Source organism: Battus philenor, unplaced genomic scaffold (genome assembly GCF_028537555.1).
Source record: "Battus philenor isolate CCGP_79_NKW_IND1 unplaced genomic scaffold, ilBatPhil1.0.hap1 SCAF_25, whole genome shotgun sequence".
Lineage (NCBI taxonomy): Eukaryota > Metazoa > Arthropoda > Insecta > Lepidoptera > Papilionidae > Battus > Battus philenor.
In genome coordinates, this window is record NW_027181688.1 from 8,419,565 (window position 1) to 8,884,181 (window position 464,617).

Below are 464,617 nucleotides of genomic sequence, written 5' to 3' on the forward strand. Positions count from 1 at the left end.
TTTTTTCGACAAAAGTAAAAAGAAAACACAAAGAGGTAATCTCTCTCGCTCGGGTATCTTAAACCAACGACAAGTTTACAGAGAGCCTTCCTTCTTGAGAATTATAACGGTATTTATTAACCTGTACGCGTGCACGAATACGTTTTTTGTTAATTAAATACAATTTTCATAGCGAGGAAAATGACAGCGAAAAGTAATCAAAATGACTTATGTCACACATATTTACAATTTGAACGATCCTTACATAATGGCAGGAACCACATCACTGGTGGCGCCCAAATTCAAACCGACGTTCGAATGAGAATTCGAAATTTAAAGTATTGTGGCCGTAGTGGCCAGCAATATCACGCTATATTTTTTAACTTCGCCTTCCAACCTTCATAGCCTCTCTCCTTTTTGCCTAATGGACTGTGTTGATAAATTGTACTCTTTGTGGTAACTGCCTAATTATTTCTATCGCCACTTTATAAGATAATACTTCGCGCCCCACCGCTCTTTTGACTTAGACTTAGTATTTTTACTGACGCTATTGCCCTAAATTTAAGCTTTTAAAGATCGACAGTGACTTAATGAACTTTTTTAAGGTCTTAGAATCTTATTCGACCTTGACTATTGCTTAGTAATTTAAGTTTTACTATAATTTACATAGCGACGGTACATAAGCCCTAGCAAGAGCAATAACGAGTTGGTGATTTATAGCTATTTAGAAATCACAGGCGCTATGAAAAAGCTGGTGTATAAAGAAATTACTTGAAATAATTAATTAACAGCCAAAACGATCTCAGTCTCTTAAAAAAACTATAAATACTTTTATTTAAAAATATGACAAGTTCCTCTCTCGCTCTCTCCAATAAAAAATAAATCGCACTCCAGTAAAATTTGTAGAATCAGGTTGTCAGTCAGATTAGTGAATTGGTGACAGCTAGTATGGTCAGAATATCGCGCATAAAAAGTGTAAGAAGAGTAAAGCAGGGGATGGTGCAAAGGCAAATCTCAGAACCTCTCCCGGACAGATCGCTTGGCAGTGGGAAAAAACCGACTGCGCAGAGCCTAATAAGCTTGTGTAGAGATCACTAGCCGCGGAGCAGGCCGAACTTACGAAAGGGTCTGCCTCCGTACAGCGTGTAAGGAAAACACAAGTTTGTCTCAAGATGACTGATGTCTACGTAATACTTCGAATTTATAATTTGAAACAATTTTGTTAAAGATATGAGTATAAATTATACTTTATATATGGTGGATATTGTTCCGTAGCTTTATTTTTAAAATTCAAAATACATATCAAAATCGAACATCTGTATAACAGTAGTTAATAGATTTGAAGTCAATTCCTTTGTCCCGTTTTTCTATCCATTTAGGTTTTCTGGTAGGCAGTCGGGACACGTTTTGCGTATTATGAAAATTTGATCATTGAAAATAAATTTATTCTCTGCCAGTCACCGCACAAATTATTAGTCAGGCCATTTGATGGCTTACTAAATTTATTAAGGCTGTCTGAAATGGAATTACTTTTTTAAATTTTTATGGCCGTTCAATTTTATTTATTTATTCTTTTACAAGGAGTCACTGATTCCGGGCAGTGCAAGCTCGGTAATCATAACGACATTTGGCGAGATCATTACTTTAGATATATAAATGTAATATATTACGTTTCACAATTTAATAAATTTGAATAAACAGTCAACGTTGATATAAAACCTCTTTAAGCAATAAGGATCCAATAACGAAAAAGAAATTCTGTTCTCAAATTACCTTTTACCTTCATGCCCCTCTCTCACCAAACTCCTTATCAAAATCAGAAAAGCGACAAATTGGTAGAATTTATAATAAAATTGCGTGAAATTTCTTCATTGGATTGTCACATTCAATACTTTTGCGTACATTGTATATTAAATCAATTTTTATCTACGTTATTCATATACATTGTTCCAATTATTGTTTATGTTTATCTGTAATATGTTATATCTTTTTACTAGTATATTGTTTTACATTTATCGAACTAAGATATTCAAGATTTATTTATAACCAAACCAAGTTATAAATCTTCCTTACATTTGTGCATAAAGACAAATAAACATATATGTGTAAAGTCGACTTAGTGTTAAATATATAACAAGCAACATACGTGGAATAGGGACAACTTCTGAGAATCCCATAGATTCACCAAGCAAGAGCCTGTTGTAGGGAAGGGCTGAGTAGTGTGCTCGAGGCTAACGACCCACGTAGTAAGTTTAAAGATACACCTTGTTGGTGTAACTCACTCGATTCGGCATGCGGTGTAATATAACTTTTGTAGCTGCAGTGGTGTCTTTTGCGCTTACAGTGTTGTAATTGGGTTGGGAGTGCTTTGGTGCGTAGGTTTTGGAACCCTAAATAGAGCATTGGTTTGGTTTGGCACTTACATCGCTTAAATCAAATGTTCCATGGATTTTTATCCCATAGACCGCTTTCCAAATTCAGCTGTATCCGTTAGCTCTCTTGCAACTACATTTCTATCATTTTCCCAAAATTCTACAAAAAAAATGTGAAGATCTAAGGAAATTTGCGTGCAAAAGAATTATACAATATGCAATAGAAAAAAATAAAAGTTAGGCATCAACAAACAAAAACAAAAAAGATATGTAAAAATAAATAATATTAAACTGTGATAAAGATAAAGATAAAAATGTGATACAACAAAACTAGAAGTTAAGAAAATGTAAAATGAAAAAAGACGATGAAAGAATGGTAAAACAGAGCAAAAGAGAAAGAAAGCAGAATTGTGGTATAAAAGAACAGAATGAAAGATTATGTGAAGAATGAAAGAGAAGAGAATGAAAATAAAATAATTAAGTGAATAAATTAAATGCTAATAAAGTCCCTGCGGGGAATAGTGGGGGTCAAAAAAAAAGGAAATTTGCGTAGCCGCTGATTTCCAATTACATATTATTATTAATAAAATAACAGTCGCAAATATTCTTAAATATTATCTCCAAAATTGATAGTCCAAGTCAAGCCAACAGTTTAGTTTTTCACAATCGAAAGCAAATTAATTTTCTTGGACGCGCGCTTTGGAATTGTAAAGCTTCAATTTTTCTCCGGGCCAAGAAGAACCCCTGAGAGTCGCCTGTAGACCCCAGGGATCCAACAGAATGACATTGACAACAGAAAGCATAAAGAATCTGAATCGCTATTTGAAACGGTTCAAACAAATTAACACGTTCACTGCGGCTTGAGGTCGATTCAGCCTCATGGTAAACTTTGCACTGGTGCGGCGCGTAAAACTCGTGTTTTCTCTCTAGTGCGGCGGCTGTTTACACTCAACCGTATGAGGTATGACAAAGACAAATATAGCTTTCTTTATGTCTGCGAAGCATTGACTCAATATTGTAAAAAAATATTGATGAACATGAGGCAGAAAAGGCCTCAACCGCACTACTAGGAAGTTCAGCTTGAGGCTGATTCGACCTCAGCCGCACCAGCTGAAAGTTCTTCAAAATTGGGCCCGCAGTGAACGTGTTAAAAAGGATTGACTTGAAATTTCATTGTATCACAATTTTGAGTGTATATTTTTATTTAATTAAAATTGTATTTTAATTTTATAAGAATTCTAACAGAAATAATACATTTATTTCAACGTATACAGTACAACATTTTCGGCGTATTATGATCACTGTTATCTCATTAACCATGGCTTCTCGTATAACGTTCTCTGTGAAACGGTCCAGCTGTGTTCTGGACGGCGAGCACACTTCAATTAGCATTATGTTGATCTAGTTAATGAAAAAAATGTTGACATATTTTTTTCATTTTGCGTGTATCGTGTATCATTGTAACAGCTAAAATATGTAGACGACTATTTTGTTATAATAAAATATTCTTTACAATCACTTATTTCAATTATTACGTAAAAAATATTCTGGTTGTGGCATTTAACTAATTTATTATAGTAATTTACCTAATTTTTTTATAATTTATTCATTTTAAAGTAAACGAAGTAACACCTTTAAAGAGTTAAAATATACATTTTGTATTTGCTTTTTTAAATGTCTTATATTTATAGATATACATGGCAGTTTAATTTCGTTTCTGTGTTCTATGAGTGTATCTAATGTTAATAATCTTCTCTACTATTCTTAATTTTCATTGCTGATAATCAAAATTCCATAGAAATGGAATCCTGATCTTCGTTGAGTTGCGCCTTCTGAATGTTAACCCCTGAAATTGTTCACTTCAATTACCTTCAGTTGTTTGAGGTTATGACCATCTTTCGTAGATATGCGAACATAATGTACTCGACGCAGGCTGGGGTTAGAAAGCTTGATTTTGAATTTGAGATCGCGTAGAATTAACTCGTGGTGGAAACAATCCACGGAATTTTTGAAAGTTCCTCTAATACTATACTTCGTAACTATTTATATCATCGTTGTCGGTATTCTTCAATGACTACGTTAAACAGTAGCTGAATTTAAAGATTTTGATTTTTCTCCAAATGTTACAAAATGTTTTGACTTAAGTATATATGAAATAATAATAATATATTTTTTAAATTTAATGTTTATATGACATCCTGAAGCATGAACGAATGTAACTCTGTGAAAAGGGAGTGGCTTCTCTGGAAACTGCACCTATTCTGACATACTCCACACAAAAGATCAGCTTTTAGTCACCAACCTGCTCTTGGATAAGCACAGAAAAAAAAAATGATTATTATTACTTCAGCCGAAAGCCGTCCGCTACTTGACGTTGGACTCCGTTAACGATTTAAAAAAATCGAAGGGACCTATATCCACCATCTTCTGACGTTCTTAATAAGGTCGTCTTTCCACCAATTCAACTTGCACATTCATGATCTTCACTCCGGAACTTTAGGACCCCAGCTGTTACCTGTTCTACGGACTATATCACCTTCCCCTTACCTCCTCTCTCACTCCTGATTCAATCTCTTACGGAAATTGAACACTATCACTCGAGATAACAGGAATAAAGAAAGATTAATTTATCACAATGTTATATAACTTACTATGACATTAGATTTTTACATTATAATTTTATAATAATATTCTAACATAAGGCAGACACCCAATTTGCCACGTCGATATTCCATATAAAGTTATGGGACCATAATTGGGTCCTTTGTGTGGATAACTCTCGAAGATCTACATAAGCTGGAGTATTGATATGAATACGCTTTTAGTAATATTACTTTAGTTCAATAACTTATATCCTTGTTAACACCCCTATTGAAATGAACGAAAAAAATTGAATATCAATTTAATATACGTAAACCAGTGTAAATTAACGAGTATCTTTATGGTTTTATTTTAATGTCTCTTACTCTATATATCTATAGTAATAGAGATATAGTTTACTTGAATTTATTACACATATATGTATTATATTAGTGGAGTCAAACAAAGTAAATGTTTTTGAAATGAAAGAAACGACATTCAAAGCATTTAAATCTTAATAATTAGTTATAACGTTATCTCTCGTGGTTAAAGATTAAAGGTTAGGAAAACTACAAAATTAGTTTCACACAAGTCATTGACATATAGACACTTTGATTTATAGTTAAGAAGTTATGAAATTATAGATAATTGAAATAAATTAATTATTATGGAATGTATATTTTCTTTATATCTTCTCTCCGGGATACGATAAATCAAGTAAAATTGGTCAGGAGCTAGTACTAATTTAGACATAAGGCCTTTTATTTCTTGTTATGGCTTTTTTTTTATATTCATCAACGTTATCTAAAGAATAAAGTAAAATTAGCTGTACCTGCCATTATGCTCCACAAAGTGTCTCATTCTTCCGTAGGTAGGTAGATACGTTTTTGTAACAACCTACTAAACGAAGTGGTAAATATATCCCTTTGATAATTCTAGAAATTTATCAATCTCGCACTCTGCTAAATTCATATTATTAGATCTCTGAGTACGTTTACGATAAAGACTTCAGGAAATTGATTGTTCTAATTTTAATGGAAAAAGAATTCTCACAGAGTCTGTTGTTACTTCTTCTGATTAGGTTGCGCGTTACGAACTAATATAAACTTAATTTTAAGTTAACGGTTATAAATTATTGTAGTTATTACGTATACAAATAATTTGATTTACAAATAACTATTATTTTATTAGTTTTATCGCTAGCATCCCTTGGGGCATTTGCGTAGTTAGTAAGACCATTATTGTAAATTTCAAACAATTTATGTAAATAAGGCATTTGAATTTTGAATGCAAATATTAACTTTATTTGCATTTATTAATTTTCAATAACTTTTGATTATAAATAGAATGTAAATACCTAAAACAAAAACGCTTTTATAATATTATGTCAGATAACTTTCAGTAAGCTTTTGCTAAACTGAAGGGCAACTACTGGCTCAATGGCTTCATAGAAAGTATTTCATTTTGAAAACAATGTTTGCCTTCCGTCTATTTCAATATAAATAAATATTTTTTTATTCTTTAAAAAAATATATAGGCCCGCTAAGTTCATTTTGCTTCGTTTCCTTAGGTCTGAGTCATTTATCATTCAAACAGGTGGTAGACTCTTCTTTTAGTAAGAGATATAATCCACCCTATATTAAATAAAGAATACTTATATTTGAATTTGGAAAATAAAACCCAATTCGAATCTCGAACGCCAGGATTCATATTTTCGAATACGTATTTTTAAACTTTTACCAAATATTATTACAATTGGAAACCGTTTAGTGTTCATATATATACATTAGTGCCATTCACCTCTCTCAACCCTTCCGGCCTTTTGAACAAACGAGTGAAACTATTTTAGGACGTGTCAGAAGTTTTCGGTTAAATAAATTACGTTACGACTTTTAACTGTCGGTTTGAAGGTTTTAGTGCTATAATTTGTGTAAAAAGTTTTTATTAATATTTATATTTGAATATACTCGTATACTTGGTATTTGAGTATGTCATCTGTTTTTCGGCAATGCAAAATTTTGCTTTGTGGTCGTAGTATCGAAGTTTCTTTAGGTGTAAAAGCAAAGTGGAGTAAATAAGAAATAACAGGGATCGTCATAACATCTCTAGTTTCGTAAATTTTCGCTTTGACCAGGTTAAGTCCTATTTATACAAGGCAAGTAAAATTGTATCATAGCAGTAACTCATATGTGCGAGAGGATCAGCTACTGGCATGCGAGCTAATTCAAACTTTGATTTTACTAGCCACTCGCCTACCTCCTCCAACCATTTGCCTTTTGCACGGACGTTATTTGCATCAAATCCAAATATTTTTTGAAACATAAAAATTTTTCGTGTATTAATTTTTCTCTTGTTATTTTAAACGAATACTTCCGTTCAAACTGTTTTTTTACAAGTTCTTTATATATTCCGATCGTTACACCTTATTTTTGCATTTGTTTTTCATCGAACTGTTTTTTGTCTTATTTATACCAATTACAATTTTAGTTCAAATTATTTTAGAAATCGCTTTGGTAACCGTTTGATCAACAGCCTCTTTAACAATTCTCGATAACATTTTGCTATAAACTAATACTGGCATGCGAATACACACGGATGGTAGTTGCCTATTTTATATACCAGTAGCTTGCATAAATGAAACCAGACAGAGCGAGTCGAGTCGAACCACTTGCGTTCGAGTAACAGTGTGAACTACTCTCCCGCTGGCAGGTCGGTATCCACAATTACCACTTACTTAGGCTCTAGGTATACTAACCGGTTTAACGATTGATGACTACATACTGTTTTATTTGCACCCTCGCCTCCTCTTGGGTATTCTCCTAAGCGACTTCTTGCAAACAAAATAATTTAAAAATCGAATCCCGTGTGCAGTGGCACTACGGTTATTTGTTTTAATTTAATTTTTTGGTAGCTGATAGGCCTGTAGGCGCGACGTGGGTATACTCCCAACCAGGTAAACCGACGTTCAAGAGAAGGTCGCGAAAAGTTGCTGAATTCGAGCAGCGGAAGACCCGAGACCGATTATCGTCTATCAGCTGATATAATGATGAAATTTTTTTGTACCGCGTTACACCAACGTCATTAATAATTTAATTGAAAAATAACTGTAATATTTCGTTTTTTTTTTACACATAAACACTCTCTGTCATTGTCTCATTAGATCAATTGATAGTACAGACTCCCTGTATATAGGTATTGAAGTATCCCCAAATTAGACCATTCAAACTTCCTAGAAAAGGTTAATATGCAACCGATACATTAATAGTTCGTTATACCTGTTACTGAGCGACTAAAGCAAGGTGCAGATATGAAATAAAAATTCCTGGATTAAAAACTTTTAAACTAACTTTATGCTACTCTAACTGACACTTCTTCTTTTCAGCCGATGGACGACCACTGCACCTCCGCCGAAGACCACAACGATAACCTATCTTGCACTGCCCGCATGCAGCAACCTTTACTGTCGTCGGTCCTCCTACAACTACCTACCCACTTGTCTACCAGCTCGTGTTCAACAATCCCTTTTTTAAAGTAAAATTTTAAAAATATCGAATATCGTCATCACATCACTCGTTTTAACAAAAAATAAAAACGAAACAAAACGCTACTAATTCGTTTTAACATTTTTAATGAAACCTTTTATTTATTTCGTTGAAACCAGTCAGAAATACATAGTACAATCAAAAAGATTTTATTTATTATACAAGTCTTTATAGAATATTTCTCAGTCGAATTTTTTTATTAAGTAATCGGTATTCCAATTCCTACTTGATACGAAAAAAGAATGTAATATTATTTTGTCATTACATTTATTTTTATGGTAACTGGCGAACTTGCTCGCAAGATATGTAACAACTCGAGCATAGCGGCACGTAAATTATGACTTGAGTTCGGTTAAACTATTAAGTGGGACAATATTGATTCGCGCTAATTGCTTTCGCAGACTGAGGGCAACCACGCCTCTCTTGTAACACATGCTTGTGATAAATCTTCCCGGAACAAACATTACATTTTGAAAACTACTCATATATGTTACCCTTGCTAATGAATATCCTTGCCACTATCAATCATTTAAGATAAATATCACAAATTCCATTCCCATCGGTTTCACGTAAACTATAAACATTCAAGAAACTGGCACGTCCTGGGAAAAATCTGGCAGGTATATGCAATCCACCAATCTACACTTGGCCAGCTTTCCAGCTTTACGGTCTGAGTATATATGCAATATACACTGGATATAGGCCTCTCCCTAAGATTTCCAATAAGACTAGTTAGAAGTGGACTGGCTATGCCATTCCAGCTGGTCCACGGTTTTCACTCCAGAACTTTAAGGTCTCAGCGGCCGTTTGTTTTAAGCTATGTGGCCTGCTCACTACAACTTCAATTTGCTATTTTGCTGGCCTATGTCGGTTAGTTTCACTAGTCTACGGATCTCCACATTTCTGATCCGATCTCATAGAAAATTTCCAAAGCATAGTCTTCTCTATGGTTCCTTGGACCATGACTTGCCACTTACATCACAATATCAATTGTCATCATCGACAATATTTCGGCCATAGAACCTCCACTGCTCTCCTACAGATTTCCAATAGGATGAGTTAGAAGCGGCCAATATCATGCAACGATCTTAACAAGGGTTGTCTATGCATGTTGTGGGCTGACACCTTTGACTTCCAGTCATCAATAACATTCCTCATTTTAAATTCAACATTAAAACATACAATCGATCAAAATCTATAACGATTTGAAGCCAACATTAATGGCAATCGGTTTTATTTAAAAATATTAATCGTCCAAAGTAATCCGTAATGGCCAATAACAAGAGTAATAAAGGCATTTTTTCATCGCTACTGCTTCGAAACGTACTCTTATGGGTCATTGCCTAAATTTGTGGGAAAATGAATCTCTTTCGTAACCATCCGCACGAAAACATTTTCCAATTACGATATTATTACATAAACAAATGATACATTATTATAAACAATACAGCAATGTTAAAAAATTATTTATATAGATACAGCAATGAAATAGTGTAATTATCATAAAAGTTGTAAAAAGTCTTTAAAAATAGAAGCTCGTAAAATTTAAAAAAAACTGTATTGTATTTACAAGAGTAAATTGTCGTAGTAATTTTTGTATAGGCCTCCCCCAAAGATATCTATGGAGAAATATACCAAATACCACCACGTATACACCATACCATATACCATATACGAATATACCACCATGCCTCGTAGTCGGGTTAGTCATCGCAATGTGGTATTATAGTACTCAAAGGACGATGCTGGCCATCTTCTAGAAACATGTCTTTGAGTAATTCTATATAATTAATGCACAAAATGTGAATTATACAAGATTGTATCACAGTAATCGAATCTGCGACATATCATCGCAAGTCTAAGACCTCTATCGCTGAGCTACCACTGTTCATGAACTCTTATAACATATATATTATTTTATCCATATGATTTATTAAAGATAAATATTATTTGCATAATATATTTAAATCATATAACATGATTTAACATGATATTGAACAATCATTCTCACGTATGTGATATATAGATATATATATTTATATATGTATACTATCTCATTTTGTAAATAACAATTGATCATTTATGGATTTAATACTTTATAATACTATAGTTTAATAATATATAGTGTTTTTCCTTAGCGAATTTTTTTTCTGTTCAGTTTCTATAAAGTGATATCCGTCACAATTACGGTTTTTTTCATTAATACAAATCAATTTCAATATCTATAACAAAAAAATCAATCACTCCATTTTACGTGAACTCTGCGCACGTCTTTAACCCTTTATCTCGATGAAAAGTGTTCAGCCGTGAAAAATTGTCGTAAAGGAGGAAACAATGGAATGAAATATTCCTTTTCACAAAAGAGATCCGTCACTCGGGACAATGTTGCAGATGGCAGTAAATCAAGATTTGAATTACTTCTTTAGTACAAGTAATCTAAAGAAAGTGAGACAAATAGGCCCATCCTCAGAGTGGAATGTTCGGCGACACTCCTAAAAGAAATTTAAAGATATAAATTCGTGTCATACTTGCCTTTGTGCTGATGAGAAATTATTAAATCTTTTTACGTTAAAAGAAAGAAAAATAAAACGAAATAATGTTTTGTTTTGTTACTACTCATACGTATATTTTCGTTTTATATATATGCAGGATTGGCGGCTGTAAAATCTTTAAAAGAGTGAATGTACGAAGTATGCTCATTTACTAATAACTAATGTATGGGACAGCCTATTCAAAAATCAATAGATACAGAACTGAAGAAAAATGCAATTATTATATGGTATAAAAAAACTTTTTAAAAGTCATATTACTTCACATTAAAATTAGTTAGTGTTTACTATCTGTCCCTAGACTTTGTAGAAAATACAAAACGACTTCTGGCAGAACTACTAAACCTATTAGCACGTTGCATTTAAATAGCATAAAGTAACAAATTTCTGAGTAGTCACTTTATAGTTTTAAAGTTTTTTGCTAATAATTGAGATAAACCTTCATACCCTTAAAGCTTTATGTTTATAACCAATCATCCTGTATAAAAATAATAGTCAATCTTTTCCATAAGTTTTTTAACACTTTTTAGAAGGTTTAAAAAAAAAGTTAAAGACGATTCTAAAAAATCAAAGTTATAATGACATTTGGAAAAATGCGCATTGGACAGTTCGTTTTGAACTTCCTCCGTTTAAGTGTACACGCGCTGCACGCTTATATTGTAGATTACCAGCTGCATCGGTTAGTTTTTATCGATCACTAAAATTATTTATTTTACATTTAATCAATAAATAAATTAATGGCATTAATAAATAATATATGAGTCTATTTTTACTATTGGAATGAGGCAGACCAATAATTTCTAACAATACAGAATAGGTATTAAAATCATCATCATTATTATTTCAGCACATGACGTCCACTACTAGATATTCGTTTTCAATAAGACTGGTAGAAAGTGGTTTGTATCCAGTTTATTACGACATCAATAAAGTCATCTGTATACTTTGTAAGCGAACTTCCTGAGCTCGAATTTAGAACAATATTCAATTAACATATTTTTAAGATAAAGATAAACACTCATAGACACTATCTTAAGAAAACAACAATAAATCAGTCCGTAAAATTGCTTATAATCAACTTGATTGAATCAAATCAATTAAACGAGTCATAGGTACAATAAATCCAAATCATAATCATCCTTTTGCATTTCTTGCGATATGTCGTCTCGATATTTATTAATTTTTATTTTGCCAGTTAGCAATGCGGTAAGAAATTAAAAAAAAATCAATATTAATGTTCACGAAAATTTAGTTACTTACTATTCGTAGTATTTTATATGCATAGGCATCTCTAATAGACATCTCTTAATATATAATAGACATCTCTTAATATATAATAGACATCTCTTAATCTTTATATATCTTTATTATATTATCCGATGGCCCACTGCAAGGCATCCGCCACAATAACCAGTCTTCGCCTCATCCAGCGACCTCCCGCGAACTAAACTATATTGTCAATGCACCTACCAGAGAGGCCTAACTATGCCGTGTCTACTGACTCATGGCTTCCATTCTAAAATGCCTTACCAACTTCTACGTCGGTGACCTTGATTCTTTTGCCGATCTCTTCATTTCTTTCTTTACACATATATGCATATATAATCATTTCTTATTTTACTCATATTGTACTTTCTAGTATGAAGATAAATTTACTACTAACATTTAATCTTCTTCTTCTTCTTCCTTCCCTTTTCCTTTTATTTGGGGTCGGGTCTCCTTATCAATTTGCGCCAGACCACTCTATCCTGGGTTGTCTCTGCATCAAGTTGAAGGGTTTCCAGTTCCTTTCCGATATTAGACCACCACGTAGCTTTAGGACGCTCTCTCCCTCTTAAGAATTCTGGAAGGCTTAAGGCAGTTTTTACCACGTGGTCATCTGGTTTTTGTTGAATGTGGCCATACCATCAATCTACTAACATTTATTATAACATAAAAAAAAATAACAGAAATTATAAACACTTTCAACTTCATACTGTACTATTTATCTGGTTTATTTCTCGTTAACAATATTCCAATTAATATTAAATTTCTTTCAGATTATGTTCCCGAATTTTTGGAGAAATAGTACGACAGCTAAATGCAATCAGCAGGTATATAACTTATTTAAATAATTGAAACTAACCTCGTTTATGATTCTTTGTAGAGTAAATACTTTAATTTTTATTTCAGTGCTCCACATCTAATTGTATAGCGGAGGTAAGAATAACAACCTCAGGGTCTATGGTTTGGACTAGTATATAGTTAAAATGCCAAGTTAGAAGCCAAATATTGAGAATACACTACATAGGTTAGTAAGCAGATTATTTTCTTAAAACAGTGTGAAGGAGTCGAAAGTGCAGCCTCCGTAAGTAACTAATATATCATAAAATAAAACAATTTAAATTTTTTGTATTGAAAAATTGATAACCGTAAATTTTGTCTTTATATATTTCTACAAAGCATAAAATAAAATAATATTATATATTTTTAAATCAATAATTTCAGTGTAGTGGCTCTCACTGCAAATCATCTGTAAGTAATTAGTATATTATTATGTAATTAGTATATTATTATATTAGTATAGTAATTGTTTAAATAACTTTTAGATTATTGTGAAATAAGTTTAGTAAGATGTATAAAAACCGAATTTTGCAAACACTTTTTCTTACTATTGTATATTTTGACCACGTTATTTGTTATCGAACCTCTTGGTAGCCCATTGTAGGAGTGGCCGTAGTACTGTAGCTTCTGGTTCTTCTGTAGCTTCTTGTTAATGTTGACCTATTTTCTATTTTCTCGTATGATGTTTGTACTGTTAGCCTTGCAGCTCTTACAGCTTCATCGAAGGTGAGTTCACGGAACGGAGGGGTCCGAATAGGCTTTTTGGTGCGAGGGCTCGTCATGCGCTTCGCGCTTAATGTAGACTATATTCGAAAGTTGATGGGCACTTATAATGAGCGCGGAGACTCTCAACAGCGCGATGCAAACTTTTGTTGCGTCTACTGTGGCGCCATCTGTCATTCATCCGTTTCATTGCCGCCGCCGCTGCGATGCGATCGACGGACACGTGTGTAAGAGCTCGTTGCTAGGCAACGCGTGTTTCGAGGCGCGGTCCAACGGCGGAGCGGTTAGCGAGTGGCGCGCGATATGCACGCCACACCATAAACGCCCACTGCAGGGCATAGGGCCTCTTCAAAGATATCTATGGAGGCATATACCATAATCGCTACACTTGGCAGACGGATTAGCGATCGCAGTGTGGTATTATGGTACGCAGAGGATACTGCTGCCCACCCTCAGAAAACTTGTTTGTTAGCAGTGGGAACCATTTACAATTAAAGCACAAATATTTATTTAAGGCTTTAAGACTATCCCGGAATCGAACCCGTGCCCTTCAATAACAAATCTCATTCGTCTACCGCTGCTCTTGACACATTGTATTGTTTCTCTTAGAGATATTATAGAAACAAAATAAATATGCTACCATAGCTCTTCTTATATTCTCTTGTAACAGGATTTTCTCAGACACACAAAAAAAATGTAACGTAACGAAATAAACTTCGTTTGCAACCAGAAAAGGTTACATATTAAAAATCAATTTAGTGATAAAATCTAAAAATAAAATTTAACGTTTTCAGACGAAAGGCGAATCATCGAGTGCAACGGTTTGCGCATTGTCTATATATAATTTTAAGCATTATTAATAGGTGTTAAATTGTTTGAAAAAAAAAATCATACGCTAAATTATTATTCCCGGATTGAAATCCTGGTTGTAATATTATAGTATCTTGTATAATAACATAAAAAAATAATAATTAATGTACAAAGTAGACGTACAGAGAATCAAATCATCAAATTAAAATTCATTTATTCAAGAATCTCTGTTTACGCCGCGATAATATTTATAATATAATATACATCTTTATTTATTTATTTCTTATAATTTTTCTAATTATCAATAATAACTATTTAGCTGTCAGTTTGTTTTTTCCGTATATATCTGTCCTTTTCCTACTCACGCTTAAAAACGCCGAGTGAACAGGCTGTACCGTGAAGTGGCAATACTGACGCTTATTTAGGAATGTGTGACAAAACTTGTTTCTGCCTATCATAATTGTTTCGACCATTTCACTAGACGTATCTGCGCCGCGTATGATTATTATTGTTTCGACATTGTAACTAACCGCATCTACGCCGCGTATGATTTTACTGTGCAACAGACAATCAATGCTACAATGAGGATTAAGATCCACGCCACGCTCAGGACTCTGGATGCTAGGCTTCCTATATTACCATTCTTTTTCCTCGTGTGACAAATTGACACTGCATAATATTTCATAACGCGTAATTCTCACAACCGCCCCACAAATACAGTCTACTTGTACCGCCAAAAAAATATTATTAACCCGTAAGCGACAAATTCCAATGTTGAATAACAGAACTCTTATTTATCGACAAGGTAATATTTTATTATTTTTTTTATTTTTGGTTCTACTCTGTTTTGCAAGATGTTATAGTTGTGGAGAAGAATCAGATAGAAACTACACAACAACACATAATTATTTACACACACACACATCACAACATTCATTTTAATATACATAGATAAATATACAACAAAAGGTTTTCACATTTTCCAAATCAATCAATAAACTGACACACACACACGTCTTTTTTATTATTAACTTATTTACAATCATGAGTTAAAATTCACCTAGCTTTAAAACAATATATTTATGAGTGCATGATTTAATATATCTTATGATCACAGACAAGTTAATATCGCAGTTCATTACAGTTCATTGTCATCATCATTTGAGCCAAAGGACATTCACTACTAAACAATGTCTGCTCTACAAGGGTTCTATAGGACTATTGGGCCACACTGCCCTTGCCGGTCTGTGTTCTACACTTCAAAATCTTAAAGCCCCTGTAGCCATCAAACCTGCACGCTGCCACAACTTGCCAACCTCCTAATTCCCGATTCAATATCATAGAAAAGTCGCAGGAATAATCCTTTTGATGACTGTTGGTGTGACTGTGAACTTAAGTGTAAGACCCAAAATGAAGTAAATAATCACTTGTAACACATTTGTTCATAGACCTTTATCTTAAAGCACAGAAGTATATTAGACAATAAGATGTTTCACCACCATGTTTGGTTAAATAATAGTAAAACTTTTTTTGATACGACGTGTTGATACTTTTCGTCTGATTGTAATTATTGAAACAAATCCTCGCGCCGTTTTCACTACGTACCTTATGATATCACATGTTCATGATAACTTTATTAGTGACGGTGTCCATCATTTTTAACAAAAACATATAATCAATATTAAAATATAATCGACATACCACTAACATACAATAATTATATAAAAGTTATATTATTATTACATTAGATATATAATATTAAGATAATCTTACTTCCATTTCTTCAATTTACAGTGCTACGGTGGCAAATGCCTGGCAAATGTAAGCAGATGGAACTATGTATTTATTTTATTTTTAAAGCACATCAACAACGCAAAAGTTTACTTAGAACATTACAGCAAAGTTTGAAACTGTATATCATTACAATAAAATGTATTTAAAAGTTATCTCTATTAAATTTATAGACAAAACATAAACACAAAAAGACAATTATATATAAAAACGATAATAGAAGTGAAATGTATATTAAATAAACAAAAGGAAGTATAAGATAACTAAGAGTTTATATTTAAAATAGTAAATATGTTAGACATAACGGTGGTAGTACGTACAATAGCATACAGCATAGAAATGTAAGTCACAGGTTCGGTTCTCGGACGATGATCACATAATAAAAGAATTATACAACATGATCACTGTTTACACATGGTTAGATGTATTGTAAGAAAAATAGAGAAAAAATGAAGGGATGTAGAGCCTTAAGGCGAATAATTCGAAAGATAGAGTAGAGTAGAGAAAATTAAGTCTAAAACAATACTACTACTACATTTGATGCCATTTAAGCCAAGAGTCGATAGAATTAAACAAGATCAACCTTTCTTCTATTATTATAAACAGAAAATTTCGACATATTTTGTGATTCACAATTGAAAAACACTGATCGTATTTAAAACTAAAAATTCATGTATTTTCTAGTGCCACGATATTCGATGCAATTCGCAGGTGGGTCTTTTTTCTTTTTTTTTTACTTCTACAGATACAATTATCACGTGAATCGTACATAAAATCGATGATTTATTTTTGCCAAAACTGATTTGTAATCATTGAAGACCATGGACTAAGCACAGAGAAGGACATCCACTTACAAGGAGGATATACCACCTTGTTAATGTCATCAATGCTTGATGCAAGCCACTTCTAACTTGTCTTGTGAAAAATCTTTTCCGATAAAACCCGTCCAGACATCGTACTGTTCATGTTATGGTGATATTAAATGATACAACGAAATAATAAAACTCACTAAAAAGGAAGATAGTAATAAACTCCTTGTCTCACAAATAAAATAAGACAATAATTAAAAAATGTAAATTATTTTCTTTTTTGCCAGTGTCATGGCGGCGTTTGTGACAGTCAGGTAAATATTATGCGGAAAGTGATATCTGTGGACCTCGGAGCCCCAGGTTCGTCGTTTCAGCACATCAATGTTCACTGCAAGGCGTATGCCTCTCCCGAAAATATCTGAAGGATTTATCATAACAGCCAGGATTAACAGGCGGGATATACACGACACACAACAATGGCAATCCTATATATGATAATTAATGCACTAAGTGTGAATTTTATAAAATTATATTCAGGGATTCGAACCTGTGATCTATGATTTCAAGTCTAATTCCTCTACCGCTGGGCCACCAGTGCTCACGTATAACGTATATGTACATCTGTTATGTATGCCACTTACACGGTCAAGTATTTAAAGCACTTCCTTTTAAAAATTAGAACTTACACAAAATTATTTACTCAATTTTTTTCCGAAAATAGTTGGTCATTGAATATTTGATTTTTACTGTATAAAATAAAACTAAACATATTACTAGCAAACGGAAGCAATATGACAGTTGTATCCGTCACAGCACTGCACACACACTGGCTTGGTAAGTTAGAGTGGCAGCCCGGAACTGTTGGCCGTTGGAGCCTAAAGATTCTGGGGTGTACACAACCGGACAGACACGATGTAGGCCATTTCAACCTATTCCTATTGAAAATCTGTGACGAAGGCCTATCTAACGAAATTCAAAAATAGTCACGTTTTTGGACTTGTTAATTCTAATTTTAACGCATTTATAAGTATTTTTTTTTCAAAATAACGACAATGTAATCAAACATCGAGCCCACCTGAAAGTTTATCGGCTCTCTTTGTTTATATTTTTTCTTTTTTAAATGTTAGTTACCGTATGGTACATCTTTTCAAATACAATGACTTGAGAAATAATAAATAACATAATGATAATATAGTAAAATAAAACTTTTTCCAAATTCTGATTACTACATATTGAAATTAATTATTGTTTGCTATCCTATTAACTTTGAACTGTACTGCCATAAGTTATTGGTTTGTCGCAATCAAATTTTAGGGTGATCACTTTATACAATGAAAAAGTCGCTGTCGAATAAACTATACATTCATTCCTTTAAAGGATTATCATCTATAACCAATCACTTTATGTATATACATAATCATGGGTATAAATTTTTTTTGTGTTAAACTTTACGATATTTTGATCATTGTGATAAGTTACTTCTTTGTTTCAGTGCCAGGGCAACGAGTGTTCTTCAAAAGTATTTATCTTAATATTTTTTTTAGTAAAGATTATAATTAAAAACTTATAATAAGTTAATAATAATGTGTCTTTATAAGAGCGAAACAGTAGTGTGGAGATCCGTATCTACGTAAGTAATTGATGTATCCTAGTGGATTAGCAAGTTGAAGTAGCAATGAGCAGGTGAACGATAAACCAAGCGTTTGACATCCACACACAAACTGGACAGACGACGCTGGATGTAAACCTTTCGAACCTACGAAAAAGGCCTGTGCTCCCCACCAGTGGACGTCCTTGAAGTGAAATGATGATGATGATAATAGTTAAAAATATTTTGTCACTCAAATTTCAGTGCATGGGCGGCGTCTGTCGATCAAAGGTAAGCAAGCTGTGTTTATTTATCACGTTCCGTGCCCCGGCAATTTTTTAAGATTTTCCATTCAGCCTGCGTGGGGCGTATACGACCTACAATTTAAAAATTAAAAAAAGTCGCTTAAGACGTATGCTTTACACTTTTTCAATACTGTAAAGCTATAATTAGCGGGAAAAAGTTGTAAATTTTATTATGCATTAAGTGTGTGAAGCACACGTGATGTGAAGTTATATATATTCGAGCCTACAATTTATTTTTTAAGAATCCTTAGTTTTTCAATGAGAATTGCAAATGGCCTGAACGGAAAGTGATACGGGGGTCGTATATGCCTCATGTGGCATGGAATGTGTTAATATTACTTACTATAATAATACTTACATGACGACTTAATATAAGGGTTTAAAAGGTTTAAACGTAACCTGCTTAATTGACAGTATTAATATTCCTTTCACTCGGTTCAGCATAACATCTTAATCCAGCAGTACATTTCGATCAATTAAAATATATGTACCACATGTCATGTCATCTCAAATCCCAATGGTGTATGAATAAAAATTTAATGTCGTCATAATATATGATCATAATAGATGATTTCTATATAATATGAATCAAAAATGAGAAGTGATTTATGATTCGACCTAAAATATGAATCGGCAGAAGAACGAAGGTCACAGATGTCGCTTAAAGAATTGTTCGTTTAAAGTGGCAATGGGCTGTTGTCTGTTGGGACCGAAAGGCCTTTGAATGGCAATCACGAGCCAGTAGAGGTGGCGTGGACAGGCATCATAGCCTTAGATCATGATTGCAGAGACTTATTAAGACTAGGGGCCACTCGGGAAAATCATGAACTGATGGCTGGCCGTCCGCCAGAAGTATAGGTAATTAAAATTTTTTGCTTTTATTCTGGAACACAATTCAATATTTTTCTAATGTACGAGAGTATTATTTTTGCTGCCGGCGGACCATTAGTATTCGACCAGCGGGCTGCGGTCTGTGCATCCATGCCTTAGATGGACCAACGCTACAGTCAAACTAGCTGGAAGTCTCTGTATGCGGGCAACGCAAAACCGATCATCATGACGATCTTTAGTAGAATCCTACGTCTTGCAAAAGGCGTTTATCAGTTGACAGTAATTCTGATGGTTAAATAATGTAATAGGAATGATTTAATAGATTAATACGTATAATACATTTGTACCAAACTTGCTGATAATATTCTACATACTTTATAAACATAATGCAAATCTGTGTACTATGTTTCCAGTTTCTTCTAAAATCAAAGGATAATATTGTTTGAAATGATAATGATGACGAAATATCTTCAATTATGTACAAATTTCGTAGTTTAATTCTATGTTAATGTTTTAAATTTTATTACTAAAGCCATTTAATGTTACTTCAACTTTCCTCGCGATTTCTTCATAGTTTACGAATAGTAATGATATTTATCATTCATATGTGAGGTATTGTTTTAAATTTATATATAATATTATACATAGAATAAATTTAGTATATGTAAGAAAAAATGTTTCCATTCCTATTCATATCACAACATATTTTATTTTTCAGTGCGAAATGGATAAATGTGTTTCAAAGGTAAATTTCTTTGCTTTATTAATTTACATGTTTTACTTCAATCGACTATGTGAATACAACGCTACCTTTTATTTCTTCATCATCATTATTATTTCAGCCGTAGTACGTTCACCGTTGGTCATCAGCCACCCCCATATTTTTTTCAATAGAACTCATTAAAAGCGGCTTGCAATCCGCGTCTTTCGACGACTATCGTTTATATTCATATTTTAATACATTTTTCTTTTAAATTTCAGTGTAACGGTGGCACTTGTAGATCAGAGGTAACCATATATAAATTATAGGAAATTGAATTTAAAGTAAGAATTCTAATAAAAACACTTCTTTGTCTTAAAGGCTGTCGGTGTCTCCGCTTCAACAGAAGTGAGTTCAATTTCAAACTTTTTTTTTCTTTACCTTAATTCTTCCCGGAAAGAAATATAACCGGGTCAATCTCCATTAATCTACAGTTTAAGTTAACTTTTTACTTAAATAACTTGAAGTCGTCTTAAGTACTTTTGTCTTCACATCAAGTAGTCAGCAATATTTTCGAGTTTTCTATACGGGATTGAATCATGAATGAGTAAAAAAACAAAATAAAACGACGTCGCTCAGCAGATTGGCAATATAAGGTTGCATGATCAGGTCACAGCACGCACATCGGATAACCGCTCCGGCCTTAAGGTTCTGGAGTAAGAACCATAGACCCCAGAGGGTCCACTCATAGGGTATACAGGTGACGTTTTTGAGATCGTCAAAAAACTCCACTTCCTATCCATTTTATTTGAAATCTTTGGGGTAAGCCTAGATCTAGCGTTAGAAGGCTAAAATGATAATGATTATGTATTCATATTAAGTACATGGAAAAGCATAAATCAGTTTTTCGAATCTAAATATGTAATTAAAAATGCGATCAGCCTTATTATGTTGTATTCGTATAAGGATTAGCCTATCTAAAAGTTAAAATCAATGTCTTAAAGGCAGGTTAAATTTGGAAGTTTTCAATATTACACTTTTCTCACGAAATCACAGAGTTCACACATTCCTTTTTATTTCTTTGAATTTTTTTTACAAATATCAGCCATTGTGTTATATGTTCCATCACATGAAATAGTATGTTTGTTGTTAGTTTATGGAACAATAATTATATCACTTTGTTAGCTACCTAACGTTGTATTTTAGCGAGTAAAACTTCATAGACTATAATACAAGATATTTAGTGTATATTGTAATTGGTTTTTAGCAATATACACAAGCGACACAGATGCAGTTAAAATTTTGTTATGATCGCTGTACACCAGTCAAGTCGGACTGGCAATCGGGTGCAGCCAGGTACGGGGTCGCTTTCCCTTCGCCCCCAATAACACCCGCATCAGTCCCCAAAACAATAGAGTCCTATATCTATTAAATTCAAAAATACAACGCGGCGTACAAATGTTAATATATATAGTGTTTAACACAACTTATGTTGTATCAACTTCATGTTAATACACTGCAAGACATTAGTGAATAAAATGCATGTTTGTTACGACATAACTTTTAATCCAAAACCATCTTTATTTATTTAAAATAAAGTTGTAATTCCTAAAACAGGAATACCTTTATACATTTCCGTAAGTGTTTTGACCAGCATGAAACGTAAGAAAATATATCGCTTTACCGTCAATTCTTTTAAATATTTTGAAATATGGTAATAATAAGCTATATATTTAACAAACTAACCTAGTATATATGTGTAAATTAACCTTAAATAAATAGTTATATTATATCCATTATTATGACGATAATGAAATAGAAATTTTACCTTATAGTGTACTGGCATCGAGTGTCTTGTAAATGCAAGTATATTTTTTATTTATTATTCTTAAAATTAATAGTACATAAATGTAAACCTGCACACATAAACAAACCTTAATTTTGAATATTGCAAGTTAGAAAGACTCTGTTGGTCGCCCTTTCGTGTCAAATTTATTTATTAAAAGCTTGCCAGCAAGATTGTGTCTCTATGCACATGTCATGCACTACTCACCTACACATGACACGGTGGCTGCGTCCGCCTAACCCGCGTTCAAGCGAGGGCGGTCCGGAGAGGCCCGTGTCTCTCCCGGCCGCCGAGTAGTCCTCGCTTCGTGCTACATACTCAAAACCCCACTTACTACACTATACACCTACACGGTGATAGGTCTCCGCGTGTAGGCGTCTTCGTCGTAGCTGATGTACGATCCCAGCGTAAATTTTTTAGTCCGTGGACCTCTGTTTCCACGGGCTCAATTTCGATGAACACCAAATATCAAATGCAAGATTGCCTTTAAATATCTCGTCGTGTGTGACTTTGCCCCATCCAGTTTGAACCATATATATTGTATTCCCAAGCATAGTCAATACTTTAAAACGTACAACTTATGTCGTTGATTAGTAATATAAAATGTAAAGATATAAAAAATAGTAATATAAATAATGTAAAGATGTGTTTAAATTCATCAGGCATTTGCTCGGTACAAATATTGTGTACCCAGGGACAATAGATTTTAACGGCATTTTAGTAACCGAAAAGACAAAGATAAAAAACAAAAAAATTCACTTGTACACCTTATATAATAAAGTGTTATCACATATACGTTACAACTGCTTGCAAAAATGCGGTCATAGATCGCTTCATAAACCATATCCAGCGATGATAACTCATATATTCGATTTATAAGAAGTTATTGGTATATAGTAAGCAACGTAAAAAAAGTAAACGTGTAAGTATTTCATGTAATGAAGGGGTAACTTGTATATTATTCTCAAAGTTTTTACTTTTTAGCATTAGATATAACAGTTGTAACCTAGTTCGGCAATCAAAGCCATTTTAATAATTTTTGTATGCAACAATTTTTCTAAATGCTTAGATCAGAAGTTAATAGAAAATTCCTATTCCTTCAAAAGTTTAAATAAACCTTTACTTTCTTTCAAATCGCAAATGACAAAAGATAAACATCTTTAAGCAAACATCAACATAATTTTTTAAGCATCAAATGATATTTATCCAGAAAACGAAGTCTAAATCGTAGTATTATTTCAATTTGATATATATTTTATTTTGTATTATTGCTTCCAGTGCATGGGGACGAGTTGTAAAGGAACTGTAAGTTTGTTTTTTTATTCATTTAACGTCTAAATATGTGGACCGGTTTACTGTAACAATATGTTGAAGAAAGCTAATAAAAACTTAAACAGTATTTTTAAATAAATAAAGATAAATGAACGGGTCTAGAGACTTCAAAATAGTTGTTAAATAATTTTTTTATTCTTCTTCTAATCTCTAATAGTTGTCAATTAATTTTATTTATTCTTCTTCTAATCTCTAATCGTTGTTAATTAATTTTATTTATTCTCTTTTATTTATTCTTTCCTCCAAAGATCATCACAGTGACCGATCTTGCGCTGTCCGCATCCAACAGTTTCCTATGATTTACCGCAACCTTTACTGTGTCGCCTGACTATTTTGTGGCTCACGCCTTTACATTTATTTACCGCTGTTTTTAATGTATGAATTCTAAATAATTAATATTTTCAATTACAATCTCGTACCTTCTACCTGGTAGAAAGTTGATGCATTGTAGTGCTACTCAAATTGCTGTACCGCACCTTAAGTATGCGCGGGGTGGGAGGAGAGAGGGAGTATTGGTCGCTCTATTCCGTTAGTCTGCCTTCAAAGCTCGCCGAGACTCTAATGGTCTTGTTTCTTCAAATCCCACCTCGCCGCGATTTCCTAAGAAGCGGTACAGCGGTTTCGGTAGTCTTATATTAACATTTATTTATAATGCGACAGTATTATAATTTTGATTTAACTTTTTTTTAGTGTAATGGTCAAACATGCATGGCGGAAGTAAGAAATCTTTTTTTAATATTTCTTCTTATTGCTTTCTTATTATCTGCAATTACTTTTGATCTTTTTACAGGCGATAGGAAAGGAGACTAGTACACAAGTAAATAGGTTTTTTTTTATTTTGTTAGGTTAGGTTAGGTTAGTAAGCAATATATTTTAGAGTATTTTATATACAGAAGTTGCGAATGAAACATTGATTATAATATACAAATTAAACATTTACATCTTCCAGTTATCATGTTTTACTTTTTTATTGTAGCTTTTAATAAAATATAAGTAAATTCGAAACCGAAAGCTAACCTTACAGGAGTGAATGTATAGCTCATTTTCTACCAATTATTTGTGGTACACCATATCTAAAACTCAAATGAAAAATGCCGCTTTCAAAAATAAAAAATAACGACATATCAAAATATTTTTATTGTTATAGACATTTACATGCACTTTTAAAGAGAGTGATCGCTCTAAAGACTATGATTGTAAATTGGTGTAAAAGATTTATAGCTTTTAGCTGAGAAATGAGCTATATATTTAACCCTTCAATTCCCCCTGTATACGTATTTTTAAACAATATTTTTCACAGTGTACTGGACCAGCTTGTCAAGTATCAGTAAGTATTAAATATTCAATTTATAAGAGATACCACCTATGTACAGACTTATAACGATATTTCCAGAAATGTCCAAGTCTCTGAGCCATATGATTCTAGCATCATATGGCTTGGAGACTTTCAATTAAGTAGGAATATTGCTTTTGCTGAGTAGAGGTTACCTAAGAATAGATTTTAGGAATTCCTAAATTGAAAGGACCAGCATTAAAATCTTTGTGCAGACCGAAGGCAGGTACTTGTCAATATGATATTAGAAAAACTATATCTGATATTTTTAAAGAATCAGGCAGTGTTTTCAAATGCAAAATGCTTAAATTTTTTTATGTATACTGATCTGATCACTGCAACGTTAATATAAAATGACTTATTACTTTACATTGTCCTATTAGTAATTAATTTATAATCAAACATTTTGAACATTGATTTATTTTATTTTATTTTTCGTCTATTTATTAACCAATAATTACTACTTACGGTAACTTCATATCGGTTGATAGACACCCTGTGCAAGGTTTGCAACAAGGTGTGCAACCTTTCTCAAAGATCTTCACTATGACACGTCATGCACTATCCTCGCATGCAGCGATTTCCCGTGACTTTGATTACATAGTCTGTTCACCTGGTGGAGAGCACACCCACGCCGTATCTACTGGCTCATGGTCAACCAAAGAACCTTCGAGCCACAAGAGCCTTCTGTAACATTTGTGATGTGCTACAGTATACTACGACGATAGATCTCTCTATTACTCTTTGGGTGACCTTGAGCTTTCTTTTAAGGCCGGAAGCGATACCGGAAGCGACCACGTTCCGGTTCGAAAGTCATCACCGGAAACACACACTGGTCAAAGATCTTCGTCTTTTTCTTCTTAAGTACGTCTATAGGCTACGATTGACGGTTGGCGTGGCCAATTTAAATAAATAAAGAAATATGTGATATAAAACAAATATAACGCCAAAATGTTTTCAGTGCGAAGGCCAAAGCTGCAAAGCGTCGGTATGTTTTATTATAAGTAAATTAAAAACTCTCACCAATAGTTTAAAGTATTATTTATTAATAAAATGAATAAAGAGATTCATACAGCCATTATTATACATAATTAAGTAATAATTCAGAAAAAATATTTTTATAGTGCAGCGGTGAGGACTGTCTAGCCACGGTATGAAAGATATGTTTTAGTATTTTTGATTTTATCATCATAATTATTTAGCAGTAGAGCGTCTTCCATATCCAGCGCCTTCCGACCTTAAAAAGGTCACTTTATGAGAAGTGAATGTTTGATTTTATTATAGGGCCTATATGAAAATTAACATTTTTATGAACAAAACACCGAAAGTGTTTACAAAAAATAATTTAACTTAAGATGCAGTTAAATGTTTTAGTTGCATTTACTTCTTTACTACTTCTTCCTCTTTTCCTTCCTAAGATAGAAATCTATGATGAGAGGCTAATGTCTAGCAGAGGACATCTTACGGCTGAAATGATGTGGTCTTAGCACGATGAAAAATATTTCTTTTAAAATTTCACTTTTATGGTAGAACGTATTTAGAACGTATTATATCTGTTTACATTTCTGTGATATGCTAAATCAAATGAACTAAAACTTATTAACTTGAAATCCAATCATAAATATATCTTGTTGTTAGTGAGAATACAACCGATAAAGAATTGTTTTTAATATTTTCAGTGTACTGGTGAAGGTTGTACTTCAGCGGTAAGGCTGACTTTATATATAAGTTAATTACTTTCATGTAATACTGCAGAATCTATCAGCCATACATCGTTTCACTTACCATGAAACAATAATGTATCTACAAAACTGGTTTTTAATAGTTTTTCCGTGGAATAATGGGTAAACCCTCTAATGTTTATATATCTATATATAACTATTTGATTTTGCTTAATAATTTAAAATTAATAATATTTATTTAATTATTGTAAAATATAAGTTTTGTTAAAATATTATTTAATATTGGTAAAATATGCAATGTTCCCAGTGCAATGGAACCCGGTGCCAAAATGTTACGAACGGTGCGTCGGCGATGGCTCGCCAGTTACCATCATCTGCTTCCAACTCCAAATCTTACCTGACCATCGAAATCAGTCAAGATTAATAAAAGAATATTCACTATAATTTGTTTAATTTCAGACTCCTATTGGTTAAAATCCCACAATCTTTTAACGCATGTTATAAAAACTACGAAAACATTAATCGTAGTTTCAACAGATATTTTAATTATTCTTTGTCGAGTCAAAACTATGAACAGTGTCGATACAATTATTGTAGACATTACACTGTCGTGTTGCAACCTCAAATTAGTAAAATTCTTAGCTGTTAAAAACTAAAGTTTTTGGTCAAAAGCTCTTTTTATATGAGAGACAAACGTTTTTGTCAGCTTGCACCTTTAGAGAAGGTTTAAGTTACCGCAGTGGACCAAAATATGTCCATATTATACTACTAGTAACAAAATGTATCTATAAGGTAGCCTTAGATAACAGGTAACCTTTTTAAGGTCGCCGAGAAATGAGGGACGCAGACAGGGATAGATTTTTTAGGTTTATTGGACCTCTGCCTCACCTGAAATTAACGATTACAAGATCTGCGAGGGTACATACTTTTCTAGAATTTACCTATTCACTCTTGACTCGAAGACTTTTAAGTTATAGCTATCCGTACAGAAAAAGATAGAAGTACAGATATCAGTGCGAGTATAAGTTCAAAAAAGTTTTTGTTAACTAAAAAGAAAAATGGGAAATGTTTTCATTAGATTTCTGCTTTAAAATTAATTACCTGTAATTTATATACGGTTACCTCTGGGCCAGGTTGGTTCTGACCGGTCCTTTTGGCAATCAACGAGCAATGCATATATCCAGCAAGCAACATATCCAACAGTAAAGATCCTATGGTTGAAATAATGATGATGGTGATGGTAATGATGATACTAAGCACTGCTTCAGTCTAGTAAGACGAACTACTACTAAACGTTTTAGCTTTCATCTATATTTAACAATGAATAATGGCGAATTAAAACCAGTACGAGCGAACCTAATTATAATAATGACCAATAAATTAAACACAATGATTCGTACAATTTATTACCGTGTTATTAATCGTTGTTCCTCTAATTACATTTATTATACAGTATTTAAAGGTTATCAGGGTAACGCGCGATTTACGGTAAATCAAAATGCAATTTGTTTTGTTGCCGATACTGTGTATTTTAATTGACGTTTACTATTGTTGTGCTTCGACGGTAAGACAATATTTAATTTAAATTATATTAAATAAGCTTAAATAAAATACATAACTGTTTGTTCGATCTTAATAGAGATGTCATCTTCGTAAGATATCTACTGCACAGGCTTGTGTTCAGAGTATACATAATAAAACTTGAATGCCTCAAACGTTTATCTTTAATACTTTTATTTATACTAAATCGATATCCCGTGAAAAAGGCAGGTCTAATCTGATAATCTGTTGATCTTGACCAACAGATTATGAATAACTTTCCACAATATATATTAAATAAATTCTCTATATTTAATTATGTTACTCCTTCATCTTCTTTTGTTCCATCGGGCAACAAGATGTGCGGATTTACGACATCCGTACATCCGTACATTTACGGCTGAACTGCAAAGATGTGCCAATCACAACTTTTTTTCGTTCCACCCCCTATTTTGTAGGGATCAAGGATTTACTTTCTTGATTAAATTTTTCACTTCCTATTTATTATTTTCATACTCTTCTTCCATTGTTCACAATCTCTATCATTCTGTTCTTTATTCCATAATTCAGTCAATTTTTCTCTTCCGCTCTAATATCCTTTTAGTACATCCTCAATTACTGCAGTTTACTTTATTTATACTATTTATATTTATCATAGCTTTTTTAATTCATTTTACATCTTATACCTATATATCACAGTTCTCTTATTTTCAATATTAGTATTTACATATTTAATTTATTTCTATTATAATTAGCCAATTATAACTGAGAAGTTTAAAAAAAACAGTGAATTAGTTTCTGCTAGGCAAACATGTACCATCGTGGACCTCGTCATCGCTTTAAATCAGGCAAGAAAGAGGTCAAATGCTTCGCCTATAAATGTTAAAAAAATACTCGACTAATTAATATATGTTTACGTTAAAGATTGAATTTAATTTTTTTAAATTAATTGTGTCTGAACAACTCTAAAAACTTTTATGGAAACCATATTTCGCTCTCGTGCCATAGTTTGCCGATCCATGATCTAGAAATTCAAGTTCCTTTAGTAAAGTACCCCTTACTGATTACACTTATTATTGTTTATTACCTTACGTTATGTTATTTCTACTATTTCTAGTGACAATTTTGAAGTGTATCATTTATTTATTCAGAACAATGGACGCCCTCTCGGACGTTGGTATAGCTACAACAACGTAAGTTCGAAAGTCTGAAATTATATTTTGAACACTAAAAACTTTATTCATTATTTCATAATATTTTCAAACTTTTTTGAACTATTATTCATCTCTTTCTTTTCAGCATAAAATGATTAAAAATAATTATTCGGTAAGTTTCATAATTATTCTTATGTTGATTAATTTATTTGAAAATCGTCCATTATTCAGGCAATATCTTAGAAGCTTTCTGTGATATATTAAATACCCTATTCTTTTTTTATTCTGTTAATTATAACAGAAGAAATAAAAAACATGGTATTATTTTATATTTCTGCTGACATCTGGCATACAAACAATAGAATACATCATAAAACTGTTACAAAATACCGTTCTCTACACTCAGTTGATGCCCAATGATAGGACTCAGGCATAGTTAGGTCGCGGGTTCGATTCCTATAATAAATATATATATAACTATATGAGATTGCCACACTCACTAACAATTTTTCTGATGATGGGCAGCAGCGTCTTCCGCATACCGTAACACCACACTACGATCGCCAACGTGTCTGCCAAGCGTAGCGATTTCGCTATATTCACCCATAAATGTCTTTGGGGAAAGTCTATGCCTTTTAGTGGGTAGAAACGACGACGACGACCATCTATAAGTTTATAAAATTGTAATTGAACTTCTTGCAATATTATACACGTTATTGAAGGATGTAAAAATTATGATAGTGATCACCTTTCATAAATTAGTGATATAATTAAATTTTACCAACGGATGACATGGTCAAGATCACGGTAAGTGTCTCTTTCCGCTAAACATGACGATGATAAATTTAATTCTAATACAAATATAATAACGATCTTTTTCTTTTAAATGGATAAAGCGTTTATCACCCAAAGCTGACAATAAGAAGGCTAGGTGTACAGGATTGCACAAGCTATGCCTCGACCATAGTGAAACGGTAACTAATGTTTTTCTTTAAATAATTTTACATACACGCAGTGGCAGGCAATTGGTTAAGGGTTATCTTACAACTGTATGAAATAAAATACAGGGTCATTAGTTGTAAACGGCAATGAACAGCTAATCCTCTTCCGCACATGTACGGAAGTAGCTAAATATTGGTCATTTTCTTACTTAGGATGGACTTCCGCAAGGTAACGCCTGATTCCATTAAATAGCTAATCAATTAATTTACGCCTTATACAAAAACTAACAGTTTCAAATTAATAATAAATGATAATACAGTAAAAAAAGCCTTTATGAAAGCGAATTATTACGTATTAAATTTAATTAATATTTACTGTCCCTGTAGACTTTATACTGTCACATGTCATTGGCCTGTCGCATTTCAAAAGAAAAAAAATATAACTTATTTTAGAGTAATCCTTTTATACAGGTTGAAGTGTAAAAGCTCAAAGCTTTATATTCACCTCTTTAAAGTTTTTAAAAATAATTCTTATCAACCCTGTATAGTAAGGAAATGGTGACATGGTATATACTAATCCAAGTATTAAATAAATAAATAAATACGAAACGAATTTTCTAATTAATCTTTGGAGAAAATTATAAAAAAACACGATTGATTTAAAATTATCTTTAGGCCAAAAGTTCATCTTTTCATATTTAATGGAATCAGGCGTTACTTCGCGGAAGTCCATCCTAAGTAAGAAAAGGACCACTATTTAGCCACTTCCGCACATGCAGTGGTAGTCGTGCAATGAAATGCACCGCCCGCCAGCCCGCTGATAAATGCGTATGCGGCAAACAATGCGAATCACACAACCGCCACCACCAAATTACTCAACACGTGTTTCACCCCTCCGCGGGGCATCTTCAGGAGTTATGTTACACCGATTTGTGCCAACAAATTAGTGACTCTGTGTTTGGCACTAATCGTTGTAACATAACTCCTGAAGATGCCCCGTGGAGCATTTCATTGCACGACTACCACTGCATGTGCGGAAGTGGCTAAATATTGGTTCTTTTCTTACTTAATCTTTTCAATCTTGTCAAAATTTAATGTGTAATAATAATGAAAAAATGCCATGAATTTGGCTTTACTTGGAAATTTTCTACGAGGTAAAGAATGACAAAATTGCTAGTCGAACGAACGAACGAGCCCAGCGGATTGGCAAGTTGAAGTGGTAGTGATAATGCCACACGTACAGATCTGATGACCGAGACCTTAAGGATCGAAAGTGGAAACCATGAACGAAGCGAAGCGCAAAATGTCCTTCAACAAAGTGTACAGACGCCCATGTTAAGGTCCTTAGAAGACGCTGTATGCAGAGATCTTCCAACCGGTCTTATTGGAAATCTTTTGGGAAAACCTAAGTCTTGCTGTGGACAGCTAAAATAATTGCTAGGATGGTCTCAGTGTTAAGTTCTTTGTGCATATGGTGTAAAACAAAGTATTGTCTATTTATATAAATTCCATCGAAATAAGAAAATTGAAACTATAACAGACATCAATGACATTTGTTTCAAGATGAACCGCTCTCTTTCTTTTCTTTTCAGTCTATAGGCGCCCACTGCAAGGCATAAGCTTCCCTCAAAGATATCTATAGGGCATACACGATCCTTGGCAGGCGGGTTGGCTATCGCAGCGTAGCATTACTGTATACGGAGGTCACTGCTGCCCACCCTCTGGAAACTTGTGAGCAGTGGCAATCCCATATAATTAATGTACATTGTGAATTGTAAAGATGGCTTCCCGGGGAACGAACCCGTGACCTATGATCACGAGTCTCATACATCGAGCGCTGCGCTATCACTACTCAAGTGATAGCTCAAACAGTGCTCCAAAAATAAAGACGAAGAAGGCCCAGTCTAAGGCAACATGATCCACATCTTAACTTTGATACGAATCTCTTATTTAAAATAGTAATAAAATATTTCTTTATTATTATTTAACAGCACAAATATCATCACGTCAAAGCCCATGATGGAAAAGTACACGTATTTAAAGGTGGCAAAAAGAAGGTATGTTTTGATAACCTGTATCTTAACTCTTATAAAATTTAAGCCATAGTGGTACCGAAAGCGCTTTACCGCTTGAAGGTATTCGCGCAACAGAATGGGAAATGTATCAGTGGCTCCGTTCTATACATATATATACTCAACTTTACTTATTAAGCCACTGATGGGAGTCACTATCCAGAGATGAATAATATAACGTTTGTTAAAATTTGCTTCCAAAAACTTCCAGAAACTCTATGGTAGTTCCTTTTAAAAGAAATTTAACAAATTTTGATGTGTTCATTATATTATCAACCATGTAAATGAGTCAACAATCTAATAATATATATTTAGTTTTAGATTTAAAACCTAGAAACAGAAGGTCTAAGATATCTCGTGGAACTTTAATATATATACGTGCACTTAGACCTATAAAGGATTTGTTAACTTTTGTAGTCGAAATGTAGGCGTTACGAATTTATTTTTATTTCTTGTATATATCATGTCATTATGTTATTAAATATGTTTCAAAAATAACCTTTATAATACCAATTTGTAACTTTTAAGTAATAAATAATGCAGAATGAATTTCTCCGACACTGCTCCATATTAAAATACTATAAGATAAAGTGCTATGAAAGTAACTAAAATATACAAAGAGTGGCCAAAACATGTACCTATTTATCAAAAAAACGATGCCTATACACATATACCGACGTTCTTGAAGAGATCTTATATAAATATTTGTCCAACAGGTGTCGTGGTCGGAACATCACTACGTAAGTAATTTATTTATGACTGTTGTCAACGTTTCCAAAACGTGGAACTAAAAAACAAAAGGCGAAGATTGTGTCCTGGCAGTCATGACGCACTAGGTTTGCATACCTAATTACGTCGTGGTCACCAATATGGGATATTGCCTTCTGCTTGCAATGAAATTAGTGTAGTAGATGTTGCCTTATATGTTTCATAAATTCTCATTAAAATCTAATAGCCCGATACTTCCAACGCGTGTCGTGAGTCTACAAGTACAGAGCTCATGAAGGAGTGACGTAGGCGTTACTTAATTTCGCGTTTTGGGAACTTTGAATGTAAAGTGGGCAAAAGATTCGCCACAGTCTTTTAGGTTATTTTTGTCATTTTTATCAAAGCTTTTTTCTTCTTCAGGTGCCTGATCGATTAGCGAAGGTTAGAAAGTAGTTTCTATTTTTAATTTAACCTGAATTATATAATTCAGGGTGTATACCCTGTTTACTAGCCCAGAGTTTGCGCTGCAACCGTTATGTCATTTTTGTCCATTCACCCATCTTTTTCTGTATCAACATTCTGTATTTCACATTCTAGATATTCCAAAGTTCGTGTTGATGTTCAATGAAACACCCTCTTTTATAATCACAGATCTTAGATTACATAAACTATAACTAAGACACAAGTTAAATATGCCGCTATTTAAATATTTTGTTTTAAAATATTAAGCAGTGCTGCTAATATAAAAATCTTCGTAATAAACAAAATTAAAAAATCATTTATTTGTTAATTATCTGCGTCAACAGGCTTCGTAAAACTACAGCCGCTTTAGACTAGATTGACTTGATTCGTTTTTATTTATACAGACCATTAAGGTTATATTACTAAGTAATAATATTTATTTTGTTTAGGGTCACAGTAGGTTCTCCATGCTACATAAGCAAATGGTGAGTTGACATCTGCAGAGGTCCCCTTTTTTGAGTTGTGGGCCTAGCGTCCAATACTCACTCAACACCAAACGATTTTAGAATTTAACACTTCCCTGTGAAATAAATAATCTGATGTCGCAAGCTGTAGCTCATAAGAAATACCTCATGACTGGTCAGTGTATTTAGAGTTCACCTAAGACTTGAGTTACCTTCCCCTATTGTGAAATATGCAGCTGCCACACTTCGACTACATTAATTTATTCATTGCAAAGCCTAGGCTTTCTCCAAATATCGCCACAACCGGTCTCGTGCTGTCCGCATCGACCAACATCCCCCTTTTAAAAGCCCTTCAGCCCCAGTGGCTGTCGGCTGCACAGGCGATGTGCCCTACCTACTGCCAATTTAAATAAGCAACTCTAGCAGCAACGACTTATGTTCTTGTTGTTTTGTTTATGTTCTTGTTGCTTCTCCTGATTTTCAATTCGATCTCATTTTAATCACTCCGTATTAAACAGCCATGCAGCTTACTTCGTACTAGTTTCATTTTAATTAGAATAGAGAGATCTCTCAAAATCTAAAGTTTTCTATAATTAAAAAAGTTATTGTTGTAGTCAATCTCTAATGTACCTATTTTTAGCGTATTAGCCTAGCTAAGCGTTTTTTGCTGTAAGTACCAAAGAGTTTAATCCATTTATACAGTCCACACGCTCGCCAACATTGTCTTCGAAATATACTAATGGGCCAAATTGTTATTGACCACTATTCCATCTCGCACCGTTGGCAATATTGCAGATAGTCGAGATCTCTTGGATACAATAACGTTTATGGATCTTTACTATGTTGCGCCACCGGTTACTATCTTTAACACCAGATGACCCAGTATGAGGATTGGTGTTGTGTCAAACGGATTTGTTTTGATCTAATGGCACTGACACGCTTTAGGACGTTTGCTTTCGACTTTTCCGATCACCGCAACCAACTGATGGCATTACAAGCTTTAGAACACTATCTCTCGGCTTTTCCGATCACCAATAAATGTTCGAGGCTTTCGCTATCTTTCCCGACTAAGTGGTCGAAAATAAATCATATTAACCACTACATATAAACAACTTAGTTATTTTTATGACATTCCAACCGGAATCTAAATCATTTGGATTGCAATATGTAAATGACGATGATCCTTAATTATATTTAAAGAAAATATATTTTTTGTATACGTCAATCTCGTTTTATAAATACGAGTACAATTTGCTAAGTATCTGTTTTACATATTTTTTGTTCCTTATATTATTAATCATCAGATCAGTAGAACGTCTACAGCTGGACATAGAACTTGCCCAATAAACCCGAATTAAAGTGGATCTTTCTATGGAGATTCTTATTAACGTCGTCCTTATACGTCCTTCATAGATCACTTTAGAGACGCTCGTAATTCAAAACCATTTTTCATAAAGATCTAACCATAATATGCATAGAAATGCTTATCACTGCCTGATGTATGCGTACCATTAGCTAGGCGCAACTGACAAGACGTACACGAGATACTAGAGGACAGATGGCTTGACATTTGTCTACCCACCCCGTCCCGCTTACATAGGAGGTGATAAATACATCAACCACTGGATTACCACTTGAAATAAAATAACATTTTTTCTCTCTCCATAGCCTGATGTACCTGTAAGTATGTTATATTCTTTTAATTCAAATAAGTACTTTTATACTCATAAAAGTGTTTTTCTAGCTATTAAACCTGGTCACTTTCTATTAATGAGGGATATTAGTTTGTAATGACGTTCCTCTTATCATCACCAAATATTTTTTAATCATTCTCTTTCTCTCATTTTCTGTCAATTAATGTATGGTACCACTATAAATTAAAGATTTCAGAAGTAATAAATAACGTGATGGTATAATAGTAAGAAAAAACAATATCAAAATTGGATAGACCTTCTTGTGGTAAAGTGCTCCTAAAAACTTTCTATTCTTTTCTGTTTATGATTATTTGAAGTTCTTTCCACATGCTGGACCCACGATCTCGTCAACCTATCTATATGACATTAGGTCTGCCTCTTGCTCTGATACGTCGTGGTCATATTATCATCATACCTCACCATATGACCTATTTCTTTGTAGAGAGTAGATAAGTGCATCTGTTACACCTTTTTTATTTAGCTAATAAATTATTTATTTTATCTTTAATTTCACACGTAAATAAGTTCGTTCTCCAGTTAATAATCATCCTGTCCAATTAATTTTTATAGTTAAAACTGCATTACGACATACATAGAGTTCCATTAAACTGTCGTTTTGTTGATTTGTTTATTTAAATAAATCGTGAGAGACTATATATAGCATATATTATATAGCAGAAGTTTCTTAGGAACTGGAAGGCTGTCTTTTCTATTGTATTATCTCCGCTGGTAGCGTTTAGATGCGATGATTAGTATACAAAATGAAATTGCGAATTTTATGGCACACAATTGTTATCAATTATTATTTTTACAGTTCCTTTACCGGGATTACGAGCAGTGGTTCGGTAATTACGACGAGTTTTACTTCAAAAACAAATACCCGAGCCTCATATATTTCTGAACATTTACAATTAATAAATCGATTGCATAAATTATTTTTTATTTGTAAAATAAAACCTCTACAGTATATAGGAGATGGTAATTACCTGACAGTAAAGATGGTTGGCTCTGATACCTGCTAAAATACTCTTTTTCTTGAAATCTCGCAATGTATTGTAATAATTATTTAAGACAAAATTCCTTTTTGAGTGTTAAAGATTTTGTTAGTCATAATTACACTTAATTTGTATGTCATAAACAAGTCAACCATATTAAGGTTAGAAGACGTTAGATGCAGGCCACTACCAACCGATCCTATTGGAAACCACTAGTGGTTGCCTATTTCCAGAAAAAGCTATCGTCGTTGCAACCTATAGACGCCCACTGCACAGTATAAACCTTCCCTAAATATATCTATAGGCGGAGAGTATATATACCATAATCGGCACACTTGACATGCGGACTGGTGATCACAGAGTAGTATACACAGAGAGTAGTATATACACACAGGACGCTACTAGCCATCCTCTGGTAACTTGTTCGTGCAGCAGTCGCAATATTATATAACTAATACAGAAAGTGTGAATTAAATGAGATTATATCCCGGGAATCGAATCCGCGACCTACGATCGCAAGTCTCAGTATGCTGGGCCACTACTGCGCTGTAGTGGAATATAAAATCTATAGACGAATCGATTTTTACGGCATCGAGCTAACACTTTTAATTATGATCATTTAATCGATACTGAAATATTACTTCTAATCAATTCGCTACATTTTCCGTAACGAATAATGAAGTGTGTAGAAGCCATCAGAATGATGTAGTATACCACCGGAACTATAAATTTTATTCAATATTAAAAGCCGGAAATCATTTTAAAACATAACATCCAATAGGGACACGGTTTAATACGAAAATTAAAATATACGTGCTGAAAAGGTTACTCGTGTACTAACATGTATGTTACGTTTTGTTGTAAGAAGCCGTGTGAATAGGTCTTTATTTTTTTTTAGTGAGAAAATCCTTTATTAACCCCGCCACTGGTAAAGTAACAAAAGCTGACGTCTGTTATTAAAACTATAGGATATAGGACGCTTATGCACACTGCTGTATTTTCAACAGCACTGGCCTTATGCCATGACTTAGGGTTCAGATGGAACCATAAGTCATATGTGGGGTCCATATTTATGAAACCATTAATAGTAAGTCATATAAGAAAAATCATTTTCAAAATTCGAATTATTACATATTAAAATTATTAATTGTGTACAATCAATCCCACCTGACTGTACTGCTAGAAGTCATTGGCATGTCTCATTCAAATGTAAATATTAAGAAAGAGCAATTTATAAAGGTTGTTTGAAAATATATGGACAAACTATAAGACTTTTTGCTGATAAATGAAGTATTTCTTCACCTCTTAAAGATTTTACAACTATATTATCACCCTGTATATCTAAGTACTTCTGACTAGTTAAGTAGCATTTTTATTTAAAAAAAAATTAATTAAAAGATGACTTAGTTGCACACCTGATATTAAGATCGATGATTAGGGGTGAATCCTGTCCTAACTTTGTCTTGTTATTGACAGAATTTAAAAATAGGTAAAGCAAAATACTAAAAAGTATTTAGACAAGTAAAGTAACCAGTTATACTAGCATTTAAATAAAATGGGAAATAATATAAAACGAGGCAACACTTAATAAGAGTATTTCTGTTCTCTCTTCTACTATATACTTTTGCTTTTTGTAAATAACTTATTATTTAGTTAACAATATTAAGGCATAAATTCAATATTATTTCGACAACAAATTTAGCATTATATTAACGGTAAAGATAATTATCGTATAACTTCAGTACTTAATTAATTTTGATAATAATTTAGGCATTCAAAACTGTTTGAAATTCGTGTTGCTTAAATTTATTATAGTCTAGGAGCCCGTAACCTTTATAAAAGTAATAAGATTCTTAGTGTATTCCTATATAAGCATAAGCAAAGGCAGGAAATTTGTATAATATCATATATAAATTTTAGATATAAAAATTTTATATATAAAGAACTTATCACTATGATAATCATCATCACCGGTGGTAGGACGTCCACTGCGTGCAGCAGGTTTTAATCACGGATTTTCAATAAAACAAAAACAAAGAATAGCACTCAAGGTATTATGATTAATACCATTTCCGTTGACAACTACCGTCGCTTCACTCACCCCCGGTGCGTGAAGTGCCTAGGGGATCACGGGACTACAGAATGTCCCCGTCCCGCGGTCACAGAGAGACCACCTGTGTGTCCTTTGTAAGACCGAAGGTCACCCCGCCAATTACAGGTACTGTCTCAAGGCGCCTAAAAAACGTCGACGAAGTCTGCATATTAGCCGCCAAACTCCGCAACGCCTCCGGTCCCTCGGAGCGCTTTCTGTGTATTGCGGAGCACTCGGCACTTCACGCCGCCCTTAAAGCGGAGTTTAAATAATCTCTGCTCCCCCGTCCCAACGACAGGATATGCACCTCACATCGAGCCCCGGCGGTCTCGATGCACAAGTCAAGCAGCACTCACTTACACATGACACGGCGGCCCCCGTCTGCCTAACCCACGTTCAAGCGAGGGTGGTCCGGAGAGACCCGTGTCTTTCCCGACCGCCGAGTAGTCCTCGCTTCGTCCTACATACACTACACTTCACTCATTGCACTATACACCTACACGGGTATAGCTCTCCGCGTGTGTAGGTCTTCGTTGTAATTAGGGTACGATCGCCAGCGTTAAAGTTTTTAGTCCGTGGACCTCTGTTTCCACGGCTTAATTTCGATGAAGCTGCACATAGCCTAGATCGGCTAGTAGCATAACTTTAAATACATCACAAGTATACAACAAAGCTGAAATAATGATGATATTGATGACAATCTAGAGTTGATAATTTCCGAAACCACGCCGAATGTAATATAACAAAATGACAAAAGTAAGTTGTTATTTTTTATACACCTTTATATATTTGTTATACACCTTTATTACCTGTTACCTGTCATAGCCAGAATAGATCAAACTTCACAGTTTGCCATCACTTCTAAGTGTGTTGGAAGCAAGCGCTGAGAAAGTTTCTTTATTTATAATTCAATGTACGCTTACAGACTCTTGGACTACAATTATAAGTTCGCAAAACACAAACTAGTTACAGAAATTTGAAACACGAAAACAGAGTGGCAAATTACTTTTTTAAATGTTATATAGTCTATTCGCCATCAGATCTTACTACTTGAAAGCAAGTAAGCAAGGTACTAATCTTTCAGCTATCTAAGGGTAAGTGGATTTGAAATTGAAAAGTCTGCTTCGATTGAAGAAGAAATCTAAAGACTGGTTCGTCCATTGAGAGGCCTTAGGACTCTGATTTCGACGTTCCAGAGGCTTGTGCGCTATAACTTAGGACTGTACTGATAGATGTCGCTAGTAATCGATATCTTCTTGTTCGTTTGATACGGATAGCACTACGAAAGAGTATTCCTCGTTTACAATTTTCTTTAATATATTTATTTAATTTGCTAATGTTAGAATACATCAATATCTGAATACTTTGTAATAATTTAATATATTTATTTATATCTTAGACTGTGGCCTGTTACATTTGATAGAACGAAGTGAGTCAAGGTATCTCGTATAATTATAAAGAGCATTGTATGTAATATTGCCCCAATTAAAACAGAAAGGCGTCGCCGCAAAACTTCCTCAAGCCACATACGAGCCAACTTCGTAATGACAGGCGTCCCTTTACACCGTAACATAAGTTATAATGATGCATAACTTAAATACTTAAATGTATCATAACTTTGATGTGTAAAGTAATGATTGGTATAATACACCAATCATTACTTATTACTTGTATTTATTGGAATGTATTTGTAACTTTAATATTACATTTTCCTATATTTTCAGGTCTCTATAGGTGCCCCACAAAGTACATTTCAAAACTAAAAAATAGACGATAATACGAAGATAGTTTAGGGTGGGGGCCCTAAACTCCCACTAGCTTCGGCGACTCTGAGGCGGACGATGGTTCGACGTGGTTTCGAACCATCGTGATAGTACCACGAGGGTTTCAGGGGTAGCGTATCCACGCATACCCCGGGACGGGCTATCGAAAAATAGCAAGCCGCGAGGGAAGACCGCGTGGCGATCCCTGACCGGGAGATACCGCGGTCCCCCGTTTAGCGCAGAGGGCGACCACCGGGGGGGAGGTTTGGTGGGTAGGAATCCCACATACCCCTGTCCTCCCCCCAGAGGCAGGGCATCTTGAATACCGGAATATTTCCCCCACCGAAAAAAAAAGGTCTCTAACCTACAAACTTAAAACATAACTGAAAAATTAAACAAATCAAAATGTAAGTTTATAAAAAATTACACATAATAGATATTAAGTTACCACTGACACAAAACTTTTGGTCAGGACATCTAGCTAGCTCAAGAAAAATAGATGGATTCAAGAAGCGACACGGTAAGTCAATGCGTAAATGAAGAAAAAGCCGCCCAAGAAATACATCAAGAGACTTAATAGTAATAATAGCGTGAAAGAAATGGTAAGGAGGGCGAAGAACAACACAAGGCATCCAGCTACTAGCGCCATCTATCACGATATCCGTAGTTAACATTCCGACTCAAATTTATATACGCAAAATAAAATATTTAAAATAAACAATATTCAAAGTGAAAGTAATATTGCATTGTATAAAGTTTCTCTCTGGAACGCGCTCCAAATATTAGGATGATCATGAATCGTTGCGTATTCGGAGCGAAGGTTCGAAAGCTTGCTTGACTAGCTGACGGAAGTATCACGAATTTTAGATTTTAATTTATATTATATTTATATAAATACTATATATAGATATTTAAATATATGTACTGTATTACATTTTTATGGCATTAATAATTAGTAGTCATTAGTATATTTATATGAGGTTTTGTTTTATCTTCTTTGTTATTTTCCTTTTCATTTTTTTACTTAATCTTTTATGATATTTACATATTTTACCTACCTTCATTGATTTATCTCTGCACAGCCCAAACGATTGACTGGTAGAAAATGCCTTCGGTATTAAAGTCGCCATTATACATACAATCATTGTGTAAGGGGTGTTTAAATAAATAAATAAATTATATTAATTATTTTTGCCAAACATAAGAACGTAATGCAACTAAATGCAGTATAGTTTAGAAGTTCTTTTTACATTTACAATACCAGATTAAGACTTGTTAATATAAGTGATTTAAGTACTAAAAAATTGTTTGAAAGTCTTTTCTCCAAAAAAATATCACAACAATAGAACATATAATTTAAGGTTTTTATAAGTTACACAAAAGGTCGGCGGTGGATAAACTTCGGTATAATTTACGACTTTTTCGGACTATCGTATTAAAACGGCGAGCGCGCCCTAAATTTCTGTTGACGGTTTTAATACGAAAGCATATGAAAGTTATCTCTTTATTAACAGTTTATAAATTACCAACAGAAGTGCTTCTACATTTTTAACAATCCTTGCCATTTTCAATTTTAGCCAATTACATAAAGTTATTAAATCGTATCAGGAATTTTGGTAGACGAACGGAAGTAACTAATATAGCCCAGGGAATTGGCAACTTGAAGTGGCGATGGGCAGGTGACATCTAGCAAAATAATGGCCGTTTGGGTCTTAGGGTTCTGAAGGGGGCACTGAATGCAAAGAACCGGAATTTTTTGAAAATCTAGGGGGTTCGGGGAGGACGTCCAGAACAATACCTTCCAAAGGACGGCAAAAACTATAGTAATACTGAAGATGTAGCACAATTGTTGTAACCGTTTAAATCGAAACTTTTTTTTTTTGGCTTATTTAACAATGATATTCGCGATTCGCTCACTAAATGGTAATTTTCTATTATCTACGCTATTTAGAGTCTAATAAATACTTCACGAAACCCCATTTACCTCGTAATAATATAAAATTACTTAGATAATGATGACTATTTAGGAATATAGGAAGTCACTAATATGACTCAATGTTGTGTAGATAAGTAAGTTTATGCAGAAATAAAACAGCACTTTCTAGTAAAACCGCCACAATCAGAAGCTTTTAATGATATTTCACCAATCTAATTCATCATTTAGTAATATAAATCTTACACTAAATACTTCACCACTTAGTAAGAAGGCCAATTACCAAACGGTTCCCCCTAATAATGTAAGGCAATCGACTAACATTAACCATCTAGTGGGAAGGCCTAAAATCAAACAATTCCGTGTATGGAATAAAGCATATTCATCACCTAGTACTGAAGACCCATCACAATCACTTCACCATCTTCTTTTGAGACTCACAACTATTCACAATCATCATTTCATAATAAATAAAATAAATAATTCGTGTTTGTCCCTTTATATTTATTTTTTTTAGTTCATGATTCTCGTATAGTCGAAGTTCTGTTGTTACTCTTGGTGGTCAAGATTTATTTTAGGAATTTCCCATCTTTATTTATGGGGAGCAGACTGATGGAAATTAAAAAGCTTGCGATCGCCATCTTCGACAAAGCGTTCCAGAAAAATGCGGCGAAAAGCCGTTTTTAACTCTAAATAAGGATTTTTCTCTGCTAATCCAACGCGATATTATCCGCTTCCCGCAAGATTTGCATTTATATTAAAAGTTCGGTCTTCTGCCACTAATGTTTACATTGCAGATGGTCTGTAATGAATAAAACAAAAATATATGAAATTCAAAGGAATGTAATTTTGTTTTTCTACATTTTTATCAATATTCTTTATTCAAATTTTGTTTTAAATATTACTGTTTTGAGGGTCATTTCGTCATAATAATAATATATTTATTGCACACAATACACAGCAAGCGCAGTGTCGTCCACCCACCATGTTCACTAGATGTCTACCAACAAAGTAAATAGATGGTTCTGTTCAGGTCGATGCAGAGCGTTTCCGACTGTTCATTATTAGAAATCCATTAAGAGGACAAAACTGCCAACGGCCGACCGCGCTCCGACTGGCTGAAAGAACAGGAAATAGAATCTGAGAAATACAAGACAGGTTATTCATCTATCATTTACGTGTACTAATGATAATATGCCTGTTACCAAAACATCGTCTCTACGTTTTTATACATGCAGTAGATAAAGTTTTGATTGGATACAACGTATTTGTATGTACATTTACATAATAGTGTTAAGCAAAAGCTTATTTGGATCAAAACACTGACATAGTTAAAATACAAAATTCTTATCTTTTACCAAAGCCAATCACCCTTGTGGTGGGTAGCTTGTCGTCTACATTGAATGCACCTCCTCCTCCGCGTGACAACGGCTGCTACGCTTGTGAAAAATAGCAAACTTGCCGGGAACTGGTAACCTAATATTTTTATTAGTCATCATAAAGGAAGGTGTATGCCAATACTCTCCACGCTTGGCATGAGGGTAAACAAGCGCAGTTTTATTTTATTTTAAACATTCTACATTTTATCAAGTGCATTCTAATAGAATAAAAATGGCCCAAAAGTTAAAGCATTATAAAATGAAGACAATGTGGATCCAAAAATTTGTGATCTAATATGTTTATATAAAATAGCATACAGTAAAATTGATTCACCCCTAATACTTCAGTTAATAAATATAAGTAATCCACGTCCGTGTGGTCGCGTGTGTGATCGCGTAACATACGAATCAACATCGTGCCGAACAAATTTAGGTTTAAACTCGCTTCTACGAGTATACACAAAAATATCTTGATCTGTTTCATGGTCCGTAGCCTCATTTTTAAAAAAAAATGACTAATCAAATTTATAGAAGCTCATCGAGATTTATTCTAAAATAATTTGAAGTTAAGAAGAACTGTTTTAAATAAAATAAATAAATAGGTACGCAAAATATATTCATATCGAATAGATGGAAATAATTGTAAAAATAATGTAAGATATGTCAGCTTCTTTTTCATTTTCTTTACAGGCAATAGACGCCCGCTGCAATGTATTGACCTTCCCCAAAGATCGCTATGATAATCACTCTTTCGCTGCTCGCATCAAGCGACTTCTCAAGACTTTAACTGTGCCGTATTTCCGTCTATTGGGGTACCAATCCGCTATAGTACCACTGGCTTGTGGTCGTCTCTCAATAACCTTTTTGTTCTACCAGCCCTTAGTTATATTATACAATGTGCCCTGCTCATCATGACACGTCATCTAATAAATATTACATTATAATATCAGTTTTAGGAATCTATAAAGTTAAAAATGTATATATTGGAGTCATGTTGCTGTCCATCGGCCGCAAATGTTTTTTTTAACATTTTAATTAGAAACATATTATACATTTTAGGTATAGCAAATATTGATTGGTCAGACAATAAACTATTGTGTCTATAAATATGTGCTTCGAAACTTAATTAACGCACAGGATCTGAGAGCTTGTGTAATCAGATTAATTATAGAAGTTAGAGCAAATCTCGTTTCCGTCCTTTTATACTTTCATGTTAATGGAGAGAGAGATTTACCTGCTTAAAGATATATTTAACTTTGTTTTTACTTTTAACTGTATTAACTGTTATCCACTTTAGTATTTGTCATTTGCTTGGATTTATTTTTGAACTAAACATGTTTATTGCATCATCTGTTTACACATAATAAGACTGTATAGTTTCTATTTACGTGCTTCACAACCTTTTGTTTGGACACCGGTTTATTAATAGTTTTTTAGAAGTCGCGTTCCTAAATTAAATAAAATGATCTATTGTAAGAAGTATACATGACTCTTTCACAAGGAACAAAATTACGGAATGCTGGCATTGTCAAATTAACATGTGTGTTGTGGAAAAACGTTTATTGAATAATTATCATAATTTGTGCCGGGAAAATGAATAATGCGCCAACGAGCGGTTGCGCATCGTTCCCTAGTTCAAATCCGACTCCCCGAGAACTGCAACGGCCGCGGGCGCACGTGCTGCGCCTTGGCTACCTGCCAGGCGCAAGCAAGAGCGCGTACCGTGCACGCCGTGCAAGTAAGCGAGACGAGTGAGCGAGACGAGCAAACGGTTGAGCGTTGTGACGACGTCCGCGGGAACTTTCACATATGGCGGCTTTTTATGTGGCTATATGCACATAAAAAGCCACATACACATGCTATAGCGCAAGATACACATGCTATATATACACCTGCGGGAATAATGTCAAGATGGTTTCCCGGAGTTTTAATAGCTATATTCCTCTGGCACTTAAGACGTTACTCGTTCTCGGTCTATCAACAAGACCATTACCCTCCCATGCTTGAAGTTTGAGTTCAGTCGGAGCGAGTAAGCAATAAAAAGTACGAAGATTCTGCCTCGATTATCAAACAAATTTCTTACTATTCATTATCAGGCTCTAGCTCGTGTAGCGCCCGTGTGCAATGAAACCCTGGCGCCTCCTGGGCCAGAAAGCGGCTATTACTATTAACTTTGCCGTCGTTGACAAGGAAGTTTATTTATAATCCAACATAAATAAGAACTCTCTTTTATTATACGTATTGGTCCACGCAGCACTAAAAATGTCCTCTGTTTGTCAGTTAACACCTGCGGCCATAGCGCGGGGTCATTCAATACATCTTCTCTAATTATGTTTATTATCCGGGAAAACTTCCGCACAAGGAGGTTCCTCGCTTTCTTAGACAACCAAAGGTAATGGCGGCGAGGAGGGCGGCGGCAGCGTTAAAAAATCTTGGTTTCAATGTTGTTCCGAAGATGACCTAGATCGAAGTATGAAGTTTTCGATTGAAATTTAATTCTTTTTTAGTCATACTTCCTTCACCAGCTTTCTTCCTCGTTTCTGGGCACCAGAAAGTTTCTTCTATCCGTCGCCGTCAGACATAAAAAAAATAGGAAGGTTAGTCATAAATATAAATAATACCTACCCTAATAATAGGTACATATGTCATAAAAAGTACCTACAACATATATTGATGAAGTAGTGTTATACCCAGGTCTTTTACCAGTAAAAATAGCTGATGTTATTGAAACTTTTTCACAATTAATAATGGAATCCCATTTGACTAAATTCAGATTTTTAAAATACTAACTAGGTATTAGTAAACATTAAAATAAAATAATGATTGATGTCCTAAGCACTTTGGCTTACCGTTTTTTGTTCCATTCTGTAGAATCAAATAGTACACAATAGCTAAAAAATACGCAGAAGCGTAGTTTACGTAGCGTAAATATCTTCAATATCACAACTGATGGGTATTTTCATAATAGTCTAGCTTACACTTTTTTATGAGATCTTGACTAGGTGAAAGTTGTAATTATTGTGATAATAAATCAATTAGACCAAAATAAAAGCCGACTTACAAAACATTATTTTCAAAATATGCCACATGTGTCGATTACAATTAAACTTTTTTAACATTATAGCAATGTAATAAAACCTAATTCGCAATGATTGTCGGCTTGTTGATCAAACGCGCACCGGCGGGCGTGGGCACGTGCTTTTGATAGCAGTGCCGCCTTACGCGAGTATAAACTTTAAATACGGAGAATAAGGTTGATTTTAAGTTGAACTAAATGGTCGAAAAAGGAGCCGCTTGCGTTTGACACCACCACACCGCGCTGTCTGGCCGCGTCTAAACTTTAAATACGTGAAATGAAGTTTATTAAGAATCAAAACAAAATGTTCGAAAAAGAAGCCGCTCATATGACGCTTCTGTCATATCATTGTTGTACCATGGACCATTGTTATACCTTGGATATTTATTGATTATACCATCCAAGACGATGCTCTTAACTATCCCATGTATAGATGTAAAAAAGCCGATTTAAAACGTTTTAAACCAAAAGTGGCGGTTTAAAACCCCAAATAAATCTTTTTAAACGGTTTAAAACTCGCCTACTAAAATATAAGAACAGTGTTTTTACACATCATTATCAACAATACTTGGTCTTGTGTTAGTTACCTATGCAGTTTATACTTATGTAGGTAAGTATATTACATATAAAGTACTATAATTATAAAGAAACAATATTACATACAATAGATTAAAATATGTACCTAAATCATAAAGAAATTGTGGATAGGAGTTTTGACCTTTATTAGCAAGTACTTAAGGTCTACTCAAAGGTCCACTCCTCAATTTCTGTTCAAAGAGTTTGCCGACAGAGAGCCACCGCCGACTGCTATGCACACACACAGTCTGCCAAAAAAGTCATGAAAAGAAATAAAGTGTTGCCATATTTAATTTTAGGACAGAAATGTCAGTCAGTTTTACAAAGATAGTGGCGCCTCATAAATTTTCATGACTTTCTTGACTGTATGATCATCATGTGTTGAGTGGACTGTGTAAGATTAGCCAGTTTTTTTTATTACTTTCAAGAAAAAGTCGGGTACCTAATAATCTAATTTTATAACAGCTCATTACATTTTAGTTATTTAGTAATGTTTGGCATATTTGGTACGAGTACCTTTATATTGAATCCAAATTTGTACATTTTTTTACAATACTGGCAACACTGACATGTCCGCACGCAACACGCTATGTATGTGTGTGTGTGGTGTGGAGGAGGCGAGCTGGCAACATTGTATCTTGACGTCCCTCCGCGTGAGAAAAAAAGTGTGTGAGTTTGGTTTTAAACCGAATGAAACTGATTGATAAATCTTTTCAAAATAACCAATATAGTTAACTAGGTAATAGTTTTTCAACTTAGCTAGGTAATGTCTACGCTTTGAAAAGATAATGTGTTTATATTTAAGAAAAACATAGTCGTCAACACTAAACGTTTAAAATCGAAAAAAATGGGTTTTTTCGGTTTTAAACGGTTTTTTTTCGTTTTAAACCGATTGGTTTAATTCGTTTTAAACCGGCCTTACATCTATAATCCCATGGAGCGCCGCGGCGCCCCCTGAGACGGCAGCGCCCATATGCATTGCACACCCTGCACTATAGGCTAAGCCGCCCCTTTTTCATTACTATATTGAAATTATCAATAAAGACAAATATAACGTGAAATTCTTCAACCGAATGATTAGGTTATCACTAGACATTTTATTAACGGAACACCGCCACCATTAAGTTTGCTGGTGATGAGGACGGAGGGGTCCAGATGGAAACTGGTACCTTCAAACTCTTTAAACCTTATTTAAAGATAGAATGCTATTGTTGTAAAATTAATGAATATAAATAAAAAATTACTTCTTCTAAACAAGTTTTAATATCTGTATTGTGTTTTATTCCTTGTGTATAAGTATTTAGATTTTCAATTGTAAAATTAAATTAATAAAATAACAGTGTCACACCGAAATTTTATTAATTTTTCTGCCATCTAGTGATAAAGTAAAGAAATTCTTTAAATAATACATTTAATTACTTTATTTACTAAATTTATAGATGTCACTGACAAAACCTTTTGCAAGGTTCGCAAGAAAAAATCTATATATCTTTACTTACGTAGAAAGCTATACTCGATTATAAATATGTATATATATATATATATATATATATATATATATATATATATATATATATATGTATATGTATATATATATATAAATATATAAAAAAACAATTATTATGTTAAGCAAAACAACTTTTAGTTTCTCTATTAATCTAGTAGTCGACTACAACAATTCAAACTTAACTATACAAAATTAATTAAATAAAAATGTATTTTATGGTTTGCACTCGTAAACAACAATGAATAAAAGATTCTAAATAAAAGCGTTATTTATAATGATTATCCCAAACAATATTTCATTGAATTAAACGTTGTGTTCAACCAACATCTCCTAAAAAGAAAAAATTCTATCTGGTTAAAGCTTTAAAAAGGTGAATTGTAAATTTTTAATTCAAAAACGTAGTAAGAATAAAAACCAAATCTTGCTTGGATACTTTAAACACATTTTCAAAATTGATCAATCATTTTGTGTATTACAATACACAAAATGATTGATCAATAATTACATTTATACAATACAATAATTACATTTACATATTGTTCTTCTTTTCAGGCTCAATAATTATTATTTAATCGATATTGAAGCCAAGCCTCAAACATTACAATAACAATTTATACTTTTTTAATTATTAGTGTTCTACTTCTTCGCTAAATTGCGAGAAATCTGTGTGAATATCCATTTCAGGTTGTTTAACTTATATTTTAACGCCAATATTTCACAGAGCTAAACTAAATTTTGATAAAATATGCATAGAGCGATGATGCTGTGTCCTCAATATTACCTTTATCTACATGCCAAACAAGAACGTTCTTACCGTGTTCCTTAAATTGCTGCCGACACTCCAAAAATACTACCATTGCTGCATCAATTTGTGTCCTGTAAGAAACAAAACCGAATACCAGTACAATGGTTAAACTTTTTGATCCTCTGAAACTTCTATAAATGAATGTTTACCGTACGGAACTAAACAATAGCGTTGAAAACATAATTTTATTTATCTTACCAGCGAGGAAAGAAGTAAGACTGTTCAACCCCAGGTGGCATTTATCTCCGATCAGTCAACTACCCGTTTTAACAGACTTTAAGAACCATTTCTCTAAAACTATTTATAATACCAAATTGAACTTAATTAGACACATAAACTGTGATTGAGAATACGAAAACTAGCATTCATTGAACTATGTCTGATCTTAATTTTTAAAAAATGTTAAAGTACTCACGCCGGGTGCTTTATAAACTCACGTCTTGTTCTTTTCCAACCACCTCTCTATCTTGTACACTATTATCTTCTTTTTTATAACCCTCTCTCATTTTTATAAGGCAGACAGTTCTTTCAACAATTTGCTTTGTTCCTGCTTCCAACCTCCAAAATCTTTCTCGGAAGCATCTTAGATCTCTTTCCTAGCCATTCTAAGTTCAAATTTTTTTATCATCTTCTAATCGCCTTACATAATATTTCCTATTAATTATAATATTTCCGCTCCACTTCAGTCAATCGCGGCTGATTGTCCATCAGTTCTAGCGGAGTAGTTCTTATTAAATCGAATAGTGTAGCCTTGGCACATAGTTGATGTCCTAAGGAAGCTATTTCCCTGTCAGCAGAAATAACCATAAATCGATTTGCATGCACCTTAATTATATAAATATATGAAGTTTTGTATTAGATTCTATATATCTAAACTAATAGATAATACCTAATGGATTCAGACGTTATTTTGCGGAAGTCCATCCAAAGTAAGAAAAGGACCAATATATAGCTACTTCCGCCAATGCAGTAGTAGTCGTGTAATAAAGTGCACCGCCCGCCAGCCCGCTGATGAATGCGCATGCGGCAAACGATGCGAATTACACAACTACCACCGTTAAATTACTCAACACGTGTTTCACCCCTCCACGGGGCACCTTCAGGAGTAATGTTACACCTATTAGTGCCAAATACACACTGGGCTGGCGGGCGGTTCACTTTATTTTACGACTACTACTGCATTGGCGGAAGTAGCTATATATTGGTCCTTTTCTTACTAATAGATAATAACACATGATCCCTAATAAAAAGCTTCAATATTATTAAGGAGGTACAAAGTGTTGAAATTAGGCAATAAACTTTTTTTAACAAAGCACAGACTGTATATTCAAATTTAGATAGAGGCAACCGGGCATGAAGCCGTATTTTTACGCGCACTATAAGTAAGTTTATCAACAGTGTTACTCTTAATTTTTTTTAATTCTGATGTTGCCTTAGTATTTCTCAGCCAAACTGCTGAGGCAAGGCTGAACACACAGAGCACTAAAGTCCACTACATTTTCAATGACGTATAGTCGATAGGATAAAAAAATTAAAATTATCACACCCTCTTAATTATAATCCGAGGAATCCGTTAACAATTCACTAATTGAAATAAGTCTTAATAACCAAAATTCGTTAATAAGATTCACAATCCTTTAAATTAGTTACCTTAAAATTGATCATTTTCAATGATCGTTTAAATTCGTAGTAAACAAAATTAGCCTCTATTGCGTAAAAGATATGTAACTCTTAGCAATACCATTTATTTCTTTTTGTGTCAATTTAACGGATTATAACGTGAAAATGCATCAAATTGTACACGTTTTCTAATAATTAATTGTTTGAATTTCAAAAACAATTTACGTATTTTTTTTCACTTAACTGTAATAGGTCACCGCTTATGTAGCACATTCCTTTGAGTCTCAGCACGGGCAATTATATTACTTACTTGACTGGTTTGGGATGCCGCCAAGGTCTAAGGTCGATTTGACCTGATGTCCCAAGATACGATTTTTGTTACAGCAAACTTTAGGAATGGTTTCCTTATTCTCATTGAAGTAAATGATGGTTGTGTGAAGTGATACTAAATATTTAGGATAATAAAACATATATAGTTAATATTATATGTCGGTATAATAGTTCTCTATCCGAAATGAAAGGAAATACTGCTATGTAATGCAATATATCGTTTCCAAGCGATACTATTCGAAATATATAGGAAGGATCTGGACAGGCGTAGACGTCCTGCGACTGAAATGAGTATGTTGATGAAATAAAAGAACTATAGTATATATTAATATTAAGTATAAAACCTAACCACAGCTCTAGTTAAACATAATTAATGCTCTCTAAAAATGTAGTCAAAATAATAATCTGCTTAATAGCTTTAACAATTATTCGACTTTAGCAAAATTATCAAACAGTGCTATCTAATAGAAATAATACGTTTAAATGTATGCCTTCATTTCGTAACGTAATAATTTTAAAATGAGTGCATTTTCGTCACGAAAATAAATTTCATCAAAAATATTGTCACCTAATTTTCATTAATTCTGTGTGTGTATGTAAATTATGTGCATATTCCAATGCCGGAGGCATACAGGGTGATAAAGGGTGTAAAAGTTTTAAAGTGGTGAATATACAACTCATTTACTGTCAATTAAATTAGTGATTTCAGAAATACCAAATAAAGTAATGATAAATAAATAAAATTCAGATTTATTGATTTATCACCACATCGAATTTAAATGAATTATTGTCTACTATTTTTCCCTGCAGATTTTGTATTGTCAGAAGTTATTTCTGTATCTGTGTCTGTGTCTGTGTGTTGTCTGTGGCACGCACAGTAGAGAAAATTAATTAATATAAAATTAATGAAAATAAGTATCGAAATTTTAGAAACTATATTATCTTTAGTAGTTCCAAGTCGACATACAGGTCTTCATTGCGTACGTGCTAGGCCTCGCCTGTGGTTCTATGCATTGTAAATGACGTGTGGATTAACATATGCGAAGAACAGACTTGCATATGAGAGGGCGGGCTAAATTACGGCTTTATCGATTGTCACTTTATTATTTATTGACATTTAATTCTCGCTATTTAGCTGTGGATAACGGCGGCTAAGCATGAAGGCCGCCTTTATTCGCGCGCTTGCGGGGACGCATGAGAGAAACAGCTTTTAACTTGTCAAGATAAAAAAAAAATAGTTATAGGTGAAAATCTATAAAGAGATAAAGGTGGAACTCATTTACTGATAATTAAAATACCTCTCCATAAATCAATGATTTGTGAAATAATAAATAACGTAATGAAATTTAAAATTCGAGATCGTCACAGCGACCGGTTTTGTCCTGTCCACATCCAGCGATTTCCCGTGACTTTGATTATCACGTCGGTCTAACAAGTTTGAGACCTACACGCGCCGAATCTACCGACCTCCAATAGCCGAAAGTTGCACGAACGATGTGCCTTGCTCACTGCACACAAGCAACTCTTTAACCGAGAGGATACTCACATTTTTGACATTTTTATTATATCTTTTGTCTGTAACAGGTTTTGTTACGTACAAAAATAGACTTTTTTTTCAACTAAACTTAGGTCTTCGGGTAAAAGTTACAAATTTATGTTTTCGTGGCTGGTGGACAAAATGAAGTGCCGCATGCGCTCAACGCAGATCGAAAACGCGGCAAAACATGCATTGTTAACCACCTAGACAAACAATGTAGAATTACATGTTTCCAGCCAATTACAATAATAACTAGGACAAGGTTATTACTGAACTGATGTTTTTTTTGCTGTTTTTACATTCAAGACTGAAAATACCTAAATAAAATATTTATTTAAGTATTAAGAAGTTAAAGTACTTTATTAATTTATTTGTTTATTTATATTATTATCCATTTTGGATTATTTACAATGACAATTAGTGTACATTGCGAGAAGAATGCTTAATGAACCTCATAAATATCTTTTAACTAAAATGTGAACAGGTGTCAAACAAGTTCTGATCCAAGAAAAGCCCACAACAAACACAGATGGTTTTATTTGTAATTTTCGCAATATCTTTAATAAGTTTATTATCACTTAAAATCTCACATTGTATTAGGATTTTCTAGTTTACAAGTATTAAACTTCTTAAATTAAATATATTATAATATAGAGACCTGGCATGGTATGTATTGTAATGCCGTGCCTCCAAGCGTCTATAAAAAAGCATTACATTGTTGAACTAATCCACCATTGTTAAATGGACCAAAAAAGAAGGTTAATTTTTCGCATTTTAGTTTAAAAATTAAAATATTTTCAACATTGTCTCTGAGGCTGTACCTCCGTGTAAGTTATTACGCACTACCCAACTTTTAAACCATGAACCCTGTCTAATGGCACACTTTAAGCGAAGCCACCTCCCTTTTAGCAACAGCCTTGTTTAATATTTAACGCCTCAAGTACTGTCACCACAATGGTACACCACACTTTGAGCGACGCTTCTACTATAGTACATTGAATTGACATACGTCACCACAACAAAAGGCATCCCCTTCGATATCCTTCGATATTGCTCCGCAACTGTCGTAGCCTTTTATGATACGTAATTGTAATTTTATGAATAGAAGCACATGAAACAGCCATGCGATTTACTTCACAGAGTTTCATTGCAGTAACAATAGAAAATCGTTTTATTCCTAAATATTTTTCTTTGGTTCACTCATAAAATGTGGACACTAAGAATAATAATAAATAAAATGGACGGGACCACGAGGTACCAGATAGGCAGACCTAATGCCAGAGGAACTGACGGGATCGTGGCTACGGCGGGTCACGGGTGGCTCCAAGTTGCCAAAGATGGAGAGCTTTTACGCTGAGGAGGTCCATACAAATTTAATATAAAATATTAAATCTATTATCTAAAATTTTAATTTTTAATTTTAAGTTATTATATGTATATAATAAAACAAATGATTTTTACTATTATTACAATAGAAAATATTTTCTATTTCTAAACCTTTTATGAAAGATAAAAAAGTTTTCCATTACTGACTTGGATTATAGCTTGCGTATTGACAATTTACGGCTTCCTCGTGTTGTTTTTTTTTATCTATGGTAGCCCAGCGGTAGAGTACTGAGACTCGCGATCATAGGTCCCAGGTTCGATTCCTGAGATACAACCTTATATAATTTACACTTTGTACATTAATTATATAGGATTGCCACTGCACACAAACAATTTTTCAGAAGATAGGCAGCAGCGTCCTCTAAGTACCATTATATTACACAGCAATCGCCATCCCATCTACCAAGCGTGACGATTATGGAATATATTCCCATTTGTATGTTTAGGGGGAGCCATATGCAGTCTATGGGGTAATATTAAATATTCCTGCTGTGTATATATACACAAACAGACATATGAGAGAAACCTATCTACTCCTTAAGTTGTACATTCCTGAAATGGCAAAGATATATACCAGTTTACGCGTATCAGAAGATGTTAGGAAATGAGATAAAGCAATATTTAATTTATAAATGAACCCTAGTCTTCTCCACGAGGTCCTTCGTTCTATAGCTATTTTGTAGCATTATACCAACATAACAAAACATTATTTCCACTTAAGCTATTTGTCACAGCGAGTCCGCCTAATTATTTTTAATTGCGCTCTTTCGTTAATTGAAGTGAAGTTTGTCTGAAATCACTCGTGATGACTAATAATTAATATGGGTATTGTTTTTCTTCTAATTAATTTTGTAGCATTTTTTGGATTTTATATGGATCTAAGTCATTGGTAATAATTATAAAGCTTATTACTAAAATTTATACCATCCTCTGGAAACTTATTTGTGAGCAGTAGCAATCCAATATAAAAAATTCATAAAATATGAATTGTAAAAGATTATTTATATTTTGGGAATTGAACCCTCGACCTACTATTGTAAGTCTCGGTCACCACCGCGCCACCGCTGCTCATAATACATAAATAATACTAGAAGATTCGATGGTCAGACATTTTGCACGTTAATTCTTTCAATATACAATTCATATATTATTGATACTGATATATTCTCATGATCTCCCGTATCTTTTAAAAGACAATTTTGTTCGAAATTATTGAATACAAACAATACAATTTAAACCTCATTGGAACGTAACGATTGTTTGACTTTAAATTATTAAATGTTCTTAGTGAGATAGTTATAAGGTAACAATTGTAACTAATTTTATATTTCTAAGTTTCTAAGATAGTACTTTCTTACTGCCTTTTGTCACTGTTCATCTCCAATAAAGTAAAGTAAAGTAAAGTAAATAAATCTTACTTCTTTTATTAATCTTTTCCTGTCCAAAGCGTTTTGCTTTGGTATCAACTTCCCCACGGAAATAGCTGACTCTCTATTATACAAATCAGTAAATGTTGCAAAAGAAGCTTCAAGGACTTTTCCCCCGAATCTCCCTTTTATAAATAATTATGTATGTATTTCTAAGTAGATGTAACATATGTACTTATAATTAACTTTTGTAAAACATTTAGGCACCTGCCTAATAATTATCTTAGCACCATCTTGGATTGACTGGTAGAGAATGTCTAAAATCATTATGTCGACGATTACACAAATTTATTATAGTGTTAGAATTGACGAAAATTTCTAATTTTTTCAGTATCCACCACAATGGGATTTGTTTTCCTGTTAATATTAACATCGGCGTTGACTATAGAGGTAATAATTATTTATAAATTAGTTTTTTGTTAGGAAACGACTTCTGGCCATATCTATAACATGGCTGAAGTCGTTTCTATAAGACATAGACATAACTGAAGTCGTTTTGTCGGTTCAGTTAGTTTCTTCCATGAAATGATCAAATTTATTCTATCATTTCACAATTAATGTTTATTTAAAGTGATAACTTGACTTTAAATTATCCTGTTGATGAATGAAAGTAACTGCAATAGGTCAGACAATTTGAAGTTGGCTTTAAACGTTTGCGCACACGACAGATGGCCATGCTAAAGTCGTCGGAAGATGCTAGATGTATAGAATCAAATCAGATCAGAGATTCCCATTGGAAATCTATGGGAAAGTTCTATGTCCAGCACTGGACACCCTGTGATGGCAATGGAGAATTATACATATGTCTTTCAAGGAAAAGGTCGTCTATTTTGTCGTCAATAAGTAGGACATATGAATTAATAGGTTTGAGTATTAGAACGATGTATTTAATCTCGCACCTATGTATGGCTATTAATATAGATAATAGTTCACTTTCATTTTTAATCTAATCAAGCCAGTTCAATTTTTCCTCAGTCAACTAATTCTGCACAAACTAACGGGACAGCATGCGTGTTTTCTTCGGGAGGTGAACGCTGTTCGGGACATGTTTATAGAGTCAAAGTGAGTAAAACTTTTTATACATCATTTGCTATAACAATAGACTAGTAGGTTTTAGTACAATATATAAATCATAAGAATTAATAAAATGGGCTTAAGAGTGATGATCCTTTGCCGATGAAGTAAGTTTGACCGTGGAATCAGCCCAAGTCTGGTCGCTGTGGATACGGAGTACTTGAATTTTAAAATACTAAGTTTTCGCACTTGGTTCGCCGGAACAAGAACATAAAAAGTACATGGAAAATTTTTGAAAAAGACTTTTTTTTTCGACATCAGAATTTTGTTCCCAAGGTATGTGTCTCCTCGGCAAGCGATATCGACTCCCTCGGTATAATAACGTTATTTGCAACATAGAGCTGGATTTAGTCAGGCAGGTTCATGAACACGAGCGTTTATTTTAAATTATCTGAAAAGACAAAAATTTGTTATAGCTAAACTTAATTATTTTATATCATATCTACGTAAAAACTATATTTACACTAAGTTAAAAATATTTAAATCGATAATACCATAGGTAAGAGTCCTATGCAAAGTATGTTAATACAAAAATTATACTTTACTTTTAGCGTTCACCGTTTTGGCAGCAACCGCTTGAGACGATACATAACCAAAAACAACTGTTTTTGAGTATACTTTTTCCATCCGTATTTAAACCAAAACCGGCATCTACACCGGTGCAAAATCCGGAACCAATAACGGAAGCGCAAATAAAACCGCGATCCGAATCGCAACCAAAACCGAAACCGAAGGCTAAGCCAACGCCAAAATCGAAGTTGAAACCGAAACTAAAACCAAAACCAAAACCGAAACCAAAACCAAAACCTAAGAAGAAGCCGTTACCAAAACCGAAGCCGAAACCGAAACCAAAACTTAAACGGAGACCAAAAACGAAGCCGAGACGAAGACCTAAACCAAAGCGGAAACCAAAACCCAGGAGACCGAAATATACACCGCCGGTAAGGTCACCTTTCATTTATCTTAGTATGATCTTTTTGTTATGTTATGGACTTATCTTACAATTTCGATGATCGACATGAACTATGATATTCACTCAACAACTCGCTAATTTGACTATTCTCCATTAAAAAAATCTTTTGTTCCGGCGTTCTTCTAACATTTCGATGGTCTTTACGGAATACAATTTGATATTGCTGTCAAAAGAACCTTCGTTTTAACAATCACTTATTGATTTTAATTAAATTTCTTTTTAAGAAAAAAATTATCATTTTTTTAATATTTTTCATATCAAGTGCAAAAAGCTAGAAATCACGTGTGGATGGAGGCAATCTAGAGTGCCGACAGAACTGTCGGGACGCAATTTAAAACTTTGCACGATTTAATTCTTATAAGGGAAGTCCTTATCCCTTCTTAATGCCCGGGAGTTAAAATATTAAAAAAAAACGTTCTGAGACCTTTTTGAAACCTCTTCATTTTATTGGCAGCCAAGTTATGAGGAGGAGGTAAGTCAGAAAATTTATATATACTTTGTTTTGTCAAATAATGTTTACCCGTTGGCATGTATATCTATAACGTTTTTAAGAGTGCTGAAAGCGATATACCTAAATTTCTTATAAAACGCGTTCCAATAAAGGCACAAATATCTTTTCGCACTTTTAAAATTATAATTGTCATGGCAAGAGAATATTTAACATTTCTTACAATTTGTTCATTTATGCGAAAATGTCAAAATAAAACTGCAGACAGTAGTTAAATATTTTTTCATTATATGTTTTCTTATTTTAATATTTAGTCATAATTAAAACATATGTGTAAATTATTTTTACTTTTGTAATTTACTACCAGCCTTACTATGACGAAGAGGTGAGTATATACCATTTTTTTAATTTCATCATTTCTATTTATCTAATATACTTTAACGTGTATTTCTAATATAACATTTGTGTTAACATTAAAAATTATCTGTTGTAAATACACAGAATAAAAGTAAATACATTGCTTTTGATGCGCAAGATAAAATATATTTAATATTTTTGTGAACCCAAAAAGAAAGTCTGGCAAAAAATGATTAACATTATGTGAACTTTTAGATTAAACCATGAAACATACTGACTTTCAGTAAATACGAGTATGTAATATCAATAATAAAAATACAGTGGAAATAATGTCACTGACGTAGTTCAGAGATTGGAACATTGGAAATGAAAGGTAACGACCACGGTCTCCAGTAGCGACCACGATCCTGGGCAGGCCCTACCAGTCCACTAGGTAGACCGGTGATGTAGTTAAGATCGCGAAAAGTAACTCGATGCGCAAGACCCGTCATTGTCGCAATCTTTGAAGGAGGAGAGAATCTTTGCAGCAGGCGTCTGTAAACTGAAAAGAAGAATGTAAAAGGCGTTTAACTACATTTAACTGTTCCTCTCAACTTTAATAAACATAGAAACAATATTTTCATAAATGTTTATAACAAAATAAGTAAAGGCGTCGTAACCAGATGCTTTTATCTTTTTGAATTCGTTTATATTGTTATTATTAGGAATATAATTTATTATTATTATTATTACGCACACACTATTTATATTTTGTGCGACAGAGATAACGCTCTGCGAAGTCGAAATTAGCCGATTGTCTCTTTCCAAAGGTCGATGTGCATTATTTATCGCCGGGTAATGTTCAGCATTTTGATCCAAGTTTCGTTACAAGACTTACATAATTGGTCACTATAATTTATCCAAACTTTATAATATTAATATAAACAAATACAGAAAGATAATAGCATCTGATGATTTTACTTATATTGTTATAAACATTTAAATATTGTTTCTATGCTTTTTAAAGTTGAGAGGTCGATGTGCAATGTTTATCTCCGGGTATTGTATTTGCATCGTTTAATTTAAAACACTTACGAGAATTCTGCGACCTGATCTAAGAGGAGCCCACAACAAACGGATAGGTTTATAACACTTTTATATGATATGTACATTGTAAAATAATAATTGGTACATTTTTAATTTTACCTTTAGCCGAGTTCTGAGGAATCCGTGAGTTTAAAGATGTTATCTTTCACAATAATTTATTTTTGTTTTAATTTCAACAAAAAGCATTGTAAATGGATAGAATAGATATAAGAAAAAATACTAGTGTATATCACGACATGTTTTTCAAATTAAAATAAAAAAATTGTTTTACGGTTTCAATCTGAATGTGCGTTATTGCCTTATTGGCATTTATAGAATTCGGAACCTAAGAAGGCAGAGCGTGGAAAGTGATTAGCCTTAACCTTGTCGACGTAACATCTTGGGTTATGTAAGGTTTTTCGAAAGCCTCGACTCAAGCCATCACATGCCAGATTACCAGATTGTGAGGCCAGCGAACGCTTAGATCGCTCAGGTGGACACTCCATGAAGTAACCTTGACGCCACAGCCCCGGAGTTCAATCTGGAAAGGACCTCGGTCTGAACTGTTACTCAACGGGTCAAATGACACATTTTGAACCTTTGCATTATATATATAATTAATTAATAATTGCCTTTAATTATTATGAATTTATTTATTATATCCTTCCTAGCAACAATATTTCATACATTCAATAAGTAAATAAAATAGGGTCATTTGACCCGCTATAATAGAAAAAGGTACCTAGTATGATTAGTGTTAACATTCCCACTAAAGGGCACTTTAACTGGTTGCTATTACTGCGTTCACATTACTACTACTACAAAAGCGTAAGAATTTGTAAAAGCCATTCAACTAATTTCAATGAAAAGAGTAACTTATAAAGTCACTAAGTCATACATCATAAACATCACACCAGTCACTACCTGTATTGAGAGCATGTGCTAAAAACCATTTATCTTTTGTAAAATCTGAGGTCGAGCGCCCAAGGACTTTTGGACTATAAATTGTTATAAAAAGTTTGTTTTACAAGTTCCTAATGTTTTTATAATAATTCTACAGCCGCGTTATGAGCGATACGTAAGTTTTTTATTAATTAAAAGAATTAATTTAAACAAAGAATTAATTGAGGATCATCTTCAAATATTGCTTTTATCATTTGGTTGCACTCTAAACATGTAAACATTAAAAGCTCCTATTAAAAATTTTTACTAAGGTTAACATTTTATGAATCTTAATACATTATTGATAATTGTAAAATGTATTTAATTTTTTATCAAAATGAATAATGTCTTGAGTTTGTTCAAATCGACATCTTCCCTTTAATCTTTTTAAATTCTTTATCTGAACAGACATGATTGAAACGAATAATATATTTGAGTTTTTGATTTTCGAATTTGTAATAGTATAATGACAGTAAATTTATTTAAAAAATATATATAATATAATTTGATTACATTGCGAGACAAAATATATGTTATACACCAATACCTCGCTTTACGTCGTTTCGTTTTGCATTTTTTTTTTCGAAGTTGCGTCGCTGCTTAATTAGTACTAATTTTCACTGTGCGTCGTTAGATTTTCGAGGTTTCGTTGTTTTGGGTTAGAGTCTTTAATTTTTTTTTAAATTTTCTTTTTTTTCTAAAAGATAGCAACACTTTTGTTTCTAATTGCGCCAAGCCATCAAAACTCGGGGATTAGCTTTGTAACTAAAAACAACGCAATTTGAATACAATTTTATTTTTACTTTATTTTGCTAATTTTAGTGTGTTGTGCTTTTTTTTTAAAGAAAATAATATTTTTATAAATTTTCACGTGTTGTTTCTGGTTACAAAAAAGGTAAATATTTTTCCAATTTATTTTTTGCAGAGTTATATTATTTTTGTTTTTTAAATGTTAACATTGTTCAATTTTCTTTTTAAAAAGTAGTATTTTCGTAACCCTGGAACCTATCTTCGATCTTTACATAGTTTTCTCTAGAAAATCTTAATTATTAGTTTTTTTGGAACGTAACTACGACGCAACGTGAGGTATTGGTGTACATACAAATCGTTAACTATGTGTTCATAAACCTCTTTTGTTTTAGCGAAGGCCACGTTATGAGGACGACGAAGTGAGTACATAAGAGATTTCATTCATCGTTGCTATTTCAGCCGTAAGTCGTACACTGCTGAATATAGACTTCTCATATGATCATTATCAAGTGACCGGCATACAGCGTCTTACAAGGTATTTTGTCCATCTTGTGGATGGACGTCCTAAGCTGATCTAGACCTAAGATGATCAGCCTATAGACGCTCATTGGAAGGCATAGTCCGCTCCCAAAGTTGCCACAATGGTCGATCCTGCGCTGCTCGTACCCAGCGACTTCCGGCAAGCTTAAACATCTCGCCTGTTCACCTAGTGGAAGATCTACCAGCACCGGTCTGATATCTCATCACCAAATCCTTAAGGCCGCAACGGCCATCTGTTCTGCGCGCAATGTTGTCTGCTCACCGCCACTTTATTACTTATCAGCTAGGTTACATAGCATAGCTCTCTCCTTGGCTCGTAGAGCAACTGTGAGGTTGCCAATGATGCCACGAAAGTCACTTTCCATACCTATAAATCACGAACAGGATTGATTATATAATATTATATGTTAATATATTTTAACATGTAGCATTACATTGAAAATTAATACAAAACACAAATGTTTTTGAGCAAAATTAAGTAAATTTCCTTCAGTTATTAGATGAAGAAAATAATAAAAATACACTTAATAACAATATTGAATATATGCCAAAATTGAAATATATATGAAAATAGGGACACACACACGATTAATACAAGAAATAAAAAAAAAACTTCATAACGTGTTAAAGGTAAAAAAATCTTTATGGATTTAAGTGTAACTGAACCGTGAACTTGGTTTGTTAACTGATTATAGGTTAAATGTTATAAACAAAAATTGTATACATCAAACTTTGTTAGATTTCGTTTAAAAAGAACAATTGTTGATATTCTGGCCGGCTTTTTTCAGCAGGTTAACATTACCAGCTGGTAGCTTATTAATTATTTATAATGTTAAAATAATTTATGAATCAAAAGTAATTGTACATACCTACATGAATAATATTTATATTTTTAATTTTGACTCTGGACAACGTTCACGGTACGCGGGCTGCCTGGACTGACAATCAAGTACGGCATCACTTGACATCTGTTAGCTTTAAAAATTGCATTCCTACTACGCTGTTAGAGTAAATGGCATTTTAACGTTTTTATACTTATCTGTTCGAAAATTAAAAAAAAAACGACTAGCAACTTTTTACTTATAACATTTTATTTCCCAACAGGAATCTTTTGAGGATCGCGTTCAAGTAAGTCAATAGGATTCATACAATTAGTAACCATTTTTTGCGCAACTGTGTAAAGTCTTTAAATTATTATGTATTAATGTGAAAACTGTGTTAATGAAAAACTCGTTAAAAAGCGTGAATGATTTTTATGTGATAATAAATTTTAGTAATTAATTGTGATACCACTCTATTAAGGCAAATTGACTACAAAAAACAACCTTTTCGACATTCTTATTTACTTTTATCAGATTGGTGCTTGTTCGTAATTCACGTAGCTTTAAATCCAAGGAAGTTAATACTGAGGATCTCGTTCTGATTTTAGTTTCTATATAATTCTGGCTCTTCTGGCATTACTCTTAAAACGTAAACGGTCAGTTTACGAAGTTTAATATTTTAATTCAAGCAGTGTAATTGGCTGTATGCCGATATCTAACACAGAACAAGCTACATACCTCACCTCCGAGCAGGGTTAAGCCCATCGCAGCTATTACCAAGAAGAACATGTTGCATTTCTTTGGAAACAAAAAGTACTGCATTCCGTCTGCAACTTAGTTCTCGTCTAAAAATGTCCAAGAGGGCCTGGGTTGTAAGCAGCCTGTATCCAACACCTTTTTTCAAAGTTGTTCTTTATTAAGGGCGTATGTCCACCTTATGTTTATATATACTACGCTGCACATCCGTGATTTCCACTCTAGAACCATAAGGCCGCAACAGCCATTTGTTCTTCAACTTCAACTTGTCAATACGTCTACGAATCTGCGGAGTTAACATATTTCTGAATGATAATTAAACTTCAAATCTAAGTCATTGCATAATTATAAACATTATGGCAGGTGAACTTTGCAATTAAAAAGCTTAATTTTTGTACTTTTGTACTTTCATTTTGTAAAACGCAACAATGATTGTCAGATCGTTTGTAACGAGGTGCATTGGCAAGTAGTTAAATGTCTTTACGAGATCGAATCAGAAACATGAGGTCCGTATATGAACGAAAGTAAGTGACAAAGACCAGGTTATTGGCAAATTAAATCGGCAATAGGCTGTTTGCTGGGACCTAAGAGTGAAGACCCGGACCGGCAAGCACAGCACAAAATATTCACCCACAAGGTAGTAAATAACTTTGTTAAGTTCGTCAGAAACCTTGTTGAACGGCCACTCTCTACTGTTCTTATTGAAAATTTATGGAGAAACCTATGTCCATGGACGTCCTAACCATTAGTTTTTAAGTTAAAAAAATTTAATTTCAATAATTTCACTAAAATAAATACTTAATATATCTTCATCAACTTCTCTTTGCATACTTATTTATATACCTGTTTTTTTAGAACACAGAACACGGTATGTTGTCCTTGATTTATAATAATATAGTTTTGCTCATAGAAATTTCGATCATTTTAAATATAATTTAAGTAAATCAAAAGACAATTTAATCATATGAAATTTTTATTGTTTTCCAGCGATAATTATTCGAGTCCAAAGTTAACAAGTGTTGCAACATCAGTGACACTATATTTTTGTTCATATTGTAGACTTTGTGTGCTTTTGAGAAATAAATAATTGACGTTACAAGGATTTTATTATTGCATTTATTGCAGCCCGCTTCCAACCGATCCCGTTTAAAATCTATGCGAGGTTCAGCAGTAGACGTCTTACGGCTTGACTGATGAATTACTTCTATAAAGATCTCTTATAAAGATTTTTCGGTGATGATGTATAGCTCTGAGATGTGGTCGTTATTGATGATGCTTATAAGAAGGCTTGAGGTCTCCCAGAGAGTACTGGTTATGCTTAAAGATTTGTTGCAAGTTCGAATCGAAGAACCGAAGTCAATTGTACTAAAGTAGATCTAAAAATTGCTGGTTGGAACTAGCAGTGATAGGGGCTCGTCGATCGTGCAACCGATGGCCGTTCTCGAGCTGTGCTGAGCGTGTCAGCGCCGTGGGTAAGCTGGACTTGATGGACCGACTGCTGAGTCAAGTTCGCGGAAAGTAGCTAGGGACGGGCGACGCAAGACCGATCATTATGGCGATCTAAGAAGGAGGAATATGCCCTACAGTGGGTATCTATTGGCTTATATGATATCGATTTATGTTTCCTTGAAAAAATATGTGGATAAGGAACAATAGTGCCTATTTTATAAAGGAGAAATTTTAATAAAAAAAAATATGTATAAAAGTTGTTCTACAATTAATTCAGGACAGAGGAGTTTCGTGTGATGTTTACGTGAATATATTGGAGCTTTACAATCTTTTCCCTTTTGTTAATGCGTTTCTATTCTATTTTATTGCAATTACTTTTTCTCCGACTTGAGGCCTATCAACAGTTAATTATAACATATTTGATTGATTATAATTCGTGTGAAATTCATTAAAACTATACGCAATTGACGGGTGGAAGTGAGTTAGCACCTGAGCTCGTATGTCATACTCCGTGATGGCCCAGTCACCAATATACTCGATTAGTAGATGGGAGTGAGTTATCACTCAAGCACTTATCTGATCCACCTTATAGACCTATTTTTAAATGTCACATATTAATTCGTGTTATATGGGGCAGAGGTGTTTTTTTTAGAAATTTATGAAACCTTTTAACAATTTTGTCAATTGTTTTTGATATTAATAATTAAAGTTCGGTTTTTAAAGGAACTGGATTTACATTTGATTACTCATTATAAGTAATTTTTCATGATTAATAGGTTTTTTTGGAAAACAATTAGTTGTCTGCATCATTGATAACACACTCACTTGAAATGACACAGGCCAGCCTTGTCACAACAAGGCATAGGTAGAGGTACGGATATTTCGCAAAAATCACCAATTTCGCATTTATATTTTTGAAATTATAAAATTTGGGTAAATTAGGTATTTATTAAAGAAAAATACTTGTTTAGTAATTTTATTACAAAATATAAAAGAAACTACACTAAATAGAAAGTAAAGTTTAACAAAATACAAAATTTCAAAGTACAAGTCTTAACATTAAACAATTTTATTTAATTAAAAGATAACATTGTCGAAATTTCAACATTTGACTCCTTCAGCGTCGTTCTTCGGTCCGTTATGACGACATTGTATATGCTGAAGAAGCGTTCAGCGTCCACGCTGTTGGTTCGACTCCAAATACTCTGTAATACTGCTTCAGCAAAGGACCGAAAGTAGAATTTGACAGTCAACAATATGTCCCTTACATTGGGATTTTCATCTATATTAATAGATTTTTAATATTAATATAATTATTAATATTAAAAATCATCAATCAATTAATTAACCTATGAAAGTGCGCATACCCATCAATTAACTCATTTTGTGGAAATCCTTGGAAAAAAGGAATTTTCGAAAAGCTTACCGTATCTTCGACAAAAGTTTTGTTTTCATATTTAACTCGTTTTTGTTTCTCGAACATGCACCTCGAACATCTCGAACATGTAAATTGTGGATTTGAACTACCTCGAACATATAAATTGTGGATTGCCGTTTAGTTGCTAAGGCACATGGCATAGAAGATTTCTTTAAGTGTGTTTCAGATTTTATGTGTTTTTTCTATGTATCTTTTTTGTCACCTTACAAACGAATGTTACAATATATATATATATATATATAAGCATCACAATATTTGTATCGGACACGTACAGAACATCTTTCTTAAGTTCTAGTATTCTATCTGTCAAATCTTTCTTAGGGCGTCCCATTTTAAGAGCACAAAAAAAATATTTTTTTTGTAACACGTGCCTAAAGCGTTACAAATGAACACTGCTCGAGTGCTCGCATGCAACGTCCCCGACTCTAGCGATAGGCAACGAACAAGTGAGACTCGAAAGCTTTCGTTCTGTCGAGTCAGTTCGTGTCCAAAAAGTGCGTCGACCGTTTCGTCCGAAACGAACTTCACTCAAGTTCAATTGACGCGAGTCGCGACTCGGGCGATACTATAATAATTTAATAATCCATCATACGAACACTACCATACATTTTGCATTTATTCGCATTTATATGTTATTTTCGCATTTATTCGCATCTATTTCGTAAATACGAAATTTCCGTACCCCTAGGCATAGATATAATAAAAAAAGAGAAATAATGTACAAAAAATAACCACCAATAGCAATAAATAAGTATGATCGTTTCAGTCCATAGGAACTTACTGCAAGGTATAAATTTCACCCAGAGATATCTATGGGCGAATACACCATAATCGCCACGCTTGGTAGGCAGGTTGGCAATTGCAGTGTAGTATTATGAAACGCAGAGGAGGTTCCAGTCCATCCTCTGGAAACTTGTTTATGAGCAGTAGCAATTCTATACAATAAATTCACGCGCCACCTACGATCGCCAGTTTTTCAATAAATTATATAAACCATTGTAACATAACAATAAGAAAAGAATGATAAAAGATAAAATCTAGGGAATAAAAACAAAAAGATAAAGTAACCACGTGTAAAACATGTATTAAATCCCTCTCTCTGTAGACTGCTGAAATAAATTATCAATAAAATTCGGAATGAAACATGCAAGACTGCACAATATTTGTGGATCCTTTTTTATTTTTTAAAAAAAATCTCTGGTACGGTCTATGGCCGGCAGTTGATTTCTTGCGGCTACAATGATATTGAATAAAAAAGACAACATTTTCAATTCTTGTGTAAATAAATATAACTTTTTCACCGTACTTTTAAAAGTTTGCTTATGAAGGCATTTTGACATCAAAAGTCAAATCATTCCGTTATATTACTTGAACATACTCGTAGTATGCAATCTAACATCGCTATGAAAAACAAAATATTTTGCGTTAAACGTTGCACTTTGTCCGGAAATTAATATCGTTTAGGTATTGATAAATCATAATCAAGCGTATAATTGTAATTAAGATTATCGCTAATTAGAGGTATAAATAATACAATAATGCATTACTAAGCGATATTTAGATTCTCAGTTCGCGCGTCAAGTAATTCGGAAGATAATCCACTACCGAAGTTAGTTGATGACGGCCTTTGGAGTAACTTATCTTGCTGCCTACCCATTTTTGGAGATTATAGCAAAATGATATTTCTTTCCCTGTTAATTCTAACATCGGTTTTGGCAGCAGAGGTAATTATTAATTTATTTCTCGGAGAGATCCTTTACGGATGTACTTTTTATCGTGTGTGACAAATGACAAAGCTTTTAGAGCTAATACCATGAATGAATTTCGGTAATTTAAGCCTTTATTAGTTTCTGTAGCACGTAGAAAAGTACGTTTATAAATCGGCTATTAAAAGTGGAACTTTATCCTTCACTCTGGGCATCATTGACAGGCTCACAGTCACTTAATGATACGAGGGCTATGCTTGGGATTTCTCTACCGGATCGAATCAGGGATGGAGAGATCCGTAGATGAACGAAAGGCAGGTTGTAGTTGCAGTGGGCAAACCACACAGCGCTCTGAACAGCGTTGAACATTCACCTATAAGCTGTACAGACAACCATATTAAACCCGTTGAATACACTGGCTTCTGGCCGCTTCCATCCAGTCTAGTTGAAAATTTATGAAGTAATTGTAAATAAAATTACTCGAAGATCTTATTCCATAGAGATACATGCATTAAGACTGAATTATTTCTACACGGACAATTATATTTATTTTCAGTCTTTAATTTTGTGTGTGAACGATCATTATGGTCGATTGAAAGCTATAGTAAACAAAAAAGTGAAATATATTTGTAATGTCCTATACAGCACGTCGCCACAGTTTTTTTCAAAAAATAATTTAAAGCATTATTTTCCTGGTAAATTAGTCAAACTTGCGTGCGATTAATTTAATAAAATATAAACCAATAATCTTATCATAGCAACCGATCGGGTTGAGATTCTAGCCTGTTCCATGCTAGAAGCAATAGCAAAGCGACAGCTTAAACCTAGATATTTTCACAGCGGTGCCTGCACCACCGCACTCCGCGGAACAACACATAAGAGATTTTAGCCGCCACTTCCTACTTCCAGGGCTAACGCTTTCAGAAGTGATAATAATGCTAATAATAGCAACCGACAAATACCCCCCACCCCCCACCCCGACGCAGTGTGTTGGAGTACTAAATAAATATTATCAACGAGTAAAAGCCCAAACCAAGATGTCCTCGAGGGGATTTTGAGTCCAGTCCATCACAGCTCAACGGCTTCCCAATCCTGTGAAACGTCCATTGAGCTTCCTATCTAAAAAGTTTTGAGCAAAGTGTGCCCTTTGATTTGCCGCCTCGTACCCGCTGAATCTGCAAACGTCAAATGAACTGTGTAAACCAGGTTTATATATACATCAATTCAGATTGAACATCTAACGTAGAGCTCTCTCGGAAGACTTTCAGCTTAGCTACTGCAAAGAGATCTACTATAAGCGCCACTTAGCGATTTAAAAATAGAATAGATTACTATTGTTCTCTCGTTTTGATTGATTCGTCTTTATATCCCCAGTCAAGAAATTCCGATGTAAAACAAGAGACGGCATGTGCGACATGTTTGGGAACTAATCTTTGCTCGGACAGCGACCAGAACAGGCCGCAAGTGAGTACTTTATAATATTTCGTTCTTTTGTGCATCTAATATCACTGAAGATTTCGTGTTAAAATATAGAATGGTAGATGGATTTCTTTGACATCTTAATAAGATATAAACGAGTGATACTCGTAATATTAATGAATCTCTTTTGGATATGTACCGGCGTTTTTTATATTATTTTGATATTGTAAAGCAAGGATTTATTAAGATTTTTATACAAAAATAAAACAATCATTAATATTAGAATCATCCATTTTAATTATGTATTGGAAAGAGTGAAATTTTATAATTATGAAATTTGATTTCGGACAAATTCCTTCACTTCTTATTCTGGCCATGTTTACTGGCATTGTTAAAAATGTATAAGTACTCATTGTTTTTTTCATTTTAAAGCCAATCGGTGTAAAATAATTTATGAAATGTACATCAATGCATACAATTTATCTGTTACTTGTATTTCTGAAATTATTATTGTGCCTGCTTTGCATTAAGACGAAGGTCGATGACCGCTGTGTATTACCAATGACTTACGGCGTTGAAACCTGGTCTATCACTTCAGGATTCATTGCCAAGCTCACAGATGCTCGACACGCCATAGAGGGCTATGCTCGAAACTCCTCTACAAGATCAATGAGGAGATGCGTACATGAATTAAGGTAAGAAGAGAGAAGGAATTAGCAACTTAAATTGGCAGCTGGCAGGTCACTTTGCGCGTAGAACAGATGGCCGCTGGGATCTTAAATTTCTGGACTGGAGACCACAGATCGGTCAGCGCAGCGTATGATGTCCAACTACATGATAGATAAATGAACATGTAAAGAACGTCAAAGCGTCCTCTTAAAAATCTATGGGGAAGTCTTGTCTATGTCCAGCTGTGGGCGGTTTGAAAGATAAATATATGATCACTTGCCACTGCCTAGATCATAGTAAATAATTGAATATGTATAAAGTACAGAGTCTTCTACCACATTTTTTGCTATACTTAAAAAGAGAAACCAAAACACTTTGATGATGATTTCTTTATTTATATTTTGTTTAAACTGAACTATTGCTAATTTTTAAAATAAACTACAAAATAATTTTGTTTCTAGCACCCACTGTCGTTCCGAAAGTGGCTTGCTGATGACGATGGTGCAAATACAAGACGCAGACGCATAAAGAAAAAATTGAAATTTCGGACAAAGGACAATCGCGTGAAACTTTCTCTACTTTCTTTGATTGTTAAGACCGTTCTTACGACCGCTCTTACGGTCGCTTCTGAAATCTAAACCGTTTCCGAAACCTAAACCGTTTCCGTATCCTAAACCTAAACCGAATCCGCGCCCTTCTGCGAACCCGCATCCCAAACCTACAGTCGCACCGCATCCGCGCCCTTCTGCGAAACCGCATCCCAAACCAAAGCCTACGAAGCCAGGAACAAGAGACACAGTTTCTATTTATTAGTTTTTTTGACACATTAAGATATGCATACAAGCATCATTATCGTCATGTCAATCGATAGACACCCACTACGAGGCATAGACCGTCACCTAAGTACGCCATGATGCCGGCCTTAACCGTTGCACTAAAAAAGTGTTATTATGGTACACAAAGAACGCTGCTGGTATAAATATATATACATATATATATCAGAATAACTGTTACATTAGTCATATTAACAAATCGAATTTTTTTAAACCTCCAAAATAATATTGCACTACGGCGTTTGGAAAGTTTTCTCTGTTGCACGAAATACAACGACCGACAAAACGTCACATAGTTAGTGTGGGACAGAGATAGTGCTCTACGAAGCAGAAATTATTATCTCTTTCCAAAGATCGATGTATAATATTTATCGCCGGTTATTGTAGATAAGTAACACTCATTTACATAACTGAAATATTGTAGGTATTCCAATTTTTCTTTCTTTTTTCTATCTTTTTTTTTTTCTTAACTTTCAACACTATGCGCCTGTCTAAAGTGTTACTTGAAATATAATTAATAATGTGCCCAATGGGGAGTGCTTTTTAAAGCCATGGGTTTGGATATAATATAAAATGTCAAGGAATTAAAAAATGATTACTGTTATTATTTCTTGTGACGCACACATAGCATAGAAGTTTTAATAAATGATTGAAGAATTTATAATTGTTTTTTTTTTTTGTCTTCAGATCTCCTTGGAGATCAAGTATAAACGATTATTGCACATTAAGAATGAGTTATCCGTGGACAGTTTTGAAATATTTTAAATATAATTAGTGTAATTTTAATCGTAAATTGTTTTATTTCAGACCCGGCTATGATTCTGAAGAGTAATAAATGAATCAATTTATAATATATCTTTCATTTTTTTGTTCTGCATTTATATTAACAGGAATCACGGCCAGCTTTAATGGCAAGCTCACAGTTGCTTAACGAGCCATGGAAAGAGCTATGCTCGGGATTTATCTAAGAAATCGAATCAGCAACGAAAAGAACGAAAGTATGCGATGCAGCCCAGCAATTGGCGATTTGAAATGCCAGTGAGCAGACCACAAAGCGCGCAGAATAAATTGCTGTTGGAGCTTTAAAGTTCTAGACTGGACCTCACGGGCAGACAATTTTGACGTAGAATATGCACCCACAAGGTGGACTAACGAGTTGGAACCTTAATCTATATGTATCTATATTGTAATATGTATTATGTTCTTTTTGAATGAGTCTTCGTAATACTAGATACACAAGGTGGACAGACTGCTTTGTTACGCTGTCGAAAGATGCTGAATAAACGTAGCTTCCAACCGGTCTTGTTGAAAATCTTTAGTGGTGGTCCACGTTCAGCTGTGAACGTCTTATGGCTAAAAAGGTGATGATTGACAGAAAAATTTTAATTTTAACAAGCAAAGAAATCTGTTATGATTTCCTAAAATATAAATTATAAAAGAAGCTATTTACAGTAACTCTATCCACGCACAAATAGGTATATTTACCAGACACCAACGCTAATTTGTTGCGCGTGAAAATCTAGTATCATCGCCATCTATCATACGTAGTCACGCCGCTCGTGCGCCATCTTGTCATTAAGTTAAAGAAATTTTATACGCTGCGACATAAACTTGATCTTGTTAACTCGAGACATACAAATGTATATCTCAATAGATTAGTAATTTTATCTGCTACGGTGAAATTCAAAGCAAATGCTGATTCTCCGATGCCTCAGTTATGACTTCAGTGTTCTTAGTCAAAAATGTTTTAACACCATTTTCTAGTTACAAATTTAGTAAACATTTATTACTTATGTAGATGTACTTATGTATGTAGTAAACGTCTTACGGCTTGACTGATGAATTACTTCTATAAAGATCTCTTATAAAGATAATTTGGTTATGATGTATAGCTCTGAGATGTGGTCGTTATTGATGATGCTTATAAGAAGGCTTGAGGTCTCCCAGAGAGTACTGGTTATGCTTAAAGATTCGTTGCAAGTTCGAATCGAAGAACCGAAGTCACTTGTACTAAAGTAGATCTAAAAATTGCTGGTTGAAACTGGCAGTGATAGGGGCTCGTCGATCGTGCAACCGATGGCCGTTCTCGAGCTGTGTTGAGCGTGTCTGCGCCGTGGGTAAGCTGAACTTGATGGACCGACCGCTGAGTCAAGTTCACGGGAAGTAGCTGGGGTCAGGTGACGCAAGACCAATCATTATGGCGATCTAAGAAGGAGGAATATGCCCTACAGTGGGTATCTATTGGCTTATATGATATCGATTTATGTTTCCTTGAAAATATATGTGGATAAGGAACAATAGTGCCTATTTTATAAAGGAGAAATTTTAATAAAAAAATATGTACAAAGTTGTTCTACAATTAATTCAGGACAGAGGAGTTTTCGTGTGATGTTTACGTGAATATATTGGAGCTTTACAATCCTCTCCCTTTTGTCATTGCGTTTCTATTCTGTTTTATTGCAATTACTTTTTCTCCGACTTGAGGCCTATCAACAGTTAATTATAACATATTTAATTGATTATAATTCGTGTGAAATTCATTAAAACTATACGCAATTGACGGGTAGAAGTTAGTTAGCACCTGAGCACGTATGACATACTCCGTGATGGCCCAGTCACCAATATACTCGATTAGTAGGTGGGAGTGAGTTATCACTCAAGCACGTATCTGATCCACCTTACAGACCTATTTTTAAATGTCACATATTAATTCGTGCTATATGGGGCAGAGGTGTTTTTTTTTTTTTTTTGAAATTTATGAGACCTTTTAACAATTTTGTCATTTTCTTGTTGATATTAATAATTAAAGTTCGGTTTTTAAAGGAGCTAGATTTACAATTTATTACTCATTTATACTATTTTTTCAAGATTAATAGGTTTTTTTGGAAAACAATTAGTCACTCACTTGAAATGACACAGGCCAGCCATGTCACAAAAAGACATAGGTACTCGTAATATAAAAAAATAGAAATATTGAACAAAAAATAACCACCAATGGCAATAAATAAGTATGATCGTTTCAGTCCATAGGAACTTACTGCAAGGCATAAGCTTCACCCAAAGATATCTATGGGCGAATACACCATAATCGCCACGCTTGGTAGGCAGGTTGGCAATTGCAGTGTAGTATTATGAAACGCAGAGGAGGTTCCAGTCCATCCTCTGGAAACTTGTTTATAAGCAGTAGCAATTCTATACAATAAATTCACGCGCCACCTACGATCGCCAGTTTTTCAATAAATTATATAAACCATTGTAACATAACAATAAAAAAAGAATGATAAAAGATAAAATCTAGGGAATAAAAACAAAAAGATAAAGTAACCACGTGTAAAACATGTATTAAATCCCTCTCTCTGTAGACTGCTGAAATAAATTTTCAATAAAATTCGGAATGAAACATGCAAGACTGCACAATATTTGTGGATCCTTTTTTTTTTTAAAAAAAAAATCTCTGGTACGGTCTATGGCCGGCAGTTGATTTCTTGCGGCTACAATGATATTGAATAAAAAAGACAACATTTTCAATTCTTGTGTAAATAAATATAACTTTTTCACCGTACTTTTAAAAGTTTGCTTATGAAGGCATTTTGACATCAAAAGTCAAATCATTCCGTTATATTACTTGAACATACTCGTAGTATGCAATCTAACATCGCTATGAAAAACAAAATATTTTTCGTTAAACGTTACACTTTGTCCGGAAATTAATATCGTTTAGGTATTGATAAATCATAATCAAGCGTATAATTGTAATTAAGATTATCGCTAATTAGAGGTATAAATAATACAATAATGCATTACTAAACGATATTTAGATTCTCAGTTCGCGCTATACCAATTTTTGGAGATTGTAGCAAAATGATATTTCTTTTCCTGTTAATTCTAACATCGGTTTTGGCAGCAGAGGTAATTATTAATTTATTTCTCGGAGAGATCCTTTACGGATGTACTTTTTATCGTGTGTGACAAATGACAAAGCTTTTAGAGCTAATACCATGAATGAATTACGGTAATTTAAGCCTTTATTAGTTTCTGTAGCAAGTGCAAAAGTACTTTAGTAAATCAGACATTAATAGAGAAACATTGTGTTTCACTCTGGGCGTCAATGACAGGTTCACAGTCATTCAATGATACGAGAGCTATGCTGGCCTTTCTCTACCGGATCGAATCAGGGATGGGGAGATCCGTAGACAAGGCAAGTTGTAGGTGTAGTGGGCAAACCACATAGCGCGCTGAATAGCGTTGAACATTCACCTATAAGCTATACAGACAACCATATTAAATCCGTTAAAAACCCTGGCTTCTGGCCGCTTCCATCCAGTTTTGTTGAAAATTTATGAAATAATTTTAAATAAAATTACTCAAAGAACTTATTATAGATAATATTAGAGACAAGTCTATTTACTTCCAGTTTATTTTTGTGTGTGAACGATCATTATGGTCGATTGAGGCCTATAGTAAATAAAAAGTGAAATATATTTATCCTATACAGCGCGTTGACACAGTTTTTCTAAAAAAATAATTTAAAACATTATTTTCCTGGTAAATAAGTCAAACTTGCATGTGATTAATTTAATAAAATATAAACTAATAATCTTATCATAGCAACCGATCGGGTTGATCTTTAATTGCTTCTAGCCTGTTCCATGCTAGAAGCAATTAAAGCGACAGCTTAAACCTAGATATTTTCACAACGGTGCCTGCACCACCGCACTCCGCGGAACAACACATAAGAGATTTTAGCCGCCACTTCCTACTTCCAAGGCTAACGCTTTCAGAAGTGATAATAATGCTAATAACAGCAACCGGTAAATACCCCCCCCCCCCCACGCAGTGTGTTGGAGTACTAAACAAATATTATTAACGAGTAAAAGCCCCAACCAAGATATCCTCGAGGGGATTTTGAGTCCAGTCCATGAAGCATCTGCCTAAACTACCTAACAGCTCAACGGCCTCCCAATCCTGTGAAACGTTCATTGAGCTTCCTATTTAAAAAGTTTAGGCTAAGTGAGCCCTTTGATTTGCCGCCTCGTACCCGCTGAATCTGCAAACGTCAAATGAACTGTGTAAACCAGGTCTATATATACATCAATTCAGATTGAACATCTAACGTAGAGCTCTCTCGAAAGACTTTCAGCTTAGCTACTGCAAAGAGATCTACTATAAGCGCCACTTAGCGATTTAAAAATAGAATAGATTACTATTGTTCTCCCGTTTTGATTGATTCGTCTTTATATCCCCAGTCAAGAAATTCCGATGTAAAACAAGAGACGGCATGTGCGACATCTTTGGGAACTAATCTTTGCTCGGACAGCGACCAGAACAGGCCGCAAGTGAGTACTTTATAATATTTCGTTCTTTTGTGCATCTAATATCACTGTAGATTTCGTGTTAAAATATAGAATGGTAGATGGATTTCTTTGACATCTTAATAAGATATAAACGAGTGATAATATTAATGAATCTCTTTTGGATATGTACCGGCGTTTTTTATATTATTTTGATATTGTAAAGCAAGGATTTATTAAGATTTTTAAACAAAAATAAAACAATCATTAAATATTAGAATCATCCATTTTAATTATGTATTAGAAAGAGTGAAATTTTATAATTATGAAATTTGATTTCGGACAAATTCCTTCACTTCTTATTCTGGCCATGTTTACTGGCATTGTTAAAAATGTATAAGTACTCATTGTTTTTTCATTTTAAAGCCAATCGGTGTAAAATAATTTGTGAAATGTACATCAATGCATACAATTTATCTGTTACTTGTATTTCTTAAATTATTATTGTGCCTGCTTTGCATTAAGACGAAGGTCGATGACCGCTGTGTATTACCAATGACTTACGGCGTTGAAACCTGGTCTATCACTTCAGGATTCATTGCCAAGCTCACAGATGCTCGACACGCCATAGAGGGCTATGCTCGAAACTCCTCTACAAGATCAATGAGGAGATGCGTACATGAATTAAGGTAAGAAGAGAGAAGGAATTAGCAACTTAAATTGGCAGCTGGCAGGTCACTTTGCGCGTAGAACAGATGGCCGCTGGGATCTTAAATTTCTGGACTGGAGACCACAGATCGGTCAGCGCAGCGTATGATGTCCAACTACATGATAGATAAATGAACATGTAAAGAACGTCAAAGCGTCCTCTTAAAAATCTATGGGGAAGTCTTGTCTATGTCCAGCTGTGGGCGGTTTGAAAGATAAATATATGATCACTTGCCACTGCCTAGATCATAGTAAATAATTGAATATGTATAAAGTACAGAGTCTTCTACCACATTTTTTGCTATACTTAAAAAGAGAAACAAAAACACTTTGATGATGATTTCTTTATTTATATTTTGTTTAAACTGAACTATTGCTAATTTTTAAAATAAACTACAAAATAATTTTGTTTCTAGCACCCACTGTCGTTCCGAAAGTGGCTTGCTGATGACGATGGTGCAAATACAAGACGCAGACGCATAAAGAAAAAATTGAAATTTCGAACAAAGGACAATCGCGTGAAACTTTCTCTACTTTCTTTGATTGTTAAGACCGTTCTTACGACCGCTCTTACGGTCGCTTCTGAAATCTAAACCGTTTCCGAAACCTAAACCGTTTCCGTATCCTAAACCTAAACCGAATCCGCGCCCTTCTGCGAACCCGCATCCCAAACCTACAGTCGCACCGCATCCGCGCCCTTCTGCGAAACCGCATCCCAAACCAAAGCCTACGAAGCCAGGAACAAGAGACACAGTTTCTATTTATTAGTTTTTTTGACACATTAAGATATGCATACAAGCATCATTATCGTCATGTCAATCGATAGACACCCACTACGAGGCATAGACCGTCACCTAAGTACGCCATGATGCCGGCCTTACGGGTACGCCTTACGGTTCATCTAATGGGAGGCTATCATCAGAGAGTTGTATGATAGTGTACTAAAGTCTTTTACATTCAAACCGTTGCACTAAAAAAGTGTTATTATGGTACACAAAGAACGCTGCTGGTATAAATATATATACATATATATATCAGAATAACTGTTACATTAGTCATATTAACAAATCGAATTTTTTTAAACCTCCAAAATAATATTGCACTACGGCGTTTGGAAAGTTTTCTCTGTTGCACGAAATACAACGACCGACAAAACGTCACATAGTTAGTGTGGAACAGAGATAGTGCTCTACGAAGCAGAAATTATTATCTCTTTCCAAAGATCGATGTATAATATTTATCGCCGGTTATTGTAGATAAGTAACACTCATTTACATAACTGAAATATTGTAGGTATTCCAATTTTTCTTTCTTTTTTCTATCTTTTTTTTTTCTTAACTTTCAACACTATGCGCCTGTCTAAAGTGTTACTTGAAATATAATTAATAATGTGCCCAATGGGGAGTGCTTTTTAAAGCCATGGGGTAAAAAATGATTACTGTTATTATTTCTTGTGACGCACACATAGCATAGAAGTTTTAATAAATGATTGAAGAATTTATAATTGTTTTTTTTTTTGTCTTCAGATCTCCTTGTAGATCAAGTATAAACGATTATCGCACATTAAGAATGAGTTATCCGTGGACAGTTTTGAAATATTTTAAATATAATTAATGTAATTTTAATCGTAAATTGTTTTATTTCAGACCCGGCTATGATTCTGAAGAGTACTAAATGAATCAATTTATAATATATCTTTCATTTTTTTTTGTTCTGCATTTATTAGCCAGCTTTAATGGCAAGCTTACAATTGCTTAACGAGCCATGGAAAGAGCTATGCTCGGGATTTATCTAAGAAATCGAATCAGCAACGAAAAGAACGAAAGTATGCGATGCAGCCCAGCAATTGGCGATTTGAAATGCCAGTGAGCAGACCACAAAGCGCCCAGAATAAATTGCTGTTGGAGCTTTAAAGTTCTAGAGTGGACCTCACGGGCAGACAATCCCGACGTAGAATATGCACCCACAAGGTGGACTAACGAGTTGGAACCTTAATCTATATGTATCTATATTGTAATATGTATTATGTTCTTTTTGAATGAGTCTTCGTAATACTAGATACACAAGGTGGACAGACTACTTTGTTACGCTGTCGAAAGATGCTGAATAAACGCAGCTTCCAACCGAAAAAATCTTTAGTGGTGGTCCACGTTCAGCAGTGAACGTCTTATGGCTAAAAAGGTGATGATTGACAGAAATATTTTAATTTTAACAAGCAAAGAAATCTGTCATGATTTCCTTAAATATAAATTATAAAAGAAGCTATTTACAGTAACTCTATCCACGCACAAATAGGTATATTTACCAGACACCAACGCTAATTTGTTGCGCGTGAAAATCTAGTATCATCGCCATCTATCATACGTAGTCACGCCGCTCGTGCGCCATCTTGTCATTAAGTTAAAGAAATTTTATACGCTGCGACATAAACTTGATCTTGTTAACTCGAGACATACAAATGTATATCTCAATAGATCAGTAATTTTATCTGCTACGGTAAAATTCAAAGCAAAAGCTGATTACCAGATGCCTCAGTTATGACTTCAGTGTTCTTAGTCAAAAATGTTTTAACACCATTTTCTAGTTACAAATTTAATAAACATTTATTACTTATGTAGTATAATGAACAAATAGGTATCAAATATATAGAATTTTTGGGCAAGATTGTTTTCTAAAAGATTTGAATAAAACTGATACGTATTTTCAACAAGACAATGTCACATGTCTCTATATGAATGAAAAAAATAAATGTAAAGCAAATTCTTCGACCGCAAGATTTTACAAAAGTAACCTTCATGTTGCAATAGACAAGCCACATAGTGAAAGGAACAGTTGGCCGCTGGAGCCTTATGGTTCTTGAATTGAAACTTAACAAGAACCTCCACCCAGAAGTAAAATATTTATAAAGAGCCAATTGATCCGATTTGCTGATATTAAAATCCGTAATGTGGTTAACAAAAGACACGGAAGATATATTTCAAGTAAAATGTGATTTTTTTGTCAATTACTCGATAATTTTTTTGTTCATTTATAATTTTGGACGTTACTCTTAAATATAATTAATAGAATGATTTTAATATGAAACTAACTATACCTGCAGACTTTATACTGCTAGAAATTATCATTCTGTAACATTCCAATACAACAAACAAATTATTGTAACGTATTCAAAAACGATCACTTTGTTTAAATTACTAAATGTGAAATAGATATATAAACTTTGTGATCGGCAAAATTTTACAATGATGAGTGTATATATAAATAAATAGTATTTATATTTACATAAATATAGTGCATTTAACGCGTAATATATATAAACGTATAAATTAAAACATTTTACAAAAATCCTATTGCGATTGATTCGAAAATTTACCGTAAAATTATTCCATGCTGTTCCGAACCGTATTAGCTTACACATTAAAGAAACATTTACAGCGTATAATTGTAATTAATTGCCAACTTGTTGTAATTATGGCCATAAAATTGATTAGAAATGGATAATTAACAGTATTTAGGTGCTAAATACCGGGTCGGAAGAAAGTGAGACCGAAAGAAAACATAACAATGCGTCTTTTTTTAATTTTACTGTCATTCGCGCTTGTTACAAGTTTTACGGTATGTATTAAAAATTTAATGTCATAAAAATATCAATAACATTTTATCCTTTGCATAGAGATTCTCCTGATGGCATTTTTCTGTTCTTTGTATCAGGTTTTTAGTTTAATTGTACAAAATACTTGAACGCTCCTGTTTGTTCAAGGTCATTGTTGTTAGATAATTGAGAACGCACCCATATTTATGTATTGATAAAAATATAACAGTAGCAACACTGTCACGTTGACAACCATTTTTTCACTTTATGACATATTAATTATATCTCGTACATTTCTTTTTGTGTGGAAACGTAATATACAAACATGCATTTTTCAAGTTCGTTTGATTTCCATATTTCAACCACCAAAATTCTAATAATCATATTTGTTCAAATTTTAATGAAATTAAATATTTGTAATATATATTTAAATGTTAAAATTATCATCAAACAATACCAGATTATATGTGTATAGTAAAAATATGTATAGGGTGATTGTTCATAAGTGTAAAAGCTTTAAAAGGGCGAACGCATAGTTTATTCACCAGTAAAAAGATTTGCAGTTTTTATATCTTTTTCCAATCAGGCTGTATAAAGTGTTCACTCTTAAATGTATTACATTTTTTTTATTGGAATGCAATAGGTCAACTGGCAATACAAACTCTGAAGGACATAGTAAACAATAATAAATTTTAACATGGCGTGTTGTACGAATTTTGTAAACACTTTTTCTTACTATATTATATATACGTTGTTAATTATTTCTGAAACCATTTTTGGATAAGATCTACGTACATTAATTGGCAGCAAATTTGCTATACATTAATCATCCTGTATGATAAATTTGAATGAACTAAATTGAAGTTTTGATAAGATGTAAAAGTTTTAAAATCACTTAGTTTTGAAGAAAAATTCACATAAGCTTTTAAATATACACAGTAACCTTTTGATCTTTCCATTTCAGCAAACTGAAGATGTAAGTATAACATAACCATATTAATAAATATTTTGGTAAATAACCTTTGAAAGATAACCTCAGAAAGAAAACTTACCAGAACACGATCTAACTGAAGTCTTATAAATCTCAATTCGAGTTACTTATTCAACGAGATGCTCTAGAATTAATATCAATGTATTAGATAGTTGTATATTTGCATCTTCGTACTGTACAGTGACCACGATTTGTATTATTTCACTCTTTATGAAACTGGACAAAATAACACTGGCACCATTATTTCCGGTAGAATTAGATTCGGCATTGCCTGTATGGTTTGATTCCTCTAGTTATAAAGAGAAAAATATGTTCGAAAAACCATAATTAATTGCGTTTAGAATTCAATCATCTGACAGCTGTCATAAGAATTATAAATTTACCTTGATTATATTATCTGATCTTTTCTTATATGTATTGATTGGTTTTGTATACTTAATCTCTATTTACTATTTACGTATCATGACACCTATAATAAGTTGTTGATGGCAAAGGCAATATAAATAATAAAAGTAGTTATGTCATATAATATGTAGAAGGTGTTTTACTATTTATCCTATTGTAAACTGTTCAGTTGGACCCTGGGGTCATTTAAGGTTCTGGAGTAGAGACCGCTGATCGAAAAGCGTAATGTTATGACTCTCCGTTGAGAAGCCTTTATAAAAAATATTTGGTAATGATTAGATATGAATTTTAGGAAGAATCTTTGAATTAATAGAAAGATTGTAAATAAAAGGGCTATTGTTTCGTGCAGAGGGTAGAAACTCAGCGGGTATGTTCTATTGTTGATAAGTGATAAATGGATAGGATTCTTGCTGGATGTAACAGTCTGATGTCTACCCACAGGATGGACAGACGACATCAGTAAGGTCATCTAAAGTAGCTGAATATGGGCAGCTTTCAACCAGTTCTATGGGTGATATATGCGAAGACACATATTCAGCTGTGGAAGTCTTACGGTTAAATATAAGAAGTTTAAATTAGAACCTGTTCCAGGAAGACAACAGCGATCTTTGCTTCACTCAAGAGAGCGTGGAGGTGTGTCTTAAACCTCATAGACTAGTAAGTGGTTCCATTTGTTTTTGTATACGTTATAATTATTACTGTTATAAAGATAAAATTTAAACAGATAATCAATAAAAATATTTAACATTGGATACCTGTCATAAACGTATAAAGTTGATCTATACAGTATATCAAGTACGAGAAGGTATAAAGAGATAGTGTTTAATGACCATGTTAAAATTATGGGTATGAAGTACTCTTTAAGGGAAAAGTGGTTGTTTATCCTAACAGAAATGAAACAACAGTTTGATGTAAACCGAAATATATATGGGGGACCGGAAAGTAGTGTCATTTCTGTCGATATATTTTACATAAAATCCGATTGATTTTTACCGTTACGGCATTGAAAATTTGTATACTAGATAGCAAAAGATTGTTGATAACGAAGGTGAATATATTTTTGATTAGAAATAAAAACTTGTTAAAAATGTAGTCGTGTGAATTTAACTTAAGAAAGCGTAATTTCTTTTCGGTCCCCCTTATTTTATACCGAACGTTTGTAATTGTCAAAGTTACATGGCTATTAATACATACTGCATAATTTGACCTTGGTTAAAATTTCCGGGATAGCAAGCGATCTATAAAATGTAAAGGTTCAAATGGCAGCTACAAGGTTGGAAGACGCTCGATGCCTCTCACCGGTTCCATTGGATGCCCAACGACTGAAATTTGTTAGTTTTAATTACAGTCTGTAAATGTATTCATATTTCAATAAACATTTCTAGAAAGCATGGACTACGTCGAGCACTCGCGTGAGTCACTCTTATTTTTATACTATAGATAATTAATAACTGTATTGGTCTTTGATGAAACTGGCGGAATTAATTCACGCCTTTATCGGGAAAAATAAAGACATTGATACAGCGAGGGAACTGATAGAGGGCTGACATGCATGCGCCAATATCCTGGGGTCCTCTAAGCGACCTGGCAAAACGTTACTCTTATACTATAGTAACATTGCGCTTCTGTCGTATTTCACAGACGCGCTTGCACTATTCTATTTAGTGGTCTGTAGTACACGGGGGTAAACTTTCAAAAAAAAAACTCGACAATGCAGTAAAGAAACAGGTTTATTAATACTGATTTATATACAAAAGTAATTTGTGCAAGTAAAAATTTAAACGGATATAAACATAAACTAGAACTAGTTAATATAAACTAACTTAACTTTGATAACGAGGTACCGTGTCTGAGAGAGAGTGCACTTGAACACGGTACCCTGGTTTCCCCTACTTTCGTTTACTCAGGCGCAACAGTGGTAGAGATTTCAAGACGCGGAAAACAAGGGTGGGGTTCCGCATATGCACGCATGGCGAAGGCCCTCTAGTTTCGGTACGCGGGGGTGGGGCTTCGCGTATGCCCGCTACGCGCGGTGCGATTCGTCTGCGCAAAGTAACGTTTCAGTAACTAATTTTATTTTAAATAATTATAATCACATATGTTGTAAATTGTTCTCGATGAAGAAAGAAGCAGCATAACATTAAACAGGATTTCGATGTTTTTTCTAGATTGCATTGCATCGTAAGTCCCGACATGGAAGGAAAAGGGGACGTGTAAGTTTTTATTATTAAATGTTTTCATCCTTGTTCATTATATGAATTATAAAAGCAACGGTAACCGATTCTTGTACCTTATAATTATAATAATCGAAATACAGAAATAATAGTGTAGCTGCCAACAACAATAAATAATATAAGAACGTATAAAATAATATTTGTTTCATTATACAGAAAAAGGTTAGTATCTATAATTCGTTATTTGACATAATAATTAAATAATACAAACCGTCCCCCACGCTTCGCGTCGCCCGCGCAGCCTTTTGTAGGTGAAATTTCAGAAAATCCATTGCATGCTAAAAATTAGCAAGAATAGTTTTCTAATAAGCATTTTATAAAATTCTTATTAGAAGGAGTTATCCTTCGCTAGTGGAATCTCATAAATCCGTTTCTAGCAACTCTACCCGGCGAAAGTAAGATTTGTACCAAATAAGTCTCTAACATATAGTTCCAGAGTGTGTGATGAGCCAGTAAAAAGGTGGAAGTCACATGAATGTGCATAAATTAATACAAATAAAATTTCTTCTTTAGTATTCTAGGCTTCTTCTTGAATGATGTATATAATTTCTCCTTTTAAACATAATGCAAATAGCAAATTTGCGGAACCTTTTCTTTTAGACCTATATTTGTAAGTTTTACTAAGAACTCATTAAATATTGCAAACAACACATTGTTACTACTTATAATATGTTTTACTTTCTTAACATGACGTAGATCTTTTCTTTATAACAGAGAAAGGTTGGTACATTATCTACGTTTTTTATTCATCATCATCATCACCATCTCAGTCGCAGGACGTCTACTGTTGGACCGAGACCTCTGTCATAGATTTCCATTTAGGAAAGCAGCCAGTATCATTGGTAATCCTATTACCTTAAAAAGATTGTCTGTGCACCTTATGGATGAACATCTTACGTCCCAGCGGCCGCCTGTTCTGAGCGCTTTGTGGCCTGCTTGCTGCCTCCTCAACTCTTGAATTTGCCGGGCTATATCGGTTACTTTCTTTCTCTACGGATTTCCTTATTTCCCGTTCGATCTTGGAGAATAAATCCGTGCATAACTCCCTCCTTGGCTCGTTAAGCAACTGTGAGCCCGTTGTAGGTTTTTATTATTATTTGCTACCTCATATTTCAGATAGCAGTGTGCTAGTTGATAATGTTTGACCAGGTTTGGAGTTCGTTAAGCTTTTAGTTACACATGCGGACACTCCATGAAGTGACTGTACGCAAAGGCCTCCAACAGAGCATCAGCTTGAACTATCACCCGTAATGGCTTATGTGGTATCTTCAAAGTTGGGTCACAAAATTTCAAGGAATGAGTAGAAGGAGTTTATTTAACAAAGACATAGAAGCAGATTTCAAAGCTGCTGCTAGATTTGAAACATTTTTCGCTGATGTTTTAATTTCCATTACTAATTTTTTTAATCTTAGATATTCTTTATGAATCCGAGACGTGGTCGGTTACAGTGGACCTTTAAGGTCAAGCAAGTTCACCCAGAGAACAATGGAGAGAACTATGCTTGGAGCGTCACTAAGATCGAATCAGAAATAGGAAGGGGATCCGCTTAAGAACTATCGTGATTGACGTAGGTATAGAAAATTACTTATCTGAAATGGCAGCGGGCGAGTCACATCGTGCGATAACCAACAGGACCGAAAGGTTCTCGATGTGCGATAGACAAGAAGGTAGAGCCGGTAGATACCCCCCCCCCCTCCTTACTAGGTGAATTGACGGCATAGTCAAGATCGCAAGATGTCTGAGGATGCGGGCAACGCAAAACTGACATCGTGACGATCTCTGTGTTTAGCGGCTGAAAATAAGAAGAAATAATTTAAGCTCTTCACCATTAGCGGCTATCATTTTAAAAACAAAACGTTCATAAGTTATGTAATGTTAAATAGACTTATAATTTATGGGACATTTCTATTAACGTTGAATCATCTGTTGGCGAGCGTGTAGACTATATAAACGGATAGAATAAATTCAAATGATGCTTGTAATTTAAATAAAATTTCACAAAACTAGATAAGTGTACATCGAGTAACAAAAGACTACCTACTGGAAACAAAAGCACTTATAGGACGCTTACCTACACAAACTGTCTACTTTATAAAAAAGTATAAAAAACATAAAAATATAAAAATGTTTTAAGTGGTCCAGTCAGTCGCTAACATATCCAACCATATTATCGCGTCTAATAACAAAATAATAATAAATAATCTAAAACTTGTGTAGATGCGGCGTTTTCTGACTTAACGAAATATACTAAAATATTCATCATAGTACTCCAGACCTTTCTAACTTACCGTATGTAGAAATATACTTCAGGTCTTTTATAATAATTTATGACCCAATCTAGAGTTGCCGTTTTGACTCCCCGCGTAAAACGTGAGAGTATTACAACGCCATCTATTGGAGTGAATGACATATAAATCGATAAAGAAAATAAATAATGTATGGTTATAACATAGCTGTCATTCTATTACTGTCTACTTTTTGCATTAAAAATTAATGACAGATCACTTATAAGAAACATTTCGTTTTGCAGAAAGAACCCGTATGTATAAAATAAATTATTCATAATATTATATTAAGAGCCTTATATAATTCAAGTAATTATAATCTTAAAACCTTTCTTTATAATTGTTTTATAGTTTTCTAACAATACTTTAACTAGTCATTGTTATTTGAAGTCGAAACTGCTTGTACAACTCGTCAACAACTCCGAACAGCTTGAATAAGTCGTATTTTCATTCTCGTGCGAGAGGAGGGTAGGGGAAAGCGGGGTAATAGGAGCCACATAAACAAGAAATAAGATGAGAAGCGTGACTAATAACATTGAGCCTAAATTGTATTATTTATGTTAATTCTAGAATAATAAACAATAATTGAAGGCATTATTTGTGGTAGGCTTATGCATTACAGTGGGCGTCTATTGGTTTATAAGAAGAACAAGAATTTTTTGACAAGACAAGTCAACTTTTATTGCTCGAATTACAGCGACTGTAAAATACCATAATTTTCTTTTTTTTTCGATTGTAAAAAAAAACATTAAGTATTTCCTTTAAAAAAAACCACAAATGATTTTCTGAACCGATAATTTAATCTCATAGGCATATGATATTCTACCCCGATTACTAAGTTTCATTTATACTTGCCTCTTATTTCGTGTACACGTAAAATATGTCAAATAAGTGTGAAAATTCGCAGCGGTTATTCTGGAACAAATGACAAGCGTGAGCTGAACTGGTAATCCGATGGACAAGAGCCGTCAATGAGTCTCTTATATATATTCTTTTGTTTAGATATTTTCGGCTTGATGATAAAAAGTTGACAACTATAGCCACCTCCCATTACTCCGTTTTTCTCTATGTTTAACTTTTATACGTTTAACTAAGACAAACATAGGTTTCTTTATATGTTTAAACTGTGAGCTGTTCTTTACATGTGTACTTGTTAATGTAGATGTCAATAAAAAGTGATGGTACTAAAATAATTATTTTTTATAATTTTATTAACTTTGTTGTATTATAATGGATATTGTATGAATTTTACAGAGTTACGGTTATGACGTATGTATAAAGATTTGATCTCTATATTTCTTATACCTTTAACCGCAGTTATTTCTTCTTAACACTAAGTTAGGGAGAAATAGTTCATAATTTCACGTTAACATAGGGCAAAAAATTACAGCCTATATCATCTTCATCATTTTAGCTAAAAGACATCTGCTGCTAGACGTAGGAATACCCCCTAAATTGCCAATACCTACACTCAGTCTTTCTACGAAAAAGTTTTATTTATTACCATCATGCGACCATTACAATTTCACTAGGAAAAAATTCCATCTCGTTAAACTCTTTTATTATATTTATAAATAAATTTATTGTGTTCGTAGGTTTTCATATAACGTAAGTATTATTTATTTTATTTTATCATAAAAGGTTACATGGTCTAAATGAAATCCTTTGTCTTACAGAACTGAACGAGGAACGTGAAGAATTTATTGTAATGATGTTATAAATTGCATGAAATGTAAAATTGTTTTATTTAGCTCTTTTCGTTTTCATAAATATTGCCAAATATTTCAGCAACACTCGACAAAGTTCCTTGATTTATGATAACAAAATATATTGCTCAAGTAATTTTAGTAAAGGGATTATTAGAATTAAAAAGCTTTTAATGTGCAATACTTAGGAATAGGAAGATTCACTTTCTTAAATGACATAAAAGATCGGTGTGCAATAAACAACATGATTGTTCCACGAGGAATGTGATTACGGAATGCATACTATACTTTGGTTTCTGTAGATGTTGATGCTGTTAGCCCAGAGGCTTTTATAGCATCATCGGTGGTGAGTTCACAGAACTGAAGGGTCCGTGAACCTATCAAATTAAAAAATACTGGCGGCTTGCATTCCAATAACACGATGACACTCGCACGTATGAAACAGCTCTACCCTTATATAGGTGTATAGTGTGATTGTTGTATATGTGGATTGTGACGGCAGCGTGGCCCACTCGGCTGGGGCGGAAGGCGACCTCCCCAATACGTATGTGGCGTAGTGAGCAATGTGCATGTATCGATAAAGATACATATATTTATTCAACTGCTGGAATAATATCATGAAGGGGTCCCACAGTGTCACGACGAATAAGTGGCTCATTGTGGCAATGTTTGTCAAGGCCATATTGTTGCACTTTAGCTGTTACCTGAATTCCAACAATCTATCAACAAGACGATTTTTCTTTTTTCACTTGAAATGTCGAGTGTTCGAGTGTGGCAGCTACGAAATTAAAAACATAACCAACTAGTGTTACTCCAACATATTTATTGATACATGTAATACTAGAACCATTTAAAATATCCTGTCGGGGGATTAACCCGTGAAGGGCGATACGCTTGCGTATCTGACAAGTGACTGGCGAAATTACTCTTATAAGGTAATATGTTGTCCAAGCTATGGTTCTTTAAAATGTGTATTGTACACCACACTTGTCACATCTTTTCATCATCACTGCAAGTACGAGACGTCCACTGATGGTGGTACATTGAAATATGGGGGGAATCCCCATATATTTCCAATAGGACCGGTTCGTAGCGACTTGCATCTAGTATCATCTTGTGGGCGGGCGTCCGACGCTACACTTGTCTCGAGTTTTAAGCCTTGAAAGCCGAGAGGTCATTTGTTCTTCGTGATACTGCCTGCCCACTGATACTTCAACTTGCTAATTCTGTAGACTACGTCGATAATTTAGTTCACCTAGTCGTCACTACATTGATGAGCTCGTAGAGAAATCACGAGCATAGCCTGTACGGTGCTTTGGGTGACTATGACCTCACCAATGAGGTCCGAAGCAATTCCATTTATAGCAACTACTAAAAAACTATATTAAATTTGTTGAAATTGTGCTCCACAAATATTTTCACTACTCACTAGTTAAGTACACCGTGACTCTAACAACCTATGTTTTCGTTTTGCATAGTTCGAGACGATAGACGCGAATTATTATAAATGTATATACTCACATAGCTATATAGTTTTTTGAAAATTTATTTTTGTGAATATAAACTTACCTTTTGTAGTGTTTAAATTACTGAAATCTTGCAATAGGTGTGAAAAAGTATTTTGTTTTCAAAACTGTATTGTGATATTCAAGACGCGTAATTTGAAATAATTCTCTTTCAAAATTTCTGTTGGAGGCAACAATATTTTTATTCAACTCAATTCAGTTTGAAGTCTATTTACGATATGGTTCGGATTTAAAGGGTAATTAAAAAAAAATAACAATATTTATTTATTAAAATTGTAATTGCAAAAAATTCCGTTCTTTAATACAGTTTACATTATGCTACGTAATACAAAATAAAAAAGTGTGAAAATGTCAGTCTATATCACATAATAAAAAGCTAAATGTTCGTCTACTCGCATTAGATATGCGGGTACATTGAACCCTTAATACTAAAGGACCACACGTCCGTTATTACGTTATTCTATTTAGCACTAATACATTCACAGTCAAATTAAATATCGAATAGGGATATAGATTTACATGTAAAAATCGATATTGGTTATCGATATCCGAATCGATTTGTTCCAGATATTCGGAGGTAATTACTAACGATTCAATTACTGCAAGTTTTGATGTAAACATAAAAAAATTAATGATATTTATTCAGTCTTCTAAAGACATTGAAACGTGTACGTTTGAATATAATACAAAATCTGCTTTAAACATAAATGTGTTGCTATATCAAAAAATATTTTTTCCTTGTTTAAGACAAAACGAATATTTTCACACTGAATATCCTCCTCGTATTTTAATAAACTTCTTGTAGTAAGACAGTTCTATGGGTGATGGTATTAATATTGCATCTTTTAGCTTTTACTTTATTCATAAATATTACATTCGTGCGATAATAGACAAGGTAATCTCTAGAAAACTGTTGACTAATGAACAGATACCAAATTTATATATTACAAAAGCGATTTAAAATAAATAAAGAAAAAAAAACTTAAAATATAACACACGTTTCCATGCCTTTTAGTATTCTAGTAAAATGACTAAAACCAAACCGCTACCAAGCAGTTCAACTATAACAAGTTCAAGTAACTTAAGGCGAAGTTTTAATTATTACTTTATATGTACATAGTAACGGAGGCTCTGTATATTTAGATCATTATCATCATCATGGCGTATAGACGTCCACTGCAAGTTCTACGCCTCCGCTATAGATCGCTACGATGACTTCCCATGAACCGTCGGTTGCATGGGCGATGTTCCCGCCCACTCCTACTTCAGACCAACAATTCTTCAAGCTATGCAGATGACAAGGTCCTAGCATAGTCCATTTATCTTATATTTACATATAGCATCTCATGGGAGATTTAATGTGGCAATATCGATAATTATGTCGACATTATAATCGCCACGCTTGGTAGGCGGGGTGGCGATTGAAGTATGGTATTATGATATCGAATTACGTGAGATTGTATCCCGGGAATCAAACTCGCCGCCTACGATCGTAAATCTCAGTCAAGACTCCCCTCTACAGCGGTTACCAGTACTGTATAGTGAAAATTATAAAATTTTCATAGTAACTAAATATACAAAGCCTCCATAATAAATAAAAACTGATGACAAATTTTGGCAAACACTGCATAGCGACATTGACCAATACAAACTTCAAATTTTAATTGTACTCTTATAAATTTTAATACAAAATTGACACGATAAATTATGTTGGCTGTTTCACACGCACGGCACTCTAACTCGCATTGCGCGCACGTGTGGAGCAGCCCTTATATGAACGATGTATTTCTACGCATATTAAACCTAGCCTAATATTGGTCGATTCAAAATCGACATTAAACTAATTCACGAGTAAAGATATTTATCTAAAATTTACTAAACTATTAAAATAATCAAATACAGTACTCGGCGATAAATATTGCACATCGACTTTTGGAAAGAGACAATCCGCTAATATCGGCTTCGTAAAGCATTATCTCTGTCCTACACTACCTATGTGACGTTTTGTCAGTCGTGCGACAGATATAACGCTCTACGAAGCCGAAAATAGCCGATTGTCTCTTTTCAAATGTCGATGTGCAATATTTATCGCCAGGTGTTGTACGGTCATACAAAATTGCACTTTGGTTGTCATTAATACAACTTTTTTTAAGTCAATGGAATTAATTTTATGCCAAAACTGTCAATATAAATATATGTGTTAAGACTGTTTTATAATTTATTATCAAACGTTTAATTTTTAATTTATTTATTTAGACTTTATTTAATCTATTTTATGTAATAAAATATCCTACATAGCTGTCAGTTCTTTGACATATCATTTGCGACTTTTGTTACCCTTTCAATAAGGTTACAGGAAAATTATATTAGACATTTCGTTACTTCTATGTATATGTCAACTATGTGCTCTCATAAATTATAACTACTTCGTATCGATATTCTCAAAACAAGCTGTAAAGGTTTCCCATAAATCAGCGTCAAGTGGCGATGAATCTGGTGCTGGTCTAAACCGAGGAGAATAATTAAAATATCTATGAAAAATGTTTTTAAAGTTACTGCCATTACAGTAAATGTATAATATTATTTTAAATGGCAATCACATTTAAAATACTGACAGAAATTTTACTTTTTTAGGACTGAACTTTCACAGCTATCCAAGTGACGTTTGCAGATTTCTTGGGTATAAGATGGCAGAGCGTAAAGGGCCTAGCCTAAGACCGCTTTTAAGGCAGCTACAGTTTCCGGACTCAGCTGTTACTTATTGTATCGCCTGATAATTTCTTGACGTTGATTTATGGGACAACTGTACATCAAACTAAACACTAAGAAAAAAACACTACAACAACTCTATCAAAACGTTAAATTAAGTATAATGTTAAAGCAAACATTTGGAGATCCTTAAAAACAAAAAGTTATCACTAAAACTATTTATCAAAAAGAGTTACACTAATCTAGGTTCCTATTAACTAACATATTAGAAAACCGTAAAAAAAATCTTTAGGCGTTATATGTTAAATACTAATGACTTAACTACTGTTATTAACCTATAAATGCATAACCTGGTATCAATTAATGTACATGTTACAATTTTTTATTAAAACATTGGATCACAATCAATATGGATACATACAATTGGGGAATGGCACCAAATGCGGGTAGTTTTAATTTTTTCACAACCTTCTTGTAATTTACGTTTCATGACGTCATCGTCAAGTCTGATGTTACCATTTGCGATTTCTTTTACATTGATGAGAAATGTCAACTAAGTATATAAAGACAAACAGACAGGTGGAACAGAAATAACATTTTTGACAATTGGTTATATATGGAAAAAAAGCCTTAAAGAGGTGAAAGTTTGACTCATTTTCTGTCAAGTAATTAATTGATGATATCCCGTATTTAAAAATCAATGTTTCCAGATGTATATATAGACAGAGAGAGAAATTAATTAATGTTACCTATTTCACAGCGACTACTTTATATAGGATGATTGGAAATAAGTGTAAAATCTATACTTTCACCCCATTATTCTGATCATATTGTAATTTATACAGGATGATTAAAATTTGGCATACAAAACATGAAATTGCTACATAAACTACGCACAAGTTAATGAAGGTGCCGATAAAATGTAAGTTATATACACGTATGTATATATATTTTTGTATATACCGATATATCACTTCGATTATTTGTATGTTTGTCAAATGTTTTTATATATCCTGATACAAACTCATTAAATGTAGTATATTCTTAAATTCCATCTGTTTTACCAATTTCCTCACTTGTAATTGGTATATTGATCACAATGTGTGTTTAACTGTATTATTTATTAGCAAATTTGATGACGTATTTGCTATAGAAAAAAAGCTTTTTTATCGCAAAACCCAGAACCACAAGAGGTTGTGAAACGACCAATGTGACATTATCGAACGTCAATATAAATTTAGTGCCATATAGAATAAAATAATCGATAACTGGCACAACACTATTATCGATATTCGGTACATCACTAACCTATTAAACAATTACACTAGATTATTTAATAAAATTTCGATTGTATCGGGACGTGCAGTTGCGTACAAACCGGACGAAAATTCTAATCTAATCCTTACATCTAAGATGGCTATATCAGTCTTAAACGCTAAAATTTTCTATTTACACAATGGCAGTATCGTTTAGCTTTCGATTGTTGCTTATTTACTAATTAAATTAGTTTTACATACTAATCACTATACTATAAAATAATGCTATTACCTAAATTCTAAAGACTATTTGACTTTCGACATTATTTCAACTTTCATAGCGTTCGTTTACCTCCACAAACATACTTAGATACAAGATGGTACGTATTAATTAGACATATTTATCTAATGATTTTACTGCACAATATTCGCCGGAGAGTCTGACGGCAATTGATTTGGCACGCCTTAACCAAGAATGTTATTTTTGGTAAGGTTCGATTTTATCTATCGCAATACCAAGCAGCGAAGAACACTGCGATAAAGACAACGTTCTATCAACCTATATACCCTTTGTAGTAAGTGTCACTCTTTTACAAACCAAATGGCAGGTGTTATATTAAAAATTCGCAAGTTATCATTTTGGTGATTGTTAACGAGATAAAGATGCGTTTATACGAGAGCAAAATTTGCAAGCATTTTCTCATACATTGTTTCTTTTTACATTGGACAAAATTTTTTGGACTTAATTTTTTTTAACTCATAAATGAAACATGTGATCATTACAGAACAAAAACATGATGTCATAGATCACAAATAAACAACGACTTGAAATGTTATTATTAATGCATGAAACCATAAAAACAGGCACTTGCGTATCTTTTGAAAATTTCAATTTGAACGCATCTTTAGATTTTTGTCGACAATTGTTGATGCTTATTATAATCATCAGCCCCTTTCACTTACAAATGTACGATTGAAAAAGCACTATAAAACTTTGTCCGGGGAATATTGTATAATAAACTAGCTATTTTAACAAAATGCCATTACATTGAACCGTTTTACGTGGAAAATGATATCTAACCTAACTATATTGATTCGATGTAGTAATACAATGTTACACTAATTACAGTAAAAACTTTGTAAATGCTTCAAAATGACTAAATTTACTAAGTGCTGTTTGTTCTAATACGCTTGACTACATAATTATAAACGGTTACGAACTTGAGTCAGGTATTTACAGTAAAAAAGTCTAATATTTGTCTTTGAGGTTACGAAAAAAAAAAGAAACCAATATATGGATTCAAAATGGCGCCCTAATACTTATAGAGGGCAAAACTTTCAAATAAATATTATTTATCAACTTATTAATAAAAATGTTATTTTTGCAAAATGTCGGTCACTGTTCATCTTAATAGTCAAACTTTTAAAAGTTAATGTCCCGCCATTTTTTGACATCTGACGTTTACATTTTAATAATAATAAAACTGTCAAAAACATTAAAAATGTATAAGCCAAAAAGCATAAAGTTTTAAAATATAGAATAAAAAATAAATAGCATCCAAATATATTACAAAAATTCTAAAAAATTCTTCCTTCTTGAATATTTAAGTGAAATATTATAAACATGTCAATTGAAAATTTTATCAAACCTGTTATTTACAATTGAAAATAATGTTTGTAAGTCTTCATTTGTGACTTTCCGATAAGTCTTTTATTTCAAGTAGGAGAAAAAAAAGAGAGGGAGTTGAGATTCAACACAACCTTTAGTATGGTTCAGACTATTCTTCCACTTCAGCGGTCTGTGAGTGCTGGGAGGCGTTCTCTGCGGTTATCTCTTGCAGGATGTTGGTCACTTCTTCACAGATCTCCGTAAACTGTGGGCGGTCTGTTGGCGAATGACTCCAGCAGCGTTTCTGTAGAAATTCAAATAATTCAGAAAGTAAATACAGAAGCGCCTTTACACTCTTTGATCTTACTTCTCTTTGTAGACTTGTTTAAAATCTACTTTTGTTAATTTATTCATTAGTAACTCAAAAAAGTCGATACCTATATATAGTAATTAATTTATTTAACAAGAATTATAATTAAATTTATGTAACTGTGACAGATAATAAAAAATAACCTTGTATGCCCATGGTAAGAATTAATTTGTGTTATGGGCCCTATAGATATTTCAAATAATATTATTAGCAAAGATAACAGTTTACTATGTGCAATAAAACTGTTGGGGAGAAGCGGATGTAGGCTACTAAATAGTATGTGAGTTTTATGGTATATCACGACAGTTACATTTTTAAGTCATACTTAAATACGAAAATATAAATAAACGAAATATTCAAAGTATTGGGTTGGAGATATAGAAATCTATTATTATAGTCATTGATATTTCATAAATTATTGATCAAACAATTCCAAATTTATACTCCTTTTACGGAGACATTTTACACTAAAAAAATCTTTTGCTGTTTTTTATCTAGTTCATTCAGTTGCGAGTAACAAGATGTAAAAAATGGAAGTTAATATTGTGAATATTTGGTAATTTACAGTTTTTCTTTTATAAAGTCGAAAATGCTAATCTGGCGGCTAATTGTGGATGATGTATGAACACTTAACGGTAATTTCATGAGACCTCATGGTCACCATATAATTCAGACCTAGCACAAAGCAACTTCTACCTATTTCTCACATTATAACATTTCCTCAGTGATCAAATATTAGGATCAAGAGACGATTGCAAAAATATTCCACTTATTTTCTTCGCTAATTAAGACCAAAACTTAGATGAGATTAAAACAATAAAACCACGCACGCATATTTGACCTAAGTCAGATGACCCTAAACATTTTATCATAGTCTTGAATTTCAGGCAAAAACAATGAATTTCTTTCTATCTAATCTATTATATTATTATAAATATTAAAAAATAACACATTATTTCACTTTTTTGAAAATTCTATAAAATTTAGTGAATTTTTTTGAAGCCAGTTTGTTAATACTGATCGACGTTTGAAATTCAGGGTAATTTTTTTTAAACATAATACCACAAAAATGGAAACGATGAACTCGAGTAAATTTATCGAGAGCCACGAATAATCCTTCAAAGTGCCGCATGTGGGTCGTGAGCTGCTGGTTGATTACCCCTGTATTAGATTATCAGATGTCAAATATCTAATAGATTTAAGCGTTATCTTGCGGAAGTCCATCCTAACTAAGAAAGGGACTAATATATAGCTACTTCCGTTATGTATATATGAATAAAATAAATACGTAAATATATTCGCAGTCATAATTCATATTTATTTGTATACACTTAGTAACTCACAAGTAAAGCTGCAAGTCTCTCGGGCATGGTGGACGGGGTGACCCACTCCTGCTTTCCAGTCTTCAGTCTCTCCAGGACAGAGTTGTCGTTCAATTTAGCGAATGGCAGCTCGGCTTTAGTGTAGATCTGAAAAAAAAGTGTATTACACAAAAAGATATCAGAGACAAAATATATTGAGCAGACCACTGAACAAAGGTCCAATGTAAATTGTTAAAGTGGCATATCTTTCTCCATTTTTTCTAAAACATCTCTTTTTAACCAGAAATAACTAATATAATAACTACCGCCACTGATAATTTCGTGAATTTTACCTTTTACCTATTTCCTTGTATAGTGTTCAACCTACGAAAAATCATTTTGTGTAATATGTTTTAGTACCTAAAGACGAAGGTCTACGACCAATATGTTTTCAGTGATGATTTACAGTGCTGAAACGTGGTCTCCCTTTAGCAAGCTCAAAGTCGCTCAACAAGCCATGAAGCCATTAAGAGGGTAACCGACTATAGTCCAACAGATTTGCAAGTTGAAGTACCAGTGGTCAAACCATATGCAGAATAGTTCGCTACTGGAGCCTTAAAGATCTTAAGTAGAGACTACGGGACCGGCAAGTATGACATTCACCTACAAGACATTGTCAAGGACGAAGACTCTGGTTGCACACCGCTTCCACCCAGACCTATAGGCAAGAACTGTACCCAGCTGTGGACGTCCTATGGCTGAAATTATGATGATGAAGTGTTTCATCTCAAACCTACTCTAAACGAGCAAAACTGTACAACATGATACTTTATAAAATTGCATTCAGCACATATACAAAGTTGGATATTTGTTATTGTTAGCGGAGACACTTTTTAAGTAATACATTTAATCAGCCAAACAGATTAACAGAAACAAAATAAACCATAAGTAGGAGCATAATAAATTTTTCCATGAGCAATCATTTATAAATTTTAAAATTAAATATATCAAATCGACTTACCTCCCAAACTGAAGCAGCGAACATGTATACGTCTGACTTTGTGGAGTATTCTCCTTCCAACACAGCCTCCGACGGCAGCCATCTTAGCGGGATAACCTTGAAATCATCGAAAGAATATATTTATAATTACTTACTCCTTACAGTACAGGATATAAAAAGAAATCACAAGTTATAGGCAAAAATATTAAGTATAAAAGGCGGTTGTGTTGCTAAACGCTATTGCTTTTAAACGATATATTTATATATTTTTATTTCACATTTTTTTTATAAATATCTATTAAACATTCTTTTTTTCAAGGGCATATGCCCCCACCTAGAGGGAGGCTTACTCTTGGTCGCCACTCCAGAATCTTTCGACCCCAACGGCCACAGGTTTCACAAGCAATATACCTATTAACCTTTAGTATACTACATACTACATGTATATCATCTTTAGATTTCCGAGAGAAACAGTTGGAACAGGCGTCCATCTTCATTTTTTGAGGACCTTAACGCCAAGGGAGACAATGTATCTAGTTAAGACTGCGCTTGCCGGATGGTCTGGAGAAATGAGGCACATTCTAGAATCTAATAGCGGTTACAGCAAATTTGTTTGATTCTCTTAGATTACATTGATAGAGATAACTTTTTATCTTAAATTTGCAAGGATTTACTTTCGTTGTACGTTGGTCTATGAATTTTTAAATATCTATGTATATGACTACCTAAGATTATCTTTATTTTGAATAGCATACAAAAACAAGTGTTAGTGTCTTTATATATTCCAAATCGATTTGTACCATTACGTAGTAACCGCACGTAGTTAAATTTATTTTAAAGTTTATAAAGATTTCAGAATGTAAGCTTATTGTTTTACATATTAATAAAATAATTTTAAATTTATTAAACTATATCTTGCATTTTATAACAAATACAGTGGTTAGGTATTTGATGTTTATAAAAGGGTTAGTTGTAATTTCCACATATTTACATTAATTTTTCATTATTAGTATAAGGGTCGCTTGACACGTCATAAGCCTCTTCCATCTTATTCCAAAGTTCTCTACCAGACGTTGACATTTACGCAACTTTTATGACGTCATCAGGCCAACATTTGATTGTAAAAAAGAATCCAGTTCATTGTAATATGTGACCGCCTATCGTTTTTTGCTCTTTATATGTGACCTGCTAACTTGCACTTTACCTTTAGTGCATATTTGACAGCATCTATGGCTTTCGTTCTTTAAGACAAGTTTCAATTGTTAAGTTTCATTAAGACAGTATAGAGGAGGGAATTATAATTGTGGTAGATGTATTTAACCTTCGTATTATGACATAAGTGATCACTGTAAATGATTCTATATGACAATAACATAAATAAATATATAAAATATACCTGGTCATGTAGCTTGAAGTACTCGTGGGAGTGTGGGCCGCGGGTGAGAGCAGGGAAGGACAGCTTGAGGTGCAGCTGAGAAGTTATCACGCAGTTACGAGCTGCAATGTCCCTGGAAAACATATGCTTAAATTATTATTTAATATATATATATATATATATATATATATATATATATATATATATATATATATATTATATAATTTAAATAGTTATTCATCGTTTCAACCCATAAACGCCCACTGAAAGGCATAAACCTCCTTCAAAGAATCGCCACGCTTATCAAGCTCGTTGGCGATCTCTTAAAACTTATTTTAATAAGCAGTGGCAAACCTATGTAATTTATGCACAAAGTGTGAATTATACAGGATTGCATCCCGGTAATCGAACCCGCGACTTATGATACCACTGCACAAATAAAATAAACACTATGAGCTACTAATATGTAGATTTTATTTGATTTTATATTTGTGTAGTCTAAGAATAATTATAAGTCAATATTCAAATAATGGTACAAACCAAAGTGTATCTTAAATCTAAAGAGACACGGCATTATTTGTCTTAAAAATATAGACAGATGTCAAGTATACTATGAATCTTTTGACCCAAAGCAAAACAAAATCAGGAAATAACAATTGACAAACACTACTTTGCAACATTTACGTCAAGATGTTTTTATAAAATATAATAATGACATACTTATTAATCACAATACTCACAGTAAACTAACTTAAGAAAGTAGACACAAAAACAAAAAATATATACTCAAAATGTGTTTTTGTGTGTTTGTTAGTGCGCGTGATTGCTTTTATGTTCTTACACAAGCAAGTGTTTTAAGTCTTGTTTTTGTGTATGTGTGCAAGCAGACTTAATCAACGTGGAGCGCAGGTCTTTCATAGGCCACTTACCCATAATTAAATGTTTAAATTTTGACAAAAAACACTGAATAATAATATTGATATTAGGTAAATATTAAACTAATATCAAAGCCAACAAACAGTGCTAAAAATAGATCCGCTTAAATCCAAACAACTGGTGAAACAACAACTTCACTTATTATTCAAATGTACACCGGACCTTGTATGACAAAATAGTGTGTAACATTTTACAGTTGTATCAACACTTATTGCTTTCAGTATTAAGTGATCACAGTAAAAAACTTGGAAGTAATTTTGGACTCAGGTTGTATTTGGCACCCTCTCGCATTCAGTTATATGTGAAAGATATAATTATAAAGTAGTTTAATTTAATAGTGATTATAAAATTGTCATAATAAATTATGAAATCGGGCTCCATTGGCACGCTTTGAAGAACTTTGATTATTACAAAATAGAAAAAAAGAGACTGGACCACTTTGGGAATTAAAGCTGTAAATGGTCCTTAATTCAGACGATTTTGCGCTGCGAGAAGTCGCTGTATGCAGTACAGCGACTTCTCGCGACTTTGTCTCTCTATTAGGTCCTCGTTCCAACTAGTGCGGGGCCTACCCGCTCCGAGTGTACCTGGCTGTGGCCACTCCAGAACCTTTTGGTCCCAATGATTCTTAAGATATAAATTTAGAATAGTTATTTACCTGTGCGTAGCGCGCTTGGCGGCGAGGCGAGCTGCTGCAGCCGCGAGGTGTGTGGCCAGGAGGGCACGGTGTTGGGGCTGCAGTTGTTCAGCACGGCGCTCGCTGCGCGGCACATATGCCGGACCCACGCGTGCAGAATACTCCGCATCCTCTTCCTCGGACCGCGTTGCGATCAAGAAACTCTTCAGGTCACCCTGTTTATGAAGTGTAGTCTTATAAACAAGTTTGGCTGTATCAGATCCTTTTATTTATCTACGGATTTCCTCTTTCCTAACTTGATTTCGTAGATACCTCGAGCAGAGCTCTCTTTCTGGCTTGTTCAGCGACTGTGTGGTCTACCTGGGGTTATCCAGGTGATGGGACACTTACCCAGTCGGTGTGCTCGAGGAGCATGTAGTGAGGGTCGGCCTCGTTGCAGAGGCCAATGAGTCGCGCTACGTTCTCATGACGCACGCGGCTGAACAGATCAAGCTGTCGTCGGAACTCGGCGAGCTGCACCTGGAAAATTAACATACAACTTTATATAGACCGTAATACCAAGTAGGAATATTCATCTTAAACTATTTTAAACCAAATTATACTATTTTTTTTTAATATCATATAGTCTTTATTTTATATAAGTATTGTTTTGCGTACCGAGGATTTGCTATATGTACCACAGTAATAATTACTTGTATAAAGAAATAAATAACTCTAACCTCGTCTTTAGTGGTGAGAACTTTCACTAAAACCGGTTTTATCTGCGCTTCAGTTTCTGCTTCATCTTTACTGCGCAGCTTCCTGACCTGGGTCATGTCAATCTTTGCCATCAGGACGTCGCCAAATTCTCCGCGACCTGCAATAGAAATCTTGTATAATAAAAATATAGTTCAGACTTCAGCGTTTCACTTTTTTTTACGCTATCTTCATATCAGACGATAGACGTTCACTGCAAGTCATATGCCTTCCTCTATATTTCGCCACGACGGTCTTATACTGTCCGCACCCAGCGACTTGAGAGCTTAACTGTATCGTTGGCCCACCTAGTGAAGATGCTCTAATGGCCATCGGTTGCATGAAATAGATGCCCCGCTTACTGCCACTTAAAACGAGCAATTCTTCAAACTACCTCGGTGACTTCTGTTCCTTTGGCGACCTTCTCTTATACTCTTAAAGGTCAATTTGCCCCACAACTGTTATATTACAAGACACGTAGAATCTAGTTCACAGACCCTTCCGCTCCGTGAAATCAATACCGATGAAGCTGTAAAAGCCTCAGGGCTAAAAGCATTAACATCTTCAGAAACAATACAAGACAGGTAAGAATGTAAATAAAATGTCACCTAAGGTGATCTGTTCGGTGAGCAGTGTACGCGGGATTGTGAGGTGCTCGTACTGTCCAGACTTCTTCGACGCCCTGGATATACCGGACACTTCTGAATTGTCTGCACCTGGAAGTAGTTAATCATAATTATTTAGTTAACTGTAATATTCGTGAAATATTACATCTATCTTCGTAAAAGCAGCTAAACTTTTTAAGCATATGCGTTTCTCTCTATCTCTCTTTCCCTATGTATCCATCTATTTTATCAAAGCAAATTCTATTAGATACAACGCCTTAAAACCTTTTACAAATAATGGAAAATAAAACTTGCCACTATCTCTGTCTAATGGCAATAGTCTGCCATTTTGCACAGCACCGCCATTCTGCGTCTTCTTTTCTTCCTCTCCCTCTTCGACCAGTTTCTCCCGCCCTTCTTGCATCTCTAACTCCAATTTCTCTCCTTTAATAAAATAACCAAATTGTATTTTTACCCTTTATGCACGAAGCAAATTATACTTTTATTAAATGATGAGATAAACTAATACTACAAACAATTATTTTAAAAAAAAGCTGTTTTCTGAAAGATTTACAGATTTTTCCGTTCTTCTTTTGTAAATGTCTGTCGTGCAACAAAATCGAATATAAGAAAAAATTACAATTTTACAATAAAATATCAAACATATTTTTTTAGTAAAAACTGAGCAAAAGATTGCAAGCAAACACAAAAATAAAACTCCACTCTAAAAACGTTTATGACTTTTCAGCCATCTATCCTGCACGCTATGTGATCTTAAGACATCTTGAACGATAAATTACACAGTTACGTACCCCTTTGCCTCCTCTTCAATCTCCTGCGCCTGCAGTACACCATGAGAGCCAGAACCAGCAGCATGTAAGCACCGGCTACGGATATCGACACCAGCACCGCCTTACCAGCCACACCTGTGGATTCTGATGGTGGTAGCTCGCCTTCTAATGACAAAAGATTAGGTTTCTATTAGGCGACTATAAAGAGCAAAGCAAACTCGACGGGAGAGGGTATGTCCCACCAAAAGTGACTTCTATGGTACTGTCACTACTGCCTGAGAGAGAGCCTTTACGATAGCGAAACTCAAGAGACTTGGAAGGCTGCCGAGCTCTTAGATCGCTACGGCTCACGCTCCATGGAGTGACTACTATTGAAGGCCACCGAAGGGACCTCGGCCTATCGCCTAGCAATCCGATACAAACCGCCTCAAGAGGTTGTACCTCAACTTGGTCGGTTGCTATTGCTCCTCCTATCACTGACATGCTAAAGTGGCGAAGGAAATTCCAGCAAAGCTTTTATCTAATATAGTTTTGGAATTTGCGTCCCCTGTGACATACAATCCGGCCTCGTTTATCACGAAACCGGTTGATTATAGAACGGCGACGATGACGATGTAGTGTACGTTGCTTGTCTTATTATTGTCGCGTCGTCTGGAAACTCGAGTATGTGTCTCGATTTCAGGACGGTTCGGTGTTTGCATGTTTTGAAGGTCGTAGCACCTAAAATCAGCGAATTGCAGTATGCGCGGCGAGGCAGGGGGATGACGGCCGCTCTGGTCCGTCAATCCTCTCCAGCCCCTACCTCGCCCCTCTATCGTAAGGCGCGGTACAGCACTTTCGGTATCACAATAATCGTACGTATGTGCAAATGATGAACTATGTAAAAAATACATTTAGTTATTTTTATACAAGTATGAGTAGAAATACGTGTTTTCATACCTGGGTGTACAATTAAGACCAGCTCATTCCGATCCAGACCGGCCGCACTGCCCGCAGTACAGCCGTACCTATCCGAGTCTTGTTCTATTGCCTCGCGGATCAATAAGGAGCCGTTCTTTAAGAGAAGCAACCTGAAAACCAAGCAAAAACGTTAAAGATCATCATCGACCTTTTAACTTTAGGACGTCTACTGCTTTATATAGACCAGCGAATCAATCAATTAAGAAGAAGAGTTCCCGGGCTATATAGCACACGGTGCCTTTTGGAGCCTTAAGGTTTTGGAGTGGAGACTTCGGACCGGCAAGGGCAGTGTAGAGACAGCCTTCGTAAGGTCGACAGAAGACGCTAGATGAGGGCCGCCAAAAATGTCTTATTGAAAATCTATGAGGTACTAACTGAACTTCCAGCGGCTACCAAGATGATGACGATGATAACAGCGTTTTGCCACACCAGACTTTTTAATGAAATAAACAACAAAATATACAGTAGAATAAAAAACACTTGTCGACACGAATGTATCGACAACGTCATATGCTTATCTCGACCGCAGAAGTCTCAGCGCGCGAACGACAATCGAATCAGTTTTAAAACGCGCCGCCCTTGTGTCCGTGTGCGACGTATTGCTGCACTCACCGGCGAAGCAAACCGATCATCTCCCAGCTCCTATATCGATTGAGCTAAAACATCTTCGGATAAAAGGCTCACAACTTTCTCCAAAAACCGAGTAGATAACAATAAGTCAATACAATACGTCAGGCTATGCATCTGACGTAGATTATTTTTAATTTTTTAGATTCGAAATCCGCGAACCCTGAGTCCGAAGAAGCTGTAAAAGTCAGAACGGCTAACATGGTCCAGTACCAATCGAATATATCCCAGAGTAAAAGATAGGTTAAGAATATTCTGAACATCTCGGTTGGTTTAACGTATCGATCTTAAACATTTGGAGATAAATTAATAGATATTTTAAATTTAATATATCAATAATTTAAAAGTATTATTTATACAAATAGTAAGTACCTTGAAAATGTGGCATTGGCTCCTCCCTCCTCGTCAACATCGAGTTCTGAAACAAAAGTACACTCTGTATTTATATTTTGAATACTGTGTTTTGTTTGTAATTCATCAAAGTGTTCACTTGATAGTAAGTCGTACTGTTCACTCAAAACAAAAGGAATGCAAAATATATTTTCATAATACAAAATACTTTGCAATTAGTTTTGCTCTAATTGATATTGAGATATATTGTTGTGGTACTCTTAAATGTGAATAACAACACCCACATCACATTGTTTGTCTCAACAGCCCATGTATTTAGATTTATTATTGTCTTTATTTTAGTTTATTTATACATGATTTAATAGGACTGGTGGATCAAACGTGTCACGTGGGTATGGGACCTAAAAACCTATCCATTTCGTCCCTAAATATGTTCAGCAATTTTGAACGGTTCAGCTGATCTGAGAATTTGTGTTTTTTTTAATATTTGACCCATTTAGAGAAATTTATATTACTAATTAAATAATAAGTCTTCTGTACCACGTAATCTTAGTTAGTAATTACTGTATAACCAAGTTTGATCCACCAATGTTGCACCCTGTATATAAGAATGTAATGATTTATTATCCTTCAATTTTAAAGTGATCAGTGTTTGATGACAGTCATGAAATGAATTCAAAAACATTCAAATGACTTAGTAAGAAAAGGATCAATATTTAGCCACTTCCGCACATGCAGTGGTAGTCGTACAATGAATTGCACCGCCCACCAGCCCGCCGACAAATGCGTATGCGGCAAACAATGCGAATCACACAGTGACGGAGAGAGATAGTAGAGGGGTGAAACACGTGTTGAGTAATTTGATGGTGGCGGTTGTGTGTGGCTTAATATTGGTCCTTTTCTTACTTAGAATGGACTTCCGCGAGGTAACGCCAGATTCCAATAAATATAAATGACTTAGTCTCAAATCGGATGTTAAATAATTTTAAGTTTTAGGCAAGGACGAATTATGTTAACTAAAAATCTTGACGATCGACATTGACACTAAGAAATGGTCGTCATACTACAAGATGGAGCTTGATAAATCTTACACTTTGGCTTGAAGGAGATAATTACTTTCATTCCAAGAATGGTATGCTAGAAAATAGAGAGCATCTTCCTTATAAATTATTTTAGTCACCTTGGAGAACAGAGTTATAAAGGATTCAGAGGTAAAGGGTGCGATCAGTCATAAGTAAAAGCCCTTCTTATCGTTGAGAATCTGTTCCTTAGTGCTACCAAACATAGGGCAGAAGATAATTTCCTTATAGCCTTACAACAGAAGCGTTTGCAATACAACTCTTTCTCGTAATGGTAGCTTCCAAAGCCGGCTACCCACGCAACCCCATTATGGGTGACAAACACAGACAAACATTCATAAACACAGTAACTTTTCTAAGATCAATTTTTTATGAAAAAATACATTTTGATGTCATGTTATATCTCTAAATTATCTTGTAATAATATTAAGATGCTTATGTAACAGAAACCTGTAAACGATAATAAGTATAAGAAAGGAATTTCGCTTCCACTTTGTTAGGGATATCTTAAAAGTGACCCAAAAGAAACCGTCTGAGTTTATTGTGTACGTTTGGAGTTTGGAGCTATAAAATGAAAAATTAGATTATAGATAAGTTCAATCTGATTCTAGTTTCTAAAAGATTGAGTTCTTCGTCATTCTTCTCATGAGGTACACATGTGGTCACTGCAACTGATTCTATTGTAGATAATCATGATCACCAAAGATGACAATGACTGCTGCACGCTGACCGCGACGACTCGACGTCGGTCTACTTAGTGAGGGTCCGACTAACACCGCATCAACCGGCTCTGTCGCCAATTTGCATATGCTTAGACGAGCAATTCTTCAAACTAAATCGATGACTTTGATTCTCTTGCGGATCTCATTTCTGGGTGAGTTTGAGCCGCCTTATAAGACCTGTGGTAAGCTCATCGTATGAATAATAATATAATTAAATTTCTCTTTTATAATAATTACTTACGCTGTCTATTGAGCACGGTCAGATTACGATCCCAATGGATTGTCGGCGGAGGATCTCCTGATGCCGTGCAGTCCAACCGCACCGTCTGCCCTACTGACACATGTTTCTGCTGCCCGGACTCCGGCTCGATGACCCGTGGCGACACTAGGAATAGATACTCATGTTAGTTTGATAACCATCTTACAAAGTATATTAAATATGACAATGAAATAGTAGTGTATAAACATTACATTGATCTAATTTGAGAGCAATGTATAATGAATCAATGTTTCCATTGGTCAAGTCGTAACTTGAAAACGACTTTGCCAACTTCATTTATTTTTAAAAATAAGTTTTCCAACTTTGTAGAAAGTTCTTATGGAAAAATATATAAAATTACGCATAAACATAAAAAAATTCTCATGAAATATGATGATTTGAAATTGGCTTTGGACAACAGTTATAACTTCGCGCGTTAGAAATTTAACAAATTATATCACCATTTAAAAGTCACATTGATCAGCATTTATTCATCACTGAATTAAAATACTTATTTGACTTGAAATTTAATCAATAAATAAAATGACTTCTGTAATATTACATTTACTCATATTTTCTATTAGAATACGAAAGGGCAATTACTTCTATGTAATCTCGTTTCTAGTTTTATGCAGAAGTAAGATATTTTATAATAAAAAAACAAACATAAAAGCATTATAGAGGTTAAGGAAAGTAGTGATATAATTTTTTAAATAAAAATATTGCATAACCTGTAGGGAAGTTGAACCACGTAAAGAAAACTTGCGATTATTTACCAACAACGTCCAAAGTGATTTTAGCGGTGATAGAGTGGTCACCGTCCGTTGCACGACACGTATATTGTCCGGAGTGGCGGCGTGCCGCCTCTGTCACCATTAGAGTGCCGTTTTGGGAAGTCACTCCCTCGGGGAGAGGATCCTGTTCGTTCTAGAACATGTAAAAAAAACTATCAATAATCGGTTATATTAAGTTATGTTGCCTTGTACACCAGCATCGAAACGTAAGCTATACTAAAGTTAATAGTGGTGAACAGCAGTATTGTCGTCTTGTATTTAGTACTTATTTACGATAACGGGTTACGAGTTCGATCGTGGCCATAATTAGCGTAACTTATCATCATCATCATTGCAGCCGTAGGATTTCAACTGCTAGACCCTATACGTCACCCACAAGGAGGACATACAACCTTGTTATGGTTCAGAACACGCTGGATGTAGGTCGCCTCCAACCGATCTTATGAAAAAATCTATAGAGGGCGCCTAAGTCCAGCTGTGAACCTCCTACGGCTAAAATGATGATGATGAATTTTTCCATAGATCCTCTAATTCTTAGACTTGAATTCGTAATATTGGAATTATTAAAGAACTATAATTATATATATTTACATTGATAAATATTGTTACAAATATTACTAACCAAAAACCATTGTACTGTTGGTGATACTCCACCAGCGACCTTGCAATGCACCTTTCCAGAGTTATTCAATTCCAGCTTCCTATTATACGGCTCAGGTTCGAAACGGAGCGCGCCATCTGTTGATGAAAAAAAGTTTAGTTGTTTGGAAATAATCGTCTTTCACAACAAAAAATCGTATATATGATTCAATTTAGCGCGATCTATTTTAAAAAAATTATCGGAATGCATTTTTATTAACTTTTTTTACACTTGCATATGTCATAACGTAGATAAGCCTTTCTTATTCGATTACTGGAAATGGTGACAATTTTTTTTACTTTTAAGTCTTATTTAATAAAGGTCCATTTGGCGGGCTCAATTTTGAATCCAATTGATAAACAAGAACAAGAATAGCGGTGTAGCCACGAGTTCCATTCATTTTCAACATTCCACAATCCCGGAGGTACGTCATATCACATGAACTTACGTGGTACCTTTACATTGAGAAATATTATTTTCTTTTTAGTGCAACGATACCATTCTACCAACGTAACTCGCCTGTGGGTCTAGTTTTTCGTAAAATCCTCTCTACGAAATCGAATTGTAGTCCTGTCGAGAGCATTGGGTAGGCCAGATATTCGGGTTATAAAGTTCCATGTCGGCCGCTTCGAGATGACGAAAATAATGAATAATAAAGTTAAAATTAGTTTTTCAATTTCAGCATCTATGGGACCTTAGTATATGGTTATGTTTCACACAGTTTCTGCCGGACAAACCCGATCGCCGTAGAAATATTAGCGCCATCGCTAAAAATAGAAAATTTCTCAATACGAGCCTATGTTACGATTATAAGTCGTAAACAATTACGACATCTACAAATCTCAAACTTGGCCGTCTTTTAGCTAACAGCCCAGATCTAAGGAGTTTGATGAACTAAATTGAAAAAAATAACAAACATATTTTACCATTTGCAGCCCGATGTTTTCTGTTTGACTTATGAGACCGACTCCTATGCATAGAATGATGGGCCGCGTCTAAAAATAATAATTAAAAAATTAACATCGTCAATATTTAGATATACATAAAAAAAGTTTTAAAGGGGTGAATTCATAGCTTATTCATTCAGTAATCGGCCAGTATTTCGAACGTAGTGATGTTCCTTTGTATCGACAATTTTCTTGTCAAAAATTATAAGCGTACCATATGTTGCAATTTTAACAATAAAGCACGCCTGTAAAAATGTACAGTGTCATCATTACTTAAAGCGATAGACGCTCACTGGTAGACAAGAATCCTCCCATAGATCACCTATGACCGGTTTTGCGCCGTCCGCATTCGACGACATCTCGCGACTTTGGCCATGTCTTCGCTCTATCTAATACCTACCCACGCCGCGTTATGGCGAGTTTGAAACCCTTGTAGGTTTAAGTCGAAGAATGTCATTATAAGTTATCTCAATCTGATTCTAATTTCAATCAAAATTGGGTTTTTCTGGCATTGTTCTTAAGAGGTTCAATAATAATTATTATATATGATACTATTTGGATAGTAATATATATAAATGAACAAATTCAATGAACAGCTTCATCGAATGTGAGTTGGCAGACAATTGAAGACTCTTTAGTCTTGACCTCTTTACAATAACTACGTTCTTCGTTCAGGAGCTTCAGTTCGGACCGTTACATTAATTATTCCTCCGAATTGGAAAAACGCCAAGGTTTGTAAGGCGCATCATGCAGTGACAGGGCTTTTCTGAGGTGACCGCGGCTTAGGCTGTCGATACCCATTTCATAACAATATATATTGAAAATATATGAAAGGGAAGAGGCTTTTTGGGTGTTTTTAAATAATGAAAACTAACATAATTCCCGTGGTTACTCTATCTCTTATAAAACTTTACGATAGTATCGTCCTATATTCGATTAATATCTTAAGGGAAGCCAGGAATGCCTGTATCTAACATTAGATTTTCTTCAAACGTTCCGGAGCTTTGAGAGACAACTTTGTGTCATTTTTTTAACGATTACTTATCTGCGTTTGCCCAGCAACTCGATTAGGTCAAAGATGAAGCATGCAAACTCAATAGTTACGTATTCTCTTAGATCCTGAAGCGACTTGAGTTATAATTCTCGGGAAATAATGAAGCCGGCAGATCGTTACGTACTCTATGCTGATCAGAAACGTTGAATCGAAACACTTGGTACGCCTCCGTACTACTACAGTAAGGGTTATAGTAAAAGGACTTCTACTCGTCCTGTACAGAAAGGGGGATGGTGCAAAAATGTACTTTGTGTTACCGATTGTGCATAGTCACGTCGGCAAACATTAAAAACTAAATGTGATTATTATATTCTTCATTAACTATTTATGTATTTAAATGATATAGCAACGTAAAAATGTTCCACTTTTTTGTACGCTTGTATCTATATTCTTTGACTTTAGAAAGAGGTTTAGTATTTTCTCTCTTTACCCAATTATTATATTGTAATTGTAGGACAGATTAACAGCGGAGTGATACCGTTGTACCGAGTTGTAAATAAGTCCATCCTGTTGTTATATTTACGTACGTACGACCCGCGTGCAGGCCGCTATTGCGTGGAATCAATGCCACAGTCAAACAAATATTTGTCCGTCCGTCTGTGCTCGTGAGGTTAAGTGATAAGTGACGAGCGGTCGCCACTCGCCACTCACCGCCCGCCGCCCGCCACGCGGCTCCAATAAGGAGTGATGGGTAACAGGCCGGGATGTATGCGATATATTTAGTATAAGTGCGGCTACCACGCGTTTGGCGATTTTACAGCAGCTTTAACACGAAATTTTGTGACTATATTTATAACCTATACTCTTGTATACATATTCTTCTTGTCCTGAAACTTTCAGATAGAAATTGAATGATGATAAGAATTGAAGTATGTTATGTATGGTTATTTATTTAGTTATTTCTCAGCAGGAGATGAATTAAAATGGTACAATTAAGCGTTATAACAAGTAAGCGAGCAAATAAATGATAAAACAAGCAAAAGTCCAATAATTTAATACACTCACAAACCATGTATTAGAAAACAAAACAAAAATAATTTCATATATCAATTTTATCATTGATTCTATACTTATTAGTTTCTTAGATATGCTATTATCAGCCGATAGACAAAGATCGCCACGATGACCCATTTTGCGGTGGCCCTATTCAGCTACTTCATTTGATTTTAATTATGTTATCGGTTCACCTGGGGCTAAACATTCCGCTATAATAGCGTCTATCTTAATAATTGTATTTAAGATGAGTTGTATTTAGGATAATTTATATTTTAATCATGATATAACAAAGATTTTAAACTTAATACAAATCTCAATTTGACGCATAATGTTTCAAATATGTTAAACAATGGTCAAATTAGTCATGCTAATGTACATGTCATTTTGCAACCAACAAAAATTTTACAAGAATAATAAAAGAGTAAGGAATATCCTTTCAATTAAAACAACACAGTCACCCTACTCGGGGCATCGGCCAGAAGATCGGCTTCCCCGTTTGATGTTGCCGTCGGCGTCATAAACGTACCCGTGAGTTTACGTTTGCCCGTCGCCGCGTTTTGTAGTTTTTAACCGGCGTTAGAGACGGTAACAAATGAGGCGTAAACACATCGACGGAGTAACAGCCTATGCGCGTCCCAACGCACGAATTATTCTAAAATTGTTTTTAATGTACTTCATAGCTTGCCAAGCGGCTAAAATCTTCTATACGGGATGATTGGTTATAGGTATACAAGCTTTAAAAAGATTTATATATCATTTGCTGTCAATTCATGAATAGTACACTCCAAAAATAAAAGGTTTAAGACACTATAAATAACGTAATGATAAAATAAGAAGAAAATACGTGTCCAAAATTCAAATATTACGCATTCAAATTAATTATTGTTTGCAGTCTGCCCCTGTAGCCTATGTACGGTATGTTGCATTACAAAAGAAAACATAAATTACTGTAACATTACAAAGTGATCATTGTTTACAGGTTGATTGAAAATAGGTGTAAAAACTTAATTTTTTGCTGACTAATGTGCTGCTATACTACTCCTTTGAAGCTTCTATTCCTATAGCCAATCGCCATGTATAATCATCTTAATAGACATGTTTATATTGACTTTTAATCGACCCATGATATATCCTATCCAGGAATATTTACAACACATCGTCAGCGGCGGGTAGATAGTGTATAAAAGCAAACACAACGTGTCATTTTGATTATCGGTGTGAATTATACCACTGATGTCCTAAATAAACTGAATGTAGTATAAAACATTATCACGTATGCATACAGTTTACCGTCATCTAGGTGGTTCCAAGCTTTATTCTTGCATATATACAATATGTCTAGTAAATTGATATACTTCTAAATCAGGTGTGAGCAAACTTTTTACTAAACGGACCGATTTAAATCATAGAATGGTTTTGGCGGAATGCCCATAAAGTAATTATTAATCAGCTAAAAAAAAAATTTAAAATTAATAAAAGTAAAGTTTTACTTTACAAATTTAATAGAAAAAAAATGCGCAGACTCGTCGCGTTCGTATTGCATGTTCGAACAAATCGCTGTGTGAGTAACTCACCACAAATTGTCTTGATTTAATATACCGCCATTTTAATTTAATTAATTTAACAAAAATGTATTGATGAGAAAAGACAATAAAATAAATTTATTGTCCAAATACCTGGATAGCCGCATAAACATGTTAAGGAGCAGCAAGCGACCGCGGGCCGCGTGTTGCTTATCCCTGTTCTATATATTACCGCGGACCAGCAAGCACAATGTAGAACTTTAAATTGTGATTTATGTATATATTGTTACATTTATTATTAGTCAAGTGTATTTTAAATTTTTACCTAACATTTGATGACAATGCTTATTTGCTTTAATTACAAAATCGAAGGTCGTAGTAATCTTCTATAGACCAATGTCCTGACAAATTGAAGTGGCGGTGGGTACACCGCAAAGCGGGGTGAACAGAAGGCCGTTAGGACCTTAAGACTGGAGTGGAGACCACGAACAGCCTAGCGTAGAACGTCCACCTATCTTGTTAAGATCAGAAGACGTCGGGTTATATTAAAAATCTATATGGTAAGCCTGTATTCAAAAGTGGACCACCATACAGCTAAAATGAATAAATTGATTGCTTTTAGTTCGTATGCATAAAGTTAATAAATTATTAATTTAAATAATAATGTTGACAGCCTACATTTTTTGTTTCTGAAATCTTATACATCATTACGCCAAATAAAACCTTATCGTTATACCTTACCGACGATATAACACCGAGTGTCTCGAGGCAAGTCAGTTCAGCAGATCTGATCTAAGTTGGCTACGGTTACAACAACGAGAGAATCTAATCATGAATCGCATCGTAATTTGTTAAAGCGTTATTAAAGTTAAATTAGTAAGCCTTTTTTTTGTTTCGGTGGGGGAAATCTTCCGGTGTTCAAGATGCCCTGCCTCTGGAGGGAGGACAGGGGTATATGGGATTCCTACCCACTAACCCCTTCCCTCGGTAGTCGCCCTCTGCGCTACACGGGGGACCGCGGTATCTCCCGGTCAGGGATCGCCACGCGGTATTCCTTCGCGCCGTGCTATTTTTCGATAGCCCGTCCCGGAGTATGCGTGTATACGCACGCTACCCCCAAAACCCTCGTGGTGCTATCACGATGGTTCGAGACCACGTCGAACCATCGTCCGCCTCAGAGTCGCCGAAGCTAGTGGGAGTTTAGGGCCCCCACCCTAAACTCCCGCGTCTCCGAAGGCTCTGTTTATGGTAGGGAGCACCATTCACCGGAGGGCCGTCGCGAGGCGCGTTGCTGCGCTGACGGCGTCGTCTCCGAGCGGGATCTGTCCTCTGCCGATCCCGTTCAGCCGCCTCCTTCTGGAGCATGACGGTCTCACAGAAAGAGGCCACGGCCCTCTAAACAAGTAAGCCTAAGATAACCCTTCGCTTAACCACAACACCAGAACCGGAAGACAGCGCTAAGTTTGAAAGTGTGGTGATTTTCTATGATATCAACTTTTACGGCCCTTGTAGTTATTGAAATCCGGGCTGGAGTTAAAAACGACATCTATATTACAGTGCCATCGAATATAATCGATTTTACCAACTAGTGACACATATTTGTTTAATATAATATCTTGTATATAGTATGATTGGTTATAGGCGTGAAAGTTCAAAAGGGGTAAATGTATAGCTCGCCATTGTCAGCAAAAGCTTCAACGCTTTTTCACCTATTTCTAATCAACTTGTATAAAGTGACCATTCTGAAATACGTTATCTAATCTTACTGTTTTTTTCTGGAATACGGCAGGCCAAACCTTACTGTCAGAAGGTCTGCAGGGATTGATTAGTAAAATTGAAACATTTAAATTTATGTAGTAATTAGAAATCTGAAAATGCTATTCTGAAACCATTGATTTTTGGATGTGGTGTAACATTGTGAGCAAATGAGCTATCCACTAACCCCTTTAATGCTTTTATAGCTACCTGTATATACAAGTAAATAGGATCTTTATCGCTTTGTGACTAAAATATTACTTTATAATATTTTAATGGGGTAAATTTTGAAATAAATGTTTTTACTGCCGCCCATAAAATGAAAATAAATCAACTGAACAAAAAATATATGAACTCACACAACACTGGCCGAGATCGATTACTTATTTAAGCAATAAAAAGGAATTAAACACCCCAGCGCCCCTCGCGGCGGATTTGTGAACTATATCGCATAATGGCGGCGTTGCCATGGCAACCGCTCGTAAAATTTTATGACTCGCGCCCCCAGCGAAATTCTCTTTGAAAATGTTACCATGTCGCTACGTTTGCAGCAAAGTTATGATTGCCACAAATTAAATTAGAATTACCGGACAATAACACCTTTACGGTTAATGTGGGATAAGGGGCATTATGAATTGTCCAATACAACAAAAGGTAGCCTTTCATTTTGTACTTACCTACAACCTTTTACTGATTGCCTTTATGTATTGTTTGGCTTAGAGTACACTTAAAAACGCTGTAAAATTCTTTGTTCCTTTTGAGATTACTCGTATCCAAGAATTGTATATTCGACAAGTGTTTTCTTTATTTATTTAACATATAATATATTTTTGTTAGGTATTTACGGCCAAGAACTTAAAAAGCCGTTGCAATGAGGTATCTATAGATAAATTAACAAAGTAATATTTTAAGTAATGCACAAATAGCTGTATTTCTGCGTCTCACTCACACATGCAGCTACAGGTATTCGTCTCACTCACTCATTCTGGGTTATCTTTTCGTGCTAAATGATTTTCATATAAAGCTAATACTTCTCATCACTCATTACTATTCATCTTATCATCATTTTAGACGTAAGACGTCCACAGTTAGACAATAGATTCCACATAGGGCTTGTTGAAAGCGGCCCGCATCTAGGAGTCTTCCGATAAGGTTAACAAAGTTATCTGTCCACTGATTTGGGTGGACATCTTACACTTGTCTGTTCGTGGCCCCAACTCCAGGACCCTAAGGTCCCAACGACCATCTTATTAACACGCTATGCGGCCTGCCCTCCGCCACTTCAACTTGCCGATAAACTTGCGTAGCAAATTAATATTGTTGCCGAATGTTCAGTAAAAAATTTGAAATAAACTACACTCATATTAAATATAAGGTTATAAATTTAATTAATTATTGTTATAGTAAGTTTTCTTTGACATACATGATAGTTGTATAATTGTATCGTGCTATAAATGAAAACAATGTTATATTTACGTACCAGGACAATTCCTTTAAAATTCAAAAGCTTGGACTACACAAGGTACACCAGTTGTATTAGATTAGAAGGAACCATTTCGTCGTGATAGTACGACACTGCAATCCCGATAGAGTGCTGTGATTTCCTTTATAGTCAAACGTAATATCCATATCTTGACTCATATATTTGTCATTTTAATTTATGTATTAAAGTGCGAAAGCACTATTTCTTTAGAAAACCATAAATAAATTCAACTATAAGACTTCGCTATTTTTTTATTCAAATGTTTATTTTTTATTTTTTTAAGTTTGCTTTTGGACTTCAACAGGACCCTCGGCGCGTGTGTTATAACATTATTTTAATTTGTTATAAATCGTTTTATACATCATTACGCGACTGTACGACAACCAAATTCAGAACATACTTTTTTTGACATAGAATTACATATTATACTCAATATGATTACACTTTTTATTGACGTGAACCCACAGCGCTAGTTCTGCTTGGCATATTCTTCAGGTTTACGGCTTTATCGTTCCAGTAAGCTGGAGATATTATACATTTATAGTTTCAAAATAGTTTGAACCTTTTTTTAGCTACAAGATGGTTTGATTAGTCTTTCGACCTTATATCCGGTTTCACCAATCGATTTTCACATCAAAATCGCTATGGACTATCCGGAGCTGACCAGGTACAGTTCACCACATTTCGCCTTCCAACATGTCTGCTTAGATCGCGCCTGCATTTACGAATTGAAAACCAGATGTTTCAGGAGTGCGAGAGAATCTACCGTGAATAGATAATAAATGCCTCAGAATAAGAACAAGCGATAAAAAGTCAGCGGTACTATTATATCATTTCTAAGAATATAAAGTAACATTGTATTAAAATCAACGCTCAATCGAGTCTTTACATGTAATAAAAATATATAAATGATAATAACCGTGTTAATAAGTAAAAAGTCATCGAGTATCAAACAACGAAGTGCTTGTAAACAAATTGTAACCGCGTTATGTTATTATCATGTTTTTTTTTTAATTAACTTGATACAGTGGCATGAGCGCGGTAATTAAGCCACTGTACACAATAGTTTTCAATGAGTTATCAATTGCAAATAATACTCATGTAATATAAGGATCACATGTAAAGATACCTGAAACAATATATGATCGTGCGAATTTTAATATTTACAATTTCGTGATTATAAGAAACATAATTTTGTGACCAAACGACTTTAAATTATTAAAAATCTTTTCTCCTATATATAAATGTGGTAAAATGTATACTTTATGTAACTATTTTAAATAAAATTTAATCAAACACATACTCCACCCACACTCATCATAAACACTGTACAAATTGGGCAGCAATGAGAGTCAAATAAATAAATTACTGTCATACAGTCTTTCAGTTTTTTTTTTAAGTCTACCGTCATAATATAATTTGAATTGATAATATTTACCTCTCAATTGGTGTGTACCTATACGAATCGGCTGTGAAGCACAACAAAATGAATATAATATAATAAAACTAAGTTATATAGTACATAAGACTTAAAATTAGTCAAACGCATGACGTCATCATATCCACAATAGGGCGGTTTGGTGATCAACTGGCACCCTCTTTCCGAGAAGAGTATTTGCCTTACCGTAAACATTTTTGAATAAAACCAATTGCATTAAAAATTCAAATAATACATTATATAACTTTTAATAAAAAACTAATTAATATGAAGTGATATCGTATCTCTACGTCACCCATACTTACACACACTATACTCACACACACTCATTCTAATAATCAGTACTTTTTTTGTCTTTTATTCTAATTCGATTCTTGTGATTGGTACATTTTTTATTAAATTACATTTTAAATTACCGATGCCGAAACTGACTTATAAGACATGTGTAAACCCAGGACAGAGAAGTCGGGGAAATAAACCAATAATTCATAAAAAGATATTTAATGTCACTATGCGAAAAATTACGTAGATAAATTATAATTATAAAATTAGAACATACAAATTAAAATACGAGATCTTTGCCTAGACGGAATTTCGGAAATAAACGGAGTATATAATGATAATATACAAAGAATTTCTTAATTTAACAGAGGTATCTAAAGAAATAAGGAACAAAACATAAAATCTAAATAAGATAGCACTTCGTGACAATTAAAACTTACCCCCCTATCCGTAACGCCATTCCCCATAACTCACCCCCCCACGAGTCGTAAAGTCGCAGCTTGATGGAACTTGGGCCCTTAAACGTTGCGTTTTATGGATACGTTAGGTGCTTTCGTTTTGAGGGTAGTCGTAAAAATATTTAATGAAAGCGTACCGTGTATTTGTTTGGACCATAAGTTTATAGCAATAAGGTTGCTTATCAGCAGTTTTTAATTTTTTTTATCGTCACTAACAATTGCAGTCGAGGGTAGAACTTAACACAAATTCGGGAGTGGTCAAATAATACATCCTGAGGACGGTAATTTGAACAACTATTGTGAAATAGGTACTGTGGTTCATTTGCATTCAAACCTGAGCTAAATCAGTAACTAGAGTTCTACTTCGATTCTTAACAAGGATATTAAATCATAATTCCCATATTAAAAAATGTACATCTATAGGTGATCCAATCCAATTATTAATATAATAGTTTAATATTATAATTCTGTCACCTATTTACAGTTAATATACCAAGTTATACAAGTGTGCAACACTACCATATCCAGCTCCATAAAAACTAATATTATAAAAAAAATTTAGCTCACCCATAAGAGAAAATTGTGTAAGAAAAATTGTAAAAAATTATAAAACGCTATCGTGCCTCGCAGCTGGGAAAAGAAAGATCCGTATCAAATAGCGGAAACCCTCTCCCAACTGTCTGCGTTTAGTTTAAGCGAAAAAAAATATTAAAAAAAAACACTAGCGATACAAATTCGAATTAAGAAAAAAAAAGCTCCATAAAAACTTCAGAAAAAATCTGGAAAAAATGTAACGGAAACTGACACGTTCACCCACGATCCCTTGTCCTGAGGGGATAACCTTGCAGAATGATGTTTTGATGTCAGTGACAATTTGAATCTGGAGACCAGACACTGAAAATCACCAAATATTATGGTTTATTTCTTTTTGTCTTAGCATAATAGTACCGAGGAGATCCATAGACAAACAAAAAGAGCCGACTATGCCTCCAACGCTTTCCGTAGTGTTAGTAATGTTACTCAGGTAATAGAAACAAGAGGTTTGGTCTTCCGGTTGCCCTTGATTCGAAATGCTATAAGGTTATTATCGACGAGCGACAGCCCAAGCCGAGGTCCCCTTAAGAGAGCCCTTGTTCTTAGTCATACCGTGGAGCGTCCTAATCCGGTGAAATCGATGTATGAAGCCTTCGAGCTCCGTTGTCATAAAAGGGGTTTAGAGAAAGTGCCCTCTCCGCTCTACCCCTCTAAACTGCGAAATCAGCAAAAGTCATTTAAAAAAGATAAAATATAAAATTGATTTATCCAAGATTGGAACTTTTAAAAGACTTTGGTCGTCAATTTATATTTTTGTATAATATTATTTTTGACTCTGCTTTGCAAGGTGGTATAATTGGAGAATAAGCAGAAGAAACTCCACAACTACATCTTTTAATAAAGTTTCACCATACTTATTTATACATGTACACTTTATCAAATTGGGCAGTAGTGTAAGGTAGGTCAAATAAAATCGACGAAGCTTAGTGTACGTGAACAGAAAGCCTGAACCACTATTATTTACATCAATTTATAATCTTAACAATTATATTATGTAATTAATGTCTCTAAATAAACTAAAGTGCATGAAAAATGTTAATTACTAAGTATTCTGTCTTAATGCTGGAAATGTTATAAGCAAATATGTGAGATAGATGGACTCTAGATCAAAAAATCTGGTTGCAAAAGCAACTGATTAAATGTAACAATTGAACAAAAAGGACATCCGCTGTGATTTTTGTCTGCTCCAATGAAAAGGCGTTTAATTTGGACTCATAATCAAATAGCGGCGTGAATAGGCAAGAACAGCTGAAAACAAAAGCGCAGTACACTATTGTCGAGCCGTTAATAACCTTATAGTAATGTCTGGAACTGAACAGTCTATTATAGAACGTAATGACATTAAGTAAACAATGAAGCGAACTGACACCGTACAGTGGAACACAGTCTACGTCAGCACCGGGTTCAATATCTTACGTATGATTAATATGCATTCAATCATTTTACAAAAACATTGGTTACGGGTTAAAAACCTTTAAGCCTTGACATTTAGAACACTGTACCCAAAATTCAATGGTTTCAAAAATATGAAATAACGCAATGATAATATAGTAAAAAAATCTTTTTCAAAATTTGTAAAACTGCATTTTAAAGTTAATTATTTTTACTATATGTCTCTGCAGACTTTGTACAGCCGGTACTGGACTGGCCAGTCGCATCCCAATAGAAAAAATAAATTAATGTGACATATTTCAGAGTGATTACATTGTGTTGAGGATGATGAAGGTGTAAAAGCTTTAAAGCTTTTTACTGACAACTAAGCTATATAATCTCCCCTTTGAAGTTTTTACACCTATAAGCAATCACCCTGTATACTGTAATAACTGTTTGGACAGACTGTACTGGCCACAAAATACTGACGCGTCGCATTCTAATAGAAAAAAAAATTGATATACTTCAGAATTATCAATTTCTTTTTAATAGAATGGCTTTTTTTCATCGCCTGCTTGTACATTTACGTTTAAAAAATTCTGTCGGGTACCTTTGTTCAACTGCGAAAGTCCTCATTCATGTTAATAAAGTAAGTAAGAGATGGTGTTATTATAATTCTGTATCAATAATAATACATCTCCCGTGCCTCGACGCGGTCTCAGCTTCAATTCCGAGCACGTAGACAATAACGGTCTCCGGTCGCGTCTGTCGGCCGCTGTAGTGACAGCCCTGGTAATTAATTTTAGGGCTGCGCTGAATAAATAAGTTGGAATATGGAAAAATGTATTACTTAAATATGCGGCTAGGAACGACGACGTAAGTTAGGTTTTTTTTAACGTTAAAAATTTTCATTAATACTAATAAGTAACAAGTAAAAGAGTGGGCTTAAGACAACGTGTATCTTAAATATAAGTCACCAACTAAATGATGCTAAGATAAAGGAACTGGACAAAATAAAACATAAATCTCCGCCATAAATTTCTTATTGAACTAATTGGTAGCGTTATGGCAGCAAGAACCTATAAGCTATTTTTTTACACAAAACGTAAAATATTATAAAATAACCACATACATTACTACGCAACATTTACGCCCTAATAATTTCAATGTTTCTTTAAATTTCGATAAAAAAAAGTAATTGAAATAATGAAAACATGGTGTTCTAATTACAATTATCGAGTGGAAAAATTGAATTAAACAAAAAACTAAATTACTACTCGCGAACCTTTTTATAAAATGACTATTTGCAAAATCTTTACAAGTGTGACGTCTATATTCATTACTCTCTTTTATTTTTTACTTTATAAAAGTGTGCTGAAAAAAGCGCTGCATTAAATGCAAATATTTTCTGGATTCAAAACTATTATAAGATGACCTAATAACACGAGAGAGCTTAAAGCATGACCTGATGCTGAACTAGATACTTTTTGCTTACTCTATCATTAATTATAAAATTTCGATTGATTACTTTATAAATAAAATTGGAATCAATATCAGGTTTTTAATATAACTTGACATATATCAAGAGAAACAATTTCAGTCAAAGAGAGATGGTGATATAATACATATGACTATTAATTGTTGTAAACAAATGTTTTATACCAATATAAACTCTATTACAAAAGCTCCTCGATAGTCCTAGGTAAGGTACAGTACCCTGCGATAAATGTTGCACTTCGGCCTTTGGAAAGAGACAATCGGTTAATTTAGTTATCTCTGTCGCACGAAATACAAAGACTGACTAAATGACACATAGGTAGTGTGGGACAGAAATAGTGCTCTAAAAGCCGAAATTATTCGATTGTCTCTTTCCAAAGCACGATGTGCAATATTTATCGCCGGGTACTATATATGTTATAACCTTGTTTTTTCAGTTCAAGGTGCGTTCGGAACTCTCGTGCATTACAATACACTCTTATATAATGTATCTTGTAATAGATTTAATAACCTTTTTAAATAAAACTTGTAAAAGTGATTGTAAAGATAAGAAATTAATTGCTCTATATGAGTGCACAAAAACCTGTATGAGTTTGTTGTGGGATGTTCTCAGATTAGACTGCGTTTTGGAACCTCGTAGCCTTTAAGATGAAGCATGCAATAGGGGAGTAAAATCTTAATCTATTTTTATCAAAGTGCTTTCTTCTCATGAAGTACACGCGTGGTCACTGTAAATAATCCAACGTGGACAATTATATGATTAAGGGAATAAACGATTCTACTGTGTCTGCGTCGGTCTCTCTGATATGAGGAATGCGATTCTCTTTATAAAAATTATTTCATAACCGCCATAAGAACTAGATCTGGTCACATTGTAATATACATCTTTGGGTTAATGATGAAAAAGGTAGATTTTCCAAACTGTGAAATTTGCAACGTAGTGGAAGATGTCTATCATACTGTAATGGTATGTGCCCGGACTGGGGATTTAAGAAAAATACTCTTTAATAAATATGACATAGTACTTGATAGCTTCATATACGAGTAAAAGCAAAGTTGTTACATGAATCTATAAATTTGGTGATTTAAGATGAATAAAAATTTTATAGTAATAGTATACGAAAGACTAAAGTCTTTGACCCCAGTGTGTTGCCGGTGATAACTTAAGGATCCGAGACGTGGTCGCTTACGACGGTCCTCACAAGAAGTCTCAAGGTCTCCTAGGGAGCTTTGCTCAGACTTTCACTGTGAGATCAGGATATCTGCAGAGGAACCAAGATCAGCGACGCAGGTATAATAATTGCTCGTATAAAGCGGTAGTGGGCGTGGTACATCGCTCGTGTTACTGATGACTATTGTCATGAAAAGGTTCCCGAGTGGCGTTCACGAACTGGTAGACGCGGCATGGGTAGGTGGACTGAAAGCATAGTAAAAGTCGCGAGAAGTCTCTGGTATCGTGGTAAGCTTAGGGGAAGGAGGCCCATACCTTGCAGTAGGCATTTATCGACTGAAAAGAAAAAGAATAGTATACGTAATTTGACTTAAATTATGGAGGTATAATAATAAACTTATAAAACCCCCACCTATTTGTAATTAATAAGAAACAAAAATAAATGTTTTACCATTATCGCTAACTAAATTGCTTTTTTCTTTCGCCATTGGATAAACAAATGCCTTTAAGAGCACAACTATTGATCAAATGGTATATAATTTCGTACATCTGGACACCAAGTTTCCCCGACGCGAAATGAACCGCTTATTAGTTTCAGTTTGTACGAATTGTGTCGTAACTTCAGTACTATATTGTACATAGATGTTTATATGTTGTTCTTTTCATGGTTTTTATCGCCTTTATACTTATTAATTTAATGAACAGATGAAGAAATTTATATCACCTATTCGAAAAGAGCGAGACAACTGGTATTCAAATGTATATTTGGCGTAAGTTGATCTGATGTCGGGTTATTAAAAAAATATCGAAAAAACTTAAACAATAGGCGAGTCAGACAGATAAATATACTTGTGCGGGAGTACTTAGTTGGTTAATAAAATAATAAAGAGGTGTTTGTATAGCTAATTTGTTATTATTTAATATATGGTGCACCCAATCCCAAAAACTAAAACTGAACGTTTCAAAAATAATAAATAGCGAAAGAAATATCTTTTTCAAAATTTTCATTACTAGATATTAAAATTAATAATAAAACAAATTTCAGATTGAACACTTTATAAAGTTGATTGAAAGTAGGTGTATAAGCATTAAACTTTAAAAACTGCTGTCTTTTTCAATTTAAAAGCCCTTCAAATCTCTTGTTAATTTATCTCTAAGTAAATCCTAGAAATCGTCACTATAATTTGAAAAAGTATCCGATTAAAATCTGAATGTCACATTTCGGAGATAATAATAGCAAATCTACATTTAAAGTGTAGCAATAAACATTAGTAAGAATTAATGCTTGGATTCGAAAATACAGACTAATGCTTGGTACAAATTAATGCTTGGCGTCGAAACTGTACTCTGTGATAGCGTGCAGCCTATTGATGCTTTTAGAGGTTACTATTCCAGCGCCGTATTGTCTACGAGGTAATGGAAGCTAAACGAAGATTAACAGTCGAAAACCAACAGTTGCAAAAGCTTATTGAGTTAGGTCTTCGCTTATTCGCCCCCTCGGTCAAAGTTAATAAGACCTTATGGCGTTGGAACAAGAGATATATTCGCTGGTGCTAACAAAGGTCAGTATAAATAAATGGAATTGTGAGAGAAGTTCGCAAGAACATAGTAGGGTGTTATTGACACACGACTTTGCGTACGAGTTCTTTGACACCGGGGGTTGGTTCTTTGTTGTTGGATTAATTAATTACGACAGAGAAAAACTTTTGAACCTGCATAAAGGCATTTGAAAATCTTCTCTTAATACGTGGCATAGGGTACAAATATGTATTTAAAAAAAAACATGGTAACACCTGTTTGTTACAGATAAATAATCTATTTGAATACTATCATCATATCATCCATTCTATTATTCTGCTTAATCTTGGATTGTTAATTTCTTAATTGAAAAGGCTAACAATAATAAACACAGTGACATATCCACTATGTTATTATATGTATGTGATTCTTTTGCCATGCAATTCCGGAACAGTTTCAGTACCGTTTTCACTAGACAGAGTTAATACCAGAAAATATGTACCTCAGAGAGAGATCATTAATTGCGAATAAATAGCAGTGTTCGTTTAGATACATCTCATTTTTGGACGATAAATTTTCTTGATCTTATGTTGAGTTTATATTTTAACCACACAACGTACTTATTTCTAGTTATCAAATGTGTGATGTGATAAGTGACAGAATCAAAGCTTGGTTTCTCTTTATACTTCATACTTTAAACACATTGACATCTTAAGTAATCTAGAAGTAAGCGGATTGGAATGATGAATGAGACATTCGATATGTTGTTTATTACAACGCTTTATATCTTTGTGCATAGCTGTTGCGTTCAAGTAATGAAGTACAGCAATGTTCTTTGTAAACCATGGTTTGATTTAATATTTCTGAATTTTTTTTGAACAATAACCATGCCGTAAAAGTATGTACATTATGTTACTATCCACTAGGAACTTATTGTCCACAAAAAGCAATGAGTTTCTACCAATCATAATAAATCTATATTGGTCAATTCTGAATTAGTTTTAGATTTGCTCACGTTGCGTGATACACAACAAACAAATAGAAACCTACACTTAATTTGGGACAAAATATTTTTCTGCAAGTATAAGACAATCTTCTTTCGTTTACGTCATAATGATTTATATGTACTATATATATATATATATATATATATATATATATATATATATATATATATATATATATATATATATATATATATATATATATATATATATATATATATATATATGTATATATAGACTAATCGTATATACTCAAAAACAAAATTAAGAAACCAATCAGAGATATGGTCCGGAATACTTTGTAACTTCTCATTATCTACCTAAGAACCATTAAACACTGCTAGAAAAGCAATGTCATCAGCACCATCGACTGCGATTTTGTGATTTTGATGTAGATAGGTGTAAATTTTTTACAATACAACCCCAAGTACCGATTCTTGTGGCGCACCTGCTTTTAATAGACTACGGTACACCAGGTATTTCCATACATGATCTGAAATAATCTATCAGAAAAGTAAGATTTCAAAGATATGAAACTTAGCAGCATTTTACAATTTATATCATACAATAATCCTTCTTGTCATACATGATCAAACGCTTGTTGCATTTTTTAAAAGGCAATACTGTATCTTTTCATAGCATTTCGACAAAAACACGTGGTTTTCGTCAGCTGCCGCACCACGACATTGGCATCAAAATATGTAATGTTATCATTCAATCCGGTAAAACTAGTACGAAGAAGCCCGTACTAAATCTCCCTAGAGATTTCTAGAACTTCGCTTACTTTTAGCCTAACTAACTTCTGCGCTCTGCACGGCTATAAATATCGTGAAATGTACATACCGATGTCAGCGTTTACTGTGTAAATACCTCATTAATAATCTTCCAACGCTAGTTGCCTTTAACACCCTTTCGCCGGGGCCAATATGTTATTACCCCGGAAAAAACACGACCCTTCCACACGTTCGCCTCTACACGTACGCAATTTAATCGAGGACATGAAAAAAACTCCGGGAAAATAGGTGAAACGAGTGGAAACGCGAACGCTCGCAAATTCCACTTATTTCGGCACGTCGGGCAAGTTGCTTGTCGAATTTGGGTAATAGTGTTATAGACTTCGAAGGTTTTAAGATTTTTTTTTATTTTTTGTACGTATTCGACCGCCATGGTTGTGGAGAAAAACATTAAGAAAATCAATTAATGTAGAAAAGTTGCTTTTTTGTGTAATTTATGGTACAAAATATCCGTTTTGTTTAGGATAAGATTTGTGAATTTAAAAATGTTTGCATTAAATGTTCTAATTCATAGTTAAGAAGCCAAAAATCAATATCATTTAAAAAATAATAAAAATCGTCTTGGTTTAATTTTATCACATAAAATTGGTTATGTGTACAAATTTTATGTGATAAAATTAAACCAAATTTTTTTTTAAGATCTCTCAATTTACTTTTTCTTTACCGAAAACTGAAAGTGTTTTTATTAATCACGTTTACGTATGCTATGCCACAGGGAAGGTATCACTTTTGCACTTGCATTGTAGCGGAAGATGCAGACAATCTACCTAGTAGTGATGCATGTATTACTATAAAAAAATTCGGAGTCTGCATTTATAATTACCTGCGATCTGGAGTCTACAAGTAGATCGTAAAAGCAGTCTTAACTACTCTTAACTTGTTATTTTAGCTAAAAATAAAATATTTTAACATTCCAGAAGGTTTTTACGAACTTTCCGGGTAAATAGCATAGATCTGGCAACGCCGCGAACTCCTAGCAAGTCCAGTCACGTACCGACTTAAATATCCTACGCAGACGCGAATTCTCCATCAGTTCGAAGGTTTTCTGCCGAAAGAAATTCATTTCGAATAACCTATTTCTGCGGAATTCACTCAGATATCTTGAAAATGTGTTTTATATTTGAATTTAATCTATCCTAGACAGTATTATCAGCTGTTTGCTTTTGAGTACGACGATTTATGTAGTAGATTGAAACTCTCATGTGCAGTATCAAAACTGATGTACGGCTGACCGTTGACTGACGGAACGTAGCCCTCTCCGTCTTGCCGCGGGCATACCTAAGGCGCGGTACAGTGGGTTCGGTCGGACTTCAGTAGTAAACTATCGAACGAGTCAAAGCTCAACCCACTCGTGTACTGACGAAACGGAATACTATACTCGATGTATATCTTAGTCACTTCATTCGCCTAAACGACCTAAGGAACTTGACGACTCTCCATTTAAATGAGATAAATTTAAAAGAGGTTGTAACGAAACAAACCCAGGTTCCAAAGGAGTCCTCGAGCTTATTAAGAAATCTAGGCTAGGTGCTTTCGGCATTCTAAGTCCTCAGACCCGGGGAAACTGTAAACATCAATGGGCAAATAGCCATACCGAGTAACAAAAAATATCATATCTACGAACATTTCAGTCAAAATAATTTAGTAAAAAAGAGCTAACCTAATTTTGCAATATCATCTTTATCACTATTGTAATCGGAGGATGTGCACTGTTGGACATACATACTTTAAATTTCCAATAGGACCAGTGGAAAGGTGCTTGCATGCAGCGTCTCCTGAGGTATAAGTATACGTACCACGCTGCGCACAAACTTTTATGCTAGTTCATATAAAAATAATAAATTCAAATCCAGTAATCAGATTTTAAAATTTCTTGTGGATTCTGAAAACTTAGAATATTTATTTAAGACAAAATTTTTAAAAAAGTCAATCGTAAAATTCATAAATTCCAAATCCCTGATTTTATCCGATATATAAGTGCTTTCCTCGATTAGCCAACCTATCAACGTTTTTAATTTGAATTTATAATACGTGACATTTTTAATTTTGTCAACGTACATTAAAAGTTGCCATATGAAAGCCAAGCACACTAAGCTATAAAATATTTTAAACCGTAATTATGTATTTAATTTAGAAAGACTTCCATCTTAAGATACGACTGGACTTGAAGTATTCAGGCACTAATGGGGGAGCAGCTCTTATTTGAAATGCTTAGACTTTTTTTTTTATAATACCCCTTTGAGCAAAAGGCATCATTCGAGATACAGCCAGAAAGGAATGGTGATTATTTATCCGCATTCAAATTTTAAATAAGACTTTTAAATAGCGAAGACTTGACATGGCGGATTAGATAGCAATGCAGCATCTTTATATAGTAAACAAAAATCGTTACAAGCTTAATTTATGTACTACTTAACATTTAAGTTACAAATTTTCTTTTACTTTTAAGTTCTTCAAAAAAAAATCACAAGAAATAATAACAAGTTAACATTAAAAATACGGCACAAAATAATTTGTATCTTAAATAAAGAGAGATACAGCATGCATTACGTAAAAATCAACTCGATGGACGGTAAATATCCTAGAAAGTATTAAAATATACATTTACTAAATTAAACAATCAAAAATGGTCACACAATAATAAAGATGACACTTATTTAAAGTTACTTGTATCCGAGTATCCTTGTATCTACACTAGAGTGTGAATCGCAAATTACCACTACTTATAAAAAATTATCGTAAGTAAATGTTTATATTTAGCGACTTTTTTAAAATTAGTGTTATATTTAAATTGTATGACATACTAAGCCATGACTAATATAGCCTTTAAGTAAATTTTGTTACTAACTTGCTTATATTCTATGGACTCGCTAGATTCTGAAATAAAATTTATTATTATTGTACATTAGATAATTTTGTACAAAATATCTTCTTTTTTTTTTTTGGGATTGGACTTTCACAGCTGCACAATGGCATTTGCAGACTCCGGGGCTAAAATCAAGGGCTCCCTCGAGAGTTTGGTCACAGATCGTTACACCGCATTGCTGCTGCCGCATTGTAACTAATCCTTCCTGGAGATTTTCATCTTAATGTCCGATACCGATATAGCCCAGCTGAGTGGCCAGTTAAAGTGGAAATGGGCCACATAGCGCATAAAACAAGCGGCTGCTGTGGCCTTTTTGTTCTGGAATGGAGACCTGGGACTTCCACCCACAGGTAGACAGACAACTCTGTTAAAGTTGTTCGAAGACGTTATATGCAGGCCGCTACCAACCGTTCCTATTGATAATCTATCGGGGAAGTCAATATCTTGTAGTGAATGTCCTACAGCTGAAATTATGATGATGATGGTGATGTATTTTTATCTCTTTCGTTCTTACATAATTATTTCTATGCGTATACTCAATATTCCCAATTCGAGGTTAAAAAAGTACAAAGTGTCAAAGGCGGCAAAACACGAGGCACCCGTATTAGGTTTCCGGGACACAACATTATGTAAATTTCTCCCGGGACCCAAGGATAATAGAGTTTTGATCGCCTTCTCAGTGACGTCGCTCCGGGATCGAACACTATTGTATGTTTCGTAATGACATTTCGCCTCTGTTCCGAACATTGCGCGTGTAATACGCAAACATAATTACATTGTTAGTTTTATTTTTATACATTCAACAGGTTTTTACGATGACTTGTTTACAATTCTATAATAAACAAGAAACCCAATCATCATCACCATTCAAAATATCTTTCTTCGAGTAGACATTTACATGCACTTTACAATTATTTTTTTTTTAATTCTAAGTACTAAGCTACCACCGGCTCGAAATGCTAATCTGCTGAAAAGTCCCAGTTAGAAACTCAACAGTTGTTCTTTTTATATAAAATTGAACGTTGTTTGATGTATACATTATAATATAAATCAATAATATAAGTCAATAGTCTACAAAGTGCCGATTCCAACTGACCAGGTACAAAAAAAAACGTAACATTCACTACGTAATGCCGACGGCAATAAAATCTAAGCCATTAAAAAGTATTCTTTTAAAATAAATTTTATGGTGTTCTTAATTTAAAAAAGTTTTACAAGCATTGCTATTGAGAGCGACTTACATAGACCAAAGCTTTAACAACGGTTAGACTTAGTCCAAATAATAAATAACTGCAAAGCGTAAGTTTTTTTTTTATCAAGGCAAAAGTACAAATGGTTCAGACGATGGAAACCCCGCTCAGACATCTACAGTCCTCCGTGAATCGGAGAGAATAGATCTTTTTATGTCCTAAAATGCGCTGTAAACTCGAAGGAAATGTTCGGACTTGAAAAACCATTTAAAAGTATGGCTGTACGCTGCAAAAACTTATGCCTTCTTGCGCGAAAAATGCTTTTTACGAAGAATAAAAGTTCTAGAAGGCCTTGTTATAACGTTTCTTCCATTTTTAAATGAGAACTGCTCGATCGTTTCTTAAATGTACTTAGGCTTTATGTTTCTCAGCAAGCCTAAAAACTAAAAGAAAAATAGTGTTAGTAGAAAATAATAAATTACGGAACTAGTAGTAAGGAACCGAAACGAATTCAAAATGGGTGTGCGGTTTAACCTCATTCATAACAACCACAGTAATAATATAAATAAATAACAGAATAAATATTCCGCACCAACGCAACTCCCCGACAGCTGTAACACACAGCTGACAGCCTAACGTCTTTTCCGGCGCGAACAAAAGCCGTACAGTTTAATAAAAACAATTGAAATCTAAATGGAAGGGTTTCAGAACGGATCGCGAATGGGCAGCGGAGAAAACAAACACATCGTGTTAGAACAATTCGAAAACGTTCAAAAACGTTTCTAATCCACTAACGTTTCGAAAACTATTTAAAAAAGGAACGAACACGGCGCTCTCATAAATTATTCCGCGGCCGGAATTTTAGCGAACGGAACAATGCTTCGTCAATCTGGAACCGAAAAAAAACTAACCACACTAACATTCCCCGCGTGAACAAAGGGCGCGAAAAAAGTGCGCCAATGCGGCGACAGCAGCCATGTTTGATTTTTGCTGTCATCGCTTATTGTTAAATAGTTTATGTCCAAAAACAATAGCAATCCTAAAATCTAAAACCGAAATTGATTTTTATATCGTTTAGTCAAATGCTATAATATAAAAATATATATTCAAATACATATGTTCAAAAAATATATATTTTTATGTGCATACAATATCATCCTTTAAGTTATTAGCTAATAGACGCTCACTGCTCACAGGGAATGGGCCTCCCTTAAGACCGCTACGATGACCGGTCTTGTGCCGTTTGCTTCCCGTGACTTTCCGCGACCCATGTCATCAGTTCACCTAGTGGAAGGCCTGATATACTATTATGCGGCGTGGTTTGCATTATAAGAACAATCTGCACCACTTTATGTTGAACGGTACCGACCTTTCTAGGCATAAATGACAACATTTATGTTAACAGAAATGAATAATCTGTACCCTACCTTTTCATGATCTAAACGTACACTATTTTAAAGTCTTTGCCAGCTAAACTTGTGCGAGTTTTTACAGTTTCATTTAAATGGAGATGTGATGTTCACGGTATACCGATGCAATGTAAACGAGCTTATGTGTTATGCACAAACCATGACCATTTACAGCTCCTGGGTTCTGTATGGAAGCGCGGAAGGCGTAGCAACCGCATTTGCAAACCAATCGAAATTCACATTCATCTGGATATCAAACCGAAGAGAAAATACTTCGTAAAAAAGCGCTGTTGGCGTAATGACACGTCTACCCTCAATACTCCGTCCCACTCGTGATCGTAATGTATAAAAGGGACGGACTTATACAAAAGAACGCTCCCGTATTCATTGGTACGCACGGAGGCGTCGAAGCGTGCACTAGACTAGTCGATGACGATGACCTAGGGCTGCATTTTACTATGATAGACTATATCGATACACTCAAATACTAGTAGATTAGCATATGACCAAAATTTGCGTACTAACCCTAATGAGAGCCAAATGAAGATATTCTTTGAAAAACGTACATACATAATGGTAATATGTTATGTGGCGACACGAATTCATCACAAAGACATAACATCGATCTTTCCGTAAACACAAATCCCTCTTTCCTTCTGGTACTCTTTAATCCAATGTGTAAGTCTAAAAATACCGCAGCGACCAAAGACGAAGTTCTTTGACCAGTGTATATTGTCGGTCATGACTTATGGAATTGAGACATGGTCGTTTACGTTTACTTATAAGAAAGCTCAAGATCACCAAGAGAGCAATAGAAAGGGCTGTGGTCGGAGTTTAGATGCAAGATCGAATTAGATGAGGAGATTCACAGAAAACCAGTCATCGACGTAGTTCGAAGAGTTTCTCGTCTGAAATGACAGCAGGTGGAGCACATCCTTGACTGCCATTGGGGCCGATAAGTTCTCGACTTAGCGTGGGTAGACCCGTTAATGGATGGACCTAAAGTCGCGTAAAGTTGGTAGATGCTGGCAGTATAAGACTGGTCACGGTGTTGGTATTTGAGGAAGGTCTATGCCTTGCATTAAGGATCTATCGGTTGACATGATGATGAAAATGTACAAACAAATTACAACATATATTGCTTATAATTCTCGATACAAAATTATCTACAGCAAGGAACATCACTACGTTCGAAATAAAACCTGCCACTTGATGACTCCATCCATCCCTATCTAGGATTGGTACCGTGAGGCACTATACAAATTCTCTATTCACCCTATCCGGGCAAGAACTCGCACCAACATTTTATTTATATCCCAACCGCCTTATTTAAGTTTTGTAAAGCCTTAATTTAATATACGGAAGCATTGGCTGAGAGGTTTAATTATATGTTTAGAATCCAGAGATCACTACACTATTTATATGCCATAGACAAAATTAAAATAAATAAGGTTCAGCACTAGCGCACATTTCACATTTCTATCATTTCAATGGCGACCCTTTTATTTTTGAAGTACGAATGGCAAAGTTTCACTCTGCCTTGTACTCTTTATGTTTGAATTAAAATATTTATACAGGATGATTGGTTATAGAGATAAAAGCTTAAAAGTGGCAAATGTATAGTTCATTTGCTGTCAATTAAAGTATTTTACATGCTATCCTGAAATCAATGATTTTAAAAATGTTAAATAACGTTATATGTACAAAAATTAATTATTGTAAACAATCCCTGAAGCCTTTTCAATAAGCTATAGTTACTGGCCCGTCACATTCCAACAGATAAAAATCAACGTAATTATTTCAATGTTAATACTTTAGACAGTTTCAATGGTAACAGATGTAAAAATAAGTTTACACAACCAATCACCTTGTCAATTACGCTATTTGAAAAATTTTCAATGCGCATATGATTCTGTAACAGGAAAAGTTTCCAAAGTTTAGTTTTTCCCGCGCAACTTGAAGGACAATATAACCAAATCTGTTAAGCGTAAAAGCTAAAACCTTTTTAGTAAATCCTCAGAAAAGTCCGTAGAGTTATTTCTTTATAAAATAATCATTATGTTAAGCCTATCATTCATTGTCATTATTATTTCAGCAATAGGATGACCATAGCTTAACATACTACTACTATTACTACTTTAATAGGACAAATGATTGTAATATGACCGGTCACAATCTCTCCAAATTGTAGTTGGATGTCCAGCGCTTCGCTTGCCAATCTGTGGTCTTCATTCCAGAAACATAAGGTCCTATCGACCCTCCCCGTTCCGAAATGATATTGATAATAAAATATATTAAACTAAATTGTTTAATGGATTTTTTCTTGAAACTAATTATCCATGATCAATGAAACCATAAAAAGAAAAGAAATAAAGCTGTATTTCTTTTTTGACTTATAAGTTATCTAAAGGTTATGTGTAAAAGAGTAAATATATGTAGAATACGTAATTCTCGCATCTATATCTTCATTAAGGCGTCGGTTCTAAGACACTCAATAGATCTCGACCGCAGCCTCCCGTAGGATTTGCTCCCGGAGCCGCTGCATATTCATGCCCACGCATTGAAAGACGAAAAAAAAATCACAAAAGCCCGCCAACGCCCGACCAAACAATGATTTCCGTTTCTGCCGCCAATATGGCGGAAATTCTCCCATTTTCACCGGATACTTTCCCATCAACTTCAACGCTTTTATATGCGTCGTATTTGCATAGACGTCGCGCGAAATCATCTCCGTGTGTCACTTGCAATTTAAAAAAAAACGTCGCAGTTGCATTCACAGGGAGGAATTTACATGACGCCGTGCTCCGGGCGTTTTTTATGATGATACACAAGTGCTGGCATCGAAAGCTTGGTGGAATTCAATGGCTCCACCGACTTCCGACTGAATGGACAGGATTGGTGCGGCGAGGCCATACAATCGGTAACTTTATGCGTGTCAGACAACCCTTGCACATGGGTTTGATACGAAACTTTTTTTTATAAAGCAACTAACGAGATACAGGAAATCAACAGAGTAATTAAAAAAAAAATAACACTTATTTTTTTTCTATATCATTTACACTATGGTTATGTACTCAATGTCTGTCGTTCAATCACAAACGTTGGCTCGATCGAGTCATTTCTCACATTTCTTTTGAATATTAAAAAAAACAGTGTACTAAATATTTTATAATAAACTAAATAAACTTCTTAAACTTTTAATTCCAAGCGGACGGAGTCGCAGGCATAGCTTTTTAAAACTAATTATTTTTTATTTTCCCTTCAGAGTTTTGTAGTTCGAGAAGTTATTTGGCAATCGCATTTCATGTGATTGGAATAGAAAATGAAATCGTCAATTTTATTTCTTTATGTGTCTGAAAATATTATAGTTTTAACAATGTTGTAAGAAAAAGGTATAATGGATTCTATTGCCACCCACAAGGTGGACATACGACCGCTTCAAGGTCATCGGACAATAGATGTAGGCCCCTTTTCATCGGTCTTATGGGCAATTTATGTGGTAAGCCCACGTCCAGCAGTGGACGTTCCACGGCAGCAGTGGATGTTGATAATGAATATACAGAACATCTGTCGGGTCAACTAATATTCCATAAAACCGTCGTAGTGTTTATATATGATAGACTAATTTTTGATCTGATTTTAATGTTGAATTTTTTTTTAACATAGCAAATGAGATTGCTTATAATTCAAATTGCATTTAGTCTTGTATCCTTTTTAATACTGTATACTTTATATATGAAATATCGTAATTTTTTAGCAAGGCTCAATAAATGAATTAATATAAATATGACATCGAAAATTATAGTAGGTTTATAAGTAACAACGTAAGTACGTACAAACACTAGAACGTTCCTTGTGTTATGTGAGACGTTATAATGTTGCATAACAAGTTGTTTTTTATGGAGATATCTCCATATAGGGTTGTACTTTCAACGCCTTTAGAGTTACGGTAAATTTTTGAGAACATTACCGTGTCCTGACAGAAATAAGGGTTATTCTTAATTCTTTACTTTTAAAAAATACATTATTACATCATCACAGATTATTCGAGTTATTAAAATAGTAAAATATCGTTGTCAATTAACCTCGCTTCGTTCCTAGACAATTATTTTACGATTACTTTTTACCTTTGACCAACACCTCGCCTGTTGAAAAGCGATGATATGGTCAAAAATGAAGCCAAACGACTCAGTAGGTACTCTGAAGCGACTTGAGTTATAATTTTCGGAAAATAAGAAAGCCTACAGATCCTTCCATACTCGGGCTGTGCGGATCAGAGACGTTGAGTCGAAACATTTGATACGCTCTCACCAATAGATTAGTAAGTAATATACTTTTAAAATGATCAAAGATTTGACCATACGTCTGAAAGGCTTACTTTAATAGTTAAAGTAAACACGGCCTTCTGATTTGTAGCTAATCTGAGAGACAACTTTGAAACACTATTTTACTAACGCGAAGGAACTATACAGGTGTAAAACCTTTCAAGGTTATTGTTCATTTGCTATCAATTAAAGTATGGTATACAACCTATCCAAAATTCAATTGTTTTAGAAATAATAAACAATGTGATGATAACATAGTTAAAAAAGATTACTTGAAATTAGAATTACTGCAAATTAAAATTAATTAGTTTATTATCTTCCCTTTCAGATATTTTACACCTAGAAGCCGGCCTGTCGCAGTCCAATAGAGAAAATATAATAATGTAACATATTTCGGAGCAACCACTTTATACAGAATTATTGAAAATAGGTGTAAAAACTAAACCTTTTGCTGACAAATGAGCTATATTATCACACCTTTCAATCACCTGTATATATATACACAAATCGCTTTCATCAAGTCGCAATAGAAAAACTACTAAGACTCACGTAGATTATTTAATTTACATAAATGTGGGTAAGTCGATACAGCTAAAGGCTGTCTAAGCGGTTAGGCAGTAACTACTTTGTTCCAGTTTTACAGGACGCCGAGCCATTGTTGGACTAATGAGATGTATGATATCATGTTTCGACGCGATATCCACTACAATGTATTAGAAAATTCTTGCCATCGGGTGAATGCCCGATTTGTCTCATAAAAAGGGTTTTATACAAATAATACTATACTTTTACACTGCGTAAAATATTCACATCATAAAAAAAATAAAACCAATTTCCAATTATCCTTTTGGAAAACTATGATAAAGTCTACATCCAACAGTGGACATCGGATAACGGAAGTGATGACGATGGTTCAAATTCAAATATTCTTAATACATTACATATTTTAATGACGTCAAGAGTCAACCACCTTTTCGAATAAAACATGCCTAAGGCCTATGAAAAACAGGCGGAACAAATATGGAGAAACATGAATATAAAATTACATATGAACACTGAACGCGATCAAATAATTCCCAAGGTGTGCTATCTTTTATTAAGTAATTTTTACTGCTACAGTAACATTTAGTATGCACACCGCTTCCAACTGGTACTATTGAAAATCTGTCGGAGAGGCCTACGTCTAACAATGGACATCTTATGGTTGAAATTATGATGATAATAAACTCGATGATTCTATTATATAGTGCCGATAGAAAGATTTACCGATAAACAAAAAATCAAGTCTTTGGTACATAAAATTAGGTGTTCTTGACTCTGATATTCATTTACATACCAGTTCCTAGTAAAATCGGTGTTGTTTTATTGGACGTACAATACATTTTCATTGACGCGTTGAAAAGTTACTATCAATATTTTAATTATTTAAATTTTTTGTCAATAATTCACTTTACCGCTCATTTTGATCTATCATAACATTGTCCAAAAATTAAAAAAAAGACCAGAATCAAAATAATTTACTTTCTTACATTTTAAAAAGCAGCCACGTGTAAAAGCATCTTTAGATTTCATTACATTAGTTAGCGCCATTAATAGTCCTTTTTAATAGCTTGAAATAGAGAGGTTGAAACAGCGCTAAATAATTATACAGATAATCAATGTGTATTATTTAAACATTGACTATCGTACTGGCACAGTAATGCTTATATCTCTTTGAAAGAAACAAAGGGTTGGCCATAATAAAATTCACCTTTGTTTTTTATATAGCTTTTTAGAACTAAAGCTACAAGTGTTCAGCGAGTTGGTTCCAGCAGGAGTTACCCAATACATGGAAGACCTAGAAGAAATGTTTTCATATCGAAGAGCGGTGTCAGTCCAGATTTGTCGAATTTTGTGATTTTTTGTGATATCTTTAGAGCATTGTCTTCTGTAACTCTCCGAAAACGACAAGGCAAAATATTCAAGAAGATATCAAGTACGGTCAATGTATCAATTTTTGGACGAAGAAGCCTCGCAGTGGGCGTCAGTCGGCTGATATCCTGATGTCACGAAAGGAAATAGCGCTAGTTCCAGCAACCAAAACTTACCGGTGTGTTTTTAAAAACCTTAAATAATATATAAAAAATTAATCACATTCCTTCTTTTTTTAACTAAAAATGTATTATATATTCGTAAAAGTGCAACATGAATTTTTGATATTATTTTCAAAAATATATTTTATTAGGGCCCAACAGAAGACCATACAGTAAACTAGATATTAGCCAAATAAGGTATAATACGCTGTTTAACCTGTATTAAATCTTGCAAGTGAATATAATATAAATACCCTTCACTAGGTTATCCTAATCTGACTTTATAAGAGTACGAAGGCAACGCCCGAAAGGTTGAAACAGTACAGCCAAAGTTACCGCTGCGTTTAACCTTCAATTTGAACCATAGGTTGAGCGCACGGCGCGATGTTTTTGACCGGCGGCGACCTTTTGTCTTTCCACGCTTTATTACGTTAACTTCGCACGTAATTGACGTGGGTAACGTAGGGCCTCGCCCCTTTTCTGAGAAGAGATAATTTATATCTGTATCATTCTCAAAACATACAACATATATTTGATCTTTTTTTATTGAGTTATTTAAGTTTTGTCTTATATTTCTGACTCCTCATAAAGAAAGATAATGTTCAAAATGCTTCTACTTCTATAATTTAAAAAAGTCAAAGTACGTTTGCTTGCCAATAGTTATTATAGTTTTTTATTCATAGTAGATCACCACCTTGGGTTAACCTAGGAATGATGTGTTTACCTTAAAAACTCATTAATCTCCTTTAGATATGCATTACTTTCTTTTTTAAAATACGGTTACCGTCCGGACCTAGTGGACTTAATTTCAAGTCATTGAGAAATATATTCTATCGTATGATGAATAATTTTTTTTGAATGTTAATCATCATGATTTTAGCCGTATGACGTCACAGACCCAGATCTTTCTCAGAGATTTTCAACAGGACCAGTTGAAAGCGGCCAGCATTAACCAATGCATCTTTATAACCGTATCCAAATAAATTCTTCTCTTCGGATCCCTGCCCTTTGCGTCCTGATCTTTCCGCCACAAAGCTAAACGTCCTGTGGTTTCTCTACCATACACTCTATTCAAGAGTTAAAGAGCCTCTATAGCTTATTTTTGATAAATGTCTTAAATAATTATACTTTATAAAAAAATGAAACTATGTAGTTCTAACTCTGCCCGCGACTTCGTCCGCTTGTTTTTAAAAAACATGTTAAGATTATTTTGAACGTTATTTTTCGTTTGATTTTTTTTCTAAAATAAATGTAGCCTAAGTTATTTGTTAATATCATATGTTATTATCGTATATTACATATAAACCAGCTATATGCCAATATAAGTCCTGCCAAAATCGGCCCAACCATTTAACCAGAACAAATCGACAGACTCAAAAAATATTTATTTGTTTATTATTATTTATATATATATCAACGGCTCATATTACTGGAAACAAAGATAAGCTAGTTATACCTTTCCCTTGGATTTATAAAATTAGTAACCTATTGGTGGGTATCGCGAAATTATACCTTTTGCAATGTCAAGGATTATCTAGGTGATCATAAAAGCTAGGGAGTGAATTGCTCAACTAATGTATTAAGAATATTATATAAGTATATAAATATAACCACAAAAAATCCGTCTGAATTTGTTGTGGGCTCACAGGGTGCGTTTGGAACCTTCGCATTACATTGAAGCTCAATCCGATTCTAATTTCTATCACATTGGGTACTTATGGCTTTCCTCTCATGACGCACACTAGTTGTCATTATAAATGATCTTATATCAATAATAATTTTTATAAATAAATACAATTAAATTATTGTCTCTATGAAAATTACTCTTATTTTATGAACTATAAGACACATTTTACAGCGGCATAGAATCTAACACAATCGGCCCATGTTAAAGGCGGGACAAAGGTAATAAATCATAGAGAAATGTTTGCAACGTATAAATTAAAACACATATCTAACGCCGACGCCGATTTCTCGATATCTCGCTATCAAACAGGATGCCGACACGCACACATTCTTACGTTAACATGTCCATAAGTGAATATGGATGTTCCATTTGTACAGATTAAGTTATCGATCGTTGATTATTTATTAGATTTCAATAGGTTATTCTTATTATTAGATATGATAGCTTATACATAGGAGTTACAGTTTTGTATCGTCTTTTAAGATAATAAACATACACTGCTAGGCATAGGCCACCCCCAAACAATACCTATGAGGGGATATATAGTAATCGCCACGCTTGGCTGGCAGTTTGGTGTTCGAAGTGTAATATTATGGTACGCAGAGGATGCTGCTGTCCATCCTCCGGAAACTTATTTATAAGCAGAAGTAATCCTTTATGATTAATGCACAAAACGTGAATTATATAAGATTGTATCCCACGAATCAAACCCGCAACCTAAAATCGCAAGTCTCAGTCTTCTACCGCTGGGCTACCGGTTTCATATAGTGCTACCGAAACCGCTATACTGTATCTTAAGTAGCTCACTAAGTTTAACTTATCTAAATTGACTTACCTCGACACACTTGAACCATTTTACGTACATGTAATAAATAGAAGATCTCGTGTAAAATTTAGAGATTAATGGGTTTTTGTATATAAACCTCGTTAGAGTACGATTAAAGATAACTGTGGTTTATATTTTTCGAAGAAAGAACGAGTGAAATTATTGGCTAAAACATTGATATAATAAAGACACTAATAAGGCTTTATTTTGGTAATGGACTAACTAGTCCAAAGGACTTTTTACATTAACGGTAACTAAACACCTGTTTCTATGTAGAGTTTATATGTGCGTCTTATATAAAATTTTAAATCAAAATGGAACATATTTGACAAAAATGAAAAATACTAATTCAGATCTCTCATATCTGATTACTGTGATATATAACCCTCTAGACAAACATCAGTCGTTGTAAAAACTGATCGCCATCTTCATGGTAATTGCAAAAAAAAATTACATTTATGAACTTTAGAAGTCAAACGCCTTCACGTAATATACGACAACCTGTTTCAATACGATATATTTTTGAAATCCTCGTTTCCCAAAAGCCATGGTCACTGCACCGCATCCAGAACCGAGTCCCGACTACGCAGTTACCCTGACACTCGAACCCGTCGATACTAACCTGTTTTGGGTAAACCAGTTACATAATTGCCGCCGGATCAAAAAAACGCTATCTTCCCGCTTTGGCAAAGACTGTGGAATGTAGAGATGAAAAACGAGTTCTTGAAGAAAACCAAGTTAAGAACTGCTTCGTTTTAAAGACTTAGATACGAGAGCGTAGTATAAGATATTTACTGACGATTACATATATACATACATACATACATACATATATATATATATGTATATATATATATGTGTGTGTGTGTATATATATATAGGGAGAGAGAGAGAGAGAGAGAGCATAATGAATCCTTATTTCGTTGGACACCCCATAACTTTTGCTCACAATTTTGATTAGTTTCCTAATTTTTATTCCTAAATATAACTTATTTATTACGTATTCAATAAATATAATAAAGTAAATATTCTCTTATAACAGTAGTCATCCCTACCACTAATAAGACTGAGATATTTTTAAATGTACAAAATGGTTAGTTATACTTTTAGTCTGACATATATGCTTTGGAAAACCTCATAAAACCAAAAATTAAAATATGTTACTTATTTATCTAAAAGGAGCAGACAAATTGTAGACATCCCAATATCAACATGTAAATATAAAAAGATCCCTTATTTCTCAGGAAAAAGATTCAAGGTTTTACACCCATTTTTACCCTGTATAAAATGAACCCTCTTATAAATGTTACACCACATAGTTCAAGTTTCCTATAAGTAATTGATGAGCGATAAATTATCCATTTACAATGTCCACCGGAACAGCTAACACTATAGTTACAGATCCTGTATCTTATTCTGTATTATTAGGGCGATCGGAAAGTAATTTCGTTCTATCGACATATTTTACAGAAAAGGCGATTGATTTTTACTGCCCCGGCATTGAATATTTGTATACTAAATGGCAAAAGGTTGTTGATAACAGGTGAATATATTGTTGATAAGAAATATAAACTTAACTTAAGAAAGTGATTTTACTTTCCAGTACCCCCTAATTCATCAATAAGTTTAAGTTATTAAAAAATGCTGTATTCTTTTATATTCTTAACAGTGTTCTTGTTTCACAGACTCAGTATTCCGTAGCTTACGGTCAGTGTACTGTGATAGCGGTCGTCAGGTCACGTAGACCTTTAGGCGTACTTACAAAACTTCTCTACAAGGGCGAACGATATGGAGTTGTTCCAAAATAAATTTCTTAAATCTCACAGCTCGCCGACCAACAACAAAGGCATATTTCTTTTAATTATCTAATAATAGAAAGTGATACGACAATTCTTGCCATGTTATCGTCTTCCTGTGACAGTGTTACATACGTAAGTCAAATGTAATCATTTCGCTATATTATCACGCATATAATATTGCTGCCTGTTTTGATATTCCGATATTAAGGAATTAAGTTTTAAATCCGTGAAATATCAAACATAACCAAAATCATTGGTTTCAGATATAATAAGTAACATATTGATAATATAGTAAGAAAAAGCATTTTATACATTAGAATTACTAAATATTAAAATTAATTATTGTTTGTTATTGCAGATTTAATACTGTAAGAAGTTGACATGTCGCATTGAAGTCGAAAAATAATTTAACGTATCAAATATCAGAGCGATCACTTCATATAGGGTTATTTGAAATAGGTGTAAAAGTTTTTGCTGACAAACGATCACACCCCTAAAAGCTTTTACAACTAATCAATCAACGGTTTGTTTTTATGTCACAAATAATATATAAATTATGTATTAACTCTGAGGTAAATAAAAAAAAAAAAATTTTTCTTTACTATTCACAGACTGCCTATATTTTAGAAAAATATATATTAAGGTGTCTAGTGAAATAAATAAGTAAATGCTAGTCCTAGTGAAAGTATTTTTTCTAAAGGTTCAACTAATAGATCGTCATTACATAGTGCTGTTTTTTCGTGATGTACATGTATAATAGACAGGATTAAATAAATTATTTGGCCGCGTCGAACATTGTATTATCTCTAGTCTCAAAGATATGCTCGAAGTCCTACCCTATTTGTAAAAACCATATGAGCATGTTCTTTAATTCAGTTCCCATGACTATACCTGTATTTTCTTTTACTATTTTTAATATTTATTCTAAATCTGTCGAGCTTCGTCCATGAAGAAGGCCTTCTGTCTTACCTTCTGATCCGGAACACTGCAGCAAACCTGTAAATATAAGAAAAATGTTTAAATAAATCATAATAATGATCTAAAGATGCTGGGTGTGAACAACTTCCAACTGGTCCTATTGGAAATCAGTTCCTTATTCTATTTTGATTGCATGGATTCTGGCATAGAGACCCAGTGTCCTTTGTATTTCTTTTCTTTCGTAGTTATCAATTTTTCGAACATTTCTTGCCATGTCTTAAACTTCCTTACAAATGGAAATTGGAAACTTCCTTACAAATGGAAATCGGAAATCTCTGCTGAGGAGGCCTATGTTCAGCATTAAACGCAGTAAACAGAAAAATTGAGACATAAGACATTTATTGGTATACGTGCATTGTTGTCTATCGTAGTTATACGAAAAATTATTGTTAACTAGCTGATCCCGCAAACGTTGTTTTGCAAAAAAATATTTTTAATTTTTCATTTAAAAATAAGGGTTCATCGTAGAGGGGTGAAAATTTAGGGTTGTATGTATTTTTGTATGCTGTATCATAAAAAAATAAAAACAAAAAATTTCGTAAAAAAAAAAATAAAAAAAAATTTTTAAGGGTGAACAACCCTTATCACTTAGGGGTATGAAAAATAGATAGTAGCCGATTCTCAGACCTACTAAATACGCATATAAAATTTGGTAAAAATCGGTCAAGCCGTTTCAGAGGAGTTCAAGTTCGAACACCGTGACACGAGAATTTTATATATTAGATTAGTCGTGTGTCTACCTTGTAGGACATTGTTAAGGTCGTCGGAACACGCGGGATGCAGGCCTCAACTCGACCTATTTTAAGTCTGTGGAGGAGGCCTATATCTAACAATGCACTTCTTCCGTCTGACATGATTATAATATCATCTTGTAGTTAGAAGCTCGCTGCTGTCAAAGACACTATACTATCGCAGCGCCCGTTTTAAAACTGATTTTCATTGGTCGCTCGCGTTCACATTCGAAGTGCGAGAGATTTCTTATGCATGCCTCAGGGATCGTGGATGTCCGTATTCAATAATCGATCGAATTTGCTGGCCAATTCTTGTTCCATTATGATCCTGCGCGGCGTCTGCGTTTATTTTATCAATTTTAATTTGTATCGCTAGTGCATTGCTTACAGTGTCTTGTTTTTCGTTTATTATGATTAGACAGGAAGATTGCTTGCCGCTCTTCGATACGAATCTTCTCTCGGCTTCGAGTGACACGACAACCTTTTTCTATATACTATTTTTCTTTTGGGTAGCAGTAAGTACGGATAAAATTTATATTTTAAAGAAAATCACAAAGTAATAGTCTGATAACTGATAAATGTTAATATTTGTTAGTCCTCGTGCATGACTTGAGAGACTTTTTTAATGTAACGGATAATCCTATTTTAAAGGTATAGCATCGCATTATAGGCGTGCTGTATTTCCTACGAAATAAACCAACCGCTAACTCGTTAGTTTCTAGCCTTTATACAATTAAAATCGCCGATTACAAACATGGCAGGTAAAATAATAACATTAATAATAAAAAAAAACGTAAACTCCTTTCTCTTTTGGCGCGAAACGCTGAGCTGCAAGCACAGCGCGAAACAGTATACTCAAACATTCAGCCGGCATCGCGGAGTGGATCGAAACGGGGAAACATAACAAACTGTAGTCCAATTTAAACCGGCTGCCTGGCCGCGTGCTCGAAACTTAACGTTACACGGACGCAATTAAAACGCCGCGACCACGTTAACGAATCGCAGCGACACTCCACCCGCGCCGCCGCTCGAGTGGCGGACGTAGTGTTGGAAATAGCTCTGCTATTTCGCGATTTTTTTTTACATATACAAATATCGAGCGCATTTCACGGTCGAGTGATATCGCTTTAATTAAACGAGAGTTAATTACTTTGCGATTGGTGTTTTCAATTAATAGCTTCCGCCTGTCAAGTGTGGTCTACCACGAGCGCACCGCCAGTGAACGCGGCACCCGACCGTGGATTTTTAATAAGACTGAATATTCCTATTGATCCTTTATGGGAATCGGTATTCCTAGTCTAGTCGTTATACACACAATTCAATTTGATTAACACTTTGAACAGCTCCCAATTTTAATGCATTTTCTGTACCGCCGATATACTAGATAATGCAGACTAGAGTAATCTGTAATCATTATCAAGTTCATATATAATCAAGCTAAAATAGTTATTTATGTTTATTTATAATGCGATTATCAAGTGGATAGCGAACAAGCCAGATAGCGCATTGAACAGATTAAGGAGTGAGAACCACGTACTGACAAGCGCAGTGTAGGAAGTTCATACACAAGGGACAGACGACCTTGCCCTCCCCTTACCTGTCCTATTGTAAACTTATAATGGAAGACCTGCAGCTTAAATAAAAATTATGATTATGGATTCCATATAAGATATGAAGTCAAGAGACGAAGAAGATCAAAAAGTTTATATATATTTATTAAATAATAGTGAGATCATTGTAGATTCTTAAACAATAAAATAGTGACGGATGCTTCTGTACTTTCTGAATAACTCAATTTGACTGGACAATCTTCACATTATAATCACCATTTCAACCATAGAACGTCGCCTGCTGGACATAGATTTTCCCAATACATTTTCAATTTTAACGCTGGAAGCTGTCTGTCTCCAGCGTCTTTCGTGGCCAATGTGAACATAGCTTTTTAATTTACTATAATTTAATTCGTTGAGGTGGGTTATGATAAATCGCCATTTAGTTAACACGGATATACTGTACCTTTGGATCTATAGGTTGAATGGTTATAGATGTAAAAGCTTTAAAGGGGCAAATGTTGGAAATGTTCATTTGACAACAAAAAGGTTTAAACCTTTCACCTATTTTCAACGAATTTTCGATAGGGATACATCAATGGACAGCAAATGGAGCTATACATTCATCTCTCTAAAAAGCTTTTACAACTATAAACAATCAATGCACCTAATTAAGATCTACAGAGCCAGAAAAAAAAGCATATAAGGCGCCATCTTTAAACATCTTTCATTAAAATAAAAGATAGCATAACATTGAAAGCGTATAAAAATATAAATAGCATTCGCTTTTTTTTTCAAACAATTCACGTAATCCCATCCCTACCGGGGTCTCATTACACGAACTCACATGCACGGGTGACATGCTGACACTTGGGAATAAATCAACGTAGAGGAAACATCGTTAGAAAAAAAAATTATATTCGGTCGCTGACTGAGTAAGAATATTTTTGTGCGCGAAAATCTATAGTTTTAATAACGGAGCAGAATACATTTTTTTTTAATTCTTGCATCGGAAACTGATGGCATCCGGCCTTGTAATGTGAGCCGTTTTTTTTTTCTCGCAATGCCGAGCTATAGTCATGCGCAGCCATTCATCCAGAAAACTCATTGTTACGTCTGTATCATTGTTAAAAAAAATAATTACTGTGGAATTATATTCATGGCAATTTTAATTCATAAATAGAAAATTTAACACTAATATTATTGCAGCCGATTTCAAAAGGCTCTTTTCAGGCTGTCTTCAACCATTAATAATCAATTGTCAGTATGTCCACAAAACTGTAACATGTTTTTTAAACCTTAAAAATTAGGTATCCAAATTTGTAGTTGACTATGTAAAATTACCTTTGTTACTTACATCAATTTGTTTTTTTCATATTATCATCATTATTTTAGCCGTAAGTTTACCTTGCACATATGTCCCCCCCCCAGAATTCGAATAGAACTGGTGGTAGCCCTATATCCAGCATCTTCTGGAAGGAAGTAAACAAGGTAGCCAGTCCACCTTATGGGTACAAGGTCGCGCGTCCACCTTACGACCTACGCTGAGCTTGCCGATCTGTGGTCAGAGGTAGACCTCAGAATCTTAAGATCCCAGCAGCCATCTGTTTTGTGGACTCGGTGGCCCAACCCTCTACCGCTTCAACTTGTCGAATATCTCTATTATCTCAAGTGCAATAAAATCAATGTTTTGGGACCCCAAACTGTATATATATATATGTACAAAGACAAATAAAGGATAAAAAAAAATAATAGCGGTCCAATTACCCAAGGAGCCTATTGAATATACCAAAGTCACGACACCTTGCGAAGGGTAAAGCGAAATATCCGACAGGTTGCTGTTTGTTTTATAAACAAGAGAGTGAAACGTCACCTCTTATTTCACAGAACCGGTACCTACAAATGATTGCTTATACGGTACACGTGCATCAAATTACGCAAACCGAGTAGCAGAATAGCACTAATCAATTAAATCCTATAGTTATAGCTTTGCTTTATTCTCCAGTCAGAGTTTACATATCGCTTTTTTATCCGAGCTTTTATGAGTAAAAGGGACAGATGATTTTAGTGTCAATAATAGAGAAATCTAAAGATGGCTTTACACTTGGTTTATTTTTTACTAGAAGCCCAAGTAAATTTATTTTTATAATTTTATTTCTTTGTCAGTTTCCAGGTTACATAAGTAATTTGTTATAAGTGCAAAAGCTTTGAAAGAGTTACATTGGTTAGTTCGACCTTGTTAATGTGGTCGGAAAACGCTGTATTCAGGCTGTATCTAATTGGAAAGTGTTTGTAGTGTATAGCACTTCGCGTTTAATCTCGAATAAGATTGCTACTACTACTGGACCAAAGAAGAGCTTGACATTTACCTCCCCTATAAATTTCCAATAAGATCGGTTAGAGGCGGCCTGCGTCCAGCGATTTCTGACAAATTTCACAATGCCATCTTTCCACCTTTTAAGTTAACGTCTTTCGCTACACTTGTATTATTTAATGGAATGCACTATTATTATTTAATGGAATCAGGCGTTACCTTGCGGAAGTCCATCCTAAGTAAGAAAAGGACCAATATTTAGCTACTTCCGCACATGCAGTGGTAGCCGTGCAACAAAGTGCACCGCCTGCCAGCCCGCTGATAAATGCGTATGCAGCAAACAATGCGAATTACACAACTGCCACCGTTAAACCACTCAACACGTGTTTCATGTGGAGGGGACGGGGCATCTTCAGGAGTTATGTTACACCGATTAGTGCCAAACACAGTCTCTATTATTATAAATGTAATAAGTCAGTAAACTGATTTTATTATTATTAGACCTCGGATTATTTTTCTTACAAAATTATACGTAGTTTTTATGTTTGTCACATTCTTAACTACATTGCAGGTGCAAAAAGCGAGGACCAAGCAATTTTATTTTAAGGCGCATCAGCGATCCACCTGCGAATTATTAACCGTTATGAATTTTAATTTTTCAATAATAATAAATGTTTTAATTCGGCTTTCGTCAAGGTAAAATTTAAAAAAAATACCTGGCAATGCACTTCGTTGCTTAAGGCTGCCGTTAGCACCGAAAAGTAAAGAAATTAAAATGGTACAAACAGTTAAGTTTACACATACTTAAACTGATATACGCCCACTGCAAAGAATTGGAATCCCCCAAAAATCGATTACGATGGCGATCACGCAATTTCACGTGACCTAGGTAGACTAGGTCTACCCACGCCGCGTCCACGGTTCGTGGTCGCCACTTGAGATCCTTTCCCCCCCCCCCTCCACTTTAGACTACCAATTCTTCGAGCTACATCCATGACTTTGGTTCTCCCACGAGGCTTGTCATTTCTGATTCGATCTCGCAGCGAAACTCCAAGCACAGTTCTCTTTATAACTCTATGATAAGCGACCACGTCTCGGATTTACACATGTCATCACTGGCAACACACATTGTATTTTAGTTATTCTATATTTATTTATTTAAAGATTTCTTTACACAAGAGGGTAACAAAGAGGCGAGTACCCTGAAGAAATTCGCTATGAAATGTTTTTGTTAGGTTTTTGAATTCACTATACTTATAAAATAATTTATTTATTATTTCCTGATTTTTTTTTATAAAGTGAACGATTGTTCATAAATAGTTATGCACCAACGCCCTAAATAATATCTAAATTAGGTATCGTTCTACACTTAATTGTGTAATAAAAACACTTTATTTCGTGATAGCATTGCTCTACAAAATCATATATTTATAATGAAACTACCAAACATCTCGTCTAATATCCCTCAGCGCCTGAAGGTTAAGGAGCAATGTGCGATTGCAGTAACGTATAACAGCAAAAAAATCGTGGTCTCTCCATTCAACCCTCATTGGCAAGCTCATCTTTCAACGAACTATGGATAATTTTACGCCCAGGATTTCTTTAGGGTATGGAATCGGGAAAAAGGAGATCTATTTACCAAAAAAGTGATCAAGGTAGCCCAGAGCATTGGCGAGATATGACCGCTGGGCCCTTAAGTAAAAGAAAGAAGTCTATGGCCAGCAGTCGATATTCTACAGCTGAAATGATGTTGATAAAAAAAACTGACAAAATCTTCTACTTGCAAATAAATTAACAGGAAGGAAGTTTCCATTTCTAATCAGGGATGTTTAGATCTGTTATCTACATCCCACCCTCCGCAACTTATCTCTTCATCCGAACACTACGACATGCAAACCAACAAGGGAGGTAAATATGTACTCGTGTAACAATAGACAGACTGTACAAATGTACAAGTTTTTTTTTCTAAATAAAAGTTGTTTATTGCATATATGAGGAGTGACAAACCAAAACATGATAATTCCACATTTTGTATAAAAAAAGATGGCGTGTTCGTCAGAGTACCATAAAATTACGTCGCCAATAAGGATAGTGCTTTTTAAATCGGTGCTTAGTTTTGTAGTGAATACTCTGTGAAGTTGAAAGTTTGCCGCAAATCAAAATATTTCATCGTTTAAAAATCGGAACAAAACACAATATATTTCTGGTAAGCAACATTTACTTAAAATATGATATTTAAAAACCGTTTGATAGATCTAGCATAAACATGATATAACGATTTTTAACATAAAAATAGATATACAATTAAAAAATGATTAAAACCATACGCAATAAGTCTTTCAGTTACCTTTTCATTAGAATCCATATTTTTTAATTGCACAATACAAATGAATTGACTGTCTTTGATCTATTATGAAAAGTTAGACATCAAGGAAATATGATTTGTTCTGTCACTCCTTATTTATCGAAACAGTTAAACCGTGAACTTAAATACAATAATAGTTATCCTAACTTCTTTCCTTTTAATTACATGTAAAGTAATTCCTCCTATAACACGGTAGATGAGTTCCGCGTAGTAGAAAAACACATAGCACGACCATTCACTTATATACAAATTACAAAGGTTTAACTTTTCTCGTTAAAGTGTAGTTTATATCTAAGATGAAGAAAAATGTCTCAATTTTAAGCGTTTTATTTAAATCAAAGTAAGACAATTTTAAATTAAAAAACTAATATATATGTAACTATAAAAACTCAACTAGCACAATTTTACAAGTGTTCAAAACTGATAATGAACTGCACGAACACTATGCATTTACTACAAGTACAGTAATAAAACGTGGGAAATCCCCGCATTTTAAAGTTTCGAGGGACATGGAAATCGCGTTTTAAAATTCTCGTTATGTACGCGGATTTAGGGTAGCGCCTACAAATAAATAATGATTAAAGTTGTTAATTTTTAAATATAGATACATATATCTGTCTATCCGTTTTATTTAGACTAAATTAGTACAAAATATTCAGGCACATCAGCAGTACACGTAAGTTAAAATTACATTAAAAGTTGCAAAATATACAATGGTTGTATTGTATTCCTTTATGGTGTCGCAATATTTAACATTTACTGTTTACAACAATATATAAATAAACATCATATACAAAGAAATGTAATCGCATGTAACAGGAAACATCTGGCTTCCGACTTTAAGAAACCTAAACAGCACATAATGTGACAAAGCTTCCTAAGACGCGCAATCTTCTTCGAAAGTGCTAAAAAATACTCAATTAAAAATTTGTTATGAATACAGTGAATTGTTAATATGGTTTCTAAAGACTATAAGAGCCTCGAAAAACATTGATGGCCGGCAACTTTTCAAGTATTCTGTTATAAAAACTGCATATTCGTGAGAAAGGAGAGTCGTCGTTTCTACCCATAGACGCCCACTACAAGGCCCCCCACAGGTTTTATGGGGGGATATAAACTCCACGCTTAGCAGGCGAGTTGGCGATCGTCATCTATTATGGTATCAAGGGGACGCTGCTGTCCTTTGGACACTTGTTTGTGAGCATCGGCATTGATATTTATATACAATAAACAAAGTGTTACTTGTATAAAATTGTATATCGGGAATCGAGCCCGCGACCTACGCTCGCAATTCTCTGTCCTCTAGCGCTAGGCTCCCACAGCCCATAGGAGTGTAACCCTACACTCGTCCGATAATGGGACCCATGCAGAATAGCTTCCATGTGGCCTGAGGCAAATTTACTTATTCATCGATTGTTAGGCGAAACGAAGTCTAACGAAAGATCTCATTATAAGTAATATTTTTTTTTCCAGTTACTAATATTGACTAGGACCCATACAAATAAATATAAAAATTAAGATAACGATATATATTCCTCGTATTTTTCCTTTAAGGCTGTATTCTTGTAGAAAAATTAATCAGGCTTGAATTCTCTTATTGTCTAATTCTCATTCCAATAAAAGCAATTAAATCTACAATCCTTACGTAAACTTATCCTAAAATCAGTCTTATGACGTTTGAGCAATTATTAAGGGTATATTAGATTAGTAAGATATAAAATACAATCTCATAATAAAAGCATATATTAAACTACTGAGAATTATTTTTACCCGACATTTTTTACTTTTTCATTTAATTTAAAAATTATTTATTATATATTTTTTCACTCTTAATATTACTTTTACTCTATTTTTATTGTTATGATCGCCATAATATTCTAAAACTCATTTAATTTCGAATAATATACATTTTTAAATTTAGACCGTTATGAACTAAAACACATGTATTCCCGACTTTTTTTTGTGTCGTGTTATTTTGTATACATGACTCTTTTGGTTAATAAAGAAATATGTATAATAACGAAAGACTTGCTGAGCAGTAGCAGTAAGCTAAACTAAAATGGGTTGATAAAAATTTAAATTTACTCGTCAGTAAGATATGACAATTGGTTATGTTTGTCAAATTAGCTAACTGTAAAGGCGGTAAGTAATCACGGTCTGCCGGAAGCGCCATGCCACGCGGCGTCACGCGGCACCGGAGGCACCAGGCATAATACCTCATTTTCCAGCACTACACAAATGAGCACTTAATTTTTATGCCGGCGTGCAGAGAACGAAATGCGAGTGGCTTGTTATTTTTCAAGTCCCTGTATAAACATTAAATAAACATTGTAACTATCGCAACAGCGTGATGAATACGAGTGTTCTACACAGCCGTCCTTGAGGGTAGCTGGTTGAAATCCTTGGAGTAGAGCGCTCCGACTCGACGTCCCCTTAATTTTACGTAATTCCAGAAATTCTCTCCAACAAGTGCAGGTTCTTGGCTTCGATTATATTCCGCGTCGTTTGCCGTCTAGAATATGAAAAATAGAAAATATTCCTTTTTTTAAACGCGGACTTGAAAACTCAACAGTGGCACGACGGTTCGAGTTGAGAACTCGCTGCCAGTGATACGCGGGTAGTTTACAAAATTAGACTTTAAACGCGACTGGTAGAGTTGGATTCTGATTGGCATCGTGCGTCGTTTCCTATGGGTTTGCATACGGTTCAAGTGAAAAGAAAGGACAAAAGCTGAGGTTAGTTTTTTAAAAGCTTTTGTTTTTCTGAGTTTCACAGAGTACAGTTTGTTTGCAGTACGGGTGTTTACACTGTTAGACTAATTAGCATTTTCTAGTTCATACAAAATTTCTGTCAAAATGTTATCTTCATTACTGAAAGTGGTCACGTATCATTGTAGAAATAGACCTGTTTGGTTTACATTAAATACAAACAGGTTATTTATAATCCGCTCATAAACGTTAAGATGATGAGTACAAAAATTATAAACGAGAATCACTTGTATTTGAGAAACCAAAATAAAGTCTTTTTTTTAAATTGTTTACAATTGTAACATTACCTTCATGAACATCATTGAAGTAAAGACAGAGGTAAAAAGGAAACAAAATAAGTATGAGTAAAATATGCTTCTAATCGGTCCTATTAGAAGTCTATAAGGGAGACCCAGTCCAGCAGTAGACCTCCTTTAGCTCAAACGATGATCAACACCAAGGAGAAAATTTTTGGTTGAATAGCTTGTTTTAATACCTAGCTAATGAATTCTACAATGTTATGCCTTACTATGAGGAAGTTTAGTAATGTTCATGTTGTATAACACCTTCATCACCTTCACCTAAAGTATAGCTTAACAATCATTATCATTATAAAATCCGTCGATAGATGCCCACCGCAAAGCTTTAGACCTCCTTCAAAGATCGCCACAATTACCTATACTTAATTAATTTAACTAATTATTCCACCGGCAAGGAAAGCTATTTATATAAAATAAAATAAAATACCCATTATAAAAATTTGAACAACTGTCATATAACTTAAAATAAGTATTACGTCTTAAGTTTATTGTTTATAAGTATTAACCAAAACCGCTATCGCTTATCACTCAAGCCGCGGATTTATAACCGGGGGGTGAGTCGAGCTCGTAAATATGTCGGGTTTTATAGTCACGCTCCCCTCTGGGGCTCGGGGGTTGCGGCCCCGTCGATTCGCAGGGGCGAAGCGCATGGGATCAGGTTTTTTCTTCGTCGTAGCCCTGATTCCTCGATTGCTTATCCCATCCGTGGCGGGATCACGGGAATGCCCTAGCTCTAGAAATCTGGATAGGCACTATTGATGTTAAATTTGTTAACCATAGTGCTTACACGAAACGTCGTGTTCAATTAAACAACAGTCTTTTATTTATACATTTTCTGTTACTTTCTTTATATATATTTTTATTTATAAATTTTCTTTCTGATTGAAATTAATTTACTTTAGAGTTTAGGAATTTATACGCCCTTAGTGTCTTTTCTCTTTGTAATATATAAGAAAGTTGTTTTACCTCAACTACCTGACAGAATGAAACAAAAAATCTAAATTTAAGCAGAACTATGCATGTACAGCATGTTTTGAAAACACAAAATTGTAATTTTTATCTATATTTTGTATTAAAGGTTATATAGGAATAGAAGTTTTGTAAAGACAAAAATTAATAAAATTAGCGTTTTAACATTTTTTTAACGAGTTTCTTACCAGGTTTTTCTCGGAACCAACATTCTAAAACTGACAGTGGTATATCGAAGATGCTTAGTAAAGCATAATCGAAAGAATAAATATTAATTTCATTGTTTCTTTAAAATACTAAATGCACAAAAATCATTTATTACTTCCCATTATGATTAAAGGTGACGACCTATATCTCTATGCTAATTTCAACAACTAAATGATTAACATGTCACATATATTTTAACGAAAAAATAACCTAAATGAGAGCTTATGATTGGTCATTATACGACTTCTTAAAATATTTTTTGTTGAAAACAATCTGCCGGTTCCGAAAGCGTTTTTGATAACCCAAGTTAACCCTACGATGCGGTGCCATTCGCTATTATGAGAAACAAATTCCTACGACTATATTAGCATTCGCCATTTTGGTACATGAACTTTATAGAGTACGATCATATTAATGTTTACAAAACTAAACAATAACCTTTTTTTAGACTGGACTCTCATTGCTGCCCTGGTGGGAGGGCGCAAAGTGCGCCTAGCTTAAGATCTTAAAGTAGCAAAGCCCGAGGGCTCTGGTGGGAGCCTCGGCTCAGGCCTCCACGGTTTACTATTTTACTGGATTGGGAAGCCACCGAGCTCTTAGATCGCTTCGGTGAACGATACATAGGAGTGACTTAAGTCAAGGATCGCCACGAGAGGACTTCGGCTTAGGCCGTCACTTGTTTATTGCACGACTACCACTGCATGTGCGGAAGTGGCTAAATATTGGTCCTTTTCTTACTTGTCGATAATACCCGCTTAGCATTCCGTCACGAGGGCACCCGATAGAGCCGAATCTCGGCTTGGCCGGTTGAAAAATTACCATATTATAAACCTATACTGGTCAATACACAACAGGTTTCATTAATATCAAGTACATCATAGTTTTACAGGCAAACGCACATCAATAGAACGGCATTTAATAACCTAAATAATGACTTCAATTGCTGGATATAGGTCCCCGTCATAAATGTGCAATAATACCAGCAGAGTGTCCTACGACCAACATTTTTCGACGAGTTTAACAAGGTTACTTGTCTACCTTGTGAGTGGACCATTCTACGCTACGCTTGCCATAGTGTAGACTCCAGAAGTTAAAGCCAACACTTACATTTTACGTAGTAAATATGCTTCTAAATATCCAATTTCTGTTTATTGCAATGTGTTATCACGTATATCCAAAATTAATAAATAAAAAATAAACTGGTAGTATGTCTTTTTTTCTTAACCCTTAATAGCCTAGAGTTTCAATTTTAATACCAATCTTTTAAACGGAATGTTCACATTACTATTAGTTTTTTATAGGTTGGCTGTACGAATTTTACTGTTGTATAATATTAAAAAATAAATAATATTAAAAAATATATAATATTAAAAAATCTATTTTTCCCTTCATCTAGACCCTCAAGCAAACACAGTAATATTTAAAAAAAATCACTTTCGTAAATCAGGCTATTAAGGGTTAAGTCTTCTGCGGTAATTCGTTCTGTGCTTTATATACTCGTATTCATACGGGAGTCTTTGTTTCAACCCATAAACACGCACTCAAAGACTCAAAGCAACCCCAACAGATATCTATGGTGGGATATACCGCCTGGCTGGCGGGTTTGCAGTCGCAACGTGGTATTATGATACACAGAGGATGCTGCTGCCGATCTTCTGGAGACATGTTTCAAAGCAGAGGCAAACCTATACAACTAACGCACAAAGTGTGAATCATAAGATTGATTGTTATTCTAGGAATCCAACTCGCGACCTTACGATCGCTAGTCTCAGTCCTCTACCGCTGGGCACCACTTGAGGATATCTTTATTATTTTTCCTATCAATACTTTACACTTCAATTCTGAACTGTTCGACTAAATGAAATCCGTGTACAAAAGTGTCCATTATCTGAGCAATGTTTTCACATATGCTCTACGATATACATAACCGAACGTGGGATAAAAATTAAATCATTGAAACCGCTTCAATGACTCGCGATACAACATATAGCCGTATTAAACCTCTCTTTCGATGTCTATTAAAAAGCCCTTTAATTTCATACGGTTGAAATAACTGGAAATGTCATCTGTCGTAACAGGTCGTTACGGTGGCTCACGGAGCCGAGTGCCATCGCATTCAACGGGCCTAAATAAAAGTACTGATCAATTATTTCATCGAGACTTTATTTGCAATTAAAATGCGAGGATCGTTATTGAGCAAAAGCACTGTCATCGAAACGTACTCGTGCTATTCTATATACTAATATAAAAACGTCGCCGCGTCTGTACGTTGTTGTCGGGAGGACTATTTAGAGGTTATTGAACCCATTTACTTTTTTATATTTATTACTGCATTTCTTATAAATCAGAAATATTTTTTAAAAGCTTAGTTACAAGTTAATATAGCCTATTGCATGGTAACTCAAAGCCTATTTCCTAAAACCGTAATATGATAAGACATCTACATCTCACATATCGAATATTAGAGTTCCTTAACTTACTTTAAAAAGATAAAAAATTATTAAAGCAGTTTCTTTCTTTCCAATGATAATCTTTTCTTGAACTACATTAAGGAGCATAAATTTTAAAGTCACTATCTATACACAACCAGGCTTAATATATCGTTCAGTCACTGTCATAAAAGGTTATAAACCACGAAATTTTTTTTTAAATTCTATGCACTAGTCTATAGGCAGAGTAAAAAACTAATAATTCTTGAGTTTGATGCGTTTTGGACCCAACATATGTACATTCAATCCCAAAATCAAAATATATTTAATTAAATGTAAGTAAATGTATTATACATTCATTTCTATGACTCACAGTCATCGTGTCAGCCGTAAAACGTCTACTGGTGGATATATGCCTTCCCCAAAGAATTCCAACATAACCTGTTGGAACCGGCCGGCAATATTTGGAATAAATAGTAGAAATAAAATTATCTCGAATACTGTTTTTTTTGGATACAAAATAATTTCCAAAAAAGTCTTCGCCAAAACACAGTATACTTAATTATTTGATTAAAACCTTAAATTTGTCAATCTAAGGGATTGGATCTCGGAAATTTTTCGATACAAAGTAGCTTTCCATGGTAAGCCAACACTTCTCTCTGTCTCTTTAGCCGATAGACGCTTCCTGTAAGGCCTAGGCCTTCCGCAAAGATCACATTAATGACTGGTCTTGCGCTGCACACGTTCAGTGTCTTTCTGCGAGCTTAACCTGTCGTCTGTCCATCTAGTGGGGGCCCATTTACGCCGTGATCCGCTAGTGATCACCACTCTAGAACTTTTCGGCTGCAAAGAGGTTCCACGAGCTACAACACTTGAACCTCAAGTAAATACGCTTTCAAATATCAAAATTAGGTAATCCAATAGTTTAGAAATAAAAACCTCTCGGGTAACAAAACTAATGATGGTCCGAACGTCCTATTAGCACATGTAATTTCACTAGCTATGACCACAATACAGGAATGTAGAGTGCATTACCATGTTCCAGTCACATACGGAACAAATTTAGTTCGGGGTAAAATTTACTTAAATATTATACCATGTTTTTGGTGATTCACGGCTTGAATTAAGTGCATACCATTGTGGAGAGATCGCATCCTCTTTACGCATGCAGGATTAAGTACACTTGAAACGTTTGAGAGCCAATTGTGCGGGCCCCAGTACCTAATTTCAGTGTCAAAGCATCGTTCATATTTTAGCTACTGTGCCAAATATATACTATGGGTCGATATAGGTGTGAAAGCTTTAAAAGTATGAATGTATAGCTCATTTGCTGACCATTACAATATGGTACATGCTATCTTAAATACAAGTTTCAGAAATAATAAACAACGATAATAATATATAAATACAGGCATTTTTAATATTGACATAATTTTTTATTAACCCTTTTCACTTTTTTTTAATTTATAAAGGCTATTAACCCTTTTCACTTTTTTTTAATTTGTAATGTCTTTAGTCATTCTCTACCAGTCAAGATAGTGCAGAGATAATTAGTGTCCAAATAATATATATAAGTAACTTGGGATTAATGTATATTAAAATTAATTCTTGTTTTCCATCTGTCCCTGCAGGCTTTGTAGTTCCAAAAGGTTATCTCTGGTTATTTCATATTTCAAAGTGGTGATATAAGTGTAAAAGATAGAAATAAGTGTAAAAGCTTTAAAGTTTTTTTGGTGATAAATGAGCATTTGTGATAAATGAGCATTCGTGATAAATGAGCAATAACCCTGTATAGAATATTAGCCGTCAAAACAACTAATTAGTTATTTTGACGGCTAATATTTAAATAAGATATAAAAAAAATAATCTACTTTTGACTTTAATATTTCATGAATAATTAGAAAGAAATAAATAAATTAGGGAGATAGCTTTAATGTGATACTGATTGATAAATTTACAAAATATACTATTTTCGGAGTCTATTTCCACTCAAACAGATTGTTAAGTGAGGCTATACAAGCCGACACATGAAGTTGGTGCACACATGATTTATCCTTACAAAAATATTATGTATATGATTTAGTGTCTGTACAATTACAATACAGCTGGTGTTTTAGACCCAGTGACGACGGTAACAGCTAACTTTTCAAGAGAACGTTTACCTGATTTCATATTCACAACTCAATACCTAACGCATGTATATATTATGAAAGTATGTATGTTTATACTATTGCACATTATTTTGCCACCAGATATAGTTAACTTTAAAAATTAACATTACCATACAACCACGCCACTGATTTTAGTACTAATTCACCCAACATCTCACGCATGCAGTAAAATATAACGGGTGCTAAACGTGTGAAGTGAACACAAACTTGAAGCTACTGTTCGAAATCAGAGTTTTTAGTTCCGAAGATATTTATTAATTACAAAAAAGGAATACAACATATACAGTTTTACAGAGCGCCTAAGATACTCCTGGTATTACTTAACCATCGAAGCCAGTCAGGGCTAGTAAACATTTTCTGCAATAATTTGTTTTATAAGTTTTCTGTGCCTGATTTCCTACTTTTACAAACTATTTTGTTTTTTTTTTTCACGTTCATTCCACGTACATGATTTCATTTCGCCAAGGGTTGACAGGTATATAATGCAATTAAGTATATGCATTTGGTACGTAGAAGATTTGGGCCTTATTGGGAAGTGCACAGTCGCTTAAATCCCAACGCTTGGGATTTCCCTCCGAGATCCAATTAAAGATAAAGAGGTCCCTAGAAAAAACCAACACTAGGAGATTGGCAAATTAAAGTGACAAAGGGCTGACCACGTAGCGCGCAGAACAGATAAGCTCTGGAGCCCAAAGATTCTTGAATGAAGACCGCGTACCAACAAACGCAGGTAAAGACGTCCTCCCATAAGCAAGATGGGCAGATGATCTTAAGATTGTCGGAGGACGTTGGATGCAGATAGCTTTCAACTGGTTCTATTGCAAATCTATGAGGGAGGTCTATGTCCAATAGTGGACATAGAAACCTCAAGGGACATTATATTAATAGTATACAATTCATATTTAATAACACAATAAGGCTTGTAGCGATGAAAACATTAAAAAAGGTGTGCTATCTTTTATGAAGCCATTTACAGTGTAATAACACTTAGCACGCAAACGTTTTTTTTATCTAGCAATAGAAGTTTTCTGAACATTATCTAGAATTCTATTGTAAGTTTTCTTATGGTTTTTAAGTTGTTTCAGTTATTAAATACCAGTAATATTTCGTGTTCCAAACATGTCTAAACGTGAATGAAAACGTAACATAAGTAACTCTACATTATCGTACCCGTTTTCAAAAGCAGCTGTCAATGTCTTTATTCCTCTAAATTTTTTTATAAGTACACGTATTTAAAATTACAATATTGTAGAGCTTGAGTAGTAGTATCCTAGCGGTAGATGACTGAGACTTCGATCGTAGGTCGCGGGTTCGATTCTCGGGATACAATCCTATTTATAACTCACACTTTGTGCATATGGAATTGCCACTGCTGACAAACAAGTTTCAAGATAGGCAGCAACGTTTAGTGCACCATAACACCGCACTGCAATCGCCAACCTGCATACGTGGAGATTGTGGTACATCAGCGTGTTGAACTTATAACAATACAAATACAATAAGTAAACACTTTACTCGTCTCTCATACTTTCTAAACTGAATCGATATTTCAACAGTATTTTTTAAAATGGGTTAATTTCTATCATCTCCGTCAATCTTTAAAGAAAAGCGTTCTAAAACTATTACGCATTGTTTATACAATACGCACACAAGTTATTTTTAATTTCAAACTAACTGAAACATTTGTAATGCTCGACTCGATTAATATTATTATTATTAATCGCTACCATCCTCCCATCGTTTCATCGCTTGCATTTACAAATAGTAATAGCTTTGCACCAAGTACAAACCCGGCAACCCACTAGAAACGCTAAGTAACTACAAGTAAAAATATAACTTCTTTCAACATCTAACGTATTAGATGTCAACATGTTGATGCTTTAAAATAGATTGCATTGGGACGCTTATCTATTTATTTTACTTAATATTCTTTATTGTACACGTTAGGATATATTTAAATAGTTTCACAATATTATACAAAAAAGTACAAAGGGCGGTCTTATCACATAAAGCAATCTCTTTCAGACAACCATAGTATGGAAAAATAAGTAAGTAAGTAGAAGTATTAATAATGGATAGTTTAAGTGTACAAAGCATACATATAAAGGAAAAAAAGAAATAAATTAACAGATAGATAATCATAGTTATAGTAAATAGTTCTTATCCATTTTCTTGAGAATAGGTAATGAGTTAGCACGTCTTATATTCAACAGTAAATCATTTCACAATCGAACGGCCTGTGTGGTGAAAGATTTGGCCATAAACGAGGATGAATGGGCTGGCATTTTTAATTATTAATTTATCTTACTAGGTTTTTTCAAAATAACTGTCGCAAATTGATACTTAGAATTTATTTCAATCTAAATTATGAATATGATAATGAAACGTACATTTTATATTAAAACGAGAATTCGGCCACGCGGTATCATCTCAGCCGCAGTACGTACATTAGTCGACATTGGTCTTTCCTATACGTTTCCAATAAGAATGTAACTGCATTTTGGAGTGTGCAAACATCAAGGCGTAGTTCCCCAAGATATTTCTTCTAATCTAAATCTAACTAGGGATAATGTAACTCTTAAATACTAAAACTGTTTCATAAACTGTATTTAATACTGATAAATAATATTGCTAACAAGTTAACCGCACACTAGACTGTAAAGGAGCACATCGCAACCAAACCTCATTTACATTTTCTCAACGTAAACCTTCTTTATGCAAAATAAGCAGCGTTAATACAGCCTTTTAAACGCTGCCGTAAAAGTTTCTCACTGGTACATATGCTGCGGTTAGAGTAGATGAGAGAACCAATCACTAACAACGATACACTTAGGTGCAAAAGCTATTTTGTATCTTTATTGACTACACAGGATGATTGGTTATAAGCATAAAGGCTTTGAAGGAGTTAATGTAAGCCTCAGGTGCAATAAATTAATGTATAGTACCCTATATACAAAATTCAATGATTTTAGAAATAAAAAATAATGTAATAATAATATAATAAGAAAAAGCGTTTTCAAAAACTCTGATTACTACATATTAAAATAAATTATTGTCTACCATCTGTTCCTGCAGACTCAATACTGCCAGAAGTTATTGTTATATCACATTGCAATAGAAAAGATAAATTAATGTAACATATTTTAAAGTTACCACTATGTAAAGGTAATTAGAATTAATTGTAAAAGCTTTAAAAGTATTTGCTAACAAATGAGCCTAATCACTTATTAATGTGCACTTATTAAGAATTAGCAACCAATGAAAAATATAAATAAAACGTATTTCAGATTAATCACTTTATTTATTGATTTAATATTCTAATTATTAACAACGATTACTAAGATTAGTAATAGAAATAGTAAATAAAATCAATGTCACATTATTTCGATATCGCCACGTACCAGGTAGAGTTTACTGTATTAATAATTAAATAATTTTTAGAATTTTTTTCGCCAGTTTTATTTTAGTGATAACGCGTTTCGAGTGACAGTGTAACTACAGGAACTATAAGCTACCTAAGAACTTCGTCATCATTTAAGCTGTATGTCTATTGGTGGACATTGGCTTCTTCCAAAGGCTTCCAATAAAAACGATTGGAAGCGGCCTTTATCCAGCTTTTCTGAACGATCTTAACAGTCATCTATTCACCAAGTAGGCGGTATTCCGCGCTGTTATTGCCGGTCTGTGGTCTTCACTTCAAAATGTCAAAGCTCAAGCGACCATATTCTACTTGGCCACTGCTACAAAAGCTTGCAGGTGAAATAAATAGCATTACGACTAGAGCCAAGACTCCCTAGAGAGTCGACTTCAGTTATAACATAAATACGCTCGGACTCAATTGGCGCTTTGGCAAAAATCGGTACCTATTTAAACAGCCCCTAGCAACAGAGATCCTTCCATCAAAACCTCTATCTATAATTATTTACCTAACAGTTTCAGAATAAATACCGCACGATCACGTAGCAAATATTTACCATCATATAAAAGCCTAATCTGTATCTATATATGCTCGGCATTATGCTAACACAGTTCATTGAAGGTTCCGTTAAGAGTATTAGGAGTAAATAGTTAATACCATACTCAGGAAGCACATGTCCCCTTAACAAATTATTCAAGCGATTGGCTATCCAATTTCAAACTCGATATATGAAATCTAAGTTACGTTCTGTAGGGTCGACCTGTCTGTAATCTCTTCTCGACTATATAAATCGGTACCTATATCCCAAACAAAAGAAGAAACAATATTTTGTCTTATTTTTATTAAAACCATACAAAACTTCATCGTTATCATTTCAGACGTAAGATATCCTTTGGGTCCATCCATCGGTACTTTATTCCAATGGGACCGATTGAAAGTTTACATCCAATGTCTTCCGAGACCTTATCAAAGTAGTCTTGCACATCCTACTCTGCGCTCCCAGATCTTAGTTTTCAGGCTCTGTATTTCTTTCTCCGAAGCCTTGGGTTCAACGGCCATCAGTTCTGCGCGCTATGTAACCTTCATACTGCTGTTTCAAGTCAATCCGTTAGGGTATGTACTTTCGTAATATTTTTTATTAATAAAGCCTTTTATTTCCGAATTCTTATTTAAAAAGGAAATTTGAGTTTGTACTATTATTATTATTTGTAAGTGGATTCTTCCTTATTTCGCGATCTTTCGGTCAAGCGGTGGGAAGGCCTCCTCCAACTTCTTCCAGGCGTCTCTTTCTCTGGATTGGGTAACTAGTATTTCTCTACTATGTCGGTTACATAATTAACCCACCGTCTGTTGTGATCATCCCAACTTTCTCTTTCCTGCTGGTCTCTTCCGTTTTGTTGCCTCTTCCATTTTTGTTTTCAGGCAAATTCATCACTACGCAGCTAACCGGAAGCGGCGTCTAAGCCTTCACCATCTGAATATGTCGCCTTCGAGTCATCATCCCACTCACAGTCATCCTTTATTATTATTTTTGGTCATAATATGATGACCGAAATATTCTTTACTTTAACTCAAGATGGTTAAATTAAAAGATGTAAATATTATATAATGTAAATCTTGTTTGTATATCTAAACCATAATGATTTGCAATTATTATCAGGTGTTTTGTGATCTATCGATTTGTTTGAAGTAGAATCATAAAAACTCTAATCTTAATTAGATGGTATTAACAGCGAAAATATTTTCCTTATGCATATTTTTTGTACAAGTATTTAATTGGCAAGATGATTTATGGTACATAAAAAACTCGTAGATGTTAGTTTAAGAATACAAACTATCGATAAAATAGAAATTGGAAATGATATACGTCCCTAGAGGCCGGGCTACCTGAGCCCCATTTCCCAGGTAAATTATTAAGACGGTGCCCACTTCGCAAAAAACGAGGGATAATTAAAACAGTTCTAATTAAGATCTGCCTTAATGGCCTGCTGGGGGCCTTTAAATATTTTTTTAATCTTAATGACGATTCCATCGATCATTTATTAAATATGATATTGGATAATACGATTTTATCAGTAATAATAGATTTTTTTCTGTTTGGATTGTTTGGATTGGCATGAACTTTTGTGCTTTGGCTGGCAAATTATTTAACAAATTATTTTTTATAAAAGGTAAACTTCGTTGGTAGAACACACTACAGCCCATACACGTTCAAAACGCAATGTATTATTATTGTCCTCCGGCAGTTACATTCGAAAAGATAATGCTGAACTGGTCACTGTGAAACTATCTTTATAATTTGGATTAGGTTGAAATGCATCTGGAATTTACAAATTGAGCAAGACTTCAGAAAGGTGCATTCTCTCTGTATATGTTGAAGCTGAACATTGTAGGCGTGGATTTATTAATGTTCCAATAAATTAAATGTACTGATTATAGGTCTTATAAGAGTAATTCAAAAGATGTAGTATGTGTGCTGCTTTACACTCAGGTACTGGCAGCATGCAATCGAAGCTAGAGAATTTTCGATGTTATGTTAAATGTAATGGGTAACTTCTTTAAATGCCTTATCAGTGTACTGTTGCCAAAAAAGTTACTTTTAAATATTTTTTTTTTAACATTACAACTAATTTGACCAGTATAATAAAAAAATCATATAAAAAGTCTATGCAATATAATATAATATATAAACTCCAAAAATATACTAAGTGAATTATAAATCATTTAAATTAAAACAGAGAAAGTTTTTATTCAATATATCAAAGTTATTTTATTTCTACCCTGCAAATATACAAGTTTTAAGGGCCAGTCGGCTTCCACATGGTCTTATATCTTATCTACAGAGGAAACCTGTGTCCAGCAGTGGACATCATATTACTGAAATGATGATGATTATGATTAGTTATTAAATGTATGGAGTATTTTTCAATTAATCAACAATAACATGTAATAACATTTCATTTATTTTTTATATATTGTTCACTAATATATAAGTCACTTCAGGATAATGTATTGCAATAATTTCAGAAATTTATCAAGATGGCAGCCAATGACCGGGAATATTGAGGCAGTCAGAAGATCTAATAGAAGATTGCTTATCTGTCACGCATTGGAGAATGTAATGATTATAGGTAAAAGAATTACTGTTATTTAAATTGCAATTGTATAATTGAGAGTAATATTAACACTAGTGCATAAATGTTCCTCACCAGTTACTCCCACATAATATGTGTGCACTTAGAAATGGACAAAGCTAAGAACAGTAAATAGGAAAAGCCTATAAATACCATATTTTCGAAATATAATATCGGCATACAAGACTGCAACATTAACAAAAAGATCCATGCCACATATCTCCACAGTAGCTTATTAATATATGATTAATATTTTATAGCGAAAGTGTCACATGCAATGTAATGTGAAACACTGCTACTTGATAGTCTGAGTCATTAGCGCTTGGACACATGGATTAATTATAAACACCTTCTCTTTAGACAGTAATTATCTAATATTAAATCATTGAATAATATACAAGTGCCAACTACATGTTGTTTGTTTAATACAGAGGCTGCCAATCATTTGAGACTGCTGTTTTTTATATAAAAATAAAACATTACAACAGCCTCTTTTACATATGGTTAATTGTACCTCACACCAATTTATACAGAACCTATATGAGTGTGTAAAGGCTCAACTTTCTGAAAGACATGAGTTTATGATAATTGGAAGACATGTACTTTTAAATTTTTCAGATACTTTACTTAACTAAGTTTTTTATTATTAAAGATTAATCTTTCTGGTCGTCAGAAAATATTGAATGCAGGCCTCTTCCAAACAATCCTATAGGAAATCTATAGAAAAGACCAACGTCCAGCAATAGTCATCCACAGACTAAATAATGATACATTAAAAATTCATATATGGAGATGAATAAATGATAAAACAACTAATTTATTTATCGTTTTATATGAAAGGTTTAGAAGATGTTTTACTCAATATTTGTTAATTTATTATTATGTACTTTCTTAATATATGTATATTAATGAAACTAATTATTAGTTATTAGTTAATAAGTTATAACACACATTGAAAATAAAGAAGTAAAAAAATGTAATGGTAAATAATAACACATAAAAGTAAACATATAAAAACAAAACGTTGAGTTTTCAAACGAACGGAAGTTTCGATAAACATTTTAAAGTACGTCAGTAGTTTTATTAATCTTAACATGAAGACGAACAAAAATTCCTGCGATGGACATAATTTAATCTAAACACCGTCATATTGTTTTATGCGGCAAGAAAACATCAAAAGACATTCGTTTATATTCGTCCTGCGTCGGATCAAAGGACCCGCTTCCATGTAAACGTGCAACGAATTACATATCCTCCTAACAAAATTCCATTAATAACAGCCCCGAATGACCGTAAAAACCTAAAAATAGCACCGCAAAGGGCTTTTAGGATGAGACTTACCGGAAAGGAGCAGCGAGACGAATAAAACTAGGCGAAATGCACACATTTTTCTCACTAATAATCACTTATAGTTTCCTTCGAGTCCTAAAATTTGTATAAAGAATAATTCGCGTCCATTTTTAATTTAGAAGACCTTCGGAAGCATGTTTTGTTTTTTTTTTATGAAGGAAGAACGAGTTGTAAACTGTTTGACGCGGACAACGGACGAACCGACTGAAGCTTTTGAACGACCGCCCGCATCTACGGACGCACACAGCTGTGTTCTTAAATCCAGACAGTTGCTATCTTCACTCCATATTTGACAGTTCATTCACACTGATTACGTTCTGAATCCGTAGAATTTGATTGATATTATTTATGTGTCAAGTGTATGTATAAAAACAGATATTAATTTAAATATTTTGAACATTATCTTAGAATAAGTAATCAGATGAATGCAAGGCCAATTGCTGGAAATGGCTGTTTCTCTACAACTTGTAAAGATGGCGCGAAAAAAATAATCTGTCATATTATCCGTTACCTTAAAACACGAAATTACAATTAGTGTTCTTTTAGTAATTAGTACATAACCAAAAGGAAATATTTGTTTTATAGTTTATTTTCAGTAAGAAACAAATAAATATATATTCAACATTGTGTATTGTATATTAAGTATTAGTCAACACGTGTAAGTTCTGTACTTATTCGGTTCAGTTGTTCTACATTTTGTGTAGGTGGCGCTAAAGAAACTAATTATGTTTTGATAATTTTTATTATATGATAACTATGTTTAATATCCATAAATTTTGCAAACCTATGGCAGAGACAGATAATTGTAACAATTATTAACAATTATAATGGTTATTTTTGTAACAGATGCACAAACAAAAGTCAACAATATATATTTATTTTTATTGTTCATTGATAGTTACAAAAGTTACATACCTATCATTTTTTGCTAGATATTCTAATGTTCTTGTCATAATTGTGCACATAATGTATATATATATAATCTAAGTCTTAGACATGTTGCTATATAAAGGCATCATTCGCTACTCTTTATTAACCAATAACTTGTTTTTTGTTGTTATTCTCTGGTAATAACACTCACAGGAGAATACAGTATGATTCCACAATTACAGTACTTATCACACAAATTTTAAAAATATGTTTATGATAATAACCAGCATAATTAAGTATAGCTAATATTTATGATTACACAAACAAGAATTGAGTTTAATTAAAATTGGTAATTGAAATGAATCTGTTAATAAAAGATCTTTAATTATAAGTTATATTACAAAGTTATTATAGGGTCACTATAAAGTAAATAACAAAGAAGTTCCCAAGGAAAACCAATAGTCATACTTGAACATTATTAAACATTTTTTTTGTTACTAAAATGATGCTTAGCAAATGTCTGGGCAACAAGCAGTGGGAAAACCAATGTAGCATCAGCATACAGCTTGACTGGAGTAGCATTTGCCCTGATCTTTCCCCAAGAGACAGCTTCATCAGGTCTAGCACCTGCATCACTGCCATCAAACTCACTGGATGTGTTAACATATACAGCATAATCAGCACCATTCCTCATCAAGTTAGCATTGCAGATATGGTGTTTAATAACTCCTCCACCTAAGATTATCATTCCGGTGTTATTTGCCTTCACAGCCATTGTATTAAGTCTACGTAAATCTCCAAGTATATCAATGATGAGACCTGGACGTTTATATGAGTGAAAGTACATCATATCTCCTAATGACCCATCGGTTAAGGCAGGACTGAAGACAGGTATGTTATTCCTCCAAGCCCAGTAGCAGACTGAACTTTCATTATTAATTTTTTCACCTAATCTAGCTATAATTCTTGAAGGTGACCACACAACACCATCTCGGATTTGCTCATCTAACATCTCATCAAGCAGAGGTGTTACCCATTCTTCAAATAAACAGTAATTATCATTAGGGACTAATAAATTCCCAATTCTGTTAATTCCACGGGAACGTAACACTTTTCCGCTTAAGTTGAAATCTCCAATATACGTAGGTGCAAGGCATTTTATAAAATCTTCTTCAACTCCTCCAGCAGTAGTAACAATGCAGTCTACAAGTTTATTTTTAACTAAAAATCTTATGGTGTCACGTAAACCAGATGAGATCATATTGGATGTAAAACCTAGAAAAATGGTACAGTTTGTTTTCTTCTTAATAAATACGTCTTCTTCATAAGGGTCACTTGTCTCTTCAGTCAGAGGAACTGAACGACATTTCAACATGTTGTTAATCTCGACTACGGCTTTGCCGAAGCTGGTTGCTTGAAAGCCTGAGCGCGCATAGCTTTCGAGTATTTTGTTATAGTCCGTGCCATTCTCCCAGTCATATCCTACAACGGTTGGTGTTTCAGCAGGAAGTTCTTGGCTCGGACCTAACACAGCAGTGACTGCAATGTTTGGTGCGTGTGATTTATTCTTTTCAATCTTCTGCATGTCCATAATGTATATAGTTTTATACAGCTTTAAACATAAAAAATATTGTAAATATGACAAACACAAATATTATTAATAAATGCAGTGTTTTAACAAACCATTACTTCAATTATTTTGATTTTGCAGTCTGTGTATAATGTCAATGCCAGAGTAGAGTTGCAATGTTTAAAAATAATATTGGTTATGACGAAATTATCAAATTGTTTGTAATGTAATTATTTCTGCACATTTTATATTTATCATCCGTTTATTTATAAAATTCATTATATTAAATATAAAAATATAGTGGAGTAATAATAGTGAAGTAATGCGTTTGCGAAGTTATTTAATGTCTGTGTTTATATAATCACATATACTTCTGAAAACGTTTGTAGTTTATGTAATATTTGTTTATTTATGAATATCAAATGAGTTTAATCGAATTAAAAGTTTATATGTCAAGTGTCAAGTTTCAAGTCCGGATACTATTAGCATCACAGATAGTTAAAAAATATATAAAGCTAGTCTTTAAAAATATGGCCAGGGAAGCCCCGAAAATAGTTGTTTTTATGGCCCCGTTATTAGAAGCCTTTTGTTCCTCTATCTTGTCGAAGGACAGAGTCATTTCTTTTCCTTTAATAATTTTGTCTTTTCTACGTTTAAGGAAGTAGCTATATATTAAAAAAAATAATAAACAATCGAATTTTTCAAAAATAATACCAAAGCAGTTTCCAGCATTTAAATACCATTAGTACCATCATTAATGTCTATATCATTGATTTCATTGAGGAGCTGAGAGGTACCGGGATCGGATGCCATGTTGGTAACCTACGTGTTAACAATTTGAGCTATGCCGACGATATGGTGTTTCTCAGCCCCTCGATCGACGGTATTAGAAAGTTGCTCGCTATTTGCGAAAGGTACGCAGCAACCCACGACTTGAAATATAATGTTTTAAAGAGGGAGTTTTTGGTTTTCAGAGCAGGTATGAGTCCGGAGACGGTCTCGCCGGTGTATATTAATAGGGCACCAGTTCAGGTTGTAAGCAGTTTCCTGTATCTCGGACATATGCTAACAGAGAACTTAAAAGACCACGCAGACATCGAGAGAAAGAGAGCGCAGGGCCCTGGCAGTCAGGTGCAACATGCTCGCTAGGCGCTTCGCACGTTATAATGTAGATGTTAAGCTGACTTTGTTCAAAGCCTGCTGCCAAAGCTTCTACACATGCCAACTCTGGACGAATTATACGAAGGCATCGTACAATGTACTTTGAGTATAGTACAATGACTCTTTTCGTATAATTATGAAAAAACCCAGCTATTACAGCGCCAAGGGCATGTTTGCGGACGCCAGGGTTCCCCATTACTGCGCAATCTTAAGAAGTCGAGCAGCTAGCGCGTGGAACAGGCTACGTAATAGTAGCAATGATATTTTATCTGTGGTCGCGCGTGATGTATACGAAAGTGGTTTTTATCACCATTGGATACACCTACACAAAAGTGTGAATGGCAAAATAATCACTACTATTAAAAAAAAATCTTTTATTTTATAGTTGTTTTTATTAGTTTTATAGTTAAATTTTATTTTAGAGTTAAATTTTTTGACATAGTAATCCATAACTAACATAGTCTTTAAGTAAATTTTGTTACTAACTTACTTACACTCTATGGCAGTGATTCTCAACCCATGTGCCGCGGCACTTTTGTGTGCCGCGAGATTTTAAAAATGTGCCGCGAAAAATTTAAAATATATATAACACATATACAAAAAAAAATATTCAACGTAAATATTTATATATTGAACCAGCTAATTATATTTAATTTACAAAACGCTTTTCTTAATCCCTAATTATGATAAAGTCATGTTTATGTATTAAAAATTGTCTCAAGTCTACCACACTTGTCTTTTTCCAAATGAGCATGTTGTTTGTGTGATATTTTAAATTTACATGATTTTCCATTGTAATACTAATCTACCCTTTGTAAAATTAGAAAAGTATTTGATTCGTATCCTTATTAATTTGTTGGCATGTAGTTTCGATAAAAAAATAGGAGGTATATTGACTTTGCAATGCACGTATTCTTTGATTTACAATATCTAAGACTTTTCAGATTTTATTCCATTCGATGAATATTTCTGTAATTAAAAAAGTTTGCTGTTTATATCTAAAAAAATCCCGAGGTTTGCTGCTAAATTGTTTCACGAATACAATGGCAGCAATTATTTAAATAAAATTCGATTTTATGCATTAAAAATTGTATTTGTGTGAAAGTTATATAACTTCATAAGGGTTATATTTTTCATTTTCATAAATTACAAATGGTTACAGAATTTGTATATTTATAAATTTAAATTTATATATTCTTCGATTTTTTTGACAGTATTTTTTTTGTTTTTTTCAGACCCCTTAAAAATGGACAAATGGATAAAGAAAAAAAAGAATAATGATGATGATGATGCAAGTAACAATAATGATGACATATACGACCAAAGTAATGAGTGTTCCTCTGTTTTAAGTGAAAATAGTTCTATTTTAAAAAAGTATATAATTCCTAGAAAATATAACGACAATTTTTTAAGATTTGGATTCACCTCATCGTTAGAAAATAACATAGTAGTCCCAGAATGTATTATATGCAATTTAAAATTATCAAATAGTGCTATGGTTCCTAGCAAACTTCTTCGTCACTTGGTTACCAATCATCCCTCTTTATCAACCAAAGATAAGAACTATTTTAAAACGTATCTTTCAACAAAAGTAAAACAAGGAAAAAATTTTAAAAAACAATTTTGTGTGTCCGAAAAAGCTCAGTTTGCTTCTTATGAAATCGCGGAATTGATCGCAGTAAAATTGAAGCCCCATAATTTAGCAGAAGAAATTATATTACCTGCTTGCCGTAAAATAGTCAAAACGATGATTGGTGAATCAGCCGATGTTGAAATTTCCAAAATACCCCTTTCTAATGACACTATACATCGCAGGATAAAAGATCTATCAGAAAATATCGAGCAGAATACTACAAAAAATCTTCAAAATTCCTTTTTTGCAATACAAATAGATGAAACCACCGACATCACAGGAAATTCTCAGTTAATTGCATTTGTTAGATTTATCTATGAAGATGATATTATAAATCAATTTTTATGTTGTCGGGAGCTGTCAAATTTTACAACCGGGAAAAATATTTTTGAAGTAATTAATTCATATCTAGAAAAAACAAATGTCTCTTGGAATTTTTGTATTGGAATTTGCACAGATGATGCACCCTCAATGACCGGGCATATTAAAGGATTTGTATCTTATGTAAAAGAATTGAATCAAAATATAATAGTTACACATTGTTTTTTGCATAGAGAAGCTCTTATAACAAAGTTCCTGTCACCAGATTTAAAGATAGTTTTGGAGCAATGTGTTAAAATGGTAAATTACATAAAATCAAGACCATTGAAAAACAGATTATTCAAGGAACTATGTAAAGCAATGGAGTCCAAGTATGAATCTTTGCTACTCCATACTGAAGTAAGATGGCTATCCAGAGGAAAAGTCTTATCTCGGGTTTTAAAATTAAAAAAGGAAATGAAAGCTTTTTTTGAACAAAATAATAATATTGAATTTGTTGAAATATTAGAAGATTTAACATGGACAACGAAACTTGCTTATTTGTCAGATATTTTTGTCATTTTTAACAGTATTAATTCAAGTATGCAAGGTTCAAATGAAAATATTTTAAATTCAACTGATAAGTTGGTGGGGTTAAAAAGACAAATTTCTTTATGGAAAAAGAAAGCCCAAGAAGGTAATTTAGAAAAGTTCGAATCAGTTCCTAAAGACGGGTATAAAATTATTAAACAAATTGTTCTTGATCATTTGACAACATTAGAGGAGAGAATTGTTTATTATTTCCCGGAATTGGATATTAATAAGTTTGATTGGGTTCGTAACCCATTTCTAATTACGGACACTGCTGTATTTGAGTTAACTTTAAATGAAGAAGAAGAGCTTATTTTGCTTTCAACTAATCGAGATTTAATTTTAAAACATTCTGAAGAATCACTTAATACATTTTGGATAAAAATCAGATGCATCTATCCACTTTTATCTAGAAAAGCTTTAAATATTCTATTACAATTTTCCACATCTTATTTGTGCGAATTCGGATTTTCAGCATTAGCCAATATTAAAACTAAAAAAAGATCAAGGTTGTTAAATGTAGAAGACGATATGAGAGTAGCATTGTCATTTTTACGACCAAATATAAATGAAATTATCGAAAAACATCAAGCTCAAATTTCTCATTAAAGTAGTTTAGTTAATTAGCTTTTAATTTTATATCGTTAAGAAAACTGGCCATTTTGTTGTATTTTTAGATTATTTACATATAATACAATTTTTATGGTTCTTTTTATTCAGTTTGTCATGCCAACAAAAAAACTTCTGTTGGTTTTTTTTCTTTATGTGCCGCCAGATTTCAGAATAGTTAAAAATGTGCCGCAGGTGAAAAAAGGTTGAGAACCACTGCTCTATGGACTCTCTAGATTTTGAAATAAAATTTATTATTATTATTATTAGTTACAAATCTCGTCGGCAGAACAGAAGTAGCTTTACAAACATATCAACAAATTTATTTGATTGAACGATGAAGATGAACCACCTGTCGCTATTTTGCTATTCCTACCTTAAATGAATAAACTATAGATATATGAAATACGTTTTGCCTAACCATAGCATCTATCTACTCTCGTCAAACTTATTTTTTTAAAATTGAACCTGTTACGTTTTTAATATCATATTGTTGTGGTGGATGTGACGGATTAAATAAATGCAAATGACGGTGGTAATTTAATTATAATTTTACAAAACTATGTAACAGAAAAATAGTGCGTAACAAAAGACTGATAGAATAAACGAGCAAGCCAAAACTGCATCGCAACACAAACTGACAATATAAATATATTGTGTGTCATTTGCTGTGTATATATAAGAAATATAGTTTCGAGTGGTTGTCAACTTTTTAGCTAGCTGTCACATGTATGAATGTTAAATATATATAAAAATTTACAACCAAAAACTGAAATTTAAAATCAGTTTAACATACATATATATAACAGTTAACTAAAAAGTTCACAACCACTCGCAACTTTATTTTTAATGTATACACAGCAAAAGATCCACAAGATCAACGAGCAAGAGCCCAGCGCCGGAGGAGTGAGATTTGCAATCGCAAGTCGTGGGTTTGATTCCCGAATTATATGCCTATTAAATAGATTGTGATGCATTGAGCGCTCTGGTGAAGTATTATTATTTATATATAGAAAAATTAAACTTTGTGAGTAAAATAAACTGAAACTGAACTGTTTAACATACATACATGAGACAGTTAACTAAAAAGTTGACAACCACTGACAACTATATTTCTTATGTATATAGAGCAAAAGGCCCAAAATCTCAACGAGCAGTGGTAGCACAAACATGCTGCTTTTACACCTAATTAAAATCATCCCTTAGGTTTATATACTGATATTAAAAATAGAAAAGACGAAAAGACTGCATATCACCTAATTAAATCATCCTTTGGATTTATAAATAATTAAATTAGACAATGACAACACAAACATGTTGCTTTACACCTAATTAAAATTATCCCTTAGGTTTATATAGTGGTATTAATTTTAGAATTTTTTTTATTAATAGAAAAGACGAAAAGATTGCTTTCCACATATTGCTTTAAAAGAGATGGTGCGGTAGCCTCTTATCACACCAATGGCGGTACTATTTCTACAGGAACAGGTAGTAAACATTAATTTGTTTTATTAATCCGTATTTTGAGAAAACTAGATTTTTGGATAGGGTGTACTTTAATTGATTTATATTGACGCCTTTAAAGCTTAAAAATCGCTCTATGTAATGCTGTGATCAAAAAGTAAGGTGAATCTGTTTATTAAATGTAAAGTCTTTATTTATTCTTCTAATTTAATTTCATTCTTTCAAAATAATCCCCGTCGTCGGATTAGTATAGAAAGAGTGATGTAAGTATCCGAACACGTTTGTATGACGGATCACTTCACGTATTACATATACGAACCAAATAAAATGACATTCAAGGGAATATAGATCCATCAATCCATTTTCCCGCTCTCGACGTCATTACGCAATCGGTTCGCGCCAAAATGAGTGCATGACGTAACGTCATATGTAATTTTACTTTCGATAAATACCATCGGCGCTGCTATACACGTTGCCATTACGTCCGGCGTGTTAGTAATTGTAAGCAATTGGCATTCACTGATCGCTCCAAGCGACGAAGCTTACACTTATAAGTTCACTTTGCACGTGTGCAAACATTTTTGATTTTTGTTATGACGTCACATGTGTCCGGAGATAATTTCGGAAGACAATTATCTAACAGACATTTCGGGTCGCTTATGACTTTTCCGCAAAAACTTCAGCACGAACAGCCTTATAACGTAAATTATTCTTGTATAGGGTAATTGATTATAAGTATAGAGGCTTAAAAAATGTAAATGTGTTGATCTTTTGTCGGCAAAAAGGTTTCGCATCTTTTCCAATCAACCTGCTCACAGGGATCGCTGTGAAATATGTTGCATTAATTTTTTTTTACAATGCGACGTGCCTATTACTTCTAGCAGAATAAAGTCTGCAGAGAAAAATTAATAGTAAACAATAATTAATTTAAATATAGTAATAAGAATTATGAAACCGATTTTTCTTATTATATATCATTGCCTTATTAACTATCTCAACAATTGACAACAAATATGCCATGCATTCACCTCCTCGAAACTTTAACACACTTACAACCAATTGGACTTTAGATACAGTTTACACGCCGAACTGGTTCTCGTTCTGGCGTGGCGGAGGAATTTTTTCTCTCGTACTTCCCCTGTCCTGGGTACACAGGGGTATACAACAAATAATTTTTTCACAAAATGTTCTTATTTTCATACTCTTCTTCCTTCCATCACCCCTTGGGTAATGTCCTTCATTCAATCCTCTTTTGTTTGTCAAAATTTCTTGTATGACACTTCATTCTTTCTATTCCTTTCATACCTCGCCTCAATTGCGTCACCTTCCCTCAATGAATAAACAAAACTACAGGTAGTGCATTTTGATCATTTAGTTCATTTTTATTTCTATTGCTTTATTATAGAATTAATACATTATAAATTGTGTTTATTTACTTCATACTTTTATGTTTTGAAACTTTATCACAACTTTAGCTAACACAAAGTTGCCGTAGCCTGGCAATCTATTGTGTAGCTGTGGTTACATATAAATACCAGCTCGAACTTAAGGGCTGACTCGAGGCGCATGCTCCCTTTATAATCACCGACTTCAGATACCACCAAATGGACTTCGCAGGAGAGGTGAGAGCTGTATGTGCTTTGTGTTCATGCAGTGTCTGTGTATGCTTCCACAGTAAAGGCGTAGTAGTGAAGGGATAGCAATGTAGGTATTATGATGCACCACCATCACTACTATTCCCTACTAAGCGAGGTTGCATAGCGTATTCAGTGATCAGGCTGTGTGGAATAACAATTTTAGAACTTAGGTTGTCGGTAAAGATTTACGAAACTTCAAATTCCGCAGGTAACTGAAATGGTGATGGTAATTGAAATCTTATTATGATGATAGACTCGAGGGAGTCCGTTGTCCACATTAGGTTGAAGCCGAGAATTAAGGTGTGCTAGGTTCGGGCCGGTATTTACATGGAGAAAAAAGAAGAGATTTTTCTTTCCGGAGTCAGGTTTTATTGTACTCACTTGCACTTCTTCACCAGTAGCATTTCCAGATGCCACGAGTACGCTGAGATGAGATTGCATGAGTGGTTGTAGCAGCATGGCTCTGATGTGTGAAAATATTTTCAGAATACTAGCAAATAGCACTTTTAGAGGAACATTAGAACATCGTATGCTCAAGATAACCAAAAAAAAAAGTTCTTTTAAAATTTATCTTTTATAAAATTGGGATCAAAATGTCACTACATTTGTGATCGTCCGCCAAATGTAATATGGATAGGTATCCGTAGGTATAATGCTGGAATACAGATGCAACGTACTAAGCAATGGATTCGCTTTGCTTTCATTGATCTTCGAATCCTGACATGGATGATCTTGTCGAACATGATAACATAACTATTATTTTGCGATTCTGTCGCTGTCAATCACATTTGTTACGAATATTGTTTTTAATTCGGAATACAATAGTAAAATCAATATACTTATTCGATTATTTAAATGATGAACGAATTAGAGTTTTGATTGTAATGAAAAATCGTCTCGAGTGATATCTCCGAGTAGCCTTGAAATGAAAGGCTATAACGTATGTTACAGGTGATAACTTACGGCACTGAAATGTGATCTCTTAATTCCAGCCATTGAGAGGGCTGTGTTCAGAATGGTGTATCTGAATGATTATAACCGACATAGCCCAGAGGACTGGCAAGTGAAAGTGGCAGGGAGCTGGCCATTTAGTGCGAAGAAAAGACCCTTACCCTGTAATGGTCGGAAGACCTCAACAAGGTTATCTGTCCAGTTGAGGTCTTATGTTGCGCTTGTCCGTCCGTGATCTGCAGAACCATAAGGCGCCAGCGGCGATCTGTATTATATACCATTTACGTATAAAGAAAGCATTCGGCTAGAAAGTAAACAGAAAAAAAGTTTAATGTAAATGAAGTTTTGATAGCATTCTATATTTATGTAAATAAATAATTAACAATACAAATGAAACTCTTAATTGGTTTACATTACATGCCGTGAGAAGACGCAGTCTCCGAGTATTCTTAACTGCTAATTGGTATCCGGTTTAACAGCACATTGGGGCAGCTTCCGGCGCAGAAACAAAGATTCACAACGGTTTGTAAACGACACTGTTACATTACGATGTTGTTAAAATTACTCCGTAAATTTAGAATTATCATGAATACTGTTACATTCGTTTTAAATAAGTTTTTGTATTATAGCTAATGGAGCAGTATGGTTAAATAACATTATTTACGGTCGTGGATCGCAGATTCGATTCTCGAAAAGACTACACTTTGTGTAAATAACAAAATAGTTATTTCTTAAGTGTATTGATGTACATCTATAGAAACCTCAAATGTTGTAGTCCGAATCGGTATCCCAAGGGTCGTTGTAAATAATAACTAATTTTGGGGGTTATATGATTAAAATAATCATCCCCTAACAATTAAAACAAGTTCTTATTTTATAATATCAAGGGACTATAACAAGGGCGCCAATATTCAGTTCTTTGAAGGGTTAATTTTTGCTTCAAAATAACGTATTTATGCGAATCATTTTATTTTACTTTAAAATTCGCAAAATACAACCACCGATCAGTATTAACTAAACCAGTAAATAAAAGATTTCTTGAGAGGTACTATCACCGTTTATTCATCAAATTTAAAAGCATTATCGTGCCAAATATACTAATTTGATTACTTAATGTTAGTAGTTATAATAAATTTAATAAACATGTTTTATACATTTATTTATATGTTTTTAGTAACTATCGTCCGATTACGTATTACGTATACAATTGCGCTTGTCCACTTCTGGGATATAAAATGTTGTTACATGTGCCAATTGTTGTTCTATTAATAAATATTATTACTTAGTATCTCTACGTAATTTATTTTTATTAAATAAATACTCTATTAATTAATTATTTTAAATTTATTAAATTGTATGTCTATTTTGTATTAAATTACTCAATCAACTGCAACATTAAACCAGAAATAGGATTCGTATTTTATCAAAAATGGTATTTAGCTAAGGTAGTCTGAGGTTCTTTGAATTGGTGGATTTTGGAAAAAGGATTTCTCGTTCATAATAATTTTTTATAGTATTTAACGAAAGCAAAGCAGAGTAGTTTACGAAATATGTAGGTGAAATCATAGGACAATATGGTGTTATGTATGATAATATTCTAATCCGGCGATAAATGGAAAGGACTATCCTTGAGATGCAATACGAGATCTGAGGAATTAGAAGATCCGAAGACGAACGACTACAGTCTAAACGGATTGGCAAGTTGAAATGCCAGCGGGAAGGAAACAGCGCTCAAAAGAAAGGACTTTTGTAGTGGAGACCACGTAGGGGCTAGTTATATTCGATTGGTGCTGGACGCTGTTAGCCGTTCTGGCTTCTACAGCTTCTTTGGACTCAGGGCTTGTGGATCCGTAATCCGCGAGCTAGCGCAAAGTGGGACATACAACCAAAAACGACTTTAAGGTCGTCGGAAGACTTATGCTGTCCGCTTCAACCAGTCCCAAAAGGAATCTCTCCGAAAAGCCTGTGTAATGTGCTAAGCGAATTGTCTCAGAAATCTGAACGAAAAACAAAATTTGTCGAAGACAAAAAAATGAACGATTTTGTAAGGATACTATAGCGCTCATCACCTTGAAATTTAATATATTATGTATAAATATTCGCCAATAATATAACCACGGTGCCTTTTCTTTTATAAATACAAACAATATTGAGTTTTTCGTATGTAAAAAATGAGATATGCACTGCTCGATATAAACATGACTTGCATTAAAATTATAAAATATGTCAAAATATCACTCGTTGACAACATAAACCTTTATATATAATAACAATGTTAAATTTAATAATAGTAACGATTTGACTATAAAATTTAATAACAAAAAATAAAATGGGTAACTTTGTTTAACATCGCTAAGGAAGCACTGAAAATATTTACATATTTTTATGGATCCATTCATTTTATACGGAACACTTATAATTATATTTAAACTCGAGTATTTGAAGCCATCTTGATTATGCCAATCTAAATGACTTAAACATAAATACACTCCTTTTAATGGTAAGATGATGTGTAATATGACAGTAGTCGTAACAGATGCGTTAGCAGTAAGAATTTATATACGTATTTGTATTTATTACGTCATTATTGTTACGTCACGTTGTAATTGAAACTAAATGTTTTGTACTAAATTCTTACAAATCGAGCAAATGTTTCACAGAACGTTTAGATCCATATGGTAGAGTTAATCGATTTTTCATTTCACAATAACATTTTATTATATCAATTTTAAAAGCACTTTCAATATCCATTAGTTTTTTTTTTTATTTTGATATGGTTAATAATGTTAAATATTTCAGTATTTTATACGTTAATTGCGTTTATTGTGTAAATAAATACTTCAATGGTTCAACCATAGTGTTTTTCGTCTATTATTTATGCAATTATTACCTTTATTCAAGTAAGCGTTTATTGCTAGTCTTGAATCGTTAATTATTTTGAACATTATAAAAAAGTGTAGTCGGCTCGGAGCTCTGATCTATTAAGAAAAGCCGGCGAGAAACTTAACAGTTGTTTTATTTAAATCAATTTAACAATGTTTGATGTATATAATAATATCGATTCTGCTGAGTTCAAACCAAGTTTTAATTAATGTTTGTTTAAGTTATTTGATTATCTTGTCACGATAAATAAAGCAGTAATTATGTTAAGAGCGCACTAGAAATAACTCTAAGCAGGTTCGGGTTTCTTAGAGAGGCAAACGCGAATTCTCTGGACTATCGTTTTTCCACATTCACTTTTACGTTCGGATATTTTCACTTTCCTTTTTATACTTTAGTACGAAAACTTGACACTTTTGACACAAAAAAAAAAACAAATAATTATTAACATTTATTTTGCAACAATCACCTCAAATTAATATAGAATAGTTTATCATCTTTAAATTTTAATGTCACTGATAAATAATATAAAAGTTGTTTATAACGAAAATAATAAGACCTTACGTAAAAAAAATACAACTTTTGGGCCAAAAGTTATATAAGTGTATAACATATAATTACGTAAGCCCTATCAATAATGATAATTATAGCATTGTCTAGTAATGAGAAGCTCTCACTATCGCTGGACCTAGTATTGGGAAAGGGAACTGGTAGAAACCTGGTGGAAAGGTTTCGGATTCAGTTATACGAATGCGCGCGAATCGACCTAACGTACTTTCTATTAATAATAATAAAATATGGGTGTTTTTAATCTGTAAACAATAACAGATATAAATTTGAACTGGCCAGTGAGTGTTATACTACTGTAAATAATAACAGAAAAAAACATATTGTGAGTATTTTTATTTAACTATGAAAATAATTTAATTAATATAATATCGTTAGTAATATAATGGTTTATAAATTTGATAAACCTATTTTAATAAAAAAAAAACATATTTTTTAAAATTGGATATATTTTTTAAATCCATAAAATTACTTAAGTAATGTAATTCATTTTTGCACAATATTTACAATTAGCAACGAAAATACATTCGATAAAATAAATATAATACACAGCTAAAAATAAATTTACATAAAATTCTAATTTCTTTATTATACTATTGTAAAAAATAATTACTTTTCTTGATTATTTATTTATTTATAAAACCACAGAAAATATTAATTAGGTAATATTTTTATTTAAATTGGATTCAGGTGTGTGAATGCGAGGTGGTGTGTTCTTTACAACATTAATTTTCGTTACTAATTTCGCATCGCTGGATAAATTAAAATAATTGATTTCAAAAAATAAAAACATTTTTTTTATATTGGTCTCGATAAACACACCAGAGATCCGATTATTTCTTTTCCTTTTAAACTGTATATATAAATAACAAACACTTAAAAATAAAAAAAATAATTGTTGTCATTAAAAATAATTACCATTTCACACAGCTATTAATGACTCCATGTATCAAATTAACGCCGAAGTATATATATATATATATACATATATATTTTCATAAACAAAACCACGTGTCATTTGAGGAAGGGCAAAATTACTGACCAAATGGATCAATAATTCCCAGTCGATTCAATCGAAGAAATTTATCACGATTGCTAACTATTCAATCGACATCACAAAAAAATTCAAGTAGAAAAACTATTCCAGCCCTTTATTATTATACAGGGTGATTGGTTATAGGCGTTAAAAAATTTAAAAGGGTGAATATATTGCTCATTCGCTTATAATTAAAGAAATGGTGCACCCTATCCAAATATTAATGATTTCGGAAACAATAAATAATGTATTGATATTATATTAAGACGATAACATATTAATATATTAAGACAACCGTTTTTAAAATTCCGATTACTACTTAATTAATTAAATTATTATTTAATATATTTTTCTACAGACTTCGTACTACCAGAAGTTATTGGTGAAGGTGTAGGTAGACCGAATATATATACTTATAATGAATCCCGCTGTATAAATCATACGAAATTATTGCTACAATTTTCTTACTCAACATAATTCGTTTGAAAATTACAACCGAAAAATTCCTTACCACTACGCCGTTTCAACCCATAGAAGTCTTCTACTACACCTACTACTTCTACTTCTAGGCTTAGGTCTCCCTTAAAGATAGTTATGGGGTATACCATAATTGGAGATCGCGGTGTGGTATTATAGTAGGTAGAAAACGCAACTGCCCGTCCTCTAGAAACTTGTTTGTAAGCAATGGTATTCCTATATAAATAATGCACAAAGAGTGAATCATATAAAATTGTATCCCAAGAGTCAAACTGACAACCTGCGATTGTAAGTAAATCTTAATCCTTTACCGCTGTTCTAGAACTGCTCAACTATTTTCATACCGCATACTTTTATTTAATATTTTATCTTTATCCTATTTACTCTACCATTTTCAGTCTATTTTAAATATATCAAGAATATTATGATCCCACAGAAATATTTTACTTCATTACTTACTATACTAAACACTGGAACAGTTACCTTTTTGCTTGTCGGGAGCGACATAGTTATTACAGCGTGTATGTTGGGTTTAAAAATTAAATTTACTAGTTTTGTCTTCAAAATAAATATATGAAACTAATTTTTATTTACAAAGGAGACTTCTACTAATTAACAATAAAAACTCACCAGTAATGTAAATGGAGTAATGGTTCGGGGAACGAACCTTGGACTCGTGGTCGTAAATAGTAGATAGAGAGATGATCCATTAGCAGTGAGAGCAAAAAAAACATGAGAGATTTAATTTTTTTATGGCGGAAATAAATATTACCGTCACATTAGCCAAAAGCTATATACTTATTGCCTCAAACTATTGAGATATCACAATAAAAAAGTTACAATATGACATTTGCGGTTAGAGAAATATAGCATGTGTTAATATTTACGAATATTTATATTAACACTTAATACATCGATGACTAAACTCAACGTCTATATCATCGAAAATGTAATGTAAATAAAGTAACAAAATCACTTACTAAGAACAGCAATGAAAATGTAACGAAATGCACTACTGTGTTACATGATCATATGGTAACGCGATGTTACAATAACGTCACGCAATGACGATGTTAAGCTGTGCAAATTGCGACGTCCGAGATAACCGAGATAAATGTAACAGTAAGTGTAACACGGAATTTCCTTGCTTCCCGTCGTCTGTACCAGTTATAGCTTATTAGACCACAACGAATTGTTTATTTATGGAGACATAACTTTTCATTTATCCAGTGTTTAACCTCTTTCGTCAACTAGATTTCCACTGCAGTGCTTATTTTTAACGCCTTAATTAGTTGAACAGTTGTATTAAAAGTGCATGTTATATCGACTCAAAAAGTATTTTTTTTATTAGAAAAAATACAGCGTTAAAGGTCTAGATATATGTACTCGCTTTAAACAAGATGAGCGTCATTTCTTTAAGTCTAAAGTCGATATTACAAGCATTTGTTGTTTACGTCATTCAGCTAAACATTTCAGGATTATTCTTTCCTGTGTCATACGCTCATGTAGCTTTTTTATAAAAAATATGTCATTTAAATATTTAATTTCTATGTGTCATAGGATGTTTTGTCATATTTTATCTTCGTATCCATAGCTAATACTAGATCACCGCGCTTAGTAATAAATAATAAAGAAAATAAAAAAGATAATAATTTAATTTATTGCTATTTTTTACAAAAAAGCCTACTTATAATATATTTCTTGAATATGTGTATAAGGCGTGCAGGACGTTAGGCTGCATAGTTACTTCCCCGTGCCTCGTTGTCAGCGATGCGTAAAAAAAGCTATCTGACCTCGTTATGCAATCTGTTGTAATCTCAAATTCCCGCCAAGATTGATGTGTTATGTACATGCAATGACGGGCCATCGAGGAAGCAGACATTGTTTTTGCTGTCAGTTCCGTTACGCGAATCCGATTGTGCAAGACCTACATTTTTTATAAAAATCTAGATCAAAAATAGATTACACATATGGCCAATTAATATTTTTAAAATAAATAAGTGTTTTTAACGAACACAATGAAATAAAGAGTCTTTGTAGATGATGTCTGGCTTCAAAAAGAAAATTTGGATGATTTCTTTAAAAAAAATCTATTACTATTTGTTAAAAAAAGTTTTTGATAATAAGCCGTAATAATTTATGCTGTCGATTTTCTTACCAAAGACTGTTTTCATTTTCTTATTCTGTTTTTTTCCGACTATAAATTTAGTGTCCTTAATTTCTCTTATTTTCCCTGTTTTAACCTGCGAGGGCTTACTTACGATTCTAAGAATATTATCAGCAATATGAAGACAAGCCGATGTTTCACTTCTACATTATCGAGAGTAGTTAAATTTTCGTGGACCCCAGCTTACGAATTGCAAACTCCCATTTTTTTTGTCACGCCAACTTAGATCTTCGATTCTGCCGTGGACAGCCAGTATGTTAAATATTGTTTCTTGGCTTTAAACTAGGTACATCAATTTTCTTCTTTGAGGCGTGTGCAAATAATTGGATTAATTGCTAATCCGTGTTTGGAACGAATATAGGAAGCGCAAATTGGTAATGCAGGGGATTTCTGTTTTTCGAAGGCTTCGCATGGCAGTAATATCTATTAATAAGGTCAAAGGTCGACATCTCTTGTGTTTATCTCTAATATTCACACTAAGAAAGAATTATTTATTTAACACAATAACACAAGCAGTTTATTTATAAAGAAGTTGGTATACATGTTAGCTCAATAATTTCATGGTTTACAGTAACTAAATACATAAAAAACTCTGTCAGTTTCAATTTTTGAACCAAATTTCATGAATACTATTGGCTTCAAGGTTTAAGAAAACACCGAATGTTTATTACTTGACCGGTAAGACACTTTAAATAATTATAATAATAAGTTGACTTCAACTAAGTTTTAAAAAGTTTATTAAACTCTATTTATGTCAGTAAATAGTTTAAGAGACTTAGTAAAAACTGTAACATACTAAATCATGACCAAAAAAATCGGATATATTAAATGTAATTGTAAAAACTAAGGCGACTCGACTGTGGAATATAAATACTAATATAAATAAGATAGGTAAGCCGCAATATTTAAAGTCTTGAGGTTTATATACATATATGTAGTGATTTACTATATTTTATGTTATCATCATCATCATTTAGTTCATATCCAATAGGACTATTTGGAAGTGGCCTGTATCAATTTTCTCCCGATCTTAGCTAGGTCGTCTGGTCTACCTTGTCTTTGGACGTCTCCCGCTTGCTATCCGTGGTCTTTTACTCCAGAACCCTATGGTCACAGCAATCATCTGTACTTGTGGGATATGTGGCCTGACCATTCACACATCGTATTACCGAAGATATTAAAGATTATATCCGAGACAAATAGGCCTGGGTTTAGTACAATACTGATATTACAAAAGAAATAATAATTTAGTAACATTTTAAATCTCTTGCCAGGCTGTTCGGGGTAGAATTAACATTCCGAATCTGGAAGGAATATTTATAAAGAAAATTATGATGTTACTTTAAATGTACGTTATATTAATACTGCAAAGTTTAAAAGAAATAATAAATATTTGTTTTATTGTTACAAAAGAAGCACTGACACATAAGTATCTCACAAGAGGAAGAAACTCATATCAAAATTCGAGTGTTATTTCAAGTACGTTTACGAGTTTTATAATTATTATGGAAGTGTCAAAGTTTAACAAATGTTGACACAATGATATGTCAAAAGAGTGTGTTGCCGAATCATTATAACTCGACATCAAGGCCCCATCAACAAGACATTCACCATGTACTCATCCTTTACCCAATTTCATACCTTGCACAAACGCAATCATCAAAACCACATAATTTATTTACCAATGTAAAAAGTTCGTAACCGTCTTATAGCCGAAGGGCATTTATTAACGTTTTCGAAGATTGCACGAGTGGGCACGTTTTTTTTTAATTATCATTTCATAATTTTTTAATAATTTGTTTATAAATTCAAATCTACATATAGGTTGATCGGTTATATTCACCTCTTTAAAACTTTTACTGGTATAATGAATCATCCTGTATAAAGTGATCACTCTAAAACATGTTACAGTAATTTATTTTACTTATTGGAATGCGATAGGTCAATAAATTCTAGCAGTACAAATTCTGCAGGAATAGATGATAAACATGGCTGTTTCTTACTATATTACGCTTGCGTTTTGGATTACTTCTAAAACCATCGGTTTTTGAAATGTGTGTACAATACATTATTGACAGCAAATGATCTATACGTTCGTCAATTTAAACCTTTTACTTCTATAACCAATCTCCCTTTACACATATGCTCTTCCTAAAAGCATCTAATTTACAATAGAAGACGCGTGATTCCTAAAAAATAATGAAAACAACATGAAGAATTTGTATTTTATTTTAGATCTCAGAATATGCCGGTTTCCTCGTCATGTTTTCTTTACTGCTTGTGAACAGTTCGAAATATTTTTTCATAATTTGCATAGCATATCTCACGGAAAGTAAGATTTTAACAGCATTTACCAGCTGGTATACCGTCATTGTTGTAACTTCAGAGCATTCTATGGATTCATAATACGGGTGCCAGGTCCATCGCTTTATAGGGGTCGGACACGATGCTGGGGGCTGAACGACGCCACCTTTAATATATTGCTGTTTATTTTCACGACTAGGATAATCTCATGAATAAAAAAAAATATGATCCTACCAAAGCTTTTGACAACCCAAAATATCTCCGCAGATTATAGAGACAGTTGCTGTTATACCGTCCAGACCTATCTCTACTACAAATAAAATTTAATTCTTGAAAATGTAATTGAAATGATATTCAGAGATCATCACGGTGGAGATTATAATGAATCAAGTGATGTCGCGGCTGACGCAGTATCTGATCTAGGGAGACTTCCTTGTAATGTATTTACGTTTGCTTCACCGACCCAACTCCTCTCCGTACCTAAGCAAACTTTAATGGTTCTACCAATACTGTTCTGGACGCTTGCTCCAGAAATATCTCGTATTAATTATACCAGTAAGAGAGTTCACTACACCAGCTGACTATTTTTGGACGTTTAGAAATAAAATTTAGTTTCATTATAAGTTTAATATTTTGTTGAAACCCTTTTTTGAAGATGTTTCTGTAGTGATAGTAGTGAAGACGTTTACAAAACAGTTGCAAGAACTGTGCGTACATTACACAATGCTCGCGATATCGATATTAAACCAAACGCAGCGTTGCGAGATAAGTGCCCACTGTTTATGTTGCAACTAGTGTCGTACTCGAAAGCATCGTTGGAAGTATCGATAGATCAAAAATGTCATATTTATTATGTAAATGATACGTTTGCCTGCAATGAATATATAATATAGAAACATAATTAAGATCTTTAATAGATAAATTGTACTTTTTTCAAATATTGAAACATTATTTTTTGGAAAAATTATATAGCAGTCAATAAAAATTAAGCCAAATAAATAATAGATTACTCTAGGTCTGCTATATAATTTCAATTATTTTCGTGTCAGTGCCGTATAAAGGAAATATTAAAAAAAATAATTTTTAATATTGTTAAATGTTATATATGTTAGTCAGTTTGGTCAGTTTTAATGAGAAGTATTGTGTGTTTGCTTTTAAAAATTCCGCAGTGAACTTTTTTTTTGTATTTGGAATAAGAAATAGCTGAGTTAACGGTGCATATTATATTATAAATAAATTGTGACATTTACTAGTTTACCAGACCAATAATTTTACGATACAGTTATTTTAACTATTGCAGTTAGGAACGATCAACTGTACCTATGTTGACGTATATTTTATACCAAAATAAACATTTAAAATAGTATTTATAAATCTTTCATATTATAGTGATCTTGCCTGACCGCTAATAGGCAGTTACGTGACTACTTTTAATGTAAATTAAAACTAACGTAATCCCAGATTTATTTTAACCTTTTTTATTTTTATTATGTTTATATGGCGATATGCTGAACAGGTTAGAACATTTTAAAGTGGCTCTTTACAATACTAAAGAGTCAGGTGAATATCTTTACTGGATATCTTCTACGCATTTCGCGGATCGAAAGTGATATAACGGCTGCATTACGTGTAGACCCGCCGTTAAGCGTCCATTGCATCCGTAACGATATGCGACAAAACGACAGGCGCTGTGATTTATGTCACATATTTTCGATACGTCTGTTAATCGATAAATTTACTTGTCATTCAAACCGATATTCAATAAACACATGAATAATGTTAAAGGCCTTAAACAATTATATCTACGTCAACGTATACGATGGACGTAAAACAATAATATTTTTTTAATTGAAATGTGTCTACACGTGCGAGGTTTTTACAGTATAATTAAAATAATGAATGTACATTTAAATTACAAATTACTACCGTGTTACAATTGAAAATATATTTTATGAATCATTCAACTATACAAGACGGACCGCCTTCTATCTTTAACCGCGACTCGTTAAAAAATTATCAACAAGTCTGTTACATAGTTTAACGCCACATAAGACATAACGAGAGTTGAAATAAAATTTAAAATAGTAAACAAAAGTATAAAAATAGACAATTAAATAAATAAATAAAATAATACATATAAAAATGTACACCTAAAATAGATCGAAAATGTGATATAGAATAAAAACAAAGAAATTTTAAGAGTTAATGTATGAGAAGAATGGTATCGAATAAAAGGAGAATTGTAGAAAGAAAGAAAATAAAGGAATTAATGATCATAGGAGGAACGATAGAAAGGCGCAAAAATAAAAATATAATATTAAAAAATTATTAAATAAAAAGAAAGTCTCTGTCCCACAATAGATAGGGGTACTTGGGTTAAAAAAAGACATTAGGCAAACTTAATATTGCAACTTATTTTTATACTAACTTAATATTAACTTATTTTAGATTATTTAATCTATCGAACGATTAACTTAGGTGTATTCGTGCATCCACTGCCACTGCAAACAGTAGTGCCAAAGTTTAACATAATTTTATTTATTTTATTCTGTTTTTTTATCAGATTTTAATTTTGTTAGCGCAAATATAAGCCCTGGTAGTTGCTTGTACTGTTAAAAATTATAACTTATATTTATAATCATAAATAAATGATAAAAATCCAATTGAGATTGTAATCTACGCAGCCAAGCTCAAATATCTCCATTCTCCAGAATATCAGGCAATGTTTTCTTGTAATTATTAATCCCAAAGTTGAAGGTTTAACAATGTTTTATTACTTATGAGTTTAAAATACTCACCGAGAGATGATAAGTCGCCCAGCGGTGGAGGTCTGAGACTTGCGAATGCAGACCGCGGGTTCGATTCCCGACATACAATGTCGTATAATTCACACTTTATGCTTTAGTTTTATAGGATTATTACTGCTCACAAATAAGTTTCCAGAGGATGGTCAGCAGCATCCTCTGAGTACCAAGGATATTTTTCGATCTAAAATCTTGGCGGCTATATAATCTGGTGGAATTTTAGTTTGTAGTTTATCGATGGTCATTCAACCCTGCACTTGCGAATCACTTGTCTCCTCTCCACAATCTTAACAGTCAAGCTGCGATGCTACGTGGATTTCACACTACCTCTTAAACTTACCAATCCGCTGAGCAGTGTCAATTGTTTTCGTCTATGTATCATTTCATTCCTGATCTCGTAGAGATATCACGGTTATCACCCTCTCCAAAGATCGTTGAGCAACTGTGAGCTTGCCAATGGGGACCGAAGTGCAGTAAGTTATCAGAAGTAACACAGATTGTAAATGTAATGATATGAATAATAATATCAATAAACATTTCAACACGTCATTTAGTATATATCTCTTGCTGTAATTAAGAACGGCGCAATGTTATAATGTCATAACATCGGAGGTAGGCTATTGCTCTAGCTCGGGCATCCGCTCTGCAATCAAGATTTTTGTAATGGATAAAGGAAATGTACTCGTACTAAGAGATCAAGCCTATTTCAAAACATTTAACTTAACCGTCAAAAGGTAATAAGCTATATTCTTTTAATCGAAAATCTATATCGTGATAATCTATTAAAAGATTTTAGGTTCTCAACACTGATGAAATGATAATGTTTGCATAGTTATAATAATTATTATAATTGTTTATAATTTTCCACTGTTAGAGTACCTAGTTGTATTGTCAGGCCATTACGGATTTATATATGTCGCATGTCATTCTGTTTTATTCCTAAAACACGGTAGTTTCTACATTCTATAGAATACGGACTGCAGAAATATACATTAGGGTGAAAATCATTTTTTTGCTGGTCTATTTTTTTATAATAAAAAAGAACAATTCGTGTAGTGCCTTTATATTGAAATAATTTCAAAAGCAGTAATTTAATTTTTAGTTGAATTAGCCAAAGTACATCCAGAATGAGATAAGACTCGGATTGGTATCCAGATGAATTTATTACTCATCTTTGTCGTCGTTTTGTGTGCATAGATGGCCGCTGTAAGGCATAGATCTCCCCCAAAGATATCTATGGGGGGATATATGATAATCGCCGCGCCTGGCAGAAGAGTCAGCGATCGCAATGTATTATGTTATGCAGAGGTCGTTGCTACCCATCCTATGGAAACTTGTTTGTGAGCAGTTTTTTATTCTTTATAATTAATGCACAATGTATCTCGGGAATCGAACCCACGACAAATCAAACGTCTCAATCCCCTACAGCTGGGCTACCACTCCTCTCTTAATTTATTTATTCAGGTTTTTTGCTCTGAAATACACAAGATAAGTGTACAGAAAAAAAATTATGCTTGATTTATACTTTTTGCGGTAGCACTGAAATATACTGACAAAAATTGCATTGAAGTTGACCGCTAAAACTTTCAACTTTTTTGGTGAACTTAATGTTATTTCATGATAATAATATACTAGGCAAATTAGTTTAGTTATTAAATCTTAGTAGTAAAAGCAAAATATTAATACACACAGTTATATTTATATAACTAATGACATACGGATTCAAGACGTGGTCGTTTGCGGTTGGCCTCATTTGAAGGCTCAAGTTCACGCAGAGAGCAATGGACAGAGTTATGCCCAGAGTTTCCTTCTAGATCAAATTAGAAAGAAGGAGATCTACAGCAGAACCAAGGCCACCGACGAAGCTCGAAAAACTGCTTGTCGGAAATGGCAGTGCGCGGGGTACATCGCTCATGGAAGCGATTACCGTTTGCGCCGAAAGCTTCTCAGTGTAAGCTGCCTACAAAGTGGATCGCCAACATAGTTAAGGTAGTGGGAAATTGTTTAACGCGAACAGCGCAGTACCGGTGTATTATTATAAGAATTAATACAGTATTAGGCCACCTATAATTTAGACTTCTCTATCCTAATATTTACGCAACTCTTTCTATTTAACAATTGCCTGAATATTTTGCTAAGACCTAAATATTTTCATTAATGCCTTGTCAAGGTTAATTATATTATAAAATTCTTTACAGTTGCTTGGCATCGAAGAAGTAATCACTTTTTTGGACTCTCTGCAAGCAAACGCGAGTACAAGTAATGGTAAGTCAATTAAGAAACTAATTTTACATGGAATCGTCTAGTTAATTACGACCGCGGCTCTTACATTAAGTGCTAAGCATTGATAATAAGCTTCCCATAGATTACTTATAGGAATAGTGGAGAGGGCCTGTATGCTTCGTCTTCTGACGATCTTAACAAAGCCGTTCGATCATCTTCTTTTTCACCTATATAATCAATAGTAACTAAAGGTGAACAATTTTAGAAATAAGATAAACCAAGACTGCCACAAGTATTGACTTTATAAACAAAGGAAAAACAAATTTATTTATTTATTCCAAGATCCTTCACAGCTCACAAAGATTCTACATAACAAAATATAAATATTAATCGATACATCACGCTAATAACGAAGTACACTTCTTTATTAATTAAACAAATTACGAGAGATGATAAATAAGAATAAGAAAAAAACGAAGCAGAAGATAGTGTATTTGACAGTACGCCCTTAGTGTGTGTTGTGTGTGTTTGATAATGATTCCTTGTATGTATAATATGAAGCTTAAAGTACATATTATGCAGTAAATATCGCATATAACCTCCGCTGGAATATCTTATTTCATTAATTAAAAGTAAAAGTACCTTTAGAAAGTAGTCCAAAGCCTGTTGTGTCTAGTTTAAACAGATAAGACACTAAATAGCCCATTATAACTGGTTTATTAAGTATCATAACAATAAGAATTGGATGAGGTATAAATATCTATCTCTAAAATATTAACGACCAAAAATCAACTAGATGTTAATATTATACTGTTCAACTTGCTGGACCTCTTCAAGAAAGAAACTAATGAAGAATCTTTAGACCAGCTGGCCCAGCGTATTATTTTAAGCCTAAAGACATTTAACGGTATGTAGCGATTGGGCAGCGACTTCAAATAAATTATAATAAAACATATATAATGTATAGAAGTTAGTCATAGTCATGTATTATATATTTTTTGAACTTTAACTGTACTTATTATTATCTATAACATAAATTGTAAACAATAAAAAGCTGTCGCGTGACTCGCTGCTAAGAGATGAAGGATACGTATCAAGCGACAATCCCTTTCCCAACTAAACTAAGCGTATATATATTTGTATATATATATATATATGTGTATATATGTGTATATATGTATATATATATATATATATATATATATATATATGTGTGTGTGTGTATATATATATTTCAGCCCGTTTGCACTGCAGTTAATAGCTGTCATTTCAAGGTCATTTCAATACCATTCTTGGTAATTTTGAACTCGTAGGTGTAAAATTAGATAAATTTTAAATCTAAAAAATAATAATATCTTTAAAATTTGAAAATATATGTATGCACCCTTAATCGGACTCTAAAAATTTAGTTTCAAGGTATTTTGAATTTGTTTTTTTTGCTTGTAAAATTTGATGAATATATTGGACAAATTAGATTTTTTCCTTTTAAGTTTTTACTTAAAAAACTGAAAAAACTGCAATGCAAAACTGCTATGCAAAACGCAATGCGGTGTCTATAAGAACAGCACAAAGGTAAGCGATACCAATCTGGGAATTTTCATGTTAAAGATGCACCTCGCTTTGATTGCCAAGGTTCATATAGCATCTTTAGCCGCTCAAATTAAGGAATTTCGCTGTTAAGTTGTATTGTAGAACTCTTTAGATAGTATCGGGTTAACACCAAAAGAAGACGCCAAAAATACAGAAGTCCAAAAGTTTCTACAGCAACTCCATCGTGTCAATACCAACATGATAGCAAAAAGTCATCGAACTAAAAGATATTTAGATAGTGAAATGTAATTAACGTTTGAAAAAACATGTCTTGAATTTTCTAATGCACATAAACTTTTTCTTCGACTAGTAAGTTTTTAAATTTAAGGTATAAAGTGATTGAAAGGCTTTTATTTTTCCAGTGGTTGCGGGTCCTGGCCGCTTTGGGCGCTGTGGCGCTTGCGAGGTCGCAACATACGCACGTGGTAAGTGTTATCTGATTTATTCTTACAGTAGTATTACGGATATTTACATTTCTCAGTTTTAATATCATTATCTTCTAAAATATAGCAACGATGGGCAAAGAATTCTTTGAATGCTCCGCCTTGAAACCCAAGGAATATTCATTTTAGTAGTGTATTTATATTATCCACTTAGATACATTTACAGCGACCACTTTATTAAAACATCCGCAGGAGATTAGTACGCACTAAAACCCATACCAATTCTTGTATTACTCTTTTCTTACATAGATTTCATCCTGGCAACGGCTCGGAAATATTACTGTTTCCTGTTTGTTTAGTTTGGTTTGAAGCCGTAGGTCATGGAAGTATTGCAACATTCTATATTCAAATTAACATATTCTAGAACCTAACGTACGGAAAATGAGTGATGGGTCAGCTAGTTTAATGAGATCATATGGTGACGTATCATGACCTCTCTGATCGAGAACTAGAATGTGTGATACATTATGTTATCTCAAAGTTATATGGGCGGTGTATGTGGTGTTATTTTATCGTTATATAAGAATTTGTTGTCACATTACCATCACTCAACTATGAAATTAATGCACTACTACTGTCGTCATCTAATATATCAAAAAGAAAGATGAATTTGTTTTTAAAAGTAAATTCCTTTTTTATATTCTATCTAAATCAATTTCATCCACTTTCTAACCTTTTTTCCAATCCTTTTTCTAGTCCTTGAAACAGTCGGAATAGTGTTCTTCCGGTATAACCTACATGTCCTTCTTCTATTCAGTTTTTACCTCTTCGTATCAAAACGGCGTCCCCGAAGCTTTTTGAATTTTTTGAATGTCCGGAAGTCACGCGGAATCAAAAAGGAGAATACGTTAGTTGCGGAACGATATCGCTACGCTACGCTTTTCTTACAAAAAATTGATTGATTTTGGCACCAATCAATTTGACATAAACACGTATAACTTAGAGATAATTAAACAGACTTACGAACTTTGTTATTCCCGGGAGTTTCAAATTACAATTTCACCTTGCTTTTTGATCACAGTAGTATATAATGAAATTGAATCTGATGCATATGGTTTGATCATAATTAAACACTTGAAATTAACTTAATAATTATTCGATGTACCAGTGACTATCGTAAAGAAAATTACAACAGATACAAAAAGCGTAATAAAATGGTATTACCACCGAAGCAATCAAAGAGCTCTGCGGACAACAATTCTCGCAATACATTCTGAAATAACATGGAAAGATAAACTTCGCACCATCAAATTTTTGGTTCGATGTAGTCCAAAAGAGAAAATGAATTAAAAAAATGTTTTGCATTTGGTTTAAAGATCACTTTATTCATTGATTTATGGCTTAAATAAATAATAATCACCTACAAAGATAAACTTCGTAATTCATATATTACAAAACTTAAGTAATATTGCACCTTCGTGGGAACCATTGAGCCTAGTCGCTTCAAGGAGCATTCGCCGTTAAAGCTCCGAGGCCTGGTGACAAGTAGCGACCCGAGGCGATGTTCCGCAGGGAGCGTTCGAGTTTCGCTACCTTAAAAGAGGTCTAAGGCTAAGTGTCCTCATCGTCCTTCCTCAGCAGTGCAAGTCAGATCGAGGAACTGTTTTTTTATTAGTAATGCATAGTAAAATCCACGGTTGATTGCCATCATTTACTTCCGAGTGAACTGTTAACTCATTACTTATGGAAAACTCGTTCAGTCCTAGATAAGTATAGATTAGTAATGTGGACCTGCAGCTTTCACTTAGTACAATCCTATTAGTTTCCCTGTTTATGACAGTTTCGTTACTGACTGGTCTCCAGTCGCCCTCGATATGAATTCTTTAGATATATTATATATATTCTTTAGATATATTATATTCTGTAGATTCTTAGATATGCAGACTTAGATATGCTTTTAATATTAACTCTCATATGACTTCATAATCACGAAATACATTACAATTTCAATTGTTAAAAAAAATCTTTTACTTTTTTTCTTTCTTTTAAACATCTAATTAATTTGTTGACATTGCATTATTATAAATTACATAAATATATAAATTGACTATATCATCTGTATGCCCTAGTTATAAAACCTCTCTATTACTGTGAAATATTATTGAGGTCTATATCCGTGTTTTAAAATATTAATGACGGATCAGTCTTTTGAAGATTTTGGATACAGGCTGCTTCCAACTGATCTATATTAAATCTACCGAGGGGGGGGGGGGGAAATGCTGACGATAATAATTATAATTATTACAGTGTAAAGATTTTTTTAACTATAACACAGCTTGTAGACGCTCTCACTACTTTATTAAAATTCATTTCGATAAAGAAATTCCACTATTTGTAGACCTGCATTCGATCAGATCATCTTAGATACTTGCATCCGGCAAAGTTTATACGAAATATATAATAGAACACTAAATGATCTATAAATAAATATTTATTGAAGTAGAAAAACATTTCATTTTAATTCAACTCATCTGCACATCAGACGTACACATATTTTTTTAAGATTTTCTGCTTCGTCAACTTCTATTCATCCATAGAACCTTACAAGCTAGACTAAAGCCGCCCCGATAGATTTCCGATGGGACTGGCTGCAAGTGGCGTGCGTGGCATAAACAAGATCATGGGTTCAGCTTGTGGGTGGATGTCTGAGTTTTGAATTAAGCGACCTGTCTTCCGATATTTTTAACTATAGATAACTTCTAAAATAATAATGACACTAAAGTTTTATACTTGAATGTCCATGTTATAAATTACAATATTTCTACAGGCGATCACTCTGAAAGATGTTACATTAATTAATTTTTTGTATTTGTATACCAATGATCTATAACAGGGGTGTACAACCGTTTTTGCTCGGAGGGCCGCAGTTTCAAAAACAAGGGGCCATGAAGAAAATAAAGTATATATACAAGGTTCAAAACATGTTGTAAACGTGGTATATGTTTGTATTTAAGATATTCAAAACTAATTAGACCCTTTGTTATCCTTTAAGCCTTGCTTCTGGGTTTTTTTTTTGAATAAAAATAAATTAAATTTTTACATGCCTCGAAGGCCGCATGCGACCCGCGGGCCGCTGGTTGCTCATCCCTGATCTATAACCTATCTATAACATGCAGTCTGCCAGGGCAAATTGTAAGCTGTAAACAAATCTAATATGTATTTATCCGAATTTTGTGAACGCTTTTTTTACTTTATAATCATTATGTTGTTTATTAATACTGAAACAATTGATTTTTTATAGTGTATCATACTTTAATTGGCAGTAAATATTTAGCCTTACACACCTATTTCAAACATTCCGTATATAAGATATAACCGGGTCAGTTATAAACAAATAAAAAATGTTTGGTTTGCGATTGAAAAAGAACTCCACGTTTCAATTGTTCTATAATTCCCTCCGTGTGTCTATGATAAAGAAACGAAAGAATGAACAGTACTGAATTTTAAATTAATTAATCGTATTCATACGTTTGATATTATTAAATTGAGTCCCCGATACACGCCACTGATTGCGGCTTTGTAAGTCAGGCACAAGAGATGAGCGGGAGTCAAATTAAAAAAAAATAGAAATGAAATAAAATCAATTTGCTTTTATCATTTATTCATATTAGTATGCATTTCGGATTATTTCCTTTGACCTCTTGTATAGGTAATGAGGAATACGCTGTAAGAACCTGATTAGGTCGAAACTAGAATCAGGTTAACCTTCCTTGTAATATAAAACCTTTCATTCAAAGCTACGAGAATTCCAAGCGCGCGTTTAAACAATAGAAGAGCAATTAATTTCTTAGCTTATAGATAGAATTAGAAAGAAGAATAGAATTTTTTTACAGGTGTTTGTTCCAAAAAACTTTCTAAATTTATTATATGATAATTCAGTGACATTACACGAAAGTGGAATGGTATTACTGTACACAGTTACCCACAAAAATGTTACTAGTTTTATGATGCCTAGAGAAAGCTATAACTTTGTATAACTTGCACTGCCTTTTGCCAATCAGTTACTTATATAACTGTTTCAATAAAAGCCTTAATCGAGGAAAGCAAACATAAACTTCTAGTTGTTTGACTACTTTTTAAGTTAATCTAATAGTGACATTGACGTTTGATAGGTTATTTTGAAAGATCTAAGGAGTGGAGTTAATAAAACATTCACATAATTAGTTAGATTCCGAAGAAGAACTAAAGTCACTAAGTTAGCTCGAAGAATTGCTCATCTAGTGTCAGTGGACAACGCACATAGTTCATGCAACCAATAGCGGTTGAGGCACAAATATTCTTAAATGACAACCATAATCAAGGTTGCGGGAGGTTACTAGGTGCGACTGGTCATTGTGGCCATCTTTGGTCATCATCAGGTGGCGTATGCCTAGCAGTGGATATCTGTCGGCAGACTTGAATGAATTAGCTAGATGAAATAATAGGCGTAATCGACTATACGGAACCAATAAAGGCAACTATGCAAAGATAAGTGCTCGTGCTTTTTGTGTATTTCGAAAATTCGGGACTACATCACATTTACTAGATAAACAATACCACTGATCTAGCCTAAGAAATTTCCAATTCACAATTTTATACTTTTTAATAATCTGATCTCTGTCGCTTATACTTTAGACCGCAGTGTATCACATATTAACAAAACGAACAAAAAGTAGAGTACTTTCACCGCAGCGGACTTTAACAATGGACCCACGATTACCAATTTTAGACATTGTTCGACTGCTGCAATTAATACTGTGGCGTTACTGTATGGATCAGCTTCTGATGTTTACAAATTTTCTTTACGTGATATTTGATAGCATTTGATTTGAACACTTGCTTCGATTGTTTTCTTTCGGTATTTCACATACGACGTTGGCCATCTTGGATTTCTTAGTTTATATCTAAATGTATAAAATTAAATTGCAAAATTCTCTTTTAAGCGCCAAACTCATATACAGCTAAACCAATTGAATCGGGAAGATAAAGAGAGGAAAAAAAGGAAAATAATAATAACAGCACTTCATTTCCTAAAAGTATTACAGAATAAATTAAATTACCTGTTCCTAGATTGATAATGACAATAAAAACACGTGTCAGAATGTAATATAACAAAAAATACTACAAAGATAATAACGACCCATTGTTATGGTCGTCAGACGTCACTGTATGCTGGTCGCTTCTAACCTGAGTTATTAGAAATCTAAGCAAACTTAATTCTAGCAGACGCTTCTCTAAAATTAAGGGCAGCAACAACCATCTGTTCTACATGATGTGTATATATTGTTGACCATACTGGCATGACTGCTCATTGCTACTTCAATCTTTCCTTCTCCTTGCATTTTTTGACGACCTCAAGATGTTTTGTCCACTTTATGATTGGATCGCCTATATTGAGTTTGGCCGTAAGCGGTTTCCACTTCACAACGATAAGGGTACCCAGTGACAATCCCTTCTTTGCGCTATGTAGCCTGCCCATTGGCAATTTAAATAAACTATTCGCTGGAATATATTGTTTTCGTTCCTCTACGCATTCGTAGATGAATTTCTCATACAATCTCGTGGAAAAATCTTGGGCATACACTAACTAAGGCTTTTTATCCTTTATTTCGGAATTTCCTATCAGATATTGCGTCTGATTTTTAATACAACTCTTTATTACGGCATGACATTAAGAATAATAACAAATGTCAATGGTCTTTCAAATATTTACGGCAATGCCAGTTTATAGAGCGGTGTTATTTCGAAGTAAATGGAAGGACAAGAAACGTTTATATTAGTTATTAACGTTTGGTCACAGATAAAGTAATAAGATTCAGATGGATAGCTTCACGACTTGCACGAAGTGTTAGAGGTAGTAGCACGATGCGTATGTGCATTTCACTTTAGGTATGTTCCGATAGTTATGTAATATCATACAAGATATACATATACAATGCGTGAAATTATACTTAAGTAGGAAGTACACTTTTTTACACGTTTCTATGAAAAACCCGTAGCGTTATAAACATGAAGTATCACCTATTATAAGTAATAAGTTTCAATAAATAGCTATAGATTAGACCTGTAACTATAAAGGATGATTGTTTATAGAACAATAGCTCTAAATATTTTAACTTCAAAACTATAGATTATAGAGACATCATTAAAACCTTAAAACTTATCTAAAATAATAATTTTATTTTACGTCATAACACCGCACTTAGCAAATATAATCAACATTTGTCTAAGGTCTTGTATATTTCCTGATCTTTGCAAATATAATAAAATTAAGCACTTAAATAAAACAGGTTCAAGTGATGAGTGTTCTAAATATAGGTCAATTTCTTTACTCACATCATTAAATAGAATATTTAAAAAATATATATATTAATTCAGGTACGAGGGCACTTAAAATCTAATAATTTATTCTATAGACAAAAATTTAGATTTATAAAAAAAATCTACTAGTAGTGCAGGTGTTGTTTAGTTAAAATTTATATATCAAGGATTGACATGATGTTATCGGTATTTTTTGCGACCTTTCGAAAGCATTTGATTGCGTCCGTCACGACATATTAGTATGTAAATTAAAACATTATGAAGTGAAAGATAATACATTGGAGTTGATGAAATCACTTAAATAACGGATCACGAATTACACAAATCAATAATCAAATTATTGATCTGTATTAAAACTGAGCGTCCCGCAGGGCTCAATATGGAGGCCCTTGTTATTTATAATTTATATACAGGGTGGGCCTCGGAGTTTTGCGAATTTGAAAAATTCATAAAAAACAAAACAAAAGTAATACTAAAATAAATTTATTTTTAAATTAAAGTAAACATTTGGGACAATCATTATTTGAAAATAACATCATCCAGATGCGCACCATCCCGCTGCAAACATTTTTCGAATCTCGTCTTCAAATTGCCGAAAACTCGTTCACACATATCGCGCGGATTTGCGGCCATTTCTCCGTGAATATTGGCCTTCAACTGGGCAATTAAGGTCGGATTATTACTGTAGACTCTACTTTTCATGTAACCCCACAGGAAAAAGTCTAGTAGGGTTAAATCGAGTTTTCCAGCGAACTTCTCCTTTAAGACTGCCAAACCCTCGTTAGATGTATGGCATGTAGCGCCATCTTGTTGAAACCATGTCGCACTATTGTACCCTTGAAATTCTGACAGCTGCGGGAAAAAGAAATGGCGTAACATGGCTATGTATCGCTCAGTATTTACTGTCACAGAATTCCCTCGCTGGTCTTCAAAGAAAAAGGGTCCGATGATTCCGTGTGCTGAAATAGCAGCCCAAACTATCACTTTTGGCGAATGCAAAGGCTTTTGGTGTTTGAAACGTGGATTTTCTGAGGCCCAATAATGACTATTTTGTTTATTTACGTGCCCATTTAAGTGAAAATGGGCTTCGTCTGAAAAAAGAATATTGTTGAAGCACCGAAACCGCTCAAACATTGTTTTGACGATATCACGTCGTAAATTGTGATCATTCGGCTTCAAATCTTGCACTAGTTGAAGTTTATAGGGGTGCAATTTTAAATCTTTCTTCAAGATTCGACGCAAAGTCGTTCTTGATACAGAGAGCTCTGCTGATCGCTTGCGAGTTGATTGCCCAGGATTGCGAAGTACGGAAGCTCCGACTTCGTTTATGTTTTCCTGTGACCTTGTTTTCCTTTTGGGCCCCTTAGGTTTCTGATTGAGGGTCGAACCGGTAGCCTCGAACTTTCTGACCCACGCCCTAATCAAACTTTCACTCGGACACTGTTTTAAGTCATGCAATCCATAGTGAGAGCGAAATAAACGTCGAACAATAACGCCCGAATCGGCATTCTTGTAATAATTTTTAACACAGAACGCACGCTGTTCACCCGGGAAGTGCTCCATCGCGACAAAATTTCCGAGAACCGAGCTTCAGATCCCCACCTCCCGCACTCCGTTCCCTTACCCCGTTCCAACGCTATAACGATTTTAAATTCGTACGCACCCGTGGCCCACCCTGTATATATAAGCGAGTTGTCCAAAACCTTTGCGACATTGTACTATTCGTAAGTGACACATTTCTATGATTTAATGTATATAATAATATATTTAATATATATACAACACATACTCACAAAGTTTTTACACAAAATACCAATCACTCTGTACATTTTAAACATTATCTTGCGTAGCATTTAACTCCTCCGTTTATCTGAACTAGCCAATCATGGACAAACCATTCTCGCGAGAGCAGTTAAAAAAAAGAATACGGAGCAACAACTCCGATCACACGAGACAGAAGCATCGTTGGAGTTTCTTCCGCCTTTTCTTCTTCCAGACAATAGCTATCGATCAAATTATGGTTCTGCCCTCTCAGAAACACTTGAATCGGAATGATAAACGCTTATTTTAAGCCACAGTCCAAGCCGAGGTTCCCTTTTGAGGTTGGCTGTCCCAAGTTACTTTATGCGCCCGCCTGAGTAATCTTAGAGCTCTTCGGCTTTCCAAACCGATAATATTGCATGTGTTGTAACAGACAACATTTACATTTTTCATACAACAGTCTAGACAATAAGATATCTAATGCTTTCCGGGAATAACAACTCTATGATGACTTCATATAATCATTGATCGTTACAGTGGATGTTGTGGTTAGTGCATCAAAAGCATTGAAAGACCGATCTTAGAGGTTTTATTACCATCTCATTATTCGCCATTTACCAACCGCCTTAATCACTCACGCGATTACTTTCATCTGGTAAATTCTTCTACCATAATGTTCGAAATATAAAAAAGTTAACTTTACTTTGAAGAATAGACACTTCCTGGGTAAACCAATCTTTATCTTAAATCTTTCTTTTTCTAAGATCCTTGTTAGTATTTAAAAAAAAAACACCTACTATTTTATCAAAATCGGTTGTAAGGTATCCGTGTAGCACGACCCATACAGTAACATCCTAATGACTATTAATAGTAAATTCTATTTGTACAAAGTGATTGATGTGAATATATAGCTCTTTTTAATCACCAAAATATATTACAGTTTTCACTTCTATATATACCTTGTATGTAGTGATCGCTTTGAAACATTTTATTAAGTTATTATTTCTAATGGAACGCGATCGGATTTACAAAAGTCTAAATGCATAGATAATATTCAATATTTCATTTTATTATGTAGTAATCTGAATTTTGAGAACGTTTTTTTTTACAATTTCACCGGATGCTAAACTGTTAGATCCCTTCGGCGAACGCTCCATAAAGTGACTAGGTTCAAAAACCTCGCGAAGGAAAAATAACATTATTACACTAGTCTTGTAGTGCACAAAATACTATGTTATCTTTACAGATATTCGATGTTTATTGTTCAGCCGTAATTCAATTAGTAAAGTATAGCATACCGTTCTTTTTTATGTAGTTTTACTTTTGGACAGCGTCGGGCCAAAAATCTCTTTAATCAAATAGTTTTAAATTGAACAGAATAATTTAGAAATAATTACGGAAATAATTGTACAAATTAAAGCCAAATATAATATAATTAGTTATAAATAAAAAAAAATTGAAAAACTTTAAATGTATTCCTGTACATTATATTATATTATGTAAAAATATTATCTCATATAAGATGGACGGGCTGCATCAAAACTGCAACTAAAAACTCAGTTAATGAATGTTCTCACTCCGCCAAACACCGACAAGGGTGTACCAGAACTGACCAAGACATGACCACTACCATTGACGAAAATCCACAACAGAGAACAAGAATAAAACAATTATTGCCATAAATTACTCCCAATGAATGTTTAAAACAGTAATATTTTTCAATTATCGTTAAATTACATAAAAAAATAAATGACTTAAAAAAGTAATTCTCGCATTTGTACCTTAAACATGGTCACAATAAACGACTCTGTTCCTTTTTAGTAACTTCCGTAATAGCGAATCTAGTCGGTAGTATAAACTTACCTTTCACCACCGGAAATGCGGAAATCTTTAACAAACGAAAGGGAACCGCGAAGCTTTTGAGTCTAAGATTTATTAAGTCATTGTTACAATAAAAGCTATGTTGCGAATGGTCCCCTTTCTATTTTCATAGCTTAATAAATTTCTTATAGTATAGCCATAGAATGAAGAGTAATACAAATTAATTTAAATATAGTGAATTTTTATATCGAAATCAACAATGGATATATCTATTGCAATGATTTATGATCTTTATATTCTAACAGCACTTGAAAAGTTTATTGTTTAAAATGCTACCGAGCATTAGGAAAGCGCGTTAAGGAAGACAGTATGAGCGTCGCTGCTGCGCATATTAACGTCGGACTGACGGAACGGAGCGGCCGATACTACTCACGTCTCGCCGCGTGCATACCTATGGCGCGGTACAGCGCTTTCGGTAGGATTATAGTAACATATTTTAAGGTTCAGGCATCTTCGCTGTATCGCTGCATCTTGAGTGCACGAGATCTTACGCTAAAGTAATCTGCCACTTTCGCCTAAAAGTATTAACGATAAAAATGTGAAAATCCTTAATGAATTCAATCCTAGACGTCTATGGGGAAACGTAGTTTAGCACGAAGGTCACAGGAGTATCTTTTTAATAAATAGGTTGAATAATTATCGAGTTTGACGAGTGGAGGATGGTGAGGCCTCGCAAACGGGGATCACGAATAAACTTCTAGCGAAATAAATATTCGCACCAAATTTCAAATCTTTAAACCATGTAGTTTCAGAGATATCGCTATGAGTCAGTACACTTGTGGAAATACCTTATACAGGAAGATGAGATTACTTAGAGATGTAAAAGCTTTATAGAGGTGAATATATCTCACGTTAGATTCTGCCGAACAATGCATGGTGAATCCTATCCAGAAATCAATGGTTTCAGAAATAATAAATAAATGATAATGTTGTAAGAAAAAGCGTTAACAAAATTCTTATTGTTATACATGTTAAAAACTATTATTGTTTACTATCTATTCAAGTTTCGTAAACCCGAGACTTATTTTTAAAAAGTTAATACAAGAGTATATGTGCCTTATACTATTGTTTAACTTATCTAACATTAGATTTGGGGACTCTGTGAGTCTGAGCTAGTACTCTGGTGAGCAGCTATTCTTACGGAGCCTAACGCAGAACTAACGCTTTGACCATCCGATGTCCCTCACATATTTTAGTTGAGTTTCTTGGAAGAGACACCGGATATTGTTTTGCAGACAGCTTGTTTCGGAAAGTAAAGTCTAGGAAATTGATATAACTTCTTACCTCGTTTGCACATTATTATATGCCTTTTATAACTATCTGTACCAGCAGACTTTATACTGCTAAAGGTTTTAGACTTAGATTAGACGGTGGCATTTCAATAAAAATTTTAAATATGAATATAACATATTTCTGTGTGATCCCTTTGTAAAACAGGTGTATAAGACATTAATATTTTTAGTTCACAGTCACATTTTTATAGATTGTACATCTAAATATAACCAATCAACCTGTATATATAGATTATTGTTTATTAAAAAAATTATAAATTTAAAATATTAAACATAACGTGTGACTGGTGACATAAAATGCCATTCGTGCGAATTCATATTACAGCAAGTGCAGAACTAACATGGTGTGTATAGGTGTTATGTTTGGAATGTCGGTTTGTCTGTCGGCTTGCGGAAGCCGGGGCTCGGTTACAAGTTTCTCGGCTCGGTGCCGCGGCCGAGAGGAAAACTTCGGAAGCAGGCCCAGTAAAAGCTGCCCAGCGAAAGTCGTGCAGTTCGATCTGTATATGTAACGTGATCTTTATTGAATGCCTTCACTTACGTATGATAAGGTAACTTACGGTCGGCCGGATGTTGACTGATGACTGACACGTATCTCGATTCATCTTAAAAACGTATATGTGGCGCACAAGCTGAGGAACCCGTTAACGTGCGATATATTTTTTTTTAAATAATAATATTTCAGACACCAGTTTTACAATAAACTCCCTGTGTAATTTTACTCAATTAATTGAGTAAAATAGATTTTCGAAATTCATTAAATACGAGTAACATGTATTATGTATATATATACACATTATGTGATAATAAATATTGAGGATAAGTAGCTCTAACATTGTATAAAGAAAATTGTAAAAACATAATTTGGCAATTAAAATAAATCATGCTGTGTATGTACAAACTTATCGATCCTGCTTAAAGATTTACGTGTCGACTAGCGAACATACAATTTTACATTTTAGTTATTTGAGCAGTGGTAGCCCAGGGGTAGAGGATTGACACTTGCGATCGTATGTCGCGGGTTCGATTACCGGCGTACAATCTTATATGATTCACATTTCGTGCATTAATATTGTTAGTATAGGATTGACACTACTTGTAAAACAAGGTTCCAGAAGATGAGCAGCAGCATCCTTTGCGTACCATAATACCACACTGTTATCGCTCACCCGCCTCCCAAGCGTGGCGATTATGGTATTTTCCCCATAGATATCTTTAGGGAAAACCTTTGCCTTACAGCGGGCGTCTATAGGCTGAAACGACGACAATGACAACATTATTGATACAATTTTAATAATAATAATAATTTACACTTAATCCTATATACTATTCATAACATTGTTCTGTAAATAAAAAAGATGACCTATGATGATCGATGTATAAAAAAACTTTAATTTAAACTTTGGTGATATAGCTTAGTAAATTTTATTTTGATAATTACGGTTAAAAAAATTAAGTAAAACAAGTGTAATTATGTATTCACTCGATCGAGAGCGATATCAAGTATTATTAAAGTTTAAGTAATCAAGTAATCAATTAATGTTCGTTACATAACGATGGTTATCGAATTTCCGAACGACGATTGCGATGTGACGTAAGTGTAGGATCCGGTTAAGTTAATTATACTTATCTCAGAGGCACATACCCCGGAGGAGGGCTCGACGGCATCTCTGCTTTAATCGACGAATCAACATTTAATGGTTTTAAGTGTTATGTCATACATTACTTACATGATAATTAAGAGACATTACATGGGAGGTGTATTGTAAAACCATACACAGTTCCCCATAGAAAAGTGACTAGTACTAACTTTAAATCCGTCGTCATTTTTCTTATATTTATCAATATTCTTACACACAGAGACCATACATAGAAAGTACGGGAAACGTGTTATCCAGACTTGTATTTCAGTTGTTCAAAATCTCAAAAACTTAGACATAACAGCATATGCTTATTATTTAAATATACGTCATCGTGAAACATATAAATATATACAAATGAAAAATTGCATTAATGAAAACACAACAAAATCGTTAAAAATTAGATTTTAAACGTTTATTATTAGATCAGCCATTATAATATGTAAAATGTAGTCAAAAACAGAGGATTAATTAATTAACATTTTGTACTAAATCGTTTTTAACACCGCATTTTAAATTCGGTGCAAATAATATATTTTATGGGTAAAATAACTAACAAAAGTGTCCCATTAATGAACGTAAAGTTGAAAACTTGCTAGAATTTTAAAAAAAAAGTGTACATAGTTTGATAGTCCCATTTTTTTCACAATTTAAAGATTTTTGGTCCCAGCGATATAAATAATGTACAGAAAATTAATTCATTTATTGAATTTATTTAAAATACGTGACGTAGATTTTTTCATAATGTTCTGGGTTTAGCCACTATTGACAATCATTAAGATATATAACAACAATAATTAAGATATAGTCTCCCAAAGATATCTATGGAGTATATATCATAATCACCACGCTTGGCAGACGGGTTGGCGATCACAGTGTGGTATTATAGTACGTAGAGGACGCTGCTGCCCATCCTCTGGAAACTTGTTTGTGAGCATCGTAAAGCTTATGCCTTGCCTTGACAACGACGGCTATCATCAGATTTCGGCTTGACGTTGATTTGTGGGAAAGGAAGGTTATTGTTCGAGCTCCATTACTTTATCGATACACAGAAATGTGTTATTTACGCTTTAGTGTAACTTGCTTAGGCGATTTTTGGATTTGTTGGTCTCTTTTACAAGAATTAATAAGAACCGCTAGCTACGCATGTTAGATTCCAGTGAACTATTTCGTAGAATAATATAATTGTGTACGGAAAGTCGTCGTCAATTTGTACTTTTTTTCTCTGCCCGCGACACGCCGCAAATTACCAACAGTCTTATTTCCACTCGCTTTCTAAAAGATAAGAATACCCGCGTTCGATTCCGTGCGTAATTTTAATAGCAAATGACGTAAATCGAAATGTAATTGACATTTGTAATTATGATTGTAATGGTCCCACAGCGCCGTGACTAAAAGGCGAGATAATGAAAGGCTATATTTAATGAAAAATATGTATCTATAATATTTTAATGATCTTTCACTTCGGGCCTGATAAAAAGCTCACAGTAGTTCAATGGAGAGAGGCCGTGATTTCTCTACTAGATCAAATCAGGGATGAAGACATCTGTAGACAAAGGATGTTACCGATGCCTCGGTTGGTCAGCTACATTGGCAGTGGGTGTGTACATCGCTCGTGTAATCGTTGGAGCTGAAAAGTTTTCAAGTGGCGACCAGGAGCCGGTTGATGCATCGTGATTCCGCCCACCACTAGGTGGATCGACGACATAGTTAACGTTGCACGTAGTTGCTGAATACGGGCAGCGCAGAACCAATAATCGTGACGATCTTTTGGAGAGGCCTAAGCCTTGCAATGGGCCATATAGCTCTAAAAAGTTATGGTCGCTGAAGCCTTAAGATCGGAGTAGAGACCGTGGATTCGTGAGCGTAGCTTAGGACATTGAACCACACGATGGGCAGACGATCATGTAAGGTAAAGAATAATGCTAGATACACACCACTTCCAATCTACCCTTTTCATGATTTAAAGGGGAGAACTATCTCGAGAACTGAAATAATGATATATTTATTAATTACAGAGTCAAAATGTGCAGCAAAGCGGGTCGGGTTTTGAGTGGAGTTGGCAGCTGACTCCCGTGAACACAGCCGTCCCCGTGGAACAATATTACATTCAGGTATTAAGGAAATATCACCTTATGTTTCATAGTTCGAGAGACCTCGTTTTACGACCGAGAGTTATTACTGGTAACATCCATACTTCGTCTTAAGGCACTGAGGGATATTGGAAGAAAAGATGTTTAGTACTCCTAATGCTAGCTAACCAAGCTACTTTCGATAGTTGACTTCTGTTTCAAAGTTGGACTTACATAAAATTTTATAATAGGTAAGTAGCTGCCGCACTTGAACTTACATACTTTATCGTCCAGTTGCTAATCTAAACTGTCTGTCTAAAATAAGAATAATCATCTTGTTGGTAGATAACGGAGTTCAAGTAAAGGCTGAACTGCATCAGAACTATGATTTCTGCACGCGCGACTGTGACAGGGAACACCTAATAATATTATACTGTCGAAGCGAATAAAAAGCTTTAAAAGCCTCCCATTCCGGTCAAATAGTGATACGTGACGAATCTGCTCCGGGATCCCTCGTGCTTCGCTACCTCAAAAGAGATTTTAGGCCACGTGCCACAACATAAGTCTTTTATGTTATTTAGGATAGAGAATCTCTCTTAACGCCCAAGGATGTTTATATTTAAAGGTATATTAATTTTCTCACCGTAGGGGTACTTTTGTAAAAATATAACTTTGTGTTATTCAATATGTAGTCTTCCTCGTGGTTGTATTATAATAAATGTAAAACCAAGGCGACAAAGTCAATAAACATTTGTATTGCTGAAACTATTTTCCAAATAAACGAACCTCTACTTTGATGCGTGGCCGTTAAAACAAGGTAAAGTTATTAGCAATACGCGAGACTAGCAATCTCTCGGGCTCGGACTGGTAATCGAGTGCAGCCAGGAACAAGGCTGCCTTTTTTAACGCCCGACGTCTGTTATATATAAAATACCACACGTCCTAATTTTATCATTCATGTTAAAATTTTCCAACTCCTGTGATTGGTCGGACTTGAGTTATTGTTATACATAAATCAAAATAATAATAAACATCTTCGTGCAGCCCGTACACTTTGAGCAAGCGGGCGCTGGTGCGCTGCATGGCGCGGCGCCGCTGCAGCCAGCGGACAGCGCGTTCCTGTCAACGCAAGGCAACTATAACACCGAAGTAAGTCGTTTCCTTTTACTTTCCGAGCTTTTATTTTTATCCACAATTTCTCTAAAAGAATTCACTACTTTACCTTATTAAACTATAAATATTATAATAATACAAAGAGACATATATATTGTATAGTGTGCTAAAAACTGGTAGGATGCGGTCTGCAACCAACTTCTTCCGATGACCTTAAGAAGGTGGCCTGTCCACTACATTTATACAATGATTATAAGTTTCTCCCAAGCTTTATACTAAGAATAGATTTTTTCTGAACTTTCTTGTTGATGCAACCAGGAAGTAGTACACTTCATATTTTCATTAAATAAAAGACTTTTAAAGATCTTATTTCTAAATAAAATGTATTTATATTATGTATATATTATCTGTTACAGATACCAGTTTATGAACACTCAACTAACGAAACAGCGCATGAAATAATCCGAAGAATTTCAGAACAATCTCCAGTGGACATATTTCTTCTTAATCAGCAGTTTCCTGTGCCAGTTCTAAGGACACTGCACAACGAATTTCAAGGTAATATAATACCATTTTCAAACGCAGCGCACGGTTTATTTAGCTCAGATTCGTTGGCTCAAAGATACAACATACATACTGGACATGCGACATCCAATGAAAGAATTGATAAATTGAAAAATATTAATGTACCGAATGAAGTTGAGAGTTCAAAATATACGCAAACGGATTTTGGTACGAAAACAAACAGTGGAGTAATCACGCCAATCGTTCAAGTGTTCAAAGATCATAACTGTACAGTCGATGACGCAAGTACAGTGACAGATCACAATAGCAATAGACATAGCTCGACCAATGTGGCACCTCCAACACACGACGAAAGTATCTTTGGAGCCAGACAACAGAAATCTTCCTTGTACAAACAAGCAGCAGACTTTAAGATCGAAACTAGAGGAAACACGAATAACGAAGGATATTACTACTATTCTACAGAAGCATCAACCACAAAAATCCCTCATTACCAAAATCAAGATGGAATATCACGACTTGTTGCATCAACGCAAAACCTAATATCGAACGACGATCTGTTAAGAATAAATCATTCAGTCGAAAAACATGTTCCCGACATCATCGACGACTACATAAAACCTCGACCTAGACACGATTTAACAACCAACCCGTCACATTATTATCAAAATCCACATGAAATAACAGTAAAAGCGAAAATACGTAACATAGAGAACAGAGCAGTGGAATATTCTAGTGACACTAATGAAAAAAAATTACAAACTAACTTCGAAAGTGATAAATTTACATCTCCAATTGTTGTACAAGATTTATCTGATAATGAATTCAAAGAGCAAGTACTGGATACTTTGGTGTCTACAATGACGCCGTATATCGATAATGGATACGAAATTGCAAGTATAACTAAGAGTCCCAAGAACAATACCAACACGTACGTACCACGATATTTCAATGGAGAGACTGTGTACGTGACTCCAAGGCCTATAGGACAGAAGTACCTTGCACCCATAACGGTAGCGCTAAGGCTACTCAATTCCAACCACACCGAACTCTTCAATACAGTCGACGATCACGACGTTTCTGACAGTGAATTTATTGAGGCGACAGTGAAAAGTCCCGTTAAAGAAAGAACTGTCGTTGAAATACAAGAATCTATACCCATAGAGATAATGCATATAAATGACGTTGAGACGCACGAGTATTTAGACTTTGGTCGTAGTAATCCAAGCCCGGTTGATGAAGCAAGACATATTTATAACACGTACCTGCAATATCTCCAGGATAAGAACAATAACGAGAATAATATAAATGGAGTCTTTAATAAATATGATAGCAAAAATGATGCGACATCTGATGAAAAGGCAATTAATGATGACACTAAACAACAAAATGATGAGAATATCGACAATGATAAATTAGAACCCAGTGAAAATGTGCAAAGTCAAGTGCAAGTAGAGTACAACAACAATGACGAAAATAATGACGGACGTAAAGATGAAAATTATTACGACAAGCATGAAGCAAGCAATCGGAAACTCCTCCAGCCGATAATAATTGAAAAAGAAATACCGGTGCCGCAGTACGTGGAAGTCGTTCAACCTGTAGATCGGCCTGTTCCCATTCCAGTTCCTTACGAAAAGATAGTCGAAAAACCGATAGAGGTTGAAAAATATATACACAAACCTTACCCGGTTGAGGTTCCCCAACCCTTTCCAGTGCCAGTAAAAGTACCGTACCCCGTAAAACAGAAAGTCTACATAGACCGTCCCGTTCACGTGCCGTATCCAGTTGAAAAGATAGTTGAGAAGCAAGTTGTTCGGACGGTCCCTGTACCAACTCCTGTACACGTCCCGGTTGAGAAACCAGTTATTTTACCGATTCCCGTAGAAACGCCGTACCCAGTGCCAGTGGAAAAACCAGTGCATGTGGAAAAGATCATTCATAAAGAAATCCCTGTTCCGTATCCAGTGGAGAAGAAAGTATTGTATCCAGTTCCCTATGAGAAAACTGTACACGTACCGTATCCCGTAGAGACAAGAATACCAGTACCGGTTGAAAAAATTGTTGAGAAACCCGTACCAGTGACTCAAGTCGTGGAAAAGCCGGTACAAGTTAGAGTTCCCGTACCCGTACCCGTGCATATCGTAAAACACTACCCTGTCAACCGGGTAGTGGAGAAAAAAATACCGGTTATTTTTCCAGTAGACCGTATTGTAGAGAAAAAGGTTCCTGTTAATGTGCCGTATCCTGTAGAGAAGGTCATCGAGAAAGTTGTTGAAAAACCTGTTGTCATAACAAAATATGTGGATAAGATTTATCCGGTCGAAACTAAAGTACCGTATATAGTTGAAAAGATAATCGAAAAGAAAGTACCGTATGCCGTGCACGTTCCTTACACAGGAACGTCTTCTGTGAAAAACGAAGAAGTCGAAGAGAGTCGAAATTATGCGCAGTATCAATCAAAACAAAGCACTGCACCTAACACATTACAAAAAAGACCCGACATATCACAAACGTATCTTAACCAATACTATCAATATTTAAAAGAAAGACAGCGTTTATACGCGCATGCTTTCCCAGTGCGAACTAACAAGTGGGGAAATCTATACGCGTCCTCTTTTAATTATGTAAACGTTACCCCCGACAGCATTCCTCAATCCGATCAAAAAAACAACGTGTATTCGATTAACAATCTAAACTCATACTACGGGCCACTGCCTCTACACACGTACGACAGTTTGTGGGAGAAAAATAAAAGTCTCACCTCCGAGGGTTCAAAGAGACCCGACCGAACGCCAAAGGTAACGAACCTGAGGATAGAGTACGGTGGATTTAAACCACCACTCATACCCAGCACCGAAGTTGACCTCGACGGCAGACCGATCCACAGGGAACCTGACCCTTGAATATTTATATCAAATTATCTTTATACTTAGTCATGTTATTTATATTGTACTAATTGTTAAGTAATGTACAAATTACATATAACGTTATTATTATACTAATCTATTACGTATAAGAAATTGTTCTAGTGGCAGACAGGTTTAAAGACCTGCCATATTTATTTATAAAACAACTCAATAAATGTGTATTGTGAAAGCCAAATTTACCTATGTCTAGGCTTTTAAGACTTGGACAGTGCGTGTTATTGCTCAGTTGTAGAATATTTGCAAACAGTAGTACTGCTATTAAGTTCTTTTGTAAAAGATTGTTATAAAATATTAGACTGCCTATTTGTTCTTTACTTTTTGTTACGAACTGATGGTGGCGGCTTCAGTTAGTTACTATTTTTGGACCGTACTCTCACTGCTGCTCAAATACCACTAGCAGAATTCACAGGTTCGTGGCGGCAGGGTGCAGAAAGAGCCTGAGACCTAAAGATAAATTAACAAGAAAAACTAATTTCTGTCTTTATGAAGTTAAAAGTTTATCATCTCATTCGCATATATTGTACTTTTCATTTGCCCATACGCATTGCGAGATTTTTCCGTGACAAAGTACACTAAAGTATATAATATATTAATATACAGATTAAAATGACTGATTACCTAAAAATCGATGGTTTCAGAAATAATAGATAACATAAAGTGTGTTTTAAGAATTCAGATTACTATATATTAAAATTAATTTTATTTTACTATTTGTCCCTGCCGGTTTTTTACTGCGTATGTTATTAGCCTGACGTATTCCAATAGAAAAATATAATGTAAAATATAACCGAGTGATCATTTTATACTCTTGTATATATAAATATATGTGTACACAAAACATAACATGTTGTATTCTTATATTGGACAAATATTTGTTTTTCTCGGGCCTATGTTGATATTATTAACAAATAATTTAGATTTGTATCTGTAAAAATCAACTTTAATTATTACTATTAACATTTAAGTTTTGTTAACAAACATTTAAACTTAAGGCTATATTTAATCTGTAACTTATTAATGTTGTTATAGTCTGTTACAAAAGTTGAAGCTAACCGTTGATTTTTCTTTCAGTGGTTTAGAAAGTATTGGTTATTTATTACTTGTTTTATTGAATATGATCTAATAAATATTTAATTATTAATAATCCGTTTAATTCTGTTTACTGTAATTTTAATAAGTCAAAGTAAAGTTTATTTTAACTGGATACTGTTACACAGTTACTCATCAAAAAAGTTTAAACCTGAAATTTTACTTTTGTAAATTCCTCTTCCCTCGTTTTTACATCGCGTCACACTTTTTACGGCTCTCTTGAAAATAAAAGATATTCATAAAAAAAAATTAATTTTTGGATAAAAACTAAATTAAAACACGTTACTAAAGTATCGTAGCGGTGATCGTCATATTTCCTTAGAATCAACCGTCCAATCTCTTGTCCCTCATCCTCCATTTACTTTATAAACAAACCCTTACTATATATAAGCAATCATAGAAGTGTAACAAAATTAAAAATGAAAACTAGCAAAGTTTATCCAATCATTGGAACGTATAGTATCAGTTTTTCTTATTCAATGTTCAATTTGTTTATGCGTTACTATAATACATATCTACAGTCAGATCGACGATGAAGGTTTAGGAAAAAAAGTTGGCCACATGGTTGCTCCATACGCAATTAATAATATCACACAGTTACGACAGGGGCGCGGCGTCTCAAATGGCACTTCGTTTGTTGTAGGTACGTTTTTAAACACGGAGTCGTGTTGCGCAATTCCTCTCGGTGTTCTTGAAGGCGTGGTTATTTAAGAACACTCTACCTCGCTCAGGGTGATATCTCAGACATTTTTATTTTTTTTATTGTTTATACACAAGTCTATATGAAAACAAGGCACCTAAAGATTCGTTGCAGTCCTTAATTTCCTTCAATATACATACCAGAGCCTGGTGTCCATATACATCTTTAAAATAAAAGCTTCCGTGGTTAATGTTTAAGGTAAATAAAAACAACGAAGTCGGAATTAAAAATAAAATTTATTTCCAGTTGAATATCTCACAGAACGCCGCAGCACGCGTCAACCTCACAGGCAACCGGTCGACTCTACACTAAATCAATATAATAAACAAAGCTCATATATATATATAAATATATAACTACAATGTGTAAACGTCTTCGTGTCCGGCGCGTCGCGGCGTTTCACAGTGATAGATACGATTGACAGTGACATTTGACTCAATGTATAAAAACTCATTGAACGTTCGAAAACTTCATTAAACATTTATGATGACATGACTGACTTAATTAGGGGGCAAGCGCCACGCCGGACCGCTGGCTTTATGATTCCATGTAAAAGTATAACGCTACTCTTAATTAGATTATAGAAAAGAGACGCGACCGCCACATCGCACGCATACAGACACACCCCTATTTATATTTATATACCTAGTAAGTATGCGGAGTTTCACACACGCGGAGAGAACACAAAAGCATCACACCAAATCAACGAAAACAATAAAAAAATAAACGCCTGTTAATCACAAAACCAGAGGCTGAACGAATGCAACGATTACGACGCCGAGTGACCGCTTCAACATTATTGCTTTACTACAAGTTCAAATTGCCTTGATCACAATTGCATTGCACCTATAAAGATTTCTCAACAGTGTGTACATACCCTAATGCGTCTAAACCGAGTGATCAGCCCGTAGTGTTGATAAAAGAACATATTTTGAATCTAATCCAGCTTTATATAGAGGACGTTGAGGCGCGAACTTTGTATACGGCGATTAACATTCTGAATTTAATAAACAACTGATACGTGAAATCATAAAATATTAAATACATATAATTATCATACATTTGTCACTAAAGTGGCACTGTTAAAACAAATATTCGTTGAATTCATAATTTTAATTTACCATGACTACTCAGTACTGAGGTTCCATTGGTAGCGACATCAGCGCCACACGACGCCAATGGCGTAGCGTAAACACAAAACCGGTAGCGCAGTAGACCACATCCGCAGCATGAACATTACATCGCAATAAACGACAGCCGTATTTCGTATATTTATATTTGTCATTACAATTGGAAAGTAATTATAACTAACACTAAGCTAAATTGTAACTTGAGCGCTAACTCACTTTGTACATTGTTACACGACAGAATACACAGTGTGACAAGGAAAGCAATAGCACGAGTAAACAGCGCGACCGATGTCGCCGGTGTGGGGAGACGTCTTTTTAAATAATTCACATATGGCATATGCATTGAAATTCATTAAAAAAAAGAAACAATAAATTCCCTTCACCGGCAACACCGATCCGCGTGACTTATCTACATTCAAAATAATAGAAAAGAATTAAAATCCCTCGAACGACATTCAAATTGTAGCACAATTGTTTATTTATACAAAATAATCGAGGCGATGTTGCTGAGAGCGTTCAATAATTTACCTAAGTGGAACATTCGCGTTACTGACTCTTTCCGATCAGAACGTCCCCGACGCTATCCAGACCTTCAATTGGCACATCACAACACGTCCAACCGCTTTAATGGCATAACGAAAACGGAGGTCCAATTCCTCCCCAATTATCTTCATATAAAAAAATCTCCACATTACACCTAGCGACCGAAAGATTTAGAACTAGTGTGACAACTCTATGATCTTGCGAAAACATATTTACATTATCGATTAGAATTGTGAACTTATTGACAATTAACAAGATTCCATAATATAGTTAAATATATAGAAGACCGCGAACGTACCGCCATGTTGCCCGCCATCCCCGCCTTAGAATATATGACTAATTTCACTAACTTGTAAAATACCACAATAAAGTATGGTACAGGGAGCTTTAAATTGAATTTGTTTACATAAACAAAGGGTGTGGTATGATAAATATTTTCTATTTCTTACGTGTACTTAGTGGACGAAATTTCCAAGAATTCAAAATATAATATAAACTAATAATTGAATGATTTTGGGCACAACCTCTACCGGTTTTTAATTTAAAAAAAAAAGATTTATTTTTATTGACATGATACGAATAATTTTTATACATCTACTTCATTATTTGCAAACTAGTACCGATCGTACGTACGAGTATAGCTCGCGCCGAACTTCTAGTACTCTCTGTTTACCAGGAGTCTCATCGCTGTAACAGTTTGCTGCGGTCTATACCGTATTCGACTGAAATCACATATTCTCGTGTTACTTTTTTTGTGTTAAATAAAATTTCCGAAATAAATACCGCTTTACATAAAGTTTTAAACCATTATAAAAGGTATAAAAATAAGTAATCCATAAGTGGTATTTATATTTCATCAAGTCAAAAGACTTAAGTTTTGTCATATCCAACAGTTACTTCTACATCTGCCGCATAGTGAAATATATTAAAAGTCAGACAACATTTTTACTATTTCTTTTCAATTTAGACAAGACCTACCCCAGTTTCGTAGTAGTGAGGGATAGGACGCAAGGAGGGTTGAAATTTTTACATTTACTTTACATAGACTCCCTGACTTTTGAGCGAGTAGAAGTTTGGTGCAAGGTATGATATTGTATAATTCCATAAAAAATTAAGTAAAGCAATAAAACTTATTTTATTATTTGATTGCGATTTCATGATTTAAAATGTCATCACTTAAAACTTGATTGAGATGTATATACTTAGTAAATCCCTTCGGCAGGTCGCTATAATTCGCTCGCGTTAAGAATACATCGAGACATCATTGTCTAACGGTCAAGCTATGTGATTCAAAACCAATCAAAACAAAATCATTAGACCTAATTGTTGCTTTTAAAAAAAATGCCTTGGGTGGTGCTCCTTGAATTTATAACTCGTAAAGATTTGATATCTTGAGCGACGAACAGCAATAATTAACGCGAACTTAAAAAGTTAAAATAATTATAACGAATATATACCGCAAACGAACCACAGTGGATATTTAACGCGAACGAATTATAGTCGATATATAACGCTAACGAACTATACTGGGTACTTAACGCGATCGAATTATAGTGGGTATTTAACGCGAACAAACTATCGTGGATATGATACACGCGAAACTAGATTAGAAGTCGAAGAGTTCTGGCGGTGGTATTGGTCGGTCGGGCAGAGCGTCGGGCGGGGTTGTGGGCGCGGTGTCGGGCAGCGTGTCAGGCAGCGTGTCAGGCAGCGCGTCGGGCAGGGCGTCGGGCAGTGCGTACGCGCTGGTGGAAAGCGCGACAGCGTGATCGAGAAGCGCAGGGGGCGCAGGAGGCGCGCGCAGCGAGAGGGCGGAGCGCGGCTGCACTGCGCGCAGGCCAGCAGGCGCCAGGTAGTGCATGAGTGCGCCCGATGAAGTCACAGCGCCACCATTCGCCACCGACACCATGTCCTCCGTCGAGAGCCGTAGGCTGCCGCGGCGCGGCCCCGCCCCTGCACTCGCCTCGTCGCACTGCAAGCATACGTACACACCACGTCCTATAACAACAGCACACGAAGCCTTCTCTTATTAAAACGGATCTTCAAACATATCTTTTAAATTTGGTAATAGCATACACATGCTTGGTTATAGCTGTATAAAACTTTAAAGGGGTGAATGTAGCAGAGTTGCAGTCAACTAAAGTATGGTACACATCCAAAAAAACAAATCCCAAATATATGCGTTTTCATAATTAGGATTACTGTATTTCCAATTATATTGAATAATGTGGCAGTGGGCTTGCTACAAAATGCGAAGAACCAGGTACCCACTGAGACGGACGGCAAGCGCAGCGATTTATATTTATTGAAAATCTATGAGGGAAACCGTTGTGAAGCTGTGGAAGGGCTGAAACGATGATGATTGTTGTCGACTTCATTATTTTTTTTATATTGACTGAGATTCCTCGGGATACAAATACAAAAAATTTAAAAATTTTTTAGCATTCCGACAAAAAGGCGCCTGAGTAAGCATGGTCGAGGGTTTGAGTCCTCTGTTATATACCATGCGGTATTTTTAATAGGGCGATACGGCGTTTGAATGTACCGGGTGGAATTGGCCTTGTAAGTGGCGAAACATGTGATCAGTAAGTTTGCGTGTAGAGCGGCAGAGTTAATGAATCGATGCCTGTTTTTAGAACTGGGCGATCGCTGGCAGTGCAGATATGCAGGTCTTCATTACCTACGTACCACGGCGCGCACGTTGCCCTACGCATGAATCTGTTATGTACGACCTGAAGGCGGCTTGCGAGCGTGGGAACGGGTTTAATTACAGCTTTATAAAGTGTCACTTTATTCGACAGTGACATTTTACTTACACTTTTTACCAATGGAGAGAGGCGCCCGAGTACGAAAGGCACCTTTACTCGCGAGCTTTCGATGCACAAACGGAAATTAATGTGAAAGTGAACCAGATTCCATTAAATAACGAAAAGTGAGTTTTTTATTCAGGCCGACACCTGTGTAATGAGTTTGGTTTACCCATGGCATGAGATTGACTACGAATATGATCGAAACTGGAAAAAAGGACTAGTTGAAAAGAGCATTCCGCGCTTTTAAGGGATTAATTTCGATACTTTAATTCCGAAACCATAGTCCCAGAACGTTGATTGCGGTATGAAGAAGTTTGTGGACGCCAAAGTGTAAATGCAGGTGTTGTTTGCGAATAGGGCGAGATGTATACGGTTGAGATGTTGGATGTCGATTGTGCAGATGTATAGTGCCAGGCTAAGTAGTCTCTGGGGCACGAGTTGTTCGGGAGCAAACTCTCCGTGTATGTGTTTGTGGTCGTGACGCACCCGGCAGAGCGGTGCGGCGGGCGCCCGGCGGCGCGGCGCGTGCGCGGGCAGTCACAGCTTGAGCTCGTTCGCGATCTTCGACGCAATATTCTTGAAGCCAATGCTGGTGCCTGCAACACACGTTATTTATATAAACAGTAGTTACGCACTGTTAACACTTGGATTAATAATTGAAATTTAACTAATAGTAATACATACATATAATAATTACATTTGTAGCGTTCCCAGAAACGCACCAATAGAGCAATCACCTACTATTTTTTCTAACAGCCCTAAATATCCATTTTGGTGAATTTCTAAATGTTGTCATGTAAAGAAAAATAAATATTCTTCGTTTCGAATAGGCTTTATTAGACACTACCAAAACGACAAGACATTTATATTACGTGCATATAAATATGTACTTATACATTGACTACCACTGCCCAGTAAGGAATGTTTATTCTGTGAAGAAGAACCAAAGAAGAAACTCGATAGTTACCCTTTTAACGTCTATTTCACCATTTTCTTCTTTTATATCTATTTCTCACTTGATAATCAACATGATTCTCACGTATCATAATCTAGGGCATGTTTATCTCCTACCTTTAATACCTTCATAATTTTATTGACGTTGCCTTAAAATATTCTTTCTTAAGTAAGAAAAGGACAAATATTTAGCCACTTCCGCACATGCAGTGGTAGTCATGCAATGAAATGCACCGCCCGCCAGCCCGCTGATAAATGCGCATGCGGCAAACAATGCGAATCACGCAACCGCCACCACCAAATTACTAAACACGTGTTTCACTCCTCCACGGGGCATCTTCAGGAGTTATGTTACACCGATTAGTGCCACACACAGAGTCTCACTCAGTGGCTAAATATTTGTCCTTTTCTTACTTAGGATGGACTTTCGCGAGGTAACGCCTGATTCCATTAAATATATGCTTTCTTAGTTTTATGTAACTGACCAGATATTCGCTTGAAGCGGACGCCGTTGAGCGAAAGGCGCGGCAGCTTGCAGACCTCGATCTCCCACTGCACCAGCGAGTCCGCGTTGGGGTCGCCGTGCACGCACAGCAGCAGGAACCGCTCGCGCTGCTCGTAGTCGCAGTTGTTGGCGTCCAGCACCTGCGCACGCCCGTAACACTTACCACCGGCACCATGTCACGAAAGACATGATATTCTTTCAAAACTTAAACACTCACGATACTGGCATTAGAGATATAATTTACATAATAATGTCAATAAAATCATACAAAAAAGACATAAAATTAAAAACTTCACTTTTATCGCTTTACTTATTTTGTGTTATTATTTATCGATAAATCATTGAATTTAATATACTTGACTAAATTATCATTTTTACTACTACTCATTTCTTTACGTTTAAAATTATTTATTTACAGAAACAAAGAATGCATTGGCTTTTAGTTATAAATATATTCTTTTACTTTTGTATTAGCTACTCATTACACAAACTTTTTATTTACGCATAGGACTGATGACTGATTATGGGTGTAAAAGCTATCGATTAATGTATTGTAGACTCTAACAAAAAATCTTTTTCTGAAATAATAAATAATGCGTGATAAAAAAAAAAAAATTCTGTTTGAAAATGAATTCGGATTACAACATATTAAAAATAATTATGGTTTACTATCTGCCCCCGCAGACTTTAGACCAAAATTATTACCATGTTGCTTTCCTATATAAAAAAATAAATTAAAGCAAAATATTTCAGAGTGATCACTTTATACAGGCTGTTTGGAAATAGGTGTAAACACTTTAAAACTTTTTACTAACAAATGAGTTACATTCACTCTGTTAAAGCTTTTACACCTATAACTAATCAACCTTTATGTTAGCTAATAATAAAAAAAATATTTCAAAAAGTAGATGCGGGCCGGAAGTTGGCCACGCCTGGCTTAGGTTGTAAGTTATGTAGTCAGTTCCCACCTTTCGTATCTCGGCCATGATTTCATTGGGGTCGCGCGACGAGGTGGTCTTCATGCTCCATGTGAAGCGTAGCACACGCGGCTTCACTTGTTCCTCATTGCCTTGTCTGTCAACACATCACCGCGGAAAACCGCCTCAGCCCTGCTCTATGCTTCAAGCATATGGTAACGTCATTTACCGGCCTCTACCGGCTTTTTTTCCAACCCTTATTATCTATTGACATTACCAGCTATTTTAATAGCTATTTTAGTTTTATTATATTTATCGCTAAATAGGTTAAAATTTCATATTTAAAACATATTAATTCAAGAAGGCATTTACACGCTCCTTTGAATCGTCAATTATTTTAAAGTTATCAGTACTAAGCTACCATCGGCTCGGAATGCTGATCTCTTGAGAAGAACCAGGAACTCAACAGTTGGTATTTTAAAATGAACTTAAATTATTTATAACATTTTTAAATTAATCAAGTAAATGAGTGAAAAATCAATTTTTGAATGCCATTATTTATAACAACTTTTAGATTTAAAACTAAGAAAATTTAGGTCTAAAATATCTAGTGGAACTTTATAATATATGCGTACGATAATTACTTGATGAACTATGTATTAGTGTTATATATAGTAATTAATATATGCCTTAAATGTAGATGAAAAATATTTTATTAATATATTATTTAAAATGAAATGTGAAAATCTGTTAGATCATGGATACAATGCGATTATGAATGCAAGCAATCGGGGATATGGTAACGTTTTATATCATAGTCAGACACTATTATATTAGAGGTTTAAATTCAAATTGTGTAGATATAAATTGTTAAATAAATAAAACTTGCAACTACTGTATGCTGTGACATGATGAATAAACTAAAGAAAAATAATGTAAATACAAGATATAATCGTAGGCAACTAGTTAAACATTGAGATCAAAGAGAAAACAGTTTTTTTTGTTCGTCCAGTAAAGGATAAATAGGAATAGTTACCCAAGCAGGGCTTGTGGGCTAGCGCCTACCGCATGCTTCGGAGTGTTACCGTCCAATGGCCTATAAACAGAAAACATAAAAACTAAAACTAAACACTAGGGGCCTAGGCGAACGCCCGAACGCTACCGACTAGAGACAATTTTAAAAAGCTGATTATTAAAAAAAAACCATAAAATTAATAAATAATTTAACATACATTTTTACTATAAATGCTTTTAGTCTATTTATCTTAATAAAAATAATTCTTTTATCGACCGCAGACTGTAATTTAAAATTAAAAGCACATATGTAATATAACAGAATACACGCCCTGCACTTTAATATTTAAAAAAAAAACTTACTAACCAAAGATGTCACCTGTCAAATCGCAGATGTCTCCTCAAAGAACTAGACGTGTTACAGAAATTTCAATCGACAATAATTTATTTACCACACTAGCTTTCTAACTGTATTTTAGCAAATCGATAGTGATAATCAGCTAGATAAAACAAATCCGGGTGGTTTATAAAACAACTCGTCTACTATGAAGCACACACAGCCAGGCAAACACGCACACATATCGCTAAAAATCCATGCGAATATATACCTAGCCGACTTACCTTCAACACGATTGAACTCAATGTAAACGAAGTTTTATATCAAGTTCGTTATAAAGGATGTAGACGTCGATTTGTATTGCGTAAATTTAAAACACTCGCGACTAAGTGTTTGGTTTGGTTTGGTTTGGTGTTTATATAAACACGGGTCTTTGGTATTGTCAAATAAAAATGTAATTCTTCCGAAAAATTTGATCAGTTTTTGAATTTTGAATAAAATCGATATAATTTCAATAGGTGTTACATAGAATTTTCTAATTTAACTAACTAAATGTCATTATTTCATTGGTATACGATATATATATATATATATATATATATATATATATATATATATATTTAGTTACATGAGTATCGTTACGAAATGAAGTAAATGTTCACCGGACATGCCACCAATCAACCTAATTAGGTACGACCAGGCCATGACGCGTCAATGCCTCCTTAACGCAAGCGAACTACTCTATAGTTCACTTGCGTTAAGAATGCCTACTCACTACTGTTTTGTGACATTGGTTTTTATTCTACCATTGGGATCGTCTCATCTATTGCATTACTTGAAACTATAAAATAAATTACCGAAATTTCAGTATTTAATTCACCAGTTATTAAATGGGTCGAAATATATTTCATTTTAGTAAAAAATAGATTATTAGGTAAAAAGACAAAACACTTCACACGCAATTAGTTCAAAAATTATAAAGCAAATGGTTAATCGCCATTTCCAAATATATCATTAAAAAATCTTGCAAATTCCGATAACAACAATGCAAAACTTATTAGGTCCGGTTATTTCTCGCGACGTAATCCAGCCAATTTTTTACTTTTAATACATACAGTATATGATTAGATGGGTTTGTACAATGCAATAATAATATATAGCAAAATGTAAAACCACGTAAAATGCAAAATTTAATATTGAAAATCGGTTGGACCACCAGTTAAGGGATACACAAGTATTGCGTCGATCGAACACGTAGTGCGGTTTGCAAAAGTTGCCACTGTCTTGAACTAATATTTAAATCGGTATAGTTTCGTTAAAGATAAACACCGTGCCGAAAACAAAGCCAGATCTAATGTAAAAACATTACACTGTTACATACAAAACATATTCTGATAATTTATATTTAATCTGCAAAAAGTGATGCAAACTTTTTTCGCAAACAAATTCATATTTTAATTAAGGTAGAATAATAGTTTTGTTTTAAAATTATAACAAAAAAAAATGTCAACCATATTACTATAGTCCACCTCCATACTTCGCCACCAGTAAAAGTTGCCCCACTACGTGTTGTCACTATCTCACCAAAGAAAACTTCAAAAACAAAAGAAAAAATCTTTACAATCACCCGGCCCCTACCTCCGCTGTATGTCCAGAGAGGAAAATATGCGCGGTTTCTGACGCCCGGTCGACTCGCCCAACACGGAAAGGCTGACAAAACAACACTTGCCACATTATACTTTAAAGTAGTTTATTATTACTTTAGGATGTCAATTTTAAACACTCTGTATACATATTTCTTGCCGATTTTATTGACCTTCATAATACATTAAAATATAAATCGTAAAAAACTCATATGTAGGTTATGAAAAAAAAAATCATTTCGTCTATGGGTTAAATCATAACATTGTTGCAACGTGACAAGACTTGTGTAGGCGGTACGCACCATAGATCTGTCTGCGTACGTACCGAGCGCGGACAATCACCATTCGTTCGATAAGGTATTTCGGGATATTTATAAATAAAACAACAAATTGTTAATGGAAAAAGTCTGTTAATCCAAATAAGCACACGCATATAATCAGTATTGCTTCGCGTCCGAAACACATTTAAACGACATGTATATATAGACATATATATGTATTAATATAAAGGTACGATGCACGAGTCCTTCGCGCTATCGTCACTACAACCTTGCTATTGCTCAACATTCTTTTTATTGTAGTCACTGTTCTTAATTTCATAATTTGACACCTGTCAAAGTGACATTTACCAATGTTGCAACCCTAATAGAAAATATTAAAAAAAATACATTAAAACAAACATAATTGTATATATTCTTTTATCGGACGTTAAAATTACATATTAAAATGGGTTACAAGTTGTTATAACTAAGGATGAACGCAATACATATATATAAAAAAATTAATAAAAAAACATGTATTGAAAATTAAGTAAAAGCTTTTGATAACAGAAAACAAACTTTACTGGATCGCGACTGGAACAGAAAACAAGCAACTATAATACTGGATATTCCCTTGAACAACAGGTTCATAATGCCAAGTTTTGTATCCGCCTCGCGTATCAACGAGCAGTACCTTATTTTAAATATAATTGTAGCAATATACCACTTTAAAAATAAACCTATTGTATAAAAAAAACAGTCAAATTCTGAATATATTGCAATTTTCTATCAATATAAATTTAACGAGCATTGCTCTGTATAAGTCAAAACTAATATATTAATAATTTCTTAAACAAAATCTATTCAAATGTTCCAACACACAGCACCCAATGCCTAGTTTCATCGTTCAACTGATTGTTTTAGTCAAAAAAATACTGAAATAAATTCACTTATGCTTAATGTCAATTTAAAAGCTCTTAATGATTTCAATTGCTTGAAATGGTCAACTTAAACGATAGTACTTTTGCAATTAACAAGGGGATACATGAAAGAACTCCAACTGTAGAATGTCGGAACAAGAGTGTACCAAAAACCGGTCAAATCGCATATAATGTACATAAGAATTAACAAAATATACTCTTGAGTACATTAAATGGTACTAATGTACGATTACTTTTAAAACATTTTGGTACACCCGAGAGCATAAACAGACGTTTGTAATTATACATATTAAACATTAAAATAAAAGCCACACAGTCACACACACGTGTGCTGTGGATTAGTGTGTACTTATTTTTAAAAAATATGGAACTCTGATTAATAAAAAAAATACGTATGATCGATTCACACCTACCCACATCACACAAACGTATATGTACAAATTTGTAAATCCTAATTCTAGATATCATATAATGTATGAGTAATAAGAAAATATGGAAAGATCTATCATCTAGAAAAAAAATATAATCATTATGTTAAACCGTTATACACAATGATTCAATAGTAATTTAGATTAATAATGAACTATCGACTCAAGAATTTCGAATATAAAAAATTTCTATTCAAAAAAATAGAGATCGTCTTACAAGATGTATGAAATTTCGAACACGCTGTATATCCAAGTGTATAATTGCTTTTAACCGGGCCCGTGTAGGAAAGTTCTAAGTGACGTTAGCTGCCTACACCAAAATCGGTCTATGGTAACATTTTACTGAGTATTTGTACCAAAAGCAGGGGACGGGCCGCATTTTAAATTAGCTAAAAAATAACTACCTCTATACAGATATATCTCACTCGCTTCAAACTACCCTATGGACCTTTAAGTTTCGAAAACAAAAATCTATTACACTCTTAGGAAAAAAAACCTAATGGTTTTATGTCGCTGAAGTAGCGCTGGAAGGAGTTTAACATTAGTTCTGTTTGATATATGAAATCTATCCGCACACAACCGTCCACGTTTTTATACAATCACTTTTAATTTTGTACAAAATTGGGATTTTTTTTAAAATAAAGGACTTATTAATTAAAAAAAGCCTTAGTGGCTTTTAAACTAGTTAAATTTATTTGATTAGCTGCTATGAACACCACAATGAATTACACAATACAATAAGGGGAGTTAAATTGTGACCAACAAGTTTTTTATTTGCAAATATATTATAAAAATACAACACCGTATTATTAAAGAACTGGTGTGATAACTAATTGCTGGTATGATAGCTAATTAACTGCTTGAATTTATAAATTATCTCTATTGCCACGGGTCAGTTGTGTGTGGATTTCAATGATTTCATACTTGAAAAAAACATATTTAAATTAGTGCATCGATGTGATGTTTCAGACAACGAAATTTTTAGTACATAAAGAATGACACCTCTTTGTGCTTTTGTCCATTAAAAAAATAGCTGGAATGTAATAACATCGTTCACAATAAGAACTTGATTATCTTATAAACTACGATGAAATGCGTTCCGCGACGGGACTAGCTCTCTGCTACACATCGTCTCAACAAACAAAGTTCCATTCGCTTTTCCGCGCGCCTGTAACTCCAAGCGAACAAACGTGTAGACAGATATGTCGCCGCGCATATAAAAAATGTAAAAATGAAATGAAATCCATATCGATCTCTTCCACTTACATATAACATAATTCAATTCTTAGTGTAACATTTTTTTATTATCAATTTCTCAAAATAATCAGTGTGGGGAGCAGATAGATCTGTTAACATGCCTCTTGTAAAGGCCAACACTGTCACAATACCCTGAATAAATTAATAAACACGTTGCGCCTGAAGACCCGGCCGACGACATATATAAATTAAGCGATATTACTTTATTTGCACAATGTTTCCTATTCCGATATTAATACTAAGTCCTCTTGATACTCCTTCTTCGGCGGTCTCCGATCACGGATTTTGATTCAACCTGTGTATAATTGAACGTTGTGAGTGAAACGACTTATCACCGCCCTCTTGCATCTCCGGTCCGCCTTTTCTTGTTCTCAACATTAAAACACACTAACTTCTGGCTGCCGTAAACCGATAACCCGCATAGTAACCCAACGGGTTCTCGCGTCGGAAAACAAAGATGCACAATACTAAACACTCCCTTGGTGAAAATAAAAAAAAAAATTCTAAAACTAAGTCCGTCACGTTGCAACAATATCATTTAAAGGGTTGTGGAATGACTACAAGTGAATCGGTAAATAATAAAAACCGGTAAAAGTCGAAACCGTCGACGTTCGTTAGTAGAAGCGTACGGTTAGGAAAGTAATTAGTCGGCGAGTGACGCGGGGGATGCACGAGAGATGTCCGAAGTAACGTAGTCCACACACCTGTCCCGACGGCGAGGTCATCACACGGTCAACATACTTACGTTCTTGGCATCACTATCGGTAAGCTATGGACAACACTCAAAGCTTGGTATTGCCGTAACACTTTCATAAAACTTAATAAAAAAAGCATTCCATTTTAAAGCTTAGCTCTATTCGCTTTTTAAACTATCTGAATTACTCTAATACAGCGTTCCTTAAGGTATCGAGTAACCGAAATAATCCGTGAGTGAACGATATTAAAATTTGAAAAAAAAATCAATACGTGCGTATGTCTACTAGTCAGGGAGGTAGGAGGTTATAGCATCGTGCATCCCCTGTTTCGACGCGAGACCAGATAAAACAAAACAAAAACGAAAAATAACAAAGTATAAAAAAAGTCGGAACTCGGATTTAGAGGGAAACGTTTTGAGCATCAAATAAAATACAAAATGAAAATAAAACACAGAAATCGATAATGACAGACACTACGAATGGGTTAATCAAGTAACGAGTGACAAGTGAGAGACAAGTGTACAATGGTTCATTATTATTTACAACAAAGTCAACATTCAAACAGTCCGTGAGCTGTATTCCGAAGAGCCCTTTCCGAAATGTCTGTAGTTATGTCTGTAATGTTCAGTGCGATACATTATCAAAAAGAGCTCAAACGAACAGCCTTTTGGGAATCTGTAATAAACGAGTCTTTTTCCACAACCCTTTTTAGTATACAAAAGTATTTGCTCAGATAAATCGGGGCCCAATTTGGGCGCCAAAATCTAGAAGTAGAGATAAACAATTCTGGCGATTGTACATGAATGACAATGGAGAGGAAATGAATCTGAAAGTGCATGACATGCGGTGCGAAACTATTACAGACGCGTGGCGATGGAACAAGTAGCTCCAAGTTACAGCGAGACATTTTGGAAGCCATTTTGTGTTTCTGCAATTTACATTAATGCCAATTGACTAAGATTCAAATTTATATTTTTACAAATGTTTTTTTTTACTTAGGTATTGTAATTAAAAGCGAATTTATGTTTAATTATCACTAATATTAAAAATTCAGCCCGAAACTACAAATACCTCAATAATTATCAATAGTAATACTAATAAAAACAGTGTTTAAAAAGTATCATCTTTTAAAAGATTTATTTATAGAATTAATCACTTTATGTAAGAAATCTAAATAAAAAACATTTTTGTTGTAAGCTTTTACCTACCAATACAGAAACACAAAAGTCTTTCAAAACCAACGAGAATACGGCATAAAAGCATTTTAGCGAAGAGAGGGATTCCCGACAAAGCAAACGAAAAAATAAGGTTGTGTGTGTAGTTCAGTTAGTAATATTGTGTTAGTGCGTGTGGTTAACGTGTTTCGTATGAGCGGTGAACAGTTAGTTAAATTTATTTAGCCCTTAGTCAAGTGGCTCGGTGGATGTCGAGCCAGTCGAAGTAATCTCAGCTATACCACAGATTATCTATACAATTATTTAACCAGAGATCGAATATTCACATATATATATCACTTTAGTTAGGGCTAAGAAAATATCTCCAAACGTTAATAAAAACATTTCAGAATTGTGCAGGTATAGTTTCGTCTTACTCGCCCATTCAGTGATTTTTGAAAGTGCTATCACATATATAAGCTATCACTTTAAATTAAAAAAAAATCATTCGAATATCCGATCTCTGATCATAACTTTCTTCTTATGCCCATATTCACCAACAGTCTAATTAGATATATAAATTAATAATGATATTGATCTCTTGTATACTTAATTTTTAGTTATTGATGACTAGATATAAATCCTAATTATTACAAGTTACGAATTATACATGTTCATCTCGAGCGACTGGCAAAACTGTCACACCGTTATAGACATTAGATACAGAGGATAATCGTAATTTGATTTAATAATCTCTGCTGTATTTAACGTCTTTTGTTGATATTAGCGTACATCTTACATCGATACATTGCGTGATACATTTTTTTAGATATCGATGCATAAAGTGTTTTATTTTAAAAGTAAACTTTAATAGTCTTGGACGTACTCGATCTACGCAATGAATGTATAGATCGAATATAATATCTTCGTTTAGTATCGTTAGTATGATGTTACATGGACACAACACATTGCACAGCAGTGCCGATTCAAGCGCTGTCCCGGTCGTCGGTACATCGGTTTGTTGAGGGTACTCACCGTTTGGAGAAGCGCGAGGACAGTTTTGAGAAAAAGGAAGGTCGCGCTTGGTGCGGGGAACCCCCGTCTCCGTAAGCGCCGCCAGCGCTTGCACCGCGTGATCGCGTTTGCCCTGTTAAAATCGAAATGACGTTATTTTAAAGCTCATGAGTACACTACTACTCTATATTTGTTCCGAAGCGTTAGACTAAGAAATATTAATTATATTATTTACCAGGTCGTTACGTTATGGGAACAAAGGTTTCAAGAAAAGGAACACATTACATTAAAACCTTTTTCGTGCGATTTTATATTGATTGAATGTTATTTAACGGTATGTAAAAATATCAATGAAATCAGAACATAACTAACGAAGTTATATTTAAAAAAAAGTTAGTAGGTTTGATTGGACATTCAGTTTTTTTTTTGATCACAAAACTTTTATACATACACACATACACATAGAGTTTTCCATTGGATCACAGAGTTGTCTGTCACTAATGTGATAGTTGCTCACTAGACTCAACTTTATTTTCTTTGTTTTAATGAGTAGAAGTTTACTTGGAAGAAATATAAACTTTTTTCATTTGTCTCTATTTATCTTTTGTGTACATAACGTGCACACTTTTTGGCCACTATCGCTTCAACTTACGGTCCCGCGGAGCCATGTTTTTTACTTTAGTTCGTGTAAACAACACAGTCTAGTTTGTATTACTATGCATTGGTTTGATATATTCGTGGTAACAAAAGGAATGATTCCGTTTACAATCTGATTTTTTTTTCTCAGACATATTTAACTATTGATGCTAATCACACACAACATAACGAACTGTTAAGAGCACGATTAATGTTTCTTGCGACATCATTAACGCTGAAAAAAGTTTCGCAATTGGAGTTAGTTGCAGAAAATTACTGTATTTATGTAGGGTAGCTAGAGGAATGTACTAACCGGAGTGGAAGGTGGATCGCGAGGGCACGTTGCGCGGGAACACGAGCGGGTTGGGGAACTCCCGGCGCGCGCCCGCCGCGCCGCCTGCAGCCGCGCCGCCCGTCGACAAGCTCGAGTTCAGACTGCGAATCGACACCAAGTTCCTTACTGACTAATGCTGCGATATACATCTTTACACTTTCTAGGATATAGATATAAAAACTTTAGAGAAGTCTTCTGCTTGTCATATTTATAAAACAAACTTAAACACCTTACTCCTTTAAATAAAGGTACAATATATGGTGTTTTGGTACAGGTATAAAAGCTTTAAGGGATGTATGTACATCTCATTTGCTGTCAATTAATGTTTAACACTCGCTAACCAAAAATCAGTGGTTTCAGAAATTATAAAAAACGCAATATTGTAAGAATAAGCAATTTCAAAATTCGTATTACAATTAAAATTATTTATTTCTTACTATCATTCCCTACAGGCTTTCACTGCTAAAAGTAATTGACCTTTTGCATTTCAATATAATTTCAGAATAATCATTTTACACAGCATAACTGGAAATAGGTATAAAGGCTCAAAAAATTTTTGCTGACAAATGTGTTATACATACAAGCTTTTACAGCTATAACAAATTATCTTGCATATCATTATTAATTTATCCGTATCATTATCAAGTGTGCGTAAGAAAAAGTATTCCAGAAGAGACAAATTCTGCTTACCCAATATGGGCTTTTGCAACATACAATTTAAACTACAGTATGTTGATACGTTCTTATGCAAGAAGAGATTCACTAGGAACTCGTTGGGTATTTTTTACGTAATATTTTTTATTATCTTGTTTATATAAGAAACCTTACGGTATATTAAGATACAGAAGAATATATCTTCGTTATCAAACCAAAATAACCAGTATAGTATAACTAGAAGACACCAACTAAAAGAGTATTATATTTAAAAACATTCCGATACACGCTCTACCGGCGTGTATGTTACTTTATTAATTCGTCGTAATACGTCATTTAGATAAAATATTATCTCATATCATACAATATAAATATACACCATTATATAAATTATACATTAATGTTAATATCTAAAACCCATATATCTAATCTATATATGTATTATATATTCTAAATATACTACATAAAATAAAAATAGACATATAATAAAAAATAAAATTATTATGAATATTGGTAGATTACCATGCATAAGCTCTATAAAATCAGGGGAATATAACAAAAAGAAATCAAAAAGCATTACAATTCATTGTTAGCAAACAAGATCTTAATTATTTTTTATAAAAATTAAAGCATTCAAATGCAAACAATGTGTTACAGAAATATTATACTAGATTTGTAGTGCGGACAAATCTACACAGACCAAGTATTCCTTGTACAGTGCAAAAATTTTAATAACCTTCTTCAGCGCCCTATATAAGCTACATAACGTATACTTATACGTAACTTCTAAGACACGTGACATCCAAATTTATAAGTGCTGGCAGCAGTAATAAAGTGTTAAACAAACGGTGTAACGGCAAAAATAATCCTTTTAGCTCTAACGACGTGAACAGAATAAAACTCAAAATAAACTCGTTATTGCGAGCCAGTGACCGCTAGCTACTCGTCCCCGCGGGTAGCAAAGCAAAGCTTCAAGCCCTTGTACCTTGGGCGTGGCGGCGCCAAGTCCCTTGCAGAGGCGTTGTGAGAAGCCGACTCCGTACTTAGGGGCGGGGCTCCGCTGCCGGACGAGATGGAGGCACTTTTCACGTGAGTCTTGCCTCCCGTCCCCCCCGAGTTGGTACCCGTGCCCCCTCCACTCCCATTCACTCCACCCCCCACCCCGTTCTTAGTCTCCGCTTGTGTTGCACTGTCGCGTCGTGAAAATGTCATGCAGTTAGTTCATTTAAACTATTCCCGGTTAGTTCCACATGCAGGTCATCGCATTTCATGACGTCATATTATATTGATTTATGTTATATTCGTTAATTATTGATGTAATAATTAATAAATACATAAAATATAATGTATATAAGTAATAAATATTTAATACAGATACATTACAAAAATACCCAAAAAAAAGTATTTTTTCTTCAATCATTTTCAATGAACACAATCCTTTACTATTCTGAAAATATTATGATAATTATAAAAATATTTTCTATTCTATTCCCCAATGGGTTACAAAATAAATGTTTGTGTGATAATATATGTCGTTAATGCCCAACTAGGCCAGGGACCGGCAGCTTCATTAGATGTGAACTGCGGCTTTTCCCACACTAATATTAATAATATATGTGTAGACTTTATATGTAATAAATTCATTTTTATATGATAAATTAAGCGTTCTATTGCATGGATGAGAAAATATGTAACCATCTAACAAATGAAACTTAAGACTCATGTTTAGAAACTTCAAATAAGTTATGAGATATAAATATATTCATATTTTTAACACCAGTTTTGTAAGTATATGTTTAATTGATATATATCAATGTATGTATATACATAAATATATAATGTTTAACTCTTCCTACTCAAAAAGTTGCCAACTCCTGGACTGCAAAACGCGATACAATTTGTATCAGTTATTGAGTGGTAACGTACCTTGGAGTATCGGTCGGCGGGGACAGTTTGACGGGCGTGGGATGTGCGGCGTGTGCAGCATGCGTGGCGTGTGTTGTGTGCGTGGCATGTGTGCCATGCGTGGCGTGCGCAGGCGCCGCCTCCAGCGCAGTGCGTCGCTGCCCGCCCGTCAGCGTGCGCGACCGTGGCTCGAGTTTGGGTTGAGCACTACTGGGTCGTGTCGTGTTCTGTACCTACAATCAAGCCATTCTTAACACGTTGTGTGCAGTTATTTATAGATAAAATAGAAATTAATGACTTTTACATTCTAGTTTTAATGACACATTCATTTAAATACTTGAGTTTTTATTATATGTATTTTATTTTACTGTACACATTTATTGCGTTTTTTTTATAACATTTGAAAATCACACCATCTAAATTGGGTAATATTGCCACGCGGCTCATTTCAATGTGCGTGTTGTTTGATTTTTCACAAAGCGTTTAACGTGTTAACACGATTCACTTCCTTTCTGGGCATAGTAACTGGTTTAGTCACGGCGTTTCTCTCAATCCGCCGCCGTCTCTCCCTCCCATTGTAAACAGATTTCATGCATCCGTGAGGACCTTTACACGATCTCTGAATCTTAAGTCATTCAGTCTACTCTGAACAATAAGTCCCGTCTTTCTTTTGCATAATGTGACCGAAGTATTATAAAACTTGTGTTATCTATTGTGGAAAGTTGTAGCTTCGTGTTCTATTTTGTGATTTTAGAGATAGAATGTGCGCAGAATTCTCTTCTTTACATTGCTTTACTCTAATTCTAATTCTTACAGCTGACAAATTATTTTAATAAATGCTTAAAATGAGGATATCTGTGCGTAGAGGGTAAGAGTCCTAGAGAACAGGCACGTACCCGCTGGACTAATTCAAGTACAAAATCGTGCAACACTGCCGTAAAAGTCTTCTGAAACCTTTTCGAAAACTAAGTATATGAATAAGAAGATACGCTTCAAATATTTTTACAGGTATATATTTCATCAATCTGCACATGTATTGTTATTTACATACCTTTTAAAAAAATAACTGCATGTAAACACACTTTGTCACTTGCTTATAAAAAAGAGGTTGAATGAGCGATATATTAGTTCCATGTGGCGAATATAATATAGTAGTAGCATTAGAATAATAGTGATGTACCTGCATCTGAGCAATCCGCGCGGTGTTCTCTTTGATCGATGCCGAATCGATTGTATTCTGTAACATTTCACAAAACGATAAGAATAATATAGATAATAAGATTAATTTTAAGCTTCATTGAAACCATGGTTTATTATTTAATATAACTTTGTGTTATTAATTAGTACAACATTAAAAAAATTAAGAATTTTTCAAAAGCTTTTGTCGTTACATATTTTATTAATACCTGTTACTGTTGGCACGGCATAATTAACATTAAAAAACAATAAACGAGAAACCACTGAAGTTGTGGATAGTTACCTAACCAAAATTTGATTAATATTTTGAAAAACACTCACATTTAACTTCTCTAAATAATCATGTGGCTAATTTAAAAATTTCTTCATACAAAAGTTGATAAAATATACCATAAAGATTTTTAAGTGATTATAAATTTTGAGAATGAATTACTCTACTATTGAATTCATCTGGTACTGTGGTATTACGTACACAAATGGTCAGTTTAAATGAACCTATGAATAATGTCGCTGCTCCACAAAAAGTAAGTGTGGTATAGTTTCCCCAACACACCTTCAAAAGATACTATTAAGAATAAGTTAGAAAAGAAGGTTAGAAAAGAAATCTTTAGCATACCTGTCTTTTGAAGTTAGACGTGGTCGTTGTCGCCGTCGACGTGGTATTGTTAGCAGTGCTTGTCGTTGTGCCCACTGTAACCCCAAATATCAACAAATTACTCGCGGTACTTCACCAAGCTTCGCAAATCTTTGGAAAGCTCCGTAAAACTTTGCGATGCTTTGCACAAATCTTCACACAGACAAGTGTTATAAAACCACACGTGTTGCGAAAGCTAATTTACAAAACCCTGCTATGTGAAAGGGCTATATGATCTCTTACATTTTAATTGTAAAGTCCTATAATTGAATTAAAAATGACTACTCTCTTATTTAACTTAAGCGAAAACTCAATACTACAAGCACAAAACTAAATTAAACCAGACAAAACTAAAGACTGTGTTACAAGGCTAAGGTAACTGTTGAGTTTAGTGGTTTCTACAATTTTTTTCTAGGAACATTTTTGTTAACACATTAAAGATGCACGTTATAAATATAAAAGCTCTAAATAGGTAGATAAATTGGTCATTTGTCAGCAAAAACCTTTAAAGTTTTTGCACCTATTTCCAAATACCATGTATAATGTGAACACACGAACTCTATAATGTTACAGGCTAATAAATATTAATATTATATATACTATATAATATTAATATATACTATATAATATTAATATATACTATATAATATTAATATATACTATATAATATTGAAATTCAAACATTGATATTTAAACAGGGTGTACCATACATTAACTGACAGCATATTGGCTATACATTCAACCTTTTAAAGCTTTTATATCTATAACTGATCACACTATATATTGTCTTATTAAACCAAAAACTCAATAGATACTACAAAAAAATATCATTTATATTAAAATATCTACCAACAAATGTTCTAGTGCAATGGCCAAATTCAAAGACATTAAAATTGCAGAAAAGCTAAAAATGAAGCCGCAAATGATATATAAAGCAAATTTATTAAGAAATTATAAGGGGTTTAGGATAACATGGCAGGTATTGGTTTTAGCTTATTGCCAAAGTTTTTAATGGCATTAAAATTTTTTGTCTTATTTTTTGAAGCATTAACAGGAATATAATAATACATACATAAACATATGATAGTATCTTAAGCAAGCCACATACATAAAGAACGTGTTATGAATGTAATTAACACGTATAACTTAGAAATAGGCACAAAGTAACATGCCCACAAGAATCGTGAAGAAGAAACAAGATTTTACAACGAAAAAAAAAATTTAAAATAAATAACGAAAATAGTAGCCTTATTAATAATAAGTTAAGGCAAGTGGTAATCAAAACACAAAAATGTAATGGTTTTATTAGGAACAACAAAAGGTATATAACCTTCTTAGAAGTTATTTTTAAAAAAAAAAGGAATAAAGCATTTCAAACGAAGCTTGAAAAAATCTGAAAGAAGTAGCAAGAAAACTTGGTGAACTTAACTTCCATCATGCAAGAATAAAATCAAATGTTGTCGATCGCATGAAAAGGTTTGTTGATGTCGTACCGGGAAAGCGAAAGGACGGACTGGTTTAAGGTAGTGAATCTAATATTACACGCAATAATTCGATTTTGTTAAACAACTTTGACTGTAAGATAAACAACTGTGTATGATATTATAGATGATGAACGTAAACATGTCTTACATGAAGAGAAGTAAAACTGAAATACACAGGATTTAATTTTAAATCTTTCTTAACGGAAATTGTAATAACTATGAGTTGTCACCATTAATATCAGAGATATCATTACAATTTGTGGAAATCAAAAGATTATTCAGAAATTTGAAAATATCCCAAATTTATATTATATAAGATTATATAAGATTACTTGAAACTGGTGGTATCATATCAACAGAAATACGGGGTGGTGAGTATTAAAAAGTGGTGAAAGGAGGAAACGAGAAAAGCAAAGAGGGGGAGGTAAAGGTAAAAAGTGATGAGGAGAAGGTGGGGAAAGAGGAAGAGAGGCGAGGAAAGGAGAACAAAGGTAGGGAATGGTGAAAATAGGTGGAGGAAGACGAAGCAAAGAAGTAAAGTGAAGAGAGGTTAGGTAAGCACGGAAGAAGAACGGAAAAGTGATAAAAGCTGGGGAAATACGAAGAGATGGAAGAATGGTGTAGAGAAGCGGTGAAAGATGAAGAGGCGGAAAATAGTGTAAAAAGGTAGGTAGGTAAGTTTAGAAGAGTTAGAGGAAAGCGAGGAAGGGTGGGGAAATGTAAAGAAAGATGAACATAGGTGGAAATGTAAAGAAAGATTATGATAGGTGGAAAAAGGTGAAAAGAGACGGGAGAAGGTATTAAGAAGTGGAAAAAGATGGCGAGAGGCAGCGAGAGATGGAGGTGACAAGATGTGACGATAGGTAGTGAGAGGTGTGGAGAGGCGTGGAGGTGCGGGTTACCTTGGGCGCGCAGCACCTCGGCGCCGGAGGAGGCGCGGCGCGAGGCGGCGGGGCGCGCAGAAGCCGAGATGCTGCGCTGCACGCCGCGGTGCGACGGCGATCCGCACGCGCCTGCGCAACGCCCGCGTTACCCACGCCCACGCCCACACCCGCACACTACTCCCCCGCGTATACGACCCTCGAGCACACGACTCCAGAACCCCAATCAAATTTATGGCTGCTGCGTTCGTCCTATACTATTCTACTCGTGAACCCTTAACTCATTAAAAACCTAATAATGTTTATGGAGGATTATAATTATACGTTTGATAAATCTGGATAAATGAGGGCTCAGGGCACCATTATCTCTTCCATTTATAAAGGTTTCTCCCTAACCTGAGCTCATAGTTTTCGAAGTTACACAAATCGTTTTTTTATGCATAATCTTTCTAAATCTAATATCCTTTTGCCTTATCTTTCAGAGATATATTTCCAATTAATATTTTTTTTTATATCTGATGCACTAAGACAAGTATGATAAGTATTTATTCCACATATTTAACAACTCCATGGCATCTTACCGATTACAGTTAACGCATCTCTATATAATTTTACTTTCAATCAAATTAATGCGGTTCCAGAACGGTTTCTATTTTATTTGAAAAAGAATGAACAGAAAAAAATAACTCTCCAAAAAATAAATACACGCACATAGGACTTCACTCACAAAACGCTTTGCCAAGTTAGGGGGAATAGTTGTGACAGGTGGACGATATATCAAGCACACATAATAGACAATAAAAATAAAAAGCGAAATTACAAAATAGGATCCAAGTGACGATAGATACAAAAATACATTCTTGACAATCATAAACCATATTCAGACATCACAAACCATAGAGTTGATGCAAAGGAAATGTCAATTTACTGTCATTCTTCAGAACATTCAGAAGGAAATTATTGCGAAAATTTACTACAAAAAAAAAAAAAGAAGAAAACGAGTGAGGTCACACATAGTTTATAAAACACTATCGAACATCAACTACATATCTAAATCACATCCATGTGTCAAAACTTCAGCGAATGACAGCTAAGTGACATTTGCTTTAGCTCTAAAATGATCGTGCCCATGGCATTACGTCACTTATGGTTGTCAAGTATTCTGAAGGAAATACTTCCAGTTAGAATAAGCTATGAAGCTCCCTCTGTATTATGCCCTAAGCGTATTTTAAGCTAATTTCGCTCATTACATTATTATTTATCTAATTATTACAGCGCATTTATAATCATAAAATTATTTGATAGTCATAATGTATATTTTAATTCTAAGTTATTTGCTTTAATTAATACATCTGATCAATAACTTAGATAATTAGTAATTGATGGGATGTTTATTTGGAATTGTTTAGTAATTAGATTCGCTTAGATTAATATCTGCAGTTCAAAATAATGGAAACTCATAGACATCAGATTGCTGATGTAACATTGTTTAATGACTTAAAATATCGTATCGCTGAAGTTGTAACTGATATAAAAAAAAATATGATAGTTCAACAAGTATACTGTATTTTGAAACAGCATAGTTGCCGACTGTTTGGATAATATGTAGGGTATATGAGGGTAGACAGAGAACTACACAAATATAGTGGCTTGAGTACGTACCGGCGTGCGCGTTGGCCTGCTGCTGTTGAGGCTGGGGAGCGGCCGCGTTGCGCAGAGAAAGCGACGATCCCGACCGACTGCCGTCTGACTCCGGCTGTACAAAATACAGTGTTGCTTACAAAATTAATTAATACATACATCATCAGATCCAAAAATAACAATACTGTAGTTGAACTGGCCAGAAAAGGCTCCAGAATGTTCGTTTAGGTATCCCATTACCGATTGGTAAGTCCAGATTACTCATATCAGAATGCACTAGACGTTAATAAATTGAACAATGGAGAAATCATGACGAATGCATTTGAGCCTTAGAGGCTGTGTTTATCATAATTTCTTCAGGCCACGAAGGTTCTTTTTCTTTTTTTTTTGGTTAACTAATGTGACATTATGAAAGTGTGTAGAATAAAATAATAGGGTCATGAGAGACTGTATAAGGATAAGTATTATTCCATACAGCATTTGTACATTAAAAAAGCGACTCACATCAGTGCTTTTTCTTCCCAATAGCAAATAGGTAGCGAAAACGTCGTCGTACTTCGCCTCAGCCAACGAATACTCGATCTCTTGCCTATTGTAGCCCAAGCACACTAGCGCCTCTGTGGAAAGTAAACGAAACTTTAGTAAATCTGGTTATTCAAACAAATGCAAGTGACCATAGACTACAGCATGCATTCTGTGCAGGGTCCTAATGAATTACTTATTCTTTTCCATTATCAAACGAAGTTGACTTATATTGACAGCACACTACTCTTAGCAACAAAAATACTTTTACAAATTTAATACCCTGTAATATGAAAAATCTAACATTTAAAAGTCAACGGAATGAATCTGCATTTTAAATTGAGCTATCAACTACTTTACTTAATTCAAAATTAAACTAAAATAATCAATCTACCATCGCGTTTATCTTTTCTAAATAGTTAAACGTACAGATAAACAACATCTCCATTTTCACAAAGCTTTCTATTCATACTGTCTACACCAAAAACAACATGCACACAGAAGCCAAAACGTAATTAATTCTGTCTCATCCGAGCTGCATAGTCGAGTATATCAAAGTACAAGCATAGCACACACGCATGTTGATTCTGACAGCTCACGTCACTTTGGCTTTTGTCAAAGTGACAGTATATTTCCCGGGCATTGCTCCGAGGCACAAGACAGAATTGACGTGGAGCCCACAAAGACGATCAGGAACAAAATAAAACTGAACGATCTCGCGTCAGACCACATACCAACTTGCGCTGTGCCGTTAGTAGTTCGGTGTTTGCATGAAATATAAGAATGTTTCCTTTAGGTTTCCTCATTAGCTAAGCTTTGATATGAAATATACAGATGCGTCAGAGGATTGTTGCAAAATATCATTGAAATAATTATTAAATAGACTTTGAATACATTTAAACTTGTTTAGGGGTGATACAGCATTTATAAGCATATATATAAAGAAATGTATAAATTTCATAAATGTAAGTATATACATAAAGGACAATTATGTCTGACATCAAAATGTTGATAGCAGTAACTAATTAGCTAGATTTCATAATAGCATTTATCCACAAGATGAACAGACAACTTCCACATCCATCGTCTTTAACAAGCTCTTCGAAAGTAGCTGGATGTAGAATGCTTCCAACCCGTCTTGTGTTTGTTGAAATCTAGGAAATCTTATACCTAGCAGTGGACATTATACGGCTGAAATAATGATGATGGTGAAATGAGTCTTTATTCACATAATATCAGTAATTAGGTAATAAATATACTTTATTTTATATAAATACTCCTGAAATGTTGTTTATGATGATACTGATAATTTACATTCATTAATTTTTAGCTATTTCAAATTACAAATTTAAACTAAAGTAGGTAATTTTTGTATTTTTATAGGTCACAAATTAGTGTGTATATTCATCTATATATTTCATATCACTTTAAAAAAGCATTAAAATATTCTTTCAATATGTGTGTCTCTTCCTACTCTGTGCTTTTATTACTCGTAACTTTAGCAATAAGCGCTATTAGCTGTTTCAACTTTAAGTAATATAATTTATGTGCTATGGGGTTATTTAAGTAACCCGTCACAAATTGTTTCACCTATTACATAATTTAAGGTTTATACATTAAGTTTGTTTTTTTTTAAAAACCTTTACAAATTCGATAATGTGATAAATAATATGTGTATATTATACAAGAAAAAAATCAGCCTGTGTTTAACCAAATCGTAATTTCTTTCACACTTATTTAGATTTTATTTTAGTGATTTGCTTTGTGTATAAAAACTTTAAATACAATCTCTAAGACCAGAGTTGAACTTGATACAGTTCAAAAATTTATATAATTCAAATAATGTTCATGTCTACATTGGCATGTTTTATTTAGATATGGTCATGGAATCATAATCGTATATACCTTTGTCAATTAGGTTCCATAATGTTAGGAAGAACGCTATTTCAATACACAACTATACCAGTTGTATCAAAAAACACTTTCATATCACCTATATAAGAGACCCCAAGATAAAGTTTATATATATATATATAACTAGCTTACAATGCTAGTCAAGTGGCGCTTACAAATTCTGCTGGTTTGGGGCCGCAGACGAAGAGGACAAAGCTAGAGGTCTTCCGGGGAAGCCTTGGTTGAAGCTGCAGTCCGATTAGGAGACTGCAAAGCTCTCAGATCGCTTAGGCGGACTATACATGTAAAGACTAGCTGGCACATGGGTTCCTCAAGGAGATCTATCCTTGGACTGACGTTTGTCAACAATACTTATATCCTCTATACATTCATAACTTATACATAAACGCAATAGTATTTAAGGATTTTTGTTTCACAATAAGTTAAAAGAAACGAACGGAAGGGAACTAACCTATCCGCTTGTGATCCTTGAAGTCCTGTTGCGGCTCAATGTAGGGTCTGAGCTCGTCGTCCTCGTAGCCCGTGTTCATCCACTTGTCCCGCATTATGTTCTCAAGCGAGGCTCGCTTTGCTGGGTTGAGTACCAGGAACTTTTTAAGTAGATTTTCACAGTCCGTCGACATGTAGAATGGTATTCTGTTGAAGCGATCATAGAAAAACTTAATATAGTAACCAGACACGTCAGTAACTATCCGAAATTATTCTTCAATGATATTATTTTTAGTACAAAAACAGTTAAAATCGAAAGAAAAGTAAAATAGAATTTTCTTGAACAAATCGCATTTTGCCCAAAAACCACCCTTTGTGCTTCATTTTTTTATGTTGATCTACAATAAGGAGTAAAAAATAAATAGTTTTCTATGATGAACTAAACTTTTACAAATATCGTTCAGTCATTGTCCTACACGATAAAGTCCTTGAACCTTATTACTAAGAAGGCAACAGAATAATTGTATTATGTTTATTTTACGCTATAAATATTCACCTGTGTAATTATTTTGTACCCAATCAGGAATCAAATTAGTTATTATTAGAGTTATCAATTAATTAATAAGATAATAATAAGTGTACGAGTATATAAAACACGATTATTTAATTGATAACATTTACAAAAATTAATTGTGTTTTAGTACTTATGATTAAGTGGACAGTTTCAATAGCGATCAGCTGTTATTTTTTAAGTATATTCAGGCATAATTTTTTACAACATAGTAAATCTCTCTAATCTAGGGTCTTTTCAAATCTCGTGAAATCAAAATATACAAGCAGAGTTTGTTTGGTTTTCATTAATTCTATAATGTAGTGTAAATTGTCTTAAAACTTATTATCCTTACCTGTATTTGCCTCGTAGCACCCTCTCCCTCAGTTCCCTGAGGGTTGATCCGTCGAAGGGCAGTGACCCCGACACCAGCGTGTACAGGATCACGCCCAGGGACCATACGTCCACCTCCGGTCCGTCGTATTTCTTACCTGTGGTGCAATTGTACCATAACATATATTTCATAATATATTTAAAAAAATTATATGCGCTGTGTGTAATTTAAGTCTTTTTATATTCACACCATTAACTATCATCATCATTACATAGGTCCCACTATCTTCCAAGCACCTTAAAAAGATCATCTGTCCATCTTTCTGATCCGACGTTTCATTTGTCGGCCGTGTTCTCCACTCCAAAATCTTGCAAGCCCCAACAGCCATCTGTTATAGGCCCTTCGTTGCCTGCCATAGCCAAGGCTATGTCATACACTTTCGTTCGTCTATGGATCTCATTAATCCCGAGCATATTATACTATACTCTCTACATAACTCATTTTGTGACTGCTAGCTTGCCAATGAGACCCATAGAGTAACTATATTACTACGTCATAATTTTATTTGGTAACATAAAACGAATCATATGCACAAAATATAATGTCTTCTATTGTAATTTTGTATGAAACAAATTAATTGATGGAATACAAAAAAAAATACAATGTCAATTACAACGAAAGATTCTCGAGTTGCGACCACGGCCGATAGAGGCGGCGTGGGTAGGACCACTATGCGACCAGTGCAAGACGGGATATTTTGGATGAGCTGGAGGATATCTACTGGCTAATATATCGATAATGATATAATGAACCGCGTACCTTGGAAGAGCTCGGGTGCTGCATAGGGCGGGCTGCCGCAGAACGTATCCAGCTTCGAGCCCGGCGTGAACTCGTTGGAGAATCCAAAGTCCGCTATCTTGATGTTCATCTCACCGTCTAACAGTAGATTTTCCGCCTGAAATGAAGTAAACGTTAGTTAAAAGAACTTGAAATCATCCATTGCAATGTAACAAAGAATATGGCATCCATTTTTTTACTACCAGTTCAAATAATAAATATAACAGAACTTGGAAAAAAAACGAGAGAAACTTATAAAATTTTGAGAATTTTATAAAATGGCATATTTAGTTCCCTACGAGTGTTATATTCTATGAAATAACTCTTCAGTTTACATTACCACACAAACGTTCTTCGACAATAGTTTTTAATCTGATAGCAGCTTTCTGAACATCATCTGGGATACTATTGTAAAGGTGTTTACATTGCCCAAGCACAGATGATTTATCAAATTGATGACATCGATACTTGTTTTGTCAAAATTTGTTTTTGTTTCTGGTATTTACGTTGTTTACATTTTTTTTAAAAGTTGTGTATACAATACCAGTGATATCTTTTACGACAAAATAACGAAAAATAACTAATGGTGAAAACCAATTGTTTAGTGTATCTGCGTAAAACATCACGTCATAAACCATGTTTGTTTGAAGATTGGACTTTGAACGCTGTGTGATGGACTAAACGATGTCGCATTGGATGAGAACTGAACTGACCTTGAGATCCCTGTGTATAATCCGTTTCTGGTGGCAGTATTGCACCGCAGAGACGATCTGCCGGAACTTTGCTCGCGCCTCCTTTTCCTTCATGCGCCCGTGCAGCACTAAGTAGTCGAAAACCTGCGGACAACGAATTAAAATATCAATGGAAATGTATATATTTCCTTCAGTATATCGTCTAGTGGTGAGCCCCGGTGTTCCAATGAGCTGCAAACCGATGTTGCGTTAGGATTGCTACGATCATTAAAGATCTCTTAATTTAGGCACAACGAACACCGACGACCTTGCTAAGCTCGTCCGAAAACGCAGATGCAGACAAATTCAGATCAGTTTTATTAAAAATCTAAAGAGACGATAACCAGTAGAGGAGGTTTACGACTGAAATATCATGATTAAGAATGAGGTACATCACAGTAAGTCTAAAGAGACCTGGTCGTCAGTCGCTGAAAATATTGTTTTGCAAAATGATGTTTATGATCGCATTGTCACAGTTACATCACAGGAAAAGATTAGCCCTCTATTTACAAGTTCTGTGTATGTTATGATTTTCAATGTTATAGTTACACACGAAACCGAACTTATGGCCATAGTAGGTGGAATAGCTTGTCGGCCAGTTGGCGCCAGACCTTCGTTATGCTACAATAGCTGGAAGTTTCTCAGGGAATGCTCTCAATGGTGATAACAGTGATGGTGGACTAGAAAATTTGGTACGACTTTTACCTGAATGCTAACCACTTTCTAGATAATTCTCAAAATATTTTATTATACACGAGTAGTATAAAAGGTGAATTTTGCTAATGTTACTTGAATAACATTATGAAGATCTTTCATGGTAGGTTATTGGTAGTTGCTACTCCTAGTCAAAACTGTACAGTGCACGATTTTTTTTTAATATTATTATATCTATTAAAATAATTCGTTAATAGAGACTATCCTCACCTCCCCACCCGACGCGTATTCCATGACGAGGTACAACGTCTTCTCCGTTTCTATCACCTGGAAGAGTTTCACAATGTTCGGGTGGTCCAACATTTTCATTATCCGTACCTGTAACACAAATAAATTATGAAATATATAAATTTTTAAATAAAAACCGCAATTCAAGACTATTAATTCAAAGACCAAAAAAATATTGTTCGATGTCTGGCACGTACATTTTACTACGCTCTTATCCAGGATTTAGCAATTTTGACTAAATATTGAAATATAATCATTGACATTAGTGTCAGGGCACTTATATCCATCATTATCATTTCAACTATAAAACGAACATCTACTGCAGGACATAGGCCTTTTCCAAAGACTCTCAATAAGGCTGGTTCGAAGCCGCCTGCATCCAGTGTTTGTCCAAAAACTTAAAAAGGTCAACATTATTCATTGTAGGTGGACATCTTACGCAGCTCATGCTGGTCCGTGGTCTCTTTTCTCAACTTTTCTCTCACTGCTTCAGAGAAGTGACATAACTGACAAGTAATATGTCACTATTTCTTTTACACAAAAAGCCGAAAAGCGTGTATGACTTACCTCTCTAAACAGCTTCTGTAAGGAGCCGGGGTTGAGTTGCGTCTTGTCGATGATCTTAATGGCCACCTCCTTCCCGGTCGGGACATGTTTCGCCAATTTCACCTTCGCAAAGTTACCCTTGCCGATAGTTTTCAGAAGTTTGTACTTTCCTGGAATCATATAACGTTAATCAGAAAATTTCACTCGACAAACAGTCTTATAGCTTTATATTAAGACCAGCATAAATACAAATTTATTTTATTATTTAAATTTATTTATTGATCTGTATGCTAAAGTTTTTTAGATACAGATTGATTGATAGTTTACAATTTTTTTACATACATATTTTGATTGTACACGCCTCCATGTTCCCAACCCTTAGGTTATATCACAGAGGACTGTACGATCACCCACCATGCGGCGTGTTTGTAAGGCCGCCCTGCCACTTATCATACTGATCAAGACGAACGTATCCAATGTCTGAATCTTACCACATTGGCACGAGTTCAACACAGCGACTGGTACCTACAACTTACAGTGTCGACAGGTTCTCATCGCCATAATACTCTGAACAAAACAAAAAGTTTCGTAGCTCCAGTTGCAATACCGAGGCGGTGTAATCCCAAAATAACTAGCATTTATTACTATACTCACCAATATGGGGTTCCTCGGAAGTCCTAGACCGGGAGGAGACCCTCGCACTGCCGCCAGCGGAACCCCCGCCGCCCGCGCCCGCCGACGACTCCGACGCGCTCTGTAAGCACAATAACACAAATTATTAACTATTCAACAACTTTAATATAATGTCACATTATAACACAGAAAATGGGTACCAATTTTCGAACTAGACATCATCCCGCTACGAAGTAATTAAAGGAATCAAAGCAAACATAACGGCGAAGTCTACAAGGCCGAAAGTCAAACAGAAACGGGAGCTCATTTCTAATTTTAATAATCGAGGATTCGTGTAAACGGCGATATTAGAGTTTAATCAAACATCCAACTAACTCGCAGCCGGTAATGGAATTGGTTGGCAGCGAACGAGACTTTGATCCGAAAGTTTGCCAAACCTGACGCCAGTTTTTTAATAAAATGCGCATAGAAGAATTTTAATTTAAAGAACAATAAAATAATTCAAAGGCAGAAAAAAAGGTCTAAGAATATTGCTGCACAGTGTTTAAAGTAAGAGCATGGAGCATTTTCTTAAGAGTACTCCCGGTTGTAAATTAATTTTCTAGATATTACACACTGATAAGTAGTTTGGCCCTATCACCGTTTTTCTAAATGATGCCAAAACTAACCGAGCATTTTTCCAATATTAAAACAGTATTTTTCGGATAACATGTAATTAAATAAATGAATCACCATGTATTTTTTACAACTAGCTACTCCATCAGACAGAAAAATAAACAAATACAATATTTTTTAGAGCCAGCTGTCTAACGATTTAAGATGCTGGTAATAAGTAAATATTTTATAAAAAAACGAGTTTTGCATTTGATACACCGCAAGGCTATAACGCGACTTTATAATATTTTTATTGCTTTAATATTAATATTATAATATAGTGTATGATACACTAGTTGATTACATAACAAAAGATTTTTTTTGCTTTTGAATAACTTGAAAGATTTGCTATCTAGATACAAGTATTTTAATTAGTTTTTATGGAAAAGGAAGAGTTATTTTTACATTTTTTGTAATTTATCCTTTATTTCTCTAGATATTAACTTTAGGTTACCAAAAATATACAAAATGAAAAAGCCGCATTAGCAAAACTCGTCAACGGCTCGAGTTAAGAAGTTTTGCGATTAACAATACATTTAGTGACTATTTTTTATTTATATACTTATATAGATAATTCATTTCGAAATTACCTACTATAAAAAAAGGGCGTGCCTCTATATCTTATCACAACAACGCACTCGCAACGACCCCGTTTAGCGGTGATTTAGCGATTTTGTCCCCCGACCTGTGACCGCTTCTGCTCCCGGCTTGTGAAATGTACCATTCAGACGCCGTAATTTCTCACCAAGCCTTGAGTATATTAGACAAGTTTTTGTTAAATGACATCTTTACGGTTATGGAACTAAGCAATGGTTATGTTCTTGATAAAAGAAGACAACTTTATTGTAAATCTAAATGTAGTACAAAGTTTATTAACATTTTATTAATGATGACATTCTAGTAATATTTGTTTCTTTTTATTTTTACAAAACCTATTTAGACAACTTTATATGTAAAATTCCGGATTCGGTCCATAGGACTCTCATGTTGTGTTGAAACACTTCAGAAACTTCGGCTGAGTTTTTCAATTTCAAAAATCATAATGAATATTTCATGTCAAAACCATCACATTCAAAAGACAGTCCCCTTCTGTTCGTGATGGCATAGAGAGCAATAGCATTTCTGCCTTATTTTCCAAGTTTTTTTAAATACTTCTGGTTTTAAATTATATTCAACTATATCTTAATACCATTGAACTATATAAAACTTACCAGGCGTTAGTTTTTTCACTACAAACGTATACTGCAAAAATTAAGTCCTCTATACAGACTTGTAGTAGACGTGGTATTATTCAGTCTACCAAATGTAGAGTAATATATGGACTCTATTATTTGAGGAAGAGATGACAGTGTCAATAGGGTCGTTAAAAAAAGCATCCCCGCACATGGTTGTACTCGATTGATTCTGATTCGGCTCCGCGTACCTCAAACATTACTTACTTAAGTTTAACTGCCACGCGTTTCATTATTTACACTTGTTTACCCTGTCACTTAGTGTTTTATTTACTCGCTGAGGAGACTACAAATTATTTTGCAATAAATAGTTCTGCACCACGAAGCGTTTACATAAATGTATCAATATTATTTACTGAAGCTCTTGTAATTTATCCGCGTCGGAACAGTCTTCAAAGCCGTAAGCCGCATGTCTCATGTAGATGAATAATGAATCACCGATCTCAATCAATCACAATCAACATAAGCTCGTTTAGTCACCCGTTGCAAAAGAAATTCATACAAATTAATAGCGTCGAGCTATCGACTACGCAATCCTACATTTGTTATAAAAAGGTTTATTCACACAGAAATGTTACGCAGCATAATTTTTATTATATCCGTGCTGAGCCGTTATTGGCCATTATCAGATACACGATGGTTATTAAGGGAGAAAATTGTTCTCTGAAAACTTTTATTTGTGAAAATGTAATGGGTGAATGTATTTTTTTAGCAAAAAGCTTTATAGGTTTTGTATCCCTGATAGGAAATAATTATTTAAAAGTTGTGATTACTCAAATGTGTTACATTAATTATTTTTTTTCTGCCTTAAGGTAACAAACTTTTTTGAGCAAATAATTTCTAACAGTACAAAGTCTGCAGGAACTGGCATTAAACTATAATTAATTTGAATATGTAGTAATCCGAATTTCTAAATTCCATTTTCTTACTATATTTTATAAGGCACCTTACATTAATTGACAGCTAACGAGCTAACATTCACCTCTTTAAATATTTGAGATCTATAACCAATCTACCATAAAAGATGCCAAAAATAGGTTAAGTAAATAATAATACTGTTTAAACAAGATGATTTGTAAATAGACAAACGATGCATGCGAGGAGTTGGCATAAAGTAAGAAAATTTGATAATAAAAACACGAGTAACTGGGAATAAAATTCAAGTTTTGGTGCAAGTCGTAACTGTAAAACAACAATAAAACTTACATTAACAACAAAAGAACAAAAGGAGGAGAAGGCAGATAAAAGCCTTCATGTGGACATCACAAATAGGTTTTATGCTCATTAAGTAGAGATTTACAATCTGCAAACAGTCAAAAAAAAAGGGTAGGAGGTAGATCTCTGGACAAATAGCGCAAACCATACCCCGTGTAACTTCTGTATAGCCTTGGCTCTTCTTCTCCTCCGCCATAGCTTTGATAGAAAAACGGGCGCCAGGATAGGCAGAACTCGATGACGCATCGTTTGGGGATTTATCTTGACCGTTTATTTAAAATGTTACTTAAATACCGCCTAGCTTGTAGCTAGACTAAAGTTGGCTTTTGTAAATTGGTTTTTATAAATTAAATTATTTCGTTATGTTCTCCTAAAATCTGTGAACTTCTACGTTTAACAAAACCTTTGACACCAGCTCACTGCTCAAATATCAAATAGTGTTATATGTTAGAGATAATAAGAGCGCTATAGTACCGAAATGTACATATCGATATCATCGTACGTTGAAGTTGAGTTTTATCATCGGTAATTATACAAAAAGACCTGTTAAAAACTTTCATCTAGCGATCCAACGATCTGAGCTATATAACCACCTGTCCAGTATGTTAGCGAATGTACTACAGTGCGGTCATCGATCCTTAGTCTCTACTACACATTAAGGCCCCAGCAGCCATCTGTTCTGCGCACTATATGACTTGCCCATTCCACATCCACTTCAATTTACCAATACGTTGCGCTATATCGGTTACTTTCGCACGTTATCTAAGGACCTTATTGCTGATCCGATCTTGTAGAAAAATCCCGAGTACATCTATACTCTGAACAACTGCGGGCTTGCTAATGAACCCCAAAGTAAGAGACCACGTTTCATTGCCGTAAGTGTACACTAGAAACACAAATTGGTCGTAGGCCTTCATTTTAATGCACTAAGGGATCCGAACGGTTGAATAATCTATCGGGAAGGAAATATGCCCAGCAGTGGATGTTCTATGGCTGACATGATAATGACGATGAATTAAAAAAATATTGCTTCAACTACTAATAAAATTAAAGTTGAAACGCGAGTATCTCGTAAGTAATAAATGTTTCCTCTGCCTCTACAAACTGCTAGATTGTCGTCCCACACCGACGTTAAAAGTTGGCCGCAACTCAGCTGCTTAAACATAGAATGCACTTTGATAAACTTAGCAACACGTAATTGCAGCTATAAGACTTAATAGCCGCCTTCTTGCAACATGCCAGTTCGAAGTTTACCCGCCTTTAACTTGGGCGTGTTTAGCTAATAAATAATTTTCGGCGTCGCTCCAAAATCATATCCAAATACTCTCTAAAACTTTTAGCTAATAAGCCACTCAAAATATGATGAACACGAATGAATTTATATTAAAAAAGACCCACACAATTCAATGTTTTAAAATTCTTTTATACTCTAAAATTATCTTACTACGTATTATAGATCCTGGCATTTGATTTGGCACGAGAGAGATATTCGTCTAAGCGATATTATTGGCTATTGCAATTACGCAGCTGTCTTAACACTACGATAAAGACAACTCTACGAAGTATTTAATGTAATCAGGCGTTAACTCTACGAAGCTAAGCTCAGCTTATCTTCGCCGCACGACTAATTCTTCTGCAGGATATGCCAAATCAAATTTTAATTACTAAACTAGTACTTTTGAAAGTAGAAACACTATCACTACATATTTTTAAATATCAATCGCTTTTTACGCAGTGACCGCAAAATATAGAAAAATCGTAAATATATAACGATAAAAAATGATAATTGTGAACACGCATTGCTTACATTGATTATAATTAAATCTTAATTAACAAATTTGTTACAATTTGCTTAAAAAAATTAACGTGTAATCTTTTGTAATTACCGTTAGTGTAGATAAACATTAGTTTATGGTTTTCCCGGCCATAAACAGTTGCTGGTTGAAACCCAATGTGACATTAACTAGAGTGTAACCAGGTCATTACGCAAATGACGTCAAGTTTTACCACATACATTTCATGTTAGAGCATCCAATGCCGTAACAACGTTCATGATTGCATTTGGTATATTTGAAATGTGTTAGCTAATTGCATGGTAAGATCGTAACTTTTAACGACTTGATACATTTATTAATTAGATAATATTTGTGTTAAAAGATTTGCCTGTGCAATCCTTCAATATTAGAACTTGACAGCGAGCAAGTGACACTGTGCACTAACGTATTTGAAATCAATTACCGCTGTTATTAAAGGTCTTTTAATCAAAAGGCGACATAAACAAAATCCTTAAAAAGCTAGTGTTTTAACGGTACAAACAGTCTACATCGATACTTTGTTGTATGATCAAGGTAATACTGGAAACTCAATTTGATTCTAGTTTTTATCAAGTTGGTTCTCAGCTATTTTTATTATGGAGTTCACAAGTGGTCACTATAGATAGCTCTATGCGGATAAAAATATTAATAAATAAATAAATTATTAATATGTAGGAGATAGGTCGTTGAGTAAAAGTTCGTCGAAGGTATTCAATATTGCTAGTCGATTGTTCCTAATCGATTTGATTCTTGATTTTCTTCAGGTTTGTTCCTACGTTTCTTTGTTATTTGCTTCTATTGAGCCATTTGGTTTCTTTATTTAGCCGCTATATATCTTTACATTTTCCGTAGTACAACTTGTGGGTGAGTGAACCTGCACAGGTCTGCGTGTAGTAGGTGCAGTGCGAGCGAGACAGCACTAGAGAATAATGTTTAACGTACTATTGGTTGATTGGACGATCCCCATAAATACTTTAGACAATAATTAAGCTACTGAAATAAAAATTGCAAGAGGGCATGATATGCACAAGTAAATTTAGTTACCGTGTTATTCATTCGCGTTTTTGATATGAAAATGCAATCAATATACGACCACTGCATATAACGCAACGTTAGACTACGTTTCGTACGTTCACCGAAGAAGCGCTTATTCCGGGCACTTGCAAAGACATGCCCGATTCAACGCGCCGAGTTATTAGAGCGATCTGTTTCGCCACGGTTTAGACCGCTATCTTAATGAGCGGCTTAGGGTGGGGTAAGACTGGCGCGTACCGAACTTTATGCGCGGATTAACGAGATAGTATACGTATTGTAGACGTTACGCTGTCGTGTATTTGGCTTAATCGCATTTGTAGCAAAATACATCTACAAAATGATTTTATTTACATCTGTATTTTTTCAACTTAATTTACCCAAGACACCCGAAACGCGTCCTCACAAAATGCCTATAGAAAACCAAACGTGTGATTGCCACCGCCTTCTAGAACGCACATAACTAGCTGCCTTATCTTCCTTTAGCAACAAACACAATGAGATTTTTTACCTGATGTTAGTAATGCTTTTCTACACAATTTGAACGTAAAACAGCGCAACATGGTATAGCACTTTTACTCATGTAACGTTTACGCTCCGTATTGCTGACCACTCCAGCCACAACAATACTTTTGAGTGAAATTATTCACGTGCGTTCGAATTTAAATTCGGACGCCACCAATAATGCGGTCGCTACCATTGTGTTCCGCTTGAAATTGTAAATAGTCTTTGTATGCTAGCTTCGATCGCTCTTGGCTTCCTAGCCATCAAGAACAAACAGATCGAGCCCTGGTGGTAGCATATATTTACCAGCTAATTTGTACATTTAGATTTAATGCCGACTTAGGTATATGTATATCATATACCATAACGGTATGACTAACATATTTGCATAGGTTTTTCATTGGAGATTTGTTTCGTTTTCTTTGCTATATATAAAGATAACCAGGGAAACTAGTATATATCTTTGCATTTTGCAAATGCGAGAAACAGCGCGCCTGTAGATTACCTCGTCGAGACGAAAGAGCCGCAGGTGAACTCGTTAGTTGCAATTTTTCACATTGTATCAATCAGCGCGCGGTTCATTGACCTCAAGCCAGCAATGAAAACGTATTGTTTTATTATAGCATTGTTCGTTGTATACGGAGGGCTGCGGCTTTGTGCAGCGGTGGGCTTGTCACTTGAGTGATTGCGAAATTATTTCACTTGTTATATTTTATGTGGAAATCATGCACACGTCACAATATACGCAATCGAAAACGCTTCGAATCGGTTCGAATTCCTATAAAGAAACGCATTTCTTGTCTTCTGTACTGTTACGTATCCCCACATTATAGTACGGTCCCCCGTCTTTGTACCTTTTTCGCTCCTTATCTTTGTATTGGAATGATTTTGGACCCCTTTTCGTCAATAGAATACCAAAAAAACAATCCGGCGTCTAAAGCTCTTGTATGATGTCGCGAAATGAAAAGATTTAAAGTATCATTAGTGAACTTTCACGGTAGCGGTGTGGAGTACGGGGGATTGCATCGGAGATAAGACCTCATTGAAGCTTTGAGTGGCGAAGGAGCCACCCCGCGCACTTCACAGATGGGCCAACTCTAAGCACTAGACTGAATGCTTCATTACCGGCCTCTTTTACACATCGTACAAAAGATAAGGGCGATAGAGATTCGTATTAAACTTAACTGAACTGATATAGGTCTCTACCCGTAGATCTTCAATAGGACCAGATGAAAACGGTACGCATCATTTTCCGACGACCTTAACAAGCCCGTATGTCCACATTGTAGGTGGACGCCCTATGCTGCGATTGCCAATAAGTCGTGGTCTCTACTCTGGATCTCTAAGGACCCAGCGTTAATCTGTTAAACGCGTTATATAGCCTGCCTACTACTACTTCAACGTGCCAATCCGCTGGGCAATATCATTAACGAGGCGCTGAAACGATTCAGTAAATTTCAATCTAATATATTTGCGAGACAAACCAGATAATAAACACAACGTAAACGTATATACGTCAAAAGACACAACACTAGATAACCGGTATGGAATTACTATTACTGCTAGTTATTACGCTATTTAAAATGGCAATATATCGTGACGATAGCAAATCGAGCGGTGAGTGGTGTCGGAGGGCCGCGATAAACTGGCGCGGGGATGCTGGGCACCAGGGTGCGGCTATTAAAAGAACGGGGCAACTCAGGCAGCAAATGTACCAGGGGACAGGCAAGGCGTGAAGGTTCGACGAGCGTGCCAACCTACATTTTGTTGTAACTGATGTGAACATCAAATGGCCGTAAAAAACGATCGAGCTTTTTTTATCAATAAACATTCGGTCAACCTATGCCAAGATACATTCATTTTATACATTTAAATGTAAAACAACATGAAAAAATATGTTTTACACTTGGGATTATTTACATTTCCAAATAGTGACCTTCTCATCGGAGGTTTTCCAGAAATTACTAGATGAATGGTACAACAAGCTAAGCGATCTCAACAATTACCACCTCTATTAAACCGTAAATGGCATTCAGGCACAGTGAAATTCAATTACTTCAAGACAAAGATGCATAATTTCATTATGCATTAATAAATGAATAAGTTACGATTAAAAAAATATATAAAAGAATGAAATATATTAAAAAAGAAATATATTAAAGGATAAGTTACGATGAAAAATTCTGTATTAGTTTGGGTACTCCGTAAATCATACACATAAAGTATTTTTTACGGTCTTCAAACCTTTCTTTTTACTCTGAAATTCGGCTAAATCTCTAACATGAACAGAATAAATGATTTCACCGGTTTTGGTGTGATTTAGCTATAGCTTAGATTTTATAAGAGTAAAGATGTCTTTGAAACAGAACACTGGCTAGGTTTTACGCACTCGTATACGTGGCCAAGAGAAAATAGACAGAAGATCAAAATTAAGTAGAAACGAAAACCCAAATTGCGCTTTTCTATACCGATATCTCTAACTTAAAACTACGTGCGTTCCAAACGCTTTCAAAATCTGCGGGTCCACGACAAACTCAGTCAAGTTTTTTTTTTGTAACTATTTTCACAGTATAACATTACCATATGTGCGATTAATAAGTTGTAAATACCGATGGATAAGGCTGATCGGTTGCCTCGTGTCAAACAGACTAACTAGTCGAGTTTTTAAGTGGATTGACGTTGAATGATATCTATGGTTTCACTAACACTTTTTCATAGTATAAAAGTATAAAACGCACCACATAGCTCATAGCACCATTTGCCACTAAGGTTACAGAGCTAACGAGGCGTAAGGTCTTGTCTCCAGCTGCCGACGATACTATATATAATTTAAAGGATTGTTACAAATTAACACGAACTCAGTGGTAGTGGGCCAGTGAGAATATTGAAGAACGTAGATAAGAAGGAACAGCGAACACCTAATTTGTTTAGGTCATATAAAACTAGAAAATAGCAGCAAAGAAGATAATCATGACAAAATGTACAGCCGTGTTAAAGATTGAAAAAAACGTCAAAACCTATGGTTAGAACACCTGCACTGAATGTTTTTAAAAATAGACTAGAAACGTTTTTCGATCAATAGGACAGACACACGTATCAGCTGTCTAGCTGCTAGAGTACTTTACAAATAAATACACATCTATATAGGACTATATGGTTGCCACATTTCGTTCACGGTTAAAATAGATATTTTAAGAAGAACCAACATCCGTGTAAGAAAAATACCAGATATATGACGTCCGACACCCTCTCTCTTGGAGCAGGTCTGCTTCTAAAAGCAGTCCTATTGATTAAAGTAACTCTAAGCGATATTCTGGAAATAAATATTTAATATCTCTGTATTAAATATCAAACGTTTCTACGTTATTATTTCCACTTAATCTTCAGTCACATCTCGATGTTGATGTTGCTCGCGTGTTCGTAGCTTGAGACTTATTGGAGGCGACGTGACGAGATGAAAATACACACGTGACAACACAGCTGATGTTATTAAGACATATAGTGGAATTTACGTGGCGAATATATAAATAGTGAATTCTACAAATGCGATAGAATAATTGGGATTATTTTACTCTTTACCAAAATTTACATTACCAACATAAAAAATACTCGTAGCTTGTTTTTGTTTGTTGAAAGGTGTAATCATAGGAGCGCTTCTTTTAATTCTAGTTCCTATAAAATTGTGACCTTTTTACACGCACTCGTCTACATTTCCAGGCGACGATTCGATCACGTTTTTAGTTGCATGTAGCCTATTATACAATAAAAATGACCACAAACATCATGACTACATACAAGCTTACATTATGCTTCATAACGATGTACGAACGCCCATATTTTTTTTAAATATTACCATTTTAATAAAAATATAAAGTACGATCGTAAATATTCTAGTCTTTAGTGAAAGAGTCCAAGATCAAGAGAGCGCAGGCTGTCCGCAACAATATGAACTAAGGCCCAACGGGAACGCCGAGTAATTTCATTACCGCAAAGCCTCTTTATTCTATTGTGTTCAAGTCTGGTTTCGCTAAGACGTTGAGAGATCATGACGTAACCTACAATTGTTATACTAATGCGAATGATTTTTTCTCGCAATAATATAAATTTATTTTTATCTAACAGAAAAGTTTTCATACTTGAAGAATACTAAACATTTTATAAAGAAATTTAATAGACTATTTAATCATCATATCTGTAAGCCCCGATCAAATGTAAAATAAGCATTTACACTATTTAAAAATGTTCTCACAAGTTTACGACCAAAAATTATTAGAAAGATTATTAGAGACCACTGGTAAACAAACGAGGAGGATGAAAACATAGACTACCAGTGAATAACGAATAGAAGTAAAAAAAATCTCCTTGTTTCATCTGGAGTAACCAAAGACTCACAAAAAACTACCACCGAATTTTTTTAAACAGAGCGAAAATACAGTGTTTTATACAGATTGTCGTATGAAAAAATTTACTTTAATTTTTTATCGTAATTTTTTAACACAACGCATCAAACATTATAGCTGTTGTCGGAACTGTAAATATCAAATGTAAGATATATGTATACCTTTTACTTTCAATTTTAATATAACATACATGCACATGAAGCTAAAAGAATGATTACCGTTATCCAAAATACACCTTACAATTGAATAAGTCAGCCGGCTTAACTGACAAACGCGATCGAACAGCCGGCTGTCGCGCCCCATAGCCCGCCCTCCCCATCTATTAAAGATAATTGCAGAATTACTTTGTTTTAAACAGAATAAGAATGATTTCATTGTGTAAGAGCTAGAAATGAACTATTTCGATTTGTATTAAATGTAACATTAATATAAAATAATTAATTGATTAATTTAATGTAAATTTATATATACTAACATAATTTTATTTAAAAATATAAAATTAACTTTTCTTATATGTCTAACATCTTCCATTCTAATATATTTAAGTATATAAACACATTTTATTTCGTTATAATAAATAAATTTTTCAAGTAAAATCAAACATTTTTTTGACGTAATTAAGTTTGTCCTTTGTTTCGAGACAGCTTAAGCACATTAATAATGCCGTTTACTACGGCTAAGCACTCTAAATAAATTCAATTTACTTTCAAAGAAGCTGCCTCCTTACGTTTCATCGTTACTTTTTGAAGGCACTCTTTGAACGCTGTCCATAATTCAAAAGACACTAATTATTTTAACTATCATCACAAATTATTCTATTTAATCTATTTTTTTTAAATTGATGATAAAAGTTTAACAGGCGAATGTACCCAAGAAGTTCATGTACCATGTCAAAGAGACCCGTTATATCTCCCACCGCCCGTTCCCATAATTGTAGATAGTCGTGTTTCCGGGATTGATGGTATAATAGTGCGTTGCGCTTAACTGTAACCAGTGGTCTAGGGTTCTTTCATGTTTCATGGAAGCTATGCTACGAAAATACAGAAACTATAATAGCTACCTAATCACTATACACCTGCATGATCCCAAAGGTATTTCTGCTGCAGTAGGGGGTAAACGTTACTGGAAATTTATTCATTTTATAACATTTTGATTAATTCATAACATTCTTGTGCTTGGTAAGTATCAAGAAAAGACATGCTTTATGTCAATTTTTCACCTTAAAATTATGACATAGAAAACGTTCACCGACATCATCATCATATCAACCGATAGACGCCCAATGTAAGTCATAGGCTTACCCCGAAGATCGCCACGATGACCTGTTTTGGGCTGCCTTCATCCAGCGATTGCCCCCGACTTTAACTATGTCGCCGGTCCACCTAGTGGTACGCCAAACCACGCCGCGTCTAATGGCTCGTAGTTGCCACTCAAAAACCTTTCATCCCCGACAGCTATCCGTTACTTGAGCTATACACCCTGCCCACCGCCACTTCAGACGGCCAATTATCCAAGCTATGTCGAAATGGTTAATTAAAGTTAATTTCTAACACTTAAAATACGGCCTTTTATTACCTTCTAGTTTCTAATAGATTCAGGCGTTACTTTGCGGAAGTCCATCCTCCACATCCACCACCGTTAAATCACACAACACGTGTTTCACCCCTTCACGGGGCATCCTCATGTAACATTACTCCTTGCGGGATGCCTCGTTTATCAGCGGGCTGGCGGGTGGTGCACTTTATTGCACGACTGCTGCTACATAGCAGAAGTAGCTATATATTTTTTGTCCTTTTCTTACTACCTAGTTTCCTTCAGTTACGATACGTTACCTTACTTTTGAAGGACGACGCCTTCTTTGGTCGGAATTTGAATACTTTACACATAGATACTTGAGAAATAGTAAGGCTTTAACCCGAGACAGCTTCCTTTGAATTTAAAGCAACCGAATATAATAGTTATAAAAATATCATCGGACGCCCAAATAAAGAAAATGTAATAGATCCTTATATTTGTTTGTCTCTATCTTACTCTGCCTTGTTGCGACAAGTGTACCATTATCAGGAATCGTATATTCTTTTCGAAGCATTCTTACCTGTAACAAAAAGAATATTATATTAAGATAAATAAAATGCTTTCATATTAAAATCTATGAATATATATCTATACTAATAAGTGTAAAAATTATAATAAAAATAAACTTTATAAAATCATAAAATTTTCGTACTTTTTTTAACTTCCGGCCTCTTATAAATATCAAAGTTGGCCGGTACGCAAAGCATTTAGGACACGAAACCTATGTGGGATATGGAAGGACAAACTTTTATAATAAATAAGCATATAAACGATAGCGATTATGTATTTGCTAGTGGTAGCAAGGTTCATCGTCTTCATTTCACAGCCCTCCACTGCTGGACGTACGCCGAGGCCGCTATAGATGTACAATAAAAACCCTTTTTTAAGTAATAGTAAATAATCATATGTTTAGGCCGCTATAGATTTACCTTACCCTTTTTTAAATAATATTAAATAATCATATGTTTCTACGGCAAATTCTAAACGTTATTAACGAGTTCCTAATAAAACAATTTTCGACGACGATGTTATAAGAATAGTTACGTACGCAAATTATTGTAGACATTGAGACAATCGCAACACCAACACCAAGGCTAAAGTTATGCTAATTAACCAAAGAACCTTACGAAAAGTAATCAGCCTCCCCTAAGGATCCAGCTACTTCCCGCGGCCTTATCATCAGCCATCAGACGAACTATTAATTATTAGTGGAAAGCCTAATAAACACGCCGCGTCTATCGGTTCGTGATTGCCTTTCGAGAACCTAATAACAATCTTGGAAAAGTAATGCAATCGAATAATTTCCAGACTATATAGTATCATTAGAGCAAACAATGAGACCTACGTGCTTCAATTTCCTTTATCCGCATTAAACATATCCGACAACCTACTTGGGAGTACGGAGTAAAATAGACTTTATGCTATGTATGTAAGATCTTTTATGTCACAATGTCTAGTGATAAATCCATGATCTCGGATAAGGGCGGGAGATGGTTTTATCCCGGATATCCCGGCTCGTGCTCGGGATAGCGGAAACAGTAGAAAAGCCGCCATCAAATTTGCAACGGAAATATAACGTATTAAAGGAGAAACGATTGAAAAAAAGGTATCTTACGTGTTTTATGACTTCAAACGTCAAAGACATTTTCGCTGTTTACTTGGAATTTTTTTTACTCGACGTATGCTTATATTTCTACGCTTGTCCTCATACGTTTAATATATAAATGTGACGAAATAAATCTTGTTCACAAATGTAAAAAAACAGTTTTAGAATGGTTCGGTTCAGTGTTTTAAAATGTGATATAAACCGGCGAGAAGCGGCATGCATCTTCTGTCGACATTAACGATGCATTGTCGCCTGCGTGCATCACATCACGCAAGTTTCTTTTTTTTTTAAATATGTAACTCGACGCTGTACCAATTTCTCAAGAATCTAAAATCATGCAAAAATTTTCTTTCATGTTTCTAAAATGACGGGAGCACTCCACACTCGCCTATTGTCCCTTGAGCCGCCAATCTTTGAAGTCACCCACCCTCTTGACGGAGGGTTCTAAGAGTGTAGTGTTGATGCGACGCCGTTTTGATCTTTTATAGATGCCTTCGCCTGACAGCGTGGAGCTGAGACATTACATCTCCGGTGGATCTCCTATCGCAGAACACAGCTCTAATATGTTAATTAAATTTATTTGCTCCTTGAAATCAAGACCACAACCTTTATATTTAAACTTTTCATAGATCCTAACATCGACAATAATTAACAAATTTGAAGATGCCGAATAATGATAACATGAAAAATTGGTGTTGAGGTCGTCGAAAGAATCTAGACGCAGACCATTCTGACCTTCTTGGAAATCTATGGGGAAGACCTATTAAATCCAACAGTGAATGTCCTGTGCCTGAAATGATCATCATCTGACAAAAATAGTACTCGTTTAGCCCCCAAGTGAGCATCAGTGCTGCAATCATCGCATTATCGTTAACATAAAAATTAAATAATACGCTATACAATCTTTAAAAATAAAATTATTTTATATATTATATTAATCATATTGGAGACAAGGAGAATAGATGACACAGTTGACGTGCTGTGAATGAAATGATGATGATGATTTATACTAAGAGATATTCCATCACAAAATTTCTCATACGTCATATGTCTTTATGCATTGCATTCATGCTTAATGCATTGGTACGGATGTTTAAATATCTAACAATTTCGCTGCTAAGAAACGAAACAAAACATTCCCAACAAGGGCTCCCCAACCCCACGTCATCACTTCAAGGGCACACCTGTCTGCCGGTGCCCCGGCTATTTATAACTGGTATTTAACTACCATTTTCGTTGTTGCTGCTTTTAACCGATATACAAATAATCGAAAGGCCTATGAATTGATAACATCGTGATGTCGCGACGGTGGTTGCCCCGACGTCATTCCAGGAGGGCGAGAACTGATTGATTGTGGTGAAAGAGGCCAAAAATAATAATACAACTTGCTCGTGAACCATTCATTTCGTTGGTTTATTCATTTTTAAGTCATACCATAACAAAGCGCTATGGTGCCAGTATTTCATTAAATTTGATTTTTAAACAGATTAAAAAATATGAGACTAAAAATATTCCAAAGTTTTTATTCTCAATATTTTGGTGTGTGGTACCCTTTAGGTATACAAAAGGTGTTCAACTTTAATGCATTGTGTCAAAATAAAATATATTTTACTAATTTTTGTAACAATACATTTACCATCACCCTCAACTCGTCTGTTTCGTGCGGCACAACATTAACAGTAGCATTTCCAATACTATAATAAAGAATCGACGAACTTGCTTTTAAAAAAACTACTGCTAGAAAAATCTACATACTACGCATGCGTTAATACCACTAAAATCTATTCACCAGATATCTTCCTTTGACCACCATGGCGCCGGCTACAACGCTGTTTGTGACGACATCGGCTCGTTAGATTGGCTCGCTTTACGCAACTCACAGGCAAACGCCAACATTACGGACAGGATTTATCGCACCAACATAAACACTAATAACAGCACATTATTCTGTACACAAACGTCAAATTGTTTTGATACTAATTACATCCTACTGACATCTTCTAAAGATTTAGGAAATGGTCTCGGTAAATAACTTTCTATATTCGACTAACTGCAATCTTCATCGAGTATTACCGTTCAACTGTACTTCCGACAAAATAAAGTGAGAGCCAATAAATGGTAACATATACCAGCTTGCAAAATAGATTGTTTCAGTTCTGTAAATACATTCATAGTGGCATTGAAACAAATATATTATAATGCTTGGGCACAATCGCTTGAAGGCCGAAATAAGAACCATGTTGAGACAGTCTTACCGCCAGTTAAAATAGATATTAATATGCACGTAATATATTTTATTTATGTATTTACACTTTTTATACACCACGGATGCACAGACCGTGGCCCGCTGGCCGAATAAACTGGTGACCCGTCGACAGCAAAAACAATACTCTCGTACATTCGAAAAATATTAAATTCTAATTATTATCAATTCTTTATTGTCTTTTATTACCAATAGTTCTGGCAACCGGCCCGCCATCAGTTCATGATTTGCCCGAGTGGCCTCTAGTCTTAATAAATCTGTGCAACCATGCCATAGACCATAGACAAAAAAAGAAACAATCCATAACAAGGTATGAGAGGCGGTCTTATCACTCGAGGTGATCTCTACCAGACAACCTTTGGAAGGAGGTGAGAGACATGAAAGAGAGGGCAGTTTGAGTGTACGTACATACTAATACATACATTACTATACACACATACCTACATCAATACATACAATAATGCATACATATTCATTTACGAATAAATACCAGTTGCTGTTATTATACCATAAAACTGAAATTTGTTCTTAAACTGGATGTATTTACATGAAAGTTCTTTATAAAAATCATTTACTTAAACCATGCGAGTGAACACTTAAGACTGTTTGTTTTTGAACGAACTCTCACTGATGCCCAAATGGCACATGCAGATTTCACTGGTTTGGGGTGGCAGGGCGCAGAGTACGCTTAGCTTAATACCCTTTTGAAAGTACTCAAACAGGGCTCCCGGGGGGCCGCCATACACTGCTATTTCACCGATATAAGAGGCCGCCAAATTCTTTGATCGATCTGATCTTTGAGATTTTGGTGAACGCTCCATAGAGCTTGAAGATTCAATCAGATGGGAACCACCGAAGCGAATTATATAAGACACTCTCTATTGTCTTCGATATGTGATTTGGCCCTTATATGAATATTAGCAGGATGTATCGTCACGGTAGGACTATTCCTACACTGGCACTGCTTATGTAAAGTTCTTCTAGGATGCACTGTACATGTGTAGAATGTGCCTATTATGCTCTTATGCAAATTGTTTTTACTTTTACAACTCGGTAATCAAACAAATTGTACTTTTTTTGTGTAACGACACTTGCCGTTTATATAATGACGGTATATCTGGCACTATGTCTCTCAACAAACAGTAAGACAATTAAGGCTACACAGCTTCCTTGGAGCCATAGAACAAAACACTCAAAATCACTATATATATATATATTATTGACCCGCGCGTGACACAATAAGTAGTCGTTATCCTTTAATAACGTAACATTTTGCAAGAAGTTCTGCAACTAGACGAGTCACCGGAAAGACTACTAATCGCGTTCGAATGTGACCAACAGTACTACCTTAGCACGGTTTTCGTGAATGGAATGTCACACCATGTAAAGTGTGATTGTTTATGTATAAAACATTTAAAGGGGTAAATGGATACCTCAGCTGCTGTCAATTAGTGGTTAACCCTATAATAACCGAAATAATAAATACCATTATGATAATATAGTAAGAAAAAGCTTTTTAAAATAAGACTTACTACACATTAAATTTATTGTTTAATGCCTCTATCAGTGCAAATTTGTACTCTTAGAACAGATTAACCCGTCGCATTCCATTATAAAAAATTCTAAAATGAAATACTGTAATTATTTTTAATATAAATTACTGTAATATCTATCAGTGATCACTTTACCACAGCAATGGGAAATGTGTGTAATGGCTGTACTGTCAATTTTGAATGATGTCCTTCAAACCAAAATACAGAAAATTATCTATGTATAGAAAAATGAAACGCCCAATACGTTGCTACGCTCAAAACACAACGACTTCGAATTCGCGTATTATTATTTCATATTTTCTGAAACCAAGTAAATTGTTCGAATGGAATGAAATATGTAAAAATTGCGAACAAATTAGTAAAAACTAACTTCACTATTTTTAAATAGCAAAGTAAATTAAACCACCTGTTGCTAGCTATTAAACATTTGACGTCAATCAAAATGAAAAAGGCGTGTTGAGATATAATCAAATAATAAGTATCGTGGTATCTTAAAGCATTGTATTGAAAATATAGTCATATTATTACTAAGGTCTGGTATTGTGCGAAATAGAAAACATATTTTTGTAATCATAGTTTATCATTAAGGCATCAAATCAATGTTGACAACAACAATGTTGACTTTTAAATACGCTTATTTTTTTGTTGTAATTGACTCTGAGAGGCAATAATTTTGTGATAGTAAGAAATCTTGCAGGGCATACAGTTTACGAATAAAATGAACTCAACTACTAAATTATATTAATGGTTGATATTTTTTTTTTTAGGTCCAAGTAACATATGAATTTTTTTATAACCGCGAAAGATGTCGAAGCTGTACAGTGGTACACCAGCTAGATATATACACGACAACCACCCTCATGTTTCACTACAAAAGTATTTTATATCTGCGATATGAAATCTAGATACTTTCTCGGCCAATGCTAAATGTTTTAAACAAAATACAAATTTTTGTTTTAGCTTGAAATTGCCTAGCCTAAACTAGCGTACAAGACCTGGCTCAAATTTCATTCACACGCATTACCTTAGACCCGAGCGGTCCATGCAGTTTGAATGCGAAACATTTCTTCAGTCCTGCATCCGGGTGGGCGTCGCTCACCTTTGCTCTAGACCCCCGAGGCCGGAGGAAGGGAAAGCTGGCGATTGAGCCAAGTAGAAAGCTTTGTTTTTTGGGAATCCTTCTCCTGCGTACATGGCTCGAAATCTGGCGGTGACCGTACATCGGATAACCACCGATATGTACGATACGTCTGGGCTAGAATTTAATTTTTTTTACGTTACGAAACAAGTTGCGCTACTTAACAAGTTACCGTAGCTCGCGGAGCACTCGGGGACCGCACAATGCGACCCGTGCTCTTACAAATTCATGTTTGTAGAATTCTTACAGCGAGTTGTTGAACTGTTTTAGTTTTAGTTTCAGGTAAACATTTGTACGACCAAGTAAAAAAAAAAAACATCGTGTTTCAAAGCGTCTGCGGTTGCTCAATTTAAATTTAAAAACTTATTTTTTGTTATTACAAATTCTGTTGACTTATTTTTTGTGTAAACATTTTACATTTAATCTCATCAGCAAACCATTGAAAATGATTAAAGATATTTTGAATTCGAATCAGAACTGTATTACAGCGATTCACTTCCGGAAGCAGATGTCTAGTAAAGGATTCTGAAATGTCTAGTGAGTATGGTATTCGCAACCACAGCGTCTCACCGTTTACATACATCAGGCGGTGACTAGCAAAAGCTTAGGGTAGGAATACATTGGTTGCAGACTCCTTTCCAATGAGTTTAAAATCGGGGGTGGGGGGGGGCTTATGTCCAGCAGTTGACATCCTACGTCTGGATGATTTATAAAATCACCGTATTTAAGTTAGGTGGTGGTCAATAGGGAAAGAGATATTGATCGATAGTAAGATTATTAAAAAAAAATAAAACCTGTGTTAAAAAAATTAAATATCGTTTATGATAAAAACCACCAAGACCAGATAAATTTCTTTTTTAAAATTAATATAATAAATGTGGCGTATTTAATATTTAAATTAGCAGTGTGGGAAAATGGCCGGTAAGCGAATTGCTCTTTCGTAGTCTTTTCAGCCGTGGGCGTGCCGCTAATATTCCTTGCCAAGTTACTTGCATTCATTCGAAAGCGATAACAATCTGTATTCAGAAGGTTGTTAGTTATGTATTTATACCAATTTATAATTCGTTATGTTTCAACCTTTAACTTCTAAACTGATCTATGTTGTCCCACATGGGTCGGAAGGAAAACATTTCTACGTTGAGGTGACAAAAAAATGAGGGTTCATAATTCGTAAGCGGGCGCGTCCACGAAAATTTATCGGTTTTTGCTAGTGAAAAATTATATTTTTGGCTTGACTTGACCCATCAATGAAGGAACATTTACTGAGAAGCTCAGCTATTATTACTTGTAAAAACTTTTATATTCCATGTTCCGTATAACGCGTCGAATTGTCTTAACTACGCCGCTACGCAAATTCCTACAGTCCTTTATAACTGTAACATCTAAACTTCACATTCTTGTTTAGTTTTGGGAATTTGGTAAAAATGTAGACGCAGAAAGTCCACTTGGACCAGTTAAATTTTGTATCTGGTTTATGAGAAAATACTCTAGTAAACTCTGGGATCATCTGTTCTATCCTCAAACATTCTTTATTTCTTTACTGTTTATAGTACTACAATTAGAACTGAACGCTATAAAATAACAAATCTGTTATATTAAGACTATACTCTGTTCAATTTAGAATAACATGAAGTGTACCCGCATCTGAAGATCCTGTAATTTATAATAAGACAGATAAGCAAAACGTTTACCATTCAGAGTAGATGCAGTGTCTGTTAATACGTTTTTCCTACTTTAACTTCTAAATATCTTAATACATTTTTCGATAGCAAATGTTAATTATAAAAGTTTCCAAATATTAGGGAATAAATCAATTATCGGACATATTTGGAGATTAAGTTTAAAAGTGAGATTGTAACAGTTCTATCATGAATTTTTATTTGCTGAATTAGAAGTGTGCTGCAGTACATTAAAAAAAAGCTCGTCGCGTATATTGTTGTACAAAATTTACTCGCACCTGTATATTAAAAGAGACAAGGAACGACAATGTACAGTAAAAATAAACCAAATGTACACTTTTTAAAGGGGTTGAAATATTTAGTTGTAGGAGAGGCAGACGGGGTCGGCCTCCGCCCGGCCCTCGTTCTAATCGCACTTTAATATCGACATGTCACGAATTCGTTTAGATAAATGTTAAGTTTTCCACTTGCACTATATAGGTCGGTCACATGGCATTCTATTGTTGTAAAAATACTAAATACGTTTTGGATCTATTTTGCTTTGTTGTTTAATTTAATAACACATGAAAAAAAATCTGTGAGAAAATTATGTCCTGTTTGTTGTCCACGACCTGTTTTCTTTATCGTACCGCGTGTTAACTTGTACATGCTACGGATCGTGGCAACGACTTAGTGCCGCTCAATTCGGATTTTCGTGAATTAAACTACTGACGTGCTAACCATGAATCTTTACAAGAAAAATATCATCCTTGCACACGATATTACATTGAAAACTCAAAGAAAAAGAGAGAAAAGCATGGCTTGCCGTGGAGAAGACACGGTGCATGCGACGACGTAGTAAATTTTTGGCTGATGTTTAAGTCAAGCTTCCACACTTATCCATTCCGAGCCTACAGCGAACTATGTACTACGACGTCTATGGCGAATTAACTGTCGATATTCAATGTGAAGAAATGTGTATTTACAATTTTTACCAAATACCTATCTTTTCTCTATGCTCTATTATAAATAAAACATATAAACATTGTCTTATCTAATATGTTTTAATACTTTTTCGAAATTCATTTGGAAATACGAGCATGCACTTATCGTGTCGGTGACCATCATAGAAGATTTTTCACAATAAAAAGTATTTTAAAAATATAACCAAATAGGTAAATCTGCGCTCTGGCTAGAAAAGGACTCTAGAACCGTTGTGAGGAATACTTGAAATGGAGCGAGATATTCATTATCGCTAAGCCTTGCTTAAAGATCATATTTTTTTCACATTCTTACTACAAAAAATTAATCACAATTATAACAAAAAAAACGTTGTTATAAATTAAATAGTTTTCTTTTTTTTAACTGACAGGCCAGTACAGATTTGCTAAAATAGGAGACATATTGAGACTTTATCTTTGACATTAATCATTTGTGCTTTGCGTGGCTTTATTGTGCACCCACGCCGCAGTTACTTTTTGTGGAGCAACTCTGTACAACACAACTTGAAACAAACTTGTTACTCGTTATTATTTGTTGGATGTTACATACCGCCAATAATATAAATTCACAAAATATAATAAAGAGTAACATTCTACAACAAGCGTTAACGTGTTGAATATTTTGTCTTTTGATCTTACAAAGTATTTGCAAATAAAATATATAATCTCTTTTCATTGTTTATATTATGGCATCGCACCAAAGAAAATACAGACAGTACTAAAATACATATCGCATAGAATCGTTTCGTTTCAAAAAATAAAAACATACAATTATTATATCAGTACTAACAATATTATCAATTGTTAAAAAACTAGGCCACATTACTCATACTGTTTGCCTGAGGACTTTAAAAGGTTCTGGTTTGCAATCTGCTCAATTTTTAAACCGTCCAGTCAAAAAGTGGACAGACCACTGCTTTATGGTTGCAGGAAGATGCTTAATGTAAGCTGTTTCCAACCTGTACTACTTGTGAAATTATTATGTCGCTTACACTTAGAAACGTCTTTCCACAAAAATTAACTGTGGTGTGCATGCAGCTTTAGTTATTAGTTTGCTCGTACATGTGTAGGTTTTGCCACCACAGTGTCTGTCTCTAGCAGAAGTATCACAGTACAACTACTTAAAATGACGCATATCAAGATTTTTCTGCGGTGGCTTCGCAGTTTTGTATTTCAAAATCTTAAGCAGTGCAGTGAGTGGAATTTATCTCGTACAATCATCAGCTGAGTGCGCTTCTAGTTTAGTTATACTCTGCTATAATAAAAATCTATGGCCTTAGGCTATTAACTTTGTCCGTTTACACCAAGTATAATTGAATAACAAATGAACCAAAGAATAAATTGGTTTTAATAATTAATTGGGGAGTTCAAAAAAAGGGAGTGGTGGATTACTGATGTTTCATATCGTGTCTTTATATATTTTACACTCGTTTTCTATGTTTAACATATTTAAGTAATATATTATTTTTGTTCGCTGTAGCCTAATGTTGTAAGCAAATGAACTACTGACAATAGAGGTTCGTCTCTATTAAATGTATACGTGTATCGAATTGCATTCGTTACTGATACCATTCGGACTGACCGAACAAAAAGAGGTTCACCATAAGATTTTTCAAAAGAAATTTTGTACCGTCTTTATAATATTTTTATTAAAAATACCATTCCATAATTATGAAAGTTTAAAGAATTTCTTAATTACGAAAACTGTTAGTTCGGGGTGTTCGTAATTTAAATTCGCGTTCTATACAATGAGAATTTGCCCGCGTCTTGTAAAATCTCCACTCCCCGGGGGGTGGTCCTGCCACGTTACAACAGCGCACTCCGGTGGCACTGACATGAAACACTCGACATAACAACCCCTGCCCTTACCCTTTTCCTAGCCATCGCATCGCACTGTCTCACTAAGCACCATACTTGAAATGTTTTAAAGTATAAATTTAAAAAAAAAAACGTAAAGCGCGTCCGCTCGCGCCGAAAACCGGAATCACACTGCGGGAAGGGTTGGGGTGGGGCGCCCTATATTCGCGGTTTCCATTCTTTAACGTCTTAACAACGCGTGGCTGCACAAATGAATCTGCGCTTTAAATCCTCGCGTTTAGCTCCAAATTATCGCGGCGCGCTTTTGTTTTCGAAGCAGTGGTGCATTCTAATGATGTTATTGCATTTTGTCATACCCCGGGCGATCGTGCCGTGACGGTGGAAGTCTTTTTGTTTTCTTAAAACTCATTAGTGACTCCACCAGTATATTCGTAAATCTTTCGCAGCGTAAATTTACGTAATTACGGTAACGTAAAGACGTTCACAAGCAACGACGCGCTCTGATAACTTAAGCTAACGCTGCTGAAGGTTTAGTAACAAACTGCTGACGAGTTCTTACGTCGTTTATATCGTATATACAAATAAACCTGCGTAAGTGGAAAGACGGATACAGTAAGTAATAATTGAATTAAGTATAAATACAAACCGAGATTGCTGAAGAAATATAGAAATAATAGACATCGAAATAAAGAAGAAATAAAATGATCTATATATTCAATCAAAAACGACGTCGACACAAATTTAAAGTTTCATAAATCATGCTAACTGCGCATGTTCAAACTAAACTTACACAAGTTGGACCATATCTATGAAGGCAGAAATAATAATATATTTATATAATATTTTTATTATAAAAATAGAGAAAAGATACATGCGTTAATTAATCAGGAACAAAGGTTTGACCATTTTATGATATTGCATTTTATGATAGATTTATAGTATAAAACGTAATTTAAAAATAAATAGCAATAGTTGTGTTCAAAAATTTTAAACTATGGGATCGTATAATTCATTATCATCTTATTTCAGCTATGACATCCTTAACTGTCATCAATGTGTATCTCTATTGTATATCTCTTGTTGATGGTCTTCTTTCTCTTGGAAGATTTGCCTCGTTTTATTATGTGGCCAGGATATTACAGATGTTTTCCCCACATTATGCCTATTAACGAACTGTCAAATTGACTGAACTTCACAATCCATGCATGATGGCCGCTGAGTATACGAAAATCTGTGGAGGAGGTCTTTGCCAAAAAATGGACACTCTACGGCTAAAACGATGACGATGTTAACCGTTACCTTAAAAATTCATGCTATATATACTATTTATGCCGCCAAAAAAAAACCATTTTTTTTGGCGGCATAAATAGTAGCCATATGGTAATGGACTCCAGCAATACAAAACTAAAAACAATTACTGTACTCTTGCCACATATTAGATGATAGTAAAAAAAATATTTTATCCGTTTCGATGGCGTTTGTATCTTACTTCCGCAACCACGATTTTCAAGTGTTCTTAGGTTTACGGAATACCAATACGCGTTTCCGCGACCAACATTTCTAAAAGCTCGCGCGACATTGGTATATCGACTTGTAAAAACCTTAGAGTTGTCAACACTAAAAAATTTATATAATTTTTGGTTATGGCCTAAAGTTAATAAAGGTACAACACTATTATTTACATTAAAATTTAATTTGCAATTTACAATATGATGGCGTAATCAAATAATAATAAAATTACACAAGCACTTTCACTGGCAGTAGAAATAGGTGTCGTTGAAAATGGAAAACCTTATGTAAAAATAAGCTACTTATCATAGTAGTCCTATACAAATGTATTGTAATGATGCTCACTCGACCACTACAACATCCACTGAGAAAGGTAAAACCTTGTAGTACTAGCAAAAGGTATTAACAATCGGCAGTGATATGTTATTAGAGTTATCTTAATACCCGACGCCTTGTCTCTTCTCCGGTGCTTACTGTGAACCTTGGTTTTTTAGACATTAGGTAAGACTTCTTTTTCTACCGTCTTTACGATGCTTTATTAACTACAAAAGAAGCTTTTTCTCGTTAGGACTTATGTGACCAAAATACTGTGGCGTTAATTACATTATGAGATCGATGTAATCGATCGATATGAACTTACATCGCGTAATAATTTTGTTCATGCTACCTATTCTTCCTTGCGTCGTATTCCTGCTACTGGGAATCGTGACCTTTCAGGAAAGTTTGTCGCGCCATCTATGCCGATTAGGCGGTGTGTATTGCTTCGACTACTGTGATATCAAACGTGGTTCAGACTAGATTTCACCTTCGCCATCCATCCACTTTTTTGGTGATCAAATTGTCAGTCTTCCATGGCTTTGTGACCGAAAAACCCAATAATCGGCTATGTATATATAACGGAAAGCCACACAGCTACAAATATATCATGATCTATAATTACGGAAACACAAACAGATAACTCCGGCAGAGAGTGACCGGAAATGATTAACTTTCAAGACGACGGGAAAAACATCATCAGCGTAGCACTTTACGTGTGTAGAAAAGGAAGCAAGTTGATTCACTAAGATCCGCACTTTCTATCTGCTACATTCGTATCAATATTAATACTCATTTTTGTAATATACTTGGTTATTACGTATATCTTTTCTTGTGGTAGTAAAGAACCTTAATTAAACACACACTACAGCACACCGCGACCAGAAAATTCAAAAAAGTTTTTAAGGATTTTACACGTCTCTCATTGGTCAACAAGAGGCTTTAAATATTTTATTATCTCTTTTCAAACATTAATTTATTTTTCTATACGACTGCGACTTTGTACAGCCACAAGCTAATGGAAAGACCATTAGCTTGTAGCTTTACAGTCTGCAGGAACAGATAATAAACAATAAGTAATTTTAATAAGTAGTAATCCCATTTTTCGATGTGCTTTTTTACTATATCTAGATCTATCTCATTGATCTTTGTTTATGCTGTAGCATAGTTTAATTGATGACAAATTAGATACATTTGCCCCTTTAAAATTTTTACACCTATAACCAGCATATACGATATTACCGTTTAATAAATTTTCACTAAACGTTCATTTCAAATACGTTGTAAACAGGAGCTGATGATATTCTGAAGGGCAATCCATGATTTTCTTAAATATTACACCTAATTTCAAAAACATGATATTTTCTAGCTAAGGACAATCTTGACTGTCAACGTTTCAACACCGTACAGTTTCAGTACCGTACTATAGGAAAAAATGAATGACCGATTAAGATATATTTTGATACCTTATTGTTACATTTTTGTTTTGCATACATTGACTCATTGTTGCCATGCCTAACGACTAATGTTGTTTTTTAATACTAGTTTTACTTTCAAATAATGGAAGTGGATAGTGAAAAACAAAATGTCACTAAAGTTTTGAAATATAAAATCCTGTATAGCTATTCGTTACTTCTTTTCACGATGGTATATGGAGATGACCACGTGCCATACGTCTGATATTTTTTATATAATCTCCGACCAACCCTAGCGATCGATGCGAAGCCTGGACAGCTTCTCGGTCGCTACAGTCTATAGACTCGTAAGAACGCGTCATCAATGGGAACAAGTGTGAAAAGGTTAACAAGAAAATTGAAACCGTATAATACTCGGCTCATTGCACTCTAGGGCTTCCGAACGCGGCAGTCATGCGCTCGCCGGTGCACAGAGCGAAGAGCTATTTCTGTATTAGAGGTGACAACAAACAGATTTATTGTATTATTTCTGTACCTATTTATTATATTAACACGGTAGTTGCACACGTCTACAAGGGTACACGTAATGATTTTTTTAACAGCTCTAATACTAACTTTAACAGATTTAATATTCATTAAATATGAAATATAAATCGACATCAGCTTCCTCTTTCTGTATCTTGACGATCCTACAAAATTTGGCTAAGGCTCTCTGGAGGTTATGTTTAGAACAAGGCTCTGCTATGATGGTTTAATTAGCCCCAATGCATAATTTGGTCAATTGATTATTAGTAAGATATTTCATAATAACATTCTCGCATTTTTTACATATACATGCATATAATTTTATAAGCTGTAAGCGTAGGTCTATACGTACGTTAGTACTAAATAAAAATTAATAGTTAAGTCATTTTTTCACAAATAATATTTATACCAATTTTTTTCAAGGGCAGTTCTTTTTCAAACAAGCTAAGATTTATTGCACATCGAATTATACATTTCTTTAATCTACTTTTATCCTACATACGACGCTCGTAAAAAGACAAGAATTTGTCAATATCCAAAATGACGTCACGAGTACCTCCTCAAAGAAATGCATTAAACTTTTCCTAAATTTCGAAAAGATTATGTTAACTAAACAATTTTATTTAAACGGTAATTGGTAGAGAATGTAGCTAAACTTAATATAATGTACCAAGACAGAATGTATATAATTTAAATCACAACTAAAAATTTACTTACAAACAAAGAAACATATAACATTATTTGTTGATGTTGCTCGCATTCACTTTAGATATTATTAACAATTAAACAAACTTCTGGAGTGAAGATTTTGTATTAGTAAGCGCACCGTAGGACGTCTATCCCATCCACAAGGTGGATAGATGACCTCGTTAAGGTCAACTTGTCAATGAACCGGTCTTGTCGGTAATGTATAGGGGGATCCTATATCCGAATGACAAGGCTTGTGATAGCGTACCCGACAAGATTCACTGTTTTCAAAAATATACCGTTACCTAACAAAGAAACCATAAAAACAAGCATTCCTAAGCGTTGAACAATATTCATTTACGCATCGAGAGAATTAAATTTAAAATGCGTAAACTAAATTCGAAGCGACGCGTACATGATTCAGCTCCGAACGGGTAATCAAGTTTAATATTTAAAATTACAATTCGTGCACACGTCTCCATCGGTGTCGGTTGGAGAACCACCTCCGAAACTGGTTTCAACGAAACTTGAACACGATAACGCTTATAAAGAAAGAATTAATCGGAGGGAAACGCTGTACCGATTGTATTTTACGGCAACCATCTACATGTAATAATTTGGTATTCAATAGCTTGATCTAGATAGGATGATTGGTTATAGGTGTAAAAGTTTTAAAATAATCAGTGTAATTTCCTGTCAGTTAACCTATTGTGAATAATAATATAGTATAAAAAGCTATTTTAAAATTTCACTTCAAGTCCTCGAAGACAAATAAGCGGCTTGTCGCCCTCCAATAGAAATAAAATGAAAAGCTTTTACACCTATGTACATCCAATCACCCTGTATAAATAAAAACGAATCATCGGTTGCTTAGTTCGAAAACGGCTTAATTGATTAGGCTACTTTTTAATGTTTTCGTTATTACACGAGTAAGGTTTTTATTGATAGAAAAACTGGAAAAAATTTGTGGGAAAATAGTAAAAACAACTCATCCTTTTTTATGCAAACCATAGAGTAATTTGAATAAAATAACCACAGCTGTTAAAAATTTTGACGTCAACCAAACCAAGACTTGAAAGCTATAAAGGGCGAGTTGAAATATGAAATATATCGTATGCATCATTATTAGTACACGAAACCATTAAATAAAGTCACAACTCGCAAAACGTCTTTTCACTTAATAGAAAAAAAAAGATCCAGTTCCTGTCGCTGTCTGATAGGAGTAAAAATTAATACAAATAGCAAACGACTTCCTGAATTTCGTCTAGCCCAGCAGTCCAAGCGAAAATAAATCCAAAAACACTAAAAATGGTCATGCCGCTCTTGTGTTACAAAGGCTGTAACTAACACGTCTTTTAAATATACAGATTATTTTACGTAAAGCGTAGAGTAAGAAATAGCAAATACCTCTAGATATATTTCTTACTGCCGCGTAACTTATGTGCATAAGATAAAGACCGTTAACTAAAAATTAAAAACTCTGATAACGTGTGACGTATGCCTTTCAAAAGAAGACAAATACGTTGTAATGTTCCAACAGCTGGAACCCAAACGGCCTAAAAAGTATCAGAAAGGCCTCCACACTAGTCCCATGTGAGTTAATGAATATCATATTTTTTTAAGATTTTTGATAACAGAATATTTATTTTCCTCTTATCGTATGTATGCAATATTAATATTTTATATATAGAGTGATTTGAAATAGGTGTAGAAGATTTTTACTAACGAATGAGCTAAACAGCTACATTACAGAACTACATGGCTACTTTAATCACTTTAAAGCTTTTTGTCTATAACCAATCTGCCTTAATGATATAAATGTAATTCTTGTTGGGTATCTAAATCGCTACCTACGATCATACCTATCAAAATTAAATACGCCAATAGATATAAGTACCGAACGCCGTGCTCTAATATCCTAAAAAAATAAACAGATTTCCAACAGTGAAACAATTGTAGAGAGATAGTTTCAAGTTGGACAACTTGGGAGGCAACCGTTTGAACGTTCCGGCGCGTTCAATACACCTGACACACTTTCACAGTACGTACTGAATGACTGGCGAAATATTTCAATTCACTACTACGAACTATCTCCGAGCCGCCACAACGACAATGACCCTGCTGTTGGATTGGATATTTCACAAATTTTTATTGTAAAAAAATCAAAGTTAATATATTTTTGCAAATGCTTTGGGAAGCAAGATTCTTTTAAACATTATTCTTATCTAGCTGGGGCTTTGACTTGAAATGGACTTAAAGAAAAAGTTAAAGAAACACAACGATAAATCCGTTTTATCCACCTTGCGTCGTATACCTCTCACTATTGAGACTTGTCACCCTTTCCGTAAAGTTTGTCGCGCACAATGTTACGCCATGTGCGCCGGTTTTGACGGTGTGTATTGCTTCCGCTACTAATATAATTATAAAACAAATAAACACAGGCTGCGATAGTGCAAGAAACTAATTATTAGATCAAACTCAATACACGCTCTATAGCAAGGCATTTTTCCTTTTTAACACATTAACACGCCTGCTCTTTTGGAAGCGATACTTTTTGTAGTTTACTCTTATTTCAAACACACACTAAGAATCACTTACAAAAGTACTCTCATTTAACCACATAATTTTAATAATTGCTAACAATAGTTTTATTCCCCCTACTAGTAGACACATAATAGCTGGCAAAATGTGATGGTATAAAACAAAACATGCCGGCCGCACCGGTTTTTGACTAAGTCGTGCGTCACACACGCGAACAAGGACGGACCGAAATAGACGGACAGTCTTTCGCCTTACACGGACAAATGCGATTCTAGGGGGTTTACGGACGTCAAACCCGTTTGACACTCAACAAAAATATAGCCGGAACTGACACGTACTGGAAACACGCGACCATTTGTTCAATTACCTCGGCGTCGTTACTAGTAAGAATTTTAAATTACTATGATCATTCGTTGTTTAATAATTTACATAAAAATATATTTTTAAAAGGAATCCAAGCGTTTATGTACTCTTTTTTTATATGTGCATTCTTTTAAATAGTGACAATAACAACGCTGTCAAAATGTCACAAAGTGTCACATATTTAAGATTAGTTATTTCTCCGATTTTAAAATCCGATAAAGATTAAATCTTTTAAACCAGTCATTTCGGCGTGTAACAGTCCGTACCTCAGAATTTCAACTTGGCATTAACGTCGGTAATAAAAATAAGCCTGTTCATATTCCCTCCATTCTTTAAAGTATTTTACACGTTTATTAATCCTGTTATAGGAGTAAGAGCAAATGCTAGCTAGTCACACTCTGAGAGACGTGAGCGGCAGAACGAGGGAGGTGGACAAACGTTCTTATATATCTTGTACACGTAACGAACTCCAGGTGGCGACTAATTTACAATATGAATTAGTTGTATATTTACCACTTTATATTAACAGTATTTTTACCCAAATCCAAACTGAAAAACAAGTTTTAATGAGATAAATCAATTTTATCCACATAATCGCTTTCTTTTTTGCATACTAGTCTTTGAACCAGTCCGGTCCGACTTTAGACATCATATCATCAGCCAACTGTTTAGACCAGTGTTTCCCAATGTGGGGTCCACGTCCCGCAATGGTATATAAAGGGGGCAATTCGAAAATGGACTCGACACGAGTTAAACCTTCGCTTAGATATAAAAATTATGTATATTACATAAGTAGCATAAAAAAATTAGAAGGGCTTAGGTGGTGCATGGCATTAAAAAAGTTGGGAAATATTGGTTAAGTAATGACCCCCTCATTATATATTTATTATAACCCATCTATGGTGCCGTTAAAGCAAGAGATGTGCTTTAGATAAAATATATGTTACTTTTGCTTTTTATCTAGTTTTCACCTAATTTTTTTGCATTTCTAATTTTTACTATACACGTTTTTATTTCATGACTTTTTATTTACTTTACGTTAAGTATTATACGTTATGATAGTTTTCTCAATGAGATCTCACTCGATTCATTATGATTCATACACAAAATAAAACAATTTATCAGAAAATATATTCCGATAAATTAGTTTGTCGAAGTTATTTCGAATGTGGTCGTAATCTGGATTAACTAGTGCTCAAAGTTTGCTAAAACTGAGTTGTAGTTATGAATGTGTTAAAGAACCGTGCTTCGGTGAGTAATAACAAAGCGGGGCGAGGCGGCCGGCTGAACTAGCGAGCGCGCTGTTGTGACAGGTGGCGCGGCTGCGAACTCTTGTTGCTCCCACTCACCTCGACTTCATTTTAACTGCGCAGAACATTCGACATACGGACAGCTTACCTGTTGACAGAGAAATAGTTTTATTAGAACAAAATGTTCACCAGAATTTTACATACATATATAGATATATAAGCTTCAAAGCTTTTACTACTATTTTCAAATCACTCTGTATAAAGTGATCAGGCTTGTCTTCCGGTAACACATTCAGGGATAGGTATTAAACTGTAATTAATGTATGTCGAACAATCCGAGTTTTGAAAATACTTTTTCTTGCTACATTATCATTAACACTATTTATTATTTCTGAAATCATTAATTTTTGTATATGATGTGCCATACGCTAATTGACAGCAAATTAGATGTAGACTCACCCCTTGAAAAGTTCTATACCGATAATAGATCACACTACCATACATACATGCATACATATTTTTATTTATATATTTTAATTACGGCTGCGAACAATGATCGGCCATAGAAATACAAAGTCAAAATAACTGGGTCTCTGCTTACTAAAACTCAACGTTGTAGTACGGATTAAGATGTACTGCAATACGAAGCTGAGTAAGGACTCACATTATTGGTACCCTTATATCCTGCCTGTAATAATTTTATACGTTTAAAATTAATCGCCTGCTTAACGACTAAGCTCAAAACTCGGTAATGGCTTGACCAGCCCGCCTACTTTTATATATTTTCGTAAAATTACGAATAAAGTTCTTACGAAGAATTAAAATTAACTTAAGAATAACATTTTTCTTTTATAAATCACAGAGTAAATTAAAATACTAGTCAAATATTGGACATTAATCAAAACCAAAAAAGCCTTATACAAAAAAATCCTAGTTTACACTAATGAAACTAGAAATATCGTGTAACACAATGCATTAAAATTAAGACATAATGATATTACTAAATAGAAAACCTAATTTTGTAAGAAATAATTCTTGACTATTAAGTGATAATAAATGTATAAAGTGATCAATTCGAATAACGTTCTTTTTCTAATAAACTATCGCATCATCTTACTAGACTGACTTACCGATAACATTCGACAGCAAGAAGTCTCTTGGGGTTGCTAATGATTCATTGAAGAATGATTCCTTATGAAAGTTAATTTAAAATAAAACCACGGATTAAAAAAATTTCACACTGTCATATAAAATAACATAAATAATTCCTGATGGTTGAGTTTTAACGCAGTTATTTTGCACAATACATATACCTAAACACACATCAACACCATGTTTTCTTATGTAAATGCATCTATATGGTAGTAAGTCGGGCAATGTGAATGCAAATGTTGTGACATACATTACCTGTGACTGCAAATAGTTTCCTGTTAACACAAGACATTATTCATAACGACGTCGCAGTGTAAGTATAATTAAATAACCTACTTACTGTCGTTATATTTACAGTAAGAAAGGGACTAATATATAGCTACTTCCGTAGTAGCTATACATTAGTCCCTTTCTTACTTAGGATGGACTTCCGCACAGTGACGCCTGAATCTATTAGATAGTTACATCTACAAACGTAATGCAATGTGGGGAACGGAAATCATTGTCGGCGCTTCAGAAAGGTTTGTAAATATCCTGTACGGGATACTATCTTAATAGGGGAACTGTGTTAAGCATCTGCAGAATTGCATTGTTCTATTTAAATCAACAGTCACTGACCAGCACAAATACAGTGCTGTGTATAATTTTGCCTTTTAAAACCGTAATTAACACAATAGTGTTTAAAGCAGGCGAAACTTCACTATCTATGCTTCACTTATGTTACCAATAAAGAGTCATCATTAGTTGCAATGTGTCACTTATGATCGTTGTCAACTATGTACAGGAGACAGTCACTCGTGCAATCTATAGCATAAGATTTAGACTTCTAAGACAAACTTAGTCAAGAAAAACTATGACAATACAAAGTTCTGATGAATCTACTGCATATTTTTATTTCTGAAAGAACCGATAAAAACTTCCGAATTATGTTCGTAATGATAAATTAATAAATTTATCGATATTCTTTTGCACATATACCGTATATTCATATTATTTTCTTTACTAAGCCTTTACTTCAAGAGAATCTCTAGATATATTCCACTACGTTTTCATTTTCTTAATTATTACCAAAATTATCATAGACAATGATCAAAATATCCAAGGCCCCTAAAACGCTCGTGAATTTGCTCCAACAAATGAATTACAAATATTCTTGTTATTTTTATGAGAATGATATGAAATACAAGTACATAGATTAAATATAAATAAACATCGCGTAAGATATACAGTTAAGTCTACATAAGCGGCATTGTTTTGCTGAATAAGTCACAATTTGTTATTGTTGCAGTACTGATATGTAAACTAATGTGGCGCAGAACATAAGGTCACCCGATTAAAGTGTCAATGTTCCTGTTTTTGTGTTCTAATATCAGTGCTATTAGTTAAAACAAACAATTTGTTAATACAAAAGTAATTTTGATGTCGGCAACGCAGCACCAAAATAAATACTTGAGTTTAATACTTATTTATTAAGCGGTCGCTTTGAAAAATTAATCGATGCTTTTATTATACTTTATGCAGGTAGACGTGACTGTCACCATTTCCCAGATGCTCAGGATCAAATAATTCTTCTCACTGGTTCACGCCCAAGTTTTAAATTACTTATGCGAAAAAATGTCGACGCTATGGATAGAGATGGCGTTAGGAGGTGCAAGTTTATATCTAGAGGCTGCCCAGTTTCGCAAACTATAAAATGAAGGATCTTTCTGTATTACTCTTCGAAACCGTATTTTCTGAACCCTCAGTGAAGCAGCGATGGTTTGATCTGTTAAGAGTACGTGACTAAAAAGAACGCGGTGTGCTAATGAAACTTGACAAGATCATGTAGGTAACAGCTCAAAAGTTTTTAATATATATCACGAAGTTTTTTTCTACTTATTATAATTATAACTTTTGTTAATACCAGTCAGTCACTTTAATTTGCCGATACGAAAGTGCGCAAAATTCAAGCATTTATAGGCACAATTATGTACAGCAGTCTACGTAGTGTAGTACACTGACTAAGTAGTCCTATGTGAAAAAAATCAACTCCAATGTCAAAAAAAAATAAATAAGTAAAAGATTAAGATGAATTGTCGTGTTGACAAAAACAATACTGAGTTTTTTATGGGCACTACTAATGTCAAAGAGCGTTTTGAACTCACGTAGTTCAAGTTAAAACATCTCATTGTCAAGTAATAAGTGAACTACAATTAAATTGAATTCCTCTGAAGTACATAGTTTATTGCTATGGTTTACCTACTAGCACATATACTAATATCGTTGTATAGTTTTTATAAAGTTGTAGTAAGAAATTGAGAGTCCTAAAGTAAATTTAAGACAATATATTATAAATAAAAATTATAAATTTAAAAACTGACTTGTAACATACAAGAACCTGCATTTGTTAGAATTAATCGTTTCTGTACACGATAGCTCTGAACAATAAAAACCTAGTTATTATACGTGTTGGTAGCCCAGTCGATGGAGGAAATCGACTATGACTCAGTTCATCGGCACCGAGGTCTCACATGATTGTTACGTCATGACGCAATAAAAGATAACTCATTACTATAATAATAATAGTGGACTGCGATCATATAAAGCATAACCAGGTTGCCAACGGAACGTATAGTTGCGGAAGCAACATGTGTCATTCTGTTTTCATACAAAAAATAATATTTAATAACATCGAAATCATAGGAGACCAGAACTTCTTTAGTATTATTAATAGTTTTACCACAACTTACTACAATTTATTAGTAATTTTATATTTCTAATGTTGCATTGTATTGTAATGTAACTAGTACAGGATTCTATTGTTAACACAAGCGTAAAAGTAAAAAACGTTATTCCCTGCCAACTGTCTTGTAAGGTTAGCCCAATATTGAACTCTTGCCATAAATATGCCCAAATGGCATTTGTAAAATCCGCGGTTTCGAAGCAGCAGGGCGCAGAAGGCGCATAGCCTGAGACCTCATTTAAGGTAGCGAAGCTCAAAGGCTCCCGGAGTACCCCTCTGGCTACGTGCTACTATTTCAACGGATGCCGCTATTGCATCGCTTCGAACGCTTCATGGAGTGATTACGCCCAAGGGTCCCCACGAGAGAACCTCGGGCAGGGTCGTCACTCGCCGACGACATCTGTTTAAATTATATTATCAGTTGCTTCTGTTAGGCTAATAACAGCAATATCACTTCGTAGAGCGTTAGCAATAGGAGATGAAGTGTCGGATGAAACTCGAAGCAACGCTTCTTTCTAATAAGATCGAGGGTTGGCATCTCCGGTGATATATGATTCGGCCTCGTTGGCGACGAGACCGGCTGATTATCGAATGGCGACAGACGGTATGCAGTGTACGTAGACTTATCTTATAGATGTCGTGGTGCGGCGCCACCTATGGATGCCCGTTTTAAGAATTGGATGATCTGTTCTAGGTCGACATGAAGTTCATTGCGTACCTACATAGTGTACCCATGGTAAGCGTGACCCTGTTCTGTACGACCTGGATAAACATGAATATACCACAAGACGCACACAGCACATGACGTTACCTGCACAGAGGAGCGGGGCGAGAGGGGCGAGGCGGGGGTGGCGGGCGAGGCGGGTGCGGTGCGCGCCGGGTGCTCGGCGAGCACGCGGTGGTCGTGCTTGTTGCCGACGACGGAGTTCTTGACGCGCTCCATGCGCGCCTGAATAGCCTTGCGCGAGATGAGCTTGGGCTTGTCGTCGCGCGTGTCAGGCGGCTTGCGCAGCGTGCGCGCGGCATGCTGCTGCGTGTCGGAGTGCGTGCGCGCCAAGCGGGCGGGGCGCGCGGCGGGCTGCGCGCCGGCGCTGCTGCGCGTGCTCTCGTTGCGTGTGAACTCGTGCTCCGTGTCCGAGTCGGCGGGCAGGTAGCCGCCGCCGCCCACCGCCGACACGCCCGTGCGCAGCAGGTTCTCGTGCTCGGCGTAACGCACGCGCTCGTCCACGGCCACATTGCCGTTCTGTGCGCGCTCGAGGCCGCGCTCCATCTCTCCGATTTGTCTCTCCAGCTTTCGTAGCACGTCATCGGAAGGCGCGCTCGGTCCGTTCTCGTCGGGTGGCTCCGGGGTTTGGAATGATTTAAGATGTATCGGATGCGCCCGATTGAGTTCGAGACGTTTAGGCGCTATGCCCGTAGACGTGATCTCGTATTGCGCGCGTGCCGCTTGTGAAGTGCGCTCGAGCATGGCGAGCGACACGGGCGACGGCGGTGGCGCTCCGTTAACAGCCGACTGCGCTTCAGCCGCTTGCGTCGCTCTCGGAGCGCGGAAGCTCTTCCGCATAAAATCTTCTCGTGTTAATTTTCTCTCCATTTTAACAAATGACCATAATTGTCATCGAAACACAGTTTTCCATTCGATCGCACTTTTGTACATACACTTATCACTGACTCTTACAGTTCCATTGTTACGATCTGTGAAATCAATTTATTTATATGAGCGCGTTCCATCGCACTGATACATTAATGTAAGATTAGATAAGGAAAAATAACTAATAAAACTCAGAAGACACATGGCCGATGACAGCGAGGGCCTCGACAAAAAAGTCCATTAAGAGGAAATGAAAATCAACGACAACACGGAATCGCTAATGACGCAAGCGGCATCGCCGCCGCGCTAATCTATTGATAAGCGATTAAACATTACTGGCCCCGAGCGAGCGCTACATACACACGATTCAACGACATTTAAAATCTAAAAACAATCGATTTCTTTCCTTATTTTCCTCTTTGTAAACAGTACTTTTTCAGAAAACCTTTATGAAAGAAACTACGCTCAATTTACAGAACCGTTTACAAAAAATAATTTTTCAACATTCTCAATCGTAAAACTAACAATAAACTAAATTTATGGCCTTCTTTAACGATAATTAACCGTAAAAAAAACACTGCCAGTAGAATCGACAAAAACTGATAAATTGGCGGTAGACTGGATGAACTGGTCAAATAACGACTAATGAACTAAAAAGCGGTGGTTTTTATTAAACATTGGATCCACCATTGTAATAAATTTACGCCTCAAGTAAATTAGCTTCCTTAAAGACAAGGCAAAAGACAGGTTGCGATTCTGCAGTGCAGTGAGAGCGAGACAGCGGCTACCAGTCCATCTGGAAAGAAAGAGACAAAACAGGCAAGTTAGTTAAACTGCTGAAGTTCACCGAGACCCACACCAGCCGCACACAAAGCTGCTCGCGACACGGGAGCTGGAAGAGACGCCGGACACATACACACACAAGCGTACGGCACAGGACGAACACAGAGACACAAGCACATTTATAATCCGATCTCTCTCTCTCTCGGACACACAAATGTGAATACTAAATGGGAAGCGTACGACAGCCCAGGCCGACATGTTTTCTTTTGGGGACTCTCGGCAAAGTCACTCAATGCAGCCTCTCAAGTGATGTACCTTGGTGGCCTCTAACGTAATGTAACAAGACCGAGGTATGTGTCTGTAAGTAGTTTAAAGCTAAGCCCTTTCAACTACCCCGTCTTTGCTGGCAAATGACGTTTAAAACAAATGTTTGAATCTTCATTTAGTAAATAAGTCAACACACTAAATATAAACCGCTTCGGGAAGATATACGTCAATTTTTTTTTGAATCCATCTAGATGGCGACCAATGACAAATTGTATTTAAAACAGTCAAGAGGGCTAGTAGAGGAATGCTCTTCTGATGCGCTGCGGTGAACGTTGTAAAGGTATTATTTGAGGTAATAAGTTGATTCGTCATCAATATGAATGCAGTATTACAGGCAGTGCACGTGCACGGTGGTTTCTTGCACCTTAACCCACGAGTTGTTTATGCGCATGGGAACGAACAGAGCCAAGAACAAAATTGGGCTGAAGAGCCTACAAATACTTTATGGCATAATAAAAATATATTATAATACACCCGGGTTTCCTGAATGCTTTATGTCCTAAATAATACGTGGCGTCTAATTTGCCGCCGTGCAAGAATATTCTGCTCACGTGACCGATACTGATCTCCCTCTAGGGGGATCGTCTGAATAAATATCACCGAAACAGTTATCTCTAGTGCCTAGGCACTGTATCACTGGCAATATATCACTCTAAACTGAGAGTTACTGTAGCTAGTAAAGTTGGTGGTCTGATTGTTTATCTAGAGCGCAAATATAGTCAACACTAGAGTTTATGTATAATGTTTAATTTATCTTCAATCAAAAAAATGTTTACTAATTACTCAGGTACATATTCATTGATAATTATTAATTAGAAGTTCTTTCTTCTCGAAATTTTTGTAGAGTCTATAAAGTAGGTAGGCGCGATTTATATTTATATAAGCACAACAATTTCGAGGAAAAAACCAATGATACAAATAATTCACTTAATAATACAACAACGTTCGCAACGCGTATTTAAACAAACTATAAAATTCTTAAATTAAATCTAGCAAGATTCATACAAAACCTGTGCATGTGCAATACACGATGGTTGTTATTTCGAGTCGACATTTAATTCCAAACAAAACACAATCATAAAGTTTGAAACACGGCTCTATTCATTAATATTAACTCTTAAAGGAAATAAATTGCTGGGGAACAGTTCACGGATACGTGGCAAAAACATATCCGTATTGGTAGAACCAAATACTTTAGTTAAGCTACAAAACGATCCGCGAACCAAAAAAAGTTTAAACAACCAGCATGCACAATCATATATTTCAAAATTCTCTTCATCATTTTAGCCATATGTCGCCCACAGCCGGACATAGGCCTTTCTCATAGATTTCCATTAGGGCTGGTTGGAATCAGCCTGAGCATCCAGATTCTTCCGACGACCGTTACAAAGTCCTCTGTCCACTTTTTGGGTGGACACGTCCTACGAAGTGCCTTTCCGTCAAAAAAAAACCAAATAGTCCTGTTTTTTAAACAAACGCAGCCATTAATCACAGACACACATCTTGTCACTTTGTTATCCAAAACCTATATAAACTTTTGTCTAAAAACCATTCGGTAAAGCGCGAAGTAAACTACGTTATAAAACCTCATCTAGAAACCTTGATTCGCGCGGACAGTGCGACAGATGGCGGACGGGCGCGCATGACTCACCAGTTCCGCGCGGCCACGCGGCCTGCCGCAGGCCACTTGCACACTGGGCGGTTTTAAAACGCGCGATTCTCTAAGCAAAATTTTAGCCTGGTATTAATAACATAGTTATATCTAAAAAGCGCTCTAATCATAGTAATAGTAAAACACAATCGTAAGGTTCTTCGTCCAATTTTAGAAAGTAAGAAAGTACATTTTTCTTAAAAGTAAAAATTTTGTGAATATATTGAACTTTTTTTAAAATCGCATAGACCAATACTAGTACTGTTGGTACTTAAATGACCTGTCAGATAAAGTGCATGATTTTCTTGGATGATTTTTTACTATAGGTTCCCACTGGGTAGACTGAGGAAATAGTTAATTTCGCAGGAAATCGCTGCATGCGAGCAGCTCAAGACTGGTCATTCATCGTGCCGATCTTTGAGGGAGGTCTATGCTTTCGCCATTGGCTGCTTTTACGGCTAAAATTATGATGATGATATTTTGTCAGCCATATACGTCCTTCATTAAAAGCCACCGATCGAAGGAATTAACGAATAAAGTTTTTTGCGAGACAAAAATACAGAATATTTAATCGTCTTTTGTAACGGGCCTTAAAAAACCGGAATGAAGAGAGACCGCGAAGCGCGAAGACAGGCTGGGCAAGCTCTCCACGTGTTTTGATGTCGTTACGAAATAAATGCCCCGCACACACGCAATGCATTCTCCAACGTTTAACTGCCGTAGTATATCTCTAGCTCTCACAATGCACGACTTACTAAAAGAATTTTTAAAAAATAAACCTTAAATTACATATTTGTATCTAAAGATTTATTCTCGTCATTGAGGTAAAGAAAATATCACAGAATCCGGATCTGGTCCTACGTAACTTAACAATGTGTATGTAAAATGAATATATTTTCGTGAAGACTACATGAAGAGACCGAAATTTTTGTTCAGTTTACAATGTTTTACTAACTAATATAATTAATAAATAATATAACACTTTTGAGGTCCAGACCATTGCGACAGGCATCAGTGCAAATATATGAACAAGGCGCATACGGAATGGTATTAGACTTAGTTGACTGTTATAATTGCGAATAAGTTCGCACGTATAACAATGTGTAAAAAGAGTAAAGGCATTAACAAATAACTTAATTAGAATTTATGTATGCAAATAAAAAAAATGTATTTTACCGTGCTCGTTTTGAAATAATCGTGACACTATTAAACAATTTTTAGCTGTAACATTAATTAACCTAAACTGAAATAAAACAATTACTAAACAATTGTAATTAGTATTAATTCTTTTATTCATTTCAAAATCGATTTAGCAACGAAAAGCTGCAACAAAATTAGTGTCTAGGTCGGACGCGGCGGTCGGTGGCGGTTTCGCTCGGCTGGTGATGATTCAGCCGGCCAGTTCCCAAGGCAAGGCACCAATCAAAAACATTCAACAATAAATGCTTGATATTGTGCGTTGCGTTTCTAATAACAACAGTTCAAATAAACAAGTAAATATTTGTAAATGATGAGACGTACTAAGACTTATATTAGTGCTTTTTTAGTTTACAATCATATGATTTGTTTATATATTTGTTTAGATGGAAATCAATACGTAAAACTGTTTATAAGAAAATGAAATGAAATCTTTTTACGTATTACGAGATATGTTCCAATATCTACAATTGAAATGAAGTTTATTAACAGAGAATTCTTGCTGGCTTCGTATGGAGAAAAGTAAAAGATTTTGTACTAGCGATAAATGGCTATTGTACAGATACATTAATATTATTAAAGACAACAATATTAAGAAATAAAGGCATTAAATATGTTCACAGTGCACTTTTATGTATTTTTATTTCATTTGCAGACTTCTTAAAGATATAATCTTATTCAAAATTCGTTTATGTTTAAAACAGGTTGTAATATTACATAATATTATGAAAAAAAAACTTCTTTACCAATAACTTTCACTCAGAATCCTAACAAAAACGGAAGAGGCTTTGTTACCCCTTTACATGCTTCCTTTTATAAATAAAAATCCCAAACGAAAATTCAGAGATAGAATAATAACGAGTACCAAAAATAAGAGTCATTAATATTGAAACTGGTACTATAAACATTTAATTTGATCACAGTTATAGAAGTTAATCGATTTGAAAGTAACGCGGTCAACTCAAACTGGTCGGGAGTGAGACGTAGCGGTGAATATTATAAGTAATGGACGTATAAAAGTAAAAGTTAATTAGCTGTCTAATGTGACAAACTATGTAGTAATTTAATGTAATGGGCCGTTGGTACAGGAGCGCCATGCCGATTTCTGTTTTCTTTTTTTTTCATACTTTAACCTGCCTTAGTTATTTGAGTCTTTTTCAATTAAGTCCTATAATGTGGAACAAAAAATATCTGCACCAAATCATTATTCGAGATGATCTAATGCGGAAGGAAACGTTCAATGTGAAAACTAGATATTTCTTTATGTGGCGGGTGGTTGTTAACCTGGTTTTGGGTTGCAAATCTCAAAGACTCCCTCAGGAGCCAAGTTTCGAGCAGCTCTTTACTAATTTATACCGGATTGGAAGAACTAGTTCCCTATTCAGGTTTAATGGATCCACAAGAAACGCCTGCCTTAATGGCAGCTAACCTTCAGAAATTCCTGAGAGACTGAAAATTCAAAAAATTAAAAATAAAATAGTTTAAAAAAAGTATTTACGTCCGATGAGTTGCCAAGCTTTTAAAAATCAGTGATTATTCGTGTTCTCGGACTATCGTCAAAACCATCATCTAACGTCAATACTAGCGCGTTCCCAAGTAAATTAAATAAATACAACAATTGCGACGAAAATAGACGATCGCGTGTCCGTCATATAAATAGCACCGTAATTTAGATTACGCCTATTCTAAGGCCCTTACATAATCAACAAATGTCAAAATTAGTTTTAGAGAAAGGTCACTTTCGAAATAACTCCAATGAAAAAACTATTGTATAAACTGTACAGAATGGTTAATTATTAAATAATTGCAAATATAAAACTGTGTTAAATTGTTTCTTTATTTATCTATAATCAATTGTACTAAGTAACAGAATTCCTGGTTACATGTACATAGACAATTTGAAACAACTACTAAAGTAAGCGCATATAAGATTATAATGGCGGAAATAAATAAAAAGATAAAAATAATACTCATATAAATCATCTTGACGTTTCATAGCATATTGTACATTTATTTAATTTATCCATAATCAACTGTACTAATTATTAGAATTGCTGGCTATATGTTCATAGACAATTTAAAACAACTACTAAAGTAAGCGCATATAAGATTATAATGGCGGAAATAAATAAAAAGACAAAAATAATTGTCATATAAATCATCTTGACGTTTCATAGCATATTGTACATTTATTTAATTTATCCATAATCAATTGTACTAATTATTAGAATTGCTGGCTATATGTTTATAGACAATTTGAAACAACTACTAAAGTAAGCGCATATAAGATTATAATGGCGGAAATAAATAAAAAGATAAAAATAATTGTCATATAAATCATCTTGACGTTTCATAGCTGACGTCATTAAAAATTGAAAAATATTTTCTAAGATTTTAGCTGCAACTATATTTAAATGACATCATGTTATATCATGTCAAAGAGTAAGAAACGTTTTCTTCAGAAACAAAAAAGTAAAAAGAACAAACGTAACACCAAATTAATATATCAACTGCTTTGTCCATATTGGAGATAACAAACTCGACCTTGCGCTCTCAGTGGAGTAAACACAAAACAATCGTATCCACCAATTTCGTATGTACCGCAGAATTATTCTACTCAACAGCACTTTTAGTTATTCATGCGCATAAATAAAGAAAACCCACAAAAACATCCTTTCCTTGACAAAAGTGTATTTATCTTAACATTAATTTCTCATAGTCGATCTGGGCTTGTTTCTAATGATCGATACACTCGTCAACAACATTAAAGTAGTATTACGCTACGACGACGATCTTGCGTGCGTTCAGCAATATTCTGTAACCTTAACCACGTCGTCGGTCCAACCAGTCAGGAACCTACCCACGCCGCGCCTACTGGCTCGTGGTCACGACTCTAGAACATTTCGGCATCAACGGATGCTATTATTATTAGGGATAGCATCAGATGGACGATCTATTTTGGCAACAGATAATGGTAGTTTTCTAAACGCGTGTTAAAAGTAGTAAAGAATATAGATCAAATTATTATCACTTTTATTTGAATAGAAGCTCGGTTATTTATTTATATTACCAATATCAAGTTAAAAGCATTCGCAGGCTTTCGAGAAAAAAAAATCGCCGTCAAATTCTATTTACAGCTAACAAGTTAAAGGACCTGTACAAAGTAATATTTTATTACTAAACAACGTATTCCTTACAATTCAGCACTTTTGTAACAATGCGATTATTTGATATTCTCATTGTATTTTTAATGGTACAATGTAAGACAGTTTATTTTGTAGTTTCTATGAGGAAAGATAACTAAAGTTTTAACAATTTCCCTCGCTATTTTTATTTTTTTTTCTCTGAAGAAAAACCCTCTTCATTTCTTAGAAAAATTGTTACAGAATTGGTCGAGCAGTTCAAGAGTTGCGCCCAGAATACATCTGGCTACTATTGTTTTTATATAGACAGTTTCCTGTCATATGAAGTGTACGCGCTGTATCGAGCGATGTAGGATACATTCATAGAAACGTCAGTCGCCCACAGCCCGCAAGCCTACTCGTGTTCCAGCGCTTGAAATAACTGTACGTAACCCGAGTCCCGCCGATACAGCGGCACGCGGATTTGCGGTCGGCGTCACCTCTATTACGACGCCATAGGCGACAGTTTGGTTTAGAGCGCGTTGCGAAACAACTGGTCGACGGCGACCGCAAGTGTCCGCCGGTGGGCTGCCCTACTTGCTTAACACGGGAGCTTTGGAAGCCTAAAAGTGGATAACAAGTAGACATTACATCCTTAGAGTGCGGGTGGTAAAATACATATTTGAATATAATTCTCCATACAATGAAGAGATTAATGTAAGAACTAAGATCGAGTATTCTTAGAGAGTCTATGAGTTTAAATACTGTAAAGAACTCTTATTTTTTAGACGAACAAAGATAACCATGCGATTTGGATTGAAATGACAGGAGGCATAGCGCGCAAAACAAATGACCACTGGGGCCTTAAGATTCTAGAGTGGAGACGGCAAGCTTAGCGCAAAACGTGCGGCCTCAAGACAAACAGACGACCTTGTGAAGGTCGCCGGAAGATGCCAGATGTAAGCCGCTTCTAACCGGTCCTATGGGAATTCCATGGATGAGGCTTATGTCTAAAACAGTAGATGTCCTATGGCTGAAATGATGACGAATGAAAGGAGTCTAGATAAAACCAGTGAAGCTTGAAATGCCAATGGGTTAACTACAAATATACGTCCCTGCAAAACATTATAACGTATTATATTAGTGCGATATAAAATATTTTTTAATAAAATTAACTAACAACGTGAACTTTTATACTTCTATATTTTGAACAAGACCATTAGAAAATGTTATGTATATATACAGATATTATTTAACTTTACCCCATAACGATTACAGGACATTACTAGGGACGACAGACGTCGCTTAAATGACGCTAAAAATTGCTATTCAAGACCTACGTAAATTAGCAAGCATTTCAACGGAGTAATCTAACAACCTTCGAGTAAAATTAAAACGCGTTCTTTTATCGCAATATTTTATACTTATTTGATATGTACATGCAGGCCAAAAAATTGTTTTTCCAAGTGAATATTATGCATTTACCATTTTAATTATGTATAAGAAAAAATCTCGGCAGATTTGTTTAATTATACGTACACTTATCGTTTGATAAATAGTAAAATTTTACAATGTTCAAAATAAACATTTACTAAAAATTTAAAAAAAAATCTGTAGCGCCGTACCATATTCTTTAACGATCGCTTTGAGTTACATTGCAACCTTATTATACAAACAATTTTTTTTATGTAAACTCAGGATAGCCAAATGTTAAATCTAGAAAAAACTACTCCTAGCAAATATGACATCAATAACTACAATACGACAAAACAACACTTTTGTAGGTAATTTGCATTTTTCTTTATGAAAATAAAAACATAGCTAACGCGTACGTTTTATCAGGCCGGGGCGAAATTTATTTTTGCTCCTTTTATTACGTAAAAGAAATCTCATCTCATGCGGTCAGACAGGTTTCTTATAGATGTACAAACGATAACAATCGTAGCCGGTTAAAGAGTCTTAAATTAAATAAGACCGCGGACATACATCGTCCCTTTTGTACTCAACTGCACCTGTCAAATTATTATACCCAAAGAAAATAGCGAGATATGATATATGAAATATCTATATAATTAAACTGTACACTTGTAGTATTTTATATATTCTAATGCTAAAAATGCTGAAACAAACCGCAGACTAAACGTCTAATTAATATTCATGTCATTGACTAAGATTCAACAGACAAACATCGACCATAAAGAACGTAGATATATAAACATTAAACATTCAAATCTATGTTTGTCAAACCACTTGACATTGCGGTTATTAATATATAAATATTAATTGTATATCAATATTACGTTCGCCGCCATGCGTGCAACATGTGGCAATAACTTATCGCGGGCGGAAGGTTAGCAATGTACGGTATTATAATATTTTTAATAATGTCTGATAATCGACAATATTGAAAGCGTTTCCCGCCTAAAAGACGTTCGCAAACAAAAAATGGCGCACTGATCCGCCATGACTCATGACCGTCGAACCAAATACACCCGTCTCTTTCTAAACCTGTATTCGGTTATGCTGTCTCTTTCTTGCCTCACGTCCGCTTGCGCTATCAGGAAAAGCTATCTGTTATTATGAAATTTAAAGTTATACGTCAAGTAAACAGTCTCTTTTAATTACATACGTTCTCATAATTCATCCCATTACAAACATAACAAGATAATTTAAAAAAAAAACACATTTATCAACAAAACTAATATAATTGAAACTCATCAGATCGAGGAAAGATTAAAAGTGAAATCATTATTTTGACTCGATTTTTTGATACGGATTCGAAAAGGTTAAAATTTGATTAAACTCATGAAATCAGATAAGCGCGTCCAGTTTCACTTTAATCGACGTTTCAATAGCATTAGCGATGACCGGGAAACGATACGCGCGACATAACATATCCACGGTAATTATCCGACAGTCGCCCGAAACTGCCGAAACATTTACTTTTGAAATAACAGTTCTTCACAAATTTTAATAAAATTATATCTTAATGCTTTACCATAGAGGCGATATTTGTTGTACGCTTTCTATGCGATCGTTTTATTCTACATTTTGGGTTGGACGTAAATATTTAAACAACTGATCAAATTGGACGCGGCGCTCGGCTGCAGGAAATAGTAACAGTAACGAGATATTTAAGAGTTACAGTAAACGCAACGGAGATGAGTCTTTTACAAGGCACTACTGAAATAATTGTTTTACAGGTTTTCGAATCATTTATAATAATTTTCTACACCAAGAGAAACCAACTATTATTTTGTTAAATAAATGTTTTGAATTAAAATGTACTGAGATAACCCATTAGTCAAACAGGCTCCTCATCTCCCCTCAGATGACAGCACAAAAGCCATCAGAATAAAATTTTGTTCATATCAAAATGTCGAAATAGTTTCAGAATCTCACTCAATACCTCTTCAAAATGGATACATAATGAAAAAAACATAAAAAAAATTGTATGGAACCTTCACGCTTGTGGACAAATTTTTAACTATCATGTAAATGTATCTCGAGTAGGTAAGGCCGTTAAAAAGACACAGTGTATTATAGAAACCATTATTAAGAAAAGGAAAAACGGAGTGTATTTAGCTAAGTCTTTTCGAATATTAAACATTCGTACAGTGTGACAGTCGAAGACACACAGTAAACAAATTTTAAAATTTTCTATCAATTATTTGAAAGCAAACGCGATCTACTGTCACTGCTTATGCACTACCGGCTGGCAGCATATATAAGCTTCGCGATAGTACTTGCATATCTCAGATATACAAGTACTATCGCGAAGCTACAGAATCAAACAAAATTTTCTATAACCTCAATGTAATAACACTCGCGGTACGATTGTCGCTAGAGTCGCCGGCTCGTGTAAGGTTATTTATAATATTGCACATGCAACGTAAATTGATGCGTTTGATAATTTTGTCGCTTAGGAGAAATTTGATTCGTTTGTCGAAACATGGTATAAGTCATTGAAACAAGAAACATTTTAAATATTAATGACCATCGTGTATGTAGCAATAGTTTAAAATGATAAGGAAGGGAACAAATGACAAATAATAAGCGTTATTGCTCCTATATGACGTAATTTACAGTAGGCGATGTATGCCTTTGCATATTCGTACTGCTAGCCGAGAATGGATATAAAGATTAAAAAATCAATTGTAAAATATATCACAACTTTATTTACGGTAACTTTGTTACAATTAAATTCAGTAATCTATATAGATAACAGATACGCAGATCTACGAATAAATAACACATTTCAAATATATTGTACAGAAACACAAACAATGGATTTGCTGAAACAGAACATGTGTGTTGTTAATTACTTGCTTGTTCCATACAAACTCTGTCTACAATTTTGCCTAATGAATTCGAGAAAAACGGTAACGAATTGCAAACAAATTTATTTTTAAAATAAGATATAGTATCTAACGCTACTTGTAATTAGATGGTCATTCTAATAAATTAATCTACGTACATAACGATCACCTTTGGCTTAATACATCAAGTATAGACCAGGTATAAAGCGGATTGTTGATTCTTTGGATGCGATACTTTCACTAAATGTTTATTGTAAATAAAACAATTATCTATGTAAAACATATTGACATAATTATATGTATACAAATTTGGGACTGATGGTACAACCTGTATATACAAGATATTGTATGTACGAGACCATTAAACATTTAAATAGATTTTATAGAAGAAAGTCATATTTTAATAGACTTAATAGCTACAGCAGAAGTCCGTAGTCATATTGTTTTTATTACAATTGATATTTTGAAACAAAAGGCCCCTTAATAAACTTCATTTTCAAATTACTTTTACTAACTCTCCTAGATATCTAGTTTGCCGATCGCAGATCTAGACGATGTTCAGCCACGAATAGCAAGTTTCATTGATGGTGCGGTTAGTTGCGGCTCAGAGGGAGGCGTTACGAGACAACTCGACCCACGCTCTCCGGTGAAAGTTTACGTTGCAAATGATTTGGGCAAGATTAAGCCGAGCCGCATTGAAAGTGGAAAGCAATCAGACCAGCAATCGGAACTATAGCTGTGATGTTTCGCGTTCATTAAGATCGGTTGTAGATGTTAAAACATTTAGAGCAATTGTTTTAACTACGTTATGCCTGACAATTTTCACCGTACAGTTTACATGTCATAGGTAATAAAAATTGATTAATAAATAAAAAGTATTGTCCATTTTTTATTCTCCTATAAATAAATTGATAAATATTAACACAGCAAATTGTTTTTTGCGACCAAGGCTTGCTATAATAATACTCATCACAGTCCATTTATACAGAAATTTTGTAAATAAACTAATTATAATTGTTGACGTATGTGGTTTTCATATAATAATATTGAAAATCAAATCGATATCTTTAGTGTTTCCGTAGCGATGTTATCAAACTGTTAGCATTAATGAATGTTTTTATCAAACACATTTTTAAACCTTTTTTTATTACATCACATCGAACAGTACATCAAATCTTACCTACTTTGTGTCTTTACAAGTGCTAAAACTAATTTGTGGATCTAAGTCAAAAATTTACCAACGTTCACAAAGCAAGTACGATGACACGCGATCTTACTTTAGGACATTAAAATTTCAATATTTTTTTCAATATCTACCTATTTTTTTAGACAAGAATCTCACAGCTGCCGTACTGGCTTCGATTAGGGTGCAAAGGGTGCCTAATTAAAGACCTCTTTAAGGTAGCAAAGCTCGGGGACTCCCAAAAGAGCCTCGGGTCGAACTGTTACAAACTACTATTTTAAAAGAATCGAAACCGTTCTTTTTAAGATTACATGCTACTTCTTCAAGTCCTTTGTAGTCACCGTTATCTCACTTTAATTATGACCAGTTGAACGGAACGCAAATAACATAGTCGTTCTCTCCTGCTCATTATTATAAAAGTAGACGGAATAAGATACATTCACTTTAAAACAATAAGGAAAATAACGGTTCAACCGCCATGGACGTCATTTAAATCTTTTTTGTTCATTTATAAGGAGAAAGGGGAAAATTATATATGTTTGTACATATAAGTTTGTACGTACATATATCGCTATTAATTTTGTCTTTTTAAGGCAATTTGCAGTTGTGCTCATGTAGTTTATTTTTATTTATTTTTTATTATTAAGTAAATGCTTTCAGTTTTTTTTTGTGAAAGATTCGACTTAATGGTACTTAAGATATTTACTACTCCATAAAGATTTTTTTTAAAACTATCCAATTTTACGTCTGAGTTCGTTTATTGTAAATCTTAAAACAGAAAATTATTCATTACCGAATTCGTGTCGCTCCTTTGTCTATATTTTATCAACTTCCACACTTCATTTATTATTGTTACAAGCTGATACCATATGTTTTGTTTTTAGTTTCAATACCTCAAGTCCTATGCATTTGCACATATCCCTCTTATCAAGAAACGATGATAAAAAGATAGAACACCACTCATTCATTATCCATATAAAGTCGAAGCACCCGAGTTCCATGCAATTGATCCATTCAGGTCTATTCAAGAGGACAAGTTACCATTTTGGTTGCAGGCAGTCCGCGGCTCACATATCAAAAAAGAAAGCTAGGCGGAGGATCTTTGTGCGACCGGTTGCAGCCGTGATAACAAGCGAACTTACACTTTATACTACGACATTGTTTGCGTTTGACAAATTGAATAAACATTCACCTGGTCACTGACCCCATGCGGGTCGATAAATAAAAGACAGTAACTAATTTTTTCGTAGGTAATATGGGGTTTGTATACGTGCCTGATTGGATTTTGGCGTAAAAGCTTACAGGGTATATAGATCAAGTGCAGTCAATAAAGGAACACTATATACAAAAATCAATGGTTTCAGAGATAATAAGTATCGCAATGATGTTATAGTAAGAAAAAACGTTTGAATAAGTCGAATTACGTGGTAACCATCGATTAAAAATAAATATTGTTTACTTTTTGTCTCAACAAATCTGTCTACCGGTGGTTATTAGCCTGTCGCTTTCTAATAGCAAAAAATATATGTTACTTATATAACACTATAATATTTTTACGTATAACCAATCACGACACATATAGTTAAGGTTTACAAAAATACGCATACAATTTGTTATAATTAATACTTGTCGCGGTGGTTTGTAAATAAATCGGTATAGGCAAACAACCGGTCTTAAGAAAAACTGAGATCACAGCACAAGCGTTTTTCGACACAATTAATCCTCGTTCCGCGCCAACGTACCGTTAAGTGACCACTACCGTTACCGTGGAACAGTCCGACATCAGCCACGCGGCGTCTCTCGAGTATCAATTTTATAAGTTTGTACAACTTTGACAATGCTTGAATACATCTCTTTTTCTCACACACAAGCTCCACACTGTTAAGTCTATGTAATGTAAAGATTTAGGAGATAATATTCCTACATCTCACACTTAACGTTTCGACCGTAACGTCGAGAACAAACCATAACACAAATATATAATTATAAGATATTATGAAATTATTTGACGAATCAAACTCGTGAAGTTTTTAGTTTAGAGCATGCCAGTTGTTATTCATATTCGGATGTCACATGTTATTAACCTTTATACATTATTCGACCTCGAAGCTAGCGGATATAGAATCCGTCAGGAAAAAAGTCATAACGTTTAGGAAGTTCTTAGAAAGGTTGTCTAGTAGTATTAAAAAATAAATCATCAAAGTTACCCTCATAAAGCCTAGTTGCCATGGCAGTGTTTGTACAACTTGTTTAGTATACGAATAATGTAAAGGTCAAAATTTATAAAAAAATAAAATTAATATGAATATATACACATTGTACAAAGAGCATAGATTTGTCTCAGTCCAATAAATCCATGTCCGAAATTTAATAAAAATAAAACAAAGAATTAGAAGCAGTCCTCCTCTCAAACCGCTCGCCGCCTATATTGCTCTCTTTATCGGTGTGTAGGTCAGCCGGTTGCGCAGACGCATCTAGAGCACATCAGATTGCGGACTTCAACTTGCGTATACGTTTTATCGATTGGATGCACACGAAAATAAGTTCACTATCACTTTAAAACGTAAATTCTATCGTCACCTCATTGAATTGCAAAATTAACGAAGCTCCATTCATTAATCACTCGAAGATAAAAGACTGGCGGCTCAATTAATTCAGGTTTTTGTTTTAAGAAATACGGCGATATAGTTTGGTATCGAACTGTATTGATAAGATGTCATTTGTACCAAATGTACTTACCCTGAACAGAGAAAATAAATTTAAAAAACGCAGAATAAAAAGACTTGTTTATTTTGTACCTTCCCGTTTCGTCACACAAAACCAATTCAATTACTAAACTAACCAGTATACGGTATGGAGTTTCCGGACGTCCTCGGCAGGATATAGGCCTCCCCCATAGAATTCCAAAAGGACCACTTTCAACCAGCCAGCATGGACTTTATCATTATTTTTTCAGCAAAAGCACGTCCAATGCTGGACATGGTCTTAACTTTAAATTTCCAAAGGACCGATTGAAAGCGGCGTTTTCATTCATAATCTAAATATACGAAGTCAAATAATATTAAAAATAATTTAATTTATTAAATAAGTTAAGACTGCGATGGAATTATGATATTTACGACAGGTGGCCTTTTGTGAACGGAGCGTTGTTGGGAATGTTTATGCTAATGATTCGGCGGCCTTGAATTTTAATCTGGCGCCGACTATTGACTCGTATATATACTTAGCTTCTTTTGAGTTTGACGGCGGCCTTCGTACGTTAGATATAGTCCGCGCCGATACACAATTCGGTGTACCTGCCAATCAGCGCTGGCTAATTATCCACCGTATTATCATATTAACTGTATTTACTCTGACCAAAAAAAACGGACAACACGCAGATAGATTATATAATTAGACCAAACAAATGTGAGGTCATTTAGACAACGAGGTCTCATTTGAATATTTAAGAATAATATAGATAGTTATTTAAGTAAATTATTGTTACCTTTATAAAAGATGTGTAATACTTTATTGTCCAGATATTTATCTAGTCCGGAATAGCGAACCCAATATACAACCGAACAAGAACAATGGAAATAATAAACAAGAGTGATAAAATAGCTGTGATATTAAGAATGTACATTAAGCGCGATATAGATAGTAAATAAGAAAAAAGTTAGTTAAATAAGATAAAGAAATAAAGAAATAAAAATAATAAATGTAAAATTGTAACAACCTGGAATGGAAGCGAAAGAAGTGAGGTGAAGTATAGAAAGGAATAAGAGATATTGTGAAGGAAATTAGAGGAAAGAATGAAAGACATTGAGTTGACTAAAGTCGAATGTGGAAATAAAACAATTTGTGAAAAAAATATTATGTGAATAAAAATCCTACATACTACCGAAAAAAGTTTGATTATTACCACTTCGAGATATATCTATGAAATCAAATAACGAACGAAAGTAACCGATATAGCCCAGCGGACTGGCAAATCGAACTTACAAAATTTCAAAATCAAAGCGGCATCGGGCAGAACAGACAGCCGCAGGGGTTTAAGGTTCAAGATGGGCAAGCGCAGCGTACCCACAAGGTGGATTCACGGCGCTGCAGATCAGTCCTATTTGAAATGAGAAGGAAGCCTTTATCCAGCAATGGATACGTAGCTATAATGATGATGAAAATTATAACATTATCAACTTTTATACCTTAGTTAGGAAACATAAATTAATTTTCAAGAAAATAATAGCTAGGTCTTCCGTAGAGCATTTACATTTCCTCATAGGAGTGTTTAGAGGACTTCACTGTGGCATTTAAGAGCCTACCCACGCCGCTGCCGGCTGAAGTCTTTCCGCCTTGCGACACGCACTGACTCACCGCTTGTTTATGAAACCGTGAGTGACCGCTCCGCAGAGCATCTTGCTAGGCATGCGTTAGAAAGAAAGATTACATAGTTGATTAGTTGTTGGTTCAGCTACGTACTGCTGGTCAGCTTTACCCGTGCTACATCACGTTACACGTACTACGTCAAGTTATAGTAAGCGTATTTAAACGCTGAAAACAAACCTGAGTAAATACTGTGACAAAAAAATTTTTTCAAATGAAAACTAATGGCCTAGTGCCAAGCATCTTTGCCTTTTTAAAACTACCCTTATAACAATAATTCACAAGACTAACTACTACATTAATAATGAGGAATGAAAAATAAATTATCTCTTTAATCGTGCATAGATCAGTTTATATGTAATTATTTTTTAAACGTTTTAAGATTTATATGCGTCCTTTTGGCGTCAGGCTTGCTGCATCCAAACTTAATAGTTAATCCGCTTTTATTTCTCTTTTAATACCAAATTTATTAATTTTACATGATTATGTAGTTTTCTTTTAATGGAACGATACAAAAATTTTTAGGGCTAAATAATGATTTTAAAAGTTTTGAAGCGATACGAATAAAAAAATTTAGTTTACATAGTCATCACATATCTGTCACGGCTGCGAGGTCAATGACCCGAGAGAAACCACAACGCAGGCACCGGCGCGGCCGCAACTCTTCTATTCACGCACACATTTCGCAACATGCAGGCGACAGAGAATTCTTCCCGTGGTCGCCGTTCGCCAGGTATACATATTCATTCACAATCTAATTTGTTTAATAAAGAGTACAGCTGATAGATCAAAATGATGAGATATAATCCTACTAAACGATACACGAGACGACATCGTACCCACAAACATAGTTTTTTACACACTGTTTATTTATGGGAGGTAGTTTTAATCCTAAGAATCGTTGATAAAAATATGTAAGTAAAAACTGGAATATGGCCGATGACGACCTGTATATTTATGTAGGCAAGAACTTGATCTATACTTCATACATCTATTATTAAAAACTTTTCCAAATGCATTTCGTAAATTAATAAATGAGAAGTAAATTATTCCTTCGACTATATAATTCGTATTACACTAATTATAGTATCTACGCGAAGGGTAAGAAAAATAAAAATATATAGCAATCGAACAATTTAAAGATTTATGGCGCCCTTGAAATTTAAATTCTGTAATAATTGTACCGAAATTCAACAAGATTTTATACATGTTTAATTTTATGTATTCATGGAGAAAAATAAAAATATGCTCTTTATGTAGCATAATGACATAATGACAGTTTTCTATCCACGTTTAATAAATTTATAAGTATAAAAACATATACAAGACCTAAAAAGATTTCGTCTAAATACTGTAAATATCTCGTTTAACTTATAAAAGAGGTATTAACAGTTTTGCTCATTCGTACAAGCTGGATTGAAGTGACAGTATACTTCCTACGGCGATCATCAAGCCTCGCGGGCGACCCAGAAACAACGCGTCCAATCGATTTTACTCTTCAGTTTAAAACATTTAGCGCGATCGATTCGAGTAAAAGCTGTTTCTCGTAAATGTGAATCGATTTATTGTTGGAAAGTTACTATTAGGATTTCACGATAAATTAAATGTTCTCTTTAATTTCTTATGCGTTGGGAGGTAAAACGTTTCTTTACTTCATGATCATAACATTAAAAAAAAAAAACTAAATCCATTTGTGAAGTGACAGGCCATATAGCGAGCGTTAGCCACTAGGATCTGAAGATACCGGACATCACGGACGTTGTAGTTGTTTGACATGCGCAGCATCAGACATTACAACCCGCAAGGTGGACCAAAGAACCTTCATTGGAAGGCATTGGTAACAGGCCGCTTCTTACCGGTCGTGTTGTGTAAGAACACGTGCACTCAGCAGTGATTGAGATGGTGCTGCTGAATTAATGATAATTATACACGGCACGATAAAGTTTAAATTGTAAGTTATTATCAAACTACAGGTTTAATGTTGCGATTTTAATAGTTAATAGCTGTTAACTTTAACTTGACGTTGAATAATGATGTAGTTCTTAATAGTAAATGCACTAGACTTCACGCAGCGTATCTAAATATTTCGTCATGATAAGCATATATATTATAAAGGTTGGGCAATAATAAACTTCAATAGCTCAATGAATACAACTCCATGACATAGTTCTAGCAAGACGGGACCAATTGTCACACATCTAAAGCCATGGTGGTCGTATGAGGAAAGTTTCTTTAACCAAAAAAAACTTGTTGAATTAAAGCAAACACTCGTGAAGAAATGTCAGCGATCCAATAGCTTAAGCTTGCAGATATGGTCTTGAAAACCGTTGGAAGTATGGTGACATTTGGAAGAAAGTTCTGGATGATCTAGGACACACATTAACGATATAATATTTAAAAAATAAATTACATTCTTTATTCTGTTCGATAAAAAAATATATTGATCAAAGTACAATATGTATTTTTAATGTTAAAAGTGAACTTCATTATGCCCTATCCTCTACTTTACAAGTTACACTTAAAAAAAAATTTTTCTTGTATTTAAAATTTAGGATTGTTATTAGCCCCAAAATAGCCTAATGTTTAAAATTACATGATAATATATCGGTAGAGCGGTATAGGTGTCTTCGCTATCGCGGTCGGCCGCATCGCGCTATCTGATAAGGCGGTGATAACGCGCGATACCAGTGCGGCGATTACCCCGCGTTTGTCTTGCCGCATTTGTACGCCACGAAAACATGGCGCCTTAAAGAGAAATTCTTTAATAAGTTTACCACCCTTGCGTATCGTATGCAATTAAAACAATAGGTTAATTATACGTTAAAATGCGATGATGTGATAATTTTTTATAGGTAGAGTTATCCTCACATCATCATCGTAAGGCGTAAGTCTTCCCTAAAGTTCGCCATCACACAGTGATTTCCCGCGACCTTGACTATCGTCATTCCACCAGGTAGGACTGGTTATGGGTTACTCGAGAATCTTTTGGCTCTAACGGAGTAGTTGTTTACACAAACTGAAATGAAACATTAATTTCTTGAAGGTAAATTACAAATCTGTTTTATACACTTGCGGGAATAATATCATAAAGGGTTCCAATAGTCGCGCAGTTAGTATTTTATATGAAAAGTAAAAAACACTAAGTTAACGCAACAAAGAAGAGACAGTTTCTAATTTAGGTACAGTTAGACTTGTCACAGTTCTCAAGTGATACGACTGGTTAATATGACAATTAGAGAGATTGCGCAGCGGTTGCGTGTGCCCGCACTTTATGTAAAATAGTTTACGTAATTAAAGGTGAACGTCAATCCAGTTCTGTACGACACGGATGTCCTTGGAGCGTTTGCAAAACTGCTAGCTAATGTCGGAGGAGAGCTTCACCGTGCTTTTGCTGTTTGTTACCCGGGATTTTAAAAAACAAAATTGAATAAATCATCACCTTTACGCTTACCGACTTCTGAGGTGATAATGTTTAGGAACTTGTCTTTCAATATTGAAATGGACTTGACATTCGCGCCACATATTCTACTCTAGAAGCTACAGTCATTGATAAAGACAGGATATTAGAAGTAATAACTTTCGAATTTTTGCTTAGTGTCGAGATTCTTAACCACGACCTACTGTCATAAGTGGCAGTTGACATAACAACTAAACTAACTGTGTCGAAAAGAGATTTACCTGCATGTAATTGCAGTATCAATCATCTAAAATAACACGATCGCGTGACACGGACTCGACAACCGAGCATGCTACTATCGCGTTTTGTCGCAGCGCACCAATTTTACTTTAAATCTTTTTTAAAATTGGGACAATCGCGCTAAAACCAACCAATTCGCAAATTTTTTTTTAACCTATTTCAATTTAACAGTACTATTTCATAGCCATAGATATGATAGAGTTTATTAATGTACTACTACATGCTTGCCACCTATAATTAGTACGACGTATTCGTTATCCGCATCACGAAGTAAACATACATTTTTATATACAAATGTCATATCATTAATAGGCTGGGACTTTGAACGGCCGGAGTTACATCGCGTGGTACATCACTATCCTTATCGGGATCTCAAACAATTGAATGTTGTTTCTTATATGTTACCGTGACGTCAACGGAGACACACAAGCCACATGGAAGCGCCGTCACACTATCACGTGTGAACACTGTTGCCCACAGGCGAATAATAATACTTATAAATTATTATTACGATTACTTTTAAAAAGCAATAAATTTCCTACTATTGCTTTGTATTATAGCAATAAGTATATATTATCTTATTAAAGCATGTTATAGTGCACCTAATTAACATATTTATATAGATATAATCATATTTACATTTAGGCAAAAATTTTTCGGATTATGATTTGCAAAAAAAAAACTTCAAAATTGCAATCTCCAGCCCGCGGTAACTGTTAAGGCCTCTAGGGCGTATAACGTGAAAAAAGTTGGAAACAAAAATTTTAAAAGTTTTATAAATAATTTCATCTCGTAATGATCTCCTAATTGAATTAATTGCAGTTAATTAATAAGACAGGGTATTAAATATATAATAACCTAATGATATCTTTAGATTGATAGAGGCGGCAAAAAATTATTTTTTCTATGTATAAATATACCTGAATTTACACTTGGCTGCATAATTTTTATAGACATACTATCATACGTACAAACAAATAATTGTATAAATATTTATAGGTATAAGTTATAGGTATAAGAGCTTTAAAATTCGTAAACTTATTTCGAATCACTTTGTGTTAAATGATCATTTTGAAAGATGTTAAATTAGTTTATTTTGTCTAATAGTGGAATGCGACAGACTCGTCGTAACATGTCAGTAAAAAGTCTGCTGGAACAAATCGTAAACAATAATTAAATTTAATATGCTCTAATCTGAATTTTGAAAGCTGTTCTAACTAAGCTTTTATATTTTTTTTGATGTACCATACATTAATTAACACCTGTATATAGTTTAATGGTATTTGTGTTATATGGAAAGCGTAATACTTATTTTACGTATTGAGAGAAGTAATTAGTTCCACATTTGGTCAGCCATCACACCGGCGTGCGGCGCAGTCGGTGCTCTTATCACTTATCGCAGTACATTCAATTACAATACGCGAACGTGACGTTGACTGCATGCGGTACGATTTGTTTTAACGCCGGGATCGCGCGGACACAAGGCTACCTACTGCGTATGTTCGACTGTTTGTTATTCGAGGTGGACAGGGTATGGATTTGACATATAACATTTCAGGTTTTTTTTTTAAATTTACCATTAGATATATATAATATCTGCGGAAAAGTGACACGCTCCGCCCGTAACAAATCGGTTTTACATAGAGATGTGTACAAAAAACTGAACAATACGTTTTAAAACAAAATATGGCACATCTTTTTAGTATAATAATTACATTAAGAACATCGGCCTCAATTGAAACAAGCTTATGCTTAGATCTCGATCTTTGCTTATATATCTTTCTTGCTTAGATCTCTCGATCTGCGCAGTTTAAGATGTCCGCCTACTAGGTTGACAGATGACCTTGTTAAGGTCGTGGAACATGCTTGAAATCTATGGCTCCTCATGGCTGAAATGGTGATGATAGGACGGTTTGGCGAGAATATGAGCGCCACAATGGTACCCTCTCAATTACCTAAAATAAATACCGTAACGATCTCAGCCGAGAGCTTATAAATTTATCTGGCTTCATTGCCGTTTAGAGGTTACCGCCTTCAAAGCTTTGTACCTTCAAATCCGTTGAAGTTGTTATGTTTTTCGTTGCGGCTTCCCGTGGTTGTCTCGTGACACTATGAGAAGATCTTTTTGGCCATGAATTCTTTGCTAGGGAGTACTTGATTCAGAATAAGGAAAAGAAAAAGTCTACTAAAGCGCGTAATATAAAAAATCCAACTGTGAGTAAAATTACTTAATTGAAGATATACTAGCATGAGATATCAGCTTACGTTTATATTTAAACAAGATTTTTACGAGACTCTTAAATAAGTAAACAGAAATTTAAAAACAAAGATAAGAAAACCGCAGCGTCCGAATTTAGCGGAGAATTGAAAAAAAAAAATAACACATTCAAGTAAGACAGAGACAATATTCACTATGGATTTAAAACGTCGAGCGGGAAATCTGTGTCGGGCGAGTTGCAAGGCGTTCCATTGTCACATTTCAGCGTCACAATTACGGCTTACCTAGTGCACCTAACTAGGCCACAGCTTCCGCGACCGGTGACGGAGTGACGCTTCTCTCTCGCGAGATGAAAACTACGGTTTACTCAGCGGCGACTAATGACTGTCAGCCGAATGAAAGTTGTTTTATACACTTTGTACAAACTGGTTTGTTTCATTTTTTTCACTTTGTTTCTGGCCGGCTCTTCTTAGCAGCACCACATGTCAAGCCGGTGGTAGATTATTACTTATAATGTTAATGCTAAAGTTGACGATTCAGTGTGTAAATATTTACTTGAATAGAGGTATTTTGAATATGTTTTTTTTCCTATTGGTTTTTGGTTTGAATCACTCTGTGTCCATGTCATTTAAAGCTTTTTTGAAAATTGTTAATCTGTTTATTTGTTAACTGAATTATACATTCCTTCTGTACAATTAAATAAATGTCGGCCGGCTCTCTAGTGTAACTCACCACCCACGGATATTTACATAGCATCTCAATAGGGAAAGTACAGACAGGTAAAAGATATCCGTCCCTTTCTTTTCACTAGATTTAGTAAAGTTTTCACTAAACTTATTGAAAATGGCTCAAAATCCATTTCACGACCTTGTTTATCCGCAGGAATAAGAGCGAATTTAGATGTTTACTGCTGCACCAATTACACAAATTCGTTCAATTGTCAACATCCGCTTTGGTCGTTCGGTTGAATTGCTCTCATTAAAGGACATTATTATTTGAATAACATAAAAAGTTTTATTTATATTTCTATTATATATTACGTAAACGCTACCGTAACTTCTTGAAAAGTTGTATTGGGCCCTGAATTTTTATATATAGACAATTGTTTCATCATCACCACATCAGTCGAACGATGTCGTGTGCAATGCATAGTTTCTGACTAGGTTTGTGTAGGTCTTCTAATAGATCCGATCCAAAACTCAAAGTTCGCCACGATGACCGAACTTGCGCAGCCCGCATCCAACGACTTCCCGCGACCTTAACATGTAGTTAATCGGTCATCGGTCGACTCAGTTTCCGAGAAAATGAAATGAAACTATTCAAATGAAAGTTTAATTTATACGGAGTGTATGTAACTTTAATATTATAGCATTTCAAAAATAGTCAAGCTTACTCATAAACAATCTTTAATTAAGCAGATACAAATTTGTCAATCAACGCGTAATTACGCACGAGGGAAATTAAAATTGTGTAAAGATATAACTCACAAAGAAAAACTAGTTACCATGAATTGTAAAATAATCTAAAAAAAATTCGGCCAATTTTTAGTTCAGCATAATTTTAATCCCAAACGAAATTTACGGACATTTAAAATTAATAGCGCAAAGTTATTAAATGAGTAAAACATAATCTTGTTACGGGAATTTTAGAAATGTATGGCCATAAGCTTGCGTTAGACAGGTCGGGACAGATGGCAAATCAATTACTGAGCCCACGCGGGGCCTTTAAACCAGTTTCCACTCGGTAAATAAGTCACAGCGCGATTTATCAATAATCGCCTCCAACTAGTATCGGTGTTTGTGAGACAAAACAATTGATATTTGGAACTAGCACAGCCGACGTGCCAATGAACATTAATATTTACGCCTTTCTAATAATGTTGAATTTTGTCTAAACTTTGCGGCGTGAAATCTGTAATCTGTAAAACACTTGTCTTCTATCGCGTCGTTAAAGTTATCGTTATGATAACGACTGATAAGCGCTCTCGCTGATGTCACCGGTGAATGCAGCGAACATTTTGTTGGCTTCAAACTTTTTAACCAAACTACTTCTACACGTTTTAGTACAACATCTGTACATTTGACGTACAGTGTCCGTTCATTCGAAGGAAAAAACTATTACTTGTAATTAGTATAATAATGCCAATTTTGCATACCACGATAATAAATGCTTTTAACTTTATCGCGACTTATATTTTTCTACTAGTAACACGTACAAGGTTAAACAGAATTGTAACGTGTGGTGAACAATAAATGTACACATCATCTAAATATTATTCTACAATACTAAGGGTAGCGCCAGAATTAAACGGATATATATTTATGTATATATTATATATACAAAAAAAAGTGACGAGACCATCTCTAATCCCCTAGTGACAAGAATGCATTAAATCCATATTATATAGCCTGGGTAACAATGTTGTTACAGGCCATATGTGTAGGCCCCAGAACAAGCACATCAGAACACTGTTACAAAAAACCGTCAATAGCATGCACATGCAAATAGCTGCAGAGAGTATTTGACGTGTGTGGGGAAAGTGCCACGTCTGCGTGATGGTTGAACATGTAAATCAATCGCATGTTGTCAGAGCTACCGGGCCATCACAGCACGTTACCTGTGATTGCTTTTACTCCCATCGTCACGCGGCACACTCGTATCGCACCTCATCTAACGTAAAGGAATATGCCAGCCACTTTAAAACATCTTCATCTTGAGGTCAGCTAATTGATACTCATTTCAAGACATAGGGTTTCGATGATGACCGGTCTTGCATTGTATCAACGACTTCCATCGACCTTGACTATGTCGTTCGTCTATCTAGTGGTTAGTCTGCCAACCTACGCTGCGTCTACTAGATCATTTTCACCCCTCGAGAACATCTCGGATCCAACGACCGTCTGTTGCACAACATACTACGTCTATGCAAAACCTAGTAGTTTAGGGCTAGTCGCGTACGTGTAAACACATATTGACTACAACCTCTTCTATACTTGTATATTTTATATTCTATTTATCAAAATATATAACAAAAAAATGAAAAAGCTCTTAAATAATTGTGGCAATGGTTTTCAATTCTATTCACGCAATTTCTATACATATATATTTTGAATCGGAGTTTTTCGGCTTGAACATTTATTACGGTACTTAGATTCACATTTAAGTGTATTATAATTGCGTAAATCGTTCTATGGGAAATTTTGTACAAAAAAGGTCGATACACAATACTTTAACGACAAAAGATTTGTTAAAGGAAACCTTTTCGAGAGGGGACCTTACGTCTCTTTATATTATTGATGATTTGTTTCAATAAAACACTCTTTTTTATATTTGATGTGCTTTGTTATTATGTACGATGTCAAGAATAGGGAATAAAAAATTAACCCATAATAACACCTACCTACCTTTTCCCATAATTGTTATGTAGTGGTTCAGACGACGAGAACGTTATTGTGTATAACATGAACTAATAAGTAAAACTAATATGTTCTTCTATAGAAGATGATAGATATGTTTAACTAACATGACTATAATTAGTTTACGTATTGTTACGTTATTACGTACATTATTTTATGTACGGTTACGTATTGAATAAAACAGTATAATGTAAACTTCGAAAAATCATTTCACAGCGTCATCTTTGGTTTTATGTATCGTATACACTTAAGTAAGCCTAGTCATCTAAAAAACTATTGTCACTTATTTTAATCAAACTATGATATTTTTTACATTAAGTATTTATATATGTTCAAAGTTAAAAACTAAATAAACTACACGAAGATTTATCTACTTACGACGGTAATACAAGATCCGTGTAGGATTTGTCAAAATAGGGTTTACACTCCTTTGACAAAGGTTCACCATACAAATAACACAAGTTGAAAATCCATTCTTTCTTTACAAATCCCATGCATCAATTCATATTCGAGCGCACCTGATCGCGCATAAAACTTAAGAGAAACGAGTTTGTTGTAGACGCGTCTAAAAAATTCTGTATTCACTCATTCAAATAATGCATGATGATATGTATACGATAGTCTGGTTTGGAACTAAGTAATGATAATTGTTTTTATTGAATAGAATTAGAGTTTGTGACTAGATAATATACACAATCTTGTATAATAAATAAAAAAATATTTCGCTTTCTCTTTTTCAACATCATCATTTCTGACGTAGACGTCCATTTTCGATCTATGTTCTAGATTCCAGAACCTTACGGTCCCAACAGTCATCTGTTCTATTTAATATATATATGTAAATTACTGACCATGATGAAAATACATTTTTCAAAGATCCGCTACTCAGATACTGGCAATTCACGAAATAATAAAATGTTAAAAAAACATTTACAATATACAAATGGCGATGAATATTATTACTGTGCAACAGCGAAAATATTTAAACAGATATGTTATTAGTATTATTGTTTTAGCAAGAGTCTTAAAACTCACCTCTACATGTTTTTATTACTTTTTTTTTGGTCGCAGAGACTTATTGCAATAAAGTTTAGTTTTTTAATCAAATTAAAAATACACTGCGATAGGAATTAACAATGTTGGTTAAATTAAAAAGACACGTCATACACTTCGGATGATTACCAAAAATGCCTTTGAAAAAAAAAAAACGTGAGCGAACAATGAGACGAGGAGGCGTCGTAACGACGTCTTCAAAATAATTACTACATTAAGATTATTACGTGCGATTACTTAATTCAGTTAGAGCCAGCCCGGCCTCTCGTGTGCTCTTGAACCGGGTAAGATATCTTGACCAAAAATTCTACAAACATAACCGACTAATTAAAACTTTAAAACAAAGAAAGGTACTAAATTTACACACAGTATTAAAATTTATACCTATATAATTAAGACGCATCTTTCGCACGAAACATAAGTGTGAACACACAAACGCATATCAAAAATATATACGCCAACAACAGAAAAACGACAAATAATCATGAAAAAGAGTAACCCGAGAGCGATAAATGATCAAATCGAGGTTCGGCCATTTTGTCCACCCTCGTAGCGAAATGCTTAATGCGGATTGAGGAGCAACGATAACCGAGATACAAAAATCATCGCGATTTCTCCAATCTGCTAAACTGTAAATGCCAGTAAGGTAAACAGTAAGCTTACGACACGAAAAAACAAGTGCGAAGTTTGTGGGGACGTAAACCATGCGCACACGCAAGCACAAAGCGAACGACAATGGCGCCGCGAGCGTCCATAATTACCGCTGTTGCAACGCCGGATATCAAGGTCCAGTTGTTACAGTTTCACTCGAAACAGAACCTCCCAACCTCCAAGCGAAGCCGGCGCTCCATCAACCGTGAACATAAAGAAACCTCCGATCCATTGTTCCACAGCAAACTTAGCGATCGATTTACAAAACAAGAACAAAATCTGAACTAACATCAACTTTTCAAGTTATCGACCAGGGCTTAGCGAACAGATCGAACTATTTAGTGAAAAAAAAACGAATGTGCGATATCACTAAAGAGTGGAGCGAATCCATCATCGCTAAATATCGATTACAATTCCAAGAACTAACGAATGAGTCAAAAATGCTCGCGCGACCAATATCCATTGTACCTAAACCAACATCACTCGAAAAGTTGGATTACACAAAGATAGCAATGGAGATAACAGCCCACTTCAAGGCGAGACCGTCGTTCGCGTTTCACCGATCAAGGTAAGTGACCTTTTCCGCTGTATTAAATCTTAGCAAAACCACTATTACACAGTGACTGTAGATCCACGAGTTATTAACAGAAGCACCGGAGCGGGACGCAACGGTACACGATATCCGCGAAAGCTGCGCGGCTCCCAACTGAAATCCTGTCACACTATCCACTTCACTGCGACGTTTTGGATATCACATCACTGTTTTTATTTGTTTTTATATGAAATTGAAATAACGCGATAAACCACTAGCACGTCCGCTCTACGCGACGTCAAAGAGGCAACTGAGGCAGTAGCGGTGCGCTCGCGCCGCCCCTCGCCCGCAGTTTATCAGCCTTCGGAGGGAAAGGGGGGAGCGGTAGAAAGAAAAGTCCACATGTGACGTAGAGATAAATGACTGAAAAAATGTTTTTTACACCATTTGTGCCATTGGTCAATTCTTTAACTCAGTTATAAAACTATCCAGTGCACTCACACACTGTTACTGATGTATTAATTACTGTTACGACACAGCTCGTTTGACTAAACGAGCATACATTTCAACCGCAGCTATAAAATAATGGAACCTCTCGACAGTTCCTATACATTAAATTATTACTGTTTCTTTCTAATTCAAATGTGATAATTTATTCATGATGTTATCTCAAGGACTGTATAATAATTTTCTTTGGTAAGTTTTTCATCATTATTAGTGCTGGTAACATTATCAACCTTAATTTATTGAGCGGAGGTATGAAAGTCAACGTAACGTTTCAGAACACGCGCGTACCTGCTGCGTCGGTAATAAATCGCAGTAACCGTATTATGCTAAAAACCCTCCACTGAGGGAATTGAAGTGATCTGAAATTGTCTAGAGGGAATACATTATTCACTTCGGAATCGGGAGTAAAATTTGCATGCTGAGCGAAAACGTGCACAGCCGCAAAATACGATTTACAACAAATTATAAATTCTTTCAATTATTGCATATTCTTTCCACGAAGATAATTTCACAAATATTTTGGTCTAATAAAATTTTGCTACAGTGTTAATTCGTTAAGGGTATTTTTTTTTAAAACAGTCAATGTATTTATACTTTAAATAAAAAAATAGTTAAATATTGAAAGACAGTAATAACATTAAAATCATACCTCATTTTATAAACTCTTACTGTCCTATAACAAATAAATATGGGAGAAGCCAATGTCCGACGTTGACGGTGATGAAACTCTCTATGATGTTCTTAAATAAACATATAATGATAACGTACCCTCACTAGTGAAATATAATTAAATTAAAATTTAGAAAATGAAGTGCAAATAAAATACAAAATATTCTTCCGTCATGAGCTAAAATAAAATATGATGAAATATATGCTAAACTTTGTCCCTATTTTAAATAGTGGTGGGATTCGTTTCGGGGAAGGTTCATTTATCTAGGTGGTAAGTAGTTATGGCAAACGTCAATCGCACCGCATCGCATCGCATCGCCGGCGCCGGTGGCGTTGCGAATTGATCGTCGGCAATCGCGACCGGACCGAAAGCACGAGGCGCGAGGTTAAGCGAGCATTCCCAAGGCGTCATGTGACCGCGCCCGTTGCCTGCCTCCATTGCATCACGACTATCTCCTCAATAACTTCTCTATACTTTCTTTTGTCGTGTTATATAATGTGCACATTAACTAAAGGATTAAAAAATATAAGTGAAGTATTTAAAATTTTAATTACAAATTATACACATTGGTTTACTTTTTTAACAGTACGTTCACTTTGTACGTAATAATCAATTATTATAAAAATTAATTTCATTGACATTTAGAATTTTTATAATCATTAACATTGATATAAAAGGACATCTTTATTTAGCAAAATGTTATCGAACACATAAATAAAACTTTATAATAAAACGTATTTGCTTAAGGCTCGAAAAAATCAAAGAAACGTGTTTTAAAAATAAAATCCTGTTTGGATTGGTCTGGGTTCCACATTTTTAGGACAAAATTATATCATCTCTTTTGTAAATTTAACAAAATTGTTGTTGTTGTTTTATCGATAATATATATTTCACTTACTTGCCTTAAATCTGCCGGCAAATTACAAATATTTTTTTTTCTTTTGTTTAATAAATCTGAAAATAATTTTAAATTATACGTGTGCATAAAACTATTGTAAACACGTAATTTCTCATTGTCGGTCTAATGTTACCTATTAAGAACATCGTTTATCATTTGCTACGTATATAGTAGTTTTACAAATGACTTTCTATTCTTAAACTTTTTCAAAGTTTTTGGGTTGTGCTGAACGTTTAACGTTTAGACAGTGAAAACTGTGTGTCGTGCCGTGATGTAGTGCAATGGAGCCGCGCACAGCGCCCGCGTGTCTGTGAGTCAGCGGAGGCTGCGTCGGCGCGCATACCGACTGCGCGGTTACATGTCCGCGCGCTCTGTGCCCTTGCTACACACGCCTCGTTAAGGACAATGCGCGGCATTACATTGTGTGCTATAACCCGCACACACGCACACACCCTTCTTACATAACCAATGTCAACTGTGTGCGAAAAAAGCTACAATTACCAGAAGTTAAATTTAAAAAAAAAATTCGTCTAAAACAACAGTTTAGTATAGTTAGAGTGATATGGCAATATTTTGAAAAGAAAATTTGTTGTATTTGAGCAACTGCCGAGATTCTGACAAACTCAGCAGATCGGTATTCCGAGCCGGCGGCACCTTACACAAGGACTAACTACACTGACCTTTTTAAAATGTTAAAAGTAATTGGCGATTAAAAGGTCCGTGCAAAAGCCTACTTGAATTAACTTACTTTGAATTCCAATTTCGTGAACTAAACATATCAATCAAAATGTTTGTTATTTGTACCTGCAACATAAAATCATTATCTACTTTGAAAGAGGACTCCTTCAGGACTCCATATATAAAATAATATAAATATTTGTTATTTTGTATGAAAGAAACAAAGCTATATAATTATGATATTTGTTTGACAATAATTTACACAATTTGTACACTAGATTTTAATACAGGGTATCGGTTTAAATAACATAAGAAAACAAATATCATTTAAAAATATTTATCCTTCAAAAATAGGAATTGAATCAAATAAACTACTTTCTCCATATATGAAAACATCAGTTATTTATATTCAAAACATAGATTTAAAATTACACTTATCCGCCATAGCTTAATAATAAACAACAGATTTTTTCTTATTAAAATAAACTAACAACCGTACACAATAAGTAATTATGCCTATAATAATAACTCGATCCAGTATCTGCTGATATCGTATAATTTCTTTTACATATATATTATACCATTAAGTTTTAACAAATATCTTCTAGCTAAAAAAAGCATTTTACATGTCCCATATGTGTTGTTATAATTTTGCATGGCAATAAGTTTACTATGAACTCAATTACATGTTGTATTGCTTATCCTGTTTGTGTAAAAAAACCGCTTACGATTCATTAGATATGGCGAGCGCAACATCATTTCCGATTGCCTTTTATGTATCAGCCTCCTGGCCGCAACGACACGATGTCTGGTATTAGTGTTGCGCTTTGGTTTTATCGATAATGTTATAACTTTATTTTCTAAGCAACATCGAAGCATTAGAATTTGATCTTTAACCAAACGGAACACAGATACTTCTACGCTACTGCGACTATTTTTCTCTACTGCTCTTTCATCATCATCATCACAATTTCAGCCCTAAGTAGGCTACTGCTGGACCTAGGCCTCCGCCGTATATTTCAAATAACTTTGGAAAGAGCCTGCATTCAGCATCCTTCAAAGATTTTAACAAGGTCCTCTTTTCACTCGATTCAACCTAAGCTGCGGTTTCCAGTCTATGGTCTATAGATTATTATTTATTACTAGAGAATAGAATGATGTGTTTTATGAAATTTCACTGCGAAGTTTGTTTCAAACTATTTTTACTTTCCATTCGTATATCATGAGAAAGAAAATTATTCCCTTACGCTATAATCAGACTTATGGAAGTATGAAAGGAAAAGAAACAAATTCATCGAACCAAAAAAACAATTACCAATGACATCACTATTTAATAGCGCCATTTAAACTCGGACAACGCTAGAGACGGCACAATAGTCGGCCGCATTACGCGATACCCTCCGCTCCGCTCGTGTAATTAGTCGCCTCTCCCATTAGTGGGTTTGAGGCCGTGGGCGAACTACGATAATCGACATTTGTGGGCGAGACAAGCTGTTTGGATTTTTACTGTTGTAATTAGTGAAATACTGAAAAAGCTACCTTTTTAACCAGATTTCTTCAGTGTTTTCATAACAAAAATTATAAATTTACTCGACCACTACTATTTTACATTACTTTGTAGCATGTATGACCCAAAATGAAATGAAATCATTGAGAATTATTTCAAAAATAAAGCCCAAAATTCGTGAGTAAATTTTAAGCAGGTCGTGTAAGTTCACCATACAAAAGACCATATTTGAACAAATTTTCACAGACGCCGCTGCGACTGGCTTCGATGTAAAGAAAAACGAAACAATTTTATCTACAGCTCGAAAATGTAAAATTTTAAAACTTATCCTGATTTTCTATAAGAATTTGCCAGGGATAAATACTGCAAATAATACAATTTAAAGTGAAAAATGGACTTCACGATACAAATGCTATTTACACCGTGCGTAGTTTTAAAGCATAAACGAACGACATCAGTTCAATATTATTTTAAAGTGCACCAGAGATCTGTTAAGATATTAAACATAATTAATTGTCAATATAAAATCATAGAAATCCGAATATTTTTCATGAGTTGCTAGCGTATACTTTTTGATTGTAATCTATTATGTTTAAAAGAGATATAGAAAGTAGTCAAATTGAAGCACATTCTTAGAATGTAATAAATAAAACATGATTATATTTTAATACCATTTTGAAAAATAATTGGCCTAGTCAGATTTTAACAACCAAACGATGTACTTGTAATGTCACAAACATAGACGACTCTTATTATAATATTCCAAGTAGATTCAAATTAAATTAATTAAACAAAATTTATAAAAACCTTTTTCAATTACGCAAAATTCTATAAACTGTATGAAAAAGTTTATAAAAGGCACTACGCACGTGTTTGTTTAAAATACCATGAGTACAAAAGACGGTTGAAAGCATTAAAACACGCGAAAGGCCTATTCACGAGAATATTCAACTCGACACAGCAAAGCACACGGATTATGGTACATCGGTGCAAACTGCATTTTCATAGCACTCTTCGTCATCTGGCTCATTCTTTTAGATATAAAGAATGATTTTAAAGTTTTTATTTAGATATTATAATATCTCATCATAAACATTTCAACCGTAAGATCTACTGCTGGACGTAAACCTACCGCATAGATTTCCAATAATAGCACAGTTTAGAAGTAGCCTACTTCTAGCGTCTTTCGAAGACCTGGTCATATGTATTTGATTATTAAATTCATTACACGTTATTAATTAAAATATAAATAAGTTCGACATAATCTTTTATACAATATACAATACTAGGTTTTTGTATAAGTGTACAATCTATTTTTAACTTAAAAATTTTTGGAATCCATCTGAGAGTTTGTAACAAATAGAATGCGACAAGACTGACAACTACACGACGAAAATAAAACTTTAAAGCATTAACCTCTTAAGAGCACAATGAAGAATCAATAGAGAAATAAGTCCCTCGTAAAAAATACGCAACATTGAAACACCTACATTATCATTCGTAAATGGATCGACAATCAAGAAATCCCACGATTGTCGACCATTGTAATTATAAATATAACATTTTGTCAATTAAAAATCAACGACGAAAAGTCTAAAGAAACGTTCGACGAAAGTTCTTTTCAGATGCAAACGAAAATGGACTCTATTCATTTGTAGAAAAAGGAGCATTGCCAATTACAACATCGATGTCATGAAATATGGATCAAGTTCATGCGTGCTCTCAGTTCGTTGACCTCGTGTTTCAATGCAAGAGCTGTATATAAAAATTTAAAATAACTATATCTGGCCTATAAGACTCGGTCATGTCTCATTTCCTTACTATCGTTTTGTCATTCGCGTAACAGCGACATCTAGTGAGGATTATTAAACTTAAAAAAGAAGTCATATATAACGTATTATACGTGTGTCAATATATGTATTAAATATTATTATATTTTCCATTACTACATATAAATTACTATAGTGACGACAGCCTTATTTAAAATTACATTTATGATAGATCAGGTGCAAACCTCAAATATTCATGAAGCCGCGATCTATTTAAGCACGCGACTTGCTCTTCATGGACGTACAAAAAAATGTCTGCACTGTTTAATAATTAATAATACCACCACACAAAAGGCTTAGTACACGTTTTAGTTTACGCTGCAAGTGCTGCCATCTAGTGTAAAATTAGAAGAACGTAAAATTTATACAAATTTACATTTTTACTTAATAACTATCAATTACAGGATGGCACTTTTACTAAATTATAAAATACTATTTTATATATATCGCTGAAAACGACAAACTCTCGTAGACAACATAATACATTTCGATTACGCTATCCGCCGCTAGATGGCGGGCACCAGATACTTCCAATATTTTTCATATTTTCAATTATTGGTACAGAAAGAATTTTATATTCGTAATCAAAATTTATTTATCTATAAATAACAATAATATAATTGATTTAATAGACACAAGAAGATAACTGTATAAAACTAGACTTTTTTTAGTCACATCATAAAACTTGATAGCTTTTTATTACTTTTTTTTGCAATCTGAGTTCTAATCAAAGAATCGACTAACAATTTACTTTGACGATAAATGATCAACATGTTTTAAGTCGTAAGACGTCCCCTTGCTGGACATACATGCACTTCTCCCTTAGATTACCAATTACACCCGTTGGAAGCATCCTGCATCTTTAACCTTATAGGTGTATATCTTACGGTGTATATAAAAGATACCTTTAAAAAATCTAAGTATTAAAGAGATTCAAATGGCATTCATTGATTGCATTTGGCGATAATATGACAAAAAAGACTTTTCAGTCCTGAGTGTTAAAGAGTGTTACAACGCTGACATAACACCGTGTTATCGTCGAAGCGTGCACAGATCATAACGACACCGCAGTCCGGGCTCGCGAAAATGACATTTAAAGTGCTTTCAACTAAACACTTAAAGCGCTCGCGTGCAACGTTCCTTCTTTAAAAGCGCTTTTAATGTTGTACATTAAACAAACCGCATGTTTTTAATTTGGTAGCAAATGTGAATTTTATTTATTCTCACAAATGTACTGCGCAATATTTACAAACATTGAAACTTTTGGACTCTTTATCTAATTCACTGTCGTTTACTATAACCATCCTCATACGTACAAAGAATGCGTGGGTTAACGAACGAGAAAAAATTTATAATGACCTTCAATATTACACTTTTATTAATAATAGCAACGTTTTCATGTGCTGTGGATACCGCTGTCAAGAGTGACTGGCCCGTACATTTTTTGGCTCGACTTTAAATGCTGCTCTAATATAATTTGCAGTTGCAGGCCGCAAGCTAAGTATAAATCTCTTTTACAAGTGGCGAAGCACGAGAGCTCGGGAACCTCGTCTCAGATTGCGAAATTCTGCCATATTACTGGATTGTAAAAGCCGTCCGAATTACGTTAAATACAGCTGCACCATATTACCGTTATACTTACAGAAAAAAATCAAATTCTTTTGATAACAAAAAAATCACACTATTTCTATAATATACACTCATTTTCGGACTACATTTGCCCCCACATTCGTGCCGTGAATAGTTATTAACCACTCAAAGTCCAATAGCAAAAATCAATAAACAAAACGTAAGTCAGTATGATTACTTTATTTATTGTTTTATTTATTTAAACACTTCTTATAAAACGGAAGTAAACAGCAAACTAAAATGCCAAAGGCACTATGATAGGAACATTTATTTATGTAAAAGGGGAGGTACTCGTAAAGCTTTTCAGCGCGTTCTAGCTATGAGCTAGAATGGAGATGATAATTAGAAAGGGTAAGTGGGGAAAAAAGTAAAGATATTATTGTATTCAACGCATGGTAACATCTTAAAAATAAATAATGGTTATTAACAAAAACAAGTTAATTATCACACTACAAACACAAATAACAGTGACAACAGCTATTGCGATGCACATAAGGACTGTTTTTTTTTATTGACACGTCTTAGTTCTTGAACGAAAGGTTTTGTTCAATACTACTTTCACAGCATTTTTTTCATTTTTCTTCAAAATAACTTTTCTCGTGCCTTAAGGTAAGAAAAATAGAAGTTGGCCGAACTAATCGATTGTTACATTCGGATCATAGGTTTTTTTTTTGTTGTTAATCTACTGACTCTTGCATTATTCAGTTCATTTTCACTCTCCAATACTGCTAACATAACACAAATACTGCTCTCGTTGATGTCACCATTGCTATTACTTTCATCCGAACTATTATAAGCTGAAAATTGTAGAAAATTTATAACAAAAAAATGACCATTACACACCTCTGCATTAAAAATGGAATAAGTTAATAATGGTACTGAGTAGTACAAATTTTGTTTAAAAATACTGTCGTATTTACAAAAAAGTCAGGGCTGACACCAGGCACGCGTGAAACTTTAATCGTTTAGTTTTTTTTTTTTTTTTTTTAAATATTTCCGATGTGAAATGTCAACGATCGCCAATCGTTTTTTATAACAAGACTTTCTAATCTATTGTGACTTTTGCCGCTACGGTTGGCGACGGCGGTAGTGTTAAAAAACTGTTGCAAAATGCCAGTGAAATTACAGTAGGCTTTACATAAAAAACAGACAAACATTCAATTTGACGCCGTTGATACAATAAACAACGTCGAAAGTGATTAAATGTAATCGATAATGACAATGCAATACAAATACAATCTTTTTAGCTTTCTGAACTACATTGATTTTTTGTTGGTTCTTTTCGTCTGATATTGGTCCGGTTAAACTTTCTGGTCATTCAGCGTGGTCTACCTCCCTTTTACATATATTTCTCTTTGAAAACGACCGATTTGGGTAGGTATATTTTTTTCTCGACTAACATTAACGAAGCCTTGTTTGTTTTTGAATATTCCAGAAGTATTTAAGTCTTAAAGCGGTGAATGTAGGCAAGATGTAACAAGACTTGTACTTTAAAACACTGGGTCTATTACAAAATTTTCTATTAACTTGTTTAAGCCTTATACATCAGCAGAACACTGTAGCGTGTTTTGGCACATGCGGCTAGAGATTTTTTTACCCTATAATGCAGCGCATAGTTCCTAGAAAAGAGTACCTCTCAAACAGGCGATGGATGGTTGTAACGTAAACAAAACAGTTAAGAGCACACCGATCTCTCTGGGGTATTTCCGCAACTCAATAACAAAACATCAAACGTTGTACGTTTCCTGTATACAACAAACACGATTGCGGAGCGTTATCAAATGAACGCGATAAAAACAGTTATCACGCTGATAGCAGTTCCCCTGGAGATGATATTTACGAATCTCCTTTGCGACGCGTTTCTCTTATTTACTCTCGGTCGCCAATATTATTGTGACGTCACACGCGTGTCTATCTCGCTGTTTGTCTGTGACTTAACGTGGTTGTAGTAAAACAAACCATGTTATAGAAGGGATGGCAAGTTGTCTTCTCAAGATACCGTTCTGGTAGCTGTACGACTACTACGTTTGTATGCTGCTTAACATTGCTACATTCAACAGGACTCTTGGTTACAGGTGTAGATTTAAAGTGTAAGTGTACCTCACTTACCAGCAAAATGTTTAAAAGCGTTTACACCTATTTCCAATAATTCTATATCTATTTAAAGTGATCACTCTGAAATAAACATTTTTTTAATCGAAATACTACAGGGCCAGTAACTACTGACAGTATTCAGTCTACATAAACAGATAGTAAACCATAATTAAATTTAATATGTAGTAAACCAAAAATTATCATTATTATGTCATTCACTATTTCCGAAATGATTGATTTATGGATAGGGCGTATTTTATATTACTTACACCTTTTATTCCTCTAACCAATCACTCTGTTTACTTTCTCGTACAACTTAATGCATAAGAAACACAAAAGTTGCACTGAATTTTGTATTGCACCGTCAGTGGTATCTTAACTTTCCCGTCATTTTCTTATACAAAAACCGACAGTCTATTGACACGTTTATTATTAAATAATTCGTTTAATTAATGACGACAGTAATATATATATAAAATTATTGAACTTAATTTTTATGTACAATATAAAACAGATATTTCCTCGTGTCTGCCGCACGGCTTTACGGCGGGCTTCCGTCGGAATGAAATTTACCGCTTCATTAGCGATGCAAATAACGCTATTAAGAATTTAAAGTGTTAACGCCTCGCCGTTGCGTTTTTATTAAATAAAGATACATTCGAATAACGGATTAACGTTATCGGCAAACGAATGCAGCCGCACTAAATCAATGCGCGTCCAACTAAAAATAAAGCGAGATGGACACGCGCCGGCTCGTTTTAGCGCGCGTGGGGCGTTCAAAGAACCCAAACGGTTTGTTTATTGGATCGGGAGCATCGGGTTGTGTAACACCGAGTTTACATCGTTCCAGGCTTGTACCAAATTAACAAGGAGCCACACACGGTAATAAGGTTTTAAACCTCGTAATATCTTCCGCATTGTTCGCGCCTATATAACCCGTATGTATATAAAACTAGCACCGGACTATTTTTGCGAATTATTGTCAGCGGCTAACCGCTAAATTGATATAGCCTTATACAGTGCCAATTATAAAGCACTGTTTTCAATCTCGACGTTCACAGTCAGTGCATATCCCACCAAATTCGCACCGCGGGGCAAATTTCTCGCGATTTTTGTTACCGCAACGAAATTGTTACAAACCACTAATCTGATATCATTCGATTGTATACCTATGACGGCAACTTTTCTATTTATTATTTAATTTTTTTACTAGAAAGTTGGTATAGTAAACTAACTTAAATTTATCCATTAGATTGATCTTGTAACGAAATATGTCTTCAGTGGTAGGTGTTAACAAATTTAAATAACAAAAGATGTACATGCTACTATTGATGATACTCCACCCAATATTAACTTTCTGCGTTAACACTCAAATACTTGCTGACAATATGATCCGTCTATTAAAAATTAGCATCTTTCTGTAGGCAACTGCGTACGCTTTTACAAATTTCCTAGTAATGTCTAATAGTTAATATAAGACATTCATCAAACAAAAACTAGTACATGAACTATATAATCATAATATCATAGTCCAAAAAATTTTTACTGATTACTACGTATGCCGACATACATTCTGTTAGACAAAATAAATTAATGAAAAATAACATTTTGTTGTCAAACATGCAATGTTCAAAAGAAATAATTCAGTTTCAATATTCATTTAATTTTCTGATAGTTTGTATGCAATTATTTTTTTTCTGGAGAATTTTTAGTCTACAAAGTATTAAGAATAGTAGTATACATATGCATATTAATTCCAAAAGGAAATAACTTCGCGTGGTGTAACCACCGACGCTGGTTAAACGATCAAGTCGAGCGTAACGCGGTCTGAGATCTTTGAGGAAACGTTCATTAACAGTAAACTCGCAAATATTAGCCTAATGTTCCATAATCAAAAGCATCACAGACTATATCACGTGTTATGGAGAGAGAATTTGTAAAGACAATATTGATGAAAGACATTTAAAGGTATTGTATTATTTAATTTATAAAAGAACTACTACTACTAGGTACTAGCCTACTTAAATGTTACTTAAATAACTTGCGTCAATGTTTACGAATTTAGTGGCGGTGGGCAGAGTTTAAGAGTGCTTTGCTGCCGAGATTATTTGTAAAGTTAAATTTAGATTTGATTATATTCTAATATTTAATACGTCTATCGAATATTTGATATTCATAAGTTGATTTTAAAAAAAATCCTTATTAATAATTCGTGTCGGCGTCAAAATATTAGCGTACAAAACAAACACTACCCGATAAAATCTTCCTTCAATAATATAGACCTTTTAACTTCATTGCACTTTTATAAATGAGATACCTACTATCTACTATACATATCAGCTAACTCATTTACAGGACACTACTTAACCCAGTAACGTCTCAGGATCCAGCTAAAATTTAATATAAGCAAGCCCGAAGGCATATTAGAAAGTCCTCACATACATCCAAGCGACGCTAAGCCAACACAGCTTTCTGTATATATTCGTAGCAGAGGGAGGTCAACTAGACTTTTTCTAGTAAACAAAATAGCAAAACACAAGCGCTCCGAGCTGGCCGCGAGCTAAGAAGCCGGGTCGGTGGACTGCAGCTTGCAATGAAAAGCTCCACTTAAGCCTCTGAAAAGAGTTTTAGACGCCCGCAAACTTCGCTTTACTTGAAAATAAAAACGTGTATTTAATTTGTCCTTTTATAAAAATAAGTATCAGTAAGAGAGTAATCTAGCTATAAAACTAATACGTCCTAGCTATAAAGATAAAATACATATTTGAAGCTATAAGCTCTATGTAACTGTTTTTACAATAAATAGTAACATAGAGCAATAAACATAATTATAATTACATTGAATGTGGTACATTTTTGTTGCTTTATAAGCTTTTCATCAAACGTCGAAGCGAGCATAGCGAACGCTTCATAATAATTTTCATTTTATTAGACCTAAAGTCTATTAAAATCAAAAATCCGTTCAAAATTTACTAAATTGTTTTTTTTTTTGCTTATATGCCTTTGACTAAACTGTTACTTGGTTATAACAAAAGTCAATTTGAACCATTATTTATGCAAATAATTAACGTCAGGCTGCACTAACCGACACGGCATGGCAAGAAACTGTTTTTTTTTTTGTTGCAAAGAACGTGTTAAGCTACTGCAAAGAAATGAAGCCTCCATTTATAAAGTCATAGACTTTTTAAATGGAGGTTCGATAAAGTAAAATACTATTTAACGTTCTAAAGGCTATCAGACTAAAAAAAACCCAAATTCCATTAATAATCACAACACTGGCCACGTAATTATTTTTAAATAGCGTGACGTATTTACGAGCTCAAGCGTGACTCTGCGCTGACGAGGAAGCGAACGTAAAACCGCCTCCGCTTCCTTTCGCTACGTATCATATGGCGAATCGATATTATTATTAACCTTATTATTAAATAATCTCCCACATGACTTCTTAGATTTATAAGAATATTATACATGAATAAAATGATACAAATGTTAAAAATAGTTTTATTTCATAATTACCATTGTTTAATATACAATTATAAATATGAATATATACGCTAATTAGCCTTTCATAGTCCTATCGCGTGTCTACATCAGTATAGTAACCGTACTGGCACAATATAGTATTCTAAAAAAAAATTGTACGAACATTGTCTTCTTTATTTATATTTCATTCTGTTTGTATTGATATCTATATAATTACAATTATTTATCCATTCAAAACAAACAGCTATTTTTGAAATGAACAGTGTCACTATTACGACATACCACAAAAGAACAGAGCTGATTTTAAGAGATCAAATAAATTTACGCGTGTGTTTACATCTCCGATGACGTTTGTTTATCATTGTTAAGCAAATTTGTGTAACTTTTAATAATTAAACAAACTTCCGTTCTTGCTCTGGCTAAATTAATGTGTTGATTAGTTGATTACTACACATCTCACTTCAAACTCTGCTACTCGGTTATAACAAAAACCATATTCCGACACGCCTACTTCCTATAAACGCATGATGCCATAACCATTGAAAATCGAACAAATGACTAATCGACAATCTAGCACACTGATCGCAAGACTGACAAGTTGTCCATAAATATATATATTTTAACAAAAGAACTTTTACACCTAATGCTTACGTCACATGCAGGTTATATGTGCAGCTTGAATAGCGGTGCAGTCGTTTGTGCAGCGAGGAGAGTATCCTGGTTGAAAGAACAGCAAGTGCGTCACGTAGACATATTTGCTCGCTGCAATCATAGTGCAGGTGTGCTAATAGGAATCGTATTTGAGGTAAACTGTGTTATTGCTACCGGAACTATAAAAGGGTAGGCAATTAGTATTGAACCTATGTGGCGTTCTCATCAAGAACATTTATTCCAACATATTTGGATAACAATGACATGAAGTTATGCATATGTCAATCACCCACCGAAACAATCAGCAAACAAAACAAATTTCCCTATCACATAATTTTATTAAATTCGACTGTCAGATGGTCGATTGGAGTCGTTTTAAATTGTAAGTATGACGTTTTTTTTTTTCGTTATAGTAAATATTGTAAAATTTTGGAACAATATGCCTACCGTATGAAAAAGGTTATTTTTTTACATTCGCAAATCCAATTTACATCTACTAATCCGCTTGAACGATATTGGTCAGCGGGGACATCAAAGACGACGCAATGACAAGCGCTTAAAAACGCATCGGTCCGAATACACCGAAACATGACGGAGCAGAAACACTGCTGATCACATTCCGCTCAACTTAGCGTGAACATTTGTACATCATATTTAATGAACGCGATACATACGATTATTTTATAACAAGATTAATTTTCAACATCAAAACTCTATTGTATTTATAAACATAACAATTTGTGTAGTAATCAGTGGCCCCTACGCCTGACTTGGTCAGCATAGCATTGAAATATCTTTCGAGTTACTATTCCAGCGCACATTTAAACTATTGGTAGACAATAACTACCGGTATTACTGTGTTGTGAAAACATGTTTCCTACGGTTCGAACAAAAACTATTCACATTTTATTGCAAATAATCGTTGGATTTTAGTTGATTAAAAATAGATATGAAACAGGAATTTTAATATACACTACACAAACTTTTAAGAGTGTACTCGTACTGGAACTGTAAACGTAAAGTTAAAATGTCATTTTTAATTTCGAGTGACGAGACTTATGTCAGACTCTTACCGGCAAAAACTCCACGGTCTTTTCTGACTCTCTTTTCAAAACTATGGGAACGCTTTCGCAAAGTAACATGGTTTTACCGGCATTGGCCTTATGCCTCGGTAATTGAGGATAAAACTAGTTCCCGGAACGTCAGTGCCAGCAAGATTAAGCAAGGTAATAGTGCAACAGAGGGGGGTGACCCCTATTCCACCACCAATAACATATTATGTAGTTTCGACGAGGACGTAGGACAACCTTCTCTGTCTTTCATGTGTCCTACTGCGGATGAGCAGGCTCGTTTCTTTTAATGTATGTTTTATATTTAGAATATTACTTTCTTACTAATTGAAATAAGTAACATTACGCTTAATCATACTTGTTTGACAATTAATATATGGTAACAAAGATATATCATGTTCTATTTAAAAAATAAAGTTGTTTGTTTATATATGGAGTGAAAAAGAAAATTTTGTTTTCTCTTACTGCGGCAATCTACAACACATACGAGTGCAGTACGTCGGACAACCTTGTATTGATGGATATTTGCATAGAGATTCGCGAATCGTTTTGCCCCCGCCTTGCTTTGTGTGGCGTCGAACACAAATTAGACTCTCGAATTGTTACCGGTTTTATTTTTGTTGTGCATAACTGAAATAAATCGTATTCATGACACTTTGTTCGTGTGAATGTATCCATTAATAGCATTTTGAAGTTTTTTTATGAGTATGTAGCCCAGCGGATTGGCAAGTTGTAGTGGGGGTGGACAACTCACATAGCGCGCAGAATAGATAACATCCACCGATAATGTGATCAGATAAACTTGTTAAGATTATTTAGACGCTACAGGTCGCATACAACCAGTTCTATTGGAGGGTATGTAACCCAGAGGAATAGTAAGTTGAAGTGGCAGGAGGCAGGCCATATGGTGCAATGAACAAATGGTCGCTGGAGGCTCAAGGTCCTAGTGTGAGAACCATAAACTGGCAAGCCCAGTAATGTCTACCAAAGCAGACAGACAATCTTGTTAGTATCGTCAGAAGCCGGCAGAGGATAGTCCTTTTCCAACCAGTCTTATTGGAAATCTATGAGGGAGGCCCATGTCCAGCAGGACGTCCCACGATTAAAGTTTATTTTATATGTACAATATGTCGAAATACTTTGCCCGGGTCACATCAGCAAATCAAATGCGGTCATTACCAACAACACTGACAGAGGTGTGAGCAGAATGATGTAAGAGATCGTATGTGGCAATAATGATATGAAAGATTTGAATATGTATACGAAATTTGCACAAATAATACACTATATAATATGCTATTGCGATTTTATAGCAATGCAACACCCGGGTTAAAGCTGTCACTGAAATAAATTATACCATTAAAAACATTAATATTAAATAAGTTTCGTCACATTTAAGTTATGAAGTTTCATTTTATGCAAGAGGATAACTTAATGCATTGCCATAAATAACTCGGACATGTCTAGATAAGTTAAAATGAGACTAATAATAACTTTAAAGTCTCAATCTTCTTATACACGTCTCAGTTCTGGCCAAACCGTACGGCAGACTGAAGGAAAATCGATGCTTTTCAAATATTGTTCTACAAAGGATGCTACACATGTTGTCGTGGTCTATCAGGAGATTAAACAGATCTGATCTGGGTCAGCTTCGTATAAAGTCTTGTACACCATCTGCTACAAGCGGATTCTAGGGTAGTTACATAGTTCGGAGGAAACCTGATAATCTCAAAAACTGAATGTGGTAAAAAAGGGAAAGTGACCAAAATAACGTTCACTAATCCGATAGGCGCTATGTGCGGTAGTGACGGGCCTCACAACAACGGAATCACTCAGTAAAGTAGATCATAGAGACCTGTGGAGGCAATTCTTTAAATCCGAGGCTTTGTAGGAAGGTCGCGACTTTCAGCAATGAGGATAAAATAGCAAGAAGAAAATTTCAATTAAAGGCAAATTCGTCCTACTGACTGTTCGAACTGGACTATTTTATTGCTCGCTGAGACGGATTTTATAATGGTACATCGGTCGCATTGTTGTAACGAGCTTGTGCCGAAATATCATTGGTCCTCAACTAAACTATGTATAATCTGGGCTCAGCCGAAACACACACTTCCGTTTATATCTTTAAATATACATCTAAAATATTTACACCGCCCCTTATTATTTATTTTATTTAAGAAATTGTAATTGTGTTTACTCGATATTTGATCATCGTAGGGTAGACACATAACGGGAATTGTCAGTTGTTAATTGTGTTGCCCTTTAAACTTGCGTAATATACGAATCTCTCAAGACGTTGGTACGCTGTCAGGTGAATATGAGAAGATTCTCCCATACTAGTGATATCGGCAGAGCAGACATTGCATATTCTGTATTAATATATACGTACTCTGCTAATATTCCTCTTTGACTATATTGTTCTATACACATTGTTTGTATTATTCTAAATGCACTAGAATTAGGAAGATTCATAGGAAAACGGCAATCTCATATTCACATGAGTCATTCTGGTCAGCGCATGATATACACGCTGACGCATTGCTTTGCGAATATAATTAACTCTTTCATTGGTGCGGGTGCATATACACGCGCATCGGAAACTGTGTCGCCTATCAACGCATAATAGCGTTAGCACGTCGCCGCAGGGGTTTATAGTAAGAGATTAACTATTCATCCACAGTTATACCGGCAACCAGTATGCAGAGAATGGATTAAAGAAAAAGTAGGTAAGCGTACAAACATTCTATGTACAGTATCCGGCGATAAATATTGCACTTCGACATTTGGAAAGAGACGATTGAATAATTTCGGCTTCGTAGAGCGTTATCTGAGTCGCACGAAATAAAACGACTGATAAAACGTCACACAGGTAGTGCGAGACTGAGATATTTCTCTATGAGGCAGAAATTAGCGGATTGTCTCGGTCCAATAGTCGATATGAAATATTTATCGCCGGGTACTGTATATGCTTAAGAAAACATCTAACCTAGTCATTTTTAAAGACCGTAAGTTAAAACAAGTGTCTAACAACGGCTAGTCCTCATTTTTAAGAAATATTACAAGAATTATTTTAATATTTATAAGCGGTACAAAGATTGGCAACGTTGCTGTACGCGGCCGCATAGTTAAGGCGTAAAGTGAGAATAATAGCTTTAAACAATTTATCACTACGGCACGTTGCACAGTTAATATAGTTTGCGAGAGGCGCAGAGTAGTGTAGCCGATTCCAAAACTTAATTTGAAAACCGCTGTATTTAATATTGGATGGAATGGATGTCAAATACAGGTGGAAACTTGTATTTGCTTTTAATATAGTGAAAAATTTCAAATTTTGTTTTTATTCAACAATCCACATATAAATTTACATGTATAGTATTGTATATACGAGGTACGTAATATCCACTTTGTTCATCGTTATGTTTCTGTAATCACAAGGCTTAGAGGTTTAAAAAATTTTTTTTTCGTCGAGTAGGGGTCAAGCAAAAGTATTTCACCCGCAAAGGGTAAAATTTAGTTAAAAACAAAACTAATGCTCTTATAGGTATAAAAGTTAGCCAGAATAATTTTTGACATGTTAAAATTAGCAATGATGATTTTTATAAGAACGAGCGGGAGACTACTAGCACTGTATACAAAATCATAACTCTTAGTTCGATAAAATTATCCATCAACGCACTTCTTGCAAGACACCAGTGTTAACAGACCGGCTAACTGACGTGACGGCGTGCAATTAAAATTACGCAACGCACGTTGATGCAAAATAGTTGCACTTGATCACTTGTGTGTTGCTTCTTACAATGACGCCACAAAGTAAAGAAATAACTTTTTCTCACGTCATCATCACGACCATTTGCAAGACATAATCTTCCCCTAAAGATAGTCACGATGATAGGTCTTGCGCTCTCTGCATCCAGCGACTTCTCGCAGCTTTGACTATATCATCGGTCCACCTAGTTGTGAGAAAAGGACCAATACATAGCCACTTCCGCACATGCAGTGGTAGTCGTGCAATAAAATGCACCGCCACACAGACTCTGTGTTTGGCACTAATCGGTTTAACATAACTCCTGAAGATGCCCCGTGGAGGGGTGAAACACGTGTTGAGTAATTTGGCAGTAGCGGTTGTGTGATTCGCATTGTTGCATACGTATTTATCAGCGGGCTGGCGGGCGGTGCATTTTATTGCACGACTACCACTGCATTTGCGGAAGTGGCTAAATATTGGTCCTTTTCTTACTTAGGATGGACTGATTCCATTAAACACCTAGTGGTGGCCTTACCCACATAGCGTCTACGGGCTGGCGGTGGCACATACCAATTTAAGAAGGAAAACACGTCTAATATATCTTACCTATAATATAGTCAAACGAACTCTACAATGTTCACATTAGTAAAATGCAAAAAAATGGTTATGTTCTTTCCTTTTTTTCTTTAATCGCGTGTGTATCTTACAGCTTTAGGTGTTAACTTGGGTTTATTATTATTTTATTCCACATTTTGTTTTATGTTCTATATATTATTTGCAATAAATTTACAATTATTATTGGCAAAACTTTTAAAATGCTGAATTTACGCGTAAAGCTGCAGTATTGGACTTGATATGGTCAAATGTTTCATGCCATTTAAATCACACGAAGAATACGTCTGTATCTTAAATCTATAAGTGAGAACTATTAGACATACATTCATAAAGTACACACATATATACAATACATATATATATATATATTATTTACGTGTAAATAAAAATAAGCTCACTGAACGTGAACCGCGCGCGGAATCAGTGGAAACTACTGGCACATCAATTATCGCGTTCTCTCCGCTCGCATCAGACCTTAATAACCGTAAAAGGTCTTAATTGAGGAGCTGCGTAATTAAAACTATTTGAACAACGCGATTTACAATCCAGGCATTTTCCATTTGAATTCGCACTTATAAAAAACGGCAAGGCTCAACAGCGAACTCACGCCAAGTGTATGTTAACTCCACGTAATTAATAAGCTCGCTGTACATTTTTCAATTTGTATCAAACGTGACTGCACGCACATGTTATTGTGTTTTCGTAAAATGCAATCTCTGTGTAATGCAATGATTATCTTAACATAAGTCATATTTCGTAGTCTCGACGACGCGAGCTGTCAATATTTTATATCGTGAAGTGGCCGCGTGCTACAATCGCTAGTGCGTGTGTAGAGTTCACGCTGTGTATTGCTCGCCAATACGATTACAATACTTCTGTGTTAAATCATTCATGGAGGTCCGATTTCAAATTCGAACGCCTTCAATGATGCGGTCGCTGTAATTCTGTAGAGTCTAAGTTGTAAATAATCTTTGTATACATGTAAATACAACGCCTCAATCATTTTCTTCGCAATCATGAATAGACATCTAATACGCGCTCAGGTGTTAACTCCACCCGCTAATCGCGTACATTGTGACCTCGTCTTTAAGGAGGAGCAGTACGTGTTCGTCAGTAACTCACTTCCATCCGCTAATCGCGTGTAAATGCTTCGAATTACCTGATGTTGAAGGATATTTACCATGTCAACTGATGGCTATAAATGTGAAAGAATCTAAAGTAGGGTAGGTGTAGAAAAAATCTTAGGTTTTCACTAAAGTGTTCTTACCTTTTCTCTGTGCGAGTGTCGGTGGTGCGTGACTGGCGGCGGGTGTTGCGGCGGTGGCGGTATCTGGTTCTGGCCGGTGACCACGACTGGTAGCCCGTCCACTATGGTGACCATTACTCGTTTGTCAGCACTCCGCCGCCGCTCCGCTGAGTTCCTGCGCCGACGTTGTTCGTTAGCCACGGGACGCGAGAACACCGTCCTCCGGTCGAAGTTCCGCGGATCGCTCTGGACGTCAGCCGCACGGGTGGCGGGCGTGTGGCTCTTGGATCGTTTCAACAGTCTCATCACGTGAGATTTGAGTGCGTCGGGCTTGCTGACGGGCGGAGGCAGCTCCGGCTTATGCTTGTAAGACTGCGAGTGCGCGTGGCGGCGCTGCACGGATACTGCGTGCCCCATGCCTGGCGGAATCACGTTGGACAGGCTCTTGACCGCGTAAGCAGCATCTACTTTGTTCCCGGCGACGCAGGATACCTCGTACATTCCGACACTTTTCACTCCCACCACTTCGAACTTTGAACCTTACTCCGACGCCATTCTAGCACTGCAATCCTTAACGAGTCAACAATACTCTCAGCACAATCGCGCCGGCTCACTGAGTGTCATTTATTGACTGCGGAACATTACGCGAATTGAATTCAAGTCGGACCGTTCGCGGAAACTTTCGTGTCGTACAAAAACAGCACGGACGTACTTAGCCGTGCGCTAAGCATTCGTGCTGCAGAACGAAATTGTTTATAATTACCGCAAAATGCGTGCGACGTGCGACCGCGGCCGTGTCCCGCGAGCGACTGACGCACGGGCCCCGCGCGACAGTCGCTACATGATAGGATGATAACGGATGCGCGCTACTCTCGCAGCGAGCGAGGTCTAAACTAATCCGTGAAAAGGTCAATGTTTCAATGAAGTCACTCAGACAATTGTTGTAATTAGAGTAGGTAGCGGTTGTACATACGCTTCAAAAATCAGGACAACACGACGGGTTGTATTAAGAAAAGCAGTGCAATGAAAACGTTTGTGATAGTTGTAAAAAGTTCTCCTACGGACTACATCTAACGCAAACAAAAGTGACTTTTAAATAAATAGTTTTCTTCGTTTTTTACTAACCGGCCAAAAAGATTTAACTAAATCATTAGAAGGATGTAATTAATGTTATAAATGTTAATAAGTTATAACAAAACCAAACCATTTTTTTATGAGCGTTTCATAGAAAGTTTGTTATCCAATGATTGATAAAAACAAACAAATATTGTAGAGAAAGTGACTCAGGGTATCGACATTGCTACTTGTTTAGAACCACTCAATGCCAAATTTTTGCTAATATTTAAGCTTCTGAATTAATTTCGAACGACACGTTTTATGTAAGATTGTTTTGTTACTTGAAGGTTTTTAGCATGCTCGTAACTAGTATTTTAAAAAGATCAAGAAGATATCTTTTTCCCTATACATCATTAGTAATCACCGATGGTTTTGGACAAACGAAACTAAATAGAGATTTGCATTTGCCTTCTATTCAAAGAAGCAAATTTAGTAAGAAATGTAAACTAAATTTTAAGTATCCCAGCGGCACAAGGTGTCCAGTGCAAATCTCTGAGAAGCCATTAAATGCACGTCAAAGTTCAATACTTCCTGGTGCCCTTAAAACGGAGTCCTTAACAAAAACAATTAAGCCCTCACACAAAAACGGCAACGGCTAACTTCCACGAACTAATTGACCGACCTTCACGGCCGAACAATAAAAACTCGATTAAAGAATATACAAAAAACACTTCCAAGTAACGATACGCACGACGCGCAGTAACTCAATACAGGCGTAAACAAATAGTAAGGAATTTTAGCTTGATCCAGATAAGCAGTCAAGATACTTAACTCTAATGACGCTTCAAATAAACGATAACATAACAACGTATTAACAAGTTATTATAATTAAAGTTACAAATAAGTTGATAAAATTATTGACTACACATATTTTTGTAATTTCACGAAAATAAAAATTGTCTTTGTAGCGGGAAATCGCTAAACGCGGCCACGCGACATCGATCGTACTGGCGAACTCTGAGAGCCATGTACCTTACTGTGGGCGTGTAACGACTGATATGGTCATTATGATGATAAAATATAGAGTATAAAGAAAAACTAACAGATAAAGGTATTACCCCGCCAAGCCAAGGTCCCCTCGAGACTTTTAGAGCTAGTCACCCTATGGACTGTCCCTCCTAAGAAACATAAGAACACGATCGCCTTCCAATTCGATGACATTATGTTGCTTTGCTACCTTATCAGAGGTTTTAGTTTAATCGCCCTCTAAGCTTTGTCCCCTTAAACCCGGGTAATCTGCGAATTTCAATTGAGCAACAGTGTAAAGCAATACTTTAGTTTAGTACCAACATACCAACCCATTTAGATATAAGCTAGCAAATTATGGCCAGGGCTTTCTACAACAGGCAAAATTTTATTTAATTTTGTGTTTTTTTTTTAAATGAAATTAATGTAATTTTTATAAATTATTGCTGTTGGCGTGGTTATTTGAAATAAATAAACAATTTTTTTATTTTGTTATGTAGGTATTGCTCTACACTATATTGTGAGCTTCGAATCTATGTGCCGTAAATTGCTATAGTGAGTTGTTTACAATAGAGGCGACCACCTGTTAATCCACAACTGGTACCGTAACAATTTGTAACGATTAGCGCGCACAGGAGCTCAGCGAGCTTGAGCAAGCGCGTACTCGAGCGGTGGAGCGATGGAGCGGTTGCGAAACCAGCGGGTTGCGTAACCATCGGTAATGGGTTCGATTTATCTTTCGTATTACCGACCTCAAACGCGGGCGACTTGCTCTTGGTTTTTTTATTCACAGTAGTACTGCCGTTTCAATTGATTACTCTAAATTCATGTTTAAAAAGTCCTTATTTTTTTTAACGTGAAACACACTTTATAATCTAAGAATTTCTGTTTAGATTCATATAGCAACTTCTTTGGTTTTCTTTCCTCATCTTTATCACACAACTAACATACTGAGCGATCTTTGTATAATTTAATCGTCATACTTTAGTCACCATAATTAATTGAAAATCTTCTGTACAGTCTTCGTATCTTTGACAAGTTTAAAACTAATGCTTCTTTATTTCTCTATCATTTATAAATGTAAATTATATAGATGTTAAGTGAATCTACTACTCTATTGTTAACATCGAAGTAGTCGTAGAGCTCGCGATAGCAAAGAATTACGAAATAAATGTAATATAACGCTTATGCTTCTATTCAATTCAGGTAGGAGTTCATTTCCTAGAAGTGATCAGTTCAACCTCTCTAGCGTAATGAAATGCGCCAGCTTACCTCACTGCCGTAGTCACACATTTCCTAACAGAAAAAAATATTTTTCATTTTAGATAATTTGTCGAAAATGATAAATATAAATGCAATTTAAAAATAAATGTCATAAAAGAAAACAGAAACGAAAGGAACGGAAATCATCTTTACTCAGCGATGGCCAACATATATCCTCAAAGTAAACAAAAATACGCCCAAAACTTTATGTTTCTATTATTGCTTAAGATAAACTAGAAAGTGCAGTCCACAAGAATTTTTCTATCTACCTCAATAGAATTCTAAAAAATGGAGACTAAATATGTCGTCACGCGAAGAGCCATCATCATAATTTTAACCACAGAAGGTCCACCCACGGCCAGATATAAACTTTCCCCGTAGATTTCCAATAAAATCGGTTCAAAGCGGCTTGGACTCAACGTCTGCCGACGTACTATACAAGGTCATTTGTCCTTGTCAGTGGATCCTACGCTACGTTTACACAACCAGTAATATTTATATATATCAGTGACAAGATCTTTGAATTTGGCACAAAATGTTAATTAATTTCAAAAATAAAATTAAAACGAATTGTAACCTTCAATTAGCGCAGCAATTTATTTAATACAATATTCAAAAAAAGAACATACCATAAAATATAGATAGAACAACTGCAACATAACCGTTCCAAATTCAAACAATAGAAACTGTTACAAAGAAATCAATGGCACAGAAATGATTCGGCGTAATGAGTCAGTGATACGGCACGGTGCTCTGTTGCAGTGAAATTCAGAGAAAGCGCGTCCAGGGCTCCGCGTGACACGTTTACGCAAAGCGTCGGACGTCGGCCGTCACTGAGCCGTGCAATGGCGACAGTTGACGAGAAAACGTTACGATTACCGCATTACACGTAATACAATTCAAAACAACGCAACCAGCATTCATTACGATGTTATATCTTTGAAAACTTATTTGAAAACGTTTTTTCTTGTTGGATTTTATAGCTTCACCCTTTAAAAGCGCTATCATAAAACTCAGCTTGAACCATAACATATTTATTTCACTAGATTGCGAGGCCCCAACGCTATCAGGTGACCTAGACGAACGCTTCATGAAGCGTGTGGTCGCAATGCCTTCGGTAGGCAACGAGTCCTCTTTGTTTATTACTAAAATCACATGTTATTTTGAAGAATTTTTATTCGACTCTCGAAGTGGGCGAAACCATGATCTTGAAATTCTTAAACGATATTTACTAAAGCGCTACCTAAACCACTATATTGTGCCTTCGTTCCATCAGTCAGCCGACAACTGTCGCAGTTGTAGTCATGTATTTATTTCTCGGTCTGTACCTTGTCGCGCTTTTTTAAGCGAAATCAACAGCCTACGCATAAAGTTCTTTAAATGCTGAAGGAATAGCAATAATTATTAAATCAGTAGACATTAATCTATAAATGTAAGTATGAGATCTGGAACCCGGTGCGTCTCGATGACGTACGCGATCGCGGTACTTAAAGGCAAGCACAATACAACAGATGGAAGTAAACAAAGCTTTATGAGAGGCGAGACGTTGTTAATCGATTGCAAACAACTTCGGACGCCGCAAGGGATCCTCCGCGCGCTGCACATATACTACGAAAACAGAACTGTTATGAAAACAAACTGTACGCAAAGATTTACAAACAAATAGCGCCAGCGCGATGTGGTGTGGCAATGGGATAAGAAGGATACCGTGTTTAAAGCAGACGCAGCTTATGGAAAAATACATGTGAAAAAGTGAAAGAGGAAAATAAAAATACGTCAACTAAGTAGTCTTCTTTAACCAAGTGTTCCCACGACAATACGCAGGTACACTTAACTGTTCATTCAGTACAGATTTTTGCGTAAGGCACAGTAGTTTTGTGGTACGTTTGCAATCGAAAGACATTCATAGAGACCTTGAGCTTCATAATTTTGGCTTATTATTTAAAACTAAATTACAGCAATATTTTGACGCTGCCGTCTAATAATCCAACCCTTAAATGAGAAGAGTTCGGGAAATAGTTTTAAGGATAAGAACACTTCGTAAATTGATTTTTCATTTTATTCTTTTTATTCATTTTATTCTTTTATGTATATATATATACACACACACACACACAATTAGATTTAACACACGTTGTTCTTGTTTTATTTTATTTTTAATTAGAGAGCCGTTGAATAATATTTTTCTATTACATTTTTTTAACAGATGTAAGTTAGGATATATAGCAAGGACTTTGTACATCTACAGAATAGGCATACATTTATTTTTGAACTAAAGTCATACGAAATTTATGTCTATTAAATTAATGCAATAATCATCTTCCAACGCGAAAGAAACGATAGCAATAACTCAAAGCCGAATTGAACAGCTTCATCAGAATTCAGCAAACGTACCCATTTGTTAGTTCTTTTGTCAAAATTTATTATGTTCCGTCACTGAAGTTTAATATTAAGGATTTTGCCATTTCAAATAAATTTTACAAGTTTAAAGTTATACTTTATGGCTTGTAGCCAAAGTTTTGCCAAAAATAGATCCAATTTATGTTGCCTAAACATGAATCGCACGTATCATTCAGCGACAAAGAAACGCCGACAGCTTGGGCGGAGACAAAGGCGTCTCCACACGTCCGCCGCCCGGTGACACTAAACGCGCGCGTATCTCGCATTTCACTTCGCCGCAATACTAGAGACGCGTGTTGATATCGCGGTTTTACGTCATACTGTGCTTCCTTATGTATCCAGTTGCTGTATACCGTTACCGAGATATTCGAGACTGATCGATTGATTGATAAAGGCACAACACCATTTTTTTAACCTTGATAAGTGTACCCACAACAATCCTTATAGAATGAGATCTGATCTAGGTTAATATTTATCTTGACGTTCTTTGACCTGGTTTACGCTGCTACCAATGTGACAATAACAGTTTCCGCATTTTCGAAATGGTCGAACGCAGAGGTAACTTAGTCTCTATATATATATATAAAATCTTAGCTAAGGTAGTGCAGCTCGAGAGGTCCCCCTAAAGAGCCACGGCTTGGTCCGTTACATACAAAACATATAGTAACAAACAAACTAGCAACGTTAGATAACACGACATCATCATTATTTCACCCATAAATCAATTATTGCTAGACAAAGGCCTTTCCCGTTGATTTCCTATAGGATCGGTTGGAAGCAGCCTACAATCAGCGTATTCCGGCGACCTTAACGAAGTCGACCATCTACCTTGTAAATGAACGTCTTACGCTGCGCCTTGTCAGTCTATGGTCTCCACTCCCGAATCCGTATAAAAACTATATACATACAAAATGGTATGATTCTTGCCCAAAAGGCTCGCTTCCGACTTTGTGCGTTTCATCTTCATATTTCAACTCTAAAACATCCACTGCTTAACACACTTAATTAATTTTGTATTCGTTACACTTTCCAGTTTTACGGCAGCAACGACCTTTGTGGGTTTGACTAATAACCTCATTCAATTACTTATTAACAAATCTACCTAGCCGACAAACAACGATGATTCAATTGATTCTTAACGCGAAAGGACTGTAGATATAAACAAAATATTTAGACATCCATTTGCAAACAAATACAGTAGCCTCGTTGCAGCGGACAAGTGCGCTTGAAAACCAGTCAGTCTCGCTCCGGTCGCAAACGAGGCATCGAGTGGGTGTAAGTTTCTCTCTATTGTCCATTTACCTGACCGACGTTTTCAAGGTTCCAGTTGTATACGCTTTAAGATAAGGTCGGAAGGCAGCTGAAGGCTATTTCCGGGAGATAGCAGACGCGTCCGTGACTTAAGGGGACAGTTTACTATTGACATATATACAACCGATAAAGGTACAAATGGGGGAGGTTATGGAATCGTAACATGAATGATATGAATGATATGAAGATGAAAACGGTAAACGGACACAATACTTCACTGAGGAATGCCAATCATACGCTGTATTAATTTCTACCAAGTAAATAAACGATAAGTTTATTTGAACATAACAGTTTTTGATATTAATGTAATAAAAATACCTATAAATATACACAAGTTCAAGACGAATGTCTCTGAAAAGAGTTTTGTTTAGTTTTTGTGCGAGTGTATTCTTGAAAGTGATAGCGACAAATAAAGTTTACGCTTGAAAAGTAGCAGAGGAGCATCGGTTATAAGAACGGCTGTTATGTCGGAGACACTAATACCACAGCGGGACACATCCTACGGTTAAAATGATAATGACGCGCTATTTTTTTCCAATCACTAAATTCACTTCAGGTTCGTCACACTACATGTTTTTATAATTAAACGTGAGACAAACGATCGTTACCCAAGAGTGTGCAATTAAAAACAAACAGTGCAGTGTAACGAGGCAATCTCGCGCGGAGAATGCCGTCCGCCTGAAGGCACGAACCGTAAATAGTAGCCACCCTTTATATCACTAGACAACTCATTACAAAGAACCAACCCTCTGCAGAGTCCTCAGTTCGTAACTCAACTGAAGAAACGGCAGAAGAGTGAAATGGACACGAGATTTATATTCACTCGATTAAACGTAACAGTGGCGGTAATAAAAAAAATTGTGAGATTAATAAAAATACCTTCATAAGTTATTATAAGTACGAATGTATATAGTAATAAACCACATAGAACTATAGTTATTATATAAATAATAAACAACTAGATAAGTATGGGTAAGTAGTAATATACGAGTATAGTATATGCTATACTATATAGTAAGCGAAATGAGGAGATCCGTAGAAAAAACAGTGACCGTCGTAGCTCAAAGAATTAATCGTCTAAAGTGATCGTGGGCGGCATACGTTGCTTGTGTAGCCGAAAACTGTTCTAATAGCGACCACTAGCTGGTAGACGTGGCGTGAATAGGCCCTCCACCAGGTGGAACAACGACATAATCAAGGTCGCGAATAGTCGCTGGATCCGGCCAGCGCTAAATCAGTCATTGCGGCGATCTTTGAGAGAGGCCAACGCCCTGAATTGAATGATTGAAAAGTGCAAGTAAGCCAGTTAAAACGTAAGTAAAAAAACAATCTTAATTCCAATTATCATTGCAATAACTAACAAAAAATGTAAAAATATCTCCAGCTATATAAGACTTGACTATTTTACAAATATTAGCCATTTGTGCTGCGGTAAAGGACGTGGAAAGATTGTAGGCGTGTTCTACCCACGAAACGTGCACACTTTATGTGAATAATATAACATTGCCAATGCTTGCGGGGATAATTTACGCTACATCCTAGAACGAAAACAAATTGTAATATTTTCAAAAGTGCTCTACGTCATCTTTAGAAGTCTATCTATCTTGAGCAACTGCATTAACATTAAAAAATATTTTGTTATTGAATTAAGTAACTAAACTCGTAACTTTTTTCTAAAATCTAATAACGCTAAGTTTTTTTTTAATTTACACTGTAGGATGCTTATGTTTCGGCTACCAGATGTAATATAGGTATGCTACCGTTTAAGTAAGAAATGTATGTTGTAAGGGTCATTAAGAATGGCAGCCTGTACCTGGCGGCACTCTATTGTCAATTCGACACGGCCCCGCGCACCGTGAGCATCACTTAACTTCTGCCACGCATCACGGTAGTTTGTGTGAGTTGTAAAAAACGTTAGTCCCATATACATGTTTTCTTTTAGTTATCATCCTGATGTTATATTTAAATTCAACAATGACGATGGTCACACATCACTAACATTCATCTAAATAAAAATAAAGACTTATCCAACAAAGCCAACAAAATAGTGTTTACGTTCATAGTGAAGTGAGGCGAATCAATGCGAATCGGAAATATTATCACGTAATTGACCCGACGGATGCGTCGAACAGCGACTCACGCTTAATAACGATAATAAACAATTTGGTTCGCGCCGACTAATACGAAATGTGTGACACGATCTAACCCGCCCGTCAGATTTCTTTTTTTTTTCAATAATATTTTTCAGCAAACAGATAAAAATAGAACAATTCGTTTGGATAACTTCAAACTTCGACAGTGATATAAAAGTGTCTTGGCGCTATGTATATCAGGATCCTGGAACATTACAACAAATTTTGTATTGGAACATATCAACCAAGATGTTCGCCAAGTTCGTATTAGTTAATGATATTAATTTTACATAAAACAACCATTTCTATGAGCTTTCACCATTAATATTTCAGGTGTAACACGTCTGCCGCTGGACTTAAGCCTAGCTCATATATTTCCAATAGGATTGGCTGGAGCGGACAACATTCGTCTTTCAATACCCTTAACAAAAACTTTTGCATTTCATATTTCTGTTTAAGTCGTTACCAAGATAAAAAAATCAAATACTTTAAACGTGTATAAACTACACACTAGAAGTGATTAATAAAATATTTTTCTAATTACGCGTTCTTTTTATGTCTTTGTTCCTAACAAATGTACGATGCGAGAATAAACCAACTGGATGATCGATCGAGCAAGCTAATCGAACAACCATCAATACAATATAAACAAGCTAACGTCGTCATTGGCTAGTTAAGTTTTTCTAGTGTTACCAATACGGTAATCATTATATCACGCCTTATAAAAGCGTACAGAGCAGTTTCAGCAAAAAGTCGTAGAGTGTCGGCAACATGTCTACGTCCATTGTTTCTGTTCGCGACGCGATACATTAATGTGCGGTAGTATGACTAGTTAAATGTTTATGTGATATTATTTAAGCAAAAGGCTGGATTTTTTGTCCTTATTGCAAATAAACTTTAGTAAAGTATCTAAAACTGTTCTCCAATACATTGGATACAAAAGATTCACACGACCACATTCCGTGACCACCCTTCGAGTACCAATGTCGTACGGATCATGACAAACGATATGAGTCACGATTGCCTAATACGACTTGGTAAGCTATATGAAATCTCAACAATTTGTTTTTACTGACACGTATCTTTAGTCCACAGCTTTTACTAGGTAGACAAACCTAAGATATTTTATTATTAAAACATTTAAAGATACACGCTACTATTCGTTGTAAATATGAATTAGATTTACGCTACCGTAAGTCGATGTAAGACGCTTGCATTACGTGCTCGGTACTACCGACGAAAGCACTTACTGTTTGCATATGATTATACAGCGCTTTACGAGAATTACAGTACGTCTCTATGACGGAAAGCATATTCATGTTAAGTTAAACTTTAAGCGATGAGTTGTTTACTTGTAATAGGATCAAATATGTACAGCATTTGATATATAGAAATAATTTTGAGTGTTTTTGTTTGTCAGTTACAAAAGAATTAGTAACGATAACATAAGTGTAACAAAAATTAGAAATGTAAATATTTATGGTGATAGAAGGAACATCACACAGTAGATTAATTTCTTCACTTTTTTAATGGGCAACGATAACTTAAAAAAACTAGCCAAAGGTTTTTTACATAAATTACCTTTTTTTAGTTTTTTTTTGTCAACGTTTTAGCCGTAGATCGCCCCTTGCTTGACATGTACCTCCACCATTGATTTCGAACCGATGACGGAACATTACATTATATTTCGGCTTCATATTTGGATTCTTATTCATCCAAATATATAATTTATATATATGTATGCCTTGCATTTAAACTTAACGCAATTTACGGGCATAATATAAAACAACAGTAATCACCCAATACCAATCCCCTAAAAATAAATCTGTTTTACCTTGCAAGAATCAATGTTCATGTATGTAAAAAAATACACGAAATTATATACTCTTTCCATACAGACAACAGCTATAAGTCTCTGCAAGGCTAGGTGACAAAAAAACATTGACAATTCTCTAATGCTTTATGTATAATAAGAAATCATTTTAATGACAAATGCGTGCTTTTATGCCGGAATATACAATCTGATAGCATTTGATTGTAAGTCAATGCCGACGGGCATTGTTAGGCGGTAATCATCTCGGCAATCATATGTATATGTACATATATATACTATTGCCAGTCAATGAAGAATTATGAACAACTCACGCGATAATCATCCTTGATGCAATGTGTTATGTTTTAATATTAAATATCATTACATCGTGAAGCACAAGGCTCTGTGCGGTTGTTTTTATAGTAGATGTTTGTATGTAACAGAATACGTTTCGTTAGACATCTGCTTAGGTTCCTTACGATACATTTATAAACATGCACCTATTTAATCGAGAAATAAATGATATGGATCGAATAATCGGTTAACCCACATTTTACATAGATTTTTAATATAAAATCTTAACATTCTTTTACAACTATAAAAAAATTATGCAAAGACCAGTTGGAAGGCCTTATTGGAAAACTACGGGGAAAGTCCATGTCCAGAAGTGGATGCTCTACGGCTGAAATGATAATGATTAATCATAAATCATTTATTTACGTTCTCAACCTAACTACAGTATTGAATTGTTATTAATATTTAGTGTTTGTACAATTTTGTATGATACAATTGAATATTAGTGAATAGGTGTGCCTCTTCACAGAGCAACTATGAATCATAGACCAATAAAGAGTAAGAAAATGTGATGTTTACAATATAATTGCCAACTTTTTAAATAAACCGGTGATAATTTAAGAAGAAATTTAAAAATATCACAATGACGTGTGAAACTGGGAAAGTTGTGTTGAGACACTACATCATATTCTGTTTTTTATTTTTAAATAAAAAAGAATGAAGTATTTTAAGTGAATAGTTATATACATAAGTACAGTATACTTCACCCTAAAAAGTTCCGGAAAAATAATAACCAAAATAGCATGTATATGACCTATTTTCACGAAAATCGTTACTTAGTAAGTACTAAGTTCTTAATTAGCTTATTGTACATATTCTACAATAGGGCAGATGTGTTGTCTCCGACAAAGCGTGTCACTTAACATTGCTTCGAGCTTCTATTTATTTATTCACACATAAAAGCTTAATATTTAACTACGGCGATCTTTAACAGAACAGCATCTAACTGGAGAAGCACTTAAAAAAGAGCCTTTAAGCCTATGTAAATGATTTCGTACAAAGCATTTTTGTTAATAAACATAATATCAAATTAGGTAATCCAACATTAATCCGCCTGTTCTTGAATTTCTCGTGTGCGTCTTGTAAATCGCGCCTTTACAGTTTTGCTGCTCACGCACTTGAGGCCGTGATCAACACTAACGCGTACTATAGTTAGGAACAATTGACAAGTAAAGAAATTAAAAATCAATGCTTACTTCTAAATTATTGAAATTAAATAAGCATTTAATGTCAATTGAATAGATGCACCTTTAATATCTAAAATATTCTTAGTAAAGAGTCACCTTCATCGATAATCGAAGTACCAGGGAAACAGGAAGATGAAAGAAATTTGGCCGTAGTCCAACAGCCAAACCGAAACTAAATAAATCATTATTACATCACGAGAGCGTGATGTTGCCATTCATCGCTGTTGATTACAATGTTTCATACATATTTTCATACAATATATACAATTAAAATTTCATCTATTATTTTTGTTTGTGGCAGGATGTTGGGTATTTCATTTAAAGTTTAATCGATAGATTGTTAACAAAATTAATTACATTTAGCCGTCTACACTATAAACTGGCGTACCAGGAGCGCAGTACCAAGCAGGAGGTTTGGCACGCGTCCAAACGTGGTTTACTATCACATACATAGCGTCATATTACGCGCGTTCAGTATTAAACAAACATGTTATAGTCTATTACCTCGATACGCTACGTTAATCGCGATGTTTCCTACTGTGACACAAACCAATAACTATAGTTACGAGCGTTATGTATTTATAACAGTTTCTTGAATAAATATATGACATATAGACTAAAAACTTATGTCCATCCCGAACACGTACACAATACAACCTGTCCAACTACCAACGAATTATTGATTACTTTTTACACTACCGTTTTAGTGTCCTATCACGTGCAATTGTTGGTTTTATGATAGCAGACCTTTATGTATACATGTGTATTAAAAATTAAATTATTTTTGTGTTTAAATTTACTTATTTTTTATAACTACATAAACGAACCTTACTTGTCACTTTTGTTTTCTTGACGTTTAACCGTCAAGTTGATATAATGTCAGGAGAAATAAAGGGTGAAAAGATTGTAATACTCTCAAGAATGGAATAGATTTGTGTTCGGGACCATCACTTTGATTGTTCGACAAACACACATAAATATAAAAATCTCGTCTTTAATCTAATGGTTCTGTAATAAAACCCCTGGGTGTAAGTACGTTTGGAGGTACACCAGAAGAATTTGCCGAGCACATAAATGCCTCCAGTAACGATCAAGGTTTATATATATATATATATACACACATTCTATGACAGCAAGATGAGACCTTTACATTTCCACATGTCGGCTGAAGTATCTTATCTAGTACGCATCATATCACAAAGCGATCAAATCAATACTGTAACAGGCAAGATTTTAATAAGATAAAATAAGAGTAGCATGGCACTGCTGTAGACAGGACGCGTGTCACTCAGCGTGAGGTAACCATTTCGATGTTGTCGTGAGTTCGCGGTCAGACGGCAATCATCGGTCGCTGCCGGGCCGCCAAACTGAGCTCGTCAATTATTTGGTAACCTTACCCTCCGGCTGCGAAGAGCGCACGCACCACTTAGCGTTTATTATCCAATCCAAAATCCGCCGGAGACGCCGCGGTGACGAATCGTTATTGTATTGGATAAACGCTGCCCGTCATCGTCTGTTTCACACGCGCTTTGCCGCCGAAAACGTGACCCGGTTAGCTTTATAACATGATTTATAACGTAATCGTCAATTTCGCAAATTTCCTTAACTCCCGATCTCCATGCGCTCATTTTTTACGCCACTTTATCTTGAGTTGATACTTATGTGTCAAATCAATCTATCAAGTTTATACAAAAAAAGCTTAGTAAAAAGCTATGCATTCCAAAAAGAAGAGTAAACAAAATATAACGTATTTCAGGTCGATCGCAACATCTTTCTGCTACACTTAAAAGAATAAATTTCGTGCATGATATATTATATTTTTCTTTCTAACACATTACTTTTGATCCTAATCGACGTCAAATGTTTGGTAGAAGCAAACAGATGTGTTCTTAGTATTTTCCTTTCAATGATTCCATTTTATTCTTTCCCTCGAAACTTCAGAACTTTCCCCGTCCTTAACAAAATTATAAAATAAAATTCAGCCCAATTGTTAATAGTTATTCTAGTTTTAAACTTAGAATTAGGGGACTCAATTTTATTAGCAGTGATTTGAAGGATATTTGCCAGGTGCCCACTTGTTTGTAACAATAAATCAAATATTACAATGATTACTAATCAAAACATTACGGCTCATTAGGCAAGTAACCTACAACTTTATTCAAACCGGTACATGCATACGCAATCTTGACAGAAATAGGCACTTTGGTCCTACCAATAACTTCACCGACTTCAAACGTCATTATAAATTTATTAGCTAACTTTAAGCACAAAAAATTAAGAATGTGTAATGACGTCGCGTTTGGTGAGCCTTTTACAAAAATATCATCCCGTAAATAATTAAAGTATCGGAAGAAAAATCCGCTGTAGCATTTGGCCTCAATTTTCTATTACTCATTGTTAGTCTCCTGATCGATCTACCTTTGATATAATAATTTGGTATTTATTTAAATAGATTTGAGTGCGGTCTATTGTCGCAAACGGAATCCATTAGGTCCACCTTCATCCGAAAGGCACAGATGTGAAGCAGAGCGTTAAAAATCGTTGCCCATTGTCGCTGGATATCGCATTGGCAATTCAGATAACTGTACCGCAAACAATGGAGCCGCCCAGGTGCCTGCTTTTGTCTGATAGATCGTTTAATATAATATTTTTAACTTCAAAACAATTTATAAGCGTACACAATATACAAGTAAAATGTTACAAGTGCCGTCTTACGGCACAGTAATGTGATTCTCGTTGGAAGCTCACAGTCGCTGAACGAGCGGAAGAGAAGTATATGTTCGAAGAACCCAATTTCATTTTATTATTAATACAAATTCTGTCTGACAACTTGATATATACCACACATGAACCGGTACAAAACCGGCGTCCATTACATCGATATACACATTTTCCTTCTTTATGTGAAGCACTAAATTTCGATTTATAGATTCGGTCTAGATGGGAGGGAGTAAGGTACAACTATTACTTTTGCCCACACGTGCTCGCTCGCGTACAACGGGTTTAGGGTACGGGCTCGTGAAACTGCATCATTATTTATAGCTCGCACGGACAAGTACGCCTGGGAAAGATAGCGAACATTTAACCCTTAAATGCATATTGTTGTTTTTAAACAACATACTAGAAACCACAGATAAAATTGACCTTCTTTTAATTTTTTGTTAAATTTGACAACTAGTTCTTATTTGTGAACTAATTTTGTACATTTTTTAATGTTAGCACTATCCAATGTTTACAAGCATTGAAAATAAGTGAATGTCAAATGTCACTTAGAAGAAAACTTTTCTAGTGGCGCGAAACTAAGTTTTGTAGCCGTGTTTGGACTTTGATAAAATATCATGTAAGTATATAATATATTTTTATTCGCTTGAATATATCTTCAATTACATGTTCACGTTGTAAAACATTGAAAATCACTTGATGCTACAGTCGAATAGGGCGAAATCTGGTATGTTGTAGGAAAACTACAATGCGCATTGCCTGCTAAATAAATGCATGTTTGGTGAAGGATTTTTCTTTTGGTTTTTACCATGCCGCGATTTCTAGAAAGCGAAATTACAAAGTATTTAGAAACTCTTGAAGATTCAGAAGATGACTTAGACGGGTCAGACTCCGAAGAAGAGGATGAATGTCACTATTATCAAATCGCTCGAGATGATCTTCTAGACCTTGAAAATAGTGATGACGGTGAGAATGCCCAGCCTGATGAAGTGGATGCTGATCCTCTTCTCGTTATCGACAACGATGAAAATATGTCAGACCCTCCTATTTTGGAACCCGAAGAAGCAGCACCCAGAGTAAATCACAAGGGATTCCTAGACGACCTCTGGTTTTGCGAAAACGAAACCTGCTGTTACTGCTGAAGACAGCCTTATTTTTAAGGGAGAAACTCAGATAACAGAAACATTGATGTCTTGTAACATGCCGCATGTTTTTTTTACATTTTATTTTACATCAAATCTAAAAAAGTAAATTGTGGAACAAAGTCACTTATACGCAGCCCAGAAATAAATCTCCGATTCTGAAATTATAAATGAAAATATCCTAAACGAATTCCTAGGCGTTCTGAGTTACACCTAAGTTATAAAATTTCCAAACATGACGTCAGATTGGATCAGACATGTCATTGGGTAGTTTAGCTGGATAAGCAGCAGCAGGTGCAAATTCCCAAAATGTTCAGGCTTTACATTCAAAATGACCCAAAAATGTCGTGTAGCTTTATGTGATACGAAAAAAAGCAATTGTTTTTATAAATATCATAATGAAGCATAAAAAAATACTTTTAAAAACAATGTCCACTCTTATTTTACCCTTATTTGCAAAATCTCAATGAATGCGCAATGTAGTTTATAAACAACATTCACATTATTGCAAAAAAAGTATAGTAAATTCATGTCTAGATTTTTTTAATCATTTTTCCTAGGCTATGATACATGTCTATTAACAAATATATTTTTTTCAAAGGTAAAACAAAAATCGTCCATTTAAGGGTTAACTTCGTTAAATAAAACAGGGCATAACTCATTTTATTTGGTTACTCCCCAGAATCGTTTACAACCCAATACTAACACGTACAAAACGAAATACACCCTAAAACATATACTACTATATACATATACTACATGCTAATACATATATAATTGTGTATGTTTTCAAGTATACTATCAGAACTCATGGCGTCACGTACCGCACTCTACTTTTATGGACGAATCCCCTGTCATATTCCCGAGGGCATTTACAGCCTCTCTAGTTTTGAAGTGAAGCCGCCAAATCCTTGGATAGTTTCAACGGACGCTATGTATATTACCAGAAGGGACCAGATAAAACGTTCAGCATTCAGAGTCAAAGGTCTCCAACAAATCTGAACTTATTTGTTACTATTATAAGATAAGTGAAATACACATAGCAATACATTAAGGCTTATGCAACGCAACGCAAATAATTTTATGACTTAATCTTCCTAACATCATCGCGTGTGCACCGCGTGGGTGTGTTTGTTATACTGTTCAGTGATGTGATCGTCGAACGTTTATATTTGTTTAACTTTATATTCACTACTAACTCTGTCATGATTTATTTTTACTTATATACTTACGGTTGACTGATACGGAATGCCTACATTGATTATACCGTATAGTAACTTAAACTAAAATTAGTTATGGCCAAAAAGTAAAATAATAATATATTTAATATGTTAAACGTTCACAGATAGGAAAGATAACTTTCCTTTTGTAAAAGATTTAGTAAATGAACTAAAAATAAAAACGATTATTAGGGATGAAGTCCCAAGACGCCTATTCTTAACTTCGTTTTTTGTAACTACACGTGGCTCGCTGGACTTGGACCGATGCCTTTATTTTAACTAGATCGGCAGACTGTTGAGCATGGAGGACGCGAAGGTAACACTCTATATTGACCAGTTGTAAGAGCTCCCGAGAGGGGACCTGGGCTTGAGTTGTGACTCTTTATGCAGGAAGAGAAAAACAAAGATATTGGATATAACAGTGCGATAAGTATTTTAGTGAACATAGATAAAAGTATAAAGTTAAGAGTGATCGCTGATAATGAGCTGTACAACAACAATATACACCAGTGTTTTAATACGAAAAATTGAAGTGACAAAGGCAATGTGGTGGCATGTAATATTTTGACAGAATATGCCGACTATATTAATAAGTGCACAAAAATACGAAAGTGTCTTTTTTTAGGTTTAGCGTGAAACGGATTCCTGAAGCATTGGAGCGCCAAGTACATTGACCGTTGACATTTAGAGAGCGTTATCACGTCGCAATCATTATCTTAACTCAGAATTCGTTCACCAGCACGATTCGTCCGCCGTCCTTGCCAAAGGTCGCCCGCGTTTTCCTCGATACCACTTGTCATTCGGGTCACTTTCCTCGCAACCTAGTGAAGCGAGGTAAACACACGGTAGCTCTGAACTATTTGCAGAGCTTATCAATTGTAAAACAACACCTCATCTTAACCTATAATTACTGCTTAATGAAATGAATAATTTATAATCACCATCATGGTGTTCACAATTTCAGCCTCCGCAATAAGACCGTTTAGAAACGGTATGCATCAAGCATCTTCTGACTGTCCACCTTGTGGATGTCGTATGCTGCGCTTATCTTATAATGGTCGCCATTCCAGAAATTTAAGGCCAAGCGGCCATTAGTTCTATGCGCAATGTAGCCATTCACAATACTCGCTTTTATAAATAAAAATAAACACAGTGGCAATAGTGAGGATCAGAATACTAATAATATGCATATAACGACTACTACACCAACTTATGCGCCAGCAGAAATTACGTAAATAATTATCTTTGTACTTTTTCCAGGAGTAACTCGTTGGATTCGAATTTATTATTCAATATTCACAAAGAATTTAGGAAAATATATCACCGAGACGGGATAATCACTTAAAGACCGACGTCTGGTGATGAAACAAGGATGCAATAACCTGCATTTATATCACTCATACTTACAAAGCTAATAGAAAGGACGAGAAGGTATTCTTTCTTGATGTCTATAACTGTCTAGAACTGGATGCTATCATCTCAGAATAAAATATAAGACAAATGTATCGATAGAAATAGACAAAACTCTTAGTAATTTAAGGGGAATACAAATTTGTCGTCGGAACGTAAGTTACAGAGTTAGAAAAATAGCGAAGGCACTGTACACTAATAAAGTGAAAGAATATAAATCACAAACGAGGTCGCCCAAGCTTCATGCTGCTGGACTTAACTTGCCTCGTGAGGCTTTGGTGGCTTACGTACACGTAAAGGTTGACATTTCGAGCGCTACAAGCGAATAAAACGAAATACGTACAAAAATGTAAATATTCGAGACAGAACAACGTGCTGTGTATAATAAAAGACAATCAGACAAAAGTTACAATCTACAATAATTAAAATATTTAAAGATCAAAAATGAAAATATACACTTTAGATGTTGTTTGTTTTAAATTTTAAACACTGCTATAAATTTTCATTAAATAATTGACTTCTTAATTTAATTATAATTACATCTATGCAACGCTTAATTTATTTAAAATAATTATACTGTTAATGTTTGCATATATAAGAAAAAAGAGAAGACTTACAATTGCACGACCAAAAAGCTACATGTATCTATCTCGCAAGTTCCTGACCCCTGTCCTAAACGGTTTATAAATATTCATTAACACATAACAATTCCCAATTTTAAACAAAAAACGAATTAAACACGAGAGCGCAGCTGAAAATCAGTGAATTACATTTCAACTCGACCTTGGACGCTCCCACGCGCGCAAATCAACACTAACTTTCGATTGCCCACAACCGAAATAGCGATTGACAGTTTATTGTTCCACCGGAGCGTTTATAACAAACATTCATAACGAAATGTAATTTACAAGCCCTTAATCTTTATACGATTAAATACACATTTTAACTTCATGGAAATCATTAAAATTGACTTTTTAAGCGAATGTCCAAAAGCAATAGTAATTTAACGTAGAGTATCTTTGAACAAGTAGCGATGATAACGCATGTTAAAGAGGGCGTTAGTGTCGCGAGGAGACGGTTGAACGAATATTATGCGGCGCGCTTAGCTTTTGTTTTATTTTTCCTTAAGTGAAATCCAATTATAAGTGATATTGTATTATGTACCTCTAATTTGAAATATTTTAGAATTTACTGTTTTATTACTACTATTTATTCTTACGAGATTTAAACGTGAGGGAGTATAGAATTCGATAAAGTCTATGCGAAGTATAGCAACTAAATGAGCACTGTCTTTGAGTATAATTTTAGGTATAACCAAATTAGCAGCAATATAACGTTGTTTACCCAGCTCCTCATATTGTAAAATCTTATCAAATGACAGACTCTCATACACAAGTAATAAAATTATTAGATTATAAACACAACGTAATAAGCGAAGACGACATATTATTTGGGTCGAAAATTTTGTTGTTCTTTTTTTCACATTTTTGCAAAGATTTCCTACAATATAATAATATTCTTTAAGATTTAGTGTATGATGTACGAATAATTAAATCGATCTCACAAAAATATCATATTTATTAGCAAAGCCATTCTCCCGATTGGTTTAAATATAACTATAACAATGAAGTTTTAATAGAGAAACGAATACCGACATGATCCTACAATCTCAAGAATTTTAATAACATAGTTTCACACAAGCTTCCGATGAGTGCGACCTTGTAAGGATGAGGCTACATTATTGGATGCTTCGCGGAAAATCGAGAACAAATATAGGAAGGATGTTGCATTTACCACTTTGTGTGTACATGCTTCTAATAATAACATTCTTTACAACCGCAGTTTATACAACACCAGAACAAACAAACAAAGTGGAAATAAATCGCCTCGTATCAACAGTGACCTCTCTACAAAGGATATTAGATGGGAATATACATCCACCGACCTTTAAATAAGGTCATATAAAAACTAACATAATCCAATTATGTCATGTCTTTATAAGTAACTGTATTTAAGATTTATGAATTTCTAGAAAAATTAATATAAAATAAATTCTTTTCAATGAAATATACTTCTAAAGACCTATAGAAAAAATGTTTGAAATATTATCGTTCAGAATTACTAATAGAACTCAACTCACAACAGATATTTTTCTCATTTAGATAACACGTCAGTTGGACATTCTGTTGAAAATATTTCAATGATAAATAACGAGACAATAGCGGAGTACCAGAACAAGATATCTACTGAAACAAATAAACTAATAAGCTAAAGTTTTCACTGGTCGATCTAGTAGATATGGCATATAAAAAAGAATATATTAAAAATGTGAAATTCCAAATAAACTTATTGCTAGTATTATTCATTACGATATTTTGTACGAATTTATAATTTTATGTATTAATGACAAGCCAATGAAGTTATATTTTTGAAAGAATATCTGTAAGTAGATTGACAAAGCAATGTATATACAACTTCTATTAAACATGCTTGAAAATTAAATAGATAAAAATTTCATTTCAGTAATATTATTTTTGTATTGTCTGAAAAATTACGCATCATAAGTTGTGGCTATGTGTAAATCAGACCGCATTAAATATTTTTAAATCGTACAATGAAATTAAAATACAAGTTTGATATCTCTTTCAATTTGCATCCAGAAATTACTACCGAAGCGCACAAATTGGAACACAAGAATACTTTTTTCTGTGTTATCGATATATTTTCAATCCTATTTAACAGATGAATATAATTAGTGTAATTTCGCTCAAATAGAATTCACGCGGGGAAGAATGGTACGGTTAGGGTGAGGGACGCGGGCGGAAGCGATGGCCGGCTCGCTAAATTTGAATTTATGCATCCGCCCGGCAAACTGTGGTGTTCGCATAGCGTCTGTTACATACATGATGGCACAGTAGCGTACATATTTGTCATGTACATGTCTTGACATTTACACATGAATAACGCTCTGCATTATATATTCATACTTGGCTTGCATCTCATACTCCAAGCTCATCCGGAGTAGGACACTCCCCACGCTGCATTCGGTGGTTCGTGGTCTCAACTCCAGAACTTTAAAACTATAGCGCTGGACTATGTTGGATTCTTTTGTTCATCTACCAGGGCACTGTATTAAAAATAATAAGAGTATAAAACTTTAGGATACTCCCTAGGGTCCCGTTTCTGAATTTGATTGTTTAATTTTTTATACTTGAACATTTAAAAGAGTTCGTTATTAAATTATAACACACTCTTGTTTAACAGTACTCGAATATTTGTTGAGCACTATGACCTGTCTGATTGTAAAAGCATAACTCATGTCAAACACAGTGAAACACGTAGCGAATGCGACTAGAGTGCGAGCCAGTTCGTAGGTAAGAGTTAACTAAGATTGACTCTGTAATTTCACAGTCTGCTGCATTCAGCGAGAGCGATCGTTTATCACCTTTTTCATAGCTTTGCGATTCGTAAACTAAGCTCACTGGAGAGTTTGAAAAAGAAAATTAAATCGAAATAGCAACGCATCGGTCTTATTGAAATATGAACTCGTCGCATTTTGATGTTTGACTTTATATAAATAAAACGAACTTATTAAGATATATCGTTATTATTAGCAAGCTGACGTAGCAACGGGCAGGCTATATATATATATAATCCAGAGAATAGACGGCTTTTGGGGCCTTAAAGTTCTGGAGCAGAAACTACAGACTGACAAGAGCCCCGTAGGACGCCCACCTACAATGTAGACAGATATTCTTATAAAGGTTCTTCGTCGCCGCTACTTATTGGACCTATTCGAATTATATTGGAGCTGCCTCGATCTAGCAGTAGCAGCTAAAATAATGATATATATCATCAAATAGTTTCTTCTAAGATTTGGCGTCTGTAACTTCAATCAGCAACAACATCACGTAAGCAGTAACAAAGATGGCTTATACCAGGTTAAGCATAAGCTTCATAAATGATCCTTTATATAAAAAGTCATTCACACAAAGATGTAAAAAACTAATCTTCTTCAATTTCTTCCAGTGCAATTAATGAAATGTTTGCTACTCAACTAATAAGATTAAAACTTAATTACATCTTCTTTAATGAGATTCTCAAGTTGAAACATTTCGTATAATATTCGTCTGATATCATTTTATTACATATTGGGCGCCGTGCCAATACCAATTTGTGCACCGTAATGAAAAAGTCTAGCCAATTTAAACGCTGCAGTTTCTGATGCAATACCTGTCCATGAATAATCAACAAAATTTATTACAATTTTCTTGAAGGTCAACGTCTTTGCAAAACCAGATAATTGTCTACATTTTAAGCAATCTTTTTTCCAATGGTTCATGAACAATTAATATTACAATTATATTAGCGCAAAATATGCACATTGATATAACCATGTGATATACCTAATATACAAACTAAATATATATATACTAAATATGTATAATTTAATATAAAGTGTAAGATTTTGCTAAATAAACTAACAAGTGCAAAATTCTAATATTTATATCTTACGTATTTTTCAGTGATAAATATAAAATGTTTTTTTAAATGCGCGACATTATCTTTGAATATTTTCGGTGTCCTATTGCATATACTTATGTTATGTGCATTTTGTAAAATTGTGTTGTGTTTTTGTTACGATAATGTAAGCCGCATTTATATAAATCTTTTTGAGATACGAGTCTCGTTAAAATACTTTTTTTGTGTATTTATTAAAGTTTATATATTTACTGTTTATTCAGTTTGTAATTTAAGGTTTTTATATGTAACCATTGAATTGGGATCCAGTCGGCGCGACTTCGGCATTTCTTATGTACGTAGCGTATCCTCATTATGTTAGCCGATATATGCGCACTGCAAGGCATAGCCTCAAATAAAAATCGACCTTTATGTATATGTGGGATGCTCAATGGAAAAACACTCGAATTTACTTTTAGAACTTTAATTAATACAATATCTTAAAAGTCATTCTCCTAACTACACAACAACCGTCATCTGTCAATATGTTAATGTATCCATCTTTCCATCCTAATGTTGCCATTTTCTCCTATATATTTATACAAAAATAAATAAATCCAAGTTTTAAACACAAATTCCATCTACGAACTTCTACCGTAATATATAATAAGCAATTACACATTAAAAATCGTGCTACACATATAATATTACCAAAACATAAATCTAAAAAATAGAAATTAACTGAAAAAAAAATTGAAGAACAAATGACTCCTGCAGCACAATCCTGCTTGTTAACGATGTTGCGAACTCTGCCCCCGGCATGAGAGCAGATTGCGTTAATCAAAAGCAAGGCGTCGTTTAATAGGAATTTACAAGCTTAGCGGCTGCCATGGTGACGTCTGCAACTCGCCAGACTGTTATAATCGCAAACGAATGCTGCATGAACAGAAGTGCATGTCGACGAACTCTGTTCTCTACATACAAGTATTAAGTAGGTTTATTGTACCCTATACAAGTAAATGTATTTCGAATTCTAAGCAACATGTCTATTACAAAAAAATAAAATATTAAGTTCATAATTTTTTACAGTAAATTACAGGTTAGATTGTTGATGCGAGCACATTGTTATTATAACATAACCGCTAATAAATATAGAAAATGTCAAGAGGGAATCAGGCATATATTGTAACATCCATTAAGGCTGAGAGGAAGCCAGTGATTCAACTGTGAGAAAATAATATAATAGCAGTAAATAAATATCATTAAGCAGGAGACGACAAACCGGCTATCGAAACGTAGATTCCCCTCTACAAGTTGGACACCATTGTTAAGGACGTTGGAAGACGTCAGATGGAGGCCGTTTTCAACCGATCCTATCTAAAGGGATGGTCTATGTCCAGCAGTGGATGTTTTACGGTAGAAATGTTGGTGATGATGACAAAATTTTAGGATCGTACAAAATAAATCGTAAAAAATATATAAACGTTTTGTTTTATTAACAAAACAAATGTAATATTAAGAGTACCCATGCGAAAACAAATATTTACACATTTTCTGAACATGACTTGGAGATATAACTCATTCCAGTTTCGCCGTCATTGTTTGGGGGCGCGTAGACGGCCTGTTCTGAACTGATAACGTTGAATTCCACAATATACTCTATTCATTTCATTTTTATATAGAGATGTATTCGAGCTTTACCCGAGGTGTAGAACGATGGCAGGTCTACTTTTTTTTAGAAAAATTTCTGTTTATTTTTTTTTAATAACAGCGTTTATTAGGGCATATAATTTAGCAAATTTATGCTGAATATCAGTAAAACAAAAACAAAATGTACGTAAAAATACAAGTAGCGTTCGATATTGCAACGTGGTATTCCATGTTAAACATCCGGTTAACGTCAAACAACAATATTAGAATATACGTTCCACAGAAACGTACCCAAGAGACGAAATGTATCCTCGTTTCGTATTCATTCGGGTTCGAAGACGGTTACATTTAAATATATGAATTCCGTATGAGTAAACAATTCCTACGAGATCTAGACGGGAAGCAAATTAATCGAAGTACACTGATGCAAAAGTTGGATACTACTTATGTGATCACATGCATCATTAAATAAAATGTATTTTAAATTAAATAAAAATCGAGTTACCTAATAATAATTTGGATAAAACCATCATACCTTGTTTATGTATTTACGTATATATGAGATATAATTTACTTATCTTTAATTGATATTGCATCGTCATTTACTATGTTGTTTTACATAGGACTATGTATAAATACATGTTTTTATGTAATATGCTTCTCTTCAACTATTAGATTGACTGACAGAAGCTGGATTGAGAATTTTTTTCCGCGCCATTTTTTGTATTTTAAGTGCAAACAAAGTATAAATAAATAAAAGAATAATGATACACACTTTTGTAAACAGACAAGTATGAAAAACGTATTCACCTCATGGCAAGCGATATGGCCCGTTCATTTTGTTACTGTTTCGAAATAGTGTATCGATAATTTCAATACTAACGGCACCTTACCCCTCGAAGTACAATAAATGAGTTACACCCGATTAAACTCACAATTTTTTTTAGTAAAATCACTACCCAGATAATTCTAACAAACAACAACTATCAATAAAATTAAAATATTTTGTTTAAAAACATTATCTATTGCGATTTAACTTTTTTACCTTATATTACTAAAAACACGAAAGAGATGGACAGACGACATCGGCCTTGTTAAGGTCGACAATCGAAATCCATGTCCAGCCGTGGACGGGCATCGGCAGAGATGATTTACGTACGAACTAATGTAGTGTATAATATAATAGATTAATAATAAGACAAAGTTTAAAAGCTGTTGTATCGCGCAAAACATTTTAAGATCGAAATACCGTTGTAGTTGTTGGCGTTAACGTACGAGCGCAGTCTTAACAATCCACGTTATATCTTCTTGGTACATTAAGGTAATTGAAATAAAATGGATTCGGCGGGAATCCAAAAAACAATAAAGATCGATACATTTACTTAACTACACTAGTTTAATATTTTGTTTCGTTAAAGTAATATTAAAGGCCATAAATACGAGCATGTTCCAAAGTTTTTATTAACATTCTTGTAATAAGATAATGATTTTTCTGACCTAGCTACACCACTGTCTGTGTGGCATTTGTAGATTCCAAGGATTCCAGAAGGCAAGTGCGGGGGGCGCTTAGTTTGAAACCTCTGTTACGGTACACCGCCACTAATAGTTTCACCAGATCGGAAGTCCACAAAGTTTTCCAACAAGGGTCTCCTCGAGGTGAAAAGAAACAGTTGTTTTAAATAGCTTAATTCCTTAAAAAGCACAAATCGAAGAACATAATTGCCGAATCATTAAAAAAATATATAACAATCAAATAAAACATTCAAAGCTTATCAAAAATAGCTTTATTATTTTCTTTAGCAAAATATAAAAGTCGTTCTGCTCTCACTTGGGAACTAGACTATTCTAACGATTATATATTTATGGGCCCTACTTTTACTGCACCTCGTACAACCAGACACATTTGTTCGTGGTCGATGTAAGTACTTAATTGTGGGGCATTGGTCTTACCGGCAGCACAACATGTAGCGTAGATATATCAAAGGAAACAACGGAGAATGTTATACCTAACAATAGCTAGGTAGTCCTGAACAGCGGCGACAATAGAAATTATAATAGTGGCGTGGAAGAAGTGACGCCTGGATTTAATAATAACACATTTGCGGCGTAGATGCATTTGTGTAGGAGATTATTAAAAAGGAAACAGGAAATATGGCCACTGTTAGAAAATTGTACAGGGAAACGAAGGAAGCAAATGTGAATTCTTAGTCACGTACGTACCTGATGTATCGTCTCTATTAAGCAATAAGACAAGAGAACCAGTACGAAAATCTTTAAAAAAGTTACAATTATTGTGGTATTTGCTACAACATAAACTGTTTCAATCTATATATTCAGTATTTTTGCTGTTTCTTGAACAAGCGGCCTCCTATATCGTCACGAACCTTGTGCAAGTTGTGTACGGACATTTTAATTTGTATATAATATTATTTGAATGCTCTTTGTGCCAATATCAATGAGATATAGTATATATATATGATGTACTATAGCAGCGAACCTAAAAATATACCGCTGTGTAGTACTTCCTCTCACAAGTTAGACGGACGATCTTGTTAATGTCAGTAGAGGCTTAATCAATCAGTCCCATTGGAAATCTATGAAGAAGGCCTGCGTTAGGAAGAGGACGCCCTTCCGCTGGAGTGGTGTGACATTGTTAACTGAACAGGGTTACAAACATATAGCTATTATAAAGCATGCAAGTAAGTTGGAGTTCATTATCATCCCGATATGATGATTTCCACTGTATAGCATAGATTTCCCCCGCAAAGGTTGCCATAATAAAGGGTTTTACGCTGCCCTCATCTAGCGACCGCCACCTTGACTAATCGTCGTTAAGTGGTGGGCCTATCAACATCGCGTCTACCAGTTCGTGGTTCGTTTATTATTTTAACATTAAGGTACATGGCCCAGGTCGCCTCTGAACTTTGTCGTACATTTTCTATTTTTATTAAGGTATGCGCCGGGATGGCATCCTCATTTTAATACACGAAAAAATTCGCGGGCCTTTGTAACGGTTATTTTTTCGTTCCCGCAAACGCTTTGTTCGTTCCAAGCTGAGTGCTCATGTCCGCGCTACCGCGGTGTGGAGCACGTGTTTTTTGTGTCATACTATCATACATAGCGGTGAAATTAATTTGATATTCTAACATTTTTTAAATGTCGGTGACTGTAACAAAGGCGACGGCTGTATACGGATGGCAGATCCGTCGAGCAATTTATTTAATGTTTTTTTTTTTATCTCTTTTTTAACTATTAGCAACTTGTGAAGTTACATCTTTCCTCTCGGTTGCTTGTACCTGTTTAAGACGGATGCAGTGAAAAGGGACGGACTTATGTTATAGAAACTTGAACAATGGCAGATGTATTTTCTCCAGCAATTTTCCTAACAATTTGATCTAATTTAAACAATTTCATCCTTATACTACATCAAAGAAACAAAATTACATTATTAAATAACAGATTCTCAACAACTTTCAGTTTCAGTTCGTGCTGAAACCGCGAGTCTTCCCGTCAAACTGTGCAGTAACCCACTTCATTTAATATTTCAATAAACGCGCGTCACGTCGAGATGTACACAAACCGAGTAACGACACAAACACTCAATAACGTCTATTTTTACAAAAACCTCGAGTGTGAACGTTTAAACAGTTGATAGCTATCTGCGAATTGTCGCTCTCGTGTTTGTTCCGCAAACGGAAATAGCTTGGGAATTAGAAAAGCAAAAATTATTCATAACTTTACTGTTTGCATTTCCGTAACATGTTTGTAGGCGTTGGCTGAGTGTTGCAATCTACAGATTAAAAATAGATAGACTTTGAAATAAAAAGTCAGTTTATGTAACATACATGAACATGTACTGGACAAATTCTTTGAATTGATTGATTTCTAGATCAACAAGGTGTTTTCCGAAGCCTTAACATATTTGTTTGTCCTCCTTATGGGTAGTCGGCCTTCGCTACCCTTGATAGTCTATGGTCTCCATTCCAGAGTCTGATGACATTACTTCATATCATTTCTCCTTTGTCGCTCCGACAATGATACCTAAAACTAACCGTCAAAATTGTCTTACCCAAAAACGTATATTCAGGAGTTCGTTAGGTAGATTTATTCAATGACTTTGGCAACTATCGGGAAGATGATCCTTAAAGTCCATTTCTTTCATTAAAACCCCTGTACCTACCTTTCTGGATTCCATAATTTGGAACCATAAAGCATAACTTATAGTTCCAAATTATGGTTTTTTTTATTTGTATGCGACACGCTATTAATTTTTGATAGTATAAAGTCTCCATGGACAGATATTAATTTAAGGTGTACATTAATTAACAGCAAATAAAGCTATATTCACCCCTTGAAACAAATCACCACATAGCTATAATATATTTATAGTAGCAATACGACGAAAATAAACGATACCTTGATACGGGACCCGCTTACACACGGGAACATTTCTCGAAAACAAGACGATTGATTGAATGTACGTAAACAAGTAGAAATGGTAGCGCTATTGTCAGAGTGAACAATAATATTATCGCACCGACCGATGGAGCCCGCTGAATTGGAAAGCGAGATAACGAATTCAATGAGGTCACTCCGTCTTGCGACGAACGAACGAACAATCATATCATAGCAAGTCTGAATGTTGTCTAGAAATACTTTTATAAACAATCGAATTAGTCATTTGGTGACACACCGAGTATGGCAGAAGGAGTAATAAATTACGAAATATGCGGCGAAAGCGAGCTAAACTTGTACTTTATAATAACAAGTAGAGATGTACACTTTGACTTAACACTGGATGCTTAAATATGCTGTATTTTAACAGTGTAGTTTATGTATTATAAGATGGTAATTATTTTTACTATATGTTTACTATGTTACTTTGTATTATTATCTTTAAAATGTGTATTCATCCAATTCCAACTCCTTTAATTACTTGAAAACCGTCTACTTTGTTATTTACATTATTAACCAAAACTTATCCAATGGTGTGGTATTAAAGAAATCGCCATTATCTATAAGCCATTTGTACTAATTATTTTTCTATTTCTGTGATTTATTAATTTGTCCTTCGATATACAAAAACATATAGTTTGTTTTTGCACATCGAAGCCATACACAGCCATGAATAATTGCTTACAAAAATAACACGAATGAACAAAAAAAAACATTTTCCAACGAATACCAGTTCAAGAACGCTATCGTAAATTAAATAAAACAGAAAAAAAAACTCGAAGTGGCCATAAACAGGTACAAATACCTGCGTCGACTGCTCGCACGACCTTGCGCTGCGCAATCATAATCTGAATACAGCGGACTGAGAAACATCGTATCAACTTCCAAAATTAATACTTATTACGAACTAGAAATATTAATGAATGTGAGAAATAAATTGAAGAGTTTAGCGATGCAATAAAGCAAGAACACTTAGGTTTTATCAATGTTATATATCATCACTATCATATGCCCATAGACGCCTACTACAAGAAATAGGCCTCCCGCAAGATCGCTACGATGACCAGTCCTTCGTTGCCTGCAACTTCTCGCCACCTCAAATATGATATAAAGTACAAATGGGGGGGGGGGGCTATCCAAATAGCGGCATATATATACATATATTTATATACATATATATATATATTAATATTTATATATATATATATGTATATATATATATACAGTAGGAATAATACTTTCGCCGTTTATGAATCAGATTTACTAAATTCCCACAATGGGGCTTCTAAGGTTTGAAAGTGCGTTCATTAACTTCGCGAATCAGACAGCAGAGTTCTTGAAATAAATAAAAAACTGAATGAAGAATGTTCGTATCGAAATCTTTAAAGTATGAAACGCTCTAGAAGTAGATATATTGACATGGGGATATTCAGTTTAGTACTATACCGACAACCATATCATGACGTTAGACATACGTGAGTATTGGTAACCCGCTCGATAAACCTTATTAGTAGACGTCTATTATTCTTTTACTCTAATTGTATTTGTCACTGCAAGAACAGCAGTCGAACTGAAATTTCATTTGTTATTTTTAGATCCGCCAATATTAGCTCTTATTTTTCTTGAAAAGCTTCCAATTAAAACATATTTCTTATAAATACGAAGTCCGAATATTCTATGTAATTCAGGCAAAGATATTTATTACCGAGATACGAAACTTGTACAGGAAGACAAAATCCAAAGCATCATAAATAGCGAATCGAATCACAAAGGAATAATATCGGTCAAAGCAAGCAACCCTGCGACACATCACAATTTACAAGCTTACATTCGTTTTGCCATTTCGTTAGAAAATCGTGATAAATGGCCGACCTCTGCTCTTTCAGCGTGGACGAACGCTACGAGATTCGAGAGAGGGCGACGCTAAATCAGTACTGGTCGTAATAACATTTGACATTTAAATTGTCTCGCACTCAATAGTTCTTGCCTGGATTACTATTGCACTATCCCTCCCTATAATATCTGCGCGAGAAATCAACTACTCATAGTTGTTTACAAAATAACCTACAGAAAAACTTAAACCTGTTTCCTTTTGAAATAAATGAAGTTATTTAGCCCATTATCCCGTTCATGAAACATGATTACATATTTACTTAAAATATATTTATAGACGTACATTGTTAAATGTAACAAAAAACTTTAGTAACCAACAAAAATAACTGAAATATATTTATTGTAAATATAAAAACAGGAGAAAGTTTGAAGCCAATGAAACCATAAAAGACAGTAAAGCCAATATTTAAAGATTCCTTTATAAAATTAATGGTAACTGATTGATTAGTACGTCATTTAAACGATAATAACATCATCAGGTTCCAGCGACAAACCGGTTCAACGCTCGATAAACAAATCAATCCACTTGATTAGTAAAATTTTCCTTTGCGCGTATTTCACAAAACAAAACAATGACAGATTATCTTGTTATCCTAAGTAGAATCAATATCTACCTTTTAGTTTTGAACAACTAAAAATAAAAATACTTTTGATGATCTGTCTAAATTTAGATACAGCAGTGTAGTGTAAAGTTTAGAGACTGCTAAAAGCAGATAATCGGGAACTAACAATTTCCAAATACAAAGAGTATTTGGAAATGTTACATAAACTCTTCTATTCTAAAATTTGGTTTCAACAAATGTAACTGTAAAATTTCAATTAAACATATAGGTGAAATAATTTTCATGAAGCTGCAAATTGAGCTCATAATCATGTATTTTATTAGAACATCATTTCTTATATGAAACTAGCTGTGCCTTCACACTTTGGACTGCCACCACGTTATTAGCCAATAGAAATAATAAATTAATGAACCATATTTTAGATTGGTTTTTGTATATATACTTAATAAATAATTAAATGCGATAAATTTTGACCAATGTAGTTTCAATAGTCACTATATATTTTAATTTTTTTAACGCTTCTATTCTCTATTTTTTAATATACATTATAAATTAGACGGTGTTACATAACTTATTTATATTTCATGACAAACGTATGTTGTTATTTACAAACGGCATTTGAAAACGATAAAACAACACGTCACAGTGACTGGTGCTGAATAAACATAAGTGCAGATTTTTATTACAAAAACAATGTAAAGTACTGCACGGCTATCTGTGTGTGAGTGCGCGACCTATGCGTAAGTTAAATAGGCAGCAATAAATAAATAAGAAAAATCTGTATAAAATGAATCCTAGACGAGAACGTTACGAGAAAGCAAAACACATTCGGTGTCGATGTCGAAACGAGTCGTACTTTCATTGGACATTAACCGATAAGGATTTCCTTGTATTGATTACTGTTATAAATATATCGAGTTACATAATCCGCATAGCGTGCGAAACACACTTTATTTTGAAGCAATATAACTGGGTGATACATTTGAATTCAATACACACTTAATACTTTTGTAACACGGTTGGGTTTAAAACTAAATCGTTAGATATTTTTACTTTTTTTTACCATAACAAAAATTATTTGGGACAATTGTTAAGCAGATATTCCATTTTCAATAAAAATCACTTTTACATATTCTATTATACACTACGTAACTTTTTAACTCAGTAACTTTATTAATACATTATTATTATTATGCTTTTGCTTATATAACTTAATAACGTTTAGTAGGTGCTCATAAACATTTCGCAACTATGTTCCTATTCAAGGGTGGGTGTTGTTAATTGCGACATGGTTAGTTACAAACTACTGCAGTTAGCAACTATCTACCATGCCATTTTGACCTATATTATTGTGCCAAATAAAAATTATTTTTTTTTGGTTGATTTAGACTAATATGAAGCATTATACAGAAAAAAAAGGATATTATGTTAGGTTACCTTAAATACATTAAAAATGTTATAAGGATATTAATACTTGGAATTCTTACTCAGCTACGTGTAGCAAGTATTAACAAAACTACAGCACCAATTTTCAGTAACAGTCACAGATTTTTGTGTACATTTTATTTTGAAAGACGTATTATTAGTTAAACTGCAATTATCAATTATTATTAATCAAACTTTAACATTAACGGCAACACGCAATTATTCCTCGCCCGTTAAGCCTTGCATTATTTGTATGCATTGGAATGGAGCTAGAAGAATAAATTGGGCTGAAGAACCTACAAACACAATTTTCGTCAATACACCGAGGTTCAACAATTGGCAACACTATTCAGTACAAAACTAGATGATAAGTTATAACTTAAAAAACAATAATACGTATACATGTCATTGTTTTTTAAGTTGTTATATATAAAATTAGTTAATGTTAAATATAAGGCGAATTCGCTGGATGCGGGCCGAACTATGCCGATTATTGTGGTGATGATGTTAGGGGAAGGTCTATGCTTTGCAGTGTGTGCCTATCGGCTGACTGGATGCTGATGGTTGAATAAACATTAGACAAGCTTTCAAAATGTCTTGAATACGTAAGGATACAAGCACTGGTTAGGCAAGTGTTATCTATAAGTTTATTTAGTCAACATCAATCGTTGTGTTATTTTATAACTACGATTAACTCAGATATATCAAACAGATGCTCCGGTGTACGTGATAGGCGACGGTTTTGATTTGCTGAGCACACAGAAACGTTCGATTACAATGTTAGCTTACATGCGAGCAAACATTGCCAATATTTGCCCAAGTAATCACGTTATCTGCGTACACTATCCGCTGCAATACGAAATAATTCCTCTCTCATCGAAAGTAAACGCGTACATTTGTCACTGATAATCGTGTACTCGTTATTCTAGATAAATCGTTTAAGATGTATTGGGAAATGTCATTGAGCGAATTCGTCTCGCCCATTCGTCTCACACGGCGGATCCAATAACGCGTGTTTGTCTTGTTCAAATGTAATAGACATGAATGATATAATAGAACACGTGGGCCGTGTGAACCAATTCACCGAATAAAAAACTCGTAATGCCTTTGAATAATTAAGGCAGCTTATTTTCATTGTATACGCTAGACGTTGAATGTGATTACAATCTGAGATCGTTTTATATGTACATAATAAAGACAAACATTCGTTAAGATTTAATCTTATTATGGCCAGTAATTTGTACAGAGTTTTAGTATTTGCACTGTAAAGTAATAATATGGATGTGCCTTTAAATTAGAGTTCTTTGTTTTAATGAAAAATAAGAAAACAAAAATTAGCGTATTTAGTAGCAGTTTTTAAAGCAAACATTTGCTTTAAAAAGAAGATAGATACTATCTGCCTCTAAAACTTTCTAGTTTTAGAAATTCTATTTTGAAATTACGGTATTTCAGAAGCATCTAATATAGATATATATTAAGATAGAGTAATTGGTTATAGGTGGAAATGCTTTAACATGATGAATGTTCAGCTAATTTGTCAGCAAAACACTAAAACCTTTACACCTATTTACTATTCCATTGTTATGTTACAGGCCAATAACATCTGACAGTTTAAAGTCTGTAGGAACAGATAGAAAACGATAATTAATTTTAATGTGCTTCAATCCCAATTTAAAAACCGCTTTTTTACTAGTTTATCATTACATTATTTATTATTTCACAAATCAAGATTTTTATCACACCAACAGAATAACTCAAAATACGTTAGCTAATATTGTAGAAATATGAATTACTTAAATAGCACATTTGTATATTAACACAATGTATATAAACAGGTTTATATTAGACCATAAGTAATATCAGGCATATTCTCTAGGATTTCATGTCGCATAACATACGGAGCAAGTCTCGGAACCCGCTACAAGGCTCATTATTTACGGCCGAGTCTCTGATAGTACAGGTGTTACGATCGATCAAGACTTGCGGAGCGCTGAGCTGGGGTACGCTGGAGGGAGAGAAGAATTGTTCGAGATACAAATACAAGCTAACGAACTGTGTAAATCTTACAATTGCATGTTAAGAATGCAAACGGGATAGATGCAAACGGGAATCAAGGCTGCAGTTAAACTACGAATGTTGAATTTCAAATTTATTGAGTTTTTTTAAATCCACAAATTAATATCCCTGTCTATTTATTTTTAAGTAAGCATAAGCAAATTAACATTAAAAAAATATATAAAGACTACGTTTACGTCCAGTACACACGTATGTACGTAGTAGTAGGTATGTAATGTTCGAATATAAATGCTGTCTTTTAAAATTCTTTGATAGTTTTGTTTCAAATTTACTATGAAACCTCTTGCCACCCCAATTAGTGAAAGTTTTGCCAGATTAAACATGCAAAGCTCTCTAAAGAACTTAATCCCTAGTATAAGGTTATCCACATATATTCGCTTACGGATAATTAGTTTTAAATTTATGGTCAAAAAGAAAGTTTGAATTAAGTATTATCTTAGAGTTTTTTCTTTTGTGTTCTAAACAGTTATATATGCGTTTGAAGAAACTTGTCGCTGTGGACGACGGATAAATACGTCCGTAGATTCTATGTTATAATACATAAAATAAAATAGCCTTTCATTTCTAGACTGAAGATCCACATTAAGTAGTAACTTAAAAATAAAGTATGAAAAAATCATAAAATTAAAAAGTGACTAGAATCTATGGTATGATTTTTAATCTTTTGCTAGAACTCTCAGGTGAAGGCCTCCTCTAAGGACGCCCAATCTTTTTTTCTAGATTTGGCTTTTAAGAACTAATTTGCACCGGCGACTTTAAATACATTGTTTTCCCGTTTTTCGCAGTATTCCTCTCTTTCTTTTGCCAAGTGGACGTCCACGCTGTAACTTTATTGTTCCATATCTGATTCTGCATACGTGCTACGTGACAGGCCCAATTCAAGAGTCAAAAAAGCTTATACTAGCCTCTCTATAATGTCATATTTAGTATTTTTAGAGCTTCATGTAATTCTATTAGACTTTCGTGAGAAGATAGATTTTTGACATTATATGTCATGATATAGAATTGTTTTTTTTTATTTAGGTTTATTAATTTTTATAGGTTCTTTAAGTCCAATAAGTTTATTGAGTTTTATTGATTTCTTTGGTGGGTTTTGATCGTGATCTTCCACGGTTACCAACCGGCTTGGAAGATGCTGTTATACATATGTTAAAAATTCAATTCTTCAATTTGTAAAATGATGCTGTAAAATGGTTGGAATTATATTATTTGAAACTTTAAATCCAACAAACAATTTTACTCCAAAATAACGGTCTTTAAGGATACAAAAATTTTCTAACTGTTTGCGCCTTAAATACTTCTCAGATCTCTCTAGTGTTAAAATATTCCGTCTCCAGTGACATTAAGCAGTAGACCACGTGCCGTCGGACAGATTAATACGCGAATATTTACATCCCAAATGGTTAAAATGTTAAAAAAAAAACTGATTATTATAACACTGTCTTCCAATAAGTCGTAATAAGCAATGAAACAAACACTTAAATCTATTGTTAACGAACAAGCTCTGGCATGAATCCGTTAATGGGCGGTCTTAATGGTCCCACAGTGAATTGTATAATGTATGCGACGTATAGCCGCGAAGCAATGAAATGTCAAGGACATGAAAAATTCCAAGCATGAGTTCCGATTTGACATGCCACGACAATAATTTAGATATAATGACGGCGACGTTTTAGTTTTTATATGAGCTTCATTTACGATTAATAATACGAAAATCATCTGACGAACATACACGTATATGACATTAGAATGGCATATAATTAATCTAAAATACATTCTATATAATATCTAAATGAATACTAATTGTAATGCGCAGTAAACTGCAAACGCTTAATTTACATAATTGAATCCAACAGAATATTCAAATGAAATCGTTGTCTATTATTAATTACACTAAAAGCGGAAATGTACACACGACGTACAGTACCCGCCGATAAATATTGGACATCGACGTTTGGAAAGGGACAATCGGCTAATTTCGGTTTCGTAGACCGTTATCTCTGTCACACGACTGACAAAACGTCAAGTAGGTAGTGTGCGACAGAGATAATACTCTTCGAAGCCGAAATTAGCCGATTGTCCCTTTCCAAAGTTCGATGTGCAATATTTATCAAGTACAAGTACAAGCATATATCAAAACTAAACAAGAATGAATTAAATTTACATGTGACTAGCAATAAAAACTATTTTCATTTCGTACAATGCGTTTGTTTATGAATATAGCCTATATATAATGAATATAGCCTTTAAAACCCTAACGAGTGTCATCGAGCTACTTAAACGGGTGATTCATGTAAGACAAGATTTGCCAAGTGGAACTTGATACTCGTCCCCAATCGTCTACTAAAAAGAGCTTGATCACATGACTAAAATAGTATCATCATCATCATCATTTACGTTCACCGCTGGACAGGCCTCTCACATAAATATCCAATAGGACCGGTAGAAGCGGCCTGCATCAGTCGTCTGTCGTACTTGAAGTCCTTTGCTTTAGTTTCCGCTAAAAAATTCCTACTCAAGAACTTTGAGGCCCCAGCGACCAACTGTTCTACGGCCTATGTGCCCTGTCGCATCAACTTGTCAATATGTTATATAATGTCATATGGTATTCACAATAAAGTAAGTATGAATGAAATCTAAAAACACACATTTATATATATATTAATATATATATATATATACGTATGTATATAAATGTGTGTATTATGTGTATAAACAGGACAGCAGACTATCATGTTTAACACCAATTCATCATTGTAATTTTACTATTACGAAACTGTACCTTCGTCAAACTAGGTCTAGTAATAATGGAAGACAATTTGCACAGCTGGTGTGGGCGTGTTCATTACGCGAGGCGATTAATAGTTTTAGTGATGGATAATTATTTAATAGAATACCTACTTTTACGACTTTGCCCCCTAAGAAATGCTACCACTTCTAAACCAATTCGTGAAAAAAAATATACCAAAAAATAAAAATGAACTACTTTCTCAATTTGCAACGCTTTTAACAACGCTCATACAGATGTTTTATTATAACTCATATAAATGATTTACATGAGGCCGTCTGCGTTGTAATATCACGTAATTATTAAAAGTTCATTACTTTAAAGTAGAGTTAATATTACGCTCGCTTGTTAAAACGTAATTATTGAAGGTAATATACATAAAAATTATGTTTGTGCAGTATAGTCGATATCGCACATTTTAAAAAATAAATAGTTCGGCTATTTTCGCGATAAACATATCATACATGTTTTAGGTATGAATGTAATGTACCATTAAATGGTATCTTTAACGAGACACTCCTATGTCCTTTTTTATGGCCCCCGCTATTGGGGGCCTCTCGTACCCCTATCTTTGGTGGGACAGGGACTTTATGGGGAATTTTATTTATTCACATAATTATTTTTTATTTTCATTCTCTACTTTCATACTTCACATAATCTTTCATTCTATTCTTTTATGCCACAATTCTGCTTTCTTTCCCCCTCCTATGTCCTCAGAGGAGGCTGTTCATGATTTTTTAAAGAAAAATGAGCAAGGAGATTCAGGATCCAAATTTAATTTTACTTAAATGAAGGTATAAAAGCCTCAAATGGGCTTACGGCAAAAAATGTTTGATTTTCAACCTTCAAGGAATATTAAATTAACTAGGTTCATGTTCATCATCGTTATGTCAGCCTATAAACACTCAAAAATCATCGGCCCTTCGCTGCCCACACCACGCGACATTCAGCAACCTTGACCATGTCGTAAATCCACCATAAACCTCTGTTTATATTTTAATCAGGAACAAAAAGATTCAATTAAAAGATTAAGAAAACGAACAAAAATATCATTCCCCGTACGTTGAAAATGACTCAATATAAAAGACATTTCTGCGTACAAAAGCATCTGAGACATAGTACTCGTATATAAATGAGGAAACGAGAAAATCTCATTATAACTACACGCTCCCTGTATCTCCATCAGTATTCACACTTGACCCACTTGCCCAAGTACTAAAGGCAGAAATGCAGCTTATTTCAGAAGCGACACCAAAAATATCTGATAGGAGCCACAATTCCATAATGATCAACGCTGACAGTTTTGACCATTCGTCATTCAAATTAACTGAACTATTCGACCCAGTTTCGGATAAGGTAAACGTAAACTAACTAGTACTTTTCCGTATAGAAATATTAATGCTTTATGCACAAAATTTTATTTCGATGTAATTTTCAAAATGCATATAAGATTTTAAGTTCACGCACCTTCCGCTCCGTGAACTCAGTTACGATGAAGCTGTAAAAGCCCCCGGGCTATTAGCATCAACTTCAACCGAAAACCAAGCAGCACCAAGCATATCAAATGCAAATAATTTATATACATAACTTTCATTCTCTTGTAAATTTAACACATATATTTAATTGCGATCACAAAAAATTACGCCCAAGTTTGCGATGAGTTCTTCTTAGGATTAATGTGCGTTTGGAACCTTTGCGGTGACGTATTTATTTCAAACTAATGGATGTTTTAAATTGAAGGACAGCTTAAGTCGTTTGTTATTTCTATCGAATTGGCGCTATTCTGGTTTTGTTCGTTTTTTTTTTGTTTCGTTCATTCTTCTCATGTCGTACATAAACTACGTGGTTACTATTAATTAATCCAAGTGAATAATAATATTATAATTTAAAAGCCGTTATCATATACAGTACACATTCCTTATAAAGTCATTTAAAACGGTGTATGTGTAGTTAGAAACTAATTATAAATTTTATAATTCCAACACCACAATGGCGTGATCAAACAAACAAGTAAAAACTAGAACAGAACCGTTGAGCAGTTCGAAATTTAGTTTTACCTCTAAACTTCTTGACTGGGAAATGTGCAATCAGCTCGGCATGCGAACTTCTCAAAATAGGCACGAAGGCGTTTCCGTCTTGTTAAGTTTAGCCCCTACGTTAAATGGCAAACTTAAACAATTAATGCATATACGAATACAACAGTTCGACAGTCCAATATGCCAAAGGTTTATTATTTGGAATATCACAGTTTGCATCTTTTTTCTACATATAATACGATAATAAGATATTGCATCTGCATTACATACAATTTCAACCTTTGAAGTCCACTGTTCAACATAGGCTTTTTGATTTATGTTATGACTGATAAGAAGCGGCCTGCATATAATTACTTTAACAATGTCGTCGACGGGTCGTCCTGCGCTGCGCTTGCCGGTCCGTCATCTCCACTCCAGAATCATCCAACCCAAAGCCCCAACGGCCATCTGATCCCAGCGCTGTGTGGCTTGATTATTAAACGTATTTTTTTAATAACGCATTTATAAAATCAAATGCCAGTATAGTTTTCAAATCAAATATTTACACACATGCATAAAAATATTTTTATGTTAAACTTACATGATTTAATTCATCGAATTTTGCTTGTTTTTAACATTAAAGTAATATTATATTTTCATCCAAATTAAAAAGAAAATGAACATATTGAAGCAATTCGCTTGACATCAATATTTTCATTGCAATTTCGTGCGGCTGTAAAACTAAAACAATCAGAGTGTATTGGCCGCAGGGCGGGGTCGTCTGGCCGTGCATTCGATTCTCTCGGACTTAAATGAAACCAGATTCCCGAGGCTGTAGCGCTGTAACTTGCGCACGGTCCGGGGCCGTCGGAAAAAATACTACGGACTGAAAAGTTTTGTTATTAAAAACACAATGAACTCCGACCCCGCAGATGGAAACTGCAATGGAAATATTTTCCATTGAATTCGTTTCAAGGGGTGAAGTTAAGGAACTAAAATGTTTGCGATGTTATAGCAAACAAAGCTTCAGTGATATTATTCGAATTCTCTTTAAAACGATTACATTCTGCATAATGGAAATTTTTTAAATTTGTCTGTTAACGATTCATTATCATCATTTCACTCGTGGGGCTTCCATTGTTATTCGGTAGATATACGCCAAGAAACTGAAAAAACATTACATTACTTCCATTATAAGATGGATTTTATATCGTGAGCAGTTGACAGCTTAGCCGATTTTTTCCATAAATCTTTGTGTCTCATAAGCCCTCGTATATTTCCATTAGGACCAGTTGGAAGCAGACTGCATTCAGCGGCTAGGAGACTCATAAATCAGTACACATAACTGACGACGAGACTTCATAACCACAAAATACTGTACAGCATCAATTTAAAAATATCCGTATCGGTAGTGTTGTCGCATTGTGTTCTACAAATTTAAAGACAAATTGTTAAAGTAAACAATACAAAAGTTCCCTGTCCTACGTCTCGGAAAAGGAAGAGCAGGTCTGCAAATCTTCAATACATAGTTAGGGGCTCGCACGTGTCTGCGGCCGTAGTTTTCAAATCCGAAGAATAGTGGACGCGGCTCGTTAGGAACGATTTCCCCGAGGACTGGATTCGAAACGAGAACGGCCATCGCGGTCTCGGATATCGACCAGAGGGCAAAGGAACCGTTCTCTGTCCAATTTATTGGAAACAAGGTTCGGTTATTCGGGGTTTTCGCCGCCGCAAAGTTAGCAAATATTAATATTTTTTTCACATAAACACCTATATTCATAAAAGTTCTAAATAATACATTTATCATTGCTATTTTTATTCAACTAGAGGACCATTAAAACTTTTAGCGCAATTTTAACTGTCACAAACTTTTTTTCACGCGTTCGAAAACATTTCTTATATTCAACATTAACTATGATAACACAAATATAAACCCGGGTGGTTCACTGTACTTTTCAACCTTATATTTTATAATTTTTCAATTGACATTATAAAAGGCGTACCGTTGTGGTCTCAGTCTATAAATGCCCACTGCGAGGCCTAGGGCTCCCCCATATCTATGGGGGATATACCATAATTTCCATTCTTGGTAGGCAGGTTAGCGTTCGCAGTGTAGTATTATGATACGCAAAGGAAGCTGCTACCAATCCTCTGGAAACTTGTTTGTAAGCATCCTATATAATTAACACATTAAATATGAATTAAATACAGTTGTATCCCGGCATTCAAATCCACGGTCTACGATCGAAGGTTTAAGTCCGTTACCGCGATGCTTCCCCACCGCTCAGGACAAAAGACGTATGGAGTAGAATAAAAGTGATAATTTCAACAGCAATACAAATTTACTTGCTAAACTAGAACCTTTATTGTAATAGTTCGCAAAGATTCTTCATTAAACATTAGTTACGCACTAAATAAATATTAGACTCGTAGTGTAAGGTTGTTAGGCGATTATCAATTAATCTCGCAAACCGAACCAAAGCCGATAAATCTCGGACAAACGCCGAGTACTCTGTCCCTTCTGCTAGTTAATCCTTAACAAATGAAACTTTCAACACAAAACTAGTTTCAAATTAGTTCTGGCTATGTAATCCAGAGGAACCTTTAGTTATTGAACAGAAACTTGTTAATAGTCTTACTAAATTTCAAATATTATTACTCAGAATCATGATTAAAAGATCTTTATTTAAATCGCCTGAGAGCTTGCGTTTTTCATCTTACTACTAAGAAATTCATAGACATTATAATGCTCATAAGTAACCTTTACATATCATCATCAATTCTCTGCAATAAAAAATTACACATTATATATATACGTAAGATACGTTTTAAGAATACGTGACCAATCCATTAAACAAAATTATCAATAATTTTAATTTTTTTTCACTGTTCATGGCAATACAAAAACCCAATTTCTATTCTAATATCTATAAACTATCCAAAAATCAAAGGTTTTGGAAATAATATATTACAGATTTAGTTTGTTTACAAAATTTTTATTACACGTTAAAATGAATTATCTGACGATCGTTATATAAAGTTTGATTGTAAATAGATGTAAAAGCCCCAAAGCTTTTTACTAATAAATGAGTTATACGTTCGCCACTTTAAAGATTTTACACCGACTATATTGTATGTACATTTTCGCAATCTTCCACAAACAAAAACACCCAAGACATCGGTACAAAGCAAAACCTAAGAATACAAAGATCAGACGAGGCAACAGTAACGCCGTATCAGACGGCACTCGCGACTACAGCATCCGAGGGAAAAATCAATAGCAACGGAGAGGCCCGCCGTACTTATACGAATGTAGCTGCAACCGGCTACGTTTTCAGAGATTAATAATTCACCCGGATGTACGGATGCGAACGGAGCGCCTCCTCGGATGTCACGATATATAACATTCCGTAATGCGTTTCTAAATAATAACAACCTTTCATGCAAAAATATCCGCGTGTTTTTCATTTCAAATCTATGTACTGACGTCGCTTAAGTACATTTATTCACAAATTGTACAGACCACCACCTTACGTTATGAAATACGTTATTTACGCACACGTTGTGAAACTTAGTACTTTTACTATTTATTCATTATCTCTTAAGCTTACAGACTAATAATAGTTTTATTAAAAATACATAAACATAATATATTTTGTATAACATATTGCTAACAAACGCACTAATTTCACAAGTATAAATGTAAACTTAACCTGCTAACATGACAAGATTCTCTAAATATTTGTACAACAAACTACAAACAAAATAAATCAAAGTCTGAACATTAATAAAGACCATCACGTTTATTTTTAATTTAAGTATTTTTAGAAACAGAAGATATTGCTTTGACAGACTCTATTATCCTTAAGCATAAATAAATCGCATATATACTAAAATTAGAAATGTAACAAAATTATTGAAAGCTATCTTTCAAAAGGCCGTCGACGAATACACTCAATTGTTATTATTTTTCTGTTAAAGTCATGAAATTAAATTAAGTAATTCAGTAAACATTTCGCACTTCAGGTTTTCTGGTGACAAACGAAAAATTGCTGATTAAATTTTGTATAATTTAGTTAATATCTGCAAGTAAATATGACAATAGTACTATATTATTTATCACATGAATAAAAATAAATATCTTTAATATTTTAAGTCTATTGAAATATAGAAACAATGAACAATAAACGCGTAAGCTGGGCTTAACGGAGTCCACTAATTATCGTTCTTTTGCAAATATAAGTTGGGATGCAAAACGCTTACGACTACGAGGTCTATAGTTCTACGTACTATTCGTTAGTTGACTCCATACCGTAATAAGAAACTACTTTTTATCATCTGTTAAGTTTAGAAAAGATGGAACTTCGCCATTGAAATTCTTTAAAATTCCAAAACTCGTTTATTACGCGGTTAATTTCCATACTATTCTTACTTTCAGTGGAGCCATTATGTGAAGTTATTAATCTTCATTTCCGTTGGTATTCGCGTCGGTTAGCGCGGATCACTTGCGGTCTCAAATGAAACGTCGAAAAGGAAGACAAGCTCGAAATTAATTGACTTCTGTCAATGGCTTAATAATCAAAGTTCGAACAAAAGGGTTTAGTTAAAAAAATAGACGTTGAAGTTACAGGAACGTCAGTTGATCTAACCTTAAAATGTAGATGCTAAATGTCTTCATTCAATTGATGAAATTATATAATATTTTTTTGTATTATATAATTTCATTCAAAACATTTCAAAATATTAACTCAGTGAAATTATATAATATTTGTATATTATATAATTTCACAGACTTAATATTTTTATTTACAATGTTACGAAAATAATCCAAATTTCAACCGTAGGACTGTTAAGAAGCGGCGGAAATTACGACAGTGTCAAACCATTATTAACAATTTTCGAGTATTTGTGACAGCAAAGCTTTTGACTACCGTTTCTCCGTATAACATAAACGACAGACCTGAGCCTTACATTTTTCCCACTCACTTTTAACTTACGCTTAAATAATTTACCAATCGCAAATTTTCATCCGCCAACCACGTGTATTACCATGGACGTCAATTTTGATAACCATTTTATTTTCGGCAACCGCCCCGCCGACTCTTCAATTAAGTCGAGGGACATGGCATTTTTCACAATTAAGTGGACGAAATATTGAACCACCTTTATTTTTACGCACATCTCGTAGTAAAAACGTTCATGGGTATGCTTCAAAATACAATTTGCCCACACTGTACCAGACTATCGTGTGCTCTGATATATAATATGGCGGACTTGCGGTATGTACCCTTATAAATGTGTAATATGCTCTATAGTGTATTTTTATTGCCAACTATATAGCATACGCTAAGTTGGCACTCTCTTACTAAACGTAGCACATAAAAATCAACTTTGATGACAAAATATATGAAGACCACGGACCGACTTGCACAGCCTAAGACGTCCGATCACAATGTGGATGGTCGACATGATGGAGGTCGTCGGAAGACGCTGGATAGTCCGCTTCTAATAAGTCCCATAGAGAATCAACAAGGGGGCCGATGTCCAGCAGTTTACGTCCTAACGTTGAAATGATATTATTAAACAAAATAATTAACGATTCAATTATTATTTCATGTTATAATCAAAGCACACAGATAAAGCAATCGAGAGCACAAAGGTGAAAAGGTCTCGACACAAATATTTACGGAAGACTCGTGCCGTAACAAATATTTCACCTGCGACGGAGAGGTCGAAGCCAAATTGCTACATATAATATTGATCTTCATCTCAGCATTTAAGTCTTTATTGCAAAATTTAAATACAACACAAAATGGTATAGAGTTTTAGATTAACATATTATAATGATAACGCAGAATTACATCATCACTAAGCTATGTTTATACATGATCATAATAAATAAGGAAATTTCCTTGATCGACCTTACAATATGTACACAAGAAATAATTTTTATATTAACGCACAGAGCTGGACGTGTGAATATGGACGAGTATATGGTAGATTTTTTATTCGTATAAACAATCTTTTTGAGGCCAATAGCAAAATAAGAAACAATTATGAAATACGCGAAATTTTCTGTAACACCATATATGTCTATTTAGAAGAAACCACAGCGTAATTTTAATTAATTTGTATAAATAAAGATAAGCAGTATGTCAACATCTGACAGCGTGACATCCTTCTTCGTCGTATTGCCACAGAGTAAATTAAATGCAAAGCGCGTTGAATTGTCGATGGCTGTTAAGTAAGGAAATCAAAATATAAATATCGAGGCTATCGATTGTTGTCAATAACTAATTTCGAAAGGGTCAAATGCTTCCACTTTGGGACACACCTCGTGGACATATTGCTAGTGAATGTAGCTATTTTTGGTTGTTGTTGGGCGCTGTCAGCCTATATTGTTTGTACACCGTCGTACTCAGGGCTCAAAAGTTCGGAATCGGCGAGCTAGGAAATTAAAAAAATACACCTCTTTCCTAATTTCTCAATTTATATCTACTCGGGTGGATGTGACATCAGTCTTATTTGGATGATCTGTCGATTTTCTCACAAAGACACTAAGTTCATAGTTTGCAAAAATCTGTGTATCATTTACACTGTGCCTTACGTCGCAGATCTATGCCGCACCCTCCAATGAAATTAATCGTTAAACAATTCGGTATCTGAGTATTCCAGCAGTGGGATTATTCATTTTATTATTCTAATTATTTACATGTCATTATAAAAATCATCTTAAGTCGGATTCATAATTCAAAACGGAAATAATTATATCGGTATTAAATATTAGTATTAAGGCAAGACCTCAACACAATTGCAATTGTAACATCTATTTTAATTAAATTATAATAAGGCCAAAGACCCTAAGAATTTATGATTGATTATAAGTTCAAAGTATTTTTCATCGATATATCAATATTTATGGTCGGGCAACACTAGATGCATACATAATTGCGTCCTACACAAGACGGCGCGCGCGTTGGCTGAATTAAAATTCAACAATGACGCCAGAGATAAAGTTGCAAATTTATTTGTATACGTACATGTTTGCACTAAGGTCGAATCGATTCATAATAAATGTAATAACTAACAATACGTACAACGCCGTGGAGGCACGTAGTATCTACTACGAACTCGCCAAACGAAACATCTTAATGTTTCAAGTTCTTTAAGAATTAACACCAGGTTATAATAAATGTAACTAATGCTATCATAATATAATTTACTTAAATAACAAAATTAAAGTTTTCACTTTATGATATGTGACACACACGGCTTCTTAAGTAGCATTTGCAAACTGCACTTGTTGAAGGTTGCAGAACACAGAAGGTGCTTAGCCTAAAACCTCTTTTAAGGTAGCGAATCTCGAAAGTTCGGTAGTAGTTAGGATTGATACACCATCGAGATCTTAGATCGCGATACCAGGCCTCTGGGTCTCGACTTGCCTTAAAAATACTAAACCGATAACTATTCCGATGTCAGGCATCAATAAATATCACCAAGAAAATTGGCCTATGTTACTATTCATATTTTATATCAGTCATTTATAGACAGCAATGAAGAAGCGATAGACAAAGAAGATTAATTTTACAACACTGAGGTAATTTATAAGTTATCCCCTTTAAAGCGAACACCTTCTCTTTGCAACAAATTGACTTATTTGAAATTTGATCATTTAATTAACTTTCATCAAGTTAACGTCTCTATTAACTTTTACCTTGGTCCTTTTCAGAGAATTCTTTATTAAGAAGTTTAGTAAAGCCAATTACACGAAAAGGCAATTACACTTTTTTTGTTATATTCATTTTTATTTTCACTTCGTACATTATAGGCATTACCTTATAGACTTACTCTACTGGACCACCTATTGGAGCAGATGACTAGAAGGCCACGTGTGTGAAAGCATCACAGATACAATAACGTGCCTGTACTAGATCGTATTTAATTATGTTATAATATCGACTCTTCTTGGAAAGTTTTTCACGCTCTATGTTACGCCCCATCTGTTTCGGTCTTCAACGGTGTATTTTGCTTCGTCTACGATGGTATCAAGCGTGATCAAACCAGTGCACGAGGCTGCGGTCTCGTGACTTTCTTAATGATAAGAAGTTCCTCCGTAATAAGAGATACGACGCAAAAAACGTTATGAAAAACATTTTACGAAATGAATGAAAAACATTTTTGTTGAAAGTGGCTACAAATGCTTAATAGAATTTAATGTCAATAATTTAAATAAGACATATAATTCCTTAATTTTCAAGCAACAAAGCATTTTCACGTGATCAAGGAAAAACTACGATCTTGTGAGGTCGAACAGAATGTGACATGTTTGGACAACAAACGCAGTCACCTGACTGTAATTAGTTTCCTCTATTTAAAAAACCTTTCGTAGTATAATGATCATTTGAAGGTAAGTTCCTTTTGAAATTATTACTCGAAGGCTACAAGCAAAAGCTTTTTCTTTTGAGCTTTCACAACTGCTGAAGGATTTCTCAGATTCGAGGTGGCAGGGACAAGAGGGCGTCTTACCTGACAACTCTAAGGGCTCCCCCCTGGGAGCTTCAGTTCAGGTTGCTACATTTTACAATTTCATCGGAATGGAAGCCGCCAAGCTCATGAATCGCTTCGACTGATTCTCCATGGAGTGACTAAATTCAAATGACTCGCAAGAGAGAACCTCTACTTGGGCTTTTACTCAATACCTAGCAATAGCATTTTATTACATTATACACGATGTTATTTTACCTCATTTAGTTAAAGCGCTCTGGCAAGTCGTAAAATATTATAGATTTTCCTAAGAAAAGTTATTACATGCAATGTTACATCTCGATAATGCTGTCAGCGTTTTCAATCAAAACAGACGGTCTCATTAGCCATTCGCCTTTAAAAACTAGGGGGTGTACTAAAAAAGCTCATTTTCCGAAAGACAAAAGCTCCGAGCGACCTCGCGGTCGACCTAAAACTCGCTCGAACTGAAGACGCTGCTGAACAGGACTTTTCTTTTCAGTCATTTTTCTGAAATTTTTATGATAACCTGACGTGTTAATTACTACATTTTAACTATGAAAACAGTAAAGAGATTTATCGTCTGTTCTTTAAGTGACTAAACCATTAAGAAGTTTCAACTATTGAAGTCAATATACAAGGTTTTTTCCTAACCTTTCTATGCCACGCCTGTCACCTGAATTTTTCTAGAATTTTTGTGATCCCACACAAATTCCATAGTTCTCAAAGTTAGCAAAGGTCCTTTTGTCGTGTTTTTTTTTTTGTCATTTTTTAGGTAATAAATATATAGTGGGTTCAAAATGTCGTAATAATTAATACAGCTTATGATATTAGAACAATTACGAAGTAATTATAGAGTAGTTGTAACACAGAAGTTATTTTCTAATTAATAATAAACACGGCAGTGTCATGTCAATAATCTTGTTATTATTTATTAAAAGCAATTAAAAGAATACCTACAAACAGAATATCGTAAATACTAAGAATACATCCACGGAACGCCGTTAGTGGCGAGTCCAAACAAATTCCTAAACCGCAGGGTAAGCACGTGATACTTTTGTAATACGCTTATGAAATTAAAGATGAACTCGATGTTGTCGTAAAAATAAACAGGTTTCAGCCTTTGAAAAGTCGAACTGTATTGGAAATTCAAAGCGGCTTTGAATGTGAACGGCTTAAATGAGACCGAAGCGAAGAGTGCTCGTGAACGATGGGGAAATTTTACAATTGCAATTTCGAAAATCAAATATTTTTCTGTTTTACATTCAATCATTTTTATCGGTACTAAATATTAGGGAGAAAATATCGTTTTGTGGCTTATATTAATATAACTCACAATTTTGAATATAAAAACAAATTTAATAACATATTATTATGATCTAAAATTATATTAATGTATTTATTAGTCTATATTTGCTTTATAGTTTTAATGCACATTACTTTTTATATTGAACATCTGAAAGATAGCTTCCACCTCATTCCAATTTATGTAGTCTTAAAGGCTTACAAGTACGTACTCTAATGAGATTTTTTAAAATATAAACTATACTCTGACGGATTTACAAAAATATATGAAACATAGAAGTCTGTCCGTTTTCAATATGCATTGTGATTACATCCACGGAACGTTGTTAGCGCTTAGTCCAAACAAAGTACTTATAAATACAAAACTACTACTAATGTCGGGCGGAGAGACACATACTCGCTCGTGGCCAATTAAATCAAGACACGTGCACGCCGTCCTATGGCCACCATAACCGGCCAACCGTCTATTATACATTCAACTCAACGGACGCTATCAATCCGCCATATTGCCTACTCCATATAGACGTCTTGTTAGTTTTTCTAGCTCCGAATGGTACAAGCTTCGCAATTATTAGAAAAAATATCAACCGTTTTACATTTGCACAAAAACGAAATTTTAACTTAAGATAAAAAATTGTAATTGCTTCCACACTATGCTAGAATTACGAAATACATTTAAGTAACTGCTTCGCGTAAACTGCAATACATTTTGGGTGGGTGTCATTTCAAAAAAATCTATCATTCGTAAAGTTTCACATGCTAAAAAAAATATTCTGAGGAAGTTTAAAAATATGCAATTTTTTAATGAACGCCACCTCAAACACCCTAGGAGCTTGCTACTAAATTTTAAGTCTCTGAGCCAAATAGTTTCAGAGATAATGTGATAAGTCGTTTCATAAGTGGAAATATACATATAGAAAATTCTTAACTAATGAATTTCTTTCAAGAATTACTTCTGTTGGACAACGCAAATTTTGCGAGGTACCCCCTACTTAAACCATTTACCGTAGTTATATTACGCATTAGACTACTTCAAAAGGCTTCCGCAAATCATAGGCTTCTTTGTATTTAATTAAGATGACAATCAAACAGAGAAATATATGGTTCGGAATAGACATTGTTCACCCGTTTGAAAACAAATGTAGAGAATATAGCTAGAGTGAGCAATGAATAGGCTATTGTCATTATATCCATCTTACTACAACAGCGGGAACAAGACTTTGACACTTTGTTCTTTGTTGCAGATCTGATATACGGAATATTTACACCCAGTAACATCCTATCCTCTTTGAGATTCTAGTCATTGGATTCTCCTGAAGCGTCCACTTCCGACTCCCCGCGGAAATCGTGATATGGTGGTAAAATGATATAAATATCTTTTTATGTATGCTCTCACGATAACAGTTCCAATATCTTGTTAAACTAATATTAGTATGTTGTTTTATCTGTGACATGTCATCATTGCTATGAAATGTAAATATGTTTCTAAATATAAACTTTAATATTACTTTGCAGAACCGCAGGACAATTGTAAAATATAATTTGTACAATACTTAGTTATCAATATGATATATGATCATATGATTTTTAAGATAGTATTTGTTTTCCTTGGAAGAAAGTTTTTTAAGTGGAAAATTACAACTAAAATAATTAAACGTCGTTGAATAATATTTTTATAAGGTTTTTATCGGTACGCCTAAAATGTTTTCTTGTAATATAATGTATATGATGTAAAGTTTACAAAACAGCGTGTTCTATAACAATTTGAATTAGCGACGTACGCGATTAAATTATCTACGCATAGTTGCAGCACGAAAATACGAATTAACATAAACATCGAATCAGAAGAATAAATTATTCATTAACAAATGGGTACAAACCAAACCAGTCCGACTTGAAAACAATAAGAGTACGAAACACGTGAATTTTTATTCAGCGTTTCGTTAATATATTGGTAAGGCACGCAACACTGGCACTCTGAATGCAATCTCTGTAGAGACCGATAGAGGCACAGCACTGGCACAAACAAATCACTCAAACACCGGGTCGAACGGCACGTGCGATTCGAAATGTGAATTTCGTTTGTGGAACGTGCAGCACAGCGGCGCGGCAGCAAGCGACTGCCGCAGCCCGCGCGCGGCCCGTGAGGCGCCGCTGCTCCATCAAACACTGCCTCCGTGTTTAAAACTTGCGTGTGCATCCAAGTGCAAAAGGATAAATTTACAAACATACTCATTTTAATATTACAATTCTCTCGAGTCAAAGCAAGATTAATATTTTATTCCGTGGGCTCCAATGTCATCTACAAATAAGTCGATAAGAATGACAGCGGATCAGCACGTTTACGAGTAACCCAAAATTATCACCAAACTGCTTTAACGTCTGTTACAAATTTTCGAGAACATGAGCAAAGGGAGCAAAGTCCATAAACGGATTTTTTTAATTATTATTTTTATTATCACAGGCATGAAAATGGCAGGATATAGTAACGCTATTTGTTTACTATTTAACATTCTTACCAGCTAAACACAATTGTAAAAGTAATAAGTAAGAAGTTATATTGTAATTACGAATGAAATTGTAATGTTTGAGGTTACCTATTGAAGGCAAGAGGTCATTTAAACCATTTATCCATTTAGACCATTTATCCCACATACATATTGGGCTCATCGCGATCTGGTACCATAGGCCTTCAGAGACTTGAACTTTGTGGGAACATTTATTTAGGCGAATAGTTTTTTACCCGTAAGGGAGGTAAAAGGGACAATTTTTAAAGTAAAGCTTTTATAGATATAAATCTTGCCTAGAATATTTTTCTTTATCAGGTTAGAAATAACAGAGAATGAATTTTACGCAATTAGACCCACAAAAAGCAATAAGAGCAACACGAAGTGGGCGAGGGACAAGCTACGTACTTATAAAAACAAGAAACTGGTGTTAATTAGGTCCGTTTTATATCACATTTTAATTTGGATGATATTCAGATTTTCATAATAAACATTCAGATAACAGCTTTATCATAGCAGGTAGAAAATAAGCTGCGGTCATATTAACTAACTAAGTAAAACTGTGATCCGATATCAATTTCCTTAGATTTGGTCCACCTACACGAGCAGTATAGGTTGACCCAACCCTTACTTCTATAAGACGTTATCTGTTCATTGCAATTTTTAAAAACTATAAAAAAAACTAGATGCAGGCCTCTCACAACCAGTCCTATTGAAAATATATTGGGATGGATTAGTCAAGCAATGGGCATCCTTTGGCTGAAATAATGATGATGATCAAAAATTAAATTATTTTGCTTCGAATTTAAATTTAAAGATTTCCACAATACGCTTAACTAATAAACTAGACTCTGGGGTTTGAAGCGCCTTCTATGTGCAGATGACAGTCGCCGCTCTTGAGCGATATTGAAATAGATCTATGCTCTGACATGGTTAACATCCTTTGTTGTGCTGTCGCAACCAATATATATTTTAATACGTATATTTTAATTTCCTTGATAAAATGTTTTAGTTAAAAGTACGGTGTTAGTTTTTTGCTGACATCTCTTCAAATTAGAACATTTCTTTGTCACAAATCGTTTTCTTATTTTTACTTATACAGGCAACAATCAGGTAGTCTAACTTGTATGATAATTACTCATAGTTTCATATGTAGGATTACGTAAAAAAATATATAGAACTGCTATTTTCAAACCTTACAAAAAAATAATGTGAACAAATTGCAAATAAATATGTTCCTGTTTACAGTAAATTCCACAAGCCGATATACACATCTATTACACAGTACACAATAATCGCACGCGATCTATTTGCGACTAAATATTCATGTTCAATATTTCCGTGCTAAATTAAAATTTTACAAAACGCAATTCTTCACACGGAAACGCAGTCAATATATCATTATATGGTAAATAATATTTCTATTCTAAACATCACATAAAAATAATATTATAGCCCACAAAAATTTAAGAATTTCTTAATTTATTCAAATGAATTAGTAATATCCTACTTTATTTATTCCATTCACGATCCTTGCCGTTGGATCGGGAAGGAGTGGCGACCGGGAGCCTTGACGGAGGGTGAGTAGTTGGTGCTGATAGCGCGAAACTGATCAAAGTGGTGTACTTTGGGGGAAGGCTATGCAATGGGCTTCTAACGGTTGACATAATGATGATGATCCTTGCAGTTATTCTTTCTGTACATTTACAAATTGTGCCAGGTGTACCCTGACAGTAACTGAAAGGACACATACTCATCGTAACAAAACGTCGTAATACAGTATTTAAAAATACATTCTTGAAACACCACAATAATACCTACCATTCGCACGTCGCACCTGCTCTTTCATTCCATACACTATTGACACCCTTTAAAAAAATGTTTACTCGTTTGCGTCACATTTATAATTACTTCGATGAATCTTGCGATTAAGGACCTGCCATCTACACCTTATACAGGATGTTTGGTTTTAGATTTAAAATGTTTTAAGAGGTACAATATCGGAATCTGAGACTGCGTCATTTGAAAATTTCGATCAAAAATATACGTTATGTTATAATAACTTACAATGAACTTTTGCTTCTGCTACTTAAAATGAACTGCAATGCAATAATTTTGTTGATTACTATTTATGCTTCAATTCATGTGATATTTTAATGTTAATGTTATCCTAATTAAAAAACTTTGTAATATTTAATTCATTCCATTACGTATGATTTTGTTTTAACAGGTTGTTGCAACTTATTTAATCTATTTAACACTTTTTGCAAGTCGTACACACGCCAATAAGTCTTTTGAATTTTTATTTTTATTAAAAAAATGAATAAAAAAATACTTTCGAATAACATTAATTTTATTCATGTTCCGCTACATAAATATACTTAATATCACCATTCACCAAACAAATAAAAAACATACTCATTAAAGAGTTCGCTGGCAATTGTACCGGCGCGATCGGCGCTAATAGAAAAAAAAATTTCCATCCAATTCGAACGGGGCGTCGAACCCGCACCGCGTAGAGAGGGAGGGTGCGCAAATTGAACTGCGAACGGGTTCAGACCACGCCTTAGGCGGAACTAACTGACTGTTGCTCAATGAACCGGTAAAATTTAATACGCACCTTATCACGGAGAAAGCTTCAAATAAACTTCGATAACAAATTATTTATTGCATTAAAACCACCAACAATTTTTTTTATAAGTGGTATAATAGAGAAGCCAATTAAATAATGGAATGCTTTTATTCTAATATTATAAACATTCTTTACGATATACGTTGATAACGTTAACTAACACGACGAGGGTACTGAAGGTACAACTAAAGAGCCGCTCTACACTACCACTACTGATATTAATCGATAGTACGCCCGTGGCTTCATTAGCTTTGATGCCACGGTTATTAAGCGATATAGTGAACATATAACGACATATTATCAGAAAGTACAAATCTGTGCTCGTCAATATTAATATATCTCATTGGAACAGTAATGAACAGATTCCACACACATCCACATCAAATTCATACACCGTGTAGTTCAAAGAAACGATTAAAAAGAAACTTTATCAAAAAGTTAGTGTCCGTTTCTCCTAATATATAATTTTGATTACAATCCCAAAATTTCAATATTCATCATCATTTCTTTAGTAGGACGTTCATTTCTAGACTTATGCTTCTCCCAAAAAATTTCCAATAGGACCGGTTGGCGGTGGTCTGCGTAAAGCGGCCTTCCGACGACCTTAGCGAGATTGTCTGTCTACCTTGTGGTCTTACGCTACCATTACAAGCTCGTGGCCTCCTCAATCCTGATTCGAGAGAAAGTCTCGTTGAGAAATCTCGTGCTTAGCCACGATTGTCACAGAAACCCGAAGTGAAGTAAGGAAACATCGTCTCATAGCAAAAGATCATCGTCTTATAGCAAAAGAACATAGAAAGTGAGCGGTCATAATGGTCCGTAAATAATATTTGTAAAATGCCGAACTTACAGATAGAAGTTACTTGTAGGGAAATCGCATTTAGAAATTTTAAAAATAAAAAAAATAAAAAAGGGTGTTTCAAGAAAGGATAAATCTCTGTAGCATTGCTACGTGTGTACTACACAAAGTAAAAAGTAACATAAAACCCCTTAGCAAAAGACGGACTTCTTTTTAAATGTAATACAAGTCATTAATAAAATATTCAATGATGAATTACAGTACACGTAAAATGTAACTTGACTTTCATTATCTTTTATGTTAAGAGATAATGTGTAACATTTTATGGGACGACTTTATACTGCAATATGAGTGAGCCTTGGTAAGAGCATATAAATTAATACATTCGCACGGTCACGGACTACATCATTAAGAACAATCCTTGAAAATAACGACAGCTGCGTGACCATGACTACTGTAGCCGGCAAGGTACACTCCATACAGTCCAGTTTTATATAAAAATATGAACTAAGCCATTTGAAAATAGAAGAATAATACAGCAAAACTAGATCAGGCAAGGTTATTCTACCAGTCTAACGAAACTGTTTCAGACGAAACTATTGACTAAAAAGGTATACCTGTGGGTGTTGCTCAGTTTCGACAATGTTCATAAAAACCTTACTGTTTTTAAACATCACCTCCAGCCTACTCTAAATTTTTTTTAATTCAACTAATTTCATTATAGTTAAAAGTTTCAATTATTTTATAATTTCGCCTAGTGGGAGGCCTGACCACATCGCGTCTACCGGCTCGTGGTCACCATTTTAGAAACTCTCGGTCCTATACCTTTCGTCGGTTGCATGGACGATGTGCTATATCGGTGACTTAAGTTTTTCCGTGGATCTCATCATTTCTGATTCGATTCGCAGCAAATTTTAACAGTATACAATATGTTGCGTACAACCTTTTGTAACACATATTTAGTATGAACTGTTTACACAGAAGTTATTTTCATAATGGGCTTTCTATCATTTTTTTATTTCTTTTTTGTGGTATGCATATTGGTTAAATTTGTATCATTTATTTACTTACTTTGATATCCGATGTTAAGAAGTTACCAATAATTGTTAGATAACGAAATGCTGGTATATTGGATATAACAATTACATAAGCATAAACTGACTAAAAATGAACAAGTAGTCGTAAATTGTCATACATAATTACAAGTAAATTTATGGCATAATTTTTTTAAATATGTGTTTTTGGCCTTTACAGTAAATAAATAAATAAGGGAAAAAACGTTCCAGGTTCGTGATACGCTTCACAAACGAAATTGCCGACCCGCCCAGACGTCGCAGACAGGTGTAATCAGATTTCAGCAATTTAGATGTACCTTTGTACGTTCGTAAAGGCAAACATTATATTTAGATAACTGTAGTAGCGGCACAGGCTGTCGTCAAGATTTTACAGCGAGATCAGAAAAAAATTTACTCGTGTACTTCATTATATGCTATTTTCTTTAATCTTTGTTTTTTATATATTTACTTTATTTACTTATTTATACACTGTCATCATCAAGCCGCGTGATATGTCACTTATTTCGAATTTCGGGATCAAGAACATCATTACCATCACGATGACTCATACTAAACATATACAAATCATCATCGTATTTCAGCTGTAAGATCGTACTGTTGGATATAAGCCTCCCCTATAGATTTACAGTAGCACCATGCGGCCTGCATCCGACATTATGTTACGCTGGCAGGTGCCCGTGGTCTCCACTATTTACACTGTTCAATGGTCATTACCATTTCATCATGCCAATCTGCTGGGCTTTATAGGTGACTTTCATTTACCAATTTATAAATAACCCAAAAAAGGTTATATAATATTTAAGTGAAATATAAAAATAAGTAATAAAAACTCGAATACTCTAGTAACTGTATATCAATGTTTTTAAAAATATTTTTAACGAAAGTTTTTCTTAACTACACGTTTAAAATTTTATCCCGCACACATAGATACGTACAGCCTCAAGTCGCGCTTGATGCGACCCTCTTGTCGTAACAACTTCTTAAGTTGGACATTCTTTATACTTAGGTCAGTTTTGTATCTCGTCTTCTCCGCGCCTATGCGATGTACGTGCTTAATATTCGTGTCGGAGATTTTGCTTTTAGTACATATTTCATACAGAAACCTCATTAGCATTTTAATGAACTGTTTTGTTTTTATAGCTCAAAGAATTGTAATCAGTACATCGATGTGCATGCCCGTGTCACTAAGTGGACCGATGACATTGTTAAGGCCGCGGAAAGTCGCTGGATGCGAGCAGTGCAAGACCGGTCATCGTGGCGATCTCGGCCTATGCCTTGCAGTGGTCGTCTATCGGTTGACATTATGATAATGATAATTTCGATTAACCTAATCATGTACATGTTAAGTATAGAATAAAGTTTCCTAACCATTTTCAAAATTTAACTGATTCCGGCAGATGTTCTGCTACATTTCTGCCACTATACCAAACCTCTATGAAAATTTGAAAATTGCAAGCACAAGATGTGATTCGCCATTTATTTACGCGGCTGAACAAGCGTACGGCGGAGTATGCAGGTTTTTACTATCGCTGGCCTTCTTAAAACATTATCTGCTTTCATTGATATGTTTTAGTTATTTTTGTTGTTCGCTATCGAAAGCAAATAAATTTTCCAAAATGTCTAAGCTCGGACAAATAGAATATATGAAGCGCTGCGAGCGAGCAAGGCCGGTGGCACCGGACAGGAGCCATTATCCCGCCACGGCAGCGGCTCGTGAGCGCTAGATTGAGGATGTGGTAGTTGGCCGGTATTGGTCCGTACTTTGATCAGCGCGAACTGTAGTGCGTCGTCGGGACGTCGATGTCTTGCCATACAGCCGCTCCAGGAATAGAAATGTCGCCTTCAATGAACTGCTAATTCAGTCAATTGAATAATTAAGGGCGGGAAATAAACAAAGTGCGTTGTCATACTGCGCCGCACGACGACAATAATAAAATGTTTTGTGATCATCGATGCCTTAACTGACTTACAGATATTATAAAGGATGATTGTTTATATGTGTTAAAGGAGTATGTATGTATGTATGTATATATATATATATATATAAAAATATATATATGTATATTCTAATTTATATATACATACATATTACGAGCTTTTATGAAGAGTCGCCTTCTAAGCTCATCGATTTTTTTTTGTTGATCGTGATGTGTAATTCAGACACATTCCATGGTAGTAGTGTATTGCACAGTACACACTTGCCTACAAAAAAGTTGCTTATTAAATGTCGACAAAATATCGACGGCTACTCAATTCAGTGAAATTATAGTATGTAGCGGCCCGAGCCAAGGCTCCCCAAGGAGCTCTCGAGCTTTGCTCCCAGAATTGATGATTTTAGGATAAGAGCCCTCCTTAGCGACCTGTTCCCGTGGAATCTACAAATGCCACTTAGGCAGCAGCGCAAATCAGGTCAAAAACACGTTTATACTGGCACTGATACACAATTATACTGGCATCGTCTACTATCACTACTAATTACACTAGTATTATCTACTATCACTACTAATTATACTGGCATCGTCTACTATCACTACTAATTACACTGGTATCGTCTACTATCACTACTAATTATACTGGCATCGTCTACTATCATTACTAATTATACTGACATCGTCTACTATCTTTACTAATTACTCTAGTATCATCTACTATCACTACTAATTATACTAGTATCATCTACTATCACTACTAATTATACTGGTATCGTCTACTATCACTACTAATTACACTGGTATCGTCTACTATCAACACTAATTACACTAGCATCCCCTACTATCACTACTAACCAAACTAACATCGTCTACTATCACTACTAATAACAGGTTTCAATATGTAGACGGTTTACATCTACATCTTGAAACTTTTGATTATTTTCAACAATAATATAGTAAATAACGACTCAGCGCTCCTCCATCCCACCCTCGGGCCATCAGCAATAATTAGCATTACCAGGCTGCCACCTCAGCGTCGTGATGAGGCACAAATAAGTGTAAGTCTAAGCATGCAACGTACGTGCCAAGTCTATTCTTAGACAATGGACCCTAACGTAACCTTGCCACAATGATAGCCGAGCGTTAGTAGGGTTGGCGACTTTTTAAAAAGCAATCAGTGCAGTGTTTATAATATTGTCACGCTTTAATAGGAATTTTATTTTGAAAAAACACATCGGCATACTGCACTGGCTTTTAGAAGCATGATGTGAACGATGTTGTAGTTAAAAAAAAATTGTATGAAAAGACATTTCCGCTCATTACGCGTGTCACCTGATCGCTGTCTCGCTGCGTATCGGAACGACGTTGACATCGCATAGTTAGTCGTATTTGCGACGATAACGCTGTTTACACGCAGCGACTTGGAAATTTCCCACTGCATCACCTACCCGGTATCCTACGCGTTCGTGCACACCTTGCTTTTGTTTTTGATATACTCTATGTTTTCCTAGAGTTAATACTGAAATAAAATCAATACTTATTTTTAATGCCAAATATAGTTCCGAAATTTTCAATGGTGGTTAAAATTTTCACGAAACATATTCTTTAGTCTAAACAATTTGGACTAGCTAGTTAGCTAGTTTGTCTGATGAAGTGATGTCACATAACATATTTTAAAAATGTATGACGCCGTGTTGCGATTGTTGCTTGTAATAAGTGATCATAAAATAATACAATCATCACTAGGCAAGTATTTTCATTAAATATTTCATATAACACTTAGTATATAATAGTGACCAAACATTATAATTTTGTTGCGTATATACTAACTATCACATAAGAGATCTTCAACAGAAGCGTGTTAAGCGGGAACGTAAACCAGAGACGCTTAAAAAGTTCTGACTGAGAAATAAAGAGTAAATGGATATTATATCTGTGGAACAACTATTTAAACTTCTTTCGGATAAAACAATATCTTTCAGGTATGTATGATAAGATAATTACCCTGTTGAAACGCCATCATGTCTGCCAACCCCCATCTATAAGTACTTCTCGCACTGATAGAAGATGAATATATAACCAATACATACCTGTCACGCAGACCTAATATGGTCTGACAATCTCTGCGTGACTGCGAATTTTTTGTGTTGCCTCAGAATGTTTTCCTTAATCGCAGAATAACAAAAAAATAACCGACGCTATTCTTTAGTGTACATAGAATTATGTGTTGGATATATCATTGATTTGTTATAGATGTAAAAGTTTTAAACGTGTGACTGTATAGCTCATTTGTTATACATTAATTAATGGTAAAACCTGTAAAAAAGTAAACGGTTTAGGAAATAATAAATAATGTAATGATAATATAATAAGAAAGAGCGTTTTCAAAATTCGGTTTATTACATATTGAAATTGATTATTTTTTCTATTGCCAGAAGTTACTGGCCTGTGGCATTTTTATACATTTTTTTCCAAAGTGGACATTATATAGTTTGATTTGAAATAGGTTTGAAAACTGAGAAATGTCCCATACATTTACCTCTTTATAGCTTTTATAACCATCAACAATCATTCTATACATAAAAACCACCCTTATTTAAGTCCTGGAATATATGAACCTGGAATAATATAACTAACCCTAAAGATCAAACACTATTAAATTTCGCACCTATCTGTATTTGTATCGGTAAATACACCGAAACGTCTATTATAATTGTACACAAAAGAAATTTGTTAACATATAGAGAGTATTTTATCAAAAGGAGTTCGACAACAAATACAAAAGCACAAGCCATAAAAAATAACATTAATAGACAGTCCGTATTATACTAGTACAACAATCAATCATCAAAATGGCTTATATAAAACATTCATTTAAGCGTAAACTTTGAACACTAATCGTTAGAGGACTTTACTAGCTTATATTTAGACTGACAGCTGATGTATTACCGCAATAGTACAAAGTCTGGAAATTCTTTTACCAAACATTTAAGCAAAGATTTGTTTCTTAATACCAAAAAAGAAAGGCTTACAGGGAATCAAGGGAAACAAGGTAAACGTTTTATTTAGGACAAAATTACTGAACTATATACGCCGGACAGTGTTGACGTAAGGGTTTTTATATGAAAGGAATTGATGCTTGTACTGTAAATCTAAACATGGTTACTTTATTATATTATACGGACGGCTATTTTATACGGATTACAATACAGCACAGCGTAGAACGTCTGGTGATCAGAAGACGCTGGATACAGACGGCTTTCAACCATTCCTACGAAGGAAACCTAAACGTCCAGTACCAGACTTCCCTAGACTGAAATTATGATGATTTACTATGTAAAGTGAAAAGCCAGTGTTAGTGTTTTTACCATAAATAACAAAATCCGATTTTACAAAACAAAATTTTACTCGCAGCAGCCTTTGCAACCCTTACGTTTCCTTCCCCTTTCATTTTCACACTCTAAAAGTTTTTTTTCACTGTATAGCATTTGTTTAAATAATAAACGGGTAAGATAAAATTTGATGTAATCTCTGGTTCTCTGACTTTTGTTAAAATGAATGTTGTTAAAATATTAAATAAATCACATAGTCTTCTATCTATTCTATTAGTGTTCTTATATAGTCTATAGTCTATTTTTTGGAATTAAAACCGTTATGTTTTTAGTATGCAATTTAATCGATTTAGTACGATTGGTGTATATTCTAAGTCGTATAACCTGATAAAAAATAACCATGGAATTTGGGCGAATAATATCGCCGTAGGCGACAGCGACCGGTTGAGCAGAGATGTAAGCAACGAGACGGGGGGCCTCACGCGAGGGGTTACGAGGAAAAATAATAACGTTCATGTATGTCGTGAGTCAAACGGACACGAGATCATAGGTGATAATGTGAGTGCCAAAAAATACTATCCAATATGAAATGAGAGCAAACGTTAGTACGACTATGTTTTCTATAAAGTGATGTTCTTAGTATACAGATAATATACAAAATTATACATTTACGCACAATACGTACCCCACTAATTGTTCATGTTTATACGAATATATTTAGATGTTTTAGCTTATCCTCACAATCTCAATGTGCAGATCCGCCAATTTTATACGCCTATAGTGACCTTTAGCGCGCAATCGTTAAGGGTAAAGGCGCCTTAATCACTGTGACGGAGGACTACGCGACATGGAGAAATGTCGCTACAATCTGTAAAGCACAGGTGTTATATTTTATCCGTGCAATAGATTTAGGGCAGCATTATGAAAACTTAGATGCTTAAACCGATCTAACTCTGATGACTTCACTAAAATCAATGGCAATTATATCGGAAAACGATATGTAGGGAAGATAATTTCCTCTTTTTACCTTAACATTTTTTTTATTTTGAAAAATTGAAAAATGAAATTGCAAAGGTTTACTTACTTTAAGCAAAATTTTACATGTTTATCCTGTCATTCATAAACCTTTATAAACATGAACTATCCGACATATCCCTGCGGCTTAGCAAGTTATACGCAATATGCAGAAGACAGGCCGATTGATGCAAGCCGCTTTCAACTCGACTAAATGTACAGCCTATGTGCAACAGTGGCTGGCACCCTGTGGCTGAAATGAAATCATTTATTGTTTTAAACGAAGTCATTGCGTGTAAAATAATTTCAATCAAACAGATCACATAAATGGTTTTCCAGTGTCAGTCTGATTTAGAAAAAACAGTCCAATGTATATTTTCGTTCGGCATTAGGATAAAAATAAAAACAATGTACGCATAATGAAGGTAAGCAATCCATAAATACTAGAGTACGGTTGGCCATCGGGTGTCGGAAATTAGTCCCGGCTTCTGTCCGATTCAATTAAAACGCGCCGGTCAACGAACCCTCGCTCCCGAAAAGGACTCCCAATCGATTTCTGTACATACCCTGCGTTGCTATTTCGTTTCTTATGTATTCATTCACATCTCTGCTTGCCAAAAAGATTTCATTCGCAATTTTATATGAAAAATTCCCGAGTTATAAAGGTACAGGTATATTAAAGTAAAAAAACATTACTGCGACATAGAAGCGAATTATTCAAATGTAAGTGAAATGGACTAACTGAAAAAGAACTTAGTTCTTTATTTTATTAAATTTAAAATCTCGCTGAGATAAATCTATTGACAGGTTGCAGGGGCAGATGGAATTCAGAATTTTTGCATGTTATTTATGGACGCGTAGCACTAGACATATTTTTATTAATTTTTTAGTGTTGTCCAAAATTTTCATTTTTTTTACCTTACAGCGATAAATTTTAAATGCGACTGTAGGATGACATAAATCGTAATAAAATGTTACAAATTAGTTATCAACACAACTGACAGTCTTGTATTATCGATAGCACCTATCGATCGATCGGTGACGTGCCGTGCATGAATTTGCATGTTTGAGTGTAATATTATTTAAAGCCAGGGCTCTGTCTACGACAGATTGCTTGCGCTGCCTTGATCCAAATTGCAGTCTGGTGTGAAGGAAACAATTTAGCTTTAATCTCGGCTACATCAAATCCGTTGCCATGTGTCCATTTGTTCCCTGCTTGTTGTTAGCTCTAGGGATTTATTAACAGAATAGCAAACAAAAACGTCAATTAAACAAAAGGGTTGTTAATTGTTTAATACCAATATTTATTTTGTTCACATTCATCTTACTGAGACTTGCGATGGTACATACACACATACACATATATATATTCCTTATTCTTCCTCCATTAATCACTGCGATCAGCAACCGGGCGGCTGCCGAGCGTGGCAATTATGGTATATCCCCCATAGATATCTTTCGGAAAGGTTTATGTTTTAACATTATTAACATATAAAATGTACCACTTTAAATCATGATTATATTGATAATCTCCAATTTTTTTTTTCGTAATATAATATAAATTAATTCTGTATAAAATTGCAGTAAGATAAAAACGAAGCAAGTTTCCCATACGTAAATTATTCACAAATGAAAAGTCTGTACTTTGTTTTCGGTCTAATTAGCTATTTGGGTTTTTTTTAATCGATGACACCAGGTAGACATTGCATTTATAACTTTATTTACTATGGATTGACAACAAAATTTACAATATTACACGCAATAAAGAGCAATTAATTAATATCAAAATATTATTTATGTTATATGTATAACTTATTAGGTTAGCAAACAACTTTAAATATTTTACTCTTATTTTTAATCAACCTATATTAAGTGATCACTCTGAAATATTTATTTATGTTTTCTATAGAAATGCTACCGACCAAAAACTTCTGGTAAACTATAATTTATTTTAATGTGTAATAATCCGAATTTTGATTGCATTGCCATTACGTTATTTACTATTTCTGAATTCATCGTATTTTTGGATAGGGTATACCATACCTTAATTAACAGCAAATGAACTAAACATCCATTCCTTTAAAGCTTTTACACCAATATGCGTTTTCGTGAGTGTACAAAGATTTACCATGAGGTACATTCAGGTACAATCTAAATGTCGGGTTAGTTGTAGAGGTCTAAGCCGACCATCTTGCCCGGTTTCCCGACAATTGGATGATTGCGCGGGAGTGGCCGAGACGATCGTGTCAAGGCGACAACGCCGCGATGCCGCCAATTCATTGTTTTGTAATCCATATGGCTCGTGTAATCTTGTATCGTTATCGTACATATACATTCTAAATGCCTCAAGTTATTGGCCTGTCCTATGTTCAATGTTAACATTATGAAATAATTTTTTATGACGCCCACTAAGGCCTGTCTTGGCCTCTTTTAAAGATCGACTCGAAGATCGATCATGCGCTGCCCGCAACCAGGGACTTCTCGCGACCTTAACCGTATCATCGTCCACCCAGTGGAGGGCCAACCCACGACGCGTCTACCGGCTCGTGGTCACGACTTGAGAACCTTTCGGCTCCAAGGGTCTTGGGTTGCATGAGCTGTGTTCTATGCCCACTTCCACTACAAACGAGCAACCTTTTTTTAATGTTATTTTTGTTAATCTAGTGCATGTTGTGGTTGCCTGTCATTGAAATTACAATTTGTCTTGATTTCTTATTAAGCGACCGTTTAAGGATAATTCATAAACGAACCTATAGTATTTTATTTTTCAAATATTCATGGGACAATGTAAAATAAACATTACAAATATTAAAGCCAGCTTACACAAATAATGCACTTGACATTAAACCAGCTGATGTTGCTGTTATTACAGACACAACGTAAACTAATAGAATAATACAGGATCCGGAAAACACAGGTACTTCGCTGTACAATCAATATATCATTGGCGAAAAATGTAACTACGGCGAGTAGCAAGTTTTTGCAAGCGGCGCCATCTGTCATTCAGTAGCGGAACTACGGCGCCACAAAGCGTGCAGGTTTGTCGTGTCGCAACATGTATTAAACTCTGAACACTGCACGGCGCTAGATGTAAAACTTAACCAGTTTGAACCGTATATAATCAAAATATATAATCTCAGATAATGGTCTCCTGGCATGGTGGAAGTGTTTACATATACACGAAATTAATTGCGTTTATTTTCATTCTTTAAAATACTTATCTTTTTTCTGCTGTCCAAATGGAATTGCAGCTTCCGCAGTGTGCCTTCTTGCTCAGGCGTCATTAAATATAAAATGTCATTACTGTACATTTTTACACCTATACATAACAATAATAAAAACTTGAAGCAAATGAAGAAATCTTTTCCCTGGTTTCTTGAAGTCTTTTTTACTGCTAAAAACGTGTAAACATGTTTTAAAATAAAATAAGGCAACACAAAACTTGGTTATCTTTTTAATTCTGATTAATTTAGCAAGCTTTATAAATTGCAGACGCTCCCTCCGTATATTTATGAGTATTTACCGAAACACTTATCGAGATTAAATCTTGTTATCCTGCGCGCTGAGTCTCGCTGTTAATGGGTTACCCGATCCCGTGCACGTACAACTTGTGCCAAAAATCCAAGTATTCCCAGACTTTAACGAAGACGAAAAACGTCGATGTTTATTCGTCGGTTCACAATTATAACTTTCCCAATACGTTGTTTTTAATTTTAGAGACTATTTTACATTATAAAGGTAGCAAGACGAGGAGGTTTTTTGCACGATATAAAAGATATTATCTGACTATGACAGTGCAATGTTACAAAAGACTTTATAATAAAAGCTCCGGCAGATCAGAATAGAGTTTCAATCAGATAAAATTAATTGACATTACATATACCGGCATTTACTGTTTCCGCAGATTGCGAGGGCAACATTAAGAGCCAGGGCATCAAAACTTGTTTATTAATTACTATTAAGTAAATAGTATTAAGACCCCTAGTAGGTCGCTAATCTGACCGAATAATAGGAAGCGTTCAATCTGTAACGCAAAGGTAGGTTAGGTTAGGTTAGAAGTCAGCTTGGATCGCCTCTCGATTAAAAGTATTTAAAGTCACTGTTATTTAAGGATCTAGAGTGAAGACCACGGACCATCACGCACAGTGAAGACTGCCCACCCGCAAGAAGAGCAAAAGACCCTGTTAGGATCCTCGGAAAACGCTGGGTGCAAGCAACTACCAAACAATCCTACCGGCAATGTTTGTAGAGCAAAATAATAGAATTTCGAAATTTTGTCCAGGTTTTTCTGAATTATAGATTAACGTAACAAATCATATATGTAATAAAAAAATTGTAGATTTGTAAATATCGTTACTATAATTTTAAAATTAAAAATATAAACATGACGTCATTGTTCGATCTGTAAAAACATTCATTATTGAAACCAGTGGTTTTGATAATGAATATACTGTTTTAACGACACATCGTGATCGACAATGACTCACAAGCATTAAACAAATATACACATTCCTAATCAGATTTGAAACTAACGAAGAATAATAAATCATCTAAAACTAACTGACTTTCCTCCGGTGGCGCATCCTAAGCATTTTATTGAATCATTGAGCGACGACGTCTTTAGTCGAAATTCAATTTTAGTCGAGTCAAGAATCAAATTTAAAAATAGCAATATTTATGGCAATCTGAAAATGTTAAGCGAATAAAAAATAATATTAACAGAACTGGGCTTAGTAAATCTTAAATTTTTTCAATCAGTTTTAGGTTAAAGTCTCGGGGTTAGAGCTGGTTGCGGGCAGTGCAAGAACGGTCATAGTGGCGATATTACGAGCAGGCCTGTGCTTTGCAATGTAAGTCTATCGGCTCATATAAAGTATTAAGAGTGTATAAACAAAAACATTGACGTTAAAATCTAAAGTACTATTACGAGAATAAAAGCTAGTACGAGTTTAGATTCGCAACTAGGTTTGCATTAGAGAGCATCGAAGAAAACTCGTTACCCTTGATCGAGTTATCTGCTCTGTCCGGGCTCGGGCGCGCTTCGCTCGACCTTTATGCGGGTAATTTTATTTCGATAATAAGCTGAAGCTTCTGCAGCTTGATCAATGCTAAGCGGGTTGTCTTAGAAACCTTTATTCGCTTGTGTTTTACCTTTTCCGTCCGTTACATACGAGAGTATTGGTGTCGCAGCTGGTGAAAATCTGTTCGAGAAGGTAGGACAGACGGCGCGTAGCTCAAAACGTTTATTAAGGTAGCCAAGGTTGAGGAATCCTCGAGAAGTCATATCTTTAGTTCTTTTATAACCATCTGCTCGTACGTAATGCTTAATTATCAGAAAAAAGGAAAGGATTGCTTGTACAGTCATTCAAATATGAATTGTTGCCTAAAAATTGAATTTTTCTAATTAAATAATGAAGAAATTGCGAATACGTAATACACCAAGGTGAGCTTAGAAAAGCTGTATAGACAAGATACCTTTTATGGAAATTCGTTTCCACTAAAACCCTTTGGTGGTCGCTCTATTCGCTATGTGCGGAACCGCGTTACTTCCTGGTTAAAGACCACTCGCAGTCCCTCGCTCAATGGTATTTTGGGTAGCCCATCCCGAAGTATGCCTAGTTAACGCTACCCCAAAATCTTCGTGGTACCCATCACGATGGTTTGAAACCGCGTGGATCCATCGTCCGTCTCTGAGTGTTGTGGCGCCTATATCAACCAAACGTTTTATTATTAGATTGCTATATATAACAAATCAACCCACACAATATTGATGATTTTGTAAATGCGACGATGACGTATTATGCGCCTAAATTGTCAAATTTCATAAGGCATGCTAAACATGCGCGTGCGATTGCGGCGCGATTGCGACCCTTTCGGCACCGGACACCTAATAACGTGCGCCCACGTCACCGCGGACGTTCACTTGGCCACGCGGACTGTATCTATACCAGCAGTGGCCAAACTTCTTAATAGTTCTAGCCAATTTACAAAATTAAAAAAATTTACATCCCGCTTTTGAATATATACCCAAAAGTTATAATTTTTTTTATATATATATTATATTTAATAAAACATAAATAAATGTATAAAATATGAGTAATGAATTTAAATCCCTTTCCTTTCTTTAAAATTTAGTGAACAATTGGGGAATATTAATCAATATTTAAAAATCACCAAAAGTGAAATAAAATTATTCACATATTTACGTATATAATATTGAAACAATACGACAAATTGTCTAAACCTACATTAAAAAAGAGCCGCATGGGGCTCGCCAGCCGCAGGTTGGCCTTCCCTGATCTGGATTCCAATATTGACAGTGCTATATAAACTGGGAATCTACAGGTAATCTTTTATTTTCGTAACATTAACCAACAATATTAAAATATTCTACTAGGTACACTGTATACAATAATCAGTATTGGACTCTTATCGTTTTATATTTGATTAAAACGTAACAGCTAGTCTCAAAATGTCGTCAAAACATTATTTGCTATGTATACTTTTTAGATATTTTATATATGTATAATATTTAATGATGAAGTAATTGCAATTTTTATTTAAAGTTACCTGAGAATGATTTAAAATGTACAAACGAATATAAAATCACCACACATATTACGATAAACGTAATAAGAGTGTTTTGTATTATACATAATATGTGTTCCGCCTCTATTTTCTATATTGACTCCATGAGTCCAACAGATGATTGTCTGGAAGAAATAGATGTTTGCCGTAAGACCGCTTTTTATAACTTTTTTTGATACAATACAATAAAAAGTAAATAAAAAATTAAATCTTTTATTTAATATGTTAATGTTTTTTACTATCACTGTCAATTATTGTACGAAATAATAATGTACAAACGAATATTTTGTAACAGACCCCGCTAACCGCAAAACCTTTGTGTACAAGTTATGCAAACGATTTGTTACCTTCACACCATCGCAGCAAGGGCTACTCGAGACAGCCGCACACATACGCACGCTACGTAGGCACGCGGTGCGAGTGACGTCACCGCGGAAGCTAAGGACGTGCGCCGTCGGGTGAGTAACCCCGGGCGCCGTGGGCTGCGAGCTAATGACGGGCGCAACGTCTCGTGGTACGCGTGTCGATACTCAACTGGGAATGCGGTTATCGCATATTTACTCTGTTATTCTTTATTCAAGTATACCCTCTCGGTTATCTGAACTTATGGTGGTGATATAAAGCCCTGTAGTTTTTGTTTTATTCAAAACTTATTGATTAACTATAATCAAAAAAAGAAAATTATGTGATGACGTCTATTAAAAAATATAACGATTAAAGATTATCGCGTAGATCTTTGCGGAACGCCTATGCCTAGCTGTGGGCATCTATAGTCTGATAAGATCGTAAAAGATTGGCTCTTTCATTATTTATAAAATTTGACATTCTTTGAAATATGACTAAAGAACTGAAAAAAAAACTAATTTAAGAATGAAGTCAAGAAGTACATGTTATCAGATTATTGTTGTGATAAATAAATAATTCGTTGAAGCTAAATGAATAATTTATGGATAATTCATGTATAACTACTTCATGTTTGTTAGTATACTGCATGATCCTGTTATTAATATAAGTAAATATTTTAATTTGGTATTAATTACATAGTTGCACACTAGTATGAATTATATATCTGACTGACGTTACGTAGTTACCAGCAACTTGTTAATAACAAAAGTAAATATTTTGAGAGTTTTTTTCTATCAAGTGGAATATCCCTAGAAGCCGTTTACTCCCAGGAGCAAGACATCAACATCTACGCTTCTCTATTAAATTAGTAACTCTTTTGTAGATAAATTTCTATGGTATTAAACTACTCTCTTAAGTAATGTCTCAATATTATGTTATGAATTTAAGAAATTCATTAGACATAAATCTCATAATTTTCAGATTATAAAGCTTGAAAATGAAGTACTCTACTAATCTTTTAAGGATATTTTTAAAGTGACCAGAAAAATGGTTGGTCTGAGTTTGTGTGACCTCTTCTCAGATCAGGGCACGTTTCAAACTTTCTTTTTAAGTAAAAGTATGCCATTAAGAGCACAGTCTGATTCTAGTTTGGATTAAATTGGGCTCTTCTAGCAGTCCTCTCGTAAAATAAATAAGTGGTGACTATAAATGATCCTATGTTGATAATAATATAGATAAATGAATATGCAAGTGATGTCCTTGCTATCAGGATGCGGTCGTAATGAGTCGATTATATGTTTAAATTCGACGACGTCTGCTGCTGCTGCACATGTATATAAAAACCGTAACAGCTCAGGGACAAGTTCAACGGAACTAATACATTTGCATTGTAACACTATCGTCAGCACCGCGAAAGGTTAATTCAATTGACACGAGCAGAGCGTATAGATATCGGTGCACGGCACAAACCGCGTGGTCGTGCTTTACTTATCCTACGATGACACACCGCGGCGAGCGAGCGACGAGCTATATTTATTTATTTACAACGGAAGACGCGACGCAGCCGCGCCCGGTAAGTGTGTGTGCATTCGAGCTGGCGTGCTGCCAGAGTATATGTCCGCTTTGAGGTTGCGAGTTTGGGGACGCCGGGAGCGGGTTCAGTGCCACTCAAAACGTAATGCAAGACCTTACTAAAATTCAGGCATATATCACCTACTAGTAACCATTATGTATTTAAATGAAGATGATTATACAAGTGATTATTGTTGTGGAAAAATATAATAGTGGGAACATTTTATAAAAGCAGGCGTCAGTGTCGCAAGGTCACCATTAAGCGAGTGTTGTGAAGCGCTCGATGCAATAGTATTATTCTACAAAAAAAAACCGTACATAGTGGATGGCTTTCGTATAATCTAATGACTAGAAGTGCCTATAGTTAGTTTGTTACATTCCTAACTCAATATGGGATATATTACATGATTAGTCTACCACCAGTTTGGATGATAAATAATACCAATCTTATATGAAATATATCGGAGAAGCCTTTATCTAGTAGATGACGGTCTTACAGCTGATATAATGAAAACAAAAACGTTGTGGTTTACATGTGATTAACATATAGCATTGTTATAGTTTGAGTAATATAACTCAATATTAGATAGTCTTCGCACCTACATGTAAGAGTGTGATGGACAAACGGCAAGTACATCCTTTATTAAATTGGGCTTTTTTTGGGCAGGTAGGTAGTAAAGGCTCTTGTGGGAGCCTCATCCCAGGCCCCTACCGAATTCGGAGGCTGTTGAGCTCTTAGATCTCTACAACAAATTCTCCAGGAAGTGACTAGCCTCAAGGGCTTTCACGAAGGGACTTCGGCTTGGCACCTCGCCAGTTTAGCATTCCGAGGGCGCCCGAGAAAGTCTAACTTGCGACACGGTCGCTTGCTATTGCCTGGCTGGCTGGTAATAGCACTATTACAACTTCGGAAAGCGTTACCGCTGGGAGAAGAAGCAGCGGGAGAAACTCGAACAATGATGCTAACTCGTATAACTGGAGCTAGTTGAAATAGGCTCTTCTGGAATTTTTCTCGTAACACACACAACGGACTGATATAAATGAACCAAAAGTGGTTACTAGTATGAATAATTATTGTGAGCCCCGCTTCGCGTCACTAGTGTGCGTACGGCCTTACGCCCGGCTACACAACGGCGGAACGCGTCGGGCCGCGATTCGATATGTCAATCGTAAACACGTTTATGTAACGCGCGTCGCCCGCTTAATGGTGGAGTTTTACACCGCACTGTCCGGGACCGCCTTACGTAACTTGGGTGTTACGAACCTTACGTACTTTTGACTCATGACATTTTCAACTATACAGTCTATTACAGGTGTGGCCAAGCAAGCTCCTTGACAGTTCCGAGCTATTATTCAAATATCATTTCAAATAGAATTACCGTTAATTATTTTCAACATTATTAAAAGGTCACTGTAGTCACTTCTTGTATAATAGTACCACCGCTTTAAAATTGGAAATTTCTCGAGAGTTGCAATTAAATATTTATTTAAAAACATTATGTATAGAATCTACCTTTACCGATTTTCATACAAATAAAAGTACAAAATATTTGTATTAAATTTGCACTCAGTCTCACGTATTTGTCGGCAGTAATTTAAAACGCATTTCAAAATGGATCAATTCATTTGATTCAAAATTCAAACACATAAGAACGATAATAATTTATTCAAATGTAATAACACAAAAATGCAATTGGAATTCGGGTACATTCCCCATAAAACTATCCCTCTGGTCCATTACATCACGCAAATGCTTGCGTGGTGTAATAGACTATTCTGCTTGTTCGTATGTAGATCGAACCTCCATCAAACAAAAACTACTTAAAAACTCCTACAACAGTGTAAAAGGTAATAACTGACAATACAGTCTGGAAAATTGTTTTAACTTCTATATTATAAACATATCTCACAGTGAAATCACGAAAAAAACGGGTTTGTTGTTAGCTCTTCTTAGATCTGGACGCGTTTGGAACAGCGTGAGCTTTAAGTTAAGAATGTAATAATATCGAACACAGTTTTTATAAAAATACAAATAAAATGGAGATATGAATATTAACAACTATTAGGTATCTAAAAATGCACCGTATTGTAGAACCGTGCTAAACAATAGCTCAATCATTTTCCTAAAAATATTCCAGTGTTTATTCAAAATTACGCCTCGTCAGAGTCGATTTGAATTTTTAGAACTGTTTGAAATTATAGCCACTATTGCCATGTGGATAGAACCCCTTGTTATAGTCGTACAAAGTAGATAGATGCAAGCCACATTGGCACACTTAGTCGCTCCACAAGCCGTTGAGAGGGCTATACTCAGGATTTACCTACGAGACCGACTCTATAATAAGAAGATGCGTATACGAATGAAAGTAACCGATGTAGCCCCGTAAATTAGCAGGTCGAAATGAGAGTGAGTCACATAGCGCGCAAAAGAGATGGCCGCTGGGACCTTAAGATTCTGGAGTGAAGACCACAAACCGGCAAGCACAGAGTTACCATCTTACCCGCAGTAAGATGACCTTATTAAGGTCGCCGAAAAACGATGGATGTGGGCCACTTCTAGCGCGTCATATGGAGAAAAGATTTTCTGTGGAGACCTATGTCCAGCAGTGAACGTCCTTCGAATGTAGTAATAATGATTTTAAAGTGTGTAATGAGTATACAGTGAGTGCATTAGAGTATCGATTCGTCATTAGCCTAATTTTAGGGAAGCTACACTCCAGCCGGTATCTATGGAGAGGTAATTTCCGTACCGTGCCACCGGATCGATAGGACGGGTGGCGTCACAGAGGCGTGCTAAATCATTTAATGAATATTAATGGTTAAAAAGGCGCCGCCGGTCTAGTGATGGGTATTCGTGGGTTATGTTCTGGACAAACGGATAATTTTAGTAAATTATATCAGAAACTAACGACTAATACAAATATCTTTTGGTGTCGACGGTGCTTTTTTTATATTTTTAAGGCACATCAACAAACATAAACACGAACATTTACTAAAAAACATGAAATAAAAACGTAAAAGTAGTGCATACGTTAATAGCAGACGTGCACATCTTCATTTGAATTAGGTACAACAAAATTATATCCTTTTGGAAACTATTTACAAAACAAAAAAGGCAATAATTCATGAAAATATTAATTCTGGCAGTGTTTTAAACTACTAAATTAAGGTAACAATCTAATTTTTCGTCCCTCGTGAGTCGTCGCTTGTGAGTGTAATACAAAAAAATTTATTAAATAATGTCCTTAAATATTTTTGTTTTCAACAAGTAACGACGCTTTATATTTCTCTGCTATAACCAGAGACGATATATTTACGCGGCGTGAATAAACCCCCCAGTAGATTGACCGACATACTTAGGGTTGCAGAAAAGTCGCGATACTGGCAATACAAAACTGGTCACGGTGACTATCTTTGGGGGAGGCCTATGATTTACAGGGGGCGGATATCGATTAAAAAGAAAAACCAGAGATTGCGTATTCGAATGCGTAATTATCTAAACTTGACGTGTTGGCTTATAATGAAAATTAGCTGATATTAGGTCCTGTTACATTTTACTGTTTTGTTTGAATTAGAATCCATTAATCCTCAATCATGTAAATATTTATACTATATAGTGTGTATATGTACCTCAAAATTAGTCTGGATAATCTATAAACCGGTTATTCTTACTTTTATTTTTTCCATAGCTAATCGTGCCTTAAAACTAACAAGAATTGTATGAAATTTGACATATATTTTTAAACAGCACAGTTATTACATACCATACTATTCTTCATAAACACCTTCGAAAAATAATAAATATTTTTTAAACGTCCAGATTTCATCTCACGGGCCGATCACGAGTTAAATCACCTGTAGTTCCAATTTAATTATAAATTACAAATTCATGAGTGTCAATCTGACTAGAACTTGTCCAATGATCTGACGCGACGAACGTAATAATAGAAATCATTGGACTCCTAGCCTAGGCTTTCAGCAAAACTAAATCACTAGACAGCTGACTTAACGTGCACACATAAGCGAAACTCGGCTTTATTGCGAGCCGCTCGTGACAAATATTAAGACCGACTTCCGTTCGTAAACATCCATTTAATTAAGTAGATAAGAACGACACGACGGAACTGTCACAAAGCGATCTATACATTGTATTATGCTTCGGTGAAAACGAGAAAAAAAAATCTCAAGACGAAGCACGACTTCGTTAATAGCATTGTCCGAATTTGAAAGAAAAAAAAATCAAAGCGAACAGTCACTGTAACGTATATTCAACTTTCAGTAATAGGTTATTTAAACACAAACATATAATAACTATTTTTACAAAATACGAAAGCTATGCCAAAAACATTGACTTTTACCCATTCAACGAATGTAAATTTAAAATTTAAGCAAACAGCACTCAACACGTTTTTTTTATTTTCATACTATATACATATCTATACATATCTATATATATTCTACTGTCAGGTTCAGAATTTTGATTCTAACCAGAAGAACCGAACCTAGCACGAAATTCAAGTTTGTTTCGAACGCCAATTTAACAATTATTTCATTCTACTAATCTTCTATTTTTCATGTGAAAAGCAGCATGATATTAAGTTCCACGCATACGTCCCCTATATAATATATATTGGGAATAAGGCCATGCTTTCAATTTGAGGTAGGCGAATAAAGATTGATGCTTGTGACAAATTTGAGGGCATTTACCAATTACTTTTCTTTCCTTATTCTCTCTCACACGAGTTATCTACTGCCATGTGATTGCGGTAAACATATACAAAAACCTGTACAAACAACAATAAATAACAAACACAAATGCGTGAAAGTGAGTTAAGGAGAATATTTATGGCTGTTTATTTTTACCGGACATAATACTTTCCTCAGAATAATTGATTAAACAAGATGAACACTCTAGAACAATAAAAAATGAAAGTTTAACTAATAAAATATTATTAATGGAATACGTAATGTATAAATTACACGCACGCGATAATATATACAGAAAGTTTGTGTAACACCACATCATCAGGCAAACGCAAGTCACTTACCATTAGGTAAACAACACTGCATAACTTTACAGTATAAACACGTCACAGAACAACGTAAATTTTTAGATAAAAATACAATGTTAATATTTCGGTTAAAAACATCGCGATCAAACTGATATACGCACTACCTACTCAGTTCCAAATTATATTAGCACCTCGGCCACAAAAAGACTGCACGCGCCTATGATCATTTCGCGCTAGCGAGTTGTTCGGAAGCCTACCGTTATTCGATACGTATAATTCTCTAAGCCGGTTAAACGCAATTAATATAGCGTTGTGTGCCAAGCCGCGTCGGTTAATTGGCTTATACGGATTAACGAATTTTAATCGGATAAACTCTGTACGAAAAAATATTTCAATAAAACAAAAATGACAACTAACCTAGTCATTCGGAGAAACTTTTTGATATAAATATTATAAAACATAGTTTTTTTTTCTACTGCAGGACACAGGCTTTCTTCATAGATTTCCAGTAGGATCTCTAATAAGCGGTCTAAAACCAGCGTCTTCCGATGACAAAACAAACTGAACGCGCTTATATGTCCATCTTATGAGCATCCACTACAGAATTTTAAGACACCACCAGCTATCTATTTTGCGCCAACTGGCTAGCCAATTTGCTAGACTAATTACTTTGTTTCATTTACTAATTAAATTCATAGCGGAAGACCATGTTTCAGTTACATGAGTAATTTATGGTAACACATATCGGTGTTGGACTTTTTACTATTTTTCATCACGTTCTCTTTAATTCCTTTATGGTTGTAATCTTTTTACAATATTTCATAAGATCATAAAAAGATTTACAAATTCTGAATATCTACACTGTGTCAATAATTAGCTCAAAGTATCACAATCATCTCATCGAGAGATTTAAGGCTACATTGCCTATTAATTTATCTTACTGTACTAAAGCAGCATCATAATAAAATATATACTATACAATTGAACATAAATTTCAATACGACCTAATCTTGGTCGTTCACCTGCGCCCGAGTTCCTTTTAATGTATGCCATATTAATTTTAAATCGCTATTACTAACTTTATTACCTAGTTTAAGACAATATTATTACGAAATTACTGATAAAATGTCATTCAGCTGTAGATCTTTGAGGACATTCCTTTGTCAATTCCAAGTCCGTTCAGCCCAGGTGCCTGGAATCTTTCCTTGTAAACGGGACGCTCCTGGCGTAACTGGCGAGCCTTAAATTTCAACGTTACCCTATTTACTGTTATTATATTTAATTTGAAAAGATGGTGGGACTGTTTTGAGGGCCTTTTTTATTTATTCATTTATTATATACACTATTACATTTATTAGATCCAATAAAGTCACTTTTGAACATTATAAGAAAAATTTCAGAAGAGCATAATGTGCTGCGAATTTGATAAATATCTAGAATCAAGAAGAATAATTTATCACGAATTTTATAAATATCTAGAATCAAGAATCAAATTCTGCCTGTTCGTACAATTTCTTATAAATTTTGTCAGAAAATATACAAAGTTCAGCGGCTTAAATAAATATTTTTACGGACACTATAATTTTCGTACTGAAATTAGAACAACGATTTCTTTGTTCACTTAGTTCTTTCCTATTCTTTTTCCCTTTTTAACACCCGCATAATTAAACGAAATTAATTCTCATTTTTGAACGAGATATTTCAATACTAGCTTAGGGATATGTTTATTTTATCGAACGTTATAAAGTAACCAGACACGAAGTGTTAAAGAGATTCATAAATTCATTTATAATCGTTATTCTTATTTATATTTATAACATTTTGAAAACATATAACAGCATATAACTCAGTAATAAATTATCTATAGACAATATAGCAAGAACCTACTGTGTCATTTACATTAGAAAAATGAATAATTTGTGCATAGCAACAAGTTCACAAAAACAATAACTTTGACATATTGTTTAAAATAGTTTTTAGCAAATCAGTTATTGGGTACACGAAAAAAAATACCAATATGAATAGAAAGCCAGCATTCGAAATGTGGAGCTAACGAATGCTAATTAGCATGCTAAAACGCTATAAAACCGTTCGACAAACAATCGGAACGGGTTGCCTGCCGGCAGTGGTACACGCCCACGCCGATCTTCGCTTGAACTTGACCGGTGACTCACGCCGCGCTCGTCACGTCATGTGAGGGTAAACGGAGATTGCCTATCTGATTTCTCACGATCTCTACACATCTCCGATTCTTTTACAATGTTTTACCTGTTCTTTACCGCTTGATAAGTTATTTATAAATGTTTTTCAATACTGTAAATTAAAAAAAAATCATCGTTATTCGGTGTTTTCAAAAAAGGACGCATGAGGAAGTGTCTTAGCTTTATTATAGTTTGGAGGATTTTTTGGAAATTAATTTCTCTGTTACAGTCTGTTCTGGAGATTCTGGAGACCAGGACGCGTTTGGGATCCTCGAAGCTTTAAGTTGAAGAATGATATTATAGAGAAGTTCAATGTTAATTTTAGTTTTTTTATAAAGAACCCAATTCTTTTGACATTCTTCTCATGACACACAAGTGACAAGTGTGTTTACTATGACCACTGTAAATGATCACTTGTGGATAATAATACAAATAAATAAATATTTTAAATTGGGGAGGATAACATTACAAATGAGTTAGGTTCGGTACTAACACTACTAACTACTCTTTACACGTGTGATCTGCACAATCGATTCGAAGTATAAAATGAATAAATAAATAAACAAAGGTCATCACTACAAAGAAACTGCTGCCGATCTCTAGTACTTAAAATTGCCCTAAAACCAGTGACCTAAAACGGCTTTTGGCACAGCTCACATGAAAAATGTTTTACTTTGATTCGTCGTTTAGACGTACATTACAACAAAAAGCTCAAAAAGAGAACGTAAAATGTTTATTCGATAGGAAAATACATAAAATATGACGTCGTCTTTTACATGTATAATGTTTTACACATAGATTATATTGAAAGTCGAGAATTATTTTAATTATTCAAAACAATTGTATGGACCTCCTCCGATAATTATCAACAGGAGCTGGAAGCAGTCTGTATTACTAATGACCTTAACAGGATCGACTGTCCACCTTGTTGGTGATCGTCCTACACTGTAAAAGTTTAGTTGGATAGATTAGAGCAGTATTTCCCAACGTGAGACCCACGTCCCACAGGGGGGCAATTCGAAAGTGGTCTCGACACGAGTTTAACTTTAACTTTAACGAGTTTAAAAATTATGTATGTTACCATAAGGGGCGTAAGAATTTTAGAAAGGCTAAGGTGTGGCATGGCACAAAAAAGGTTGAAAAATGCTGGGTTAGAGAGAGATAAATATTACTACAAATGCCACTCGTGCATCAATTGTTAATAAATTAATTCAAATAGTAATTAATTAATCATAAATCACTTATACTCTGAGGGGGGGGCTTGATGATAATTTATGCGTTGTATTCCCTTTGTTAAAAAGTCATGGCAAACATATGTCCTTTTTAGAAATATTACAAAATAAAAACTCCTACGACACGTTCACGGTTATCTCATTATTTATTTGTTAAACAAACTGATACGAAAAACAAAAAGTCAAGATATTAAGAAAATTAATATTATCCCTTACTAACCAACATTCAAATGCTTGTAATTAAGGCTCTGCTTCTGTGTTGTAATACAATTAAGTTTATAACATGTCTGCGTAATACTATTATTGTGGTTCATAACTTGCTGTCCAAAAAAAAACGGTCAAAGTGAATATGATCTAATTAAAAAGGTTCCGCGTGACCTCGGGTACTAAATAACAAAATGTTTAATTAATACGCTTTGTAATTATACTTCAACTCGTAATGTTAACAATTCATAAAGGCGCGTACACACTTGCGTGATGAAACGCGTATGCCATTAATTAATCGCGCTGTTCAAGGACGGTGTGACGTAAGCATTAACTATATACTCATATCACAATGCTGTTTGTTTTATGAAAACAAGATTTCTGATGATTCTTGTCTATTATATATTTCCTATAGTTTATTTACTGTATACTATATCTTCATTATTTTTTGTTTTGCTTAGTTTTTGTTGAAACTATTTATAAATAAAGATGTTGTGCCCTTTCTTTCATTAACATAAGTTTTAGGATTTTTCGTACATGTTTATATTATCGCTGTTTATTTGACTCAAGAGATAATGAGAATAAGGAAATCAAAATATATTCCATACATCTCTGCTGTTTTATTCGTGAATACTTTACATTAAACGAAGTGTTAGGTTAAAAAATAAATATTTTTTATTAATAATTTTTTTACAACTTTAACAATTACAAAATATACTTCAGTTTGTGGACACCCTTACTAACACAAACAGCTAATCAACAAAAAGTGGCAGCTGCGCGAAACACTATGACGACTATTTTTAACTATGCTGTTACTGATGACCAATTACGCCTTTGCGTTATGGCAATTATCGCTTTTAAACGTAACACCCATACCAAACTATTACGGAATAAATATAGCTCCTTTGTACAACCAAAAGTCCTATAATTCAAACGCTATATTTTAATTTCTATGAAAATATTTTAAGGCTAAACAGAAGAGCTTGTTGTCGAAAGTCGCTGAATGCAAGCCGCTTTCAACTGGTCTTATTGGAAATCTATGGTGGCCATGTTGAGCAGTGCAGACTGGATCGATGATGATATTGACTTTAAAAACTTCTAAAGAAGTGTTTAGGCTAAACTAACAGCGCACTCCTACGGCCGCGGAAACCGTGAATACCACTAAGGCGAACAACGACCTTTTGACACGAAAAAAATACATAAATAAGAAAAATCACCACGAGATAAAATTATTTTTCACTATAATTATCTATTGAAACTTAACATTTAAATCACTAGTGACGCGATGCACAAATTTATTTACAAATAACTCGAATAATCAGATCAAAGGACAAAGCAGCATAAAACCAGTTATTATAGCTATCTTAAAGATAGGGAGGCCAATGTCTTGCAAATCATCGCATCTATCGGCTAATATGGTGTTGATCAGATCACGCACACGCCTTATCAATGTTAAGAAGCAACTTATAGTTGTTCTCTTACTATTTCAGTTGGAAAAAAGTAGTCGATATACCAAGATGTAAACAAGTCCAAGACATATACGCCGCCAAAGCTTTGTTATGAGTGTTGGAGGAGTGCATAGTATAAAGTTTATACTATGTACTCCTCCAACATTTATACTATAAACTATTCCGCCGTCCAGGTCTACTCCAGCGGACGAGGAGCTAAGAATGCACTGCCTCAAGTACTGATTTTTATTCACATTTCTTGCTATTGTTGTACTGAATTATGTTTGTTGAGTCTGTGTTTATTTTTATTATATTATTTATGAAATCGTCGAGATGTATATTATTGGATACTTAGATTAATAAATTCATATTAATATTATTAAATTTACTAATAAATTCCTTTATGATGATATTGATTTCACATGTTTTCATTATTGTCAAATCGCATTGCATTATTGTTGATTATCAAACGGAGGCAAAAGCAAGTATTACAACCAAATTACCCACAGTGGACACCGATCGACAAACAAACAAAGATTTTAAGACGTAATAAAACAAATCATTAAGTTGCCGCAAATTACACCCAGCCGAGCTTTATTGCAGCACGAAACGAGATAAATGTAACTTTCATACGGCAATAAAATGACAACAATTGGCCCAATGGTTAAGTGACGTCGTTAGTAAACGAGTATAGTGTTGTATGTTGGTCCTCGAGTCAGTATGGTTACAGAATGTTTTGTGTTTTCAACCCATCAGGGACACAATAGGAAAGGCTTTATCTTTTACAAATAATACATTTAATTTGAAACTTTAGTATGACTACTTTAGCTCACGAATTCAGGAATCGAAAGATTCAACGAAGCTGTTGAACACTGTAAAGATTTACACCACCAAACATCATCGAATATTAACTACCTTCAAAAGTACCGCAATTAACATACAAAACATCAGCATCTTTGGGACGTATAATATCGAGAAATTATTAAATAATATAATATATTAGTACTGAAAATATGCTGCTAGAATCTCGATTCTTAAACATGAAAAAAGGATATATACACATTAGTTTGACCCTTAAATTGACTCGAACATCTTCAAGCCCCCGTAACTTTAATGTCTACGTCACTTTTCAACAACAATATTATAAGTTAAATTAAAAAAATATCGATACGCTGCTGCCCAAGTGGCATTTGCGGATTCCGCCGGTTCGATGAGACAGCACGCGGAGGTCGCTTATCCTAAAACCTGTCTTAAAGTGCAAATTTCGAGGGCTCCCAGGAAAGCTTTGTGTCGGACCATTATATACTAATGTTTCACCAGATTAGGAGACGAGCGAAATCTTAAATCGCTTAGGCAGACGTTACATGGACTAACTACGCCCAAGGGCCCGTCCAGGAGCCCTTGATAATATAATATAAATAACAATTAAATATAATTGAGTAATAGAAGCTTACCTCGAAAAAAACAATTGAGTCTATTACTTTTTAGACGCACTGCTCCTTTTAGATACAAAGTAAACATTATCAATAGTATTTATCTAATGACAACAATCCAAGCTTTTTGTCTATGTAATTGTCTATATTTATTCCAAAAATAATAAAGAAATTTAAACAAGTTGAAAAGTAACTTCAACAAGTCTCTTAAATTTCTTGAAGCGAAAGTGTTAAACTATTGATTTAGTGGAACGCAAAATTATAATAAAGTAATTAAAGGCGGGGCATTCCAGGAGCCGCTGTCTCAGCTGCTCCGCGGAGGAAAGCCCGCGGATGCTTATTTATTGTTGGAATATTGATGATTAATTATGCCGACAGTCGATAGAGAAATAGACAAAGACGTTTTCGAAATAAATTGTGTACATGACCGTCTTTTGCCATTAGTTAATTAGTTTATTTATTCCATTTAATATTATTTATTATACTCACTAGGATACTTCGAAATAATTTCATAATAATAAAAAAAGTACAATGGGCAGTCTTATCATACAAGGCAATCTCTTACAGACAACCATAGTATGTAAAAGGTAGAAGAATAATTAATGGGTAATTAACGAATAGCGTGTAACATATATACTTATAATAGATAAGGTATTATACATATGAAGGTATAATACATATTATAAATATAATACATTAATAAATAAAAACATAAAACTGAATTAATTACAAAATAACATTAAGAAGTTTTTCAACATATGGTCTAGTTAGTGTCAGCTGTACTCCGCCCACTTCACATAGCATAAAATATTGAGAGAAATATTAAATTCTATCATTCCGTTTTATTACTTTTCATTATTGTATTTTGGCAAAGTTTTAAACTGAATCACTCCCACCCTTGCAGAATTTCGTAAAATCTAAAAAGATTTTGCCACAAGTTTGCTAACCTCTACTAATTGTAATATTTGTACCCAATTTTAAGTCTTATGGCTCCAGAGATATCTCGATGGGCCGGCAGTATATATGTGAAAATCTGTCGTAAACATTTAGACATAAATGTGCATATTTACCGTGTAAAATTGAATGTTTTTTTTTTACTTACATTTGCAAAAAAGTAAAAAAAAAACTCGAATACACAAAAAATCAAAAGGCTGAATTTCAAAAATCTTACATTTAATTTTCGGTTACATTTTGTTATATGGTTGAATAACATGGCTGCATACACGTCTCAAACACAAGGGACATCTATCACTTTAGTTTCACTAAATGCAGTGCTTGCGACAAAACGGGTTTTCAGCGCAAACATGAAACAAACTGTACACCGTAAGAGAGAGGTTAATAAAAGCATCAAAATAAAGTATCTCCACTATATGATAAAAAATAAAAAAAACTATATAAAAAGTTATTACGTTAATATGTGCTTTATTGTAGAGCAATACGTATTAAATGTTAATGTGTGCGATGTTAAACAAAGCTATCAAGTTAAACCAGTATGGAAGTGAGACGACTCTCTCCGCGGACCCGTATAAGGCGAGGTGGACAAAACTGTTCATGTCCAGAGACTTTTTACCCAACTTTCGAGTGCAGCGTTCGTTCGCACGTCTGGAAACTAATTGTAGGCGATTTCTTTTCAATTGCTTCACCATAATTTATTGGCGAGTAAATCGTAACCGCAACGTCGTGCAATGAAACCTTTAAATCCAAGCTCACGCAGATACTAAAACTACGCAGGAAGTTTCGTTATAAATGAAAGCTTTAAAGGGGTGAATGTATAGCTTATTTGTAAGCTTTAACACTTATTTCCTTTCACCCTTTATAAAGTGATCACTATGAAATATGTTACATTAATAAATAACTGGCAGTACAGAATTTGCAGGGACAGCTATATAGTTAACAATAAATAATCTCTATTTATAGTTTTACTATATTTTTAAACGTTTTTTTTTTAACTTTATTATCATTACATTTAATATGAAACTCTTAATTTTGTATGGGCTGCACCATACATTAATTGACAGCAAAAGATTTATACATTCACCCCTTAAAGCCTTTGCAAAACACAGTCATCGGGATTGTAATACGATGTATAAATGCAATTTTAGTAAAAATATTTCAATCATATTTAATATTAAACCTTTAAACCATGCATACAAATTACAAAGTCAAATTAAAGAATATTTTGCGCTTATCCATTGCTAATACCAATAACAATATAAGCAAAACAATTTTTTTAACAGAAAATATCTATTATGATTAGCCTTTCAGCAACACCTGATTAAATATTCTTATTTTAAAAATGTTACTGATTTATTTTTAGTTTTCTTTTAATGTCAGACTTATTGTATATTTGATATATATTGTATATAAGATTGAATATGCCTTTTAACCTCAGGGGTTTTAGAATAACATATAAAAACTTCTAAAAGGGATAAAAATCGAATTGTATAAAAAAAATTGTTACCTCACTCGTCGTTCAACGGGCACACAAATTACCGACCCAACAAATACCAGGACCGATATGGTGGCAGCGTACCATCGATTGTACCTTCTGTATAAGGTTTTAATGATACCGGAATCATTGTTGAGTTTACCGTAAACTTGCCAGGTTCTTTGGGAAGTCGCGGTATTTAATATACTGTATTAAATTTATGTCTGAAAAACCTGAGGAGTAATGTTTTATGCTTAAACGGTCACGACATATTTATGTTCGGAAAATGGGAAATGTTACAATACAATGTCAACAAAACCCAACAAATTTCTGTATTTCGTACTAGATGGCGCTGGTGGTAGTTTACATCGCGCTATGATTAGAAAACTGTCGCTTAGATAAATAAGTCAGACAAATATATTTTTAGTCAATGCAGAGTACGGTTCCGCAAGCTCATATCCAATAAAGGTGCACAAGCCTCTGGACTAACAGCATTAATATCAGCAACCACAATAATGTTAGGGATACCTAGCTTTATTACGGGCTTAACTTAGTCTACGTATTACACGTTTATACGTGGACACGCTCTTGTAACTACTGGCACAATAACCGCACTATATGAGGTTGGATTATTAGTTATTATACACGCCAAAAATAAATCTCTTAATTGTATGAACCTATTACTAGCACCAAATATACCACTCTCTAAAAATCTCTGGCTGTTAATTGCGTATTACATACCCTCACAGAGTGCCCTTTTTCGTAACTGCCACCGTCTTTGAAGCTTTGGATCGAGTTATTGCTTATATCACTGGTAGATCACCAAACTCTTCGACCATCCATCCTTACGCTCTTTTGAGTGACTGCACAAGGCTCTCAAAGGCCTTGGATTGGGCGTGTTACATTTCGATACGAAAACGCCCTATCAAAGCCGACACGTGGCTTGATTTATGGATATTATCGGCAGCTTAAAGGAAAAGTATAACCAATATCCGGGTAAGAAATCCGTCTCAAGGAAATGACAAGTTCATTCAGCGAGAAGTACAGTAGAACTTTTATAAACAGTAATATATCAATTTTACTTAAAATATTTTAAACCTTTTTAAAAGCTAAATAATCAACACTTCGCCATATACAATTACAAGAAACGATGTCTGGAAGTAACTTGCAATTTAAGTGATAATCGCATGGTCGCCCTGTAAATAATGATGCCATGACTTAGCCGTAACCTTAGAATCAGTTGGAACGCATTGAAATGAACTTAAAAATAGAATCCGTCTGTGTTCTGCGACAAGGAGTCACGGCGCGAATTTAAATTGACTCATTAGAATCTGCATAAGGTTTGATCTGGGTAGCAAGTCCCTGTTTATCAATTACTTTTATAGGAAATGTCAACTTTATGCACATAAAATACGTAATGAATTTCAGCCGTAGGTTGTCTACTACTGTGCATAAGCCTGTTCCAAAGATTTCCAATAGGACAGCAGGTTGGATGCGACTACATACAGCGTTATCGTCGGAAAATACCTTAACGTATTATGATGCGTTTGCCGGTTAAATTTTAAGGCCCCTGCGGTTATCAGTTTACCAGGTTATGTGGCCTGCCTACTGTTATTTTAACTTACCAAAACTGAATACTGAATTTCTATTAAAATAATATATGTTAGTATCTATATATATTGGACATGTCATACTGCACATTATCACATTATATTTTGTACAAGCATCAAACACTGGATTTTGAAAAGTTCTCCTGCCGATCGATTGTATATAACAATAATTTTCGAATTTGGTTATGTTTAACCATTTATTATCATTTTTAAGTACCTATTCTTAGAAAAAATTTAAACGAAACCGAATTTTTATGTATAAAAGAAATGGAAAGGTAAATAATTGAAATACGTAATGGATTGATTCGGAAACATTTACTACATTACGGATCAAACGCTATTATCCGCTTCAGAAACAGGACACAGTACAAACGGATTGGTACGCTGTCAAAAGGAATGGCAAATTCGTGAACAAATTCACGTTACGTAAATGATTGATGGCGACTACGTGGCTCCATTTCCTTGAGCCCAGAGGCTGTGCTTATTACATTTGTGATAAAGGAGCCGTCAAATGTATGATAGACAGTGCACACGTCTGTTTAATACTCCAAAGAAGAGGCGGGTCTTTCTTTCATTCTTATTTGATGAAATAAAAATTAGCCTGCAAAAGCATTGTAAACTTTTAAAGTAAAATACACAAAACAAATATCAGTCCACTCTTCATGTCGCAAAGACAATAAAAGCCAATAATTCTTGGGTTGGCGAGACCAAAGCCAACCCAGTCGCAAAATGAACGCCCGGTTGCGGTAAACAGACAGTTAAGATAAGACATGACGATATTTCGATTTTGCATACTGTACATGGGCATTTACCTTTTGAAACATGAAAATAAAGTTATTAATAATCTCCAGAATGTACATCCGTCTTTGAAATAAGATTCTTATTAATCTAGAGAACAAATATTCGAGACCATGTGCCAGGAGTTGAGTTACAAAATCAATTTCAAGCCGACATCGAAAGGCGAGAATAGTCTTTTGTTAATTTTCCCAGTTTCTGTTCCCAAATTAAATATGTCTAATTTAATCACTTGGTGTCTCATTCTTATAGAACTATATTGCATTAATACATATAATCTTTAACTACGCCAAAATTACTATATTACTCTTCGTAAATCATAGTTTTTTTTCTTGCAGTATAACTTACGAAAGTATAAAATCAGAGCTTTAATTCATTTAGAATACAGTACATTGTTAGTGTTTTAATTTATTATAATTAAGAGAGCTGTTTAATATTATTTTCTGTTAAAAAAAATAAGCAATCACATTTATGGCCAGGGCTGTGTACGCCTACAATAGGCAAACATATTTCATTTTGTACTTTGTTAAATTAAACTAATGTAAGCGTATTTTATGTATTGCTGTGGGCGAGCCTATTTGGAATTAATAAATAAAATATACCAGGCTCATCATTTAGGCAAGCAAAACTGTACAGTTGGTAAAATTATAACAAGATGTTCATGATTTCATGTTAGTAATGCCGTAGCAGCGGTCATATCGTCAGCACACGTACGCGATCAATATGTTAATTTGGAACCGCATAGACGGACGGAAGCCGTAGTTGGAAGCGGTCGAATGCTGGTTAAACTTGGCACACTTCACTTTAGTTTCGCAGGCGGCCGTATTACTTAAGCGTTACCTTGTACCTCGCTCACATTCCGACATGTGCTCGACGTTAGGTTTTCGCACATTTTTTATTCCTTTGGGCAACTCATTGGAATCATCTTTGCCTATTGTATGAGTACAATGGTCTAAACCCAATAAAAACTTAAATATATTTAAAACATTAATTATCGACGGCATATTAGCTACATTGGCAACATTTACGGTATGTACTATCATTACTTGTTTTCATCAATGTTTCAAATATATACACCCGGTATATTTGACCAAAAAATTATGCAGATCGTGTCAAAAAGATACTAATATATTTAGATAAATTAACAAAAAGGACTACAGGGCAGACCATTTAGTGGAACGATATTATAAAAATCATAAAACAAACTTCAAAGCTTAGAAAAGAAAATTTATATTTATAAAATAGTAAAAACACGGGGATTTTATTTTAAATAACGCTACTGACGTGTGCCATCTACTCGTACGCATTCTTCAAATCGTATAGATTACGACCAATCATTGAAAACTCGCTGACATATCGCTGGTGGGACATGGAACATATTTAGCGAATTTTGTGTTTGGTATAAAAACGGCTCATTTCTCCAGTAAACATTAAGTTTACATCTGCTAAAGACTCATTGGATAACTGAGATATCACACGATCTTGTTAAAACCAGGTCCCGCGGTTGAAGGCTTTAAAATTGAAATTCGCACGCCTTTTTAACCCCACCTTTTATTTTCATAATATAAGCAAGCCTAAAGAGGTATAGTTATTCGATACATACACATAATCAAAACGATTCTTAAGTGTTTTTGCAGCAAAAACTTCAATTTTACGCAAATGCGCATCCGGACAACCTATCTCTAATTATAATTTAAAGCAAAATAAAATGTTTTTTTTTTTAATAATGACCTTATGATTTGAACTAAGATTGCTTGCAGTCGACCTTTTTACGATTTAATTTGGATGTGGTCATGTTGCAACACAACGTAACACGTATTTACTTCATATACAATGAATGTGTTATTGTTTTAATATTTCTACCTTATAGATTGAGTGCGATCGCACCTATGTTAACAGTTAGATAAAGTTATCATCATCCTCATCGTCATTACAACCGTAAAGCGTCCACTGTTGGACACAGAGCTCCCTTACACAAAATCGCCTGTCCTCCCGTATGTGGACGCTCTACGCTACTATTGACTATCCGTGGTCTTCACTCTGGAACCTTATGGCCATAGCGGATACCTACCGACCAACTATCTGTTCAACTTGCCAATCCGCTGGAATATGACGGTCACTTTCGTTCGTGTATAATCTGTTCATTCTTAGTTTAGTCTCGTAGAAAAATCCTGATAATAGAATATTTATTGAAATCAATAAATAAGAAACATAAAGAGTAAGTATGCTATTCAATTTAGAACAAATTTATCTCTATCTTGGACATTGAATGAAAATATTATTTTAAAACCAAACAAAAGATAAGCAGTTCCTACCTTAATAGATTCGTATAAGAGAAAAAAGAGACTCCCTTTTAAAGGTGTTTCTTTTTTGTGTAATCTACAAGTAGGTGTTAATAAGCATTTATATAAGCAGTAGTAGCCTTGTGGTAAAGGAATGAGACTTGCGATCATAGTTCACAGGTTCGATTCCTGGGATACACTCTTATATAATTCGCACTTTGTGCATTAATTGTATGGGATTGTCACTGCTCACAGAGAAGTATCTAGAGGTTGGGTGGCTGATATCTACTCGGGAATATTCCTAACAAATTTCAAGTCAGCAAGCCTTATGTTTCCACAGTTATCATGATGAATTAGTACATAGGTGGAAATCCTTAGATATATATAGTGATAGATTAATGTTCCCGGCGAACTAAATCAAAATCCGTAACACCCTAAAAGATATCAACTAAGGAAATTTAACCTTTTGCAGCTTCCTCCACACGCCAAACTAGACTATTACTTCCTATTACCTCCTACTACACCCTTATAATTTGCATCGATGTGGTACGCATTTGCTTTAAGCGAGAAATTTGCATTAATAGCGCATGAGTGAAAAGCATGTTTAAAAAAAAGATAAAGCACACTTCAACTCCTCAGCTATTTGCACATACTTGGTGTACATGGCTTTACCATAGAAGTAATATTTTTTATTTACACACCTATTACGTAAAACCTTCCGGGCAACATATACAATTTATTTTTCGAAAACAATAATGAAGTTTGCAAAAACGTTAAACGCAAACAGAGTAACCATCCGACAAAACAGAGCTTCATATTTGAATGCGTTTGAACTTTCTAATGAATTATTTTTATTTACCATGTAATTGTTATCCTATAACAATGCAAGATCGCTTTGTAAAATGAATCATCAAGCATACGCACACGAAAATCCAACATCATCTACCACCAGACATAACTCGACGTCTAGTAGATACGGATTCGTGATTGTATTAGATTAATCTGTCTAGACATTTTACTTTGGCGAGGAAATGCGATATTTTATTACTATTGGCACAAATAACCGGCATAGCCTGCTGCTATACTATTTATAATCAAAATAATATAGACCAATAAGTATAGTTATAATATGAATTCAAAAATTATTGGTCTATATTCCCTTATATATTTCCTTATACACACGGTACCTGTTTGATAATAGTTTTGAAACAGTTTGTCTGTTTATTTATCAACACCCATATCAATAAATTGTTACTGCTCGTAATGTGAAATACATACACAGGAAAATAATATTTATCAATTTGACACTAATATTAAATAAGCTATTAATTTGCCGTAAAATATTATGAAGCTTAAGAGATATAGGGTAAAAACCTAAAAGTGTTTATTGAAGATTTTATTACGAAGTCTACTCTTGTACAAGAATCGCATCAGCAATGCTTAAGCAATGATCCCATCCAAAAGTGATGACGACTAATGAACTTATTCCATATTTAGTTCCTTGCACATTACTTTGTTTTATTTTTATTCCCAACCATTAAAAATATTTTTTGATTTGTTTCTGTTGTTTCACTAACATAAATGACTGAATTAAATACATATTGGCAGCCTATTTCCTTTCGCACGATTTGACGTAACGATATTGAAGATTTTATTTAACACGGTATTAACACGTATCTTCAGTGTGAATAGGGTAATAAGTGTATACGTGTCTAATCAGTTTTTGCTCGAGACTCGCGTTTAAAGTCCCCGCACTGGAATAGACTTCGCTATCAACTTAGAGGTGCCGACTGCCTGTTTATTGATCCCGCGCGGACAGTAAAGGAGTCGCGAACCAACGGTAAAACGGTGACGTCACCGCCCGATACGACAAAATTCGTAATGGTATCGTGACAATTATATTGATAAATTAAAAAGTTTTTTGATTTACAGTTGACAAACGAAACTATTAACTACTAGCTGCCACATAGAATTCGCACTGTCAAACGTCGTTGACCAGTGGTAATTCAATAGACCAAGTAAATAGTGAGATATTCATAGTAACATATATTTATATATATGTTACGATAACGTATATTATCTCATTGTATACTGTATGTGTAAATTTTTTGGTTATTAGATTTCATTGACGTCAACTCATTGACAGGTATGAGTGAAGTGTTTAAAATTACGTATTTATTTAATCCTTGCAATTTCGACCTTTTTTCTCTTCATAAAACCTTGACGATATGACAACAAAAATACATATCTATTACATGAAATGATTTCACCACACAGACAACCACTGCTTCAAAATATACATTCCCGTGTATTTCCAATAGAACCGAGTGGTAAAGGCCTGCACCCAGGTCTCCGATGACCTTAACAAGTTCGTTTGTTTATCTTGTGGGTGCTTTACGCTATGCTTGCCCGTCTGTGGTCTTTAGTCCAGAGCGTTAGGGCCCCCGTAGCCTTCATGCTTTCATGCAGAGGTCCTGCGCTACACTTGGCAGCCCGTGGTCTTCACTCCAGAAGCGACCACAGAGTTGTCTCCTCACTATACTAACGTATTACCCACTGCCGCTACAACTTGATATTTCACTGGACTATGTCAGCTTCGTTATCTACGGACTTCCTCATTCGTGCTCCGATCTCATAGAGGAATCCTGAGAATTTCAATGTAACATATAATGAGATCGCAAAATGTACGTTTAGTAACAGTATTTTAAACAGTTTGCGAGTAGTTGGGCTTATATTGATCTACGTCTACGTTTAATCTCTCGTCTACTTAATTATTCGTAACTTCGCTCTAACTTTGAAACTGAATCTAACAGCGCCGCAGGGAAGAAGTTGTCGGACGAACCAGTTCCCGAGAGACCTTTCTCTCCAGCTTAGACAGCCGCCCTCGCGATCGTACTCAATTATTCTAAAACATAATTGAAGTGAAGAGTTTAAAACTTAACATTATAATTATCCAACCACTTATTTACACATTGTATAATGGCGAACAAGGAAAGATATAATAAACAGATCCCGACAAGGAAAACTTCAAAGTACTTTCAGTGTTCGCGATCGCGTAATGACAGGGTATACATTTTTTAGACGACCAAAATCAATATCGAATGAAACTATATGCTTTAATCGGGATAAACAGAAAAGAGAAAGGAAATCACGCTTAGTGATACAATTCGAACAACATTACTTGTCAAAATTCAGATAATATAGCTCCAATAATAGGAAATTATTATGGTACCTTCCAAACCCTGTTGTTGCAGTTGACGATACTCAATTTACGAAATTTGTAGAAGTTCGATTGAAAATTAAATTAATTATGTATTATAAATAAATGCTTCCATTATTAAAGCAAGGAAATAAATTTGATGAAAAAATCTTTTAGTTTAAATTTATTTTACACTACACGCATCTTAAAGTAGGACGCAAGATATTGTCTTATTATCTGGAGATAGTATCGTTATTAAGTTACGTGAACAAAACGTACATTCTCAATAAAAAAACTTTTAACATTTTCCTCTTACAAAATGTACAAAAACGCTGTTAGCCGAAAATAAATAACTGTTCTAATGAATTTCTTCTTTCGCTCTACTCAACGCGGTTGTTGGGAAAAATATGCTAATGGAAATGCGTTCATACACGAAATAATGTTTGTGTAAACGCATATATGCGATGAGTCTCATGTTTTCAGGTTACTTCAAATCTAGAAACATAACGCAAATTAACTAAGAACAAGTCAGTTGCTTATTGAGTAAATTTTTTTAGTATTTAAGCCGAAATATAAACGTTCAGCTTAGCTGGGCTACTGAGGCTGACTTATTCACACTTGGACGTTCTCCCGATAACAAACCATATACGGTCAACATAGTACTATTAGTTCAGATAAGATCAGTTCATTAGTAGTACAGTTTCTGATAATTCATATTAAAGTTGGATATGCAGATCCCTTGGATTTTTTTTCTTTAATTCAAATAATGTTGCCATAGAATTCAAAAATCGGATGATTTAAAAAAACAAGTGTTAAGTCCCGATGCACCAGATGAGGGGCAGCTTACGTCATGGGATGCATGAACTAAATTTAACGCGGAGCGGGGAAATCGCGTGGGCAAGTCGCTTGTCAGAAAAACGAGGCGAACGGGAGAAATGCCGCGTCGCTTGTCGCGTTTCGGTGCACTGGAAATAGATCGCGTGGTGCTTGCACACTAGAGCGCTCATGTTCGGCACTGGCCTAGTCAGTTGGTTATCTATGAACTCGCTTGGGCAAGCTGCTATTGCTTTTGAAGTATAAATAGTAAAATAATGTTAAGCGAACAATATTCATTTAATTTTAAGTTATTTTTCACATGTCTCAATGGTAATTGGTAGTAAACGCTTTGAAGCGGTAAACGTAAAGCTCTATAACAGCAAAAAAACTTTTAAGCTTTCACAGTTATTCCTAATCTCCTTCTACAAAGTGATTGCTGAGAAATATGTTACATTAATTTATTTTTTCTATTGTAATGCGACAGATCAATAACTCCTGACAGTACTAAGTCTGCAGGAACAGATCGTGAAGATTTATTATTTTTAATCTATAGCCGTACGAATCTTGATAACGCTTTTTCTTGTTACGTCATCATGACGGTATTATTACTGTAAGCATTGATGATGGGATAGGTTGTACCATAAAACAAGTAATAGAAAGTGAGCATACTTGCACCCTTTTAAAGTTTTAACGTATATAATCAATCGCAATGTATACTAGTTCTGTTTGGATCGGTCCAATACACTATTCGCGTGGAAATCATGGAGTCTATTAAGTCGCTCTGTTATCGCAATAGAAAGTCGCCGCGTTAACGGGATAACGGCATCGGAAATTTAAACGCTCGGAGAGAAGGGTCACATTGCATACAAATTGAACCTATGTGTGATATTATTAGCGCTGCTTAGTTAAATTTAACCAACACGTTAACGGTGGCTTTGGAAGATTCGGAATATTGAAAATTGTAGATTCATAACTTAGTTTTGTTCTGCCTGTGCGCTTGAGTACCTCAGTCTAGATCAAAGTTTCTTCGACTTATTTCTCATAGAGTACTTTCAAAATTTACCTGGTTTCGGACCCCTTGCAATATATCTACCGTATTTTTAAAACTCGACAAAAAATGTGATGTTATTTCATCAAACCACAAGTCGTATTTAGTCTGTTTACATGTCTCTACTATAGATATTAATGAAGCACAATTTTAGTTCTTTACTATCGAATCCAGATTAATTTTCGTGGACGTACGCTTACCCATTGCCAGCCTCCATTTTTTTTGTCACGGCAACGTAGACCACCGCAGTCTTGCGTGGACCACTGGGGATCCGCTCTGGGAACTAAGTATCTACATCTCTTCACAGTAAGTAAGCAAGAAGGCTCTACGAAGAGGAACGGCTAAGAATTATTATTAGTTATTAATTGGATCTTATTAGTTTGACGATCTTTTCCCAAGTGCAACAGTCACCGAGGTTATTTAAAACGCTGAACCACAATCCGTTTCTACAATTATATTATAATTTAAGGACTTTTAAAAACTTTAAAAGATTATACGACTCTTGGCCGATACAAGATTTTACGCGCACATTAATTTCATCCAATTCCTCATAAATAGGAAAACAAAAACAGTCGCTCAATGCCGAAAACCAGCTAATATTAGTTAAGATGCTATTATTAGCGACGTATTCATCAACCGCACGCGTGAATACTTCGCATAAAAAGCAACAAAACTTACGTACGTCGTGTACTTTTTACGAGTTGCGGGATGAAATATTACTTCCAATACACGTAAGAGGATTACGTTTTACGCAAGAGGCCATAAACGACACTTCTTGGGATACACACCGTCTGCGGACGAGCGGCTCCTACATTGTAATACGTTGCGGTTGTTTTACTACCAAACTATATTTCTATCATACATACCTAGTGTTCGAGAACTGAACAACATACACTACAGGTTCCCAGATATTTGTTTTAGTCACGTCAACTAGACCCCCGTCAGTGTGTGGTGGATCCCTGAGGGTCCACCTGAACAAATTTTGGTAACTAATTTCAAAAGCTTTCATTAGTGAGAACTTTTTTTTATGATCCTTTAAGTTACTTGCCAGTTAGCTATTAACACTAATTCTTAAAATAACATCGTTAATTTTTATTTCATATAGGAAAATTTTTATATACACAAGTGTGAAGTAAGTACACACACTGGATAACAGAATGACATCTGAACCTTATAAAGTTATTAAATTTATTGCTGATAAGGAAAATGCATATAGATTATGTAATAATTAAGAATTAGAAAAAGAAGTATATCGTTATATATGGTATTTTAAACTAATACAGATTAAAAAAAATATATAGATTTGATGTTATAGTTTCATATTGTTTAGTATAAAGTTCATATCACATAACATTATACAGGTGATTGGTTAAAAGTGTAAAAGCTTTAAAACAGTGAATGTATACACCTGTATGCCAATCACTCCAGTATTTCATTCTAGTCAGCAATTCCAGAAGGTTTAGTAATTCTATTATGTTCTCAGTCTCTGTAATAATGTTTTAAATGTAGACTTGTCAAGGTCCTACAACACATGCCTTTATAAAACAGACATGAGGTGAATATTTTTGTAGTTTCATTTAAAATGTATTAATGACATTAATCACTTAATAAATTTTATATCATCATATTTATATAATAAAAATATACATAAACCAGTACATAGATTTATTGCTCCATACAATTGTACAGATTTAACACCTACAAATACCCACAAACAAACAAAAGTAATATAGGCAAACAAAAACATATATAAGCTAAAAGCAAAACCATAGCTATTGTTCCCTGGTCTTTAATTTTTGTAAAAGTTTCCTATATAACTTAACCCCCATGAAATAAATGATGATGATGATCTAATAATAAAAAAAATACTTTGTACATAGCAAAAACTGTTCCTATAATGTTAAACAAGGTATCTAGTCCTATTAGAATTTTTTGGGGAAGGTCTATGTCCAGCAGTGGATGTCTTGTGGCTGAAAAGATGATGAAAAAGATTTACCACACAGGCATAAAGTTGTACCCATTAAACATGAAAGCAGAAATGAATTATCTCATCAGAATATTATGAATAAATATAACAGGCTGCAACATATGTAACACTCTGTTTATCAGTGAAACATCTGGTTATAAAAACATCTGTTTAGAAAAAAACACACTGAATTAGCTTTATATCATTTTTAAAGGCTCTGTAAATGGCCAGTTGTTATTGACAAATGTAAACTGTTGTGTTTGTTGATTGGTCAGCACTGCTTGTGACTCATTCATATTGTCACTGAAAAATGTTTACAATAGACAAACTTGTTTTGAATTTATGTTTAGTTAGTTGCTAGTTAATACCTTTAAAATTTGCCCATACAATCATTGTCACACTTACAAATTTGATTTTGAAATAAAAAAATCATTAAATCCTCCACAATTTCACACAAGTTTTATATATTTTCTCACAAGTTCTAAATTCCTATAAGAACTGCACATCTTGAATCTCGTTAATAAATAATAAAAATAAGTAGCTTTTTGTTGTATGCTAGGTGTTAATTTTAAAAAGTTAATTTTAAAATTTTCGAAAAATAATTATTGTTTGGCAATGAACTTCAATTAGATTAAGTTATACACAAAATAATTTGTTATCGACAAATTATCATGTCTGTTAAGGTGCATAACAAAAACAAACTAAATGTTTAATAGAAATAGAATGAGTGACTTCTCTTCAAAACTGATTTAAGTTATCACTGAAACTTCGACTAATTCAATGTGCAAAGACCAGAGAATCGTGAAGAGAAGATAATAACTTACCTTGAACATGGGGCGAGGATGCCTTGGCTGGGACGGTGCGGTGGCCGTAGCCGCGACCGCGGGGGCCGGCGACGGCGACGTCACGTGGTCCGCCGGCAGCGACTCCGGCACAGTCTGAAGAGTTGGCCGCATAGTAGTCGACATTTCAGCACCAGTTCGGACACTTTTCACCTCGCTAGCACACCCTCACTGCTCGCATCCTCTGCGGCCGTCGCCCACTCAGCCAGCCCGGCCGGACCAGACCTTCACCAGCACGACGCCGCTGCCTCCAAATCAACTTAACCGAAAGCCGAACAACAACGCCCATCTAACCGCATTTTCGACCGTAAAAATACATAGTGAAGACCTAGCGAGACAGCTGGGACACTATACGCATTCCTATTTCACTTTCACGTAAAAGCTAACGATCGTCGAGATGGAAAACGGAAATAGACACGCAAAAAACTATTAGAAAGCTTACAGTGTCGTCTCCTGTCATAAACACTACGAAAGAATTCGGCGTTTCGGACAAATGCCGACGCGTAACACGTTTTCTATAACGCGAACGACCAGTAAAAACGTTACAAAATCGTTTATCGGTTAAACGTTCGTCAATTTAATAACAAAATTACTAATTTTATTCACTTAATTCCGCTAAAAGTCCGTATATTCTTGAATTCGCTCTCAAGATGGCGGATTTTACCTACTCTCGTAAATGGGCACAAGGCTGACACGAAAACATCAACCGGCTCTCTATCAATCCCTTTCTTTGGATACTGTGTGGAGTGAGACAGTAATATGTGACTAACTTCACCGGAGTTTCATTAAACGTCCACATACGTCACAGAAATTCTGCCAATAGAGCATGCGCGAACCTTAAGGTGAACGCATTTTTAAGCGTTTGGTTTTTTAAATAATATGTTTGTCATAAAAGAAATATGCCCAAAAGAAAACAAATTTTCTTTTAAACCTAAATAACAAATTGATATATATTTTGAAATAAATAATACTTTATACAAAATCTATTATGAAAAATGAGTAAGTTTAGAAATATTTTTGAGATATATTACGTATTGCGACATTCATAATATGTGTGTATTGTTTTATAATTAATTATAGATAAAGGACCTTACAATGTGATGAGATTTAAATAAAAATTTAATAACACCTTGCTCAATGTTTTACGCTATTATTTTTTGATACTAAAACACTGAATCCTATTTATCAAAAATCAAAAATGGCTGTCTTGTTGTTGGCGACTGTTGGGCGCTTGTTTAGGGAATAAATGTTTATTTCTTTGTTTTGATGTCCATTGTTATAAGTACATGTGTGATGCACGGTAAAGTGCTATGTGTGATTAAGTTACTTGGTAAGTTTATCAATGCTTACGCTTGTTCTTGTGATCTTGAGAAATCGTTAACGTAATAACTTAGGCGCAACGTGAGCTTTTTGTGCGTATTCATAATCGTGTCATTCAATACATAACTTACTTTCTTTCGAAAGGCATTCAACGAGGTTATTTGAAAGTGACGATCTCTTCATTACTATCAAATATGTGATGTGGTTAACTTATTGACCTTAACTCAATAATTACAGAACAATAAATGTCCTTTACGGCGCAATGCCCCTGTTCTTGAGCGTTCGATGATCGTTTTCTTTCATAAAGTGTACAATTATATTTGTTAATTGTAATACGAAAAATAATTCCATTCCCAAAAAGTTTTGAAGTAAATAGACTTTAAATATTTTGAGAGAAACAGCAATTTATAATGTTTTCGGCTTGTGTGATATCACGTGTGATTATTCATACAACTATATAGCTATTGTTTTTTTTAATTATAATTAATGTAAAGTAACACATGTTTTACAATATTTGACAATTCCACTTCATGATATTGTTTTTGTTTATTTCAGCCCTTTCAAACTGTAGTTGTCTGTACCTAAAGCATTTATCTGATGTTTACAAAAGAAATTAGAATATATTATTAAAGAAAATATTTTTCAAGATTTGAAGAAGAAGATATATATCATGTCAAAAATGTGGCCTCAATCTCAATACTCCCACACAAACACACCCTACCAGAGTAATGCAACAAAGACCAATGAACATCAGAATCAGCAGAATTTGAAGACTCTGGGGATGACTTCTGCTATATCTATGGCAGGTGGGTTTCAAATTTACTTTATTTTGTTCTTAACAATGTGTATTTATGAATTAATGTCAATTTGTGATTCATACTATTTTTACCCAATAAAACAAAATCATTTATGTAATTTTTAAAAATTTTCCTTATCTGATCCAGTCTGACAGGGTAAGACCATAAAGATTGTGGATTACATTGGCCACAAAACTTTATCTGGAAGAATAACTATAAAAATTGTACATACTATGAAATTTACTGTTAATGTTTATTATTAACAATACATTTTTGAAATATCCTGAACAAAATCCCTAAAAATCATATTCCTTTTATACTTATTCAACAAATAGTTTTAATTAGTATCCAATAATAGACAGCTTACATCAAATGTCAGAGCCTTATCTTGTCTCAATGGGTCGGTTTCCACATGTAAACAATATTGAACTCCTTTGTGTCAGGAAGTCAAAAAGTGTGGCAACAATTATTTATCAATGCCATGATCCAGGTTTTAAAAAATTGTTATGTTAATGAGTACTAAATTTTGAAGACTCATAATAAACAAATTCCAGAAGCCTTGAAAATTAATTCGGTTTAATGGGAAATACCCAGTAATTTTGCATGTTTGTTTGATATGAATGGTCTAGAGCTGGTGACTGATGTTTATTTTAAACCTCTTACAAAATTTGCAAATTTTAAAGTTCTCAAAATTTATAAGGCATATAAAATTAAGTGTTATCTTATATTTGAGGATTAATGAAAAAAAAATTCAATTATTATTTATGGATTTAGTTTTTACTTAATTTTTTTTTGAAGAACTCTTAAGTTGTTAACAGATTTTTATACACTACATAGAACATAGGAATAAACAACTTTGAACAAGTTTTAAAAAAGTTAAAATTTTTGGCGGAGTCATTTTTATGGTTTTTTTACATGTTTGTAAAATACAAAAATTATTTAATAATATTTACAAACAACAAATTATTGTCTGTGCTTATTAAAAAATTATTTTTGACAAATAATGTTGATTAGGAAGTCAAGTGGGGAAATATTCTCCCTTGGGGTTTATTATTTACCCAACTGAAAAATATCTGCGGTAAGAAGACATTCTGTTTAGTGCCAAAAATCAATTAGACAATATGAGGTGTTGCATAGTATTGTGTATTTTAAAATTCCTACTAAACCACAGTTATGAGTTACTGCACACTAATATGGCTGTTACCGGCTAGACAATATTTACAAATCTGCTTCGGATCTCATGTTTCTTATGATGTATCACCAATAACGAGATGTGGAAATGTTATGTTGTTTTAAGATATGAACAAAATGAAAGCATTTTAATTGAAGTTGATAATTTTTAATTATGATTAAAATAAATCGAAAAATTCCTAATGGAAGTATTACCTTAATTTATAATTATTACTAATCAATTCCAGGACCAAAACCCATAGATTTTGAAAAGACCAATGAACTTAAAGAATCACTTGTGCCATTTGGAGTGTTTGAGTCTGAAGCTGAAATGCACCATCGCATGGAAGTGCTGGGCACATTGCATCGTCTTGTCAGGCAATGGATACGAGATGAATCACTGAGAAAGAACATGCCGCCCAGTGTGGCCGAGACTGTTGGAGGAAATATTTATACATTTGGCTCATACAGACTTGGAGTGAGTGTTAAAATTATAATATTTTATTGCATATGTACATTATATATTATAGCAAGTTAAATTGGAATTATAAAAATCCACTAGTTTCCTCAGAATTTAGATAAATCTGTATAAGATTACCATAATTTTGCACTTGTACACATGTTAACTTCACATTGTTTATTTACCATAATGAAGCCAACACTTCATCTATAACTAAATATGTACCTGGAAATCTGATCCTAGAATATAGTATAAAATTCATAAATAGTTCAAATCTTTTCAAAGCTAGATTAAAAAGAAATGGTACATGCTGTCTACTAAAAGACCAACTAATTGAAAGGTAGTTTAGACACTTAAAATTGATATAACACAATGAAATTTCTTAGAATTATATGATTAATGTAAGTTAGTTTGAACACTGTTTTTTTACTTTATCTCTGCTTGGTCAAATATTAACCCATAAGTAGATATAAGTCTACAGATACTAAACATAACAATAATAAAATATTCTGCTTGTAATTTTTTTGAACTTGGATATGGTTGTGGTCATTTGATTATTATTAAATACAATCATTTCCAAGTTCAATATTAATACACCAATAATACTTGTAAAACCTTCATTGTAATATTAAAGGATTAATTTAATTATGAAGGTTTTGTAATTTAAAAATGTTATTGCAGGTGCATCACAGGGGCGCAGATATTGATGCACTGTGTGTGGCCCCAAGACATATTGACAGGTCGGATTACTTTCAGAGCTTTTACGAGTTATTGAAAGCACAACCCCAGGTAAGGTTTGCTTTATTATTTTAAATTTATTTTATGACTTTAAATTAAAATATTTAAATTCATACTATTTTAATTCCAAAATATTGTAGTGCCCTCTTACACAATCTATGTTCAGAAACTTTTTTTAATTGAAAATAAAATTATAGTTTGGTAGTCCAGGAATAAACCAATTATATGTCTGATAATAAATATAAATCAGGATTGTCTCACTTGGGGACACTCAAGTTTAAATGCTATACACATATTGAGTGAAAGTTCAAACCAAGGCGCTTCATAGTCTTTGAGCATAGTTGTGAAAAACTTCATCAGCGCTTTATCACCACTCCATGGCAATTGTAAATGTCAATAAATCAAACACTACTATTCCATCCTAAAAACATCTCAGTTGTGTTTCTTTGTAAGAAATAAATTAAGAACGTAATATATATAGTTATTTGAGGTCCATCATACTATAAAACTAATGAAATATCATAACTTGTCTAATTTTATTGTTGTTATTTTGTAGTCTAAAACATATACATTAATAATTTCTGTTTAAGGTTAAAGATTTGAGGGCTGTAGAAGATGCATTTGTTCCCGTCATAAAGATGAATTTTGATGGAATAGAAATTGACTTGTTGTTTGCTAAACTAACCTTGAAGGAGATACCAGGTACAAATTTATTATTGACTGATATAAAACTTTAAACATGCTTATATGTGCATAAATGCAAAATGCGTAAATGAGAAATTTTACCTGAATTGTTGTTTAAAAATTTCCTTTGAGATATCATTGATCTTATATTTATATAAAAAAAAATATTTTGTTATTACTCTGCTGTTTTCTTGACAAATATGAAGGACTTTCAGAGAGTTTGAAAATATGTGATTCTTGGAATGCCCACTTTGCTTAGTATTTTAATATTGGAGCTTTGTTTATTGATATATTTCGTAATTCTATCTATGCCTTTTCTTTAGACTTACATTTAAAATTAACTATTTATGTTAATGTTTTTTTATCTTCAGACTCTTTCGACTTAAGAGATGACATGCTACTAAAGAATATGGACCAGAAATGCGTTAGATCGCTCAACGGCTGTCGCGTCACTGATGAAATTTTGCGTCTCGTACCAAATATCAACAACTTTAGACTCACACTACGCGCTATAAAGCTCTGGGCTAAGCGTAAGTATATTTAAAATATTTAATTGAAAACAATTGACAACAACAACCTGCCTTATCTTTTCCTAATATGTTATTTATGTATAGCTTTTTGAAATCTATCTTTTTAAAGTATCTTATCAAATATTTATTCAGGTGCATGTTATGTTCAAGGATTTTAAAAAAGATCATTCTTCTTTAAGATATTTCTCATCGGGCGGGTCCCGTTTCTTTCTATCCTATCCTAAAGAGATTAGAGATATTGTCATAATAATAAATTTTAATTTAAATTCTTGTGAGTTTAAAATATATTAATAAGTTACTAACATATACCAATCTCCCCGTCTTATGCAGTCTGTAGTGCATCACAGTAATTCATTCCTAATGACTTCCTTATTTAAATAGTCTGTTGTTTGAATGATTGCTTCCTGATGGTTTTGCCAGTTACCTTAATTTTCTTCATGTAGTCTGAATTGTTACAAATTAGGAAGTATTCGGAAGTACTCAGCAAACAAACAATGGATAGTTTGGTTTTGATGCAAAGGTTGTTTAGTATTGAAGAATAATGTCTAATTTTGCCTCATACAGATACTAAATGTAGATACTGACAAAAATTTTATACAGACTTTTTCTGCCTTAATTCTAATTCATATCCTCCCTGCTCACTATTACAATATGCTAAAATTTAGCTGCCATAATAACCAATGGAAATACCATTAAGTTAAATTTGCCCAAAATAATTTTCTTTTCTGTTACTCATAGGTCACGGGATATACTCCAATACATTAGGTTATTTAGGTGGTGTGTCCTGGGCGATGTTAGTAGCCCGCACATGTCAACTCTATCCAAACGCTCTACCAGCCACATTGGTTCACAAATTTTTCCTAGTCTTCAGCCAGTGGAAGTGGCCACAGCCTGTTCTCCTTAAACAGCCAGATGCCGTGAACCTTGGATTTCCTGTCTGGGACCCTCGCGTGAGTTTAAACTTAATTACAATTATTTAATTTATGATATCTAATGAGAATTTAAATTTGAAGAGATGTTGAACCACTTAATTGTTATTTATACATAGTTAAGTAATGTATTTGTCTTGTTTTTACTCGGTACTTATAATTATAATAATATTGAAAGAACGCCATAAATACAGGAGAGAGCTATACATAAGGACATATCCACAAAGATATGAATTAACATTAAATAAACTGGACTATTTAGAGATATTGCATCTCAGCATCCCATAGATCCACCATGTTATAAGTAGAGTTGTCTTATATGGGGGTTGATTCTGGCAACCTACATCCCACATTTAAGTGGCCCTTATTGTAATGCATTAGTGCTCACCTTCACTTACTAATGCAGCTTTAGAAGACTTTTCTAGAAATGAGCTTGTGTTAGCTCTTGTTGGGCTCAAATCTTTCAGAAAATTATAGTGATCTCATCATCATTGTTTATATTTTGTAATAAACAATGTTTTTCACATTCACAAAGATAAACATAACAAACCCAAAACAACAGAAGAAATTACACACTAGAATTTTTATCTCAATTCTTATCCAGTGATATTTTGGTAAATACATTTTTAATTTTTTTTCTTAATTAACCACAAAGAGTAATTTTCAGTGACAATTACAATTCGTAATAACAAAAATAGTAATATAATTTTATTTAGGATCGATAGAACAACACACGGTAGTCCCAGTTTTTTTTGTTATAAAAAGTTATGTAATAACTTTCTACAGTATATTGGGTAGAGCAATTCCTATCTCTGAAGTTGAAAGTATAATGCAAATTATATAATTTCCATGTTTAATTACATTAATAAATACATTTAGTTAAAAAATTAACAAAATTGGTATAAGATACAAAATCGAAAATATTGATAAAAATAATTGGTAAAATGTGATACATTCCATCCATTTATGGTCATAGTGGCGATTTTGGAGAGGCCTGTGCCTCACAGTGGGCGTCTATCGGCTGAAAAAAAGGGAGGGATTGATTTATCTTTACAAACATTGTACTAGAAAGCCATGGTATTTTATTGTTAGTAATACACATTTGCGTCTGGCTTCAGGTGAACGTATCGGACCGGTTCCATTTGATGCCAATCATCACGCCGGCCTATCCCCAACAAAACTCCACATTCAACGTTTCAGCATCCACACGCTCCGTCATCATGGAAGAGTTTAGACTTGGTTTGTACCTACTTTCAGTCGTAATTTTGCAAGCGATATTATAGTGGGAAGAAAAAACGATTGTATAAAATGTAAAGCTGCATTCACAAGACTGTTTTTCAAAGGATAAGCAAGTAACAATATGCATTAAAATCGGATTTCCAATAAAATGAGACTGAATGAATATATTAAATGAGAAAAAATTATTTATTTACCAAAATAGAATTCAAGTAATGACAAGTTAATATCAGCTATTTTATATATATATATATATATATATAATTCTAATTTTGTGTAGAAGTTCATTCTAAAATAGACAAAATAGATTTATAACGATTGGGACGGGAAAGTTAAATGAATCTGTCAGAAGGGCCAACTATCATATTGTCTTATTCCCAGGCTTGGCAATAACGGATGAGATTATGCTGGGAAAATGTGGGTGGGAACGACTGTTTGAAGCACCAAACTTCTTCTCGCGCTACAAGCACTTCATTGTTCTTCTCGTATCTTCCGCCTGTCCTGTTGATCAGCTGCAATGGTGTGGCCTCATTGAAAGCAGAATCCGACACCTAATTAGTGAGTTATACCTTTTTCATTTTATAATTATTAAGCATTAACCCTCATTCCAAAATGAACTCAGATGAGTAGTATTTGGTTAACTTTGTAACATCTCGTCTAAATCGATATGAGTTACGGATCCGAAATATGGGTGCTTACGGTGGACTTTATAAGAAGGCTCAAGATCATCCAAGGAGCAATGTAGAGATCTATGCTCAAAATTTTGCTGGGTTACGAATCAGAAACAAGATCTTCAGGAACCAAGGCTACTAACGTAGCTCAAAGAATCACGTCGCTTGAGCAACCGAAGACCGTTGGGGCCGAAAGATTCTTAATCGGCGACCACGATCCGGTAGACGCGTTGTGGGTAGGCCCACACTAGGACCCATGACATGTTTAAGATCGCGGGAAGTCACTGGATGCGGGTATCCTGGGGTAAGGCCTCTGCCTTTCAGTGGATAAAAAAAACAAACTAGTATTACAATCAAATATTAAGTTCTTGCTCCGGCAGTATATATTTTAGAAAAGATTGTAATCAAATATTGTACTTCTTTATTGACATTAAGGAAATGAAAATGTGCAAGTGAGATAATAATCTACACATGCTTGTGCATAAAAAATACAAAAAAAATTCTTTAGGACTACAGCCAAATATTAGGTATCTGATTATAATAATACTTAATTTTGATCCTATCTTTGTTTTCAATTGTTTCTTCATTACTAAAGGCTGTGTTTGTCTTGAAATGCCTTGACGGAAACTATGACTAGATCCTTCCATACCATCCTTTCCTCTACCTTCTTCAGGGTAGTAGTAATTGAGAGTTCAGTTGTTGACTTGGCTTGATCAAATCAGCTATTTTGTCAGGTGATTGTTCCACATAGCCTCTCATTGTCAACCTTTCTTACAAGAAGTAGTTTGTCTAAATTTTCTGTTTGGTCTGTAAGGGATAACTTAAAATATATTTAGGTAACACATTAGGGCCTAGTTCTGGTCTCATGCAACTATTTTTTTTATTATATTTATTTAACTAACACAAAAAGGGCATATAATAATAAAAAAAAGTAAACAATTGGCAGTCTTATTGCAAACAACTATTTTAGACGACTATTCTTATTACATGTAGTAGTTGTTAAGGCGACTATGCAAATTTAGCTACATTTTCTTTTAAGAACTATGAGAGTAATTTACCGTGAATTACACATGGATATCATGTCGATATTTGGATCCTTAGCCCAGATATTTTGCTACTTTAGACCTCTTTAATCAGAGACTACAAACCAGCAAGTGCAGTAGAGGATGAAAAGAAGACCTTGTTATGATCGTCTGGAGACGCTGGCATGATCTCGCTCAAATCGGTCCAATTAGCAATCTGTGGAGTAGGCCTATGTATAGCAGTAGGAATTACATGACGGTGATGTAAAGTCATGATTATTCTAAAAGTATGATAAACTCAGAGAAATTGTTTTAACGTATTTAGAATTATTTTTGGCTAATTACTGGAATAATTACTAACTAATTAAAATCAAGGTTATACAACAGCATTCTAATAAAAGCAGAAGGTTTAAAATATTTTGTTATTTTAACTTTGTATTTTTTAACTAAAACAGTAATATTTGTACACTGAAAAGCTGCTGAACTAGATTATGGTAACAATTTTTTTAAATTAATTTATTTATGATTTATTTCAGCCACCCTTGAGAGAAACCAGCACATAACTATAGCGCATGTCAACCCTGAGTGCTATAACTCAGTACCACTAAACACAAACAACGGACAGCCACTTGCTCTACCTCCCGGTATGTTGATTTCTATACTACAGCTTAACAATACATTATCAAAATAAATGATTATTCCGTGTAGGCCATAATTGTCCATTTTTTTTATGAAAAACTTCTGCTATTTGAATATTTAATTTTACTGCTGTATAGGATTTTAGGAGTGAAGAGGTTCTATATCTTAATTGAAATGATGACTTTTATATGAAACTAACCGCATGACTGTCCCATAAAGAATGCTTTCACAGAATGCTTTTATTAATAGTTTCTCAGTTATTCATCAAAATCTTCATACATTCCAAAAGTACAACAAATAATTTATATATCATCTTTTATAAATGAGTGGCTTTTTCACTAATTTAAAAAGCAAAAAAGAAATTACAACACCACAGATATAAAAGTGATGATAATTAAAAAAAAATTCGAATTCAAACTAATTATACTAACCATTACGAAAATGCAAATGCAGCAATATATTTGCTTAAGCACACTCAAAGTTAAATGGCAGTGAGATAGTGCCGCTTGGTTTGTTTCGATATATAATCTGAAAGCATGATAATACTGCATAGGTGTCAAATGGTTAACAAAATTATATGGCTATATAAAGTTGCGGTAATAATGTCACACATTCGTATGTACTGACACACGTATATTTCACGCTTTCTTGCCTGTACTTCAATAGCAGAGGCATGTAATTATGTTATATATAAATATATACCATGTGAGCTTCATTTCCTTATTATTTTTTGAATATAATATTGTAGCACATGCAGAATATGCAAGCTTAAGGCTGTGTGATTACTGTATTTCATCGTAATTTTATTTTGTCTTATACAAAATTTTTGTTCTAGATAAATTGGTTAGGAATAATAAGAGTTAAAACGTCGGATAATAATCTGTATTGATTTTTTCAGGTGCACCACTGCCGACTGACCCGGCGCCGGAGATAAAAAAGAATGAACTGGTAAGATCACTATGAAGAATTTATTTTAAATAATCATTTTTGTAGGAGAGTTTCATACAGCAAAATATCATCATCATTATCATTTCAGTGGTAGGCTATTCACTGGTGGACATAGACCCTCCTCATAGATTACGACCACCTAAAAAGTTGTCTATTCTCCTTGTGGGTAGACATCCTCCTGTAATGACAAAAATGATTACATAAAGAATAGTCTGATATTATATGGAATTCTCATAATCAAATTGAATTTTCCATATTGAAATACTTTGTTTAATCTCATCTCATGTTCACATAAGAATCAACAGGAAATGATAATCATTAGTAATGATAAAATAAAAATTAAAACCTCAATAACTTGGTCACAATCCTCTTTAAAGAATATTTCTTTTCTACTTACAGAATTCTATTATAACTAAATAACTTATCTTAAACTATCTCATTACAAATGTATAGTATTTTTCATTTTTTAAGAAGACAGTAATAATAATATTATATTTTTAAATATTGCAGCATATCAACTATATATAATATGTATTGGTGTCAATGTTCATCTAAATTATATAATCATAATTATTGCTCACCATAATTAAAATAAATTAACAATTACCTAAATAATGTCAAAGTTAATTAAAAAACTTTGTGATTTGTAATATAACTGTCTCAATACAGTAGGTATCATATAAATGTAGTTTAAAAGGCTAAAATAATAAAAAAAACTAAATGGCAGCTGATATGTTTTTTAAACCTACACAGGTTAAAGGAAAAAAATAACTCATACTTAATCATAAAATAAATATGATTTCTTAATTATAACAGGCTCATTGGAGTAACCTTTTAACAGGTATGTCTGGAATACAAGACGAACACATTTACAATGTAATAGTGTTTAGTATTACTGATAACTTATTAAATCAGGTTTAGGGGTTCTTATAATATGTTTAAATAAAATTAATTATTTTTTATACAAAGATAGGCAATGAAAATTAATTATAAAAATAATGTGCCATTTTGTTAACATTGGCTAAAGGTTAATGATTTAGAATTGAACAATAAAAGAATTGTGTATTGGCTAATTTGGTAGTTTAAGAATCATTGCTAGACAGAACTAACATTAAATAAACAATTTATATCTTTTGTTACTAATAACAAGGTAATGATGATTACACAGCAGGATAAAATGTCAGTCTACTCAAGTCCACAGTACAATGGTTGACTTGTTCTCTAGCTTTTAAATTGATTGTTTCTGTTTACCTATTACAGTAATGATATTATATAACACACTTTTATAGGGATTTGCACTTGCAAACTGGCATGTGTAAACTTATAGTCTGTTTTCTAGTAAAAATTAGTAAAATCAAATGGGTTTAATTATTTTCTATTTTGGTATAATTGTGTTATGCAATATTAGTTTGTATTATAAATGTGTAAAGTAGCACCGATCAGCTATGGTCGCGATCCGTAAGATGTCGCTGTAGTCGGATCCCGTTGTGTTGCAGGGCGAGGTGATCGCTAACCACTGCTCCATGTGGTTCATTGGGCTGGTGTTTGAGAAAACCAACGTCAATGTGGACCTCACTTACGATATATCGTCCTTCACTGAAGCGGTTCACTATCAGGCTGAATACACAAGCGTGCTGAGGGAAGGCATGTCCATTGAGGTGAGTTATAGTGGCAATAGGCAGACGACACGGCCGTTTTATGTCCACTTCCATAGTGAATGCTGGCCACCTCCACCAGGTTCTACTGGAAATCCATTAGGAAGATTTCTTTATAGTAATTAAACTCAAGCGACATCATAGATTATGTATTAGACAAAGGTCAAGCTGTCTTTTCTAAAATAACTTGTGTGCGTCTAGTTAATTGTGTCATTCCCACCTCTCATGGCTCACAAACCCCAGACAGTACCTTGTTAAGGCCAACAAGAGATGATGACGATCATATGGTATTCCAAAAGTTTAATAAAAATAACCATTCAAATTATAATAGACACATTATATGTTAATATATAACTATGACTCAATTCCATATATCTTTCAGGGAAGATATATATATATATATATAGAAATAATTATATGAAGTTATAACAAACATATATATATATATATATACATGTCATTTCTTGGGTGTATTGTAGGCGCGTCACGTCCGACGCAAGCAGCTGCACCAGTACCTGTCGCCATCGCTGCTGAAACGTGAGCGCACGGTATCAGGCGCCAAGCGGCGGCCGCCGGAGCTCGCGCCGCCGGGGGCCGCGCCCCATAAGCGCACGCGTCGCCTCTCCGACAGCAGTGTGAGCCTTGCACTAGAATACTCTTCTTATATACTACTACTATCTATCCCAACCCCACTTCATGACACCTGTACTGCTTTTTGTTGTATGTTATTTCATAAAACTCATTCTTGGTCATTTTCAACTTGCAAACAAAAAAATATCGACCAAGTATTGGCAACATATGGTACTGTTTTGTCAGTCAGGTGTCTATTTGTTCTGTTATCTAGATGCCATAATTTTTTCTATAGTTGTAAGAGTTATGGTAAAAGAACATGCATTTTTTATGCACACTCCCCTAACTACTGTTGTGGGTGGTATTTGACATAATTTCCCTAAATAAAAATTTGGACATCCAACTGGCTTGGAAGATTTACATGCTGTAGTCAATCTAGTCAATATTTTAGTCTCTTCTTGACAATTGTTTGTGGTGATGGATTGCAGCATTAGTTATATGCCATGAAACAATACATATTGCAGCATGTTGTTCTGCATGCATTGGATAAAGGAGATACTGAAGTTGCTGGCTAATCACCATAGCTGTATCCCATACATCCATATTGGCTAGTGACCAGAGAATTTTTTATATTTAAGGTTCACTTCTTTTCTCTTTATTTTAACATATTGTTGACATGCCTATAGTGAGGGTGAATCCATAAATGTCTAACTATATGAATAAGTTAGTGTGTTTTCTCCAAGGTGAACTAGATCACAATCTTCGAAAAGATTATCGAAAAACCTGGAGTTACAACCGGTTTTATTGGAAATCTATTAGAAAGGCCTATATACAGCAGTGAAGGTCTTACGGTTAAAATTATGGTGATGATTGACTAACTGTGCTCTTGTTCTGTGTTAATATTTAATACAAAAAAACCATGAAAAGAACTTTCGTCATTCAGAAATTAAATTTTATTTTATACCCATTTTACAGACGGACGAAGTGAGTGTGTTATCCTACAACGACGATTCAAATTCATCGAATATGTACGAAGTGAATATTCAAAACGGAACCGGTCCGGCAGTTCTGCCCGCGGACCAATTGGAGCAGAGAAACAAATCGGACAAACAGATCCCAACAGAGCACCCATCCACATCAAACAGCATCGTGTGTACGTAGCAGTACGAACAGTGGCGTAACCGGTTCATATTCGGAACCAGTAACGTCAAGATAAACAAAGTGAAACGTGCTTAAACTACCCAAGTAATGGACTGAAATTGTGGTAGTTACTTGTGAATGAATTGTGATTCTAGCTAAGGATGAAGTGACACTTCACAGTGCACATGTGTAAATGTTTTTCTTTGCCGCTGGATTTTGGTAAGTCGGTTCCAATGCCTTGTGAATTTGAAAGAGAGAATGTAGGTAGTCGGCAAACTATTAACATCAATGAGTGAAGGTTTCATTTTTCACTTTTTTAATAACTGCTGATAAATTTTATTTTCTTCGATCTCATTTGCTATGTTATATAGCCTGGCATTGTTCAACTTTCACCTTGAATAGTTATGGCAGATACATTTGACTAAAGGTTTCATATTTTTATTTATTAATATCGACGCTAGAGGTCACATGTGCGTATCATTACGTATAGCTGCCGACACTGATCTTGGGCGCAGGCGATACTTGGGCTGGTGAATTGTTGACTGAGTTTTCTCGATCGCGAGGTGGTAAACTAACAGAACACTAACTGAAACAGAATGCAATTTGCTGCAAAAGCATTGTGTTTCAGAGTTTCCTGTTAATAATAGACTACTATGCTATGTATAAAATACAATTCGCTAGTCCTTGCCTTCCAAAACGCTCAAGTTCTGTGCCGTTTACGATAAGTTTATTATAGTTAGGGATTTATTCAGAAAAATTAAAAAAAAATTAAGTCTCAGTAAGTGTATATTATAATTTGACTTTCGAAGGTCCTGTGTTTTTTACGTTTTTGCAGGTCGTCAACGGACAGACAAAATGCAGTCGCAAGTAAGTTTTGTTCACTAATTCGTAGGTTGATATTTTTAATAGACCTTTACAGGGAAACTATTGATAATTATGTATTTTTTCTATTTACTCTCTCGTCAAATGTTTAACAGTTTAATGGCACTTCTAGGATTTTTTAATGAGCCTAATAATAAATGTGGAAGTTCTATGCTTGTGAAAAATTTTTAAATGAAAATGGTTCTTCCCTGCAAAAGGTCAAACAGTACAAAGTGGAAGAAACACTGTTTTTGTGTGTCATATCCCTTAAATAGCTTAGTTGAATATAGTTGTGTTGAATTGCTGAATACATGTTGCAAATGTTAGACATATATTGCATTTTTTGGACTGAAGATGTACTTCTTCTACTTTTTGACTTGTATACATTGCCCTGAATGAAAAAACCCGGGTATAAATGTAGTGACTTTTATGTCAATAATTTTTCTCTTTAAATAAGTATTTGAATGTGTGTTGGTTTTGCTTCATTCATGTTGACAATTTCAGATTAATAAATAATGACTCATATCTGTGATTTGTAAATATTACACATTAATAAATATACTTTTACGTTTTGTGTAGTAGATTAAATTATTTAAGGCATTTATTGCAATTGTGTGGTAATATATCATGCTTACATTGTCTTATGTATAACTAATCAAGTTTTGGACAGAATAAAAATTAAAATGAATTGAATAATTTTCCCAGTTTTTATACAAGCAATTGTTATGAAAATATACAATTGTTGATGCATGACTATACCATGACAATTTTCATAATAATTCAAATATAAAAGAGCACATAAAAATTACATTAACATCAAAAGTGGACACAGTGCGAGGGCATAATAAAGCTCATGAATATTCATTACATAATCCAAACGATTCATTGCTAACACCATTACCTCATCAACCAAAGTTATGAACAAAGCCGGGGGCAATGTATATAGGCAATGTAATTACACAACATGTTTTCTCTGCTTCAAGATGTGTTCTAAAGTTGAAAATCAATATCAAATGTTTGTATTTACTATCATCGTGTTTTATTTTATTTATTGATTATCTTAATAATCAAACTTTTTAATGGCAATTGATTTGGCACATGAAATATTTAATGGGTACAAATATTAATTGTACTATATTAAATCAAAGCAAGATGTATCGTTTTATTGACATAACATTTAAAATCATTATCTAGTTTTCATATATTTCATTAACTACTAAATGGTCTCTTGAAAAGTAATCAAAATGGTCTTCACTTGTGATCCTAAAAACCCTCTTTACTTCTTTTTCCTACATTTGTTAACAATAACAAGGAATGGTATATTGTTAAAGTACTAAAAATTTTAGACCCACCGAGCAATAGTAGTTAAGATGTAATTAATAATAAAGTTATTTTCGATCCGCCATTTTAATTCTTCATTATATTACCTATGACCTAACTACACTTATCAATACAGAGATCACTTTTAAAAAATAATCTCGCCGCAACTTTTTACTATTCAAACGAAGTTATTTCAATGTGTTGACAGCTTAAACTGCAAGGGGCCCATTTGTAACATACATCTAAAAATACACTTTCCTGACCACGAAATGTAAGGATGGAGGGTAGGGCCGGTGCCTCCGTCGTTACATTTCCTGTGACACCTCCACCCACTGAGAATGTAAAGCCTAAAAAAGTGGACCTTCCCTTCATAAGAAGAATGAGCAGTAATGAATATAAATGAATTAATATCTGAAATTTAATAAAGAGAATTGCTTTATTGTTCCTTTATTGTTGTCTTGAATATTCTAAGAATTCATTGTATTGAAATATCTTAATAGTGATCATCAAGTTTTCTCTTCTCACCTCCTTTAGACTAGATAGACATAAATGTGGACCGAAAACAGTATATATCCAATTTGATTTTATGTTAATAATTAAAATAATACTTAATTTGAATCTATCAAAACTACATTTCATTATTTTTTTATAGCATAGAAAACATGTTGAAACTTCAATACTCCAGAATCCAATATTAACCATAAAAGTTATAAATGATTCCACCTAGATATTAAGACTCAAGTGTAGTTGTTGTAAGGACCTTCTAAATACTTTGTAAGTTGTATATATCAATAGCCAATTGATTATAATTATACATGGAGTTATATATCTGGAAAAAAATTGAAAGCAAATTGAAAAACAAAAAAAAACGAAATAAATGTATATACAAAAATATTGTTTTATTGAACCCATTTAAAATGTATGCCAGAAGAATCCTTTAAATTCTATAACACACACACTTTTATTTCAACTAAATACACCAACAGCCAAACATAACACACGTTCTCTGAATTTCATATAACATTGCACAAATTTAATTATGTTTGCCCTTTGTAGCCTTTAGCTAAACCTTAATAAATGAATTAACGAATATAAAAGGGGTCCTAAATAACAACAAACATGCTACAAATAATAAAAAATTAAATATAAACAAGACAATGCAAGGTTTTCACATTTTATATACTACATTTTACGCACTACACTGGGTGATTAGATAGGCGTAAAGGCTGTAATGAGGTGAATGTGAAAAATGAGCTACAGCTAATTTGCTGTCAAGTATTGTAATAATCAATGGTTTCATTGAAAATTGTAATTATAAATAAAAAAAATTGCTGCCATTCATAGCTACTTGATGCCAAGCGTGCAAATTTTTTAATGACTGGACCAAAAATAAGTATCATCAGCAGATATGTCTAGCATAGATAGCTGTCTGGTTTGATTAAAATGAATATTCGCAATTAACGACCTTTTTTAGTTTCTTTCATGCCGTAGAGTCACTAACATCTATGGGCATAAACTGTCAGTGTTTGTTTACTCATGTATGGAGGGGGCCTACAAAAATATTGGTACGTTTCGCAAAGAGTTTTAGGGGCAACATTACGTTGTCGTCAGCGGTGCATCGAAAAGAAGAATTCAACACAAATAAAATGGTTCACTTACGTCGATAAAAAAACGGGCGAAGCTCGAATGAATAAACACGCTGGTACTTCAGACTTGGTGTTATTACTACCATAAGATCTACCAGCCCTAGGAAGAATCCCACAGATTGTTATGCTTAGTGATCCAACCTTGGAGACATCTCGCCCGTTCCATCAAGGTTTTAGTTTTCAAACCCCTGCAAATTACCTCTGAATCTTCATGTAATAAATTTAATATCTATCAATCAAAAGGTAATAAAACAATACTACTGCAGTGTAAACTATCTTTTTTGTAGTAATAAAACTTCATCGTTTGACGCGGCGTAGTCAGGCCTCACACTAGATGGATCGACGACATAGAGGTCGCGGAAGGTCGCTGGATGTGGGCAGTGTAAGACCAGTCCTTTGCCTTTTTTGAAGGAGTCATATGCCCAGCAGTGGGTGTCTATCAGTTCATATGTTGATGAATACACGAATGAAACTACTATTTTAGAGAAGTTTGTAGTGGATTGTTCAAGGGTCAATGCGGTTTGAAGCCATTCATAGCATCTAATTTTAAGTTGTAGGATGCAGGGGGAGCTGAATTTTATTCTTGTTTCTATTAGTATTCTTGTTACGTTCATAAGCAACCTGTATCTGTAATCCGAAACCAATAAAAGAAAAGGTGTAGGAACTATTGATTCAGGGCCTTAAGTTTCTATCTCATTAGTTCCACCCGGAACCAGTATCTTTACCTCTAAAGACTATTGCACTTTGAGGGTATATATATAGGACACGGTCGATTCATACCTCACTATAGAGCTATTTCTGCAGTAAGCATGGCTTTAAGTATATGGATCATTCCTCAAACGCTGCAGGAAGTGGAAGACGCAATAAAAAGAAGTAAAACTTATACAGGTCGGGTAAGCTACCAAATAAACAGGAGGTAGAGAAAAGGAAAATGAAAATATGATTTAAAAAAAAACTAAGAAGAAATAATAAAAACCCAAAATAGTGTTAGGTAAATAAAATAGGAACTGGAAACTGATAATTCGTAATAAATTAGCATATTAGATTAAAATGTAAAATAGCACAAAATAAATATAAATTAAGGTTAAGAAATTTGATATAATCATATAATCCGGATCTGTGATATTTGAGGAATGAGGGAATGAATGAAAATAAACCGCAGAGTAAAACACCCATCTATGGGTGGACAGGCGAGATGAGTTTAAAGATATAAAGGGGGCACCTAGTTTCAACAATGGAAGACCTATGGCTAAAATAATAATGGTTATGAAATAAAACCATACATTATTCATATAATTTATTAGTAATAATTAAATAATTAATATGCTTTCATGTTTCCAAATTGCTTTGTTTCATCCATGTATCTGCTTTCACTGCAAATAAAATAAATATTTTTAGAATACAATATTGAGACATTCATAATTAGTGAAAATATATTGCAGTTTATGTCGTCTTAGGGTTAATAAAGCTTTTTAAACATATAACAATATGTGTAAACAAACCTATAATAGAGATATTATTATCCTTATAAAAGAAAACAGATTATATTAGGCTTATATTAGAAAACAAGATTTGATTTATTAAACATCTTGATAAACAGCCTTTATTTTTTATTATACTCTATTAATAACAATAAGAAAATATTTCAAGTTATTGGTAAACCATTTGAAGGCTTCAAATTACCAGAAATATTTTTCAATCCATGCTCTTAATTTGAAAAAATGATATACTATAAGGTTTGATAACTTTTATAGTTTTAAAATTTCAGGAAGTGTGTTTAATACAAAATGTTATAAATATATATTTAATTATCGCATCTCTATAAATAGCCTCACGCATGCCTTGTGTAGGGTCAACCTAACTGCGCCTCGTTGAAAGATTACGCTCTCAATAAATGTACCAGTTTGTTATTCATTTTTGTGTTATTGTATTTAAGAAATATTGAATAGAATGCGTTACTAAAAACCAATGTTTAACACTAAGTATTATATTCTAACACGCACACACACATCTGTATATATATGTATATATAAAAATTCGATTTCTAAGTTAAATTCACACGACTACATTTTTAACAAGTTTTTATTTCTAATCAACAATATATTCACCTTCGTTGTCAACAACCTTTTGCCATCCAGTATATGGCTTTCAAGTACGTAATGAGCTACCAAATGACAACGAAATATCGACAAGGGCAGAAATAACATTACTTTCCGGTCCCCCTAAATTATATAATACAATTATGTATCGTTTTTTTTTTAAATAATTTCTGTTAAAAAAATTATAATAGGCGTTTAATTGCAGCTCACTAAATATTTCAAATTTTGTAAAATGATGCTTAGCCACTCTTATTATTTATGTTTATAAGAAGCTCTTTGTCACTTATAGACTTCAAACCTTTAAGTTATATTACAGTACGCGTCACACAACGGCTAGTGGCTAAACTGTTTCTCTTGCCACTAATGCCGGCTCGTTCTACAACTTGCAAGAATATCTTTAGAAAATCATATAATTTTTATAATTACTAAATGTTTAATAACAACGTACCCACTCGATTTCTTTGACTGGCTCCTTCTGCGCTGCCTGCAGCTTCAGTATCTGGTTCTGAATGGAGACGCTGAGCTCCTGTATGGGTACGGGCTCCGTTCGCCAGAAAACATTCTGATATTTGCTCGTGCGATTTCGTCGCTTGTGCTCCTTTAAATGCACCTGTAAGTACATGGGGGGAGGGGGGGTGTTCATAAAATGCTTTTGCTTTCAAGGGGGAGTCGATTTTCTTTAATGTGACAACAGTTGTCACGGGAGAGCGGTGCCTAAGAATCTATAAATATATATTTTTATCCATAGATATAATTTATTTATTTACAGAGGGAGAGGAATTTCATACTTTCAAGTCAGTCGATAGATGCCCTCCGCATACACTTCCCTCAAATATCGCAACATTGACCGGTCTTTCGTATCTACCGTATCCAGCGACTTCCTTTTATAATGTCGTCGGTCCCACGTAGTGGGAAACTAAACACCGCCACCTACGGAGAGGGGTTTCGAAAAGAAGACTTACAGGTGATGTGTTTTATGAACGGGCCCTAATTTAACATCTTGTGACTATTGGTTATGTGATGACAATAATGTAGTACATGGTGGTAATTCTAGTTTTAAAAAGTTCTCTCGCAATCATCTGGTAATAGCTACAGCTCGAGTCTAGGTTTGGTACTTGGGGCACGTTTTTTGAAAACGTGTCCATCTCGTGTTGGCAGATCAAACCGAAGTTAATATATGAAGTGACGAAGTCTTTAAAAAATTAATAAATTCTTCATGAACCTAAGTATAGACATATCTATGGTCATAACAGTAAAGTGAAACTGTTATTTGAAACTCCTGGATATAAGGAAGGCAAATATTTTTTTCGTAGGTTAGTAGGACTGCCTATTAATTAGTCAAGCGTCTGTTTTTCAGAAGGTTTATATAGCAAATTATCTCAGAGTTACAAATATTTTTGACAAATATTTCAATTTTCACAATCAAGTCTCGATTGCTGCTTAAATCGCACAGTTTTGTGGAAAAAAGGCGCTCGAATGATCCGCAACCAGCGTATATGCCTGGTTTGGCTCCATCTGGCTAATCAGTAATCTCAAAACGCCAATGCGGGGACGCCGTTTTGACAAGATTGAGAAAATAGAAACCGTATTGAAGGTTTTGAAGGCTCTACCGGGAAAAGATTATTTCGACTGTTCTGACGACTGAAAAAGCATTCGCAAAAGTGCATTTTATTGGACGGGGATTACTTTGAAAGAGATGAAAATGATTTGGAAGAATAAATAAAGATTTTACATTTTACAAACAAATTCACTTAACTTACAAAAAACAGTAAAGTTCTACAAAATACCTTATACCTTTCTTTTCCTAGTTTTAAATATTAATTAAAAGCATTTTAATAAATAAATTTTAAATGGAAACGTGTGGAATTTGTAGACTCATTTGTATGGTTGATACAACTTAAATATATTAGATAAAAATTGTTAAATTTCAATTAAAAAGAGCAACTGTTGAGTTTCTGGTCGTCTCTTCGCAGCAGATAAGCTTTCCGAGCCGGTGGTAACTACTTGTAACGATAAAATAAGCGACGAGTCAAAAGTTTGAGTTTTTTACATATGTTTTGAGTGTCGTACATGACATGGAAACTGTAAATCAGATATAACTTATAACATGTCAATTTACGAAGTTAGAGATTAGAGGTTTCAATAAATTTATGAATAAAAGCATTGAATATTTCTTTAAAAATTAAAGATTACACAAGGTATTAGATGTTTCACTGCCTCTGTATCTTATAAAGGTTTAAATGCATATATAAAGATAAATCATAGGTTTTATAACAAAGATTATAGTTAATTATGCATATGATCGAGACTCACCTTCTTGACGTGCGTGTTGACCATAGAGCGCAGATGGAAGAGAGCGGGGCACAGCGGGCAGCGGCGCGCGGGGGCGGTGTGCGCGCACACGGCGTGCTGGTTGCGCCGGTTTACGGACACGAAGCCACGCCCGCACACCTGCCGGCACGCACCATACCATACAACAACAACATGAAGGAATCCAACACGGGAGCCATCTTCCTCAACGTGGTTAAACCGTTCACCAATCTGACATGAAGCATTCGTATTCAAGCTATACTCCAGTCTTCTAGACTGTCTCGTAAGCATAATATGAGACTTTCTGCGCGATGGAACTTTTTGATCACACCCAGTCCAAGCGGACGTGCTCCAAGGATCGGGCCTCGGGCGGATTTCACATGCCAAACGTGTAGAGCTCGACCTATTCGCAGACGGACTAAAAGTGTAACCAGAAGTGTGAATACATATAAACTTACATTTCTGGTTACACCACCGACACCATCACAAAACTCGTACATTCATGTAAACATTAGCTATCCAAAGATTATTTTTTTTTTAATATAAAATGAAGAGGTACAACTTACATTACAGATATAGGGCCTCTCATTTGAATGCAATCGCTGATGCCACATAAGAGAGCGATCGTCGACAAATTCACGATTACAAGTCCCGCAACTAAACTTACTTCTCTTTTCAACTCTTTTAATTTCTTCAACTTCTTCCTCAACCTTGCGCTGCTCCCTAGTAATAAATGATTTTCCTTATAGTTATCACAGATAAATCTACTTCTTATGCCATACTAATCATGAATTGGAGAGGCTCACACAAAATAATCATCTGTCACATGCATATTTATCTAAAGTTATTTATCACAGAAAGTACTTCCTTATTTAAAAATCCCTGGATCGACATAGAAGAGTTAGATAGACAACTTTAAATCAAAGCAAAAGTGAAGACACGTATAACTTGCCGTCAACATGAAATGGAGAGACGTATTTTAAATCATAAGAAAAATTCATAAAGTTAGAAGTGAAATAATTAAAAGCCTAACAATGCTGCCAAACAATGATGCTTTAGAACATGCAATGGGCATGGTCATGTTGCTTATCTCCTTGATAGTACATAGACTTTAAAATGTATACAAGGGGTGAGACCATGAACCCTTAGAAACGGTGGGCTGATGATGTGACAAATTTTTTTAGTGTCCTTCACCCACGAAGAGGTCATCCATATCTCTTTGATATTGGTATGTGTTAATCATCATGAAGGTAGATCAAAAGTGATACTACCCAAAACTAGTAAGTTATATTATTTTTGTTAGAAGAAAGAAATAAAAAGGCTAAATTAAATAACTCATAGAATATAATGTTATAGAAATTACTTGCATGTCTTATGTAAAAACAACTAGGGTTTTTAAGCAAAAAATCCTGAGAATTTGTTAATTATGTCATTACGGAGAGACCATATCTCTCCAGCTAAGTCAAAGGGAAAAACATATATTATAATATAAAACTAATATATTCTCTACAAAATTTATAAATAGACATACTAAATAAAGCTGAAATTGGGGGAATGTGATTTTAATCTTTAAAATTAGTAAAACATCTTTATAAGTAGTAAGATACTTAATTATGAAGCATGAGTAGGCTCAATTGGTCATCAAAGAAGAGAATGCCTAAGAAATATATAGGGGTTATGAAATATTAACAATAGTGGGAAAAATAAAGAAGAAAGGCCAAGAATAAACTTGTTTTGATTTAGCTTAAACTCTATACCCAGCGCAGGGCTTCCAATGGCACTGGACACAATACATAGCCAATTCAAAGGAAGACATGTTTGTTAAAGGTTTAAGAGTTTAATGCTTAATATTATAATTGTTTTAGGTGTTGGCTATTATAAAAAATATCTATGAGAAATATTTAACTAAAGATTTTAAATAAATAAATTGATAGTGCATTGAAGTGAATTTTAATAATTCAAAAATTGGTGAATTTATGTAAGAGTATTAAACCACTGCCATCTTTATTAAACAAGACAATTCTTAATTTTCTTGTCTTATATCTCATATATCAAAATTAATTTAGTAGAATAGAATGTTAATTACTTTTGCTGCGAACATAGATGATAAAATTATGACAAAACACAGACATATGTTTGCCGAAAAAGGTCAAGGAATATCTATTTACATATAGCTTTTTGCCAATTTTTTTTATTTCTCTAGACTTCTGTAAAAACAATTTTCTTTAAAATGACATGATTAAACAGGTGGGTTATTTAATAAATATATGCCTTGTTTATTCCACTTTTATACCTAATACAAAAAAATTGAGTCTTTAAAACAACAATAGCAATAAAGACTAATTATCAATTTTATTTGACAGTAAAAATAAGTTTGCTTATGGCCTATAATATAGTTTACAAGGGTTACCGGTCACCAGTGGCTGCCAGAGCTTTGCATTGGGGCAGTAGCTGGTCCAAGATAAATGGTGTTATTAATTATCACTATTTTCTAGAAAAAATTTTATTATTTACTCATCTAAAATGTGAATATTGGAAAAAATATTTTGTGAAATGATGCATTATAACTTTATTTCCCATAATCCTTTGCACCACAGTACCCCAAACAGTTGATATAAAGTTACAAACCTATGACCTCTAGCAAAGACAACATTGTTCATGTGTTAACAAAAAATTCTATTTAGGTGAAAACATAGTAAACAAAATTATTCAGTAAAATATTGACAATATCTGAACCTCGTTGAATCTCAATTAATTGAATAAGTCAGTAGATAAGTAGTAATTTTCAAATATTTAAAAAAATTACTCACTTTGCTTCACCCTTAATGACATTCTCATGTTTCTTTATATGTGTCTCAAAACTTATTTCTCCTTTATACATACGCCCACAATAGTAACATGTATATTTCTTTGCATGTTTCTTGTCATAATGCTCCCTCAACTGCTCTTCATCCATTAGTACTAAACCACACACTTCACAAATGCGGGCCTTCCCTGTATCCTTCAAATTGTCCATTTCTACGTGCCATTTTAGATGTGCAATTATACTGTCTCTGTGTTTAAATGCCACATTACATTTTGCACACCGGTATATGTTTGAATGAGTTTTTAAATGTCTATTAAATTCATCTTCATTCTCAATTACTGTTTTGCATACCTAAAAAGTAAAGTAAGCTATGGAACATTAAAAACACAATTTCGAAGAATAATAAATGAATATAAAAAAATATTAAATTTAAATTCGAAACTTAACATTCTTTTATAAATGTTTCTGGTGGTTTTATCTATTTCACTAATCAGGAAGTAACAGTGGGAGGGGCATATTGCTAATGCAACCAATGGATGTTAAGACCAAACTGTGATTGAGTAATAAACATAACCAAGACTAAAATATCAATGGACAGTTCTAGTACCATATCCAATTAATTACTAACCGTGCATATAAACAAATCAATGTCATGCTCAGACTTCATATGCTCTTTTAACTTGCCAACAAATTTATATCTCACAGGACATCTGCTACACATTATGTAGTTCATTGGATTTCTCTTTCTCTTTCCTTTCATCCGATTAGAATTTGGTAGAGACCTTTTGAGGACTTTATTCAGTTGACTTCTAAGATTCTCATCTACAGGAACTAAAGTACCTTCTGTTGCTTTATAAAATGATGGCTCTCCATTTTCATCTGCAATTATAACTATATCTCCGTCGTCTTCATTCTCAGAGACTTTCTGACAGTCTTCATTCTCTGAGAGTTTCTGACAGTCTTCATTCTTTGAGACTTTCTGACAGTCTTCATCTACATAATTTACAATTTCATTATCTATTTCAGTATAGTCTGTAGTAGTGTTTTCTGACAAAATCCCAGATAAGTCAAAATCAAAAATTTCAATATCTGGTTTTAACTTTGGCAATGTTATACACAGGGACTCTGATGAAAGGTGCTCTGGAGTATTAATAAGTTCAACTTGCTCTTCTATACAATTAATATAGAAGTCAAGAATTTCTTCACTGCGTCTCGTTAAAAGATAAAATTGATATGCCGACGAAGCTGCAATAAAGCATTCTGAACAAATCCTAGAATCTTCATTTAGTTTCACCTGAAAGCAATAGCCAAAACTGTCTATATAACAACAAAAAAAGCAAGCTTATTATCTTTTTTACAATTAAATAATAACATATTGAAAATAATCCTTGCAGCCTAGAGAGTTTTGTAAATAAAACTTTAGAATTAATTAAAATAAATAATTATACAAGTATAATGTTGATGATTATAGCGATAATTAATTGAGCTAATATAATTTTATCAATAGACCTAAAAGCAATAATGTATCATTTACGTAAAATATCTTTCACCTTTATAGATATATAAACAATAAGAATATTTTATATAAACATATAAAATATTCTTATAAAAGCAACACATTAATAATCACCAACGTACTTACATTTACATTAAAAATCAACTTTAAAACGTCCGCAATACAGTATTCTTTATCATTCTTGCACACTGTGGTAAATATATTCTCACTGAGGATATCAAGAGGCTGCAAACATATCCGGCACAATTTCTCATTAAACGTACCATTTACTATGTTTTTAATAACTTCATTTAAATCGATATTTTTTGCCATATTTTTTTATTAAATACACCTTCTGTCGCAACAAAAACATTCTTGTTATTTTTAAAACAAATCAAATATCGAAAGACAACTACACTAAAGTAGACTAAAGCAAATGCAGTCAAAATATTTTAGAATTTACCTCGTTTTCACTATAGATGCGTTCGAACGATAATTATTAGGAAGCGATCATTTGGCATATTGACGTTAAGAAGCCATTTTGGTTCACTTAGATACCACAGATGAAATGTTACGTGAATAGTAAGTTATTTGCATAAAACCTATCGACTTATCTTTATTTAGAACAACAAACGTTTATTTATATTGTCTGAGCGATAAAATTTATTATCAGCTTCTTATTCATCCGATACTTAAGTTTAATAGATTAAATTAATATTGAAAATCTCTTGGGGTACAAATCTGTCAGTTTATCAATGTCCTGATTTTGAACCATAATTGTGTTTTTATTGAAATATTATTAAAAAATTATCATCACCGTCGATTCGATTGCCATGGTTGGTTAGCGAGCCCACTCCTAACAAAACATTTATTCAATAGAATTATAATATGACTTGATTGGATTAGGTTACAGGTTTCTTTTACCGACTGCTGTTTCCATGTCATTTTTTTTATGGCCCCGCTATTGGGGTCCTCTCGTACTCCAAACTTTTTGGGATCAGGGACTTTATTGTTCAATAATTATTTTTTTGCAGTCTTTTCTTTATTTATCACTCTCTTTCACGCTTCACAATATCTTTCATTCTTTACTTTTGTTCTTCACCATATTTTTCGTTTTGCTCTTTTATACCTTCTTTCTTTCCTCGCCTTTCTTACATCATCTTCTTACTCTAAGGTGGCTAGGTACATTTTATTTATTTTTATTCTTTAATTTTATCTCTCATTTATTTTATCTTTATTTACACATTTATTTTACTTTCTTAATTCTTTATTCCACATTCCTTTTTCTATTTCTTAGTATTAGTTAAGATTTATTTTGTGCAGAGTTTATTAAGTATCTTATTCTATACAGTTTTATTTCTTTCAACCGTATCACTCGCGACCCCACGAGCGAAAGATAGGAATGATGGGCGAAGGTTGTCGTCGCCCATCATAACGGCGATGTTCTGTTTCCATGTCATTAGTTCGACCCAAAAACAGCACTACACGGGTTTTTGTTTTTTTTTATGGCCTCTTGTTCTCCAGAACCAGCTTAAACGGCGAAGATATACATGCCAACATGAAAATATTGATTAGTTTCTCGAGAAAACCTTCAAGGCTTTAATTTTATCCCATGATCTGAACGGGAGCAATACTAAAAAGATCAGAGATAAAGATTCGTACATAATTTACGATTTGAACACTTTTATAAATAGTTACAAGTAATCAAGAGTCTACCTGATATGTAAAAAAATAGATAAAAAAGAGTCCCCTTATCTTCTTTTGACTTCTTCTACTTTCCAACCGGTCTACGTCTCTTAAACTCTTAACTTTTACATTGTAAGTTTAGGGAATTAAACAGTGAACTGAGCAGCAAATATTATTAATATCTCTGGCTACAACTAAAAAAACGCCTTTGAAACAACTTTTGTCGACTAAATTTCATCGCCTTGTTACGTACTGAATTGAACGAAATTGAGAAAATAATTGTGAAAAATGGTTAATAACTAGGACTTTATCGGTACTTCAAGTTTTTTTCTCAAAAACTCAATTAGTGTCGACTATTTTGGGGTCGATCAAAAGATGAAGGACTTCGAGCAACGACTGAAGTGCAACATTGACTTGACTGAAACTTATGCGCCACACGACTGTGGAAACTTTCAATGATATTATTTCCGCAGATGGATAAAAATCCATGTAACTAAAAAATACAAACAATCCGTAATAGCATTTTGTATCGAACTAAATGTGGTTGCTTCACACTCCCACTTACACCAGTATTTTATTTCAATTAGGATAAGGAAATTCTCTCTACTTCTGAGATACTCTATACTTAAACAGTGTTACGTTACTGCGACAAGACTCGTTATTCCCGCAGGTGTATAAACACAATTCAATACCAAAAAGGAACTATACTATCGTCAATACAAGCATCCTGTAAAAATGTTTTATATGGAACTGTCATGCAATTAACTTCAACATTGTTTTATTTAAATTAGGAAAGCAAACCTGCCTCTGTGATTATGCTTTTCTATATTTAAATTAAAAATTAGTGCTCTTTTTTTCCATTCTCTTTGACAAATCTAGCTGATTATTTATGCAATCGTACTCGATACATTTTGTGTGAAGACCCCATCTCACGTGGTGTTTCGCAAGGCATTGTATTAGGTTCTACATTGTTTTTAGTTTATTACAAGGAATTGTGTAACTTCGCTCTTAACAATTATAAAACCATATCATATGTAAATAGTATTTTATACTAGCATACAGAAATATTTGGATGGAAGCGATTTCATATGCACAGGTTGCTCTCGAAGAGGTCATAATTTCGCTATCTAACAATCTCCTCATTCAGTGACGTGTAGCTGCCATACGTGAACATTCATATTTTTTCGCCGAGTTGCCAAGCCGCTAGTTCTTACTGGCATCACACTTTTAGGAAATGAGAAAATAATCGTCTTTTTGACACACTATGAATTTCTAGTAACTACTAAATTGCAAGAGGATTAAACACTCGCACCTCGCACTCCTTTTCTCGAAATGTATCAATACATTTAGTTCATTGACCAGCTTTTCGTTTATCATGCCCATAATACGAAAAGATATGCAGTATAATTTCAATCCAAACCTTGCCTTCAGGAAACACCATATGGATCACAATCTGCAAAAATTAGTTTAGTAGGAGTTCCTTTGGCAGTAAATATTATTCCTTTATAAGCTGCAAGGTCTACAATAATGTAAAATAAAAAAAGTTAAAGCTGTGAACTCTATTTTCGAACACACTCCTACAACGATACACAAACCAGCACGCATGCGGCATTCACTCATAAATACACATACTCTTTCATAAACATACTCGTATTTTCACATGCCCCCCCCCCCCCCACCTATCACATTACCCTGACATCAGTTCCAATAATATTCCGATATAAACCAGTAACAACTCTAAAGAATAAATGCTACAATATCCGAAGAATAAATGCAAGTTCATTAAACATGTATCGCAAAAGATCGAATTCTTTTGAGCCAAATGCCCAAAACATTCGACGCAGTCAAGGTTAACCATTTACGCCGCACTAGAACTAATTTCAACCAAGACCACATCCACACCAATAAAACTCAAATAATCAACGAAACTTGTTTTTAG

At 34.3% G+C, this 464,617-nt stretch overlaps 8 protein-coding genes and 7 long non-coding RNA genes across 30 annotated transcripts; 10 read left to right on the top strand and 5 right to left on the bottom strand.

Moving 5' to 3' along the window:
- The first annotated feature begins 12,202 nt into the window (after positions 1–12,202).
- Positions 12,203–13,221, top strand: LOC137924880 (uncharacterized). The gene is made up of 3 exons (XR_011107616.1): positions 12,203–12,228; positions 13,062–13,115; positions 13,195–13,221. It is a non-coding gene; the product is annotated as an uncharacterized lncRNA (long non-coding RNA).
- Positions 13,222–13,271: 50 nt separating this feature from the next.
- LOC137924867 (neurogenic locus notch homolog protein 1-like) lies at positions 13,272–23,826 on the top strand. Its single transcript, XM_068768249.1, has 14 exons — positions 13,272–13,278; positions 13,350–13,369; positions 13,510–13,536; positions 14,643–14,669; positions 16,453–16,479; positions 17,134–17,160; positions 17,546–17,572; positions 18,751–18,777; positions 19,111–19,137; positions 20,701–20,727; positions 20,964–20,990; positions 21,064–21,090; positions 22,518–22,548; positions 23,807–23,826. Exons 1-14 carry the CDS (start codon positions 13,272–13,274, stop codon positions 23,824–23,826), a joined length of 348 nt encoding a protein of 115 aa, XP_068624350.1.
- A 4,516-nt stretch (positions 23,827–28,342) lies between these two features.
- On the top strand, positions 28,343–33,773 carry LOC137925015 (uncharacterized). 3 transcript variants are annotated; one of them, XM_068768444.1, is made up of 7 exons: positions 28,343–28,439; positions 29,566–29,607; positions 29,714–29,740; positions 30,465–30,542; positions 32,501–32,566; positions 33,298–33,321; positions 33,710–33,773. In XM_068768444.1, exons 1-7 carry the CDS (start codon positions 28,374–28,376, stop codon positions 33,740–33,742), a joined length of 336 nt encoding a protein of 111 aa, XP_068624545.1. In that variant the 5' UTR covers positions 28,343–28,373; the 3' UTR covers positions 33,743–33,773. The 3 variants fall into 3 exon arrangements, with proteins under 3 accessions (XP_068624545.1, XP_068624544.1, XP_068624546.1); XM_068768443.1 differs by having other exon boundaries at positions 29,714–29,739; positions 30,458–30,542; XM_068768445.1 differs by lacking the exon at positions 30,465–30,542.
- Positions 33,774–34,198: 425 nt separating this feature from the next.
- On the top strand, positions 34,199–36,841 carry LOC137925029 (uncharacterized). Its single transcript, XR_011107628.1, has 3 exons — positions 34,199–34,236; positions 35,884–35,895; positions 36,724–36,841. It is a non-coding gene; the product is annotated as an uncharacterized lncRNA (long non-coding RNA).
- Positions 36,842–58,280: 21,439 nt separating this feature from the next.
- LOC137924926 (uncharacterized) lies at positions 58,281–59,215 on the top strand. The gene is made up of 3 exons (XR_011107619.1): positions 58,281–58,350; positions 58,837–58,854; positions 59,198–59,215. It is a non-coding gene; the product is annotated as an uncharacterized lncRNA (long non-coding RNA).
- Positions 59,216–68,540: 9,325 nt separating this feature from the next.
- On the top strand, positions 68,541–72,224 carry LOC137925016 (uncharacterized). The gene is made up of 3 exons (XR_011107626.1): positions 68,541–68,672; positions 70,029–70,118; positions 71,204–72,224. It is a non-coding gene; the product is annotated as an uncharacterized lncRNA (long non-coding RNA).
- Positions 72,225–75,405: 3,181 nt separating this feature from the next.
- Positions 75,406–78,971, top strand: LOC137925023 (uncharacterized). Its single transcript, XR_011107627.1, has 3 exons — positions 75,406–75,484; positions 76,822–76,911; positions 77,991–78,971. It is a non-coding gene; the product is annotated as an uncharacterized lncRNA (long non-coding RNA).
- Positions 78,972–81,101: 2,130 nt separating this feature from the next.
- LOC137925030 (uncharacterized) lies at positions 81,102–83,974 on the top strand. The gene is made up of 4 exons (XR_011107629.1): positions 81,102–81,189; positions 82,131–82,142; positions 83,154–83,219; positions 83,948–83,974. It is a non-coding gene; the product is annotated as an uncharacterized lncRNA (long non-coding RNA).
- An 11,844-nt stretch (positions 83,975–95,818) lies between these two features.
- Positions 95,819–109,834, bottom strand: LOC137924868 (tyrosine-protein kinase-like otk). Its single transcript, XM_068768250.1, has 16 exons — positions 109,807–109,834; positions 109,052–109,167; positions 108,412–108,562; positions 107,618–107,761; positions 105,597–105,642; positions 104,577–104,707; positions 103,659–103,802; positions 103,162–103,290; positions 102,850–102,957; positions 102,226–102,362; positions 101,897–102,025; positions 101,528–101,721; positions 99,955–100,066; positions 98,580–98,675; positions 97,601–97,726; positions 95,819–96,191 (listed from the first exon to the last, which is right to left on the bottom strand). The coding sequence occupies exons 1-16, from the start codon at positions 109,832–109,834 to the stop codon at positions 96,057–96,059; spliced, it is 1,926 nt and encodes a 641-aa protein (XP_068624351.1). The 3' UTR covers positions 95,819–96,056.
- A 161-nt stretch (positions 109,835–109,995) lies between these two features.
- Positions 109,996–168,029, bottom strand: LOC137925031 (uncharacterized). Its single transcript, XR_011107630.1, has 3 exons — positions 167,803–168,029; positions 144,098–144,124; positions 109,996–110,064 (listed from the first exon to the last, which is right to left on the bottom strand). It is a non-coding gene; the product is annotated as an uncharacterized lncRNA (long non-coding RNA).
- A 730-nt stretch (positions 168,030–168,759) lies between these two features.
- Dhps (Deoxyhypusine synthase) lies at positions 168,760–170,378 on the bottom strand. The gene has a single exon (XM_068768391.1). The coding sequence runs from the start codon at positions 170,270–170,272 to the stop codon at positions 169,160–169,162; it is 1,113 nt and encodes a 370-aa protein (XP_068624492.1). The 5' UTR covers positions 170,273–170,378; the 3' UTR covers positions 168,760–169,159.
- A 728-nt stretch (positions 170,379–171,106) lies between these two features.
- LOC137924869 (uncharacterized) lies at positions 171,107–214,578 on the top strand. Its single transcript, XM_068768251.1, has 6 exons — positions 171,107–171,165; positions 171,226–171,382; positions 195,008–195,070; positions 209,981–210,076; positions 211,079–211,183; positions 211,564–214,578. The coding sequence occupies exons 1-6, from the start codon at positions 171,107–171,109 to the stop codon at positions 214,576–214,578; spliced, it is 3,495 nt and encodes a 1,164-aa protein (XP_068624352.1).
- A 5,370-nt stretch (positions 214,579–219,948) lies between these two features.
- On the bottom strand, positions 219,949–434,657 carry LOC137924914 (MAP/microtubule affinity-regulating kinase 3-like). Of its 12 annotated transcripts, none has more exons than XM_068768319.1 (23): positions 387,515–387,770; positions 335,488–336,097; positions 248,819–248,918; positions 248,186–248,334; positions 247,601–247,708; positions 246,659–246,781; positions 245,928–246,063; positions 245,130–245,265; positions 244,247–244,431; positions 241,864–241,976; positions 241,381–241,474; positions 239,740–239,850; positions 237,336–237,409; positions 236,703–236,759; positions 235,544–235,755; positions 232,943–233,064; positions 232,015–232,126; positions 226,240–226,311; positions 224,287–224,346; positions 223,302–223,407; positions 222,314–222,473; positions 221,361–221,470; positions 219,949–220,036 (listed from the first exon to the last, which is right to left on the bottom strand). In XM_068768319.1, exons 2-22 carry the CDS (start codon positions 335,965–335,967, stop codon positions 221,412–221,414), a joined length of 2,769 nt encoding a protein of 922 aa, XP_068624420.1. In that variant the 5' UTR covers positions 335,968–336,097; positions 387,515–387,770; the 3' UTR covers positions 219,949–220,036; positions 221,361–221,411. The 12 variants fall into 12 exon arrangements, with proteins under 12 accessions (XP_068624420.1, XP_068624421.1, XP_068624414.1 ...); XM_068768320.1 differs by lacking the exon at positions 387,515–387,770 and adding an exon at positions 337,162–337,278; XM_068768313.1 differs by lacking the exons at positions 335,488–336,097; positions 387,515–387,770 and adding exons at positions 285,551–286,434; positions 314,931–315,131.
- Positions 434,658–435,154: 497 nt separating this feature from the next.
- On the top strand, positions 435,155–451,500 carry hrg (hiiragi). 3 transcript variants are annotated; one of them, XM_068768347.1, is made up of 14 exons: positions 435,155–435,276; positions 435,822–436,072; positions 437,482–437,711; positions 438,375–438,482; positions 439,022–439,133; positions 439,487–439,645; positions 440,384–440,595; positions 441,693–441,813; positions 442,192–442,368; positions 444,040–444,147; positions 445,041–445,090; positions 446,566–446,748; positions 447,225–447,380; positions 448,291–451,500. In XM_068768347.1, exons 2-14 carry the CDS (start codon positions 435,937–435,939, stop codon positions 448,474–448,476), a joined length of 1,938 nt encoding a protein of 645 aa, XP_068624448.1. In that variant the 5' UTR covers positions 435,155–435,276; positions 435,822–435,936; the 3' UTR covers positions 448,477–451,500. The 3 variants fall into 3 exon arrangements, with proteins under 3 accessions (XP_068624448.1, XP_068624450.1, XP_068624449.1); XM_068768349.1 differs by having other exon boundaries at positions 446,587–446,748; XM_068768348.1 differs by lacking the exon at positions 435,155–435,276 and adding an exon at positions 435,574–435,634.
- A 2,081-nt stretch (positions 451,501–453,581) lies between these two features.
- LOC137924953 (zinc finger protein 547-like) lies at positions 453,582–461,520 on the bottom strand. The gene is made up of 8 exons (XM_068768370.1): positions 461,456–461,520; positions 461,140–461,347; positions 460,126–460,791; positions 459,502–459,848; positions 457,258–457,414; positions 456,695–456,832; positions 454,830–454,991; positions 453,582–453,655 (listed from the first exon to the last, which is right to left on the bottom strand). Exons 2-8 carry the CDS (start codon positions 461,323–461,325, stop codon positions 453,653–453,655), a joined length of 1,659 nt encoding a protein of 552 aa, XP_068624471.1. The 5' UTR covers positions 461,326–461,347; positions 461,456–461,520; the 3' UTR covers positions 453,582–453,652.
- Between the last annotated feature and the right edge of the window lie 3,097 nt (positions 461,521–464,617).

Coding starts and splice junctions, on each gene's coding strand:
- LOC137924867 (XM_068768249.1), top strand. Junction 20,728..20,963: donor TGGATAAATGTGTTTCAAAG/GTAAATTTCTTT, acceptor TTTAAATTTCAG/TGTAACGGTGGCACTTGTAG. Junction 20,991..21,063: donor GTGGCACTTGTAGATCAGAG/GTAACCATATAT, acceptor TTTGTCTTAAAG/GCTGTCGGTGTCTCCGCTTC.
- LOC137925015 (XM_068768443.1), top strand. CDS start 28,374: ATGCAATTTGTTTTGTTGCCGATACTGTGTATTTTAATTGACGTTTAC. Junction 29,608..29,713: donor GTTGGTATAGCTACAACAAC/GTAAGTTCGAAA, acceptor CTTTCTTTTCAG/CATAAAATGATTAAAAATAA. Junction 29,740..30,457: donor ATGATTAAAAATAATTATTC/GGTAAGTTTCAT, acceptor TTCTTTTAAATG/GATAAAGCGTTTATCACCCA.
- LOC137924868 (XM_068768250.1), bottom strand. CDS start 109,834: ATGGCGCTAATATTTCTACGGCGATCGG. Junction 102,958..103,161: donor GCCATTAGACAGAGATAGTG/GCAAGTTTTATT, acceptor AACTACTTCCAG/GTGCAGACAATTCAGAAGTG. Junction 100,067..101,527: donor GCCAAGCGCGCTACGCACAG/GTAAATAACTAT, acceptor TATGTTTTCCAG/GGACATTGCAGCTCGTAACT.
- Dhps (XM_068768391.1), bottom strand. CDS start 170,272: ATGGACATGCAGAAGATTGAAAAGAATAAATCACACGCACCAAACATT.
- LOC137924869 (XM_068768251.1), top strand. CDS start 171,107: ATGGTGTTTCTCAGCCCCTCGATCGACGGTATTAGAAAGTTGCTCGCT. Junction 171,166..171,225: donor TTGCTCGCTATTTGCGAAAG/GTACGCAGCAAC, acceptor TTTGGTTTTCAG/AGCAGGTATGAGTCCGGAGA. Junction 195,071..209,980: donor GGTCGCAACATACGCACGTG/GTAAGTGTTATC, acceptor TATTAATTACAG/AGTCAAAATGTGCAGCAAAG.
- LOC137924914 (XM_068768313.1), bottom strand. CDS start 286,333: ATGGAGAGAAAATTAACACGAGAAGATTTTATGCGGAAGAGCTTCCGC. Junction 245,266..245,927: donor AGCACCCGAGCTCTTCCAAG/GTACGCGGTTCA, acceptor ATTGCACCACAG/GTAAGAAATACGACGGACCG. Junction 236,760..237,335: donor CGTCTAACTTCAAAAGACAG/GTATGCTAAAGA, acceptor GAAATGTTACAG/AATACAATCGATTCGGCATC.
- hrg (XM_068768347.1), top strand. CDS start 435,937: ATGTCAAAAATGTGGCCTCAATCTCAATACTCCCACACAAACACACCC. Junction 439,134..439,486: donor AACCTTGAAGGAGATACCAG/GTACAAATTTAT, acceptor TTTTATCTTCAG/ACTCTTTCGACTTAAGAGAT. Junction 439,646..440,383: donor TATAAAGCTCTGGGCTAAGC/GTAAGTATATTT, acceptor TGTTACTCATAG/GTCACGGGATATACTCCAAT.
- LOC137924953 (XM_068768370.1), bottom strand. CDS start 461,325: ATGGCAAAAAATATCGATTTAAATGAAGTTATTAAAAACATAGTAAAT. Junction 457,415..459,501: donor GTCATTAAGGGTGAAGCAAA/GTGAGTAATTTT, acceptor ATTTATTACTAG/GGAGCAGCGCAAGGTTGAGG. Junction 454,992..456,694: donor TCAACACGCACGTCAAGAAG/GTGAGTCTCGAT, acceptor ATGTACTTACAG/GTGCATTTAAAGGAGCACAA.